Raw genomic sequence first — 500,763 nt, 5'->3', positions numbered from 1 at the left:
TCCAAATACCCAGGACTGAGGAATGGCATTAGAATAGAAGGGTTTTCTGATGTTTGGGGATTATTTTTTTTCTGTGTAATTTATAGCTGGATTTTGGGGGTCTCTACACAGATGAAAATCAACAAGTCAAGACAAGTTATTGACATCCCCTGGAATAACTGGTGTTTATTGAGCATCTTTTATGTTTCAGGTACTATGTTAGAGAATTTTTGCTAATTTAATAATTTAATTCTTACTATTACTCATTAATGTTACCACATTTCCAGAAGATGAACTCTGTTCATCTGTGTGGTAACAGAGACTCTAAATGAAAGAGTCCCCTGAACCATTCCAGGGCCAATTATTTTAATAATACTTGATACCAACACATAATCATTTGAGAATATCCCTTACTGACTTTCCTTTATGCTGTCATTTACTTCTTGATCAATCTTCTTTATTCATTATCACTTTAGTACCTGACTCACTGTTTCTCTCTCCATCACTTATTCCTATCATCTTTTTTAAAATTTTATTTTTGGAGTCTCAGTTGATAAAGAGTCTGCCTGCAATGAGGGAGAGCCAGGTTCAATCCCTGGGTTGGGAAGATCCACTGGAGAAGGAAATGGCAACCCACTCCAGTATTCTTGCCTGGAGAATTCCATGGACAGAGTAGCTTGGTGGGCTACAGTCCTTAGGGTCACAGATTCGCACATGACTGAGTGACCAAAACTTTCACAATTGCTTTATAATATTGTGTTGGTTTCTGCTGTACAATAAAGTAAGTCAGCTATATGGATACATATATCCCCTCTCTCTTAAGCCTCCCTCCCATCTCCCATCCCACTCTTCTAATCATCTTGGTGAACTTAACTTTAAATAGATAATTCATCAACGCCTAGGTCTTTCAGTTTCTTGACTTCTTGAATTGCAGGGATGGCTTGTTACACAGCTAATGAAAGAATATTTCTATCCTATTAACATTGGAAATGTAAGAATTTCTAATTTGCATGGAAATGCAAGAATATTCTCATAGTATTGTATCATTCATCGCATAATAAGTACTACATTAAGATATAGTTTAAATAGGTTATATAAGGTTGCCTGACTCTGTCATCTAATTATTCTATTTTTAACACTGCTTACTGAAATTATAAGCATTCCTTTAATAATGAAATATAATGAAATTAAATACTGAAATATAATAATCTAATATGTGAAAGACTCTTAATGACCATTTTTAAGCAGGACATTAAAAACCCATATGCAAAAATCTGACTTCTAGTATCACAATAAAACTACTTCAGAATGCAAACTCCCCCAGCTCACATGATCTCTATTATGCTGGATGCATAGTTTATATTATTATATAGTTATTGGCTGATTTATACAATCAACATGGCATGTTATTTGCACTTATTTACTAGATGCTGCTAATAGTATCTAAGCATAGTAATAAACTACTGATAAATAATATAAAACCATACCCATCCACAAGGAAATCATTATCTAATTGAAGAGAGAAAATTAGAAAAGATAAAGAGATAAAGGGAATAAATAATTGATTTTATACATATCATCCACTAACCTATTCTGAATTATCCGAATGGGGGATTACATTGTCGTGCAAGAGAAAACTATGGCTATAGACAAGCAGTGTAGAGCTGCTGCCGCAACAGCCCCATGATATTACCAACATCCCAGTCTACTTCCCTTTTCATGCTGTGCCATCTTTAGCATTTTTTTTTTATTACTTTGGTTATTTTGTAACCAGGAGATGACTGCTACACTTGCAACTTATAATTCAAGTTCTAGAGAGAAGATGAAAGAGAAAAAAATCACACCATTTATCAGTAGATACAGAAAAAGCATTTGACAAAATTCAACATTCTTTCATGATAAGAATTCTCAACATTTAGGTATAAGAGGAATGTAATAAAGGTCATTTATGACAAGCACAGCTAACACCATACCCAACAGTTGAAAGGCTGAAGGCTTTCTCCCTAAGATCAGAAACAAGACAAGGGTGCCCCCCCCATCATTGCTATTCAACATGGTACTGGAAGTTTCAGCCAGAGCAAGTAGGTAAGAAAAATAAATAGAAAACCTCCAAACCAGCGAGAAAGATAAGATGATAAGATCATATCACCTCTGTTTGCAGGTGATAGGGAAAATCCTGAAGACTTTATCCCTCTCCAAAAAAAAAAAAAAAACCTCTTGGAGAGAATAGAAAAATGGTCCCAGGGGCTTGGACATAAGGAAAATAGGGAAGGATTGGCAAAAGACTACAAACTTTCAATTATAAGAAGAATAAGGGTTTCCCCCTTATAAGGTTCAGACAGTAAAGAGTCCACCTGCAATGCAGGAGATTCAATTCCTGGGTCAGGAAGATCCCCTGGAATAGGGAATGGCTACCCATTCCAGTGTTCTTGCCTGGAGAATCCCATGAACAGAGGAGCCTGGCAGGCCACAGTCCATGGGGTAGCAAAGAGTAAGACACAAGTGAATGACTAAGTACACACACATGTATACTGTATACCATGACAACTCTAGTTGATAAAACTGTATTATATAATTGAAATTTGCTAAGAGAGTAGAATTTAAATGTTCTCGTTAATAATATGTGAGGTGATGATGTGTTTAACTAGATTGGAGGAATCTTTTCACAATATATACACGTATCGCATCACCACAAGGTACACTTTAAATATCTTATTATTTGTCAATTATATTTCAATAAAGCTGAAAAACTGTCAGAACTAATAAATAAATTCAGTAAAGCCGCTGGATAAAAAAATCAATCATGTTTCTATACACTGACATTGAACTATCTGAAAAAGAAATTTTTAAAAAACCCCCATTTACAATAGCATCAAAATCAATAAAATACTTAAGAATAAATTTAACCAAGGAGGTGAAAGATTTATGTACTGAAAACTATAAAACACTGATGAAAGAAGTTGAAAAAGACACAAAGATTTTTTGCTTATGGATTAAAAGCATTAATCCATAATGGACATTAATTGTTAAAATGTCCATGCTACCCCAAACCATCTGTAGATTCAATGTATCCTCTATCAAAATTCAATGTCATTTTCCTATAATTTGTGTGGAACTACAAAAGACACTCGATAGTCTAAACAATCTTGAGAAAACAGAGCAAAGCTGTGAGCATTGCACTTCCTGATTTCAAACTATACCGTGCTACAAAGCTATAGTAACCAAAACAGTATGGTATTGTCATAAAAACAAACATAGATCAATGAAACAGAATGAAGAGCCCCAAATAGACCTATGCATATACAGGGAACTAGTATTTGACAAAGGAGCCAAGAATATTTTCAAAGCAGAATAGCCTCTTCAATAAATGGTGCTAGGGAAACTGGATAGTCACCATACAAAATAATGAAAATGGACCCCTATCTAATACCAATCACAGAAATTAACTCAAAATAGATTAAAAGCCTAAATGGAAGATGTGAAGCCACAAAACTCCTAGAATAAAACGTAGGGAAAACCTCTTTGACATCAGTCTTGGTAATGATTCTTTTTATATGCCACCAAAAACACAAGCAACAAAGGCAAAAATAAACAAGTAGGACTATACTAAACTAAAAAATGTCTGCACAGCAAGAGAAACAATCAACAAAATGAAAAGGCAACATATAGAATGAGAGAAAATATTGCAAACCAAATAGCTAAGGGGTTAATATTTAAAACAGAAAGGGAAACACATACAATTCAAAAAAAAAAAAACATAATTTGATTAAAAAGTGGGCAAAGAACCTGAATAGACATTTTCCCAAGACATAAAAATGGCCATAGAAAGGTGCTCAACATCACTAATCATCAGGATAATGCAAATCATGATGATATTTGTGATAAATGATAAACCTCATACCTGTCAGAATGGTTAGTATCAAAAGACAAGAAATGACAAGTGTTGGCAAGGGTGTGGAAAAAAGGGAAGTCTGGTGCATTATTGAAAGAATCGTAAATTGGTATGGCCACTAGGGAAAACAATGAAAACTAGAACTACCATTTGATACAGCAATCCTATTCCTAAGTATAAAAGTAAGATTGGCTATAGGTATAAGTTAAAGGAGATGAAATCACCATCTGGAAGAGATACTGCACTCCCATGCACATTGCAGTCTTATTCACAATATCCAAGAGATAACAACAACCTTCATGTGAATGCATAAAGAAAATGTGATGTATATAAACAATGGAATATTATTCAGCCATGAGAAAGAAGGAAGTCTTGCCATTTGCAACAACATAGATAAAACTTGAGGGCATTATGCTAAGTCAGGTAAGTCAGAGAAGGACATATACCGGTATCACATGTACGGTATCTAAAGATGCTGAACTTAGAGTAACTGAGAGTTGATTGGTGGTTCCAGGGCCTGGAAGGTTGAGGAAAAGAGATGCTGGGCAAAGGAATAAATTTCCAAATATAAAATGAATTGGTTATAGAAATTATATTCAGCATGATGATTATAGTTGACTATGTTATATAATTGTATACTTGAAAATTGCTAAGAGAGTAGATCTTAATTGTTCTTACCACACAAAAAGACACACAAAAGGTAACTATATGAGGTAAAAGATATAAGTAACATTAAGGGCTTCCCTAGTGGCTCAGAGGTTAAAGTGTTTGCCTGGAATGTGGGAGACCTGGGTTCAATCCCTGGGTTGGGAAGATCCCCTGGAGAAGGAAATGGCAATCCACTCCAGTATTCTTGCCTGGAGAATCCCATGGAGGGAGGAGCCTGGTAGGCTTACAGTCTATGGGGTCACAAAGAGTCGGACACGACTGAGTGACTTCACTTTCACTTTCAATGGTAGAATCACTTATATGTATATGTATATCTTACTTACAAAATGTTATATGTCAATTTTTTCCCAATAAAGCTGGAAAAAACATGAAAGAAGCACTAGGAGGAAAAGGTGATACCATGTCTAAACTAGGAAAGCAATTCCTGGAAATTCATTTCTGTCTCACTAGGCAGAATATTATCACTCCTTGCCACAAAAGAGCTGTCCAGAACAAAACTGCTTGCATGCTGTCATTCAGTCATGTCTGACTGTGACGCTATAGACTGAAGCCCCCCCATGCTTATCTGGCCATGGGATTTTCCAGGCAAGAGTACTGGAGTGGGCTGCCACTCCCTTCTCCACAGAACAAAACTGGGATTCTATAAAAGAAAAGGAAAAGCAGGGTTGATGTAAGTAGATGACTATTTGTTTCTGCAATATTGAGAATTGAAAGAACAGAGGAAATTCTTGAAATGGCTTCATGGAGGAAGTGAAACAAGTCCTTGATCTTGAAAGATGTCAGGATCTGATTATCCCAAAGAAGACAGAAGTTTGCTCCAGTGGCAGAAACAACATGACCAGAAGTGGAGGGCAGATTTGCCTGATTAGCCTGACATATTCAGAGAAAAGATTGAGGAAAGACTATGCCTGGGAACAATGAGAGAACATTGATGTGGAGATTCAAGTTGTGGAGATCTTTGTGAAGGCTTTGGAATTGACATGGAACCTATTAAGGTTTGGGCATCCCCTGGTGACTCAGTGGTAAAGAATCTACCTGCAATGCAGGAGCCGCAGGAGACATGGGTTTGATCCCTGGTTTGGGAAGATCCCTTGGAGGGGGACACAGCAACCCACTCCAGTTTTCTTGTCTGGAGAATCCCATGGACAGAGGAGCCTTGTGGGCTATAGGCCATGGGGTCGCAAAGAGTTGGACATCACTGAAGTAACTTAGTGTGCACATGTATTAAGGATCTATGGAAAGTTTTGAAGCAAGAGAAAGAATGTGTTTAACTAATAGTTTGAGAAAACTTTTTGTGGTTACAGAATGTGGTACAGATAAAAGTGGAAAGAGATTGGACATATTTGCTTATGAAGTCACTGAATAACATTCAACGGCCTTCACTGCATCAATTAGAGTGGTTGCCCAACTGAAGGTCTTGGAGTTACCTTGACACAAGTGTTTCCTGACTAATAGTTCACAAACTGGCAATCATCCATTACATGTTCTCTGATCCTCCCAGAAAATGTGCTATTCGTACTGGAGTCTTCACTAAACAGTCACTATCAGAACAATATTGTCACTATATTTTTCAACATATGAGACATTCTCTACCTTGGAATTGTGGCAATGGGAAATTTTTGAGAAGGAAATGCAAGTGGTAATCTTTTAAAAGAAAGCCATTTTTATTTTGGTCAACATGTTTAGACGTGTTGACAGCATCCATGTGTGGAGAAGTGTGTGAAGGCTAATTTTTATGCCAGTGTCTTTTTCAAATGCTGTGCAGGAAACCCTGGTTTAATGGCCTGCCTGACTCACTCTCCATTCCTTTCCCATCCCTCATTCTCCATCCCTTGGGCAACTCATATTTCTACAGCAGGCTGAAACTTAGCCCACCCTCTATCTTCCTCTCTCCTTTTAGAGGGTAAATTCTGGAACCATAATCACCTAGTTCAATGACTCAGCAACCCAGCATGAAGTCAGCCTTGTTTCTGGTTAACCTTTGAATCCCTTTCTGGTGACTGGGTTCTAGTTTTGTTTTTCCTTATTGAACACCCTGTTGTGACTGCCTGACCCAATGCCCACCGCTCCAGAGCTAAGGTTCTGCCTGGCTCCCGTGGGTCCTCCTTAAGGCCAGTGTCCTAACCTTGAGTCTCAATGCCCTCCTCTCTCTTTGCTAAACCTTTCTGATGCTTCTTCTCTTCTTGTTGACATTTCTAACTCTTTCTCGTAACCAAATCCCCATCAGCTCACCTGCCAATACTTATTTTCTCCTGTTTCCTATGGCTGAGATTTGACTGGTCTCCTGAGTCAAGTTTGTTGAACAACTGACTAAGACCCTGATTCAGATTAGTCCTTTATTTTTATTCAGGTTCACATCTCTGAGCCGGTCTTTCAGCTTTTTAATGTGGAAGGATTTTTCCCTAAAATATTAATACATTTTTATTCTTTATGTTTTTCCCTTCCCCTTCCATTCCAAGCAAGTAACCAGGCTCTTAGTAATTCTGAGATGCAGAGAATTGTGCTAAGAAGGCAGAAGCCACTTAAAGAAGATGGCTTTTTTTTTTTTTTTTTTGTCTTTTGGAAAAAACTTGTTGTTGTTGAGTTGCTAGCTAGGTCATGTCTGCTTCGTGCAACCCCATGGACTGTAGCCCTCCAGGCTCCTCTCTCCATGGGATTTCCCAGGCAAGAATACTGAAGTGGGTTGCATTTCCTTCTCCAGGGGATCTTACCAGCCAGGGAGCGAACCTGCATCTCCTAAATTGGCAAGCGGATTCTTTACCACTGAGCCACCAGGGAAGCCCTTTGGGAAAAACTTACTGAAGAGCTTATATTAAATGGGTAGAACAAAGAAATGTGTATTCTACAGAAAAAAAAAGGATGAGGACACAGGACCATCTCAGGGGAGTACCCTGGGGCTGACAAGGCCTCAGAGATTTGTCTGTATGAGTAACCAAGGAACCCAGGCCCAGGAACCTCCATGCCTGTTTCCCACCCCCACGTACGGTACAGAAGGTACACAGCTACAAAAAATGGAAGGACCCTTCCAGCTTGGATGAAGCTGTCTCAATAGTAGCAGTGTGGACCTACAACGGGAGGGGAAGCAACAAGAATGATACTGATTATCCCTCCAGCCTACTGTGATAGGGGTTCAAAGAGGGATTCAGTTTGGTTTTCTAAGTAATCCTAGATAACATAGCTATAAATAAGGCACAAACACTGCCTTCAAGGAATTTCAAGATAACTATGGAAAATAAGACAAGGTCGTTATATGTCATGGTGTATATGTACTATACATATCTTAATATATAATGTAACATAGCCTAATAACATAATATCTGTGCCATCAAAGAAGTAAAAAATTTTACCTTTGATTGGAAGATTCGGAAACATCTTTCACAGACCTAAAGAGTTTGGTAAAATTGACATAAGCAAAACCTCTCAAGTTGGAAAGAACAAAGACGTTAAAGCAACATTCAGTGGGAAGTCCATTTGGCTGAAACTCACAATGCCTCAAGTGTCACTGGAGGAGATAAAGTTAGAGATGAAACAGGACATGGTGACACTCTGTTCTGCTGACAGAGAGAACAGAATATGCAAAGTGATCAGAGGAAATGTGTTTACAATGCGGGAGACTAATTCCAGACAGTAGAGTCATCCTGCAGTATGTCAAGAGTTAGTAGGAACATAAACACAAACTAGTGATCTCTTATCTCATTTATAACAAATGGTAGAACCAATCAACATAAAGTAAGATTGGCAACAGCCACATTGTGAGGACTTCAATTTGACCTGGGACAGTTAGACTTATTAAAAAACAGGAATCAAAAGGAAGTCCAAAAATTACAAATAGACTAAGTCATAACTGGTATACTCTATATGGGCAAAAAAACTAACCAAGGAATCAAATTTCACTGCAAAGTTCTCACAGGAAAAAAAAAGTCTCAGTAAAAATAATAAAATAAGTTAATTAAATAAGAATGAAAATGGAAATATTAGAAATGTTTAACTGTATGCTATAGGAATCAACAAGGAATGAAACTGACTTGGTACAAGTTACTCTGGAAAAATAGTTTCTCAATAAAAATATATATTTCCTGTGGAATGATTGTGATGACAACCGACACTGTTGTGTGAGAACAGAAGCACCTTTGGGGTAGGAACTTTGTCTTATCCACTGCTGAATCATCAGCACTTAACCCAATAAAGTCTCAGATTTCCATTTCCATTTTATTTCATTCAGCCAACTCGGTAATTATTTCAGTTCAGTTCAGTTCGGTCACTCAGTCGTGTCTAACTCTTTGCGACCCCATGAATCGCAGCACGCCAGGTCTCCCTGTCCATCACCAACTCCCAGAGTCCACCCAAACCCATGTCCATCAAGTCGGTGATGCCATCCAACCATCTCAAATTACATTGTCCCCCTCTGCTCCTGCCCTTAATCTTTCCCAGCATCAGGGTCTTTTCAAATGAGTCAGCTCTTTGCATCAGGTGGCCAAAGTATTTCAGTTTCAGCTTCAGCATCAGTCCTTCCAATGAACACTCAGGACTGATCTCCTTCAGAATGGACTGGTTGGATCTCCTTGCAGTCCAAGGGACTCTCAAGAGTCTTCTCCAACACCACAGTTCAAAAGCATCAATTCTTCAGCGCTTAGCTTTCTTCACAGTCCAACTCTCGCATCCATACATGACTACTGGAAAAACCATAGCCTTGACTAGACAGACCTTTGTTGGCAAAGTAATGTCTCTGCTTTTGAATATGCTGTCTAGGTTGGTCATAACTGTCCTTCCAAGGAGTATGTGTCTTTTAATTTCATGGCTGCAACCACCATCTGCCGTGATTTTGGAGCCCAGAAAAATAAAATCAGCCACTGTTTCCACTGTTTCCCCATCTATTTGCAATGAGGTGATGGGACCGGATGCCATGATCTTAGTTCTCTGAATGTTGAGCTTTAAGCCAACTTTTTCACTCTCCTCTTTCACTTTCATCAAGAGTTCTTCTTCTCTTTAGTTCTTCTTCACTTTCTGCCATAAGGGTGATGTCATCTGCATATCTGAGGTTATTGACATTTCTCCTGGCAATCTTGATTCCAACTTGTGCTTCCTCCAGCCCAGCATTTCTCATGATGTACTCTGCATATAAGTTAAATAAGCTGGGTGACGATACTTTACAATACCTTGACGTACTCCTTTTCCTATTTGGAACCAGTCTGTTGTTCCGTGTCCAGTTCTAACCGTTGCTTCCTGACCTGCATACAGGTTTCTCAAGGAGCAGGTCAGGTGGTCTGGTATTCCCATCTCTTTCAGAATTTTCCACAGTTTATTGTGATCCACACAAAGGCTTTGGCATAGTCAATAAAGCAGAAAAAGATGTTTTTCTGGAACTCTCTTGCTTTTTCCACGATCCAGCAGATGTTGGCAATTTGATCTCTGGTTCCTCTGCCTTTTCTAAAACCAGCTTGAACATCTGAAGTTCACAGTTCATGTATTGCTGAAACCTGGCTTGGAGAACAAGTCTTTATTAGGGGTTCTGAATAGAGCTATGAACAGGAGAGACATTGCCCTTGACCACTGGAGCTCTTTTAGGGTCCCAGGGTCTCACCAGGAAATCTTCTAAGCATGCGTTGCTATCCAGTGAAGTCACTAGGATTCTGAATCCAATTTTTGCTCCTCTAGGCCTCAACCTATTTAAGTAGAACCCATCTTATTTAGCCTCAAGAGTCATTATAAGCAATGTGGAGCAAGGTCTCACCATTGATTTTATCTTTTTCAGACTCTTCTCTCTCTTTGTTTTTTTTTTATATTATCGTTGATATACAATATTATAGAAGTTACAAGTGTAGAATATAGTGATTCACAATTTTAAAAGGTCATACTCCTCTTATAGTTATTATAAAATACTGGTTACATTCCCTGTGCTGTATAATATATCCTTGTAGCTTATTTATTCATAGTAGTTTGTACCTCTTAATCCCCTGCCCTTATAGTCCCTCCCCACTGGCAACCACTAGATTGTTCTCTGCACCTGTGATCTGTTTCTTTTTGTTATATTCACTAGTTTGTTGTATTTTGCAGATTCCACATATAAGTGATGTCACACAGTGAATTGGCAGCATTTTAATCTCTTCCCTCCTCCCCCCATGGAACTATTTAGGTACTACTGTGTTTCAACTTATTCTCATCCCCAATTTAGTAAAAGGTTGCAAAATAACACTCTATCACAAGTAAATTAGAATTCAGGAGTTAAGTCCAACTCCACTTAAAATGTACATAATTACCTCACACATTCAGAAATTATGATCCCAACTGCTTATAACTTTGTATTTTGTCATTTAAAAGAAATTGGATTATTTTCAGACAATCAACAAGGACCTACGTATAGCACAGGGAACTGTACTCAGTACTCTGTAATAACCTATATGGGAAAAGAATCTGAAAAAGAATAGATACCTGTATGTGCAAGCATGCTTATTCGTGTCTGACTTTTTGCTACCCCATGCACTGTAGCCAGCCAAGCTCCTCTGTCTATCAGATTTCCCAGGCAAGAATACTGGACTCAGTTACCATTTCCTCCTCCAATGGATCTTTCTGACCCAGGGATCGAACCCATGTCTCCTGTGTCTCCTGCATTGGCAGGCAGATTCTTTTACCACTGAGCTACCTGGGAAGCCCAGATACCTGTGTATGTATAACTAAATCACTTTGCTATACACTTGAAACTCATACAATATTGTAAATCAACTACATTCCAATATAAATAAAATTTTTTTAATAAATCATTTTTAAAAGTAAAAACACATTAATTAATGTGGTATAGCCACACAACATAACATTATTCAGCCATAAAAAGGAATGAAGTACTGATACCAGCCACAACATGATTCAGATGAACCTTGAAAACCTTATGCAAAGTGGAAGAAGTCACATGAAAGACCACATATTAGATAATTCCACTTTTATGAAAAGTCCAAAGGTGACAAAACCAGAGAGACAAATCGATAGGATAGTGGTTGCCTAGGGCTGGGGGCTGAAAGGAATGAAGAGCGCTGCTGGGTACAGAGTTTCTATTTAGGGGAATGAAGATGTTAAGAATTTAGATTATGGTGATAGTAGCAACTCTGTAAGTAAACTAAAGTCCACTGAATTGTTTACATAGTGAAGTTTATGGACTGTAAATTATGTATCAATAAAGTGGTTTTAAAAATCACACACAAAGCAATTGGATTATTTTAATAATTAAAATCAAGGTAATCTTTGTTTCATCTTCCTGTGTATTTATCAAAAATATCCTTTCTTCCATGTCTACCAAAATATGGTTTCTGGACTTGAGAAATGATTTTTAAAAAGAAACAAGAAAACCCTTTCCCTTCAAACCCTTTGGGGTAATTACAAAAAAGAACCCATCCCGGGGCCCTTGGTGACTAGTGCTCAACTACATGATTGTTTCACAAAAGAGGAAATGTCACTGGATGTGAGTCGCTCTTCGAACCCAAGGTAAAAACAGATATAAGTTCTATTAAAAATACTCCCCAACTATTGTTTTCACAGAGAAAATTTCTCTTCTATGTGAACACATTGAGCATATTTGGATTTCTCATGCCAGGACTGTGAAGCATTCTGATGGTAGAGAAAGCATAGGAGGTTAGAACACCAGCTCTGTGTCCCCACTGTGGACCACCATTCTCTTCCTCACTCTCTGCAACCGTTGCCCCCATTTCCGCCATGACCCACTCTTTTCTAAATCCCAACTCACTCATTTTAACACACATTCACGGAGAACCTGTATCACTAAGGATGCTTTGAACTGAAGGCAAACCACACTCATTCCTCTTCCCATCCCCTTGTCAAAGGCATTTTGCCTTGATGTGTGGGAGGAAATGAGGAAATTAAGAGACTGTGCTACAGAGTTCCAAGGAGGACCTGTGAGACAGCCTCCAACCTGGGTCTGCCCATCGGGGCAGTATTTAAAGTTCTACAGGAACAGCAAAACAATTTAACAAACCATCCCTTCTCTGTTCTCCTTAGTAAGTTGCTACATCACAGCGCTTAAAAGACCAGAATATACCCTTTATTAATCTCATTACCAAGACTCAATCCCTTCGGAACAAGACCTAAATCCCACCCCAGTTCTGACAAAATAGGATTCTCAGAAGAGAAAACTTCACAGGGAAAGAGCAATAAATCAGGAGGCAGCTCCTCCCATACTCTTCACCAGCAAATGTATTTTCCAGGCAAATAGGAACAAGCGGCAAAAAAAAAAAAAAAAAAAAAAAAAAGAGCTCAGGTTTCCCTGTGATGCGATTACCACCTTGGAAGAGGGGGAGGAGGGTGGATGGAGAGAAAATCTGACCCTACCTTGGATTAAAAAAAAAAAAAAAAAAAGCTGGCATTTTGGCAGTCCGTCTACAAGTGCTTTCAGAATGCCAAGTGCACGGCAGAACGCAGCAGGACAGAGGCCTCCACTCCTCGTGATAAGCCACTGTTTCTCTCGCCCCACTTTTCAATAGTGTCAGGTGAACGGAGCCTTGCGCTGCAACCTTAGACCCGGGAGAACAGAGGCTGCGAGGCAACCAAACACCCGCTGCAACCACCGGCCCAAGTGCCAGGCTGGGGGAGGGGCCAGCCGGCCTTTCTTCTCTCTAAAGAAAGAGCTCGCTATCTTGCCCTTGTTCTTAGCCTTTCCTTTTCTGCTGTGTACTCCAGGCAGGTGTATCAGTCAGTGGACCAAGTTGGATCAGCTCACACCACACCTTTGCTTGGGCAATTGCACCCTCAGGGGTCTCCCAGGGTGAAGAGCTTGACTTCCACCTCATCTGTCCTTTTTATTTTGCAGTGTCAGGAGAACCAGCTTGAGTCCAACACACTGAACTTGACTTTGGCTGGATATTCTTGGGCACCATACGTCACCTCTCTGAACTTGTTTCCTCACCTGTAAAATGAAGATTATTATACTTGCCCTTCAGTGACAAGGGTTTGGGATTAATAAGATCATACATAGAATACTTACAGTCAAGTCTAACACACAACTTGAACAGAAGGGATTGAATACAGGTGTATGCACAAAACAGATGTGAAAAAACACCTAGATTTTATTTTACCTGGAAGGGGCCTTAAGTGTGCCTGTGTTGATTTGTTCCTCCTGCTCACCTGTCAGGATTTAACCTAAACCTCTCTGCCCCGAGAAAAGTCCTGCCCAACTTCAAAGAGTTCAGTGCTTTTTGCTCCTTATTTCCAAAGCAAATTGTTTGAGCATCTACACAACTGCAGTTCCTGCATGGTTCAATATAGTCATTTCCTTGTCTGTCAGCCCAGTCCTGCAGTACTCTGAACACTTGAGAGGCAAAGAGGAGATTTTTCAGTGTGAGGGTTACAAGCACAGTCTCTGGGGCCAAACTGCCTGAGACTAAACCTGTTTCTCTTTCTGCTAGTTAACTGTGTGCCTCTGTATTCTCTCTGAGTGACAATAATATTACCTGCCTCCCAAGGTTCTTAAAAGGGCGCACAGCATCACAGAAGTGCCATCTTGTATTACTGTTCTCCTCTGTGACTCCAGAGCCTGGGAGATAGCTGGTGCTTGATGCATGCGGGCTGGAGGAAAGTGATCCATGCATTTTATTCAGGGACAACACATCATATAGAGGCTCAAGAATGGCTAAATTGGTCCCCAAAAAAGTTGCAAAAAGATGCCAAAGAGATATTTGGTTACTCGTGCTCACTGCAGCACAGTCCACAAATCCAAATTTGGATCCACCATGCGAATATAGAAATAACCTAAATGTCCACTGCTGAATGAATGGATGAAGAAAATGTGGTGTATATATATTATATAGATATATATACAGTAAAAATATGTATATTATATGTACAGTGAAAATAAAGTATATTTGTAAGTGTATGTGAATTTGCTGAATGTTATTCAGCCTTAGAAAAGGAAATCCTGCCACATGCTACAACATGGGTGAAATTTGAGAACATTATGCTAAGTGAAATAAGTCACAAAAGGACAAATGTTGTATAATTCTACTTCTATGAAGTATCCAACATAAACTCATAGGAACAGAAAGTAGAATGGTGGTTAGTTGCCAAGGACTGTTGGGAGGGGGAAACAGGGAATTGCTGTTGATGGATATAGAGTTTTAGTGATGCAAGATGAAATAATTCTAGAGAGCTGCTGTAGATAATGTGCATATAGTTAATGATTTTTAAAATGCAGAATTAAAGCCAAAAAAAGAAGAGGAAATAAAGTGAATGTGTCAAGTTCAGCACCACAGGCCTATTTATGCCCAGTTCATTTCTGAGGTAAGTGCTGGTGTTCATGGGGCAGTGAAACCTGACCTTGATACATGGTTCCCTCTTTATGGCAAGTACACATATCTCTATGTCTGCACAAAGATGTATATTTTTTGCTGAGTGTCACTGACATCATTTGAGAGTCCTGAGGCTTTCAAGTGGGTAAACTGTACAGAATGAATGATATCTAAAGTGTTAAAGCTTTACTTTCTCTCTAGTCAAGTAGTTTGCTTTCCAAACACGTCTTCTGCTAGATAGCCTGATTTGTTTTTCATCATAGCACTTATCTCCAGCAGCATTAATAACATAGTCATTGGGTTATTGGTCTTTAATCTTCTAGTAAAGTATAATTCCATGAGAGCATTAACTTGGTTTTATTCTCTACTCCATCCCCAGTATCCAGAAGAGTTCCTATCACACAGCAGATGTTCAATAAATATTTGTTGAGTGACTGGATGGATGAATTGGTCCCCCGTGTTAGGGGAGGGACAAGAAAAAAGTAGATGGTCCTTAGCTCACCAAAGTTAAGGTGCCTAAGTTGGACAAGAAATTGTCTTTAAAAGGATAGAATACCTTATTTCATTGCACTGCATTGTTTTACCCCCTCTAGTGTGGGCATACAGATCTCAGCTCTGCTGTGCAACACAGCAAATAAGAATTCAGGTATGATTCTTTAACTAGATATGTCCAGGACACACTAAACTTTATAGATGATTGTCAACTAGATTACTCCAGAAATTGAACTTAGTGACAAGAATTCATTAGACATAGGAGATGGAAAAGAATAAATCCCTCAGGTCAGGCCAAGAAGACAGAAATAATTATATCCTGAGCCATTTCAATAAGTTCTCAGATAGCATTGCTTGAAAATGGATTCAGAAACAAAGAAAGGAAAGTGTCTCAAACACCCAGTATCACCCAGGTATTCGTTTCATAAGCCTTCAAATACTGAGTCCTCACACTGAGTGAAAACTCTTCCTCTGCTGCTTTTCAAAGCCGACCAAATTCTCTACCAAAGACATCAGTTAGATTTGTAAGGCTTAGAACCCTGGGACTGAAGGGTCACTCTGTAAGTATCTTGATGCCCTCTTTGCATGCCAATTAAGGGAATGAACCACCTTCCCCCCATTCCAACATGTGGGGACACCCCATGTCTACAAGCATCCAACAGGCCCTGTTCGTTCTGAAGCTCAGTTCCTTTGAGCCAACATTTCCATCTGTAGCATCTAATGCCATCCCCCCTGGGAGTCCACAGATTATTTTTACATGCTTCTTTAGGTTTTCTTGTGAAATACTGGATCAGAGTGCTTTTCAGAATGATAACTGGAGAGACTATCAAAGCTTCAGAGAGACAAGATACCAATGGCACTTTTTCTCTTTATTTTTCCTTGAAACAATCCCATGGAGGAGGCTTGGGGGAACCTTGGATTGGCTTATGATCTTCTTGCATCAACAAGTGGCGACCCAAACTGTCAGTAGCTGACTTTGCACAGCAGTTTGAAACCCAGAAACCAAAATAACTGCCAGCAAGAACCTACTGACAGCAAGATATTTCCCTTTTGTGTAACCCAGTCTCCGTTCCACCTTCCCTCCCAAAGATCATTCCACTGGGAGGGATCGTTTCCCTTCTCCTGCTCCTAGCAAGTGCCACATGAATGCATCTGCAGTTTGTAAGACTCCTCAGTCAGATTGGATGTGTCAGGGAAAGATTTCGGTGGGATCAGAGCAGGAGATGAGATCTGAGACTTGAGCCCTCTCCGACCTTAACTGGCTCAAGGAGAGCTCAGAGTCCTGGGACTATCTCAAAGAGTGAACTCGTACATGCAAGTAAAACCAGATTAAAGCAACATCAGTTGCAGTATTCAAAGAGGAAATGGAGTCAAGAAGGGAAACAGGAAGCTGTCAGCAGATGTGAGCAAAAAAAGGAAAAAGATTTTGTCTCAGGGGTGGCAGTGGACAGACTCATTGAAGAGCAGTTAATATGTGACTTTAATGTTAATTATAATAATGATAGCTAGCATTTCTTATGGGGGAGCCTGGTGGGCTGCCGTCTATGGAGTCGCACAGAGTCAGACACGACTGACGTGACTTAGCAGCAGCAGCAGCATTTCTTAAGCACCTGTGATGCCCACTGTGGCAATTCTTTCCATACTTTAGCTTGTTCAGTCACAATGTAATATGTGCAACTGCCTTTAATTCTCTCAGATGTGGGTCCCAAGGCTTAGAGAAATGAGTAACTTGAGCATGCTCATTCAGTTGCAGAGAAGAGCTATGATTTGAACTCAGGTCCGTGTGACTTCCATGTGGCTGTCCGAACCCCTGGGCCGGACTGCCATCCTGGGAGCTTTGGACTGAACTATAGTTGGAGTATTCCAGTTCTGACTCATGCCCTCCTTCTTCCAGCTCCCTGACAATCCAGCATGCACAGAGAAAAGGCGGGGGTGGGCAGAATGAACCAGGGAGGCAACTACTGCTTTCTCTCTCTCCTAGGGGCTGCTCTCTGCTCAGATTCTTAGAGATGGGGTGGATTAAGATGGAATGACAGGGAGCAACAAGAAGTCTACACGTGGGGCTCATTTTGCCATGCCACACCCCTCCACAATATATGTGACCCACGACTCCTGGCCCTGTGAGGTACCCACCTGGACTTGTTCTCCGTTGTCTCCATTTTCCTGTCTGAAAGCTCAGTTTGTTGATTATTCTTTTGTTTCTAATAATACTTTAGCTCAGCTCAGCTTTTGCTGACTCTTCACACTCCTTCCCATGAGCATTGTTTCCTTCAGCTGCCAATGTGGAGATCAGCAGAATGGGAACGCCAAAGGGAAGCCAGGGAGCCCCCGGGCAAGGCTTCCTTGGCAGCCGGGTTTTTGATTTGGCAAGAACAGGCAGGGATTCCAAAGAACACAAATATTCCCATTTTTCTTTTTGGCAGGATTAATGGATAAGTGCTTTAACAAAGATGGGAATAGGACAGAGGGAAGCTGGGAAGGAATGAGTAAAGAGAAGAGACCTTTGACAAGATAAGAGGCCAGCGTTGAGCTCATCTTCTAGGCTGCGAAGATGATGTCTACGTTACACTCACTCAGAAAGAGCCTTATCTCCTATATTCTCAGCAGCTTTTTCCACATTGTCAGAGCTCCACACATTTTGGTTTTCTATGATGGAAACAAAAACCATTTTCTTCCCCAAAGCTAACTACAGTAATGACAATGATAGCCATCCTGTCTATGAGACCCATCATTTTACTTGATCATGGTGGTTGGTGATAATGAAGACTCACAACTTCAGAGTGAATCACATACCAGGCAATGTTCTAACCAATTTATATACATATTAACTCATATACTAAGACATGAGTTCACATATTAATCCTTAGAACAGAAGTTTGAGATAGATACTATTATTATCCCATTTTACACATGAGGAAACTGAAGAACAAAGAATTTGACTTGCTCAAGATCATGACCCTGAAAGGTAGGTATTTATTTCCCAGGAAACCAAGGTTCAAAAGGGTTTAGTAACCTGCTCAAGTTCACATACAATGAGAAAATGGTGAAGTGAAATTTTAAACCAAATCTTCTGGACTCCAAAGCATATGCTGTTGGAACATATGCTTGATTAACTCTCTAATTCTTGATTAACTTGATTGATTAACTCTCTAATTCTCTCTATAGATATAGATATATCATGCTTAACTCTCTAATTCTCTCTATTGATATATATATATGTACAGACACACATATGTACATGATGCATATATATGTAGACACACATCCACATCCACACAGCCTAGCAAACCAGAGCTTTGATGGGGTCAAATAGCCATCTTGTGTTTCTCTCCAAGAATTTAGGACTGTTAGGTTCCAAGACAGCTTTTCTTAGTGCCTCTAAATATGTCACATGTGCACAAAAGGACTATATTTGAAAATGACTTGAGATACATAGAGAAGGCTGCTGAAGTCCCTTTTAAGGCCTTGTTCTGCCACCTGTGAGCTGAACGGATCAATATTTTGGAATCCTTAAATTTTGAGAAGTTTGAGAGGTTCTATTTGAGAAGTTGTTCCAGGCACGTAAGCAGGAAGTGAATTGAAAACTTACCCCATGTTCCCTCCTTCTCATCTCTACTGTTTCCGTTTCTCCACCTACTCTGAACTTCAGTGTCTTCAGGAATAAAAAGAAATGTGCTGGACTTCCCTGGTGGTACAGTGGTTAAGAATCCACCTGCCAGTATAGGGAACACAGGTTCGATCCCTGGTCCTCGAAGATTCCACATGCCTCAGAGCAACTAAGCCCATGCTCCACAACTACCGAGCCCTCCTGCCCTAGAGCCCTGCTCTGCAACGAGAGGCCACTGCAATGAGAAGCCCACGCGCCGCAGCTAGAGAAAGCCCACATACAGCAACGAACAGCCAAAAATATATATAGAGAGAGAGAAATGTGCTGAATAAAGTCAGGTTCACCACTAAAACCAAATAAATAGGCCCCACCACCTGAAAAATCCCAGTTACAACTTTCCTTTTCCTTTCTTCTTCCTCCAGGGAAACTGAACAATAGTAATTAAAACGGAAGCGTTAGGAAGCCCCGAGCTCACTGTGAATGCCATTTGCCTGGAAGACAACAAGCTGCAGATTCCACTGCCCCCCACCCCATGAACAACAACTACTGTCCTGCAATGTCCATCATCAAACCTGCCTGCCGGACGAGCAGCATGGGCCTGTGAGGGTGCTGGGTTCCTTCCTAGCCAAAACGGTGAGCCACACCAAGTCACTGGGCGCAGGAATGCCCTGGCAGAAAGGCATGCTGTGTGACTGGCAGCCAGTCCTCTCTGGCTTTCAGTGTCATGTTTCTCAAATTCTAATTGATTTGCAACCACACCAGGAGGAGTTCTGTCCATTTCTCTGTTACATAAAGCTGGATAGCCCTAGGGCACAAGGGCTGTGGAGTTCTCTGGTGCTCAGGCTTGGAGTGAGTGAGTCCATTTCCAAAGCTGACTCCGTGCAAGAGACAGAGAGAAAAGATGATAACTGCGAGCCTTCGCTTCTTTGCATTTTCCCCTTGGAAGCTGCACAGTGATAGATGCTGGGTAAACCTTGTTGCTTCCAATGCCAGATGCAAGGTACATGTGTTGTCAAACTAGGATTAGTTTGTTATTTCTCCTTTAAGTAGGTTAAGCTTTTTTAAGCGGGGGTAATTAAGATTATGACTAGACAACAAATGAAGAAATCATGGGGCTTAATGAGGGTATGGTAGGGTATGGTACGCAAATGAAAAAGATAACAAGTTTGCTTTTATGTGTAGGAGAAAAAAAATTTTTTAAAGGAAAGATGAACAGGGAAACCTGGCATGCTGCAATCCATGGGGTCACAAAGAGTCAGACACAACTGAACGACTGAACTGAACTGAACTGAAAGGAAAGATGGCAATAAAAGATACACAGATACACAGCTCCATCTGCAATCCTTTGGCAGAGTTGGGAGCATGCACTGCCCAGGAAGGTAACTGGACGGTCCCTTTGGGAATTCATTTTTAAGAACAGTTTCCTCCCACTGCTTGTTGGATCCTTAAATTATCTGTGGTTACTAATTTCAAAATGCTTTACCCCCAAAGATAGAGGTGGTGATGTTGGTACAAATACTTTCTGATCACGGGCTCCGGATATCTGCTGTAAAGAATTCAGTGGAAAACAGAAAGGAGTAAAGGAGAGGAAAAGTCAGATGGTCAGTTCAAACTCTCTCAATGACTGTATCCAGAAACTATTACTCCAATCTGTCCTCCACTCCCAGGACTCCTTGTCAGTGCTTTCCACAGCTCTCACTGCCTCACTCCTGAAGAAACGCAAGCCTCGCAACCTCCTTGCTTCCAGTTGCTCCTCCCGCCACTGTATCCACCACACAAGGGCCAGATGGACTGCTCTAAAAGCCCAACTTGTTCATGCCACTCCCCTGTTTACAGTTATTCCTGGGGCACAGAAATTTCACCTTGAGGAGCATCTCCTATAAGTAAAACGTGAATGTTTTCAAAGACAAGAATATTCAAATCAGCATTGTGTATTGACTAGCAACATATTTAATGTCTATCATTAGTGGACTGGTTAAATAAACCATGGTCCAACCACATAATTGGGAAACACGGAGCTGTGGAAAAGAATGAGAGAGAGCCAAATGTGCCAAATGTGCTGATACAGAACAATCTCAAGATACAAAGCAAGGTCTGTATAGTGTGTACTAGAGTGTGCAACAAAGGGCAAAGACAAGAGACGTTACACACACTGTGTCCACAAAGATACACACGTCGTCAGTGATCATGGTTGCTTCCCAGGAGGAAGGCAGTGGAACTGAAGATCAAGGGTGCCAAAGATTCTTTTTATTGTGTGCTCTTTGTACATTTTAAAATCATATGCAGACATCACCTTTGTAATTAGAAACACTAATTTAAAAAAGTAAAAACAAAATCCTCTGTGTAATGAAAGCATCTAACAGACACACTTCATCGCCTGGCCCCAACCTACCTTGAGTCCTCCTCTGTTGGCTCAGGTCACACCATGCCATTTGCCACCCAAAAATATTGCAAACCTGTGCACACAGATGGGTCTCCTTATTTACACATGGAAGATACTAACAGCACCCATTGCATAGTTTTTTGAGAATTAAATGAGATAAAACGCAAGTACTCAAAACAGTGTCTAGCAAATAATAAGTTCTCCATAAATATTAGTTGCTATTATTCTGTCCTAAAGCAGCCCTTCTCTTTGGAAAGGCTTTTGTTCCCTTCTCTTCCAACTGAAAGGCTACTTACACTCGATGGTCTAGCTCAGATATCATCTCTCCACTTCTTCATAGCCTCCAAACTCTGAGCACTTTGTTCATACCCTTTGTGTAGTGCTTTTCATAGTCTAACGCAATTAATAACGTCCAGGTCTGCTTCTATCCATATCTTATGGGGTAAATTGAGCAAGGAATGTGACTATATAACTTTATAGAGTCTAATATAAGTTTTCAATAACTATTTAGAGAAGTTAATATAATGAAAGCAGTACAAAAATACCCAGAAGATGCAGCACGTACGTCTCAAAGCAATCAAAATCCTCTCACAGTGTGTCTGCCAATGGTTTCCCCACTGTGTGACACTTAGAGGAATCTTCTGGGAAATATGGATTAGTATTAGCGCCAAGATTTCCCCACAAGGTGATCTAAGCACTTCACACCATTTTGGTTGTCAGGCCTCACTGTTCACAGTTCATCCTTCTTGCCAGAATTCTGGGCCAGCTTTTAGGACTTAGTAATATAGATTGTGAGCTAACACTTGGCCAATGTCTAATTTAAAAGATTGTGCATTAAAAGCCCTACAAGACCAAAAAAAAAAAAAAAGGCTTGAATAAATCATTATAAGAACAATCTCTTGGCTGATTATCATTTTGGATTTTAGTCTCTAATATTAATATACTTAACAATATTCACTTGTCCTTCATGTTCATAAGGAGAATAATAAATTATTCAGAGACATAAAATACAATTCCAGAGTTAAAATATCTGAGTGGGGAGAAAGGTTTTCCTACACGGATATATCTCTGCAGATAATGTGTTATCAGAATCACCTGGAACTGCTTGTTTAAGATGGGTTCTCAAGTTCACTCAAGGTCAATTAAATGAGAATCTCTAGCAGCAAGGACCTTGGAATCTGCTTTGTCATATAGGATGCCATGGTGGTTCTTGTGTTTGAAACCTTGCCAGTGATTCATGATAATATTCATGAAATTCAGCTTGAATGAGAAAGTGCAGTAAATGTAAAGATCATGACATAAAATGTCAAGCTTCTCAAATCACCAAACCCCTAAGGTGTGCTGCTTCCCTCTCGTGTGCTCTTCAGGCAGGAATTTTGGGTTTTGCCAGGTATCTTGCACAATGTCATGCTTGCAAAATTGCCAAGGATATAGCTTTGGACAACTATGGAGAACTGAAATATGGTCAGCTAGTGACTGAATGGAGAAGGAAATGGCAACCCACTCCAGTGTTCTTGCCTGGAGAATCCCAGGGACAGGGGAGCCTGGTGGGCTGCCATCTCTGGGGTCACACAGAGTTGGACACGACTGAAGCGACTTAGCAGCAGCAGCAGCAGTGACTGAAATTTTTCCCTTAGGCTATACATGGCTGGATGGCATCACAGATTCAATGGACGTGAGTTTGAGGGAACTCTGGGAGATGGTGATGGACAGGGAGGCCTGGTGTACTGAGATTCATGGGGTTGCAAAGAGTCGGACATGACTGAGCGACTGAACTGAACTGAACTGATACTTTAAGTGTCCCAGTTTTAAGTAGACCTACAAGACCTTTTAGAACTAACACCCCAAAAAGATGTCCTTTTCATTAGTGGGGACTGGAATGCAAAAGTAGGAACTCAAGAAACACCTGGAGTAACAGGCAAATTTGGCCTTTGAATACGGAATGAAGCAGGGCAAAGACTAATAGAGTTTTGCCAAGAAAATGCACTGGTCATAACAAACACCCTCTTCCAACAACACAAGAGAAGACTCTATACATGGACATCACCAGATGGTCAACACCGAAATCAGATTGATTATATTCTTTGCAGCCAAAGATGGAGAAGCTCTATACAGTCAGCAAAACCAAGACCAGGAGCTGACTGTGGCTCAGACCATGAACTCCTTATTGCCAAATTCAGACTGAAATTGAAGAGAGTAGGGAAAACCACTAGACCATTCAGGTATGCCCTAAATCAAATCCCTTATCATTATACAGTGGAAGTGAGAAATAGATTTAAGGGCCTAGATCTGATAGATAGAGTGCCTGATGAACTATGGAATGAGGTTTGTGACATTGTACAGGAGACAGGGATCAAGACCATCCCCATGGGAAAGAAATGCAAAAAAGCAAATGGCTGTCTGGGGAGGCCTTACAAATAGCTGTGAAAAGAAGTGAAGTGAAAAGCAAAGGAGAAAAGGAAAGATATAAACATCTGAATGCAGAGTTCCAAAGAATAGCAAGGAGAGATAGAAAGCCTTCTTCAGCGATCAATGCAAAGAAATAGAGGAAAACAACAGAATGGGAAAGACTAGAGATCTCTTCAAGAAAATCAGAGATACCAAAGGAACATTTCATGCAAAGATGAGCTCAATAAAGGACAGAAATGGTATGGACCTAAAAGAAGCAGAAGATATTAAGAAGAGGTGGCAGGAATACACAGAAGAACTGTACAAAAAAGATCTTCATGACCCAGGTAATCACGATGGTGTGATCACTCACCTAGAGCCAGACATCCTGGAATGTGAAATCAAGTGGGCCTTAGAAAGCATCACTACAAACAAAGCTAGTGGAGGTGATGGAATTTCAGTTGAGCTATACCAAATCCTGAAAGATGATGCTGTGAAAGGGCTGCACTCAATATGCCAGCAAATTTGGAAAACTCAGCAGTGGCCACAGGACTGGAAAAGATCAGTTTTCATTCCAATCCCAAAGAAAGGCAATGCCAAAGAAGGCTCAAACTACTGCTCAATTGCACTCATCTCACATGCTAGTAAAGTAATGCTCAAAATTCTCCAAGCCAGGCTTCAGCAAATGTGAAACGTGAACTTCCTGATGTTCAAGCTGGTTTTAGAAAAGGCAGAGGAACCAGAGATCAAATTGCCAACATCCATCCGCTGGGTCATGGAAAAAGCAAGAGAGTTCCAGAAAAGCATCTATTTCTGCTTTATTGACTATGCCAAAGCCTTTGACTGTGTGGATCACAATAAACTGTGGGAAATTCTGAAAGAGATGGGAATACCAGACCACCTGATCTGCCTCTTGAGAAATTTGTATGCAGGTTAGGAAGCAACAGTTAGAACTGGACATGGAACAAAAGACTGGTTCCAAATAGGAAAAGGAGTACATCAAGGCTGTATATTGTCACCCTGCTTATTTAACTTATATGCAGAGTACATCATGAGAAACGCTGTACTGGAAGAAACACAAGCTGGAATCAAGATTGCTGGGAGAAATATCAATAACCTCAGATATGCAGATAACACCACCCTTATGGCAGAAAGTGAAGAGGAACTAAAAAGCCTCTTGATGAAAGTGAAAGTGGAGAGTGAAAAAGTTGGCTTGAAGCTCAACATTCAGAAAACTAAGATCATGGCATCCGGTCCCTTCACTTCATGGGAAATAGATGGGGAAACAGTGTCAGACTTTATTTTTGGGGGCTCCAAAATCACTGCAGATGGTGACTGCAGCCATGAAATTAAAAGACGCTTACTCCTTGGAAGGAAAGTTATGACCAACCTAGATCGCATATTCAAAAGCAGAGACATTACTTTGCCAACAAAGGTCTGTCTAGTCAAGGCTATGGTTTTTCCTGTGGTCATGTATGGATGTGAGAGTTGGACTGTGAAGAAGGCTGAACGCCTAATAATTGATGCTTTTGACCTGTGGTGTTGGAGAAGACTCTTGAGAGTCCCTTGGACTGCAAGGATATCCAACCAGTCTATTTTGAAGGAGATCAGCCCTGGGATTTCTTTGGAAGGAATGATGCTAAAGCTGAAACTCCAGTACTTTGGCCACCTCATGCGAAGAGTTGACTCATTGGCAAAGACTCTGATGCTGGGAGGGATTGAGGGCAGGAGGAGAAGGGGACAACAGAGGATGAGATGGCTGGATGGCATCACTGACTCGATGGACGTGAGTCTGAGTGAACTCTGGGAGTTGGTGATGGACAGGGAGGCCTGGTGTGCTGCGATTCATGGGGTTGCAAAGAGTCGGACACGACTGAGCGACTGAACTGAACTGAACTGAATACTATCTTGTGTGTCTCAGGCCTGGTTAGGAATAATGGTCATGGGAGGGAAAAGGGGAAGCAACACAGTATGATTGGGTCAAGATTGTACTTTAGCCTTTGTGCCCATTTGTTTTATGTTTTTAAACGCCTTTCTTTTGAGTAGACTCAGTTGCCTTTCTAGTCTTTCTTCACACTACACCATAAGTACATGGCATAAAGTTGGTAATCAAGAGCAATACATCCTCCTCTTCCTCTTCACCCACATTAGACAAGGCAGCTCAGTAGGATTTGGGAGTCATTATGCCATATGAATGAAATTACATTAATAGAGATTTACTGCAAAGTTATAGCCTCTAGTGGAAGGATCATTTGTTTTCAAGTCAGTATCTATGTTTAAGACCCACTTCATCTTTTCTTAGATGTACAACCTTAATGAAGCATTTCATTTCTCCTTTCTGAACCATGGTTTTATTTGCAAGAGAATAAGAATTTTCTACTTTTAGTAATGAAGGATATAAAGGAGAAAAGAAATATATTTCTATAAATCTTTATAAGGATAAAAGAAATAGTATTCTAAAGCATTAGAATATTGTTTTGGGATTTAATAACATGTCATTAACTCAGTCAATAAATAATAAGGCATTTATGATTTCCTACTATGTGGTATTAATAACTGTGCTACTCTGGACAATACTAAGAGTAGTACCTTAAGCTACTATTGAAAAACAAACTATAATAATATTGTACAGACATTATTTAAGTAATAATACAATATATATCATAAGGCAGTATGAGATCAAATGCCAAAGTAAGAGTTTAATTTAAAAATAAATAAATAAGGGAAATGAAGAAATAATTTAGAGTTCAGAAAAGCAGTTTGCTAAGATCACCCTGAAAATTCCTGAGGCACTTGTAAAAGTATATCTTTATTCACTCAACAAATATTTCCTGAGTCCCTGAGTATAAGCAGGGACTCTACTAGGCTCTGGGATGCAGTGATAAACAAGACAGAAAAGGTTCCTGTTACCATGGAGCCTATATTCTCAGAGCAGGAGAAAGACAAAGAGAATAACTTTGTGTTCATGACTAATATAATTCCAGGTAGTGAGTGGTAAATTCTAGGGTAATGCATTAATGTAGGACTGTGTGCATTAGTCACTCAGTTGTGTCCAACTCTTTGCGACCCTATGGACTGTACCCACCAGGCTCCTCTGTCCATGGAACTCTTCAGGCAAGAATATTGAAGTGGGTTGCCTTTCCCTTCTCCAGAGAATCTTCCAGACCCAGGGATTGAACCTGAGTCTCCTGCATTGCAGGCAGATTCTTTACCATCTGAGCCACCAGGGAAACCCCAAAGTAGGACTGCTGCTGCTGCTGCTAAGTCACTTCAGTCGTGTCCGACTCTGTGCGACCCAATGGACGGCAGCCCACAAGGCTCCCCCGTCCCTGGGATTCTCCAGGCAAGAACACTGGAGTGGGTTGCCATTTCCTTCTCCTGGGCATGAAAGTGAAAAGTGAAAGTGAAGTCACTCAGTCGTGCCCGACTCTTAGCGACTGCATGGACTGCAGCCCACCAGGCTCATCCATCCACGGGATTTTCCAGGCAAGAGTACTGGAGTGGGGTGCCATCGCCTACTAGTTGGTAGTTATTTTAGAATTGTCAAGGAAGACCTCTCTGAAGTTTTCAAGGATATAAGTTTGATCAGAGACCTAAATGAAGTAAGAGAATGAGCCAAGAAAGGTCAGAGGAAGGCAAAGGAACACCAGGGACAAAAGCAGGAATGAACTTGGATGCAAGCTCCTGTAGATAAACCAGTGTGGCTGGAGTTATGGGAGCCTGGGGAGCAGTAGCAGGAGACACAATGAGAGAGAAAGGTGGAGGCCAGATTCCACAGAGCTGTCTTGGTCATCAGAAGCGAGGATTTTACTCTAAACTGTGATGTGAACCCATCTCAGGATTTTGAACAAAGCAGTAGCATAATTTAGTTATTTCTTTTAAGATAATCATGTATGAAGAAGAGATCCAGAGGAGAGAGAATAAATATGAGATCAGTTAGTAAATTAATACATTGGTCCAGGAAAGATAACAATGGCTAAAGCTGTAGGAGATGAGAAATGAAACTAAAAATATAGTCATTAAAAGAAGATATTAAGAGACTACCAAAAGGAGAAATGAGGGAAATATATACAGGCTGGTGGACAATATAATAAAAGTAAAGAGGATAAAGAAAAAATTAATTAGAGCCAGAGTGAGAAATAAGGAATTCAGAAAGAGTTATTGTTTGGGTAACAGAGTGTAAAGACCCGGAATCTGGAGCCCACGCACTTGAATTTGAATGACAAACCCATCACTTTTGGAAATGTTACTTAACATTTCTAAGCCTGTTTCCTCATTTGTAAAATAAGAATAATAACATCTATGTCATAGAGTTGTGAGAGTCAAATGAGAAAACATACCAATTTCCTGCCAATCTGTAGGCCCTCCAAAAAAATTTTTCCCCATATTGATTTTAACCTTCATTCATCCCCTTTTAATCACAAGAAATCTCTAAATACTGTTATTTAGAAAAAAAGAAGCGTTGTTGTAGTAAATCTACAATTATAGCTTATTTTAGTTACTCTATTCTCCAATGATCCAAAGAGAGTTCTAAAAACTGGCCTAGCCTCATGGCAATTCAGGAAGAGATTTCTAGGCAAACTATGTGGCATGGTCAGATCACTTTAAGGGGAATCTCTGTGCCAAGCCTTATTTACCAGATGGCTCAGTCTTGGGTCTACTGAAATTGGGAACATTAGCAGGCACATTGTGGGGCAATTTTGATTGTCTGGGACACTGTATGAGGGGAGGCGGGCTTTAAGGTAATCAAAGCATAAACTCTATAGGGCTTTATGGATTAAGGTCACTGCCCCTTGATGAATACATAATGCCCTAAAGATGATTCTCTCTTGCTCATCCAAAAGGGGAAATGGAACAACAGAAGGGAGGTGGCTTTTATTTCCATTGTGCTGAACTAAGTGACATCAGGACTCACTGTGGTTTCCTATCAGAGCCTCTTCCTTTTAGTACAGCTTCCTATGCCTGTAGCATGTAGGAAAATTAAACAATTTTCTAAAAATTAGGATTAACTCCAGTAAAGAGTTGAAGATGAAGTGTTGAGTCAGGGTGCCCCCATAAAATATATAGCTCAAGGCTTGGTCTTTCATACTATTAGAAGCACTTTATTAAATTCTGGACACGTGACCAAACTAAAAGAGGGACTACTGTTGGTACCATATGGGTGTGATATGCAAAAAAGAACTGGTCGGGCATGGTGGAGAAAGAGAGGTAAAATCACCTAAGAAGATTAAATCTCACAAGTTAGGAATGAAACACACAAGTACTTTAAAGCAATCAACGGTTTTTTCTCCCATCTTATCCAAAAGATACCAATTGAAAATAGTGGCCACAAATTAATCTAGATATATCATATAAAGCACATTATCTATCAGTCCCTTAATTGCTCCATGATGCTGGGTAAAGCTGTATCTTCTGATTCACAGGTCCCAACTAAAATATTGTGGTCCAATAAAAATTATTTGTGCCCCCCCCAAAAAGGAGAATTTTGATAACAGATGTATCGATCCCTTAGAATTAAGTCAGGTATTACCAATGACCATACTTTCTATAGTATAAGTGATAAATTTAATCATGGCAAAAAAAAAAAGGTTCCCCCTGGTTCATAGGTATTTTGATTTGAAAAAACAAATGGAGTTTTAAATCATCTTGTTGATTTCTATAAAGATTTTAATCAAACTACAGAAAATACAAAATATGGTTACTATCTTGTTCAAACAGAAGTAGATTTTGCTCATCTATCTCTGTATTCAACAGATGTACTATTCAAATTTAAATTTTGTAAAATTCTTATCTAGAAACTTCTTACTGAAGAAAATAAAAAGATCTTACCTGCTATGTTCTACACACCTGTACACAACAGTTTTTTGGGGGAAAAAGACTTAATTGCTTGCCCATAATATTGAGGTTTTTATAATAAAAATATTGGTCACTTTTCGGTTTCCGTAAAATGTACAGAAGCACTTGATAAGATTATTGGCTTTATAGAAATGGAAGGAGATTGTGTCCTTAGCTGTGTGACCACAGGATGGGTCTGGCCATTGTTACTGGCACAGAAAAGATGTTAAAACATTAGCTTACTGTAAAATCATATTTTTAAGTGTGAGACAAGAAGAATGTCCTTCTCTAATATGAAAATGCATCCAGAAGGAGAATGGAAAAAAGATTACAGTAAAACAGAAATGTATATGCTGTTTCTCTGAAACTTCAATGATCTTTAAAGAGGCCATAAGGAACCTGGAAAAGGGTGGATTGACTGTACGTGAATTGTTTGATGTTATGTGTAGATTTCAACAAAATTCATACAGTGAAAAAAAATGACTCTTTTTTTTATTTTGAGAAATAAGACTGATTTAAAACTCAGAAAATGGCAGCCAAGTTAAACAGGACTTTCTCATTCCTTTACTAAATTACCCTATTTGAAATCCAACTTTTCAATTTCACAAGTTCAGATTACCTCTGCCTTTGACGCTGAGAAAGAGTATTTAATATGGTGATGTCCTATGTGCTTAAGAATGTTTAAAAATGATGAATGATTTAGATATGGATAACCCACCTGACAGAGAAGGCAATGGCACCCCACTCCAGTACTCTTGCCTGGAAAATCCCATGGATGGAGGAGCCTGGTAGGCTGAAGTCCATGGGGTCGCTAAAAGTCGGACATGACTGAGAGACTTCACTTTCACTTTTCATTTTCATGCATTGGAGGAGGAAATGGCAACCCACTCCAGTGTTCTTGCCTGGAGAATCCCAGGGATGGGGGAGCCTGGTGGGCTGCCGTCTATGGGGTCGCACAGAGTAGGACATGACTGAAGCAACTTAGCAGCAGCAGCAACATACCTGATTAACTTCTACATGCACAGGTTCTGATTGATAACAGCTGGTGTGTGGGTAAAAAATGAATGGACTTTTGGGAAGACCTTGAAATTAATTCTTATACATCTAAAAACATGCTGTTATTACCAAGTAAAATCCCAAATATTCAATGCCCAAATTGTTGAGATGATATCTGGATCAATATCAGATTGGGTTGACATCAGAAATAAGTGGGATTATACCTATATACTATCTTTGGTAACTAGACTTATCATGGGGATCATTTTGAAATATATAGAAATATCAAATCACTGTGGTGCATAACAGGCTCTAACACAGTGTTGTAGATTAATTATACTTCAGAAACAGATAAACCAACAAATAAACTCATAGAAAAAGAGGTCAGATTTGTACTTATTGAGATTGTGAAAGGGGGGATTCAATGAAGGCAGTCAAAAGGTCAAACTTCCAGTTATAAGTAAGCACTTATAACTTACTTACAAAAGACATAATGTACAACATGATAAACATAATTACCACTTCTGTATAAGTGAAAGTTTTTAAGACAGTAAATCCTCATGAGTTCTCACCACAAGTAAAAAAGTTTCTATTTCCTTAATTTTGTATTTGCATGATAAAACGGATGCTCACTAAACGTGGTAATCATTTTACAACATATGTAAGCTGAACCACTGTGCTGTACACCTTAAACTTATACAGTGCTGTATATCAATTATATCTCAATAAAATTGGAAGAAAAAAGAGAAGACCTGCAAGTCAAAATGAATTTTACATTCAACTAACTATGTTTACTTCCACCACTACATAAAAGGAAAAAAAATATGTCCTAAGGCAAAGGCTTCAGGCATTCAGAGAAGTGTCACTGAAAAAGGAAACTGAGGGGCTTCCTTCATGGTCCAGTGATAAAGAATCTGCCTGCCAATGGAGTGGACACGGGTTCAATCCTTGGTCTGGGAAGACCCCACATGCCATGTGGCAACTAAGCCCCTGCACCACAGCTGCTGAGCCCATGTCCTGGAGCCCTTGCTCTACAAAAGAGGCCGCCACAATGAGAACCCCGCACACTGCAACCGAGTGGCCCCCACGTGCCGCAACTAGAGAAAGCCCACATGCAGGAACGAAGACTCGGCACAGCCAAAAATAAAGAAAGAAATAAATCTTCAACAAAAAGAAAAAGCAAACTGAAAGAGTACAAATATTCTACTGCTATCATAAGACAATAAGAAACATCTCATTGTTACTTTTTTGATTAAACAGATATGGGCATATCTGTTTAAATAATATGAATCTTAAAAATAAATACAAGTACAGCCTGCAATTATTTAGTACCCCATTAAGAAAAAGTTAAATCATTACATCAGAGAAAAGAAATATTATCAAAATATTATTAAATCTTCCTCACACATATAATTCATTAGTCCTACTATTAATTACTACTAATTGCTACTGTTAACTAGTTTCATTGCCTTGGTTGGAAAAAAAATAGCATTTACATAACAGAAAAGTAAATAATACAGAATTTAATATAATTTCAAATAAAACCCATTTTTTCATATCTTTATTTTAAAGTAATAACACACAAATTATATACTATAGATAGCTGTCTCCCAGGTAGGAGCTCTACTAAGTCATTCACCTCACCCACCTGATGCTCCTGAGCGTACTCTTCGGTAAATGTTCTTCACATAACTCCCCATCAGCCAATCTGATTCTGGGGAGCCCAATGACAATGACCAACAGAGAAATGTCTCCTTCCTTCATGAACTTACAGCCTAGCAGGAAAGAAAAACATCAAACATGTTAATTAAAAAAAAAAATAGGTCTGTGGAGGGAGAGACAGGATAGGGATCCGTAGAGAACTAGAGAAAGTCCAACTGGAAGAACCAATCTGGCCTTCCCTGAGGAAGGGACAGCTAGTTAATTCTCTGGAGGCTAAGAAGAAAACCATCTACAAGCCCAAGTTGGCAGCATTGGAATAAGTTCATAGTTGCAAACTACTTGCCTACAGGGCAAATTCAGACTGATGGCAGACTTTGTTTGGTCATTACAGTGTGTTTTGTAAAAACTCAGACACAATACAATCCTTTTTTGTTTTTTTAATCAGGAGATTTTTTTTTTTAACCTAATGTCTGGATTTCTGGCCTCTTGAAAAGTAAGAAAATTAGGCCTAAATCCCACATTACAACAATGGTGCATGAGGAGCCACTGCCCACTTTAGATGACTTACACCTTTTCCAGTTCACATGGTCCCCTCACCTCCCAGTCTTTCATTTGTTCAGAAAGACTTCCCCTAGATACACCAGTCTTTCAGGGAACGATCTTCCCACCTATGTGACCAGCTCTGATAAGATGCCTTTTCAAGTCTTCTCCTTCTTTTTGCTTTTTGGAGAAGGAAATGGCAACCCACTCCAGTATTCTTGCTTTTTGGAGAAGGAAATGGCAACCCACTCCAGTATTCTTGCCTAGAGAATCCTGTGGACAGAGGAGCCTGGTGGGCTGCTGTTTATGAGGTCAAAAAGAGTCAGACACGACGGAAGCGATTTAGCATGTATGCATGCATTGGAGAACGAAATGGCAACCCACTCCAGTACTCTTGCCTGGAGAACCCCAGGGACATAGGAGCCTGGTGGGCTGCCGCCTCTGGGGTCGCACAGAGTCGGACACAACTGAAGTGATTTAGCAGCAGCAGCAGCCTGCTTTTTGAGAAACTAGTGATTACCTGACTACTGCCTTTGAGTTGTTTTCAGACAGAACCAAGTTGGCATCCGAGCTGCACTATACGTTTCTGGTCAAATTAACCTCTCAGCATCTCTGTTTTCTTATTGAGAAAAAGAGCAATTTTGCAAGGTTGTTGAGGGATTATGTAAAGTGTCTACTACTTTACATACAATAACAACAATAAAATAAAGGTCATAAAAAGGCAAGCTTCTTCTGTATTCTAGTGTTCTTATTTACCCTTGGACATTTACCTTGTTCCCAGAATACTTTCTGAGAGAGAGGGATAGAGACAGAGCAATTTTAATTGAACCCAAATAACACAGATAATAATAACAAATAACCCAATAACAAATAATAACAAATAACCCAAATAATACTTTCAAATATCCAGCTATCTATCTCTTAGCTGGCTGGATATTAAAAAAAATAATAATAAGGAGCTCAGAATAAACCTTTTCATTGCTGGCTAAATTCTAGAAGCATTCAAATAGAATGTGAAACTTATTGAATTTAGTTCCCACCTGCTCAGCTTGCATCTTATTTCCTCGACAGCAGAATTAAAAGAAAAAGAGCAACGAGTAATGGAATGTCTGGGGCAGATTTCGGACACGAGAGATAAACTCCAAGTATCTAAACTTGCACTTGTATCAGCCTATATCTCTTTCTGATCTTCCTGGTAGAAGTACATTCCTTTGGTTTATCACTGCTTGATCTCTTCCATTTTCCCACTGAGGACTGACCAGATTCTGCTTTAACCATACCCTCGATAGCAGAATGAGTTTCATCGTCTCTTATGGTGGGGTGTCATTTATCAACTGGAATAAGGGCCTCAATTGTAATGAGGAAGCCCTGAATATTGACAGACAACTGCTGGCTATCAACGCCTAACTCTTGCCTTGCGTCTGATACCCTAGCCCAGCTAGCTAGGTGTCAGAGGTAACATTCCTCTCTGAGGTTTCAATACCCTCCATCATGACCCCTTGACTCTGCTTGATGACTTCCATTATTTGTTTTTATATATTGAGGAAGGTGAGGTTTTTAAGCTTACAGGGGGAGGAAAGCAACCAATTGGACTCCATTTAGCACTTTGAAAGAAATGGATTGAATATCACCTTATTTGTTTTAATTCCTGCATACAATATCCACAGTATACAATATCCTCTAGTTGAGCATGCTAACTTCCTGGACTCCACTCACTCTTACTTTTAATCTATTTTATTTTTTATTATGAAATACATCATCCATAAAAAAGAATATATAAAGCATACATGTATATTTTTTAAAAAAATTGTAAAGAAAATACCCACGTTCTCATACATACCTTCATTATGAAATGATAGAACATTAATTTTTCATGAGACATTTTCTTCCTTTCCCCAGATGTAATAACTATTTTAACTTTTGCAATAATCACTGTTATAAGTTTATCATTTACATTTGTTATCCTGTAACAATGTGATTTAGTTTTGCCTGTCTTAGAATTTTATATAAATAGATAATAATAGCTTTTATTTTGTGACTGCTTGTTTTACTCCATATTCTGTTTGTAATATTTGTCCACATTGGTATATAGTTATAATTAGTTAAATTTCCCTGCTGTATAGCAATTCATTGCATTACTTTACTATATTGCAGTTTCCTGTATCCATGCCAGTGGACATTTGCTTCTCCATCTATACTTTGCTCCACTTATGCCTTAATGCCTTTATCCCAGCCTAACAGACTCTCCCTTTTTCCTTCTCATGTATTCACTTCTCTCAGAATATGAATATTGTTTTTCCTCATTCTTCCTCACCAATTCACTGACTGTTCTCTGGGTTACTAATGCATACCTTCATTAATTAACCAAATACTAATTAGTTCTTAGTGCTAAGAACTTAGACTCAATACTTCACGGTTTAATACTCAGTATATCTCACAAATCTTTTACCAACACAGTTGGACTCATAACAGTGCTTAATTAGTACATGTTAATTCTGAAAGAGATGGGGATACCAGACCACCTGATCTGCCTCTTGAGAAATTTGTATGCAGGTCAGGAAGCAACAGTTAGAACTGGACATGGAACAACAGACTGGTTCCAAATAGGAAAAGGAATACGTCAAGGCTGTATATTGTCACCTTGTTTATTTAACTTCTATGCAGAGTACATCATGAGAAATGCTGGACTGGAAGAAACACAAGCTGGAATCAAGATTGCCGGGAGAAATATCAATAACCTCAGATATGCAGATGACACCACCCTTATGGCAGAAAGTGAAGAGGAACTAAAAAGCCTCTTGATGAAAGTGAAAGTGGACAGTGAAAAAGTTGGCTTAAAGCTCAACATTCAGAAAACGAAGATCATGGCATCCAGGCCCATCACTTCATGGGAAATAGATGGGGAAACAGTGGAAACAGTGTCAGACTTTATTTTTTGGCGCTCCAAAATCACTGCAGATGGTGACTGCAGCCATGAAATTAAAAGATGCTTACTCCTTGGAAGGAAAGTCATGACCAACCTAGATAGCATATTCAAAAGCAGAGACATTACTTTGCCAACAAAGGTCTGTCTAGTCAAGGCTATGGTTTTTCCTCTGGTCATGTATGGATGTGAGAGTTGGACTGTGAAGAAGGCTGAGCACCGAAGAATTGATGCTTTTGACCTGTGGTGTCGGAGAAAACTCTTGAGAGTCCCTTGGACTGCAAGGAGATCCAACCAGTCCATTCTGAAGGAGATCAGCCCTGGGATTTCTTTGGAAGGAATGATGTTAAAGCTGAAACTCCAGTACTTTGGCCACCTCATGCAAAGAGTTGACTCATTGGCAAAGACTCTGATGCTGGGAGGGATTGGGGGCAGGAGGAGAAGGGGACGACAGAGGATGAGATGGCTGGATGGCATCACTGACTCGATGGAAGTGAGTCTGAGTGAACTCTGGGAGTTGGTGATGGACAGGGAGGCCTGGCGTGCTGCGATTCATGGGGTCGCAAAGAGTCAGACACGACTGAGAGACTGATCTGATCTGACCTGAATCCTTGGTTGAGAATAATAACAAAAATAACAATAATAGTCATAGTAATAGTGTAGCTAACACTTATTGTGTAGTTACTATGTGCAAACCACTGTTCTAAGAGCATTAAAAGTATAACTTATTTGGTCCTCACAATGATACTATGAAATCAGTACTATTATTCTTAGACTCATTTTATAGATGAGAAATCTAAGATCAGAGAAATTATATCACTGTGCCCAAAGTGAGTGTTAGAATAGAAGGAATAATAGCAACTCACATACAGTCAATTTAGTTATTCCATGCTGATTTACAAAGGTATAATTATAACATTAACAGTAACAATTATTACTTAGGTCTCCTCATTGTACCAAACATTAAATTCAGCCTCCTTACAAGATCTTGTTAATTCTCACAATAATTTTTAATATTTTGTTAAATTTCTGCTTTAAAATCAGGGAAACTGAGGCTCATAGAGATTAAGTAACTTCCCTAAGTAAGCTATAAGTGACAGGCTGAGGTTTGAACCTAAATATGTCTGACCCCAACATCTATACTCTGCTACAACACTCTGTTACCTCCCTGTAGATTTCACCAGCCCTTTGGCTTTGATGCTTTTCCTTATTCTACTTTTTTTTCTCTCACTCTGCTCCCTGTCTTCCTACTCCTCCTTCTTCTTTTCACTGCCTTTCAACAGAATGTAATGAGAAATAAAATCTATCAACTTCAACCTTCCAATGTGCAATGATACCAAATTAAGAGAGGTCATCACTGGTTGGACTGACAGTATTGTATATGCTCCAAAGAAATGTCTTATCGTACTGCTCTCTATGTACATCACCATAAGTGATTGGGTGTTGCACAGGAAGAAAAAGTGAGTGTGACCATCAACCCTGCTCAGTAGGACTTTGGGGAATATCAAGACATTTTCTTTTCTCCCATCAGTCCCTCAGATTATTCACTTCCTTGTTTCCTCAGAGTAGAAGTTACCAGTTGGATCCCTCTCTGAATTCTCTGCTGCATCTATTGCTCTAACCAGTGAAAACACCACACAGTGCCTTTAGAACCATCATGGAAAAAGTACAGTTATGACAATAGATAAGTATTACTTTATAGTTAATCATGTCATTTAAATAATAGCTAAAACTTTATACTTTTCATATGAATAACCACATGGAGTTAAATCTTGGGCCCCAAAATGACATTTGCTTAACTTTTTGTTTATATAACTGCAAAGCAATTTTTAAACTGATAAGTGTAGAGATGCGCCTTGCAAAACTCCTGTTTTAATTAACTGAGGAGGAGGAATTTAAAAAACTAGTATGTACAGAAATGACTGAGAGATGATAAAGTGAAAAAAATAAGAGCTGTAGATGGGTTTTTATATCAGCTTACAAATGGTAAAACTTTTCGGTATACAGTTCTATGAGTTTTGACAAATGCACATAGTTGTACAACCATTACCACAAACAAAATATATAACAGTTCCATCAGCCTCCCCCATATCTCCTGGTCTGCACTTTGGGAATTAGTCTTTCCCCCTACCCTCAGTGCCTGGCTACCATTGATACATATTCTATCTCTATAGTTTTACCTTTCTGAGAGCATCATATAAATGAAATCACATTGGAAATAGTCTATTTTTTTCTTTTTTATACATAAGTCACCATCACAGATATTCAGCTGAATATAGTCCAACTCTGAAACTTAAGTCCTTTTTTATATGCAAATCGTGACTTCTTAAAATTTTCTGATTTTAAGATACTCAGTTTTATAATAGAAAAAGAAAACAGATGACTACTTGGACTTATGTCAAACAGCATCTTGTATTTTAGCACTCAGTAAATTAAGAGAATAATTTTTAACACCTAATTTAAAACTTCAAAAGTTTTTATTAATTGAAATATTATTGATATAAAATATTGCTAGTTTCAGGTGTACTACATAATGCATTGATATTTGCATAATTATGAAATGATCACCATGATAAGCCTAGTAATCATCTGTCCTCATCCAAAGTTATTACAATATTATTGATCATACTCCTTAAACTGGATATTATATCCTTCTGACTCACTATATAACTGCAGGTTTGTACCCCTTACTCCTCTTCACCTATTTTTGACCCCCAACCTCCCTCCCTTCTGGCAACCACAAGTTTTTTCTGTATATCTATGAGTCTGTTTTTGTTTTGTTTTCTACATTCCACATATAAGTGAGATCATGTGATATTTGTCTTTATCTGATTTATTTCACTTAATATCATACCCTCTAGATCCACCCATGTTGTTGCAAGTGGAAAAAATTTCATTTTTAAAAATGGCTGAGTAACATTCCCCTGTGAGTATGTACATATACATATGTAGTATATATACACGACATATTCTTTATCCATTTGTCTATCAATAGACATTTAGATGCTTTTGAACTGTGGTGTTGGAGAAGACTCTTGAGAGTCCCTTGGCTGCAAGGAGATCCAACCAGTCAATCCTAAAGAAAATCAGTCCTGAATATGCACTGGAAGGACTGACGCTGAAGCTGACACTCCAATACTTTGGCCACCTGATACAAAGAACTGACTCATTTGAAAAGACCCTAATGCTGGGAAACATTGAAGGCGGGAGGAGAAGGGGACGACAGAGGATGAGATGGCTGGGTGGCATCACTGACTCAATGGACATGAGTTTGAGTAAGCTCCAGGAGTTGGTGATGGACAGGGAAGCCTGGCATGCCGCAGCCCATGGGGTCGCAAGGAATCAGATACGACTGAGCGACTGAACTGAACCGAAACATTTAGATTGCATCCACATCTTGACTATTGTAAATAATGCTGCATGAACTTTGGACTCCATATATCTTATTGAATTGGTGCTATTGTTTTCTTTAAGTAGATACCCAGAAGTGAAACTGTTGGATCATATGGCAGTTCTAATTCTTTGAGGAACCTCCGTGTTGTTTTCCATAGTAGTTGCACCAGTTTACATTCCCATCAACAGTGTACAAGTTTCCCTTTTCCTCATATCCTGCTGCTAACTGCTGCAAAGTCGCTTCAGTCGTGTCCGACTCTGTGCAACCCATAGATGGCAGCCCACCAGGCTTCCCGTCCCTGGGATTCTCCAGGCAAGAACACTGGAGTGGGTTGCCATTTCCTTCTCCAATGCATGAAAGAGAAAAGTGAAAGTGAAGTCGCTCAGTCGTGTCTGACTCTAGCAACCCCATGGACGGCAGCCTACCAGGCTCCTCTGTCCATGGGATTTTCCAGGCAAGAGTACTGGAGTGGGCTGCCATTGCCTTCTCTGTCATATCCTGCTAACACCTGCTATCTCTTGTCCTTTCGGTGAGAGCCATTCTGTCATGTGTGAGATGGTATCTCTCTGCGGCTTTGACTTGCGTTTCCCTGATGGTTAGTGATGCTGAACATCTTTTCATGTGTCTGTTGGCCATCAGTATGTCTTTGGGAAAATGTCTATTCAGATCCTCTGCCCAATTTTTAATTCAGTTGTTTGGTGGATTTTAAGTTTTATGAATTTTTGTATATTCTGGATATTAACCCCTTATTGGATATGTTTGCAAATATCTTCTCTCACTAAGTGCATTTCATTTTGTTGACAATTACTTTCAATGTGCAAAACTTTGTAGTTTGACGAAGTCCAATTTGTTTATTTTTGCTTTTACTTCTATCAGGAGACATATCCAAAAAAACACTGCTAAAACTGATGTCAACTATTGTACTGACTACATTTTTTCTAGGAGTTTTATAGTTTCAAATCTTAACATTTAAGTCTTTAATCCATTCTGAGTTTATTTTTGTGTATGTTCTGACAGAGTAGTCCAGTTTTCCCCATTGTATATTCTTGTCTTATTTGTCATAGATTAATTGACCATGTAAGTATGGGTTTATTTCCGAGCAATCCACTCTGTTCCATTGATCTATGCATGTCTGTTTTTGTGCCAGTATCATACTATTTTAATTACATAGCTTTGTAGTATGGTTTGAAATCAAGGTGTGTGATATCTCCAGCCCTGTTCTCCTTTCTAAAGATTGTTTTGACTATTTGGGGTCAGTGTTTTGCTTTTCCATAAAAAAATTAGAAATATTTGTTCTGTAGCTGTGAAAAATATCATGGGTGTTTTGATAAGGATTGCATTGAATTTGTAGATTGCTTTGAGTAGTATAGTCATTTTAACAATATTAATTCTTGCAATCCATTAACACAGTACATCTCTTTACCTGCAATTTCTTTAATTAGTGGCTTACAGTGTTTTTAGTATAAGTCTTTTACCTCCCTGGTTAGGTTTATTCATAGGTATTTTATTCTTTTTGATGCAACTGTAAATATGATTGTATTCTTAATTTCTTTTACTGATAGCTCATTGTTAGTGTATAGAAATGCAACAGATTTCTGTGTATTAATTTGTATCTTACAACTTTACTAAATTTATATACTAGTCTGATGGGTTTTTGGTGTCATGTTTAAGATTTTTTATATAGAGCATCATTTCATCTGCAAACAGTGAGTTTTTCTTTATCTAACTTGGATTCCTCTTATTTCATTTTCTTGTTTGATTGCTATGGTTAGGACTTCCAATACTATATTGAATAAAAATGAGTGAGAGTGGGCATCCTTGTCTTGTCCCTGATCTTAGATGAAATGCTTTCAGTTTTTCACGACTCAATATTATATTGGTTGTCAGTCTCTCATATAAGGTCTTTAATATGTGAGGTATGTTTCCTCTCTTATTGAGAGATTTTATCATAAACGAATGTTGAATTTTGTCAAAAACTTTTTTGCATCTATTGAGATGATAATATGATTTTTATTCTTTAGTTTGCTAATGTATTTGAGATTTTTCTTATTTTCTGAGGTAAGCTTGTATCAGCATAAACTTCTCTCTTAGAACTGCTTTTGCTAAGTGCCATATGTTTTGAACCACAGTGTTTTCATTTTCATTTGTCTCCAGATAATTTTTTATTTTCTCTTTGTTTTCTTCAGTGACCCATTGATTGTTTAGCACATATTGTTTAGTCTCCATATATTTGTGTTTTGGCAGTTTTTTCCCTCATAGTTGATTTCCAGTCTTATAGCATTGTGGTCAAGAGATGTTTGATATAATTTCAACATTCTTTTTTTTGGGGGGGGGGGTGGTTCCTTTATATCTTCTCTTTGTTTAAACTTATCACTGTGTTCATGCATTCTTCTCCCAAGTTCATTAAGCATCTTTATGATATTATCTTGAACTCTTTATCAGTTGGATTGCCTATCTCCATTTCACTTAGTTTTTCTAGGGTTTTGTCTTGTTCCTTTGTTAGGAACATAGTCCTCTGTCTCCTCATTTTGCCTAATTCTGTGCTTATTTCCACTTAGTAAATGCCTATGAGTGGAAATGCAGAATTGCATTTTAATTGTATGCTTAAATTTATAAATAACTGTAAGATTGTTTTCCAAAATTCCACATTGTATTCTCACCAGCAAAGGATAAGAGTTCCGGTGGCTACACACCTTCCTGTGCATGCGGAATGGTCAGTCTTTGATTTCAACCATTTTGGTCTGTAAGTTGTGGTAGCACATTGCAGTTTTAATTTGCATATTCCTAAGGCCAATGATGTTGTGCATATTTGCCATTAGTATACCTTCTTTGGTGAACTGTCTCTTCAAATCTTTTGTCCATTTTAAAATTAGGTTGTTTTCTTATTTTTGAGTTTTCATTTTATATCTGGATCCAAGTCCTTTTCAAATATTTTCTCCAAGTCTATGATTTGCATTTTCACTTTATTAACAGTGTCATTTTGAGAATAAAAATGTTTTTATGAATTTCAGTTAGTCAATATTTTTCTTTTATAGATTATGGTTTTGATGTATCTAAGAACTCTTTCTCTAACTTAAGATCACAAAGATTTTCCCTTATGTTTTCTTCCAAAATTTTTATAGTTTTACCACTTATATTTATATCTATGGTACAGTTAAAGGTAAATTTGGTATAAGATATGGGGTATAGATCAAGGTGTTTTGTTTCTACATATAGATGTTCAGTAGTGATGCAAGCTGTAGTTTTTTGTTTTTTTTTTTATGCCTTATGTCAGATTAAGGAATTTCCTTTCATTCCTAGTTTATTATGAACTTTTATCATGAATGGTTGTTGAATTTTTTCAAGTACTTTTTCTAAATCTATTTAAAGTATCATGTGATTTTCTTTAACCTGTTAATATTGTGAAATATATTGATTGATTATTCTATGTTGAACTGGTCTTCCATTTCTGGGATAAACTTCACTTTTTGTAATTTATTACTCTTTTATATGTTGCTACATTTGATAATATAGTGTTGAGGATTTTTGTCATTGTGTTCATGAGGTTTTTCAGTCTGTTGTGTTCTTTTCTTGTAACGTCTTTGTCTAGTGTTGGTATCAGAATAATGAAAAGTGAAAGTGTTAAGTCGCTCAGTAGTGTTGGATTCTTTGAGACCCCTTGGATGGTAGCCTGCTAGGCTTCTCTGTCCATGGAATTCTCCAGGAAAGAATACTGGAGTGAATTGCCAGTCCCTGCTCCAGGGGATCTTCCTGACCCAGGGATAGAAACTGGGTCTCCAGCATCGCAGATTCTTTACCTTCTGAGCCATCAGGCTGACTTCTTAAAAAGAGTTGGGAAGTGTTTCTGCCTCTTCTATCTTCTAAAACAGTTTGTATAGAATTCATTTACTTCTTTCTTAAATGTTTTGTATAATTTGTCAGTGGAACCAGTTTTCTTTGTGGGAAGGCATTTAACATATAAATTAAATTTCTTTTAATAGTTATAGAACAATTCAGGTTATCTGAGTGAGTTTTGATAATTTGTGTCTTTTGAGGATTTTGTCAATTCAATCTGTTACAGGATTTATGAGCATAGAGAAGATAATAGTATTTTTATCCTTTTAATTTCTTCAGGGTCTGTAGAAATATCCCCTTTTCTCATTGCTGATACTGGTAAATTGGGTTTTCTCTCTTTCTCTTGGTCAGGCTTGCTGAAACTTGATCAACTAGAATGATGGTTTCAAACTGGATGCATTTTAAACAAGAATCTCCAAAGATTCTGATACTAATCACTCTAATGTGTCTTTAGGAGACTCCAATCTATGGCATACAAAGTACTCACTATTAATAAGAAGCAAATCCAAAATAAGATTTATGTTTAAATTAGAGTTCATATGATTTACTTAACTCTAACCTGTCTCATCACCTATGGCATCATTTTGCTATGTTAATTTAAAAGTCAGCTAATTGTTAGGACCAACTTTATCTAGGAAACTCACCAAACACTTCAAATGAGTAAATGGGATGGGTTTTCATCTTTCCAAAATACACATTACTTAATCTCTATTTATACTTTAAACAGCTATGGACATTTTTCAGAGTAAAATATTAAATATCTTAATTACTAATTTTTCTTAGTCAAAGAATTACTATAGTTCATGTTACCCTGAGTTAAAAAATAAAACTATGGGAATTGCAGGAGATGATATCAAATGTTTTTCAGATGTCATTTAAAATTGATTATTTCTTCATATACTCTTGCTGACTTGAAGAAAACAAAATAGGGATCAAGAAATGATCTAAGTATCTAAGCTATTAAAATTCAGATGCTTTTGACCCTACATGCTAAATGCCAAGATAAATGAGCTGGAAAATACCCAATGCTTATCTTCTTTTTGGAGGTTACAAAATTTATGACTAAGTTATTTTCTGTAAGTCTAGGACCAATTGCTTCTGTTCCCATAATGCTTAAAGCAATTATACCATTGTACTGGATTAAAAAAAGAGTAATCTATATTTTAAGCTATGGCTGATTTTAAAATCTGACTTGATAAAATAAAGATGTTGGAATAAAAGACATCCTAAGAAATATTTATCAAACTTCCACTTTTCATTTTGATGAAAATATTTTTCACAACAGAAATTTACCTTGAAATCCTCCAAAATCAGATTCATTTTCCTATCCTCTTAGCATATTTTAAAAATCTCCAAAGCACCTGTCTGCGGCCCATAAAACCCTTTCTCTAACACACTACATAAAGTTAGGGCAATCATATTGGTCAGTTTAGATGATAAATTATAATGTCACCCTACATAAAATGAGTTTGAGTCAAACTATCAGTATACAATCAGACATTCATTAGAGCAAATACTAACTGACCAACACTAACTGCATAGCAGTCAAGCAATAAAAGGACTTAATGTCTTCTGCTTTTAAAGAAATGATATTATCATAAGGTGGTGTATATAAGCACTACTTATCAATTAACAAGATAGAGTTTTTTAAAGTACCATTACTTAAATGCTTAAAAGAGTATAACTGAAAGAAGAACATTGAGTATAAAATAAAGTCTTGGCAGCATAAGAACAAAAAAAATATCCATTATGGTCCCTACTCTATCTTGACACCTAGCAAATGCTTAGAATAAAAAAACTCAACAATAAAACTTAATAAATACTTGTCTGCTGGATGTAAGTTTAGTTAAGTACATGGGCTTGGAAGTCAGAAATACTTGGGTCAAAATTCTGTTTTATTCAGGTATCTATATACTAAAACTTCCGTTGGAGGGTTTGTTCTTCCTTCTGAGTCATAAGATATGAATTTGAAAGATTTTCATTTCTAAAAATCAAATGTATTCTCAAAAATTAAGATTACCACATGAAAATCACTAAAAAGTTGTGTGTTAGGCTCTGAGAGCAACTCATAAAGGGGAGTTTTAGTATTTGCAGCGTGTTATCTGTACAGAATGTCCACTTTAAGGAGGATGATACCTTGGGATATATAAGCTCTAGCATATTTGTTTGGATTCCATCTCAGTCACTGATGAAAAGAATAAATTCATTTTTAAAATGGAACTATAAACAAAAGCCTTATTATAAAAGTTTTTCCACTTTGACTCATTAATTCCACTTCGGAGAAACTATTCTAAATTAAAATACAGAGAAGTTTATTGAAATATTACTTGAAACAATTAAAGAAACAAAAAAATCAACCTAATACCCAATAAAAGAAAGTGCATGGTAAAATTATAAAACACCAACATCATTCACTATAATTGTGAGAAGATTTTTGACAAGGAAAACTGCTTTGTCACACTGCAAAATTAAAAACGTATAATAAAAATTGTGTATTTACTATGCATTCAACTATATAAAAATATACATAGAACTAGCACTGGAACTGCTCAGTTTAAAGGTAGTAACAACAAAGTAGATAAAAATAAAGGCAAATGTTCAGAAAAGAGAAGCAAATATAAAAATAACAGACCAGTTTAAAATTAACAGATACCGTAAAACCTATTAGGTAAACACAATTAAAACAGATGTCAAAAGATTGAATTTCATAAAAAGGAGAGATAAAGGAAGAAAACATTATGTGAGGAAAAAGATACACACACAGTTATATATATGTGTATAATAATACATTATAAAAATTAATAACTGTATAAAAGTCTGTATATCAAATTATTCAGCACTAAAACGTAGAATCACTAAAATATATGTGAAATATTTAGAAATATACTTGAGAGAGAAAATTTTAACATTCCACTATAAATTCTGTCATATCAGATAGAAAAAAAATTGTCAGAGATTTGAAAAATTAATGATTCACTCTGAAAACACTTCACATAATTTTTAAAACATAGAAGTAAAATTAACATGCTAACCTTCACAAGACCAAAAAAGAAACATAAGTTCTGCAAAGTTAAAATATAGCAGGTTAGTTTATAGATTGCAAAGCAATAAAAAGATAAATTTATAATGGAAATTTAAACCAAAAAACCTAAACAACTTCAAAATGAAATGTTTCTTCTATTGGATCACGTGTTACGGAATATAGTCAAAGTTGTCAAAAGGCAAAAATGCGTAATCTTTATTATTGCTTTTAAAAAATAACAAATGGAAATTTTAAAACTAACATTCAAGAAGCTATAAAAATAATGTGCTTCCTTCTATATCTTTTATTTTTTTGGATAGGCAAGAAGTGGATTTATTAATATAGGATGCGTGTAAGGGATGCAGGTGAGCAGGCAAGGGGGAGTTGCCTTCTTTTGCCTTTTAAATGTTCGAGTTTCCCAGCCCTAGATTCTTTTCCCATTCTGTTATGAGGCAATTTAATCCATTCCCACTGTTTCATTTGCCATTTATGTGGCAAGTGATATAATTAAAGAAAGATTTTAAAATCTAAAACAGAATAGAAATAGAATAAAAATTTCAAACTGAAGTTCAACAGACAAAATCAGCACTTCCAGTTTCTGCTGTGACATGAAAAGAGCTTGGAAGTCATCTATCCAATCTTTATAAAAAGGCTGAACAAGTATGACTGCTGTGCCATGAGGTCTATTCCAGCAGTCCCAAACAGAGGAAATATGGCCTCTGCCACCTTGATAATGGGTACTCCAGGGTCCCCTAAGCCTTCAGATAACTACAGCCCCAGCCAACAAAGCACTGAAATCTCATGACCCCAAATAATGACCAATTCAGAGTATATACTGAATGTGACCAACACAGACTATGAGAGATAATAAATCATTTATTGTTGTTTTAGACTGATGTATTCATTAGGTTACTAATGCAGTATTTTGATAGGCACATGAAAGAGACATACATAGAAACACTTTGGGAAAAAATCACATGAAGTATAGAGAAAAACAGAGATATTGACTGAAAATTTTTCCAAGACTGATGAAAATCATCTTCTATCATCGTCAACTCACTCAAATAATTCATGAATTCTAATTAAAGTTAAAAAAAAAAAAGATAACACCTGGATATCATAATGAAACTACAGAACTTCAAAGGCAGGGAGATCTTCAGGGAAGCCTAAGAGAAAAAGATAAACAATCTTCAAAGGATGAAAAATTAAACTGATAACAGATTTTCAGTAGCAACAATGGAACCCAGAGGTCTATGAAATGAGGGGCTCAATTTTGTTAAAAGAAGGGAACAATCAGAATTCTATACCTAGAATGACTGTAACCAAAAAGTCATTACAACTAAAAGAAATAAAAAATGTCTTCAGAGATGGATAAACAGCGAGCTTGTTATCAATAAAATATTACTAAAGAAAATTCTAAAATATGTGTTTCAGATACATGGAATAGGATCTCTATCTGATGAAAAGTTTAAACTTCAAGAAGGAGAGGGTTTTATAGATAAGTTTAATAAAATATTGATGGTATAAAATATCAACACTAATATCTTTCTGGATTAAAATAAAAACAATATAAGTTAGAATTCAAATACATGACAACAATGGGATATAAATGGGGGACAGGTGACTGAAATAAGCTGTGCTAAGTTTTGTATACTGTCCAGGGGGAATAAATATTTTTTATGAAGTTGAGATCTTAATAATGTAAAATTAATTAACTAATGCATGTTAAAATCTCTAGGAAAATTCTTGAAATAATACCTCTTTTATTATTTATAAAAGAATTAAAAGTCTATCACTGATGGAATGGATAAATAAGTTATGGGATCACACAAAGAATCTCTACACAGTGATATGAGTAAGCTACAACTATGTGCATCCATGTGGACAAATTTCAAAAATACTGTGTTAAGCAAAAGAAAACCAGCCATAGAAAAATACATACAATATCATTCCACTTATATAAATTTCATACACACTCACAACCTCACAACATATTCTTTAGTTGTACATATGCTGGTGGTAAACACTTTAAAGAAAAGCAAGGGGTTGGTTGACACAAACATCAGAAAGGGAAGAGGTACAAATGGCAAGAACACGAAAAGACATTGGCAATTTCTTGATTTAAGTAATGAGTACATAGAAATCTAACTATTTTCAAGTTTCACATATACACTTTCATCTTGTTTAGGTACCTGCTATATTTCACAAACAGACACCAAGAAATCCTTCTTTTTTCTAAGAAACAAAATTCCTGCAAAAACTAATGTATCTAGTAGGGCTCTTAGTTGTAAGCAAAAGAATGCACTACAAAGAACTCAAGAAAAAAATCTATTTTGTAAAGGATATTATGCTGAATTTCTATTAGAATCAGCTAGTCCAACATGGAAACCATGATGGCAGAATGATGCCCAGGTTACTCTGCTTGATTGTCCCTGAGCAACTGCCTTTTCAGCAACCACAGGGTAGATATTATTTCTGCACACACTGGGCAATGGACAGTGTCACTAGATTTTCTGTCTCTGGAAGTTTCATGGCCCTGTTCTCTTCAGCATTGGAATTGATTTCTGAAATACTTCCTTCTTTGTGAACTAGTTTCAAAATAATGGAGAATAATGGGCCTAAGTCATATGATAGAGAAGTTGAACACAGCAGAACTGTAAAACATCATTCTCGTGGAGTTTATGTGAATACCATCTCCCTAAGCTGTGCAGTACAATCATAGGTGTTTGCAGAAGCCTTGGCACATGGCACATGCTTGAACAAAAGAGTTTCTGGATTCTAACTTCTAAACATACGGCCTACTGAAGTGAGAAACTCCCCAGATTCAGGGAAGGTGTTAGAAATGTTAGGTGGCTCTTATGGACTGAATTATGCTCCCTACAAAATTCGTATGTTGAAGCCTTTGTCCCTTTCAGTGCAGTTCAGTTCAGTCATTCAGTCGTGTCTGACTCTTTGTGACCCTATGAACCGTAGCACGCCAGGCCTCCCTGTCCATCACCAACTCCCGGAGTTCACTCAAACTCATGTCCATCGAGTCGGTAATGCCATCCAACCATCTCATCCTTTGTCGTCCCCTTCTCCTCCTGCCCCCAATCCCTCCCAGCATCAGACTCTTTTCCCATGAGTCAACTCTTCACATGAGGTGGCCAAAGTACTGGAGTTTCAGCTTTAGCATCATTCCTTCCAAAGAACACTCAGGACTGATCTCCTTTAGAATGGACTGGTTGGATCTCCTTGCAGTCCAAGGGACTCTCAAGAGTCTTCTCCAACACCACAGTTCAAAAGTATCAATTCTTTGGCGCTCAGCTTTCTTCACAGTCCAACTCTCACATCCATACATGACCACTGGAAAAACCATAGCCTTGACTAGACGAACCTATGTTGGCAAAGTAATGTCTCTGCTGTTTAATATGCTGCTTAGGTTGGTCATAACTTTTCTTCCAAAGAGTAAGCGTCTTTTAATTTCATGGCTGCAATCACCATCTGCCGTGATGACCATAATCCAATCTGACCTATGTCTTCAAAAGAGGAAATTTGGACATACAAAAAGTCGTCAGGGATGTGCATTCACAGAAGAAAGGCCATGTGAAGACACAGCAAGAAGGAGAACATCTGTAAGTCAAGGATAGAAGCCTCAACAGAAATCAAACATGCTAATACCTTGATTTTGGATGTCTGGCTTCCAGAATTGTGAGAAAATTAATTTCTGTTGTTTAAGCAACCTAGTTTGCAGTATTTTGTTACAGCAGCTTTTACAAACTAATACAGTGGTTAAAAGGGGGTAGGGCATGTGTTCACTGAAACTACTCACAAGAGAAAAAATATGGGACTAAAAATAATTTTCAAGCCAGAATAGTAATTAGCTTAGTAGAAATTTTGACTAGGATGTTGGAAATGATTTCTATCTGGATTTAGGTGGTGGTTACAGAGGAGTGTAAGTGTGTGTGTGTGTTTGTATTTAAAATTTTATTAGGCTTGTGCACATTACTATACATATATTTTACTTTTAAATAAAAAGTTAATTTTTAAAAACTACTACAAAAATGCCAGATACCAGCTTTACTGGCAAGGTCTTTTATATTTTCAAAAACTAGATATTTCTCAAGCTATGCAAACTGCCACAGAATCTGGAAATAAAGCTAATGAATTAATTTTATGAAATTAGCATAACTCTGAAACTGAGACCAGATAAATAACTGAACCAATGTCACTTAGAAATACTGATTTTAAAAAGTCAATTATTAACAACACATCTCAAAGGTGAATTAACAGATAAATCTTTCACCAGGATAATGCAGGATTAATTCCAGGAATGCAGATAGTCCACTGCTGAGTTTATTAATGTATTATACCACCTATGCCAGTAGATGTCAAATGGCATTCCACATAGATTCCTGATTTTGGAAATGAACAAACAAGCAAAACCATAAGTAGCTGTTCAAGGTTTTAAAATATCTCATAAAGCCAGGAAGCTGAGTGGACACCCACTATCATCACTATCGGGTAACATTGCACCAACTAGTAATTCCAGAACAACAAGATAAAACAAAAACAGCAAAACCAATACCATATTGTAAAGTTAAAAAATAAAAAAAAAGCAAAAAAATAAAAAACAGAAAAAAAAAAAAAACAACCCAGAAAGGATTAAAGGCTATTGTTTGTAGATTATATAACTATATGCTTAGAAAACTAGTGAAAATCAAAGCTCTAAAATTAATGGGTTTTCAGCAAAATAGCAGAATAGAAGATAAATATGCTAAAAAGTAATAGCATTCTTTTCAATAAGCTAAAAGAAATAATTAGAATGATACATGGTTTTCATACGTTTCAGAGGTCAGTTTGGTCAGACATATCAAAATCATTGGAGGAATTAATAATTTGTCTCCTAGAAATCTAACTTACGAGCACAATTAGCATTTAGATAATTAGTAATAAACCAAGATGTGCACTGCAATGTCACTAAGCTAACAAACTGTGGCATAACGTAATTTTTGTGATAGGAAATTGGTTTAATATATCACAGTACATTCATAAGATAGACACGTAGGTCTCCATTAACAATTACATACTTGAATTATTAAAATAATGAGGCAATGTCTATAATATAAAGCTATATGAAAAGAATGGCCTGCAAAACTTTGTACTGCTTCATTAAAACATATAAAAATAGTAAAATAAAGGACTAGAAGACAAATATGTCAAAATTAAGTGGTGATTATATAAAGGATTGTGATTATTTTTACTTCTTTTCTCTTTGTTTAATGTTTATTTTTATTTATTTATTGGCTGCGCTGGGTCTTAGTTGTGGCATACAGGATCTTTTAGTGTGGCTCATGAGATATTTTTAGTCGCAGAATGTGGGATCCAGCTTCCCAAAAAGGGTGGTCGAACCCAAGTCTCCTGCATTGGGAGCATGGAGTCTTAGCTGCTGGACCACTAAAGAAGTCCCCTCTTTTCCTTTCCTTATATTTGTTTTTTATGCTTTTCTGTATTTACATTTTCTATGATATTCATTTTATAATCACACAAATATAGATGCTATTAATAATATTTCAAATTATTGCCCCTAGATGGTGGGATCTGGGGCAGGTTTCTGGTTTGATGAAACTTTAACTTTTTAAATGTATTAAGTTTATAATACACACACCTAAAGCCAGACATCCTGGAATGTGAAGTCAAGTGGGCCTTAGGAAGCATCACTACAAACAAAGCTAGTGGAGGTGATGGAATTCCAGTGGAGCTATTTCAAATCCTAAAAGGTGATGCTGTGAAAGTGTTGCACTCAATATGCCAGCAAATTTAGAAAACTCAGCAGTGGCCACAGGACAGGACTGGAAAAATTAGCTATCATTTCAACCCCAAAGAAAGGCAATGCCAAAGAATGCTCAAACTACCGCACAATTGCACTCATTTCACACGCTAGTAAAGTGATGCTTAAAATTCTCCAAGCCAGGCTTCAGCAATATGTGAACTGTGAACTTCCAGATGTTCAAGCTGGTTTTAGAAAAGGCAGAGGAACCAGAGATCAAATTGCCAACATCCTCTGGATCATGGAAAAAGCAAGAGAGTTCCAGAAAAACATCTATTTCTGCTTTATTGGCTATGCCAAAGCCTTTGACTATGTGGATCACAATAAACTGTGGAAAATTCTGAAAGAGATGGGAATACCAGACCACCTGACCTGTCTCTTGAGAAACCTGTATGCAGGTCAGGAAGCAACAGTTAGAACTGGACATGGAACAACAGACTGGTTCCAAATAGGAAAAGGAGTACATCAAGGCTGTATATTGTCACCCTGCTTATTTAACTTATATGCAGAGTACATCATGAGAAACGCTGGACTGGAGGAAGCACAAGCTGGAATCAAGATTGCCGGGAGAAATATCAATAACCACAGATATGCAGATGACACCACCCTTATGGCAGAAAGTGAAGAAGAACTAAAGAGCCTCTTGATGAAAGTGAAAGAGGAGAGTGAAAAAGCTGGCTTAAAGCTCAACATTCAGAAAATGAAGATCATGGCATCCGGTCCATCACTTCATGCAAATAGATGGGGAAACAGTGGCTGACTTTATTTTTGGGGAGGCTTCAAAATCACTGCAGATGGTGAGTGCAGCCATGAAATTAAAAGACGCTTACTCCTTGGAAGGAAAGTTATGACCAACCTAGACAGCGTATTCAAAAGCAGAGACATTACTTTGCCAACAAAGGTCCTTTTAGTCCAGGCTATGGTTTTTCCAGTGGTCAAGTATGGATGTGAGAGTTGGACTATAAAGAAAGCTGAGCGCCAAAGAATTGATGCTTTTGAACTGTGCTGTTGAAGAAGACTGTTGAGAGTAACTTGGACTGCAAGGAGATCTAGCCAGTCCATCCTAAAGATCAGTCCTGGGTGTTCACTGGAAGGACTGATGTTGAAGCCGAAACTCCAATACTTTGGCCACCTGATGTGAAGAGCTGACCCACGTGAAAAGACCCTGATGCTGGGAAAGATTGAGGGCAGGAGGAGAAGAGGACAACAGAGGATGAGATGGTTGGATGGCATCACTGACCTGATGGACGTGGGTTTGGGTGAACTCCGGGAGTTGGTGATGGACAGGGAGGCTTGGCATTCTGCGGTTCATGTGGTTACAAAGAGTCATACATGACTGAGCGACTGAACTGAACTGAAGTTTATAATTTGACTTTTTATGAAAATCATCTTTTTTACATTATAGCCTCATCTCAGAGACCAACTGAGCACACTTTAAGGTGTCTGAGGGTTCTTGCCAAACATGAGCTGCCTTTCCTTTTCCTGAAAGTGTGAGCTAGAAAGTGAGGAGATATTAACTGTGACTGGAAAGGTTTTATCACTGTGTTTCAGAATGGGATTTTTCAGTGGTGCTATAGCTCTAATTGTTAGACAGCTCTCATCTAATTGCTTCCACCAAGTGGTTCTAATTCTGTTCTCTTGGGTCTCTCACCATATGTCTAATCCTTCCTTCACATGCAAGCCCTCAAATATTTGAAAACTTTTTATCCCCCCTGGGTTTTCTCAAGTCTGAAAGTCTCCAGATTAAACTGTTTCTCATAGGTCATGATTTTGTCTCTACAACACTGATGCCATCCTTCAGACATATTCCTTATTTAGACACAGCAAATGAGAAAACCTTATTGACAGCCATCAAAAAAATGAAAAGTCAATGGTAAGGTTTTAGTTATATTTTTCAGTGCTATTAGAAAAAAAAATGTTTTCCTTTTATAAGTTAATTTCCAGGAAGTTTTCTTAATTGTAACTCAAGTATTCATAAAATACTAGGTTAAGGATGCATTTTATTAAATTATAAAATTACTTCTGGAAGCAGAGGGGCAGTATAGGCTAGTGTTTAGGAGCATAGGATCTGGAATCAGACAGAGCATCTGGGTTCCAATACTTCTATACCATTTATAGCCATATGACCTTGAGCATGACTGTGTTTATTTCCTTCTCTGTAAAATGGATGGCAATAATACTAAACATCTCATGGGTTGCTGATGTACGTAAAGCACTTAAGTCACAGTGCCTGGCACATGGTAGTCTTTTCAAGTAAAACTTTATATAAAATATTCTCAAAGTCATTTAAAAATCGCCAGAATAAGTCTATATGAAGACAGCGATTATATGGAGCATCTACACAAAGATGGAAAGCATAAGTTATTAACAGTGGTTTTTGCAATATTTCATTGTCCTCAGTGCATGACTTTAAACACTGAATTTTAGAAATTTGAATCAGTGGATACAGAACTTTATTGTGAAAAATATTAATAAGGCATGTGGATCAATTAACAAAGTTCAGTGTTCCCGGAGAGAAATGATGAGGGTTTGATTCTTAAGAGAGAACAGTTTCACAACAATGAAAACTACCACTTTACTGAGTAGTTAACCCTGTGCCAACTACTCACTCCGAGTGGAGGAGGAGGAAGGGCAGGGAGAGAAGGGAGGAGGAGAGAGCAGGTAAGGGAGGAAGGGAGGGGGAGGGCAAAAAGGAAATTTGAGTGCTCGCTAACATGGACTGAGTGCAGGCACTGTGCACAAATCGCTTCATTTAACCTCACAACCCTATGAAACAGGTATTGGAAAAAGTCCTTAGAGAAGTTAAGAAACTTATCCAGGACTATGTTGTAACAATTTTTAATTGGTCAAAAAGAAATGAAACCTAGTTCTTAGTCTTAATAACAACTTAGATTAAGTTATTATTAGGGGGAAAAACTGGTTAGGTAAGGATGAAGGTCTGGAATCTAAATGACAGAGTAGAGGTAAGTGTGAATTTGAGTGGAGTGGGCGGGGAATAAAAATAATTCTTTGCTTTTTGCATTTCTGAAGGCATTATCCAAGACACTCTAAGTATATATATATGTATATATATACACAAAGACCTTTAGATTACACTAAATCAATTTTGCATTACAAAGGAATTGACTGGTAAAGGTCAAGAGCAACACTTAAAAGACTAGGTAACATTCTCAATCCTTTCTTTTACTTAATTCTAATTTCTGGGAATGTAAAATGAAACATGGAAGATAAAAACACTTTTTCTTTTCAGTCAAGGTGATTTTTAAATTTGGTAATTTTAGAAAGATCCATGTTTGCCTCAATTTGATGAAATAAAGCTTACCAATGGGAATTAACTTTAACCAGTGTTTTCTTAAATTCATACGCCAAAGGAAACCTTTCAGGACCCACCCAGCAGCCTGTTTTAGTCACGGCATGTTCCCTTTCAGGGAGATGCAGAATTTGGAGGGTGATACTGCCAAGCCAGTGCTTTCTTCTTCTCGATACACACCTGATTAAAGGCTATAGGATCAAAGAGCAAACCACTTACAGCAAAGTGCTGCAGACCCAAAAGCTCATCTGTGAATGGAATCACTTAAAACTATTTTAAAGGGTCATCACAAAGAGGGTGCTTATTTTTAGAAATGCATTTTCTTTTGATACAAAGAAAAATGTTGGCCATTTCCCTTATGTTTATAACAACATTCCAATTTAATCTTCAGTTTAAAAATTCTTTAATTATTGCACAACTGTGTTTTGTTGATTGCACAACACCCATGTCTCTGTTCTAGAAGTGTGTGTGTGTGTGTGTGTGTGTAGATTCCTTTACTTTATGGTAATAATATATGTTAAAGCTAAGATCTACAATTTTTATTCCACTGAGGAAAGCTTTAAACATGAAGGATGGAGGGGAAAGTCTGATAGAAAATATCCTGTTATAGAAACCATTATATTTTTACTAATTTATTATTTATTACTTACCCAAATATTTTTCTGATAACAGCAGTGAAGCTGGAAAAGAGCATGGTATTGTATGTATTTGTTCCGAAAGTTTATCCTTAATTCCACATCTGTGTTCTCCACTACTTAATGTCAGTGAGTTTCTGTCATGTACATACATTGAAGGACTTTCAAGTACAAGTAACCTATACATGTTGGAATTATTCTTAGGGTGATGGTTAGAATCTTGTACAGAAAAAGGCCTTCTGATCTAAATTTCCTTTCTTGGTTACCATGATTATCACTGAAGTATCTGGAAGAACACATACCAAAACACAACTGCATGTTTTTTTGTCCACTCATACATAAGAACCTAGCATAATTATTTGTGAATTAAAACCAAAAGCAAGTTCATAAGAGTTATGCTCTTTTAAATACTGAAGCTCCATCTAGCATTCAGAAATTCAGTGAGTTGTATTTATTTCATTTTTGTTTATAGTGAAATTAAAAGTTGAAAGACAAAAAAACAGTAAATAAGTTCTATGAGAGAAAACACTGCATAAAACTTTATACCTTTGGCATTTTTATTTTGAGCAAATATATTGTTCTAATGTAGTACAACTTTAAAGTTTTTTTCTTTCATTGTTTTATATAATTTGAGAGTGAACTTTTAAAAATAAGCAAACAAACAAAAAACAAAAGAAGTTTGTCTACTCCTAGAAGACAGAACCCAAAAAACATTGGGTAAATTAAAACACACACACACACACATTAGTTCTGCTTCTCTACAATTTAGTCATTATAGTAGAATATAAGTTTCAAACACACAAAACCTCGAGTCTCCTGGTACATCTTAGGTTACCATCTCTTATTCCACTGGCATTCCTATGTCAGAGCAGAGTGTTCTTAGGATAATTTAGCTTAAAAAAGAGGAAAAAAGCTACAGTTCTTCCTTGTTGTCTATTCAAACATCCAGAGATGCCAAAGGGAATTCTCTCATTTTTTTCTTTAAATGCTCCAAAAGGAAGAAAATCATTTCAGCATTTTTTAAACTTTGATGAATGATGAACTTAAATTTCATTCTGTTAACTTAGTAAAAGAATGTAGCATCTCACAAAAGAAATTCTATCAGTATGGGACTTACTTAAAAAGAAAACAAATAATAAACTATATAGTCAACTGTTCTTCCCAGAGTTCCTTAAGTCACTATGGTTAGGTAAGAAATGCCTGCCAGGCGATCAAATGGTAAACCTGGAAACTAATGGCCAAGTTACAATACAAGGCTGATGTGAGGCTCACTTGAAATGGTGTAAATCATTACAAGTGAATGTTAACTAAAAGTGGAAAATGAAGCAAATATGAGGCATTATTATTGGCTGTCAGTTAAACCTCATTTGAGTCCTACAGATCTTCAGAGAACAAAGCCCAAGTCCCAAGACAAGGGAGTTATGTCTAGACAACCAAGAATGATCTCTAATTATGTCATCTATTCGATGCATGAGACAGGGTGCTCCGGGCTGGTGCACTGGGATGACCCTGAGGGATGGGATGGGGAGGGAGGTGGGAGGGGGGTTCAGGATGGGGAACACATGTACACCCATGGCTGAGTCATGTCAATGCATGGCAAAAACCACTACAATATTGTAAAGTAATTAGCCTCCAATTAAAATAAATAAATTTTTAAAAAATAAAAAAATGATGGGCTTCCCATGTGGCACTAGTGGTAAAGAAGTCACCTGCCAATACAGGAGATGTAAGAGACGTAAGTTTGATCCCTGGGTTGGGAAGATCCCCAGGAGGAGGGTGTGGCAACCCACTCCAGTATTCTTGCCTACAGAATCCCATGGACAGAGGAGCCTGGTGGGCTAGTCCATAGGACTGCAAAAAGTCAGACTCGACTGAAGTGACTTAGCACAGCACATTAAAACATCTATTGAAACATACAGATCACTTAGAATTCTGGAGGGCTATTCACACATTCTGCCCAGTATTTTGTAGGCCTGATTATACTAACTCACCAGCAGAAAATTTAATTTTTAAGTAAGAATGATAACAAGTTTCAATATTTGTCACAGCTTTTAAAGTTCTGTCCCTATTAATGCAGTATTTACACTTACGGCAGCATATATGGTACCAATGTACTGACCTTTTGATATACAAAGATAAACTTCTGACTTGCCACTAGGAGATTCATGATTTGCTTTGTTTTTAAAAGTTGTGATAATTTCAAGCAGATCTATGTGAACCCTTTTCTGGTCTTCTCGCATCCAATGGCACACACTTAGGAAACACTGGCAAAGGTTCAAGTTGCAAGTCTCTGGCTAGGAGTAGAAAAACACTGATTGACTTCTGCACAGATGACCAACAGCTCCATTCTAATTGGCAAACTGAACAGACATAACTAATCAGTGCATTCTCTCTATGCAGACTATCTGTCTTTAAAATAAAGAGATACTCCCTAAGTTGAGGAAACCAGAGGGAATCACCTGAATAAACGAATAGGTAGTGGAGGAAATATCTACTAAGTATCTACTATTAAATCTACTGTTTAGGGAGTACAAAATGAACAAATTATGGTTACCAGGCTTAAAAGGGAATGTAGAGGTTAAGAAAAACAACATATCTACACATAAATGCAATAGAATACTGCTTTACTCCCTCAGAAGAGCACCACATTTCAAGCCCTGATCAAGTAAGACGGTCTTTCTGCAATCCATTTGTTTTTTTCCATGCTATTCTGCACATAAGTCATCCTCTGGTCCTCAAACAGCTGCTATCTGACACTGATGCACATGGAATCTTAGAAGTATACTTTTGTCATCAGACTTACGCATACACAGACATATACTTCGTTTATTTACCTGGAATTGTGCCTAAGCACCCATGCTGCTTCCCAGTTCAAAATGTCAACTTCTCCATTGTCCTCACAATACTTAAAAACAAAATGAATCAATCTGGCATTTTTCTCCCAGTCTCATTAGGCTAAATGGAAGTCAGCATGAGAGTCACAGTTTTAGAACCAAAATAGGAGATGCTTAATGTTATTTCTTGCAGATTCTAATAGTCAAACAGTTTATTAAATACAGGAGATGAAAAATTAACAAAACTTAACAGTGTTTGTGCTACCTCTCCAGTAAGTTAACACTTTTCCAGAGGATGGTTTGATCTCTGAGAGAATTAAAATGTGTGGAAGTAAATTATTTGCATGGAAAATACATAAAACAATTTAACAGCAGGCTCCTTCTAAGAGTCTAATTAAAGACTCATTGGAAGTTTTAAACATTTCACTCTAGCCCTGACCTTGTTTACTTCTCTTACTGATGGTCTGTACTGCTCAGTATTTTACCACTGACGTCTAAGGCTGAGGCAAATCTGATTTAGGGCTTCCACTGCTCCTGTATTAGCAGTGGTACTAAAATCAAGAGTTTACTTTCCAAGTGACCTCTTCAAGATGCATGAGGATCTTTGAGGATAACTGTATCTCTTCCTTTGTCCACACATCCAATTGGAAAACAAAATATTGGTTAGATATGGGGATCAACAGTAGGCTGACAAACAGAATTCCAAGTTCAGAATATTGTCTTTTTAGAAGTCAATAGTTTTATACGTTGTTTAGCTGTGAAGTACAAAGGAAGGAAAATATCTGAGATCATTAGAATATCTGCTTCTATTTTTGCTTCTACCAAGAAAGAGCCAAGACCAAGAGAAAGTTTTGCAACTTCTCATAAATTGCAGTACTGTGTAGCTTTTAACAAGTTTTCCAGTGACCTTAACGACTTGGGAAAAAAAAAAAGGCTACTGTAACACTTCATCAGTCCATTTTCAAATTTTCAAATACAACAGTACCTAACAAACTGTATTACATTTGTGTCTGTGTATCAGACATCAACTGTAAACTCATGAAAAGAAGTGCTGGGGAACTCTTTGTAAGCTTTTGAAAAGGTACGTTTATCAAACTCTCTCCCTCCAAGTCCACAATTTTTCCTCTGTACCATTCTGAACAACATTTATTCATTCATTCAATAGTTTGTATGTGTTAAGTTGCTTCAGTCATGTCTGACTCTTTGCGACCCTATGGACTGTAGCCCGCCAGGCTCCTCTGCCCATGGGCTTCTCAAGGCAAGAATACTGGAGTGGGCTGCCATGAGCTCCTCCATGGGCTCTTCCCAACTCAAGAGACTGAACCCACTTCTTTTACATCTCCTGCATTGGCAGCCATGTTCTTTACCACTAGCACCACCTGCAAAGTCTATTCAATAGTTAATTAAGGGCCTAATACAAGCCAAGCATTAGGAATTTGGCAAAGAATAAGACAAATGTTATCCATAAACAAATGAAACTGATAGTCTAGGGCAAATATTAACCAATTAATTATAAAATTATTAATGTAAGTGGGGTTCAGTTCAGTTCAGTCGCTCAGTCACGTCTGATTCTGTGACTCCGTGGACTATAGCACGCCAGGCTTCCCTGTCCATCACCAACTCCGGAGCTTGCTCAAACCCACGTTCATTGAGTTGGTGATGCCATCTAACCATCTTGTCCTCTGTCGTGCCCTTCTCCTCCTGCCTTCAATCTTTCCCAGCATCAGTTCTTTTCTAGTGAGTCAGTTCTTCTCATTGGGTGGCCAAAGTAGTAAAGCTTCCATTTCAGCATCAGTCCTTCCAATGAATATTCAGGATTGATTTCCTTTAGGATGGACTGGTTTGATCTTGCAGTTTAAGGGACTTAAGAATCTTCTCCAGCACCATAGTTCAAAAGCATCAATTCTTCGGCATTCAGCTTTATGATCAAACACTCACATCCATACATGACTACCGGAAAAACCATAGCTTTGACTAGACAGACCTTTGTGGGCAAAGTAATGCCTCTGCTTTTTAATATGCTGTCCATGTTGGTCATAACTTTTCTTCCAAGCAGTGTCTTTTAATTTCATGGCTGCAGTCACCATCTGCAATGATTTTGGAGCCCGAGCCCAAGAAAATAAAGTCTGTCACTGTTTCCATTGTTTCCCCATCTATTTGCCATGAAGTGATGGGACCAGATGTCATGATCTTAATTTTCTGAGAGTTTTAATACAGCTTTTTCACTCTCCTCTTTCCCTTTCATCAAGAGGCTCTTTAGTTCCCCTTTGCTTTCTGCCACAAGGGTGGTGTCAGCTGCATATCTGAGGTTATTCATATTTCTCTTTGCAATCTTCATTCCAGCTTGTGCTTCATCCAGCCCAGCATTTCACATGATGTCCTCTGCATATGTTAAATCTACAGGGTGACAATATACAGTCACAGCCTTGATGTACTCCTTTTCCAATTTGGAACCAGTCTGTCATTCCATGTCCGGTTCTAACTATTGTTTCTTGACCTGCACACAGATTTCTCAGGAGGCAAGTAAGGTGGTCTGGTATTCCCATGTCTAAGAATTTCCCACAGTTTGTTGTAATCCAGAGAGTCAAAGGCTTTTGCAAAGTAGATGTTTTTCTGGAATTTTCTTGCTTTTTCTATGATTCAATGGATGTTAGCAATTTGATATCTGGTTCCTCTGCCTTTTCTAAATCCAGCTTGAACATCTGAAAGTTCTCGGTTCATGTACGGTTGAAGCCCAACTTAGAGAATTTTGAGCGTAAGTAATACAAATGAGATAAAACTGTAACAGAAGAATCTAGCCTAGTTTAGGGGTAAAAGAAATTTTCCTTTAGTAAGGAAATGTCAAGTTTTCTTTGGTAACTGAGTTGAGTTCTGGAGAAAAAATAAGCTAAAAGTACATGTGTGCTTCTGGAAAGAGGGAGACAGGAGAAAAAATTTATTCCCAGGTAGAGGGAACAGCATTACAAATATTAAAGCACAGGGAGGACTCTTGCTCTTTAGAGAAGTATTTTTCAAATGTGAATTGATACCAATTAGATTATGAACACCAACAGAATAGAAAAAGAGATCACCACATATAGAAAGGGTGGGTATTGTTTCATAAACTTTTGCATCAAATATGTTTTTATAGTATTGGGTTATAATGTAATGTTTCTCTTATTCTTCAGTAGCCAAAATAGCTGGAAGTTACTGCTCTGAAGGGCAGAGAAGGTCAGTGTGGCTTGAGGCTGGTATACAAGGAGGATGCAGCAAGCAGATATTAGATAATGACAGTCAGGGATTCAGTCTTTAGGCTAACAGTTTGGAGCCACTGAACAATTTTAACCAGGGAAGAAAAACAATCAGATTTAAATTCTAAAAGACTACTCTTATATGGAAAACAGCTGGAAATGGTGGGAGGGGAAATGTCAAGAATACTTATAGGGAGAGTAATTCAGAAGCTACTGTACTCATCAAACAATGGATGCCAGCATGGGTAAGAGTAGTGGCAGGGAAGTAGATTCAAAACACAAAATACAAAATAAATGAAAATCATTGAAATAAAAAGCTGAATGGATGTTTAACGGCAAATCAGAAACAGCTGAAGAGATCATTAATGAATCAGAAGACAAATCTGAAGAAATTACCCAAAATCTTATGCAGCACAGACACAGAAGTAAAAAATTTGGAAGGTAGGGAGGTTTATCTGGTGTGAGAACTCAAAACCTGAGGAACTGAAAAAAGAGAAATATCCGAAGAGTTACTTTTCTAGGACTAATGCAAGACAAAGTCCATTTTCAGAATCAGGAGGCCCAATAAATACTGTCAGTATAAGTAAAATTCACTTAGCCACAGTGTTGTACACCAGTGGAAAAGAAATGCTAAAAGCAATTCGAGGAAAAAAAGTCTAATCGCAAAAAAGAATGAACAAGGAAATGGATATTATTGTACAAAATAATGTCTTAATTTATGAAGTTACAATGAAAAGGAGAGACTATGGACACAAATAACAAGTGGAGAGCAAGATGACTTCAGCAGCAGCTTTCTTCATGACACTAAGGTCAAAACTACATGTTAAGGACTTTGCAGTGGTCCAGTGGTGAAGAACGCACCTGCAAACGCAGGGGACATGGGTTCTGTCTCTGGTCTGAAAGAGTCCACGTGCCCTGAGGCAACAAAGCCTGTGCACCGCATCTACTGAGCCCACATTCTAGAGCCTGAGCGGCAACTACCAAAGCCTGCATGCCCTAGAGCCCATGCCCCACAGAGAAACTTCCACCCACCGCGACTACAAAAAGCCTGTATGCAGCACAAGCTAAGACCCCACACGGTCATTAAAATTTCTAGGGTGACTGCTGTAACAATAGAATGCTTAGTCGCCCAACTAATAGAAGATGAAAGAAAAATGGAACCATAAGAAGGCAAGAAATGGAGGTGAAAAAAGCCAAGGTGGAACATACAGAAAGTGTTATAGTAAGATGGCAGAAATAAACTCATATATTATAATAAGAGGAAATGGATTTAACATTTCAGTTAGACACATGACTGTCAGCCTAGTTTCATAAATTCCAGGTAACAAGCTGGAAACACCCCATGTTCAACAGTTGAATGAATTAGTTATCGTATAATCAGACCAGAGAATACTACAAAGCAGTGAAAAAGAACGGACTATAGATGAATTTATCAAATTAACATGGGTTAGTTTCAGTGTTGACAATGCAGCCATAGAATACAAAGCATTTCAATTAAATATACATCAAAAATATGAAGAAAAGAAACAGGTCTTTTTGTAGGGATATACAAAGAAATAACACAAAGTCATGGTAATGGTTACTTCTTAGGGACAAAGAGGAAAATACAATTAGTGAGGGGCTCACAAGCTCTTCAAAGTTAAGAGAACCACTTAATGTCTTAAGCCTAGTAGTAGGTAGGAGATATTAGTTAATGGGTATAGGTTTTATTTTTCTTTAAACTGGAGATGTTAAATACAGTCTTTTGTATATTTCATATTTTAAAAAGCATACACATTTATGAACATAAAAAAGTTTTTAAAAAGACACACACGCAACTATTTAAGTTTCTTTGACGTGTTCTAGTGCCTGTAAAAGCTGCTGACACAAAGAAGTGCCTATTATAGAATGCAAAAAAATAAAGAGCACAAAATAATTAATTAGTACATCATTTGTGGTCAACATCTTACTAGGACAGTTTACCTGTTATCAAAACCTAATGTTAAATCCAGAACCAAGTAATTTGTTTTTATACATGCTTCAAACATACATTTCATCAATGAATACATTTTGGTAATGTGCAAATATGACCATTAGTTATATAAATTTTTTTTCTGATTGATACTGGTAATCCATAGTGACATTATGTTTCAAATTCAAAGGGCAGTAGTATTTGAAAAGTAAAGTAGTAAAATATGAATATTAATTTTAGGCAAAGGCAAATTGGAAGTGGTCAAACAGGAGATGACAAGAGTAGATACCATTATATCTACTACTGTGGGCAGGAATCCCTTAGAAGAAATGGAGTAGCCAACACAGTCAACAAGAGTCCGAAATGCAGTATTTGGATGCAATCTCAGAAACAACAGGATGATCTCTGTTCATTTCCAAGGCAAACCATTGAAAATCACGGTAATCCCAAGTCTATGCCCTGACCACTAATGCTGAAGAAGCTCAAGTTGAACGGTTCTACGAAGACCTACAAGACCTTTTAGAACTAACACCCAAAAAAGATGTCCTTTTCCTTATAGGGGACTGGAATGCAAAAGTAGGAAGTCAAGAAACACCTGGAGTAACAGGCAAATTTGGCCTTGGAGTACAGAATGAAGCAGGGCAAAGGCTAATAGAGTTCTCCCAAGAGAACGCACTGGTCATAGCAAACACCCTCTTCCAACAACACAAGACGGTACACATGGACATTACCAGATGGTTGACACTGAAATCAGATTGATTATATTCTTTGCAGCCAAAGATGGAAAAGCTCTATACAGTCAGCAAAAACAAGACCAGGAGCTGACTGTGGCTCAGATCATGAACTCCTTATTGCCTTAAATTGAATAAAATAGGGAAAACCACTAGACCATTCAGGTGTGACCTAAATCAAATCCCTTATGACTATACAGTGGAAGTGAGAAATAGATTTAAGGGACTAGATCTGAAGAAAGAGTGCCTGATGAACTATGGACAGAGATTCATGACATTGTACAGGAGACAGGAATCAAGACCATCCCCATGGAAAAGAAATGCAAAAAAGCAAAATGGCTGTCTGAGGAGGCCCTACAAATAGCCATGAAAAGAAGGGAAGCGAAAAGCAAAGGAGAAAAGGAAAGATATACCCATTTGAATGCAGACTTCCAAAGAATAGCAAGGAGAGATAAGAAAACCTTCCTCAGCGATCAATGCAAAGAAGTGAGGAAAACAACAGAATGGGAAAGACTAGAGATACCAAGGAAACATTTCATGCAAAGATGAGCTCAATAAAGGACAGAAATGGTATGGACCTAACAGAAGCAGAAGATATTAAGAGGTGGTAAGAATACACAGAACTGTACAAAAAAGATCTTCATGACCCAGATAATCACAATGGTGTGATCACTCACCTAAAGCCAGACTTCCTGGAATGTGAAGTCAAGTAGGCCTTAGGAAGCATCACTATGAACAAAGCTAGTGGAGGTGATGGAATTCCAGTGGAGCTATTTCATATCCTAAAAGGTGATGCTGTGAAAGTGCTGCACTCAATATGCGAGCAAATTTGGAAAACTCAGCAGTGGCCACAGGACTGGAAAAGGTCGGTTTTCAATCCGATCCCAAAGAATAGCAATGCCAAAGAATGCTCAAACTACTGCACAATTGCACTCATCTCTCACGCTAGTAAAGTGATGCTTAAAATTCTCCAAGCCAGGCCTCAGCAATACATGAACTGTGAACGTCCAGATGTTCAAGCTGGATTTAGAAAGGGCAGAGGAATCAGAGATCAAATTGCCAACATCTGCTGGGTCATCAAAAAAGCAAGAGTTCCAGAAAACACATCTAATTCTGCTTTATTGACTATGCCAAAGCCTTTGACTGTGTGGATCACAATACCAGAGCACCTGACCTGCCTCTTGAGAACCCTACATGCAGGTCAGGAAGCAACAGTTAGAACTGGACACGGAACAGACTGGTTCCAAATAGGAAAAGGAGTAGGTCAAAGCTGTATATTATCACCCTGCTTATTTAACTTATATGAAGAGTACATCATGAGAAACGCTGGTCTGGAAGAAACAAGCTGGAATCAAGATTTCCGGGAGAAATATCAATAACCTCAGATATGCAGATGACACCACCCTTATGGCAGAAAGTGAAGAGGAACTAAAAAGCATCTTGATGAAAATGAGGAGTGAAAAAGTTGGCTTAAAGCTCAACATTCAGAAAACTAAGATCATGGCATCCGGTCCCATCACTTCATGGCAAACAGATGGGGAAACAGTGGCTGACTCTTATTTTTCTGTGCTCCAAAATCACTGCAGATGGTGATTGCAGCCATGAAATTAAAAGACACTTACTCCTTGGAAGGAAAGTTATGACCATCCTAGACAGCATATAAAAAAGCAGAGACATTAGTTTGTCCACAAAAGTCCTTCTAGTCAAGGCTATCATTTTTCCAGTGGTCATGTATGGATGTGAGATTTGGACTATAAAGAAAGTTGAGCACCAAAGAATTGATGCTTTTGCACTGCGGTGTTGGAGAAGACTCTTCAGAGTCCCTTGGAGTGCAAGGAGATCCAACCAGTCCATCCTAAAGGAGATCAGTCCTGGGTATTCATTGGAAGGACTGATGTTGAAGCTGAAACTCCAATATTCTGGCCACCTGATGCGAAGAGCTGACTCACTGGAAAAGACCCTGATGCTGGGAAAGATTGAGGGCAGGAGGAGAAGGGGACAACAGAGGATGATATGGTTGGATGGCATCACTGACTTGATGGACATGGGTTTGGGTGGACTCCAGGAGTTGGTGATGGACAGGGAGGCCTGGCATGCTGGAGTTCATAGGGTCGCAAAGACTCAGACAAGACTGAGCGACTAAATTGAATTGAATTGAACTTTATATAGTGTATAATCTTGAAAGAACATTTAAATATAAAAAAAACAGATACTCATTAAAGTTTTATTATGTTCCAATAGGTCCTTTTGGGAACCAAATAGTATCAAATGATTATATTGGTTAAAAAATACACCCTCTGCTCTCATTTGAAGATACTGAGATGGTTTTGTGAATCAAGATCCTCGTTTACAACGTACTAAACATATATCCTCTAACCCTATGTAAACTTAGTCTGGAAGGATTTATAAAGCAATAATGACGTAAGGAGAGATAGTGTAACTGAAAAAGTCTGTATTCAATTCCATGCTTTAACGTTTACTAGGTATGACCCTGAGTAAACCATCTGTGTATGTTTCCTCATCAACAATATATAAATATTAACACCAATTTTTCAGTGCTTCCAGGCATGAGTGAGGCGGTCAAATGTTTGAATCCTTTTTTTCCCCTTTGGGTTATTTAGATAAATAAGTGTTAAAAATGCCTGACAAATTCTCTTCCTCCCTACAGTTTTTATGGGTCCACTATGACAAATGAAGTAACTGTCAGACTTGCTTTTAAATGCTGGTGATATAATCACCTAGAAATCTTTGCTATTAACACCTTGGTTGAACAATTGACTTAAAAAGTGAGTGTTAATGATGTTTTCAGAACATTTTGCCCTCGGGTCACTGGTGCAGATGGAAACAAAGGCATCTTAACAGCCTTCCCATTTCAATGTAGCCTGACTAACACATGCAGTTTTATATAACTATTGCTCCATTTATTATAGATCAGTACTTCTGATCCAAGGAATCAGCTCCTACATGAGGTAATGAGGGTCTGCTTCTATCTAGTTACTGATATGCCACCTTTTGGTACTTTCTCTATGAACCTCGATCATTTTGTACTATAAGCGGTCCTCTAAACTTGGCATTCTCACAACACTGGTTATAGATGAGTCAAAAATTAGCATTTGGCTTACCCTCTTTGGGAATCCTCCCCTCTAGTTTCAGCACCTTTGCATTATAGTTTAGAAGAACCAATACCACAAACCAGAGACCTGAACACAACACAAGCACCAGATTTGACCTGTATTCTGCAAACTTAACTGTATGTTAATGGTGGCCTGATCAGGTGTCAAATAAAAGAAAAATATGCATATATCTTTTATCCTTATACTATTTGTTGAGAGCAGTTAACAGATATTTCTGTCATGTGACTGGGTTTTAGTTCAAAAAAGTGGAAAATCAAACCACTTCTAGGTAAAGGAGACTAACGGGGACTGTATATACTTCTTGAATATTTAACTCTGTTTAATATTCTGTGTGTTTAACTCTGTGTGTTTGTATGTGCACACACACACATCATATTCAATAAGGTATTTACAAAATTCAGCTTACACTCCTATTTAAGTCTCTGTAGAAGCCTAGTGAGTGACTAAAGAGCCACTTTAACTAAGGCATTAAGAAGTGGTAGCCTTATTAATAGCCCCAACTGGAGACAATCAAACTATTCTAAAAGAGGTACAGGTCAAACAATGTGGTACATTAATATCATGGAATACAACTTAGAAATAAAAAGAAACAAACCACAGACATACATAACTTGAACAGATCTCAAGGGGATTATGAGTAGAAAAAGCTAACCTCAAAAAAAGTCATATACTGTTGCTGTAACGTTCTCAATAATGACAAGATTATATCTCCACTGTGGCTCAGATTGTAAAGAATCTGCCTTTAATGTGGGAGACCCGGGTTCCAACCCTAGGTCAGGAAAATCTTTCCTGGAGAATTCCATGGACAGAGGAGCCTGGGAGGCTACAGTCCATGGGGTCACAAAGAGTCAGACACGACTGAGTGACTAACACTTTCATATAACAAAATTACAGATAAAGAGAACAGATTAGTGGCTGTCCGGTGTTACAGCTATTGGAGTAGGCATGACTCCAAAGGGGTAGCACGAGGAGACCTTCCTGATGATAATGAAAGCTCTAATTCTTGACTGTAGAGATGGTAACACCAAAAGTGATAAAATGGCATAGAGTTATTCATACCACTGTACCAATGTCAATACCCCAGTTTTGATATTGGGATTATAGTAACATACAAGGAAAAAATTGGGAAAAACTATATTTAGGTTGCATAAGGCCTCTCTCTGCTATTTTTGCAACTTATTGGAAAACTATTGATATAATTATTCCAAAATGAAAAGTTAAAAAAAAAAAAAAATCACACACTTACATACACAAAGAAATAAAATGAAACGGTCAATTTTATTCAAATTCTCCAAAATTTATACTAAATACATTGTTTCTAAAAGGTTTCACCTTCATATAATGGTTTTATTATTTCGCCTTTCTTTTAAAGGTTTTTCAATTTTTCTGTATAGTTCTTCAGTAGAAGCCAGAGTCCTGAGCTGCCCAGTTAGGAGCCTAAAATACACAGAGAGAAATCAACAGGGTGAAAAGAAATAATTTCAGAAAAGCCAACTTCAAAAAAAAGTGACACTAGCATTTTTTTAGCCACACTTCTGCCAATCTATTCTCTACAACTTTAACAACTTCTGCAATTACTAAATGTGAGGTGTTTCAGAACAACACAACAAAATACCATCTGATATAGTTTTTGACCAATTATAAAGTATAACAATGACAATATTATACCCAAAACAATACAACTTAACCCTTAAGCATACAGAAATAACTACACGATAGTTATTTTTCAGGCTCAGTTAATTCTACACTTGGATGGAACAGGCAAGGACAATAATGTTTAAAACTGAAGGACTATGCTAAGGACACAAATCTGTTACTAAAACTTCAATCAGATGAGATCCTTGAATGCAGCTCGACTGTTTTCTAAAAACTTTCTACCCTCCAGCTATAAGTAATCATAATGCCTGAAAAGTACTAGGGGTAGTTTGGAATCCCAAAATTTCAAGGCTATACAAATTCCTTTAATATCTAATAGGCAGGATTTCTACCCAAAGTGGAAATCTATTTTTCTGACACTTAAATATGAGTATCAGATAAAATCAAATTTTGTAAAATCAACACTAACATAATAAGATCAACATTTTTGCAGAAGTAGTTCTTTAAAGGAACACAAATTTCAAGCACTTGAGAGAGAGATAACACATGTAACTTATCACTGCCAGTATCAAAATGATGTGTTGAAAACACTAAGGAAATGACATAATGAAGGCACACAGGAAGGGTAAGAGAAAAAAACACCCAATTGTAATAAAACTAGGAACACATAATTTTATTTTTTTGTTTCCTAACTAACGCATAAAACATCTAAGAAAGATCTTTTCAGTTTAGTGATTCTTAAATAAAATTACCCCCAAATACAAAATCAGACACAACCAAAATTAATTTGTTCTCAAATGATGCCCATGTAACAATTATATTATTTACTGCCAAATTTGAGACAACAGAAGATGTGTGGTTCTTACCTCTGACCTACTATTCTGATTAAGTTTCTTCTCAATATTCATGGCCAACATCTGGCTTCTAAATGAAAGGCTTTTGGTCTTTTCAATCACTTGCTGATAGGGTGAGACTGCATTGTTACCCATAACCACATGACCCTAAAATGAGACAGAAAAATTGGTCCTATAATGTTAACAACCGAGTTTCTTAAGTCATAAGTATGACATCACAACCTCCATGTATGTTGCAAATATTTGTATGCACAGTACAGATGACAAATTCATCCAACAACAGAAAAACAAGAGAATGCTGCTGCCTTCAAAAAAACTATTATATATTAAAACAAAAATTCTAGAATAAATGTCCTAACAAAAACTCCCCCCCAAAGTATAAAATAATTGGCAACTGATATCTAGTACATAGCATAGACAACACTCACTAATTTAGAATCAATCTTGGCATCCAGCCTTGCATTTCTAATCAAATTTACAATCCACCTTTCAGCTTCTTCTGGAGTCATGTTCAGTTTATCTGCCAACATGCTAATGAAAAAGAAAAAAGAAATAAAATGACATTAACTGAGTTAAAAACTTAGCTTTATATACACAGTTTCTAACCTATACTCTATATGGAAACTTTTAAGTACTTATGGGTCATCTTCTCTTAAATATTGTGACTCTTAAAATTGCATTGTTCATGTTTGTGCTATTTTCTTGAGCTGTTCACAATCTAGCTCATTTCACCTAACAGATTTAAGGTTCTTGACGGGAGGGCCCCATATTCTGTATTTATACAAATCCTTCTAGCTTCCATAAAAGTATCTTACTTAGTAGTGCTCCACTACTAATGATCTAAGGGAGAAAAATGTTGTACGATGTGTAATGATTATAGACATTAAACCCATTACAAGGAGCATCAGTAATTAAGAATAATAAAATGCAGCCCATAACTAAAATTCAGGGCTGCTAAATTTCATTTTCTTCTGCACTAAGGACATTCCCTTGAACTGTACACTGTAGATACCTAAATGGCCACTGAGTTTAAGGAAAAAGAGACATACATACATACAGAGAAAACACAAACAGAGGAGAAAGGGAAGGAGAAAGATGACAGACACCAAGACCCTGATTTAAAGTCTTTGATGTCATCAACCAATTTGCACTTTCTAATTAATGATCAGAGGCCTCTTGAAAAAGAGGCCACTGCAGGCCTTAATTTATCAGGATTAACACAAACACAAGCCTTCGTAGCAGGTCAGTCAGTCAGTCAAACAATGAAAGAGTATCTATGTATGCATGTATAATATTTAAAAGGATGGTATACATATATGCATATACAGGTGAAGTGAAGTGAAGTTGCTCAGTCGTGCCTGACTCTTTGCGACCCCATGGACTGTAACCTACCAGGCTCCTCCCTCCATGGGATTCTCCAGGCAAGAGTACTGGAGTGGGTTACCATTTCCTTCTCCAGGGGATCTTCCCGATTCCAGGCAGACACTTTAACCTCTGAGCCACCAGGGAAGCCCCAAATATAGGTGTTTATACACAAATATTAACTCTCCTCTTTCACTTGTCTTCAATGAAGATATTATACACTTGCCAGGTCTTCTAATATTATCACTACTTTGATGAAAAAAACTAGAATATCAAAATTCCTAATCTAACAGCACTCCCAATTTTAAAGTATAAATTTGTAATACACTGGAAATCATATAGCTATGTAATTGCAGAAGTCTTAATCCAAAAGTAATCAATCAAGTTAACAAAAATACCTTAATGGAAATAATATAATCTGAGCTATCTCTATTCCATGTTTACTGACAAAGAGAAGAATTTCGTTCCAAATGTAAAAAGTTAGGCTATCATTAAAGTTACTGCTAAATCAATGAAGGCAATCATTTAAAATTTATCCCTAAAATAAGCTTGAAGTTAAAAAACATCATGACGATGAGTATGAGCCAACTCGACCATAAAACTCCTTGGATTTACATGTCAAATTCTGTTCTCTTTTTATGATCAATTTTGCCTTAAGTACGCATTCTCAGCAAACAAAGAACAATTACTCCATGACTACTACTTCAATTTCATGATCAGGTTTCATTTTATTCTCTTTATCATTGTTCTCTAAGCAAACCCTATTTATGTTACTAAAAATAGGGAAGTATGTCATTTTACTGAAACAACAAGGCATTTTTTTGACTAGGAAAAATTCCTGAAGCTGGTGTTTCCTATGGCTTCTCAATAAACTCCGTGTTTTTCCTACTGGTACTTGACTTATTTTAGAAATGTGTACATTTCATTTTCTTCTGCACTGCTAAAGTAAGCAATTGCCTAATACTTTTAGCTGAAGCTGCTACTCTAAAGGTAAAGAACATATTTTCCAAAACATTATTTTATCAACTCCTGTAACAATTTCTCTTTTGTATGTCTCCTCCATTCCCCCAAAATACAACTCTTTAAAGTGAAGCCAAGACCATTTTACTCTGAAAAGCACAAATGAAACAATCTGTACTAAATATATTAAAACTCCAATCTTCAAGATCTCCATATACTGTTTTTAAAAAACAGATATGTTATTCCTAGTAGCTACTAACTGGATATAGTCAGTTTTTAAAAGATTTTTAAAACTATAAATAAAAGCTCTTTATGGAGGCTGTTTACATAATTAAAATTATAATGAAACATTCAGGGTTACTTTATTGGATACTATAAAGTGACTAAGAACTCAAGCAGATAACCAAAGCCTTATAGTTGCATAATGTCTGCTGTGCTTAGTCACTCAGTTGTGTCTGATTCTTTTCGACTCCATGGACCGTAGCCCGGCAGGAGTGGGTAGCCATTCCCTTCTCAAGGAGATCTTCCTGATCCAGGGACCAAACCCAGGTCTCCTGCATTGCAGGCAGATTCTTTACCATCTGAGCCATTGAGAAGTCCTACCAATTATCTCTTTAACCACTGACTCTAATCGAAGTTCCCTACCAAACTACTTTCACCTTGAAAGACTCTCCTCTCCCACCAACCAGACTAAACCTCACTGTTCATTAACTATGACATGTTTTAAACCACCTCAGGGTCTTTGCAAATGCTGTGCCTTTTGTTTCAAAGGCTAATATCCCTTTTTCTTCACTTAGCGATGTGTTATATGGGTATCAGAGAAAACAGTACCCTCATTGGCCTTCCAAGACACTTCTCCCAACCATTATGTATCTGTTTGATGTTTTCACCATTCTCTGTTTTTTGCAGAGCATTCATTGTCTCTGGTAACTTAGATGGTGAGGAATCCATGTGCAATGCAGGAGACCTGGGTTTGATCCCTGGGTGGGGAAGATCCCTTGAAGAAGGGAATGGCTACATACTTCAGTATTCTTGCCTGGAGAATCCCATGGTCAGAGGAGGCCGGCAGGCTACAGTCCACGGGTTCGCAAAGAGTTGTACACAATTGAGCAACTAACACTTTCACTTTCATAGAGCTGCAGTTGTGTAACTGAGTATCTTGTTTAATGATAGACTGTCCATGTAACCCAAGAGCATGCACCACAGCTTCCCCGTTCATTTCTATATATCCAGCAATTAGCACAATGCCCAGTAGAGAGGAGGCAATTAATAAAAACTTACTGTCTGATTCCTACCCTAGTTACTACCCCAGTGCTGGCTTTGTGACTGTTTCATAATATTCTAACTAATCTGCCTCTTGAGTCTCACCTTATAGTTGCCAGCTTAGTCCTAAAGCCCAACTACCAGCTTATTCCTAAATTCCTTTCAAAAATATGAGCCCTTCTACCAAAACAATAAAATTCAAACTTCCAAGTTTCATGGTTCTCTACAATTTAGCTACAATTGAACTTTTCAGCCTTCTTCCTCATGAATACCACAGCCCATCCAAACCAAACCAATTCTTTTCCTTTCCTGTCACTTATTCAACAAAATATGAATTGTGTTAGATGCTTGTGACAACATACAGTCTGTCTTCCACTTTTATAAAAGTTTAAAGCTAGGGTTGGGGAGTAGGGGACAAGCACCTAATCCTCCAAATATATAAACTATTTTAAGTGTAAGAAGGAAAAGGAGGAAGAAGCTATGTGAGTGTAAAAGGGTTTAACCAGTTCTAGTTTGGAGGTTTGGGGATAATTTATGTATGGAAATGTTTAATGTCAAGTTATAAAACAAAAGAAAGACAATTTTATTCTGTATAACTCTACTTAGAATTTTCTATTCTTCTTCTTTCTTTACATACATATTTTAAATCTTGTACTCCATCATGGCTGGAGCAATCTGGTAACATGTTTAAGACCCACAAACGTGTGCCTGCTCTGACTCATGACACCATTTTGAGGATTTACTGTTTTGCAATGTGCTTGCTGAACCTCTACTTATTAAATCAAGTCAAAGAAAAATCTGAAATAAGGTCTGAAAAGTATTAGTAAATTATTGATACCTTCTCAGATTATCTAGGCTACCAAATACTTTAAGAATAAGAGAATGTGGCAATAATCCATTTTAAGTAACAGGAAAATATACACAGTAAAAGACATTAAATGACAGAGGGAAGTTCTCTAAGTCCACAATTCTCTTACATTTTGCTGATTTTATGAAAAAAAAAAAAAAAAAAAAGTAAAAGATTAAAAAAAAAAATCTTATTAAAGCTTGAAGAAACAAAAATTTGCCTTTAGCTATCCTACACCATGCTTATTTTGTGTTACTTAAAAGAATTCAGTTTATCAATTAAAAGACAAAATATATCAAAAGGCAGAATTTCTGGGGGAAAAAAATCCTAATTCAATCTAAGTTTCAAACTCAAAAATAACTTCCAGATTATTCAGATAACATTAAAATCGCAACCTTGTCTGCAGGCAGCTTAAAGAAGACATTTTAGGTTTAAAAACTTATATTTAAGACATGACACGATTTAAAACTCTGAGAACACAGGTGAAACATTTCCTAACATAAACCATACTGTTTTCTTAGGTCAGTCTCCCAAGGCAATAAATATTAAAGTAAACAAATGGAATGTAATCAAACACAAGCTTTTGCATAGTAAAAAAAACTAAACAGAAAGCCAATCTATTGACTATGAAAAATACTTGCATATGATGTGACTGACAAAGACTTAATTTCCAAAATATACAAACAGCTCATACAACTAAATAAGAACAACAAAAAACCTAATCCAAAAAATGGGCAGAAAACCTAAACAGACATTTCTCCGAACACATACAGATAGCAAATAATTGCTAATTATTAGAGAAATGCAAGTTAAAATTACAATGACCACCAGTCAGAATGGCCACCATTAAAAGTCTACAAACAAATAATGGAGATGGTGTGGAGAAAAGGAACCCTCCTATGCTGTTGATGGGAATGTAAACTGGTGTGACCACTGTAGAAAACAGTATAGAAGTTGCTCAAAAAACTAGAGTTGCCATATGACCCAGCAATCCCACTCCTGGAGATATAGCCAGACAAATAATTCAAAGAGATGCACGCACCCCTATGTTCACAGCAGCACTATTCACAACAGCCAAGACATGGAAACAACCTAAATGTCCAATGACAGATGAACAGATAAAGATGTGGTATATATACACAAGAGAATACTGCTCAGCCATAAAGAAGATTGTGAAATAAAGCCATCTGCTGCAACATGGATTGACCTAGAGATATACTAAGTGAATTAAGTCAGAAAGAGAAACATAAATACCGTATGATTTAACTTACATGTGGAATCTAAAATATGACACAAATGAACTTATCTATGAAACAGACTTAAAGTCACAGAGAACAGACTTGTGGCTGCCAAAAAGGAGGAGGGCTGGGGGAGGGATGGATTGGGAATACAGGATTAGCAGATGCTAACTATTAACTAGAGAATGGATAACCAACAAGGTCCTATGAAAAAAACAGCACAGGGAACTATATTCAATATCCCATAATAACCCATAAAGGAAAGGAATATGAAAAGGAATATATATATATATATTTGTTGAATTTGTTATAATTTTATATATATATAAATGAATCACTTTGCTGTATAGAAATTAACACATTATAAATCAACTATACTTCAATAAAATAATATTGGAGTGGGTTGCCATTCCCTTCTCCAGGGGATCTTACCCACCCAGGAATTGAACCCAGGTCTCCTGCATCGGAGATGGATTCTTTACCAACTGAGCTATCAGGGAAGTCCATATATAAATTAATCACTTTACTGTACAGCAGAAATTAACACATTATAAAACTTCAATAAAATAGATACATTAAATATTTTGTGTAAATCCCTTATTCACACCTTTTAGTTGAAAAGCTCTCCTGCTCAAGTGACACAAGATACTGAAATTTTTTTTAATGTGGATCATTTTTTAAAGTTTTGAATTTGTTACAATATTGCTTCCTTTTTTATGTTTTGGTTTTTTGGCCCCAAGGGATATGGGATTTTAGCTCCCCAACTAGGGATCAAACTTGCACTCCCTGCACTGAAAGGTGAAGTTTTAACCCCTGGACTGCCAGGGAAGTCCTTGAATATGTTAAGTAAGTAACACGTAAAACCCCAAGTGCATGCTTAGTCATTCAGTCATGTCTGACTCTTTGCAAACACATGGACTGCAGCCCACCAGGCTCCTCTGTCCATGGAATTTTCCAGGCAAGAATACTGGAGTGGGTTGCTATGCCCTCCTCCAGAAGACCTTCCCAACACAGGGATCGAACCCAGGTCTCCCACACTGCAGGCGGATTCTTTACCATCTAAGCCACCAGGGAAGCCCAAAACCCCAAACATCCTTTCCCAAATCTTGACAAAAAAGAACAAAGCTGGAGGCTTCACATTCCTTGATTTCAAACTATATGACAAAGCTATAGTAATCAAAACAGTATGCTACTGGCATAAAAATAGACACACAGATTAATGGAACAGAATAGAGAGCTCAAACTGAAGCATATATGGTAAATTAATTTATGACAAAGGAGGCAAGAATATACAATGGAAAAAGAACAGTCACTTTCCAACAAATGGTGCTGGGAAAACTGGACAATTACATGCAAACAAATGAAACTGGACCAGTCCTCACTCCAGATACAAAAATTAACTCAAAACGAATTAAAGACTTGAACTTTAAAACCTGGAAATATAAAACTTTAAAAAACAGACACACACACAAGCAGTAAATTCTTGACATACGTCGTTGTGAGGATTTTTTACATCTGATACCAAAATAAATTCAAACACAAAGGTAACAAAAGCAAAAATAAACATCAAACTAAAAAGCCCCTGCACAGTAAGGGAAACTATCAACAAGATGAAAAGTAACCTACCAAGTGGGAGAAAATATTGCAAACCACATATATAAGGGGTTAATATCCAAAATACAGAAAGAACACATATCAACTCAGTATTTAAAAAAAAAAAAAAAAAACCCACCAAACAATTTGATTTAAAAATGGGCAGAGGACCTGAATAAATGTTTTTCCAAGGAAGACATACATAGGGCTAAGAGGTACATGAAAACATGCTTGACATCACTAATCATCAGAGAAACATACACAAATCAAAACAATGATATCATCTCATACCTGTTAGAATGGTTATCATTAAAAAGGTAAGAAGTATTAGCAAGAATGTGGAGAAAGGGAAACTCTTGATGCATTGCTGGTAGTTAAGTAAATTGGTACAATCACTATGGAAGACACTAAGTGGATTCTTCAAACAATTAAAAATAGAACCCAGCTAAAAATAGAACCCAGTATGACCCAGCTATTCCACTTAAATTTATCTGAAGGAAATGAAAATTCTAACTTGAAAAAATATAGGTAAACCCATGTTTACTGCAGCATTACTTATAATACCAAGCAACCTAAATGGCCATCAGTGGATGAATGAATAAAGAAAATGTGATTACACACACACAGAGTTATTTAACCATTAAAAAAATGAAATTGTACTATCTGCATGTTGAGGGCAGTATGCCAAGTGAATTAAGCCAGACCAAAAACAAACAAACAAACAAACAAACAAATACCACATGATCTCACTTATATGTGGACTCTAAAACAAAACAAAAAATGCTCACGGATACAAAGAAGAGATGGGGTGGGTGGGACTGGATGAAGGGTCAAAAGGTACAAACTTCCAGTTATAGAATAAATAAAGCCATGGAGTATAATGTATAGCATGGGGACTACAATTAAGAGTAAATCTCATCACAAGAGAAAAAAACTGCAACTATGTGTGGCAATGAACGTCAAGTACACCTATTAAGGTGACCATTTCACAATATATACAAATATCAAATCATTATGTTGTACACCTAAAACTAATGTTCTGCTATATGTTAATTACATCTCAATTTGGCAACTCACTCCAGTGTTCTTGCCTGGAGAATCCCAGGGACGCGGGGAGCCTGGTGTGCTGCAGTCTATGGGGTCGCACAGAGTCAGACACGACTGAAGTGACTTAGCAGCAGTAGCAGAACAAAAAGTATCATTAATATCCTTAGTAAAATTAAAAACTGTGGAACTGCATTCATAAAATAAGAACAGAATGCTATACAAAATATTCAGAAAAAGAAGAGTGACAGAGGTCTTTCTTTCGGAAACTGAAAAATAACATCAGAGACTATTTTTAAACCACAGAAGATTTCTCTGGGAGAAAATCTCCCAGATTGTAGAAAACAAAGATAATATGATGGAAAATAGAGAAATGATAAGAAAATTGGAAGTCTGATCCAGGAGGTCTAATACCTGAATAACAGAAGTTCCAGAAAGAATAAACAGTGAACATAAAGAAGAAACTGTTAAAGAAATAATTGTAATTCAAGAAAAATTCCCAGACCTGGAGGCCATGAACTTCTAAATTTAAAGAGTCCAATATGAAGAACTGATCTCCTTAAAAGGAAATAAAACCAGTCAATCCTAGAGGAAGTCAACCTGAATATTCACTGGAAGGACTGATGCTGAAGCTCCAACACTTTGTCCACCTGATGCCAAGAGCCAACTCATTAGAAAAGACCCTGATGTTGGGAAAGATTGAAGGCAAAAAGGTGAAGAGGGTGGCAGAGGATAAGATGGTTAGAAAGCATCACTGACTCAATGGACATGAACTTGAGCAAACTCCAAGAGATAGTGGAAGAGAGGGAAGTCTGGCATGCTGCAGTCCATAGGGTTGCAAAGAGTCGGACACAACTTCGTGACTAACAGCAACAATAAACATGAAAAATTAAAACAGACCTATACAAGGGCATTGTCACTGTAAAATTTCAGACAACGGGCACCAAAAAACCTCCCTCCTCCCCATTGCTAGAGAGGAAAACAAAACACCTGTACAAAAGACGTTGTTGCTGCTAAGGCGCTTCAGTCGTGTCTGACCCTGTGCAACCCCATAGACGGCAGACCACCAGGCTCCTCCGTCCATGGGATTTTCCAGCCAAGAGTACTGGAGTGGGTTGCCATTGCCTTCTCTGGTATAAAAGATGAGGAATTAAAAAAAAAAAAAAAAAGTCTTCTGACTTCTACAACAAAATTCTGGAGTAGTTTTCAAATGAGAGTACCATGCCTAGCAATACCATCACTCAAGTATGAAAGTAAAATACAGAATTTCAGATGTGAAAAAAATTTACCTTCAAAGCACCCTACCTTATAAAGCCACTGAAGAATATGCTTTACCAAGTAAGATAATAAAGGAATGCATAATATTATGTCCAAGTCCAGATTTTTTGAGGAAGATAAAACTGATAGAAAAATCAATTTTGAAAAGAGGTTTATAAACTGGCAAAGAGTCTGAAGCGGAATTAATGAAAAAGTCATTAAGGAAAACAACAAAGCAAATGGCGGGAAAGTGGCCAGTATCAATTCCAGAGAAAACAAATATTGAATACTAAACATACTACAAATCTACCTTATTTGAAACAAGGTGCTAAATTAACTCAGCACTTACTTGATGTTAAGTTCAGACACTAACACACAATTTATAAAAGATTAAAGAGTTGAGAAAAAGTCCCAGAAACAAGTAATAATTTCAAATACAATATGGATGGCATTTCAAGTAAGTGGGAGAAAACAGTTTTTCAATAAATCATGTGGGCTATTTTGGGGACAGGGAGAGGAGCTACTTTCTATTTCCAAATAAATCCTCGATGGATTCAAACAGAAGAAATAAAGTCACAGAGGTCCTAGAAGAAATTAGGTAAATAGCATATAAACCTATTATGAGAAAGAACTTTTAAATAAAATACAGTCAGTACCATAAAGGAAAAGCTTAGTAATAACTGACTAAATATGTAAATCATTCCTTTGGCATGTGTGTGCATGCTCAGACATTGTGACCCCATGGACTAGCCCAGTAGGCTCCTCTGCCCAAGGAAGTTTTCAAGCAAGAATATTGGGAGTGTGTTGCTATTTCCTACTTAAGGGGATCTTCCTGACCCAGAGATCTTCCCGACCCTGTGTCTCCTGCATTGGCAAGCGGATTCTTTAATACTTTGCCACCTGGGAAGCCTTCATTCCTTTGGGGCAAAGGGGAAAAAAAGAGAATCCTAAGTGCTACTTTAAGGCATAAAAAAAATAATTATTTTATCCTCTATTCAATTTCATTAGTAAAACATACTCATAACTCTTAGCACAAAATGAGATACTTTTCTTCTTTCTGGAAAGGCATTAAGACCAGTCATCCCACCTAAGAACATAAGGTATATAAACCTAAATCTAGAGAACCAATTAGGCTTTCATCAACTCTAGGCTGACTGTCTATCAGGTTTTCAATGACTAATCTTTTCGACAGTTCTGAACCCTTTTCCATAGCCCTTACCCTGATGTATCTTAACAAATAAAGATTTGGGGTCCAGAATTTCAGAAGCTTATCAATTACCTGTTTAATAACCTGGGTTTCCAAATTTTAGTTGATAAGCACAACTTATTTAAAAAAATACTGACTTAAGCCATTATAGTCATGGAAATCTCTGGCCTGTTTTCCACTGAAGACTGTGGCTAACTATTTTATATATCCAAAGAGCTCCAGTCTTTTATAAGGATATCCTATGACAATTAATTAAAAAGTAAGTGTTAAGTGTAAACTGTATTTAACTGTAAGATTAGGAGTAAATAGGAGAAAGAAAACAGGAGAAAACTTAGACATGAAATGCTCTGTATGACAAATGAAAATTCTCACTGAATTTACTAACATCTCATTAGTCAAAAATGACACTATATTACTTGATAATTAACACAGAAATACAATGATAATGACTGTTAAAAACAATCTCCATCTGGAAACACACCTTTTATCTCTAATATCAAAGTATAATTAAGTATAAATTGCTATATGGTAATAAGGCCTTTAAGAAAAATATTAAGATCTAAAATGTTATTGAATAAAATAAGCAAAGTGGAATGACTTCATAACTTAAATGCAAGAGCAGTTGGCAAATACATACTTTTGTGAAAAGCCAAAACTAACCCCCATAGGGAAATTATATTAATGTATGCTCCAACATGTTTATCATACACATTCAAAATATTACTTCCATACTTTGTTTTTATCTACAACTGAAAACTGGTCCAAGGATTATTCTAGAACAGCTTTTAAATTTCAGACAGACTGTATCTGATAAACTATTCGGCTATACTAAATTAAATCCCACCACAGTAATCTTTTTTGACAGATGTTGCATACTTCATGGTAAACAGATTTGTAACTTATCCTATAAATCTATAGGGCTGTGTATAAACTGATAAAAACATTCTTAACATACATTTTTATAAAGATAAGACTATCACATGTGCCATTTAGTGAAGAATCCTATCAACAGAGAATGTTCCAAATCACAAATGGAAAGGGTTATTTAATAAACAACCATGGGCTTTAAAATGCGTAGCATTTGATATGTGTCCACTAGGGGAAAGAAAGCAAGACAGAGACAAATCCTTCCCCCTAGCCCTAAAAAAGATCAAATATCAAATAACTAAATTAATTAGAAGCAGAGATAGGCCAGCGTAAACTAGTAAATGGAGTGATTTGTCATAATTAGTATACGATGGAAGAGTCTACTTAAAGATATTTTAGAGAGCTATCAGGGTTCAGTGAAACTTCAATCCAAATTACTTCTCTAATTTTTCTGTATACAAATTATGTCCATGTTATTCTAATTACTCTGTATTTTTCTTCAAAATGCCTATTCTAGTTATAATCTTATCTTTATTTAATATCTGTTTCTTCCTCTGGATTTTAAGCTCTGAGGCTGTGTTCTCTACTTTCTATCTAGTGCCTGGCACTCACTCACATCTGTAATATTTTCTTCTTTCAAAAATTTTCATAGTTAAACTATTAACTAATTATATCATACTATATCAAACTCTTAACTAATTATATCATAATCTGTATCATATGCATGGACTACCCCGAACACTACTTTTTAAAAAGTTCTACACATCCTTTAAATGACAGAATTACAGAAATAGCAAACAGGTGAATGGTTGCCAAGGGTTCATAAGAGCGAGAAGGAAGTGGGTACAGGTATAAAAGAGCAATCTGAGGAATTTGTGTGGTGTCAGAAATGTTCTATATCTGAATGTATCAATATCAATAGGGTGGTTGTGTATTTTACTATGGTTCACCAAATGTTACCATTGAAGGAAATTGTAAAGGGCACAGAGGATTTCTTCATTAATTCTTACATCAGAAATATTGAGAGGAGCTCTGAAAATTACAGGTGCTGAGATCTGCCCCTTTCCATTCTGAGAATGCTTTAATTTTTTAGGGGTTGGACCTGGGAAGTTTTAAACCAGATTCTCAAGTCTTGATCCCAGAGATTCTGATTCAGAAGGTCTGTGGTAAAGCCAGAAAAATCCATTCTTAAGTTTAAGTTATACTGGTGGTTTTTTAAGTTCTCCAGATGATTCTGATGCATAGCTAGGTTTAAAAACCTCTGAACTAGAGAACAGTAATTTTTTCTATGTACTGTTTGAATGTAAACAATAGCTAGTTTGGTCATTATCATGGATTCCAAGTCCCTGGTGTCTGACTGAAGATATTTGCTATATTTATAAAAGCCCAACTCAGATGCTTAACATTATTCCAGTCATATTTCTAACCCATTAAAGCAGTTCTAAAAACATGAAGAAGCCTAGGCCCCTGGACTGAGTCCTATTGACCCCCATACTCTCTGGTACCACCCCCCAAACCTTACAATCTGAGATATCACTGTTGCACTAAGAAGAACTGTTTATTCACATGAAGCTATACGTTATGCTTGTCCTCTACCCTGTTAATTCACTGCATACTAAAAATATTCAGTCACTCATTTTTCAATCCATTACCCTAGCAGGCTATAACTATGTGCCTAAAAAAATTTTGTGACCTGATGCAATGGTTCTCAATCTTGCATGTGCTTTGGAATAATCACCCTAACTGCAACAGTAAAGTAGCCCTATTCAGTGTAACACAGAAGCCCTACACAGCATAACACAGAAAATTAGATTCAGAAAGTTTGTGGTGGCTTCAGGGAATCTATAGTTGTAAGATAAAAAACAAAACTCTACAGATTCTGCACAAAAAATGAAACACTGACTCATGGTTTTTTCCATCTTTATCCTCTGGCTCAAATGATACACTAATAACAAATTAGTCTAAATCGGCTATTTCTAAAAATATCAATTGCGCACAATGAAAAAAAGAATTTATAACCAGGGTCAAGACAATGAATGCCAGAGAGCTATTAGCTCAGAATCTTGCATTAAATAAGACCTAAGCTGCTTAATGTCTCTGAGCCTTCAGTTTCTCAGCTATAAACGGGGAGCTACAAAACAAAGGAGTTGTACTGAATCAGTGTTGCATAAAACTGGGTTTCCAGAGTCAGTCATATGGTTCCACGGAGTCAGGAGGAAAGCAGAACAGAAGTGCAGGCAAAACAAAGTGAAAGGGCTCTTCCTTTATCTGCTTGTGCATATACATAAATATGTATGCTTACATAGATAATACTGCATTTCAGGACTAATGACTGTTAGGAATTTCCATGCATTCCTTAAGGGAACTAGATTGGGAACCAGATTTTTAAAATTGTATCAGTATATCTGCTAGCTATAATAAAGTACTAAATAAGGTCAAAGCTTCAACTCCCAAAGGAAAAGACCCATGTTCACACTAGAATTCTAACTCTAAATAACCACTTCAATGACAACCCACTAAAATAAGGCAAGCAATAATGGATGACTTAGTGAAAATCAAAGGCTCTAAAGAAAAACTTCGGTGTACATACAATTCCTAAGAGGCAAACATTAACGTAGTAAGTTTTTAAACATTTAAGGAGCATTTACTGTTTGACTTCATCTGTGGTCAAGGGGCACTGCCATTTTTCAATTTCTAATACATAAAATCAGTTTCTAATAAGTTACGTAAGTTTCACAATTTTTTCCCCAACAATTTCTTCACACAACAGAGAAAATTTCAATTGAAATTCTCCATAACTTTTCCATGTTTCAACATTTTAGGATGTCACAGGAGTTTACTATGAGAATTCAAATATATAATTAAATAAAATTAATTCAATTAACTGAAATAATTACCAAATGTGGTCTTTTCAACAGCATTTCCAATTTACTAAGGACTAATTCCTTAAGTGAACTCCTGTTGAAAACCATTCTAAAACTGGTCATCGCTCTTTTTTCCCTATGTAATGGTATAAAAGTATTCTTTTAAAAGGTAACTCTCTGACAATCATAATACTGCCTTCAAGTAATTTTCAAAAATCATGCTTTCCCACACATATAGAAAATAAGAAGGATCTGAAGCATCCCAGAATTCAAACAAAAGTTAGGATTTTTAATAAATCACTATGACATTTCCTTTTTCTACTATAGCACAGAGAAATACAATAGAAATCCAATTAACTGGAATCCTGGTAACTGCAACTTTACAATAAATGAAAAGTTTATAGGAATTTAAAAGTAGAAAGTATAAATTAAATAAGTATTCTTACTTAATGCTGATACACTGATGGATGCGACAGAAAGTCTCAAATATGAAGAGACGGGCATTTTCAATGAAATCCTCAAGACAAGCCACCAAGAAGAAATCATTCACTAGTACCTATATGAATAAAATATAAGAGGAAAAAATTATAAGTGCTGATGAGCAATTTTAAAAATTTGTCTCAAATATGTTTTTTGTTCTTTACTCATTATTCCTTTCACTACAACTCTCTCATCTAATATCACAGGTTCTACTTCATAGCACTTTTCACAACACTATATTCAAGTCTCTAAAAATGCAAATAAGAAGAAAATGAATGCTAAAAACTACATTTCCTTGTTCCACTGATGACCTGATCAGCCTTATGACAAAGAAGCTTTGTCCTGTCATTAATCTATAGAAATGCTCTGTAGATAATGTATTTCCAGCTTTTTAAAGTAGATATGGACTAAAGATATGCATACTTCTGTGATAATAAGTAGAGCGGAAAGCCACAGGAGAAAAAAATTCAAAGGGTGACACCTATTTCACAGATGTATCATAATTAAAAGAGAATATTTTAACTTCAAGAACAGAAACCAAGTGCCCCACTGCCTGGCACGGCCTAGATACTTAGTATTACAATAAACACCAATATTTAATAATGTCACATTTGACTGCATGTACACAAGTTGTTATACTATATATACCCAAGTTGTTACAAATTTTGTTCAATGTTTGAAAATCATCTCTAAAGGTATACTTACTTACACATTTGGTAAATGCATTTAACAAGCAATCCTTAGTTTTTCAAAACTTGCAAACTAACTTACTAAGAAAAAAGACTGTAAGCCCAACTTTTTCAGATGCTCTGACAGTACCTTAGTTTCTGCCAGCTAACAGAAGACACTAGTTTAAAAATTCACTCTTAGCTTGACTGATTTATAGCAAATGTTAAAATACAATCGTAAGAAAAATTTCAAATTAGGCCTGCTTATGTAACAAGCTGGAATCACAAATGTGATGTAAAACTTGATATAATCTTGCTTATACATATAAAGCATTTCACATATTTTTATTCATTCAGGATAAGACATGAAATTATGTGTGAATTTATAAAGCCCTTAATGTTTTAATTAACTGTTAACAAAAGGGGTAGACACATATTAATAACATTAGAAATGTCTTCGACCCAACACATTTCTAAACAGTCTGCCATTTTAAGATTAATAAACATTTCTGACATAATTAATAAAACCCTGTTAATTCTTATAATACCCCCAAATTAAAGAATTATTAATTTGTAAGCAAAAATGTATACTTACTGATTCACATTCCCTTAGCTTTTTCTGAGCCCCATCAAAGTCAAAATTAACATATAGGCATTCAACAAATTCTGTAATTGGGTCTTTATATGTGTAAGACTCCTGTAAAATTAAGTCAAAGGTTAAGCTGGATTTGATTCAACACTGTTTAGTAGTACACAGCCCCCAATCTTCCTATTTTCTCCTCCCTTACCATTAGTTTCTAACAAATTACCAAGTACTATCTTCTCAAAGCAACTGCTCATATCCTAATTCATAGCCACATCTTAACCTTATAATGCCTTCTAAACCAAGTTCTCTAAATGGTCATCCTAGAACCATTCCAAAAGCTTTCAAATTCCTCTACAGCCAAGTCTCCCTTAGTCAATAAACAGTGATGAACTTCTCCAAGTAAAAGTGTATTCATATTCTGATGAATAAAACTGCCTTTTTCTATCTAAATTATTCTCAGATAAAATAAATATTTAAGTTCTTTTTGAACCCACAGTTAGTTATTGTTGAGTTATTGTTTAGTTATATTCACTAAAAACCAAGCAGTAGTGCTATAGCTTCTGCACAAGATAGGTACTATTAAAATTATGTAAAGATTAACTACTTTGGTATTATATAGGTAGTGTCCTTCAAAAAAAAAATCCAGGCTCCGGATCTCCTTTACTTTATGCAGTAAGAGCAACACTAATATATAATATATATTAAGTATCCAACTAGCAGAGAGCAGTATTCATTCATGCCACATCTACCATAAATATATCTTGAACTGAAAGGCAGCATATGCCCACTTGGGGCTCTTTTCATGTATATTTTCCTCCTATTTTTTAAAAGATTTTTAGCCTACCAACAGGGGCTTCCCTGATAGCTCAGTTGGTAAAGAATCTGCCTGCAATGCAGGAGACCCTGGTTTGATCCCTGGGTTGGAAAGATCCCCTGAAAGGCCACCCACTCCAGTATTCTGGCCTGGAGAATTCCATGGACTGTATAGGCCACGGGGTTGAGGAGAGTGGGACACGACTGATCGACTTTCACTTTCACTCTTTTCACCGTTAAGAACTAAGAGTCCTACTTCTTCAAGAAAAAGAGGTTAAAGTTTAGGCACATTTTAAAAATCAATAAAGATTTTACTTTTTACCTGCTGAATAACTTTGACCAGATCTTTTAGCACCTGCCGGCGTTTTCGAACATCTTTGTTTGTTATGACTGCTGTGGTCAAATAGCGGAGAATATGTGGACACATCGTTTGAATTGCATTAAGATACCTAAATAAAAACACGCAATTTACTTAGTAACTTACCAAGTTTTATAGATCTATAATCATCTGTGATTTAAAGAAAACACTTGAGCAGCCTGTCAGACTGCACTGTTTCAATAACCAAGGATTGTAAAAAAATTACAAATGAGTATTATTAGGGCCATCTTCACCAAGAAAAAGTTTAAATGGTAAGAATGCTAGCTGGTATTTCTCAATTTGGAGTGAGATGAGAGACTCACTTAAGAGGTAAATAATTCTATTACCACTGCTGAGTAAAAGGATTTTGAAAGGCTCTTATATAAGCCATCAGTCTGTTTCAAAAGATTTCATTTACCTGTAAGAACAAATGTTATGAAAAGCTATGTGCAAAACACTCCTTATAATTAAGAGAATCAGGCGCTTACACAAATTGAATTAAAAACAATTAATTTCAGGGGATGGAAGACTGGAAACTATTCTGATGATAAGCAGCTGACCACCCTGGTCATTCGGTATTTATCCTGTATTTCTTTTGCTCAATTTCCTTTTACAGCTCTCTAATTTTTATCCAGTAAGAACCTTTGAGCACCACGTTGGAAATATTTGTCAATAAAGTCCATTTCTCTTAGTTGAATCTTCAAGCTCCAAAGTACCCATCTAGCTCTATCTCCCAGCATACCACTGACTGCCTCCTGCTTTCCTCACTTCTCATTAAAGCTCACTCCACATGAACTGCTCTCCCAAACACATCCCTCTGAAAGTCTAAATGCTAGCCATTCTTCAAGGTCCAGAAGAGAAACCTTATCTCCCAAGGTCTCCCAGATTATAATGTTAATAAATCTCTATACTTTGTCATATTGTAGATACGCCATAAAATGTTGTTTGAACTCATCAGAGGACCCTACAATCTGATAATAACCTAACATTTAGATAAAATCTAGTTCCACTTACTCCTCTTTAAATTCCCTCTAAACAAGGCAAGGTATAAAAATAATCAACATTAACTCAAGAACAAAACAATTTCTAAGAAAAGATAACTAAATAAATCAGCTAAAAGCTTCATTATCTGAAAAATTAAGTATGAGTTTCAGGCAGAAAATTTTAAATGCAATTTTTGTTGTTCAGTACAAGTGACTGCCTCAATACTCTTACCAGAGACATGGTATATATAGGAGAGCATGATTGGTTTTCTTAATCAGATTTGAAGTAGGTAGTTTTAGTAGACATTTATGCAACTCATTCATAGATTTATTCATACAAGATTAAAGTTTATTTTATATGATGGTAACCCCCTCCTTTTTACTTATCCTTTCTCTGTATTATTGCATCATGTATAATTTCACTGTTTTTATTGGAAAATGATGTCCTTAAGAAATCATTTCTCTCTATTTGAGTATATAGCTGGGTTAGAAAATTATTGTGAAGGGCCAGATAATGAATATTTTAGGTTTTGTAGGTCAAGAGGCAAGACGCAGAATATTAATCAGGCACCTATATAAAAATATAACAAATTTCTAAAAAACTTTATAAAAACTCAAAAATATAATAGCTGACTACAAATATTTATAATTCAAGTCTACTAATAAAAACAGTAAAATTCCAACTTTGCTTAATTGGGTTCAAATTTAGAGATCCCTATTAAAATTTATTACAAATGTTTATCTGTTAATGCTAATCTGTAATGAGATTTTACATATTTAACCTGACAATGATTTTTTAATGTATGCAGGTACTACCAAACATTGATATCAATGATAAGACTTTAATTTAGCATATTTATCACTTGGGGAAGGCTTTTTTAGAATTCTGTTAAGATTTTTGATACTGCCTTTTAGCTATCATTACATTGCAAATAAATCATTTCTATTTCAACTGCACAGTTAGATGGATTTTCATACACAGAAATTTCCTTTGTACTTACAATGAGATCTAAAACTTTTTGGAAATGTAACTTGAGCTTAAAAAAATGTATCTGCTACAAATGTGTGTGGGAATGAAGGTCTCATTTCTTCTTTAGACTTTTGAAAGAACAGGAAAGGTTAAAGCAGCTAGACATTACTTAGGATTCATACTATGTTATTGATCATCAAATGCCTGCTGCAGTATAAGTCTGCATATAAGTACTGTTCAGATTTGTAATTTTAGGTTGAACTAAGAAACGTTAAGTCTATACCAAAATATAACTTCCAGAGCCATCCAGGGCTTGCTCATAGTGGTTGAGGGCAATTTTTTCTTTAGGAAAATTTCCATCTTACTCCAACCTAGAAAAAGTCACAATAAAACTTTGCCACTGCAAAGCCATTTTATCACTGTGGTACTAGGGAAAGTCAAGATATTCTATTGATCAAACAGAAACTCAGGGACCGCGAACAGTTAAGCCCACAAAAGAAAATGAAGCTCACTGTTGATGCTAATGGTTTAATAATACACCATGGATTCAGGTATCTTCCACAAAATACATGGAAATGTATAGTGCAATGGACAACTATAGGCTTTCAACACCTCACATTTTCACAAGCTTTGTAAATTTGTCCAATAATAAGCAATTTTCTCCCTCACATATATTTGCCACCAATATTTTTAACACAGTTTAGCAGATTCCACTTCAGGTTGTACTAAATTAGTGTTTTTTTAACTCTGAAAATATTTTCAACTGTAGTTGTTCCACAGACTATTCATAATAAAGGCATGTTCTTCAGACACTTCAAATTCCAACAGTGATTCCTCAAATCAACAACTAGCCATAATGATAAACATCTATCAACAGAATCTAAGAAATCACTAAAAAATCATATACTTTATTTTTTAATTGACTACTTATGTGCTCCCAATATCTTCAGTTCTGAGGAACAGTTCTCAGTAGAAGGCTATAAGTTTTAAAGCAATTCTTTTTTTCTGGACATATTTTTTTGGCTGCTGCAACTGAAAATAACTAGTAAATGGCTTTCCTTACTTGGTTAACAAAAGAGCTGTTCAGAAACTTTCTTTGGTTGAAGCCTCATTTTCCTTAATTTTGTGAGGAAATTCTGCTGCAATATTGTTTTAAATTTCCTAATTTTTCTGAGAGCTGCTTTGTAATCAGTTGGGAATACTGTAATGAGTGCTTACAGCCTGGTTATATGGATGAACACTGTACACTTTTAGCGTGTCTACACTGTCAATTCAATGCTTTGCTTTCTAATTTGACACAAAATATTTCCAGTGTATTGTGCCTTAAAATTTAAGCACATCTGAAATCCACTTTTCTCCTGCTGTTTTGACATGGTGAGTATGCACTGATAAAATGCTGCCATGTGGTGATACACATGACACTTGAAAAGGGCCAGGCACTAGGGCAGCATCACTGGGATTCAAAGAGCACTGAGCAGCAGTGAAGCAAGGCAAGTGCAACAACGTATGACCATTTCCGTCACAACAATTCTACTCTGCTGTTACTGTCCGAAAGCAGATATAGATCATCTCTGTATCTCTCTATATCCATCTATCTTTATACATGCACAGATCAGATAGATCAATATAGATCAATGACATTAAAACTGTAATTTCATAATTTTCACATCACAAAATATTACTCTTTTCACTGTTTTTCCTAACCATTTAAAATGCAAAAGTCATTCTCAGATTGCAGGCCATGAGAAAAAAGGAAATGGGCCACAGTTTTTAGCTCGCGGTCCATAGCTTTTGGTATACAGCATTACCACAGTAGACTTCCAAACACAGCAGGGAATTCCTACCTGCTAGGAAAGCAGTGATCCTGTCTATGTATGGGTGCAAATTATCTATATTGATCAGTACAAAAAGGAAGGGAGTGAGGATTACGGGTGATTCTGGGCAAGTCATCTTAGTGTAAACTAAGGATCAGTAATCATATGATTTAGTTCAAATATAAAAAACCATAGGTATTGCTATTTAACAGCGTGCCAGTAACCACTGTGCTTTTCTGTTCTACTTCTTTCATCTCCTTTCTTCTTTATCAATCAAAATTTAAAAGTCAAATCAATTTTCATCTTCTTCTAACTTCTCCAGGTCTCACTGGTAAGTGTCATAAATTTATACTGTTTAACATGCACAATACATCTGCTGCTGCTGCTGCTGCTTCTAAGTTGCTTCAGTCGTGTCCGACTCTGTGCGACCCCATAGACGGCAGCCCACCAGGCTCCCCTATCCCTGGGATTCTCCAGGCAAGAACACTGGAGTGGGTTGCCATTTCCTTCTCCAATGCATGAAGGTGAAAAGTGAAAGTGAAATCACTCAGTCCTGTCCGACTCTGAGCGACCCCATGGACTGCAGCCTACCAGGCTCCTCCATCCATGCGATGTTCCAGGCAAGAGTACTGGAGTGGGGTGTCATCGCCTTCTCCGGCACAATACATCTATATTTAGTTAAATATGTTCTTAAGCTACTTGTGTTATTTGTTTGGATTATAAACTATGTAAGAAAAGAGCCTATACCTTCTCTATTTTTGAAATCTAACTTAAAACTATGTTTCCTTTAAATAAGAGGTTCAGTATTTATTGTGTTCTGAAGTGCAATTTCAGGAAGGTCAAATAAGAAAGTTTACTCTTTCTCTAGCACAACCCTGCTCTGATTGTATCATTTTATGGAAGTGTTCTTACAATATTTTTTAATTATGTCAGAATGTTTAGTAATCAAAGGATAAGACAAAATAAACCACCAAATAAAATTCTCCTCTCAAACATGCTTATAATCTAGTTAGGGTGATAAGGCAATTTTAAGTTTTTTTTAGAAAGACATTAATTAAACTTCAAGTATAAGGTAGGCACAATATATAGCACCTTATGTAGGAAGTAAACCTGAGCTGGATCTTGAAAAACAGGCAGGCTTTGAATTGGTACAAAAAGAAGAAAAGGGTATTTCCAGAAAGGCTAAAAAAATTTAAAAAGGCTAGACTTACTATAACTGCAGAGGATGGATTTTTAGAGATCATCCTAAGCTAAAGCAAGTAAAATACTTGCATAAAAAAGTTTTCTTGTCAGGAACAGTTAGGAAGTTTTGGAAAAATAACAGCAGATAGTAAGTGAGGATAAATTCTGGACACGATATAGTTGACTGTTAACAGTAAAACTTGAAATTTCTTAGGAAATACACATTTTTTTATTTAGAAAACAAATCAAACATTCTTTTGCTAACTGAACTTTGAATCTTTTTTTACAAATGGAGAGTAACGAGAGCATTGTATTACATATGCATTCTTCTTACTAAATAGCATCTACGTTTGGTGGCAAAGCCTCATCTCTAATAGCCTACGAACACTGTTCCAGCTTACATTTGATACCTTATCTTACATATTATATTACATTTAAAAGTTCAACATTTTCAAACGTGTAAATCATCTCCATTTTAGATTCAGAATAAATTATGGCAGAAATGATAATGTATATCATGTAAGAGACTCAACTGGCTCTGGCATCTAAACTTTCACTTCAAGGACAAATGTATAAATAATCATCGCAGTACTTTTTGTACTTGAAAAAAGCCTGAAATCACAATCTATATAAACTATCAATTTAATATATACTCAATGAACCACATTAAATTGTATTCCTGTGCTATTAGAAATTAAAAACAGAAAAATATGATACTTTCTCCATTAATACCTACTATATACCAATGACAATTGAAAAAGACATACTGACTGTAGAGACACAAATGCAAATTACACAGTACTTACTAAAACCTACTCTACTTAAAGAATATGCAACCTAGGAAAATGAATGAAACAATAATCTGTCAAGCCAACTGGGTGTTTTCTCACATGAAAAAGTTATAATCAGGCAAAAATGAGAATATGTCATTAAGACATTACTAATGAGGAAGAAAATATGATGGCAACCTGACCCTATGGCAAGTGAAGATGATAAGCACCATATTTTGGAGAAATTTTAAAGCTGTAATACTGAGTTGGGAGGATGAAAATGTTTAACATTTACTAATACATTGCTAATTTTATTTTCACTGCCTTTGTTCTCTTTTTCTGTACTTTTAATCAAGATTTTAAAAGTTGAACAAGTATTCTAGGCTATGAACCAATTTCTGAGTGCTGCTTTGGCAGGTATTTCATAATTATAACACTTAATCTCTTTGATTCAGTTATTTATAAAACTTTTAATGCCCAGTTTTACTGTATTTTTGTCCAGGAAGCACATGCTATGAAATTTCTAGTTTTTAAAAACTTATTCAGAGATTTTTAATGGCATAAGTTATTCTTTTTTATACATGAACCCATGGAAATACAAATGAAAGCATTAAGCCTACTTACAGAGTACAGCTTCATAATTAACTGTCTTAATTCTAAGTTGTTATTTTAATTATATTTCTATAACCATGAACCTTTATGTTACTTTAAAATTTAAAAAACAAATATTTTTTGCATTGTTTTCCTTTATAAGTTTGATTTTTTATCTTCAACAAAACTTTCTGCTATCTCAACTACTACCTTTATATTTCTACTATTTATAATAAATGATTCTACTAAGTAATTAAATATAGTTTTAATTATATAAAAGCCATAAGGTTGTCAAGAACGAATCCATACTATTTCCCCTTGATCTGTATTATAGAATTTTTACAGTGGGTTTGAATATTTTTACTTTTCTTGTTTACTTTATTTAAAGATGTGTTTTTAAAATCAGCTCAATAATATTCCTCTCTGGATACACATGAAACTATAAAAACTATAGGAGAGTGAGTCTACCCATAAGTAGAAGCGTGGAAGGCCAATTCCTAGGGATCCCTATGACTTTGTACAAGAAAACCTGTCCTTATAACCCACGTGCTAGGTACCAAGATTAGAGCCAGCTATTACAGTATCTAATGTCTGAATCAAATTTGCTCATTTAGGGAAGGTTCATACTTTGCACTCATGAGTTTAGAGATATTAATAAATTCATAAGACAATCTTACAGGTTTATTATTCAGAAGGGAGGCAACATACTACATAACAATTTTATTTTTAATCTCTCCTCATTTGAATGCATGTCTGATTAACCTCCATAAATACTGAGAACTATATCCTTAATTTTTGAATTTGAAATTCTCACATCTTTTTTCATAAGATGCATGGATAGTTTATTTTATTTTTTTTTAATTTTATTTTATTTTTAAAACTTTACATAATTGTATTAGTTTTGCCAAATATCAAAATATCAAAATGAATCCACCACAGGCATGGATAGTTTAAAATTAAAGATAGGTAGTGCTCATCAATTTAGTAAGAGAAAACTATCATTATTAGGAAGACTTGAGAACTTGATAAAAATATTTAAATCAATACTGGGGACCGGGAAAGAAAGAAGATGGGAGCCAAGTGAGAGGTAGTGATCTGAAACAGAATCATAAAAAGAGAAGTATAGAAAAAAGCAAATCTTGGAAAAGCCCACTCAAATATTTAGGGTGACATACACACCAAAACATGCTCCTGACCTGGATCCTGGATAGACCTAGTGACAAAAATATTGTGGAAATGGATATGTTAATCTGATGGTGCTATTAAACATTCTAGTCACATAAATTAATATTCTATCCTGATTCCAAGTACTCATAAAGAAATCTTCTGTACTCCATAACTTCCTATATAAATATTCAACCTATAGGGTCAGAACAATCTGGTCAATGTTTCATGTTCTTAGTCCTCTTAGCACTTCTCATAGCAAATGATGGTATGTCAGTTTTTTTGAGGTTGGTTCAGCTTTTTTCTTTGCAAATAAACCCCTAAAATACTACCAAATAAAGTTGTGGGCTTCCTATACCAAAAGTCAGAAAAAAATATAACATCCTTGTAGGATCTTACTTTAGTACACAGTGACTTTCCTTTTTTAACCTTTTCTAAGAGCTTACTTAATGCAACAAATGTACTATAACTTAACTTTCCAGATTACAATCTATTATTACATCCAGCAAAGAGTATGCAACTATAAAATTTTGGGGGCTTCCCTGGTGCCTCAACTGGTAAAGAATCCGCCTGCAATGCAGAAGACCTGGGTTTGATCCCTGGGTTGGGAAGATCCCTTGGAGAAGGGAAAGGCTACTCACTCCAGTATTCTGGCCTGGAGAACTCCATGGACTGTATAGTTCCTAGGGTTCCTTTGCAACCCTAGGAACTATACAGTCCTAGGCAAGACAAGACTGAGCAACGTTCAATTTCCTACAAAGAGGGTTTCTTTAAGGAGGAACAGCAGCTCAGATAGAAACAAGCTTTTATGCCTTAGCGACTATGGTGAACCTAGATGGCATATCTGAATGCTATAATCTCTAATGAAATAAATAACTGTAAACCATGTTAAGTTATAAAAAATTTTATCTCTTGTAATTTACATTTAAAATTTAATGCTGGAGTCATACACTGTCTTCTACCTCACTTAATGCCATGTAGTTTTTGCTTTTTCAAGGAAAGATCAAAAAAATTTCCTGTTACAAAAACTTCCTTGCCTGTGTTCAGTTTTAACAAACTGGACTAGTGTATCATGATACAAGGGCTTCCCTTGTGGCTCAGCTGGTAAAGAACCCACCTACGGGAGACCTGGGTTTGATCCCTGGGTTTGGAAGATCCCCTGGAGAAGGTCAAGTCTACCCACTCCAGTATTATGGCCTGGAAAATTCCATGGACTATATAGTCTATGGGGTCACAAAGAGTCGGACACAACCGAGCAACTTTCACTATCATGCAAATACTGACTAAATACACTAATGCTGAACATAAGTTATAATATTAATACAGAAAATAAGCCAAGCCGATTTCTGATAAAAGTGCTTCTATCTGCCAGATTCAGGGGAATATTTAGCATTTAATGGAGAAAACACAATGTATACCATTTAAAAATGGCTCCTGTTTCTACATTTAAAAATTACTGACACTTCTTGGTTGGCAAATATTTTTCATCTTTATCACCACCAATAATTTCTCTTAAATTTAAAGTTCAGATGCTCATGTTACCAACTTAACTGAAGAAGTCAAATATTTCAGTCTTAAACCCTTAATAAACTGAGCATTTAAGGAACATGGTTACTAATGTGCTCAGTTTAGATGGTTACATTTCATCAACTTATGTAAAAATATTGCTAGAGTGCTACTGCTTTATTTTTAAAACTTCAGAAAAATCACACAAAAAATACAGGTTATTCAATGTTCACTGATTTTATATTAAAAGGGTATTACACCATCAATTCCTAAACTATACTTCTGTAAAGTAAATACACACTTTAGAAAAAAAATTAAAATCTTAATCTGACAGACAACAATAAGCAAAAATCAAGTGAAATGTATTAGGATCTCTATCTTAATTTAGGTTAAAAATAACAGAAATATGGCTTAAAGTACTTATGTGTGATTTAGCCAACAATGCAGTTAATAAATCACACCCAGAAACAAAAGTTAATGAAATCTTGGGTTAAATTAATAAAAGCATATGCACTGGTCACTGAAGCTAATATTGCCACTGCTTTCTATAAAGCTTAGATATTCTAGAATAAGCTTTCAATTTTAAACATACAGATTTTTAAAAAACTCTATGGATAAACCGGTGGTTATCTAAGAACAGTAGCCATAATACTAAAGAACGTAACAAACTACATTACTTGATAAAATCAGAGATATTTAGCTTGAAGGAAAGAAAAATAAGGAAAATTATCTTCAGGTATCTGAAATATTTTCATAAAGTAAGCCTTGTTTTCTGTTGCTCCAACCAAAATATTAAGAAATAACAGGTAGAAGATTCAGAGGCATTTATCTCAAATGGAAGAATAAATTTTAAAAATGACTTCTACCTAATAATAGAATAGTATAGTTCACAAAGCAGTGTATTTCTTGTTACCAAAAGCTGGATGATAGAGCAAAGATGATATAATAGGGATTCCTGGGATGTATTATCTTCCTTCCAAATAATACAGCCTAAAGTCTTCTAATTCTGAAGCTTTCATGCAAGTATGAATTACCTGGATTCTTGTTACACAGAAGATTCTATTCAGTTCTTCTAGGATAAGGCATAAGATTCTGCAAAATACTGATGCTGGTGGCCCAGGGACCACACTTAAAGAGCACTTTAGGGATCAGAATATACTTTTATCAAATAATTTACTTAAGAGTTATATGTAAGTTTTTTCCATGAACAAGCACATCTACCACATGAAGAAGGGAAAAAAATGTGAAAACAAATTTAAATGTTAGAAGTACATTTTAAATTTTAAAAATCCCATTTGATTTCATATAATTAAAGTGAAAATTATACAGTGGGGACTTCCCTGGTGGTCCAGTGGCTAAAACTGCAGCTCCGATGCAGGGGGCCCAGTTCAATCCCTGGTTGGGAAGCTAGATCCCACACGCCACAACTAAAAGCTCCCGCAGGCCACAACAAAGACACAGTGCAGCCAAATAAAGAAACAAATAAATATTAAAAAAAAACAAACAAACAGTGAAATAACTTACTGTGGCTGGTAAAGGAAGAGATCAATAATGTTATCGCGCCCTTTGGGATGATTGAAGAAAACAAACAGAGACCAATGAATAAGCCATGTCCGCTGCTGAAGAGACTGAAGTGGAGAACTCACAGACTAAAGGATTAAAAAATGTATACAAAGGAAATATTAATATATGAGAAAGACGAAAGGGAATAAATTATTGCTAATATTGGAATTTTAAAATGAGAACCTTCTAAAGCATGCACACTGTGATTCTTACAATCAAAGTCCAATCTCCTATACTACTCTGCTCTCTACATGACCCTTGACATTCAAAATTTCCCTGTTCTCAGAGACAAATTCAACAATGTCCACTAAGCCATTTTTACAGAGCCTCTAAGTTACACTCATTTCAGAAAACATTTTTAAAAGCAAGCACTAAATTAATACTCCATAAAAAGAGGTTTTATTAGATACTAATAGGAGATGAAAAATGTCTTCTGCATAGGACTTTCAATAAGTAGCACTAAGAGTTTAATGTCTCTTCCACTGAAACAGGTAAAAGAGGCATTACAGCTCTAACAAAAATGAAAGCGGAGTTATTTTCTCTAAGAGCCAAAAGAAGTTTGAGAACTTCCTTCAAGGAGATTCAGTAAAATTAATCAACCCACTAACCCACTGTGATTTTTAAGTCAGGTCAACATTTTAGTTTAGCTTCCTCCCTCCCATTCTTCCTTCCTTTTAAAAGTACACAGTGCTTTTCCTATTAAGAAGTATGAAGGATACATAGAAATTTCAGAGAATCACCTTAAAAAGGTGTAACTCACATTATTATCTATGGTCTCTTTTAGCCGTGTCAGGTCTTCCATGGCTGCATCCCAATTCTGCATTAAGATCTCAGAGGCCAGTTTTCCCCAGAGTGAACTCAAAGCATTTCTATCCGTTGCTGGAACCTGTTGAAGCCATCATAATTAATTATATTCTGAATACTCTGGAGGAATAGATAATGTTAAACCCTACATATCCACCCAGCCTACTAAAAAATCTAAAGCTCTCTTCCCAAAACTGCCCTTTATTTGGATCACACTGGTTAAGCTGACTCAAACAGCTTTCATTTAACTTAATTTACTAAAAATACTCAGGTCTTCGATATTTAGTCTAGATCAGAAAATAAAGAGTAACCTAAAACTAGGATACAGCACCAGTGTTTTAGCATAATCCATTTCAGATAATTTTAATCAGGGTTTCCCTGGTGGTTCAGATGGTAAAGAATCTGCCTGCAATGCAAGAGACCTGGGTTCGATTCCTGGGCTAGGAAGATCCCATGGAGAAGGGCATGGCAACCCACTCCAGTATTCTTGCCTAGAGAATCCCAATGGACAGAGGAGTCTGGTGGGCTATAGTCCATGGAGTTGCAAAGAGTTGGACACGACTGAGTGACTAAGTACACAGCACATACACAATTAATTGAATTTTAGAGCCCTAAATCTTTGCCAAGATTTAAGATTCAGAAGCAATTTGTTGCTAAAAATTTGGAGTAAAGATGTGGAAATGAAGACTTGTGGATCTCATTTACAATTTAAAAAAAATTTTCAGGACAAAAAACTTTCTGAATTACGATACAAATGGAAAAAGTCACAAAAAGAAAAGCAGGTGTATTGGCTAATAACATTAATAATTATCAAAGGAATATGCAATGAGCAACAGAAGTTCATTTTCTTACACAATCCTAATACCATGAAAGGTAAATAAAAATTTTTTATCTTCATTAAAAATGAGGGCAGAAATGATGCATGGAGAGCATAACTTGTTGAAAATTATACCTCTATTCATAAAAGCTATAAATTTCACACTGCAATTTTAACCTACAAAAAAAGAGAAATGAGGGCCATGCTATCTCCTCTTGCCATTGGAGGAAGAGTATCATAAACCCAAACACCTATACGGACTAGGCTACCAACAAAAACAAGTAAAGCCGGACTCTCAAAAAGCAAGGCAAAGAAAAGTGGATTATATAATGACTCTGAACTGTGCTAAAGCAGCAGAAGCAAGTGAGTGTACTGGAGGCAGAATACCTTTTTCACTGAAGCATTTACATGGTGGTATTAACTGTAAAGTACCATTAGTACATATCATAATTACAAGTTAAATAAAATTATATGGGCAGGACTGGAAATCCAAAAACTAAGAATTTTGGCTCTACCACTATGAACAGCTGAGCCATCTGTGCTTTAGCTTCCTCATCTATAGGATGAAGATACTATCAGAACCCACCTCAATTGTTGTATGAGTTAGATGACATAATACATGTAAAGATGATTACATCATCATCTGACACATAATACAAACTCAGAAAATATGAGTCATTACCAAAACAATGAGACTAGAAATGACGATACAGAGTACCACAGGCTGCCTTAACTATGAGGATTAAGACCACACCTAATTCAGACTCAGCCTATACTGAGCTTCTTCCTTTGACGGCAATAACTAATTCAAATATACTGAAAAATATATAACAAATTCTTAAAACAGACAAACTCTTAGAACAGGCAAATAGCAGAGACTGAATTTGCAAATTAAAATCGGAAACATAATGAAACCACTGGTTCTTATTATTGTTACAATTTATGTCCACAAAAAACTTGTATATGAATATTCATTATCTTTATTTGAAACAGACAAAACCCAGAACTAATCCAAATGTTTATTAATGAATGAACAGAAAAACTAGTATATTCCTAGAACGTAAAGAATCAAACTTCTGATACATACAACAACACAAACACATCTCAAAAACTTGCTAGCCAAAATATGCCAGGCACAAGCTTAAAAATATCATTCCTCTTAAAATGAAATTCTACAAGGCCACTTTAATAGGGATGGAAACCAATCAGTAGATGAACAAGAGATGAGGTATGACTGCAAATGGAAACAAGGGGTCTTTCTGGGGTAAAATATTCTTTATCTTGATTTGGTGGTAGCTGCACAGGTATGTGCATGTTAAAACTTACTGAAATTAAAAACCTGACACAAATATCATAAAACTATTGTTCAAATTACAAAGGAGAAGATGTTTGATCCTTACAAAGAAATCTAAGTACTAATATTTCACTGAAATTTAAGATGTCATCAATTTTAAGGTGTATTAATTACTTTAGGTCAATTTAGGACACATCCCAATTTTAGATGTTAAAATGGGATGAACGATGTATGAAATACACATCTTTTACAGTGACATTATCAAGCAGAGCACATCTGATCCAAATCTTCAGTCAAGATTCTAAAACTCAAAATAAATAAATACACTAAAAAAAAAAAAAGAAAAGATTTTAAAATCCAACAACTCAAGGAAATGGGAACCCACTCCAGTGTTCTTGCCTGGAGAATCCCAGGGATGGGGGAGCCTGGTGAGCTGCCGTCTATGGGGTCGCACAGAGTCGCACACAACCGAAGTGACTTAGCAGCAGCAGCAACTCATCATTACTCAAATTTTCTTGAGTCAAGGAAAAGTACCTTTAAATTGAATGACAAGTACTGAAGAGTAGGAAATTTTAAATTCTAAGTGAATCACATACACAAATATGATCACCAACAGTCCCAGCATCTTAAAATTACTTTTATTTCAAATAGCTGTTGGATGAGGGGAGCGGTTATATTTCGAAGCCAGACCAAAGACCACAGTGAGGGCAAATTCTAACAAAATAATTAAAATACAGTGATAATAACTTTCAAAACAAAAAAATTTCCAAAATTCTTACCAAATTTATTGCACCATTTCAATTTAAATTAATGAATTTCTTACAGTATTATTCAAAGAAGTTTCGCCGTCAATGAGGGTGCATTTAAGTACTAGTTGGTATTTTCTAAAAGCCACCAAATCTTTTAAAAATAAAAGTAGATTCTAGGGTCACACAGCTTTAATTTATACAACACTAACCTACAATAGGTCACTCAGAGAGTCAAATTCTAATCTCAGATCATAGTTACAATGGTTCTTTCATAGCTTATGTTTCCCTAACCATAGATTTAAAAGACTAATCAACTACTAGGAAAGAACTGAGAAATGAAAACAGGTCTTTTGCAAAAAAATAAAATTAAATAACCAATAAGCAAAAACACTGATATTATTTATCCCAAAACTAATATAGGATTTTTATCTTTGCTATTAAGAAGATCTCAAATACATAGATTTTATAATTGTGTCTATCTATATCAAAAGAAAAAATAAAATAAACCAGCTTAAAACTCAGCTTGGTTAGCCTTTATCAATATGCCAACATGAAATAACCAACTCCATGTAACTCAATTTTTCTGTGGCACAAGATGGGACAAAAAGTTTAAGGTGAATTGCACCTAATTTCTGAGTACTGTCCAATCACTGTATTTTGATTCTTAACATAAAACATTAATTTTGTATCTGGACCATGGTATTCAACCACTGGAATGTCATCTGAGTTCTATCATAAGATTTGCCAGGTGATGCAAAAGCTTAAGATCAATCCAGAATTTTTTAAAGATAGGAAACCAATTGAGATCTTCATATTTTGCAAAAGTAAATATAAAAACTCTGCAAACTTTTAAAGTATACACCATCTATCTGAGCCACCAGGGAGGCCCCATACATGAATCACATGCAGAAATTTTCAGACTAAACCATACTACATAAACATAATAATACTATTAAAACTAAAATATGTAATACATGTTAGGATAAAAAGCTTTTTGTAGCAGTGCAGCAAGTTTTTTAATTCCCAAAAGGTTCATGCATACTACTCTGGCTCAAGTCCATGTCATTACAGTTGGCTCTTCATACCAACCTGCTTTCAAGGGTGGATATGCTAGAAGAGTTTCAATATCTGGATTTCCAGCAGGTACCTTAAGTTTCCATGTCTTAGCAAAATGGCACATTCACTCACTGAGCAGCAACAATAAATTTACTGTGCTAGAACTCTAACATGACACTAAATCTTCATTCTCAAAATTCACTCCCAGCATTAACAAATGATATGAATAACCAACTCTTTTCATGTACCTGTAATCATAGCAGGCTTCTGATTTTACAATCCTCTTCTAAGCTGTTTACATTTCCAAAGTAATCAACTTTTGCTCTCTTAAATTCTTCATAATATTAAAAGTAAAACTGATGGAATTTTCTGATAAGCCACTACAAATTTAGCATCATCCATTACCTTTAATGCACTTGCAAGCTAACCACAGCTAAACTGCAAATTAAGAATTCATTTACAAATAGGAGTAAAAGAAAAAAAAATTTTTTTTCTCCAAATCAAACTCAGAAATAAAGTGAAATCTATTTCTTTGAAAGGATGGTACTTTTAAAAAACAAAGTTGTCTAAGTATTTTTTTAAAGTATAAGATTTATTTAATAACACCAAACTCTTCCTTCCCTTACAAAAAAAGGAAAATTTAATTTCCTAGAAAACAACCAAAGATAGCAGCCATTGAATGTTTTCTTTGTGACATGTGGGGCTAAAAGAAAAAGGTACCAGAAAAGAGAGACAGAAAGAAGGGACTGTTCCAAGGTTAGAAAACAAAAAGTCCCTGTCTTAAGAGGTAATTTCCCAACTTCTAGGATTAACTAGAGTTATCAGAGATGTAAGCAGTTTCTTACTAAACCAAAGTAACAAATTATAATTTCTCAAATGAGAGGCCAGTTAAAACAAGAATTTTGGAAATTTTAGAAGGCATTTATTAATATAATTACCTAAACAGAAGACAGAATGAGAAAGAAATCTGTCAGTGTGAAGCCTTATTTTTCCTTTAGCTTCACACAACTCTCTTTACCTGACAAAAGCAATGAAACTACAACTTGTCAGATAAGACAAAATTGCTATTATCTAGCAATACCATTTAAACTCATCTACTCCCTACAAAATGGGGAAAAAAAATTGAAATTTATGGTCTCATACCTGAGGGGGGGAAGTAAGTAGAAAAAGTTACTATTAAGGCATAAAATCTTTTTAAAATGTCATTGGAATTCCATAGCTGTTTAGAACAAGTTCAAGGAATACGTGCAGCATAAAACGTTGAACTAAAATTAGCAATAATAGATTTACTCACTAAAAATTAAGTAATATGACACCTACAATGTGCCACTCACTGTGCCGGGCAGTATTATTATAACAAATCTATTACATGATAGAACTCTTACTAATGCTAAAATCATACAGCTATACATAAAATGACACATTAGTGGTTCCTACTTTTGGATTTCAAGGACAAGCTAAATCTCCCTCCAAATTTTGAGGCCCTGACATAAGGTTTCCTGTTTCTCTTTGACTTTTGTTGAAAGTTTATTTTTTCTTTTGCCAATGATGGCTGAAAACTTAATGGACAGACCCAATCTATAGACCTGTTTTGAAGAACCAAGGCAACCTACAAAAGAGAGGGAAAAGAAAAGATTACTTACCAACACTCTAAAGAAGTAAAGATATTCTGCTGCTCCAGAGTAATTTCCACATTCATACTGGAATTTTGCATACCTGTATAGTGTATCTAAATATTCCTGCCTGAACTACAAGAAGAAAAAAGCTTAGGTTATGCTTCTTAATTTTGAGTTTTAAGATTCAAACCATTTACTCTTTAAAATGTCCCCAGATAGCAATTCTTTCAAAAATTGATCTCTCCCCCAGCCCAATATCAGAAAACCATATGACCCTTAAAATATATATTAGGAATTACTGAATTTCACATTCACAGCTCTGGCCTTGAGTTATGAATTGTAACACCTTCACTGTTGTGATACAAACTTGAACTACAGCTGAAGGTCTGATGTGTGAATCCCTTAGCTGGTAAAGGAGCTTAGACAACTATCTAGCACATGCATCCCTGTTAAGATTTTCTGATTCTGTTTAAATAATGTGCACAGTAAATTTCAGTTCTCTGCAAAAACTGGCCCCCAAATTACACCCATTTTTAGAGTTTATGATGCAAACCTAGTGAAAGAGAAGAAATCTAAGAGAAAGGCTCCAAACTAGAACATTAACAAATATATCAAAACATTTTACATAGAAACTAGAAAAAGTAATCATGCACAGTAGTCAACATGCCTCCTGTTACAATAATTATGTGTTAAATAAGAGATAACACTTGAATGCAAGCTAAATAATTAATTATATGCAAATGATTATACACACACTTTGAGTTAATGCAAGGGAAGGAGACTGGAAGATGACTATGTAAGCCTATAACAACATTCCTTTATCTGAGGATTTATAAAGGTCTTGATAACATCAAGGGCTACTACATTCCACAAGGTAGCCAAAGTGTTACTTATTGCTATTCTTCAAGGCATTTTAATTCATATTTAGTTCTGTTTTACCTACTTGTCAGAAATACAAAAAGCTAACATGTTATCTAAAGGTAATTACAAGCGTATTATTTTCCAATCAAGACTAATTTTTAAAGCTTCAAAAACATACCTGGTCTTATGTCTAACACATTAATTGGGAAATTACATCCTTTTCAAGCCATGAATCTAACTATTAAGCATTGTTCTTTATTATTTATTTATTCAGCATTGTACCTTTATTACAACACGACAACTAAACAGTTTTTTAAAAGACCACTTACACCATGCTTGTCTGCCAGGTAGTCAAACAGCATCCGACCATCCCTTAATAAAAAAAATTTAAAAATTACTGTCTTTCACAGACCACAGAAAACAAGCATATTCAACTTCTATCTTATTACTCACATAAAGCCATACAATTACTTTAATATTTAACACTAAAAATAAGACTTCCAGAAATAAACTGGAGAAGGAAATGGCAACCCACTCCAGTGGGTTCTTGCCTGGAGAATCCCAGGGACGGGAGAGCCTGGTGGGCTGCCGTCTGTGGGGTCGCACAGAGTCGGACACGACTGAAGCGACTTAGCAGCAGCAGAAATAAACAGAACATTACATGTTTTGAACATAAGGAATAGGAACTCAAGGAAAACTAAAGTTTAAAATTTCACTTTTGAGATTTCTTAAGCCCTAATTGAAAATCATATGTTCTGATTCACCACATGATCTCAGTTTTTCAGGTAATAAAACCAGAACATTCTGACTATTCTTATAGTGACATCAGTGAGATCTATTTAGGTGGTAACCTACTGAAAATGCTATTTGCTCTCTTGAGGACACATTTCTAATTGATAATATATTAGAATAGAGAAGGAAATAAACAGACAATACAAACAAGCACGAATTAATCCTATAGATTAATTTTGCCGCCCTCCACAATGTTAGTATTTTCTTTTTTTTTTTAATTTTATTTTTAAACTTTACATAATTATATTAGTTTTGCCAAATATCAAAATGAATCTGCCACAGGTATACATGTGTTCCCCATCCTGAACCCTCCTCCCTCCTCCCTCCCCAGTATTTTTCATAAGAACAGTGATTTGGCAAATTTATAAGACTAATAAATCATGCTTAACTTACAGGCTATCTGTGCTACACATTCTATCAATATACAGTTCATACCAAAGTATCAAAAAACCCAATTTAACTTTTCTAAAAGTAGCATAACTTGAGATGCTGGCAGCCTAGTAAAAAACAAATTAGTGACAAAGACACCAAGGGACAAATGACAGGTGGCAGAGTTGCCCGCCTTTTGCACATTTTCAAGAATGAAACCATTTCCTTATGTTTACTGCAAGAATGAATACTGTTGCATGTCTTTGGGAGCATAATTTTACTTGAAAGTTTAATGGGGAGGGGATATGAGCATATTATAATAACATTTACAAAATTTTAACATAAAAAGATTTTTAAAAAACACCTCACTTAATACATGCTGTAGATCACAGTGAAGAACTCTGTTACACACTTTATATTATAAAGTATATGGAGAAGGCAATGGCACCCCACTCCAGCACTCTTGCCTGGAAAATCCCATGGATGGAGGAGCCTGGTAGGCTGCAGTCCATGCGGTCACTAAGAGTTGGGCACCACTGAGCGAGCTTCACTTTCACTTTTTACTTTCATGCATTGGAGAAGGAAATGGCAACCCACTCCAGTGTTCTTGCCTGGAGAATCCCAGGGACAGAGGAGCCTAGTGGGCTGCCGTCTGTGGGGTCGCACAGAGTCGGACACGACTGAAGTGACTCAGCAGCAGCAGCAGCATAGTATGTACATGTATAGTATGTATGTATAGCAAGTACATTGTAGTACTTGCTGCTTTTCTAAAAAGAAATATCCGGTAACACTTTCTCAAATCACAAATAAAACTTAGAGCCAATCACTCTAAAAATTTGGTTCAATGATGTATCATAAGAACTCAAGGTGCAACATGGTAAAATCCTGAACAACTCCTCAAGTGAATATACTGATAGAAAAGATTTTCCATGATGGTAATATTCAATTTTACTAGAGGACTTTATTTTTAAACATTTTTAATGACACAAAGGTCTTCACTTAGTAAAGTCAGAGTAAGGTAACATGCTTTCTTTGGAAACCAAACAATAAGTCTACTTCTAGCTGAGAGGAAGTCACGAATAAAAAATAACCTATCAGCTCTCCACCACCCTCCTTGGGCTGGGCATGGAAGGATAGGAGAGAATGATGCAATGTGATAAGAGAACTCAGGATTTCCCGAACAGGTCCTCCATAGGCACAGAGTTTCTCACCCACAGCACTACTGACATTTTGGGTTGGGTGATTCTTTTAAGGGGAAGGGAGGATAGTATCTGATGCACTGTAGGATGTACAGCTGCATTCCTGGCCTCTCTTTAGATGCCAGCAGCATCTCTCCAGTTGTAACAACCGAAAATATCTCCAGACATTCCCAGAAGTCCCTGGAAAGAGGGGTGGAGGTGCTCAGCATAATGACATTTGGATTAACTGGTCAAGAAGTTCTAAAAACATTTAGTATTATCAGTTATAATTAAGGACTTCTTGGTCCCTACACAATAAAGATAAAGCAAAGTAAACAAAGTCATCATTTAGACCATGAACTTTTAGACTGAGTTACTAGAGAAAGCATGAATTAATGTTTGTATTAATCCAGAAAAGAGAATTTTAGAATTCAAATTAAGGAGAGGTTACCTGAAGGCAATAGAAATAAAAACAGAAATAAGCAAAGAGGACCTAGTCAAATTTATAAGCTTTTGTACAGCAAAAGAAACCATAAGCAAAATGAAAAGACAATCCAGTGATTGGAAAAAATATTTACAAATGATACGACCAACAAAGGCTTAATTTCCCAAAATACAAACAGCTCATAAAGGAATTCCCTGGTGGTCCAGTGTTCAGGACTTCTCACTTCTACTGCAGGAGGAACAGGTTTGAACTCTGGTTGGGGAATTAAGATCCTACATGCCACCCAATGTGGCAAAAACAAAAAAAAATACAACAGCTCATATAACTCAACAACAACAAAGCAGGCAACCCAATTGAAAAAGGACATGAAGGTCTAAATAAACACTTCTCCAAAGAAGTCATACAGATGGCCAACAGGCATATGAAAATGTGCCCAACACTGCTAATTATTAGAGAAATGCAAATCAAAACTGCAATGAGGTACCATCTCACACCAAGGAGAATGGCCATTATTAAAAGTCTAACAATAAATGCTGGTGAGGTTGTGGACAAATGGAAACCCTCCTACACTGTTGGTGGGAATGCAAATTGGTGCAGCCACTGTGGAAAACGGTATGGAGGCATCTCAAAAAACTAAAAACAGAGCTACCGTATGATCCAGCAATCCCACTCCTGAGCACATATATAAACAAAACTGTAGTTCAAAAAGATACATGAACCCCTATGTTCATAACAGCGCCATTCACAGTTACCGAGTTGTTATGAAAACATAAAATGTCCAGTAACAGGTGAATGGATAAAGATGTACATATACACAATGGAATACTACTCAGCCATAAAATGAATGAAATAACACCATTTGTAACAACATGATTGTACCTAAATCATACTAAGTCAAAAACAGAAAGACAAATATCATATGACATCACTTGGATGTGGAATCTAAACTATGACACAAATGAACTACAAAACGGAAATAAACTCACAGACACAGAGAACAGACTTGTAGTTGCGTGGGGGGGGTGGGGGGGGGTGGGCAGCGCACAGGGGGAGAGGGGAGGACTAGCAGATGGAAGCTTTAAATATATCTAATGGATAACCAACAAGGACCTACTGTGCAGTACAAGAACTATTTTCAATATCCCGTGAAAAAACCATGCTGGAGAACACAAAACCTATATATATGCAGAACTGAATTACTCTGTTGTACAGCAGAAATTAGTACAACATTATATATCAATGCAACTTCAATAAAATACTTTTTAAAAAAAGAAAGAAGCTACCTGGTTGACTGCATTTGCCTTGTAGTTTCTGGATCTTCAAACATCTTCACAATCGGTTCAGTTTCTGCTTGAAGCTGTTTCAGCTGTGCAACAACAGTTGTTCTTTTTTCTCTCAAAGCTATTAAAAATGCAAAGGAGTACTACAATGTTAAATTATACTGCTAACTATGAGGATGTCTTGGACATTTTTCAATCTATCTAAATTGTACACATATATATTTCTCCCCAACATATTCACATGCCAGAAGCCACCAAGTTAGTAACTCCCCTAGATCCAATTTGTTTCTTTCTAGCATCACAAAGTCAAAGGGAATCCTCTTCTTACTCTCAAAGCAAACTGAGGAATATACAGATACCCTCTGAAAGAAGCTGTTGAGGAACCAATTACCTAACTTTACATTTCAGAGACTTCATTCTCGGTGTTTTTATATTCGCTGTCACTGCATTCTCTCAGCAGACTATCCCAGTTTCTGAACATAGGCCCAAAAGGGTTTCCATACATTATTACTACAGGTTTTCAACTAGATTGAATGGAATTTAAATCCAATCAGTAACTTCTCTTTTCACTATAAATCTAGTTCGGCAATCTCTCACAAACAATTCTATAGTTTCTTTTTACTGCACTATGAAGTCAGAGAAAACTTGCACGTAACCTACCCTGTTAGCATGTTTTAAACTTTCAGAGAAATAGTAAGTCTACTTTTTCACCACAAATTAAAATTTAAAGAGCTATGGTTCTTGCAGGAAATTTTAGTAGAAGTCAAAACAGTGATTATATTTAAGATAATAATTTCTACATTATATATTAGAAAGTATATACTAGAAGAGTGTTTCTCACACACAGAGGGAATCTAGATCAAATGTTGAGAAATGTCTATTTAAATAGAGCAAATTGTTATTTCTCTACTGAAGAGTTCTTAAAATCTTTTAATATTACTTGCAGTGTTTTTTTTTGTTTTTAAAGAATATCTACTGGAGAAGGAAATGGCAACCCACTCCAGTACTCTTGCCTGGAAAATCCCATGGACAGAGGAGCCTGGTAGGCTACCGTCCATCGGGTCGCAAAGAGTTGCACACGACGGAGCGACTTTACTTACTTATTACTACAGAAAACAGGGATTTAGAAAATACTATACCACAGTAGTTCCCTAATTTGAGTGCTGGTCTTTGGCCAACTTTCTCTGGCTAAGTAAATCTGTGCACAAGAATTCGCATTTCTAACAAGCTCTCCCAGGTAAGCTGAAGATGGTGGTTCTGGGGACCAAGCTTTTGAGGACCAGGGCTATTCTCAGATGCTTCAAGACAAACAGGAAATCTCTAAGGCACACAAGATGCTAACTGAAAAAGTTAGCAAGCCAAAAAACCTGCAACATTACCAGATAATTCCAAGGAAACAATCTGATTAGTAAGTACAACTCTGATGATGCATACTATGAACTGAAAACATTGATGACCATGTTTTAAAGCAGATTCACACCTTTTATGAAAGAAAATACTTTTTGAAGACCTGTATCCTTTATATTTATTACCTTTCACTCAAACAACTTTTAAATCATTCAAATAATTATTAAAACTTTGGCTAAAGTTCTTTCATAAATCACAAAATGTTTAATACACACGCCCTCAGCTCACATGTCAAACTTCAGATGTAATGAAAAAACTTACCATGAGGAATATCATCAGAATAAAGGTTTTTGTACACATCCATAGCAAAGTCTACCATGTTGGTATCACTAAGAAGATCCAATTTCCCTTGTAACAACTCCTTTTCATTATATATCTGCAAAAAAAACAAACAAACAAACAAAAAAAACAAGTTTCTAATGAATAAACTGAAGTTCCCTCAAAAAAAGTAGTTAATAGTAAAGATTAGTGTACCTGGAAACATATCCTAAACTACAATATTTTAGTAAAATATCATACACTATTAATTCATGCTCCTACAAGAAAGGCAAGCAATCAACTTACAGAGACAAAATATTTTGTTTACCTAACAACTTTAAAATAAAGCAAAACCATTCCCACCAACTTCTGATCTTTTATGTGTCCCTACAAGTCACCTTTTAGCCTAGAAAGAACAAGGCTATGGGTAACCAACCAACCATACCAACCCCACTGAGAAGCACATGGTATAGCTGACACCTTTCCACAATCAGGTAATTAGGAATCAACTCTCAAATGTTTTATCTTCTCAGTCACTCACATCCACAAGATGCCTACTCATTTCTCCTTGAGGTGGTCTCTCCTTTATATTCCACATACTTTTTCTCTAAATAGTTAAAATCCTTCATGCTTTCCATCCACACTCCTGAAACAAAACTAGCACCCATTCTGTCAATCTTGTCGTAACAGGTTTCGCTTTGGCAAGAAGTCCAATAAACATTAATTTAGCCCACAGTTCTGGGACCAAATAGATACATAAGCAAACTCACATAAACATGTACTGAGCAACATGTAAGGATTTTACACGACGGCGCTCAGGAAGAGAGATGGTAATGTTAATTCAAAAACAATTTTTAATCAAGTACTCAAGATGATACCATTTCAGCAAAAGATTTTTGTACTAAATCTAGTTTTGCCATGCAAAGAAAAATGCAGATAATTTCTACAACATTTTACTATTCATGAAAAGAAAAGATAAAGGTGGTCAAATGGTACAGCCATGAGATCAAACCTGAACCTTCCGAACTACAGAGAACTCCCACAAAATAGTAAGAAAAAGACAATCCAATTGAAAATGGCTGTAAGATTTTAATAGGCACTCCACAATAGTATACCCAAATGGCCAATAAACACCAAGAAAGGCCCTCAACCTCATTGATTCCTCATTAAAAGGAAATATAAATTAAAACCACACTAAAATCTAAAAAACTGACAATATCAGTGTTGGTATAGATGTAGAGAAACTGAACAATTTACTCTGCTGCCAGAACTACAACCTCTTTGGAAAACCGTTTTTATCTTCCAAAACTAAAATATTCTTTAACCTAGCAATTCTACTCCTAGGTACCCAAAATAAATGGGTGTATACATTCAAAGGACATTACCAAGACTGTTCCCAGAAACGTTATTTGTAACAGCCAAGTCTATCAACATTAGAATGAATCAACAGCAGTATATTCATACAATGGATTAACATCCCAAATTGAAAATGAATGAACTACTACCACCCTAACTTAGATAAATCTCACAATGTTGAAAGAAGTCATACAAAGCAGTAGGTGCTGGTGAATGCTTAATTCCATTTATATAAAAATTTTAACAGCCAAACTAATCAAACTAGTGCTTACCTTTGGGAAGAGTGAGTAATGACTAAGAATGGTCAGAAGAAAGATTTTTAGGATGTTTGCAACATTTTATTTTTTGATCTGGATGGTGGTCACACATAAGTGTGCTTCCTTGGGAGGAAAAAAAGCATTTTATTTGCTCACTTTTCTGTATGTATGTTATACTTGGTAAGAAGTTTACTTAAAAAACAAAACAACAACAAAGTTTCCTTTCAGTTTGCCCTATGAAAACTCTAACCTTAGGTGAATAGATCCTTTTCCTGGTATGTCACCTCTCCTCATCACTTCATCAACAGCCTTTAATTTGTAATGTTTCTCCCAACTGTAGATCCAAAGCATTGTTGCTCTGCGTCAGACCTCAATGGCCCCTTCTTAAATCTACACCCGCTTATATCATTCTCTCTAAATTTTATCTTTTAGGCACACTTTTTCTGTAAAGAAAAGATAGTAAACATTTTAAATTTTGTGAGCCAAAACGCGAAAATCAAGAATACTATATATAAGTACCATAAGAAAGAAAAGTTACAATTTTCTTTTTGAAATTAAAAAATATAACACAGAATAAAATTTTTTGCAACACAGTTCTAATGAGAAGAATGGAATTCTTTCTAGACAGGAAAAATTTCACTCAACTGGTGTACAGTTAGTGTTCTATAGTTAAGAACAATTGCAAATGCTCATCTGTTAAATTTTTTTTTTAAGCTCAGACCATACAAAACAGGCAGAGAGGGCTGTATCTGGTTCACATGCTACAGTCGGCCAGTTCAGTCTGTCTACCTCTTGAAAACAACTACTTATTAATAAACTAAAAATCTTTCAACACCTCTTCCTGCTATCATCCTCTACAAATCCAACATCTACACTGATGATTCTTCAAATACTCAAGCCCTTAAAGCTTCTTTATCTTGCAAATTATAACTTTCATCCAGTACCTCATCTCTAACATTTCTAACTTAAATTCATCACCTCTTCTACCACTGTTTCTGAAATACTTGATCACCCTCAACACACCCTCTGTTCTGATTTTTACAGTTTTTGATGGTCACTTTCCACGTTAGTTTGGATAGTTTTGCTATTTCCAAGCTCTCCTCTTTAACGTGTGCTCAGTCATGTCTGAGTCTTTGTGGCCCCATGGACTGACAGTAGCCCACCAGGTTTTGGCTATTTTAAAGCTCTTCTCTATAGTAGTTATCATTTATTCCATTCATTTTCTCCAACCAAACAGAATTCAATGTCAATCGCTAGCACTGGAAAAATTTATCTCTTTTCTATGTTCTGGCTAAAGTTAATTATAAAATATTTCAGAACTAGGCAATAATGTTATTCAATGAAATCTCTGCTTTTCTCAAATCAACAATTCTTTTTCATCAATCTTGAGATGGCATTTATCCACCACACTGTCTACGCTACTCAAATAACCTTCTACTGCTTCTCTCATTCCAAGAATGACCACTAATAAACGTAAGATTTCCAATCAAAGTTAGGCTCTTCACACTCACCAATCCTTGCACTTGTCTTTGGTCAGTTTCTTCAGTCACAATTTCCATGCTTGACCTCACTCCTTAAAACCCCAACTGAATGCCTCGCTCCCCTCTCATACAGGACGGCCTAGCCACGACTGAAGCGACTTAGCAGCAGCAGCAGCAGCCTCCTTTGGAGGCTTTGGAGTAGCTACTCTGTACCAGAAGACTAAATTCTTTATACGCACTAGTTCATGAATTTTTCTAACTTACCCCATGAGGGTGGTAGTAGTACGAACACTTGATGCATGAGAAAAGGTTTAGTCAAGATGGGAAAGACAGCTCCCAAGTGCACCAGAGTGCTGACAGAGACAGGATCCTACAGAAACAGGATCCTAGTCCAGGTCTCAATTCATTCCCCAGGCTCTTAAAAATTATCTGGCCTTCTACTTCACTTGAGAATAAAGAACATCAAGCTTCCAATAAGTATTCACACATTTATTAAATAATCATGAAAAGCCTTTATACCAGACTCTCTTTACTGAGAACCCAAGGGAGAAAACACAGTTCCTGCTCTCATGGAGCTTATATTCTCCAACATACTATAAATATACTTAATTAATACCCTCATCATCACTGAGTATCTATCCTAACCATCTGGCCTATAAAACTCAGACTCCCCTCCTCAAAATCCTTTTTACCCACAGAATAGTACCTCTTCAATTTTGATAACACTCCAATAGTACTTCTCTGACATTTATTACTCTTGGACTTATAATTACAGACCTTTCTCCACCAAAGGGTAAGGTTTTTAGTGATGAGATTTTATCTTGGATTTCTCATAATTCCATGGTAATCCTATACTTCAGTTCAGTTCAGTTGCTCAGTCGTGTCCGACTCTGCGACCCCATGAATCACAGCACGCCAGGCCTCCCTGTCCATCACCAACTCCTGGAGTCCACTCAAACTCACGTCCATTGAGTCAGTGATGTCATCCAGCCATCTCATCCTCTGTCGTCCCCTTCCCCTCCTGCCCCCAATCCCTCCCAGCATCAGAGTCTTTGCCAAGGAGTCAACTTTTCGCATGAGGTGGCCAAAGTACCAGAGTTTCAGCTTTAGCATCATTCCTTCCGAAGAACACCCAGGGCTGATCTCCTATAGAATGGACTGGTTGGATCTCCTTGCAGTCCAAGGGACTCTAGAGGCTTCTCCAACACTACAGTTCAAAAGCATCAATTCTTCGGCACTCACCTTTCTTCAGTCCAACTCTCACATCCATACATGACCACTGGAAAAACCATAGCCTTAACTAGACAGACCTTTGTTGGCAAAGTAATGTCTCTGCTTTTGAATATGCTATCTAGGTTGGTCATAACTTTCCTTCCAAGGAGTAAGTGTCTTTTAATTTCATGGCTGCTGATAAATATTCCAGCATCTTCTGCCTCTCGAAGTATTACAGCCAAACCACCAATATTCTCTCCAAGAAAACATAGTTAGAGCTGTTATTTCCCACTGATTCTCAGCTCTGTTCAGTTTTGGTCTTGCCCAATGAAAAACTAATTAACACTTATGTATTCCTCCCTGTCATCTGTCTGCCTTGAAAAACCAAAGTGTAAAGACCATTAAACAAGAAGTCTGGCAAGTTTAGAAGTAAAGAAGATATTTTTCTATTCCTTTATCTTTGATGAATCTTTCTCAATTCTCCAAAAACGACAACAGAAGGCCAACTAAACTGTTTTATTCAAGCTCTATAATATAGATTAAGTACATCCTATACAAGAAAAACCAAGACAGAACCAAGTTTTATATGGCAAGACATTTTTGAACAGTATTGAAAATAAACTTGGCTGTTCCCTAATTTCAACAACTATAGAGTTGTCTGTAGGTTTTTAGAAAAGGTTCATACGAACTGGAGGGTTATACTTGTCCAATGTACCATGGGAAAATTTGAAAACTTATCAGAACAATTTAATGTTTATTTGTAGGGCTTTTTAATCGTTTTGCTGTTCGGACACACAAAATCTACTCCCCAAATCTAAAGTGCCCTAAGTAGACTCGAGTTTTAATCTGCTTCTGGAAACAGAACGCGTCTATTTTTTCTGGTCAATATTCTAATTCTTTCCTCACAGCAATATCGCTTTATTGTAACTACTAAAACACACCAATTTCCCAATAAACTTAAGTGTAACTAAGCCTAAGATTTTCAAACTTTTAGGGCTGAGATATGTTTTTAAATTAGGTCCAGAACCAAATACTTTTTCAAGGTATCTTGAATAGCTAAATAAACATTAGCGACCAATTCCAATCACTCGAAGTCCGTACATCTATACGCTGAAAACCAACTTTCAAGATAAAAATTGCTGGTTTGTTATTTTTTGGGTCGCCCTGCCCATCGAACAAAACACGCGACGCTTCTAGAAGTGGCTATCTACAGAAACGCTAAACTCCTCGCAAAGAACTCATAACTTTACGGAAATTAAGGGACTAGATATTTAAGTGTAAGAAAATCATTCCAAACCATCCAGCAAAGAAAAGCACAGAGCCAAACCACCCTTCCTACAGTGCCCGGGAAAAAATTTAAATTTTTTGCTTTTAGAAGCCAGCTAGTCAAGCATTACTACAGCAGAGCCAGCCAATCGCCAACTTCCGAGAGGAATGACGCGGAAGTCCCTACGGCACCGGCACCTCAAGAAGTGAAGGAGAGATCACTCCCTTTCGCTCCTGAGTTCCCTTTCGCCCCTGAGTTTCGTATTGTCACTTTACCCCTGCTCACGGCAGAATTCCGCGTAGCTAATCAACAGGGCTGACGCTAAACTACTAGCAGGTCCTCACAGCCCGTCTCAAGACCAAACTCGCGGTCGCCTCCCACGAGTCAGGCCTAAGGCTTCTGCCACTGCTTTTTGTCCTTACCTCGGATCTCAAGCACTCCCACGCCTTCCGCGCGCTTAAAGAACCCCTTACCTCTTTTACGGAGAGAAACTCAAGCAACGGAAAGACTAAATGCCGATCTAAAAAGTGCGCGATGCGAGTAGTCAGGTCGTACTCCGCCATCTTGCCAAGGAAAAGGAAAGCGTGCGCTCGCTAAAACTTTATTGATAGCGCCGACAAAGGAACAAACAGTCCTGAACTGCGCAAGTGCTGTGGCTAAACCAGTTAAAGAAAGGGGCGGGGTTCAAACGCGAGCGCTCAGAGAACAATAGCGCATGCGTGAGATCCTCCCACCCTCCTCCCTCCATCCCTCCAGGCTACTGTGGGCGTGGGTGGAGCGGCAGGCGAAATTTCTTCATGACTAATAGATGTCTTGAAGTTGTTGTTTAGTCCCTCCTTCCTGTCCGACTCTGGCGACCCCATGGACTGCAGCCCACCAGGCTCCTCGGTCCATGGGATTTCCCCGGCAAGAATACTGGCGTGGGTTGCCATTTCCTACTGCAGGGTATCTTCCAAACCCAGGGATGGAACCCGCGTCTCCTACAAGTCTCGGCATTTGTGGCTGATCCTTTACGGCTGAGCCACCGTTGCGATCCGTTCCATTAACAAATACTGAAAACTCAAGAATTGATTGGCTGAGGCAATGTCATTTGTATTGGAGGTGCGGTGGAGGACAAGATACTGAGGCTCCCGCTCTCCAGAAAATCACATACGAGGAGGAACAGCTGAGTTTATATTTAGGATATAGTAATCATTTCATAAGCAATTGTTAAATTAAGGTAGGATGGTTTTCTAGACAAGAAGCAAGTGAAATAATTTGAGATTATAGTAAGAGCCATAACTTGGTGTGTGTGTGTGGGTCATGGAGTGAGGCGATACCAGATTGGGGCTTTTTAATTACGGAGTTTAGAGAAAATTCAGGGTTACAATTTAGCCGAAGTTGTGGTAACAGGGGCAGATGAACAAAATTAGAGCCTGGGTGAAAACATGCCTGGTGGAAGCACAGCAAAGACAATGAGACAGGAAAGGACCTGGTGTGTTTCAAAAACTGAGTAGCCTATGTGACTGGAGAGTGAGGTTAAAGATAAGGAGAAGGGCCAGGTGATGATTAAGGTAGGGAATGTGAGCTTTATTCTAAGTACTCTTGTCTCCATTGCTAGTTCCTTGTCATCTTTCAGGCCTCTTCATTTTGGAGTGCCTTGGTGTCTTTGACCTCTTCGTTCTTCCTAGAGAGTGCTCCAGGCCATTGCCCTAAGTGATGTCATCCAACCAAAAGGCAATCTACACATTGACAACTCCCTAATTAGAGCCCCAACAAGACTAGTAGTTAAAAGCCAACTCAATATAACATTAATGTGTCCAAAACCAAATTCCCTATGTAATTCTCTGGTCAAAACCTACTTCTTTTACACGCTTCCCCATCTCGGTGAATGCCTACTCCATTTGTCCAGTTAAGACACAAAATCTTCAAGTCATCCTTGACTTTTGTTCTACATTGACCCCACCAACAAATCCTCTGGCTCTACCTTTAAAACATGTCCTGATCAATCAGTTCACAACACCTACAAGGTTAATGCCTACTCCAAACCCCCATTATCGTGATTTTTAGAATAGCTTCTTCACTAATCACCTTGCTTTCCCTCTTTTTATCCTCTGGTTTATACTCCATACAGCAGCCAGAGTGACTTTTTAAAAATAAACTTTTTATTTTGTATTGGGGTATAGCCAATTAATAATGTGATAGTTTAAGATGAACAGTGAAGGAACTCATCAGTATATATACATGCATCCATTCTCTCCCAAACTGTCTCCCATCCAGGCTGCCACATAATGTTGAGCAGAGTTCCATGTGCTGTACAGTAGGTCCTTTTTGGTTATCCATTTTAAATTTGTGCAGGCAACCGTTAGTTTGTTCTCTAAGTCTGACAAAGTGACTTTTAAAAGTCAAATTATGCTCATTAGTGGTAAAGAACCCACTTGCCAATGCAGAAGACACATGACATGCAGGTTCATTCCCTGGGTTGGGAAGATTCCCTGGAGGAGGGCATGGCAACCCATTCCAGTATTCTTGCCTGGAGAATTCCATGGACAGAGGAGCCCAGGGGGCTATAGTCCACTGGGTTGCAAAGAATCCCACATGACTGAAGCGATTTAGCATGCATGCAGGAAAAGAGGACATTAAAGAGAGAAATTGTAGAAACTGAGGCTTCCACCAGAAGGGAGCTTCAACAGAGGAGGGAAGGAAGCAGGTAGAGTATGGAAACTTGTCAAAAAGGAACAGTGAGCATCTTTGAGAAGCAGAGAGAAATAAGATGCACTTCAATTTGATTCACTTTGAACTTTTACCATATTCAAGGTACTAAGCTAGGTGTTAAAGGAAATATATAATTTGTGAGAGCTAGTCTCTGGCCATAGGAGCTTTTACTCTAATAAGGGGCAATTATTCATTCATTCAATATAAATTGAATGCTTATAATATGCTGTGCACTGGTCTAGGTCCTGGGAATATGTCAGTAAAGAAAACAAACTGCCTTCTCTAAAGAAGCTTATATTCAAGTTGGGGGAAACAGATAAAAACATATTAACAAATGCATAATTTGGTGGTGATAAATGCTATAAAGAACAATACGCAAGGTAGAAGCTAGAAAATGATGGGAAAGGTTGTTGATTTATATGAAGTAGTCAGGAAGGCCTTTCTGATAAAGTAGAATTTGAAAAGAGATCTGAAGGAAGTGAGGGTGCCTGTTGCTGCCTAGAGGAGAAAAATTCCAGGTGAAGGAACATTAAGTATAAAGGTATGGAAGCAAAAGTGCAATTTGTATCCTTGAGGGATAACAAGGAGGCTTGAAATTCAATAGCTGATTGAGCAAGAGGAAGTGAGGAAGAAGATTAGTTCAGAGAGGGAGGGGTGGGACAGATGACATAATGCTTTGTAGGCCATATTAAAGACTGGATTGCATTCTGAAGGAGGTGGAAAGCTATCGGAGGGTTTTGAGTAGAGAAGGCATATAATCAGAGTTATGCTTTAAAAAGCATAACTATTCAGGACTGTCATATGAATGTAATAATATAATACACGGCCTTGAGGGTTTGAAAGAGGGTGGGGGAACAAACATATACACAGAGGGACCAGTTAGGGACTACTGAAATAACTCAAACGTGATGACGGTGGCTTAGATCAGAGTGGTAGCACTGAAAAAGCTGTGGACAGTAGTGAAATTCTGAATATTTTCTGAATGAAGAACTAGCAACATTTGCCAGTAGATTAGGTGACAAGGGTCCAAGATAACTCTAAGGTCTTTCTAGACCTAGAGACCATTTGCTGAGGTAAGGAAGGACGTGACAGTTGCATATTTAAAGGAGAGAAATCAAGAGTTGGGCATACTAGGTTTTGGATGTCTATTAGACATCTAAGTTGAAATACTGATTAGGCAGTGGTGCATATGAATCTGGAATTCAGGAGAAAGGTAAGAGCTGGAGATAGAAAACTAGATGTTATATAGAAAACTAGAAGTTATAGAAAACACAACACCAGGGCCAAATAGTAGAAAGCTTCTGTGAGGAATGTGAAATTTATCTGTGGTCATGAGGAGCCTTAAAGTATTTTTGAGTGTGAGAGTAATCTTATCTGTGTTTCAGGAAGTTAATTCTGACTGTTGGGTGGACAGTGGATTGGATAGGTGAAACACAGCCAGGCTGTGGAAAATCTTCAAAACAGACAGGGAAACTTGGATTTAACCAGATAGGCAATGGGAGTCACTCCTGAAGTTCTTCAATAGAAAAAGACATGAAGACAGTGGTATTTTTTCCTTTAAAATTATACTGGAAGTGATTTACAAGAAGCATTAAAGTGGTGACAAATTGGAAACTCTGCTGATTTGCCTGGATTTTCCTTTGGAATTTTCCTTGCTGGTTCGTGAAAATATCTTGCTTCTTTTTATAAGAGAGATTCAGCCCCAAATATGGAAAATCTGACTTTCTTGCTTTAGTCTCTTCTTAGTGTTTTAGTTAAAAAGAGATATTACAGAGGAATGACAGGCAAGGCCTCACCTCGTAGGATATCAGTGGTATCAGAAGACTTTCTCATACATTCATCAGATACCTTCACAATTTCCATTTGCCGATCACCATGTCAGCCTCTGGGGGAACAAAGAAAGAGAACCAATCCCACCCCAAAAGGAGTTTACAGTTTAGTGGGGGTGACAAGCTGTAAAATATAAAAGAATCAGAGCACCATGTGAGAGAGTCTATGCACAGAGTGTCCGGAGGAGGAAGTGATTCATTGCCAGAGGAAGTTGGAGTTTCATGGGGAAGATAACACTGGGCTACCTCTGCCTGAATAGATGTTTAGCTGACTAAGAAAAGGGAAAAGAATGTTTTCTGAAGAGGGAAGATCAAGCACACAGACTTGACCTGGAGAAAAAGTGATCGGAGGCTTTGAGAAGGTCTTTATGCCTAGAGGGTAGCATGCCTGATGCTGAGTGGCAGAACATTCAGCTGTATTGAGCGCTCAGGGCTGAATTGTCAAAGGCTCTATGGACTATACTGAGGAGTTTGAATTCTATCCTGCAAGCCCTTTTTTCCTGATAAATCTTTTAGCATCTCACTTCAATACACTGTCCTCTTTCTCTCTCAGGCTCTGATCATCACTCACACAGATTATTGTGATTGTCTTCCAAAGGGTCTTCCTGTCCCAAGTCCTGCACCAATCAAGCCTGTCATCCACCCTCCTATTTGAATGACCTAAATGTATATCTAACCTTGTTATGGGCAGAATTGCGCCCCCCTCTCCTGAAAATCCCCATTCATGGATCACAGCCTTGTTGTGGTGAAGGGGCTTGTGAAACTCAATGAAACTATGTGCGATCCAAGATGGATAGGTCATAGTGGAGAGTTCTCATAAAACATGGTCCACTGGAGGAGGGAATGGCAAACCACTGTGGTATTCATGCTGAGAGAACCCCATGAATTATGAAAAGGCAAAAATATATGACACCAGAAGATGAGCCCTTCCCCAGGTTAGAAGGTGTCCAATATGCTACTGGGGAAGAGCAGAGGGCAATTATTAATAGCTCCAGAAAGAAGGAAGCCGATGGGCCGAAGTGGAAACAATGCTCAGTTGTGGATGTATCTGCTGGTGATCAGATGATCATTATATCTACTATTGTGGGCAAAAACCCCTTAGAAAAAATGGAGTAGCCCTCATAGTCAACAAAAGAGTCTGAAATGCAGTACTTGGGTGCAACTTCAAAAATGATAGAACGATCTCAGTTCATTTCCAAGGCAAACCATTCAACATCTCAGTAATCCAAATCTATGCACCAACCACTAATGCTGAAGAAGCTGAAATTGACTGGTTCTAGGAAGACCTACAAGACTTTCTAGAACTAACACAAACACACACAAAAATGTGCATTTCATCTTAGGGGATTGGAATGCAAAAGTAGGAAGTCAAGAGATACCTGGAGTAACAGGCAAGTTTGGCCTTGGAGTAAAAAATGAAGCAGGTCGAAGGCTAACATTTCAGTATTGACCATATTCTTTGTAGCCAAAGATGGAGAAGCTTGATACAGTCAGTAAAAACAAGACTGGGAGCTGACTGTGGCTCAGATCATAGGCTCCTAATTGCAAAATTCAGGCTTAAATTGAATAAATTAGGGAAAACTACTAGGTCATTCAGGCATGACCTCAATAAAATCCGGTGTGATTATACAGTGCAGGTGACAAAAACATTCAAGGGATTAGATCTGGTAGACAGAGTGCCTGAAGAACTATGGACAGAGGTTCAGAACACTGTACAGGAGGCAGTGACCAAAAACATTCCAAAGAAAAAGAAATGCAAGAAGGCAAAGTGATTGGAGAGGCTTTACAAATGGCTGAGGAAAGAAGAGAAGCAAGGGAGAAAGGGAAAAATATACCCAACTGAATGCAGAGTTTCAGAGAATAGCAAGGAGAGATAAGAAGACCTTCTTAAATGAACAATGCAAAGAAGTAGAGGAAAACAATAGAACTGGAAAGACTAGAGATCTCTTCAAGAAAATTGGAGATATCAAGGGAACACTTCATGTAAGATGGGCATGATAAACGATAGAAATGAGAAGGATATAACAGAACCAAAAGAGATTAAGAAGAGGTGGCAAGAATACACAGAACTATACAAGAAAGGTCTTAATGACCTGGATAAACACGATGGTGTGATCACTCACCTAGAGTCAGACATTCTGGAGTCTGAAGTCAAATGGGTCTTAGGAAGCATTACTAAAACAAAGCTAGTGGAGGTGATGGAACTCCAGCTTAGCTGTTTCAAATCCTAAAAGATGATGCTGTTAAAGTGCTGCACTCAATGTGTCAGCAAATTTGGAAAACTCACCAGTGGCCTCAGGACCAGAAAAGATCAGTTTTTATTCTAATCCTAAAGAAAGGCAATGCCAAAGAATGTTTAAACTACCGAACAATTGTACTCATTCTGCATGCTAGTAAGTTCACTTACTCAGTCGTGTCCAACTCTTTGCGACCCCATGGACTGTAGCACGCCAGGCTTCCCTGTCCATCACCAACTCCTGGAGCTTCCTCAAACTCATGTCCATCATGTCGCTGATGTCATACAACCATCTTATCCTCTGTTGTCCCCTTCTCCTCCTGCCTTCAATCTTTCCCAGCATCAGGGTCTTTTCAAATGAGTCAGTTCTTCCCATCAGGTGGCCAAAGTATTGGCACTTCAGCTTCAGCAACAGTCCTTCCAATGAATATTCAGGACTGATTTCCTTTACTATTGACTGGTTTGATCTCCTTGAGCCTAAGGGACTCTCAAGAGTCTTCTCAAACACCACAGCTCAAAAGCATCAATTCTTTAGCACTCAGCTTTATTTATAGTCCAACTCTCACATCCATACATGACTACTGGAAAAACCATAGCTTTGACTAGATGGACTTTGTTGGCAAAGTAAAGTCTCTGCTTTTTAATATGCTGTCTAGGTTGGTCAGAGCTTTTCTTCCAAGGAGCAAGCGTCTTTTAATTTCATGGCTGCAATCACCATCTGCAGTGATTTTGAAGCCCCCCCAAAATACTGTTTCCATTGTTTTCCCATCTATTTGCCATGAAGTGATGGGACCTGATGCCATGATCTTAGTTTTTTAAATGTTGAGTTTTAAGCCAACTCTCCTCTTTCACTTTCATCAAGAGGTTCTTTAGTTCCTCTTCACTTTCTACCAAAAAGGTTGGTGTCATCGGCATATCTGATGTTATTGATATTTCTCCTGGAAATCTTGATTCCAGCTTGTGCTTCATCCAACCTGGCATTTCACATGATGTACTCTGCATGTAAATTAAATAAGCAGGGTAACAATATACAACTTTGACGTATTCCTTACCTGTTTTGGAACCAGTCTGTTGTTCCATATCTGTTTCTAAATCTTGCTTCTTGACCTGCATACAAATTTCTTAGGAGGCAGGTAAGGTGGTCTGGTCTTCCCAACTCTTTCAGAATTTTCCACAGTTTATTGTGATCCACATAGTCAAAGGCTTTGGTGTAATCAATAAAGGAGAAGTAGATGTTTTTCTGGAACTCTTTTGCTTTTTTGATGACATAACAGATGATGGCAATTTGATCTCTGGTTCCTCTGCCTTTTCCAAATGCAGTTTGAACATATGGAAGTTCACGGTTCACGTACTGTTGAAGCCTGGCTTGGAGAATTTTGAGCATTACTTTGCTAATGTGAGATGAGTGTAATTGTGCACTCAATTGAACTTTCTTTGGCATTTGCCTTTCTTTGGGATTGGAATAAAAACTGACTTTCTCCAGTCCTGTGGCAATTGCTGAGTTTTCCAGATTTGCTGGCATATTGAGTGCAGCACTTTCACAGCATCATCTTTTAGGATTTGAAATAGCTTAACTGGAATTCCATCACCTCCTCTAGCTTTGTTTGTAGTGATGCCTCCTAAGGCCCACTTGACTTTGCATTCCAGGATGTCTGGCTCTAGGTGAGTGATCACACCATCGTGGTTATCTAGGTCATGAAGATCTTTTTTTGTGTAGTTCTTCTGTATATATTCTTTTTTGTATAGTTCTTCTGAATTCTTCTGTATATATTCTTGTATAGTATTCTTGCCACCTCTTCTTAATATCTTCTGCTTCTGTTAGATCCATACCATTTCTGTTCTTCGCATGAAATGTTCCTTTGGTATCTCTAGTTTTCTTAAAGAGATCTCTAGTCTTTGCCATTCTATTGTTTGCTTCTATTTCTTTGCATTGATTACTGCAGAAGGCTTTCTTATCTCTCCTTGCTATTCCTTGGAACTCTGCATTCAAATGGGTATCTCTTTCCTTTTCTCCTTTGCCTTTTGCGTCTCTTCTTTTCTCAGCTATTTGTAAGGTCCCCTTAGGCAACCATTTTGCCTTTTTGCCTTTCTTTTTCTTGGGGATGTCTTGATCACTGCCTCCTGTACGATGTCACAAACCTCCATCCATAGTTCTTCAGGCACTCTTGTCTATAAGCTCTAATCCCTTGAATCTATTTGTCACTTCCACTGTATAATTGTAAGGGATTTGATGTAGGTCATACCCGAATGGTCTTGTGGCTTACCCTATTTTCTTCAATTTAAGTCTCAATTTGGCAATAAGGAGCTCATGATCTGAACCACAGTCAGCTCCTGGTCTTGTTTTTGCGGATTATATAGAGTTTCTCCATCTTTGGCTGCAAAGAATATAATCAGTCTGATTTAGGTATTGACCATTTGGTGATGTCCATGTGTAGAGTCTTCTCTTGTGTTGCTGGAAGAGGATGTTTGCTCTGGCCGGTGTGTTCTCTTGGCTAGTAAGGTTATGCTCAAAATTCTTCAAGCTAGGCTTCAGCAATATGTGAACCAAGAACTTCAAGATGTGTAAGTTGAGTTTAGAAAAGGCGGAGGAACTAGGGATCAAATTACCTACATTTGTTGGATCATAGAGAAAGCAAGGGAGTTACAGAAAAACATTTATGTCTGTTTTCCTTTTATTATGCTAAAGCCTTTGACTGTGTGGATTGCAACAAACTGGAAATTTCTTAAAGAAATGGGAATACCAGACCACCTTACCTATCTCCTGAGAAACCTGTATGCAAGTCAAAAGGCAACAATTAGAACCTTAAATGAAACAATTGACTGGCTCAAAATTGGGAAAGGAGTAACAAAGCTGTATATTGTCACCCTGTTTATTTAACTTATATGCAGAGTACATCATGTGAAATGCCAGGATGGGTGAAGCACAAGCTGGAATCAAGATTGCAGGGAGAAATATCAGTGACCTCAGATAAACAGATGATACAACTCTAACACCAGAAAGCAAAGAGGAACTAAAGAGCCTCTTGATGAGAGTGAAAGAAGAGAGTGAAAAAGCTGGTTTAAATTTCAACATTCAAAAAACTAAGATCATGGCATCAGGTCACATCACTTCATGTCAAATAGAAGGGGAAAAAGTGGAAGCAGTGACGGTTTTATTCTCTTGGGTTCCAAAATCATTGCTAATGATGACTGCTGCCATGAAATTAAAAGAGACTTGCTGCCTAGAAGGAAAGCTATGGCAAACCTAGACAGCATATTAAAAAGCAAAGACATCACTTTGCCAACAAAGGTCCATATAGCCAAAGCTATGGTTTTTCCAGAGTCATGTATGGACGTGAGAATTGGACCATAAAGAAGGCTGAGCGCTAAAGAATTAATGCTTTTGAATTGTCATGTTGGAGACTCTTGCAAGTCCCTTGGATAGCAAGGAGATCAAGCCAGTCAATCCTAAAGGAAATTAACCCTGAATATTCATTGGCAGGATGATGCTGAGGCTGAAGCTTCAGTATGAATGTGAAGAGCCAGCTCATTAGAAAAGACCCTGATGCTGGGAAAGATTGAAGGCAAAAGGAGGAGAGGGCAGCAAAGGATGAGATGGTTGGATAGCATCACTGACTCAATGGACATGAGTCTGAGCAAACTCTGGGAGATAGTGAAGGACAGAAAAGCCTGGCGTGCTGGAGTCTATAAAGGTGCAAAGAGTGGGACATGACTTAGAGACTGAATAACAACTCCTGAAATTCAGGCTTCCCTGGTGGTCCACGGTAAAGAATCCGCCTGCCAATGCAGGAAACTCCAGTTCGATCTCTGGGTCAGGAAGATCCCCTTGAGAAGGAAATGGCAACCCACTCCAGTATTCTTGCCTGGGAAATCCCATGGACAGAGGAGCCTGGAAGGCTACCATCCATGGGATCACAGAAGATTCAGACATGACTTAGTGACTAAACAACAACTGTTGACATTCATAAGCTGAAGGCCAAGCCTCCAACTATATTTGGACTTAGGATCTTTACAAAGGTAATTAAGTTAAAAAGACATCATTAGGGTGTGCTCTAATCCTAGATGACTGTGTCCTGATAAGCAGAAAAGATTAGGATACAAACATGTACAACGGAAAGACTATGTGAAGACACAGGGAAAAGATGGCCATCTGTAAACCAAGGAGAGAGGTTTTCTTCTTCAAAAGAAACAACCCTTCCAAGATATTGACCTTGAACTTCTAGTCTCCAGATTTGTGACACAAAAAATTTGTGTTGTTTAAGCCACACAATCTGTGGTACTTAATAGACTCTGCACTTCCTATTTCATGGAGTATATTAGAAAAATGTCTTCACACTCTGTAAAGTTCTTTAGAACTTTATCTCTCTGGAGCCATATACTCCTTCCATGCTAAGTTCTGCTCATGTAAGTCACCAAGTTTATTGTTTCTCTACATTAAGAACCAAGAAAGATTCCCCCAAAGCAACCTAACTCTACACCTTAAAGAACTACAGAAAAGAACTTAGTCCAAAATTAGCAGAAGAAAGGAAATAGTAAAGATTTAGAGCAGAAATAGATGTCTTTGTAGTCCCAATTTCTGTCTTAGTACCTCATATATATCAAGTACTCAACAAATGCTATAGAAATGAATAGATATGCATAGAACCTGGATATCCAGACAACATATGCTTGATATAAATTCATCCATATTTCGGAATAGTCTAATGAATACCTGTCACTACTATAGTGAACACATATTCAGAATTCTCATGTCTTCTGATTCAATAGCTCTCTTCAATATTTCTAAATAATGCTAAATAACATTATGTTCATCCAGCTACCCTTTTTACATACTGCATGCAGATACCTATTGCATTTTAATATGTCTGCCTTTTTTACTTATATTTCCCACTCATTCAATATGCCTGACACAGTACTAGATCCTGAGAATGAGAAAATAACTAAAATGCTATTTCTACGTGAAGGAGGGCTTCCATGGTGGTTCAGTGGTAAAGAATGCACCTGCCAATGCAGGAGACATGGGTTCGATCCCTGGGTTGGGAAGATCCCCTGGAGAAGGAAATGGTAACCCACTCCATGGAAATCCCATGGACAGAGGAGCCTGTCAGGCTACAGTCCTTGAGACTGCAAAGAGTTGGACATGGCTTAGTGAATAAACAACAACAACAACATGAAGGAACTCATGACTAGGCAGAAGAGACAGATGCCTAAACAATTTATATTTTAGTGTGGTAAGTGCAATCATGAAGGTGTACATGGAGCATTAATATAGTGGCTTAATTAAATCATAAGCACAGACACATCTTACATCTATGTGTTTTCTAAGTCTCCCCCTGCCCCCAAATAATTATTGCTTCTTGGAGTGTGTATCTTCAGAAGCTGACTTTTTCCTGACCTTATTCCTTTTCTCTGGGGGGCCTTACTGGAACTGTGTTCTGATTCCACCTAATGCCTGTGAGCATTTCCAGAAACCTCAGTTCTGCTGTCATCCTCATTAAAGAATCACACAGAGAGAAGGTGCCTTTGGAGGACTTAAATCCCCTTTTTTCTTCACTTACCACCTCATATAAAGCTAGGATTGACAGCTAAATCTACCTTATTTGGAGCCGTTGCAATATGTGAAGTGAAGGATATTGGGCAAAGAGAACCGTCACTACTCTTTTTATCTTTCCCCGATGCTAGGACCTGGAATGTGGCCGCCATTCTTGGGGGGAAAGTAGCAATTCCCAGTAGTCAAAAGTATCTCAGAGGAATCTGAAAGAGTTGTGATGAATCTAAGAGTTGACAAGCTAATATAAACCACTAGCCACTCCAGGACATAATTCAAATACCTATGTATCTGTTCAAATACTTTTAACTCTGTGTGTCTTTCCTAGAGTATTCTGTGCCTGTGTTATCTGTCTTTAAAAATTCCTGCAGTCCAAATAAACGTTCACTGCCTGCCTTCCAGACTAGCATGATTACTGACAGGAAATGGTAATACTGAAATGCAGTACAGGCTTCTAATCATGACAATTATCACTTGAACACATTCTCTTGTGCGATAACAGCCAGCTTCAATTATCTGGCCAGACATCTTATTTGAAAAATCTGACATGAAAAATATGGTCTCTTTAAGAAAGTAAGTTTAAAAAATATTTTCCCCAGTACTTTGTTATGTATATCTCAAGCCAACACTAGAATCTACCGCCAGTGAGGGAATTAAGCTAGCAGAGCATGCAAGTCAAGTTACTTTGATATAGCCAACAATGTAGAGGTAAATATTAAGATTATATAGGGGGACACAAGCAGAATTTTCAGCCTAAAACCCAAATAGGTAAACAGAGTTTTTAGGGACACCAGAAGGCTAAAGCAGAAGAGTTAATGAGGAATGGAAACCTTGTTCATGCTGGTGGTATCCTCTTAGCCATGTTGTATTTTCTTAACTGTTTACATGTCTGTTTCTTCTGCTAAACTATGAGTTCTTAAGATCAGGAATGGTCTTAAGATCATTTATGTCTATGTCTATTTATGTCTATACCCATGTACCTTTTGAAGAAAATGATGTAATGGAAAGGAGGCCCTTAGAGTAGAACAGCAACTGGGGTTCATGTGAAAGCACTTAAATATCTTAATATTAACCAACTGGGACTTCCCTGGTGGTCCAGTAGTTATGAATCTGCCTTTCAGTGCAGAAGATGTGGGTCCTTTCCCTGGTCAGGGAAATGAGGTCTCACATGCAGTGCAGCAACGAAGCCCACGTGCCACAACTAGAGATTCCTTGCGCTGGAATGAAAGATCCTGCATGATGCAATGAAAGATCACGCATGCTGCAACTAAGACCCATGCAGCCAAATAAATAGATATTTAAGAAAAATACTATCCAGCTTTCCAGATGATTTGAGACTATGCATGTGGTTAGAGAGGTCTTCCCTGATTTTCCTATTTAGAAGAATTCCCTCCAACCTTACCTCACCTTGTTAACTTCCCTCCCAATGTTTATCACAGCCTATGTTGTTGTTCAGTATTGGTTTCCATCCTGCTCATGCGTATGTGCTAAGTTGCTTCAGTCGTGTCCAACTCTGTGTGATCCTATGGACTGTAGCCCATCAGGGTCCTCTGTCCAAGGGAGTCTCCAGGCAAGAATACTGGAGTGGGTTGCCATGCCCTACTCCAGGGGATCTTCCCAACCAAGGGATCAAATCTGTGTCTCTTGCATCTCCTGCATTGGCAGGCAGTTTCTTTATCAGTAGTACCAGCTGGGAAGCCACATCCTTCTCAGCTCATGGTAATTCCATGAAAGCAGGAAACTAATCTTCAGTCCCATTCATTACTGCCCAATAACTATTTGCTGAATGAAGTTTTGAATGAATTAATATGTGTGATTTAGGCCAAATGAATATGTCTCTATCCTTAACATTTCTTACATGATAGAAAAGTCTGCTTACATACCAGGACACAGTGGATACAGGAGAAGCAGAACTACTGAAAAAGGAAAAAACACGAAAAAATGCCCTGAGTCCTGGTATTTTATCTCTGAAAGGGAGATCTCCCCTTTTTTATTCTCCTAGGTGACTTCAGAAAATTAACTCAATGCCATGGAGGAAGAGGTATTCTTACCTTTGAAGGCTCCTCTGAGTCCTGGAGATGGGGATTAAGGGAGTTGTCATAGGAGTTAAGCACCATTTATTTAACAAAGGTATTCTATTCTTGGTGCTTCCCAGGTGGCTCAGATGGTAATGAATCTGCCTGCCAAGCAGGAGACAAGGGTTTGATCCCTGGGTCCGGAATATCCCCTGGAGAAGGGCATGGCAACCCACTCCAGTGTTCTTGCCTGGAAAATCCCATGGACAGAGGAGCTTGGCAGGCTGTAGTCCATGGGGTTGCAAAAAGAGTCCAACACGACTGAGCAACTAAACAACAATAATTCTATACTTGCCATGTAACAAGACCTGAGTGGGGCCACAATGTACAAAGATGGAGCAACAGGTAAAAAGCAGGGCTCCCAGTCTGTAGCTGCCAGAACAGATCTAATCCATTTCTTCATTTTGTTTATATTTTTAAAATAATTTCTCTCTCTCTCTCCTTTTTTTTTTTTTTTTTTTTTTGGCTTAGCCATACTACTTTCGGAATCTTAGTTCCCTGATCATGGATTGAACCCGGGCCACAGCCGTGAAAGCCCTGGCTCCTAATCACTGGACTGCCAGAGAATTCTCTAATTTCTCTTTTAAAATGAAGAACTTCCCCTTTTCATTTTCTGTTACTTTTAAGGCATTCATTAACCTAATTCTTCTTAATTCATAAGTTAATTAATTCTTTTTTGAGTTCTGTCACCTCAATGGTGAGCCTTTCTAATTCTGATTTATGATGTTCTTTCACATCTTGAATCATTTGCTTAATGTCTCTTAGATTTGTTTTGAAATGGTAGGTTATAGTTTGGTCTCTTTTGTGGGCACATCTTCCTGGCCTGTTTTTCCCACCTGTAAAGATGCTAGTTTGCTCCTTATTTTTTCTTATAATAAATGTTGTATGACATTTTCCCTGGATACTTTCCTCATGCTCATTTCTATGGCAAATCAGGGAGGTTTGTGGGTTGTGTGTGTGTGTGTGTGTGTGTGTGTGTCTCCCCACCCCTACCCCTCCTCGTCTTTTTACAGTGAGACTGGTGGAGAAAAGCTTTTCCAATTCCAGCATGCTCCCTCTTCTGTTGCTTTTGTGCAGTGGTCCAAACCTTGGTGTCTTGCTCTCTGTAATTCCCGGCCCTATTTCCTACCTCCTGGAACTTCCTTTACTTTGTCCTACTTGTTCAGGTGCTGCTGAGATTTCCTCTACTCTCAGAGGCTTCTCCTTCCTTACTGTGTCTCATATCTGAGCACCAGCCAGTCTCAGGTTTTGGAGTCACTAAGTGGCTCAGTTGCTCCGACCCCTGCAGCTCTGCGCAGGCGCGCGCCGGCGGGGGCGGAGCCAAAAAGCACACACTCCCTTGCCCACTGCCCTGTTGCTGCGCCTGTTGCTGCTGTGCTGGGAGCCACGCACTCCTGATGGCCAGGCACACCTGCCTGCAACTGAATTCCACTGCTTTGCAGCCTTAGCTCGCCAGCTTCCTTCCTCTAGCACAGAACTCTGAGAATCTGTGACTGTTGTGGCCATACCCATTTGTATTTTGGGGCTTTCCAGGTGGTTCAGTGGTAAAGAATGTGCTCCCAATGCAGGAGCCGCAGGATTTGCTGGTTCGATCCCTGGGTCGGGAAGATCCCCTGGAGGAGGAAATAGCAAACCACTCTGGTATTCTTTTTGCTTTTTCATACTCTTCATGGGGTTCTCAAGGCAAGAATGCTGAATTGGTTTACCATTCCCTTCTCCAGTGGACCACACTTTGCAGAACTCTCCACCATGACCCGTTTGTCTTGGGTGGCCCTGCATGGCATGGCTCATAGTTTCATTGAGTTAGACAAGGCTGCCATCCATGTGGTTAATTTAGTTATCTTGGTTTTCATTCTGTCTGCCCTCTGATGGATGAGGATAAGAGGCTTGTGGAAGCTTCCTGATGGGATGGACTGGCTGTGGGGAGAACTGGGTCTTGCTCTGGTGGGCGAGATCATGCTCAGTTCAGTTCAGTCCAATCACTCAGTCCTGTCTGACTCTTTGCGACCCCATGGACTGCAGCATGCCCGGCTTCCCTGTCCATCACCAACTCCCAGAGTTTGCTCAAACTCATGTCCATCGAGTCGGTGATGCCATCCAACCATCTCATCCTCTGTCGTCACCCTCTCCTCCTGCCTTCAATCTTTCCCAGCATCAGGGTCTTTTCCAATAAGTCAGTTCTTTGCATCAGGTGGCCAAAGTATTGGAGTTTCAGCTTTAGCATCAGTCCTTCCAATGAATATTCAGGACTGATTTCCTTTAGGGGCCATGCTCAGTAAATCTTTAACCCAATTTTCTGCTGATGGGTGGGACTGTGTTCCCTCCCTGTAGTTTGGCCTGAGGCTAAACTATGGTAGGGGTAATGGCAGTAATGGAGCCCTCCTTCAAAAGTACTTATGCCAGCATACTGCACCTCCCAGGACTGCTGCTGCCAGAACCCCTGTGTCTGCGGCAGGCCACTGCTGACTCATACCTCCACAGGAGGCACTCAAATACTCAAAGGAAGATCTGGCTCAGTCTTTTGTGGAGGTCACTGCTCCTTTCCCTGGGCCTTGGTGTGCACAAGGTTTTGTTTGCACCCTTTGTTTGCATCTCTGGCAGGTTTGAGGTTTCATTTTAAATGCAATTGTGCCCCTTCTAGTGTCTTGTTGTGGCTTCTCCTTTGCCCTTAGACGTGGTGTATCTTTTTTTGGTGGGATCCAACATTATCTTGTGGATGGTTGTTCAGCAGCTAGTTGTGATTTTGGTGTTCTCCCAGGGGAAGATGAGCATGCATCCTTCTACTCCGCCATCTTGAAATCGTTTTATTCAAAATTGGGAAGGGAGTACGTCAAGGCTGTATATTGTCACCTTGTTTATTTAACTTACATGCAGAGTACATCATGTGAAATGCTGGGCTGGATGAAGCACAAGCTAGAAGCAAGATTGCCGGGAGAAATGTCAATAACCTAATATATGCAGATGACACCATCCTTGTGGCAGAAAGTGAAGCGGAACTAAAGATGAAAGTGAAAACTCTTGATGAAAGTGAAAGAGGAGAGTGAAAAAACTGTCTTAAAACTCAACATTCAAAAAACTAAGATCACGGCATCCGGTCCCATCAGTTCATGGCAAATAGATAGGGAAACATGGAAACAGTGACATACTTTATTTCCTTGGGCTCCAAAATCACTGCAGATGGTGACTGCAGCCATGAAATTAAAAGACGTTTGCTCCTTGGAAGAAAAGCTATGACCAACCTAGACAGTGTATTTTTTAATACACTTTTTAGCATAGACATTACTAGGCTGACAAATGTCTGTATAGTCAAAGCTATGATTTTTCCAGTAGTCATGTATGGATGTGAGAGTTGGACCATAAAAGACCACCAAAGAATTAATGGCTTTTGAACTTGGTGTTGGAAGAAACTCTTGAGAGTCCCTTGGACTGCAAGGAGCTCAACCCAGTCAATTGTAAAGGAAATCAACCCTGAATATTCATTGGAAGGACTGATGCTGAAACTCCCATACTCTGGCCACCTAATGCAAAGAGCCAACTCATTGGAAAAGACCCCGATGCTGGGAAAGACAAGGTGGGAGGAGAAGGGGACGACAGAGGATGGGATGGTTGGATGGCCTCACTGACTCAATGGACATGAGTTTGAGCAAGCTCTGGGAGATGGTGAAGGACAGGGAAACCTGGTGTGCTGCAGTCCATGGGGTCACAGAGTTGGACATGACTGAGAGACTGAATAGCCAGTATACTTGCCTGGAGAATCCCACAGACAAAGGAGCCTGGTGGGCTACAGTCCATGGGGTTGGAAAAGAGCGGAACGCTTAGTGACTGAAAAACAACAGCTTTGTGGTAAATGTTACCCAGGTGCTTTGGCAACAGCAACTCCATGTGGTTGCTGTGCTTATGTAGTGGTTACTTGTTACTGGTTGCTTGTTTTTGCTTTTCGTTTTGTAGAAATTCAAAATTTTAAAACCTGGGCTTCTGCCATCTCTCCCATATACCTGACAACTGCGTTTAAAGCTGGGAGAAACCTGGAACTAAGCAAGTACAACCTCACACAGGCTCCTTGAGTTAAAGAGTAACCTTAAATAGTTACCAAATATGTTGCTCACCTCTTTATCCCTATCACCATTTTCCATACATGTAGCAGCTTATTTGTTTCCTAACCAGCTTTGCTGTATTCAGCTTTGCCCTCACCCTTCATGCTTGGTCTAAGCAATCTCCCAAACACAGGAATATATACTCTCTTTCCTACCCAATAAACCCTAAACTTCTTAGGAGGACATGCAAACCATCCATCATTGAGCTTTTCTCTCTCTTTTGTCTGACCTCCTGTTGTATAAACTTCAAGCCCTCTGCATAAATGCTGCTCAATGCTTTTGTACATTCTATTGCTTCTTCTTGGAATGCCTTTTCCATCTTTCCCCTTATTGCTGATTCTCATTCAGCTTTCCAGACTTAACTGCCCTGCTCTGGGATCTCAGAGTTATCTTTTAGTTCTTATCATTTACCAGGGAAGATTTGTGTAATCTAAGTGTCTGTTTCCTCCACTTCATGGTAAACTAGGCACCATAGCTTAACTTTGTGATCCTGCAATCATGTGTAGTGTCCTGCACATAGATAATATTATCATTTTCACTGTTTTTTGTTTCCGTCTGTCCTTTCTGAGTCATTTTCTCTGCTCTTGGTACTTCAGGTATGCTCTATATCATTTACTACCATGGTACATTAAAAGAAAAAATATCAAATTTCTCTCTCTAGCTCAGTCTGAGCTCCAAATAATTTATTTACCTGCTTAGGTAACGTCTGCACTTGTGTGTCTACCAGGAATCCAAATCAGGACTGAACTCCCCATTAATGTCCCCTTTGTTGATCAATGACACCTTGCTGATCATGCCAGAAAATAGGTATCATGATGACTCATTCTGTTTTCTGAACTCCCTAATAATCAAGTCTTTTTCTTTTTCTTTTTTTTTACATCTTTATTGAATTTCTTACAATACTGCTTCTGTTTTATGTTTTGGTTTTTTGCAAGGCATGTGGGATCCCAGCTCCCTGATGAGGGATGGACCCTGCACCCCCTGCATTGAAAGGTGAAGTCTCAGCCACTGGACTGCCAGGGATGTGCCCCTAATCACCGAGTCTTCTTAATTCCACTCAGCAAGCCCACTTCAGATCCATCCTTTTTTTATTCACCCTTACTGCACCACTTGCAGCCCTATTATCTCTCACCTGAAGCCATTTACATAGATTCCTAATATTATCCCTGTATGCATTTTTTATTTTCTCTAATCTGTTTTATATATGACAGAAAAATAGCTCTTTGAAAATGAAAACCTGATCATTTTGCTTACAGCCAATCAGTGGCTTTTCATTTCTCTTAGCATGAAGTCTGAAAATCCTTACATTGGCCTCTGAGCTCTTGTTCTTCCTGTTACTCATGGACTTCCTTTAAATTCCTCAAATCCAGTCAACTTCATCTGTCACCCGTTATTCTTTTTCCTCTACCTGGATGCTACTCTCCATCCTCCTTCCCCCTTACTAGACCAAACTCATTCTTTGACTTTAATATAGTAAACATTTCTCTGCTTGTTATAGCTTGATTATTTATGTATGCATCCCTAAACAACATAGTTTACTTTTGATTGTTTTTGAACTTTACATAAATGAAATCAAATTACATGAACCACTTTATGACTTGTATTTTATATTCAACATTATGTTTGGAGGATTCATCTATACTGCTGTGAGTATAGTTTATTCATTTTCATTGTTCTATAATATTCCACATTTTCTTAAAATCTGTTCTAGATTCCGTGAACCTTAAGGTTGTTTTCAGTTTGGGGATATAAATGATCTATGAATGATGATGCTATGAACCTTATTATACATATACCCTGGCCTACCTGTATGCCTATTTCATCAGGGTATATACCTATGACCTTTGGCAATTAAGGCCAAATTGTTTTATAAAGTGAGCATCAAGATTGTCCCCATATCAGGAGTATATGAAAGTTATTATTGCTATACATCCTTGCTGACACTTTTTAATTTATACCAATCTGATGGAAGTATGTTTTACATATACTTTTTATAATAAATCTGTGCTTTATAAAGTAATAATATGACAATAAGTGGTCATTGTTTCCAAAGATGACCGCAGCAATACCTTCAACCCCACATGCCCTTCTGCAACATGATTTTGGAGGTTTTCCATTAAAGAGTAGAGTCTGTTTCTCTTCTCCTTAAATCTGGGCTGGTGCCATGACTTGCTTTGGCTTCTAGGTACAGATCTTGAGAAGCCTGGCAGTTTTCACTTTTACTCTTAGGGGATCCAGCTGTGATATAAATAAGTTCAAGCTGGACTACTTAATGATGAGAGACTATGCAGAAACAGGTCAAACCAGTCCCCAGGTATTCCAACTACCCCAGCTAAGGTCCCAGATACATAAGTGAAGCCATTTTAGACATTCTAGCCTCAGTCAAGCTTTCAGCTCAATGCAGCTGCATGAGTGAACTCAGCCAATATTATCTATCTAAATAATAAATGACTTTATTTTAAGCCACTAAGCTCTGGAGATTTTGTTATACAGCAGCAGATAACTGGGGAGAAGGCAATGGCACCCTACTCCAGTACTCTTGCCTGGAGAATCGGGAGCCTGGTGGGCTGCCATCTATGGGGTCGCACAGAGTCAGAAACGACTGAAGCGACTTAGCAGCAGCAGCAGCAGCAATAGATAACTGAATCACAATATATAGTAAAAGCCTTAAAAATGCTTGTGTGCATGTGTGCTGAGTCAGTTCAGTTGTGTCTGACTCGGGGCAACTCTATGGACTGCAGCCTGCCAGCCTCCTCTGTCCACAGGATTTTCCAGGCAAGAATACTGGAGTGGGTTGCCACATCCTCCTCCAGGGGATCTTCCCGACTCAGGGATGGAGACTGCATCTCCTGTGGCTCCTGCATTGGCAGGCAGGTTCTTTACCACTAGTGCCACCTGGGAAGCCCTAAAAATGCTTATACCCTCCATATCAATTTTTTTCTTTAACAATCTATCTTAAAGAAATATTTTTAAATGAAATTTTAAAATGTGTACAAAAATATTCATCACAGTGTTCTTTACATTTTTAAAAAGTGGAAACAATGTCTGTGTTTAAAATTTTAAATAGAGTAATAAATTATGATGCTTTCAAAAGTTAGAACATTCTTAGATAAAACTACATTGAAATACTTTTTAATAATGTTGCAAAGTGCTGAAGAAAAATCAGGTGGTAAAGCGAAAGTGAAGTCGCTCAGTCGTGTCTGACTCTTTGCGACCCCATGGATTGCAGCCTAAGAGGCTGCCCTGTCCATGGGATTTTCCAGGCTAGAATACTGGAGTGGCTTGCCATTTCCTTCTCCAGGAGATCTTCCTGACCCAGGGATCAAACCCAGGTCTCCTGTATTGGGTGGTAATGGCAGGTTCAATCTATATATATACATATATATGTATGTATATATATGTATATATATATATACACACACATATATATGTATATATATATATACACACACATATATATGTATATATATATATACACACACACATATTCTTGTTAAAAAAAACTGTACATAGAAAAGCCCTGAAAAAGATAAACAACTATATAAACAATTGTTTAGTGGTCTTGATTTAAGTTTTCCTATTTTTTGAAAATTTTCTACAGAAAGGATATATTACTAGGATATATTCACTAGGGACTAAAATTATTCATTTTGTCGTGGATTGATAGAAACTTCATTTGGGAGACTGCCTCAAAAAAAGAGAAAATAACACTAAAAATTACACAAGGATACCAAATGTCCTATCTATGTTCTTCCTCAGTAAAAAAAAAACAACTTCAATTTCCCAAAAAATTATCTTTGAAGTTGAGAGTAGTGGAACTTTTAGAGTCATAAGTCAAGTTAGGCTTCCTTCAAGGGCAAAGATTCTCCAAGTAGAGGAGTTTATTTAAGATGTAGTCTTAGGGACCCTATCCCAGATTATTATTATTGAATCTCTGGGAATGTGGCCTACGTATCTACATTTTAGTCTACATCTTCAGGGAGAGATTTATACACCCAAAATTGAAGGGAAACATAATCTTTTAAGTGTTCTCTATCTTGATCTGGCTGGTGGATCATGGATGTAAAAATTCATTGAGGCATACACTTCTTTACTTCACATTATCTCAGTAAAAAATAAGATGAACAAAAATACTAGGAATTATATATTGCTTTAGCAAAATAAGTAAATCTAATGTTTAGTAAATTGTAGTTAATACTAGTAGTCATAATTTATATATTTCCATTGTTCTGAGGCAGATTATTTTGCATTTTTGTTAGAAAACTAAGCACTGGTCATTTTAGAAACAATGTTTTATATATTTCTGATTGAAATAGGTTTATTTTTTAATGGAAAAATAATTCTAGCTTATAACCAAATCTATTTGTTTGAAAAACAAGCCATTGTTTTGTTTTCTTTGATATAGGTAAAAGTCATTATTTTAGATTTTAAAAATTTTGTATTTCTTTAGAAAGTTGATGTTTCAAGTAAATGGTACACTAAGAATTAAAAACTTTTATGTGAAAGAAGGGAGGAAGAAAAGAAGAGAGGGAGGGAGGAAAAGAAAGGAAACAGAGAAAAGAAAATGGAAGAAACCATTAAGGCAAATGGTTAAGACAAAACATTCCTGCATATCCTCTCAAAATAAATCACCTCAAGGGGCTTAAGATATTTCACACAGTTTGTTAGTGAACATCTCTATTTATTCTGATTCCCATCTAGAACAGCCTTCTTAACTGCATAGTAGGTGATTGGAACACTTTATAGTTGAATGTATTTTACAGTTGTTTCTATTGATGTGTATTTGCAAGCTTTAGTATCATTATTTAAAATATATGACTGTTTCTGTTTTGGAAAGAGAAGGGCAGGGACTCACTGTAAGGGGCAGAGCACATTTAAGAATTTGAGGCCTCTCATTTTGATTCCTGATTTATCACACACCTTCATAGTTTTACTGGTGTCAGAAGGAGGCCTGTTTTCTCTTGGAATGCTACATTCTTTGGGGGTGAAGTGTTCAGAGTGTTTAATACTATATTGGAGTGTCTCTTGAGTATTTAGCATCTGGATAGGGCCGTCATCACAGTAATGAGAGATAGAGCAGGCCAGGGCTGACTCTGTCCAGGGGAAAAGCAGGATCAACACCAAATCTACCATGGCTTTTCCCAGTGTTGCAAAAATAATGGGTCAGGAAGGCATCCTTATGGAATATCTCTGCAGTCTTGCATTTAATTTGTTATTGTCACCCAGCCTACAAACAGTGAGGAAATTACACTCATAGTTAATAACTAAAAAAGTTTAGGGGGTTATAGACCATAATTTTTATAACAACAGTTACAGGCTGTTATTGTAGACTTTGTTATTCTCACTCACATATAATAGTATCTTTCTCTTTTTTTCTTTCAATAATAGTGCTAAAAATACTAGAAAGATTTTTGAAATATCAGGTTTCCCTGGTGGCTCAGATAGTAAAGAATCTGCCTGCAATGCAGGACACCTGGCTTCGCTCCCTGGGTTGGGACGATCCCGTGGAGAAGGGAATGGCGACCCACTCCAGTATTCTTGGCTGGGGTATCCCATGGACAGAGGAGCCTGGCGGGCTATGTGGTCTCAAAGAGTCAGATGCGACTGAGCAACTCACACTTGTTTTTACTTTTTTGAAATATAATAAATAATCCATGTTGGCTCAGAAATTATTTCCTAAGTATTACCAAGAGAGACAAACTTCCAAACTAGATGGACCATCTGACTTATTTTGTATTCATAAAAACTCTTCTATTGCTTTTATTATGGAACTGATACACGTGTAATAAAAAGATTTTAAAATGCATATAAGCTGAGAAAAATAGATTAAAATCTCTAGTAGGCCATCCCCTTAGAAATAAACTCTGTTAATATTTCTATGTAGAAATACATCAGGAGTGAGACTGATAGGTCACCACATTTATTTAACACAGTGTTCTAGACCTTGTTTTATGAATATTAGTTCATCTAATTCAAAAAACAATTCTGTAAGGTGGTACTGGGTCTTCCCTGGTGACTCAGTGGTAAAGAATTTGCCTGCTAATGCAGGAGATGTGGGTTCAACCCCTGGGTCACGAAGATTCCCTGGAGAAGGAAATGGCAACCCACTCCAGTACTCTTGCCAGGATAATCCCATGGACTGAAAAGCCTGGCGGGCTTCAGTCCATGGGGTCATGAAAGAGTCGAACATGGTTAGCAACTAAGCAACAACAAAAATAGAGTGGTACTATTGTAATTAAACTCTATTTACAGAGAAATCTGAGGAGCAGAGTTATTAAATGACTTGCCCAAGATCATATCACTGCTGCTGCTGCTGCTAAGTCGCTTCAGTCGTGTCCGACTCTGTGCGACCCCATAGATGGCAGCCCACCAAGCCCCGCCGTCCCTGGGATTCTCCAGGCAAGAACACTGGAGTGGGTTGCCATTTCCTTCTCCAATGCATGAAAGGGAAAAGTGAAAGTGAAGTCGCTCAGTCGTGTCCGACTCTTAGCGACCCCATGGACTGCAGCCTACCAGGCTCCTCTGTCCATGGGATTTTCCAGGCAAGGGTACTGGAGTGGGGTGCCATTGCCTTCTCCCAGATCACATCACTAGTAGGTGGCAAAGTTGAGATTTGAGGCCAGGCAGTCTGACTTTGGAGTCTGCATTCTTAGTCACTCGATAAAATTGCTCACCAATAGCTTATTTATATGTACAATAAACTGAAAATATTTAAAATATATATTTTGATGTTTTGTTAAGCATCTTGACTATGTCTAAGTATACAATTCAGATGTGTTCAATATATTCACATCATTGTATGACAGATCTCCGAACTCTTTATCTGGCAAAACCAAAACTCTATAACCATTAGACAACATCTCCCACTTCCCCTTTCCCCAGCCTTTGGCACCCACCATCCTACTTTCTGTTTCTATGAATTTGACCACTGTAGGCAACTTACATGAATGGAACCATATATTTGTCTTTTTGTGACTAGTTAATTTCATTTACCATAATGTCCTCAAGTTTCATAGATGTTACAGTATATGGCAAATACTCCTTCCTTCCCTTCCTTTTTAAGCCTAAATACTATTACATTGTATGAATGTACCAAATTTTGGTTTTACACTTATCTGTCGTTGACATATTCCGTGCTTTCATCTCTTGGCTGTGGTGAATAATGCTATGAACATGGCTGTGCAAATATCTTTGAGATCCTGCTTTCAGTCCTTTTAGATATAAACCCAGAAGTGAGATTGCTGCATCATTCTATTTTTAATTTCTTGAGGAACTATCATATTGTTTTCCATGGCAGTTGAACCATTTTATATTCCCACCAACAGTACACAAAGATTCCAATTTCTTCAAGTCCTTGCTAACAATTACTATTTTCTGGTTTTTGATAGGAGATATTCTAATGGGCGGAGAAGGCAATGGCACCCCACTCCAGTACACTTGCCTGGAAAATCCCATGGATGGAGGAGCCTGGTAGGCTGCAGTCCATGGGGTTGCTAGGAGTTAGACACGACTGAGCAACTTCACTTTCTCTTTTCACTTTCATGCATTGGAGAAGGAAATGGCAACCCACTCCAGTGTTCTTGCCTGGAGAATCCCAGGGATGGGGGAGCCTGGTGTGCTGCCGTCTCTGGGGTCACACAGAGTCAGACACAACTGAAGTGACTTAGCATAGCATAGCATTCTAATGGGTGTGAGGTGATAACCCATTGTGATTTTGATTTGCATTTCTCTAAGGACGAGTGGTGTTGAGAATCTTTTGGTTTTTTTTTTTGGTCATTTGTATATCCTCTTTGGAGAAATGTCAAGTCCTTTGTCCCAGATGCCATGATCTTCGTTTTCTGAATGTTGAGTTTTAAGCCAACTTTTTCACTCTTCTCTTTTGCTTTCATCAAGAGGCTCTTTAGTTCTTTTGCTTTCTGCCATAAGGGTGGTATCACCTGCATATCTGAGGTTATTGATCTTTCTCCCGACAAAGTTGATTCCAGCTTGTGCTTCATCCAGCCCAGCATTTTGCAAGATACTCTGCATATAAGTTAAATAAGCAGGGTGACAATATACAGCCTTGACGTACTCCGTTCCTGATTTGGAAACAGTCTGCTGTTCCATGTCCAGTTTTAACTGTTGCCTTTTGACCTGCATACAGATTTCTCAGGAGGCAGGTCAGGTGGTCTGGTATTCCTATCTCTTTCAGAATTTTCCACAGTTTGTTGTGATCCACACAGTCAAAGGCTTTGGCATAGTCAATAAAGCAGAATTAGATGTTTTTCTGAAACTCTCTTGCTTTTTCGATGATCCAGCAGATGTTGGTAATTTGATCTCTGGTTCCTCTGCCTTTTTAAAATCCAGCTTGATTATCTGGAAGTTCATGATTCACGTACTGTTGAAGCCTGGCTTGGAGAATTTTGAGCATTACTTTGCTAGCGTGTGATGTGAGTGCAATTGTGCGGTAGTTTGAACATTCTTTGGTATTGCTTTTCTTTGGGATTGGAATGAAAACTGACCTTTTCCAGTCCTGTGGCCACTGCTGAGTTTTCCAGATTTGTTGTTATGTTGAATGCAGCACTTTCACAGCATCATCTTTTAGGATTTGAAAAGGCTCAACTGGAATTCCATCACCTCCCCTAGTTTTGTTCGTAGTGATGCTTCCTAAGGCCCACTTGACTTCACATTCCAGGATGTCTGGCTCTAGGTGAGTGATCACATCATTGTGGTTATCTGGGTCATGAAAATCTTTTTTGTACAGTTCTTCTGTGTATTCTTGCCACCTTTTCTTAATATCTTCTGCTTCTGTTAGGTGGCTACCATTTCTGTCCTTTATTGTACCCATCTTTGCATGAAATGTTCCCTTGGTATCTCTAATTTTCTTAAAGAGATCTCTAGTCTTTTCCATTCTATTGTTTCCTCTATTTCTTTGCATTGATCACTGAGGAAGTCTTTCTTATCTCTCCTTGCTATTTCTTGGAACTCTGCATTCAAATGGGTGTATCTTTCCTTTTCTCCTTTGCCCGTTGTGTCTCTTCTTTTCTCAGCTATTTGTAAGGCCTCCTCAGACAACCATTTTTCCTTTTTGCATTTCTTTTCTTGGGGATGCTTTTGATCACTGCCTCCTGTACAATGTCATGAACCTCCATCCATAGTTCTTCAGGCACTCTTGTCTATCAGATCTAATCCCTTGAATCTATTTGTCACGTCTACTGTATAATCATAAGGGATTTGATTTAGATCATACCTATATGGTCTACTGGTTTTCCCTACTTTCTTCATTTTAAGTGTGAATTTGGCAATAAAGAGTTCATGATCTGAGCCACAGTCAGCTCATGGTCTTGTTTTTGCTGACTGTATAGAGCTTCTCCATCTTTGGCTACAAAGAATAGAATCAGTCTGAATTTGATATTGACCGTCTTGTGATGTCCATGTGTAGAGTCTCCTCTTGTGTTGTTGGAAGAGGGTGTTTGCTATGACCAATGCATTCTCTTGGCAAAACTCTGTTAGCCTTTGCCCTGCTTCATTCTGTACTCCAAGGCCAAATTTGCCTGTTACTCCAGGTAGCTCTTGATTTCCTACTTTTGCATTCCAGTCCTCTATAATGAAGAGGATATCTTTTTTTGGGTCTTAGATTTAGAAGGTCTTGTAGGTCTTCATAGAACCATTCAACTTCAGCTTCTTCAGTATTACTGGTCGGGGCACAGACTTGGATTACTGTGATACTGAATGGTTTGCCTTGGAAATGAACAAAGATCATTCTGTCATTTTAGAGATTGCATCCAAGTACTGCATTTTGGACTCTTTTGTTGACTATGATGGCTACTCCATTTCTTCTAAGAGATTCTTGCCCTCTACTATAGACATGGTATATTATAAGATGCTGTTTTCACCTTGCTATTATATATTAAACTATGTTTATCATATTTATTGATTTTATGGTAGTTTCTGTATTAGTCGTCAGAGTTTGCTATAACAAATTACCACAAACTTGGTCAGTATAAACAACAGAAATTATTCTCTTATAGTTCTAGGGGTTAAAAATCAGATATCTGGCAGAGCCACACTGATCCCAGGCTTCTTTATTTTTTTCCAAGCCATGCCTGTGGCTTGTGGGATCCTAGTTTACCAACCGGGAGTCATACCCTGGCTCTGGGCAGTGAGAGCACAGGGTCCTAACCACTGGACCATCAGGGAATTCCCACATGCTAGGCTTTTAAGGGAGATAATGTTCGTTGCATTATTGTTGGCGCTGCTTGACTTGTGGCTGGATCCTTTCAATATCTGCCTCTGCGTTCACACTTCCTCTTCCTCATCTGTCTCTGTAATCTCCCTCTGCCTTAGTCTTACAAGTACACTTGTCATTGGATTTAGGGCCAACCCAGAATGATTTTATCATCACAAGATCGTTAACTAAATTGTAACTTCCAGCACTCTTTTTCCTCATATAGTAATATTAACAAATGCTGGGCTAGAACACGCACAGAACTTTGTGGGGACACCATTCAACCCACTAGAGTTTGATTGAGGTAAATTTCTAAAATTAGAATTATTAGTTCAGGTTATGTAAAAATTTGAATGTTTTTAGATAAATATTTCCAAATCATGCTTGAGCGTGACTATGAATTGTGTTTTTAATGTTCTTTTACATATGTGTATATGCTTTTATACACACCATGCAAAAATGTATGTGTAAAATATTGGAGCTTCAGCTTCCTCATCAGTTCCTTCCAATGAAGGACTGATGAGGAAGCTGAAGCTCCAATATTTTGGCCACCTGATGGGAAGAACTAACTCATTGGAAGAGACTCTGATGCTGGGAAAGACTGAGGGCAAGAGGAGAAGGGGGAAACCGAGCATGAGATGGTTGGATGGCATCACTGATTCAATGGACATGAGTTTGAGCAAACTCCAGGAGATGGTGTAGGACAGGGAAGTCTGGTGTGCTGTAGTCCATGGGGTTGCAAAGAGTAAGACACAACTTAGCAACTGAACAACAACGAACAACAATAGAGAAAGACAAACACTATGTGATCTCTCACTCTCTCACACACACATATGCACACACAGAGAACTTACACAATGTTATTTGTCAATTATATCTCAATAAAGCTGAGGGAAAAAGAAAAAAAAATGTATGTGTAATCCATAAAAATCAAAAAAGGAAAGAAAAGAGAAGAGAAAATTGGAGGTGGGGAGAAAATAAAAAATGTGGAGGCAGAAGGCCTTCAGCTCTACTCCTTTATTTGTCCATAGTTGTATCAGTAAAACATGTGCTATTGGACTAGGCCTAGAGATACGGTCAAATTTGTGTGATTTTATTTATTTGATTATCCCTGTTTTGTTTCTGTCTAGAAATATGTTTTATTTTCAAATCTTTGCCTTTTATGTAAAATCATCTTCAGTGATAACATGTTACATTTTCCTTTTGAAAGAAGCACTTTTTCTGTTTTATTCCATTGTCATAGAATCTTTACATGGTAGAATATAGGTCCTGGTACTTTTAAATCATTTGATGAATAAGCGAAGGGAAGTTTCATGTGTATATATGTATGTATGTATTCTACTGGGAGGTGGAAAACCATCAGGACTTGGCATTTCTTTTCTTAAACATAGTTGAAAAGTTCACCGAAAAGGAACTATGTCTCAGGATAAAAGAGCATTTGGGTAATAAATCATGTGGATTGTATTTTCAATACTTTATCATGAAGAGCCATGAATCACTAGCTTCTTGATAGAGAGTGACTTTTTGTAACCAACTGGCAGAACTTACACATCCCATTGAGTGTGAGCCCCTTAAAGTTGGAGGCCAAGCACTTATTCCACGGATGTAACTGTTGCTCAGTATCGGTTCTCCTAACTGCTTTAAACCTCTGGCTTAAGATGCTCAAAAATAAATCAGTTTCATATATTTGATAAACTCATATCACATTTTGTTTACAATTTCTATGTATTTTTCAGTTTTACCATCCATTGGACTTGGCTCTGAATAATTTTTGGTCTGGTTACAAAAATCAAATCCACTTTCATGGAAAAGTTATTTGCCACCAGAGAGGATACTCAATATGTTGCTATGTTCTCCAAAAATGATTTAAGCAACAGCACTATCATTAAAATAAGAATATGGCCTCCTGAGGAATGAACTTTGAGAGATAACATGTTATTTGTGAGAGAAGTACTATTTGTGATATGTTTTCATTAATATCCTGACACCTTGCTACAGAAGAAACATGATAGAGTTATAGGATTCTAGATTTTAAGAGGAAGAAGGCACTCAAGATTTTCCAGTCAAACCTCTTAATTTTAATAAATAAGGAAAGGTTAGACTCAGGCAACTGAAATTGCAGAAAGTTAGCTACATCCTTAGGTGGTTATGGAGTTTACGTAGATCCAGGTTTTAAAATTCAACTTTTTTTTTTAAAACCTTAATATGGTGCAGTTGAAGTTGTGAATAGGCAAGTGGCTAAGGGAATGGCTACCCACTCCAGTATTCTTGCCTGGAGAATTCCATGGACAGAGAAGCCTGGCAGGCTAGTTCATGGGATCACAAAGACCCAGACACAGCTGAGCAACTAACAAATTTCAACCTGCAGATGTGTCCTCATTAGCTAAACCTTCTTAAATAACTTTAGGTGAAGAAGTACTTCTTTTTTTTTTTTTAATTTTAATTAATTTATTTTTTTATTATTATTTTTTTAAATTTTATTTTATTTTTAAACTTTACATAATTGTATTAGTTTTGCCAAATATCAAAATGAATCCGCCACAGGTCTACTTGAAATGAGCACCAAGTTTTAGTCATGTGTGAAACCTATGGCCTTAGGGTAAGGTTGCCAAATTTAGCAAATTAAAATCAAAATTTCAGATTAGAAAATGGCTATTTTTTTATTACAAGAATGTCCCAAACATTGCATGGGGTATACCTACACTAAAAATATTAATTTATTTGGAATTCAGAGTTACCTGGGTGTCCTGTACTTTATCTAGCAAACCTAGCTTTGGAGCATATAAGGTATGTGTGTGTGTGTGTGTGTGTGTGTGTGTGTGCGCGCGCGCGTGCGCAAAGTTGCTTCAGTAGTATCTGACTCTTTGAGACCCTATGGACTGTAGCCCGCCAGGTTTCTCTGTCCATGGGGTTCTCCAGGCAAGAACACTGGAGTGGGCTGCCATGTCCTCCTCCAGGAGATCTTTCCGACCCAGGGATCGAACCCATGTCTCCTGAAGCTCCTGCATTGCAGGCAGATTCTTTACCACTGAGCTACCAGGGAAGCCCCCATATAAGGCAAACATATCACCATTTTGAATCTGGCCTACGAGCCAGGTATAGCAGAAACATTTATTATTCACTAAATAGCCTTATGTTCCCTCATCACATTTTACAGATTCCTTGAAGTCAGGTAAAACTGCGTGAGTAGTTCTGGCCAATGTGCTGTTGTTAGAAGGATGTATGTCAGTTGATTGATGTACTTAAAGGCTCACATGCAGCCACCATCCTCCCGCAGGTCAGTCTTTTCCTGCTGCAGTGAACTGCAAGCCATATATTCAAGATGGCATAGATGCAAGACACAGTCTTATAACCCTGAAGAACAGTCAGAATGAAGGTAGCCAGGAGAACCACTGGATTCACAGTATACATTGTATGTGTAAGAAGTAAACCTTTATCTGTTCATCTCTTGAAATTTTAAGGTTGATTTGTTACTGCAGCTTGGCATAGCCTATCCTCATGAACACACTGTGCATATTAGATAAACTAAATATAATCTGTGAGTCTAAGTTTGCTGTTATTTTTTTTTAATCTTAATGGATTAAGATTTTAAAAAAAGTTAATTGCCATTAACTCTGTAGATTTGTTTGGAAGACTGAATGAGAATTACAGGTGAAATGAATCTGTCATACAGACTGAAGTAAGTCAGAAAGAGAAAAACAGATATCGTATATTAACACCTATATGTGGAATTTAGGAAAATGGTATAGATCAACCTAGTTGCAGGGCAGGAAGAGATACACAGATGTAGAGAATGTATGTGTGGACAAGGGGTGGGGTTCGCAGGGGGGTGAAATGAATTGGGAGATTGGGATTGACATATGTGTACTGCCACGTGTGAAATAGATAGTGAGTGGGAAGCTACTGTGTAGTGTAGGGAGATCAGCTCGGTGCTCTGTGATAACCGAGAGGGTGGGGTTGGGCGGGAGGTCCAAGAGGAGGGGATATATGTATACATATAGCGGATCCATTTTGTTGTACACAACAACGTTGTACACAACACAACTAACACAACATTGTAAAGCAACTGTACCCCAATTTACAGAAAAAAAAAAGCCTTGGCACTCTGTCTGCAGTATGGTAGGCTGCAACAAATGAGAATGGTATTTGATAATATCATACCCATTATGATTATTGTTTTAATTCTTGTAACAGCCTTATAAAATTGGTGTTATTATAATTTTAATTTTATACCTAAGGGAAATGAGGCTTGGAGTGGTTAAGCAATTTGCCCAAGGTTATTTCAACAGAGCTCTAATTAAATATAGAGCTAGGTCTCCATTACAAGACGGGCTGGCTCCAAAATCTATATTTTCAAATCTATATTACATAAACATTTGCCTGTGACATAGAGAAAAGTCTCTATTCCATTCAGTCATTTAAAAAACATTTATTGAATGCCCATCATTATCAGATGCCCTGTATTAGCATTAGAATACAAAAATGAAAGACCAGACAAATGTTGAGTTTAAGGAAGTCTCAGTCTTGTACAGACAAGTAAATCTATAATTCCAGATTGATACAGTGAAATATGTGATCAATGGAGGCACAGGCTTCTGGAAGAGCACATGTTGGGAATGGCAGTGCGGTTAGAGGAGGCTTCAAGGAGGTGGTAAAACTGTCTTGAGCTTAGTCTTGGAGCATGAATGTGAGTGGGCTTGACTAAAATGGCCTGGGTACTTGAGGCAGGGAGAACATGTACAGATCCTTTTGGCATGTTGAGGAACTGTAATTAGTTATATGCCTGGTTACAGGCATGTAGTGAGTTCAGGTACTGGAGACAATATTCTATTGTCTCCGATTGGGTTTCCTCAGAAGCAGAGTTTGAGAAGGAGATTAGTGTGTGGGAAGCTTACTGAGGAGTGCATTCAGGATCAATACTCATGGAAGAGAAGAGAATGAAGTAGGATCGGGCAGAGGTAGAAGCTGAGCCGCAGTGCAGTCCCAGTGAAGCCTCAGCTGACCCCACATGTAGCTGTGCGGCTGGGACAGCCCTTCAGAACTGTCCTGAGTTGGAACATGGGGTCAGACCTTTATATTCCCACTCTGATGGATCACAGGATACCAGCTATCCTGGAAAGGAGTCATGACCTTGGGCAAGGCAGTTTTCTTCTGAGGAAATTCCTATAGAAGGCTGACAGCTGAGGATCATCTTCCAGCAGCATTCTCAGAAGCTGGGGAAATAAGTCAGGGTCACCATAATCCATCCCTTGCATCTCTTACTCTTTGCATAGCTTCCAAAGCAGCTCCTCATGATCTTTTCTTCCTGAGGGAAATTCGGAAAGGGAAGGTTTAGTGAGACAAGCAACAATTCTCACTGCTGCAGCTGGTCATGGGGCCACAGCTAACACTGGCTGTATCCCCCTTCTCCTGTACATTCCAGATCCCCTCGCCCTCAGCTAGCAACTCTGCTGGTCTCGATGGTTTACCCTACATGACTAGACCCTTTCTTTTCAGGTATCTGCGCATTGCTTACCATATCTTTCTCTGGTCAGAGTTACTACACCTGGGAAAAATTGAGGGCAAGAGGAGAAGGGGGTGACAGATGATGAGATGGTTGGATGGCATCACTGACTCAATGGACATGAGTTTCAGCAAACAGGGAGATAGTGAAGGACAGGGAAGCCTGGCCTGCTGCAATCCATGAGGTCACAGAGTCAGACACGACTTAATGACTCAACAACAATAACAAATTCAATTTACCATCAGAATTACTCAAGAGAGGGGACTCTTCTGGTTGTCCAGTGGTTAGGACTTTGCCTTTCAATGAAGGGGGTGCAGGTTCTATCCCTGGTTGGGGAGTTAAGATCCCACATGCTTTGCAGCCAAAAAAACTAAAACAGAAGCAATATTGTAACAAATTCAATACAGACTTTAAAAATGATCCACATCCAAAAAAAAAAAAAAAATCTTAGAAAAAAAATGATTGGTCAAAGGAGTACTGAGGGTCTGCCCAAGTGAATTACCTGAGCTCCTCACATATTCTAACCAGTCCTACCTCCTCCTGATGATCGGAGTCAATTTCCCTTGCAAGAGAATGATGACTCCTTATCTTGCTGACTGGTCCCTGGACATTAAGAGCTGGAAGTGCCCAAACAGCAGCCATAGTTGTTCAACTGGACTCTTGATATGTCCCCTGGTTTTCCCTCTGAGAATCAGGATCTCTATATCCATAGAGCCCTTAACTCTATGTAAACAATAACAAAGAAACCTTAAAATCTTAGTGAAGATCATCTTTAGGACTCTTAAAAATTTAGAGGCCAGGAAGAGTAAGAAAAACTAGGGAAAAAAAAAACACAATTTCATAGAAGGGAAAACATATGGATGATGTCTCTGAAGCCAAAAGAAGAAAATTTTCAAAAGGTAGGCTTGATCAATTACTGTCAAATGCTGCTCTAAGACAGGTACAATAATATGAAGACTGAAGATAAACCACTGGATTCAGCAAGAACAGTGACCTTAAAGAGTGTATATTTCAGTGGAGTGGAAGAATGAAAGCCTGACTGTGTGCATGCTAACTTTCTTCAGCCATGCCCCACTCTTTGCGACCCTGTGAACTGCAGCCTGCCAGGCTCCTCTGTCCATAGGATTCTCCAGGCAAGGACATTCCATCGTTACAATGGTGGAGTTGGTAGGTGTGCACAAGCCAAACAGTGGGGCTGGACGCAGGGTCGGCGGCCCAAAAAGAGTACTGAATTTTTACTGCACGTGTTCAAAAATTCAGAAAATAATGCTGAACTTAAGGGCTTAGGTGTAGATTCTCTGGTTATTGAGAACATTCAGGTGAACAAGGCACCCAAGATGCGGTGCAGCACTTACAGAGCTCATGATCGGATCAACCCTTACGTGAGCTCTCCTTGCCACACTGAGATGCTCATTACTGAAAAAGAACAGATTGTTCCTAAACCAGAAGAGGAGGCTGCACAGAAGAAAAAGATATCCCATAAGAAACTGAAGAAACAAAAAGTTATGGCTTGGGAATAAATGCTGCAAAAAATAAATGCAAATAAAAGTAAAAAAAGAAAGTAGCTTTCCCCCAATACCTTTAAAAAAGTAGCTATGGGGAATGCCTGAGTGGTCCAGTGGTCAAGACTCCGCACTTCGACTGCCAGAGCCAGGTTCAGTCCCTGGTTGAGGAATTAAGATTCCACAAAAATTTAAAAAAAGAAAGAAAGAAAAAAAAAAAAAAAACGACTAACTATGATGACTAGGTAACTAATTGGAGTGTCTGGTGTTAGATCAAATACTTTAGGGTCTCTAGGACAGACACAAAAGGAGGGTTTGATGCATAGTTTGCTATTTTGAACAAAATAAAAAAGGGAAGCCTCTTTACTTGTGAAATTGTTCAACTTGTGTGTGAGTAAAAGCCATGTCTATAACCAATCAGAGCCTTTGGCCAAGTAAAAGATTACAGAGAATTATTGTCAGATGCTGGGTTTCTCCTTCCAGAAGAAAAACAACCCTATACCTTGAAAATTTCAAGAGCAGTCTTCCAAACTCCCTATAAAATATTAAACTAATATACTTGCAATTTTAGTACAAATCAGGAAATGCAAAAATTACAGTACTCGTAGTTATATTAACTAAGTCCACAGGGCACACATGTAGGTCTTTTTATTCCAAAGCAGCCCAGTTTGATGAGTTAATATTTCTTTGGGGACTGAATATTTGTATTTTCTATCTTCTCTGAATTAAGATTAGAAAATGAAAATAAGTGTTTGCATATTTCATTTAAAGTACAATTTCTTAGCGTTACCAAGATGTTTGGCTGACCCCTGATTTTATATCAATATTTAAGGGGAGGTATTAAATGGGAAATCATTTTGAGGCAAAAATCAAAGACCATGTCATGTACTAGAGTTTTTATACTTTTTATATTTTACTGCAGTAATTTTACTTTGTTACTACTTTCTATAACATGTTTCCATTATTTAAAGAGAAAAAAATAATACATTTCTAAGGGCAAATCTTCAATTTTCATCTTTTTTTTTTTTTTTTGCCACTTCACTCCACTTGGGGTATCCCCTGACCAGGGATAGAACATGGGCTGTTGGCAGTGAAAGCAGAGTCCTAACCACTGGATCATTAGGGACTTCACAATTTTTTGCTTTTTTATGCCAAAACACTGAAAACAGAGAATCATGCAATTCTACATTTGATTTACTTAACGTTTCTCATTAAAATTTTTCTCATGCTGTGTTTATTTAATAGTCCAAATATTTTGATTGGTTTAAATATTCTGAAAAATATGCATATTGGTTTGGGAACTGATAAAATATTTCTTAAAATCATGATGGCATATCTACTTGCCAATGTATTATAACAATGGGCATAACTAAAATACTCCTGAATCTTACATTTTTCAACTGAGGGGAAAAAACATTCTTTTTAAGAAACATGGCAAATCAACCAGTGTGATCTTATCATGTGGGAATGGTCTGAGGAACTCAGCCATAACTGTCCACCCAAGGGGAGGAAGAGCGTATTACTTCTCTACCGATTCTTGTCCTGTGTTTTGTTAATCCCTTGCAGTTCCAGATTTGTACATGAGTCAAACTTTAACTGAACAGTTTCCTACAGGTGCTACAGCAAACATTTCCTGATGTAGAAAGCAACAAATTGCAGTGGTTGTAAGGTGCCGTCACGGTATGCTTGTGTATGTCTGGTTGTTATAATAACACTCAGGCTAGAAGTACATTAAGAGAAAGTGAGGTGGGCTGCAAGATGATGAACACCCTTTCATGATGAATTCTGGAAAAATAACATGGCATGACCATCAATAGATGCGGTTACTTTCAAATAGAAGGTAATATAGAAATACCCAAGATTTATCAAGGTGACTATAAATAAGAATCCAACCCAAGTGTTAGTCACTCAGGCATATCCGATTCTTTGCAACCCCATTGATTGTACCCCGCCAGACCCCTCTGTCCATGGGATTCTCCAGGTAAGAGTACTGGAGTGGGTAGACATTCCCTTCTCCAGGGGATCTTCCTGATCAAAAAATTAAACTCAGGTCTCCTGCACTGAAGGCAGATTTTTTTTTTTTTTTTACCATCTCAGTCACCAAGGAAGTCATAAGTAAGAATGCCTAAGCCCAAATGACTATATTGTGTTTAAGTAAAGAAAGATAGGCTAAAGAATATATCCCATGTTTTCAAGTCTGCATGGGACCTATTAAGAGGGAGGCAAAAAGTACTATAGAAGCTCTGCATACCTTCAGTAGAGTTATTGTCTATATTGTCTCCTGTGAACTGATTGAATATCTAGTCTTCTTAGCAGCATGGTATCTGGTGAAGAAGGGCATCAGGCAATCATTGCTTAGAGACATGGTATTAGAGACATTAACTAGAAATATCACCTAACTTTATCTACTCTGCTAAACAGCATCAGGTTCTCCCCAGACTTCCTTATAAATTCCTGGTCTACAGGGATAAGACAGACATTTTCATCATGAATAATTACATTCTCTTCGTCGTCGTAGCTGTCATTATACATTTCAAAACTGAGTTGTGGTTTAGAGAGTAGTCCTTTGTAAATTTGAATGGTGTGAGATGGAAAAGGCTGAGCATATCAAGCAAGAATATGACAAGGAAATCAAGATGATATGACAAGGAGAGAGTTGAGTACATTAAGTTCTAGTAAGAAAAGGCAGTTGAGAGAAAGTTTGCAGTGGTAATAAATGGCTTGGAAGGAGTAAAAGGTGCAAAGAGTGTGCTGATTCTTCTTCCTGGCTCTGTGGGCAAAATGAAGGAAGTTTGGGAGACAATAACTAATTGTTCCCAATTAATAGAGGATAAAGTATTTGAGAAAATGTTCAAGACTAGAGCTTGGCCCATTTTTGACAGTAGAAGGGGCTCTACAAAATACCATAGACCAGATTATCCTACATTTTCACTTGGTGTGTGGCGTGACGGTACCTTCCATCTCAGCAAAGTCTTATCTCCAAAGTGATGGTTTGATTTGATCCATTATCAACAGTCCTTGGAGATGGGAAATAAAGGTGACTGCAAAGCATTCGGTAAACATAAATTAATATAAAGGTCAACATTAGCAACTTTCCAGCAAATGTCTCTGAAAGAAGTGGTGTATTTTGTGTAAAATTTCACAGAGTGGTTTCTTGATACATTAAAATGTGTTTCTATTATTAGTGATGCTTTCATAGTTGGCTTGATTCACTTGATATCGATGATCTACACTATAATAAAATTTAAGCAGAGAAACTTAATACAGTCTGAACCAGGAACCACAGCTTCGTTGGGACTTAATGTATCATGTTGCAGCATAACATTCTAATATACATAATTTCCTAAATCATGCACTGACTTCAGGGAGTACTTAAATATTCAGCACAATTCTCTCTTAAGTCTCCAGAATACAGTTAACAATCTGATGTATTGCATGGAGAAGACAGAAAACCTTCTCTCCACACCAGATCCACCAGCACAGACACAAAATTAGACAGCTGTTACATGAAAAAGCACTCTGATAGAGGTATTTCCAGAACACTTCAATGGGACACAAAGGGAAGAATCAGAATTTCCTGAATGTCTACGTGTCAACCCTTTTACTAGTATTTTAACATATTTTGTCCTCAGAACAAGTTTACAAGTATACTTATTCATTTTTCCCATTTCACTTTTAAGGAAACTAAGGTCAGAAATACTGCTGAGGTTAACACAGCTGTGATGGAACTAAGACTGGAGTACAATTCTGTCTTCTTTCTATTCATACACACAACCAGGGATCTATGTCCAAATCTATGAATGCAGATGACTTCTGGTGGAGCAACCATGGTGAGTATTTCAGCATTCTTTCTTCATCAGACAATCCTTTCACTGGTGTCCAAGTTGGCATGCATTTAAGAAAGGGAAATCTCTACTGCTTCCTTGGAAGAAGGGGATATCAGACCAGACTTTGTTTTCTTAGTGACAACAGGTATGGTTTCAGGAACCAAGTTCTAAAGTATTCACCAGCTGTAAATTCCTGAATGACAGAGGCCATGACCTTGACTTCCAATTTCCAATTTATACCTGGTTTAAAGGAATCTTGCCACACGTCAAACCATGGCAACAGTATGTTATATCTGAGTTGCTGAATTCTTGCTTCCTCTAAACACTGAAGACTCAAGCCCTGAATTATTTCATTTATTTATGAAATGAACAAATGTTCACATTGATACAGTTTTTTATTTACCTGATATAAGTAAACAAAGAAAATGTTTGTCAAATGCTCGATTTACAGTGAATTGGGTTTGGCCTGCTGGCTGAGTGGTGAAGGATTTGGATATGAATATTTTCAGTTAGCAGCAAGAAGAAGAAAGAGTTCTCCATTTGCTTCTTGACATGGTGAGCTTAAGGAATGTTTTGTGCTGTTATCCTGACATACTTACAAAATTGTAACCTACAGCTTTCACTGGAAGACAATATTAGGGGGAAAGATACATGCATTTTCACTCTCGAAAAGTAGGAGGAAAAGGGAACTCTTATTTTGAGGCTACTATATAAAATACTGACTTCATATAGTTTCACAGGCAAACAGATTAAAATTCACTTTAATTTCACCATAAAATTATACATATATGAGAAAACTAAGGTAACTACTTCAAATGAAGAATGGAGGAGTCACTTTATAAAGCGGTGACTTTATAAAACTACCACATATGGTTCATACCTCTTGATATTCACATCTTTGTGTAATCCCTTCCCACTGAGTGTTGGCTAGACTGAGTGACTCACTTTTAATGAACAGAATAAGGTGGAACTAATGGCGTATGTCCTAAGAGGCAGTGCTTCCCTCCTTCCCTGCCTCTCTCTCTCTGTCTGTCTTTCTCTCTCATATCATTAACTTTATAGGAACCCAGCTGCAGTATTAATACCGTGAGCAACCCTATAGTGAGGCCCATGTGCAAGGACCTGAGGCCTCTTGCCAACAGCCATGTGAGTGAGCTGGGAAGTGCATCCTCCAGCCCCACGCCAGCCCCTGGATGACTGCAGCTCCAACTGACACTTTGCAGCCTCATGAGAGACTGAATCAGAACCACTGCGCTAAGCTTCTCCCAGATTCCTGATCCTGAGAAACTATGTATGATAATACATGTTCATTGCTTTAAGCCACTATGTGTTGGGGTAACTTGTTATGCAACAATAGGTAACTCATACAAGGGGGCAGGAATAATAACACATAGTCTAGCCTGGAAAGGACAAGCCAGTAACTCATCTCAGCAGGAGGACTAAACAGGAATATATGACGTTTCAGTAGGTCGGTTAAGAGAAGCAAATATATGCCACAGGCCTCAACCATCACCGTGTCAAGGCTAGAGGTTTGGAAGCCAGCAAAACTGGCACACTCTGGAAAAGCTGGCACCAAAGAGTTTTAACCCCAAAGGTTAGTAGAGGATATAGATGAGTGACCTAAAGGAGGAAGTTATAGAGAAGCTAGAATTACTTCATAGGTTAGGAGACTGTAAGACATTTGATGTGAAAGTTGTCCTGGCTATCAGAGTTTAGTCATTTAAATAGTACAGTTGCTACGAAGCATATAAAAGGTGTGTGTGCTAAGTCACTTCAGTCATGTCTGACTCTTTGTGACCCTATGGACTGTAGTCCCATCAGGCTCCTTTGTCCATGGTATTCTCCAGGCAGGAATACTGGAGTGCATTGCTGTGCCCTGCTCCAGGGAGATCTTCCTGAGTCAGGAATCAAACCCGATCTCCTGCATCAGAGGTGGATTCTTTACCATCTGAGCCACCAGGGACCCCTGCATATAAAAGGGTGTGGCACTAAATCTGAAACGCATGTTCTCCTTTCTCCTCCTCGTTCTCTCTGCCTCTGTCATAGCTAAGGCTCTCAGCACCTCATGCCTCGCACTTAATTGCTACCAGCTTGTGTCTTGTTCTTGAGTCTTGTCTTCTCAGCTAGACTGGAGGCTGCTTAACGAAAGGATCATGTCTCAGTCAGTAATCCTCCGCTAGCCACAAGTTCTTCTTATTTGAAATAGGAGGATATGTGGACTTATTTCTGTATACCTTCTCTGAAACCACAAGAATTTTGGATCATTATACATGAATGATTTCAAGTTGCCACCATTTTATCTCTAGTAAAATTCAACACCCTTGGGTTATACGTTTCTACCCCTCTTCTGCTTCTCTATACTATTGGTTACTTTCTCTCCAATTTTTGCATAAGACCTAAATCAAATCCCTTATGATTATATAGTGGAAGTGAGAAATAGATTTAAGGGCCTAGATCTGATAGATAGAGGGCCTGATGAACTATAGAATGAGGTTCATGACATTGTACAGGAGACAGGGATCAAGACCATTCCCATGGAAAAGAAATGCAAAAAAGCAAAATGGCTGTCTGGGGAGGCCTTACAAATAGCTGTGAAAAGAAGAGAAGGGAAAAGCAAAGAAGAAAAGGAAAGATATAAACATCTGAATGCAGAGTTCCAAAGAATAGCAAGAAGAGATAAGAAAGCCTTCTTCAGCGATCAATGCAAAGAAATAGAGGAAAACAACAGAATGGGAAAGACTAGGGATCTCTTCAAGAAAATCAGAGATATCAAAGGAACATTTCATGCAAAGATGAGCTCAATAAAGGACAGAAATGGTATGGACCTAACAGAAGCAGAAGATATTAAGAAGAGATGGCAAGAATACACAGAAGAACTGTACAAAAAAGATCTTCATGACCCAGATAATCATGATGGTGTGATCACTCACCTAGAGCCAGACATCCTGAAATGTGAAGTCAAAAGGGCCTTAGAAAGCATCACTACGAATAAAGCTAGTGGAGGTGATGGAATTCCAGTTGAGCTATTCCAAATCCTGAAAGATGATGCTGTGAAAGTGCTGCACTCAATATGCCAGCAAATTTGGAAAACTCAGCAGTGGCCACAGGACTGGAAAAGGTCAGTTTTCATTCCGATACCAAAGAAAGGCAATGCCAAAGAATGCTCAAACTACCACACAATTGCACTCATCTCACACGCTAGTAAAGTAATGCTCAAAATTCTCCAAGCCAGGTTTCAGCAATATGTGAACTGTGAACTTCCTGATGTTCAAGCTGGTTTTAGACAGGGCAGAGGAACCAGAGATCAAATTGCCAACACCCGCTGGATCATGGAAAAAGCAAGAGAGTTCCAGAAAAACATCTCTTTCTGCTTTATTGACTATGCCAAAGCCTTTGACTGTGTGGATCACAATAAACTGTGGAAAATTCTTCAAAAGATGGGAATACCAGACCACCTGATCTGCCTCTTGAGAAATTTGTATGCAGGTTAGGAAGCAACAGTTAGAACTAGACATGGAAAAACAGACTGGTTCCAAATAGGAAAAGGAGTTCGTCAAGGCTGTATATTGTCACCCTGTTTATTTAACTTATATGCAGAGTACATCATGAGAAACGCTGGACTGGAAGAAGCACAAGCTGGAATCAAGATTGCCAGGAGAAATATCAATCACCTCAGATATGCAGATGACACCACCCTTATGGCAGAAAGTGAAGAGGAACTCAAAAGCCTCTTGATGAAAGTGAAAGTGGAGAGTGAAAAAGTTGGCTTAAAGCTCAACATTCAGAAAACGAAGATCAAGGCATCTGATCCCATCACTTCATGGGAAATAGATGGGGAAACAGTGGCAACAGTGTCAGACTTTATTTGTTTTTGGGCTCCAAACTCACTGAAGATGGTGACTGCAGCCATGAAATTAAAAGACGCTTACTCCTTGGAAGAAAAGTTATGACCAACCTAGATAGCATATTCAAAAGCAGAGACATTACTTTGCCAACAAAGGTTCATCTAGTCAAGGCTATGGTTTTTCCTGTGGTCATGTATGGATGTGAGAGTTGGACTGTGAAGAAAGCTGAGCACCGAAGAATTGCTGCTTTTGAACTGTGGTGTTGGAGAAGACTCCTGAGAGTCCCTTGGACTGGAAGGAGATCCAACCAGTCCATTCTGAAGATCAGCCCTGGGATTTCTTTGGAAGGAATGATGCTGAAGCTGAAACTCCAGTACTTTGGCCACCTCATGAGAAGAGTTGACTCATTAGAAAAGACTCTGATGCTAGGAGGGATTGGGGGCAGGAGGAGAAGGGGATGACAGAGGATGAGATGGCTGGATGGCATCACTGACTTGATGGACGTGAGTCTGAGTGAACTCTGGGAGTTGGTGATGGACAGGGAGGCCTGGTGTGTTGCGATTCATGGGGTTGCAAAGAGTCGGACATGACTGAGCAACTGAACTAAACTGAACACATCAGTAAGCTAAATCACACACCAACAGGTTCCATGACAATTCCAAGGCTGACCATAAAGGTTCAAAAGTGGGTGGTAGCCCAATTCCTGGAAATCCCCACCACTTCCTAAAATAACTAGACTACCCCACCCACTGGTTGCATGCATGCATGCTAAGTGGCTTCAATCATGTCTGACTCTTAGTGATCCTGTGGACCATAACCTGCCAGGCTCCTGAATCCACAGGATTGTCCAGGCAAGAATACTGGAGTGGGTTGCTATGCCCTTCACCAGGGGATCTTCCTGATCCAGGGATCAAACCTGCATCTCTTATTTCTTCTGCACTGGCAGATGGATTCTTTACTGTTAGTGCCAGCTATCCACCCCTATGAAAACTGACAATTGCATACCCTGGGCTGCTCCCGCCTTCTCAGGTAGCTCAACTCTGTCTGTGGAGAGTATTTCTCTCCAAATAAATCTACTTCTTACCTATCACTTTGTCTCTTTCTGAATTCTTTCTGTGTTGAATCGTCAAGATCCTGAGTTTCATTAAGTCCTGAGACCAGGTATGCTAGGTCTCAGTTAAAGTGTGTTCAACTCCCAGTCCAGGTTTTGGCTGGGTTCAGATCCCGACCCAGTCCCAATCTGAGCTGCACAGTTTCAGAAATAGAAGGGGAAATCTTTTTGAGTTGATCAGATCATACTATGTCCAACTATTACCTAAAACTGGGTTCAACTCTAAATGGTGGGCATCTAGCCAAAAAACACAATCAAACCGAAGACTGGGAGAAGGCAGAATTTATTACTTGCAGTAAGTAAGAAGAACACAGGGGTCTTTTCCAAAATAGTGTCTTCCTAAACAGCAATGTTAAGGGTATATGCATATTCATGAAGGGGCTTGGGTAGTAGACAGAGTCCAGGCTTTAGCTGATTGAAATCATGAGGGTCAGAAAAGGTCAACATCATCATCCCTTAGGTTTGGTTGTTCTGGTGGTTGAGCCCTGCAGGCTAACCTTTCCACTGAAAAAGAACTGGGAGTCTTTACAATCGATATATTACCTTTACTATCGTTCCTTCTCTTGCCTGACAAACAGCTTTTTGTTCCTTTAAGATCATTAATTACTGACACCTATTCAAGGGCAATCATTGAACAGGGCCAGACTCAGATCACAAAAAGGCTTTGACCAAAAATTGCTTTTCTATTGTCAAGAAAGCCATGCCTGGTTCTCTTTCTCCTGGGACCCCTTACCCTATCAGCTTACACAACCACTAACAGAGTTTTTAAATAAAAGCAGACATAGTTGTGATAGCTCTTGCCTAGCCCTTTCTGAATTTTGCAAAAATATATTTCCAAACAGTTTGATTAAAACATATGTATTTTCATTAAAATCTAAGCAAAGGTGGCAATGTTCTATACAAATGTTCACCAATCCCTTAACTATTACCTGTATAATTTGTAAAATAAAGTGTCTCAACTGCATATAAGAATCAGAAAAACAAGATATCAGGCTTTATTAAGAAAATTTGAAATTTATAAGAAGTCATCTTATAAATGATTAAAATGCAAGACAAATACAACAGTGTGTTAGGGTACTTGTATGTCAATAAAGATTCCTATGAGGCACTAGATGTTGGAGTACAGAAACCTGAAGCATTATTTCTACATTGGATTCATACGGGATCTTCTCCTTGCTTATCATATTGTCTATCTGAACACTCTAAACTTGATTAAAATTTCTTTTTTCAGGACTTCCCTGGTGGTACAGAGGATAAGAATGTGCCTGCCAATGCAGAGGATGTGGGTTTGATCCCTGGTCTAGGGAAGATTCTACATGCCTTGGGGCAACTAAGTTGTTGCACCAAAAATAATGAGCCTATGCTTGAGAGCCTGCAAGTGGAAATTACTGAGTCCACGTGCTGCAGCTACTGAAGCCCAGTGCTCCAGAAGAGAGCCCCTGCAATGAGATGCCCCTGCAATGAGAAGCCTGTGCACTGCAAGGAAGAGGAGCCCCTGCTCGCTGCAATGAGAAGGCCCACACAGCGACGAAGACTCAGCATCAGATCAGATCAGATCAGTCGCTCAGTCATGTCTGACTCTTTGCGACCCCATGAATCGCAGCACGCCAGGCCTCCCTGTCCATCACCAACTCCCGGAGTTCACTCAGACTCATGTCTGAGTCAGTGATGCCATCCAGCCATCTCATCCTCTGTCATCCCCTTCTCCTCCTGCCCCCAATCCCTCCCAGCATCAGAGTCTTTTCCAATGAGTCAACTCTTCACATGAGGTGGCCAAAGTACTGGAGTTTCAGCTTTAGCATCATTCCTTCCAAAGAAATCCCAGGGCTGATCTTCAGAATGGACTGGTTGGATCTCCTTCCAGTCCAAGGGACTCTCAGGAGTCTTCTCCAACACCACAGTTCAAAAGCAGCAATTCTTCGGTGCTCAGCCTTCTTCACAGTCCAACTCTCACATCCATACATGACCACAGGAAAAACCACAGCCTTGACTAGACGAACCTTTGTTGGCAAAGTAATGTCTCTGCTTTTGAATATGCTATCTAGGTTGGTCATAACTTTCCTTCCAAGGAGTAAGTGTCTTTTAATTTCATGGCTGCAGTCACCATCTGCAGTGATTTCGGAGCCCAGAAAAATAAAGTCTGACACTGTTGCCACTGTTTCCCCATCTATTTCCCATGAAGTGATGGGACCAGATGCCATGATCTTCGTTTTCTGAATGTGGAGCTTTAAGCCAACTTTTGCACTCTCCACTTTCACTTTCATCAAGAGGCTTTTGAGTTCCTCTTCACTTTCTGCCATAAGGGTGGTGTCATCTGCATATCTGAGGTGATTGATATTTCTCCCAGCAATCTTGATTCCAGCTTGTGTTTCTTCCAGTCCAGTGTTTCTCATGATGTACTCTGCATATAAGTTAAATAAACAGGGTGACAATATACAGCTTTGATGAACTCCTTTTCCTATTTGGAACCAATCTGTTGTTCCATGTCCAGTTCTAACTGTTGCTTCCTGACCTGCATACAAATTTCTCAATAGGCAGATCAGGTGTTCTGGTATTCCCATCTCTTCAATTTAAATCTCAGCATAGCCAAAAATAAATAAGGAAATAAATGTGTGTGCCCTAAGTTGTGTTTGACTCTCTTGTGACCCTAGGGACTGTAGCCTGCCAGGCTCCTCTGTCCATGGGATTTCCCAGGCAAGAATACTGGAGTGTGTTGCCATTCCCTTCTTCAGGGGATCTTCCCAACCCAGGGATTGAACCTACATCTCCTGAAATTGACAGGTGGATTCTTTACCACTGAGTCACTTGGGAAGTCTAAATAAATAAATAAATAAACAACTAAATAAATGTTATTTAAAATTTTTTCTTTAGACAAATCTATGTTCTCCAGCCTCCTTCTCAGGATGGCCCTCTAGCTATAGGAAAAGAGCACTGGCTTGCATTTTAAGATATCCAAGTTTTAATTAAAGCTCTATCTTAATCATAAAAATGGAAGAAAGTTAAGTATTAATTGAGCATCTACCATGATCTAAGCAAGACATATGTAATCTTGCTTAAATCTTGCTTAAAAACCAATAAAGTGAATATCATTAGTCCCACTTTATATATAAAGAGAGGTTCAGAGGAGTTAAATAACCTATCTAAGGTCATTGACTAGAAACTAGAATGTAAATATTTAAACTAAATTTACAGGCCCCAATTATTTCAATTTTTTGTTTCTCCATTAGGGGAGTTTATCAGTTTTTTCCATTATATCAACTCCTATGACTATATTCTATTTATATTTCTTGATTATTACTTAATACTAAAGTTAGGGAAAAGGTACTACAAGTTAAGAACTTTTTCTGAGATATCAGGGGAAATTTTTGTAGAGATAATTTGAATAGTACCCAGCATGAGTTAGATGTGAAGTATAGAGATCTGGAAGTATGTTTTTAGTGAGTGTGTTTTAATAACATTAGAATAAATTAATTAGCTATGTTGTGACAATGTTTAATTTTATACTTAAAATATGATCAGTATCTATACCTTCTTTTCATGCATTAATCTGCATTAGTTTTCCTAGGAACTGTGTTTTCCAGTGCCGTTTAAAAATCTGAGATACTCTAGTATGTTTTTCCAGTCCAAGTCTTTGACAGTCTCCATCAAAACGCAATTGATGTTGAGGGCTGACTTTTTTTCCCCTAATTTTTTGTTGAAATAGTCTATTTCTCTGGAATATTTTAAGGCTGTTCTTACCATTTCCTGCTGGGTGGGACTTTTTTTTTTAAACCATGTTGTTTGCTTAAACTATGAAGCCATTTCAAGTAGACATGTTTTATCATCCCTTTTTCCCTTTAGGGGAACCTCCCTATAATTTAAGGTTGTTAATAACCTCACCAAAGTGACATTTCTAATATTTACTTATTTATTTTTCTCACTGGAAACACAGAGTGAAGGATAGTATTTTTTCTTTTTTTTTCCCAGCAGTGGTTCTAAACTTACTGAAAAACATAGTGAATTGTTGATAACATATCCTTAAAATAAAACTGTGTGTCATAAAAGGGAGTTATTTTAAACATAATAGAAGTAAACCTAATAATTTTAAAAATACATGAGAGAAATAGCTAATATTAAATAAAGTTAATAATGTCTTAAAATATAGTTCATTCATTAGGGGTTGAAACACATTTCCCGAAGTTGCTTTTGGAGAGCAATAGGCATTGGGTTTAAATCACTTAAATGAGTACTTATGGCATGTGTGTTATTATCTTCCCCACTATTATTGTTATCAAGGCACTTTATTCACAACAAGAATGTGGCATGTGTACCCATTTATGCTTGTCATAGAAGTAAAGGAAGTAACATGCTTGTTGGGAACTTAATAATAAAACAGAGCAAAAATGGTAGGAACTATTTTATTAAGCCAACAAATACATTGGATTATTGAAGGTGGAGAAAAGAATGATATGCTTTCTCTTTCACAGATAAAAAACTGGAGTACTGTTTTATAAAATTTTTCCAATTTTTTCTTTGTTAGGAGGGGGAGTTTACCCTTTTGAAACTCCCGGGCAACAGCATTTTGACTTATTTTTAATAAGTTACCATTAGCTGCACAGCAAAGGAAGCCGATATGAAAACACAATTGACCAAATGGGAGAAAGGTTCGCAAATGGTATATCTGTTCAGGGATTAATACCCAAAATACATAATAAGGGGTTAATATGCAAAATACATAAAACGACTCATACAACTCAATAGCAAAAACTCAATTCAATTCAAAAATTAGGCAGAAAATCTGAATAGACATTTTTCCATGTCTACATGGAAAAAAAACACACAATATTGTAAAGTAATTGGCCTCCAATTAAAATAAATAAATTAATTTAAAAATAAATAAATAAATTAAATATGGCATCTATTGTTTTAGCAGATGATACATAAGAATTTTTAATCATTTTTCATGTATAAATAAAAGTCAATGAACTTAAAAAAAATCTGAATAGATATTTTTCCAAAGAAGACATAGAGATGGCCAATAGGTACATGAAAAGGTGCTCAACATCACTAATCATCAGGTAAATGCAAATTAAAACTACAATGATGTATCACCTCTTGCCTGTTAGAATGGCTATTATCAAAAAGACAAGAAATAACAAGTATTAGCAAGGATGTGGAGAAAAGGGAACACTTGTACATTGTTGGTAGGAATGTAAGTTGGTATAGCCAATATGGAAAAAAGTATGGCAGTTCCTTAAAAAATTAAAAATAGAACTATGGTATGATTCAGAATTCTACTTCTGGGTATTTATTCAAAGAAAACAAAAATTAATCCCCAAATAAAGATGTATGCACACCCATATTCATCATAGCATTATTTATAATATCCAAGATATGGAAATAACCTAAATGCTTATTGATGGATGGATGGATAAAGAAACTGTGGTATATAAATACAGTGCAATATTATTCAGCCATGAAAAGAATGAAATCTTGCTATTTGCCACAACAAAGATGGACCTAAGGCCATTATGCTAAGTGAAATAAGTCAGAGAAAGACAGATGCTGTATAATCTGTTATGTGTGCATGTTCAGTTGCTTCAGTCATGTCTGACTCTCCTCTGTCCATGGGATTCTCCAGGCAGGAATACTGGAGTGGCTCACCATGCCCTCCTCCAGGGGATCTTCCTGACCCAGGGATCAAACCCACATCTCCCGAGTCTCCTTTACTGATGAGCTACCAGGAAAGCCCCAATCTCTGTTAATGTGTGGAATCAAAAGGGAAAGAAGGAATGAATGAAGGAAGGAAGAGAGAGCAAGAGAGAGAGAAAGGGACAGGAAGGAAGGAAGGAAACAGCAATCAATCAACCCAAGCTCATAGATGTAGAGAATGCATTGGTGGCTATTAGAGGTGCAGGGTAGTGGGAAGGGGGCAGTGGGGAGGTGGGAGGAATGGGTGAACTGCCTTTGTTTAAATAAATTGAATGGTTCTTTGAAAAAAATTCTTTGGAAATCTTCTTCAGTAAACATTCAATACCTCTTGCTGCTGCTGCTGCTGCTAAGTCGCTTCAGTTGTGTCCGACTCTGTGCGACCCCATAGACGGCAGCCTACCAGGCTCCGCCGGCTCTGGGATTCTCCAGGCAAGAACACTGGAGTGGATTGCCATATCCTTCTTAGAATGGCTAAATATGTATTCTAAAAGAACATACTAAGACAGTTAATACTTTGAAAGAAGAAAACAAATCAGGTGAAAAACCATTTTATTTTCTTTTACAGAAGCCCCAAATGTTTCTTTCATCTATTTTAAAAACAAAGGACAGAAAATATTGCCGTACAACCAATAAATATAATAACCATGAAGGAGAGTCAGAGATTAGAGGAAATGATAGGTGAACAAGGAGAAAAAGAATATGAGAAAAAGATAAAGATATTCACAGAGATAAGAACAAAGAGACAAAATTAGAAAGACTTTCACAGAAGTTAAGTGGAAAAGCAAAGAGACAGACACTCAACAGTGAAACATGAGTCATTCCAAGAGAAAGTGTTTTCATGGAGAAAGAGCTAAATCAATAGCATTTAATGAGACATATTTCATAAACATATTAGTATCAAGCAGGATGGGTATATGGGGAATGAAAACCTCTTGGTATTTACTTCTGGGCCAACTGAAGGGAAATTGAGGACTAAATCAGAGATATGCCAATATTATTTCAACTGATGAAAATTAAATTCTTCAATGCGTATTCCCTACACTATTGTAAAATGATAGGAAATAACTACATACTGATACCTCCTCTAGAAAAAGAAAAGGAAACTTGGAGGACAAAATAAAAAGTGATTTTTTAAATGTATTTTGTTTTCCATGGGTATAATAAATCACATACACTTTTATGGAAGTGATTTATTTATAAGCCTTTAATATAAAGTATAACAATTGTTAACATCAATCACTTTCCATATTAATAAATTAAAATAGAATATTTCGATATTAATGACTTAACTGTTCATTTTAAGTGTTATAGATAACAGTGTAATTGTTACATGTCAAAATCCTTATCAATTAAATATGTAGTAGATGTATATGGGGCTTCCCTGGTAGCTCAGCTGGTAAAGAATCCACCTGCAATGCAGGAGACCCCAGTTTGATTCCTGGGTCAGGAAGATCCCCTGGAGAAGGGCATAGCAACCCACTCCAGTATTCTTGCCTCAAGAATTCCATGGACAAAGAAGCCGGGTGGATGACAGTCCATGGGGTCACAAAGAGTTGGACATGACTGAGTGACTAAGCACAACACAGCACAGATATATATGAGTGAAAGAAATAGTTTAATATAATTTTTTAAAAGAAGAGTGTGAGAGTTTATAGATAAAACATGTCAAGTATTAACGATAGCAACCTGGGAGGTAGGTACATAAAAGTTCATTGTATTCTGCTGCTGCTACTTCTCCCAAGTTGCTTCAGTCATGTCCGACTCTGTGCGACCCCATAGATGGCAGCCCATCCCTGGGATTCTTCAGGCAAGAACACTGGAGTGGGGTGCCATTGCCTTTTCCGAAGTACTAGCCTAACGCCCTGTATTTCAACTGAGAAAAAGGACTCAGCCAGGTGGATTGTGTGGTGTGTTTTAAATTTTCTATAACAAAAAAGTGAAAATATTTTTTCTTTAATTGAGTCAATTATCTATAAGACATTCACTTGCTCAGAAGAAGTAGCTCAAATTAATGCACAATCTCAGTTTCAGAACATTGTGAAAGACTTTTAAGGAATTTCTGTTACAGAGATTTCTTTGGTTCCTAATTTTTTTTTTTGTAGTGACTTCTATTACTTTATTTTCATCATCATCAGAATTTTATTTCAGAACATCTGAACTGTGCTTTTATAAATTTCCACTTCAGAAACGCAGGAAATCTTAAGAAATGGATGAGAACCAGGTACTCAGTGAACAGTTTTCCATTGTGTCCCAAATTCTAAAAGCAGCAGTGGAAGTATCTTTATGCCTTGAGTAAAGACGTCTCAATTGTTCCATGTGAAACCTGGAGAACGGGTTGTGTTTGGAAGCGTTTTTTTGGCTATCGCCTAAGCCTGGTATCCTGGAAGTGTAGTGTACTCAGTCTCCTGGAGGAGAAGAATGCTTGCCTCTTACTCACACACTGCTTTATTTGCAAGTGAAAGTCTCAGAGGAGACTGCTTGTCTACCCAGCTGCAGAATGTGTATGCAATGATTGCATCTGTTGCCATAGAAACTGAAATATAACCGATAAACTACACACCCCAAACAGATTAAAATTGACTTAGAAAGACTATAGAGGGTTATTACAAAATGTGTATAAAACAATACTATGCTTCTGTTTTAAAAATGATAGCCTAATAAGTTTAATTTTCATAGAAATTATTCCTCCTAACAGAGTTTGCAGTGGTAGCAAGATTATTGCTGAATAATCGCTAGTGGTAAAGAACCCTCCTGCCAATGCAGGAGATGTAAGAGACATGGGTTCAGTCCCTGGGTTGAGAAGATTCCTTGGAGGAGGAAATGACAACCCATTCTAGTACTCTTGCCTGGAGAATCCCATGGACAGAGGAGCCTGGCAGGCTACAATCCATAGGCTAGCAGAGTCAGACATGACTGAAGCGACTTAGCACACACAATCTTTAAGGTAGTTTAAAAAAACAAATGACAGCAGGTGACTGAATGGTTTAATTATGTTTATGCTAAGCATGCATGCATGGGGTAATGATTTAGTTATGAAAAACCATTAGAGTCTTAGAAATTCAGGCCCAAATGTGTTTGAACATGATAAAAATACAATTGATTTCTATTTTAACATTAAAAAATGTGCATCCACTGTCATGTTGAACTTATAACAACTTAATAATAGTCACAGGGGCTTCCCTGATAGCTCAGCTGGTAAAGAATCTGCCTGCAATGTGGGAGACCTGGGTTCAATCCCTGGATTGGGAAGGTTCCCCTGGAAGAAGACCAGGCAACCCACTCCAGTATTCTTGCCTGGAGAATCCCATGGACAGAGGAGCCTGGTGGGCTATACAGGCCATAGGGTCTCAAAGAGTCGACATGACTGAATGACTAAGCACAAGCATAATAATAGCCACCACTTACTCAGCATTTATTAATAATGATAAAAATCATAGATGTGGAGAATAATCAGCATTCTTGTAGAGCATTGGTTGGTTGAAATATACCGGTTTTTTTTTTCCCTTAAATGTGAATATTATACCTGCTGCTGCTACTGCTAAGTCGCTTCAGTCATGTCCGACTCTGTGCGACCCCATAGACGGTAGCCCACCAGGCTCCCCCATCCCTGGGATTCTCCAGGCAAGAACACTGGAGTGGGTTGCCATTTCCTCCTCCAATGCATGAAAGTGAAAAGTGAAAGGGAAGTCGCTCAGTCGTGTCTGACTCTTAGCGACCCCATGGACTGCAGCCTACCAGGCTCCTCCATCCATGGGATTCTCCAGCAAGAGTACTGGAGTGGGATGCCATTGCCTTCTCTGGAATATCATACCTAGAAAGCTAAAATTAGTCATTTGGGGAAACAAAAATTTTGATAGCATAATTATTTAGGAGGCATACATTTAGCAAAACCTTATTTGGGGGGTGAAAGGTCAGAATTAAAGTAATTTGACAGCAACAATAATTTCAAAAAAATTCCTAGCAAAAATAATGGTAGTGTATAGTAAGGGAGAGGAACAAAGATTGGGATTGCACTTAAACACTTTTGGGTTTTCACTGTTTAATTAATTTATTTTACATTAGAGACTTTAAAAAACAACCTTCTCAGTTACACAAAGCAAGAGGACAACTTATGGAGGACACGTCCCACGGAAATTTTGGACAGTTTTTATTTTGCCATCTTTTACATCAAAGGAGGACTGAAAGGTCTGTTTTCCTATTTGCTGTTCTGATGATTTATAGGAAGGGGAAGGTTCTTTGGGAGATGGCTAAAACAAAGTTCCAGCAATCTAAATTCTGTCTTTGGAAATGACTCATAGCTTCTAAAGTAGGACCTTCTAATAGTCTGTGTGCAGATGTATGTAATGTTCAATGGCTTAAGAATGGTAATAGCTGGATCTTACTCTAGTCTCTGTTCTGCCATTACCTGGCTATGGATCTCAGACATTTCTGGCCCACGATTTTCTTGGCTGTCAGATCATGGTAGGGGGTGCCAAACAATCTGCAATAATCATTTCAAGTGTAATTAGAATAAAACCTTATGGTACAATGTTTCTGGCTGGCTTAACCCCAATGCCTAAGTCCTTTCTCCCTAACCATCTTTCAGTATTAGTCCAGGAGTAACCATGTGTCCAATTCTATCCAACAAAGAGTTGCTGGATGAAATTTCAGGAAAGCTTTTAAAAAGGATAGATTGGGGGCTTCGCCTGGTGATCCAGTGATTAAGAGTCGGCCTGCCATGCAGGGGAGACTGGGGCCTATGCAGGGGACACTGGTTCAGTCCCTGGTCTAGGAAGATTCCACAGGCTGTGGGGGCAACTAAGCCCCTGCACCACAATTACCGAGCCTGTGTGCCCTGGAGCCTGTGATCTGCAATGATAAACCACGGCCGTGAGAAACCCACACACCACAATTAGAGAGCAGCCCCGGCTCCCGCAACTAGAGAAAGCCTGAGTGCAGCGACAAAGACTTAGCACAGCCAGAAACAAATAAATAAAAAGGATAGATTGGGCTGGAATGTTCCTTTGGACCTTTTGAGCCTGTCCCTTCTTGCTTGTAAAAAAAAAAAAAAAAAAAAAAAGCAATGCCTACAGGTGTAGCAGCCGTCTTATGACCATGAGGTGATGTGCTAAAGAGTAAGGACAAGAGAAGCAGAGAGATGGAAATAATGTGTCCCTAACTGCTTTCTTGAGAATCTGTTTCAACCTTGGACTGCCTATATCTCAATTTCTTGCTACATGAGAAAAATAAACCCATGGTTTAAGCCATCGTAGTATGGTTTACCTTATTTGCAGTAGAATTTATGCCTAATTTATAAAGCCTAACACAACAAATAAAACTAACATGCTCTAGTAGAAGAAGGTTCTGTGGGAGGAATACAAAAATGAATGCTATGATCACTTCTCTCAAGGAGCTTCTTGTTAAGTAAAAGGCAAAAGACAAGCACTAAAGTAGCCACAATACCAGACAGAATGTATTAAGAAGTACAGGGACTTCCCTGCTGGTCAAGTGGTTAAGAATCTGCTTTGCAATGTAGGGGCCATGGGTTCAATCCCTGGTCTGGGGAACTAAGATCCCACATGCCTTGGGGCAACTAAGCCTTCATGTTGCTACTTCTTAGCCCGAAACTACCAAGCCTATGGGCACAACTAGAGAGTTGGAGCGCCTCAATGAAAGACCCTCACAATGCAACAAAGATCCTGCATGCCTCAACTAAGACCTGACACGGCCAAATAAATAAATGCTAAAAAGAGAAAGAAAGAAATACAGTACCCACATGTCTTAAGCAGAATGAAGTCATACTTGAGTTCAGGGAGCAGTGTGGAGAAACCAGGAATACAGCCTTTTAAAAGTACATTTTAGTATTCTTAGTTTATGCTGCCTCCTAATACTTACATTATTAATAACTAAATCATTAATACAGAACTAATAATTAGACATTAAGCTATAATCACTTGCTTAATTATGCTGATCTAGAGATTATGTTACATTGTTTTAGCTTGATTTTTAAACTAAAATTTCATCAGAACTGTTTTAAAGATATTCTCTAAGAAGAATTCCATATTTTTGGAATGAAAATGACTTACTGTTACCCATTTCCTTCTGGCTCGATCAGTTAATGGCTTATATAACTACTCCCAGTGCCCCAATAATTTGCTCTATTTTTAAAAAAATATGAACTAAACTCAATGCCTGTCCTTCATTTTTTTATACATTTTTCTTTACTGCTTCTGATGCTACCCTGGCCCTAACCTTGGGTATAAATCTTTTCCCAAACTGTACAATCTGTTAAGTAATTCAACACAGATGAGCTAACGAATAAAAATGGCTTAATGTGCTATCAGCTCTTCCTCAGTATTTGTATTTCTTTTCATAATATCTAATGCAGTGATAATTCCTGATTACATTTTAGAATCATCAGGAAAGGTCTAAATAAAAAAATAGTGCCGTCCCATCCAAGACAGTTTGAATTTAGTCTGGAGTGAGATGTGGGCACTGGTAGGTTTAAAAGCATCTCAGGTGTTTCTAATGTACAGCCAACATTAAGAACCAGAAGTGGTACCCACATTCAACATATATTTACCAGGTGACTGACAAGAATCCCATGGACAGAGAAGCCTGGCATGCTACAGTCCACATGGTCGCAGAATTGGGCATGACTGAAGCGACTAAGAGTCGGACACGACTGAGCGACTGAACTGAACTGAAGCAACTTAGCGTGTGGGCTTCCCAGGTGGCGCTACTGGTAAAGAACCTGCCTGCCTATGCAGGAGACATAAGAGATGTGGGTTCAATCCCTGGGTCAGGAAGATCCCCTGGAGGAGGGCATGGCAACCCACTCCAGTATTCTTGCATGGAGAATCCCATGAACAGAGGAGCCTCTTGGGCTACAATTCAAAGGGTTGCAATGAGTTGGACACCACTGAAGCAACTTAGCATGCATAGCGTGACACTGTAAGTTACTCTGAAAAGCTACTCTCAGCCTTGTTAGATCAGATGGCTAATGCAGAACTCATTTTACCCTTGAGTGAAAAAGGAATTTTTGAAAGAATACTGGATTTTCTCAGGCATAGGCAATGGTATCTCAATTGGAACTATACCCAGTGTCTGGAAACCTGATAGCAACCAGGCAGTGGCACTCTCATTTCTGGTTTATTTTCCTCTTTCTGAAACCCAACTCTTTCTGCCTCCCCAACTATGAAGAAAAATACTATGGCCCCCCAAGGTCATCACATATATTTGTGCCCTGCATCTGAAGCTGCATCTACCTAGAGGGATGCTCTTCTCTTATGTGAAAAATGGTCCCCATTGGAGGGACACAGACTTACAGGTGCACTGGTGATTCTTCACAGTTCTCTAGTTTCCAGCTCCTCCATTTACAAGACAGATCTAGGCTAAAAGGTTTATTGTTTTATTTATCTGATAAAAGTACATGATCTCCAAGAGGAGAACCTAGCTGGCCAAGCATGGTTAGGTCCCATCCCTAATCTACTCAGAAGCAGACTAATATGGCAGAAGCACAGATGTGGGGGACTCACCCTCACATAGGGAAGGGGGCACATTTTAAAAGGGAATTGTCTATGAGGTGGGCAGTTAACTGAAAAAGTTACTTGCCCCCTCTCAAAGAGCTAGCTTTTTTTTTTGGCCAAACCCTGCAGTATGTGGATCTTAATTCCCTAGTGAACTGAAGTGAAGTGAAATGAAGTAAAGCCGCTCAGTTGTGTCTGACTCTTTGTGACCCCATAGGCTGTAGCCTACCAGGCTCCTCGGTCCATGGGATTTTCCAAGCCTGACTCCTGGAATGGGTTGCCATTTCCTTCTCCAGGGGATCTTCCCGACCCAGGGATCAAACCCAAGTCTCCCACATTGTAGCAGATGCTTTACCATCTGAGCTACCAGGGAAGCCCCTTAATTCCCCAACCAGGGGTCAAACCCATACCATCTGCAGTGGACGCATGAAATCTTAAACACTGGACCACCAGGGAAGTTCCAGAGCTAACTTTTTAATACAGGTGTAAAGTCTAAAATGTGAATGTCTTTTATAAGCCTATCAGTGGATAAGCATTTAAGAAAAATAAGAGGTCATTTCTGACTGGTGTATTCTAGCATCATGGAGAGGATTAAATTTTCATAGACAATGCAGGGAAAGAAGCCAGCCCAGAGAGTCAGAGGAATTACAGTGAACAAAGGCATGGAAGTGAGAATGACAACTATTTCAGATTGATTGAACCATAGGATTTAAAGTGTAATGAGAAATAGTTGAGACCAGATTATGGAGGATTTTGAAAGTCAAGCTAGGGAGAGAGGATTCTTTTTTAAAAAATTTAAGGTTTTTGAGCAGGGAAAATATATAATCAGACTAGTATTTTAGGAAAATTGATCTTTTGCAAGGTGTCTAGTAATAATTAAGGAGGAGAAGATCTGAAAGTAGATAAGTAGATCAACTAAGAAGCAAGACAGGGTCTAGTCTGGGCTATTGGCAATAAGAATAAAAAAGAAAGGCAGGACATTCTTGAGAACCATGGGGATTTCAGGCATCATGCCAGGAGCAAGGAGAGCGATATTTGGATTAGGAAGCACATTTCCAGTGCTCTGGCCATGTACAATATGGTAAAGCCAGTCCTTTCTAAAAGGATATTTTTAAAAGCACCCTATTGTTAATTTATTTCACTTTGTTCATTCCACTGTTTACTCACTTGACAAACATTTATCGAACACCAGATGTGATCAGACACCGTAGGAGAAGGTGGTTCAGATAAGATGAACAAGACCAATCTCTTCTACTGAGGGTACGGACATGAAAACAATGAATGAGAAGACAGTGAGAAAAGTGCCACATGACCTCATAGGGCTGCTGGGAAGATTAAATGAGATCACGTCTGTAAAATGCTTAGTTAGGCACAGTGCCTGGTACCTAGTAAGCGCTCAATAAATAGTAACTATTCTTCCATGTAAAATCCCATGAGAGCAAAAAGGAGGAGTGATGAGCTGTCTCAAGATATTGAGGACAGCTTCAGGGAGAAAGTGAGATCATTAACCAGGCAAAGACTAAGATGGGCACTCTAGATTAAAAATTAAAGGACCCATACGAGAAAAAGCATGGTGTGTTCTGAGACAATGAAGTGGCCCATACGGACTGTGGGATGTGTACTTAGGAGTGGCAAGTATTGGGCCTAGATTTTGGGTAGCTTTGAATGGCCAGCAAAATTTAGACTCTATATTTTAGACAATCAGAAGCAATGACTGGATTTCAAATAGAGAGTTGGTGAGCAAGCTTATTAGAAAGGTCACTCTGGGGACAGTTTGGAAGATGGACTTACGGGTAGGAGTTGAGAAACAGGTCAGAGCAAAGAAATCACTACAGATCTTCCTTGACATTCCAATACAGCCACTATGAGTTAAAAATACTGTAAGTTGAAAATGCATTTAATACACCTAACCTATCGAACATCATAGTTTATCCTAACTTAACTTATACATGCTCAGAATACTTACATTAGCCTACAGTTGGGCAAAATCGTCTAACACAAAAACTGTTATGTAATAAAGTGTTGAACAGCTCATGTAATTTGCTGACTACTGTACTGAAAGTGAAAAACAGAATGGCGGTATGGTCCTGATGGTTTTAAATGTAGCTGTGGTTTATCCCGTGATTGTCTAGCTGACTGGGAGCGTGGCTCACTGCCACTGCCCAGCATCACCAGAGAGTATTCCATAGTCCTCGCCCAGGAAAAGATCAAAATTCTAAGTATGGCTTCTACTGATTGTGTATCCCTTTCACACCATTGTAAGGTAAAAAAAAAAAAATCGTTTAAAGTCTAACCATCATAAGTTGGGGACCATCTGTAGACTACTTAAATTGTTCAGGCCAGTCATGTAAGCATGAATCAGGTGATTCCAGCAGGATGAAGGGGCAGAAACAAACGATGATGTGTTGGGAAAATTCAGTTTTTTCCTTTCAGCATAGGGAAGAATCCAGTTCTTCTCTAAGGTGTGTTTCTTCCCCATGTATCTCTTCTCATACTCAAAGAGAACACTTCATTTCTTCTGGTCACCATGTGGAGGCTTTCCTCCACTCCAAGCAATTCTCTATGACAAAAATGTAAGTGTTGTAGTATCCTGATGAAGAACATCCTTTCCTTATTGCATTACCTAAGAAACAGTCAGATGACCGAGACATAGGTAATGCATGGAGGCACCAACAGCTATCAAGGTTGACAAATTGCTAAGTCTCACCTTTCTGGATCCTGGAAAGGGTTACTGGGTTATTTCCAGAACTATGTGAGGTCTTGTTACTGCAATTCTTGTGTACAGTCCAGGCCTATTCATTGACAATTCACTTAACTAGAAATTTCAAATAATGAGTTATTTCTTATATGTGATAACTCATCTTTATAACAAAAGCCACCAAGAACTGTGAAATACTATATTTAATTCAAAAGCAAACCAGAAAAATTTGATTTCATTTGCTACTATTTTAGTGTATAAAGTACAGTTTTATTTGAGATATCTGTAGATTCAGATGCATGTGTAAGAGTTAGCACAGAGAAGTCTCTTGTACTCTTTCCCAGTTGCTCTCAGTGGTGACGTCTTGCAAAACCACAGTTAAATTTAACAACCAGGACACTGACACTGATGGAGTGCAGGTCTATTTCTGTGTTCTCTCTTCTGTTCCATTGATTCATCCATCTTTTCCTCCATCAGTATCATATAGTTTTGACCATGGTAGTTATACAGTGGGCCCCAATATGGGGAAGAGTGATTCTTCACACTTTATTCTTCTATTTCAAGATTGTTTTAGGTATTCTAAGGCCTCTTTTTAATGTCTTTAATAATACTTTTCCTTTGAAAAATTAGAAATCTGGGCATACTATCTTTGGCATCCCTATTAACAAGAATATGAATTATTAATATCTCATTCATCAAAGTCCTGAATAAGAATTTACTTTTAATCCTTACTTTAAGGTAAATTACCATAAAGTAGATTACAAAAGCAAGATATGGACATTTCTCTGTAGGTATTTAAAACCATCTGTTCTTATCTATATGTCATAAACACTTCAGGTCTAATAATTCTGAAGATATTCACTATTTAAAATGATTTTAAAGGCCAGAAGCTTTACCATGTTAAACCAGTGAGGTGTTCTATAAAAACTGTTCTATTTTATCAACCTTTAGTCATATTTACTTACCTATATAACCTTTAAAAAAGCAATAAATAACTGTAAGCACAGAACATGAACAAATCCTAAAACCAGCTTGTTAAAATGCAACTTTGTCTTTTAAGAATCTGCTGTGCCATTTACCTTTGGAGAAAGGCAAAAAGGACAAACAAAAGCTTCCGCAAATTGATGCTTCGAGAGTAAATGTACTTAAGTGTGTGGGTATATTTTTAGCCTTGAGAATGTATATTCTCACCAGCAGTGCTCTCTGGTAATTGCCTGTTTTAACAGATGGGTCAGAATACATGAGATAAATCCATAGACTGCTGCATAAACTTGCCAATTATTGAATTTCAAAACATACAGCATTATAAATGTTTATGCAACCTTCTAATCTGTGGGACTCCTAATTTATTTTTGAGGGAGACGGAGTTTTTGTTTTCTCCCAGACAACTGATTAAAATATTTGTGCTGTCTTTAAGTGATAAAACAGGCTTTTAACAAGGTATTCTAAAACTGAAAAGTCTAGCCATATTAGAAATCACTGCAGCATATAATCAAAGTAAATACAAAATAAAAATGACACCACCATAGATAATGCTAACAAAGTCTTTAAATAAAAAAAGAGCTTTAAAATTTGTTTTCAACAACTTTGTTGAGACGTAGTTGACTTAAACTAAACTGCACATATTTGAATTGTACTAAAAATTATGTAAGTTTTGACACTTGCATACCCTGTGAAGCCATCACCACAAGCAAGATAATTAAAATACCTATCACCCTCAAAAGTATTTTTGTGCCTTTTTTATAACCCTTCCTACTTCTGTTCCAGCTGAGATGACCACTCGAGATATTAGGTTGCATTTTCTAGAATTTTACATAAATGGAATTACACAGCATATATATTGGCTTCTTTCTCAGCATAATTATTCCCAGATTCATCCATGTTTCTGCATGTATAATAGTTCATTATTTTTTATTCTGGTAGTATGGATACAGTGGGGTTCCTAGGTGGCACTTGTGGTAAAAAAAACCCGCCTGCCAATGCAGGTAGATGTAAGAGACACAGGTTCGATCCCTGGGTCAGGAAGATCCCCTGGAGGAGGGCAGGGCAACCCATTCTAGTACGCTTGTCTGGAGAATCTCATGGACAGGAGCCTAGTGGGCTACAGTCCATGGGGTTGCAAAGAGTTAGACATAGATGAAGCGAGTTAGCACACATGGACACGGTAACCCAATTTTTTTATCCATTTACTGATTGAAGGGCATTTGGATTGTTTCCAGATTTTGGCTAGTAAAACTGCTATAAATATTCATATGCAAATCTCTGTATGGACCTGTGTTTTCATTTCTCTTGGATAAACATGTAGAAGTGGAATGGCTGGATCACATAGTAGATGTGTGCTTAACTCTTTAAGAAGCTGTCCAACTTTTTTCCAGAATGGTTGAACCACTTAAATTTCTACTAGCAATGAATGAGAATTTCAGTTGTTTCACATCTTCACCAATACTCGGTATGGTCAGTTATTTTAACCATTGTATTAGGTGTGTAATGGTATCCCCTGGTGGCTTTAATTTGCATGTACCTAATGATGGAGAAGGCAATGGCACCCCACTCCAGTACTCTTGCCTGGAAAATCCCATGGACAGAGGAGACTGGTAGGCTGCAGTGCATGGGGTCTCTAAGAGTTGGAAACGACTGAGCGACTTCACTTTCACTTTTACTTTCATGCATTGGAGAAGGAAATGGCAACCCACTCTAGTGCTCTTGCCTTGAGAATCCCAGGGTCGGGGGAGCCTGGTGCTGCCGTCTATGGGGTCGCACAGAGTCAGACATGACTGAAGCGACTTAGCAGCAGCAGCAGCAGCAATGACTAATGATAATGAGAATCTTTTCATTTTCTTGTTTGTTATTCCTATAGCTCTTTGATGAAACACTTTGCTCCCTTTATAAAAAATGGTATTGTTTTCCTATTATTGAGTTTAAAGAGTTCACTGAATATTCTGGATATAAGCACTGTATTCTATATGTGATTTGCAAGTATTTTTTCCTAGTCCTTGGATTACCTTTCTATTCTTAACAGTATCTTTTGAAGAACAGAACTTTAAAATTTTGATTTTGTCCAATTTATTATTTTTTTATCTTATGGCTTATCCTTTTGGTGTTGTATTTAAGAAATATTTGTCTAAACCCAAGGTCTCAAAGATTTCCTCCTATGTTGTTTGTTAAGAAGTTCTATAGTTTTAGATCTTTACATTATATCTAAGATTCATTTTAAGTTAGTTTTTGTGAATTGTAAGGGGTATGGATAGAAGTTCTTGCTTTCGTGTATGTATTTTCAAATGCTTCAGGACCCTTTATTGAAAAGATTTTCTCCACTGAATTGCCTTATATGCCTTTGTCAAAAAGCAGTTTCTATTCATGTTTGGTTGTATTTCTGGTCTCTTTATTCTTTTCCATTGATCTATTTGCCTGTCCATGACAATGCGGCACTATCTTAATTATTATAGTTTTATGTTGAATTTTGAAGTCAGATAGTATTTGTCTTCTAACTTTGTTCCTCTTCTTCAGTTGTTACTCAGACAACCAATGTGTTACAACAGAGAGTAGTTGTGTTTAAAGAGGCTTTTTAGGGACTTCCCTGGTGGTTCAGGGGTTAAGACTCCGTGCTCCCAATACAGGGGGTGTGGATTCAATTCCTGATTGGGGAATTAAGATCTCACATGCCATGTGGTTTGGCAAAAAATAACAATTTTTAAAAAAGGTGCTTTCAACTAATTCTGGTCTGAGAAGATGGAGCAAAATCTCCAGTTGTAAATTGTTCCATGAAAGATATGTTCACAGTTAATACATTAGTGTTTTATCATTTCAGTTATATCTCAGCTTTGTTGAATACACACTTTTAATTATTGTGGCTGAAAGCTACATTTGTTTAGTTCTTTACAAATATTAACTATTGTTGTATAGGTAAGTGAAAATTAAGTGCTGAGTATAACTTCCAGAAGACATCTTTGTATTTTGAAATGCTGCAATCCCGCTGCTGGGCATACACACTGAGGAAACCAGAAGGGAAAGAGACACGTGTACCCCAATGTTCATCGCAGCACTGTTTATAATAGCCAGGACATGGAAGCAACCTAGATGTCCATCAGCAGATGAATGGATAAGAAAGCAGTGGTACATATACACAATGGAGTATTATTCAGCCATTAAAAAGAATACATTTGAATCAGTTCTAATGAGGTGGATGAAACTGGAGCCTATTATACAGAGTGAAGTAAGCCAGAAAGAAAAACACCAATACAGTATACTAACGCATATATATGGAATTTAGAAAGATGGTAACAATAACCCTGTGTACGAGACAGCAAAAGAGACACTGATGTATAGAACAGTCTTATGGACTCTGTGAGAGAGGGAGAGGGTGGGAAGATTTGGGAGAATGGCATTGAAACATGTAAAATATCATGTATGAAACGAGTTGCCAGTCCAGGTTTGATGCACGATACTGGATGCTTGGGGCTGGTGCACTGGGACGACCCAGAGGGATGGAATGGGGAGGGAGGAGGGAGGAGGGTTCAGGATGGGGAACACATGTATACCTGTGGCGGATTCATTTTGATATTTGGCAAAACTAATACAGTTATGTAAAGTTTAAAAATAAAATAAAATTAAAAAAAAATGAAATGCTGATGAATTCAGAAGGCACTTGGAGTGACTTTTCATGCAAATTTTTATTAAAAATTCTGCAGAACTAAAAACTACTATCTAACCTGGAAGGATGAGAAACACGTCTAATCTTACACTCCAGTTTCCTGCAACAAGTTTCAGTGGTCTTTACTTACCATCCTTTCAGCCTGACCATTTGCTTGAGACCATTGCAAGATATGATAAAACAGTGGTTTCTATGATTTATTTGGAATTTACTAACATAACTCTGAGAGGGATTTTTTTTTCTTCTTCCCACCTCTCCCCAAAACTGAGATTGTCAATATGCTGCACCTCACTTGTGTTGGGAAATTTATGAATAGGAAACTTGCTTGGGGCTAGGCTGTGTTATAACTGACAGCTTTGACGTTGAACTTAGGCAAGTGGGGTTTATATATTGATTTTGTTTTGTAGCAATCTGGTCTTATGTTATCAAACATTACTCCCAGGTGGCTCAGTGGTAAAAGAATCCAGTTGTCAATGCAGGAGATGAAGTTTCGATCCCTGCCTTGGGAAGATTGCCTGGATAAGGAAATGGCAACCCACCCCAGTATTCTTACCTGGAAAATTCCATGGACAGAGGAGCCTGGCAGGCTACAGTCCATGGGGTCATAAGAGTCAGATACGACTTAGCAACTAAACCACCACCACCATATACATCAACCAGCTCAATAAGCAAGCTCAACCCCTTCCTCTGGGGTCGCAAAGAATCAGACACAACTGAGCACGCACGCATGGAATGTTTAAAAAACGCTTATGCCATCTGCACCTTATGTAGGCATTGTTATGCTCTGAGTCAGTGGTTTCTAACTTGTCTGCATATTAGCATCACCTAGAGACTTTTAAAAAATTTCAAAGTTCAGGCCACACCCCTGACCAATTAAATCTCAATCTCTTGGGATAGGACATAGGGACCATCCAGACAGTAGGCTCTTCCTGATCCAGGGATTGAACTCGCATCTCATTTCTCTCCTGCATTGGCAGGCGTGTTCTTTACTACTAGCGTCCCCTGGGAAGCACAAGCAAGGTCCTTAGATAATCCTAAATGTAAGTGTTAGTCCTTCAGTAGTGTCTGACTCTTGGCGACCCCATGGACTTGTAGCCTGCCAGACTCCTCTGTCCATGAAATTCTCCAGGCAAGAATACTGGAGTGAGTTGCCATTTCCTCTTCCAGGGGATCTCTGACCCAGGGATTGAACCTGAGTCTCCTGCATTGCAGGTGGATTCTCTACCTTCTGAAAAAATTGTGCACACACAGCAGAAAATTTATTGCAATTATCTGACCCAAAGTTATGAACCAAGCAGTAGGGAAATTGGAACATTTTGTTGTCATTTGTGAAAAAGCCTACTATAACCTATGAAGTGAAGTGTTAGTCACTCAGTTGTGTCCAGCTCTTTGAGATCCCATGGACTGTAGCCGACCAGGCTCCTCCATCCATAGAATTCTTCAGGCAAGAATACTGGAGTGGGTTGCCATTCCCTTCTCCAGGGGATCTTTCTGACCAGGGATCAAACACAGGTCTCCTGCATTGTAGACAGATTCCTTACCATATGAACCAGCAGGGAAGCCTATTTAAATTATTAATATAACCTTAAAAAACCAATAAGGGATTCTTGATTAAGGTTTTACCATTACATATCATGGAATCAACTCTGGTAAATAATACACTGGATCTTGACATGTGCTTTATTTTTTTTTCAGTCTTTGCAGTAGTTAGATAAAGTCCAAGCCATTAGAAAGAGAGCTTCTACCCAATGCTTTGCTGAGAATAATTCCCAGATGTGCTTCATGTACAATGGCCAACATAACTTGATGACTAGTTTCTGGAACAATATCCTGTTTGCTATAAAACACATTCCTATGGCATGTAATTTTTTTTTTCCTCTACACACACTTAATTTAGGACATCGATAAACCAGCATCACAGCTCTAGTGGGAGCACTACAACAGGTTTTAGTATCTTAAGTGACTGATGGTTCTGGACATCACCATTTGCTATTGCTCTTCCAGGCCTGTACAAACTACAAAAACTGAGCAAAAATGACACTTCTGCATACATGATGACATAATTGTGGGCGTAGACTTAATCTTATGGAAGAATCCCCAAAGAGCTTATGTCAGTACAAATTGTAAAGACACTGCCATAGGGATATTTTTAGGATTTATTTGCTCCCACAGTAACTGCAAAGAACTCAGTGTCATTTGACAGTAATTCTATTATTTTGAGAACTTTCTGCTTGACTAGTAGGCAACTATTCTTCAGTCTACCTGGCACTTTGAGGCTAAGGACTCTCCAGACTGCATCAACTGAAACAATAATGGATTGTATTCAGGGTAATATCGTGATGCCAACCAAGAAGTTAATAACACTTTGACATTCTGAAAAGTGTTTTCCCACTAGATAGTTCCAACACAACCAGTAGTGTTGGAATAAAGTACCTTTATTTTCCAGTAGGCATTAAAGTACCTCAACAAGGTTGATTTCTTTTTTTTTTAGTTTGAGATTTTCTGTTTTTCTAAGGGCAAATGACTTTATTTTCTTTTTACAGTTATAAAAATATTGTTAGCCATACTGGTTGGTGTAGTGAAGAAAGAAGTCATCTGAAATCTCACTATGCAATGATAACCTCTAGGTATGTAGGTTTCCCTCCTTCCCTCCTTTTCTATCATCTTTTGACTTATTTCTGTCTCTAAAAATGCAATAAATACATTTGTATGGAAAAATCAAATATTAGAGAACGGACATAAAATGAAAAGCAGAATTCTCCATTTTTTCTCATCATTAAATCAGTTTTACAGAGGTTAAATGTTTCTGATTTACTGCAATTTTGATTTATCAACTTATTTGCTACTTGTCTTTTCTTCCTACCAGTTTTAATAATCATATTATTACTTTGATTTCTATTGTTTACTGACTTTTAAAAATTTTTTGTTTTTTTTCAGCTTTGAGGTGTAATTGACAAATACATAATTGTAATATATTTAAAGTGTACATCGTGATGATTTGACATACATATATATTGTGAAAAGATTTTCCCCATCTAGTTAATTATGACATTCATCACCTTAAAACTGTTGACAAAGTACTTTGTTCCTGTGTGTGAATGCTAAGTTGCTTCAGTTCAGTTCAGTTCAGTTCAGTCCAGTTCAGTCGCTCAGTCTTGTCCAACTCTTTGCGACCCCATGAATCACAGCACGCCAGGCCTCCCTGTCCATCACCAACTCCCGGAGTTCACTCAAACTCATGTCCATCGAGTCGGTGATGCCATCCAGCCATCTCATCCTCTGTCGTCCCCTTCTCCTTCTGCCCCCAATCCCTCCCAGCATCAGAGTCTTTGCCAATGAGTCAACTCTTCTCATGAGGTGGCCAAAGTACTAGAGTTTCAGCTTCAGCATCATTCCTTCCAAAGAAATCCCAGGGTTGATCGCCTTCAGAATGGACTGGTTGGATCTCCTTGCAGTCCAAGGGACTCTCAAGAGTCTTCTCCAACACCACAGTTCAAAAGCATCAATTCTTCGGCACTCAGCTTTCTTTACAGTTGCTTCAGTAGTGTCTAACTCTTTGCAATCCTAGGGACTACAGCCCACCAGGCTCCTCTGTCAATGGAATTCTCCACACAAGAATACTGGAGTGGGTTGCCATGTCCTCCTTCAGGGGATCTTCCCAACCCAGGGATTGAACCTGCATCTCCTCCACCTCCAATATTTCACGTGGATTCTTTACCCGCTGAGCAACCTAGGAAGCCACTTTGCTCCTAGTTGAATAAAAATGCGTAGACATCACATTCATGATAAATATCAACTATTTAAAATTGGTGAAAAAAGTCATAAACTACAAACGGTGTTCTTTTCTATGAAATGTATCTTAATAGAGCTACAATATTGTGGTACTATTGCAGGAGGATGAGGCTGTCAGCCTATTCTGCGGACAATACAAGCAAAAAGAACCATCATTCCCAAGGTGGAAAAAGTATGTGCTATCTTTTTTGTGGGGGCAGAATTTTATTGGCATATAGTTGATTTATAATGTTGTGTTAGTTTCAGGTATATATCAAAGTGAATCAGCTATATATATATATATATATGCACTCTTTTTTAGATGATTTTTCCATATAAGCCATTACAAAGTTTCTGTAGAGTTCCCTGTGCTATAGAGTAGGTTCTTATTATTTATATTATAGATGGTATTTTGCATACGTCAATCCCAGTCTCCCAAGTTATCCCTCCCCCTCTTATTAATGATTACCTACTGACCTTAAATGTTATACTGAAATTTCTATTGCCTATTCCATTGACTGCCACTCTCTTTCACTTTTTGTGTTAAAGACACTAACATTATTAAACATCTACCTCTCCTGCCCATTTTTAAAGTCTCAACTTCTGTATTTCTGCAATGTCAAGATTTATCATATTTATATTTTGTTCTGCAAGGATTCAAAATCAAGAGATCTGGGTTAAAATCACATTTTCAATGTATATAAGGTATATAATATAATTCTACTAGGCTTCAGCAGCAAGTTTGTGACTTTTTCATTTTGCTTAAATTAGGTGTCTTTTGATGAACATGTTTCTAATTTTGATAAATTCCAATATATCATATTTTCTTTAATGACTACTGCTTTTTATACACCAAAAAAATCTTTGCCTACTGCATGATTGCAAAGATATTCTTTATGCTTCTTTCTAGGGATTTTATAGTTTCAGCTTTAATTTTTAGGTTTTCAATGCAACTTAGGTTGATTTTTAAATACGTTGTGATGTACATGTCAGGATACATAGCTATCCAGTTATTCTAGCACCATTTGTTGAAAATATTTTCTTTTTCCCATTGAATTTCTGGCATTTCTGTCAATTAGCTGAGGATATGTGGTGTCTATTTCAGATTTTCTATTTTGTTCAATCTATTTGCCTTTTCTTATGCCAATAATGCACTGCCTTAATTACTGTAGCTTTATACTAAGGTATTTTAAGGACTTCCCTGGTGGCTCAGATGATAAAACATCTGCCTACAATGTGGGAGACCTGGGTTCAGTCCCTGGGTCAGGAATATCTCTTGGAGAAGGAAATGGCAACCCACTCCAGTATTCTTGCCTGAAAAATCCATGGACAGAGAAGCCTGGTAGGCTACAGCCCATGGGGTCGCAAAGAGTCGGACATGACTGAGTGACTTCACTTTCACTATACTAAGTCTTAAAATCAGTTAATCTAAGTCTTCTGAATCATTTTCTTTTTTGAGATTTTTTGACCATTCTAGTTCTTTGTATATTCATAAAACACTTCATGTGACACTATCAATTTCCAACAACAAAAAGAACAACAAAGCATTCTGAGTTGTGAACACACTGAATCTATAGATCAATTTGGGCTGAAATGGCATTTTGATAATATTGTCTTGCAATAATGTTTATGATGTATCTTACTCATTAAGCAACTCTAAATGAGCTGCTTAATTTCTTTCTGCAGTTTTGTGATTTTCAAAGTAGAGATATTTTATACCTTTCCTTAAATTCATTCTTAGGGATTTAATGTTTTTTTGACACTATTATAAAAATATTTATTTTTAATTGTTATTTTCCAATTTTCTGTTGAAACATTATAGAAATACTGACTTTATATCCTCCAACTTTGCTGAATTCACTTATTGGCCCTAATAGTTTTTTTGGACAATCATCTAGAATCACGTTGTTTGTGAATAAAGACAGTTTCATTTTTGCTTTTTCCATTATTTATTCCCAATTACTCATTTCTTTATATGTTATATCCATCTTTTCTTATAGATTTTTAAATATATGTATCAAAGTTATTTTAAAGTCTTTTTTTGCCAAATCTAACACCTATGTCCTCTGTTGGTCTCTTTCTATTGTATATAAGTCACATTTTCCCATTTCTAGTAATTTTTTATTGCTATGCTGTGGATAATACATTGCAAAATCTCTGGATCTTCCTCTGAAAAGTGCTGAGTTTTGTTCCAGCAAGTAGCTAAATTACAGACAGTTCACCTTCAGTCTGGAGAGGCTGGGTTTTTGTTAGGGCAGCTCTATGCTTTAGTTTTGGTGATGTAGCTTTTATTCCTAAACTTATGGAAAGTCCAAGGTGTTTGCCAAACCCTTCTATTGGGCTGGCAAAAAGTTTGAGTCTTTTCATAACACCTTACAGAAAAACCTGAATGAACTTTTTGGTCAACCCAATAACTTAGTTGGATTTCAACTGCAAAGTGTGTCTTACCTGTGGCAGGTAAAATCTTAGTTCTGGGAGTCTTCCTCAGATGTTACTTTCAGCTAGGCTCCTTAGATTCTCAATGGCACATTCACAGCTGAGGCATAACCCAACATTTTGAGGGGAGCTTACATACAGATTTTGTGTCTTCTTACTCAGAAGCTCCTTCCTTTTGGAGATTTACCCCTAGATTTTCAGTTGTTCGGGCAATCCCAAACTTGGGTCTCTAAATTCTTTGACCACTAGGATTGTGGCTTTCTTTTAGAGTTCTGTCCTTCCATGCAACACAGACTGAAGAGTGAGGAGGGCTATTTTTATAGCTCTATTTAGAACTCTAATTACTCTATTTAGAATCAAATATATACATAAGAAATCTGATCCAAACTTTACAAAGTTTTACTAAACTTTTCCCATTTCCTTGATGAAGATTTTCTCTCCTAACTCTGACTGAATAATTTGTAAGTCTTATTTTTCCTTTCCACTTTCATCATAACTTGATCATACTCCTTAAAATTTTTCAGTTATATTCATAATTGTCAAAACTGGATTTCCATTACCACTGGTGTCATAGAAGTAGAATGAGATTGAGGATCAGGACACCAGTGCTTTATCACTGCTCTTTTTCACCAATCAGTTGTGTCATATTAGAATTAGGGAACCACTAAACCATTCTGTTCTTCAATTTCCTATTTGGACAAAAGCTAAAAATGAACTAACTAATGTCAAAAGATAATTCTAATCAGAGTCTATACACACACACACACACACACACATATATATAGACAAATTATTTTGAAATTCTCTAAATTTCAAATAAACTCTATTTAAATTTTGATTAAAAATTTTAATATCTTATTAATAAATAAATCATGTCACCAAAATAACAGCTACGATAAAAAAAAATTGCCAAAATATAAGAATACTTTTTGTATTTTCCTCTTGGATCTTTTTAGGCTAGAGTATGCAGAATATCAGCTGGTGCAAAATAATCATGCTTTTTAAATGGTAAAGATGAATGGTGTTTGATAACTTCTTAAAATAATTATATATATAAAATCATATAGTAAAATGATTATATGCATAAATCATATATAGAGTTTCTAAAAATGAAATATTTTCTACTTTCTTATTGAGAATTGAGTATATCATATATATATTCTTCATTTTAAGATATATGTAATCATTAAAGTTTTGAAAGATATGCCATAAAAGCCAAGAACTGTCTTTAGTATGAAGCTCTTATAAATATCTATAAATCATTCTTTACAAATTACTTGATTTTAAAAGAAAATCATAATAATATCACAAAACTTCTAAACAAAGTTTTGCTTCTTAAATATTGTCTTTTATGTGTGACCAAACAAAATAATGGACTCACAAGTTTGTTTGACATTTCACTGGATTCAACACAATTTGATCTAAATATCAAAGAAATATGTGGCAGTGTACATTCGAAAACTAATATCGAACAATGTTTCTAGGAACCCTGCATATGACTAAAAGTTACCTCACTTTTTGTCTACCTTTTAAATCTATTTCATCAGGAACTATTTAGAGGGCTATTATATGCGTAGTTAGACAGTCTGTGTCCCTAGGGCTATTGCCCTCCTTCTCCACACACAGATGCAGACAATTTCAGTGCATCTATACTTCCATTCTTTACTTCATTTTAGAGTACCATCGACATCATTTATTCAAAATGATCTCCTATTTGTAAAAGCCAACTGCCTTCCTCTTGCTTTTCATCAGAGAAGAGGATAACATAAAAACTATTCCTATGAGGGATCTTAAGCTAGCTAGCTAGATGTTTTATTTTCCATTCTTAATTTCTTCATACTTAAAATTTTTATCCAAGATATGCACACAAAATAGTTAAGAGTTACGTAATATTTAAAGCAACATTTCCCTCTCCCTTACAGCTCCTCTGTTTTCTAATTCCCAGAAGCAACCATTTATTTTCATTATTTAAAATTTACCTATGCTGTGTGCTAGACCATGCATGCTAAATTGCTTCAGTCGTGTCTGACTCTTTGTGACCCTATGGATTGTAGCCCTCTAGGCTTCTCTGTCCATGTGATTCTCCAGGCAAGAATATTGGAGTGGGTTGCCATGCCCTCCTCCAGGGGATCTTTCCCAACCAGGGATTGAATCTGAGTCTTTTATGTCTCTTGAATTTGCAAGCGAGTTCTTTACCACTAGCACCAGCTGGGAAGCCCAAAATTTACCTGAATAGTTCTAAATACCATAGTTTTATTGCTATATCATGTAGATTTTATTTCATGTCATCCCCCTCCAGATGAACAGTTAGACTATGTTTTTGTTTAAAACCATTCACATACTGCCTGCATTTCTATTCCCCTACCAATATATTTGTTCCCTGTACTCTCTCTCCCAAGATAGTTACATGATGTTCAGTTAGATCAACATTCAAGATTTGCAGTCATAACTAGGTAAACAACATTTCCTGCTGAGCCACATAATATATAGTATTAATTTTACTTTCCTTCCACTAGATTTCATAGTCTTATTTTTTTTCCTTTGGTCAGTGATTTTATATATTTAATTTTTCAGTTAATATATTAATTTGGTGCAAAAGTAATTGAGGTTTTGCATTGTTGAATTTTGCTGTTTGATATTGGAATACATTTAAAAATAAATGTGATTATGTTATATATCATTTTAATGCACATTTCTTGCTTTTTTTTTTTGCTAATGAAATTACTTGCTGTTTATTTTATATTTATCTTAGACTAGGGAATTGATGTTAGACAAAAAGCAAATTCAAGGGATTTTCTTATTTGAGTTCAAAATGGGTCATAAAGCAGCAGAGACAACTCACAACACAACAACGCTTTTGGTCTAGGAATTGCTAATGAACATACAGTGTAGTGATGGTTCAAGAAGTTTTGTAAAGGAGATGAGAGCCTTGAAGTTGAGGAGTATAGTGGCCAGCCATCAGAAGTTGACAATGACCAACTGAGAGCCATCACTGAGCTGATCCTCTTCCAAGTACACAAGAAGTTGCCAAAGAACTCAATGTCGATCATTCTATAGTTACTTGGCATTTGAAGCAAGTTGGAAAGGTGAAAAAGCTCAATAAGAGGGTGCTTCATGAGCTGGCTGCAAAAAAAATTGTCACTTTGAAGTGTTGTCTTATTCTATGCAACGATGAACCATTTCTCGATCAGATTGTGATGTGCGATGAAAAGTGGATTTATATGACAACCAGAGACAACCAGCTCAGTGGCTGGACCCAGAAGCTCCAAAGCACTTCCCAAAGCCAAACTTGCACCAAAAAAAGGTCATGGTCACTGTTTGGTAGTCTGCTGCTCATCTGATCCACTACAGCTTTCTGAATCCTGGGGAAACTATTACATCCAAAAAGTATGCTTAGCAAATTAATGGGATGCACTGAAAACTGCAATGCCTCAAGCCAGCATTGGTCAACAGAAAGGACCCACTTCATCCAACCGCATGTCGCATGACCAGTGCTTCAAAAGTTGAACGAATTGGGCTACAGAGTTTTGCCTTATCTGCCATATTCATGACCTCTCACCAACCACTTTCATCAAGGATCTCGACAACTTTTTGCAGGGAAAATGCTTCCACAATCAGCAAGAGGCATAAAATGCTTTCCACGTGGTCATCAAATCCCAAGGCATGGATTTTTATGCTACAGGAATAAACAAACTTATTTCTTGTTAGCAAAAATGTGTTGATGGTAATGGTTCCTATTTTGATTAATAAAGATGTCCTTGAGCCTAGTTATAATGATTCAAAATTCACTGCCTGAAATCACAATTATGTTCACACCAACCTAATATACGCTCATATAACTCAATTTCAAAGGCTTAGTTTCCCTCAGAGTTGATTAGTAGTTTGTCAGGGTATAGAATTGTAGATTAGAAATTTCAGGATTTTAAAGTCATTTCTTCAGTGTGTTCTCCATTCCAGAGCTGTTGTTAAGAACTCCAAAGCCTTTCTGATACTTGACCCTTCTACGTACTTTCTCTTTGAAAATGAGTGGAACTTTTTCTTTGCTTCCAGTGTTCAGAAAATACATAATAATAGATATTAGTATGGATCTATTTTTTTTTTCTAGCATGTTAAGGCATTATACATTAAGCAGGTCCTCTGCAAATTATTTTGGATTATTGTTTGTTGATGTCTTTGATTGCATTTTCTTTGGAATTTTTAAATTTGGGTATTGGACTTATTTTGTGTGTGTGTGTGTTCCAATAAAACTTTATTTATAACAACAAGCAGGGGGCCATATTTGTCGGGTGAAACTGAGTAGGCCCCTGTAAAGTTCCTGGATACAAATCCTTTCTATGTCCCCATTCCTTGTTTGTAGGAAATAGGCTTTATTTATTTATTTATTTTTTAACTTTACAATATTGTATTGGTTTTGCTGTATACGAGACAGCAAAAGAAACACTGATGTATAGAACAGTCTATTGGACTTCTTAAATGGCTTATCTTTTCTTTTCTATTTTTGTCTTTTTACTCTGTTATCTGAAAAGTTTCTGTATTTTTATTTTCCAGCCTTTCTAATGAATTTTTAAAATTTCTGCTAGCGTCTTTTCTAAATTCTAAAATCTCTTTAAGAAAAATTATGAATGCTCCCCTTCCCTTTTTAAACAGCATACTGATCTTACCTCATGCTTATAATAGTCATTATCTTATGATGATTTTCCATACCATCTTGTCCTTCTGAAACCCACTTAAAGGTTGGTGTCTGTGATCTTCTCTGGCAGTGAATTTCCATGATCATCTTACATTTGTCAGACAATCCCTTCTACACAATCTGTCATAGTTTAGCTCTTAACACCTTGACCTTTGCTCTCAATCTTCTTTTCTACTTTTCACTGACTCTGACTTTAGCTATTAAGTTTATTCTTGATGAGTCTCATCTTGCATTTTCCAAGTGTATCATGATATAAAGTATGACAAAGGTTGACCATAGTTTGAAATGCTTTGCTTTAGCAAAATTATATAGACTTCCATACAGAAGGATCATTTTGAATGTTTATTATTATAATGTGCATTATGGATATCCAAGAAGGAGCAAGCATGTTCCAAATTTATTTGGTCTCAGATTCTTTGAATGGGGCATCTCATATCAGTACTGCTTGAGAGACACATTTTGGGAAATACTGCTTAATATTGTGATTGATAATGTCTCACCTTAATTTAGTTTTGTGCCAGAAATTGGGCATGGGATATTTTTACTTGGACATTCTACTAACTCAGTAGGTCTAGAACCACATCTTCATCATCTTTCAAGCCACTATCTCTTCTCAATTTTTTTTTATCAGCATCTACCAGAGTTTTCTCATTTATTCCAGCTCAAAATCTCAGCATCACATTTGAATTTTCCTTCTTCATTTCCCTTACCCATTCAGCTATCTCTTGTTTATTTATTAAATTGCTTCTTGAATTTGTATGTACTTGTTATCTATCTAGTTTAAATTCTCATAACCATATCTGGAAATCATCCTAACCTGCCTGGCTGTCAAGTTTTTTCTTAAACTAATCCCTTCTACAGCAACTACTTTTGTTAAAATACAAATTAAATAATGTTATTGTCCTGTTTAGGATCTTCAGCCAACTTTCTGTTGCCTCTTGAATAAAGTTTGCAGTGTTAACTGGTACGTTTAAGGTTAATGTCTCTATTAGCCTTCCGTCATTTAGTTCCTTGCTGCTTCTCTAATTTTGCTATTTATTTGAGCTAAGTAGACCTCATTGTTCTAAAAATGTAAAGATATTTCCAGCTCTGAACCACTTATTGACCATCTGCCTTGCATTACTTCAGGCAGTATTTTTTTAATTTCATGGATCGTGAAATCAATTATTTTGGTGTTTAAATTAAATTCATCTTTATTTTTAGTTGTTTGCTTAAAGATCATATCTATGTTATAGTTCTATATTTTCTTCTCATTAGGAAGTAATGATCTCTGCAAGATGTTCTTACATTTTTAAATCAGTTATTCAATGCTATGTAACATAGTACCTCAAGCTCAATTATTTTAAACAAAAAAAAGTAGTTTATTTGTTCATGATTCTATGGGTCAGGGGGCTTCCCTGATAGCTCAGTTGTAAAGAATCTGCCTGTAGTGCAGGAGACCTGGGTTTGATCCCTGGGTTTGGAAGATCCCCTGGAGAAGGGAAAGGCTACCCCCTCCAGTATTCTGGCCTGGACAATTCCATGGACTGTATAGCCCATGGGGTTGCAGAGTCGGACATGACTGAGGGACTTTCACTCCACTTCACTTCACTATGCTGTCAGTGACTGGCTAGTTTTTCTCCTTTGTCAGGGGTCATAGTGTCAGTGTGAGTGCTAAGACAGCTAGAGGTCTAAAATGGTCTCAGTCACATGGCTAGCAAGTTATTTCTGGTTCCTGATTGGGGATTCAGCTGGGGTTGTTATTAGGGACTTTGATTTTTCTCTACATAGGTCTTTCCATGCAGCTGCTTGGGCCTGCTCACAGCATAATGGTTGAATCCCCAGAAGGTGCATTATAAGAAGCAAAGATAGAAGATATATACCTTTTAAGGCCCAGGCTCAGAAATCAAAGCTTCACATCTCCCAGTGGTCATAACAGGTACCAAAGCTGGGCAAATTCAGTGGTAGGGGAAATAGACTCCATCTTGTGATAGGAGAGTAGCAAGGCCACATTGTTAAAGACTATGTGAAATGGGTGATGTTATTGCAGCTTTCTTTGGAAAAACAGCTTGTTGACACTGTCTAATGTTCTTTCTAGGTTTTTTTTTAAACTTCAAATTTTTAAAGAAAAATTTAAACATATTATATATATACATATATAACATATAATGTTGTTCAGTCCCTCAGTCATGTCCTACTGTTTGTGACCCCATGAACTGCAGCATGTCAGGCTCCCCCGTCCTTCACTATCTCCCAGAGTTTGCTCAAACTCATGTCCATTGAGTCAATGATGTCATCTAACCATCTCCTCCTCTGTCACCCCCTTTTCCTCCTGTCCTCAATCTTTCCCAGCATCAGGGTCTTTTCCAGTGAATTGGCTCTTTGAATCAGGTGGCCAAAGTATTGAAGCCTCAGCTTCAGTGTAAGTCCTTCCAATGAATATTCAGGGTTGATTTTCTTTAGGATTGACTAGTTTGATCTCCTTGCTGTCCAAGGGACTCTCAAGAGTATTCTCCAGCAGCACAGATTGAAAGCATCAATTCCTTGGCACTATAACAAAATACCAGAGACTGGGTGGCTTATAAATAAGAGAAATTTATTTTTCAGTTTTGGAGGCTAGAAGACCAAGATTGGGTGGCAGCATGGTTGTGTTCTGATGAAGACCCTCTTGCAGATTGCTAACTTCTCAATGTAATCTCACATGGTGGGAGGAGCAAGGGAGTTTTCTCAGGCCTCTTTTGTAAAGGCACTGATTCCATTCATGATGACTCTGCCCTTATAACCTAATCACTCCCCAAAGGCTCTACTGCCTAATATGATCAGCTTGGTGGGTAGGTTTCAACACATAAATGGAGGGAAGACACATTCAAACCATTGTATTTGCTGCAAGACATCTTGGTTGCTTCTAAGTTTTGCCAATCACGATAAAGTTGGTATAGACATTTGTGTGCAGGTTTTGGCATAGACATAAGTTTTCAACTTATTTGAGTAAATAGCAAGGAGTGTAACTGTTGGATCATACGGTAAGAGTATGTTTAGTTTTGTAAGAAACTACCAAACTATCTTCCAATGTGGCTATACCATTTTATATTCTCACCTGCAATGAATGAGAGTTCCTGCTATTTTATATCCTCTCCAACATTTGTTCTTGTTTCTTTTATTTTTAGTGTGTGAAAATGTTAGTCACTCAGTCATGTTTGACTCTGTGATCCCATGGATTGTAGCTCTGTCCATGGAATTCTCAGGCCAGAATCCTGGAGTGGATAGCCATTCCCTTCTCCAGGGGATCTTTCCCACCCAGGGATCAAACCCAGATCTCCTGTATTACAGGCAGATTCTTTACTGCCTGAGCCATCAGGAAAGCTCTTATTTTTAATATAAGGAAATGTTATTTCCTATTTTTATAGACAAATGACAGCATACCATAATTACTCCTTTTAAAATTGTAGAGTATATCATAGAGATCATGCCACAGTTATAAATATCACTTATTTCTTTTTTACAGGTGCAAAGTATGTCATTGTATTGATATAGCATGGTTTTATTTGACCCATCCCCTATTAAAGGACATTTGGGTTGTTTCCAGTCCTTTTTATTACAAATAGTACTTTAATGAATTCCTTGTCAAGCTCTTTTTTTCTTCTTTTCCCAATGTATCTTTATAGTTGATTCCTAGAAATGGATTGTTAGGTCAAAGGGTATGTACTTGCATAATTCTGATATGTGTTGAAAAATTCCTTTCTCTGTAGAAGTTAAATTTTTTTCTTTATTTTCTGCACTGAAATCCTTGTGGAATCTTAGTTCCCTAACCAGAGGTCCAACCTGTGCCCCATGCAATGGAACTGCAGAGTCCTAACCACTGGTCCACCAGGGAATTCCCACATCTTGTATTTCCATAACAATGTATTAGGGAATTCCCACATCTTTTATTTCCTTCCATAACAATGTATTAGGGTGCCTATACTTTAACAGCCTCATCAAGAGTATGCTGTCAAACTTTTGGACTTTTCCCAATCTGATAAAAAAGAAATGACAACTCAAAGAGGTTCTAAATTACACTTTCATTGTTATGAACATGGTTAAAAACTTTTTTAAAGTTCCATGTGCATTTCTTTTTCCTATGAACTTTACTCATATTTTTAGCTCATCTTATTATAGGGTTGTCTTTTTCCTTTCATTTTAGAAGCTTAAATATGTATTAGAAATATTAACCCCTTGAAACATATAATATTCCCAGTGAATCATTTAAGATTTTTAAATCTGTCTTTTTATAATCACGTCTTAAATTTTTATCTGATCAAATTCATCATTTTTAGTGTTTCTGGAGTCACAGTTTTCCTACTTTCAGGTTATGGAAGAATTCGATAGTGTTTCCTTTAACACATATATAACCATAAAGGCAGTCCAGTTTAGAGGGCTGTAACTAGCAGTTTTTAAAATGAGATAGAATTAAATAAAATAGAAAAAACATAGTACTCACTGCACAAAAAAAGATCTTCACGACCAAGATAATCACAATGGTGTGATCACTCACCTAGAGCCAGACATCCTGGAATGTGAAGTCAAGTGGGCCTTAGAAAGTATCACTACGAACAAAGCTAGTGGAGGTGATGGCATTCTAGTGGAGCTATTTCAAATCTTGAAAGATGATGCTGTGAAAGTGCTGCACTCAATATGCTAGCAAGTTTGGAAAACTCAGCAGTGGCCACAGGACTGGAAAAAGTCCATTTTCATTCCAATCCCAAAGAAAGGCAATGCCAAAGAATGCTCAAACTACTGCACAATTGCACTCATATCACACACTAGTAAAGTAATGATCAAAATTCTCCAAGCCAGGCTTCAGCAATATGTGAACCGTGAACTTCCAGATATTCAAGCTGGTTTTAGAAAACTAAAGGAACCAGAGGAACCAGAGATCAAATTGCCAACATCTGCTGGATCATTGAAAAAGCAAGAGAGTACCAAAAACCATCTATTTCTGCTTTATTGACTATGCCAAAGCCTTTGACTGTGTGGATCACAATAAACTGTGGAAAATTCTGAAAGAGATGGGAATACCAGACCACCTGACCTGCCTCTTGAGGAACCTATATGCAGGTCAGGAAGCAACAGTTAGAACTGGACATGGAACCACAGACTGGTTCCAAATAGGAAAAGGAGTATGCCGGGGTCCAGCCCCGGCTGATCTAGGGTATTCGAAGGAGAGATGGCATCGGCAACCTATTTATTTAAATATTCATCAAAGATATAAAGAGTAATAGAATGAGGATAGCTCAGTGAAGAAATTCAGTGGAGAAAAGAGGCTGAAATAAAGATAGCTCAGAGAGGAAATTCAGTGGAGAAAATAGGCTGAATAATTCAGCCAGAAGGTGAGAGAAAGAACGACATGGGGAGACCAAGTTTCGGTGAACAAGGCCCGCACTATATTTTTCAAAGTAGTTTTTATACCTTAAGTTATGCATAGAGGATAATGGGGGAAGGGGTAGAGTCATGCAGTAAGCCAGGCTTTCTTCCTGCAAACTTATCATATGCAAAAGTTTCGGTGATTTGCATCATCTTCTGGCCCGGAGGCCTGTTAACATTTTAAGACCCTTTCTTCAGAAAACTTATTTTTCTCTAAAGGTGATTAGGCAGGCGCCACCCTCCAAAAGCATTAAAGTTGCATTCCTATAGGGCAAAGGTGTGGTGGGCTACAACAAGAAAAAGAATTAACTCAAGGGTCCAAGGTTACAAACATTGAGGCTACTACTTACACCAATTATATTAATCAATACACTGCCAGGGACACAGCAGGTAAAGGATATGGAGACTTAGCAGCAAACATTGGCCCAACAAGTGAAAAACCCTTCACCAATACAATTTCTAATCAATCTTTTAACTGCTCTAAGGAATCTGTATTTAGGCAGTTTAGAACATCTCATGCCTCTCACAGTTGGGAGGCTCTGAGCAATCACATGTGGCTGGAAAAACCTATTCTGGGAGGCTAGAGGACTTCCAAAGGAGTTTGTAGGTTGAAACACTATCACACCCAGGAACTTTATTAACTGGAGCTGTAAGTTAACTCTTTTTTTCAGAGAGAGGTAGTGGGGGACAGCCCCCCATAAAGTCAGAGGTGTAGGTGAGAGCACAAAGCAAAAAGTAGGCAGACTCTGGTTTTGGGGGTAGATGCTCGAGAATTTCCAGGGGGACTCCTGAGGCTCGATCCCGCCTTTGCGTATGCCGAGCCTCCTTCCTCATGACCTTTGTCATGGGCGGAGTTCCTCATGCTGGCTCCTGGCAGTGATAGACTTCCAGTTGAGCTATTCCAGATCCTGAAAGATTATGCTGTGAAAGTGCTGCACTCAATATGCAATATGCTGGGAGATGGCTCCCGGCAGAAGTACGTCAAGGCTGTATATTGTCACCCTGTTTATTTAACTTCTATGCAGAGTACATCATGAGAAATGCTGGGCTGGAAGAAGCACAAGCTGGAATCAAGATTGCCGGGAGAAATATCAATCACCTCAGATATGCAGATGACACCACCCTTATGGCAGAAAATGAAGAGGAACTCAAAAGCCTCTTGATGAAAGTGAAAGAGAAGAGTGAAAAAGTTGGCTTAAAGCTCAGCATTTAGAAAACAAAGATCATGGCATCTGGTCCCATCACTTCATGGCAAATAGATGGGGAAACCGTGGAAACAGGGTCAGACTTTATTTTGGGGGGCTCCAAAATCACTGCAGATGGTGATTGAAGCCATGAAATTAAAAGACACTTACTCCTTGGAAGAAAAGTTATGACCAATCTAGATAGAATATTCAAAAGCAGAGACATTACTTTGCCAACAAAGGTCCATCTAGTCAAGGCTATGGTTTTTCCAGTGGTCATGTATGGATGTGAGAGTTGGACTGTGAAGAAGGCTGAGTGCTGAAGAATTGATGCTTTTGAACTGTGGTGTTGGAGAAGACTCTTGAGAGTCCCTTCGACTGCAAGGAGATCCAGCTAGTCCATTCTAAAGGAGATCAATCCTGGGTGTTCTTTGGAAGGACTGATGCTAAAGCTGAAACTCCAGTACTTTGGCCACCTCATGTGAAGAGCTGACTCATCGGAAAAGACTCTGATGCTGGGGAGGGATTGGGGGCAGGAGGAGAAGGGGACGACAGAGGATGAGATGGGTGGATGGCATCACTGACTCAATGGATGGTGAGTTTGAGTGAACTCCAGGAGTTGGTGATGGACAGGGAGGCCTGGCATGCTGCAATTCATGGGGTCGCAAAGAGTCGGACACAACTGAGCGACTGAACTGAACTGAACTGAATTGAATAAAATTTTGATAGTTTGAAAGGTATCATTCTCATATTCACAGCAAGAAAAAAGCTGGACAAATTGAAAGTCATCAATTCTTAGATTTGTCAAAGGACTGAGGCCTAAGGATAAATTGTTACTCCCAAAACTTGAGAGACAGGAAGATACAGAGAATCACGTTTTACCAGCAGCAGAAGCCCAGCAGCAGGAGCCAGTACTGCAGGAATACTTTCAACTGTAATTTATGAACTGTTCAGTGGCTCGATGTTTGAAAATTAAAACTCCCCAAACTTGAGAGTTAAAAACTCCATGGGGCCCAATTTTAAGGGGTTTCTCTGGCTCTTCTGAGCTTTACCTCAAGGAGCCCTATCAGGTTCTCACTGTGTAGATGGGAGTGCTTCCAGCAGGAGAAAGGGGAAAGTAACCATTTTGAAATATGCCTACAGCTTTCTGTTCTTAACAAGGATTTACCCTTAAGGGAAACTACTTTACCAGAGCCTGAATGACTGGGATTTTTACATAAGTCTAACTACCTGCAGGAAGGGAAATACCCAACTCAGGCTCACTAAAAGACTTAAGACCTCATCATGGGGCCACAGGATACTTTCTCTCCCCCTAAACTTTACCCCAAAATCACAGGGTTCCTGTGTCATATCGGGAGATTACTGCTAAAGAACTACAAACCTCAGATCCTATTTCAGAAGTCTCTGTGAAAACCCAAAAACTAAAGGGGAGACAAAAGCATGACACTAAAGGAACTTTATAGCTTCTGACAGCACAACTACAGTAAGCAGTAAACACTGTCTACTCTTACCCACATGAACATGAAGTATATAATGTCTTCATCAATATAGACATAGTTATAAACATGTATATTCAATCGTTATTTAAAATGAGTTTCTTACTGGGGACCACAGTGAAAAAAGCTGAAACCGTTTGGCATAAAGAGTCTCCTGATTGTTCTCTACAGAACAAAATGGTACTAGTATCTATGCATTTATTCCCCATTCAAGTATAACAGTTTCTCACACTTCATGCAACAATAGCTCAGTGAAGACATGGACAAACTGGCACTTCTTAACTAGAACTAACTTTAGCTCTTCAAGTCAGGAAAAGTCCTATGTCCTAGCAATGCTTCTCTCTTAGCTACCTGTAATACCCACTATGCTGCAAAAGATGCCCAAAAAAGCCCTGCTATCCTCATCTTACTTGTGTTAGCCACAGTTCCCACTTGCAACATTGCTGTCTGTGAAAACAGCAGAGGTTTTCAAGTAAAATTAATGGCACACAGCATCTTTCCTTCAGTACTAAGCTGCTCAATAATTTAGTCTTTTTAAGATACTACTGTGCTGTCTTTACTTCTTCCTGTATTTACACCTTTATTCTTGCTCTTGAGATCAGATCAGTTCAGTCACTCAGTCGTGTCCGACTCTTTGTGACCCCATGAATTCTTGCTCTTAGAACTCACCTAAACAAATCTCAACTGAAAGATCAAATTTCTCTTTGATCTGTAAGTTTCATTTGCCTATGAAGCTGCCTTGGCCCTCCTTTTATTTATCCTTGTCTCCAAGGGTCCAAAGAATTTATTTCCTGAACCATTATTTTTAACACAAAAATCACTTATCACCGTCGGTTTATTACTTAACTATTTCATACATATGAATCTTGATATACTTGTTAAATTATAAATTTCTGGAGTAGACAGTCATTTCTTTTATATGCCATCTCAGTTGATCAAAGATGGATTTGCTTTGTATCAGACATACAGATGGCTAACAAACACATGAAAAGATGCTCAACATCACTCATTATCAGAGAAATGCAAATCAAAACCACTATGAGGTACCATTTCACACCAGTCAGAATGGCTGCGATCCAAAAGTCTACAAGTAATAAATGCTGGAGAGGGTGTGGAGAAAAGGGAACCCTCTTGCACTGTTGGTGGGAATGCAAACTAGTACAGCCACTATGGAGAACAGTGTGGCGATTCCTTAAAAAACTGGAAATAGAACTGCCTTATGATCCAGCAATCCCACTGCTGGGCACACTGAGGAAACCAGAAGGGAAAGAGACACGTGTACCCCAATGTTCATCACAGCACTGTTTATAATAGCCAGGACATGGATGCAACCTAGATGTCCATCAGCAGATGAATGGATAAGAAAGCAGTGGTACATATACACAATGGAGTATTACTCAGCCATTAAAAAGAATACATTTGAATCAGTTCTAATGAGGTGGATGAAACTGGAGCCTATTATACAGAGTGAAGTAAGCCAGAAAGAAAAACACCAATACAGTATACTAACGCATATATATGGAATTTAGAAAGATGGTAACAATAACCCTGTGTATGAGACAGCAAAAGAGACACTGATGTTTAGAACAGTCTTATGGACTCTGTGAGAGAGGGAGAGGGTGGGAAGATTTGGGAGAATGGCATTGAAACTTGTAAAATATCATGTATGAAACGAGTTGCCAGTCCAGGTTCAATGTACGATACTGGATGCTTGGGGCTGGTGCACTGGGACGACCCAGAGGGATGGAATGGGGAGGGAGGAGGGAGGAGGGTTCAGGATGGGGAACACATGTATACCTGTGGCGGATTCATTTTGATATTTGGCAAAACTAATACAATTATGTAAAGTTTAAAAATAAAATAAAAAAAAAACACACAAAAAAACAAAGATGGATTTGCTCCATCTCATGCTGATGAGAATGCCCATCATTTAAAAGTTTTCAAATAGGACTTCCCTGGTGGTGCAGTGGATGGGAATCTGCCTGCCAATGCAGGGGACACAGGTTGGATCCCTAGTCCAGGAAGATTTCACGTGCTGCAGAGAAGCTAAGGTCATGTACCACAACTACTAGGCCTGCGCCCTGGGGCCTGTGTGCCACAACCACTGCAGTCCACGTGCCCTAGAGCCCACACACCACAACCACTCCTTCTGCATGCTGCAACTGCTGAAGCACGCTTGCCTAGAGCCTAGGTCCTGTGTGCCACAAGAGAAGCCACCCCAGTGAGAAGCCTGAGCACTGCAACCTGAGAGCAGCCCCCACTTGCGGCAACTAGAGAAAGCCCATGCAAAAGCAACGAAAACCCAGCACAGCCATAAATAAATAAATAAAATAAAAAAATTAAAAGTCTTCAAATAACAAATGCTGGATGGTGTGGAGAAAAGAGAATCCACTTACATTATTGTTGGGAATGTAAATTGTTGCAGTCAGTATGGAAAACAATATGGAGCTTCCTTTAAAAACTAAAAAGAGAGATGCCATATGATCCAGCAATCTCATTCCTGGGCATATATCTGGAGAAAGCCATAATTCAAAAGGATACATGTACCCCAATGTTTGTTGCAGCAATATGTACAACAGCCAAGACATAGAAGCAACCTAAATGTCCACTTGCTGGAGCGGTGAGCTGCGGAGAGGAGATACCCCACGTCTAAGGTCAGGAGCTGCGGCTGCGCTTCGCCGGACCTGCCGTAAGAAGATACCCCACATCCAAGGTTAGAGAAACCCCAGTAAGATGGTAAGCCCTGGAGCAGCTGTGAGGAGATACCCCTGTCCAAGGGCAAAGGAGAAACCCCAGAAAGATGGTAGGAGGGGCGAATTTGCATTTAGAATCAAACCCCGTTCCCTCCAGAGATGCTCAGAGGGCTCAAACAAATCTTGTGTGCACCAGAACCCAGGGACCCCACAGAGACAGAGACAGAAGTGTGTTTGAGCATTTCCTGTGGGGGTATGGGTCAGCAGTGGCCTGCCACAGGGACAGGGGCTCTGGGTGCAGCAGACTTGAGTATGGCATAAGCCCTCTTAGAGGAGGTCGCCATTAACCCCACCACAGAGCTGCCAGAACTTACACAGGAATGGGAAATAGATGCTTGGAGGGCACAAACAGAACCTTGTGCACCAGGAGAAAGGAGCAGTGACCCCACAAGAGACTGACCCAGACTTGCCTGTGAGTGTCCAGGAGTCTCCAGCAGAGGCGCAGGTCGGTGGTGGCCTGCTGCAGAGTTGGGGGCACTGAGTGTAGCAGTACATGCATAGGATCTTTTGAAGGAGGTCACCATTATGTTCATTACCTCCACCATAGTTTGGCCCCAGGTAAATTGCAGGGAGGGAACACAGCTCCACCCATCAACAGAAAATTGGCTTAAAGATTTACTGAGCATGGCCCAATCAAAACAAGACCCAGCTTCCCCCTCAGTCAATCTCTCCCATCAGGAAGCTTCTATAAGCCTCTTATCCTTCTCCTTCAGAGAGCAGACAGACTGAAAACTACAATCACAGAAAACTAACCAATCTAGTCACATGGACCACAGCCGTGTCTAACTCAATGAAACTATGAGCCATGCCATGTAGGGCCACCCGAGACGGATGGGTCATGGTGGAGAGTTATGACTAAACGTGGTCCACTGGAGAAGGGAATGGCAAACCACTTCAGTATTCTTTCCTTGAGAACCCCATGAACAGTATGAAAAGGCAAAAAGATAGGACACTGAAAGATGAACTTCCCAGGTTGGTAGGTGCCCAATATGCTACTGGAGATCAGTGGAGAAATAACTCCAGAAAGAATGAGGAGATGGAGCCAGAGCAAAAACACCCCCCAGCTGTGGATGTGACTGGTGATGGAAGGAAGGTCTGATGCTGTAAAGAGCAATATTGTATAGGAACCTGGAATGTTAGGTCCATGAATCAAGGCAAATTGGAAGTGGTCAAACAGGAGATGGCAAAAATGAACATCCACATTTTAGGAATCAGCGAACTAAAATGGACTGGAATGTGTGAATTTAACTCAGATGACCATTATATCTACTATTGTAGGCAAGATCCCTTTGAAGAAATAGAGCAGCCATCATAGTCATCAAAAGAGTCCAAAATGCAGTACTTGGATGCAATTTCAAAAACAACACAATGATCTCTGTTCATTTCCAAGGCAAACCATTGCATTTCATGGTAATCCAAGTCTATGCCCCGACCAGTAATGCTGAATAAGCTGAAGTTGAACGGTTCTGTAAAGACCTACAAGACCTTTTAGAACTAACACCCCCAAAAGATATCTTTTTCATTATAGGGGACTGGAATGCAAAAGTAGGAAGTCAAGAAGCACCTGGAGTAACAGGCAAATTTGGCCTTGGAGTACGGAATGAAGCAGGGCAAAAGCTAACCGAGTTTTGCTAAGAGAATGCACTGCTCATAGCAAACCCCCTCTTCCAACAACACAAGAGGAGACTCTCCACATGGACATCACCAGATGATCAACACTGAAATCAGATTGATTATATTGTTTGCAGCCAAAGATGGAGAAGCTCTATATAGTCAGGAAAAACAAGACCAGAATCTGGCTGTGACTCAGATCATGAACTCTTTATTGTCAAATTCAGACTTAAATTGAAGAAAGTAGGGAAAACCAATCAACCATTCGGGTATGAATTAAATCAAATCCCTTACTATTATACAGTGGAAGTGAGATATAGATTTAAAGGATTAGTTATGATGGAAAGAGTACCTGATGAACTATGGATGGAGGTTAGTGACATTGCACAGGAAACAGGGATCAAGACCATCCCCATGGAAAAGAAATGCAAAAAAGCAAAATGGCTGTCTGAGGAGGCCTTATAAATAGCTGTGAAATGAAGAGAACTGAAAAGCAAAGGACAAAAGGAAAGATATACCCATTTGAATGCAGAGTTTCAAAGAATAGCAAGGAGAGATAAGAAAGCCTTCCTCGGTGATCAGTGCAAAGAAATAGAAGAAAACAACAGAATGGGAAAGACTAGAGATCTCCTCAAGAAAATTAGAGATACCAAAGGAACATTTCATGCAAAGATGGGCTCAATAAAGGACAGAAATTGTACGGACCTAACAGAAGCAGAAGATATTAAGAAGAGGTGGCAAGAATACACAGAAGTACTATACAAAAAAGATCTTCATGACCGCGATAATCATGATGGTATGATCACTCACCTAAAGCCAACATCCTGGAATGCGAAGTCAAGTGTGCCTTAGGAAGCATCATTACGAACAAAATTAGTGGAGGTGATGGAATTCCAGTTGAGCTTTTTCAAATCCTAACAGATGATGCTGTGAAAGTGCTGCACTCAATATGCCAGCAAATGTGGAAAACTCAGCAGTGGACACAGGACTGGAAAAGGTCAGTTTTCATTCCAATCCCAAAGAAAGGCAATGCCAAAGAATGCTCAAACTACCATACAATTGCACTCACCTCACACGCTAGTCAAGTAATGCTCAAACTTCTTCAAGCCAGGCTTCAACAATATGTGAACCCTGAACTACCAGAAGTTCAAGCTGGGTTTAGAAAAAGCAGAGGAACAAGAGATCAAATTTGCAACATCTGCTGGAACATTAAAAATGCAAGAGAGTTCCAGAAAAATATCCATTTCTGCTTTATTGACTATGCCAAAGCCTTTGACTGTGTGGATCACAATACACTGTGGAAATTTCTGAAGGAGATGGGAATACCAGACCACCTGACCTGCCTCTTGAGAAATCTGTATGCAGGTCAGGAAGTAACAGTTAGAACTGGACATGGAACAACAGACTGGTTCCAAATAGGAAAAGGAGTACGTCAAGGCTGTACATTGTCACCCTGCTTATTTAACTTATATGCAGAGTACATCATGAGAAATGCTGGGCTGGAAGAAGCACAAGCTGGAATCAAGATTGCTGGGAGAAATATCAATAACCTCAGATATGCAGATGACACCACTCTTACGGCAGAAAGTGAATAAGAACTAAAGAACCTCTTGATGAAAGTGAAAGGGGAGAGTGAAAAAGTTGGCTTAAAGCTCAACATTCAGAAAACTAAGATCTCAGCATCTGGTCCCATCACTTCATGGGAAATAGATGGGGAAACAGTGGAAACAGTGGCAGGCTTATTTTTTTATGGCCTCCAAAATCACTGCAGATGGTGACTGTAGCCATGAAAATAAAAGACGGTTACTCCTTTGAAAGAAAGTTATGGCCAACCTAGACAGCATATTAAAAAGGTGAGACATTACTTTACCAACAAAGGTCTGTCTAGTCAAGGCTATGGTTTTTCCAGTAGTCATGTATGGATGTGAGTGTTGGACTATAAAGAAACCTGAGCGCCAAAGAATTGATACTTTTGAACTGTGGCATTTGAGAAGACTCTTGAGAGTCCTTTGGACTGCAAGGAGATCCAAGCAGTCAATCCTAAAGGAAATCAGTCCTGAATATTAATTGAAAGGACTGATGTTGAAGCTGAAACTCCAGTACTTTGTCCACCTGATGCGAAGAGCTGACTCATTTGAAAAGACCCCAATGCTGGGAAAGATTGAAGGTGAGAGGAGAAGGGGACAACAGAGGATGAGATTGTTGGATGGCATCACTGACTCAATGGACATGAGTTTGATTAAACTGCAGGAGCCGATGATGGATAGGGAGGCCTGGTGTGCTGCAGTTCATGGGGTTGCAAATGTTGGACATGACACGACTGAGCGACTGAACTGAACTAAAATGTCCACTGAGAGATGAATCGATAAAAAACATGTGGTACAGATACACAATGAAATACTACTCAGCCATAAAAAAGAATGAAATTATTTCAATTGCAGCAACTTGGACGGGCCTAGAGATTATCAGACCAAGTGATATAAGTCAGATACTGTATGATATAATTTATATATTGAGTCTAAAATATGCCACAAATGGACCTATTTAGAAAACAGAAACAGACATAGAAAACAAATTTATGGTTACCAAAGGGGAAAGAGGGTGGGGGAGAGATACATTAGGAGTATGAGATTAACAGATACAAACTACTATAGATAAAATAGATAAAAAGCAAGATCCTGCTATATAGCATAGGGAACTATATTCAATATCCTATAATAAACCATAATGGAAAAAGAATATTAAATATATATATATATATATAACTGAATCACTTTGCTGTACACCAGAAACTAACTCTACTTCAACTAAAAAAACAGAGAGATTGGCATGCAGCAGGTACTCAAATATTTTTTCAGTGAATGGATTCATGAGTGACTCAGTACACCAATTCTCCTTTAAGAAAGATAGTTGTGGGTATATATAGATATATATCTTCATTTATGTGATTTTTATGAATACAATGTTATTAAAAATTTTTTTTAAATTTATTTTAATTGGAGGCTAATTATTTTACAATATTGTATTGGTTTTGCCATACATCAATATGAAACCGCCATGGGTGTACACGTGTTCCCAATCCTGAACCCCCCCTCCCACCTCCCTCCCCGTACCATCCCTCTGGGTCATCCCAGTGCACCAGCCCCAAGCATCCTGTATCCTGCATCGAACCTGGACTGGCGATTCATTTCTTATATGATATTATACATGTTTCAATGCCATTCTCCCAAATCATCCCCCCCTCTTCCTCTCCCACAGAGTCCAAAAGACTGTTCTATACATCTGTGTCTCTTTTGCTGTCTCACATACAGGGTTATTGTTACCATCTTCCTAAATTCCATATATATGCGTTAGTTATTTTAAAGTTCAGAAAACTAGAAATCCATGATATGAGACCTGTTCTTGTAAAAATGTCTTTCTAGAGTTTAAAAATTATACTGATGATGCTAACCCTCACAATTGCAAGGACATTTAAAAAGATGAATAAGGGGGTTAATCAGCCCTCTAGTCAGATGACAGACCTTTTTAAGTAAGCCTATTTAGATACTTCCTTCTGCATGTGGAGCTTCTAATTAAGTTATGAACTCATAATTCCCTGGGGTTTTGCTACACCATTCATCAATTCAGTTTTCTCAGTGACACATAAATGCCATTCAAAACATACTTCTAAGTAAAACTCCCTTGTCATTTTTGTTTTTCCATCTAAAAAGTATTCTCTACTATAGGATGATGAAAATTCAAAGAATAAAAAATATATAATTGAGTTGTATTCCAGGTATAAAGAGCTGGGGAGATCCCCTGGAGAAGGAAATGGCAACCCATTTCAGTATTCTTACCTGGGAAATCCCATGGATAGAGGAACCTGGCAAGCTACAGTCCATGGGGCCACAAGAGTCAGACATATCTTAGCAACTAAACCATTCTGTACCACCAGGTACAGAATCTCATTCCTCAAGTTGACATGTGTATATAACATTAGACAATCAATGTTTCAAACATTCAACATAGGTATTTCCTTATTTAAATCTGCAAGTTCTTCCTTAAGTATCAACATCTTTGGAAACACTGATCTATCTTCTAATCTATACTGGAATTTCTTTTGGATTTTTTGGGTCTATAAATACTTATTGATTAATTTTTTAAAAGGAAAATATCTGAAAAACCTATTAAAACTCCCCTCTTGGTCTCTCAATCTAGGGTCACTACTTTTGACTTAAAAAGTACTGTCCAAGTAGCAAATAACAAAGCAACTTAACTGGTATCTCTTAGTTCCACCTACAAATAATTCCGATTGAGTTCATGTATCTATGTACATTCAGACTCGTACATGGTTTTCCTATATAAACCAAGCACTTTTATAGACAATATAATTCTTCCTTATTGTCAGCAACAAAATTTGTTAGCCAGTTTTTGCTATAACAAACAATCCCAGTAACTCTGTGGGTTATAACAACAAATATGTATTGATTGTCTAAGTTCATGAGGGTGGAGGCTCTGCCGAGTTTGGTTGAGCTAAACCTTGGCTCCATGACAAGTATCTTTTCAAAGGAGTAAGCTAGTATCTTGGACATGCTATTCTTATTTTGGAGGGAAACATCAGAACTGGGTACCAAACCATGCACAAGGTATGGCACATTTGCAAGCACATTTAAAACTTCTACTGAGGCAATTTATTTGCCAAAGAAAAGTAATATCACACAGGCCAAAGTCAGTGGAAAGGAAAATAGACTGTCTCACAGAGAAGCATGGCAAGGGTATGGAGGGAATAAATATTTGTGAAATAATGTAACCTATCACAGCCTGCTCTCACATTCACTTCCTTCCCGCAAACAATATGTAATCACCAGATCCTAAAGATACTCCAAGGTCTGATCTAAACTCTAGCTTGAAATTCAGGATCTTGAGTTTATATCATGCCCAAATGTAGCTCTATTGAGCCAAGTCCTATGAAATAAAATACTTGTTATTTGTACCTACCTGTGATAAATGCACACCTTCACACCCATAATAAACTAGTGTAACCACAACAAACGCTTTTATTTAGAAAGAGGGGAAAAGGGGGGAACCCAGAAATCACTGGTTCACAGAAGTTCTGAAATCCCATGAAGGAATGGTTACAAGGTCTACTAATCTCTGTGTAAGGAACTTGGCTTAATCAATCTTTGGTTTTGTTTCCTAGGAGTAGCTTCACAGTCTATTGTACTTCTTGACTCTTGACTTCACCTTCTGAGGAGTTCTTCCTTTTCCAATATCCTCTTTAGGAGTAATGTCCATCTTTGGATGCCAAACAGCTTCTTCATCCTGTCAAAAAAGTTGAGAGCTCAAGGGTAGTTTTATTGCTCAAACAATCACAAACTCTTTTAATTCAGGCTGGTAGTAGTAATTTTGGCATACTACAATTTTTAAAAAAAATTAGTTTTTTTTGATATCTTTGTTTCCTATTAGTGCTTCCTGCCAACAGCCAGATTCATCATTAGAAGACATTCTTTTAGGCTTAATTACAGATAATTTATACTTTTTAGGCTTCCATTAAGCCAATCTATGGTTTCTTTACCAGGAGCCATTCTGTACAAGTGAAATGACTTACTGGGGATTACTTTAAAGGAATCAGAGGTCTTAACAAATAATGTGGTGACAACAGTCTTGATTTGGTCTTTGCTCCCCAGCCTGAATCACCACAGTCATCATCATCATATTATTAACTGGGCTTACTTTTACTTAATAGGATGAAAATATTAACTTTTCATATTCATGAAGGATGACAAAAACTCTTTATAGGCACTTTATCATATTGCTTTTTGAAGACTGTTCTTGTCTTCTATCTTTATAATAGGCTTCTCCAGGATAATAGATAATATAAGTTGCTCCTTTTCCTATTTATCCACTTAAAAATCTCTTTGATGGTATACTGAATATCACCTACTATCTTGAAAATACATGTTACATATGAAAATATGGTAATTTCATATTCAGCATTTGCTCAACTTGCTAAATTGCTGATGTGCTTTAATTTACCACAAATAATTAAAATTATTCCATGTAATAGAATGTACACAGAATTAGAAAATGACTATCCATGCCCTTGACTTGGTCTTTGCATTGGGTCTTTGTTTTAATCTGCAAATGATTTATTGGCTGGAGATAAGAAATAGTAATATCTTTCAGCTCTGCCTCTGGATTTCTGCATCCTTCTTTTTCCTTCCATTCTCATTTGAAAAAATTCCAATTATTTTCTGAGTTTATTCTTCCTTACAAAGCCTAATAAGCAATTCTGGCTACTAACATTCTGTCTTGAAAATTCTTTTAAAGTTTAAAGGTATATTTTCTGACTTTCAAGTTATCTCAGGTAGCAGTATTACCAAAACTTTCATTGTTGCATAGACTAGGTCATTTTTCCAGCCTCCTTTAACATCAGGGGCTTCCATAACAGGCACAGTACAAATAACCTCATATTTGAGTTTATTCAGTTTAGTTCAGTTCAGTCACTCAGTTGTGTCTGACTCTGCGACCCCATGAACTGTACCACGCCAGGCCTCCCTGTCTATCACCAACTCCCAGAGTCCACCCAAACCCATATCCATTGAGTCGGTGATGCCATCCAACTATCTCATCTTCTGTTGTCCGCTTCTCCTCCTGCCCGCAATCTTTCCCAGCATAAGGGTCTTTTCAAATGACTCAACTCTTTGCATCAGGTGGCCAAAGTATTGGAGTTTCAGCTTCAACATCAGTCCTACCAATGAACAACCAGGACTGATCTTTAGGATGGACTGGTTGGATCTCCTTGCAGTCCAAGGGACTCTCAAGAGTCTTCTCCAACACCACAGTTCAAAAGCATCAATTCTTTGGTGCTCAGCTTTCTTTATAGTCCAACTCTTGCATCCATACATGACCACTGGAAAAACCATAGTCTTGACTAGACGGACCTTTGTTGACAAAGTAATATCTCTGCTTTTCAGTATGCTGTCTAGGTTGGACATAACTTTCCTTCCAAGAAGTAAGCATCTTTTAATTTCATGGCTTCAATCACCATCTGCAGTGATTTTGGAGCCCAGAAAAATAAAGTCAGCCACTGTTTCCACTGTTTCCCCATCTATTTCCCATGAAGTGATGGGACCAGATGCCATGATCTTCATTTTCTGAATGTTGAGCTTTAAGCCAACTTTTTCACTCTCCACTTTCACTTTCATCAAGAGGCTTTTGAGTTCCTCTTCACTTTCTGCCATAAGGGTGGTTTCTTCTGCATATCTGAGGTTATTGATATTTCTCCCGGCAATCCTGATTCCAGCTTGTGCTTCTTCCAGCCCAGCGTTTCTCACGATGTACTCTGCATATAAGTTTAACCAGGGTGACAATATAGAGCCTTGACGTATTCCTTTTCTTATTTGGAACCAGTCTGGTGTTCCATGTCCAGTTCTGACTGTTGCTTCTTGACCTGCATACAGGTTTCTCAAGAGGCAGGTCAGGTGGTCTGGTATTCCCATCTCTTTCAGAATTTTCCACAGTGTATTGTGATCCACACAGTCAAAGGCTTTGGCATAGTCAATAAAGCAGAAATAGATGTTTTTCTGGAACTCTCTTCCTTTTCCCATGATCCAGCGGATGCTGGCAATTTGATCTCTGGTTCCTCTGCTTTTTCTAAAACCAGCTTGAATATCTGGAAGTTCACGGTTCATGTATTGCTGAAGCCTGGCTTGGAGAATTTTGAGCATTACTTTACTAGCATGTGAGATGAATGCAATTGTGTGGTAGTTTGAGCATTCTTTGGCATTGCCTTTCTTTGGGATTGGGATGAAAACTGACCTTTTCCAGTCCTGTGGCCACTGCTGAGTTTTCCACATTTGCTGGCATATTGAGTGCAGCACTTTCACAGCATCATCTTTCAGGATTTGAAATAGCTCAACTGGAATTCCATCACCTCCACTAGCTTTGAGTTTATTGTTGTTACAGTAATGTTATGCTTCTAGGTATAAACTTATTAATCAATTTTTGTTGATTATTTGTGGTGGCAAATAACCCCAATTCTGGCAACTTGCAACAACAGTGATTTATCATTCATATTACTGGGTTCTGCTGGGCTCTTTTGGGTCAGCTTTCATTGCTGAGTTCTCTCTTTGAATCAAGTCTGAGGAGGAGACACCACCTGAAAGACATCTTCCTGACAATGGAAGGCAGGAATAAGAGGAGTGTCAACCACACAAGTGCACTTAAAGTTTCTATCCAGATGTGTTATATCTGCTCACATGCCATTGATTAAAGCAAACCACACAGCCCAAAGTTAACAAAGGTTAATGGGTGAGGGGAACAAATGCTGACCATAGGACAGGAAGGAAAAGAATGAAGAAAAAATAAAATCTACTTCGGGAAATATTTACTACACAATGAACTGTGTTCCTTGCAAGTGCTAAAGATATTATATAAATAAAGTAGTGTCTCTGATCTCAGATAACTCAGTCTAGTGGAGAATTCTGCAAGTAAAGAGGCAATCAAAATGTAATGTGAGAAGTGTATAGGGACTCATGTCACTTAGCCTAGAATTAACGCATTAGGGAAGAAATGGTAACTGAACCAACACCTGGATGGTGAACAGGAGTTAGATGGTGAAAGGAGTTGAGGAGCAGTGGACAGGGAGAGAGTTCTCAGCAGCTCAGAATGAGCAAAGCCTGAGGCCACAAGGAAACATAGAGAACCAAAAATATGTGAGTATGGTTTGAGGACAGAGATCAGTCCTCTCAAATACACAGAACAATGGCTGAATACTTCATATTAAAAACATAAATGCTGGCTTTAAAGCTGTGGAGTCACAAGTCCCATAAACATTTTCACATTAGTATACTGTTATTCACTGAAAAAAAAAAAAAAATACCCTGTGCCTTTCAGAGGTGGAACAACCCAGACAGCATGGACATTTATACTTAAACCAAGCCAGGGTGAAATGCAGAAATAATAGGATTAAACTGTTTTGTGGCCTGGCACTTTTCTCCAGCGTGCTTTGTGGGAGAAATCCTCAGTGCTGAAATAGAGTGAATGCTGTTAATGTGGTAATTATTTTATTATCAAGGGCAACTACTGGCAAGAAAAGAATTGCCTTGAGGTTTATAGTTTATGCCGCTGATCAGAAAATACAGTTGCTTCTGTCAATTAACTACTTTAACCAGGTTTTAGAAAAACAGAAATGAAAATGCAGTTTTAATCCATCACATTTCAAGGGCGTGGCTTTGAGTTTGGTCAAAGCAGTGTGAAGGAATCTGAAGAGGATCCCCTCACAGCGACTGCTCTGAGGAAGAGTCCAGCAAGCTCACAACATGGAGAGGCTCTCCTGTCCTTTTAAAATGGGCAGCTGGAGAATGTTATCATGCTGATGACAAGCATATAAAAAAAATAACACTTCTGGTTCAGTTTGTACTCAATGTGCACGTATTTTAAAAGGAGGAATCTTGTAAGTGTCAGCCATAAACTGCTTTCAAAACAAGTTCTGGTAAGGGATGCCTTTGCAAAGCAGTCCAGGAAACGGACACCTTAAATATTCACCTTTAAGAGACTCTCTGCACTTCCCTTAAGCACCTGTGTACTTCTGCTGCCCTAAATCTGTAAGGACCAGTCATGAGAAGAAAAGTCAGAGTGAAAACAAAAATCCAGAATCATCAAATTTGAGATCAAATGATGATACAGTATCATAAAAAGATACATGATCTTTTTATCACCAAAATCCTGAACACATGATAATGTATTTGTATCAACTCCAACCATTGATTGTCACGTTGCTGTTGAGTTTACACCTGTGATCTTGTCACAGGCAAAAGTACTGAGAAGGCAAAGTATGCCTATGTTGTCTTCCATTCCCCCAGGATCTCACTTTTGCTACAAAATGATCTCCTTTTCTCCACTCTAGTGTCTGTAACTGCCCTTACTGGCAGCTTAACCAAGCTCTGGACACTGTGCTAATCAAGTATGTACGTAATATAACAATAGTGGTAACCTTGTTTCTTTCATCTTAGAGATAAGAAAACTGAGATACCCCAAACATTAATAATTTTCTCACGCTCATAAAGATAGTAAAATGGTAGAGGTAAGATTCAAACCAGATCTCTTTGACTATAAGCACATTCATAATTCCAACCACAACACTGCCATCTGCGTTTGGACTGGTTTCTTCCACACTGGAAGCCGTGGCTGAGGGAAGGAAGCAAACTAATCCTAACATGTGAATAACTACAGCCCATCTTCCTTACCCACACTCCCATATCATTTATCTTTTTTTCACTTTGAAAAGTGAACTTTATCATTCAAGTTGACTGAATCTTGAAATGGATTGATTTAATGCAAGGTAACAAAAGGAAAATGAAATATTTTAGACAAACTGAGGAAGTATTTGGAAATAGGAAAGAGGAGCAGGAGCCATTCAGGTGTGATTTGAGTCATTCCGTTTAGTTGGCAGTGGAATCTCTTGGCTGATGCTTTCTTTTGAAGCAGGTCTAATATTACAGACTCATAATCAAGTCAGCTTTGCTCACCTCTTTGGATAAAATATTTACCATAATTTACTGCTTCAACTAAAAAGAAAAGATTGAAGAAAATCAGTGAGGTCTATTGATGATAGACAGCTGAATGCAGATTTTTATTTCCCTGTTTGAGCGCTCAGGTACTGGTAATTGAGGCCAGTAGACTGATCCAGTTTACAAGAATTTTAAGTCTCTGATACAAATGCAAACTTTCCATTTGTCCTCATTTACAATTTATTTATTTACCAGGCAACTTCTTTTTCTCCTTTGGCTTTTCACTGCTTTCCGCGTAGCACTAGTGGTAAAGAACTTGCCTGATAATGCAGAAGACATAAGAGACATGGGTTCGATCCCTAGGTTGGGAAGATGTCTTGGAGTAGGAAATGCCAATCCACTCCAGTATTCCTGCCTGGAAAATCCCATTTTCCAGGTCATGGAGTCTGGCGGGCTACAGTCCATGGGGTTATAAAGAGTTGGACACGACTGAGCATCTGAGCACACACACACATCTGTGAACTCTTTTTCCATATCTTTCCCATCTTCATTTACTTACAGGTTTAATCTCCCCTTTGTTTGTGTTCCCTAAGCACTTATTATCTTTCTCTATGTGACAGCTCCTACACAACAGATTGTAATTTTTTTTACACGTTAAGCTTTTTTCACTTTAAGAATTTCTGAGGGGCTGCCCTGATGGCCCAGACAGTAAAGAATCTGCCTGTACTGAGGGAGACCCAAGTTTGATTCCTGGGATCGGGAAGATCTTCTGGAGAAGAAAATGGCAACCCGCTCTAGTATTCTTTCCTGGAGAATCCCAGGGACCGAAGTTTCAGTTCATGGCATTGCAAAGGGTTGGAACGACTGACTGACTAACACACACACACCCTGATTTATATTTGTTGTTGTTGTTTTTTCTGGACGCACTGCGCAGCATGTAGGATCTTAGTTCCCTGATCTGGGATCCATCCCTTGCCCCCCTGCGGTGGGAGTGCAAAGTTTTAACCACTGTACAAACAAGGAAGCCCTTAGATTTTTAGTGAGAGCATCTAAATAAACACATATTTTCTGTATCTGTATTTCATATTTGAAAAATGCCAATCACAGAATCAATGTAACCTAAAAAGTGTTTCTGCAGAAGTTTAAACTTTATCTATATAGAACTGGTTCTTCTAATTCATTCCTCTTCCTCTTTTTATTTGCTCGCTAACTCTTCCTTTCTCTTGCACTCATTCTCTCTTTTGCCTTCCGTTTTCCGCCTTTTTTGCCCTCTTTATTTCTCTAGCTCTATACCTGCTTTTCATCACTATTTGTCTCTGATTAGCTTCATCCCACAACAGACTCCTCATTGTATCAGGGAAGACGGGCCACTGGTGCCAGGTTCAAAATTTCCAAGCTTAGCAACCTTACCAGAAAGTGAACATGTTTCTTCTGGCATTTAAAATATTATCATCCTGCTTTGGTTTATTTTATCTTACCTTCTGATGGTAATATTCTCATATGAGGGTAAGTCAGAAGGGTATACCTCAGATATCTAGAACTTGACCTACTACCCTCTTTGGTGTATAGCTAGGTTTTTACTGTGATAATGCTGTGTAACAAACAACCCCCCAAATCTCAGCTTCAGTCTTAGGAAGATTCTCCTCAGTAGTTCCAAAATTTTCTTCAGCATTTATCAGGCTGTATGGTTCTTCATTAACATAATGCATTTGTCATATTCCCTCAACCTTTGATTTAAAGTCTTAGGCTTCATTCTAGTTGCACTAAATTATTAATTAGATCATGTTACTACTCTGAACCCATTATGGACCCAGATAATGCTAATTAGTTTAGGCCTGAGCTGTTCATGGAGATACTCCTCTGAAGCACATGAGCTGCTTAGAGGTGATGGTGATTATCTAAAATACATTCAGGGTGCTAGAACCAAAATAAAGTGATAAAAATCTGCCACAATCAGCAGATGTTCAAAACAGAATATCTGTCTAAATTTTAGATTTCTTATTTAAGTTCAAATTTGTGGTTTAGTCTACTTTGATCTTTGAAAGAAGGATTAGGCAATAGCCATGATCTGAACTATTAGCAGATACCACCTTAAAGACTAAACTGAGAAAATTCCCAGAATAAAGAAGGAAAGATGAAGAAGAGACACTTTGTAAAAGGTGACAGTTTTCTTCCACTACCTGATCTGCTGACAAACATCAGCTACTTAAGTTTAAACTTTTTCCTCCCTTGTAAAGAATATGAGACATTTTGAATTGGAAACATCTGCTGGTACATCAGTCATTGTTCTAGTTCTACGGGAGAAAAATAGTAAAATGTTAGTCATGATAGTGGAGGAAGAGCTACCCAGAAAATATTTTCTTGATTAAAAATATTGAAAAATATATGTAAGAACTGAAGAAGGATAAATGTTAAATAATATATGAATTCTGAAAAAAATTCCTTACATCTGAAATTTCTGATGCATGATACATACTTTAGGATGATTAAGAAACAATTTTTGTAATGCTGAGGACAAGATTATTGCTACTTTTCGGTCATACCTATAGACTGTCTTTGACTTAATGTTTGTTCATACGACTGCTATGGTATATCATTGAAGGATATCCCATATAGAATTCACTGTACTTATAAATGTCCTATCTTAACCTTGTAAAATAATTGTCTGTAAGATGGCTTTGAACTTCTCTGAAGATTTAGAGGGTTCTTCATAACTCCACCTGAAGCCATTCCCCTGGGGACGACCCACAATTGTAGGCTTATTTATGTTCTCGAGATGAAGTGAAGTAATGTATGAGATGTGATTGAAATAGTCCTGGATACGTGAAAAGTGCTCAATAAACTGCACGACAAATTACCTTTCTTATTACTGCTGTTATTATTTGAATTATTATTGCTTATATTATTTGAATCATTTTTCTGTAAGAGCACATTCTGTGTGCAAGTTGCTGCTCTAAGGATTTGATGATAGGAAAGTCTACCCCCACTTGTGCTGATCTCAAAGGATGAGTGAAGGCGGCAGCTGGTTTCTAACATCTCTGCTTTGACAGCTCTCAGAGCCACCAGAGCCTCACATGCAATTGGGCCTATTGGTAGCTGCTGGAGTAAGAGTGCTTGAACATCTTCAGAATGCCAATATTTTTTCAGGGAATAGTAACCATGTGTCTCAAAGTGAAAATTAAATCCAAACTTCCTTCATCATCAAACACTTGCTATTCCTCTTTGAAAACTTGGTGAATCTGGTGTTCATGAAAACATGGGTGAGTGAAGACCAGTGTGAAAGGCCAAGCAACACGTCTTCTTCCTCATCTTTGGCTCTTCATTTTCATGGCCCTAATAATTTCTTTCTTTTTTTTTTCTTCTTTTTTTGCTTTTTATATTTTTAATTTTTTTTAATTTTTTAACTTTACAATATTGTATTGGTTTTGCCATATATCAAAATGAATCCACTACAGGTATACATGTGTTCCTCATCCTGAACCCTCCTCCCTCCTCCCTCCCCATACCATTCCTCTGGGTCGTCCCAGTGCACCAGCCCCAAGCATCCAGTATCATGCATCAAACCTGGACTGGCGACTCGTTTCATATATGATATTATACATGTTTCAATGCCATTCCCTCTCCCTCTCCCACAGAGTCCAAAAGACTGTTCTATACATCTGTGTCTCTTTTGCTGTCTTGTATACAGGGTTATTGTTACCATCTTTCTAAATTCCATATATATGCGTTAGTATACTGTATTGGTGTTTTTCTTTCTGGCTTACTTCACTCTGTATAATAGGCTCCAGTTTCATCCACCTCATTAGAACTGATTCAAATGTATTCTTTTTAATGGCTGAGTAACACTTCATTGTGTATATGTACCATAGCTTTCTTATCCATTCATCTGCTGATGGGCATCTAGGTTGCTTCCATGTCCTGGCTATTATAAACAGTGCTGTGATGAACATTGGGGTACACGTGTCTCTTTCAATTCTGGTTTCCTCAGTGTGTATGCTCAGCAGTGGGATTGCTGGATCATGCTGCTGCTGCTGCTGCTAAGTCGCTTCAGTTGTGTCCGACTCTGTGTGACCCCATAGACCGCAGCCCACCAGGCTCTACCATCCTTGGGATTCTCCAGGCAAGAACACTGGAGTGGGTTGCCATTTCCTTCTCCAATGCAGGAAAGTGAAAAGTGAAAGGGAAGTCGCTCAGTCGTGTCCGACTCTTCGCGACCCCATGGACTGCAGCCCACCAGGCTCCTCCGTCCATGGGATTTTCCAGGCAAGAGTGCTGGAGTGGGGTGCCATTGCCTTCTCCATGCTGGATCATAAGGCAGTTCTATTTCCAGTTTTTTTAAGGAATCTCCACACTGTTCTCCAGAGTGGCTGTACAAGTTTGCATTAATAATTTCTCAACAGAAGAAAAGCAAGCATGAAGCAAACAAGATCATAGAAAAGATACTAAGTAATGAGTCATCCCATAGATAACAACTGAAAAAAGGCTAGTTTGATGCAATAAAGCTTGTACTGACAATTAAATAATGGTCATTAAAAGGTAATTTGAAAGTTTGCAATTACTACATTTTTACACCTCAACTTATTTGAAGAAAAGTTTTATGATATGTTTTAACTGCATTATTTATAAAGAGCAAAGGCTATGCCACAAAATAATTAGTATTCTTGAATTCTTTGAGGTTTTTATTTTAAAATATGGTAGATAATTTTTTGAAGATTATTTTCAAAATATAAAATGGAAAAAGAAACATGTATTTTAATACTTATGTATATTTAGTAGTAGTAGTGGAAATTGCTCTGTTGTGTCCCATTCTGTGACCCCATGGACTGTAGCCCACCAGGCTTCTTGGTCCATGGGATTCTCTAGGCAAGAATACTGGAGTGGATAGCCATTGTCTTCTCCAGGGAATCTTCCAGACCTAGGCATCAAATCTGGGTCTCCTTCATTGCAGGCAGATTCTTCACCATCTGAGTCACCAGGGAAGCCCTTATGTATATTTACAGAAATACAAATCAAGATAGGATTTATTTTTTTTTATACTTCAGATTAGATCAGGGTTGAATAGCAGAATATGTGGAGATAAGTAGTCAAGTATTTTGAAGGGAAAACCATCAGGATTTGTAGATGGATTGGATGTGGCAAGAAAAGGAAAAAAAGAAGTCAAGGTTAACTCTTGATGTTTTTAGTTTAAGTATCTAGAAGGATGAATTTACCATGGATTCAAGTGGGAAAAACTATGGAAGGAACCAGTATGGAGTGGAAAAAGAGGTGTTTGCTTGGGTATACGAGCTGTTTGAAGTTTGATTCTACTATCGTAAGCAGTTTGATTATCTTCTCACAAACTTATTTTGATTAAGTCTCTCAGTTTCCAGGGTATAATATTCCTCAACTCAAACACAAAGAAGAGATTTTGCTCTTAATTAATAATTTGGCTTTTATAAGTTCCAGTTGGCTTCCCAGGTGGCTCAGTGGTAAAGAATCCTGCCAATGCAGGAGATGTGAGTTCAATTCCTAGGTCAGGAAGATCCCCTGGAGAAGGAAATGGGAATCCACTCCAGTATTCTTGCCTTGGAAATCCCATGGACAGAGGAGCCTGGTGGAATGGTCCATGGGGGTCACAAAAGAATCAGACACAACTTAGCAATTAAGCAATAACTTTCAACAGTACATGGAATACTTTGAGATTATCTACTATTTTGAAAAATGAAAATGTAAGTATCAACATACTGTTTAGTAGTTACTTATTGTTGTTATCATTATATGTTGAACTCTGTGCTAACTGCTTTACAAATGTTATCCAGTCCCCACAAACACTATTATTTCCTCCTATTTTCCAGATAAAAACAACTGAGAATTTAAAAGGGCCTGGGGACACAGTCTGTACTCATAACAGTTAGTGGGATTGTGTGTGTGTTCTCAGTCACTTCAATCATCTCCAAATCTTTGAAACCCAATTGTGTCCATGGGATTCTCCAGGAAAGAATTCTGGAGTGGTTTGCCTCCCCTCCTCCAGGGGATCTTCCTGACTCTGGGATAGAACCCGTGTCTCTTAGGTCTCCTGCATTGGTAGGCAGGTTCTTTACCACTAGCGCCACCTGGGAAGCCCAGCTTGTGAGACTGGTTTGATGCTATGCTAAAGGAATTGTATTTTATGTATTTGTTTCTTTTAGAAAAAAAGGTAATGTTGATTTTTATGTATATATTCATAAACATTTCTAGTTTTTCTTCATCTTTTACCTTTTATTAGCATATTTTAATTCAGGTTCATACTAAATAGAAGTAAATATTTAATTAAGCATACCTAATGCAAGAGGGCATCAGAGGGCAGACACACTGAAACCATAATCACAGAAAACTAGTCAATCTAGTCATGCTAGGACTGCAGCCTTCTCTAATTCAATGAAACTAAGCCATGCCTGTGGGGCCACCCAAGACGGGTGGGTCATGGTGGAGAGAACGGACAGAATGTGGTCCACTGGAGAAGGGAATGGCAAACCACTTCAGTATTCTTGCCTTGAGAACCCCATGAACAGTATGAAAAGGCAAAATGATAAGACACTGAAAGAGGAACTCCTCAGGTCAGTAGGTGCCCAATATGCTATTGGAGATCAGTGGAGAAATAACTCTAGAAAGAATGAAGGGATGGAGCCAAAGCAAAAACAATACCCAGCTGTGATGTGACTGGTGATAGAAGCAAGGTCCAGTGCTGTAAAGAGCAATATTGCATAGGAACCTGGAATGTTAGGTCCATGAATCAAGGCAAATTGGAAGTGGTCAAACAGGAAATGGCAAGAGTGAACATCAACATTCTAGGAATCAGCAAACGGAAATGCACTGGAATGGGTGAATTTAACTCAGATGACCATTATATCTACTACTGCGGGCAGGAATCCCTTAGAAGAAATGGAGTAGCCATCATGGTCAACAAAAGAGTCTGAAATGCAGTACTTGGATGCAATCTCAAAAATGACAGAATGATCTCTGTTCATTTCCAAGGCAAACAAACCATTCAGTATCACAGTAATCTAAGTCTATGCCCCGACCAGTAATGTGGAAGAAGCTGAAGTTGAATGGTTCTATGAAGACCTACAAGACCTTTCAGAACTAACACCCCAAAAAGATGTCCTTTTCATGATAGGGGACTGGAATGCAAAAGTAGGAAGTCAAGAAACTCCTGGAGTAACAGGCAAATTTGGCCTTGGAGTATGGAATGAAGTAGGGCAGAGGCTAATAGAATTTTGTCAAGAGAACGCACTGGTCATAGCAAACACCCTCTTTCAACAACACAAGAGAAGACTCTACACATGGACATCACCAGATGGTCAACACCGAAATCAGATTGATTATATTCTTTGCAGCCAAAGATGGAGAAGCTCTATACAGTCAGCATAAACAAGACCGGGAGCTGACTGTGGCTCAGATCATGAGCTCCTTATTGCCAAATTCAGACTGAAATTGAAGAGAGTAGGGAAAACCATTAGACCATTCAGGTATGACCTATATCAAATCCCTTATGATTATACAGTGGAAGTGAGAAATAGATTTAAGGGCCTAGATCTGATAGATAGAGTGCCTGATGAACTATGGACGGAGGTTTGTGACATTGTACAGGAGATAGGGATCAAGACCATCCCCATGGAAAAGAAATGCAAAAAAGTAAAATGGCTGTGTGGGAGGCCTTACAAATAGCTGTGAAAAGAAGAGAAGTGAAAAGCAAAGGAGAAAAGGAAAGATATAAGCATCTGAATGCAGAGTTTCAAAGAATAGCAAGAAGAGATAAGAAAGCCTTCCTCAGCGATCAATGGAAAAAAATAGAGGAAAACAACAGAATGGGAAAGACTAGAGATCGCTTCAAGAAAATTCGAGATACCAAGGGGACATTTCATGCAAAGATGGGCTCGATAAAGGACAGAAATGGTATGGACCTAACAGAAGCAGAAGATATCAAGAAGAGGTGGCAAGAATACACAGAAGAACTGTACAAAAAAGATCTTCATGACCCAGATAATCATGATGGTGTGATCACTGACCTAGAGCCAGACATCCTGGAATGTGAACTCAAGTGGGCTTTGGAAAGCAAAACAAAGTGGGCTGAACAAAGCTAGTGGAGGTGATGGAATTCCAGTTGAGCTATTTCAAATCCTGAAAGATGATGCTGTGAAAGTGCTGCACTCAATATGTCAGCAAATTTGGAAAACTCAGCAGTGGCCACAGGACTGGAAAAGGTCAGTTTTCATTCCGATCCCAAAGAAAGGCAATGCCAAAGAATGCTCAAACTACCACACAATTGCACTCATCTCACATGCTAGTAAAGTAATGCTCAACATTCTCCAAGCCAGGCTTCAGCAATACGTGCACCATGAACTTCCTGATGTTCAAGCTGGTTTTAGAAAAGGCAGAGGAAGCAGAGATCAAATTGCCAACATCTGCTGGATCATGGAAAAAGCAAGAGAGTTCCAGAAAAACATCTATTTCTGCTTTATTGCCTATGCCAAGCCTTTGACTGTGTGGATCACAATGAACTGTAGGAAATTCTGAAAGAGATGGGAATACCAGACCACCTGACCTGCCTCTTGAGAAACCTGTATGCAGGTCAAGAAGCAACAGTTAGAACTGGACATGGAACAACAGACTGGTTCCAAATAGGAAAAGGAGTACGTCAAGGCTGTATATTATCACCCTGCTTATTTAACTTATACGCAGAGTACATCATGAGAAACGCTGGGCTGGAAGAAGCACAAGCTGGAATCAAGATTGCCGGGAGAAATATCAATAACCTCAGATATGCAGAAGAAACCACCCTTATGGCAGAAAGTGAAGAGGAACTCAAAAGCCTCTTGATGAAAGTGAAAGTGGAGAGTGAAAAAGTTGGCTTAAAGCTCAAAATTCAAAAAACGAAGATCATGGCATCTGGTCCCATCACTTCATGGGAAATAGATGGGGAAACAGTGGAAACAGTGTCAGACTTTATTTTTGGGGGCTCCAAAATCACTACAGATGGGTGATTGCAGCCATGAAATTAAAAGATGCTTACTCCTTGGAAGAAAACTTATGACCAACCTAGATAGCATATTCAAAAGCAGAGACATTACTTTGTCAACAAAGGTCCATCTAGTCAAGACTATGGTTTTTCCAGTGGTCATGTATGGATGTGAGAGTTGGACTATAAAGAAAGCTGAGTGCTGAAGAATTGATGCTTTTGAACTGTGGTGTTGGAGAAGACTCTTGAGAGTCCCTTGGACTGCAAGGAGGTCCAACCAGTCCATTCTGAAGGAGATCAGCCCTGGGTGTTCTTTGGAAGGAATGATGCTAAAGCTGAAACTCTAGTACTTTGGCCACCTCATGCGAAGAGTTGACTCATTGGAAAAGACTCTGATGCTGGGAGGGATTGGGGGCAGGAGGAGAAGGGGACGACAGAGGATGAGATGGCTGGATGGCATCACTGTCTCTATGGACATGAGTTTGAGTGAACTCTGGGAGATGGTAATGGACAGGGAGGCCTGGTGTGCTGCGATTCATGGGGTCGCAAAGAGTTGGACACGACTGAGTGACTGAATTGAACTGAATATTTAATATGATTTATTATGATTGGCTTCAATTTAGGAATTCATATAGTATCAGGGCAACCATATTGAGTCATTATCAGATGAATAGTCATAAAAATAATTGCTTAAAATATTAAGTAAGCTGAACTACCCTGGTGGTCCAGTGATTAAGAATCTGTCTGCCAGTGCAGGGGTGTGGGTTCAATCCCTGGTCCAAGAAGATTCCAAATGTGGTGGGGCAACTAAGTGCACTGAAATTACTGAAACCCATGAGCCCTAGAGCGAGATTATGCTCTATGACAAGAGAAGCTACCACAACTAGAGAAAGCCCCCATGCAGAAGCAAAGACCCAGTGCAGCCTAAAATAAACAAATCTAAAATGGTGTCTCCTTATCTTGCTCCAACTTTTAAAAAAATATCAAGTTGAAAAAAATGTCAATCATATTATCCTATTTAACTCCATTTTTGAAAACCAGATATTAGATCAGTAACATCTTTCAAAAAGTTGAAAGTGTGGATCACTCAGTCACTCCACAAGATGGGTTTAATCAATCACAGACTTGTCAGTTTTGTTTAGGATTCATAAATGATAATTTACTGTGTTAAGATTATAAAATATAATTTTCAAGATGGTAAACCTAGTGAACAGGTACTGATTCTAAATATTAAAAGTAGGCACATCAATTCAGCAGGAAACTTCTTAGTGATGAAGAACAAATGCCTGAATGAAGGAAAGGAAATTAATCAATTACCAATTAGGCTTGAGGAAAATGTGATCACTAGATTTTCCACAGAAAATATCAGGCTTCTCTGGGTTGTGCTACATACAAAACAAGACCAGAGAGGAATCTTGTGGTGCCAAGAGCAAATCTGGATTAATCATTAGTGGCTAGTCCCTTGACAAGTGTGGCTTCCTGCCTGGGACGTCGTACCCCTGTGTTGAGTTTTGACTACTGCCAGTCGGGCAGAGACCATCATCGCCACATCCTCAGGTCCTATGGAAGATGCCATGATGCCCCACTTTCTTCTTAATTTTTTTGGCCATTCCACACAGCTTGTGGGATCTTAGTTCTGCAACCAGGGACTGAATCTGAGCCCTGGCCTTCAAAGTGCAGAGTCCTAACCACTGGACCTCCAGGGAATTCCTGAGTATTTCCTTAATGATGAATTTAGTTCAGAAACTTAGAATATATTGAGATTCTGGCAATAGAAGACTTTTAAAAAAATGATAGGTCTTATTTAAAACCAGGCTTAAGGTGAAACAGTGAGAAAAATGAAGATCAGATCATCTCCCTTTGGAAAAAAAATGCTTTAGAAGTTCTTGATAATCTTAGTAAGTTAATAAGGTCCCTTTTGTAAATTAACATTCTTTACTTTTGGTGTCTCATTGAATGCTAATGTGATATATCTTCATTTTATTCATTAAAAAAACCCTGCTAATTTAATGCACAGAATGATGATTTCCCTTTGGATGTCTTATACTCTGGTTTATTTCCTTGTTTCCAGTCTTTATAGTTTTCTACATAGATGAATGACTATATTTTTCTATTCTCCATTTAAAAATAGGTCATGAGAAAAAAGCTATGCCAAAACAGCTAGCTAGTGCCAGGAAAGCAACATTCATAATATTGTCCTCATTGCCTTTCCTTTTGGAATTGTGGTGCCAGGTGAAATGATTTACTGCCAGCCTGGACTGAGACTTGAGCTTTGTAGAAAAGATTTATTGGCATCAACTTTGCATAAAGCCATAATCATCCCTGAAAAGACATTTGTCACTATAAACCCTTATTTTCAGGTGCCTGACACTTTCCATAAAAAGCTTTTCAAGTGGAAAAGTCATTTGAGTTTTCAGGTCCTTTATTCCAGTATTTGTTAATCATTTAAAAGTCTCTCGTTCCTTGAGTTTTCTGGACACATTAGGACAGTGTTTCTGGGATCTATCCCTAGGTTTCCACGAGGCAGGGTGGAGTGGGAACCATAAATGTGCATTTAAACAAGTGCCTGAGTAGATTCTGCTGCAAATAGACTTTGAGAAACACTTTTCAGAAAAGGGTATAGAGTCCTATGTATAAATTCTGGCTCCACAATTTTTATTTGTATAACTTTAACATATGTGGCCACTGTCTCATTTGTTTCCTTATGTATATTTCTTAAGTATACTTCAACTGGGTGAGTACACTTTCTGTTCATAAATTGTGAAGTTTAAAGAAAATAAAGTAAGGAAGCACCTTATAGGAAGTACATATAGGAAGCAGATAATGCATTTTATTCTTTTCTCTACTATTTGTGACAACAAGCACACAAAATCATATATGCATATACACACATTTGACAGTAAGTCTAAGGTGGAACAGCTCTAGGGTAAGCAAATTGATCTCTTGATCAGAATGGGAAACAACATTCACTTATAGGTAGCAGCAATTAAGACAAGGCCACAGCCTTGCAGTCAAGGTTAGGGGACATAAACAAGAGGCAGAGTTTTTTTTTTTATCAAGATTGACAACCAAAGAGGCCCTGACTAGGGATGCCAGATTAAGGAAGATGAGGAAGTTGAAAACATTCCTCAAGTACCAGTGACAGGCCTTCATATCCATTTACAGTAGCCTGAAATTGTCAGCTACTTACTTTACTGTATTCATTAACTTGCCAAGAAGCTGCACAAATTAATCAGTCCATCATTTACTCTTATCTGTGTCACAAATCAGAGGAGTTCAAAAGTCAGCCTAAAGGTACTTGTGCATTTCAATTGATTCCAAATGTTGGGTCATTATAGTATTTGCTTCCTTATGAAATAATTTATAGTGTGCATCCTTTATAAGTGGGTCTGTAAACTCTGAGGTCAATTAGTCAAAATGTTTAAGTTCTGAATTTTTTGATCGTCATATTATGCTTCTTTTTTTATTAATTATGTGTTGATACACCTAGATCATTTGTGTTCTTTTTTAAATATATATATTATTTATTTAATTTTATTTAGTTATTGTTTTGGTCCCACATCATAGCATGCAGGATCTTTGTTTCCTGACCAGGAATTGAACCTGTGCCCCCTGCAGTGGAAAGGCAGAGTCTTAACCACTGGACCACCAGAAAAGTCGCTCTGTTTCCTCTTTAAAACTCAGAGAAAAATCTCCATTTGTTCAGTTTTGGAGAAAATATAGTAAATCATGAAATTATTCAGAAAAGAGAAACCACCAAGCAGTAGTACATTTTATCCTGCTGTGGTTATTTCCAGAATTATCCATTTTGGTGTTGGTCCAAAATATACTTGTTAAATTGTTTTTAAATAAGATATATATTCAGAGAAGGGTTTTGTCTTCATTACTGTTTTATAAATACCCAAAGAATATTTTATGAGGTATTACAAGTAAAAATAAAAATCTGGTAAATTTGTGCTCTTAATAGCCAAATCTTACTTAATCTAATGGATTTATTACTGAGACAGATACAAATACATTTATTAATTAAAAATAGAAATTTTACAGTGACATAAACATCTAGGTCCTTACAAACAGATTTGTTTAAATGTTTTAGTACTGGGCTAACATTTATTCTGGTTGTTTAAAATGGATCGTAGATTATTAGAAAACTTTTTAAAATACTGGAGATGAAAAGCTCATGGAAAATTTAAAATGCTTACTGATTACAGAAATGTAAAACATGAGCTTGTAACTTTAAACAATCAATAATCATTTATATTTATATTTTTTAATCTATATTTATTGATTGACTACCTTGGAAACACTGGGAAAATACAAAAGAACTCTTGCATAGAGTTCCAGGGCTGCCACATTGCTCAGTTCCAGGGGGATGTTGAGATCTGCTTTGTGAGGATGGGACCCTGGAATTAAGAGGGCACATTCAGCCTTCAGGGTTGGATGTAGCAGCAGTTCATGGTTCCTGTCCTCAACTAGTTTACAATCTATCTGAGTAAGGGTAACAATATGATGAGAAAGAAGGGAGACAAAAATTAAGATGGCATATGTGAAAGACATGGGATGCAGTTTGTTTCTTTTCCCCTCATAAGGTAATAATCAACAGATTCTAAAATAACTTGGGTAACTGAGCATACAGTCAAAAGAAATGCTCTGTATAACAGAGTGGGCCTATGGGGATAGAGAAGCCTGGAGATTAGTGACTCTACTAATTAAGGCCCTCGTGAAAATTTAAAAATGAGCAAAGAAAAAAATATGATCTTCAGTCATTTGATGAGATTGGGTTTCAGCCATCAGGAAAATTTCAGTTTCAATGTGAAATTACTGACTTCAAATTACACTTGATTCCTGTTTTAAAATCACATAGCTAATTCATAATTTCATGATGAAAGGATCTGTCTTATGTTTAAATTTCTCCAAGAATGCTGGGTGTGGATGGGAGGTGTGGGCTCTGTTTTGCAGAAAGAACTATGTGTGTAGCATTATAAATAAAGAATGGGTTCACTAGGACCAATTCCATGAGAAACATTCCTTGGAAACTTATGAAGGAAGGCAGTTACATATAAAGTTGAGCATGCAGTTGATGAGTGGGACAGACAATTGAGTCCTGTAGGTGTTTTTACTGATGCTTCAGATCTCAGTTTAGGAATCAATTCCTCCAGAAAACTTAGATCTCTAAGATTAGGCTACATACCCCTCCTGTGGTTTCAGAGAATCTTGGGATCAACTCTATCAGTGCACTCATTGCTCTCAATTGCAATTGCTTATTTACTATTATTCTATCTCTGGTAAAAAAAACAACAAGCATCATTAAACATTTTGCTGAATCATAAGAATTCAAATCCAGACAGACTGACTACAAAAGCAGGCAGTGTCTTTTATACCTGATGCTGGCACAATGTTGGGCACTTAGCATCTAAACAGTCATTGAAAAAATAACCCAATGATGTCAGAGAAGAGGGAGACAGATGAAGACTAGAGCTATAGTTGAAAACTTGCTAGGGGGAGGGTGAGAATTAAGCTGGGCTTTGAAGAGTGACAAGATTTGGGTAAGTTTATAGGAAAGCAAAAAGCATTAGGCCTAGAGGACTTGAACCAAGCCACAAGAATGGGTATGTGATATGTTTGGGTACAGTGAGGGAACTATCTTAATTATAAAGGAAGAAGCAAATTAGTGGACATGGAGATAGGGTATGCAGGTTGAAGTCACATATAGACATATATTTGTCTTATAAAATATAGACTTAATATACACTTATAGAATACCTTAGAATCCATGCAAATAATTGGGTAGAGAGAGAGCAGAAAGCCACTGAAAGATTGTATGAGAGTGACATAATAAGAACAGTTTTAAAATGAAAGCATTATGCAAAAAAAATACAACTATATAGGTACTTTATAAAGAATGCCTATTTTACTAACAAGCTAATTTTTAGGAAGGTAGCCTTCATTTTATTATTTTTACTCAGTCAACCAATGTCTATTGAGTACCTCTTCTTGTTATTTATACAATGCTAAAGATGAGATAATTTGCAATGATGATTTAATGCAATTTTTTTAGATGCATTAAAATTCAACTTTGAAGTTTTGTTTTCTTTCAAAATGCTAGACTTTCATCTCACACAACAATAACATATCTTAATTCCTTCAACTGGCTCTAATATGTCCTTTATTAACCACTTAGCTAGCATTAAAAATGTATACCTGTGGCAGATTCATTTTGATATTTGGCAAAACTAATACAATTTTGTAAAGTTTAAAAATAAAATAAAATTAAAAAAAATAAAAATAATGACCATATTTAAGATGATTAGGTCAGTATAAAAATTAGTTGTTTAGCTTATCAATTTCTTGATAAACTGTAGCTTTTGCTTGTTATTGCTAATGAACTTTAGGATTCTGCCTGTAACTCTCTTTTTCTTATTTGATGTATGTCTTTATAACTTAGAAAAGGCAAAATCGTCAGATTTATAGATGACACAAAGCTGAAAAGAAAACAATCTATCTGATGTCATAATCAGGAAAGTTTGGGGGCAAGTGTCATATCTAACAAGATGGAACCAATGGGGATGAATCATGTTTCTAGGTCCTAAGAAAATAACCACACCAGCAGAAGACTAAGATGATGTTTAGCAGCAATATCTGGGTTAAAAATCTCCGGATGTCCACCCTAGCAAGTTTACAGTTCGTGGCGACTAAATTGAAACTTATGATGTCTAACTTGTTTTCCTCTATTTCTTTGCATTGATGGCTGAGGAAGGCTTTCTTATCTCTCCTTGCTATTCTTTGGAACTCTGCATTCATATGGGTATATCTTTCCATTTCTCCTTTGCTTTTTGCTTCTCTTCTTTTCATAGCTATTTTAAGGCCTCCCCAGACAGCCAATTTGCTTTTTTGCATTTCTTTTTCTTGGGGATGGTCTTGATTCCTGTCTCCTGTACAATGTCATGAACCTCCATCCATACTTCATTAGGCACTCTGTCTCTCAGATCTAGTCCCTTAAATCTATTTCTCACTGCAAAGATAGGCTCAATAAGGACAGAAATGGTAGGGACCTAAAGAAGCAGAAGATATTAAGAGGAGGTGGCAAGAATACACAGAAGAACTGTACAAAAAAGATCTTCACAAACCAGATAATCACGTTGGTGTGATCACTCACCTAGAGCCAGACATCCTGGAATGTGAAGTCAAGTGGGCCTTAGGAAGCATCACTATGAACAAAGCTAGTGCAGGTGATGGAATTCCAGTTGAGTTATTTCAAAGATAATGCTGAAAGATGATGCTGTGAAAGTGCTGCACTCAATATGTCAGCAAATTTGGAAAACTCAGCAGTGGCCACAGGACTGGAAAAGGTCAGTTTTCACTCTAATCCCAAAGAAAGGAAATGTCAAAGAATGTTGAAAATACCGCACAATTGCGCTCATCTCACACGCTAGTCAAGTCATGCTCAAAATTCTGCAAGCCAGGCTTCAACAATATGTGAACTGTGAACTTCCAGATGTTCAAGCTGGTTTTAGAAAAGGCAGAGGAACCAGAGATCAAATTGTCAACATCCACTGGATCATCAAAAAAGTGAGAGAGTTCCAGAAAAACATCTATTTCTGCTTTATTAACTATGCCAAAGCCTTTGACTGAGTAGATCACAATAAACTGTGGAAAATTCTGAAAGAGATGGGAATACCAGACCACCTGACCTGCCTCTTGAGAAACCTGTATGCAGGTCAGGAAGCAACAGTTAGAACTGGACATGGAACAACAGACTGGTTCCATATAGGAAAAGAAGTATGTTAAGGCTGTATATTGTCACCCTGTTTATTTAACTTATATGCAGAGTACATCGTGAGAAACGCTGGGCTGGAAGAAGCACAAGCTGGAATCAAGATTGCTGGGAGAAATATCAATAACCTCAGATATACAGATGACACCACCCTATGGCAGAAAGTGATGAAGAACTAAAGAGCCTCTTGATGAAAGTGAAAGAGGACAGTGAAAAATTGGCTTAAAGCTCAATAGTCAGAAAACTACGATCATGGTATCTGGTCCCATCACTTCATGGCAAATAGATGGAGAAACAGTGGAAACAGTGGCTGACTTTATTTTTTGGGGCTCCAAATTCACTGCAGATGGTGATTGCAGCCATGAAATTAAAAGACACTTACTCCTTGGAAGGAAAGTTATGACCAACCTACACAGCATATTAAAAAATAGAGACATTACTTTGTCAACAAAGATCCATCTAGTCAAGGCTATGGTTTTTCCAGTAGTCATGTATGGATGTGAAAGTTGGACTATAAAGAAAACTGAGCACCAAAGAATTGATGCTTTTGAACTGTGGTGTTGGAGAAGACTCTTGAGAGTCCCTTGGACTGCAAGGAGATCCAACCAATCCATCCTAAAGGAGATCAGTCCTGGGTGTTCATTGGTAGGACTGATGTTAAAGCTGAAACTCCAATACTTTGGCCACCTGATGTGAAGAGCTGACTCATTTGAAAAGGCCCTGATGCTGGGCAAGATTGAGGGCAGAAGGAGAAGGGGATGACAGAGGGTGAGATGGCTGGATGGTATCACCGACTCACTGGACATGGGTTTGGGTAAATTCTGGGAGTTGGTGATAAACAGGGAGGCCTGGCATGCTGCAGTCCATGGGGTTGCAGAGAGTCGGACACGACTGGGTGACTGAACTAAACTGAACCGAATGTCTAACTTGTGCTGCCCTGCAAGGTTATAAAGACATTGTACAATGATAATGTAGATAATGGGTTTTAAGGAAACACATACATCATATATTTTTAAAAAATCTACTGCTCCCTCAACTTGGAAAGCACTATTAGTTAGAAACAAAAGAGCCCAACTGATTTCTCAGCTTTTCAAAATATCAAGTCCATCAATTAAAAAAAATTTGTATATTTACTTATTTATCTATTTATTTTTTATTTTTGGCTGCCCTGGGTCTTCATTTCTTTGTGAGGGCTTTCTCTAGTGGCAGTGAGTGGGGGCTACTCTTTATTGTTATGAGCAGGCCATCTTGTGAAGAGATTGCCATGGCTTCTCTTATTGTGAAGTACAGGCTCTAGGCGTGTGGGCTTCATTAACTGCCGCACTGAAGCTCAGTAGTGGCAGTGTACAGGCTGTAGGGTGAGCAGGCTTCTGTGATTGTAGCACACAGGCTCAGGAGTTGTGGCTTGGGGACCCTAGAGTAAGCAAGCTTCAGTAGTTGCGGCTCCCTGGCTCTAACACACATGCTCAATAGTTGTAGCACACAAGCTTAGTTGCTCTGTACAATGTGGAATCTTCCCAGACCAGGGATTGAACCCATGCCCTCTGCATTGACAGGCAAATTCCTATCCACTGCACCACCAGGGAAGTCCTCAAATCCATCACTTTTATTTTTCAAAGACATACTATTACAACAGTGTTGCTGCTTTATAATAGTCTGCAATAGTGTTGCTGCTTTACAATAGTCTGTCTTTGAAAAATAAAAGTGATGGATTTGAGGACTTCCCTGGTGGTGCTGCTGCTGCTGCTGCTAAGTTGCTTCAGTCGTGTCCAACTCTGTGCGACCCCATAGACGGCAGCCCGTCCGTCCCTGGGATTCTCCAGGCAAGAACACTGGAGTGGGTTGCCATTTCCTTCTTCAACGCATGAAAGTGAAAAGTAAAAGTGAAGTCGTGCAGTCGTGTCCGACTCTTAGCGACCCCATGGACTGCAGCTTACCAGGCTCCTCCATCCATGGGATTCAGTGGATAGGAATTTGCCTGTCAATGCAGAGGGCATGGGTTCAATCCCTGGTCTGGGAAGATTCCACATGCTACAGAGCAACTAAGCTTGTGTGCTGCAACTATTGAGCATGTGCGTTAGAGCCCGGGAGCTGCAACTACTGAAGCTTGCTTACTCTAGGGTCCTCAAGCCACAACTCCTGAGCCTGTGTGCAGTGCCGTGTACTACTAGATACCTTTGGCAAATGGGTCTATGAACTCTGATAGAGCAGCCCTATACACAAAGTCTTCTATCAAGGCATGACTTCACCAGAATTTAAGTCTTATTTCCAAAAATATTCAATTAGTTAGCAAAGTGAAATAATTTATTTTTAATCCACATTCTCTGTTTACTCTCTGGAGGCTTTTAAATTGTTTACCCCAATTTCCTTCTTAGTTGTTATATGATTGCTAGGCCAAATTTTAGTTCCAATTCCCCAAAAGAGTCCTGAAAAGATGCTGTTAATTGTTTCAAATTCAAATTACCTCAAAAACTCAAGTGTGCAAACCTTCCAATATTAAACAAGACCATACGCATAAATATGCACATTCACTCATGCAGGTATAGAGATTTTTTGTGTGTTTATCTGGATCTCTAGACATTAATTTAAAACTCACCTACACAAATGTTTCCAGTTCAACAAAACAATGTATCAAGAAACAAATCCTCCTGTGGTTCACTGGCTAAGATTCCACCCTCCCAGTGTAGGGGTCCTGGGTTCCAGCACTAGTCAGAAAACTACATCCCTAAGAGTTTGTGTGCTGCAAGAACAAAGACTGAAGATCCCACATGATACTATTAAGACCTGGCACAGCTAAATAAATAAATAAACATTTTAAAAGAAAAAGAAACATCTAAAAAATAAACCCACTAAATTTAACCATCATTTCATTCTTTAATTCACCTATCCATCCATCCAACAAAAGTTTACTTGAGTCTAAACTGCAGCCATGAAATTAGAAGATGTTTGCTTCTTGGAAGGAAAGCTATGACAAAGCTAGACATCATATTAAAGCAAAGACATCACTTTGCTGACAAAGGTCTATATAGTAAAAAGCTATGGTCTTTGCAGTAGTCGTGTACAGATGTGAAACCTGGAGCTTAAAGACTGAGTGACAAAAAATTGATGCTTTGAATTGTGGTGCAGGAGAAGACTCTTGAGACTCCCTTGGACAGCAAGGAGACCTAACCAGTCGATGATAAAGGAGATCAACCCTATATATTCATTGGAAGGACTGATGCTGAAGCTGAAGCTCCAATACTTTGGCCACCTTATTCAAAGAACTGACTCACTGGAAAAGACCCTGATGCTGGGAAAGATTGAAGGCTGGAGGAGAAGGGGGTGACAGAGGATGAGATGGTTGGGTGGCATCATTGACTCAGTAGACATGAGTTTGAGCAAACTCCAGGAGATAGTGAAGAACAGGGAAACCTGGCATGCTGCAGTCCATGGGGTCACAAAGAGTTGGACATGACCAAGCAACTCAACAACAATGGAATGGTTAAGAACCCCAAACTGTAGAGTCAGACTCCCTTAGTATGAGTCCTAGGTATTTCAGTTACAGGTTATGGGACTTTGAGCATGTCATAATTTCCTCATTGCTAAATGGGGGATAGTAATAGTACTTGCCTTACAGGACTGTTGTAAAGATTGAAGTAATTAATACCTATAAAATGCTGAGGGCAGCACCTGACACAAGTAAACACTTTATTAGTGTTTTTGTTATTATAGTCTCTATGCTCGATCAATTTAAGTCTTCTTCTAAGGACAGACATTACTTTTTTTTTTTTTTTTAACAAATATATTCACCTTAAAGTTCTCCTAAATTGAGTTTCAGTTCTAAAATGACAGAGAATACACCTGACTGTAGTCCTTGTTCCTAAGAAGAACCTTGGTGAAATAGGAGGTGAATATGATTAAAATATCGACTTAGAGAATCATTTCCACACAAATCACATTCTGCAGCTTAGTGGCATGACACAGATAAAATTTATGTCAGAGGCTGAGCTAAAACATTTGTGGAGAGCCTCTAAGGCAATTTGGTAATGTGAGCGGGAGGAAAGGAGGGGCAAGAGGAGCTTAAGAAGTCATTGTCCTTTAGTCACTAAGTCTTGTCCAGCTCTTTTGCGACCCATGGACTGTAACCTGCCAGGCTTCTCTGTATAAGTAAGCTACAGGGATATATTGTACAGCACAAGGGATATAGCCAGTATTTTATAACTTTAAATGGAATATGATCTATACAATTTTTGAATTATGTTGTATACCTGAAACTAATATAATTTTGTAAATCAACTATAACTCAATACAAAAATTAAATAAGGGAATCAAATTGGTTTTAAGAGAATAAGGTAGTGGTGCAAATAAGATGGAGCAACAACTAAGGTTAGCACTCAGAATGCATTTTAGAAGCAGTGCACATTTCCTGTAGGAGAGATGCATTTAAAAAAAAAATTATTTTTTTTGTGGGATCTTTGTCAGGTTTTGGTATTAGGGTGATGGTGGCCTCATAGAATGAGTTTGGAAGTTTACCTTCCTCTGCAATTTTCTGGAAGAGTTTGAGCAGGATAGGTGTTAGCTCTTTTCTAAATTTTTGGTAGAATTCAGCTGTGAAGCCATCTGGACCTGGGCTTTTGTTTGCTGGAAGATTTTTGATTACAGTTTCAATTTCCATGCTTGTGATGGGTCTGTTAAGATTTTCTATTTCTTCCTGGTCCAGTTTTGGAAAGTTGTACTTTTCTAAGAATTTGTCCATTTCTTCTATGTTTTCCATTTTATTGGCATATAATTGCTGATAGTAGTCTCTTATGATCCTTTGTATTTCTGTGTTGTCCGTTGTGATCTCTACATTTTCATTTCTGATTTTATTGATTTGATTTTTCTCCCTTTGTTTCTTGATGAGTCTGGCTAATGGTTTGTCAATTTTATTTATCCTTTCAAAGAACCAGCTTTTGGTTTTGTTGATTTTTGCTATGGTCTCTTTTGTTTCTTTTGCATTTATTTCTGCTCTAATTTTTAAGATTTCTTTCCTTCTACTAACCCTGGGGTTCTTCATTTCTTCCTTTTCTAGTTGCTTTAGGTGTAGAGTTAGGTTATTTATTTGACTTTTTTCTTGTTTCTTGAGGTATGCCTGTATTGCTATGAACTTTCCCCTTAGGACTGCTTTTACAGTGTCCCACAGGTTTTGGGTTGTTATGTTTTCATTTTCATTTGTTTCTATGCAAATTTTGATTTCTTCTGTGATTTGTTGGTTATTCAGCAGCGTGTTGTCCAGCCTCCATATGTTGGAATTTTTAATAGTTTTTCTCCTGTAATTGAGATCTAATCTTACTGAATTGTGGTCAGAAAAGATGCCTTTGACAAAATTCAACATCCATTTATGATAAAAACTCTCCAGAAAGCAGGAATAGAAGGAACATACCTCAACATAATAAAAGCTATATATGACAAACCCACAGCAAACATTATCCTCAATGGTGAAAAATTGAAAGCATTTCCTCTAAAGTCAGGAACAAGACAAGGGTGCCCACTTTCACCATTACTATTCAACATAGTTTTGGAAGTTTTGGCCACAGCAATCAGAGCAGAAAAAGAAATAAAAGGAATCCAAATTGGAAAAGAAGAAGTAAAACTCTCACTATTTGCAGATGACATGATCCTCTACATAGAAAACCCTAAAGACTCCACCAGAAAATTACTAGAACTAATCAATGACTATAGTAAAGTTGCAGGATATAAAATCAACACACAGAAATCCCTTGCATTCCTATACACTAATAATGAGAAAACAGAAAGAGAAATTAAGGAAACAATTCCATTCACCATTGCAACGGAAAGAATAAAATACTTAGGAATATATCTACCTAAAGAAACTAAAGACCTATATATAGAAAACTATAAAACACTGGTGAAAGAAATCAAAGAGGACACTAACAGATGGAGAAATATACCATGTTCATGGATTGGAAGAATCAATATAGTGAAAATGAGTATACTACCCAAAGCAATCTATAGATTCAATGCAATCCCTATCAAGCTACCAACAGTATTCTTCACAGAGGTAGAACAAATAATTTCACAATTTGTATGGAAATACAAAAAACCTCAAATAGCCAAAGCGATCTTGAGAAAGAAGAATGGAACTGGAGGAATCAACCTACCTGACTTCAGGCTCTACTACAAAGCCACAGTTATCAAGACAGTATGGTACTGGCACAAAGACAGAAATATAGATCAATGGAACAAAATAGAAAGCCCAGAGATAAATCCACGCACATATGAACACCTTATCTTTGACAAAGGAGGCAAGAATATACAATGGATTAAAGACAATCTCTTTAACAAGTGGTGCTGGGAACTCTGGTCAACCACTTGTAAAAGAATGAAACTAGAACACTTTCTAACACCATACACAAAAATAAACTCAAAATGGATTAAAGATCTCAACGTAAGACCAGAAACTATAAAACTCCTGGAGGAGAACATAGGCAAAACACTCTCTGACATACATCACAGCAGGATCCTCTATGACCCACCTCCCAGAATATTGGAAATAAAAGCAAAAATAAACAAATGGGACCTAATTAACCTTAAAAGCTTCTGCACATCAAAGGAAACTATTAGCAAGGTGAAAAGACAGCCTTCAGAATGGGAGAAAATAATAGCAAATGAAGCAACTGACAAACAACTGATCTCAAAAATATACAAGCAACTCCTACAGCTCAACTCCAGAAAAATAAATGACCCAATCAAAAATGGGCCAAAAAACTAAATAGACATTTCTCCAAAGAAGACATACAGATGGCTAACAAACACATGAAAAGATGCTCAACATCACTCATTATCAGAGAAATACAAATCAAAACCACTATGAGATACCATTTCACACCACTCAGAATGGCTGCGATCCAAAAGTCTACAAGTAATAAATGCTGGAGAGGGTGTGGAGAAAAGGGAACCCTCTTACACTGTTGGTGGGAATGCAAACTAGTACAGCCACTATGGAGAACAGTGTGGCGATTCCTTAAAAAACTGGAAATAGAACTGCCTTATGATCCAGCAATCCCACTGCTGGGCATACACATTGAGGAAACCAGAAGGGAAAGAGACACGTGTACCCCAATGTTCATCACAGCACTGTTTATAATAGCCAGGACATGGAAGCAACCTAGATGTCCATCAGCAGATGAATGGATAAGAAAGCGGTGGTACATATACACAATGGAGTATTACTCAGCCATTAAAAAGAATACATTTGAATCAGTTCTAATGAGGTGGATGAAACTGGAGCCTATTATACAGAGTAAAGTAAGCCAGAAAGAAAAACACCAATACAGTATACTCACGCATATATATGGAATTTAGAAAGATGGTAACAATAACCCTGTGTATGAGACAGCAAAAGAGACACTGATGTATAGAACAGTCTTATGGACTCTGTGGGAGAGGGAGAGGGTGGGAAGATTTGGGAGAATGGCATTGAAACATGTAAAATATCATGTATGAAATGAGTTGCCAGTCCAGGTTCGATGCACGATACTGGATGCTTGGGGCTAGTGCACTGGGACGACCCAGAGGGATGGTATGGGGAGGGAGGAGGGAGGAGGGTTCAGGATGGGGAACACATGTATACCTGTGGTGGATTTATTTTGATATTTGGCAAAACTAATACAATTTTGTAAAGTTTAAAAATAAAAAAAAATAAAATAAAAATTATTACTAGGCTTTTCTTTTCGACATCAGATACACAGACTTGGATCACTGAGTCATACATCTAGTGGAGCTAACAGCACACATTGATAACCATGTGTGAAGGCAATGTTCTTATAGGTTATGGCAAACTTTTTTTTTAATTTGGGGTTATTTGTTAGAGTAGTACAGATAGTTTGGGAACGAAAAATTTCTTCTGTCACTTGAACTTCCCTAGCTTTACTGGATCTCCAAATAGAATATCATCTAGGGGTGTTTAAAAAGAAAAAAAGCTTGCCTAATGCCTGAAGTATCCTATTAACACAATCACACAAAACAAAATAAAAACTCTACAACTGAGAGAAGTAGGTCAGACAGGGAAAGACAAGAATCATGTGATATCTGTTATATGTGGAATCTAAAAAAAATGGTAGAAATGCATATATTTACAAAAACAGAAAAAGAGACACAGGTATAGAAGACAAACTTAAGGTTACCAACGTTAGCACTCCGGATGCATTTTAGAAGTTGTGTACATTTCTGCAGAAGAAACGCATCTTTTATTTATTTATTTATTTTAATTTTATTTTATTTTTAAACTTTACAATATTGTATTGGTTCTGCCATATATCGAAATGAATCCGCCACAGGCATACATGTGTTCCCCATCCTGAACCCTCCTCCCTCCTCCCTCCCCATACCATTCCTCTGGGTCGTCCCAGTGCACTAGCCCCAAGCATCCAGTATCGTGCATCAAACCTGGACTGGCGACTCATTTCATACATGATATTATACATATTTCAATGCCCTTCTCCCAAATCATCCCACCCTCTGCCTCTCCCAGAGTTCAAAAGACTGTTCTATACATCAGTGTCTCTTTTGCTGTCTCGTATACAGGGTTATTGTTACCATCTTTCTAAATTCCATATATATGCGTGAGTATACTGTATTGGTGTTTTTCTTTCTGGCTTACTTCACTCTGTATAATAGGCTCCAGTTTCATCCACCTCATTAGAACTGATTCAAATGTATTCTTTTTAATGGCTGAGTAATACTCCATTGTGTATATGTACCACCGCTTTCTTATCCATTCATCTGCTGATGGACATCTAGGTTGCTTCCATGTCCTGGCTATTATAAACAGTGCTGTGATGAACATTGGGGTACACGTGTCTCTTTCCCTTCTGGTTTCCTCAATGTGTATGCCCAGCAGTGGGATTGCTGGATCATCTTTTAAACATTAACTTTGTTTTCTCTTTTAGATATCAGGTATGCAGAATTGAATCACTGAGCATGCATGATCCACTTTTTGAGTATCTGGTTATTTATGCAGTTATATTTAATTATAGAAGGAGAAGACATGAGTCCACCACTCACAAGCACTTGATAAAAACAAGGCATACAAGTCTGGATGGGAGGGGAGTTTGGAGAGGAATGGATACCTGCATATGTATGGATGAGTCCCTTTGCTGTCACCTGAACTATCACAACACTGTTAATTAGATATACTCCAATATAAAATTAAAAGTTAAAAAAATAAAAAATAGAGAAAACAATGCATATGTTTGACTCTAAGTGTCCTAATTGCCAAGGAAAAGAAAGGAACAAAATCAGTAACATGATTTGCAATATTCATAAAATAACGATAAAAGCACTATTCCTCAGTCTAGGACTAAGAAGAATTTTCTCCTAGTAGTCTCATAATGGGAGGATCATGAAATGTGAAAACAACAACAAAAAAAACCCGATTCAACGATGTTCCTAATAGCAAATTTCATACTTTTATCTACTTTGGCTGTGTTTGTTGCATTGAATGGGGTTAGATTATGTTAGCCTATGCAGCTCAGGAAGCAACAGTTAGAACTGGACATGGAACAACAGACTGGTTCCAAATAGGAAAAGGAGTACGTCAAGGCTGTATATTGTCACCCTGCTTATTTAACTTATATGCAGAGTACATCATAAGAAACGCTGGGCTGGAAGAAGCACAAGCTGGAATCAAGATTGCCAGGAGAAATATCAATAACCTCAGATATGCAGATGACACCACCCTTATGGCAGAAAGTGAAGAGGAACTAAAAAGCCTCTTGATGAAGGGGAAAGAGCAGAGTGAAAAAGTTGGCTTGAAGCTCAACATTCAGAAAACGAAGATCATGGCATCCGGTCCCTTCACTTCATGGGAAATAGATGGGGAAACAGTGTCAGACTTTATTTTTGGGGGCTCCAAAATCACTGCAGATGGTGACTGCAGCCATGAAAGTAAAAGATGCTTGCTCCTTGGAAGGAAAGTTATGATCAACCTAGATAGCATATTCAAAAGCAGAGACATTACTTTGCCAGCAAAGGTCCGTCTAGTAAAGGCTATGGTTTTTCCAGTGGTCATGTATAGATGTGAAATTTGGACTGTGAAGAAGGCTGAGCGCCGAAGAATTGATGCTTTTGAACTGTGGTGTTGGAGAAGACTCTTGAGAGTCCCTTGGACTGCAAGGAGATCCAACCAGTCCATTCTGAAGGAGATCATCCCTGGGATTTCTTTGGAGGGAATGATGCTAAAGCTGAAACTCCAATACTTTGGCCACCTGATTCGAAGAACTGACTAATTGGAAAAGACCCTGATTCTGGGAAAGATTGAAGGTGGGAGGAGAAGGGGATGACAGAGGATGAGATGGCTGGATGGCATCACTGACTTGATGGATGTGAGTCTGAGTGAACTCCGGGAGTTGGTGATGGACAGGGAGGCCTGGCGTGCTGTGACTCATGGGGTCGCAAAGAGTCGGACACGACTGAGCGACTGAACTGAACTGAACTGATGCCTAAATATAAACTACATGACATGCAGACATTATAGGATAAAACTGTCCTGAACTGATAACTTTCAAATTTTTTGAGTGAAAGATAATATGTAAGTTTCAGTGGAATTTAAATAGTACAACATTTGTCAGGCCCCAAATTGTCCCAGTTAATAACACAACAAAACACAGGTTTACCCATATATCCCAACAAAGCCAACAAGTTTAGAAAAAGACTGTAATTTGGATGACTTTTCTTATATTCTTCTTGGTTTACCACTAAAATGCTGCCACTTAATATATTTAACTGATTTTAGAGTACCTATTATGTCCTAGGTACTATTCTAAGTGTTGAGGATATAGTAGTGAGCAAAACAGACATAATTTCTTGCCTTGATGGTGTGAGTGAGGGAGAAATCAGCTGTAGGTGAGTTTAGAGAGGCAATTTGGGTACAGATAGTGTACAGCCTTGTAGGAAGCATGAGGAACCTTGACCCTGAGCAAGACATATACCTATTGGAAAGTTCCGAGTACAGTGACATGATCATGTTTAAGATCAGTTTAGTGAAATATTCAAAGACATATTAAAAATCAGAAAGAATAATTTCAAGTCTGTTTCTCCCAGATCACTATTCCATCCTTTACCCTCTCTACTAAAACGTCTATCACCTTTCCCACTTCTACACTCTCAGCTGATGCTTATTTCCTATTTCACTGAGAACCATCAATTCTATGCACTCTCACCACCACTTCTATCCCTCAATCCACATCCATGCCTATTTATTTTGTCTTCCCCTTGGCCACAACTGATGAAATAACTATCCATACTCCTTTTACTTGTCCACTAGTTCTATCTCCTTCCACCTACTCAAGGATATCGCTCCAGAATGTCTCTTCTGGCTATTGCATTATCATTTTTTACTTCTTTTTGGGATCATTCCCACAAACACATAAATATGCTAATTAATGTCCCAATATTAAAAAAGCCCCTTTTTTGGCCCCACTCCATCATTTAGGTAAAGCCCTATTTCCCTAATTCCCTTTATAGCAAAAATAATACAAAAATAATACTCCTTTGTCCTCTCATAACATATTCTAGTTGAGCTGTCATCCACACCCCTCCACTGAAACTTCTGTTGAGAAGTCAGCAATGACTTTCACTTTGCTAAATTCATGACCAGATATCAGTTCTCAACCTACTTGATCTATCCACAATAGGGGACGCATTTTACTAGATTTCTGGCACAGACCTTCTTTTGGCTTTCCTCCTCTGTTTCCTGCCTTTTTTGCTGATTTCTCCTTATCGCCCATTAAATATGGGGCTCAGTCCATGGAGCTTTTTTCCTTTCTGATTAATTACTCTTTTGGTGACCTCTTCGAGCCTCAGGACTTTAAATACTATTTGTATGATAAAGGCTTCAAAATTTATACTCTAGTTTTGAACTACTGTATTAATGCTAGACTTTCCTATCTTCAACTGGACATCTAATAGTCTTCTCAAATATACAAAGCCCAAAGCTGATTTCTGATCTTTCCTCTAAACCTGTTCTTCCAGCATTTCTCCCCATCTTAGTAAACAGCAACTAGATCCTTTCAGTCTAAAACCTTAGATTTTCTCATAGACTAACAGTAAATTCATTGTCTTTACTTTCAAAACCAAAAACCTTAGAGTCTCTCATAGACTAACAGTAAATCCATTGTCTTTACTTTCAAAATGTTGCCACTTTCTAAACACATCTAGACTTTAGATATGCTTTCTGTTCTCACTGTTCCACTGCCAGTACCTTAGTTTAATCCTCCATCATATTTTGAATAGATTATTGCAACAGCAACTTAACCAGTCTGCTGATAGGTTCCATCCCTTTACCTCCTTATAATCACTTCCCAACCCAGTGGCCAGAATGATCCAACTTAGTCAGATCATTTCATCCTTCCACTCAAAATCCTCCAGTGGCTTCCCATCTCATTTACAGCAAAAGTCAAAGAATCCTCAATGGCTTAAATGGCCTGACACAATCTGGCAACAATGTGAAAGTCTGACAATACTGAATATTGGTGAAGTTGTGAAACACCAAGAGGTTTTTTTTTTTTTTTAATGTTAAAATTTGCTGGTGAGAATGCAATGGGTATAATCACTTTGGAGAACAAAGTGTTAATACCCAATGAAGTTGAAAAGGCACACTGACAGGAATTATGCTCCTGAGTTCATACTTAGAAAACCTCACACATGTATGCTGCTGCTGCTGCTAAGTCGCTTCAGTTGTGTCTGATTCTGTGCGACCCCATAGATGGCAGCCCACCAGGCTCCCCCGTCCTTGGGATTCTCCAGGCAAGAACACTGGAGTGGGTTGCCATTTCCTTTTCCAACGCATGAAAGTGAAGAGTGAGAGTGAAGTTGCTCAGTCGTGTCCGACTCTTTGCGACCCCATGGACAGCAGCCTATCAGGCTCCTCCGCCCCTGGGATTTTCCAGGCAAGAGTACTGGAGTGGGGTGCCATTGCCTTCTCCGTCACACATGTATAGAAGGTGATAAAACAATAATTTTTATAGCAGCATTGCATGTAACAGCAAAAACTGGAAACATTCTTGAGGTCTATTTACAAGAGATGAATGAATAAATCTTGGTAGATTTATACAGTAAAGCACCACTAAGCAATAAAAATCAAAGAACTAAAGCTACATATGTCAACATGGAGAGTCACCCAGAAGTCTTCACCAGCTTTAATGCTTTATTTCCTAAATAGGGTAGTGGTTTCACAGGTGTTTGTTACAGTAGTCCTTATAGCCTCTGTATGCCTGTAATATATCATAATTTTTAAAGGATTTAAATGGTAAATTTGTAGAATATGGGAACAGTGCAGAGGAAAGCTTGAGGGAGGGGCATTGATGGACACAGGGATGAACATACAAAATTCATGTCTTGGGGTTGAGGAATTTAATCTCCATCCCCTTCTTCTTCGTCCCCATGTGGTTTTCTTGGTTCAGGCTTTCATGTTTTCAATAGCCTCCTGTTTGTTTTCCTTGTTAGAGTCTTGTTCCCCAGAATTTATTGTTTACACTTCTGAGTGGATTGTACAAATCCAAATCTGGTCTTGTCAGTCCCTCTTAAAAGACTTAAATCCTAAAAGACTTCATTATTTACAGTGAATATAAGTAAATTTATTAACATAATATTAAGAACATTCTGTAATATGAACCCAAGCCTCCTTATCAATATCTGTTCCCACATATTTCAGTTCCCAGTTCTGAATTCTTGCTAACATCCCTCATTGTGAGCATCATTTTCTCACACTTGAAAACATCAACATGAAACACAGTCATGACTTCTTTCTAACTTCTTTAGAGATACCAAGTGCTTCCTTCCCTGTATTTACATACAATTTTGTACATAGCTCTATTATAGCATCATATTGTATACGGTTTATACTAGGCGGTTTTATTTTTGTTTCTACAATATGAACTACTAAAAGTCAAGGATAGTGGGTTTTGTTCTTGTCGTTGTTGTTATTATTTCATTTTCTGTATCTACTTGGTTTTAAATCTTTGAACACTCAGCTCCTACCAAGATGTTTAACACATAGCAGGTATAAATAACCATTTGCTCAATCAACAATAGAATGAATAGAGGTTTTAACTTAGCAGTGTTGTAGGTAACAAGATTAGACCATTAGATGACATATAAACCCAGTTTTCAAGTTCTCAATTATCTGGTTGTTTCTGCTCACTAATTAAAATGCTATTTCAACTTACACATATCTTCAACACTTACTAATTTCAAGAAAGATAAACAAGAGGCATGCACTGTTATGCTTATGTTAACTAAGAGGAGTCTGCCGGGAGCCGGCATATTACATATTGAGTGCATATTGCGTATTGGGTGCAGCACTTTCCACAGCATCATCTTTCAGGATCTGGAATAGCTCAACTAGAATTCTATCACTGCCGGGAGCCAGTGTGAGGCACTCCGCCCATGGCAAAGGTCATGAGGAAGGAGGCTCGGCATACACAAAGGCGGGATGGAGCCTCAGGAGTCCCCCTGGAAATTCTTGAGCATCTACCCCCAAAACCAGAGTCTGCCTACTTTCTGCTTTGTGCTCTCACCTACACCTCTGACTTTACGGGGGGCTGTCCCCCACTACCTCTCTCTGAAAAAAGAGTTAGCTTAGAGCTCCAGTTAATAATTCCTGGGTGTGACAGTGTTTCAACCTACAAACTTCTTTGGAAATCCTCTAGCCTGCCTGAATAGGTTTTTCCGGCCACGTGTGATTGTTCAGAGCCTCCCAACTGTGAGAGGCAGGAGATGTTCTAAACTGTCTAAACACAGATTCCTTTGAGTAGTTAAAAGATTGATTAGAAATTGTATTGGTGAAGGGTTTTTCACTTATTGGGCCAATGTTTGCTGCCAAGTCTCCATACTCCTTACCTACTGTGTCCTTGGCAGTGTATTGATTGATATAATGCGTGTATAGAAATGTAAGTAGTAGCCTCAATGTTTGTAACCTTGGACCCTTGAGTTAATTCTTTTCTTGACTGAGCCCTTTGGAATGCAGCTTTGCCCTATAGGAATGCAGCTTTGTCCAATGCCTTTTTGGAGGCTGGTGCCTGACTTTGGAATAATCACCTTTAGAGAAAAATAAGTTTCTTAAAATGTTAACGGGCCAGAAGATGATGTAAATCACCTGAACTTTTGCATATGATAAGTTTGAAAGCCTGGCTTCGATTAGGACCAGGAACTGCTGTCCTTGCATGACTCCACCCCTTCCCCCATTATCCTCTATGCATAACTTAAGGTATAAAAACTACTTTGGAAAATAAAGTGCGGGCCTTGTTCACCGAAACTTGGTCCCCCCATGTCGCTCTCTCTCTCAAATTATGGATGAGTCTCCATCTGGAGCGCAGAGCCCGCCATGCTTACTAATTATGCCGGGCTTCTAAGATCCGACTGGGGAGGCCTCAGTGTCCTCCTCTCCTTCGGGAGAATGGAAGGATGCCTGCGGCCTACGTAAGTGGTGCAAACTTCATGTCTTGAAGTTTTATTGGTCTCCCACGTAAACCAAGCTACTCAGCCTCTTTTCTCCACTGAATTTTCCTACTGAGCTATCCTCATTCTATTACTCTTTATATCTTTGATAAATATTTAAATAAATAGGTCGCCTACACCGTCTCTCCTTCGAATACCCTGGATCAGCCGGGGCTGGACCCCGGCAGGAGTCACAGATTGAGCTGGTGTTATTGCTAGGGTAATTAAAATTTGTTATACTGATGGAATACGAGGATATTTGAATTCATTTTTGAAAATCTGGATTAACAGAATACTAGCTTTATTTCTGAAAAGATACACAAGATGCTGTGGCTCCCTCCTTCATTCTCAAGATGTGTGCTGGTAAAACCTAGCGGCATATGTTGTTACTGTAAGGCCACACTACAGGGAATGGGGACTGTGTCAGGACTAAAACATCTGCACAGGAAAATCTGCTCTCTTTAGTTTTTAATTTTCTAACGATTTTGAATTATTTTATAATTTAGAGGGAAAAACCCTACTGCTTTTCCATTGGTTCCCAGGACAATTGCATATGGTAATTTACATTTTTGAAAACATGTCAGTTTGGATATTTACTCAAAACTGGACAAATTCCACATTTTAGAAATAACCAGTTATTATTCAAGTTCTAACTTCCAAATAGCTTGAATATTAAGAACTGGTTTTAAAAGTAAACCCACAAAGTGCTCTAGGAATTATAAATCATTCTTCAATTGTCAACTACCAAGGCACTTCAGTTTAGAAAAGAACCAAGACTCTTTCCAGTTATTCAAGTCTAAATGTCTTAACCCAGTTTCAGACTGAGGATAAAACCCTCTAAAGACACAAAAAATGCAACAGCACTCATTTTTTCTTTTTCTTTTTTGGCAGAATCTTTCTTATGCATTCTCTAAGAAACAGGTATAAAACTGAGTTACTAGTCATTACTGATAGAAGTGAGAGGGAAACTGATGATGTGAACAGAGCTGAAGGAAACTTGTCTAGGTAATCAAAATACCAGACTTCCATTTAGACCCCTGAATAGTTCCCAATTTTTTTGAGGTGGTTAAGCCCATCTTCTGCATTATTTCTCAAACACATTAGGATATTGCTACCATGTGTGTTTTAGTTTTTGTTACTGTTTTTATAATTTACCCTAATTGAATGAAAAATGAGGGCATGAAGTAAAGCATGGGGGTTCTTGATTCTTTTTCTCCTTTAGCCCGACAAGGTAAGCACAGATTTACCCCATGCTGATTCTTGTAACACTTTGTAGGAGGCCCTGATCTAGCCATTATTCTTTGTAACTTCCAGACAACTGCTAGCCATGTTCTTGGATGGGAGAAACAGAGGGTTTTTGGAAGTTGTAAACCAAGAGTTTCAGCTGTCTGATCTTTTAGTTCCCCCTGACAAAGGCCTAGCTTAAAACAAAAATTCACCAAATCAGTAATCGTCAGGTCTCTAACATTATTTGCTTTATTTTGAAACTTTCTATTTTATCTATGTTGTTTCTTCAACATATCACTTGAGTGAGGTGAGAATTATATGATCTTGCTATAAATATCAGCTTTACAAATAACTAATAATTCACTGTGAGTAGTACAGGATGCTAAATTCAATTTGTGGTAAATTTCAATATTCCTATTTGAAAGACTGGCTTATAACATTAGGACTTTTATTAAATAACTTCAAACAGTAAGAGTTGCTTCTAGACATGCAAAACTGAGGTCTTGAGAAGGATGAAAGAAAAACTAATTCTTCACTATAAACACATTTGTACTGCTTGAGTTTCTTGCCATATAGATGCAACATCTACTAAAATTTTTTGTTTTATTGAAAGTATTTCAAACTGTATTACAGACACTAAGTGCAGAGTACTTGCTCTCTTAACAAAGCTAGTAAGAATTAAAAGGCTTATCTAAAGGTTTCAGACATGTCAGATTTGGGAAGAGACTCAAAAGCCAATATTCCATTGTTTCCCTATCCATTTGCTTCTCTTCCACACCACATTCAGAATTAGTTACAAACAGATTTCTATTTCCAACATCCATCTCAGAGCTTTCTTTGTATTTTTATTCCTAGATAGCTACCCAATATTTATGTTATTTGAAGCATATTTTAGCTGTTCTTGATTATGTTTTTTTCCCAAAATGATTTTCCCTGGTGACAACTGAAACTCAAGTGATGATTACAACAAAAGAGATTTTAAGAGTTTTTCCAGAACCAGGGTCATTGGCGACATTTCCATAAATCACACACAATCTCAACACAGGCCATCTTACAGAGAAGCGTCACTCTAATAAGCTTAATATACAGAGGTTAAAATAGCCCCGTTGTATTTATCTTTCACTGTGCAGCTTACCAAAACCAAATTTCTGTCATCAACAATTATTAATCATCCATATGCCCTGGAGAGAATTTTAATAAAGCATATTATGAACCTAGGGATGGGGGGATTCAGGAGAGACACAAATATGATCCAAATTTATAAAAGGAGATGGGGGTCCCTATTACTCCACCACATCTGTTTGCCACATGTTCATAAATCACATCAGTGTTTTGAACATTTCTCCTAGCACATTCCTGTCACTCTGGTTTTATAGTTCATAATTTTAGCCCTCCTCTCTACATACACACAAAAATTCTCATTATTGTATTTCAGGTTTGAGAGTGACATTTGACGAAGAATTAAGTCAAGCAACTGCAGCAAATGACTGTGGCTAGTGCCCAAGGGCCCTCCAGTTTCATGAGATTTGGTCACAGTAAGCAAAAGTGGGAGCAAAACGTTGTGTTTATTCTTAAGAAGCAGAGAAATAATATGAAGACACTAATGACCACTGCCAAACCAAAAAGAAAGCTGCACTTTGAGTCTGAATCTATGAGATAGAGTTGCCAAAAAGAAAGTTGCCAACTTGGATAATTTCCCTGCAAATGGAATCCTTGGAACTACTGTGGATACTAAATTTATTTTCATCTTCCAGTGATGCTAATGCATGTCGGCATGGAGTGCAGCACTTGTCCTCTAGGAGTTTGCCATCTCTGACACCCATGACACGTGAAGACAGAGCAACAGGATATAAGGCTACATATTCAAGACAGACTATGTGACCTGTTGGTTTATTTAATAGGGGGAAAAAGTAAGCAAACTGAAGATACAGAAAAAGTCAAATTAGATGAAACCGGAGTCTCTGGCTCAGTCATTACGGCTGATTAACTTCTCCCTCCCCTTTGCTTCAAATCTAGCACTGTTGAATGGAACATAACAACCATGAAAACATATATATCCATATTTATGCTTGAAAACAAAAAAGAAAAACCACATGAAACGAACAGTCAATCTGAAGCCAGAGCAATGAATGGGAGCTAAAGCCAAATGGGCCATGCAGCTATGGGACCTGGATATTCTAAGTCACTGAGGTTTTCACCCAAGAGGAGAGAGTTTGGGGAAAAGCAGGGGCTTCCAGGCCTGTGGGTGTGGGGAGCTATAGGTGCATGCTCAGCATTAAAGCAGGAGCCTTGAAGGGATTAGAGAAAGTTCTTCCACTGGACTGGGAATTTGGTAAGAAAAATGGATTGCTTGTCCTAGTTCATGGTTGAAAATTAATCATCAGGGAGAAAGCAAAACTGATACTATATGGGAGTAGGGGTTGAATTCACATATTATGTTTGGCAAAAGAATTTGAAGTCAAGAAATCACTGTTAAAACTGGTTGGCAGTTTAAACTGCCAATCCCATGGATTGGCAGAGGTAGATGTAAAACCACCCACAATAATGACTTCACAATCCTGAACCATGACACATCCTTTGAAAACAATCTGAAGTTAGATTCAGTCAAGATTTGAAGCACTTTGAGAGAAGACTTTCTGAGAGCCAGGAATGTCAATAAACAGGAGAACCCACATGTTAAAACTAATAGAACCATGTAAAAACAAGTTTGTTTTAAATGTTCAAAGAAATAAATAAGGAAAAAATAAAAATTATAAGGACAGCATCTCCTAAAAAGGAAGATGCAGTTTTGAAAAAGACTAAAGTAGAAATCCCTGAAATGAAAAATACTGCAATTGAAAGGAAAAGCTCAACATGTGAACAATCCAGTATATGAAACATAAAGAGGTAATTAGGAAATTTGAAAATGATCTAGAAAGAAATTTAAGAAATTCACTTAAAATACAGTAAGACATACATACATACATACATATATATACACACACACACACACATATAAGGAATATAATACATATGTGTATTATATATGTATGTATATAATGAATACATATATAAATATATATAAGGAAAGGAAGGAAACAATGTATATATATATATATGTTATATGGTACTGTATTTCTCAATTAGTTAACTACAAATTCATTGGTAAATAAATACATTTATTACAAAAATAAAAGATGAATGGATGATAGAATGAGAATTTCTGATATATGTATAATAAACCTAATAAATCCCATCAGAATGAGAGATTGGGAGTGATGCAATACTCTGAAAATGAACGAAACCATGAATGTTCATACTTAAAAAGTAGACATTTCTGAGTGACGTACCAAAAATCGACACTTAAATAACCATGGTGAAAATTTAGAATATCAATAATTAAATTTTAAAAATTAAAAAAGTTTTAAGTTGTACAAAGATTGATACAAGTGATATTTACAGATCCTTACTAAAATGGTACCAAAAAATATACTTTGGCAAGAAGGAAACTGAATATAAAAGGAAAGGGTGTAGACAAACAAAAATAGACAAACAACAAAAAAAAGTCAAATGCTTTTTGATAATTCTAGGTTGCAATGTTTAAAACTAATAGAACCATGTGAAAACTAGTTTGTTTAAAATAGACTAAAAAATAACATATTAATATAAAAGAATAAGGTTCTTGCCTTATTTTAAGAGAAGGATAGAATTATTGATTCATCTCAAAACTTACTAGATTATGTATATGCTACTACTTAAGAGTAATGCTCGTTTTATATGCTAGTAAGGTTATGCTCAAAATCCTTCAAGCTAGGCTTCAGCAGTACATGAATTGAGAACTTCCAGATGTACAAACTGGGTTTAGAAAAGGCAGAGGAACCAGAAATCAGATTGCCAACATTTATTGGGTCATTGAGAAAGCAAGGGAGTTCCAGAAAAAAAAATCTACTTCTACTTCATCAACAATGTTAAAGTCTTTGATTGTGTGGATCACAACAAACTGGAAAATTCTTAAAGAGATGGGAGTACAAGACACCTTTATCTGTCTCCTGAGAAACCTGTATGCAGGTCAAGTAGCAATCGTTAGAATTGGACATGGAACAATGGGTTGGTTCCAAAAATTTAATTTATATTCAGAGAACATCACATGAAATGCTGGGCTGGATGAATCACAAGCTGGAGTCAAGACTGCTGGGAGAAAAATCAACAACCTGAGATATGCAGATGATACCACCATAATGGCAGAAAGCGAAGAGGAACTAAAGAGTCTCTTGATGAAGGTGAAAGAAGAGAGTGAAAAAGCAGGCTTAAAACTCAACAGAATTTGCTGTATGGCTCAGGAAACTCAAACAGGGGCTCTGTATAAACCTAGAGGGGTGGGATGGGGAGAGATGGGTGGGTGGTTCAAAAGGGAGGGGATATATGTATACCTATGGCTGATTCATGTTGAGGTTTGACAGAAAACAACAAAATCCTGCAAAGCAATTATCCTTCAATTTAAAAATAAATAAATTAAAAACAAACAAAAAAACTAAGATTATGGCATCCAGTCCCATCCCTTCATGGCAAATAGAAGGGGAAAAAGCGGAAGCAGTGACAGATTTTATTTTCTTGGGCCCCAAAATCACTGCAGAGGGTGACTGCAGCCATAAAATTAAAAGATTCTTTCTCCTTGGAACGAGAAACCTAGGCAGTGTATTTGCTGATAAAGGTCCACATAGTTAAAGCTATGGTTTTTCCAGTACTCATGTACAGAGCTAGACCATAAAGATCATAACATTGGACTATAGAGAAGACTGAGCATGGAGAATTGATGCTTTTGAATTGTGGTGCTGGAGAAGACCCTTAATAGCCTCTTGGACAGCAAGGAGATCAAATCATCAATCCTAAAGGAAATCAACTCTAAATATTCATTCAGCAAAGGACTGATGCTGAAGCTGAAGCTCCAATACTTTGGCCACCTGATGCAAAGAGCTGACTCCTGGAAAAGACCCTGATCTTGGCAAAGACTAAAGGCAAAAGAAGAGGGCGGCAGAGGATGAGATGGTTATATAGCATCACTAACTCAATGGACATGAATCTGAGCAAACTCCAGGAGACAGTAAAGGACAGGGAAGCCTGATGTGCTGCAGTGCACAGGGTCACAAGGAGTTGGACATGACTTAATGACTGAACAACAACCCTAGACGAATAGAAACAGAATGTATAGCTCACAAACTTAGTCGAGAGATATCTTTCAAAGAACGAGGTGAGGATGGGAATAAACTCAATCATTGCAATAGAGGAAACAACCACTCTCAGGTCTGGGTCTTTTCATTGCTTGTTGTAGTTTAAGTCAATAAAAACAAGGTATTATGTGCATTTTCAGGAATTATAGTAACGATGAAGCGTACATGCATGTGTGCTCAGTGGCTTAGTTGTGTCTGACTCTTTGCGGGCCTGTAGCTCACCAGGCTCCTCTGTCCATGGGATTTTTCCAGTCAAGAATATTGGAATGAGTTGCCATTTCCTCTTCCAGAGGATTTCTGACCCAGGGATCAAACCTGCATCTCCTGTGTCTCTTGCATTGGAGGTGGAATCTTTACCACTGAGCCACCTGGGACGTACAAGAAAAATTATACATAGGATTTTTTTTAATATTAAATAAATTAATACACTTACAGCAATATAAACACAGAAGAAGGAGCAAAGTGAAAGAGCTTAATAAATGATAAACATCATTATTATTATGTTTAAACATTAAAAATTTAAATTTCAGTAATATACAGCATAGGAAATATAGTTAATAATATTGAAATAACTTTGTATGGTGACATATGGAAACTATTGTGATCATTTAAATGATCATATTGTGATCATTTCATAATGTAGGGCTTCCCTGGCGGCTCAGACGATAAAGCGTCTGTCTGCAATGCAGGAGACCTGGGTTCGATCCCTGGGTTGGGAAGGTCCGCTGGGGAAGGAAATGGCAGCCCACTCCAGTATTCTTGCCTGGAAAATCCCATGGATGGTGGAGCCTGGTAGGCTACCGTCCATGGGGTCGCAAAGAGTCGGACTGAGCGACTTCACTTTAACTTTCTTTCATAATGTATAAAAATATTGAATCACTATGCTATACATCTGAAGCTAATATAGTATTGTAAGTTATATTGTTTAATAAAAGTAAACTATGGATAAAATATGATTGATAGTTATTAATATGGCATTAAAAAAAAGAAGTTTAAACTTCCCAAAATAAGTTCTCTTCCAAAGGAGAAGAAACAGCAACAACCTGAGATATGCAGATGAAGAGAGAGATCTTGCAACTTCTCTGATATGAATGTCCAATGTGATTACAAATTAACATTCTAAATTTACAGGTAATTTGGCTATTTTTAGGAGGAGCCAAAACATCAAAACACTGAAACACTGCTGACATTTATCATATAGAAATAATAATTGTAAACAATGCAGTGAGGGAAAAGGATAAACAAAACTCTTGCAATTTAATTTGAAAGGATCACAGGTTCATTTGAAAGCTGGTACCACTTTCTAAAAGGTGGGAGAAAATTCAGCTTTGATATCATGCAAGAAAAGCATTAAACATCTTCAACATCCAAAGTGCTCTCTTTATTCTTAGAAATTTTACAGAACTGTAGATCATTTTCATGATTTTTTAAAAAAAATTCTACTTTGCTTAATAATTTTTTAAGGACTTGCATTTTTTCTTCTGGATCATAGAATTTGAAGGCCTGAATAATGTCATTTGTCGCTGTTTTCCCCACATAACTACTATGTACCTTGAAACATTAAAATTGGTTTGTGGATGAAAAGTCAAAAATAATTTTTCTGAAAATAACTGACATTCATGACAGAGCTGTTTAAATTCAGTAGCACTTTCTCCCCTTGTCACAAAAAAAGATAACCATTCTCTTTACCTGTTTTCTTACACTGGTTTCTTACACCTGGTTTCTCCGACCAAACAGAAACCAGACAGGAGCTAAGAGTAAGATTTATCAAGGAATGTATGCTTTCAATTTTTTAACCCAAAAGGCTTTAGATGCTTTAGGAGTAGATCCTTCTGACAGGAACATCAAATATCCCTAGTTTTTGAATGTATCAGACACATATAGTCACACTGCCCCATTATTCATCCAGAAACCTTACTACTTTGTTCTTCATTCAAAAAGTATGTTAGTTTATGATAGATATCAGTATCAAGAATTTTAATGGACAGAATTTCTCTCCAACTGCCTACTGTACATAAAAAGCAAAAGGCAACATATACAGAATATTCAGTGATGCATACTCTTACTGAAGCCTTAGGTGTTTACTTTCATCTTCTCTCTCCCATCCCCAGACCACTTCAATGCATCTCTTGTTACCACGCAGCAGAGGACTGCATGACAAATCACTGTCTAAATATTACTATTCATTAAGCAAAGACAGCTTTATTTTGAAGAGTGGCTTAAAAATTGCACCTTACTATGTGTATAAAACTCCTTAAGTGCCAGATGGTTTCATTTCAGCATTTAAGTTGCTGATCTTCCCATGACACTTGCCAGAAGAAAGTTTGGGACACCTCTTCACATGTTTCTTGAAGTAGCCTCTTGATACTAAGGAAGCTTCTCCAGATGTAACTCAGTAAACATAATACCTTGAAAACCATAAATAAAATAGCCTCAGCTAAGCTCACACCAGGAGACTGTCAGCCTGTAGGAAAGCTTTTTTCCCTCCAGCAAAACTCAACAAATGAGATAGCAGAGAACTGAAGGTACAGGGTGTTGTCCTTACTCTGTCTATACATTGGAATCATCCCAGATGACCTGAGTATGAATTTCTCAGGAAGCAGGTCAAGACATTGGTATTTTTCTTAAAAGCTCCTTTTGTGATTCTAATGTTCAGCCAGGTTGAGAACCAGTGGGCTATGGGGCCCACTGACAGAAGGATCATATTTTCTTCTCAAAGCAAAAAAGCTGCACATGTGTACTGTTTTTACAAAGACAGTTATAGATAAGCAAAATGAGGAGGAAAAAAATCGATGTGCAATTTTGATTTCTAGAGATGGCAGTTATTACAACCCTAGTGTATTTTTTTCCATAATCTTTACTTTGCATGCCTGTATGAAAATATGTGTGAATACATAAACACCGTTTTGTTTCTTGCATTTTTATATTTTTTCATATATCATAAAAATATTTAGATCATGATTTCAGAGGCAAAATGGCTGATAATGTAGGGAAGAAAATGTTAGTGCAGTTTAGACTTTATTTTCATAATACCTAACTCCAAAGGTCTAGTCCATCATTAGAATGACCTTATCAGCAGGAAAGCATTAGCTGACTTATTTCCTCTGTCTCTCCTTCCCTCTCACTCCCTTCCTCCTTTCTTCCCACCCTTCTTTTTTTTTTAAGGGTTGTTGTTTTTTCCTTTTTTTTAAACTGTTGGCCATATCGTGGGGCATGTGGGATCTTTGTTCCTGAACCAGGATTGAATCTGGGCTCTGTGCATTAGAAGCACAGTCTTAACCACTGGACCTCCAAGGAAGTCCCCCCTCCTTCCTTCTTTCCTTCCTTCCTTTTCTCCTTCCCTCCCCTTCTCTCTTCCTTCCTTCCTCATGTCTTTTTGTTTTTGAGAAAGTTGTATCACTTCATGAGAAATAGATGGGGAAACAGTGGAAACAGTGTCAGACTATTTTTTCGGGCTCCAAAATCACTGCAGATGGTGATTGCAGCCATGAAATTAAAAGACGCTTACTCCTTGGAAGGAAAGTTATGACTAAACTAAATGGCATATTCAAAAGCAGAGACATTACTTTGCCAACAAAGGTCCATCTAGTCAAGGCTATGGTTTTTCCAGTGGTCATGTATGGATGTGAGAGTTGGACTGTGAAGAAAGCTGAGCACCGAAGAATTGATGCTTTTGAACTGTGGTGTTGGAGAAGACTCTTGAGAGTCCCTTGGACTGCAAGGAGATCCAACCAGTCCATCCTAAAGGAGATCAGTCTTGAGTATTCTTTGGAAGGAATGATGCTGAAGCTGAAACTCCAATACTTTGGCCATCTGATGCGAAGAGTTGACTCATTGGAAAAGACTTTGAAGCTGGGAGGGATTGGGGGCAGGAGGAGAAGGGGACGACAGAGGATGAAATGGCTGGATGGCATCACTGACTCGATGGACGTGAGTTTGAGTGAACTCCGGGAGTTGGTGATGGACAGGGAGGCCTGGCGTACTGCGACTCATGGGGTCGCAAAGAGTCGGACACGACTGAGTGACTGAACTGAACTGAATGTATAAAAAAGATTGAATGTGGAGACAGTGGAGCCTTCCTACTTTGCTGGTGGAAATGTAAAATGGTACTGCCTCTTTGGGAAAAAATTTGGCATTTCCTAAAATAAACAAAGAATTACCATATGATGCAGTGATTCTACTAAGTATTTACCCCCCCAAATTAACAAACACTCTGACAAAAACTTGTATACAAATATTCAAAGCAGCATTTCTTTTAATAGCCAAAAAGTTTATAACCTAAATGTCCCTCAACTGATGAAATGATAAATAAAATTTGATATTTCATAACATGCAATTTCTTATAAAATGAAATTAACTACTGAACATGCTACAATATGCTAAGTGATGAAAAGCAATCACAAAAGCCCATATATTGCATGATTACATTCATATAAAATGTTCAGAATAGGCAAATTTATAGAGACAGAAAGTTGACTGGTGGTTCAGTTCAGTTTATGTGAACTGAATGTGGAGGTGGGTGGTATAGAGGAGAATGCTAGTGAGTACAGGGTTTCTTTTAGTGATGATGAAAATATTCTAAAACTAGATTGTGGTTATGGGTGAACAATGCTGTGAATATGCTAAAAAAAATTGCCACTGTAATTTGGACTGTAGCCTGCCAGCCTCCTCTGTCCATGGGATTCTCCAGGCAAGAATACTGGAGTGGGTTGCCATGTCCTCCTCTAGGGGATCTTCCTGATCAGGGATTGAACTCACGTCTCTGGTGGCTCAGGGTAAAGAATCTGCCTGCCAATGTTGTTCCGATAAAAGTCCTCATTGAAAAATTTCATTCCTGTGATTTATCTTCCTGAAAAATATAGGATCACAATATTTTGGTTGGCAACGGGTTGGGAGGTGTGAAAGAGGAAGTTGGGGCTGGTGAGAGTTGTGGGGAATTATAAAATAGAATAGCATTTTGTACTGATAAGAAGGGACATAACAGCAAATGCCTACTTCTTTCCTGAGTGCATGTTGTGGTCAACTTGATTGAAGACAGGTTTAGAGTCAGCTTGAGCTGCAGGGTTTCAATAAGTTGGTCAAACTCAGTTGTTGAAATTTCATTAGAACACTTGGAAATAGCAATTTCAGGAGTTTGAGGGATTTTCCTCTGCCCCTTTGCATTCAAGTGGTAAAAAATAATGCAAAAATTTCAGGCCAATCATAGGCTGCTTGAGTATGTATAATAAGGAGCCTGCTGCTGCTGCTGCTGCTGCTAAGTCCCTTCAGTCGTGTCCGACTCTGTGCGACTCCATAGACGGCAGCCCACCAGGCTCCCCAATCCCTGGGATTCTCCAGGCAAGAGTACTGGAGTCGGGTGCCATTTCTTTCTCTGAATAAGGAGTCTACCACCAGCTAATCTCCCAGGGCATACATCCCAGAATTGGTGGGTGCATTCCCTTAAAGTACCGTCACAAACCTCATAAACGGAGGGCAAAGGGTGCGTTAATTTTGACAAAAAACCTGAAAGCATTTCCCATTATATATTTGAAGTGATTTAAGAGAAACTGTGAGAAGAAAAGGCAATTTTAAAGAAGTTGTATAGTTAGTACTAACATAAAGGGGGCCTCAAAGTTATATTCATGGTCCATTCAAGAAGAGTCTTCTGTTTAGAAAATGAGTGATATGGAAAATAAATAGTTTATTATAAATGACATCTATAACATAAACTATTATTGTCTCTCAGAGATGTATGCCCCTAACTCAAGCTATGTTCACTATTTTTTTAAAACAAATGGCCAAGAAATGGCTAGTCCTTATTAAAATGCAATCCCCCAAAATTAGTGGTCTTCAAACTAGAATTGATTCTACTTTTTAGAGCAGTTTTGGTTTACAGAAAACTTGAGCAAAAAGTCAGAATTTGCATCTACCTTCTCTCCCTGCCTCCTACTCTGTATACAGTTTTCCCTATTATTAACAGCTTTCACAACAGCAATACATTTGTTATAAATTCATGAACCAATACATTATTACTAATGAAAAGTCATGATTTACACTAGGCTTCATTCTTTGTGTTGTTTCTGTGGATTTTTAAAAATGCATAATATTAATATTCACCATTGCAGTATTACATAATAGCTGCATTGCACTAATAATCTAATCTATGTATTGTACATCAATCCTGAAAGATGATGCTGTGAAAGTGCTGCACTCAATATGTCAGCAAATTTGGAAAACACAGCAGTGGACACAGGACTGGAAAAGGTCAGTTTTCATTCCAATCCCAAGGAAAGGCAATGCCAAAGACTACTCAAATTACTGCATAATTGCACTCAGCTCACATGCTAGTAAAGTAATGTTCAAAAATCTCCAAGCCAGGCTTCAGAAATACATGAATTGGGAACTTCCAGATGTTCAAGCTGGTTTTAGAAAAGGCAGAGGAACCAGAGATCAAATTGCCAACATCTGCTGGATCATGGAAAAAGCAAGAAAGTTCCAGAAAAACATCTACTTCTGCTTTATTGACTGTGCTAAAGCCTTTGACTGTGTGGATCACAATAAACTGTGGAAAATTCTGAAAGAGATGGGAATACCAGACCACCTGACCTGCCTCTTGAGAAACCTATATGCAGGTCAGGAAGCAACAGTTAGAACTGGACATGGAACAACAGACTGGTTCCAAATAGGAAAAGGAGTATGTAAAGGCTGTATATTTTCACTCTACTTATTTATATGCAGTACTTATATGCAGTACATCATGAGAAACACTGGACTGGATGAAGCACAAGCTGGAATCAAGATTGCCAGGAGAAATATCAATAATCTCAGATATGCAGATGACACCACCCTTATGGTGAAAGTGAAGAGGAACTAAAAAGCCTCTTGATAAAAGTGAAAGAGGAGAGTGAAAAAGTTGGCTTAGAGCTCAACATTCAGAAAATGAAGATCATGGCATCTGGTCCCATCACTTCATAGGAATACATGGGGAAAGAGTGGAAACAGTGTCAGACTTTATTTTTTGGGGCTTCAAAATCACTGCAGATGGTGATTGCAGCCACGAAATTAAAAGATGCTTACTCCTTGGAAAGAAAGTTATGACCAACCTAGATAGCATATTAAAAAGCAGAGACATTAATTTGTCAACAAAGGTCCATCTAGTAAAGGCTATGGTTTTTCCAGTGGTCATGTATAGATGTGAAATTTGGACTGTGAAGAAGGCTGAGCACCGAAGAATTGATGCTTTTGAACTGTGGAGTTGGAGGAGACTCTTGAGAGTCCCTTGGACTGCAAGGAGATCCAAATAGTCCATTCTAAGGTGATCAGCCCTGGGATTTCTTTGGAAGGAATGATGCTGAAGCAAAACTCCAGTACTTTGGCCACCTCATGCAAAGAACTGACTCATTGGAAAAGACTCTGATGCTGGGAGGGATTGGGGGCAGGAGGAGAAGGGGACGACAGAGGATGAGATGGCTGGATGGCATCACGAACTCGATGGACATGAGTTTGAGTGAACTCTGGGAGCTGGTTATGGACAGGGAGGCCTGGCGTGCTGCAATTCATGGGGTTGCAAAGAGTTGAACACGACTGAGCGACTGAACTGAACTGAACTGAACTCACATCCATACATGACTACTGGAAAAACCATAGCCTTGGCTAGGCGGACCTTTGTTGGCAAAGTAATGTCTCTGCTTTTGAATATGCTATCTAGGTTGGTTATAACTTTCTTTCCAAGGAGTAAGCATCTTTTAATTTCTTGGCTGCAATCTCCATCTGCAGTAATTTTGGAGCCCCAAAAAATAAAGTCTGACACTGTTTCCACTGTTTCCCCATCTATTTCCCATGAGGTGATGGGACAGGAGGCCATGATCTTCGTTTTCTGAATGTTGAGCTCTAAGCCAACTTTTTCACTCTCCTCTTTCATTTTCATCAAGAGGCTTTTGAGTTCCTCTTCACTTTCTGCCATAAGGGTAGTGTCATCTGCATATCTGAGGTTATTGATACTTCTCCTGGCAATCTTGATTTCAGCTTGTGCTTCATCCAGTCCAGAGTTTCTCATGATGTACTCTGCATATAAGTTAAATAAGCTGAGTGATAATATACAGCCTTGATGGACTCGTTTACCAGTTTGAACCCAGTCTGTTGTTCCATGTCCAGTTCTAACTGTTGCTTCCTGACCTGCATATAGGTTTCTCAAGAGGCAGGTCAGGTGGTCTGGTATTCCCATTTCTTTCAGAATTTTCCACAGTTTATTGTGATCCACACAGTCAAAGACTTTGGCATAGTTAATAAAGCAGAAATAGATATTTTTCTGGAACTCTCTTGCTTTTTCCATGATCCAGCAGATGTTGGCAATTTGATCTCTGGTTCCTCTGCCTTTTCTAAAACCAGTTTTAACATCTAGAAGTTTCCAGTTCACGTGTTGCTGAAGCCTTGCTTGGAGAATTTTGAGCATTATTTTACTAGGGTATGAGATGAGTGCAATTGTGCAGTATTTTGAGTATTTTTTGGCATTGCCTTTCTTTGGGATTGAAATGAAAACTCACCTTTCTAGTCTTGTGTCCACTGCTGAGTTTTCAAATTTGCTGACATATTGAGTGCAGCACTTTCACAGCATCATCTTTCAGGATTTGAAATAGCTCAACTGGAATTCCATCACCTCCACTAGCTTTATTTGTAGTGATGCTTCCTAACACCCATTCAACTTAACATTCCAGGATGTCTGGCTCTACGTGAGTGATCACACCATCGTGGTTATCAGGGTCGTGAAGATCTTTTTTGTATCAGATCAGATCAGTCGTTCAGTCATGTCCGACTCCTTGTGACCCCATGAATCGCAGCATGCCAGGCCTCCCTGTCCATCACCAACTCCTGGAGTTCACTCAGACTCACGTCCATCGAGTCAGTGATGCCATCCAGCCATCTCATCCTCTGTCGTCCCCTTCTCCTCCTGCCCCCAATCCCTCCCAGCATCGGAGTCTTTTCCAATGAGTCAACTCTTCGCATGAGATGGCCAAAGTACTGGAGTTTCAGCTTTAGCATCATTCCTTCCAAAGAAATCCCAGGGCTGATCTCCTTCAGAATGGACTGGTTGGATCTCCTTGCAGTCCAAGGGACTCTCAAGAGTCTCCTCCAACTCCACAGTTCAAAAGCATCAATTCTTTGGCACTCAGCCCTCTTCACAGTCCAACTCTCACATCCATACATGACCACAGGAAAAACCATAGCCTTGATTAGACGAACGTATTCTTGCCACTTCTTAATATCTTCTGCTTCTGTTTGGTCCATACCATTTCTGTCCTTTATCGAGCCCATCTTTGCATGAAATGTTTCTTTGGTATCTCTAATTTTCTGGACGAGATCTCTAGTCTTTCCCATTCTGTTGTTTTCCTCTATTTCTTTACACTAATCACTGAGGAAGACTTTTTTTAAAAATCTCTCTTGCTATTTTTGGAACGCTGCATTCAAATGGGTATATCTTTCCTTTTCTCCTTTGCTTTTCACTTCTATTCTTTTCACAGCTATTTGTAAGGCCTCCTCAGACAGCCATTTTGCCTTTTTGCATTTCTTTTTCTTGGGGATGGTCTTGATCCCTGTCCTCTGTACAATGTCACAAACCACCGTCCATAGTTCATCAGGCACTATCATCTCTAATCCCTTAAATCTGTTTCCCACTTCCACTGTATAATGATAAGGGATTTGATTTAGGTCATACCTGAATGGTCGTGTGGTTTTCCCTACTTTCTTCAATTTAAGTCTGAATTTGACAACAAGGAGGTCATGATCTGAGCCACGGTTAGCTCCTAGTCTTGTTTTTGCTGACTGTATAGAGCTTCTCCATCTTTGGCTGCAAAGAATACAATCAATCCGATTTCAGTGTTGACCATATGGTGATGTCCATTATAGAGTCTTCTCTTGTGTTGTAGGAAGGGGGTGTTTGCTGTGTCCAGTGTGTTCTCTTGGCAAAACTCTATTAGCCTTTGCCTGGCTTCATTCTGTACTCCATGGCCAAATTTGCCTGTTACTCAGGAGTTTCTTGACTTCCTACTTTTGCATTCCACTCCCCTATAATGAAAAGGACATTTTTTTTGGGTCTTTGTTCTAGCAGGTCTTGTAGATCTTCATAGAATTGTTCAACTGCAGCTTCTTCAGCGTTACTGGTCGGGGCATAGACTTGGATTACTGTGATATTGAATGGTTTGCCTTGGAAATGAACAGAGATCATTCTGTCGTTTTTGAGATTGCATCCAGGTACTGCATTTCAGATTCTTTTGTTGACTATGATGGCTACTCCATTTCTTCTAAGAGATTCCTGCCCACAATAGTAGATATAATGGTTATCTGAGTTAAATTCACCCGTTCCAGTCCATTTTAGTTAGCTGCTTCCTAAAATGTCGATGTTCACTCTTGCCATCTCCTGTTTGATCCCTTCCAATTTGCCTTGATTCATAGACCTAAGATTCCAGGTTCCTATGCAGTATTGCTCTTTACAGCATCGGACCTTGCTTCCATCACCAGTCATATCCACAGCTGGGTGTTGTTTTTGCTCTGGCTCCATCTCTTCATTCTTTCTGGAGTTATTTCTCCACTGATCTCCAGTAGCATATTGGGCACCTACTGACCTGGGAAGTTCATCTTTCTGTGTCCTATCTTTTTGTCTTTTCATACTGTTCATGAGGTTCTCAAGGAAAGAATACCGAAGTGGTTTGCCATTCCCTTCTCCAGTGGACCACATTTAGTCAGAACTCTCCATCATGACCCATCCGTCTTGGGTGGCCTTACATGGCATGGCTCATAGTTTCATTGAGTTAGACAAGGCTATGGTCCATGTGATCAGATTGGTTAGTTTTCTGTGATTGTGGTTTTCAGTCTGTCTGTCCTCTTTTGCAGAAGGATAAGAGGCTTATTGAAGCTTCTTTATGGGAGAGACTGACTGAGGGGGAAACTGGGTCTTATTCTGAAGGGCCATTCTCAGTAAATCTTTAATCCAATTTTCTGTTGATGGGTGGTGCTGTGTTCCCTCCCTGCAATTTACCTGGGGCCAATCTATGGAGGCTCAGGCGGTAAAGCGTCTGTCTACAATGAGGGAGACTGGGGATCGATCCCTCGGTCGGGAAGATTCCCCTGGAGAAGGAAATGGCAATCCACTCCAGTACTATTGCCTGGAAAATCCCATGGACAGAGGAGCCTGGTAGGCTACAGTCCATGGGGTCGCAAAGAGTTGGACACGACTGAGTGACTTCACAAACGATGTTGGCCAAACTATTGGGCTTCCCTGGTGGCGCAGATGGTAAAGCATCTGCCTGCAATGGAAAATCCCACGGATGGAGGAGCCTGATAGGCTACAGTCCATGGGGTCGCAAAGAGTTGGAAAGGACTGAGAGACTTCACTTTCACTTTCAAACTATGGTGGAGGTAATGAAGATCATGGTGACCTCCTTCAAAAGATCCCATGCATGTACTGCTATACTCAGTGCCCCAAACCCTGCAGGAGGCCAGCACTGACCCACACCTCCACTGGAGACTCCTGGACACTCACAGGCAAGTCTGGTCAGTTTCTTGTGGAGTCACTGCTCCTTTCTCCTGGGCCCTAGGCACAAGGTTCTGTTTGTGCCCTCCAAGAGTCTATTTCCCAGTCCTGTGTAAGTTCTGGCAGCTCTATAGTGGGGTTAGTGATGACCTCTTACAAGAGGGCTTATGCCAAATCCAAGTCTGCTGCACCCAGAGCTCCTGTCCCTGTGGCAGACCACTACTGATCCGTACCTCCACAGGAGACCCAGCGCAGGCAAAAATAATTTAAAAAGTTTCTCCAAATTAATCTTGGAACTTTTAATAAAATATGTCATTCTCATTATAGAGATTATAATGAGTATATCACAGCATATTAAAGTCTTCAATACTATGTAGCAGAAAAAGAAAAAAAAAATGAGATTTTAACCAGTTTGGCTATGGAACCCTTCCCCAATTTATTGGTTTCTTCTGATGGCTGTTACCATCCCATAAAACATCCTTTGGCATAGGATATATTAAAGAACTTTCTCCCCTAAGAAACCAAATTTGAATTTTTTTTTTCCTGAAAATCAGGGCAAATAGAGCAGAACTAATAAACTCTTTACACTTGCTTTATTTGCATGTGTATGTGTGTTGCATGACATATTCTGGGGGAGGTTGGCAAGATTGAGACATCTATAATGGGTAATATAGAAGTCCAAATTCTCCTTTTTCTAGTGTAAAGTATATGTTGTGTCTATACAGAATCAAATATAAAAAGATTAAGTGAATGTTGTGAAACTATGGTGGTAAAAGATGAGTGGATACCACCTGCTAGGTTTGGATTTGCATACTGATTTATATTTGCCTTGAACATCATATTTTACATATTACATATCTTTTGTTTATATTTTACTTTTTCTGGCCTAAGAATTATAGAGGAAAGGGATTTCATTTCATATTTATTTTGCATAGTACATAAGAGCCTAATGTATATAATTTGGTGATAAGAACAGCCTCCAGTAAAATGTAACTGGCATGTTATTTAAGCATTTGTGTTGCAAATAAAATTCAACCTCTGTGCTTTGACATCTATAAAAGTATCGCATTACATCTTGCTATAATAAAACTTCTTTATGTATAAATGTAATAGTCACTGAACCAGTTGCTTTTTGGAATGAGGCCTTTAGAGAAGTTATCATAGATTTAACAAAAACAACCCAAAGAAATGGAAGACACATTTAGCACACCTTATAAAAGACAAGCCACATTTGCAACACTTTAGGAGACAGACACTGATATCAAGATGTTAATCATCCTGGAGCACATTAAAATAAGAAAGCTGTCTTGTGTGAGAAGAAATTAGAACATGTGTTGAAGAGAATCAAACTGGAATAGATGCATTAAATGTGTATTGACTGTGATTTTGAAATATGTAAGAAATTTGAAATTGGTTTATTTATCTTGATGTACACAGTCCTATATATTTTAATGTGACAACAATCCTTAAGTAACTAATAAAATTATTTTATCTATAATAATTTGGATTTATCCTTCACCTTCCACAAGAATAAAAAATGGTATTTTAGCAGTCACACTGTGAATCAGTATAATTCTTCAGAAAAACAATTAGAAAAAAAAGAAAAGTCTAACTGAACTCCCACTTTCCATAAACCTTAAAGTATTAACTGTTATTGTTGCTCAGTCACGTCTGAGTCATGGGGACTCTTTGGGACCCCATGGACTGCAGCACGCCAGGCTTCCCAGTCCTTCATCCATCTCCCAGAGCTTGCCCAAACTCATGTCCATTGAGCTGGTGATGCCATCCAACTATCTCATCCTCTGTCGTCCCCTTCTCCTCCTGCCCTCAATCTTTCTCAGCATCAGGGTCTTTTCCAATGAGTCCACTCTTCGCATCAGGTGGCCAAAGTATTGGAGTTACAGCTTCAGCATCAGTCCTTCCAATGAACATCTAGGACTCATCACCTTTAGGATGGACTGGTTGGATCTCCTTGCAGTCCAAGGGACTCTCAAGAGTCTTCTCCAACACCACAGTTCAAAAGCATCAATTCTTTGGCACTCAGCTTTCTTCACAGCCCAACTCTCACAAACCATATATGACCACTGGAAAAACCATAGCCTTGACTAGATGGACATTTGTTGGCAAAGTAATATCTCTGCTTTTTAATACGCTGTCTAGGTTGGTCATAACTTTCCTTCCAAGGAGTAAGCATCTTTTAATTTCATGGCTGCAATCACCATCTGCAGTGATTTTGGAGCCCCCCAAAATAAAGTCTGACACTGTTTCCACTGTTTCCCCATCTATTTCCCATGAAGTGATGGGACCGGATGCCATGATCTCAGTTTTCTGAATGTTGAGCTTTAAGCCAACTTTTTCACTCTCCTCTTTCACTTTCATCAAGAGGCTCTTTAGTTCCTCTTCACTTTCTGCCATAAGGGTGGTGTCATCTGCATATCTGAGGTTATTGATATTTCTCCCGGCAATCTTGATTCCAGCTTGTGTTTCTTCCAGTCCAGCGTTTCTCATGATGTACTCTGCATAGAAGTTAAATAAGCAGGGTGACAATATACAGCCTTGATGAACTCCTTTTCCTATTTGGAACCAGTCTGTTGTTCCATGTCCAGTTCTAACTGTTGCTTCCTGACCTGCATATAGGTTTCTCAAGAGGCAGGTCAGGTGGTCTGGTATTCCCATCTCTTTCAGAATTTTCCACAGTTTATTGTGATCCACACAGTCAAAGGTTTTGGCATAGTCGATAAAGCAGAAATAGATGTTTTTCTGGAACTCTCTTGCTTTTTCCATGATCCAGCGGATGTTGGCAATTTGATCTCTGGTTCCTCTGCCTTTTCTAAAACCAGCTTAAACATCTGGAAATTCATGGTTCACATATTGCTGAAGCCTGGCTTGGAGAATTTTGAGCATTACTTTACTAGCATGTGAGATGAGTGCAATTGTGCAGGAGTTTGAGTATTCCTTGGCATTGCCTTTCTTTGGGATTGGAATGAAAACTGACCTTTTCCAGTCCTGTGGCCACTGCTGAGTCTTCCAAATTTGCTGAAATATTGAGTGCAACACTTTCACAGCATCATCTTTCAGGATTTGAAATAGCTCAACTGGAATTCCATCATCTCCACCACCTTTGTTTGTAGTGATGCTTCCTAAGGCCTACTTGACTTCACATTCCAGGATATCTGACTCTATGTGAGTGATCACACCATGGTGATTATCTGGGTCATGAAGATCTTTTTTTGTATAGTTCTTCTGTGTATTCTTGCCACCTCTTCTTAATATCTTCTGTTTCTGTTAGGTCCCTACCATTTCTGTCCTTATCGAGCCCATTTTGCATGGAATGTTCCCTTGGTATCTCTAATTTTCTTGAAGAGATCCCTACTCTTTCCCATTCTGTTGTTTTCCTCTATTTCTTTGCATTGATCACATATGAAGGCTTTTTTAAAAATCTCTCCTTGCTATTCTTTGGAACTCTGCAAATTAACGGTTAGAGTGTAATGTAAAGCACATAAAATACATACGCTCTTGGATTAGATTGTGTTTGAATATACTTCTGGCATATTCTAGTTTTTCTATGATTGAGAAATTTATTTAATTTCCTTGAGTCTCAGTTTGTTTATGGATAGGATGTGTCTCAAAACACCTCTCTTGAAAAGCTATAGAATGACTATGCAGTGCCTAGAAAGATCCAAAAGCTACCACTGAAAAAAACATCAAACAAAACAGGTCTCATCTAAGAATCAGGAATCAGAATGGTGTCAGACTTCCCAGTAGCCATACTGAAAGCTAATATAATGTAATAGGCATAAAGAATATAATAGGCATGCAAAATAAAGAGTAAAATTATTTTCAATCAAGAATTTTGTACCTGACCAATATTTCAATCAAGTATGATCACATAATAAAGACATGTTTAAATATTCAAGGTAAAATTTTTCAGTACACTCTTTTCAGGAAATTACTCTTAAATAATTTCCAGAAAACAAGAGAGCTAATTAAGAAGAAAAAGATAAGGCTCAGCAAACCTCCTGCTAACCAGACTACAAGAGAATGATGTACAACCCAGAAATCCATTTCATAATTTTTAATGATAAGTGTAATGTCCATAGGGTCACAAAGTGCAGACATGACTGAAGCAACTTAGTGCACAGCACATAATGATCAAGTGCTCTGGAATACTATTTATCATCTGACCATTGTATTTTTTCCCTAATGGAAAAATCTACATAAGAAACATAATCATAATAATAAAATTGTTGTTTTGAAATTATGAGTCAAAGTGAAGGAAAATATTCTATGATGGCCAACAAACCCATATCCACTGTCAGGATATAATATTGGCTTGGCTGAAAAGTTCATTCACAATATGAAATGCCCAAATGAACTTCTTGGTCAGTCCAGTATATTAAAGAGAGCCTTTGGGGAATTCCCACCCCACCTACGATAGTGGGGAAGATATGTTAGCATTATTATTCAATATATTATCTTCATTCAATTGTCACTCTCTTAAGTCATCCTTTCTATAACTGGAGTATGTCTGTGGGTTTACCTTTTTTGAAAGGTTTGAAAAATGTCCTCAGTCACATATTTACCCTACTTTGCATCTAATTGTTTCTCTTTAGTGTGGCCTACATCTATACTTCAATGGTTATGTATTATTATTCTTTCCTTCAAAGAAAACTTTATGTTCAATTTTTGGGGACATCTCACCATAGCCCTTTATGTACCGACTACATACATATCCTGACAAAGTGAATAAAATCAGCAAGAATCCCAAACAGAATCATCACAAAACAAACCTGTATTTAGGAATTTTTATGGAAACAATTACATTTTCCAGATATATTTTGTAGCAAGGAACAAAAACTAGCTCAAGTAAAGTGCTCATATTATAATGATAGATGTTATAGTATATAAGAAAAAGCTACACAACCAAGTCTCTGAATGAGTGGGGAACTCAGCAGCAAGAGATATTGAATTGTTACTATAGAACTCTACAGTTGTGGGAACCCAGTAATACTACATTCTTGTATTTCACTATTAACATGACTCAGCTACACTTCATGTGACCATCACTTCTCTGTTTCTCAATTCTTTGATTTTAGAACATGTATTTTCTGAAATCTAAATACAAAATGCAAAATGTATACATCTTAAGCAGTCACATCCACCTTTGTAATCACATCCAATACATGCACACACACTCATGCAAACGTGCTAACCATTTAAACTCATCTGGCAAGGAAAAGTAGAACTAAATCTGGTATAATTTCAGAAAAAAGTAATTTTTGATAGCAATATCTTTAAAGTATCAGATTAGAAAGCATTATGTCAAAATACAGGGTCACTCCAATGTCTCTATATAGGATTGTTAAATTTGATCTGTTCTTTAACCACTGATGCTATAACCACTAACCCCAGTCACCTTGACCCTTTGTATCATTAGTCACAGTGAGGACTCTGTTGTAGTGTGAATGGATCAATGCAAATCCACCTCTATTACTGAAATACTATTTCAAGTGGCATGACCTATAGTGGGTAAGGGTTAACACCTTGATTTATAAGGAGTTAATTAAAACCAACATTGAAACCAAGATCAAGAGCTGGAATTGAAACAAGCTAAAAGACAATCTAAAAATGTCGAAAGACTAGAGAACAGAGCAATTGAAAGGGAAAAGCTAGTGTGAAGCAAAAGAGGAAGAAAAAAAGTCAGTTTCCACATAGAGCATGAAGGGAATAGGAAAACAGAGAGAAATGAAATATTGTAGATGTGCTGTGTTTTGAAAAGTTGAGGTAACTTCATATAAAGTTCATATTAAGGGTTCTATTTAAAAAGACAGTGATCTTAATGAGTATTTAGATATTTTCAAGCAAATTACAATGAACACCCTACTCACAGAGGTAGTGTTGAAAATATTTAATACTCTTTATGTCATGGACATTGACCAACAAAAATGGATCTGAACATCAATGTGGATGGAGACTGTAGTGGTCCCCTGCTAGACTAGGCATTGATCCTTTGTTGCTGGATCACAAAGAACTCCACTGAAGCTGGCTAACGTATTGGGTGAGGAACTCTAGGATCTTAGTGTGGCAATCATTTACAGAAGAGTTTTTGTGTTGTAACAACTAGCATAGCTATAACATTGTCCACTGGTTGAATGTAAATTCTGCTTACACATAAATTTTAACATGCACATAAGTCTATCTGTTGTCTAAATTGCTAAAATGCAATTGCTAGATCAATGGAAATTTATGTTCAGATAAATAATGCCAACTGCCTTTCAAAAAAAGTACTGTAACATTCTCTGTCTAAAAAAACTTCATCAACAATATCATTTTTCCATCTTCGTCTGTGTGCACATGGAAGTTTTAATACTTAGTATTATCAAACTGTAATCATTGCTTATTACCTATTTATAGATATTTGTACCACTCTCCTTTATTTTGCAGTTTTAAAAATTATGGGTGAGGTTCAGTGTCTTCTCATAGGTTTATATGATTAGTGTTTTATTTTCTGAGGCCAGCCACTTTGAGTCTTTTTCTATTTAGTTTTTATTTGTTTTTTTATGAACCTTCAAATTATGAATTTAAAATATATATATTAAATAAATTAGTCCTTTTTCAACTATATTTGTCATGCTCATTTTTTCCAGTTTGTATCTTTTGGCTTTATGGATGTATTTAAATACAAAGAAAACTCTCATTTCTATGTAGTCAAAATTATCAGTCTTTTCCTTCTGAATTCTGGGTCTCGTGTCACTTTTTAAAAGCCTTTCCTATTTCAATTTTATTAAAAACAGTCATCTGAGTTTTTTACTTTTATGGTTTTAGTTTAAATATTTTTGATTCATCTGGAATTTATTTTAGTGTAATGAGTGTGGTAGGAATCTAGCTTAATTATTTTCCAAATGGCTAGCCAGTCATCTCGACACCATTTATTGACTATTTAGTCTTTCTTCTACAAATTATGCTAAATTCTCAAATGTACTTGCATCTATCTTTAGTGTCTGATCTGTTCCACTGATCTTTTCATTCCTATTCTAGTATCATACTATTTTAATTACTTTAAGTTTATGTTTTAATATTTAACAGGGATGTCTCACTTCGTTACTCTTTTCTCTCAAATTTTTCTCAATAATTTGATGCATCCAATCAATCATCTGCCATGAAAATTTTTGAATTACTTCTTTACATTTCACAAAATCATCCTATAATTAGAATCAAAGTGGATTTATAAATTAACTTAGATATTTGATATAACTACAATAATGAACCTTTCTGTGAAAGAAAATGTTATGTCTTCTTATATATTGACATCTTCAATAGAACTTTAATTTTTCTTTGTCTTTTTAATAAAACTTGTTGTTAGATTTTTTATTATTAATTTCTATTGTAAATTGTATCTTTTCTTTCTCTATAATCTCCAGCTAATTTTTGGTGTGCTAGGAAAGTTAATGATTTCTTTGTTTTATTAACTAGTACATTTAGGGAATTTTAATTGTTTCTCATTATTTTAACTTGCTTTTACTGGGTTTTCTAGATAAACAGTACCTACTTGCAAATACTGCCTCCTCTCTTACAATATTTTTACATATATATTTACTATATATTTAATATTCTCATCTAATTTCATTTTTTTAAATAGAAAAAACATTCAAGTAATAAGAAAGAGATGGGAATTTCTCCAGGGACAAAGACTATATCAAGATCCTTGGATAAAATGAAATACTAAGAATAACAAAGCTACTTTTGTATATAGTCTTTACTATGGGAATCATTCTTAGTCATATTTTCGAGCTCAATACACACCACCTGTCCTATAATTGCTCTAATAATTTTAAAATAAAAACACTGATAGCTGTGGACAGCTATAAATAACCAAAATGGAAGTCATTCACACCATACTTTCAAAATGCACTTGTTTAGCTTTACTTTGCCAATAATTTAAACCATATGGAAAGAGCAAATTCTCCTGCACAAACACATTCTACAAGTGGCATGCTCAATCAATGATAGCATTTGACAAGTTCTTACTAGTTTATTTCTTTTCAGAGACAGAAAAGCCAGTTGTTACAATCAGTGTAAAGTGAAAAAACGTGTACCTTAATAATCTAGGAGGGTTTTTTTTTTTTGCCTGTGTTAAATCATGTTTATACAACAGTAGCTTTGCTGGACAGGCTGCCATATATCCACTCCTATTTCCTTTGCTCCTGTTCCAGAAGCTGAAGGGTCAATGGTAGAGTGGTGCCTAGTGAACACCACTTGCTTATGAGGTTGACAACTTTTTGAAGCATGAAGTTGAAGACTTTGATGGACTTCCAGATGTTCCAATTCCTTGAAGATCAACTTGAGAAACCAAAAACTGAGCTTCATTCCATCTATAAGATACTAAATCAGGTTTCTCAGCTGAGATGCTGTAGGGCAGCTATAGGAACAAGACATGAATAGGAGTAATACACAGAAACTAATTACTTAATCCGTTTCCACCCCCCCCCCCCCACCTTCTGCAATAGTGAGGGGAGAGGAAGTGAAAGTACATTCAGATTCAAATAGAACATTCTCTTCTCTTTTGCATGAGATAAAAAGTAACCCCTCTGGTGTGCTTACGTATATCATGGCCCTTTCCCTCCATATCGAATACTGGGGCCTCTAGCATAAGCAGAGAGATAGGTTAAGAGGATAAAAGTGATGCATATTGGAGGTTAAATAAAACCAAATAATGACTGCTTGAAGATTCAGTTCAGTTCAGTCGCTCAGTTGTGTCCGACTGTTTGTGACCCCATGAATAGCAGCACGCCAGGCCTCCCTGTCCATCACCATCTCCTGGAGTTCACTCAGACTCATGTACATCGAGTTGGTGATGCCATCCAGCCATCTCATCTTCTGTCGTCCCCTTCTCCTCCTGCCCCCAATCCCTCCCAGCATCAGAGTCTTTTCCAATGAGTCAACTCTTTGCATGAGGTGGCCAAAGTACTTGAGTTTCAGCTTTAGCATCATTCCTTCCAAAGAAATCCCAGGGCTGATCTCCTTCAGAATGGACTGGTTGGATCTCCTTGCAGTCCAAGGGACTCTCAGGAGTCTTCTCCAACACCACAGTTCAAAAGCATCAATTCTTCGGCGCTCAGCCTTCTTCACAGTCCAACTCTCACATCCATACATGACCACTGGAAAAACCATAGCCTTGACTAGACGAACCTTTGTTGACAAAGTAATGTCTCTGCTTTTGAATATGCGATCTAGGTTGGTCATAACTTTCCTTCCAAGGAGTAAGTGTCTTTTAATTTCATGGCTGCAGTCACCATCTGCAGTGATTTTGGAGCCCCCCAAAATAAAGTCTGACACTGTTTCCACTGTTTCCCCATCTATTTCCCATGAAGTGATGGGACCGGATGCCATGATCTCAGTTTTCTGAATGTTGAGCTTTAAGCCAACTTTTTCACTCTCCTCTTTCACTTTCATCAAGAGGCTTTTGAGTTCCTCTTCACTTTCTGCCATAAGGGTGGTGTCATCTGCATATATGAGGTGATTGATATTTCTCCCGGCAATCTTGATTCCAGCTTGTGTTTCTTCCAGTCCAGCGTTTCTCATGATGTACTCTGCATATAAGTTAAATAAGCAGGGTGACAATATACAGCCTTGATGAACTCCTTTTCCTATTTGGAACCAGTCTGTTGTTCCATGTCCAGTTCTAACTGTTGCTTCCTGACCTGCATATAGGTTTCTCAAGAGGCAGGTCAGGTGGTCTGGTATTCCCATCTCTTTCAGAATTTTCCACAGTTTATTGTGATCCACACAGTCAAAGGTTTTGGCATAGTCAATAAAGCAGAAATAGATGCTTTTCTGGAACTCTCTTGCTTTTTCCATGATCCAGCGGATGTTGGCAATTTGATCTCTGGTTCCTCTGCCTTTTCTAAAACCAGCTTAAACATCTGGAAATTCATGGTTCACATATTGCTGAAGCCTGGCTTGGAGAATTTTGAGCATTACTTTACTAGCGTGTGAAATGAGTGCAATTGTGCGGTAGTTTGAGCATTCTTTGGCATTGCCTTTCCTTGGGATTGGAATGAAAACTGACCTTTTCCAGTCCTGTGGCCACTGCTGAGTTTTCCAAATTTGCTGGCATATTGAGTGCAGCACTTTCACAGCATCATCTTTTAGGATTTGAAATAGCTCAACTGGAGTTCCATCACCTCCACTAGCTTTGTTTGTAGTGATGCTTCCTAAGGCCCACTTGACTTCACATTCCAGGATGTCTGGCTCTAGGTGAGTGATCACACCATTGTAATTATCTGGGTCGTGAAGATCTTTTTTGTACAGTTCTTTTGTGTATTCTTGTCACCTTTTCTTAATATCTTCTGCTTCTGTTAGGTCCATACCATTTCTGTCCTTTATTGAGCCCATCTTTGCATTAAATGTTCCCTTGGTATATCTAATTTTCCTGAAGAGATCTCTAGTCTTTCCCATTCTGTTGTTTTCCTCTATTTCTTTGCATTGATCGCTGAAGAAGGCTTTCTTATCTCTCCTTGCTATTCTATGGAACTCTGCATCAGATGCTTACATCTTTCCTTTTCTCCTTTGCTTTTTGCTTCTCTTCTTTTCACAGCTATTTGTAAGGCCTCCCCAGACAGCAATTTTGCTTTTTTGCATTTCTTTTCCATGGGGATGGTCTTGATCCCTGTCTCCTGTACAATGTCACAAACCTCCCTAATCTTCAAAAGGTGAACGCAAGTAGTTCTTACACTTATTGTGAAACTGTATTTTCCTACTTTAAGGGAAGTATTAAATTGATGATTTGGTCATATTTTAATTTGATTTCTAATGAAGATTTAGTACTCTTAGAGGGTTCTAAACTAAATAGCTTACAAAAAATTTTAATGACTAATTTTGATGAAACTGTAAATGATCACTATCCAGCTTTAAGGGATCTTGAAATTGGTTATAAATAGAAAGCTTTTCATAAGAACCAGGAGCATAAGAAGAGAAAGGGGACAAAGGTGAGAAAGGACAAAGTAATAAGTTATATTTTGAGTGTTGAAAAGGTAAAGATAAGGTAAGACAAGCAATGATGTAGTTTGAGATGTTGCTGGATAGGTAGTTATGTGTGTTGCAGCTATTAAGCTACAATTGAGTGCTAAGTTCTAAAAAATTGAAAATAGAGTTTTTAAGACAGTGATTTTCAATTTGTTCAGCTACTCAAGTAGCCATAACCCTTGGGACTCTGTCCTTTTACTCATTTATGGCATTATATAACTAGGAACAATTTTATTATTAGAAATGGGGACTGCATTTTAGGTATAAGACTTTCTGAATCTTAAAAGTAATAGTACATAAAATGTATTTTAAAATTATGTATTTAGAAGGATAGATATTATCTATCATAGTCACCCAATATAATATGAAGGATAAGCTTTACTGGAGTAATAATTATGAATTTAATTATTTTGTATCAAATTATGTTGATATCTGCCAAACAGTAAGGAGAAGCAGGCACCAAACTTTAAGAAAAGTGTTCTAGAAAAATTTAATCTTGAGAAACTCCATTCACTAAATTAAATTCACTGGGAGTTGAATAAGGGAAAAAAGTTAAGAAAGAAAATATCTTTATTCATGTGTATTTTTCTACTTAGACATGCCCTGAACGTTATGATTGTATTTAGGGTTTATTTTCTTTTCTAGAAGTAGAAATAAAATTCCTCTATAATTCCTTATGCAATTAAAAAAATTCTATGCTAGTTATGTTGATGAAAATCGTTTCTATGTTCCTAATACTGGTAAATTTGTCGATTCTTTAATGAAATAAGTCAGGGCTTTTTCAGTAGTAAGACATGGAATCATAAACAAATGATTTTAAGGAAACAAATAATAATTTATTGATACATGTTACTAGAAAGGATATAAAGATAAATCAAGAACTCAAGGAAGAACTGAACTGGAGATGGAACTCACTATCATAAGGATTCTGTTCATCTCTCGACTTGTCCATGCTTAATTGGGCTCTTTTTTTTTTTTTCCATTTCCCACAACCAGAATCTCCATTCTCTTATTTGTTTTGTTGCAAAACAAAAGGTTAGTAAGAAGTAGAGAAGATGGGACAATGATTAAGTTGCACCTTCTTTCCTCCCATTCACTGAATGTATAAACTTTTGCAGTATAAAATGCTTAAGTATCAAGAAATAATTTTCTAAGTCTGAAGAGTCACAGGAATTTTTCAATTTGATGACTTCTGTAGACAGCAGTACCACGGTTGGGAGGGGGACAAACCTCTATCAAATTTCTTAATTAAAAAAAAAATCCTTAATTTTCATGAGATTTTTCTGAGGAATTGAGAAATAATCTCTCTCTTGAGTGGGTCTAGATAGATTGGTACCCAGTGAAATCTCTGCTTTGCAACTTCTAGGTAAAAATGGATAATTTAACACATATCCAATTTTACTCCCGCCCCAAGCCTCAACAAGAAAAAATCAGAAAATGGATTTTTAAAAATTTTATTTTTAGTGTCTCAATTTTTTTCATTTAATTTTTATTCCATTTGAAAAGTTACTTTCTATTTACATCTATTACAAAATATTACCAATATTAACCATGTTGTAAAGTACATCCTTGAGCCTATCTTACACCTAATAGCTTGTACCTCCCTATATCACCCACCCCTTGTACCCCTTGTACCCACCCCTATATCACCCCTGAAACTGGCAACCAGTAGGCTGTTCTCTATATCTGTGAGTCTGCTTCTTTTCTGTTATATTGATTAGTTTGTCATATTTTTTAGATTTCACGTATAAGTGATACGATTCAGCATCTGTCTTTCTCTGTCTGACTTATTTCAGTTATTTTACTTGCAGGGCCTAAGGTCCTCCAAGTCCATCCATGTTGCTGTAAATGGCAAATTTTCATTATTTTTATGGCTGAGTAGTATTCCATTATAGAGCTTCCAAGGTGGCTCAGTGGCAAAGAATCTTCCTGCCAATGAAGAAGTTGCAAGAGATGCAGATTTGATCCCTGAGTTGTGAAGATCCCCTAAAGAAGGAAATGGCAACCCACTCCAGTATTCTTGCCTGGGAAATCCCATGGACAGAGAAGCCTAGAAGGCTACAGTCCATAGAGTCGCAGAGAGTTGGACACAACTTAGCAATTAAACAAGTATTTCATTATATATATCCCATCTTTTTCATCCTTTCGTCTGTTGATGGACATAGATAGCCTCCATATATCTTGGCAATTGTAAATAATGCTGTATGAATATTGAGATTCATGTACCCTTTTGAATTTAGTGTAGAAAATGGATTTTTAAAGGAAATAACTGATACTGAAGCTGAAACTCCAATACTTTGGCCACCTCATGTGAAGAGTTGACTCATTGGAAAAGACTCTGATGCTGGGAGGGATTGGGGGCAGGAGGAGAAGGGGACGACAGAGGATGAGATGGCTGGATGGCATCACTGACTCGATGGACGTGAGTTTGAGTGAACTCTGGGAGTTGGTGATGGACAGGGAGGCCTGGCGAGCTGCGATTCATGGGGTCGCAAAGAGTCGGACACAACTGAGCGACTGAACTGAACTGACTGAAAGGAAATAAACCCAAAAGGGTATGGGGAAACAGAAGAGGGAAAATACACAGAAGTTTGAGAGTTGGAAAGCATATGGAAAATTGATAATGATTTAGGATACTTGAGTAAGTTATATTCTAAGCCTGCAGTGGGAGCAGTAAAGAAAGAATTTAGTTTACTTCACAGAATCCTCTCGGAGAAGGCAATGGCACCCCACTCCAGTACTCCTGCCTGGAAAATCCCATGGATGGAGGAGCCTGGTAGGCTGCAGTCCATGGGGTCGCTAAGAGTTGGACACTACTTCACTTTCACTTTTCACTTTCATGCATTGGAGAAGGAAATGGCAACCCACTCCAGTGTTCTTGCCTGGAGAATCCCAGGGATGGGGAAGCCTGGTGGGCTGCCGTCTATGGGGTTGCGCAGAGTCGGATAGGACTGATGCAACTTAGCAGCAGCAGTGCATTTTCTCTATGTAGCTGCCAACTTGCCCTTCTTAATTCCAACACAAAACTGGGGGTTTACTGCTTGGAAGGGATAATACAACAGGACTGGCAGATGCTGGACCGTTGATTAAGGGGTACTTTACTGAAAGTAGGATTCTGAGATGTCTAGTCCTTTCTGCTCATTTGACTCGTGGAATGCCTTTATCTTCCAGAGAGGATACTGTAGGAGTCTCTTCAGGGGAAACGGTTGTTCCAAAATGCATATACATATATAAAGATTCTGAAATTTGGAGAGAATCAATTAATGTCCTAGCCAAATTATCTTTTTGTGGAGTCCATGTTTGATCATTATCTTCAAATAAGTGTCTCAGTCCTCTATCCTTACCTATAAACAGTTAATCATGAATATTGGACATTTAAGGAAAGGCTTTAACATAGAACATGAAATATAAAGATAAAAGAGGGGGAAAACAACATTTTGGAGGAAACAGAGGTTATACAATATGAAGAAAACTTGACAAAAAATCATTAATATCCTGAGGGGGTAAAATATGCAAAAGTTCCTGAAAATTAAAAATATGATGGTAGGTTAAAAAAAAAAATAGGTGGAAGATACAGTTGAGAAAATCTCCTATGAAGTGTAGCAAAATGACAAAGAATTGGCAGGTGAAGAGAAAAAGAATGAAACTACAGTCCAACAGATCAAAAACAAGTTATCTTAGTTGGAAGATTGAGCCCCCAAATAGTCACACTGCTAACAAGTAGAAAGTCTAGGGTTCAATCCCGGGCAGTCTAACTTTAGATCCTAGTGATTTTACCACTTAGTCTTTCCAAAGTTCTAGAAAGAAAGAACAGGAACACAGAGGAAGAAAAAATCATTCTGAAAAAAAAAAAAGCTTAAAAATCATCCAGCACAACAAATGGAAAGACATCACACAAAGACAAATCTCAGTGAAATTCAGAAGCCTAGAGATAAGGGAAAGATCCAACAACCTCCAAAGCCAGAAGAACAGGTCACAAACAAAAGAGCGGAAATCAGAAAGGCATTGGAATTCTCAACATAAACACTGGGATATAGATAATGGAACAATGTCTGCAATCCTCTGAAGCAAAATGACTTCAACTGGAGAATTATTATACAAACTGTTACTACAGTGAGAATGAAATAAAGACATTTAAAGACATGCCAATTCTCAAAAAATTTCCTTTCATGTACCTTGTGTGCATGCTCAGTCATGTCTGACTCTTTGGGACCTCATGGACTGCAGTCTGCCAGGCTCCCCTGTCCATGGAATTTTCCAGGTAGGAATATTGAAATGGGTTGTCACTTCCTTTTCCCTTAGTCAGGAAACTACTGGAGAAAAGCTTTATGAGAGTGAAGGAAAAAGAGGGGATTTGGAAAGAGGTGAGGTGAAGGAAATCACCTTCATGGATGTAAACAGCCCAGTTAAGAGTAGCCCAGGGGCTCCAGGAGTGATTTTTTTTTTCAAGAAGACAAGATTAATAGAATAACTGATGTATCTACATTCTTTTTTTAAAATATTTTTTATTATTTATTTATCGACTGCAGTTTAGGTCTTCGTTGCGGCACATGGGTTCTTTGTTGTGGTGCATAGGTTTCTCTGTTGCAGTTCATGGGCTCCAGAGGGCAATGGCTCAGTAGTTGTGTTGAGTGGGCTTAGTTACCTCTCATCTGTGATATCTTAGTCCTCTAACTAGGGATTGAACCTACATCCCCTGTACTGGAAGGCAGATTCTTAACCTTCCAGACCACCAGTGAAGGCCATACCTGAATTCTTAAGTAGAGATTCAGACAATTGGCAAGCAGCTCAAGGTTTGAATTTAAATTTATGATAAATATGTTAAAAACTAAAATTTAAAAAAAATGAGGCAATATTAACCTCCAGGAAAAATGTAAAGATTAGTTAAAGTTGAAGTGATCCTAGTCTTTTCAATGGCACAGATTTGTATAGCACTTAGAAAGTTATACTAATGTGAACACTGAATCTAACGAACATTGTGCTTCAACTGTAGTGGAAGGATAGGGGATGGGAAGCAAGTGTGTGTATGATGGGATGGGTAGAGAAAAGAGAGCTGCAACCTCAGGCCCAGCATATCAATCATATATTTTCAAAGATATGGAAGTAAATAACAAATATAGTCTCTAAAAGTACTGTTTTTCATAATAAATTTTCCATTGTGACTGCAGAACAATTTAGCTCTTTTATTATGTGTATGAATAACTGATGCCAGGAAAGATTGAGGGCAGGAGGAGAAGGAAGCGATAGAGGATGAGACGGTTGGATGGCATCACTGACTTAATGGACATGAGTTTGAGCAAACTCCGGGAGATTGTGAAGGACAAAGAAACCTGGCGTGCTGCAGTTCATGAGGTTGCAAGGAGCCGGACATGACTGAGCAACTAAACAACAACAACAAAATAACTGATGAAAGGAAAAAGATTCCTTCATTTTTTGATGATTAGAGTTTTCTTGTGACTAAGATTACTTGGAGAGTCCTCTTACATTGTTTAATCAAGAGCATTCACATGCAGCAATTCATAAGCAGAACACATACTACTGCTATATATATCTTTTAATTTTGTATAGTAAAATGTTTGTTAAATCATCTTTAAAATCCCTTTAAAATCATCTCTTATTTAATGTATTCTGTATCCTTATGGAGCTAGGCAGCTTCCCCAATTGAAAATGAAGTCTCAGACTAAGAAAAATTTTTCAAATTGTCTAAGGTCCCGTAGGAATTTGAGGAGAGTAATAAGATCGGAACACAACATTCCCAGTTCTTTGTCATCATGCCACAAAATCATGTTGAATTTTCCCAAATATTTTAAAAACAATAAACAAAAACCCAAATAATTTGAGAATGCCAAAAAGCAAGAAAGAAGTAACAATGCTGGTACCATTATAAACTAATTATGCATATTTGACAAAGATTCATGAATTCCTTGTCAGATACAAAAACAGAGAAGTAAATTTCCTCCAAAGCTGTGGCAATCCACAGTTGAATAGAGACTATAATGAATAAAAATAATAAGCAGAATGAGGGATAAGATCAAATATATAAGGGGGATAAATATTATCCAAGGCTACAGTATATCTGTGAAATCATTGAAGGGTAGAGAAAGCTAAACACATACAAAAAAATCCAAACATGTACACACACCAAAATTTTATTCCAATTATTTCCCATTAATGGGACTGATTCTTTCTGTTTTTTATTAGCTGGGACCTCAGCTCAAGCTTTTAGATCAAAAAGCCCTCCCCTTGGCTCAGCAGTAAAGAATCTGCCTGCAAATTCAGGAGACACAGGAGACCTGGGTTTGATCCCTGAGTTGGAAAGATTCCTTGGAGGAGGGTATGGTAATCTACTCCAGGATTCTTGCTGGGAAAATCCTGTGGACAGAGGAACCTGGTGGACTACAGTCCATGGGGTCGCAAAGAAACAACAAGTGAAGCAACCGAGTGCCCACAATCATTTAAACTTAAATTAAAAAAAATTAAATGTCCTGTATATGAAAATTCTCTTCCTTGGAAAAATATTAAGAGAATAGAAACAAGTGAGCAAATATAAATTTGACCTCAGGTTCCTCTTCTGTAAAATTAGGATAATAGTACCCATCTCACAGGCTGTTGTGAAGGTTAAATGTAATAAGCCATGGAAGCAATCTGCATAGTGCTTTATGCCATTTTGAAGGTAAACTCTAATTTCAATGCTTCTGCTTAGTTCTCTATACTGTTCTTCTATTTAGGAAAATACCTTAATATTTTAAAGTGAAGGCAGGGTCCTTAGGCATAGTTTGGAAGGAGAAAAAGGGGGATAAAAAGAAGAAAAATTGCTCTGCATAATGTATTAACAGAAACTTTCAACTGTTGGGCACAGGAGTACAGACCAGAGGTTTTGGGGGTTCTGGACCGGGAGTAGAAGAGTACAGTAGAAGAGAAGAAAGAGTGAGAAATAGTCTAAGATGAGAGACAGCACAGTTGAAAACAGTTGTCTAATGATTAATTTTATTTTTCCTTTTCTATGTTGGACATATTTCTCCTCCCCAAAATGTTCTGTTTAATTAAGCAAACTGCTATTTACCCAAGTCCTTTGTTAGTTGAGCTTTGGGAAATGAACAGGGGCCTGAAGATACACAGGCCAAAAAAGAAGGTCACAGAGGCAAGGCAGTGAGTAAAGATTGGGCCCGGGAGTGAGAGATGATCAGATCCTACAAGCCTCTCCCATGCCTACACCATCTTAGAAATACCTGGACATTGTGGAGGGGCCTCAATTTCGTGTCTACACAGGAGGGAGCTGAGAATATTAACGATTACCCTAGAAGGCTGGCAAAAATTTGGGCTTTTCAGGTTTAAATCAGCTGCTCTTCTTTCCTTTTGCTAGAATAACTTAATACACAAATAACTATGACAGATAACTAGTCACAGTGACTCCCTTAACAAGGACACAAGATAACTAAGCTTTAATGACATAGGGGAATTGGATTAAAAAAAAAAGTTTAGAACGTTGCTTCACGACATTATCTCAAACAATTATCACAAAAACTCTGAGACTATAGGACCCCTTTTTATTTTCAATGAGAAAAGTAGACTCAGATATGTTAAGAACCTTGTCCAAAAGACCATAGGCTTTCCATTTTACTACAACAAATCCAAACCTTAGAGGGAAAGAGAGAAGACAAATCTGACCTATTTCAAATATTGCCAATATCCCTTCTGAATAGATAAATTCACTTAAAAACTGGATCATATACTTAGAATTATTACAGCTTTCATTTTAAGATATTAATGAGTATGGCTTTGGTACTCCAAGATGTTTTTAAAATTTTTCAAAAAATTCATATACATTCCAAAAGAAGTTAATGTAAAACAGAATGCCACTCACCAACCTGTTCTATAAGGATTAGGTCACTGGCCAACCCACTCCAGTGTTCTTGCCTGGAGAATCCTAGGGATGGCGGAGCCTGGTGTGCTGCCGTCTATAGAGTCACACAGAGTCGGACACAACTGAAGCGACTTAGCAGCAGCAGCAGCAGCAGTACTGGCTACTGTACTCACTGAATTCAGGACAAAGAACAGGATAAAGCCCCTCTGAGCTTTGGCAAAACAGACAAACAGGCCCCTAGATAATTATATGTATTTCAGGAAACTTTTTATGAACTCAGATTCTTGCATCTTTCCATACTCAGAAAAGCAGTAAAATTAGTAACTGAGATATCTGTTCCTCATGGCCAGCACTAACTTTCTACAAAGATGTATGTTGGATTATATGCACTCCTTAGTCAAAATCACATAAATATCCTGGCTTCTTCTGCACCTTTTTGGACAAGTTCTTCAGAACAATCTGAGAAGCTATCTCCTGTGATATGGTCCTGAGTAAGACACTGAATAAAACTCAACTCACAGCTTTTACATTGTGTGTTTTTTTTTCCAGTCAACGTTAAGCTAGAGCTTGACTGTTTTATCAATATTTTTATAAAAGGACACATCCCCTTCAAACTTTTTCCTCTCTCTCTTTTTCCCCATGATATTTTAATAAAAGAAAAATTATTTTTAATAAACTCAGTTCTATAAAGAGGAAATATTTAAGCCAAAATGAAATAAAACCCAGTCTGGAAATACACCATCTTATTATCAAAGTACTGATGAGGTCTAAACACAAGAATGGGGCAGGAATTTTATGAATTTTAAAAGCAAATACTCTAGGGAAAGCCAAAATAAATTGAACTTAGTACATGAACCATTAAAGAAAAAAGAAAACTACAGTTTATAAATTTTATGTTCCTGATAGAAATATATTTGCTGATGCATTCAAAAGACTATGCATGAATGATTGCCCAATATGTGGTTTTGCATCATGTCTTTAAATTTTGGGTTTCTTATAAGACCCATTGGAAGCACACAGAGAATCAGTTTGGGTACTAAATTCTATTCCCCAAGTATGCAATTTCCACCCTCCACTCCCCATTGGTGGTGGCCCCCATTGGTGGTGGCTGCTATTCATATGCTTGGTATTGAAAAAACCAACATTTCCTTGCTTCCTGCTTGCTAGCTACAAGCAAAAGAAAAATCCATTGATCGGACACCAGTGTTAGTTAACTTAGTGTTTTGTCAGTCCTCCCCTTAACTTGTATTTGAGATAATCTGGTATCATTTTTTGTTAAAATAATAGCTCTTTTTCCTTACACATTGAATGTGTGAAAGATTTCCATGTATCTGTGCTTTACTAAGATTTAGTGTTGTTGCAGGAAAAGGGACCCCTTCCAGGGTCTGAAACTGGGCTCTTGTCTAACACTCAGAAATGAATTGTCCGAGGAGACACATGTGCTGACAAAGCAAGAGATTTTATTGGGAAAGGACACCCGGGCGGAGAGCAGTAGGGTAAGGAGACCCAGGAGAACTGCTCTGCCACGTGTCTTACAGTCTTGGGTTTTATGGTGATGGGGTTAGTTTCCAGGTTGTCTTTAGCCAATCATTATGACAGAGTCCTTCCTGGTGGTACACACCTTGTTCAGCCAATATGGATGTCAGTGAGAAGGATTCTGGGAGGTGGTTAGACATGTGGTATCTCCTTTTACCTTTCTTGAACTCTTCTGGTTGGTGGTGGCTTATTAGTTCTGTGTTCCTTACCAGGACCTCCTGTCGTAAAACAACTCATACAAATGGTTACTATGGTGCCTGGCCAGGGTGGGTGGTTTCAGTCATTGTGCTTCCCCTAACAGTGCTCCTGAATACAAGGCTGCTGCTGCTGCTAAGTCACTTCAGTCGTGTCTGACTCTGTGCGACCCCATAGACGGCAGCCCATCAGGCTCCCCAGGTCCCTGGGATTCTCCAGGCAAGAACACTGGAGTGGGTTGCCATTTCCTTCTCCAATGCATGAAAATGAAAAGTGAGAGTGAAGTCGCTCAGTCGTGTCCGACCCTCAGCGACCCCATGGACTGCAGCCTACCAGGCTTCTCCGTCCATGGGATTTTCCAGGCAAGAGTACTGGAGTGGGGTGCCATTGCCTTAAAATATTATACCAAAAATTAACAATGAAGTCCCAAACCTGTACAATCACAGCATTGTTTCAGCAATAATACAAAACAAACACAGACTGGAATGAGCAACAACTACCAAACACATTGTGATGCTTCCATTAGATTTCATTACCTGAGATCATTCTTTTTTGACAAATTTCATCTACAATCATTTTCTTTACCTGAGTTCAAATACAGGTAATTTTTAAAAAGCTGATCTATAAAAATCTGAAAATGGCAATCCCATAAAACAAAACTGCTGGAGTATAAGCACCTAATTCTACCACTTACCAGTCATATCTTGAATTTTTTCATATCTCACCATCCCTATTGATAAATGAAGATAATGACAGTAAACCTCATAGGATTATTGTGAGGCATAAATGAAAATATGAATGGAAAAAATAGGGCTCAGTACATAATGACTCAATCAACATTTGTTATTTATTGTTTCTGGGTTTTTTTTTTAGCATAATTATTCATGCTGAACGCATTAGTTAAAATGCTTTTAGCTGTAAGTTTTATGCCAAGTTAGAGTGGTCTAACACACAGAAGTTTGTTTTCTCACTTAATAAGAAATCTGGAGATTAGGCAGTTCCCTCAGATGCTCAACGATATCAGGATGCTAGTCAATGTTTCTGGAATTCTTTTGGTTGCTGTGCCCTCAACTCTGTCCACAATCACATGGCTATAGCATTACATGAGAGTATTCAAAGCAGCAAGGAAGAAGACAGGCAGAAAATAGACTCATTTTTGCCCAAGGAGATTCTCTTTATGTCTCATTTTCCTGAACTGGTTGCAATGCTCACTTGTAGGCCAATAAAGAATAAGATTCCTTGTAGAGACTAATAAGAAATTATCCCCTGGGCCTGGTGCTAGGGGACTGCTACTCAAAATTGTAGTTCTGTTTGCAAGGAAGAAGAGTGAAAGGCATTAACAAGGCAAAAGAGGGTGGCTGAGTTTCCTTTTAAGGCTCCTTTGTGATAAGGCCTGACTAACAACATAGCTTTTGAACTGTGGTGTTGGAGAAGACTCCTGAGAGTCCCTTGGACTGCAAGGAGATCCAACCAGTCCATTCTAAAGGAGATCAGCCCAGGGTGTTCTTTGGAAGGAATGATGCTAAAGCTGAAACTCCAGTATTTTGGCCACCTCATGGGAAGAGTTGACTCATTGGAAAAGACTCTGATGCTGGGAGGGATTGGGGGCAGAAGGAGAAGGGGACGACAGAGGATGAGATGGCTGGATGGCATCACCGACCCGATGGACGTGAGTTTGAGTGAACTCCGGGAGATGGTGATGGACAGGGAGGCCTGGCGTGCTGCGATTCATGGGGTCGCAAAGAGTCGGACACGACTGAGCAACTGAACTGAACTGAACTGAACTGAACAACACAGAGCTGAATTATTACCGGTCTGATAAATCTTCATCATTTCAAAAAATAGCAAAAGGAGGTGAGGACTTATTGTTTTTTTCTTCTAAACAACAGAACAAAGAACAGGTCTATAAAACTGTATAAAGGGAATTTAATATGTGTTGATAGGTCCTTTTCCTCAGTGGTGCTTTGTTTATTTTCCCTGAATGATCTAGGTTAGTGTTTCCACTCCTAACTATATTCCATGTTTTTTCCACAGTCTCTCAACATATGTACAGATATTTTTTGTTTGTTATGTTTGTGTTTTTAAAAAATAGATTGGCCAAGAATCCCTGTCTAGTATGAATTACATTGAGAAATGGAGTATTTCCTGTCATATCAGTAAACAAGGATGTCACAGTCAGCAGCAATTCCAGCCCCTCAAATGTGAATTTCTGAGCCCTGACGGTGCCCAGGAAGAACAGTACCTGCTATCTGGCAGCCATGAGGCTGAAGCCACTCCCTGTGGTGAGCACTGAGGAGCTAGGGGGAGGTGGGGGAGGATGTGAAAAACACATGATACTGGCCCCAGACAGCTGAGATGCATATAAAAGGAATGATTTCAGTGAGCGTGGACTCTTGCATCTTCCCATACTGATGTTCAGACTACCTGCCTTTTGTTGTAAATTTCTATGTAACCTCACTCCTTTCCCCATCTCTTCAGAAAAGTTCACTCAGGGCTTCTTGAGATGCTGTCTCTTAGCCTGGTGTCCTAAAAATTCCCACCAAATAAAACATAACTTTCAGCTCTTAGGTTGTGATGATTTTTTAAGTTAACAACATATATATGTGAGAGAAAAAATTTTTCTTATCCTGTAAGATATCTTCCAACTCTGTCATTTTTAAAGTTCTACATCCAGCTGATCTCCAAGAGACTTACTCAGCAAAAAATGTTTAAATTGATAAAAATGTAGGTAAAAATTGTATATAAAACAAAGGAATGAAAAACCATACTGATTTGGAAATAATGCAAGTAGTCAATTTGAGAACTTAGTTCTTTAAAAAATTCAAAGAATTTGATTACCTTTCATTGTGTATAATAGCCAAAAATAAAAACTTTTATTCACAGACTAAACATTGTTAGGTTCATCCTTAGTTTTGTAATTACTTTCCATTTGGCAGGATTCTACATCAGTATTCTTCATTTTCTTTTACCCACTCCTGCTTTTAGTATAACACACTCCCAATTTGTCGTGGATGTCCCTTTACACCAATTGTCTCTAAGGTATCATAGTATCTGTCAGTGATATAAATGTGCATGAGAACATCATATAATCATTAGTTCATTTTATCCCCACTTGGCTGTTGCAACTCCATATAGCTAATAATACATTACAAAATGTTACTATATGAATCTAAAGACAAGAATACTGTGATAGAGTTTAAAAATATTAGAGACTTGTTAATACAGAAACAGAATCAAGTTCCTTTAAGAGGGAATGATTATCTGGTGAATTAAGTTGCATGATTTATCCCCATAAATGGCTTCACAAATGTTTTTTCTATAACAAAGTTTTTTCAGCACTTTTGAGGAGGTTTCAATAACTGCAGCCTCTGTCCAAAGAATACACTGATCCAACTCTTCAATGGACTGGGTAATCTATAAGAAGAAGGTACATAACTCACTCACATGAGAACATGTTGATAAGAAAATGTACGGACTAGACATCTAGGCAATAGTTTCTTTTAAAATGATATCCAGTTCAAAACACTCTGTTAAAAATTAAACCAAAATCTACGGATATGATGAGGAGAGATTAGGGAAAAAAAAAAAAATCAGCAACATGGCCATCAGCCCTGAGAGGTGTGGTAACTATTCAGAGATTGTGATCTTTGGTCTCCTAGCTTTAATTGGCCTCCTGGGGTATGTAAAATACTATTTGTTTGTCATACTCCTAGAGATCTTGGCACAAACTATTTACAGCTGTTTGGAGACTCAACATACAATAGAAAGGGCCTGCTGGGTCTGGCATTTGCTGACACAGTCTTGAAATCAATGGAAAACTCTTGCTTCTCTTTTGAGGTCCTCATAGTGAAGGATTTGCAGACTATAAAGTGTACAAGAAGCTAAGAATCACCCTTAGCACAGCCAAAGTTCCTCTCTGCAGGGATCCAGGGAGTCTGGTTAGTACACATTTTCTGCAGAGCCCTGGAACATTTTCATCTTCTTCATATGAATAACATATTTCACAATAAAAGATTTTACAATATTTTGCCTACGTTTGCCACACAAATAGATTACAGTATAAGAGCCCACAGCAGAGGTGGTGGCAGACTAGTAACCTGTGGGGTTGAATCCAATACACAGCCAATTTTTTCCCCTTTGGTTTGGACCCTCCTAGTGCTTCATTTTACTTTGTTTAGTTAATTTGAATTTAGTTGCCAACTTTTAAAAATCAAGACATTTCACATTAAAAAATTCAGATTATTGATGTCTCTGGAAAAATTAGATATGGCAACACAAAGTCTGAGTTCCCACTTGGCAACAGATAACTGGGGCTGGATAGCAGCCACCCACTTTGAAGGGGTCATGAGTCTCAAGTGCCAGAGCCCCTCTGAAAGGCCTCTAGCATTCATACCTCCTGACTGCCACTAGAATTATCAACCACTTCTATAAAGAACATGCCTTTAAAACATAGATTACAAGCATAAAGAACAATTAGGAATATGTCAACAAATTGAGAATTATGTTTCATTTGACAGACTTTCTGAGGACTTCAAGCCCAGGAAGCAGCGTCTTAGATATAAGAAGGACTGCTGGGGACATCTCCAAAGAGGTAAAGGAGGAGTTAGGCTATACAGAGATTTTTGCAACAAAGATCAGGTAGTTGGAACATAAAAAAAAAAAAAAAAAAATGCCATTAAAGAAAACCAGGTATCTCAAGTTAATGTGGAGAAGGCAATGGCAACCCACTCCAGTACTCTTGCCTGGAAAATCCCATGGACGGAGGAGCTTGGTGGGCTGCAGTCCATGGGGTCATGAAGAATCAGACATGACTGAGAGACTTCACTTTCACTTTTCACTTTCATGCATTGGAAAAGGAAATGGCAACCCACTCCAGTGTTCTTGCCTGGAGAATCCCAGGGATGGAGGAGCTTGGTGGGCTGCCGTCTATGGGGTTGCACGGAGTCGGACACGACTGAAGCGACTTAGCAGCAGTAGCAGCAGCAAGTTAATGAATTTAGCACTTTTCCATGTACAGGAAGATACAACAGTCTGGGCTCATTGAAATTATTCCTTTGATATGAACTTTAGGTATCTAGGGGCTTCCCTTGTGGCTCAGCTGGTAAAGAATCCATCTGCAATGCAGGAGATTTGGGTTTCATCCCTGGCTTGGGAAGATGCCCTGGAGAAGCTAAAGGCTACCCACTCCAGTATTCTGGCCTAGAAAATTCCATGGACTGTATTGTACATGGGGTCACAAAGAATCGGACACGATTGAGCAACTTTCACACTTTCACTTTAGGTATCTAGAGTCAGTATACTGAGGCCCATCAGGGTGTACCACTGTGAGTGGCTGAGTGGCTGCGAGCTTGGTAGTGGGCAGCCTGTTGGTTTCCAACATGAGTTCCCTCAGGGCTCACTGTTGGGGGTGGCAATAATGAGCTTGATGACTGCAACATCATTTGTTTACTGATAAGGCAGGCAACATTTTTCATTCACAAATATTATACAACCACCCCTTAGCTTGCTTAAGCAATATTTTCCTATTTTGCTTAAGATTTTTTTTAAAGAAGTAAAACATTATAAGTTCAAGCTCTCTGTTTATCCTCCCAAATTTCAATCCTCTTTATCCAACTATGTATATAGCCACTATTTGAATATATTCAAGTGCTTTATATAAAATGTCATAATATTTGCATATAACCTGAGACTACATGCTCCCATGTACTTTTATGGGAGTCTAGATTGCTTGTCATACCTAACATGACAAGTCTAGATTGCTTGTCATAGCTCATACGATGTAAATACATTGTAAATACAATGTAAATACATGTAAATAGCTGTAAATACAATGTAAATGGTTGCTTACTATTGTTCAGTTGCAAAATCATGTCCAACACTTTTGTGACCTCATAGACTGTAACCTGCCAGGCTCCTCTGTCCATTGGATTTCCCAGGCAAGAATACAAGAGTGGGTTGCCATTTATTTCTCTAAGGGATCTTTCTGACCCAGGGATCAAACCCATGTCTCCTGCATTGGCAGGTGGATTTTTTTTTACCACTGAGCCAACTGGGAAACCCGAGCACACCAGAAATTCAAGTTTTGTTTTTTTGAAGCTTTCTAAAAAAAATTTCTCAAATATATTCAATCTTCTGTGGACACAAAAGGCTGCCTGTATAGTTCAGTTTATCCATTTTTCTATTGCTCAAATTTATGTAATTTGCAATTTTCCTCTGTTTCAGACAATCTTGCTGTGAACATTCCTGTGCAACACTCTTGTGTACATATTCGAGAGTTTCTTTATGATATACCTAACAAGGAACTGCTGAGCCTTGAGGTGTACTTCTCAGTCAGTCAGTTCAGTCACTCAGTCATGTCCAACTCTTTGTGACTCCATGGACTGCAGCACACCAGGCTTCCCTGTCCATCACCAACTCCCGGAGGTTCCTCAAACTCATGTCCATCACGTCGCTGATGTCATACAACCAGCTTATCCTCTGTTGTCCCCATCTCCTGCCTTCAATCTTTCCCAGCATCAGGGTCTTTTCAAATGAGTCAGTTCTTCGCATCAGGTGGCCAAAGTATTGGAGTTTCAGCTTTAGCATCAGTCCTTCCAATGAATATTCAGGACTGATTTCCTTTAGGATTGACTGGTCTGATCTCCTTGCAGTCCAAGGGACTCTCAAGAGTCTTCTCCAACACCACAGTTCAAAAGCATCAATTCTTCAGCCCTCAGCTTTCTTTATAGTCCAACTCTCACATCCATACATGACTACTGGAAAAATCATAGCTTTGACTAGATGGACCTTTGTTGGTAAATTAATGTCTCTGCATATCTGAGATAATTTATATTTCTCCCAGCAGTCTTGATTCCAGCTTGTGCTTCATCCAGCCCTGCATTTCACATAATGTACTCTGCATATAAGTTTCATAAGCAGGGTGACAATATACAGCCTTGACGTACTCCTTTCCCAATCTGGAAGCAGTCTGTTGTTCCATGTCCGGTTCTAACTGTTGTTTCTTGATCTGCATATGGATTTCTCAGGAAGCAGGTAAGGTGGTCTGATCTTCCCATCTCTTTCAGAATTTTCCACAGTTTGTTGTGACACACACAGTCAAAGGCTTTGGCATAGTCAAAAAAGCAGAAGTAGATGTTTTTCTGGAACTCTCTTGCTTTTTTGATGATCCAGTGGATGTTTGCAATTTGATCTCTGCTTCCTCTGCCTTTTCTAAATCCAGCTTGAACATCTGGAAGTTCACAGTTCATGTTTGAAAATGTGTATTCCCCAAATTTAGGAAGCTAAGCAAATGCATTTCTACTGGATGGGAAGCCTTTCCAGGTGAGCTGGTCCTCAGGTTCTAGTCTAATCTAGGCTCTCTGGGGATAACATGGCTTCCTGGCAGTAGAACTATGCCCCTCACAGTGGTTCTACCACTGTCCCATAAGTCTAGGTCTTTTCTTGACTTGAAAAGCAGGGATATGGGTCCCTGCTTTATGACTCTTGGGACTCTTTCTTTCATGTTTTGTTGACTCCTTCCTCTCAGTGTCTTCCTTCAAGAAATTCCTCTACAATCTACAGGCTTTCTCTCACAAATATTCAAGTTTATTTCATTTCTAAAAGATAATGGTTGTCAAAAAGATAGTAGGTTTAGAATCCCAGCCCTTTACAATCTAAAACTTGTACACTCTACTTTCAGAACTCAGAAAGTCTAGACTTTAAAAATATTGTGACATTCTCTCCCTGGAGACTTCACATCCTACTCCAAATCCATACTTATCTCCACAGGGTAAGAGTTGGAGTAAATTATGCTATGACTTCAACTATGTAAACTAGCATGGGAGAAGAAGCTAGGATTGGGATGGAGGCTGAAACCAGAGAATCCAAGCCAACAGAGAGGTGCAAACAACATATTAAGTTCATTGTGATCTAGGAAGCCATTCTGTCCTGTGTTACAACTCTAGAAATGGGGAGAGGGCAGTATCAGAAGACAATCAATATTTGAAGTCAGGCAAAAATTTCCATTATGTCTATTTATGTTTTTGTTGTTGTTCAGTAACTAAATGGTGTTTAACTCTTTGCAACCCCAAGGATTATATCACACCAGGCTCCCCTGTACTTCACTATCTCCTGGAGTTTGCTCAGATTCATGTCCACTTAGTCAGTGATGCTATCTAACCATCTCATCATCTGCCACCCCCTTCTCCATTTGCCTTCAATCTTTCCCAGCATCAGGGTCTTTTCCAATGAGTTGGCTCTTCACATCAGGTGGCCAAAGTATTGGAGCTTTAGCTTCAACAACAGTCCTTCCAATGAATATTCAGCATTGATTTCCTTTAAGACTGACTGGTTTGAGCTCCTTGCAGTCCAAGGGACTCTCAAGAGTTTTCTCCAGCATCACAATTCAAAATCATCAATTCTTCAGCACTTAGCCTTCTTTATGGACCAACTCTTACATCCCTACTGGAAAAACCATACCTTTGATTTTAAGGACCTTTGTTGGCAAAGTGCTATTCATGTAGAATTCATTAATTAATGTCATCAAGAGAACAGGTAATAAAACAGTTGAGAAGTTATCATATATCATGCACATCAGTCTCCCTCATAGCTCAGTCAGTAAAAAATCCACCTGCAATGCAGGGGACCTGGGTTCAATTCCTGGGTCGGGAAGATCCCCTGGATAAGGAAATGGCAACGCACTCCAGTATTTTTGCCTGAAGAACCCCATGGACAGAAGAGCCTGGCAGGCTACAGTCCATGGGGTCACAAGAGTCAGACATGACTTAGTGACTAAACCACCACCACCATATACATCAACCAGTTCAATAAGTAAGCCTCAACCCCTTTCTTTGCCATATGTCCTTCATTTAGGCAGTAAACTCAGCCTTATTATTTCAGTTTTTAAGATGTCCAGAGGCAGGTTGTTCCAAAGTTATAAATTTAGCAGCTCAAAGCAATTGTCACGGACCTGGGATTTTTTCCTTCTTTCCCCTCTGCCATCTTTTATATGTTGATATTCAACCAGATCAGAAGTCAACAATGTCACCTATCAGCACAGGAGATGCTCTTCTGTGATGTCCCCAATAAAAAGTCACTTATTCCTTTGCGAGACCACTGTACTGTATAACCCCTAATACTGTACGCTTTAAAGTGTGTTATTTCCTTCTTTATCATATGTTCCTGTACTAGTTATTGCTGCTGCTGCTGCTGCTAAGTCACTTCAGTCGTGTCCGACTCTGTGTGACCCCATAGACGGAAGCCCACCAGGCTCCCCTGTCCCTGGGATTCTCCAGGCAAGAACCCTGGAGTGGGTTGCCACTTCCTTCTCCAATGCATGAAAGTGAAAAGTGAAAGTGAAGTTGCTCAGTCGTATCCGACTCTTTCCAACCCCATGGACTGCAGCCTACCAGGCTCCTCCATCCACGGGATTCTCCAGGCAAGAGTACTGGAGTGGGGTGCCATTGCCTTCTCCATACATTGTTATTGTTGAGCATAGGTGCCTGGCACATAATAGGTATGATTACATGTTGAATACATGAACAGAGCCCACTATGCAGCTTCTTACCTAGGGATTCCTCTCAAAACCCCACAACGCCTTGTGTGTCCCAATTATGCCTCTCCCTTCTCCCTTTTGTTTTCATCACTTCCATTACTCTATTCTTCAGCTGCTGCCTCAGAGGTTTAATCTCTGGATTTCTCTAGGCTAGCAAGGTATTCATCTGGGACAAATATGCTCTCTATAAGTGAATGTCCCTCAAGACATTTATTTTCTTTACCTATGTTTCAGCATTCCCAGTCTCCAAAACAGATATTTTAACTTAAACATTGCCTCACAGCTGGCAGAGTCTGTCCAGACCCACTGAACTCCAGTTCATTATGAAAACCAATAATTCACTGGTCTAAAACATGGGCAGCAGGGCAGGGGGCTGCCCTTCTGCAGTTGCAAGGGAATTTTATTTGAGAAACTCTAATTCTTAGTGACATATTTAGTATAGTCCCATTTTTTCCCTTAACTTTATTGCCTCATCAGTGAAACTGAAACTTTCTTCAAGAACTGAGAGTAGCTAGGAAATGAAATCACATGGATATTATAGTGGTTGCTATGTATTTGTCTTCCCCTTCCTCTTTAGAAATTCAAGTTCTATGAAAAAAAAAAACAAAACAGCTACATTGTCAATAAAATATATGACAATTTCTGATGGAGAGTAATAGTTAAAAGAAGGAAAAAAATAGAAAACTTGACACTTTGAGCAAAATTTGAGAAAGAATGAGATTTTTCAGGCCAATTTGAAATTAGAGCAATGCCAACCTAACTACTGGCATCATTGATTTAGTATCAGTGTATTGACAGCTGTCTTGGTGAAGTTCATTTCTCAAACTGATATCCAGCTGGCATGTAGTTGACTGCAGTAAACAAGAGCAATGGGAGAGGGGAGAGAGGGTGAGGCTGCATCAAGAGTCAGACAGAATAAACTCTGAGATGTGTGTCGCTCAAATACTATGCTTACGTCCTGTAAATTCTGGACACAGTGCAAGAAGAAACATATTGCAATCAAGATTTCAATCCCATTAACAGAGGCAGATTTGATGGAACTAAATTAAGCTTAAACATGGCAACTTGGGCTTGGGTATGATTCAGTGGTATTCAGTGAGCCTAATATTGAAGGTGAGGTATGGTGGCTGGTGTCATGGATGTGCTGATATAATCAGTAGTCAGTATTGTGAGAGTCAGATATGTAGTTCTAAGTGGGTGGCAATGAAGGGAAGAAGACCAGAAAGAAGACTGGCAAGCTGGGTCATTCATTAAAATCCATGATGGAGGTTAAAGAATATACTCAGTACAAGTATCCAAGATTGCATTTTGGGTATTCTGACTTCAAGTAGGTAAAATGTTAATTAAATACCCCAGCCATTGGGAAAAGAGGACACATAACACATTTATTGCAAGCCTTGGTTCCAGTGGTCTCAGGGTCTGGGCAAATCTGAAATTACTTAATGCAGGGAGGTGGTATGGTCTACTGCAAAAGAGTCCAGGGACCTGGAATCACAGCTTGGTTTCTCTCTGCCACTTACTAGCTGAATGACAAGTTATAAATCAATCTGAACCTCACTTTCTTTTTCTAAAATATATGGATACAAATATACCTAAATAGCATGGTTGCTAGGACAATGTTTGTAAAAGTACTTGATACAGAAAATGATTTGTTAAATGGCAGCTTAAAAAAGAAATTAATGATATGAAAAAGTAATGATGTCATTAGCAAAAATAGTCTGGAACCTATATCAGGTGTTACCCTGAAGGAGTTTAATACAACCCTAAATACCTATTCATTTCCCAAGTGCTCTGAGATAAAGAGATCATAGGGATAAATATGAGTATTGTGCCTCTGCTTACTGGGCTACAAATTGGGATATACTGATGGTAAATAATGAGGAACATCAGACATAATGGTTCAGAACTGTGGAGTAATTCCTTGGTGAGCCTGATATTTATATTTACCTCTGGAACACTGCTATCTCATGGCATTTTGGAAAAGGCTGCTCAGAGTCAAAAGAAAAACTCAGCAAAGTATTAGCTCCTTATGAAGACATTTGAAAAATAATAGCATTGTGTCACTTGGCAGTTGGTGCAGAGCAAAGTGTTCCACATTAATGAATCTGTACATGGAAAAACTCAGTATGCTTACAGAAGAGACTTTAAAAGACTGACATGCTAAGTTGGGGTCTAATGAAAGCAAACTTATGTATAAAAGCAAAGTTATTATAGAAAAGAAATGGTGGGTATTTAGCAAATGATGTAGTAGAGCTATCGAAATTTCCTTAAAAAATTAAGCAGAATTATTCAGATGGAATATGATCCCACAGGAGAGAAGAGATTGTTAAAGAGAAAATTCCCTCCATATATTCGCCTAGAACCTATACTTCCACTATCATAGCATTTACCAACCTAGAATGTAATTGACCATCTGTCTGTTTCCCTCATGAATTAACAAGATTCAAGAGGAGATCAATCTAACCTGTCGACAGTTCTCTTTACAATCCCCAAGGTCTAGTGCAGTGTTTGGCAGAGTAGAGGCTCAATAAATACTTGATATTAAATAAATAATCAATCTAGCACCATAGAAAACACTGTATCTCCTTACAGAAGATACGGTATTTACAAGAAATTTGGTAGGTGGAAAAAAAAAAAAAAAGAGGCAGTGCAACACAGAGGGAGATACATTTTTTTTTAGTCTCAATGTTTCATGTCTAAAAAACGGAAAACCAACTTCTTCATCTGATCCTGATGAAAAAGAGAAGAGATAAAGAAATTTTAAGTTGTAGATGAGTATAGTTATAAACTGTGACCACAGCAGCTAGAAATCTGATTCAAGTTTAACTTATGGCAAAATATAGTGGTCATTTTATTTAGTCTATGACTTAAAAAGGTAAATATTATGGGTTGTTTTAGATTTAGGATCCAGTCTTGAAAAACTTTACACAAAAAGGAGAAAGAATCTTCCAGTATAAAATGAAAATGTAATCAGGAACAGTAAAAACAATACAGTTGTTAATTCAGCCCTGAAGAAGACAAGATTCCAGGTTCACAAGGCTCACAGACTAACTCTGACAGATGTGACCCAAGGGAGATGTAGGATGACCTGGAGGTGTTGGAATTGGATGTATACATCTATTGCTCTAGGTTACAGCTAGATGATTTAAGAGACCCCAAAGCTAATGAATATCACAAGGAACCAGAAACTCCCTTGACAGCCATGTATATATGTGTAAAATAACAAAGAATCTGAATGCAAGTGTTTGTACTTCATCACTCAGTCTGAAATTCTATCTAATTCATTCAAGCCCAGAGAAATGTGCAGCTTTAGCAAAAATCGCTCCCTTCCCTGAAACAAAATATTAATGTTACCACTGATGCACCCACTTTTCAAGGCATTCTTCATTTCAGATGTTCTTAATAGAACTCTGACACTGAATCCAATCAATCCATATTAAAGGGACAGCAATAGGATTTGACATGTCTTCTGGAAAATTACATGTCCTAATACAAAATCTGGGCATTTGCCACAGAGTAATTTTGTATTAAGTGAAAACTGCTGCTTCAGAAAACAAAAAATGTTGCCTGAAGAAAATTTGGAACTTTTTATTCAGCTTAATTTGATAATGAAATTCAAAAAATGAGGCAGGATATTGCTTTTTCTATGCTGATATTAACGCGTCAAATGAAAATACTTTTTCTATTTGTGTGCTTGTGTTTTCTGTGATACAGTTTATCCCACATTAAGACTAACTTTAAAACAATAAACTTTTTCAAAGTAATAAAATATAGCTTGAAGGAAAAAGTTAAAGTTTGGGTGGACTGGGTTAATTGGACAACCAGGCTTACTACACAGTCTCTTTTTAGAAAGACCGTGGTTATATTGTGGATAGTCTATATCTTCTAAGATACAAAATATTATTACTTGACACCAAGAATAACTGAATTCATTAACTTCTGCCTGATATAATGTATGCCTTTAATGTTAGAATCATTATGTTCAAGATTTGGACACTGAAAAAGGCACTGAATATTTACTGTAGCCCTACATCCTTAATACTTGCATTCCTTAATATATACTGATTTGTACTGGCCAAAATCTGCTTGCTAATACCATTAATTCAATTCAATCCACGTTTGTTCAGTTTTTCATAAGAAAAAACACAAACTCAAAAATCTCATATTGGCAAAGTCACATTTAATAATAACAGACGAGAAGAGCATGAAAGTTCAAAAGTTGTAGGCATCTACACTCCATGCTCTATGACAATTAAGTCTTGGCTGGCCAGGAAGAGTCTAAGTTTTGCTTGATCTCCCTAGCTTCTGCTTTTCTACCCAAGCTCTTTTGAGTTCAGATAGCTCCAGAAATTGGTCCAGGATTGTCTTCTTTTCAGTCTAGGCTCTACCCCTAGATAATCCTACCTCCGTATGTCACATACCACTCACCCACTCTCCAACCACCTTTTACATCTCCACTTAGATGTTACATGCCCATTTTTAGAACCTATTCTCCACCAGATTACATTTTAAAAATGTGAATGAGATCATACTTATTTTCTGGCTAAATTTCTTCAGTGGCTTTCATTTCTCTTAAGATTAAAATTCAAATTCTTTACCATGGTCTAAAAGGCCTGATGATTTCTTTCTAATTCTTCATGTCCTCTCTCATCACTCATAGTTATTCTGGTTTTCTTTTTCTTCCTTGCAGGAACTAAATCTTTAGCTCTTTATAGGCCTTTACACTAGCTCCTGGACTGCTCTGCTTTTCCCATAGGTGTTCACCTGTGCTGCTTACCTTCAACCTTGGGTCTAGGAGCAAAGACCACCCTCTTAGAGGCTGTCTTTGACCACCTTCCTAACATTCTCTTTTCCCATTTGCTTTTGTCCTTGCCTACCTTTTTTTCATCTTAGTGCTAATGACCATCTGAAACTATCTTCATTTTTAAATATTTTGAAATCTATAAACGTGCTTCTGTTCTCCCACCATTCCTAGTTGTGTCCTATTCCCTTTTTAGCCAGAGTCCTCCATTCTCTAAGGAAGGATTAGGGTTGCTACTGTGTGAATGTAAGAAAAAGATAGAGTCAGGGTTCTGCTGACTTCAGCAACAGCAGCTAGGAAACATGAAGCCATTTGGTATTTATTTATTTGGCTGTGAGGGGTCTTAGTTGAATCACTAGGGATATTCACTGGGGCATGTGGGCTTAGTTTCCCCAAGGTATGTGGGATCCTAGTTCCTTGACTAGGGATCAGACCTGCATGTCCTGCATTGGAAGGCAGATTCTCAACCACTGGACTACCAGGGAAGTCCTAAAGCCTTTTGATTTTAAAAGAAAGGGGTTTTTAAAAAAGACAGCTTATTGATTGGGAGAAAATATTTGCAAATGGTATAGAAGACAGGTACACTTTTGGCCGCCCCTGGTGGCTCAGATGGTAAAGAATCTGTCTGCAATGCAGGAGATCCAGGTTCAATCTCTGGGTCGGGAAGATTCCCTGGAGAAGGGAATGGATACCCACTGGAGTGGGAAAGATCTGCAGTAGGAAAGATTGAAGGCAGGAGGAGAAGGGTATGGCAGAAGATGAAATGGTTGGATGGCATCACCAACTCAATGGACATGAGTATGGGTAAACTCCGGGAGTTGGTGATGGACAGGGAGGTCTGGCATGCTGCAGTCCATGGGTTTGCAAAGAGTTGGACACGACTGAGCGACTGAACTTCACTTCACTTCACTATTCTTCAGTATTCTTGCCTGAAGAATTCCATAGACAGAGGAGCCTGGTGGGCTACAGTCCAAAGGATTGCAAAAAGTTGGACATGCCTGAATGACTAACACTTTCACTATGTGACTGATAAGTGACTAATATTCAACATACATAAATAGCTCATACAACTCAGCAAAAAAATAACAAACAATCTGATTAAAAAATGAGAAGAAGAACTGAGTAGACATTTTCCCAAAGAGGAAATGCAGATGGCCAACAGGTATATGAAAAGATGCTCAACATCGCTAAGCATGAGAAAAATGCAAATAAAAGTCACAATAAGATAAAACCTCATATCTATCAAAATGGCTATCAAAAAGAACACAAATAACAAATGTTGGCCAGGATGTGGAGAAAAGGTAACCCTCCCTCCTATACTGTTGGTAGGAACGTAAACTGGTACAGCCACTGTAGAAAGCAGTATGACAGTTTCTCAAAAAACTAAAAATGGAACTACTATATGATCTGGCAATTCCATTTCTGGGTATATAACTGAAAAAAAAAGCAGAACAAAACAAACATTCAGACAGATAACATTCATCTCAATATTAACAGCAGTATTATTTACAATAGCCAAGATATGGAAGCAACCTAAGTGTCCATCAAAAGATGAATGGATAGAAGCTTCCCTGGTGACTCAGTGATAAAGAATTAACCTGCCAAAGCAGGAGACATGCATTCAATCCCTGATCTGGGACAATCCAACATGCCACTGAGCAACAAAGTCTGTGCGCCGCAACTATTGAGCCTGTGCTCTACAGAGTCTGGGACCACAACTACTAAGCGCACATGCTGCGGCTACTGAGGCCCATGTGCCCCAGGGCCCATACTCTGCAACAAGGAAGGCCACTGCGCTGAGAAGCCAGCGCACTGCAGCTAGAGATCAGCCCCCACTTGCCACAACAGAGGAAAGCCGTCATCGCAACAAAGACCCAGTGAAGCCAAAAATACATAAATAATATAAAAAATAGATGAACAGATAGAGATATGTGTACACACACACACACACACACACACACACACACAGGAATACACTGAGTCATAAAAAAGAATGAAATTTTGGCATTTGCAGCAACATGGATGGAGTTGGAGGGCATTATGCTAAGTGAAATAAGTCAGACAGAGAAAAACAAATACTGTATGATATCACATTTGGAATTGAAAAAAGGTACGACAAACAGGAATATAACAAAAGGAAAGCAGACTTGCAGATACAGAAAATAAATTAGTAGTTCCTCAGATGATAAAGAATCTGCCTGGAATGCAAGAGACCTGGGTGTGATCCCTGGGTCAGGAAGATCCCTTGGAGAGGTGAATGGCTACCCACTCCAGTATTCTTTCTTGGGAAACCCCATGGAAAGAGGAACCTGGCGGGCTACAGTCTATGGGGTTGCAAAGGGTCAGACATGACTAACACGTTCACTTTTAAATTTTAAAAATTCAAAATAAAAATAAGAAAAAATGGGTTTTTGAGGAGAAAAATTTATTTTCCTAAAGTTTTGAAGGAGTTTTAATTTACCCATATATGACAGTTTTAAAATAAAATATTATAGATTGAAAAATATTTGTTGTTGTACAAAAAGAAGAATTGTTGAAAGTATAAATCAGAATTAAGTGGGGGCCAACCCCCCATCACCACCTCTAATAGAGACTCAGAGACTTTCTGGGATTGACTTTTATCTTCCCTGTCTACCAGTTGAGAGCCTTTGAGCCACATGCCCTAGCTTCTCTGCTGTAAAATAAAGATGATATTTCCTATTTCACAGTCTCTTGAGGATTAAAGCAGTTAAAACATATACAGCACTTAAAACAGTGTCTAACACATAATAAACTCAGTATTCACTTGTTTTCATTAATATCTAGGTAACAACCTCCATTCTTTGTTTAAAATTATTTAGGCCTCTTCCCCTCTCTGAAGATTTTAAGGCTATCCCATTTCTAACCCCTTCTCCTATAATACATACAAAAGTACTGGTACTTTTGTTCTTTAAAACTACTTAAATTACTCAGTCTCATGAGGAAATCAACTGCCAATTCAAAACTGGTTAAGGAGATAAAGATGGGTTAAATTTTTCTCAATTACTTTCAATTCCTTCTAAAGAAACAAAGGTTTCTGTAGGGGTAATTTTTTATAAACATATTGAGATAAAATTATGGATTTGTAGAATTTTAAATTACAGGTAAAATTTATTTTCCCAAAAGAACTTTATCAGGCACACTGTTACCTTAAATGTTTAAAAAAGAGCTCAAGAGGAGAATTCATATGCTGTTCTCAAGCATTAAACTTTATAAATTAAAATTTCTCTAAGTGATTTATTACTGAGAAGGGTAATATACCCTTATTACATTCTGAATCTAATGTTAATGTCCTCATCATATACTTAATGGTGTTATTATTATAAGAACACAAAATCATATTCCAATTATTCTCAATTGCATGTTGTTATGACTCCTTCCCTCTGAGAGATTGCATGACTTAAAAGTACATCACATTCACTGTGGGAACTTCTACAAATCACACTAATTAAGTACACATGGAAAAATTAGTTAGCCTTCCAGGGTTGCTTTATGTGTTATACTTAGATAACAGGTTAGCACAAATGGAACGAGAACAATAATATACACCATAAGTCGAAGAAATGATAAATTTTAAACCTGTGTCCTAAAGCGTAATGTATACCTTCTACCTTACAAGACAGCTACTAATCATTTATTGTACAGAGGCTTTTAAAAATACATGTTGAATCAATAACTACCATTTCTGGAATCCTTTATAATTTGTCTAACATTGCTATTGATATCAGAAACCAACTCTGGAGATTAAGTTACTAATCACCAAGGAGAGTGATTCAGCTTAAATCTCTGAACAACAAATCTATTTTGGTAAAATGCTGAATTTCACCTTTGGTCCTAGAAAGTAACATATCAGCAAACTAAGTAATTTTATCAATTAGGATCTTTTTCCTTTCTTTATAAAACACTTTCTCTTTCTCACCTTGGTGTTTCTTTTCTGCATCAAAGCTCCCCTAAATCTTACCTTCTCCCCAAAACTTCCCAAACTAAATGTCAACAAAACTATAATGCTTTTCAACTGAATCTTCACAAAGTGGGCCAGTTTAATGTAGAAATGTTTATTTGTCTTTTGATACCCACCCCCCTCCTTCTCCATCCCAATAACCTCCACTCCTGCTATAGAGGTCTGTCCTTTAATGGCCCTTCGTCTCTATTTTCTCATCAACCTTTACCTGTCTTGCATTCCATTCCCTCAGGGCTTTAGAGTGACGATTAGATCATCTGAGAAACTAATTTGAGCTAATGTAATGTACTGAAGTCGTACTGCTTATGGTCATATGATAGGATGGATATAAAACACAGAATCTGAGAATGTATGAGCTCAGAGGGCAGAGATCATCAGTTGCCAGGCATGGGAACTGGAACCAGCTGGTCAGATTCTACCACAATTAGGAAAAAAAAACTTTGTTTCTGGTTTGTTTTATAGCTTATGGTATTTTTTTTTAAGTTTTGGTACTTTAAAAGAAAATAAATTTAATGACTAGTAAAATCCCCCATAAGTAGGTGTTATTGGAGCTAAAATTTAATTAATTACAGTGAAGTGACTATTGTAATACATGCTTTCTCATTAAATATTACTTTCCTTGAGCATATTCTGACGCACCAACCTAAAGGCCAAGTGACTTCATTCTTCCCAGAATGGCAATTTCCCAGCATAACACACCCTGGAATGTATTATTGTGGTTTTAAAATTGTTTGTGTAGTGGCAAATTTGTCATAATTAAGATGTTTTGCAGAAAATAATAACATGCCTATTAAAAAGTATTAAGTGAAAGTTTTGCTAATTACAAATGTTAACATGTGTGGGGATTTATATATATATATATATAATTTAATTTACTTTATTAATTCACATGATTATTTATATATATATATATATATATATATATATATATATATATTTTAAAACTCATTTCAACTTTTTCCAGATTAGTTCATACTCTTTTCTCCATGCAACTTATTTAGGTGGTGTCCTCCTTCTTAAATATAAAACTTATGAGGAGACTGATGGGTCAAAAAGAGGTAAATGAAGTCTTCATGAACTTAAAAAACAAACTAGAAGCTATGTTAGTAAGGCTAGGGAGTAACAGGTGACTTCTCACACTACTAGGGAATACTTATATAGCTACATTTTTTTTCCCTGGAGGTCACTTTGGTCTTCATAGCAAATGCCTTAAAATTTTACATTTTTTTTCTATCTAAAAATTTCCCCTTCTAGATATTTATCCTAAAGAAATAATTATATAAAAGTGTAAAGTTGCATAAAGTTAGGCTCAAACTCCTTCAAGCTAGGCTTTAGCAGTACATGAACCGAGAACTTCCAGATGTGCAAGCTGGGTTTAGAAAAGGCAGAGGAACCAGAGATCAAATTGCCAACATTTCTTGGATCATGGAGAAGCAAGGGAACTCTAGAAAAACATCTACTTCTGCTTCATTGACTATGCTAAAGCCTTTGACCGTGTGGATCACAACAAACTGTGGAAAATTCTTAAACAGATGGGAATACAGACCACCTGACCTGTTTCCTGAGAAATCTATATGTGGGTCAAGAAGCAACAGTAGAACTTTACATGGAACAACTGACTGGTTCAAAATTGGGAAAGGAGTATGACAAGGCTGTATATTGTCACCCTGTTTATTTAACGTATATGCAGAGTACATCATGTGAAATGCTGGACTGGAAGAATCACAAGCTGGAATCAAGATTGCTGGGAGAAATATCAACAACCTAAGATATACAGATGATATCACTCTAATGGCAGAAAGTGAAGAGGAACTAAAGAGCCTCTTGATGAGAGTGAAAGAGGAGAGTGAAAAAGCTGGCTTAAAACTCAACGTTCAAAAAACTAAGATCATGGCATCTGGTCTTATCACTTCATGGCAAATAGAGGGGAAAAAGTGGAAGAAGTGACAGACTTAATTTACTTGGGTTCCAAAATCACTGCTGATGGTGACTGCAGTCATGAAATTGAAAAACGCTTGTTCCTTGGAAGGGAAGTTATGACAAACCTAGACAGCGTATTAAAAAGCAGAGACATTACTTTGCTGACAAAGGTCTGTATAGTCAAGGCTATGGTTCTTCCAGTAGTCATGTATGGATGTTAGACTTGGACCATAAAGAAGGCTGAATGCTGAAGAATTGATGCTTTTGAACTGTGGTGCTGGAGAAAACTCTTGAGAATCCCTTGGACAGCAAGCAGATCAAACCAGTCAATCCTAAAGAAAATCAACTCTGAATATTCATTGGAAGGACTAATGCTGAAGCTGAAGCTCCAATACTTTGGTCACCTGATGTAAAGAGCCAGCTCATTAGAAAAGACCTTGATTCTGGGAAAGATTCAAGGCAGGAGGAGAAGGGGGCAGTAGAGGATGAGATGGTTAGATAGCATCATCGATTCAATGGACATGAATCTGAGCAAACTCCAGGAGATAGTGAAGAACTGGGAAGTCTGGCCAGCTGTAGTCCATGGGGTTGTAACGAGTCAGACATGACTTAGCAACTGAACGACAACAATAAATCTGCATATACAAGAATGTTCATTGTAGACTGTATATCATATTAAAACATGCTATCATCTAAAAGTACAAAATAGAAGAACTTGATTAAATAAATTATGGCATATAGCTACAGTAAACAATTCATACTTCAAAATTATTATGCATATTACATGTATTAACATGGGAAATATTTATATGTGTTAGATGAAAAAAGTCAGATTGTAAACATTATATATAGTATGATCCATTTGCATTTTAAAAACAGGAGTTTATATGTGAACATATACCTCTGTGTACATGTGGGTACATGTACTTTGTCAAGCATGAGAAAAGTCTACATTTACAGCCCTGTGTATGAATGGTCCACGGTGAAGAAAATGTTTTGAATCTCTGCTGACCAATACAATAGTCTCTGGCTGCTTGTGACTGATGAGAACTTGAAGTGTAACTAGTCCAATTGAGAAACTGAATTTTTAACTTTATTTAATTTTAAATACCACAAATGGATAGTTGGTACCATGCTGGGCAGCTCAGATCAGGAAGAGTATATACCATGATATATACTTCCAGATGGTAAAGAATCTGCTTTACCTGGGTTCAATCCCTGGACTGGGAAGATCCCCTGGAGAAGGGAATGGCTACCCATGCCAGTATTCTTGCCTGGGAAATCCCATGGACAAAGGAGTCTGGCAGTCTATAGTCCATGGAGTTGCTAAGAGTTGGACATGACTAACACTTTCACACTTTTTTATACCATGATATTAACAATCCTTATGATTTACTGTTATTTCTTTTCTTTTCTTGCCTTTTTAATTTCTGAGATTTACAAATGAACATTATTACATAAGTGATGAAAAAAGAATAAAGGTTCTTTTTCGAGAGGTTAAGGGGACACTTCAAGCCTAGGTCTAGGAGTCTAATGACCTGGCTTTGGGTACCAATTCTGCTATTTATTAGCTATATTAGTTATTACTTAAAATTTCTAAGCCTGTATAATACCTATAACATGTCTTATACTGATGATGTATGGTGATTTTGATTAAGTGAAGTTGCTCAGTCATGTCCAACTTTTGTGACCCCACAGACTGTAGCCTACCAGGCATCTCCGTCCATGGGATTTTCCAGGCAAGAGTACTGGAGTGGGGTGCCATTGCCTTCTCCAGGGGATCTTCCTGACCAAGGCATCGAACCCAGGTCTCCATCATTGCAGGCAGATGCTTTTAACTGTTTGACCCACCAGGGAAGTGATTTTGATTAAATTGCTTAATATTTGTGACCAATGTCTCTTTCTGAGTGGACAAAGTTAAAAGTAAACCTACTTTCTTTACCTTGGAATTTCTATTTGGAGAATGAAAGAATGGAGGAAAAATGTAAGAACCCTGAAATTGACTATGATCTTAATGTTGATGAAATAGGAAAAAGAACTTAAAGCTTATATAGAGTGAAAGAAGAGTGGCCACATTTACCAAAAGGAAATGAAATTATGTGAGATATCTATTAATGTTGATGAATGTTGGCATATGTCTTATAGTAACCATTAACCATTTTAATAAGGCATAATAAAAGCAAAAACATTTGTCTAAGACTATCTCACTGATTAGATGAATTATCAAAAACATTAATATACATCAGTACTCTCATTTAATTAAATTTTATTAATTAAATTTTAAAATCCACATGACTATGCGATAAAAATATGAAATTTTGTATGCCAGTATATAATGATATACTATATATAACTGTATACTATATATAACTATATTCTATATATAACTATATAGTTATATATAACTATAACATGATAGTCAAAAAGTAGTTCTCTATTTTAAGAGATTGGCAATGTATCTGCTTAAGATAATATTTACAAATACAGGAGAACCCTACTTAAACAGTTCTTGATTTAGTAAAAAGGATCAATGCTCATGAAGTCAATGGAAATGTTCTGATGACCATACCTTTAAAAACATAGCAATACTATAAAAGAATTTACCTAGAAATCAGATGAATACAGAATTATGAATTTTATATTCATAAATGAAATCAGGCATAGAGTAGTATATTGGCACTTGGAAACTAACATTTAAAAACAAGTCAAAAAGCTCTATCTCTAAGACGTCCATAGGGAATAATGTTTTGAAAGGCTGCTGAATGTATATTAGGATATTCTTAGGATTCAAATAAGATGCCAAAAGAAATACACTATAATTACACAGAAAAATAAAAGACTTAAAAAGATGTTTATTGAATATATTGTGTGAGAAATAAAAAAGAGTATCACAACTATAGCAGTGATTAGGTTGAAGTGTTAATAATTACTTTTAATATTTGTTTTAGATAAACTCATTTGTGACCTGCATTTAGGTGGCTACAAATGAATGAAAGACCAAAGATGACATTGAAATATATGAAAAAATAGATATTTTTCTAAATGAGAGGTTTCTAATTTACCAATTCCAATTCTTTCTTCTTGTGTTTTTTAAAGAATTAACTGAAATCATGATCACAAGCCATTAAATAAATATTTCAAGAATTGGGGAGACTCACATATGAGCTCGGAGAAGGCAATGGCACCCCACTCCAGTACTCTTGCCTGGAAAATCCCATGGACAGAGGAGCTTGCTGGGCTGCAGTCCATGGAGTCGCTAAGAGTTGGACACGACTGAGCGACTTTCCTTTCACTTTGCACTTTCATGCATTGGAGAAGGAAATGGCAACCCACTCCAGTATTCTTGCCTAGAGAATCCCAGGGACAGGGGAGACTGATGGGCTGCTGTCTATGGGGTTGCACAGAGTCAGACAGGACTGAAGCAACTTAGCAGCAGCAGCACATATGAGCTAGGTTATAAGTGTTAATAACCACAAGGATAAAAATAACAATGTTAGAAGTTATAGATTCATAACATCAACTATGTAACTCAGAAAATATTGACACATATTTCAAAGAAATAGGGTTATAGTCAGTTACAGATCATGGATTAAAAAAAACTAAAAAAAAAAAAACCAATTTGCCCCTTTTCCTTTTTTTGAATATTAAGAATTACCATAGCAATTATTTCAAAGTTCTTGCATTTGAGCAAGAGGTAGCAATATTATAGTGAGTTATAGTTTATAAAATATTTTGCAGGTCACTGTTATTGTTTTACCATAAAACTATGAGTTGAAATTGATGAAGATGAGAATTTTACAAATGATAAAGCTCAGAGAAATTAGTAAAATTTCTAAAATAAGTGGCATTAGTAGGACTTGAACCTAGGTTTCATAATTTTAAGGCTAGTCTCCAGGCCTTTATGATCACTCCGAGGCAGAATTCTACCAACTACATGGCTGTTTAGTGATCAAGATAAACTTTTCCTTATGCATTCCCAGACTAGGGGGTGAAAGCCTGATGAATATTCCTCCTCAACACTACCCTCCCTCCCTTCCAAATAGCAAAGGCTGTATGACTCCTTCCTGGTACCCAATTACTCCTGCTCAGAGATAGAAACACATGCCCTTCTGTTTGGGATACAGAACATTACTGCTGCTGCTGCTGCTGCGTCGCTTCAGTCGTGTCCGACTCTGTGCGACGCCATAGACGGCAGCCCACCAGGCTCCCCTGTCCCTGGGATTCTCCAGGCAAGAATAATGCAGTGGGTTGCTATTTCCTTCTCCAAAGCATGAAAGTGAAAAGTGAAAGGGAAGTCGCTCAGTTGTGTCCGACTCAGCGACACCATGGACTGCAGCCTACCAGGCTCCTCCATCCATGGGATTTTCCAGGCAAGAGTACTGGAGTGGGGTGCCATTGCCTTTTCCGCAGAACATCACTACCACTCACTTAAAAAATAAACTCCAGTCTAGACCTGCAGACTCTTTTAAAAACACGCAATATCAAACTAACATATAAGCATCATTATAAACTGCTGTTCTGAAATGTGAGGAAACTATTAGCCCAGGGATAGCAAATCATCTAATCCTTATAATTATTCAAGTTATAAAGCAACACTTGTAACAGGAAAGACAATTTGACAGTTGTGACTTGCGATTGTCTGGTTCCCCTTTCCTGAGAATTTTTATACTAAAAGGAACAGGCCCTATCACACTAGGCAAATTAAAACTCAGTCTGTGATTGATCAATAAATTATATAACATTAGCACAGACAATACATTTGGGACTCTCCAAGTCAAAAATAAAATATACGCATTGACTTTTGTGTGTATATGTGTTTTCAACAATTATAACCTGCTTTCCATGAGTCCAAAGAAATGTTTGCATTCTCTTTGGAACAAGTCACCCTTAAAATCCATATTGTTCTCTGAGACTTCCCATATAGTTGAAACCTTCTTAAGTGAATGATAGACACATGGGAGGAATTTCATAAAAGCTATTTTCAACCTGTGTTGGTGTTCAGGAATACCTTTAAATTCAGTCAGGCTTCTCTGCAGGGTAAGGTTAAAATCTGGTGAATCTAAGCTGTGAAAACAACTGTTCTTTATAATTTTGACAGAATATATACCATTTTCCTTATTGGGTAAGAGAAACTCAAAGTAACTTAGTCATGTTTTAAATAAGTCATCCTAATTTTTATGTTAATATTTGTAATATCAGTAACAGTGACTCTGAAAAAGTAAGCATATAATAAATGTAGAATTCATGTTCAATTTAATATTTGAATTAGTTTTTAATGTTTGAATATCTCTAGAGCACTTATGTGCTCAGCATTAAGCTAAGTGTATTCTCTACATTATCTTGGTTACCTATTATTAATAATCCTGTGGGTCTAAAAAGGATTATGTTCATGCTATACATATAGTTTCTATATGAGCATTTCCCAGTATGTTCTATAGATCATTAGTTCTTAAAAGTATTCAATGAAAAAGAAGGCTCTGTGGTCAAAATCTGTATTGTTGTTCCTCTTGTAGATTTAACATACCTTATAAAGGATATGAGAATTAACAACATTAATGGGCTGAAAAATAAACCAATATGATCTTTTCAATAGCTATGGAAAAATAATTTGGCAAAATTCAACATCCAGTCATGATAAGATCTCTCAGCAAACTAAGAACGGAAGGAGACTGCTTCAAACTGATAAGGGGAATTTACAAAAAACCTAGAGTTATCTATTATATTTAATGGTGAAAGAGTGAATGTTCTCTAAGATTATGATCTATCAAGGTAACGATGTTCCCTTCACTATTTCCGTTCAACACTGTCCTCAAGATTCCAGCCAATGAAACAAAACAAAACAAAAAATAAATATAATTAATACAGATCAGGAAGAAGTAAAACTCTTTATTCATAGATGACATGATTGTCAACTTAGAAAAATCCTACAAAGTCTACAAAAACATCACTAGAATTAATAAGTAAGTATAGTAGATCTGCAGATACCATACTATATTTCTAAATACTAACCACAAGCAATTGCAACTTTAAATTCAAAGAAACCATTTACAATAGCATAAAAACATAAAACACTTTGGGATATATCTTTTAAAAACATAAACCACAAGACATTAATTTAAAAAGCTAAAGAACACCCAGATAATACCAAATTCATGGATTGGAAGCTCAATATTGTTAAGATGTCTGTTTTCCCAAAGTTTATTTCTAGATGAAACAAAATTCCAACCAAATCTCAACAGACTTTTCTTTAGAATTAACAGGCTGATGTAAAAATTGTTATGAAAAATGCAAAGGATCCAGAATATCCAAAATCATTCTGGAAAAGAATAAAACCTGGGACTCAAATGAGTTGATTTCAAGATTATAGAGCTATAAAACAATAGTAATCAGTGTGGCACTGGCCTAAGATAAACATATAAACAAATTTCAGAATAGTCAAATTTTGACAAATGTGCCAAGGAAATCCAGTGGGGAAATTGAATTTTCAATTGTTTTCAATTGCTTGAAAAGGCTATATAGTCTTTCAAACAGTTAACATATCACAGAGCAATGTCTCTCAAAGACTATTCACAAATATTCAGAGCAGTGTTATTCCTAATGCTATAAAAATTGTAAACAAGCCACACTCACTGAAAGGATAAATAAGCTGTGGCACATTTATGCAATTTAAATTAACTCAACAGTAAAAAAGAATTAAATACATGAATGATACATGCAACATCAAGATGAATCTCAAAAAGTTAAGTTAGGTAAAAGAAATCAGATACAAAAAATTAGAAACTGTCTGGTTATAAGAAGTTCTTTTCTGAAAAGGGGAAAATTATGGACAGAAATCAGAGCAGTGTTTACCAAGGGCTGGGGCTGGGGGGAAAGGTAATGACTGCAAAAACAGATGGAAGAACTTTTTGGAGTTATAAAAATGTCCTAAATCTTTAAAAAATTTTAAATTGAAGTATAGTTAATTTATAATACTAAATTAGCTTCAGGTATACACCATAGTGATACAAAATTTTTATAGATTATACTTCATTTAAAACTGTTATAAAATATCAGCTATATTCCTTGTGCTATACAATGTATCCTTGTAGCTTATTTAGTTTATACATGGTAGTTTGTGCCTCTTAATCCCCTTTCCATCTTTCCACTGGTAGCTACTAGTTTGTTCTCCGTATGTGTAAGCTCATTTGTTTTGTTACATCTATTTGTTTATTTTTTATATTCCATATTTAAGCAATATCATAGATAGAGTGCCTGATGAACTATGGAATGAGGTTCGTGACATTGTACAGGAGACAGGGATCAAGACCATCCCCATGGAAAAAAAATGCAAAAAATCAAAATAGCTGTCTGGGGAGGCCTTACAAATAGCTGTGAAAAGAAGAGAAGCGAAAAGCAAAGGAGAAAAGGAAAGATATAAACATCTGAAAGCAGAGTTCCAAAGAATAGCAAGGAGAGATAAGAAAGCCTTCTTCAGCGATCAATGCAAAGAAATAGAGGAAAACAACAGAATGGGAAAGACTAGAGATCTCTTCAAGAAAATCAGAGGTACCAAAGGAACATTTCATGCAAAGATGAGCTCGATAAAGGACAGAAATGGTATGGACCTAACAGAAGCAGAAGATATTAAGAAGAGATGGCAAGAATACACAGAAGAACTGTACAAAAAAGATCTTCATGACCCAGATAATCACGATGGTGCGATCACTGACCTAGAGCCAGACATCCTGGAATGTGAAGTCAAGTGGGCCTTAGAAAGCATCACTACAAACAAAGCTAGTGGAGGTGATGGAATTCCAGTTGAGCTATTCCAAATCCTGAAAGATGATGCTGTGAAAGTGCTGCACTCAATATGCCAGCAAATTTGGAAAACTCAGCAGTGGCCACAGGACTGGAAAAGGTCAGTTTTCATTCCAACCCCAAAGAAAGGCAATGCCAAAGAATGCTCAAACTACCGCACAATTGCACTCATCTCACACGCTAGTAAAGTAATGCTCAAAATTCTCCAAGCCAGGCTTCAGCAATATGTGAACCGTGAACTTCCTGATGTTCAAGCTGGTTTTAGAAAAGGCAGAGGAACCAGAGATCAAATTGCCAACATCCGCTGGATCATGGAAAAAGCAAGAGAGTTCCAGAAAAACATCTATTTCTGCTTTATTGACTATGCCAAAGCCTTTGACTGTGTGGATCACAATAAACTGTGGAAAATTCTGAAAGAGATGGGAATACCAGACCACCTGATCTGCCTCTTGAGAAATCTGTATGCAGGTCAGCAAGCAACAGTTAGAACTGGACATGGAACAACAGACTGGTTCCAAATAAGAAAAGGAGTTCGTCAAGGCTGTATATTGTCACCCTGTTTATTTAACTTATATGCAGAGTACATCATGAAAAACACTGGACTGGAAGGAACACAAGCTGGAATCAAGATTGCTGGGAGAAATATCAATAACCTCAGATATGCAGATGACACCACCCTTATGGCAGAAAGTGAAGAGGAACTCAAAAGCCTCTTGATGAAAGTGAAAGTGGAGAGTGAAAAAGTTGGCTTAAAGCTCAACATTCAGAAAATGAAGATCATGGCATCTGGTCCCATCACTTCATGGGAAATAGATGGGGAAACATTGGAAACAGTGTCAGACTTTATTCTTCTGGGCTCCAAAATCACTACAGATGGTGACTGCAGCCATGAAATTCAAAGACGCTTACTCCTTGGAAGGAAAGTTATGACCAACCTAGACAGCATATTCAAAAGCAGAGACATTACTTTGCCAACAAAGGTTCATCTAGTCAAGGCTATGGTTTTTCCTGTGGTCATGTATGGATGTGAGAGTTGGACTGTGAAGAAGGCTGAGCGCTGAAGAATTGATGCTTTTGAACTGTGGTGTTGGAGAAGACTCTTGAGAGTCCCTTGGACTGCAAGGAGATCCAACCAGTCCATTCTGAAGGAGATCAGCCCTGGGATTTCTTTGGAAGGAATGATGCTAAAGCTGAAACTCCAGTACTTTGGCCACCTCATGCGAAGAGTTGACTCATTGGAAAAGACTCTGATGCTGGGAGGGATTGGGGGCAGGAGGAGAAGGGGACGACAGAGGATGAGATGGCTGGATGGCATCACTGAGTCGATGGATGTGAGTCTGGGTGAACTCCTGGAGTTGGTGATGGACAGGGAGGCCTGGAGTGCTGCGATTCATGGGGTCGCAAAGAGTCACACGACTGAGCGACTGATCTGATCTGATACAGCATTTGTCTTTCCCTGACTTATTTCACTAAGCATAATACTCCCCAGGTCCATCAATGTTGCAAATGGTAAACTTCATTCCTTATTATGGTTGAGTAATATTCCCATGTGTGTATATGTATGTGTGTATATGTATGACATATCTTCTTTACCCATTCATTTGTTAATGGAGACTTAGGTTTTTCTATATCTTGGGTATTATAAATAATGCTGCTATGGATATTGGGGTGCATGTATTGGGTTGGCCAAAAAGTTTGTTTGGGTTTTTCCAACATGAAAAAAACCTTTCTGGCCAACCTGAACAAACTTTTTGGCCAACCCAAATTTTTTGGCCAACGTACTTTTTAGGTTACTGTTCTCATTTTCTTCGAATATATACTTAAGAATGGAATTGCTGAATCACATGGTAGCTCTAGCTTTAGTTTTTGAGGAATCTCTATACTATTTTCCATAATGGCTATACCGATTTACATTCCCACAAACAGTATACTAGGGTTCCCTCTTCTCAGCAACATTTGTTATTTGTGGTCTCTTTGATGATAGGTATCCTGGAAAATTTCCTATATCTTGCCACAGAGTGGTTAGAAACTGCATACATTTGTCAAAACTTGTAAAATTATACATTGCTGCTGCTGCTGCTAAGTCGCTTCAGTCATGTCCAATTCTGTGCGACCCCATAGACGGCAGCCCACCAGGCTCCCCTGTCCCTGGGATTCTCCAGGCAAGAACACTGGAGTGGGTTGCCATTTCCTTCTCCAATGCATGAAAGTGAAAAGGGAAAGTGAAGTCCCTCAGTCGTGTCCGACTCTTAGTGACCCCATGGACTGCAGCCTACCAGGCTCCTCCATCCATGGGATTTTCCAGGCAAGAGTACTGGAGTGGGGTGCCATCGCCTTCTCCAGAATTATACATTAAAAAAGGGTAAATTTTACTGCAAGTACATTAAAACTTAATGAATTTAACTCAAGCAAAAACTCTCTCAGACCTACTTTTGTAAGAAATTGGTTTACATATTTTTTAACTTTTAAGTTTTCTAAGATTATTTTTTACTGAAAATATTTTGCAACATTTCTTTTTTCATCCTATAGAAGTTGTTATTATGCTCTACAATGTATATATGAGATATATATTTATATATTCTAATTGTACTTATGTTTTATACATAAGTATATTTAGAATATATAAATATATAATTTATAATAGCCAGGACATGAAAGCAACCTAGATGTCCATCAGCAGATGAATGGATAAGAAAGCTGTGGTACATATACACAATGGAGTATTACTCAGCCATTAAAAAGAATACATTTGAATCAGTTCTAATGAGGTGGATGAAACTGGAGCCTATTATACAGAGTGAAGTAAGCCAGAAAGAAAAACACCAATACAGTATACTAACGCATATATGTGGAATTTAGAAAGATGGTAACAATAACCCTGTGTATGAGACAGCAAAAGAGACACTGATGTATAGAACGGTCTTATGGACTCTGTGGGAGAGGGAGAGGGTGGGAAGATTTGGGAGAATGGCATTGAAACATGTAAAATATCATGTATGAAACGAGTTGCCAGTCCAGGTTCGATGGACGATACTGGATGCTTGGGGCTAGTGCACTGGGACGACCCAGTGGGATGGTATGGGGAGGGAGGAGGGAGGAGGGTTCAGGATGGGGAACACATGTATACCTGTGGCGGATTCATTTTGATATTTGGCAAAACTAATACAATTTTGTAAAGTTTAAAAATAAAATAAAATAAAAAAAAAAGGCATGTGTAAATAAAATAAAATAAAAACAACAAAAAAATAAATAAATATACTTATGTTTTATAAATAGTTATATATTTTTATAGTTATAGAAATGAAGGAAACTTTCTTAAAAGAAATTTTGAGGACTACAGCCATAATAGAGACAAAACATCACAGCTTAGTTGGTAAAGAATCCTTCTGCAATGCAGGAGACCCTGGTTCGATTCCTAGGTTGGGAAGATCCCCTGGAGAAGATTCTTGGAGTGGCTTCCTTTGTGGCTTAGCTGGTAAAATATCTGACTGCAATGTGGGAGACCTGGGTTCAATCCCTGGGTTGGGAAGATGCCCTGGAGAAGGGAAAGGCTACCCACTCCAGTATTCTGGGCTGGAGAATTCCATGGACTGTACACTCCATCCATGGGCTATACTATAGTCCATGAGGTTGCAAAGAGTCGGACATAACTGAGCGACTTTCACTTTCACTTTACTTTCATTCTATTAAAGAGACTGCCACCGCTGCTGCTGCTAAGTCGCTTCAGTTGTGTCCGACTCTGTGCGACCCCATAGACGGCAGCCCATCAGGCTCCCCTGTCCCTGGGATTCTCCAGGCAAGAACACTGGAGGGGGGTGCCATTGCCTTCTCCATTAAAGAGACTAATAGGATTCAAATCCTAATAGAGACTCAAATCTTCCTGTGTTTTAGTACTACCCTCAGAGACACGAAATAGAATAGTTCCCAGAAGAAAAGTGTTTTGGATTTAAATGATGTTTGCTATTAGATACTGCAAGAGCTGTTGAGAATACAGAGTTCAAAGACATATTCTTGCCCATAGGTTGCTCAGAAATAAATGTGGGAGATAGGCAAGTCATCTGTGCAGGTGATTGGAAAGTTAAGACTAAAACAGAGAAACCAGTTAGGAGGCCCTTTTGGTGTCTTAGGTGGGAAAAAGCTGGGAAGTGAACTTGCTAATGGTAATGCACATGGAAAAAAGACAAGATAGAAGTATCCAGAAGGTAGATTTGATATTATTTGAAGACAGCGGATGTTGAGAGTGAAGTTGAAGGAGTGATTCTTCCGGGGTTTTGTTAACAAAACATTTTAGTCTCAAATAAAGATCCTTTTCAAATTACTAGCATGATCCACAAAACAATATTTACACATTATTACTTACTACAATTTCCTGCAGTATGCAAAAGACAAGAGTCTCAAAAACTGCTTAGCAAATGAAATGATTAGAATACTAGAGAATTAAATGTTCATAATTTCAGATTTGGGGAATAGGCAGATGAGAGAATTCTTTTAATAGAATTTCAAGAAACTATAATCATTTCCAAAGACCAGAAAGTAAAATACCTTCTAAAGTTGTAATGGTCAAAACATATGAAAGATTCTGTAAGATTAAAATCTCAGTATCTGTATTTTTGGATACCTAACTATGTCAAAAATTTTAAGATATTTAATAATAAAAAAAGGAAACTCTTTAGTATTATCAACGTTACTTAGATGTACAATTTCATTAAATCTTTAAAAATATTTTACTTGTATTTTTTCTTATAAAGAACTACTATAATTTTCTATTGCTATTTTAATAGATTTTACCTTGAAAAGGATTTGTATACATTTAACGAAGGAACTCAGTAAATTATCCACCTTACTGTTCAACTCATTATTTTAAATATTTTCCATTGTTTCCAAATGCACATTCCTATTCTTGCCCTTCTTATTTTCAGTTGAAGACCTCACCTCCTAGTTTTCCAGCAAAACAAAGGCATCCAGCCTGAACTCCCTGTCTCCTCTGTCCCTTCCAAACTACTGAAGGAATTTTTCTTTTGTGGAAAATGATTCCTAGTGAAAGTGACTGATTTTCAGGTATATTGCACAAAAAACTAAATATGAACCTTCCAAGTGCTGTGATATACAAATTGAATATTGATTTTTTAAAAAAGCTGGATTTACAATCTGACTTTGACTAATTCAATTATAGATAAAGAAACTAAGGTCCAAAGAGCTTCAATAACCATCCACAGTGACCAAATGATTTTGTTCTCCTTAAGAAAATCTATTATCTTAAGATTAAAAAGAAAATCTATGACTAGATTATGGGTAATAGAAAGAAAAATACAAATAAATAATTTTATCAAAATAAAAGTAGACTTCAGTTCAGTTCAGTTCAGTCGCTCAGTCATGTCAACTCTTTGCAACCCCATGAATTGCAGCATGCCAGGCCTCCCTGTCCATCACTCCCGAAGTTCACTCAAACTCATGTCCATTGAGTCGGTGATGCCATCCAGCCATCTCATCCTCTGTCGTCCCCTTCTCCTCCTGCCCCCAATCCCTCCCAGCATCAGAGTCTTTCCCAATGAGTCAAGTCTTTGCATGAGGTGGCCAAAGTACTGGAGTTTCAGCTTTAGCATCACTCCTTCCAAAGAACACCCAGGACTGATCTCCTTCAGAATGAACTGGTTGGATCTCCTTGCAGTCAAAGGGACTCTCAAGAGTCTTCTCCAACACCACAGTTCAAAAGCATCAATTCTTCAGTGCTCAGCTTTCTTTATAGTCCAACTCTCACATCCATACATGACCACTGGAAAAACCATAGCCTTGACTAGACGGACCTTTGTTGGCAAAGTAATGTCTCTGCTTTTGGATATGCTATCTAGGTTGGTCATAACTTTCCTTCCAAGGAGTAAGTGTCTTTTAATTTCATGGCTGCAATCACCATCTGCAGTGATTTTGGAGCCCAAAAAAATAAAGTCTGACACTGTTTCCACTGTTTTCCCATCTATTATGGTTATTTAAAATCTAGCCATGAACAGGAAAAAATAAAGAGTATATTGATTTATTTTAAAACTTATTAAGGGTCTACCAGGAACTCTTCAAGATGTGAGGACACAAGCATGAACAAAACAGACAATAATCCCTCCTTTCTGGGCTTATATTCTAGTGAAGGGTGTCGGAGAATACAGAACTAAATAAGAAAAACTATTCATCACAGTGGATGATTAGAAATGCTATGGAATAACAGAGCAGAAGTATACTAATTATCTAGAGCCGGGTGGAGGGAGAGGTACAGTATTCTGTATAACAGGGTCATGGGGAAGGTCTCACTAGGAAGGTGACATTGAAGCAACGACCTAAAACAGAAGGGACAAGCCACACAGTGGTTGGGAAAAGCAGGGGTGAGGGGGATATAGACATGGTGGGAAGGTGGGGGGATGCAGGGAGAAGATCTTTTTAGGCAGAATGAAAAGCAAGTTCAAAAGCTTGAGAGGGTATCATTTTCTAGCAGGTTTCATGAACAAGAGACCAGACTAAGAAGGCCTTTGGGGCTAGAGCAGAGGGATGGAGGATTACTAAGCAATTAGAATAGAAAGGTTTTAGAAGAACAGCTTGCTGTAAGGTCTTCTCTTTATAATCATACAGAAGCTGTTGGAGGATGCTTGAGCAAAGAAATGATGTGATCAATTTATCTTTTAAAAGGCCCATTTGAACTTTTATATTGACTACAAGAGAGCAAGGGGTTAAGCAGGAACCAGTGAGGAGCAAGTTGCAATAACCCAGGTAAGAGATAGATGTAGTGAGAAATGGTTAAAGTCTAGATATATTTCAAAGGCAAAGCCAACAAGATTTGTTGACAGGTTGGATGTGGGGTACTAAAGAAAGACTATAAGAATTTTTGGTTTGAACACCTGAAAGGATGGAGTTGCTATTAGAGAAAGGACAGATAATGGGAGATGTTATCTTGGATGGAGATTGAAGAAAGTAATAACAGGAGTTCAATTTTAATTACATCAAGTATGAGATGATTTTTAGACATGCTATTAAAGATGTCAAGTAGGTAGTTAGATATATGACTCTGAAGTCAGAGAGGAGATACAGGAGGGGAGATACAAACAGAAGCCACCAACAGATACACGGCGTCTAAAGCTATGTATGTGTATGAGATAACAGAGAAAATGTTCAATAACTCAGCTTTGGTGCATTCAAACATTGCTAGGTCAACAGATATGAAGGATCAAATAAAGGAATTTGAGAAGAAGAAGCCAGTAGGGAAGGAGAAAAACCAAGAGTGAGTTTCGGAAGCCATGGTTTAAAATGCTGCTCAAATAAAATGTGGACTGAAAATGAACCACTGACCTTAGAAAGGTGAAGGTCACTTGCATCCTTGATTAACAGATATTAGAGGGAAAGTCTGATGAGAAATTACAACATGTTTTGTACTTACAGCCGTAAAAAAAAAGAGAGGTAATGATGAAGAAGAAAGAATTGCTGGAATGATAGGCTGAGTTGAAGAAAGGGCATGGAATCTACTGACCAAATGCAGGCATTGCCCTTAGGAATACAAACAACTCATAGGAACAACAAATAGGAACAAGAGAGAAGTAAAAATATATACTGTTCACAGAAAAAAGCTTTTGCCCATTTATTACTATTACTTTTCTTGGGTTCATATTTTATATTTGACTTATGAGTTCATTATTTTAAAAGCAAGTTAACTCCTTTTTGTTTTTTGTACATATTTTATTTTTATACATATTAAACAATACTTTCTAGATTTTAGAATATCTCCTTTCAGTCCAAAAATCTTGCCTGCAGTTCAAGCAGTTCCAGTGTGCTGCAGTACCATCCAAATGACAGAAATAACTCAGATGCATATTCCAAGCCTCTTTACTGTTTTTATTAATCAAGTAAAAAAACTAGGATAATATCCTTTTTACTCCTTTTATGTTTTTTACATAAGATATAATCTCCCTGAGTATACTTTACTCTAGGATCCTGACTCTGGTAACACCCTGAGGTAAAGAATATGAAAGGAAATTTATATTTCAGTATTAAAGGAGACAATATTTGGCATTTGTTTTATTTAGGCTAAATAAAATATACGTGTGTACTCTTTCTTATGATTCATAAACTGGAGCAAATAAGATGATATTAGTAAATTATTTAGATGTTACAAATACTTTTGTTGACTTATCAATAAATAACCTAAATGTTATAAATAATGAATATATCAGGACTACCATCTTGTTTAAAAAATTCATGTCTTAAATAGAAACAAGAAACTACCTTATTTTTCAAAAACAGTGACTTCTAAGCTCTTATCTCCTGCCTAGTCCTTTGTAGATGTTTCAGCTCTCTTGATAAGAACTCAAAAGGCTTCTTTCCATCCGAGCCCAGTTCCTCCAAATAAAACACTCAGTAAGCTGGAGTGATTGACAGGGATCCCGAATGACATGGTGAAGTGTGAAAGGTGCAAAGAGAAATGTATGTCTCTTGTCTCATTCTTGAATATTTTTTTTCACACGTGCACATCAGAATTCTAAATTAGGGGAGTTAAAGGAAACCTTCTTAGTCCTATTTTCACTCTTAGAGACATTTCCACAATTGACCAGTATTTTAGGCTAATATGATTATCTTACAATCTCAGTTGTTACTTGAGGATTTTCATTATGACTGTGGTACGAGAATAAACTCTGTGTCACAGGAAAAGTTTTCCAAAAGTTACTGTCCAGTCTATTGTTGCTTTGTTTATTATCAAAGGATTAAAAATTACATTTTGTTTTTAACTAGGGGAAACTAATTCTTATATGCCCATCTATTTTATTCCTATGTAGGTAAGTTAAAAGGAACAGAGTTAAGATGATGAGTGATGGGCAAGAAGGAATACATTGGGTTTTAAAACATAAGCAATTTGAATTAGCATTATATGCTGCTACTGCTGCTGCTAAGTCACTTCAGTCGTGTCCGACTCTGTGCGACCCCATAGACGGACCAGGCCCCGCCGTCCCTGGGATTCTTCAGGCAAGAACACTGGAGTGGGTTGCGATTTCCTCCTCCAAAGCATGAAAGTGAAAAGTGAAAGTGAAGTCGCTCAGTCGTTTAGCGACCCCATGGACTGCAGCCTACCAGGCTCCTCCATCCATGGGATTTTCCAGGCAAGAGTACTGCAGTGGGGTGCCATTGCCTTCTCCCAGCATTATATGAGCCCCCATAAAAATATCTCATATGTTCATTTCTTGATCATTGCTTTCATTTCCTTTTAAGGCTGGAGAAAATAAAACAAAATTAAAATTATGTTAAATGGTACTGTCTTAGCTTTTTTTCCCTAAGGACATCAAGGAGAAATTCCAAAGAGAAGAGAGACAGAAAAAATTCTGTATGTTAGTAGGGTTTATCAGCAGTGTTTTTATGGATTAAAGAGGTGCAGTTTTAGGCTATGGTGGGAAGAGATGTGAGACCAATGTCATTATAATCTCATTGCCTTCCACATCTTCCTAGATAAGGTGATTTCAAGTAGGTGGTTGCTTATTTTATAAATTTAAGAAACCATTTGGGCTTCTTGGTTATCTCAGTAAAAATTCAAGACAACTGTCTAATGATTTTACAAATTTAAACTGGATGGATTAGTAAAGTGTAGATAAAAATGTAACAAATACAAATTACCTTGGCTTCTTCCAAGATACTATTTTCAAGTCTACATCAGGCTTCTATTTAACTGTTACTAAGGAAATATTACACAGCTTGCTACATCATCCTGTACTAGAGCTGAATGATGAATGGAAAAAACAGAAATAGTCCATGAAATGATGACTTCATTACAGTGATTATTTTCAAGCACTTAAAATTTATTTTGCTCATGTGTCAGGTATTGTGTTATGCTTTCACAGCAATTTTCACACTTAATTTTTTAATCTCTAAGGTATTATTATTTTCTATCAAATGAGATATCAAGACTTACACAAAGTCATATTATTAATAATTGGTAAAGACAGAAATCAAGTCAAAGTTATAGGATTCCAAGGAATATTAGTGTTTTAGTAGATTGACTACAAAAAAAAAAAAAACAATAACTATTTAGTAAAGTTCTTTTTGGAGAGGAAGTACTTGTGAGACATGGCATGTCCTTATATTTGTGTCATATATATATATTCAGATCTTTATTTGTATGGTTACAATTTCACTTGGCTGTCTATTCTTTAGTGACAATTTCTTCAAAAACCTATGTGTCCTCAAGAAGAATAAAAATAATTTCATGTAGTTCTTAGATTATTCCATTTTTAGCCAGCCTAATTGAGATATTCATTTGTAATACAATAAACTGAATGCAGGTAAAATGCAACATTTGAATAGTTTTGACATTCACACTTGTGAAATCACTGCAATAAAAATAATAAACATGTCCATTACTCATAAAAAGCAAACAAACAAAAAACCTATGTGTCCTTGTAGCTTTGGCCACTGGTACTCAGATATGTTTCAGAAGCTATAGCACCTAAATATTCCAGAAAAGAGTTTTATATTTTATTGAGTAATACACAATTTTCTTCCTTAAATTAAAACATTCTTAATCTTTTGACATGAGAAAAAATTGCTTATCTAACTTAACTTCATATAACTGCTCTTACATGACTGTAATTTGAAGCTTTGGAAAAGAACTCTTAAAATCACACCAGTGTACTCTGGTTGAACTTTTGTTTTTCAGTTAATTGCGCTTAGCATGCAGCTCAGGATGATAATCTTGTCTGTGTTGACACTGAAGTATCTACTCATTGATATTATGCTGCCAGTTATAACTAGCTTTATAAGTGATAAGCCAAACTTAGCTCCTGATATTTCAAAAATATTTAACTGTTATCATTAACACTCCTCAAAATATATCAACATCATTTTGTTTTTCATTTTCTAGCATTTTTTGAATGGGAAACTTGTTCAAAATTAATTGTTTAAGGTTTTACTGGCTATCTATGAACGAAATGAACACCTGCAAGAGTATTTTCCATTGTTTTAAATGTATAGTGCAAATCCATCTTATGTCCTATACTCATATTGAATCAGGCTAGATTAAGGGTAAAAATCATAAATTCCATTTCTAGCTATAAAAGGAATTTATTCTTTAAATTATTGTAGTGGTATTACAACTGGGGCAACCAATACATTAAAATAGATTAGCTTTCACAAGTTTAATTTAATATGTTATACATTTCAAACCAGAGTTAAATGTACTAGAGTCTTTTATTTTCAAAGAATTCCAATGAGGCAGAAAACACAAACAAAAATCATAATTCCTCTTGAGAGTTTACTGAGTTCAGAGATCTGTAATTCATGAGTTTACTAATTTTAATTACTGCATATGGATATTGTTTGATCTACTATTTTATTGAGAGGCTGGAGTTTAGCTGTGAAATTTATCTGTAAAATTGTTTTATAATAGAAAATAACATGCTTTTGCTTTCAGTTTAGATTATAAGAAAAAAATGGACTAAAGCTAGATTATCAAGACCCCCTTTCTTTTTCTTCTAAGGACAACAAGGAAGTTATGATACCAAGTAAAATAAAAATAAAGAGAAAGCACAGATTTGTGAACACAGAATTCAGACTCAGGAATTTCTCTTGGCTTGAAGCATTACAACAGACAGCATGTAGGAAAGATCTTTAAGGGAGTCTTCCTGTGTCATCAAGGGTCTAGATTACATCATCATTGATTTAATCTTTTCCATCTCCTAATTTTAATGGCTCTGCTTTCCCAAAGCCTGCTGTAGTTTATCCCATGGGTTCTCAAAATAAGTGAAACTTAAAATAGGAACACTGCTTCTGTGTTGTCTTTATTGTCTTTGCCTTCTGTTGCTATCATATCTATTTACACAGCTAATAGTACCTTCTGCTCCTGTTCCAATGAAAATGCTCTTTATATATTCACTATTTTGTCAATTAGATGAAGAAATTTTGTGATTTGTGAAATAAGACACTAGTAATACATTTGCTCTGCTTTACTGTAAAATTTAACTAAAATGAATTTTGCTGAATTGATGAGGCAAGAGCTATAACCAAAATAACTTTGCCAGAAAGGTTTTGTGTCATGTGATACTTCAACTATAATATTATTTTTCTTCTTAGATCAGACTGGAGCAACCCTTCCTCAAGCATATTTTTTTTTAAATAAACAAAATTACAGTAGTCAGTCGTGTCTGACTCTTGGTGACCCCATGAATCGCAGCACGCCAGGCCTCCCTGTCCATCACCAACTCCTGGAGTTCACTCAGACTCACATCCATCGAGTCAGTGATGCCATCCAGCCATCTCATCCTCTGTCGTCCCCTTCTCCTCCTGCCCCCAATCCCTCCCAGCATCAGTCTTTTTCAATGAGTCAACTCTTCGCATGAGGTGGCCAAAGTACTGAAGTTTCATCTTTAGCATCATTCCTTCCAAAGAACATCCGGACTGATCTCCTTTAGAATGGACTGGTTGGATCTCCTTGCAGTCCAAGGGACTCTAAAGAGTCTTCTCCAACACCACTTCAGTGAATCCTTAATATTCCCTAAGTAATAAAATGGCAATTTTAAGATGAAATGATGTGAAGCTAAATTATGGTTGTTACTTTTAATGTACTCAGTAAAATAAAAAGTTGTCAAACATATTTTGGTCCCCTTATATTTTCTCTTGAAATTTTTCTGGTTTATAAAGCCCCATATTGGTGAGCACTTTTTAAATAGAGTTTATTTTCCATAAATATTTATTGAGTTTCTGGGGACAGATCATGAACATGACACACAGGTGTCAAACAGAGCTTAGACACAAACAATGATTGTAGGGGAGTGCGATAAGTGCTTTCAGGGAGACAGAAGTGCCAGGAATACCGGAGCCTAAGAGCAGGGCACCTACTCCCGATCTGGAGAAGTCAGGCAAGGATTTCTCTAGGAAAGAGATATAAAATATGAATAGTGCATACTGACTTTGTGAGCAAAGTATGTCCTTCAAGGTATCTAGGTACCTGGAAAAGCAAACCAAGGAGCTGTTTTATCACCAGGGAATTAAAGCAAATGGCTATAATTAGAATCTGTTGAACTTTGCTGAAATAATCATGTCCAAGTCAGTACCACAGTTCCTCAGCAGCCAGATATTAACTTCTCTGGAGGTAAGGTAGTGGGACATTTTTGAGGTAAGAAGTGCTATTCTTTTCTCAGTTTCTGTCGCTGAGAGTTTGTGAGTTTGTGTCTCTGAGAGTGAAACTTTTCTCACTCTCCTATAGATCCTGAACCTGTCTCAGAAGGAGAAAGTGTCTGGGGAGAAAACTGGGACAGCAGGAACCTCAGATTCTGGCTTTGGTTTTCAAAACCCATCGAAGAGGATATATATAGGTGCTTCTGGATAAACCACAAGTAAGACAGTCCCTAGGGAACAGAGCACTGGGGGTGTGGGGGGAACTTCCCCTGAGACTAAAATATTGCTCTTGCAGGGCTGGGGCAGGAGTGGTAGATAGGAAGAAAATACTTGAGGGGAGCTGATTAAAGCAGAGTTTGGTGGTTCCAGGGGAGGAAGCCATATATCCAGCCATGGGATCCACAAGTAGCCAGGAGAACCACAGGCATTTGTGGAGAGAAACAAGGGCTGTATTGCTAACTGGAAAACGAGGCAGACTTCCCTATGCCTTGAGACTACATAAGCGTGACTCATATATAACTTGTATGGCTGTAATGGCTGATAAATTATCAAAGTACCTTGTTTTTGTTCATAGTCATTCACCCAGAATCACTTATCCTCCCTAAGGACTCGCCTGGGATGGCCGAGGAACCTCCAGGATGCTTCATAAGCACTAAACCTGGCATCTGCATCCTTTCTAACTGGTTGATGTATTAGTTATCTCACGTCATAGCACACTGTACTCCAAAAATTGGCAGCTTACAGCAATAATAATGATTTTTTATCTTAGAGTTTCTGTGAATCAGGAATTAGGAAGCAGCTTAGCTGAGCTGCGCTAGCTCACGGTATATCATGAGTTTGTAGTTATTATGTCAGCTGGGTCTACAGTCTTGACTGGGGCAGGAGGACCAGTCCTAAGGTATGTCACTCATATGGTTGGCAAGTTGCAGGGGGCCTCAGTTCCTTACCATGTGGACCTCTCTGTGAAACTGCTCGAATGTCTGCAGCGACACAGCATCCACCTTACCCATAATGAGTGACCTAAGAGAGAGCAAGGCAGAAGCTACAAGGTCTTTTATGACTTCGCCTGCAAAGTCACACTCTATCATCTCTGAAATAACCAACTGATGACACAGGTCATCCCTATCACTGTGGAAGAGACTACACAGGGTATACTGACCAGGAGTAAAAATAATTGGGGGCCATCTTGAAGGCTCCTACCACAGTTGGAAAGTTATGACCAACCTAGACAGCATATTAAAAAGCAGAGACATTACTTTGTCAGCAAAGGTCCATCTAGTCAAGGCTATGGTTTTTTTAGTAGTCATGTATGGATGTGAGAGTTGGATTATAAAGAAAGCTGAGGGCTGAAGAATTGATCCTTATGAACTGTGGTGTTGGAGAAGACTCTTGAGAGTCCCTTGGACTGCAAGGAGATCAACCAGTCCATCCTAAAGGAAATCAGTCCTGAATATTCATTGGAAGGACTGCTGCTGAAGCTGAAATTCCAATAATTTGGCCACCTGATGCGAAGAACTGGCTCATTTGAAAAGACCCTGATGCTAGGAAAGATTGAAGTTGGGAGGAGAAGGGGACGACAGAGGATGAGATGGTTGGATGGCATCACCGACACGATGGACATGAGTTTGAGTGAACGCTGGGAGTTGGTGATGGACAGGGAGGCCTGGTGTGCTGTAGTCCATGGGGTCACAAAGAGTCGGACACGACTGAGCGACTGAACTGAACTGAACTGAACCACAGTTGGTGACCTTGCCCTGTGGGTTGTTAAATATTTTGCAAATCACTTTCATATGAGTCAGAGTAGCCTTGAAAAAGGAGGAGGCAAAAGTGCAGGGCTTCTCCAATGGCTCAGCAGGTAAAGAATCTGCCTGCAATGCAAGAGACATAGGAAATGAAGGTTCAATCCCGGGGTAGGGAAGATCCCTTGCAGAAGGAAATGGCAATTCATTCCAGTATCCTCTCCTGAAAAATACCATGGACAGAGGAACCTGGTGGGCTACAGTCCAAAGGGTGGCGAAGAGTCAGACCTAACTGAGTGACAAAGAGTCGGAGTCAGAGAAGTGCAGGACAAACTCCAACCTGAGATTAAATTTCGCTCTTCTTCCAAGAATAAAAACTGAGTTTTATAAGAATGCGTATTTTGTCCTTGCACACGTGAATTTGTGTACTGAGATTTATGGCTACTGTGTCCCATGTAACTGTTCCCTGAAAATAACTAACAAAGTCTCCTTTGTTCACCACTCCTTTATTGCTTTAATTATTTCTTTAAAATGTAAAATCCTTCAATAATTTTGCTATTCAGAATGTGAATCTGGGAAGCAATCTGCCTCTTCCCATTAGGTAGTGATTTCACTTTATCAGTCCTTCTGGCAGCCTGGAATGTGAAACACACGTAATGTTGTACCTAGAAGGGCACCTGTGCAGCCAGGCAGATACTAACTAGGGCTGCCTCAGCATTCAGAAGGAAGAGTGGCATGACAGTGAGGGTTGTTGGATTCATGCCCTATTCGTATTTCAGACCTGTAATCGATTATCTGTTTGGAGGACAAGTACTGAGAAATTATAGTTTTGCTTAAGTTTATTAACAAACAATCATCAATGATATAGTATGGCAGTTACTCAGTGAATTATCAAAAAGGATTTCAGTCAATGTCTTTGGAATTTTCTAGTATTTCATGGAGATCTTGAATTATAGAATTTTAGAAATGCTGCCAGTTTTGAGAGTTATACTATTATTCTTGGGAAGATGTTTAAAAATTCTGAGTTACTTGGATATATTTGGAATCTGAGTAAAAATAAATATGAAGTTCTAGATAATTTCTCAAAGGTAGCAGCATTAATAATTCCCAACCCAATAAAACAGTGAGTAATTCCTGATTTGCATCTCATAAAAAAACAAGTAAAATTTCAAGCCTCTGTGGGTTGGATATATTTCACCATGTCTTTTCTTCAACATAAGGTAACCATTGCTGAGCCATTAATAAATTACTAGTAAAAGACATTTTGTGGACTTGAAATAAAATTTTCATATGTCAAATAGCTTTTTAACAGCTTCTGAGCTATGTATGTCAAGTAGCTTCTGAGTCTAGCTATTACTACAAGTGAACACACACCCCTACCTCTCACCAAAAATGGAAGCTCACATCCAGAATGGAAGAAGAAGGATAATAATGGTTACTGTGGCAGTTATGGAGGTGCAGTTAGAATTTTCAAGAAAGAACTTGCTATTCAGCTGCAAGAAGGGTAGGGAGCTGGCAGCCTCTAGCTATCAAAGGCTTCAGGATTTATCTCAGCTTCTGAGTTGAGGCGATGCCCTTCCAGGCAGCCTCCAGCCAATGACTGAACATTTAGGGGTCCTAAGGCCTGGCTATTTTGCCCACTGTAAATTAATGTGTGCTAAGTTGCTTTAGTCATGTCCAGCTCTTTACAACCCTATGGACTGTAGTCTGCCAGGCTCCTCTGTCCATGGGATTCTCCAGGCAAGAATACTAGACTGGGTTACCATGCCCTCCTCCAGAGGATTTTCCTGACCCAGGGACTGAGCCTGCATCTCTCTTTTTTTTTTTTTTTTCAAAGGTATCTCATCAGTTTATTTTTTTTTAATTATTGTTTTTATTATTTATTTTTTTACTTTACAATATTGTATTGGTTTTGCCATATATTGACATGAATCCGCCATGGGTGTACATGTGTTCCCATCCTGAACCCCCCTCCCACCTCCCTCCCCATCCCATCCCACCTCCCTCCCCATCCCATTCCACTTCCCACCCCATCCCATCCCTCAGGGTCATCTCAGTGCACCAGTCCTGAGCACCCTGTCTCATGCATTGAACCTGGACTGGCGATTTGTTCCACATATGATAATATACATGTTTCAATGCCATTCTCCCAAACCATCCCACCCTTGCCCTCTCCCACAGAGTCCAAAAGACTGTTCTACACATCTGTGTTTCTTTTGCTGTCTCGCATACAGGGTGTCTCTTGCATTGGTAGGCAGATTCTTTAGCACTAGCGCCACTGGGAAGCCCCATAAGACTATTGTAATGGGTAATCTTTGCTCAGGAGCTTTTCTCATTGAGTTGGCTGATACTTAGTCAGACATAAATCATGAGACTCTTTGAGACTTTCTGTCCAATTCTGCTTCCTACTCTCCTTTGGCAGGTATCAGATATGCATCATGATCTGAAAGCATTCCATACCCAATCTTGTTTTCTTCCCCTTTTATCTTTTACACAGAGTTTCCCCTAGTAAATCTCTTGCATTCTCATGCCATCATCTGCTTCTCAGAGGCCCCAAATGACAGAGCTACTAATAACTAAGAACCTATTGTGTGAATGACAAGTGTTTGGGGAAGTTATTCAACCTACCCTAACTGTTCTTTCATCTGTAACGTGGGATTGTTGTAAGAATTAAATGTAATAATCTACAAAGAGCAACCTACAAATGTATAGTGCCTCATATATAAGTACTCAATGACTTGTATATAACACTAAGAGTATTATGATGCCATATGCTAGAGTTGCATGAGAATTTTTTATTACTTGTGTGTGTGTTAGTCACTCAGTAGTGTCTGACTCTGTGACCCCATGGACTGCAGCCTTCCACACTCCTCTGTCATGGGATTCTCCAGGCAAGAATATTGGAGTAGGTAGCCATTCCCTTTTCCTCCCAACCCAGGGATTGAAGCCAGGTCTCCTGCACTGCAGGCGGTTTCTTTATCACTGAGCCATCAGGGAAAATCCTCATTCATTATCAAATATTATTATGCTCATTTAACATATGAGGAAACTAGTGTTCAATGAAGTTAAAATAACTTGTTCAAATTACTTAATTTATATACCTCCACCTGGGATAAAAACTCAGCAAGTTCTGTAGAAAAGAGCGATGTACATGTATGTTAGCAAAGAATCTGCTGCTATTACCTAGAATGTAAAGGAGCTCCACATCCTATATGGCATGGTATATACAATTTATAAGTAAAAATAAAACTACTTTGGGGATTCTTACATAAACCTAAATCTATACCCTTAATTCCACTAAGTATATGACATTAGAATCTAACAGTGAGTGCTTAAAATCAATAATTTGTCTAAAAGTTCAGAAGAGCTATATGTAATGCCACTGCCAATCCCTGATGAGCACTATCTGTGATTTTTTATAGAACGGCTCTCAGTTTGGGTTTGATTGATGTTTTCTCATGATTAGATTGAGGTTATATTTAATATTCCATAATCTTGCTATTGCTAGAAAAATTGCATCAGATGAAATCATTCCTGCTTTGCCTGTCCCTGCTCCCACCCCACCCACATGACAAATGTTCAAGCCGATTATTAAAAGATGCAAAAGAAATAATGATAGAAACATGATGAACAGAGGAAGCTAAATATTATAATGCTGAGAGAATTTCTAGTCAGGTGGGAACAATCTGAACTAAATGGCAGCTTTGGGAGCATACTTATATTGTTCCTTACTTCACAGTTTTAATATAAAAAATTGTAAGTACAATTTAGAAAATTATGTTACATAAAGTTTTAAAAAGTTGACATTATGCTGTTTCCTCAGGAATGAGGTGGTGCTGGACAGGTTGGCGGAATGGATTTAGAGTGGTCATTTTTCTTAGAGATGTTCTGCCAGGAAACCAGTCTCTTTCTTACATAAATCCATGAATTTGACTAAATAAACCCTCCTATATGAAAAAAAAAAGCACATGATTTATGATCTGAAATAGGGCCACATTATGTCCAATGTGGTTAAAAGCCAACTTAAGCCAAGACTGGTCAGCATGATCTTAAAAAGCAAAAGATGGCCAGTAAAGATGACCTTGTGGCTTAGTGGCAAGGGTAAGAGACAGGTTTGAGCAAATAACTTAGCCACTTGTGGCTAAAGTGATGCTACCAAACCACCAAACAGAGGGATGGGTGAAAAATGAAAATTACATCTGCAACAAGATATGTTACTATAAAAATGTATAAGTTAATATTCAGTATATTTTTGTGTGACTTTTGTTTAGTGAAAAATACTCTCAAGAATATTTTTCAAGTAAAGAATTCAGTTATAGTTCTATTGTAGAAAGTGGAGTCTAGATGGGCTCCAGAGACACCCAGGTCACAGTGATAGTACATAGAGACTCCCAGATGTTTGATACCCAAAGGAATATTTACAAAAACACATTTTTGCAAAAGAACTGTTACATATGCACAGATGTATGTGTATAGCAGAACTGAAAATGCACTTTGGGGAAATTAAATAAATATTGTATGAAAAAGTGGACTTTTAAGTATAGTTATAAATCTCAAAAAGAAATAGCTCTAATTTATTGCCCATGTGGGAGAAATTCTGTGTGTACTCTTTCTGGATGTGCTTTGCTCTTCATTCTTACAACCATGGCACAAAGGGGTAATTATCAGTCTGTGAATTCTACTGTGAAAGGACCAAAGTGATTTCACTGGAAATGTTTCCCAGAGATTCTCCTTTGTTTGTTTGTTTGTTTTAATAATGTAATTATATGTGAAATGAATGGCTGGAAAATTTTAAAGCATATATATTGTAAATGATGGCAAACTTGGAAAAACCAGGGGTGTCTAAATGCTGTGGTTGTGCCAATAAAGAAGGCATAGGCTCTTGGGTTTTGTGGGAATGTATTAAATTACATAACTTTCAAAAAATGTAATAAAAAACAAGGCTCAGAAGGTTCCTAAAACAACTCTATAGTAATCTGGATTTGGTAAATAAAACTCTATGGAAAACTTTCTTCCAACTGTGAACATGTTACAGTAAGAATCTACTGTCAAGATGAAACAAGTAGTATTTTCCCTTAAATACAAAGGGATTGTGGTTATTATTCACTAATTAGAACAGAATTTAAAAGCTACAATAAATTTTATATGAGAGTTGCATTAAGACTAATTTACTTTGATAGATAATTGTCAGAGTAGTAAATCGAGGTTATAAACTATGCTTCAATATGATGTCGAATATTTGAACTCACTTTAAGACAGAACAAAGCAGATAATAGATTCTAAATAAAAGATCTGATGACTATGTTGAATACTGCAAAAATGAATTACAATGGTATTATGCTTTGTCCTGTTAATGTACATTTTATAAATGTCACAAAACTTATTAAATTTAAGAAGTTGCTTTAGTCTTTCATAATGTCTGAAAACATTAACTAAGCAAACCATGACCATAAAAAAGAAGCCCTCTAAAGCACTCTGTGGGGCAATTTGGCTTGATAAATAATCAAAGCTTATCCTATCTCAAAGAAAATGTGAGCTTATTCAAAGTTATTCCTTTCTAACCCTAACTCATTCTATTGTGTTGATATTCTAACTATTCAAACATGATTTTGTAGGAAAAAAATGAAAATCATATATAGGTTCATATCTTAAAAAGCATGTAATAGATCACATCCATGTCCCTTTTTCTTCTGCTCTTGAAATCATTAAATGAAACAGTACTTCCCATGGTGTTGGACATGGCATAATCTAATATTTGTCTGCTTGGATAGTTTCCTGATATTTGTTACCAATACAGGGCAGCTGTTCAATCAGATAAACTGGATTAAAATGTTTAATATGCATGAATGAAAACTTTTTCAAAGGAATGGGAAGATGAAAGGTACAACTTGGAAAACATTTGTAAAGGTAGATTTATAGAAAGTATGCTTAATGTTCATGTTTCCAAGATTATGGTTTTATCTATAGAAGATATTTCTTTTTATTTATTTTATAATTACATTATAAAATGTTAAAAAAGAATATGGAAGTTTTGTTACTGACATGCAGTGTTCTCCCAAGTATGTCTGAGGAAAGCAAGTTTTATTGGACATCTGAGATGTCCTAAAGTATAAAAAGTCACTTTCCTCACTTTAGAGAGTACTACTGGTGACAAACATTTTTTCCTGTAAATATTTCACCTTTCATCTATGAGCCAAACGACTCATCTCCTCCCTATGAATTTCTCATCTTTGTTATTTACTAGGGAGAAGGCAATGGAACCCCACTCCAGTACTCTTTCCTGGAGAATCCTGTGGATGGAGGAGCCTGGTGGGCTGCAGTCCATGGGGTCGCACAGAGTCGGACACAACTGAGCGACTTCACTTTCACTTTTCACTTTCATGCTTCGGAGAAGGAAATGGCAACCCACTCCAGCATTCTTGCCTGGAGAATCCCAGGGATGGTGGAGCCTGGTGGGCTGCCGTCTATGGGGTCGCACAGAGTTGGACACGACTGAAGTGACTTAGCAGCAGCAGCAATAGCAAGAACTTGAGCAAATAATTTAATTTCAGGACCTCAGATTAAGAAACATGAACAATGTCCATTAGTGATTTTCAAAATATGGGTCCTTACCATATTACTGGGTCATAACAAATATTTTTATAAAATAAAATGGAATTTATTCAATTTGAATAGAAAATATAGAGGACTTGCATTCCTGCTAAGTTACTTCAGTTCAGTTCAGTTCAGTCGCTCAGTCGTGTCTGACTCTTTGCGACCCCATGAATCGCAGCATGCCAGGCCTCCCTGTCCATCACCAACTCCAGGAGTTCACCCAGACTCACATCCATCGAGTCAGTGATGCCATCCAGCCATCTCATCCTCTGTCGTCCCCTTCTCCTCCTGCCCCCAATCCCTCCCAGCATCAGAGTCTTTTCCAATAAGTCAACTCTTCGCATGAGGTGGCCAAAGTACTGGAGTTTCAGCTTTAGTATCATTCCTTCCAAAGAAATCCCAGGGCTGATCTCCTTCAGAATGGACTGGTTGGATCTCCTTGCAGTCCAAGCGGCTCTCAAGAGTCTTCTCCAACACCACAGTTCAAAAGCATCAATTCTTTGGTGCTCAGCCTTCTTCACAGTTCAACTCTCACATCCATACATGACCACAGGGAAAACCATAGCCTTGACTAGACGAAGTTACTTCAGCCGTGTCCAACTCATTGTGACCCTATGGACTGTGGCCTGCCAAGCTCCTCTGTCCATGGGATTCTCCAGGCAGGAATACTGGAGTGGATTGTCATGCCCTCCTTCAGGGGATCTTCCCGATCTAGGTATCAAACCAGCGTCTCTTTTGTCTCCTGCATTGGCAGGCGGGTTCTTAACCACTGAGCCACCTGGGAAGCCCCAATATATGACAAGACACATTAAAAAGCTAGTGTGCAAATGCTGTTTCAGTTTTAAATATCTATATGCATACTGTGTGATGTAAAATGTATTCCTTAATGTAAGATCCAGGCAAAAATGTTTGACATATGGTTTCCAAAAGAATCACAAGTTCCTTATAAATCTAAAATGAAATTATTCTAGTTTACAGCTCAAGAACTCTACTGATTTCTTTTAACCTCATGTCACATAGTTTATTGACTGACAGACAACAGTAGCTGGCTACAAGGGCATTTAGTTAAAGGGAGTGGAAAATATTTATCCCTCAATTAGATGTTCTTATCAGTTCAGTTGCTCAGTCATGTTCGACTTTTTGTGACTTGCATGGACTGCAACACGCCAGGCTTCCCTGTCCATCACCAACTCCCGGAGCTTGCTCAAACTCATGTCCATCAAGTCGGTGATGCCATCCAACCATTTCATCTTCAGTCATCCCCTTCTCCTCCTGCCTTCAATCTTTCCCAGCATCAGGGTTTTGTTATACCCACTGTACGTCATTCAAAGACAACTCTTTGGGCTTTCATGCCCTCTGGGTAAATGCCAGACCCAAAGCAGATAGGAATTTGACATGTTTGAGAAATAGAAATAGATGAAAATGGTTGGGATCTACTGAAAAGAGAATAGTAAGATATGAAGGAAGAGATGTAGGAGGGAGCTGCATTGAGTAAAACCCTGTAAACCATGGTAAAGTGTTTATAGAGTATATTTTTGTTGCTGGCAGGGAGCCATTTGAAAACGGTAAGCAAAGGACTTTTTGTGTTTTTGTTTGTTTGTTTGTTTGTTTTTCTTTTAAAAGACCAGGAGGACTACTGCATAGAAAATAGATTTATACAGCAAGAATGAAGCTAAGGAGGTTAGGAGACTATGACACTCATTCAGGTGAGAGATGATCTTAGCATCAATTAAGGTAGTAACGGTGGAGACAAAAAACAAAAAATAGATGGATTTGGAAAAACACAATACAGGATCTGCTAACAGATTTGATATAAAGGGTTGCTAGAATTTTAGTTTGTGACACCGGGTGGATGTTTCACCAATTCTGATGGGGGCCATGATGGCAGGAACACAGACTTCTGTTTGGGAGATGTTAAATTTGAGATACATACTAGTTATCTAAGTGGATATGTCAAGAAAGTAGAATTGGGTTTTGGGGCAGAAGTAAGGACTGCTGGATTTGTACATTTGGGCATCAGTATATAGATACTATTTATAGCCACAGGACTGTTACTTCCCTGAGTGTCATGCAGTATCTCTTAATTTTGATAACAAGTAGATATTTTCTTTTTATATTGATGAGTAGCCTCTCTTTATATCTGAGCAACTCTCATATTCAAAAATACATACATTGAAAGTCAAGCAGCTACTAAATGATGGAGCCTGGAATTTCTTAATTTTTCAAATGAAGCCTTTTTTAAAAGGTCTGGTCTGCAGAGAGTGAATCTCATTCAGAATTTAAACGAAGTTTATAAATTTAGTAGTCTTTTCTATCCTTTTGCAATTTCCCTTGAGCTGGTGCCAGTGACAGGTGTTTTTTTTTTTTTTTTTTTTTAACTCTATTCCTTTGGCATATGGGATAGGACTCTGTTTTCCTTTTTTCTCATATCTTGACTGTTTCTTCTTCACTGGCCTTCAATTATATCTTTCATGCAGAGATTTCTAGCCTTCTTTCTTCTCTACATATTTCTCCTTTACATTTTTATGTTTTCATTGGTTCAAATACTAAACATACGCTTATCTCATAAGTGCTAGTCACTTAGTCGTGTCTGACTCTTCGCGACCCCACGGACTGTTGCCTGCCAGTCTCCTCTGTCCATGGGCTTCTCCAGGCGAGAATACTGTAGTGGGTTGCTATTCCCTTCTCCAGGGGATCTTCCTGACCCAGGGATGCAACCCGGGTCTCTTGCATTGCACGCAAACGCTTTAACGGTCTGAGTCACCAGGGAAGCCCAAATATACGCTTATGACCCTCAATTATTTTGCTTCCAATGCAGACATTCCCCCCCCCCCCCCCCAGCTCCAGGTTCCAAGGTTTCCTGAAATCAATTAGCCTGGAGGTTCCCCCATGCGATTAAAGAGAAGGAGCGAAGTGCAGGGGCTGTGAAGGTCTCATTTGATTTGTATATTCATTCATATTTCCTTATAATCATTATATCGACTGCTTCTATGGAGTTTCAAAACTAGAGTGGCAAGCAGACAGTGACGCACGGGGAGCGTTAACTAAGGGTTTAGCGCGGCACGATGCCCTTCGTGTGAACATTAAGTCCTCGGCCATAGGGGCATAATGTACAAACACAGAACCCTGCTTAGTTCCTCAAACAGATTTAAAGAACATTTTTTGAAGTGTATCAGTTTTGCCGAACATTAAAAAAGAAATCGAAGGCAAATCCCTTCACTGAAGGAGTAAAGTTGGGCACAGATGAGAGATTCGAGCAGAATGCTGCACTGCAGCAGGTCATGAAGAGAATAAGTTACTGATTAGGGAGTGAGCAGAGAATGAAGCACCCATGTAGAAAAAAATGAAAAACCGGAGATGGCATACATAAAAAACAAAAACCAAGAAAACAACCCAGCTTTTGTTAAGTCATGGTAAAACACACACCTCAAGCCAAGCCGGCTCCAGCGGCTCCGCCGAGGTGTCCTCACAGTCCCAGCGCGCCGCGCGCCGCCCAGCTCGCTCCGCCCAGTTCCCCGACTGCCCTTAGTTAGAGCCGCGTGCACGTGCGCAACGGATCCCGCCCCCTTCGCTCCCTCGGCCAATGAGAACTGGTGTCGTAATTCGCCACTGCTTGGTATCGTGTCGCGTGACCACGTCTCCCCGCCCCCTCACCCAGCCACCTCCAGGTTCTGAGAAGATGGCGAAGGTGTCAGAGCTGTACGATGTCACTTGGGAAGGTAACTGCGGGCGGGGTGGCCGCGGAGAGACCGAAAGCCGCAGGAAGCGGTTCGGGAGTACCTGCTGCCCTCGGAGACCTGGATTCTCCGATCTCTCTTCGGCTCTAGTCCGGCCGAGCTGAGGTGATAGCTGAGGTAGTTGGCTGAGGTGGAGGTGGAGGCTGACCCCTTCCTTGGTTCGGCCTCTGACTGGAGTCTGCGGTGGTCCTCACCGCTTGGGTCGGTAGACTGACTGACCAACCGGCCTACCACTGCGCCCACCCAGCGGCCAAGGGCAGCTTCCTCTACAAGGCAACCGGGATCTGCGGCTGTCACACTTTTCCTGTGGCTGCTGGGCGGCGCGGAGGAGGCGGGATAGCTGCCCGCTGAAGCGTCTTTACAGCCGAGAAATCCAGGGCCTGTAAAGGTCCTTCAAATACTCTGTAAGGGGTAACAACTCTGTGTAGTAAAGTGTTTGGAAAACCCGTAAACATATCTGATTCTTTCCCCTGCCAGTTTACATTCCCTTCTCTCTTCAAAACTGGGTTTCTGATTTCCCCCCTTTTAAAGTGATCCCCTGTCCCACTCCCCTCAAGACGAATTTACACACACGACCCAACTTACTTCTTATTCCCTGCCAGTAATTCCTTTTCTGAAGGTGAAATAAGTTCTCGTTTAATGAGGTGGAGTTTGTGTTTAAATTTGGAAGCAAACTTTGAACCAATTCTGAAAGAGATTTTCCCTTAAAATCTTGAGTGGGAGGCGTGCATGCTTAAGAAAAGAACCTTGAGTTTCTCTAAGGCATGGAATTTGTGTAATTGAAGTTTATATATCCAGCGTTTTACAGTAGACTTCAGTAGCTTGTTTGTTGGGATATTTAAATGATGTTATTTATTTAAAATATTTTATTAACACCTAATGACACGTGGCCTGAGAGTTGTATTGGTTGTTCAGTGTCTAGTAAATCTCTCCAATATTGAAAGTTGTGAATAATAATGTTAAATGGCAAAATTCCTTTATTCTGGAACTAATTCAGTGATTTATTATTGGTTTTGTGGCCTCTAGCATACTGTGAACCACCGTGTTCCTACCTGTACTGGGCAATCTATTAAAGTATTATGTTCTTAATGCTAGATCTTGACGATACCAAATTAAGTAACACACAGTCCCTACCTTTAGGGACCTCATAATCTGATGGAGAAAGATAGACTTGTAAAAACGTAGTTTAAAAAGGCTGTGTCAGGATATATTCTTTTCAGTAGCTATGTGGCTATTATTTTTAATGCTTTTAAAAAATGTTTCAAATAGTTCATGGTTTTTTTGAAAGTGCTATTTTGAAGGTATGTTCAACATAAATTTCTTAGATGATAATATCATGTGTAGACGCATAGGAAACGAGTAGATGCAATCGAGATGATTTAACTGAGTAGCTTAGACCTTACACTCTGGATATTGTAAAGATGAGTGACATAATTACTTAGATGAGTAAATAATTACTTCACAGGTTTGTTGAGGAACAAAAGGGAAAAAATATGTTGAAGTGCTTTTAAACTATTAAATAACATATAAAAAAAATGATCTGGCTCCTGCCTGTGTCTCCAGCTTTATCTTAAGCTACTCTCCCAGTTCCCTGGTAGCTTGGACGGTAAAGTGTCTGCCTACAATGCAGGAGACCCGGGTTTGATCCCTGGGTCAGGAAGATCCCCTGCAGACGAAATGGCACCCCACTCCAGTATTCATGCCTGGAAAATCCCATGGACCGAGGAGCCTGGTGGGCTACAGTCCATGGGGTCGCAAAGAGCCGGACAAGACTGAGCGACTTCATTTCACTTCACTTCACTTCACTCTCCCCTGTTACTCTTTGATCTGGCCATGCTGGTTTTTGTTGAATTCCCTATGTGCCATGCTCCTCTTGTCTTAAGACTGGACATAAGCTATTCCTTCTGATGAAAGTGTTCTTACCTCCTTCTTCTAGTCTTATACTCTACCTATTATACTCTATCTGATTTCTTAGAATTCTGCTCAAAAGTCACATTCATACTTCAGACAGCCTTCCCGCCCCCACTCCCCATCCCCTCCCATTCCTATCCCCACACCAAAGTTTAAAAGAAAAAGACAACAAAAAAGCAACAAAATTTACCCTTGGTCTTTTAACTATGTATCCTCATACTATTGAAATACTTACCCAATTGTGTTACATTTAAAAATTTTGTCTCTCCTAGAATGAAGAGAAGGCCCAGGCCTTTCTTGTTCTAGAGGGTGACATACTGGAGGAACTCAGTAATCTGTTGACTAAATGAATTATTAGTAGGATTAAAAATGAACATTAGGGACTTCCCTGGTGGTCCAGTGGCTAAGACTCTGTGATCCCAATGCCATGGATCCAGATTTGATCTCTGATCAGGGAACTGTTGATGAGCTTCATCTAAGGGTGAGCATGCTGCGTCTAAAGATTCCACAAGCCACGACCAAAAGAAAAAAAAAGCCCCAAAGATCCTGCATACCCAACTTAAAAAAAAAGAAGATTCTGCATGATGCAACTAACCTGGTGTGGCTAAATTATATATATACACATACATATATATAAGAATGTTAACAAATCATCACAAAGAAAGACTATAAGTCATTTTTTTAGTGTTGGAATGATTTTTTTAGTATCTTAGACAACTCACTTAACAGTATTCCGTTTGCTCATTTATAATTAATGAGTAGAATTAAAATTGTATTTTAGGGCACTTATAGGAAAAGAATATTATAGATTTTTCTTTCAGAGACTTAGGGTAACAAGAGGGTGATGGGAGGACCCTCAGGGATAGTTTTTTGTTTCAATTTTTTGCAGGAGGGAGTGTCAGTTGACCTGTGTCTTTTAAGAATTCCATTGAATACCATCATTAATTTAAGTAATGGAAATTGTTAGTTCAAAGACTAGTGTGATTCTTGTAATAGGAAAATTTATCACATATTTATAAAAGACATACTAAAACTCTTAGTCTTTATTGGGCTCTGTAAAAAAAGTAGGTATATGGTTTATTTATTCAGCCAGTTGAAAGTTACTGATGTTTATTATTAAATATATAGAGGAATTTGCAGGTGGGAAAGAGAGTTGAAGGCGGGTGTAGTCAAGTCAGGTCTCTTGAGAATAGGGGGTTTGGGCAGAGTATGGGTAGGATGCCTAGCACAAAGCCTGGCCTATAATTGGCATTGAATGAGTATTTGAAAAAATAATTTATTGAAAATGAGTGGATTTTAGTTGTATATTCTCACTGTCTCTACTTCTCTTTATTCAGTCAAACAACCACAAATTGGTTTCAGTACTCTATTAGTTCAGTAAAATTTCTAGAGAGATCTAATGCCCAGTCTAATGTATCTGTTTTGTACATCTATTACATTTGTCATTGCAGATCATTCCCTCTGAAAAATTCTTTTGTTGGTTTCTTAATAGCATTAGGCTCTCTTATTATTTTTCAGAACTTTGCTGCATTCTCTACATTCGTTTGCTCCTTAATTTTTGATGTCCTCAGTGGTCCTTTCCTTAGCCCTCTTATTAATCTGTTATTGGTGATGATGAATCCTGAGTTCAATAGACTCCTGACTGATGCAGACATAGATGTTATGTGGTCTGTGAATGTCCTGAAATTATATGCAAAATTGAATGTGTGTGTGTGTGTGTTTTCTCTTTATTTATTTTTTTTAAATGTATTTGTTTTTAATTGAAGGATTGGTTTCTACCAGATATCAACGTGAAACAGCCATAGGTTTACCCATGGCCCCTCCCACTTGAACATCCCTAAGTGTGTTTTTAAACATGTACATATTTCTGGAAAAAGTTGGTTCAGAGGTTTCATCAGCTTCAAAGAGCTTGAAAAAGATTTAATGTCTTCTGTGGGTAATCATCTACACCTAGCTCTAATTACTGTATTAGTCTATATGCTAAATGACATATTAAACATATATTTCAGTACTTTGCACCAGGCACTGTTCCCATTATGCAGCATTCTTAACTTGTAAAAAAAGCAATAGAATACAAAGGTTAAACTAAACAGAACAGATCAAATATGGAGTCAGGTTTGTTCTTCCCTATTTTACCCTGCTCTCTTAATTTTTCCTCTTCCGGTGACTGAAGCTTCAGATTTTTTTTTTTTTTTTAGGGTCTCTAGGAGAAGTCTTTGACAGAGAAACATGTTCCCCACCCCTGTAATGGGTTACATAAATGAAGAATTAACCTGAGCTCCATTTTGCAATGTCCTGTAGAAACTGCTTTCCTTTCCTTTGCCCTCTCCCCTAATCTAGGTGTGTTGGGCAATTTCCCAGTCCCTTAGCACATTCAGTCATTCAGTTCAGTCGCTCAGTTGTGTCCGACTCTTTGCGACCCCATGAATCGCAGCACACCAGGCCTTCCTGTCCATCACAAACTCCCGGAGTTCACTCAAACTCATGTCCATCATGTCGGTGATGCCGTCCAACCATCTCATCTTCTGTCGTCCCCATTTCCTCCTGCCTTCAATCTTTTGAAGCATCAGGGTCTTTTCAAATGAATGGGTTCTTTGCGTCAGGTGGCCAAAGTATTGGAGTTTTAGCTTCAGCATCAGTCCTTCCAATGAATGTACAGGACTGATTTCCTTTAGAATGGATTGGTTGGATCTCCTTGCAGTGCAAGGGACTCTCAAGAGTCTTCTCCAAAATCACAGTTCAAAAGCATCAATTCTTTGGCCCTCAGCTTTCTTTATAGTCCAACTCTCACATCCATACATGACTACTGGAAAAACCATAGCCTTGACTAGAGGGACCTTTGTTGGCAAAGTAATGTCTCCGCTTGTTAATAAGACCATTTTTTTGTAAATTCAGGTAGGGTCTATTATTATCTTATGATTATTTTTGTTTTCTTTTGTAGACTTTGAACTGTACATATAAAAGTAGTGAAAATCCCACGTGCTTCTCTTTTATTTATTCTCTAGAAGAATAGCATATTGTTATTGATAATTTAACTCATGTATTCAGTAACATTCAATAACAACTCAAATCAGCTATTTAAAACTATACAACGTGTGTCAGTAGAAGGAAGAAGGTAACTTTATATGAATATGTAAGATTTTTCAGAGGTAAGAGTAGAAAGCATGTATGTACCTGGTGAATTGGACAGTTCATTCTACCTTGACTATATAAAAAAGGGATCTTTTTTTCTGATTAGGTACTCTCCCACCCCCAGTTATAATTTCTGCTTTTATCAAAATGCTGTTCTTTGAAATTCCAGAGTTCCCTATCGTAATATAACATGCAAAGTTGTTCTCTCAACTTTCGTTGTTTGCTAGTGCCTTTGACCTTACTTTACATTATTCGTTTTATTCTTTATATATAAGCAAAAATTTCCTTTGTCTTAATTTTTCTGTGTTGATTTCCTTATGTAATTGTGTATTTTGTATGTTATATGGACTGTTGTAGTAATGTTTTAAGGGAGTTTTGTGATAAATGTTCCTTCAGTGCTGATAGCCTAATATGATACCCTTATTATGAAAATTTTATATTCTTGAGTCAGTGGAGCACTTTGAATTTTTTGAGAGTTCGGTGTGTAATATTCAGTTTTCTGAAAAAATAATCCTTAGCTTTTGTCAAATTCCGAACATTGTAACCTCAAAAAATCATGATCCATAGTTGCCTGAACGGATAGAGGATCTTTGTAGCAGATCAATGCCATATAGTAAAGATAGCTGTAATATCAGTTGCATTTTCAATCTTCTAAAGGATCTGTTGCTCTTGTTAAATTGATTTTCCACTTTATGAAATTTGAGACACCACAGATTTTACATTAGTGTGAGTGTATTTTCTTTACACAAGGTGAAAGTTGATTTCATCTTGTCAATTGGTTTGACATTAATCAAATATTTGTATATATAATTGCAAGCTTATTTTTTTCAGAAATGAGAGATAAAATGAGAAAATGGAGAGAAGAAAACTCACGAAATAGTGAGCAAATTGTGGAAGTTGGAGAGGAATTAATTAGTGAATATGCTTCTAAGCTTGGAGATGATAGTAAGTTTTTAAATCTATTATGTTCATGCTCAGCACATGTTTCATTTACAGTTTAGTTTTTTTTTAATCCTGTCATTATGATTTTTCTGCTCTTAATATCAATCCATGATTTATTAATGTTTAAAATACTTCTCAGGAAGTCTGAATGATAACTTTTATTTTTAGAGGGACTTATAATTATTGGTAGTAGTGAAGCTATTAAATAGGCATTTTTGTTTTAAAGCTCACAAGGCTGTAGTCCTGGGCAGATCAAAAATGTATTTCATAATGAATCTTTTAAAACAGGAAAGTTATTAAATAATTGACATTTTTTTTTAACCTGGTAAGATATTAAAATATTATGCATTGCTAAAAATTTCAGGATGCTTTTTCCTTAATTCCAGATGTAATATAATAAATCACTTTTCAGTTGTAAATAATGTTCTTTAAAATATCAGAAGCAAGAAAAATTCATTATATAATTTCTGTTGTGAGATTTTTATATTAAATTCAGTTTTTTCCTGTTTGTGTATTTAGTTTGGATCATATACGAACAGGTGATGATTGCAGCCCTCGACTATGGTCGGGATGACTTGGCATTGGTGAGTATATTTTATTTTATATTTAATTTCCTTCACAAAGTATGTATAAGCAGTACGTGGCTTGTAGTGAATGCTTTCTGTAGCTGTTTTTTAGTGCTAGTCTTGAGTTGGTAGGACGGATTAGGTACTTTGGGACACATTATGTTTTTGTATCTTTTTAGCAATCCTGAAAAGTAGACATTTAGTATCCCAGTTTCACTGAAGAGGTTAAATTAGTTGGTGAAGGTAGTTTACTTAATAGGTGGTTTATACTATATTATAGAGTTAAACATATGGTTTAAAACAAATTTGTCTTTTGGGTTGTTAAATGGCTTATGTTGTACATAACATTAAATGTTGTTTTGATATTTTAAATGTATATCTTAAAATTATTAGAAAATCCTAACATGTACAGACGGAGAAGGCAATGGCACCCCACTCCAGTACTCTTCCCTGGAAAATCCCATGGACGGAGGAGCCTGGTAGGCTGCAGTCCATGGGGTCGCTAGAGTCGGACACAACTGAGCGACTTCACTTTCACTTTTCCCTTTTATGCATTGGAGAAGGATATGACAACCTACTCCAATGTTCTTGCCTGGAGAATCCCAGGAACAGGAAGTCTGGTGGGCTGCCATCTATGGGTCGCACAGAGTCAGACACGACTGAAGCGACTTAGTAGCAGCAGCAGCAACATGTACATAACATGACAGAAAATACTCATCAGATCAGATCAGATCAGTTGCTCAGTCGTGTCTGACTCTTTGCGACCCCATGAATCGCAGCACGCCAGGCCTCCCTGTCCATCACCAACTCCCGGAGTTCACTCAGACTCACGTCCATCGAGTCAGTGATGCCATCCAGCCATCTCATCCTCTGTCGTCCCCTTCTCCTCCTGCCCCCAATCCCTCCCAGCATCAGAGTCTTTTCCAATGAGTCAACTCCTCGCATGAGGTGGCCAAAGTACTGGAGTTTCAGCTTTGCATTCATTCCTTCCAAAGAAATCCCAGGGCTGATCTTCAGAATGGACTGGTTTGATCTCCTTGCAGTCCAAGGGATTCTCAAGAGTCTTCTCCAACACCACAGTTCAAAAGCATCAATTCTTTGGTGCTCAGCCTTCTTCACAGTCCAACTCTCACATCCATACATGACCACAGGAAAAACCATAGCCTTGACTAGATGAACCTTTGTTGGCAAAGTAATATCTCTGCTTTTGAATATGCTATCTAGGTTGGTCATAACTTTCCTTCCAAGGAGTAAGCGTCTTTTAATTTCATGGCTGCAGTCACCATCTGCAGTGATTTTGGAGCCCCCAAAAATAAAGTCTGACACTGTTTCCACTGTTTCCCCATCTATTTCCCATGAAGTGATGGGACCAGATGCCATGATCTTCATTTTTTGAATGGTGAGCTTTAAGCCAACTTTTTCACTCTCCACTTTCACTTTCATCAAGAGGTTTTTTAGTTCCTCTTCCCTTTCTGCCATAAGGGTGGTGTCATCTGCCTATCTGAGGTGATTGATATTTCTCCCGGCAATCTTGATTCCAGCTTGTGCTTCTTCCAGTCCAGCATTTCTCATGATGTACTCTGCATATAAGTTAAATAAGTAGAGTGACAATATACAGCCTTGACGTACTCCTTTTCCTATTTGGAACCAGTCTGTTCCATGTCCAGTTCTAACTGTTGCTTCCTGACCTGCATACAGATTTCTCAAGAGGCAGATCAGGTGGTCTGGTATTCCCATCTCTTTCAGAATTTTCCACAGTTTATTGTGATGCACACAGTCAAAGGCTTTGGCATAGGCAATAAAGCAGAAATAGATGCTTTTCTGGAACTCTTTGGCTTTTTCCGTGATCCAGCGGATGTTGGCAGTTTGATCTCTGGTTCCTCTGCCTTTTCTAAAACCAGCTTGAACATCAGGAGGTTCACGGTTCACATATTGCTGAAGCCTGGCTTGGAGAATTTTGAGCATTACTTTACTAGCGTGTGAGATGAGTGCAATTGTGCGGTAGTTTGAGTGTTCTTTGGCATTACCTTTCTTTGGGATTGGAATGAAAACTGACCTTTTCCAGTCCTGTGGCCACTGCTGAGTTTTCCAAATTTGCTGGCATATTGTGTGTAGCACTTTCACATCATCATCTGTCAGGATTTGGAATAACTCAACTGGAATTCCACGACCTCCACTAGCTTTGTTCGTAGTGATGCTTTCTAAGGCCCACTTGACATCACATTCCAGGATGTCTGGCTCTAGGTGAGTGATCACACCATCGTGATTATCTGGGTCGTGAAGATCTTTTTTGTACAATTCTTCTGTGTATTCTTGCCGTCTCTTCTTAATATCTTTTGCTTCTGTTAGGTCCATACCATTTCTGTCCTTTATCGAGCCCATCTTTGCATGAAATGTTCCTTTGGTATCTCTGATTTTCTTGAAGAGATCTCTAGTCTTTCCCATTCTGTTGTTTTCCTCTATTTCTTTGCATTGATCACTGAAGAAGGCTTTCTTGTCTCTTGCTATTCTTTGGAACTCTGCATTCAGATGTTTATATCTTTCCTTTTCTCCTTTGCTTTTTGCTTCTCTTCTTTTCACAGCTATTTGTAAGGCCTCCCCAGACAGCCATTTTGCTTTTTTGCATTTCTTTTCCATGGGGTATTTAAGTGAGGCCTAATGCATTATGAAAGTAAGTTGTAATTTAATTTTAATTAATTTTAAAGAAAAATAATAGCTATATTTTTAAATACTCATATGCTAGGCACTATTCTAGATGCTTTACATCATTTTTATTTTTATTTTGCATGCTTTATTTGATCTATATAATTATTTCTTAATTTGACTTGTTTCATAGTATCACTGTATTTATTGTATAAATCAGGAAGCAGTGGTTTCTGTTTTGTAATCCTGACCTCTTTAGTGCTCCTTCATGCTGCTTCCTCATAAGCCAAGAAGAAGTACAAAAAAACAATACCAGAGAGTAGAAATACCTGGATAACATATACAAGTCTAATTGGCATTGTCCTTTTCATTGTAATTTATGTTAGCAGTACATTTATTCTGGTGGAGTTGCCCATGATAAAAAATATTCCACAAAAGCTTTGTATTACCTTTAAAACCTATGAGACATAGTCTTTTGAATACCAAAGAGGTGGCAGCTTATTTTTTGCAGGAGATTTTGAAATTATTTTTTCTATAGCAAAATGCCATTTGATAAAGTAGGAGATTAAGTGAGTAGATAACTTTTTTTGTAACAGTATTTTTTTTAATGGTTCAGAATTTCAGCACAGTTAGCTTGACTGAACTAGTACTATGAGTTTTGCATGATATCAGAGAACTAACTAAACATCATTTTCAGTTTTAATTAACTTGAATATTTTTATTATAGAATTTACAGACACAGACTTTGAAGCTATACTGCCAAATAATATTAAAACTTATTTTCTTATGATTAATAATATGTTCATTAGTTAAATGCATTTTTAATCACATGTTTTGGGGCACTAGAAAGGATCATTTTTATCATCCTTAACATTTCTAAGACTCTTATAATACCTCATGCTCAATAAATATTTGATTATTTGTTTAGTTGAGTTGATGGGTGAATTATGAATATCTGCCGAAAGAAGATTGGTACTCCATTGATACTGTGTCTGTATTTTATGGCCTTAAATCAGGACATGTATTCTGACAAGGTGATTGATTAATATATGATTTGAACAAGGCAAAATTAAAGTGTTAATAATTATTGATCGAGACTTCAGTGTACTACCAAAGAGCTTAATTTTTATCTAGAGACTGCTTATGCAGTAGTTAGGAAGAAAAGGCCAGTAAACTGTTGTAGTTAGTTAAGATGGGCTTGATTCATTATGGAAGCAGTTTTTAAGGAGGAGTGATATGATAGTATTCAAAGAGTTATTAGTGGATCCCATAATCTCATTTAGTTAAGAGTTTGACTAGTTTCTGAGAACTCACTGTTGTCCTCACTGTAAATTCACAGTTGTTCTTTCACTCCATTTTTCATTACTGATTAATTTCATTTATGTCATTAGATCTCAGTAATGAAATTATTTAAGAAGACACACTGAAGACTATGAAAGGCATTCCGTGTAGATCATTTAGTATATGTAGTGTAATTACTGTCCGTCAAGTCTTTTTATAATTTTTTTCTTTTTTAGTTTTGTCTTCAGGAGTTGAGAAGACAGTTCCCTGGAAGTCACAGAGTCAAGAGACTAACGGGCATGAGATTTGAAGCCATGGAGAGGTAACTGAATCTTACAAATAGTGTGATCCTGTTTTCAAATGGCAAACATGGGGTCTTAAATTTAGGTCCTCCTGCAGCAGTGGCAGCATCATTAATTATGCAAGATCTTTTGCTACTCAGCTTCAGAACAGTGTCAGAGTACTTCTCAGCATCAATCCTCCAAGTTATTACTCTTAGATAGAATTTGACATATGACTTGAATCCATTTATCATCTTTGGCCTCGTGGAATGGCATCGTGCTTTGGAGTAAGAACTGGCTTCATATCCTATTTCTAAGGATTTATTATCTATTGACCTGGAAAATTATTTAACTTCTTCAAGTTTTTTCAGTCTTATTCCTCTATAAAACAAGAATATTACCAGCTTGTCAGGGTTGTTTTGAGAATTAGTAATGATATATGTATAGTACCCTCACAGGCACTCAAAATATAGAAGTTATTATATATATATATATATTTTTTTTTAATTGAGATATAATTTATATAGGGACTAAGACTAAGGGGAAAATATGCTCAGTCATGTTTGAATCTGGAGTGGGTTGCCATGCCCTTCTCCAGGGGATCTTCCCAACCCAGGGATGGAACACAGGTCTCCTGCATTGCAGGCAGATTCTTTACCTGCTGAGTCACCAGGGAAGCCCATAATTGATATATAACATTATATTAGTTTCAGGTGTATAGCATAATTATTTGATAAATGTGTATGTATATTGTGAAATGATTACCATAATGAGTTGAACATCCATCATCATAGTTATAAATTTTTATTTTCTTATAAGAATGTTTAAGATTTACTCTGTTAGCAACTTTTAATTATACAACACAGTATTGTTAGCTATAATAAACCATGTTGTATTATGTCCCAGACTTAATTTATTTTATAACTGGAAGTTTGTACCTTTTGACCACCTTCACCCGTTTCTCCCACTCCCCATCCCCTCCTCTGACAACCACTAATCTGTTCTATGTATCTATGAGTTCATGTTCTCTTTGATTCTATATGTAGGTGAGATCACACAGTATCTTTCTTGGTTTGACTTACTACACTTAGCATAACGCCCTTAAGGTTCATCCAGGTTGTCTTAAATGGCAGAATTTCTTTCCTTTTTATGGCTAATATTATATTGTATTAATATATACAGTTAATCTTTGAACAGCATGGGTTTGAATCATGTGGATCCACTTAACACATAATTTTTTATTGATAGTAAATATTACAGTGCTGCACAGTCTGTAGTTGTTGAATCTGTATGTAGAATCTTGAATAAGGAAGGACCAAGTATATGGAGGGCCTATTCTAAGTTATATATATATATATATACGGAATTTCAACTTGATGTAGATTTGGTTTTTAAACCTACGTTTAAGTTATTATGTATTATTTATGGAATTTCAACTGTGATGTAGGCTTTCCTGATCTGTGTATTGTTCAAGGGTCAAACTTCTTTATCTATTTATCTGTTGATAAACACTTCTGTTATTTCCAAGCCTTGGCTAGTGTAAATAATGCTGCAGTGAACATGGGGCTTCAGATATCTTTTCAAGTTAGTGATTTTATTTCCTTTGAGTGAATACCCTAAATTGGAATTGACTTTAAAAAAATGGTAGTTCTATGTTAATTTTTTGAGGAACCTTTATACTGTTTTCCATAGTGACTGTGTCAATTTACATTCCATCTACAGTCCAGTTCCCTTTTTTCCACATCCTTGCCAAGACTTGGTGTGTTTTGTGTTTTTGATAATAGTCATTCTAACAGGTATGAGATGATATAACATTGTGGTTTTAATTTTCACTTCCCTGATTACTGATGTTGAGTACCTTTTCATGTATTTGTGTGTCTTCTTTAGGAAAATGTATATTCAATTCCTCTGCTCCTTTTTACTTAGATTGCTTTTTTATTTTTGCTGTTGAATTATATAAGTTCTTATAATATTTTGGCTATTAACATCTTATTAGATATGATTTGCAAATGTTTTCTCCCATTCCATAGGTTGCCTTTTCATTGTGTCAATGTTTTCCTTTGCTGTGCAGAAGCTTTTTAGTTTGATGTAGTCCCACTTGTTTATTTTTGCTTTTGTTGACTTTGCTTTTAGTGTAAAATTCAAAAAATCACCAATACTGATGTCAGGGAGCTTACTATTTATGTTTTCTTCTGGGGGTTTATGGTTTTGAATCTTCTGTTCAGCTCTTTAATCCAGTTTGAGTTTTTCTATGTGGTATAAAGACAGAGATCCAGTTTCACTCAGCTGTCTAGTTTTCCAACATCATTTATTGAAGAGAGTGTTTTTTTCCTATTGTATATTCTTAGCTCCTTTGTTGTAAACTAATTGACCATATATGTGTGGGCTCTCTGTTCTGTCCCATTGATCTATGTGTCTGTTTATGTCAGTACCATATTGTTTTGATTACTATAGTTTTGTAATATAGTCTGAAATCAGAGAGCTTGATCCCTTTATCTTTGTTTTTCTTGCTCATGATTGCTTTGGCTATTTGAGATCTTTTGTGATTCTATACAAATTTTAGGATTGTTTTGTTCTATTTCTTTGTGAAATGCCATTGGAATCTTAAGAATTGCACAGAATCTATAGATTTCTTTGGGTACTGTGGATATTTTACCAATATTTTTCCAGTTCTTGAGCATGAGATATCATCTCATTTATTTGTGTCTCATTTATTTGTGTCAGTTTCTTTCATAAGTATCTTAAATTTGCAATATATAGGGCTTTCAATTCTGATTAAATTATTTCTAGGTATTTTATTAATTTTTATGCAGTTATAAATGGGATTGTTTTCTTAATTTCTCTTTCCGATAAGATTATTAGTGTATTGAAACACAACAGATTTTTGTATATTGATTTTGTATCCTGCAACTTCACTGAATTTGTTAGTTGTAACAGCTTTTGATGGCATAAGTGTTAATTGTCTTCACCTGTCTGGCAGTTTTGGATGCAGTGGCTTTCCCTGTAAGTTTAATTGTCTGATGAATCTAAGAGTAGTTGGTTCATTATGTTTAGCTTTTTCTTGTGAGTATAGGAGTGATGATTTCCAGTCTTTATGTGCCAGACCAGGAACCAGAAATCTGAGCATCTTTTCATGCTGTTGTTGGACATTTATATATGTTCTTTGGAGAAACGTCTGTTCACATTTTCTGTTTTTAAATTGGATTAATTTATGTCTTTTTATTATTTAGTTGTAAGAGTTCTTTATATATAGTCTAGATACAGGTCTTTTATCACATATATTTGATTTGCAAAAATTTTCTTGCATTACATGGCTTGTCTGTCACTTGTTCAGTGATGTCCTTTGATTACAAAATGTTTTGATTTTTTAAAAGTTAAATTCATTTTTTCTTTTGTTGCTTATCATTTGGGTGTTATTTCTAGAAACCATTGCCTAATTCAAGGTCACAAAAATTACACCTATTTTCTTCTAAGTGTTTTATAGTTTGGGTTTTTACATTGTGATCATTGACCCATTTTGAGTTAATATTTTTTATGATATGAAGCAGATGTCCAACTTTATTCTTTCTTTTGTAGATATCTGGTTGTCCTAGCACCAGAAAAAACTACATTCCCCATTGAATTGTCTTGGGCAATTACATCAGTTGAGTATTAATTATGTGATTGTTTATTTCTGGGCTTTGAGTTGTGTTCCATCAATATATATGTTTATTATATACCACACTGTATTGAATCCAATAAGGATATTGTAGCTTTGTAGTAGTTCTAAAATTGGAAAATGTGTCCTTCAACTTTGTCCTTTTTTTTTAAAGATTATTTTGTCTGTTCTGAGTCTCTTAAGTTTTTATATTCATTTTATAGTCAGATTGTTGTTTCTTACCTTTATAGCTTGGTGCTTTAGGTGAGACAGGGTTTACTTGTACTTCACTTGTATTTTTTTTCTTGCAAGATTTATTGATACAGTTTTTCTTAACCCTTTTATTCCTTGGCTTTTGGCTTATCTGTTTTATCTATGTGTATTCTACTATCTTTGGATCTTCTAAGCAAAGGGCATGGATAAATCAAATAAAATAGTATTGCAGGTTCAGTAGTCATGTCCATGAGTAGTCATGTCCAACTCTTTGCAACCCCATGAATCGCAGCACGCCAGGCCTCCCTGTCCATCACCAACTCCCGGAGTTCACTCAGACTCATGTCCATCGAGTCAGTGATGCCATCCAGCCATCTCATCCTCTGTCATCCCGTTTTCCTCCTGCCCGAAATCCCTCCCAGCATCAGAGTCTTTTCCAATGAGTCAACTCTTCACATGAGGTGGCCAAAGTACTGGAGTTTCAGCTTTAGTGTCATTCCTTCCATAGAAATCCCAGGGCTGATCTCCTTCAGAATGGACTGGTTTGATCTCCCTGCAGTCCAAGGAACTCTCAAGAGTCTTCTCCAACACCACAGTTCAAAAGCATCAATTCTTCGGCGCTCAGCTTTCTTCACAGTCCAACTCTCATCCATACATGACCACTGGAAAAACCATATCCTTGACTAGATGGACCTTTTTTGGCAAAGTAATGTCTCTGCTTTTGAATATGCTATCTAGGTTGGTCATAACTTTCCTTCCAAGGAGTAAGTGTCTTTTAATTTCATGGCTGCAGTCACCATCTGCAGTGATTTTGGAGCCCCCAAAAATAAAGTCTGACACTGTTTCCACTGTTTCCCCATCTATTTCCCATGAAGTGATGGGACCAGATGCCATGATCTTCGTTTTCTGAATGTTGAGCTTTAAGCCAACTTTTTCACTCTCCACTTTCACTTTCATCAAGAGGCTTTTGAGTTCCTCTTCCCTTTCTGCCATAAGGATGGTGTCATCTGCATATCTGAGGTTATTGATATTTCTCCCGGCAACCTTGATTCCAGCTTGTGCTTCTTCCAGCCCAGCGTTTCTCATGACGCACTCTGCATGTAAGTTAAATAAGCAGGGTGACAATATACAGCCTTGACGTACTCCTTTTCCTGTTTGGAACCAGTCTGTTGTTCCATGTCCAGTTCTAACTGTTGCTTGCTGACCTGCATACAGGTTTCTCAAGGTGCAGGTCAGGTGGTCTGGTATTCCCATCTCTTTCAGAATTTTTCACAGTTTATTGTGATCCACACAGTCAAAGGCTTTGGCATAGTCAATAAAGCAGAAATAGATGTTTTTCTGGAACTCTCTTGCTTTTTCGATGATCCAGCAGTTGTTGGCAATTTGATCTCTGGTTCCTCTGCCTTTTCTAAAACCAGCTTGAACATCTTAATGCCTTATGTATATAGTTTTCAAACTGTAAAGACAATGTAAGTTTTCTAATAAAATACCAAAAAGACTAGAAAATCCTAAGAATTCACATTATTAGTATCATTGTATTAATGAAATGAATGGTTTCCTATTTTCCTCTGTCATTTCCAGTATGTTTCCCAGAGGTTATATACCTGGGAAAAGATCCCCAGGTGATTCTCATGTACTTTGTCTTGTGAGAACCAGTGCTTTTTAGCATTAATTTTTGCCCTTGTTTATATACTTTATTGTTTTGTTTTATTATTATTTAATGATTTTATTTTCTGTTTCTGTAGTTGCAGATTCTTGTGAGGCTAGCATACCTATAATCAAATATTATCATGTATTTGATTTCCAAAGTGATTTTCTTTTTCTGAGCTATTGCTAACTCTGATTAATTTAGGATGTAGTGATGCTGTTTGGCCTTTGCATGGTATAATCATATTTACAAATTAAGTCTGCTTTTAATTTTCTCAGTAGTCTGCTACCATTAGTTAAAATATTCTTATCTGTTGGCATGACCGTAATGACAAATACAGGCTTGATCATTAAAATTGTGGGGCAGTGTTCGATTAAAGGACATGTCATGTGATGATATAGAATATTCTATGTCTTGAGTATCATTAAGAGAAAAACTTAAAAAATTATCATAGAGAACTTAAGAATAGATCACAAGAGTATATCTTCTGTCCCTAGTTTTATAAACACTGCTATAAAATTTTTAAACATAGATTTTTGCTTTCTCTAAAGATCTCTATCTGGAAGTGAAGCAATTGATTGGAAGGGAGTTGGAGGTTATGGATATGATTAGGAAGGAATTTCAGAATCACTTAGCTATATCCTTGTAGTCCAAATAAGATTACCATATATAGGAGTGTATTGTTAGATAAAGTGCTTTATGTGATATCTGATGTATCACTCCTTTTCATTCACTATCATACAATGTTAATCTTGGCTTCTTAGTTTTATCCTGTCATATTTGATTATTTTTTCATTTGATAAATTTGTTGTTACCCATGTGAGATTGTGAACTATGGTGTTGGAAAAGACTCTTGAGTCCCTAGACTGCAAGGAGATCAAACCAGTCAATCTTAAAAGATATCAGTCCTAAATATTCATTGGAAAGACTGATGCTGAAGCTGAAGCTCCAGTACTTTGGCCACCTAATGTGAAGAACTGACTCATTGGAAAAGACCCTGATCCTGGGAAAGATTGAAGGCAGGAGAAGGGGACGACAGAGGATGAGATGGTTGGATGGCATCACCGACTCGATGGACATGAGTTTGATCAATCTCCAGGAGTTGGTGATGGACAGGGAACTCTGGCATGCTGCAGCCCATGGGGTCACAAAGAGTTGGAAACGACTGAATGACTGAACTGAACTGAACTGATTCGAGGTTGTAACCCAGCAGAGTATATTATGTGTACATACTTGGTTTAGTCACTAAATCATGTCCAACTCTTGTGATCCCATGGGCTATAGCCCACTGGGCTCCTCTGTCCATGTGCGTGGGATTTTCCAGGCAAGACCAGAGTGGGTTGCCATTTCCTTCTCCAGGGGATCTTCCCCACCCAGGGATCCAACCCAGGTCTCCTGCACGGCAGGCAGATTCTTTACCGACTGAGCCACCAGGGAATTCCTTAATAGGTGCTTAATGAATTGAACTTTACCAGCTCAACTAAGAAAAACTCTCATAAATATTTATTAGAGGAGAATTAACACTTAGATTGGGGCTTCTCAGGTGGCTCAGTAGTAAAGAATACCCCTGTGAAGCATTAATGTGATCCTTGAGTTGGGAAGATCCCCTGCAGAAGGAAATGGCAACCCACTCCAATATTCTTGACTGGGAAATCCCATGGACAGAGGAGCCTGGCAGTCTACAGTCCATGGGGTCACGAAAAAATCAGGCATGACTTAGAAAATACTTAGATCATTTCCTTGTGAAAATATTTGTTAAAATTAAACTTAAAAAAATACTTTATTTGCTGTAATTCTAGGTGTAACTAGGACCACATAGGTATCTCTTTGAGCTGTAGTTTTTACCTTTGTATTTAGACCAAGTCGAATCAGTATGTTTTTGAAGTAAGTTTTTCTATAAATATTTTATTTATGATTTTTTTTTTTTTTGCTTAGAAAATGACATTGTATCAAACTTACTGTTATGTGAAGATCAGAAGATGCTTAGTAGTAATTGTAAATACATATAAAGTCTTCCCAGGTTAATCTTTTCTGTATTTACTATTTGTCATTAAATTTTAAGGTAATGATTCTTGATATTTCTTTTTCTTTTTAAATAGATACGATGATGCTATTCAGCTATATGATCGAATTTTACAAGAAGACCCAACTAACACTGTAAGTTAGCTGGTTGTCCTAAAGATCAGTTAATTCTGTGTTAAGAAGTGAAATTATTTTAGAAATAATGGAAAAAATACACATGGAAACATTTTATTTTGTTATTTGAAATATCTCATGATGGGTCACTTTAAAAAAAGTAGGTTTTAACTCTTCAGTTAAATTTGACTTACAAGATCTCTTATTAGAAAGCAGCTAGTTGAAATTTAGATAGAATAAATTTTATGTGCTTATAAGAACAAACACCTGTCAGAACTTATAGTTTCTGTAATATTTTCAAGTTTATTAAATACTAACTTGTCTTGTTTGGGTAGTTATATTTTAGTTCTCTTATTGAAGAATGAAAGATGTCATCTCAGTAATTAATGTATGGAATTAATTAATGAAAGGCTTTTTGGTAGTAAGACGTATTCTAAAAATATCCTGGTGAAAAAAAATTTTTTTTAATATTGAGAACATTTTAGTTTATTGGTATAATGGCTTAGATTATTTCTTTTAATATAATCCCACCGTAGGGAAATTTTCTCTGGTAACTTCCTAGGTGTTATGTAGATATTTAAATGGTAAGGATTCTCAGAATATAGAAATTCAGAGAAAAGTTTTGACAGCTGCAAGCCTATGTGTTATTAAAAAGCAGTTAATTTAGATATTCCAAATATCTAAAAAGTTGAAATTGAAAAAATTTAATAATCTTTTAATTTTATTTATCCTAATACGTTGCTCTCTGTTTTAATAAAATAATCCCTTATAAAAAGCACCATTTTTCGTTTCCTGAAGATTTTCTCATGTACTTATTTCAGCTGTAAGATTTCACCACAGTTTTAAAGGTATTCATTTTTTTTTTTGCAGCCATATATTGAAAATATGATACCAGATTTCTGAAAAACTTGTTTCATGTAATTTTCTCATGCTAGTTTAAAAATTGGTAGTTTGTAATGTATTTTTTAGAATTAGAAGTCAAATATTTCTGTGTCAGTTTAAGTTGGGCATATTTTAAAGAAATTACTTCACTACAGGGTCTAAGATAATATGTAACTAAATATTATCCTGTCTTTGTAGTACTTACCATGTTTTATGACTTGGCTCCCCTCATAGATTATCTGAGGGGGTAGTAACTAAATCATTTGGTTGTTAGGTAAACATTTTAGAACAAAGTGACTGAATTCAGCTTTGTTAGATGTATTATTCTTTCATCAAATGTTATTTTTATCTAATCTTCTCTCAGTCCCTTCTGTCCTTCTAGAAATATTTATTTGAATATCTGTCAGGAGCCACCAAAGGGTTGGTGTTACTAAAAATAAAGACAGTATTTCTGTTACCATATCCATAGAAAGCACTGTGGTAGACATTAAGGGAGAAAAACAAAGCCATATAAGACCTAGAACTAATGAAGTCTGGTAGGGGAAGACTTTACTTACATTAAACAGTACAAACAGAGTGCCTGAAGAACTATGGACGGAGGTTCATGACATTGTACAGGAGGCAGGGATCAAGACCATCCCCAAGGAAAAGAAATGCAAAAAGGCAAAATGGTTGTCTGAGGAGGCCTTACAAATATCTGTGAATAGAAGAGAAGCAAAAGGCAAAGGAAAAAAGGAAAGATATACCCATTTGAATGCAGAGTTCCAAGGAATAGCAAGGAGAGATAAGAAAGCCTTCCTGAGTGATCAATGCAAAGAAATAGAGGAAAACAACAGAATGGGAAAGACTAGAGATCTCTTCAAGAAAATTAGAGATACCAAGGGAACTTTTTTATGCAAAGATTGGCACAATAAAGGACAGAAATGGTATGGACCTAACAGAAGCAGAAGATATTAAGAAGAGGTGGCAAGAATACACAGAAGAATTATACAAAAAAGATCTTCACAACCCAGATAATCACGATGGTGTGATCACTCACCTAGAGCCAGACATCCTGCAGTGTGAAATCAAATGGGCCTTAGGAAGCATCACTATAAACAAAGCTAGTGGAGGTGATGGAATTCCAGTGGAGCTATTTCAGATCCTAAAAGATGAAGCTCTGAAAGTGCAGCACTCAATATACCAGCAAATTTGGAAAACTCAGCATTGACCATAGGAATGGAAAAGGTCCGTTTTCATTCTAATCCCAAAGAAAGGCAATGCCAAAGAATGCTCAAACTACAGCACAGTTGCACTCATCTCATACTCTAGTAAAGTAATGCTCAAAATTCTCCAAAATTCTCTTCAAAATTCTCTGAAGCCAGGCTTAAGCAGTATGTGAACCATGAACTTCCAGATGTTGAAGCTGGATTTAGAAAAGGCAGAGGAACCAGAGATCAAATTGCCAACATCCGTTGGATCATCAAAAAAGCAAAAGAGTTCCAGAAAAATGTCAACTTCTGCTTTATTGACTATGCCAAAGCCTTTGACTGTGTGAATCACAACAAACTCTGGAAAATTTGTAAGGAGAGGGGACTACCAGACCACCTGACCTGCCTCTTGAGAAACCTGTATGCTGGTCAGGAAGCAACAGTTAGAACTGGACATGGAACAACAGACTGGTTCAGGATAAGGAAAGGAAAACTTCAAGGCTGTATATTGTCACCCTGCTTATTTAACTTATACGCAAAGTACATCATGAGAAAAGCTGGGCTGGATGAAGCACAAGCTGGAATCAACACTGGGAGAAATATCAGTAACCTCAGATATGCAGATGACACCACCCTTATGGCAGAAAGTGAAGAGGAAATAAAGATCCTCTTGATGAAAGTGAAAGAGGAGAGTGAAAAAGTTGGCTTAAAGCTCAGCATTTAGAAAACTAAGATCATGGTATCCGGTTCCATCACTTTATGGCAAATAGATGGGGAAACAGTGGAAACAGTGACAGACGTCATGTTCTTGGGCTCCAAAATCACTGCAGATGGTGATTGCAGCCATGAAATTAAAAGACTCTTGCTCCTTGGAAAAAAGGTTATGAACAACCTAAAAAGCATATTAAAACACAGGTACATTACTTTGCTGACAAAGGTCCGTCTAGTCAAAGCTCTGGTTTTTCCAGTAGTCAGGTATGGATGTGAGAATTGGACTATAAAGAAAGCTGAGCGCCGAAGAATCAATGCTTTTGAACTGTGGTGTTGGAGAAGACTCTTGAGAGTCCCTTGGACTGCAAGGAGATCCAACTAGTCCATCCGAGGAAAATCAGGATGATTTTCCTGATTTTTCCTGAAAATCAGGACTGATTTCCTTTATTCCAGTATTCCAATATTCATTGGAAGGATTGATGCTGAAGCTGAAACTCTAATACTTTGGCCCCCTGATACAAAGAACTGACTCATTTGAAAAGATCCTGATGTTGGGAAAGGGGACGACAGAGGATGAGATGGCTGAATGACATCACCGACTCAATGGACATGAGTCTGAGTAAAATCCGGGAGTTGACTATGGACAGGGAGGCCTAACATGCTGCAGTCCATGGGGTCACAAAGAGTCAGATCCGACTGAGTGACTGAACTGAACTGAAACAGTAATGTTACTGTGTAGAAGTTTCATGGTTATATCCATAGTTAAAATTCAAGCTTTTATACTGCAGGGTTTTGGATTGTTTAACACTGACTTTATGACTCTTTCATCGATCCTGTGCTCCTGTATCCTGGATATCCAGTATTAAAATGAGGTTATTTATTAAAGTTTTAAGGAGCTCTCTTTCCCTCTCATATGCATTCATTATTATTTCAAAAAATATTTGTTGAGTGCTTGCTATGTGCTTGGTATAGAGACTAGAAGGATGATTTAGACATTATCCTTGACTTTGGTTTAGAAAGATAGCATGATATACTTAACAGATTATAGACCTTGAAATAGACTTACTAAATCCTGATTCTTTGGTGATTTGCTGCAGTATTTCTGAGCCTTGTAGGCCTTGATGGTTGAGCATGGCATAATTAAGACAGATGACGGGCTGGGGAAAGACATCATATTCCATCATGTAACAAGTAAGCCTTAGGGTTATTAAAGTACAAGACTTACCTTGGGAGAAAAGAAAAAAGTGATTGAAGTGGAAGTTTCAGATTTAGGGAGGTTGCTAAAATGGGTCATCTCATCTGTTTTTTAAAAATTGTGAAATGCCCTTTTGAAAAAAGTAATATGTACGCATATTAAAAATTACAAACAATACTAACATATATGTTGAAAAATAAGTCCTCCGATCCCAGATCTCATGCCCTCCTTCACTTAGGCAAATGTTTCTTAAGAATTTTTCCAGAAATTTTTTCTCATGCACACACAAATAGGTCTGTATGCATGTGTGTGTATGTGTGTGTGCCCCTTTTAATAGGGAGAATGGTTGGAAATGCAGATGGTGACATACTCTACCTTTTATGTAAAAGTGTTCAGTTGTGTCCAGCTCCTCTGTCCATAGCATTTTTCAGGCAAGAATATTAGAGTGGGTTGCCCTTTGTTTTTCCAGGGGATCTTCCCAACCTGGGATTGAACCTGTGTCTCTTCTTTGTTTTTTTTTTTTTGTTTTTTTTTTTATCTCTCCCTTCCCTCCCTCCCACCCCTGCTAAACTGTGTCTCTTGCATCTCCTGCATTGGTAGGTGGATTCCTTATCCTTGAGCTCCCTGGGAAGCCCCAAACTCTACCTAAGTCATCTATGTTAGCACATCCTTTATCTCATCCTTTAAGTTGCTGCATAGCATTGTAGTATAAGGATGTATAATCCTTATTTTGATGAAAAACTTTCTTGAACTAATTAAGTCCCTTTGGTATCTGATGCATTCCTCCCAGAAGCAGTGTTGAAGTGCGTGTCATTTGTAGAATAGATTCCTAGAAGTGAAATCTGAGTCAGGAGGTCCATGTATCTTAAAAGTTAACAGATACTGCCTAATTTCCCTCCACAAAAGCTTTTTAGTTATCTATACTCACTTACATGGTATATGAGAGTGCCTCTTTCCCAGTATCCTCCCACATGGTGTATTATCAGCTTTTTTTCATTTTTAATTTTTGCCAATGGTGGCTCAGACGGTAAAGTGTCTGCCTGCAGTGCGGGAGACCCGGGTTCGATCCCTGAGTTGGGAATATCCCCTGGAGAAGGAAATGGCAACCCATTCCAGTACTCTTGCCTGGAAAATTCCATGGACTGGGGAGCCTGGTAGGCTACAGTCCGTGGGGTCGCAAAGAGTCCGACAAGACTGAGCGACTTCACTTTCACTTTCAGTGTAATTAGTTAAATATATAATTTGCATTATGAGAGAGTCTGAGTATCTTTTAATATGCTTAAAAGGCCATTTTTATTTCTCTTTTTGAACTGCCTTCTTTAATGCAGTTATTTCATGAAATTTCATTTCTAGTCTTATTGAAGACAGCATGGTTCTAGCACTCTGCATAAGTTTAACCTACCCCTTCTTCACCACTGAGGAAGACTAGGGCTTTAAGGGGCAATATTTTATACCTTTTAGTTGGCTCATTGTCCTGAGTGATTGGCAGTACAAGAAGTTCAACATTTGTGAACAACCTGGTGTTACACTTCAGAATATTTTTTCTGCATTATCAATAAAGTTTTTATGTCTCTTTTTGATTTCTTCTTGTTTTAATTGTGGTTGATTTGCAATGTTCTTTTTGTTTCAGGTATCAGAATAGTAAGTTGAGCTTTTTTGTAGATTATTCCTTTATAGGTTATTACCTGATATTGAGTATAACAGAATTTTAATTCTTAGAAGATGGGGAGTGAAGTCAAATTTGATTGGCAAAGTACCACCAGATTTTTTGTTTTAAAGATAACTGCCAGTAATGTGGGAGATGGTTTGAAAGGGGTTAAAAGAGATGAATTATGTAATTTGGAGACGGTTCTGTCTTAGGCTAGAAATTATGGGGATCTAAGGTGGCTTACTGGTAAAGTACAAACTAGAATTCCCTCTACCCCAGATGTTGAGACCCAGAAAGACCACTGCCTCTAAGGCTTATGCCATGCCCCTTATTTTGGAATTAGATATAATTGCCTCTGTGCCAAGCGTGAAGATGCTTTTAGAAGGCCATATTTCCCAGGGTCATGGCATAAGCCTTGGAAGCAAAAGAACCTGGAATTCTCCTTTCCCTCTGTTGGCCAGTGGTCTTTCTGGGTCTCAACATCTGGGGAAGGGGTTGCTCTGCATTGTACTTACTGGTAGACCTTAGTCCTTTAATCCTTTTCTAGGTTCTCGTCCTGTGTGGCCTATTTTTTTTTTTTTTGAAGGTGTAACATGTCTTTCAGGAAAAAATTGATAGCTAACTATAGTAGATAATCAGAGAAGGCAATGGTACCCCAGTCCAGTACTCTTGCCTGGAAAATCCCATGGATGGAGGAGCCTGGTAGGCTTCAGTACATGGGGTCGCGAAGAGTTGGACACGACTGAGCGACTTCACTTTCCCTTTTCATTTTCATGTATTGGAGAAGGAAATGGCAACCCACTCCAGTGTTCTTTCCTGGAGAGTCCCAGGGATGGGGGAGCCTGGTGGGCTGCCGTCTATGGGGTCGCACAGAGTCGGACATGACTGAAGCAACTTAGCAGCAGCAGCATAGTAGATAATGGTACAGAGGTATGTAACAAATTTATGATCATAAGAACTTTTTGGCGTTTCATATTTATAATAGAAATCCTGGCTCCATTATTAAAATCGCTTGTAAAATGTGGAGCACTTTTCATTTTTGACTTAAAGATTGATCTAAAGAAGAAATTCAGAAGAATTCAAAACATTGGCATATTTCATAAGATGTGAGAAAGAAATATAAATGGAAATTGATAAACACTTAAGACTCAATGTTTAGTCTAATGCTATTATTTAAACTTTGGGCATATAATTTATGTAGAATAGACTGCACATATTTAAAGTGTATAATTTAATAAATTTTGACAATTATATACACCTGTGAAACCATCACCACAATTAAGATAGTGAACAGAATCATCGTCTAAAGTTTTCTTTGCCCCTTCTGATTTTTATATTCATATATATATGAATATATGTAAATATTCTTTCTTGTAGTACATAATTAAATTACAAGCAGTTTTATCCTTTTGGGTCTTTGTGAGACAGGCCCAGAACATCGTTTATCCTGGGACTAATTATTCCTCAATAGGTCTATCTTAGTACTCTATCCACTGTCCTAGGAATCATGGCGGAGAAGGCAATGGCACCCCACTCCAGTACTCTTGCCTGGAAAATCCCATGGATGGAGGAGCCTGGTAGGCTGCAGTCCATGGGGTCGCTAAGAGTCGGACATGACTGAGTGACTTCACTTTCCCTTTTTCACTTTCATGCATTGAAGAAGGAAATGGCAACCTACTCCAGTGTTCTTGCCTGGAGAATCCCAGGGGCAGGAGAGTCTGATGGGCTGACGTCTATGGGGTCGCACAGAGTTGGACACGACTGAAGTGACTTAGCAGCAGCAGCAGCAGGAATCATGGCATTTTCCAGTCTGGCTGGTAGAAAGACACTGTTCCCAGCCTTGTGTGAGCTCTGGGGCACTTTTCCCACTAAATGTTTCTCTTAGATATTTTCTTGGCATTTGAAGTTTCCTCGTACACATGCACTGATCAGTACTGATCAGTACTAATCACTACTCGAGGGGATCAGTATTCTCATAAACATGCACCCATCAGTACATAAGTACTGAGTACTTAAGGGGAACCCTTGAGATTCAAGGGAAATCTCTTTAGAGTCTTATATATTTTTCTTTCTTTTCTTGTACTCTGCCCCATGAACTCTAGCGTGTTGATCTTCTTGGACTCGAGTGCTTTCTGAACTCATTGATTCATCTGGGCTCAACCTGGTTTTCTTTTGTTGCACGGCACCCTTGAAACTCTCAAAGCAGTTGAACCAGGGCAATAAAAATAGGGCTCACCTTGTTCGTTTCTGCCTGTCAGGAATCTCTCTCTCTTTTTTTTTGCCTTTTGTCCTCTGCCTTAAAAATAGTTGTTACATATATACTTATATATAGTTACAGTTGGCATTTTCAGGCAAGAGGATAAAACTGCTCCCTGTTACTCCATCTTGGCTGGAAGTGAAATCCCTGCTTAGTAGTCTTTTTAAATGATCTTGATAAGTGAAGTTTTTTGTTTTCCAAAATGTTATATTATTTTTCTGTAGAAGGACTATTGTGTGTGAATTAATGATATATTGTTGCCTGTATGATGCTGATTTGCCATGTAGGTTTTTCTTTAAAGTGTCATGTGTAGTTTCATTAAGAAGACTGATTTTACATAGTTGAATAGTTACTACTTAAAAGTTTGCTTTTAACCTTAGAATACTAGGAGATAGGATACTGTATCTTAGGTTTAGAGTGGTTTAGCAATATATTGCTTATATAGTAGAGATTTGGGAGCATGTTTCCCAAATTGATTAATAAAACCTTATATTTTAAATCTTTGCTTGTATTTCACTGAGGTGTTTGTAAGGTGGAAAATTCTTTAGTTTTTAAAATAGAAGATTAAAAAGTTAATACCATTTTTTTGTGTTTTACATTATTTTAAAATTGGATTCCACCTACTACCAATATCTGTTGTTCAAAATAATAGTAATAAATTAATTTGCAATATCTCAGTTTTTATCAGGAACTCTGATCAATGAATCTAGAATGGTAATGAGAAATTTGAGATCCCTACTTCTCATATTTCCTCTCTTGATGCATTTAGGTTGTTTAAACCTGTTTTCCGTTTATGAAAGGGTTTTTTATTTTGTTTTAAAGGCATTTTAAAATATTAATTATCTATGAAACACTAGTAATTCTTTGTAAACAGTATTCGACAAAATGCTGTGTCCTAAAACTTTGGTGTGTGTTCAACAGGAGAGACATGATTCTGTTGTCAAATCACTGAGAAAAAGTTAGTATTAGATGTATTTTTTAAAAAATGAAACTCATTTGTGAATAATGGTATCCATTACAGAGTTCATACCACATCTCTTACTGTGACTATAGAAGTACTGGTTCCTATTCATGTTTGTAGCTTGACTTTTTGTCTCTTATTTATGGAATTTGAATGCAGTATTTTCAACAGGTTTCACTGCATCTGTTCAAAATCATTTTAACTGGCAAAGATGCAAGGACTGGGGCAAGTTACTTTTAGAGCTTCACTTTTACTTTCCTTCTGAATTCTTTATGAATTTGAGTGTATTTATTATGGTCCTTTCATTGTTGTAAATAGTAAAATTATTTAAAAAAATATTGCTTACTGTGTGGCAGGCATTGTGGTAGGCCTTCAATATGAGCCATGTAATCAAGGATATATATTTTTAACAGATGTGTTTTTTTTCATTACCAAAATATTATTATCACTATTATTATAAATATGGCTCTTGGTTTTATTTATTGGAAGTCTCTTATTAATTTTATCTGATGTTTTTTTACTTTCAGTTTTTCAGAAAGTCCACCTTTCCACCCCAGGACAGATAGCTCTTTTGATCTAAGGAGGCTTCATTCATTTTACTTTCCTTGTCTATATCTTGTGGAGTGTGTGTTTTTTAAAAGAATGACAGTCATGTTCATAATTAATAAGCCTAATTTAGCCCTAATTATAGTGTGTTTTATTCTTTAGCCTTCTTCATTAAACAGAGATAAAGGGGATGTAAATTTAATAATTCACACAGCACCCTCCAGTCTCTGATTGTTCACTGTGGCCCCAAACATAAAGTCTTGATTATACACAATGCTGCCTTTGCTCCTGAGTTCTTCCTAATATTCAATGTCCTCCCTCCATATAGTTTTCTCTTCTGCTTTCTTTATGTCTGCTTGCATTTTGTATTTCAGTTCAGGTATCACATCTGGAACCTTTTTGCTGTCTTTCCACCTCTTCCCCTCAGGCTATGTTAGGATCTCTTCTATGTTGTCACAACATCCTAGGTACCTCTATCATTGTCTTTTTATTTGACGTATCTTTCTGTTATTAGACTTAACTCCCAAAAGGAATTATCTGTTCCTTTTTTTATTCTTATTTTCACTGTCTAGCGCAGTACCTGGCAAACAACAGATGTTCATTATGTGTTTGATTAATGTGTAAATAAGTGGCATTTATTTTTCTATTTATATTTGAAAAGCTTTAAGATGCAAGTTTTAAATGTTTTGTATATTATAAAAATATTTCTTTCAGAACCCATTTTATTTTTTGAAAGACTTTTAGCTAGATTTTTCTCTTAAAATTGTGAAAAAAGTTATTAGAGGCCATATTTGTATAATGACATTCAAGTGGCCACAGTAAGATTATTTTCTAATCTCCACTATCCCTCTATCTCTTAAGATACAGATCTTATGAATGAGACAGAGTAAAGGACTTTAGGCTGGATAAAGATTAAGATTCCCTGCTGGCTTGTAATTATCAGAATCTGGATGGTTATTTATTTGAATGAAATGATGCATATATTGTATACATCAAAAGTAAAGCACATGTGATTGTTAGAGGAATGTTTGAACTCCCCAGTGGGATGTCATGGGGTATGTTTATAAACTCCCACTAAGCAGTAGTTCTACAATGGAATTTCATTGGCATTGAGATAATAATTTGCACAGTCAAATTACCTTCTTTACAAAAACCCAGGGAATCATGAAGGCCTAATCCTTTATTAATGTCAACCCACAGGCTGCAAGAAAGCGTAAGATTGCCATTCGAAAAGCCCAGGGGAAAAATGTGGAGGCCATTCGGGAACTGAATGAGTATCTGGAACAGTGAGTGTCTTACAAGAGGATTGTGTTTTGTTATTCTGATAAATCTTTTTTAATTAAAATGGAATTTGCATTTGATTTCCTTTTTGCTTCCATGCTGTTCATTTACAGAATATCTACACATTTATTTTTTTTTTTCTCTTTACTCTCACCAGATTTGTTGGAGACCAAGAAGCCTGGCATGAACTTGCAGAACTTTATATCAATGAACATGAGTAAGTCATTAAACACATAAAATTTTGCTAGGAAATGCAATTTTCATCACTGTGTAAGTTCAGGAGTTATAGTAGTTTCTGAAGGATTGGTGAGAAGATGTGAATTGTGTCAAATTAACAAAATAAATAAAAAAACAAATTGACAGTTTGTTGGTTATAATATGTGAATTGTTTTAAGTAGGTCAGTTGTGTTTTGCTAAATTATTTTTATTTGGGAAGTAAGTTTTCTTTTAAATCCAGATGGCATTCTTTGAAATTAGAAAGGCATGTATTTGCTGAGCTAAGGTTATTTATAGTGAATGAAAATTGTGAATTTTTAGAATTTAAATTGTTCTTATATACAAAGAGTATTATATTCCCTGCTGTTTAAAAATTCTGTCAATTGTATGCATTTATTAGCCTTAGCATGAAGAGAATCAACTCTTCCAAAGTAGAAGCATTCTGTTGCCTGGGTTAAAAACCAAGAATAATCAAGAATGTTGCATGTTGTAGGAACTTGCTTATTGGATATTTAATGTTTTTGTTAGCTTTTTTTTTATTGCTGCAGTGACAGGAGGAAATCCCAGTGTGAGAGGATTAGCCCAGTCTTAGTGCAAGTTTTCTAATATCACAGCATTAATGCTAACCTCTATCTGGAGGCAGGTTTTTTTTTTTCCCCCTTAGTTCTGAGTCTGAAGTATATCAGATTGTTTCTTTCATCCCTTTTGAGAGAATAGAATCAGATTCTCATGCGCGTATTCTTATTGTGCATGAATACTAGGATACTTAACCTCATTCTCGTAGTACAAAATAGCTGACACAGGAAATAAAATCAAATGAAGACACTTGTCTGTTGCCTTTGTTCAGGGCTATATGTGTATGTAAAATGAAGAGTTAAGGTAGTTATATGTATAATTCTAATAAAAGTGGGAGCCAAAATAAAAGTAATAGCTGTCATTTAATGAATGTGTACTGTGTTCTGGGAACCATTTTTCAGTTCTGTTATATATGCTAGCTATCAGATGTTCTTTGTTTTTTAATAGGAAGTTATTTCCTGAATCATGTTAAGTATACATATGGGGATGTTTATATGATCATTTGTGTAAATGTACTTAGATTTCTCTTATATATATAAGAGTGGTAGTGTATTTGGTTAAATGGTCATGTTTCTACTTTTCATTGTTTTAAAGTCAACATTTATAAAGTATTGTTGTTGATAAGTTCAGTTGGTAAGTCACGTCTGACTCTTGAGACCCCATGGACTGCATCACGCCAGGCTCCTCTGTCCTCCACTATTTCCCAGAGTTTGCTCAAATTCATGTCCATTGAGTCAGTGGTGATATCTAACCATTTAAATAACATGAACTGAATTTTTGGAGTGCAGTAAAAAAAAATTAACAGTGGTTTTAATCTGTTCCTAAAGCAGATGGTAGTTATTTATATTTTTGTGCCTTTTGAAGATTTTGTGATTAAACCCATTTATAGAAATTTCAAAGCCTCAAGGAAATTTTTTCTTTAAAGAAGTACCTAATACAGAAAATTTGGAAAACCCAATAAAGAATAAAGACAAAGACAAAAATCATGTGTAATTGCATCATCCTAAATTAACTACAGTTTATATTTGATTTTTTCCCTTCAATATCCCTTGAAATAAAAAGAAACAATTAATCTTTTGTAGCTTGCAATTTTGACTTAGTTATATACTATCAAAAATTCCTTATCACAGAAAATATTCTACAATGTGATTTTAATATTATTCCATCTTATTAATTAACCCTGGTATTCCTAACTAATTTCCTAGTAAAATATAGTAATGCTGTACTATCTTCATTTTATTCTATTTGTTTTTAAGAAGTAAAATGTTATTTATAGATTACATGATTGCCAATTTAGAAAATTCTACAGATTCTACAAAAAAGTCACTAGAACTAATCAGTATAGTAAACCTGCAGATAAGATATCACTTATATAAAAATCATATTTGTAAATACTGGCAACAAACAGTTGTAGTTTTAAATTAAAAGAAAGCATTCATAATAGCATAAAACACTTTGGAACATATATATTTTTTTAATGTAAATTGTGTGCTGAAGACTACAAAACATTAATTAAAAAAATTAAAGAGCACATAAATAATACCAAATTCATGAATTGGAAACTCAGCATTGTTTTGTTTTTAACTGAAGTATAGTTGATTTACAGTGTTAGTTTCAGCTATATAGCATAGTGATTCAGTTATACATACATGTAATGGTTGTCTTTATTTTTAGTTGTTTCCTTGGGCTAAATTCCTCAAAGTAGAATTACTTGATTAAATGATATATGCGTTTTTTAGTGATTTTGATAAATTGTTCCTAGGTGTTCACTAGAAAGGTAGTATTAATTTACTCTCACAGCAGAGTTATTCGAGTGTCCCCGTAACAACAGTGGGTGCTATTGTTCTTTTTAATCTTTGCAGATTTTAATAGCTGAAAATTGGTTACACTTTTTTTAGGAGCTCTTTATATAAATGATATGAGCTAATACTGATTTTTTTTAACTTATGGAAACTTTATATTTTTAGATGGCTAGATATATCAATTTATATTGCTTTCAGGTTTTCTATCCTCTAAGAACCATATAAATATATTCTCTTTTTTGTTCTACTTCTTTATCAGTTTTACTTTTTTGGATGTATTTGAAATATTTTGATAGTTCTTAAATAGGTTATACTGTATTTTTAACCTATCACTAAATTTATTATTTGCTTCATCTTATAATAGCCACATTCAGTTTTGCTTTGTTTTGGGTCTCAAAAGAGTTTATTGAGATATTGTTGGATAGAATCTTGGAAGAATCACCAGAAGTCAAGAGATACAAAGACAGAACAACATCTGAAAAGTAATTTCTTTTTATGGGAAATGATACTTATGTTCTGCATATCCTTTTGTCTTGTGTTACAAAGCTCCTTTTGATCTTGAAGCTAGTTACTTACAAAATGATTGTTTATTTTTTCCAATTGAACATTTAGAAGGAAAATTTTAGATTTAGGGTGAGTGAAAATAAATATGTTAATATGTTTTGAAGCTATTTGAAAATTAGAATGTTCACTTAATTCATTTAATTTGTTTCAGCAAGTCATTGTGGTAAGTAGGATGTTTTTGGTAGAAGTGGTAAGTTATTGTCAGATATCAGTTTACCACAGTTTTGTGCACACAGTGGCAAAAATGTAGCAAATTAGGAATTGCTTGATACATTTAACATTTTGACATTCTTTTCTGCATATTAATAGTTATAGTAAATCACAGGCAGATTGCTAATCTAGATCTAGACTTTTTTACTCAAAAAAGATTTCCACAGTAGGATGTTAATCTCAGTCTGTTCAGTGTTTTTATAGAGAAAAGGGGATATAAATTTCTGCCACATACATTTTTAATATCTTTAAGTTGCTTTTATTTAAATTTGCTTCTGATTTATAAATTCTCAATACAGTTATTCCACTGGTATAGATCACACTGGTTGATCATATTGAGACACTTTTCTAAATATAAAAAATTAGTTATAATTTTTGCCTTAATCCCAACAGTACATTATAAACATAATTGTGTATTTTGAACAAAGATACTGAATTTTTTTTTTTTAATGTAATTTGTTGTTAAAACTGGCTATCAGCAAGGAGCAGTTTTTAAAGTTAATTATGAATGTCATTATTGTAGCTCCAGCTTTACTGTAAGATTCTTTAACAAAGGGAATTATCAAGATCTTGTAAGGAAAAAATCATAATACTGATAAAGCAGTCTAGGAGCAAATACTGTAGCCTATACATATGCTTTTGTGTGGAACAGAAGAACTTCACAAACACTTTAGTTACTGACTCTAATGTAGTAATAACAGTGGTTATTCTATTTTAAATGGATTCTCATTATTTTACTTCTCTAAATCTTAATTTCATTGAGTTGTTGTATATAATAAATTAATATAAGTATTTGGGATGGTCAATGCCATCTGGATGATATATACCATCCTTGGGAGAATTTTGAAAATAGTCATCACTAAAATCACTTTCTTCTGGCTCAGTACTCTTGGGCACTGCTGCCTGAGAAAAACTGGATTAGGCCATTTCTTGCTCCTTCCAGCTCTGAGTTTATTTCATTCTATACTTTATCTGCAAAATTTATTTGATTTTACATTTTGTAAAACTGGGGGAGGGTATCCCCTCCTTGTATGTGATGTTAATACTAAATAATTTTTAACAAAAATATCTTGGCAATACTTTTTCATTAAAAACTCCTGTATACTCATTTTATGTTACTTAATGCTATGTAAGAATCAAGAGTCACAATTTTGCTCAACCGTTTAAGTCTCTGAGAACATTTATTCTTAGCGTTAATATGAATTTTTGGTGTACCCTAGTTAAAGGAACACATTTAGAAGGGAATTATCTTTTTGATGAACTTGAGTGTTTAAGGTAGACTTCCTCTTCTATACAGTGATCAATAAATATCAGATTGATAGTCACGATACTTTTGTTCTAGACGTTTATTCAGTTGTTTGTTCAGTGATTGTATAGTTATCATACATTAAGAACTAATACTAGATTTGGGGCATAAAAATGAAACGGGTTAAATAGCAATGTGATCTTTCATGAGAATTATCTTTGAATAAGATCTTTAATCTAAAATGCTATGATTTGGGGAGATCATTTGGGGAGGGTGTTTTTGGTTCCTTTGGCCCTTTGGGTTTGATTGCTGTATCCCTTTTTATGTTACCATTGACATATTCTTAACTACCATCACCACCACAATTTTTCATTGTAGTGTGTAGTGCATATAGGCAGTATGCTTAGTAGTTAAGAGTATAGGTTTTCTGCTTATTTCCTAAGGTATTGGTGGAATTAAATGAGTTAATATTTGTAACAGCCAGAGAAATACATGATACATAATAAACACATAAAAACAGTTAGCTATTATTAGTTTTGCACATGTGAAAAAACAGCCTACATATTTTGAAAAGTGAATATATCAGACATTAGTGTAAAATAGGTACCTTTTTATATTGACAAATGTCAAAATTAATTTTAGTATCCTTTTATCTGTTACAATGTCATCACTTCCTCACTGGGACTAAATCTTATAATACCTGTGTTCTTTAGGATTTCCTTTAAATAATAAGGATATTTACATGACCTAAACATATAAAATACATTAAGGGATAAATTATAGTCATGTAAGATAAAGCAACCCACTCCAGTGTTCTTGCCTGCAGAATCCCAGGGACGGGGGAGCCTGGTGGGCTGCCATCTATGGGGTCGCACAGAGTCAGACACGACTGAAGCGACTTAGCAGCAGCAGCAGCACCAGGATAAAGCTATTTTTCCAGAGCTCTTTGTGGCAATTTTTTCTTTAGGTGTTTTAGTAAAGATTTTGTTTCTCTGCCACATGATTAAGTAGTAGTAGAGTGCATATCAACACCACTAACTTGAATAGGTTGGTAATGTCTGTGAAAGATTTTTAATGAATAGATAATATCTAATAAAATGTTTATTTCTTCATCATACTTTAGCTATTTGAATATTAAATTATCAGTGAATTTCTGGAACTTATTTTATGTATAAACTGATCCAGGATCTTGAAGACTATGTTGTTAATAATGTTTGAATGTCATTGTAGTGACCCAGTTTTTAAAATGTAATGTCTTTTGATCATAGACTGCTTCAGGATTTAAGCTTCTGTTTATCCATTTCATTAAAAAAAAAGTGATATTAAAAAAAATTTAAAAAGTGATATTATTTGTATTTACAAATTCAAGATAAGTACTTTATTAATAAAACTTTAAATTATTTTTGGAATAAAATGGATAATATCACTAAAATTGTTTTAAAATCATTTTAAGGTGTAACTGACATACTATTTATGACTTTTAAAATTGGTGTTTTTCAGCTATGCTAAAGCAGCCTTTTGTTTAGAGGAGCTTATGATGACTAATCCTTACAACCACTTATACTGTCAGCAGTATGCCGAAGTAAGTGTTTCCAAAAACTAGTTGTATGTGATTTTATTTTTGTTGGTGTTGTATATTATATGGAACTAAGAATATGTCCTTAATGTCAAGCAAGTATATAAATATTTAAGACATATTATGAAAATTGATTAGTGAAAGTAAAAGTTTTAAATTGTTAATATTGTAATGGAAATACTGATTTTTCAATTAAATGCCCTTATTTAAAAGTGAAATTCTTTTTTAATTGTATTTTTTGATTGTGTAGTATATTCTTTTCAAATTATGAATTATGTCACAGTTATCACCATTTAATGGCTTTTAAGGCATTTACAATGATTATGACTTTTACATCCATATTTTAGGAAACTTATATTAAGGTCATTATTTTGGGAACTTAACTGTTAAGAATAGCAATACAGTTGACTCCTATAAGGTTAAAAGGACTTCATTGTTAAGGAATGTCAGTGGAACTAGGAAAGGACAAGTTAGTATGAATTCTATGTTTATAATGCTAGTATAGTAATAGAAAATATAAAGCTGTAAAGCATTTGCAAGGCTGGCTTTTTTATATTGGCAACAGTTTTTAATTTTAAAAACTACTCAGTGATCTTGATGTTCGTAGGAGGTAGGTTTTACTTAAAATTTAGATTAGCTCTACAACTTTAAGATGAATTCTTTTAACAGCTTGCATTTGTTTACAGAAATATCTGTTTCAGTTACTAATGCCTATGGTATGATGAAGCATGCTACATTTCAAAGTAGTAAAATAAACAGATTTCAGCACTCTGTAATTTTTAACAGGTTAAATATACCCAAGGTGGACTTGAAAATCTCGAACTTTCAAGAAAGTATTTTGCACAAGCATTGAAACTGAACAACAGAAATATGAGAGCTTTGTTTGGACTTTACATGGTGAGTTGAGGTACATGTTTAATGTTATTTTATGAAAAGTCATTTAAAGTCCATTACCTGTCCAAGTTTATCACTTCTCCATTTTTTTTGTATTTCATTGATAAGCATATGATGTTTTTCCTCTTGTTAATTATGAGCAACAGGTTATAAGGCAGTTATATTTTTGAATGTTAATAGAGCCTAGCTATTTGACATTTCACTGTAAATTGTCTTTTATCAGAATTTAAATCTGCCTTTGTAAAATTAAATAGTAGCAGATACAAAGCTGTGTTACGTATTTCTTGTTTTGTTATTTTTGGGCTTATGCCCAACATTGTATTAATTTTCTTAAATTATAATTGATATATTTTTAAATAAAAGATATATTAGAAGTAAAATTTCTAGTGCCAAATTTAAACTTTTTTTTATGGTATAGACAGACAGTTTGGAAATTATTTATGGCAGGCATGTAATTAAACATTTCTTATGTTTATGTATGCCAAATGATGAGCTTAGAAAAAGTCAATTAACAATAGCTATGGGAAGTAGAGGAAGAATTTACTGAACTTCAAAATTAAATAAAATGAGCTCCTTTCTACAGTCAGAATGACTATAAAAATAAACTTCATTAATAGGCCAGTTCTTTGAAATTTTAATTTATTTTAGTTTTTTCATGGACTTTTGGATGAATGTTTTGTTGGAGCCTAGTGAAAAAGAATTGATTGTAGAAATGGAGGCAGGAAGAAACATAAATGAAATAATTTTCAGCAAAGAAATGGCAAGATAGAATTATAAAACAGTTAAAAGGAGTTTCAAAAAAATTACTTCTGGATGCTACCAGTGCCAGTTATAGTAGCTTGTAGATACAATATGGTAGCAATGTCTATTTTTACCAAATACATTAAATGCTAATTTTAAAAAATAGGTAATGAATTATTAAATAGTAAAAGTACATAGTACTTTATGTGTCAGGCTCTGTTATGAGCTCTGTTTCTTATTGTAAATTATTAAATTCTCACATCAACTATTTGAGAAGGTACATTATTATTAATATTACCATTTCATGGAAAGTGAAATTAAGACACAGAGTGTTCTGATTAATTTGCCCAAGGTTGAACACAAGCTACTAAAAGATTGAGCTGGGATTCCAGTTCAGGCAGTTGACTCCAGAGACATTTTCTTAACTACTGCATTTGCTTACATTCATACCTAAAAGGTAACATTAAAGACATAAAAGTTTAAAAATCAGATTTTGGCATATAAATTCCTTAGTGACACAGAAGAAGACAGGAGGAAAAAGCTTATAGCATAGGCTAGGTCTAAAAGAAACCACAATGAACAGATCCTCTTAAGACATAAGATATATTTAAGCATAAGATAAAAGTTAAATCTTTCTCTTACCAGAAATACATACAATTAAAAATTAGAATATGATTATGAGGTTTTACAGATTCTTTCATGGATCCCAAAGTACCAGTCCTTTGTTTAAATACAGTTTTTAAAAAGGAAAGGGTGAGTTTAATTGGTTATGGAACACAGTTTGGAAACTGTTGGTATAGTGAAAACAGAAATAGATTGGAAGTGATCTCTTTGTTTCTAAGACTTTTGTTAACTTACTTTAAGTCAGTTTACTCCTTTTGGACTTCATTGTTTTTCACATGTTAATGTAGAAAGTTGGATTAAATTGTTTTTGAGGTTCCTTATGTTAATAGTAATTCTATAATTCTGAAATAGAAAAACTGAAGTAATTCAGTAATAAGAAATTACAACAATAAAATCCTGTATTATTTAAGTGATAATGAAATTTTACCTTCCAGAGTGGTGGTAGATAACTAATAAAATAATTTTAAATGTTATTTAAGCTATCAGTTCTTTGGATTATTCTGTTTGAAAATATGTTTTCATTTGTAAACACTAATTTATTCAACTTTGCATTAAAAACTGCACAATTTAAAAAACTCTTAATTATTAGCCCATTGCAACCTTTTGATTGTCTTGGCTACATAAAAGGAATAAAATTGTTTTTAATGTTTTTTTGTTTGCTTTTAGTCTGCAAGTCATATTGCTTCTAATCCAAAAGCAAGTGCAAAAACAAAAAAAGACAACATGAAATATGCTAGTTGGGCAGCCAGTCAAATAAACAGAGCTTATCAGGTTAGTACTGATAATTTTATATTGTCCCATAGGTCAGTTAATGTATTTCTTAGTTGTTTATTTTTCCACAAGCTATAATGCCAGGTATCTATCATTGAACTTTTATACTTTTGGGTCTTTAGCAAATGTGTTTTAACTATGTAAATTAACTGGTAGGATCACATATTTTTTTCCTCAAAAGGAATTTGTTACTTTTATGATCCCATAAAGAGCCTTATCATCTCAGCAATTCTGCATTTGGCAGATAAAAAGTAATTCAAAAAATCCAGAAAGGGTAAATAAATTGCATGATGCATTTCAGAGGCAGATTGGGTATGTGAATTTATCATCAGAGATAACTCAAATAATAAAAACGGAGGAAGGAAAGCCTAAAAGTAAACTAACAAGACTACGTAACAAAATTTATGTACTCTGCTTCCAGTCAGATCTTACCTGAAATGTCTCTACACGTTTCTTAGTTTTCTGAAGCTCATCCCTAGGAGATTCTTCAGGAAGGATTCATGGAAAAACACTTCTACTTATATCTTGCATATTTGTAATTTATCCATCTATAGTCTATATTTGAAGGCCAGTTTGACTTCTTTACATCCTTTGGCTATTAAATACATTTACCTAAGTATTAAACATGTTGTTCTGTTTTTATTTATTTATTTAGGGTAAAATATTGCTGTCAAAGCAAGTTTGATACCATCCTGATTTTCTTTCTGTAATAAGTGACTTGAACTTATCGTCTGGTTTTTGAAAGGAATTTTTTATCTTTAAAATCCAGTAATTTTACTATAATAACGTTTGGTTGGTTATTCTTGGGTCAGTTTCCCCAAATATACTGTAAACCTTTTTAATATTTGGATTCATTCCTCTTAATTTGAGAAAAGTTGCTTTTTTAGAATAATTATTTTGAATTATTTTGCTTGATTGCTTAAGTTTTCTTTTTCAGGTTTCCAATTATAAGTTTACTGGATCTCCTTTCCCACTTCCTATATTATTCCTCTTTTTTTTTTTTTATTAATATTTCTGTCATTTCCCGTGTTTTATTCTCTTCTTTTTTTCATAGTTATTTTTTATAGAGTTAGTGCATATTCTTTTTGTTTTCTACATTTAAATAAGATAGTTTTTCTGGGCTATTAAGAGATTATTTTTATGGTGTAAGGGGAGTTGGAGATAGGACAGGATAATTTTCCCAGCTTGGTCTTTATATACTTTCTCTTTGAAACAGAGAACTCACATATGACCTTTGTATACATCCAGTCTTTCTTAGAACTAGGTCTGGTTCATAATGATATTTCTGGCTTCAGCCTTTCTCTACCACTGTTGGTCTTCAGGTCTTGAATTTTGAGGTGTTGTTCTCAGTTTTAAATGTTACATTTTGTTGTTGTTTCTCCTGGGATTTGCTCCCCCTGAGCTTTACTACCTCCCAGCTTCCCCTTCTCCCCTTATCTGGATCATCTCTCCCTCTTAACTTCAGTGTTTCTGACCTGTTCAATTTGGTTTCAGTTTCAGAAGTTTTCCTTCAGTTTCAGAAGTTTTCCTTCAGTATGAAGTTTTTTACCTTCCGGAAGAGGGTGTTTGCTGGATATTTCAGGGACTTTGAGGTCTTAAGCCATTATTGATAGATTTGTTTAGTGTCATATTTGCATGCAGTTTTTTTATACTTTGATTTGGAGGCTTTGAGACTGTCCTGATTTTACAAACCATTTGCTGATTCATCGGTTCATATTCTGGAGAAGGCAATGGCAACCCACTCCAGTACTCTTGCCTGGAAAATCCCATGAACCAAGGAGCCTGGTGGACTGCAGTCCATGGGGTCACTAAGAGTCGGACACGACTGAGCAACTTCACTTTCACTTTTCACTTTCATGCATTGGAGAAGGAAATGGCAGCCCATTCCAGTGTTCTTGCCTGGAGAATCCCAGGGATAGGGGAGCCTGGGGGGCTGCCGTCTATGGGGTCGCACAGAATTGGACACAACTGAAGTGACTTAGCAGCAGCAGCAGTTCATATTCTTTTCATTTCTGTGGCTTATAGAATACTAAGGTGTCCTCTTTTGCATCCTCTTGTGCCTCCCACATAGCTGTTGAGCTTTTGTAGGTCCCACTACTATCAGTAATATTAATATATTAATAACAACCTTTTAGGGTTTTGAAGGATTGCTATATGTATACACACACACACGTATATATATATATTTTTTTTTTAAAGATGTCTTTTTTGGAATTGTTTCTTGTTATTTTGGTTTAGTTTTGGTGTTCTTTGTTTTTGTACTCTTGATTGGGGAGATTAAAACAATTTCAGTTCAGTCGCTCAGTCGTGTCTGACTCTTCGCGACCCCGTGAATCGCAGCGTGCCAGGCCTCCCTGTCCATCACCAACTCCCAGAGTTCACTCAGACTCACTTCCATCGAGTCAGTGATGCCATCCAGCCATCTCATCCTCTGTCGTCCCCTTCTCCTCCTGCCCCCAATCCCTCCCAGCATCAGAGTCTTTTCCAATGAGTCAACTCTTCGCATGAGGTGGCCAAAGTACTGGAGTTTCAGCTTTAGCATCATTCCCTCCAAAGAAATCCCAGGGCTGATCTCCTTCAGAATGGACTGGTTGGATCTCCTTGCAGTCCAAGGGACTCTCAAGAGTCTTCTCCAACACCACAGTTCAAAAGCATCGATTCTTCGGTGCTCAGCCTTCTTCACAGTCCAACTCTTACATTCATACATAACCACAGGAAAAACAAATTTAACTTTAAAACAATTTATTGCCCTTCAATAACACTATTTAGTCACCTTTGTATAGTTTTTTTATATATAGTAAAACTGTTGGCATATTGCAAGTCAGAATATTTATAAGTATTAGCTAGGCTGTGCTTCTTCAAATGGAGGTTGAGATAGCTCAGATCTGTAATGGGGTTCCACACAGAGTAGGCTTAGGCAGGGGAGTATGATGCAGGGAGGGAGAGGTAGTTTGTGATTTAAAAATAAGACTTGGATAATATGAAAATAATAGTATGCAAACTACATCATTGTTTTTAAGATATTTTTGGGAAACAACTAGCTGCTCAGTGCTTTTTTTTTTTACCTGGTATGACTATATTTCTAAAATAAATTTTTATTAAATTATAACATACGTAGGAAAAAAAACCCCAAGTCACAAAGGTACATTCCAATGAATTACACAAGTCAATGTATCCAGACAATAAATAGAAACATTATATCACCCCAAACCTTTATGATAACTTTTTTCAAATTCTGCTTCTGTCCCTCTCAAAGGTATGAATTTATAATCCCATAGTCTTGGCTTTTTTTGAACTTTGTGGAATCAGACACTGTGTACGTATTTTGTCTGGCCTATTTCACTATTTATGAGATTTATTTTAAGTGTGTAGTTCATTCATTTTCATTGTAGTTTATTGTATGACCATACTGTATTTAGTCAGCTGTTGATAGGCATTTGGATTATTTCTTGTTTGGGGCTATTATGAATGACACTGCACTGATACTGCTGTGCAAATCTCTTGGAGTATATGTACAAGTTTATTTCTTATCTCCCTTATGACCAGTGAGGTTGAATACTTTTTCATATTTTTATGGTTGTTTGGATATCTTTTATGAAGTCTATGTTTTCCATTGGTTTATGATTTTTTATCTTGTTTTTTTTTTGGCGTTTTGATTTATGGGCCTTTTGTTCCTTATATGTGTCAAACAGTTCAATTCAGTCACTCAGTTGTGTCCGACTCTTTGCAACCCCATGAATCACAGTTTGCCGGGCCTCCCTGTCCATCACCAACTCCCGGAGTTCACCCAAACTCATGTGCATTGAATCAGTGATGCCATCCAGCCATCTCATCCTCTGTCGTCCCCTTCTCCTCCTGCCCCCAATCCCTCCCAGCATCAGAGTCTTTTCCAATGAGTCAACTCTTCATATGAGGTGGCCAAAGTACTGGAGTTTCAGCTTTAGCATCATTCCTTCCAAAGAACACCCAGGGCTGATCTCCTTCAGAATGAACTGGTTGGATCTCCTTGCAGTCCAAGGGACTCTCAAGAGTCTTCTCCAACACCACAGTTCAAAAGCATCAATTCTTCGGTGCTCAGCTTTCTTCACAGTCCCAACTCTCACATCCATACATGACCACTGGAAAATGTAGCATATCTTTTTAACTCTTTTGTTGCAGTCAGTCTCAAATGATTTTGATGAAAAAAGTTCTGAAGATTATCTTCTACATAATCATTTCCTTTATGGTTTGTGCTTTTTGTATCCTGTTTAAGAAATTATTTGCTAATGATCATAAAGATAATCTTGTGTGTTTTTGGAGTTTTTTTTCTTCTACTTTTCACATTAAGATCCACAGTCATTTTGGAATTGATTTTTACGTATGATGTAAAAATAGGGGTCAGTTTCCTCCTGTGCAGCTTTCCAGGATTTTTATCTCTGTTTTCTGTCATTGAGTCCCATTCTGTTGAAGCTAGTACCTTATAATAGTTGAGAGAGAACACAGATGCTAGATCTGTATCTTCTGGCTTCAGAGTTTTTCTCTGACATTTATTAGTTATGTGGCCTTGGACAAATTACATGCCATCTCTGGGCCTAGCTTTTCATCTGCAAGATGGGCATAATAAAAGTTTTCTAAGTATTAAAGGATTTGATACATATGTTTCACCATATCACAGTTACACACACTGTATTGTGCTTACTAATTGCATGCTCTAAGTTCACTTTATCTCAGTTACATTAGCAGTAACAACCATAATAGTCATAATAGTAAACAGAAAGTTTATTGTAAAATAGGTACTTTTCCTATTTTACAAATGAGGAAATTAAGGCAAACTGAGACAGTCTGACTCCAAATTTGATGTTCATAATGGCCACGATGTACTGCCTTTATAGAGAAGTATCAGGTGTAAATGTTTCTGAAGCTGCAGTTATTGTTTCCATTCCCTTCTTGTTTATTTTCTCATGTGAGCAAGATGACATCCTGCCTTCACTTGGTTTTCTGTTTCAAGCCCAAAGCTCTCCATAGTAACTGAATTTAGAGTTTCATTTTGTTTGGGTTTTATTTTTCCCCCGTCTTTCTCCATGTCTTTGACTTTTGCACTAAACTCCATGATACCCAGTGGTGTTTTACACATCTTTCCTTTCCAAATTGCCTTTTCTTGTCTCAGGAAAGGGTAGTATAAAGACTGTTTATCAGTTTCTGTCATCTCGGATACTACTCCAGGAAGATAACATCTCTCATTTGATAATGTCAGATTTCTGTGTAGCAGCCTAAAATACCCCTCAACAATGGCAAGCCACTCCAGTACTCTTGCCTAGAAAATCCCATGGATGGAGGAGCCTGGTGGGCTACAGTCCATGGGGTGGCCATGAGTTGGTTGCGACTGAGCGACTTCACTTTCACTTTTCACTTTCACACAATGGAGAAGGAAATGGCAACCCACTCCAGTGTTCTTGCCTGGAGAATCCCAGGGACGGCAGAGCCTGGTGCGCTGCTGTCTGTGGTGTCGCACAGAGTCGGACTCGACTGAAGCGACTTAGCAGCAGCAGCAGGAACCACCTACTGTGTAAAATTTATTTTGCCTCTAGATACTAGTAGTGAGTTTTGAGTAAAATATTTCAGTGCGTTTTAAGCTTTCATCTCTGTGCTTTTTCTACAGTAGGTTTTGGTTTTCTTTCTGTGAATCAGATTTCATAACTATTTGTATCCATTGCCCTCTGCTATCATATTGTTTTAAAATAATGACTTATTTGCTTATATCTGTAGGTGTCATGTAGGCTTGGGCTCAGTTGAGTAATTCTGCTAGTCTCCAGTGGGTTTTATTTTTTTTCCTGCCCCATGCCAGTGGTTGGTTGATGGCCTCAGTTAAATATCTGGTGGCTGGTCTCTGTCAGCTGGGAATGCTGGGCCTTGTATTAAATATTTCTCACTTTGCAAGCTAACTTGGACTTACTCACATGAATAAGTTTCAGGGTTCCTGGAGCAGTGAACAGGTGAACTCCATTGCACAAGGGCATTTTGAAATCTGCCTGTGTCACATATTGCTAATATTCCTTTGAGCAAAAGAAGTCACGTGGTCAACCCAGATTCAGGGGATATAATATTTCACCTCTCAATGAGAAGAAAAATATGTGGTCATTTGGAAATTTATTACACTTTTGTATGACTCATAGTTCCATCTTTCTGTTTTATTTAGCCTTTTTCTTTTTATCTACTTTATTGAGGTATAATTTATATACAATAAGATGAAAATATTTTAAATGTACAGTTGAGTTTTGACAAATTATACTTCTCTCTCACCCCTGCCCCATTCAAGGTGTACAGTTTCCATCATCCAAGAAAGTACCCCTCTGCCACCTTGCAGTCAGCCCCATTCCATACTGCAGAATAGCACTGATTTAACAGAACTTTATATATAAATGAGATCATTGGTTATGTATTTCATTCCTGGCTTTTTTCACTCACCATGTTTTGGAGATTCATCTATCCACTGCTCCATTTTATTTATCTTACTACTTTGTTCACCCATATTATTTTCCACAAATTATGTGAATTTGTGAATGTTAGCCCAGCTTATCCTAGTTATTACAATGGAGAAATCATTTACCTTTGAATTTGATAAGTTTTATTATTTTAGTGATCTTTCTGGTGAGTTTTCTTTAAGACCCATCAGGAAACGATGAAAAAAGAGTTTACTTAAAAATCTATGAAAAAAATGCAAAATTTGTGATTAATGTAGAAAACTACAATATGACTTTCAGAGATTGATGTTTTAGTAATATAAATCTCTGGGATCTAATTGAGAACTTTATGATGTGTCTAGGCATATAAACAAGTATAAAGTATATAATAAGTATTCCTTATTGTAATGTTTTTCTAGGCATTTAAAAATTAGAGAAAATGAGATCTTAAGAACTCCTTTCTGTCTTTGTTTTTACTTAATGAAACAGAATATGGCTGCTACTTGTTCTTTAATTAGGTAATTGGTTTAGCATGTTCAGTAGAGGCAGGCAAGTTTGATTAATGCTCATGAAAAACTTTAATGTTAACCTACTCAAAATAATTTTCCAGATAAATGCTTCTTTGGTACTCTGTTAAATTTGTCTGTGCGTATATAATTTATGATTACTGAGGTGATCCTGTTACTATCCTTTTGGGAAATAGAAAATTAAATCATGATTTGAGGGAAAAATAGGATTCCAGCTTAATCAGTTAAATTGCCATATAATTCTAGAATAGACAAAATAATTGCATGTCAGGTAAAATTTGGAGTGATAGATTTATATTTCCAACTTTCTTTTTATTTGTTCTGACACAGATAAGTCAGTTTGGCTTATTCTGAATTGCAGAAGTCAGTAGCATTGATAGACAGTCTTTGTAGGTGGTTTTCTAAAATAAGCTAATTTTAAAAATCACAAATTTGTGTTTATTATTATTTTTATTACATTTAAGTACAAACCAAAAAAAATGCTATATGTTAAAGTACTTGGTATGACTTCAGCACTACATAATTTTTTCATTTTTATTTTCCATTTAAAAAATTAGTGTCCTATTTTGTACCTCCCCCAGAATGCTTTTTCTTAAAATTAGACCTTTATATATCTGATTAGGACCATTCTTGTTTACTTTGGGTAGGCAGTGGTAAAAGAAAAGGCTTTCTGTTCTTGTGAAAGTGACTCTATCAACTGGGTAATAGGAATAATAAGCACACTCCACATCCTTTACTCACCAGGGGAAATTATGAAAGGGCAAACTTTTAAATGTGGTATTGCCATAGTTTCTAATTATGACCTGTATATTCAGCATTTGAATTCCTTAAATTAGTAATGTCTTATAAAAGGCAAAGTGATCTTGATTCTTATGAGAAGTTTTTTTCTTTCCCTGGCATTTCCTCTATAAATCTCTTTTATTAATAGTTACTCTGTCAAATCAGTATTCAACTACAGACACTAGTGGTTTAGGAACTAGGAGAATGATCATGTTAAACTGCAGTCGAGGAGGTCAGAGGTAGGTTAGCAATTCCTGAAGCCTATTTCCTCTATGATGTTACCTGTGCTTGATCACTTAATCTTTCTCAACAGGTCACATGAAGTTTGCCAAATTAAGTTAATTACAAAAGAGAAGGAACACATCATAAATCAAGTACTAAGTACTTAAGACAGCATTGATATCTGAAGGAAAGATCAGTCACTTGAAAGTATACTGAGTGCTTGGATGTTAACTTGAAAATATTATACGTTGCTAGTAGAAAATGTTGATCAATACTTTAACCAGAGGAAAAATAGGTAATATAGATATAATAAATCTTCCCCTACCTGTCCAAGGAAACATGCTTATCTAGTAAATCTATAGTGTTAAGTCAAATGATAAATGATGGGAATTGTCAGTGTAGTTAGAAAACACATTTTGAAATCAGCATGGGGTATTCAACAGTATTTTCCCCACTGATTACGTATTTATTGAATTTTAGTAAGTCATGAATTTTCTTGAATATTCAAAGATAGTATTTAATACCCTATGTTTTGTTCTCATTGTAAAATCCATTCCCAATTTGGTATTATGAAATAAATTATGACTTAATAAACTAGAAATGCATTCTTTAAAACATGTTTATATTACTTCAACATATAGCATAGAGTTTTATTTGATAGCTTTTCACTATAGAAATGTGACGTTATCTAGTCAACTAATAAAACTGGAAAATTTTTTAAAAATTGAAACCTACTGTAAAAAATTTTAGAGAAATCTTACAACTTTAAAATGTTAAATAACAGTACTTTACATTTATATTTTATCTTTATTTGAAATTAAAAATTTGATTAGAGGTCACACAAGTAGAAATGGTCCACACTCCTGCACAAATACAATTTTGTTTCTAAATTATGCTTTTTCTTTCATAAAGGTTTTTTGGTCTGAAAAGGTAGGATAGTTTGAAAATCAAATATATGTTTTTATAGATTATCATACTACTTAAACATTTAAACTGGTCAATTTTACAGGGAAATTTTTATAGTTCAATTGAAGATGACTCCTTAATGAAAATGTTCTTAAAACCCAGGGTTTATTTTTTACTGAAGAAAAAGAACATACTTGATTTTGTGCTAGTGATAAAAATAATGTTAACTCTCATTAACAATTTGAAAGTAAGATTGTGATTTTGTACCTGCCACTGTAATTAAGCCTAATTGCATTTTTTAAAAATTAGTTTGCAGGTCGAAGTAAGAAGGAAACCAAATACTCTCTCAAGGCAGTTGAAGACATGTTGGAAACACTGCAGATCACCCAGTCTTAAGGTTTCAAAAACTCTTTAACATTACATTTCACAACTGCAAAATTGAGCTCACTGGTTTGTGACTTATTTGCTAGATGCCCGGTGTTATTTGTATATTGACTTTCTGTTAAGAAGGCAGTTGTAAAGAATGCAATTATATAAACCTAGAAATGGCATTTAGTGCTAAGCAGGCAGAAGGGGACAGCCCATGGAAAAGAGATTTAATAAGATTCTTAGAGATCAAACATCATTCTTTTCATATCACACATATATAACTGCTCTTAAACCACAATCTGATATATAAATAACCTTGTTAAATAAACTGATGATTTATTAAACTTGCATATGAAAATTCTAGATTCTTTTTGTTATATTCAAATAGTGAATATATTGTTTTAAAGCTTAATTTCTAGTTAACTCCTTTTTTTGTGTGTGGTAGGAAATACATAGCATATGTAGTTGACAGAAGCAAAATTCTGGTAAATTATTTCATTCTCTTATAGTGTCAGGTTGAATTTTGCTCTACATTCCGGTGTGCTATTATTTTATATGCTATAATGTTATTCTGATAGATCTTGGTTAAAGTATATCATTCTCCAAAGTTCAGCATTATCATTTTATGAAATTTTGTTTTGCTATGGGACATAATTGAGATTTTTTACCTATAAAATGGTTTAAGGTTCATGTATGCTATGATAGTCAAATTTAACCCTTATGAAAGTTATATTTATCCAACTTTCAACACTGAAGTATTTAAAGGGCTATTTAGAAAGCATAGATAATAGGGATGAAAGGAGTTTCAGTGACTTAATTATTTTCCATTAGGGAAAAATAAGAAAATCTAAACTATTTGTAGAAGCAAATATTTTACAATTCTTGTATCTCATTACCTCCTTAGTAATAATTACAATTTCTTTCTTTTTTCTCTTTTGAACAATCATTACACTACTGTTAGTAGTATTTGGTGTGTTTTGCAATAAAATAGAACTTGAAAGTTAAAGCACTTTATTCCAACTTTTAAGTTCAAACACTTAATATAAATCAGTTTTTAAAATAGGCAAAATATTACATATATAAATACACTTAATTTTTAATTACTTGCCAATGTAATACAGAAACACTGGTATGCTTGCTATTGTGCTTAGTAGGGCAAATAGAGATCATAGAAGAATTGATAAAGTAGAAGTCTGAAGGAAGAGAACTATTGTCAGTATAAGCATTTTAATTTTTTGAGCTATTCTGTTAGCAAATTGTTCTCCACATCTAGTCTAATTCTTTCATTTTGCATTTTTTTTTCATTTTGTTCTGCCATAGGTAATGGGCAGATGTGAAATAACTCTTCCCTTATGAAGATACTTCCTATTAACTAATATTTGTTATCACAGGATAAACTGTTTTTGCCCATGAATTTATTCACCATTTTCAACATAATCAGCCATTTCAGATAAAGAAAATAGTGCTCACATATTATTCCACTACCTTTTTCCTTTTAATGTCCTTCTGTGAGACACTAGAGTACTGTATACTTCAGCAGTATTTGTGTAATAAATAATTTAGTGCCCCTTATAACTGTCAGCCTTTAGTTTCACTTTTTTCTAATTTTAACACCTTCTTTCCAGAAATCTTTAATTTGCTAAGTATATTGTTAATATGTAATAATTTATAGACTTCAAATCTTACGAGCATGAAATCGCAAGTATGAGAATTAATTAAATATGAAATATTAAAGCTAAAAATGGTTCCACAGAAAGATTATGGGGACCCTGGGTCCCTGATGGCATTGATGAACACCTGAACCAACAAGAGTAATTGCCAGCTTCTGCACTAAGTACATGAGAAAAATAAACTTGATTATTAAGCCATTGTTTGTATTTTTTGTTACTTCAGTCATATATGTTTCTGACTAATGATCCACCATTAAGCTCTTTTTAAAATGCAGAACTGTTAATTTTAGACATGTGAGGGATGCTATTTCAGAATTTAATGATTGAAAGTTAAGTAGATAATTACATATAACAAAAGAAGTATTATCTTGTTCCAACTCAACACCCAGTATTTAAGCCAACAGAGGTGAGAAAAAGGCATATTTAGAACATCTTTAATCATGAGAATAACGTTGACTTGGGAACAGAAGAAGATATAGAAAAAATTGAAATGGAGAATTAATGTTTCAATATGCCAGAAGCATACAATTTTTTAATCACATATTTCGAAGATTTTTTTTCATTTAATTATAGAATCTCTTGATTCTCAAAGCAACGTCACTTACATTCAAAGAACTATAGTAGAGTTTAGAAGGGACATTAGAGAGATTTAGTTGTATTTGATTTTAGGATGAAGAAGTAAGGTTCTGAGAAATTAAGCTCTTCTGTGAAAGAAGAGGAAATAGGATTAGGATGTCAGGGGTTCCCAAATCAATCCTCTTTCTAGTATATTCCAAGGCATATGTCTAGCCTGTGATAGGTTGTTCTTTGATAAAGATGAGAGCCAGATGTACCCAAGGGGCATTGCTTGGTGGCTGAGAAAGGACTAGAATTCAGATTTTCTGACTTGTGAAACAATTTTTTAATGGAATAATTAAGCCAGACTTTCATTTTTGATTAAATTGAATGTAAAGGAAATTACCCAATAAAGATAATTCATTTATAGTCAATGTGAGAAGTATTTCAAACTGTTTTAGAATTATTTCAAACCTCCTCACTTTGAACTTCTAATTTCTCCTATCTCCCTTCTCATTCTTGGCAAGTAACCTCTTGTTATAGGCTGAATTGTGTCTCTCCCCACCCCACCCCAATTTAATATTTGAAGTTCTAATCCCTGGGGCCTCTGAATGTGACTTTATTTGGAGATTGAGTCTTTAAAGTGGTCATGAAGTAAAATTGAGTCATATTGCTGAGCCCTAATCCAATATGATTGATATCTTTATAAGGAGAGATTAGGACACAAACATACAGAGGAGGCACCATGGAAAGACGAAGAGAAGATGTCCATCTACAAGCCAAAGAGTGTTTCCTCAGAAGAAACCAGCTCTGCTGACACCCTGATCTTGGATTTCTGGCCTTTAGAACTGTGATGAAATAAATTTCTGTTTTTTTGACACTCAGTCCTCTGTGTACTTTATTAAGGTATCCCTAGTTAGCTATCATAGCTCTCTTACTATTTCACAGAGAAAAAGAGAAGATCATAAACTGTATCAGATATTCTTGTGTGCAACTTCACCTCTTTTCCTCCTAGAGTAGAAGAAAGTAGCCCTACTCATTTTTGAGCTGTTTCCCACCAGTGTCTTCCTCATTTTTTATACTTCAGCCATACTTTAGTTTCATGAATTTGCCTCCCTTTCTTTTGCTGCAAGAGCAGCCTGACTTCTCCAAAACTTCATTTCTTTTCTTCACATTTGTCCTTAAACTATTTTCTTTTCTTCACTATACCTTTTTTCTTTTTATTTCAGCTAGTTTCTTTCCTATTAACACTAAAATATGCTCAATTTTCTACCACTTTTTAAAACATCTTCCTTCATTTCCACAATTCCCTTGCAGCTACTACTCCTTTCTCTCTGTTTTGTTTTTTTTTTTTTTTTACTGCCAGATTTCCTCACTTGTTGAACTCATGTCTATTTTCCCATACTTAAATTGCTCCAGTCTGGCATCCCCAACTCCCCCTTTCACCCCACATCATTCCTTTGAAATAGTTTAGTTCCATGTCACCAATCTAATGGACATTTTCAGCCTTTTAAATCATAGCCATGTTCCATTCCTCTTATGCTCTATGATTCATCTCAAGTGTATACATTCTGCTCCATTTCTATTGCCACGAGCACCCTAGACCAAGCTACCATTATCTGACTCCTGGACTGCAACAGTAGTTAGATAGCATCATCACTTTCCCCAGTCAGTTCATCACTACAATTAGAATGTGACAAAACATCACTAATAATAACTTTTTACCCTTCCTCTCTTTAAAACTCGTCAGTTATTTCCCATTTGATGCCTTAAATGTGACCTTTGACGTTCTATATGAAATCAGAACCAAGAAGGAAGATTCAGATTTTCTTAATTGTAAACTACTTTCCTCTTCCCCTTTATTTCTGGATTTAGTTATACTTAAATTCCATGGCCTTGTTACACGTCTTTCTTCCATAAACTTGGTACTTGTTCCCTCTGTATGAAATAAAGCCTTCCCTGAACTCATCTTTCAGAGGTCATGTCCCTCTTTTTTTTTTTCTTACTGTATATTTTTAAATAATGTCTTTTAAAATACTTTAAAACTCACAAGAAGTTGCAAAAACAATACAGAGTTCCTGTGTACCGGTAAGCTTCTTCCTATTATCTTATGTAACCTTAGTAGATTGTCAAACCCAGAAATGGACATTGCAGCACTGCTGTTAACTCAGGTACAGATTTTATTCAGATCTCATAATTTTTACATGCTTGCCTTTTTTTTTTCCTCTTTATGTAGTTTCATGTGTAGATTCATGTTACCATCACCACAATCAGGATATAGAATATATATCTCAAAGGAACTCCTTGCTACTTGTTAATAGTTACATGCTACACCCTCATCTATCACTAATAGTTACCATCCACTGATTTTTTTTCTCTGTTGCTATAATTTTCTCACTGTAAAAATGTTTTGTCAGTGGAGTCATACAATTTGTAACATATTGAGACTGGCTTCTTTCACTGGGTATGTTTCCCTTAGCTCTATCAGTGCTGTATGTCTCAGTAGTTTTTATTTTTAAGTAATATTTCATTGTATAGATGCATCACAGTCTGGTAATCCATTCACCATGAAAAGACATTTGAGTTTTTAACACAACCAAGTGGGGTTTATCCCAGATATGCAAGGCTCTTGCTTTACTATTTGAAAATTTGTTAACATAATTTATCATACTAAGAAGAAAATAAAAGCCGTGTGATTATATTGATACAAAAAAACCATTTGACAGAATTAAACACCCGTTTATGATGAAAAAGGTATAAAATTTGTATGTAGCATGGTATGTAATGAAATCTAAACATTAATTTGGAAATAAGAAGGATATGTATTTACCATGTCTGTTTGATACAGTACTTGATGACTTAGCTGGTGCAGTAAGAGAAGGGCATAAAAAGTATACAGCCTGGAAAGGAAGAAGTAAAGCTCAGATTTACAGATAACCTAATGGTCTACATGTAAAATCCCTGGAACTCTCCAAGAACATCCTGGAACTAATAAATGAGTTTAGCAAGATCACCAAATAATACAAGGCCAATGAAACTTTTATTTTTATATGCTATAAATAACATCATTTACAGTTGCTAAAAACATATAATATTAAGTATAAATTTAAGAAAATGAGATATGTTTGCTGAAAACTATAAATGCTAATGAAAGAAGAGCTAAATAAATGGAGAGATGTACCATATTCCAACATAGTGAAGATGTCAGCTGTCCGTCAAATGATCTGTGGGAAAAGACTGATGCTGGGAGGAATTGGGGGCAAGAGGAGAAGGGGACGACAGAGGATGAGATGGCTGGATGGCATCACTGAGTCGATGGACGTGAGTCTGAGTGAACTCCGGGAGTTGGTGATGGACGGGGAGGCCTGGCGTGCTGCGATTCATGGGGACGCAGAGAGTTGGACACGACTGAGCGACTGATCTGATCAAAATCCCAGAATTCTTTGTAGATAGATAGACTTTCTAAAATTTATTTGAAAAGGCAGAGAAACAAGAACAGCCTATACAATTTTTTAAGATGAAGGAATCAGACTGCAAAATATCAAGGTTTATTACATAGCTACCACACCATCAGGAGAGTATAGTATTGGTACTGATTGTGTGCAAATCCAGAGGGATAGACACATACAGCAGTGAAACAAAATGTGGAGTCCAGAATAAACTCACACCAGTATGGCAAATTAAGGAGGAATTATGCTGGGAAAATTGAAATAGTGTTGGAACAATTGGAAGTTTATAGCAAAAAAAATAAATCCCTCAACTTAGATCTCCCAAGGTTAGGCCAGAATTCTTCAAGTGGCTAGATATAATCCTTTTTGAAAAATATGAATAAATTGATCTTGTAAAAAGTAAAAATGTTTTGTTCTGAGAAGAACCCTGTTAAGTGGAAAGACAAGCCACAGACAGAAAACGTTTGTAGATATATTCAGTAAATGACTTGTGTCCAGAGTATCTAAAGAACTTTCAAAATTCAATCAGTTCAGTTCAGTTGCTCAGTTATGTCCGACTCCTTGCAACACCATGGACTGCAGCACGCCAGGCCTCCCTGTCCATAGCCAACTCACAGAGTTTACTCAAACTTGTCCATTGAGTTGGTGATGTCATTCAACCATCTTATCCTCTGTTGTCCCCTTCTCCTGCCTTCAATCTTTCCTAGCATCAGGGGCTTTTCAGATGAGTCAGTTCTTCACATCAGGTGGCCAGAGTATTGGAGTTTCAGCTTCAGCATCAGTCCTTCCAATGAATATTCAGGACTGATCTCCTTTAGGATGGACTGGTTGGATCTCCTTGCAGTCCAAGGGACTCTCAAGAGTCTTCTCCAGCACCACAGTTCAAAAGCATCAATTCTTCAGCCCTCAGCTTTCTTTATGTCCAAGTCTCACACCCATACATGACTACTGGAAAAACCGTAGCATTGGCTAGATGGACCTTTGTCGGCAAAGTAATGTCTCTGCTTTTTAATAAGCTGTCTAGGTTGGTTATTACTTTTCTTCCAAGGAGCAAGTGTCTTTTAATTTCATGGCTGCAGTCACCATCTTCGGTGATTTTTGGAGCCCAAGAAAATAGAGTCTGTCACAGTTTGCACTGTTTCCCCATCTATTTCCCATGAAGTGATGGGACCAGATGCCATGATCTCAGTTTTCTGAATGTTGAGTTTTGAGCCAATGTTGAGTTTTTCACTCTCCTCTTTCACTTTCATCAGGAGGATCTTTAGTTCTTTTTCGCTTTCTGCCATAAGGGTGGTGTCATCTGCATATCTGAGGTTATTGATATTTCTCCCGGCAATCTTGATTCCAGCTTGTGCTTCTTCCAGCCCAGCGTTTCTCATGAGGTACTCTGCATATAAATTAAATAAGCAGGGTGACAATATACAGCCTTGACGTACTCCTTTTCCTATTTGGAACCAGTCTGTTGTTCCATGTCCAGTTCTAACTGTTGCTTCCTGACCTGCATACAGATTTCTCAAGAGGCAGGTCAGGTGGTCTGGTGTTACCGTCTATAAGAATTTTCCAGAGTTTGTTGTGGTCCACACAATCAATTTGGCATAGACAATAAAGCAGAAGTTCATAGTAAGAAAAGAATCCCAATTAGAAAATGGGTAGAAGAACAGACACCTCAACGAAGAGGCTACTGTAATGGTGGTAGGTGAAAAGATGTTCATGTTCAATGTAATTAGCTATTAATAAGGAAGTGCAAATTGCAGCTGTAAAGAATACCTATTAGATTGGCTAAAATAGGACTGATAACTCTATGTGCTGATGATTATGCTGAACAACTTTAAAATGTCAAATGTTTAGCCTTTCTAGAAAATGGTTTGTCATACTTTTATATTATCACATACCTTATATTTGGAGCATTTGTCACTTTAATTATATTTTCAGGTGATTTTCTCCCCCCGTAGTTCTTTAATTCTATGAGATCTGAGACTCTATCTGTTTTGGCCCACTATTGGCATTACAGTTTTTAGCATGAAATCTACACATAGACACAGATGTTCATGTATACATCTCTCTCCATTTATATATTTGTATTTCCTTTTGCACACAATTGTAATAATCACAATGAGATGTAGAAGGTATGGGCTTTGCATTGCAGTAGACACAGTAGAAAGCAAGAATAAATCAAGTCTTCTATACTCATTGTTTCTTAATGTAAAAATACAGTTAATTAGAAAGATCTTGATGCCCCAAGTTAAATTAGAAGCATAATGTAACAAACCATTTAAGCCACATGATGGAATTCCAATAAGGTAATTTGCATCTCTACTATTTAATATAAAAATACAAACAATAAGAATGTACAAACCATTTTCAAGTCTAAGCCCTGGAAAAATTCTACTACCTCAACAAAATGCTGCCACCAAAGCAAACTTGGACTAATTTGATGAATAAGTCTTTAATAAGAAAATACATACTTGCAGATGTCCAAATAGTAATGAACATTTCCAAATAGAAAAGAGATAATAACTGAGGAAATCTGAGTTTATTACTAGCAAAGGAGAGATAAACTACTAAGAATCTCCTTTAATTGCAATTTTAATTCCTTTTTAGGCAACGTAAGTATTGCATGACATGGATAAGAATTGTGTAAAAATACGATTTGTCAGATGAATGACTAAAAGAGTTGAGGTTTCTCAAAAAGCATGTGCTTTAAAAACTCTAGGTAATAACAATGTGTACCAAAATATCACATCAATTTAAAAATCGATTTGAAGCTCTCCAGAGTGGTAACTATAGAGTGATTTCAAGAGTTGGCCTCAAATGACACCTGATTTTGGATCCAGTTTCACTAAACTGGCCTACGTGTCATACTCAGTATGACAGAGAGAACTGGAGACAACACAGCTCCATTGGTTGATAATTCCCCAGTGTCCCTCCCCTAGTCTGACTTTATTAAAAATACTGGAATTATGACTACAGTTCTCGTGAGGGAAATCAAAGTTGTGTGGTTCCAGATAAAAATGAAAATGATCTTGCTAACAAGAGCTTTAAGTAACAGGATAGATACACTGATTTATAAAAACGAATGGCAGTTGGGAAATAGATATGGTCTAAATGTTTACATCACAAGTGGCTGCATCACAAATGGCACCCAAGAGTCAGAACTCTGCTGCTTGCACAAATGCAATCATAATGAATATTAGAATGAGAGAAAGTTTTAAAAAACAAGTTTTAAATACATAAAAATAGTTTGATACAATATTGTTTGTTTTTTCATGTAGGTGTTTACTGCTAAATATTTCATTTTTCTGCATATGATTTCTCTAAAGTTTTCACACAGGGAAATATTTACCAGTTTAAAGAGAATCATAATACAAAATTTTCTGTCATGAATTATATCCCAATTTAGCTAAGCAGCTTTAAACTTAATTTTCTACTAACAAATCTCAAATATCACTAGACTAGTTTTTGAATTTAACAGTCACTGATTAGAAATAACAAAAAATGATTTTCAATTGTAGTCTTTTCTTGCTGCAAGCTTATAGAAGTACGCCACCTAGAGTAAATTTTATAATTTTTAAAGTGTAAAAACATCTAGACTGGTTTTATTATTTTAAACTATAAAACGTAGGCACATTTTTATCAAAATCAAGCTAAATATTATAATTGTGGAATTTTTCATATACTCTGTTTTGATATGTAACTGTCTTAATATTGCTTTCTGTAAAATTGACTATTTTTCAATAGTTCCATATTAAGAAGTTTGCATAATGTGCCCTGTTGAGATGGTTAACAAATCAAGTTTAGGAGTTACAGTTTTTAAAACCTGATCCAATGACATTAGGTAATCTTAACATGCTACTACCAACAGAAATAATTATGGAAATATTTGAGAAATAATATAAATAATGAGTTTGGAATATATACATAAGTATAAGCATTAATCTTGTGTTCAATGAATTTTTAAGTATAATTGTGGAAGACATTGAGTAAGGACTGATGCTAGAGATTTAAACATACAAGTAGGTAAAATTTTCCAAATGCTGATAAAATGTGAAATAAAAGAGAATTTTATTTGGCCTCTTGTGTTTTTTTCAGGTAGACATGAAACATGCTTTTTTTCTTGGTGAAAAAAATATGAAAGCATTTTTTAGATTTATCCATAGATCTAAATATCTTTATTGAGGAAACACTGTGTAAGATATAGAGGCCTATAGGTTCTTTTAACTAGGCAGTGTTAAAAAGCATTGACATTTCTTTTTTTTGCTTCCTGCCCCCCCAACTTTGTTAAAATATAACTGACATATAACATTGTGTAAATTTAAGATATACAATGTAATAATTAGATACATGTATATATTACAAACTATTTAACACAATAAGGTTAAATAACACATCCTTAACCTCTTAAAATTAGTATTTTTTTGTTGTGGTGAGAACATTTAAGATTTACTCTCACAGCATTATACAAGTATGCAGTAGAGAAAAGGAAAGATACACCTGATGCAGAGTTCCAAAGAATAGCAAGGAGAGATAAAAAGGCCTTCCTCTATGATCAATACAAAGAAATAAAGGAAAACAATAGAATGGGAAAGAAAAGAGCTCTCTTCAAGAAAATTAGAGATACAAAGAGAACATTTCAGGCAAAGATGGGCACAATAAAGGCCAGAAAAGGTATGGACCTAACAGAAGCAGAAGACGTTGAGATGGCAAGAATATACAAAAGAACTATGCAAAAAAGATCTTCATGGCCCAGAAAACCACAACGTTGTGATCACTCACCTAGAGCCAGACATCTTGGAATGCAAAGTCAAGTGGGCCTTAGGAAGCATAACTACAAACAAAGCTAGTGGAGGTATTGGAATTCCAGTTGACCTATTTCGAATCCTAAAAGATGAAACTGAAAGTGCTGCACTCAATGTGCCGGCAAATTTGGAAAACTCAGCAGTGGCCACAGGACTGGAAAAGGTCAGTTTTCATTCCAATCCCAAAGAAAGGCAATGCCAAAGAATGCTCAAATTATCACACAATTACACTCATCTCACACACTAGCGAAGTAATGCTTAAAATTCTTCAAGCCAAGCTTCAACAGTACATGAACTGTGAACTTCCAGATGTTGAAGCTGGATTTAGAAAAGGCAGAGGAACCAGAGATCAAATTGCCAATATCGGTTGGATCATCAAAAAAGCTAAAGAGTTCCAGAAAAACATCTGCTTTATTGACTATGCCAAAGCCTTTGACTGTGTGGATCACTACAAATGCTGGAAAATTCTTAAAGATGGGAGTACCAGTCTCCTGAGAAACCTGTATGCAGGTTGAGAAGCAACAGTTAGAACGGACATGGGACAACAGACAGATTCCAAATCGGGAAAGGAGTATGTCAAGTCTGTATATTGTCACCCTGCTTATTTAACTTATATGCAGAGTACATCATGCAAAATTCCAGGCTGGATGAAGCACAAGTTGGAATCAAGATTGCTGGGAGAAATAGCAATAACTTCAGATGTGCAGATGACACCACCTTTATGGCAGAAAGTGAAGAAGAACTAAAGAGCCTCTTGATGAAAGTGAAAGAGGAAAGTGAAAAAGTTGGCTTAAAATCCAGCATTCAAAAAACAAAGAATATGGCAACCAGTCCCATCATTTCATGGCAAATAGATGGAGAAGCAATGGAAATAGTGAGAGACTTTATTTTTGGGGGCTCCAAAATCAGTGTAGATGGTGATTGCAGCCATGAAATTAACAGACACTTGCTCCTTAGAAGAAAAGCTATGACCAACCTAGACAGCATATTAAAAAGCAGAGACATTATTTTGCCGACAAAGGTCCATCTAGACAAAGCTGTGGGTTTTCCAGTGGTCATATATGGATGTGAGAGTTGGACTATAAAGAAAGCTGAGTGCCGAAGAATTGATGCTTTTGAACTGTGGTGTTGGAGAAGACTCTTGAGAGTCACTTGGACTGTGAGAAGATCCAACCAGTCAATCCTAAAGGAAATAAGTCCTGAATATTCATTGGAAGGACTGATGCTGAGGCTGAAACTCTAATACTTTGGTCACCTGATGCAAAGAGCTGACTCATCTGAAAAGACCCTGATCCTAGGAAAGACTTCAGGCAGGAGAAGGGGATGACAGAGGACGAGATGGTTGGATGGCATCACTGACTCAATAATGGACAAGCTCTGGGAGATGGTGAAGTACATGGAAGCCTGGCATGCTGCATCCCATGGGGTCCCAAAGAGTTGGACATGACTGAGCAGTTGAACAGCAGCAATACTTTGATCCCTTTCTCTTTATGTTGTGTGTATCCCTCATTGTTTTTTGTTTTGCGTTTATCCTGAGGCTTACATAAAACCTTGTAATGGATATAGCAGTCTATTTTAAGTAGATAACAACTTAATTTGGACTGTATACAAAACTCTACCCTTTTTCTGCTTGCCCCACATTTTTATTTTTTGATGTCACAATTTATATCTTTTTATATTGTGTATCTGTTAACAAATTGGAATAGCTATAGCTATGTTTACTATTTTTTCCTTTAACTTTCATTGTAGAGTTAAATGGTTGGCACAACACCATATCATAGTATTAGAGTATTCTGAATCTATACTATATACATCACCAATATGTTATATATTTTCATGTTTTTGTATTACTAATTAGGATCTTTTCATTTCAGGTTGAAGAACTCCTTTCAACATTTCTTGTAAGGCATGTCTAGTGATGATCAACTCCCTCAGCTTTTGTTTTTTGGAAAAGTGTTTATCTCACCTTTATTATGTTGCCTACATTGCTCCATTTCTGGACAGTTTTGCCAGGTAAAGTATTTGTGGTTGGCAGTTTTTTTTCTTTCAGCACTTTGCATTTGTCATCTTACTCTCTCCCATCCTCCAAGGTTTCTTTTGAGAAGTCCACTGATAACCTTATCAGGGTTCCCTTTTATGGGAGTAATTTTTTTTCTTCTGGTTGCTTTAAAAATTCTCTCTTTGATTTTAGACAGTTTTATTATAGTGTGCTTTGGAGAAGGTTGTTTTGGATTGAAATTTTGGGGTGACCTGTTAACTTAATGAATTTGGATGTCTAAATCTCTCTTCAGGTTTAGAAAATTCTCAGACATTATTTCTTTAAATAAACTTTCTACCCCTTTCTCCCTCTTTTCTCTTTCTGGGGCTTCAATTATACATATATTGTTTCTCTTAATTGTGTGTCATTAGTCCCATAGGATTGCTTCATTCCTTTTCATTCTTTTTTCTTTTTTCACTAGATCATTTCAAATGATGTGTCTTTGGACTCACTGTTTCTTTCTTCTTATTTTGTGCAGTCTGTTTGTGAAGCTTTTATTGGCTTTTTCAATGTGGTCACTGTACTCTCCAGTTCCAAAATTTTTGCTTTTTTTGTTCATGTTTTCTATCTCTTTGTTGAACTTTTTGTTTTGTACCTATATTATTTCCCTGACTTCAATAATTATTAATCTGTGTTCTCTAATAGCTGCCTGAAAATTCTTTATAATAATTATTTTGAATTCTTTATCGGGTCATTCTTGAATCTCTATTTCTTTGGCATCATTTAATGAAACTCCAAGAGTTGGTGATGGACAGGGAGACCTGGCGTGCTGTGATTCATGGGGTCTCAAAGAGTTGGACACGGCTGAATGACTGAACTGAACTGAACTGAATGAAAATTATTGTGTTCTTTGGTGGTATCATGTTTAGCTGATTCTTAATGAAGCCACTAGCCTTGCAAAGGTGTCTGTACATTTGAGGAAGAAGTCACCTCTTCCAGACTATGGACTGACTTCAGCAAGAAAAGACCTTCACTTGTGTGATGGGGCATGTTGGCACAGGATGTGACCCTAGGTCTAGTGGTTAGGACACCAAATATGCATGCATGTGGTGACTGTGGGTTCTGGGGAAGGGAATACTGTCTCAGTGACTTGAACAGCTGGATTATAATATCAGTCATTATGTGGTCTTTGGTGAGCAATGTGGGGAATGTTCTACAGCTGGAAAGGTTATTGGTTCTTCAGCCATGCTTCCAAGTCAAATGACTAGGGACCAAGGCATACAGTGATGGTGGCTGAAGTCAAGGATATGTGAGTCTGGGGGCCAGCTGCAGGTTCCTGTGTAATGACAGGGGCTGCTTGCAGACACACATGTAGTGGTGGGGGCCAGGGCAAGCAGCAAGTGCCAGGGCCAACTGGGCAAACTGGCAGTTGTGGAACCCTGGCTGTCAGCATGTGCTCCTGTGACTGTGGGGTCTTGCCATGGGTGCATGCATGGCAGTAAAGGTTGGTGATGAGAATCAGGCTAGAAGGTGCAAGTGCACAGAAGCTAACCCCAAGCATGCACGTGACAATGGGGGTTAGCCATAGAGGTCTAGGCTGGTGTTTGTACTCATGCAGCCACAAGACAAGGCTATCAGTGCAGATCCCAGGCTCTGATAGGAAGGAAAGAAGGGCAGAGGAGAGATACTCAGGCATTTGGCATCTGTAAACATGAAAACCTGTAGGGCTAACCCAAGTGAAATCTGAAGAGGTTTTGTTATGCTTGTGCTTGTTTCCTCAGTGGCCAAATCTGCTAGGGTCTTCTAGAGGAGATCACTGGGAATCATGGTCACTTGCACTGTGTGGCTGCTGCTGGTCGCCTTGCCCCTCTTCCTTATTCCTAGCCATATCTGTATTCTCAGCTTTGTCGGTCTCTGGGTAGGCTGAAACCAAAGTGGATTCTTCATGCAGTGCCTTGAAAGGCTGGGGAAACTGATGACTCATTGTGTTCTGTCTTTCCCAGTGAGGGGAATTCTTTCTAGCTGGGGAATTCCTTCCTGGCAAGGAGTAGTGCTAGCCCAGAGGAATGAGGGAGGCAAAATGGAGCTATTCTTCCTTTCCTTTTTGTGTGGCTGTACTCAGGGTTTTGTTCCACTGTGTTGCTAAAATTTCTTAAGTGCACTTCTGAATTCTCCCAGAGTTAACTTTATTCTGTGACCCTAGGACTAGTGGTTCAGGGCACCAAGTATGCATGCATGTGGTGGCTCTGGGTCCTGGGGAAGGGAATACTGTCTCAGTGACTTGGACAACTGGAGTATAATATCAGTCATTATATGGTCTTTGGTGAGCAATGTGGGGGATGTTCTACAGCTGCAAAGGTTATTGGTTCTTCAGCCATGATTCAGATAGCTGTTTGATTGCTGATCTTTGTGAGGAGATGGATTCTGAGGTCTTATTTGTTATCTTGATGATGTCACTCCTCAGCATTGACATTTCATAGTGAATGTGATGGGGGAAGATTTCATGAAATTGAGTACAAAATATTTTGGATTTAAAACCAAAGCTATTTTGAGAGGTCTTGAGACTCCATCTTATTTCTACTTTAAAAGATCATTTTCTCTTCTAACTTTTGTGTCTGTTGGTAGATAGTGCTTGGAATTTTTGCTTTAGGAAGTTTAGAATTTGAAGCAGTTGTAGGCAAATGATGTTTCTTGTAACTTCTCACAAGGGATCTGATTTTCTAGTGAAATATTGCTTTGATTTATTAGCATCCTTGTACAGGTGATTTCTACCCTTATCCAGAGGAAAAATTCCTGCAGAATAGAGGTCTTACTTTCAATATCATTTCCCTATGTATTTCTGACACATATTATTGCCACAGAGGATTCTTATAAACAGTTTTTATTATCACATTTTGTCTCCAAGCTAACTGAAATCAGTGAGGAGAGTTATTCAGTTGCTAAACTTTAGCAGTCTGATTAGGTTATCAGACTAAGAATTTGATTAGCAAAGTTTGAAATCTCTTCATGGTTTTTTTTTTTTAATTGAGTATAGCAAATTTTATTTAAGGCATCACAGGGTCTCCTTGATAGCAGTTATGGTTACAGAAGTTCAGAATGAAAGATTTATATTAATAAAATTTCTTAACCCACTAAAAAATGAGCCAGACAGAAAAATTACTCATTGAGTTATAGTAAATGTCAGTTTTTTTTTTAAACTAACATTTTTTAGTTACAAGAGACGCATGTATCTTATTTATAATATAGCTTCAACACTTTAAATATGCTGCCCAGAATATCTTCCAGTTGCTATGGGGAGTTCTGTTATTCGTCAATGTAGGGTTTCCTACTTGGCAGCATTATGTATTTATGATGGCATCTATGTTTGCTGGTTGTTGCATTTGCAGTGGAACTTGTATTTCAGCCAGTTGAAGAGGGAGGGAAAAAGAAAGCAAATTAAACTTGACTTCTTGGCAATGAAGTAGTAGCTTCTTGTTACTTGGACCCATATATTCCAAGAACACCAAATTTAACAGCAGTTATGTGCCATAGTTACTCTACCTATAATTGACTGTATTTGCATTGTAATAAACTTGAATAATAATGGTAAAACAAAAAAGTTAAAAACTAAAATATTATGTCTTATCAGTTGACATGTACTTTTCAATTAGAATTTTAATATGGGAAATTAGCTATAAGAATGATGCTTATTTTCTTCTGGTCAAAGAAAATTATCATCAGTATCATTTTGTAAGTTTTCTTTTTCTTGACACAAGTGAAAACCTAAATCAGTGAATTAAAAAACATTTTCCCTCAACTTTTATGAGAGAAACAGTAGAAAATAAAAGTAAACATTAATATCTAAGGTTTCTTTTAAAAAAAAAAAAACTACTGCATTTTAAAGTCAGTATATATTTATCCGAAGCCAAATATCTACCACATGAGCCTGTAATATTTGAAGTTCATAAAGATTATCTTCAGATGTCCCAAGAAGTTCCTTTTTAATATTAAGAACATAGAAACACCTTCTTAATATTGATTCTTAATATAAAGAACCAAGAATTAACTCCTTAATATCGACATATGTAATTGTATTCATTATAATTTATAGATTTGTAGATTATGTTCATTTTAAGTAATTCTTTTTTTTTTTTTTTTTTTTTTGAACACTAGCAGTCCCTGAGGCATAGTTTAGTTAAATGTCTACTAAGTTAACTTTTAACTTTATGTTTACCCCAGCTATGTTACACAATTATATTCCCTGGTTTCTGGAAGCTTATGAAATGGATACATTTGTGCTACCAGTATATATAGAACAAAAGGGAAAATGGAGACAATAATCTAATATTTAGATCTTGCCTTCAAGGAATTTATAACTCAATTTGAAAGCCAATGAATAAGAATGAAAATGCTCTCATGTAAACAGCAAATAACTGTCCAATAGAACAATGTGAGAGTAATTCTTATTGCCTAGTGACTTAGTATGTTAATGCCCTACAGCTTCAGATGAAGATGTTACTGCAGATTGGAAAATTCTGTAAAAACTTCCGGCCAAGGGAAAGACTTGGTCTTGATACTGAAAAATGGATAGTTTTAGATGGAGCATTGGGTAATGCTGCTGCTGCTGCTAAGTTGCTTCAGTCGTGTCCGATTCTGTGCGACCCCATAGAGGGCAGCCCACCAGGCTCCCCCGTCCCTGGGATTCTCCAGGCAAGAACACTGGAGTGGGTTGCCATTTCCTTCTCCAATGCATGAAAGTGAAAAGGGAAAGTGAAGTCGCTCAGTCGTATCCGACTCTTAGCGACCCCATGGACTGCAGCCTACCAGGCTCCTCCGTCCATAGGATTTTCCAGGCAGGAGTACTGGAGTGGGGTGCCATTGCTTTCTCCGATTGGGTAATAGGGGTAATAATTTATATATCAGTGTTAGAGAGGAGAAACCACCTTCTAGAGACACATTGAGTAGGTCTTTTTTGCTGCGATGAGGTTTTAGAGAAGTGAGTATACAGAAAGAACGGTGGGAAGTATTAATATATTAGAACCAATATTTCTCTAGCTGTTTGCAATTTATAAGGAATTGCTATGTAATCCTCAGTTAATCTTTGAATACCTATGATGCAATATCTTCATTACTTCTACTTAAAAATAAATATAGAGCTAAGGCAACTTATTGTTACAAAATAAAAACAAACAAAATATAAACATAAGCTTTGATGGTCTAAAGAGAAAAATCAACAAAAATTAGTGTAGGGTGGAGACTAGGTGCAAGGAAAAATGTGATAATGTATTTAATTTTTCATTGTAAAGAGACAGTATAAAGGCAAAACACATAGTTTTGAAAGTGACATCAAAGATTTTTATATTTTTTTTCTTACCTTTAGAGAGATCTTTTATTTAGTAACCATATCTTCTGTGAAGGTGAAACTTTTATGAATTTCAGTATTGCCTTCCATTTAAAAAAATGTTAAATTTAATTTTAAATCATGATTATCCCATTTTTTCCTGAAATTATTTATATTTGCTCATCTGAAGTATTCTTTTGCAAATTGTACATATCTGTGAAGTGAAGTGAAATGAAGTCACTCAGTTGTGTCCGACTTTTTGCGACCCCATGGACTGTAGCCTACGAGGCTTCTCCATCCATGGGATTTTCCAGGCAAGGGTACTGGAGTGGGTTGCCTATATGAATATTCAATCAAAGTTGGCAATGATTATTTTTGGGTGCTGGAATATAGGTAGATGTTGTAGTTTCTTCTTGTCATTTTCAGTGTTCTTCCTGAACCAAATGTGCATCATTTTTTTTTTTCTAAAACATTAAAGGCATTATTCTTAAAATTTAAAAATTCTATGCAAGTTCTTTGAGGAATACACTTTGGGGCCACTGATACTGATATAGATAATTATTTCCTAACCTTTTCAGACGAATGATCTCTTTCACAATAGTATATGATTTTGCAAACTCAAGAATTGAAAAACTTGAAAAACTTGTTTGCTGATTTTCCTATGGCATGTAACAAAGTGATTTTGTGAAAAGGTTTCATAATTATTTTATTCTTGAGATTACTTGAGAAAAGGTTGACCTGTTAGTATATCTCCACAAATGTAGCATATATCAGTTGTTTTTATTCCCAGTTAAATTAAAGCCAAATTGGATATAATCATCGCCATAATTAATTTTACTAGCAGTGCTTTTTCATGTATAAGAAATGAATGTACTTTTTAAAAAATTATTTGTTTTTTGGCTGTGCTGGGTCTTCATTACTGTGCATGGGCTTTCTCTAGTTGTGAGGAGCAGGGGCTATTCTCATTGCCATGTGGGGGCTTCTCATTGCAGTGGCTTCTTTTGTTGCAAGGATGAGCTCTAGGTGCACAGGCTTTAGTAGTTGCAGCAGGCAGGCCTTGGAGTGCACGAGCTTCAGTTGTTGCAGCATGTAGGCTCCAGCATGTAGGCTCTGTAGTTGCAGCTCACGGGCTCTAGAGCATGGGCTCAGTAGTTGTGGTACATGGGCCTGGTTGCTCCATGGCATGAGGAATCCTCCTGGACCAGGGATGGAGTCCATGTCCCCTGCATTGGCAGGCAGATTCCCAACCGCTGGACCACCAGGGAAGTCCCACGAATACACTTTTAAAGAATTTTGATCAGATGGATTGAACTAATGGATCTGAAGATCATTTTGAGGCAAATTTACACATGTATTATATTTGATCTCATTAATGTGTATTTTAGTATTTCTTATGTTATCTTTCTTCAACCGGTGACTGATTATGGGTATAAATTAGGTAATAAGGGAGCAAAAATTGATGATTTAAAACTAAGTAATGATTAATGCCTTCATGATGACCACAGTGCTCTACTGAGTTGTAAACTGACAGTGTCTATATATAGAGGCCCTTTCTCTGATTTCTGATAATCCCTGTGCATTTTTACAGCACTTGCACTCCCAGGCTCTCCAGATTTCATTTTTGATGGGTATTTTTAAAAAGTTATTAGCATATTAAAAAGTAGATACTGAAACAGATAACATTGTTAACTTTAATATCATGATTTCTTAAAAGTCATTTATGAACCCATGAAGATTACCATTTGGGAATGACCAAACAGAAATTGATATAGGCATAGGCTTCTATATAATTCTTAAGGAAAAGAGAGAATTTAGAAAGAACAGAAGGTTAGGGACTGAAGTTTAAAGCTTACTAAAATTTGGGGTATGGAGAAGAAAAACTAGTAAAGGATGGAGAACTAAGGAAATACAACAATTACAGAGGAATAACCATTGAAAGAATGATATTACATACTATCTCATTTCATACTTACAGTAATCCCAACCTAATTTAAATGAGAAAGTTACAACTCAGAAAGATAAATAATTTGCCCACAGTTAACCAGTAAATGGTAGAGCAATGATGATTCAAAGCAAGATTGGTAATAAAGCTCATGCTTTTTCCTCTTCTGCATTCCATCTCTCTAGTTCAGAGATGTCAGAAGAGAATCAGAAGAGAATGGTATAATAAAAATTGAAAGAAGGATTTTAATAAGAAATTGCTCTGCATTAGATGTAGCAGAGAGGTCAGCCAAAAAGAGATCTCAGAAAAGTGACTGGACTTGGCAGAGGCCTTGCAGGCCTGGGTCTAGCATCCAGAAGAGGCACATTCTGTGGAATTGAGGGAACTTGTTTTCTGTGTCAACACAAGACTTATTTATGCTATTAGTGTGATATCTTTCTGACTTTTTCCTGGTATCCCTTAGGCTTGGGCTTACCAGATGGTGCAAGTGGTAAAGAACCTGCCTGCCAATGCAGGAGATGTAAGAGACGTGGATTCAATCCTTGGGTTGGGAAGATCCCCTGGAGGAGGGCTTGGCAACCACTCCAGTGTTCTAACCTGGAGAATCCCTTGGACAAAGGAACCTGGCAGGCTACAGTCCATGGGGTCACAGAGTCGGACATGACAGAAGCAACTTAGCACGGCATACAGCACATCCCTTAGGCTTAGCGTAGAATTTTGCCTACAGTAGGCACCAGGCTAAGATCTTGCAATGCATGACTGATGTGGATTATAGGTCAAAAACAGTCTGGTGGGTATTGAAGATCCAAAGGGTGATGGCACTCCAAGGGGTGATCCACAAAAAGACTGATGATTTAAAGATGGTGGTAAATAAACATAATATGAATGTTGAAAAGCAAAAATAGGTGATAAGGTATACGAATCAATGGAGCCCACTTCTGGAATATGAGAAGACTGTATCTCTCCTTTAGTCTATCTCTTCCTATGGTAGCCATTGTGAGTCAGTATTACCAGCAAAACCCACAAGTTTAGATAAAGTTGGGGGATCACAGAAATTCTAGCATATTTTAAATTCATGATGACTTAAATTTTAAAGAATTTATTATATAAAAATGTACTAATGCTGATAAGTGTTTTTCAATAGGTGAAGAAAAAATATTTATTAATACACATTTATGAATTTAAAAAATCAGTGAAAATTGGGCAAAGTACATAACAGGTAATTTAAAGGAGATACTTGGAAAAATAAAATTCAATAGATACTTACTGAATAAAAAGTAGGCTGTGGTAGAATTAGCTTTCCCCCATAAGAAGGAGAAACAGCAAGTACCTTGATTAACGAGAGCTTTGTATGTCATACTTTGGAGCATGGAGGTAAATGTAGAAGGTGGTGGTGGTGTTCAGTCACTAAGTCATATCCGACACTGTGACCTCATGAACTGCAGCACAGCAGTCTTCCCTGTCCTTCACTATCTCCAGGAGTTTGCTCAAACTCATGTCCATTGAGTCAGTGATGACATCCAACCATCTCATCCTCTGTCATGCCCATCTCCTCCTGCCTTCAGTCTTTCCCAGCATCAGGATCTTTTCCAAAGAGTAGGCTCTTAGCATCAGGTGGCCAAAATATTGGAGCTTTAGCTTCAGCATCAGTCCTTCTAGTGAATATTCAGGGTTGATTTCCTTTAGGATTGACTGGTTTGATCTCCTTGCTGTCCAAGGGACTCTCAAGAGTCTTCTCCAGCACCACAGTTCGAAGGCATCAATTCTTCAGCACTCGGCCTTGCTTTATTGTCCAGCTCTCATATCCATACATGACTGCTGGAAAACCATAGCTTTGACTATACAGACCTTTTTTGACAAAGTAATTTCTCTGCTTTTTAATACGCTGTCTAGGTTTGTCATAGCTTCCTTCCAAGGAAGAAGCATCTTTTAATTTCATGGCTGCGGTCATCATCCACTGTGATTTTGGAGCTGAAGAAAATAGTCTGTCACTGTGTCCGTTGTTTCTCCATTGGAAAATTGTTTTTCCATTCCATTGTTTCCCCACTGGAAAATTGTTCCACCATTCCATTGTAAATGGTGGGAGTCTACTAGAGTACTGTCCACGTTGAAGTAACATTATTTATTGGCACTGTAGTTGTACTTGAAACAGCCTTGAGCTGGTGGAAAAAGGAGGTAGCCAGATTAGCTGAAGTAAGAAAAAATGAAACTATGGTAAGGATTAAAGGGATGAGATGGTTTGCCTTGGAAATGAACAGAGATCATTCTGTCATTTTTTAAAATGCATCCAAGTACTGCATTTCAGACTCTTTTGTTGACCATGATGGCTACTCAATTTCTTCTAAGGGATTCCTGCCCAGAGTAGTAGATATAATGGTCATCTGAGTTAAATTCACCCATTCCAGTCCATTTTAGTTCACTGATTCCTAAAATGTCGATGTTCACTCTTGCCATCTCCTGTTGGACCACTTCCAATTTGCCTTGATTCATGGACCTAACATTCCAGGTTCCTGTGCAATATTGCTCTTTACAGCATCATACCATGCTTCTATCACCAGTCACATCCACAACTGGGTATTGTTTTTGCTTTGGCTCCATCCCTTCCTTCTTTTGGAGTTATTTCTCCACTGATCTCCAGTAGCATATTGGGCACTTACCGATCTGGGGAGTTCCTCTTTCAGTATCCTATCATTTTGCCTTTTTATACTGTTCCTGGGGTTCTCAAGGAAAGAATACTGAAGTAGTTTGCCCTTCCCTTCTCCAGTGGACCACATTCTGTCAGACTTATCCAACATGACCCGTCTGTCTTGGGTGGCCCCACATGGCATGGCTTAGTTTCATTGAGTTAGACAAGGCTGTGGTCCATGTGATCAGATTGGCTAGTTTTCTGTGATTATGGTTTCAGTGTGTCTGCCCTCTTGCAACCCCTACCATCTTACTTGGGTTTCTCTTACCTTGGATGTGGGGTATCTTTTCATGGGCTGCTCCAGCAAAGCGCAGCCACTGCTCATTACCTTGGACGAGGGATATCTCCTCAGGTAATCCAAGCCTATGCCCCAACCAGTAATACTGAAGAAGCTGAAGTTGAATGGTTCTATGAAGACCTACAAGGCCTTTTAGAACTAACACCCCAAAAAGATGTCCTTTTCATTATAGGGGACTGTAATGCAAAAGTAGGAAGTCAAGAAACACCTGGAGTAATAGGCAAATTTGGCCTTGGAGTACAGAATGAAGCAGGGCAAAGGCTAATAGAGTTTTGCCAAGAGAACACACAGGTCATAGCAAACACCCTTTTCCAACAGCACAAGAGAAGACTCTACACATGGACATCACAAGATGGTCAACACCAAAATCAGATTGATTATATTCTTTGCAGCCAAAGATGGAGAAGCTCTATACAGTCAGCAAAAACAAGACCAGGAGCTGACTGTGGCTCAGATCATGAACCTTATTGCCAAATTCAGACTTAAATTGAAGAAAGTAGGGAAAACCACTCGATCATTCAGGTATGACCTAAATCAAATCCCTTATGATTATACAGTGGAAGTGAGAAACTGATTTAAGGGGCTAGATCTGATAGAGTGCCTGATGAACTATGGAATGAGGTTCGTGACATTGTACAGGAGACAGGGATCAAGACCATCCCCAAGAAAAAGAAATGCAAAAAAGCAAAATGGCTGTCTGAGGAGGCCTTACAAATAGCTGTGAAAAGAGAAGTGAAAAGCAAAGGAGAAATGGAAATATATAAGCATCTGAATGCAGAGTTCCATAGAATAGCAAGGAGAGATAAGAAAGCTTCCTCAGCGATCAGTGCAAAGAAATAGAGGAAAACAACAGAATGGGAAAGACTAGAGATCTCTTCAAGAAAATTAGAGATACCAAGGGAACATTTCATGCAAAGATGGGCTCGATAAAGGACAGAAATGGTATGGACCTAACACAAGCAGAAGATATTAAGAAGAGGTGGCAAGAATACACAGAAGAACTGTACAAAAAAGATCTTCATGACCCAGATAATCACGATGGTGTGATGACTCACCTAGAGCCAGACGTCCTGGAATGCGAAATCAAGTGGGCCTTAGAAAGCATCACTATGAACAAAGCTAGTGGAGGTCGTGGAATTCCAGTTGAGGTATTTCAAATCCTGAAAGATGATGCTGTGAAAGTGCTGCATTCAACATAACAACAAATCTGGAAAACTCAGCAGTGGCCACAGGACGGGAAAAGGTCAGTTTTCATTCCAATCCCAAAGAAAGGCAATGCCAAAGAATGCTCAAACTACCGCACAATTGCACTCATCTCACCCCCTAGTAAAGTAATGCTCAAAATTCTCCAAGCCAGGCTTCAGCAATACATGAACCGTGAACTTCCAGTTGTTCAAGCTGGTTTTAGAAAAGGCAGAGGAACCAGAGACCAAATTGCCAACATCCGCTGGATCATGGAAAAAGAAGAGAGTTCCAGAAAAACATCTATTTCTGCTTTATTGACTATGCCAAAGCCTTTGACTGTGTGGATCACAATAAACTGTGGAAAGTTCTGAAAGAGATGGGAATACCAGACAACCTGACCTGCCTCTTGAGAAACCTATATGCAGGTCAGGAAGCAACAGTTAGAACTGGACATGGAACAACAGACTGATTCCAAATAGGAAAAGGAGTACATCAAGGCTGTATATTGTCACCCTGCTTATTTAATTTATATGCAGACTACATCATGAGAAACACTGGACTGGATGAAGCACAAACTGGAATCAAGATTGCCGGGAGAAATATCAATAACCTCAGATATGCAGATGACACCACCCTTATGGCAGAAAGTGAAGAGGAACTAAAGAGCCTCTTGATGAACGTGAAAGAGGAGAGTGAAAAAGTTGGCTTAAAGCTCAACATTCAGAAAATGAAGATCATGGCATCCGGTCCCATCACTTCATGGGAAATAGATGGGGAAACAGTGGAAACAGTGTCAGACTTTATTTTTTGGGGCTCCAAAATCACTGCAGATGGTGACTGCAGCCATGAAATTAAAAGACGCTTACTCCTTGGAAGGAAAGTTATGACCAACCTAGATAGCATATTCAAAAGCAGAGACATTACTTTGCCAATAAAGGTCCATCTAGTCAAGACTGTGGTTTTTCCAGTGGTCATGTATGGATGTGAGAGTTGGACTGTGAAGAAAGTGGAGCACTGAAGAATTGCTGCTTTTGAACTGTGGTGTTGGGGAAGACTCTTGCAAGCCCCTTGGACTGCAAGGAGATCCAACCAATCCATCCTAAAGGTCAGTCCTGGGTGTTCATTGGAAGGACTGATACTAAAGCTGAAACTCCAATACTTTGGCCACCTCATGTGAAGAGTTGACTCATTGGAAAAGACTCTGATGCTGAGAGGGATTGGGGGCAGGAGGAGAAGGGGACGACAGAGGATGAAATGGCTGGATGGCATCACCGACTCGATGGAGGTGAGTTTGAGTGAACTCCGGGAGTTGGTGATGGACAGGGAGGCCTGGCGTGCTGGGATTCATGGGGTCGCAAAGAGTTGGAACTGAACTGAAGTGAACTGAAAGGGTTGAGAAAAAGTGAACAGATTTAAGAAATATTAAAACTTGTTTTCAAAATATACTTTTTTCTCCCAGTTTTATTGAGGTATAATTGACATACAGCATTGTGTAAGTTTAAAGTGTACTGTAATGATTTGTCTTATATGCATCATGAGATGGTTACCACAATAAGTTTAGTGAATATCTATCATCTCATATAGATGCAAAATTGAATAAATAGAAAAATGGTTTTCCTTGTGATGAGAGCTCTCAGGATTTACTCTCTTAATAACTTTCACATATAACATAGAAGGGTTAATTATATTTATTGAATTGTAATTATATCCCTAATATTTATCTTATGACTAGACATTTGTATCTTTGAACACTTTCATATAATTCCTCCTCCTATTACTCTGGTAACCACAAATTTGACCTCTTTTTCTATTAGTTTATTTTAAAGGTAGTAGGACTTGATGAAATGAATTTGGTAGAAGGTAGGGGATAACAAGGAATCTAGGAAAATACTCTTTTCTTAGTAACTTGTGTGCTGACTACCTGGATGATACAGCATTTGATAGGAAATAAACATGGTATCAGCCCTGGGATTTCTTTGGAAGGAATGATGCTAAAGCTGAAACTCCAGTACTTTGGCCACCTCATGCGAAGAGTTGACTCATTGGAAAAGACTCTGATGCTGGGAGGGATTGGGGACAGGAGGAGAAGGGGACGACAGAGGATGAGATGGCTGGATGGCATCACTGACTCAATGGACGTGAGTTTGAGTGAACTCCGGGAGTTGGTGATGGACAGGGAGGCCTGGCGTGCTGCGATTCATAGGGTCACAAAGAGTCGGACATGACTGAGCGACTGAACCGAACTGACTGAAACATGGTATATAGCACATGCATTTATTACAAAGTTTTGAAATTGAGCTTGAAAAGCTGCTTTTAAATATATGTTTTAAATGCATTTTTTATTAAAGACTTAAAACAATTTTCTTAGAGCAGTTTTAGGTTTACAGCAAAGTTGAGAGAAGGTGAAGAGTCTTCTCATATGCCACTTGGCCTCCCTCATCCTTCCCTCATTCCTCACCAGAATTGTATATGTATATATATGTATATATGTATGTGTGTGTGTGTGTGTGTGTGTGTGTGTGTATATATTTTTTTTTTTTTACCAGTAACAAATCTACATTGACATAATCACCCAGAGTCCATAATTTATCTTAAGGTTGATTCTTGGTGTTGTACATTCTGTGAGTTTGGATAAAAGTATTATAACATATATCATCATTATAATATCATATAAAAAGTTTTCTCAGCTGTAAAAATCCTTTGTGTTCTGCCTATTTATCATCCCCTTCCTCTAGCCCCTGGCACCCAATGATCTTTTGTCTCCATGGTTTTTCCCTTTCCAGAATGTTTTTTATAAATTAGAGCTACTTGAAATTTTGAAGTTTTTGTGTTAGTTAGTTGTGTATGTAATACCATCCATTCTCCAAATTAGAATCACAAATAAGATAAAACTTGGGTAAAATTTTAAAGGTGCTTCTAAGACTGTGTGTTTATTAATATAATCATATCAGAGACAGATATGGAAAGATATTTCCCTCAAGTGTGATTGAAAATAGTTACTGTTAAGGTTCTAGCCATTAGATTTAGTTCTGGTTGATGTTTAAAATTAAAAAAATATATATTTTTATTAATGTCACATAAAGGACTTATAGGGGTCAGGTGTCATTGAATATTTCCCTTTTGTATTAGAAAATGCATTGTATCTTTACTCTGTGTAGAATTTCATGTTAATCTTACAGAATAAAGAAGCTCATTTCAGATATATAAATTTTTATATAAAAAATCTAAAATTCATATTTTATGGCATATGGAAACACACTTTCAGTATGTAAAACATTTTGAAAAACTGATTTAACTTGAAAATATATAGAGGCATGTGTAGAGATTTCCCATATGTTCCTTCGCCTCCCTCATTCCTCACCAGAATGACATTATGAACAGTGTCTTCTACTTAGGTGTTGCCACTTACCCAGATCTGATAGAAAGGTAGTTTATAAAAATTCTATTTGTGTATATTCAAATTTGACTTACTTTAGAATATTATGAAATAGAGGAAAGTGAATAAAAGAAGAAAAAGAACACCAGTCTGTGGCAGAAATAGAAATGATGACATTATATTACAAGATTAATAAATAGTTTCGTTTAATTTTAGATTTTGATACAACACTTAAAACATTACTGTGGCTCAAAGGAAGCTATTAAATCTGGATATCAGTGAAATGAATAAAATTATTAGCATGTAACAAAGCCATGAAACGAAATGTCATTTGGAGAACAGCAAGCTGATTATATGCCAAGGAAGGAAGAATTAGAAGCACAAATGTTTCAGCAGAATCTTCGTTTTTGAAACTGAATAGAAAGTAAATATATTACCATTTAAGTGTTACCCTTATTAGACCTTAATTTCTAAAGAACAAATGACAAAAATAGAATCTAGATTTTTATAGAGTGGAAATAAGAACTATTGCTCCCTTTCCATTTTAAGTTTGGAATGTCTTCTCTCAACAATCTTGGATTGTTTCATTTTGCATTCAAATTTCAAGTAGACTAGTCTAGACCAACAAATAGAAAGGAAGGTAACTTTGGAACAGACATATGTCATGTAGGAACTGAGTTATCATCTTATATTTCAAAAATACTAATCTTCCACTTTTACATACACCAAAAACTTCATATTTTTGTTTCAAAATAGCTGGGCAGAAAGTTTTGTAGGTTAAGACTACAAAGTAAAGCAAAAAGCTCAATCAGGGATAACTTTACTTCCAAACATGGTAAAAATAAAGTATTGTTTTGTAACAAATTATATTTCTTACAGAAAAAATTCTGTACCACAAAGTTCTATCTTTTTAAATAGTTTAAGTTCCCAATAAATAAATATATTAGAAGGAAAGGCACTTAACAGTTCTAAAGCCCTTGAAACATGAGATAAGAGGTAGACCCTGGTTGTGCCTGTGGTGAGGATGGCCTCCTTAGCTTATCAAGAGTGTTAAGTGCCACAGTATTTTCCTCTTCATAAAAATCTCTAAACACATCTCTCATTTGCTGTGGTGTTAGCTGAATGTTTAGGATTATTTAGTTTCACTGCTATGAACACAGTTTCTTCTTTGATGAATCAGTAATTACTTACACATCTTTAAACCTAAGAATTCTATTCTCTTGTCATTTGCTTGTCTGGCAGTTTTAGGCACAGTATAACTTAGTTAAAAGGATATTTAGCATTGTGACTGATTTGATTTTCATGAAATAAGATGGTCAGCTGGTGGAAGCCAATTCAGGCCACACATACTATATTTAAAACTCAAATGGTCAACCTGTATAGCTTTTCAGGAAGTTACCAAACAAGTCACACAGCCAACGTGCAACACATCGGATGTGTAAAATGGCCTAAACTTTCCAGATTTCCTGGCTTTCCCCCTCTTTTTAGAGTACACCAAAGCAATTTCCTTCAGCATTGAACCATCTGACTAGCTCTCATAATTTGTTTCTTCTTATGATTAAGGGAAAAATATCAGTTCAGAGAAAAAAAAAGCTGTGGCTCAACCCAAAGCCTGTGCTATGGATAGAGCTTGCTGCTGCTGCTAAGTCGCTTCAGTCGTGTCCAACTCTGTGCGACCCCATAGACGGCAGCCCACCAGGCTCCCCCGTCCCTGGGATTCTCCAGGCAAGAACACTGGAGTGGGTTGCCATTTCCTTCTCCAATGCATGAAAGTGAAAAGTGAAAGTGAAGTCGCTCAGTCATGCCCGACTCTTAGCAACCCCATGGACTGCAGCCCATTAGGCTCCTCCATCCATGGGATTTTCCAGGCAAGAGTACTGGAGTGGGGTGCCATTGCCTTCTCCGATGGATAGAGCTTACTGGTACTAAATTACCCAAATCTTTGTTTGTGTGGATCTTTGGTGAGCAAAATAACAGGATATAATTATGTTCAGAAAATTGAAAAATTGAAATATAATAAATTATCAATCTCTCTAATCTTTGAGTAATGCCTAAGTTCTTCCTTCTGCTTCATTTCTGTAACACCATAAATTTTGTTTATGTAATTCTAACTTTAAATAAATATATAAGTAATAATAAGTTTTCTTTGTAGAGTAATAGAAGTATATTCTAAACTTGAATCCCCAGTACTTTGGCCACCTCATGCAAAGAGTTGACTCATTGGAAAAGACTCTGATGCTGGGAGGGATTGGGGGCAGGAGGAGAAGGGGACGACAGAGGATGAGATGGCTGGATGGCATCACCGACTCGATGGACGTGAGTCTGAGTGAACTCCGGGAGTTGGTGATGGACAGGGAGGCCTGGAGTGCTGCGATTCATGGGGTCACAAAGAGTCGGACACGACTGAGCGACTGAACTGAACTGAACAGAACAGAATAATATATGTTATTGTGAATGATTAAGAAGACTGCACAGAACAGCTCTTTTTATAATTTTATAACTTAGGTTATAAAATTCCAAATTATCTTAAACATGCCTCTGAATTATCCTAAACACCCCCTCTACATATCTGTATCAAATATCTCCAAGTCCTTGTGCTTCTATATTTAAACTCTCTTTAAATTGTCTCCTTTCCTTCTGGTTTCATTGACAATAGCTTGATTCAAGACTTAACTACATTCCCTTTAACCTAGGGGAATAGATTTCCAACTGATTTCCCTCTTTCCCTTTAATCATTTCTTTTACAATGCCAGAAAAATGTTTTCTTAATACATTTAGGAAAAGTTTTGTTATGCTTTCACGTAAACATTCACCATGCTGTGTAAGTCATGGCTGTTCGTTTTCTTTTTTATCAAATTATACATGTATATACCTTAAAGAGTCAAATAGTTCTTTTAGGTCATTTCATCCTTTTAACTTCTTCCCATTTAACTTTTGTCATTATATTGATGTCATTTTTTAAGTTTATATTATTTCTTCTTGATATTTAAATTTTGAGCATTGACTTTCAGTAACAGAATATGAGGATTTATATCTCATCCTCCATCTCTGCCACATATCAAAACTGAGAGAAGACCTAAGTTGTCCCTGAGGCAGGATATTTAGAGAAGAGGAAAGGCATCCCAAACTCCTCAAATAGTAGGCCTTCCCACATGCCCATCTTTCTGACATAGTGAGCATGTTAATTTTTATCATAATAATATTTAGTATTTCATATAATTTTGACTATGTAAATACTATTATAGCTGGTCCAAATACTAAATTAGATTGATTTTGCTTTTCTGGAAAAACTTTTGTGTTCTTCATCTTGCTCTTTTCTCTTCTTGAAATTATTATTAATTTAAATCCAAACTCTTCCAGTTGCCCATTTAACTCAACACATTTAGATACATCATGCATTTTATTAGTTCTATCATCCTGAAGAAATCTTCCTTAGAATGTAAATTCCTGGCAAAGTACTTTTCATATGGTGGGTTATCAATAAATATTTATTGATCAATTAACTGAAATGCTACCAACTGAGCTACATAAAGAAATTTCTACAGTTTGTTTCTATTAGCCTTTGCCCTGCTACATTCTGTACTCCAAGGCCGAATTTACCTGTTACTCCAAGTGTTTCTTGACTTCCTACTTTTGCATTCCAGTCCCCTATCATGAAAAGGACATCTTTTTTTGGGTGTTAGTTCTAGAAGGTCTTGTAGGTCTTCATAGAACTTTTCAACTTCAGCTTCTTCAGTGTTACTGTTCAGGGTATAGACTTGGATTACCATGTGATATCGAATGGTTTGCCTTGGAAATGAACAGAGATCATTCTATTATTTTTGAAAGTGCATCCAAGCACTGCATTTTGGACTCTTTTGTTGACTATGATGGCTACTCCATTTCTTCTAAGGGATTTCTGCCAACAGTAGTAGATATAATGGTCATCTGAGTTAAATTCACCCATTCCAGTCCATCTTAGTTCACTGATTTCCTAGAATGTCAATGTTCACTCTTGTCACCTCCTGTTTGACCACTTCCAATTTGCCTTGATTCTTGGACCTAACATTCCAGGTTCCTATGCAATATTGCTCTTTACAGCATTGAACCTTGCTTCTATCACCAGTCTCATTCACAACTGGGTGTTGTTTTTGCTTGGGCTCCATCCCTTCATTCTTTCTAGAGTTATTTCTCCACTGATCTCCAGTAGTATATTGGGCACCTACTGACCTGGTGAGTTCATCTTTCAGTGTCCTATCATTTTGCCTTTTCATACTGTTCATGGGGTTCTCAAGGCAAGAATACTGAAGTGGTTTGCCATTCCCTTCTCCAGTGGACCACATTCTGTCAGACCTCTCTATTATGACCCGTCCGTCTTGGATGGCCCCATATGGCATGGCTTACTTTCATTGACTTAGACAAGGCCGTGGTCCATGTGACCATATTGTCTGTGATTGTAGTTTCAGTCTGTCTGCCCTCTGATCCCCTCTCTCAGTTCCTACCATTTTACTTGGGTTTCACTTAGCTTGGATGAGGGGTCTCTTCATGGCTGCTCCAGCAAAGCGAAGTTGTTCAATTAAAGATGTCTCTATTACATTAGACTTTTTGGAGATTTCAAGTAAAAAAAGACCATCATTGCACAAAGAGCTAAACTAAATCTCTCCCTTTCCTAGTTGAGTTATTTTCTTTGTTTGTTTGTTTAAACTTCAAATATAGCTAAGGAAAATATGAGGAAATTATTTTTAAATTATTAAACATTGGTATGTATTTTAAAATTTGTAATAATTGCTTTAAGTGTGAATTCTTTTCAGTTCAGTTCAGTTGCTCAGTTGTGTCTAACTCTTTGCAACTCATGGACTGCAGCACGCCAGGCCTCCCTGTCCATCACCAACTCCTGGAGCTTGCTCAAACTCATGTCCATCAAGTTGGTCATGCCATCCAACCATATCATCCTCTGGCATCCCCTTCTCCTCCTGTCTTCAGTCTTTCCCAGCACTCATTTGAAAAATGAGTCAGTTCTCATCAGGTAGCCAAAGTATTGGAGCTTCAGCTTCAGCATCAGTCCTTCCAATGAATATTCAGGATTGATTTCCTTTAGGGTTGACTGGTTTGATCTCCTTGCTGTCCAGTGGACTCTCAATTGTCTTTTCTAACACCAAAGTTCAAAAGCATCAGTTCTTCAGTCAGCCTTCTTTATGGTCCAACTCTCACATCTATACATGACTACTGGAAAAACATATCTTTGACTAGACGGACCTTTGTTGGTAAAGTAGTACTCTGCTTTTTAATATTCTTTTTAGGTTTGTCATAGCTTTTCCTACAAGGAGCAAGTATCTTTTAATTTCATGTCTGCAATCACTATCTTCAGTGATTTTGGAGCCCAAGAAAATAAAGTCTGTAACTGTTTCTATTGTTTCCTTATCTATTTGCCATGAAGTATTGGGACTGGATGCCATGATCTTTGTTTTTTGAATGTTGAGTTTTAAGCCAGCTCTTTCACTCTCCTCTTTCACTTTCTTTATTTTTTTAAAAAAATTTATTTATTTTAATTGGAGGCTAATTACTTTACAATATTGTGTTGGTTCTGCCACACGTCAGCATGAATCCGCGACGGGCGTACATGTGTTCCCCGTCCTGAACCCCCCTCCCACCTCTCTCCCCATACCATCCCTCCGGGTCATCCCAGTGCACCAGCCCCAAGGATCCTGTATTGAACCTGACTGGTGATTCATTTCTTATATGATATTATACATGTTTCCATGCCATTCCCCCAAATCATCGCACCCTCTCCCTCTCCCACAGAGTCAAAAAGACTGTTCTATACATCTGTGTCTCTTTTGCTGTCTCGCATACAGGGTTATCGTTACCATGCAACGCCTCCAGCTCAATTCCGGAAAAATAAACGTCCCAATCAAAAAATGGGCCAAAGAACTAAAGAGACATTTCTCCAAAGAAGACATACAGATGGCTAACAAACACATGAAAAGATGCTCAACATCACTCATTATCAGAGAAATGCAAATCAAAAGCACAGTGAGGTACCATTTCACGCCAGTCAGAATGGCTGCTATCCAAAAGTCTACAAGCAATAAATGCTGGAGAGGGTGTGGAGAAAAGGGAACCCTCTTACACTGTTGGTGGGAATGCAAACTAGTACAGCCACTATGGAGAACAGTGTGGAGATTCCTTAAAAAACTGGAAATAGAAATGCCTTATGACCCAGCAATCCCACTGCTGGGGATACACACCGAGGAAACCAGAATTGAAAGAGACACATGTACCCCAATGTTCATCGCAGCACTGTTTATAATAGCCAGGACATGGAAGCAACCTAGATGTCCATCAGCAGATGAATGGATAAGAAAGCTGTGGTACATATACACAATGGAGTATTACTCCGCCATTAAAAAGAATACATTTGAATCAGTTCTAATAAAGTGGATGAAACTGGAGCCTATTATACAGAGTGAAGTAAGCCAGAAAGAAAAACACCAATATGGTATACTAACACATATATATGGAATTTAGAAAGATGGTAACGATAACCCTGTATGCGAGACAGCGAAAGAGATACAGATGTATAGAACAGTCTCCTCTTTCACTTTCATCAAGAGGCTCTTTAGTTCCTCTTTTCTTTCTGCTGTAAGGGTGATATCATCTGCATATCTGAGGTTATTGATATTTCTCCCTACAATCTTGATTCCAGCTTATGCTTCATCCAGCCCAGCATTTCGCACGATGCACTCTGCATATAAGTTAAATGAGCAGGGTCACAATATACAGCCTTGACCTACTCCTTTCCCAATTTGGAACCAGTCCATTGTTCCATGTCTGGTTCTAACTTGCTTCTTGATCTGCATACAGATTTCCTAGGAGGCGGGTAAGGTGGTCTGGTATTCTTTTAGAAGAAAATAGCACATCAATGGTGAATTTCTATTATTTCAAAACAATTTATTTTTAAACTATTAATTGTACCAATTAAGAACGTGAAAAGAAATTCTGCTAAAATGTAGAATTTCAACAGATGAGTAAAAACATCAGAAGAAACTCTAGAAGACATTTCTGTGTGCTTATAAATACCTATAGAATATGCTCTTTGGGATGTACTGCTGACATCCCAGCTTAAGCTCAAGTTGCCCCAATAATATTCATTATTCTTTTTTCTTATGCCTTTCTTATTCACTTTTTTTGGTTAATTTATTTATTATCTTTTTAGTCACTAGAATATAAACTTTGAACTCCTTCCTCCTCTTCATGGTCACTAAGTTCTGTGGTTCGACTTCTGAAATCCCTCTTGACTCTCCTCCATTCACTTTTCATTTCCTTGATTCATCTTTAGAAAGTCACTACATTATGCTTCCAACTGGTCTTCCAGTCTCTCTAGCATCCCTTGATACCTTAGGAATTTTTTATTATTTTGCATTTGTAGTTTTCTGTGGAATTCAGTCTAACTTTCTTGATAGGACCATTCAGGTCCTTTCTTGCCTCAGTATTGTTATTGTTGGTGAATAAAGGTAGAACTTTGAGACTCACACAGACTTGAGTGGAGATTCCATCTTTACCACTTCACATGTGATTTCCTCAGGCAAGTTTCCTGACTTTACTAAGAATAGTTTCCATGTCAATATATTGATAATGATAAGAATAATGGTTTTAAACTCTTAGAATTTTTGTGAGGGTTTAATTAGCTATAACTTATTTGAAATGCTCAGTGTATGGTAAGCATTCAATATATTATTTTTCATTTTTATTTACCTTCGTTTCAGCCACCATGCCTATTACTTACTATGTTGTGACTTTTCAGATTCCATCTATCTGCTTGTTTTCCTTTTCTTACCTAATAAACTCCTGCTGCTGCTGCTGCTGCTGCTGCAAAGTCACTTCAGTCGTGTCCGATCTGCGATCCCATAGACGGCAGCCCACCAGGCTCCCCCGTCCCTGGGATTCTCCAGGCAAGAACACTGGAGTGGGTTGCCATTTCCTTCTCCAATAATGAACTCCTACTTGTTCTTTATTATTTTCAGTTTTTTTAGATGAGCAGTCACCGTTCAAAGCCCTGTTAAAATGCCACTTCTTTTGTGAACTGCATTAATCACTTTTCTGAGAATCACATCACATATTCATACTAATAATTGGATTCATAATAGTATATCATAACTATATTTTTGACAGGATTTTCTTTATATATTTGAAAATCTTCAAAGGTAGAGATCATATCCAGTTCATCTCTGTATCCATAGTGCCTAGCATAGTGTTGAATGCAAGAAAACACGAACATTTCAACTTCTATCCTGTTTTTATTGGCTAGGCTGGGAAAGATTGAAGGCAGGAGGAGAAACGGATGACAGATGAGATGGTTGGATGGTATCACCGACTCGATGGACATGAGTTTGAGCAAGCTCCAGGAGTTGGTGGTGGACAGGGATGGCTGGTGTGCTGCAGTCCGTGGGGTCACAAAGAGTGGGACATGACGGAGTAACTGAACTGAACTGAAGCTGGGTTGCAGTGCAAGGACTCTGTTATGGAATGAGGGCTTCTCTTGAGTAGGGTGTGGCCTTAGTTGCCCCAAGCCATGTGAGATCTTAGTTCCCTGACCATGGTTAGAAGCTGTATCTGCTCATTGGAAGGCAGATTCTTAACCACTGGATCACAAGGGAAGTACTTATATCCTGATTTTTAAGCTCATTTTTCTTGAACTAGTTACCTCAAAATATAGCTGAAGATCATTCCCAAAGGTAATTTAAAAAATAGTAAATTAAAAACACTTATTACTAATTTAACAGTGCTGCAGAAAGTCTGGAAGATAAAGTAAAAAGCCACACATGATCATGTTGTTGTCATGTGGTTTCTGTTATTCTTTTGGTGCTTTTACTTCTGATTTTTTAAGATAAACTTTATTTGCATAGTTTTAATTGTATACATTCAGTATTTTTGTTCTGCTTTTTTTTAATATTATGTTCTAGGTACTTCATATGCTAATAGAACATATATAACCATTAAAAAACTACTTAATTCTTCAAGTGAATATTTATTTATTATATATTTCTGTCTACCCTTTCTCTCCCTTCTGACTTTTATAAATTATGCTCTAATAGACAATTGCATGACAATAGCCTTTTATATATATTGGATTAATTTCTTGATATACATTCCCAAAAGGAAATTAATGCTTTAATTATAATTCATTTTAGTAATATACTGTACATATATAACTACAGGCCCATAGTAAAACTTGAAAATGCTAGGTGGAAGATTAAGGAAGGGAGAAGAGGTAAGTATGTTTTCAATAAAATTATATATTCTTTAAGGAGAGTTACCTAGTTTTAGAGTTTTTGCTACTTCTTTGTATGAGGAAACAGTATTCATTTATTAAATATTTATTGAGCACTTATTTATTGAGTACCCTTAGCAGAGGATATACAAAAACATAATCAGTTCAGTTCAGTTCAGTCGCTCAGTCGTATCCAACTCTTTGTGACCCCATGAATTGCAGCACGCCAGGCCTCCCTGTCCATCACCAACTCCCGGAGTTCACTCAGACTCATGTCCATCAAGTCGGTGATGCCATCCAGCCATCTCATCCTTTGTCGTCCCCTTCTCTTCCTGCCCCCAATCCCTCCCAGCATCAGAGTCTTTTCCAATGAGACATGGAATAACAGACTGGTTCTAAATAGGAAAAGGAGTACGTCATATAATTATATATACTGACTCATTGGAAAAGACCCTGATCCTGGGAAAGACTGAAGGCAGGAGAAAGGGACAACAGAGGATGAGATAGTTGGATGGCATCACCAACTCGATGAACTTGAGTTTGAGCAAGCTCTGGGAGTTGGTGATGGACAAAGAAACCTGGCGTACCGCAGTCCATGGGGTCACAAAGAGTCGGACACGACTGAGAGACTGGACTGAACTGAATGGCAATATTACTCCAAACTGAATAAACAAAATAACGTAAGATTCTTTTTGATGCTGTACCATTAATCTTTCACAGTCATCTCTACCAGTTGCATTGCAGTGGTTTTATACAGTCTCAATCTCCTAGATGGTCAAAGGCATGACAAAGGTCATAATATGGTACTTAGTCTTTAAGGAAGTGTGTTAGAGCCAGCTAATTACTCCAAATACATCTCTTCATTCTTTTGGTAAGAGAACCTCAGGACTTTTAGGAGGTCACGAAACTGCCTAGTTAGAGACTACATTTCCATCTTCCCTCACAACTAAGTGTGTCCGTGTGACTACATTTTGACCACTGATATATGAGAACAATTTATGCAAGTCTGGGCTACTCCCTTAAAAAAGGAAGATGATGGCCTTCATTCTATATTTTTTATATTATATTTTCTAGCTAGCTGAATCATTATCCCCAAGATGCTATTCTGCACTGCACCAGGGGAAAGGACAGCTAAGATGAGTGATTTTTTGGCTTGTGCTAATCATATTCACTTGGTGATATTTACAGTCTTACTGCTCACTCCTCCTTTGAGTGGCGTTTCAAAAGTTTGAGGTATCTACAAATATCCCTTGCCTATAACAGATGCTCTCAACATGTCTTCTTTGCCTTTTATGGATTTTAAGCAGAGATATTCAATGGATAAGCTGAGGATCTGGTAAATTCCACTTTATTTTGAGTAGAAACATTCATCAAAGCCCAAATAGATTCCTCTTTAGCCTGCCTTAAAAAAAATTGATAGATTCACAGATAAAGCAAGTACAGATATTAAGAAGGTTTTTTTCTTCTTTTTTTCAAACATCTATATTTAAGGCAACATTAGCTAAATCACCTGACTATCCTATCATTAGGTCTAAAATGCTAGCCAATGGAAACTGATTTTTATAATGATAATCCTGAAATGTTTAAAAAAAAAAAAAACAAACGCTTTCCAAATCATTAAGGAAACATCCATCAGCAAATATTTATTGATGATCTACTATGTCCCAACAATTAAGTGTGCTTAGTACTGTTAGCTCTGTTTTAGAGATGAGGAAACTCAAGCACAGTTTCAAGAACCTGCTTAAGGTCACATGGAGAAAGTGTTGAAAGAAGTAACACCAAAGCTCACAGTAGTTTACCTTTCCTAAGAGTTGATCTGCAGTGATTTTGGATGGTTTGTTTTTTAAAATTTTTAATCAGAAGATAATTGCCTTGCAATGTTGTGTTGGTTTCTGCCATACAACAACACAAATCAGTGTTGGATGGGCAGGTAAGACTAACACATGAAAAAAATAGGGAATAATTAAACAGAATCATATGGTCAAAAGTGAGTATAATATTCAGAGGATCGAGTTTAGTGAAGATTATAACAATTAGGCTTCAAGCAGAATGTTAGACTTGAACTATGTCTTGTGGATGAAAAGAACTTGCATAGGAAGAGTGGAAAAAGCAAGAGAGTTCCAGAAAAACATCTATTTCTGCTTTATGACTATGCCAAAGCCTTTGATTGTGTGGATCACAGTAAACTGGAAAATTCTGAAAGAAATGGGAATACCAGCCCACCTGAATGGCCTCTTGAGAAACCTATATGCAGGCCAGGAAGCAACAGTTAGAACTGGACACGGAACAACAGACTGGTTCCAAATAGGAAAAGGAGTACATCAAGCTGTATATTGTCACCCTGCTTATTTAACTTCTGTGCAGAGTACATCATGAGAAACACTTGGCTGGAAGAAGCACAAGCTGGAATCAAGATTGCTGGGAGAAGTATCAATAACCTCAGATATGCAGATGACACCACCCTTATGGCAGAAAGTGAAGAACTAAAAAGCCTCTTGATGAAAGTGAAAGAGGAGAGTGAAAAAGTTGGCTTAAAGCTCAACATTCAGAAAATGAAGATCATGGCATCTGGTCCCATCACTTCATGGGAAATAGATGGGGAAACAGTGGAAACAGTGTCAGGCTTTATTTTTTGGGGCTCCAAAATCACTTCAGATGGTGATTGCAGCCATGAAATTAAAAGATGCTTACTCCTTGGAAGGAAAGTTATGACCAACCTAGATAGCATATTCAAAAGCAGAGACATTACTTTGCCAAGAAAGGTCCATCTAGTCAAGGCTATAGTTTTTCCTGTGGTCATGTATGGATGTGAGAGTTGGACTGTGAAGAAAGCTGAGTGCTGAAGAATTGATGCTTTTGAACTGTGGTGTTGGAGAAGACTCTTGAGAGTCCCTTGGACTGCAAGGAGATCCAACCAGTCCATTCTGAAGGAGATCAGTCCTGGGTGTTCATTGGAAGCACTGATGCTAAAGCTGAAACTCCAGTACTTTGGCCACCTCATGCAAAGAGTTGACTCATTGGAAAAGACTCTGATGCTGGGAGGGATTGGGGGCAGGAGGAGAAGGGGACGGCAGAGAATGAGATGGCTGGATGGCATCACCGACTCGATGGAGGTGAGTTTGAGTGAACTCCGGGAGTTGGTGATGGACAGGGAGGCCTGGCGTGCTGCAATTCATGGGGTCGCAAAGAGTTGGACATGACTGAGCGACTGAACTGAACTGAGGCAGAGTGGAAGGAAAATGCAATTCAGTCATGGAGAAAAAGTCAGGGTAGACTAATGCAGGGGGAGAAACAGTGTAAATTCAGAGTATTTTGAATGTTGCACATACATAACTTTATTCTTCTTCTTCAAGTTTAGTTACCATTCAGTAAGCATACACCATTCCTAACTAAATAGATTTTTACTATAAAAATTGATTTTAGACTTTTAGAGCTGAAAGAAAATTTAAAAACTTGTCCTGAGAATTTGGGCACAATGAGAGTTTGTAATTCATAGAAAGTTATTGAAACACATTATTGTTTATCTGGAATTCAGTGTGCTTTTTCCACCACTGCACTGCTCTGGGCAGGTGGGGTATGGGTAATAGGAGTGGGAGAAGATAAAGCCTGCAGTACTGGGTATTCTCAAACTGTCTTCTTTTCAAGTACTAAGCAGACCCAATTCTGCTTAGCTTCCCAGATTGCAGAGCTGTCAGATGGAAAGGAAAAACAAAGTACGTGAAGTTTCTTTTAAGATGCACATGTGGACCGGTGTTTCCTTTCTTGGTTGTTAGAAGTCGCCTTCATCACAGTACAAAGGAATTGTGATGATACTGTGGGGATTTATTGGCACAAGTTATGATGTACCACAGTGGTACTTTCTCTATATATAGAGTTATGTTTGATAAAACATATGCACAATAGGGTTGTGGGTGACAAAGCAAATGCCCAATAGCTTCAGAGGTATGATGTACAGAACCCCAAAAGTAAGGAGTTTGAAGATTGAAAAGAAAGGAGAAAAAAAGAAACAGGAAGATAAATTTACTATTTTACCTCAACCAATGGTGTGATTTCTTATTATGGAAATCGTACTGTTGAAAAAAGCAAACAAACAAAACATTCCATAGTTCTTAGACATTAGCTTTGGCTAATGTCTAGCTAATGTCTAAGATGAGAGCTATTCTTTTAGCAGACAGGCCAGAAAGTATAGAAAGATAGTGAAGTTTAAAGAACTGCCTGATTCTAGGAGAATTCTTTGAAAGTCATTCAATGGATGTTAAAATCTACTTGAGGGGTGGAGGTCTCTAAAACTAGGAGCAGCACATTCATATCTTTTTTTGCTACTTTTTCATATCATTCTGCCTACAAATGGTTGACACTGTTGGATTAGATGACTTCACCTGCCTTGCAAATCTTTGATTACATTTAAGTCTTTTAACCAAAGAAACTGGCCATTAGATATTGATAAATATTTAACTGGGACATTTTAGAGGGTCTATCTTATCAAAATGAAATGACACAATTATTAATATAGTTTAAAAATAGGGCAGAGAGTTCAGAAAATTTCTAAAGCCTTTGTTAATTGAGAAAGGTGCATGTGTGGTGCTAAGTCACTTCAGATGTGTCTGACTCTTTGCAACCTCATGGACTGTAACCCACTAAGCTCCTCTGTTCATGGGATTCTCCAGGCAAAGATACTGGAGTGGGTTGCCATGCCCTCCTCCAGGGGATCTTCCTGACCAAGGGATCAAACACGTGTTTCTTGCATCTCCTGCATTGGCAGGCAGGTTCTTTACCACTAGCACTACCTGGGAAGCCCTAATTGAGAAAGTCATACTTAAATACCTAAATAAATCTTGTTTCCTTGCAGTAGAGGGAGTGCCTTGAGATATTTTATACTTGTGCAACCATATAAAGAAAAAAGTCTGTCAAGGAGGGCTGTGTCACTTACTGTGTCTCTGCCTTGCTTTTGTACTTTGGGGTATGCATTCCTATATAAATGGCAATGAGCCTTTGGAGACTGGGGTTTCCTGCCAGTATAGATGTTACACTCGAAAGGACCATTGCATGCTATTGCATTGTTTATGGGGACTTTGTATTCTGATTATCTTTTGTAAAATCTCCTCACTGAAGAGTAGAAATTTGAAGCCAATAGGAGGTTATTATTCAAAGACTTGTTCTTCCCATATTGGTCTCTTGGTCTCCATTCATTAAATAGACTCCTATGTGCCAGATGTAATTTAAAATATTGGGAATATAATGGGAATAGCTTGATGTAGTTCTTGTCATTAAACATTCACCGTCAGAACTCTCAAACTGTTCAGAGAATTATCATACCCAGTCATAATTTTATATAAATAGAAGAAAGTTTCCTTTTTTTATAAAGCTAGATTTTTGCCAGAATTATTGAAATATGTACAACAGAACATTTTAGAATTGGAAAAGGCTTGTAAAATATTTCCTTTGAGTCAAGAATACATTTTAGAAATCACTGGTAGTTCTAGATTAATCAGATTTTCCAATTTATTCATAATGTGGTAGAATCAAGTATATTTTCATAGATCTGCAGCAGCAGGATTGGTAAGAGAGGCATGCAACAAGAAACCAATTTCAATTTTGTTTCTTATTTCTGAAATGGTTTTCTGTCATAACTCTGGAAAACCAATACCATGACTTTTTCAAATTATCATTAGGCAACTCTGGCATAATTTATGTTAAGAGGTTTGGGCCTGCTTATGTACCCTGGAATTTGCCAAAATTAGTAATGTGATATTCCATATTTAGCAAACCTATAGAGCAATAAATAAGGACATATGACTATTGGGGAGTGCTGTTTGTTTAAATTCTTTTTTTGTGGCATTCATGAAATACAAGGGACTTCCAACTCAAATTCTGCAATATTAGGCATCAAGTTGTACTCTGAACCAAACCAGATGGTGATCAGCTCTATTCCTATTATCAGTTCAATGCAGCGATGGTTACCAGACCTTACTTAAAACTTTAACATTTGGAACAGATTAACAGCAGTTAGGCTGAAATGAGAAACCTCCATTTTACTAAAAGGTTCAGAACATATCATGCTGTAAAATCAGAAAGACTAGTAAGAAAAATTATGAGGGAAAGAGCTCACTGTCTACCTTGGTTTCTCCTTGTAGGACGTGCTATTTCCCTTTTATGAGTGCTGTTTTCAAAGGAATTTTAATGTTTAGTATTGTGAGGATTAAGGTCTATTAGCCTATCAGCCTCCTGAGGTGCCCCATTACACAACCTGCTGTTGAATTTATCTTAATGTAGCCATGAACAATCTAGACCTCAGACACACATGGAGTATTATTTGCAGTTTGGAGGGGTTTCCTTTGGAAGAAAGTCACACACACACACATACTGTATAAGTTCAGAGGTTCATGAGCTGCTGAAATTCATGAAACATTTGGCCTGCCCAGGTTTAACCTATGGGTTTGAATATATTTAGCTAAAAGTTTTGCCTTTCAATGCCACATGGTATCTCCATCAATTTTTTCTTTATGGCATCTATTGGTCAAATTTATTCCCAAGTCTTTACAGGACTAGAAAAAGCAATGTTTGTTCCTAATGTCTAATTTTGTATCAGTTTTGCCAAGGCCAGCAAATCTTACAGCTATTTTAGGACAAAATTGTAACAAATAGATGTGTGACTGAGTTTAGCTCCCATTCTGTGGTATAGGAGACTGAGGTACTGAGAAGTTAAAGGATTTTCCTAAAGACATGCAGTTGGCGTGAGTGGTAGATGTGATTAGGAAGGATAGAAGTGTTGCTAACATGTCAACATTCTTCTATGACCATGATTCAGATGCAGAGACAAAAAGTAGATCCTCCACTTTCTATACCCAAATGATGGCAGCCGTGCTCTTGTTCTGGTAAACTGAACAGTTTGCCAGAGAAACCCTTCAGAGAGAGTCCAGCTGCCTTTGTTCAATTTGTTTATTCTCTAGCCAAGACCTTGCTTCAGGGCTGATTGAAAACCCTTTTGCCTGTTTTTCAGTATGATAGGAAATATGAATTCCTTCTTAGAAATGGGTATTTGAAGCTTCTTGTACTATAAAATTATGGAGGATGAAAATAATGCTTAGTTCCAGGAGGATAAGAATATCTCATATGTGTGTGCTTGAACTGAATTTTAAGGTACAGTTCTTTTTTAGTCACTAAGTTGTATCTGACTCTTTTGTGACCCCATGGGCTGTAGCCTGCCAGGCTCCTCTGTCCATGGGATTTCCCAGGCAAGAACACTGGAGTGGTTTACCATTTCCTTTTCCAGGGGATCTTCCCAACCCAGGGATCGAATCCGGGTCCCCTGCATTGCAGGCAGGTTTTTACAACTGAGCTACCAGGGAAGCCCATTCATATCTGTATGTACCCATAAGCTATATCCATATAAATATATATATTATATAATATAATAATTTATAGGTGTATATATATTTAGAAAATTGGTTATACCATATACAGTGTTAAAACTCTGATTTTTTTTAACTTCACAATTTATTGTGAACTTTTTTACCATTCACTTAAATTTTAATGGCCGCATAATATTCCCTCACAGGGTAATATTTTAGTAATTTACTGAATCATCCCCTGTTTAGTTTTTCAATTTTTCAATAGACATGACTGTTGTAGCTATCTATGTAAATATATCTTTGCTCGCATCCATGACTATTTCATTAGGATAGCTTCCTAGAAACTCTTTGGTACATAGAGTATTCAAAAGCCTTAAATTTTGCAGGGCATTGCTAAATTGCACATGGCCATAACTCACATTACTTTGGCAGTATAGCTGATACCCAGGGAGCTGCAAGTGAGTTGTATGCGAGATCTCCACACTGTGGTGCTCCTCTCCCCGAATTTGTTAGTTGTGATTCTTCCTTATGGTGTAAAGTACCTTGTAAATAATCAATATAACAGTAACCTCTCTTACTCCAGACACTAGATTTAAAATTTAGAATTGGAAAGAACTTGTGAACTATGAGTTAAGAATTCATTTAAAAAATCACTGGTACATCTAAATTTATTGATTTTCCAATTTATTCATAATGTGATAGAACAGATAAAAGTATATATTAGCCATGAAGATCATAGTTCCTGGCCCTTAAGCATTTAAAAAAAAATTTAACAGACTTTGTTTTGGGGGTAGTTTTAGGTTTGCAGAAAATTTTAAGCATTTTATATTAAAAAGGAAAGAAGACAAGAAAAAGGAAAATCGGGACATAAGTAGATGTATCTTTTTGAAGTGAAAGAATTATTATTTTTCCTTTTAATCTTTTAGAAGGCAACATTATAATTGGTTAACATTTGAAACTGCTTACAAGGATTGTTCATTTCACAGCAGCCTCAAACATAAGCATATTCTCATTTGCTTTTGAAACTTAAAGTCATGGTAAAGCTAAACAAAACTAGGTGACAGAGAAGAAAAATAAGATGTATTTATTCTATTATTTCTTTCTTTCCTTCCATTCTGTCTCCCCGCTCCTTCTCTTATTTCATTAGAATTAAATATTCATGATAACTTTTTGATAATTTGCTTAGTGGAGATTGTAAACGTACTGGCTACCAGAGAATTTTTTATTCCCTCAGTGGCATTTGTATTTCTAATGAAATGAACATGATAGTCAACTTGGAACTCTCATTTGTGTTCAATACAATTCCTTGTTGCATATTTGCATTACCTTTTAATTAAATAATACCCAACTGCAATTCATTTTTTTTCTTACTTCAAACACTATCTTGATAAATGCTAGGTATAGATACTTAGTAGATGCTTGATTAATTCATTAACCGGGAAAGTAGCTATTACTAGGTTGAAGATTCTCATTATGGGATCTTCCTTTCTGTGAAAATTAGTAGCAAAATATTCTTTGTTGGTACCAGAAAAATCACATTTAATGTAATCAAAGAAAGTGCATAGCTTAAAATCTTAACTGATATTCTGGGTCTCAACAGCAACTATTAACCCCTTAGTAATTTTTCAGCAGTCACTATGTACTTTAAGAAATCTACTTGTAGTACTAGTTACATTTTCTCAACTGTTCTGTGTTCTCAAATAGTTTTTAAAAAGAAATCTGGCAGAGCATGCCAGCAAAAAGAATAGCCTCGCCAGATTCTAACCAAATCATCAAATAGGAGCTGTGTTTCTTTAGGACCTCACAGGTCCCCTTTTAATAGGCCCTTTCCTCTGTTATTCTACTTCCAGAATACTAAGACCACTAGTATTAGCCAAGAACATTTTTCTCTGTTAAATCCTTGTCAACTAACACTTCAGAGGAAGAGTTTAAGGCATTACAGTTTTCAGGAGTAATTGCATTTTATTAGGGGAATCTTTAAAAAGGAAAAAACCTTTATAACTCAAAGTAGCAATGTATAATGGAGGGGATTTTTGGTGATGACCTATGAGTGCCATTTGGAAAGTTCTTTTTAAGGTGTATATTTGAAAAAGTACTTTCTTTTCACAGCTTATCACACTAGATAAGCTGATGCCAAGTTAATTGAACCAATCTCTCCCTTCTCTGAATTAAGGCTTCTTGCTATAATCTGCCTTCTGCCTTTATTATTTTCTTGAAATCTGTGATGATCCAAAAGCCAAATCCAATCAGTACTATTTTAGCAACCATCCAAGTTGACAGCTCCTTACTAACGACTTTCCCATTTGAAACTATCTTTCCTTGGTTTCAGCATACTATTCTCTTGGCTCCCTTTCCACCTCTCCCAATATATTTTTTTTTTCCATTTTCATGAGCTTTTCTCCTCTTCTCATACAGGAATACTGATCCTTCTCATATATATAAGCAGGCTTCCCAGATGGTGCTAGTGGTAAAGTCAGTGCAGGAGCAGTAGGAGACACAGGTTCTATCCCTGGGTTGGGAAGATCCCCTGGAGGAAGGCATGGCAACCCACTCCAGTATTCTTGCCTGGAGAATCCCATGGACAGAAGAGTCTATCCTGTAGGAACCTACTACAGTCCATGGGGTCACAAAGAGCTGGACTCAACTGAAGCAACTTAGCATGAATGCATATATAAGCAAGCTTCCATTATATTAATCATAGAATTTCTTCTTTTTATTTCCTTCACTGTAGTTATTATCTCAATGCCTGCCACTCCATGCCAGTTCATCATCTCTCTAGAGTGTCCTTCTGGACACTGCAATTGGATCTTCTTATGATGTAAATGAAACAAGCCCAACATGAAGCTCATTATCTCCTACTTGAGTCTTGTATTTTCTATCTCACTTAGTGATGTCACCATTTATTCAACAACCTTCTTCCAGATAACTCATGTTTATCCTTGGAACTGTCACTTCCACATCCAGTTGACCAGATGTTATTGGGGTTCTCCTAAAATTAATTCAACCACTTCTCTCAATCCTCAATTCTAATCTTTTAATTTAAATGTTCACCTCCTATAACCTATCTTACTGTAAACACATATTAAACATAGGCAAAGTGCCTCAATTATTCTCTTTCAACAACGATGCTTTTGTCACTTTGCTGCCAGATATGATTATTTTCTTCTTCATTTAAAATTATGATGGCTTCCTATGCTTATGAGATAAAGCAGGTTTTTCATTCATTTATTCATTCGATTAACATAGTGAACTTATGCCATGAGGCTGACATTGAATAAATATTGGTGAACAAAGTATAATATCCTCTATATTTTTTTCTACTCAGTAATCCAATTCCAGTGGATTAGATTCTATGTTTATTGGATTCTATAGTTCATTCTATGAACTATTTTTTTTTTCTTCCTAATACACTCTCCTTCCCAGCCTACACCTCCCACTGGCTCATTCTCTGAAAGATATTCTATACTCCAGCTATTCAGATATATTCTAATCCTGCTAAAGTATCATGTTATAACATGATGTCTTCTGCTTCTTTGGGGACAATTCTCCACAAGTCACTTACATTCCTGCATTTCTTGGGAGGAGAGGTACTCACTGCCTTTGTTCTGGATTATCTTCTCCAGATTGTTTGTATGGTATGCAGTCTTGGGATACTGGGTAGTGTCTTGCTCAGGAGCAAAGGGCCAGCATGTTTATTGCTTTACAAAAAAAAAAAAAAAGATTGTCTTCCTAAGCTCAGAGTTTCTGCCCTGTAATGCAGCCCACTGCATGTGCAAGTGTTACCTGGCCTTTGTTGTGTCCCCTGTAGTAACTAGGATCTGGGAACTGGGATAAGAAAGTGCTAACAGCCTGGCTGTGATGAAAACTGTGAGTAATAAAGATCTTTCTGTTTGATTAAAGATTTTCATGCTTTTGTCAGCCTCTGTGAATCTTTTGCAAGATAATTTGTTGGTTTGATAATAGGGTAAAATCTCAACACTTCACAGTTCTTGACAAAATTCATCTTTCAAGTTCCGGCTTAAACATTTCCTCTTTAATGAAAATTTTACTGATTCTTCCAGGAAAGCATTTTTGCAGATCTGTGATTTTCCAGAGCATTGCCCTTTATAGTAATTGACATCCAGAACAAAGGCAGTGAGTACCTCTGCTCCCAAGAAATGTTACTTGGTAGCATTTATGGAATACACATCAAGATATGCAATAAATACTGATGAATCAATGAATATAATTTTCTTTTCTTGATTTCATCCTAGTCAGCCTCATTTTCTTTTCATATCTGAGGTATTGAGGAACTTATTTAAATTTTCCTTTCAAAGCAACATCCTGCTCCTGTCATTTTATAACCACTGGAAAAGATGATTTCTTCTATACCCTCTAGCCCAGTTAGAAATTTCTCCACCATAGAAATGTAGGCTTGTTTGAACTGCTTCTCTGGTTGTAGTGTAAGGTCAAATTCCTAAGAGTACAGAAAATACCTGTTACTGGACATTCTTGGTTCCAATATTTTGTATAAAAGTGGTTTTATCTTACTGTATATTTCCTTGTTCCTAAATGAAACTGTATTGTTAAAATGTTTGCATTTTTCTTTTTAACCTTAAGATGTTATAAACCACAACTTAACTGAGTGTCTTGACTTTTATTTGTGATCTGGGGCATCACATCATGATCAGGATGTTTAGCTGATACTGTTAATAACTGTTTTTGCTGAATTTTCTGCCATCCAGTCTTCTATTATTCAGGTCACATTTTCTATCATACTGGTTATTACCTAATTATCTTTTAGAACTGGCCATAAAAAGAGTCAAAACCATATGTAGGAGGATGGTGGGGAGGGCAATAGACAAAAACAAGCTTGAGTATTAGTCAAGATAGTACAAACCTATGCTTCATAGCACACAAACTACCAAAACCACCAAATTTCACTGGCTTGACTGAATAGGTCCAGATGACTTTCCAGGAAAACTTATTTTCCTTACAGGAACTTGACAGTTGAACCTTAAATGTTGATGCTCTTTTTTTCTCCTCATTTCTATAGAATTCCTCAATAAGGGAAGAAAGAATGGAGAGTTCATAACTTCTTCAAATCCCATTGACCAGAGGTAATCACATGGCCCCAGAAACTACAAAGGCAGAGAATAGTGGTAGTCATTACTAATGAGAACACAAGTAAGTTTATCTAAATTTAGAAAGAAAGGACTTAATTATGTGAAAGTACACCAGGTTTGAGAGGAAATGAATACTTACTAGGTACCTACATCAGAAGTTTCCCAATTTTTTTTTTTTTGGTTTATGACATTTTCAGATTTCCTATAAGTAACTCTACTGTTGTTTGAGTAGTTAGGTACAGGCAGCTTAAAATGTATTTATATACTAACAACTTAGTAATACTAACAACTTTTTTGAGAAAAAATAATACACATAGTTGAAAGAAAAAAATTATTTTAGTCAATGACATTTACTTGTTAACAAGATGTGAGGGCTGGAGTTGGGCACTCTGCATATATCAGACATTGGAATCAGAATGGATACCATTAGTTTCATTTCCTGCTCTACATTGATTTTAATGATTATTTACTTTTTGTCCAACAACTAACAAAACTCAGCTTCACAAAGATAAATGTCACTGAAAAGAATGTAGTATGATCTAATATTGAAACTACCTTGAGCTAGTAGTTCATGCAGTGGCTGAGAGATTTCAAATATTGTTGCAGTTCCCTTGAAAATTTAAAATAGCCCATGCTGCCTCTAAAAAATGTGCTGCAGTCCCCTGGAGTGACTCAGTGCACAGTTTGGGAACCATGGGTCTGCTGTCCTAGGTATTATATATAGATCATTTACTTCTCACTATAGTTTGGAAGGTAGATGCTATTGTTCCCAAGTTGGATGGGAAAACTAAGGTCTGAAAAGAACATGAATTTAACCCAAACCTCTTACTTAGTAATTAGCATAGCAGGGGCTTGAACCCAAGCCTTCTGGCTCTAAATCCCATTGCATCATGCCATGTGTCATGAAATTTACAGGATTAAGGTTTTCACAGCTTCCTCTCCCCATGACCTTTCCTGGGTTTCAAGCAACATTGAAATGACTATGTTTTAAACATGTGGAAGTTCTTGAAGCTCATGGAAGTGATTTTAAGTCTTCAGTTTTAGTTTTAAGGCACACCTGCTAGAAAATAAATTTTTTTGAGCAGAGATTAAAGAACTTTAAAGTGGCCTTAAAATAGCCCAAGGAAGAGTGTTTAAGCTTTGAAATCAAAACAGTATATTTCTAATAAGCTTGTAATTATTTACTGCTAATTTTTAATATGACATTTAGTATAGAGCACATATCACTTTTTTTTTTAACCAACTGTCAGGACAGTCCTTAAGCTAAACTTTCTGCACCAGCTGTTGCCTAATTCAGTATGGTCCATTTTGGAATTATTCCAACTCTGCTTGCATGTAATTTCCAAGTCTCAGCAGACCTGTGCAAAAATGGATCACAGCTATAATCTTTCATGTTACTCATAGTTCTATTTAATTATCTGAAATACTACCTGATAAATAGTGCAATCAGAAGAATTCCAGTTTAACAGTAACTACTTCCACATCACTTTTCTGCTGTCATCTAATTTGAAACAGGTTTTGGATTATAACCTCTAAATTATGTAAACTTCTAATCAATGATTAATTTATGAATCTTCAGACCGCTGCATTTTTTCTTTTTTTAGGTGGTTCCTATATGTGCTAAGTCACTTCAGTCATGTCTGATTCTTTGAGACCCTGTGGACTGTAGCCCACGAGGCTTCTTCCTCTGTCCATGGGATTCTTCAGACAAGAATACTAGAGTGGGATGCCATGTCTTCCTCCAGGGGATCTTCCCAGCCTAGGGATCGAAATCCTCATCTCTTAGATCTCCTGCACTGGCAGGTGGGTTAAGTGTAAATAAATTCAGGCCTGGTCAAATGAAGCTTCTTTCTTTCCTAGACATTTTAGACCTTTATTTTTTACTTGAGTTTGTTGAGGAGACAAAAGAAAAGCTTTTAGAACCAAAGAAGAGTAAATTCGTACAATAGAAAACTGTCTTCAAAGAAAATGTCTATTAGCATGAATTAAAAGTACATTTGTATTGAATGCCTCTGACACAGATTACAGTTCAGAGAATTATCTAAAGTTAGGTGTAAAAACTGTTCTTCATTTGAAACCAAATTTATCAATGAATGGAAAGAGAATGACATTTATCTAGCACTCTGTAAATGTAAATAATAATCATTTATTATTTTGTTTGAACCTGAGCACAACAATGGGAGGTCATTGTTATTACCTTCATTTTGCAGATGAGGAAATTGGAAGCTGAGAGTGTGAGGAAATCTCTTAAGTTTACAAGTGAATAACACGTATAGCCATCATAGTCAAAAAAAGAGTCTGAAATGCAGTACTTGGATGCAGTCTCAAAAACGACAGACTTATCTCTGTTTGTTTCCAAGACAAACCATTCAGTATCACAGTAATCCAAGTCTATGCTCCGACCAATAATGCTGAAGAATCTGAAGTTGAACAGTTCTATGAAGACCTACGAGACCTTCTAGAACTAACAGCCCCAAAAGATGTCCCTTTCATTATGGGGGACTGGAATGCAAAAGTAGGAAGTCAAGAAACATCTGGAGTAACAGGCAAATTTAGCCTTGGAGTACAGAATGAAGCTAACAGGGCAACAGTTTTGACAAGAGAACAACTTTTAACCAGGCTAACAGTTTTGTCAAGAGAACGACTGGTCATAGCAAACACCCTCTTCCAACAACACAAGAGAAGACTATACACATGGACATCACCAGATGATCAATACCAAAATCAGATTGATTATATTCTTTGCAGCCAAAGATGGAGAAGCTCTATACAGTCAGCAAAAACAAAACTGGGAGCTGACTGTGACTCAGATCATGAACTCCTTATTGCCAAATTGAGACTTAAATTAAAAAAGTAGGGAAAACCACTAGACCATTCAGGCATAACCTAAATCAAATCCCTTGCGATTATACAGTGAGAGTGAGAAATGGATTCAAGGGATTAAATATGATAGACAGAGTGCCTGAAGAACTATGGATGGAGATTTGTGACCTTGTACAGGAGGCAGTGATCAAGACCATATCCAAGAAAAAGAAATGCTAAAAGGCAAAATGGTTGTCTGAGGAGGTCTTACAAACAGCTGTGAAAAGAAGAGATGTAAAAGGCAAAGGAGAAAAGGAAAGATATACCCCTTTGAATGCAGAGTTCCAAAGAATAGGAAGGAGAGATAAGAAAGCCTTCCTCAGTGATCAATGTAAAGAAATAGAGGAAAAAAACAGAATGGGAAAGACTAGAGATCTCTTAAAGAAAGTTAGAGATACCAAGGGAACTTTTTCATGCAAAGATGGGCACAATAAAGGACAGAAACAGTATGAACCTAACAGAAGCAGAAGATGTTAAGAAGAGGTGGCAAGAATACACAGAAAAACTATACAAAAACAATCTTCATGACCCAGATAATCACAATGGTGTGATCACTGACCTAGAGCCAGACATCCTGGAATGCAAAGTCAAGTGGGCCTTAGGAAGCATAACTACGAACAAAGCTAGTGGAGGTGATGGAATTCCAGTTGAGTTATTTCAAATCCTAAAATATGATGCTGTGAAAGTGCTACAGTCAATATGCCAGCAAATTTGGAAAACTCAGCAGTGGCCACAGGACTGGAAAAGGTCAGTTTTCATTCCAATCCCTAAGAAAGGCAATGCCAAAGAAAGTTCAAACTACTGCACAATGGCAATCATCTCACACTCTAGCAAAGTAATGCTCAACATTCTCCAAGCCAGGCTTCAACAGTACATAAACTGTGAACTTCCAGATGTTCAAGCTGGATTTAGAAAAGGCAGAGGAACCAGAGATCAAATTGCCAATATCCATTGGATCATCAAAAAAGCAAGAGAGTTCCAGAAAAACATCTTCTGCTTTATTGACTATGCCAAAGCCTTTGACTGTGTGGATCACAACAATCTGTGGAAAATTCTGAAAGAGATGGAAAGACCAGACCACCTGACCTGTCGCCTGAGAAATATATATCCAGGTCAAGAAGCAATAGTTAGAACTGAACACGGAACAACAGACTGGTTCCAAATAGGGAAAGGAGTATGTCAAGGCTGTATAGTATATTGTCACCCTTCTTATTTAACTTATACGCAAGGTACATCATGAGAAATGCTGGGCTGGATGAAGCACAAGCTAGAATCAAGATTGTTGAGAGAAATATCAATAACCTCAGATATGCAGATGACACCACCCTTATGGCAGAAAGCGAAGAACTAAAGAGCCATTGAGGAAAGTGAAAGAGGAGAGTGAAAAAGTTGGCTTAAAACCCAGCATTCAGAAAACTAAGTTCATGGCATCTGGTCCCATCACTTCATGGCAAATAGATGGGGAAACAGTGGAAACAGTGATATACTTTATTTTTTTTGGCTCCAAAATCACTGCAGACGGTGACTGCAGCCATGGAATTTAAAAATGCTTGCTCCTTGGAAGAAAAGCTTTGACCAACCTAGACAGCATATTAAAAGGCAGAGACATTACTTTGCCAACAAATGTCCATCTAGTCAAAGCTATGGTTTTTCCGGTAGTCATGTATGGATGTGAGAGTTGGACTATAAAGAAAGCTGAGTGCCAAAGAATTGAAGCTTTTGAACTGTGGTGTTGGAGAAGGCTCTTGAGAGTCCCTTGGGCTGCAAGGAGATCCAACCAGTCCATCCTAAAGGATATCAGCCTTGAATATTCATTGGTAGGACTAATGTTGAAGCTGAAACTCCAGTAGTTTGGCCACCTGATGCGAAAAACTGACTCATTTGAAAAGACCCTGATGCTGGGAAAGATTGAAGGCAGGAGGAGAAGGGGATGACAGAAGATGAGATGGTTGGATAACATCACAGACTCAGTGCACATGAGTTAGAGTAAACTCCGGGAGTTGGTGATAGACAGGGAGGCCTGGCAGTTTGCAGTCCATGGGGTCGCAAAGAATCAGACATGACTGAGCGACTGAAATGAACTTAATACTTAGAGCTCACATTCAAATTCAAATGGGTCTGACATGACATTACAGTTATGGCTTTTGACCACAAATGTATGCTGCCTCTAGATCATGCTACATGGGGATGGGCTTGTGTCTTTTATGTTTCAGAATGGAGATTGCTATGAAACCATATATTTTTTTTTATCATATATTTATTGAGTGCTTCAATGTGACTGGGACTTTTCTAGGAGTTAATTGTGGTAATTATGAATATTGACATTAAGTTGTGTAATTTATTTGCATCTTCTAAAAGTCTGATTTATTGTTGTTAGCTCTTCTGTTGTTTGACAATAGGAGATTATTATCTACAAATCTGAAAAAATTTTAGACTCAATCCCAAGAGAACTGTGCATCCATGTGTGTCTTTTCTACATGATACCTTGGTGTATCATGAGTCAATTTCTGTATCCTGACTCTTGTTTCTTCATTTGTATAATGATCTCTGAGGTTCTTCTGAGGACTAAAATTCTAAGTACCTCCTGTTTTATAGGTCAGTCCCAATGATCCATGAGATCAGGACTGAAATAAATGGTTTTATATTTAACTTTGGGAAGTATAAATGAGGTAAAGTAAATGAAACCTTTAAAGCACTATACCAATTTTATTAGTCCTCTATTGCTGTGTAATAAATTACAACAGATTTTGTGGCTTAGAATAATCCATATTTGTTATCTCACAGTTTCCATGGGTTAGGAGTCTCAGCATGGCTTAGCTTGATCTTCTGCTTAGGATCTCGCAAGGGTACAGTTAAGGCGTCAATGGGTTAATTCATGTCTGGGCCTTTGTCTTTTTCCAAGCTCTGGTTGTTGGCAAAATTCCTTTTCTTGTGGTTGTAGGATGGAGGTCCCCATTTTCTCTTGGCTATCAGCCAGGTGTAAGTAGTTCTCAGCCCCTAGAGGTTGCTGGCAATTCCTTGCTGTGACTCCTTCATGTTGTTGTTCAGTTGCTCACTCGTGTCCAACTCTTTGTGACCCCATGGACTGCAGCACACCAGGCTTCTGCTCCTTCACCATCTCCCGGAGTCGGCTCAAACTCATGTCCATTGAGTCAGTGATGCTATCTAACCATCTCATCCTTCATAAACCCTTTCAAAACTTAGAAGCTTACTTCTTCAAGCTGATAAGAAATAGTCTCTCCTCCTGTATGCTAAGATAAAGTATCATATAACTATACTGGGTTGAATAGTATCCCCTCAAATTCGTGTCTACCTGAAACCTTACAATATGACCATATTTAGAAATAGGTCTTTATAGATATAGTTAGTCAAGTTAATGTGAGGTCATACTGGAGTAGAATAGGCCATAATCTAGTGACTGTTGTCCTTGTAAGAAAACAGAGGCATACAGATACACAGAGGGAAAATAGCCATATGACAGCAGAGAGAAAGATTGGGTTAAACTTCAGTAAGCCAAGGAACACTAAGGATTTCTGGGAAACACCAGATGCTAGAAGGAAAGATTACTCCCCTAGAGCCTTCAGAGAGGTCATGACCTATAAATACCTCGATTGCAGACTTTTAGCATCCAAAACTGTAAGAGAACACATTTCTGTTATTTTTGAACCCCAAATTTGTGGGACTTTATTATGGCAGCCCTAGAAAACTAATACAATAACATAATGTAATCATGGGAATAACAATATCCTATTACCTTTGCTATGTAATGTAACCAAATCAAGGGAGTGAATGACATTCTCTCACCTTTGCTATTTCTGTTGGTTAGAAGCAAGTCACAAATTCCTCCCACACTGAAGGAAAAATAATTATGTGAGGTGACTCATTGGGATCACCTTAGGATGTATCTGCCACATCAATGCAAGATTATCTTATTTTGTTAGAATAGGCCTTCTATTATGTAGGAAATGAATTAAGCAACCCCATCTAACTCTCTGTATCATTTCTAACTATTTTAAAATTATCTGCACAGATTTTTTTTTTTTTTGCTTTTTGATTGAATACATTTGAATTTTATTCTAATAATACACACACACAGGAAATTACAATGTTGTATAGAAAGGCCTTTCTTTGAAAACACATAAACTATTTTGAGTTCCAAATTATCTATTTGTTTTTATAAAATCATTATCCAGGGTTTGATCCCTGGGTTTGGAAGATTCCCTCGAGGAGGGTGTGGCAACTCACTCCAGTATTCTTGCCTGGAAAATCCCATGGACAGAGGAGCCTGGCAGGCTACAGTCCATGAGGTCACAAAGAGTTGGACATGACTGAGTGACTAAGTACACAGCATATGATTTATAAGATAAATGGAGAGAGCTGTGATTAATCCAGTGTGTCAGGTAAGTGAAGATCATTTAAGAGGTCTATTTTGGAAGTATTTGCAAGTGCAAGTTCTTGTTCAATTTATCAAGCTCATATTTCCCCCCTTTTCATTAATTTCTTTTCTCATTTTATTAATTCTTTGCTTATATTTTATCTTGGTCAAGTGTTGGGGGAGTACTTTTTCTAGGTTCCTGAATTGAAGGCTTATGTCTTAGGTTGGGTTGCCCAGAAGCAGACCCTGAGATGTGATTCTGGTGAAAGGGGTTTGTTATGGAGGTGCTCATGTGAACCTGTAAGGAGTGAGGTAGCAGAGAGGGAATGGGGCAGTCTAAGCTCAACCTGGTCCTGTGGGGAGCTCTGTTGCAGACTGAACTATAGCCTGTCCTGACTCAAGGCAAGGATATGGGACGTCTGCATCCCAGCTTTAAGTCAGCCATTGGCTCCAGCCACTAGAGGAGTGGGAACCAGGACATAACTCAGGGCATTTTCCAGTCGGCAATCATTCAAGTGCAATTGCTGCAGAAGTGAGCAGGGGCAGGTCCCCACCAGGAGCACTCTCCACAGGTAAGAACTTATCCCTGGGGATCTGGGCTGGGAACCCACAGATTCTACAGATATTTTAATAAAAAGTTTCATTGTGACTATTTTTAATGATAGCTCTTTAAACTCTACCACTCAACGTTTTCTGTGCTCATTTTTAAAAAATGGATTTGTTGATACTTTAGCTACAAGTTGTTCTGAAGATGAAAGTTAGTCGATCATTTGAAAGTATAAAAAAGAGAAATAGAGAAGTTTATTAGCTAAACACTGCCCTCTCAATAACATCATTAGTGCTCCAAGAGATATTGGTCAGTTGATCAATATTCCGTTGAGCACCTATCATATGCGAAGTATTGTACAAGATTATTAACTTTACCTTAGTACACCTTCAGTATTCAAATGATAAATGGCATGGCTGAAGGCAAGCTGAGACTTGTCAGCCAGCAAAAGTCTTTGCCCTTAGATTACTTTATATAGGATATACTTATATAAAACATTAGTATATGCCATCATATTTATTAGATTTTTGTAGAACTGCAGTTCAGGGTTAACAGGAGACAACAAAGTAAAGTAATGATGCTATTTCACTATAGGTACTCTGTGATTTTCATGTTGATTTTTGAATCCATACTTCCACAAATTCTATGAAGTGCTGTCAGATTTGTGAACTAATGTTCCAGACATATCTCTCATATTTTTTCCTTTGGATTTCTTTGTGGACTGTTGGATGGACATGTGTTTTTCTTTGGGTAGTGCCATAAATTCCCTTATGAGATAGATTTCAACCCTTAGTCAGCCTTGGAGAAAAATAAATGTTTCCTTATATATGAACTTAATACATATCATGTTGCATAACTATTCTGGATACACAGCCCTGTACATTTGAAATATCCTCTGGCATTTAACTTTCGGAGATAGTTTGTTTGAAAACTTATCAGTTTTGTTGAAGATAGAGGCTCATATACTATCATATGCACTGCTGTCAAAATCAGGCTCCTGAACTGTTCTTGATTCTATAAAGATCACAATCAAAATTCTCTCTTCTTGCCAAATTCATATCTTTAATGCTTCGTGGATAATCCTTTAGGGTATTGGTATTGAGTACAGCCAGACAGAGGTATTAAATGTGATTACTCCAGGAAGATTGTTTGTGTACTGTCAAACATGGAAAAGTACATTTTAGGTCTCTAATCTTAGAATTTCCATGTGATGAAGTGAAATTTCTTCATGTAAAGAAAGCCATAGAGTTGAGTTTCTGGCTCTGGATTTTAGCAAAATGAAATGTTCTATAAGTCCCTGATAAAACTTAGATAAAGGTATTGTTCTCCTCTGAGTTTTCTGGATTGGATCTCTGAGTGAGAGATGTTAGAACCCTATAGATTAAAATCACAAGTTCTGAAGTCAGTTGGCCTAAGTTCAAATTTGAGCTCTGGCACTTTTTAGCTGTAAAATTGGATAGGATGATACATCATAGGGAATTTGTGGTGATTAAATAATGACTGTAAATTGCATAACATGAAACTTAGCATGTAGGAAATGCTTAATATGTTAGCTAAAATGAATTAACAAAAATAAACTTTCAGCTCAACACTCACTTCCACGTGTCTGTGAAGCAAACTTAGCCTATGGAGAAATTTGCAAATGATTTGGGGATTTTCTTTGCTCTAGAATATTTTGGTACCACCCATCCTGGTAGGAAGGAACACACGTTCACTGGCCACCTACTGCCATCAGATGATATGTCAGATGGGTTCATCAAATTCTCAAACCCCCCAAGAACCCTCCAAAAAACCTATAAGAAATTCTCATTTTTAAATAAGGAACTAAGCTCAAATAATAATAATAAGTTGCAGATCTATGATTTAAATCCACACCTGTTCAACTTTCTGATCCAAGTTCTTACTGCTCCACCATGCTGCCTCTCAAAAGGCAAAGCCCCCTGAAATTCAGCCATGTTATATGGCTTCTGTATGCCATGAAGAGAGAAAAATAAAAATGGAAATTGATAAAGATGTTTATCATACAGGAAACAACATTTCCTGTGAAAAGGCGTAAATGATTTCAAATGATGGACAAACCTAGAAGCTTTTGGGGAGGTTTGAAATGTGATTAAGTATACACAATCAGACATGGTCTCAGAGTTACTTGTATAGATCTTTTTATTTCCACTCACAGATACATGAAGTCATACTTGCCTGATTTAGTTTTTGTCTGTTGATAATCTTGGACTCAGATGCAATGAGGGTGGCTGGGAATGGTAGGTGGGAAATATTTGCATTTTGAAAATATCACACGGGTTACAGCATGGAGAACAGATAAGAAAAAGGTCAGATGATTGTAGGGAGATTAGTTAGGATCACCTGCAGTAGTACAGGTGAAAGATGGTGGTTATTAGAGTAGGATTAGTAATAATCAACAGGGTGAAAAGTCAATGTCTTTGAGTTAAGAATTAAATTAATGGGACTTTGTGACATACTAGACATGAGTGTTGAAGTGAGAAATTTTCAAGGAGAGCTCTTATTTCTGTAAGGTTCACTAAAACAGGGAAATAGAAGTAGAATCAAATTCTAAGGGAAATATCAATATGGCATTTTTTGTATATGCTAGATTTGAATATCCTGAGTTTGAGACTTTTGAATGGAAATATAGGATAGGAAATTGAAAGCAAAGATATTAAGCTTAGATATAAAGTCCAGGATGAGAGATGTAAATATAGGGAAAGAAGTAATCATAGTAAACATGATGATTAAAGCTGTGAGTGTGAGTTTTCTCAGAAAAATACAGGAAGTGAAAGAAAAAAGTTGTCTACTACCCAGAATTTCCCCTTCATGGGTCACAGCCTTGTGATGGCAAAGGAGCTTGTGTAACTCAATGAAGCTATGAGCCATGCAGTGCAGAGCCATAAGAGACAGATGAGTCATAGTGAAGAGTTCTGACATGGTCCACTGGAGGAGGATATGGCAACCCACTCCAGTTTTCTTGCTGCAAGACCCCGTGAGCAGTATGAAAAGGCAAAAAGATATGACACTGGAAGATGAACCCACCATGTCAGAAAGTGTATAATATGCTACTGGGGAAGAGCAGAGGGCAATTACTAATAGCTCCAGAAAAAAGAAGAGGTTGGGCCAAAGTAGAAATGATCCTCAGTTGTGGATGTGTGTAGTGGAAAAAGTAAAGTCTGTTGCTGTAAAGAACAACATTACACAGGAACCTGGAATGTTAGGTCCATGAATAAAGGTAATTTGGATGTGGCCAAGCAGGAGATGGCAAGAGTGAGCATCGACATCTTATGAATCAGTGAACTAAAATAGACAGGAATGAATGAATTTAATTCAGATGACTATCAAATCTACTACTGTAGGCAAGAATCCTTTAGAAGAAATGGAGTAGCCCTCATAGTCAACAAAGAATCCAAAATACAGTACTTGGATTCAAATTCAAAAACGACAGAGTGCCTGAAGAACTATGGACAGAAATTGGTAACATCATATAGGAGACAGTAACCAGAACCATCCCAGAGAAATAGAAATGCAAGAAGGCAAAGTGGTTTTCTGATGAGGCTTTACAAATAGCTGAGGAAAGAAGAGAAGCAAAAGGCAAAGGAGAAAGGGAAAGATTTACCCAAATGAATGCAGAGTTCAAGAGAATAGCAAGGAGAGATAAGAAGGCCTTCTTAAATGAACAGAGCAAAGAAATAGAGGAAAACAATAGAATGGGAAAGACTAGAGATCTCTTCAAGAAAATTAGAGATACCAAGGGAGCATTTCATGCAATGATGGGCTTAAAGGACAGAAATGGTAAGAACCTAACGGAAGTAGAAGAGATTAAGAAGAAGTGGCAAGAAGACACAGAAGAACTATACAAAATGTCATGACCTGGATAACCACTATGGTGTGGTCACTCATCTAGAGCTAGACATCCTGGAGTGTGAAGTCAAGTGGGTCTTAGGAAGCGTTACTACAAACAAGGCTAGTGAAGGTGATGGAATTCCAGCGGAGTTATTTAAAATCCTAAAGGATGGTGCTGTGAAAGTGCTGCACTCAATTTGCCAGCAAATTTGGAAAACTCAGCAGTGCCCACAGGACTGGAAAATGTCAGTTTTCATTCCAATCCCAAAGAAGGGCAATACCAAAGGAAGTTCAAACTACATTTCAACATTGTACAGTTGCACTCATTTTACATGCTAGTGAGGTTATGCTCAAAATCCTTCAAGCTAGACTTCAAAAGTACATGAACCAAGAACTTCCAGATATATGAGCTGGATTTAGAAAAGGCAGAGGAACCAGAGATTAAATTGCCAAGATTTGTTGCATCATGGAAAAAGCAAGAGAATTCCAGAAAGTCATCTAATTCTTCATTGACTATGCTAAACTTTTGACTGTGTGGATCACAACAAACTGTGGAGAATTCTTAAAGAGATGGGAATACCAGACCACCTTACCTGTCTCTTGAGAAACCTGTATGTGGATTGAGAAGCAACAGTTAGAATTGGGCATGGAACAATTGACTGGTTGAAAATTGGGAATGGAGTATGACAAGGCTGTATATTATCACCCTGCTTAATTTCTTTGCAGAGTACATCATGTGAAATGCCAGGCTGGGTGACTCACAAGTTGGAATCAAGGTTGCAGGCAGAAATATCGCCAACCTCAGATCTGCAGATGACCACTCTATAGGCAGAAAGTGAAAAGGAACTAGAGTCTCTTGATGAGGGTGAAAGAGAAGAGTGGAAAAGCTGGTTTGAAGCTCAGCATTCAAAAAAGTGAGAACATGGCACCCAGTCTCATCACATCAAGGCAAATAGAAGGGGAAAAAGTAGGAGCAGTGACCATTTTTCTTTTCTTGGGCTCAAAATCACTGCAGCTGTGAAATTAAAAGATGCTTGCTTCTTGGAATGAAAGCTATGACAAACCTAGACAGCATATTAAAAAGCAAAGACATCACGTTGCTGACAAATCTCCATACGGCCAGCCAAAGCTATGGCTTTTCTAATAGTCATGTTTAGATGTGAAAATTGGACCGTAAAGAAGGTCGAGCACAGAAGAACTGATGCTTTCAAATTGTGGTATTGAAGAAGACTCTTAAAAGTCCCTTGGACTGCAAGGAGGGCAAACTAGTGAATCCTAAGGAAAATCAACTCTGAATATTCATTGGAAGGACTGATGCTGAAGCTGAAGCTCCGATACTATGGCCACCTGATGTGAAGAGCCAACTCATTGGAGAAGACCCTGGTGCTAGGAAAGATTGAAGGCAGAAGGAGAAGGGAATGGCAGAGGATGAGATGTTTAGATAGCATCATCAACTCAATGAACATGTATTTAAGCAAATTCCCAGAGACATTGGATGCCGGACGAGCCTGATGTATTACAATCCATGGGGTTGCAAAGAGTTGAACATGACTTAGCAACTGAACAAGAGCACACAGAATTTTGGAAGTCCAGCATTTGTTGGGTGGGTGAATGTAGATAAGCAAAAGAAATACCTGGGTGACCAGAGATAGAGGAGTAAAACTCAAGTAGTTGTGGTAAGGAAGGATTTCAAAAGGAGAGATTAATACATATGATTAATACATAGATGAGGACTGACACATATCCATAGTTTTTGTAACATGGAATGATTTAGTGACCTTAACAAGATTTCTTCTGGTGAAGTGATGAGGGTAGAAACTATAAATTACAGGGGCTGAGGAGTGAGCAGCAGGTATGAAATTGTTATAATGTATAGGATATAGAAAAAATAAAACCTCTTGACAAATTGGATTAGGTTTTTAGGAACTGAAAATCGGGCTTTCTCTTTTCTTTTTTCTGACTAATAAAAGCAAAGTGTTGCCATTTATAAGGTAAATTTTTTTATACCCCAACCAAAAAGAGAAAAAAAACAAAAAGAAGATAAAAAAGAGAACCAAACTAAGTCAAAGGGAAATAGTAGAAAGATAAAGTAAAAAAGAAAAAAAAATCTCATTTAAATTGCCTCATAAAGAATAAAATGCCTAGGGATAAACTTAACCAAGGAGGTAAAATACCTGTACTGTGAAAATGATAAAACATTGATGAGTTGTTTTTCCTCCGTACTCATTTTGATGGGAGGTTTTTTTGTTTGTTTGTTTGTTCTTTAATTGTGAATGGATATTGAATTTTGTCAAATGCTTTTCTGTTTCTATTGAGATGATTATGTGGTTTTTATCTTTCATCTTTCCTTTTGTTAATGTGGTGTATCACATTGATTGATTTGCTTATGATGAACCATCTTTGTAACCCTGAAATGAATCCAGTGTGATCATGGTATATGTATCCTTTTTATGTATTGTTGGATTTGGTATGGTAATATTTGGGGGTGGGGGAGATTTTTTGCATCTATAGTCATTAAATATATTGGCCTGTAACTTTCTTGTTTTGTAGTCTGGTTTTTGTATCAGGGTAATGATGGCCTCATGGAATTAATTTGTGAGTTTCCCTTCTCCTCAGTTTTTTTTTGGAATAACTTGAGAAGCATAGGTCTAAATTCTTTATAGTTTTGGTAAAGTTCCCCAGTGAAGCCATTTGGTCCTGGACTTCATAGGGTTTTTTTTTTTTTTAATTGAAAATTCTTCTAGTGATTAGTCTTTTCAAATTGTCCATTTCTTTTTAATTCAATTTTGACAGGCTGTGTGTTTATAGAAATTTTTCCATTTCTTCTAGGTTGTCCAATTTATTGGCATATGACTGTTTATAGTATTCTTCCATGATTTTTTTCCTTGAATTTCTGTGGTGTTGGTTGTTATTTTCCCTCTTTCATTTCTTCCCTCAGTTATGTCTGACTCTTGCCATCCCATGGTGTATAGGCCACTAGGCTCCTCTGTCCATGGGATTTCCCAGACAAGAATACTGGACTGAGTTGTCATTACCTTCTCCAGGGGATCTTCCTGAGCCAGGGATTGAATTTGGGTCTCCTGCATTGTAGGCAGATTCTTTACTATCTGAGCCACCATTTTGTTTGATTCCTTCTTTTCTTGGTGAGACTGGCTAGAGGTTTGTCAATTTTGCTTGTCTTTTAAGATAACCAGCTTTTTCACTTATTAATTTTTTGTTTCTTTTGATCTCTATTTCCTCTCTAATCTTTATTTTTTCTTTTCTTTTCCTGACTTTGGGTTTTGTTTGTTCTTCTTTTTCTAATTCTTTGAGGTGGTAGATTAAGTTATTTATCTGAGATTTCTTGTTTCTGGAGGAAAGCCTATATCGCTCCCTTTTAGAACTGTTTTTGCTGCATCTTATACATTTTGTAAACCTGAATTTTTCATTTCTCTTTTTCTTGAGGTATTTTTTTTTTATTTCTTCATTGATTTCATCAATTACCTTTTTTTTGGGGTAGGGGGGAACATGTTGTTGTTCCCCATGTGATCCTTGTTTGTTTGATTTTCTTTCTTTAGTTGATTTCTAGTTTCATAACATTGTGGTTAGAAAAGATGCTTAATATAATTTCTATACTCTTGTTATTTGTTGAAGCTTGTTTTATGGCCTAGTCTGTGGTCTATTCTAGAGAATGTTGTATGAACAGTTGAAAACAATGTGTATTCTACTTTCTTTGGATATAGTGTCCTGTAGATGTCAATTAAGTCCAATTAGTCTATTGTGTCATTTCAGACCTCTGTTGCCTTATTGATTTTCTGTCTGGAAGATATGTCCATTGATGTTGTGCATGCTAAGTTGCTTCAATCATGTCTAACTCTTTGCGTCCCTATGGACTGTAGCCTGCCAGGCTCCTGTGTCCATGGGATTCTCCAGGAAAGAATATTGGAGTTGGTTGCCATGCCCTTCTCCAGAGGATCTTCCTGACCCAGAGATTAAACCTGTCTCTTACATCTCCTGCATTGCAGGCAGGTTCTTTACTGCTAGAGCCACCAGTGGGATGTTAAAGTCTCTGACTATTATTGTATGATTATCAGTTTCTCCCTTTATGTCTGTTAGTATATATATATTTAAGTGCTCCTGCATTGGTGCATGTATGTTAATGAGTATAATATCCTTTTCTTATATTTCCCTTCTTTTTTCTTTATGGCCTTTTCTTAAAGTCTTTTTTTTTTTTTTCCTTCTGGTATTTTTACCCCTGCTTTCTTGTCATTTCCATTTGTATGAAATATATATTTTCCATCCCCTCACTTTCAGTCTTTCTGTGTTTTACCCTGAAGTGAGTCTCTTGTAGGCAGCAAACTGCAGGTTCTTTTTTCTTTTTTAATCCAATCAGTCACACTGTATTTTTGCATTGTAACATTTTGTCTACTGACATTCAAAGTAATTATTGATAGATATTCTTAAAAGGATTTTGAGACTATACATTTTTTTGATTAAAATATTTTTAAAACTAGCATATAGTAATTACTGATTTTAATTTCTATATAGTTATATGAATTTTAACACATGTGTAGATTCAGTAACTACCATTGCTGTCAGAATACAGAACCACCCCAAAAATCTCTATGCTACTCATACAATTTTCCTTCCTAACCCATAGAAACCACTTATCTGTTCTCTGTACCTATAGTTTTATTTTTTTGAAGCTTCCATGTAAATGGAGTGTGTAACTTCTTGAGGTTGGTGTATTTTACCTGAGAAATAGTGCCTTTGAAATTCATCCATATTGTTCCAAATGTCAGTAATTCATGCCTTTTTTTTTTTCTGAGTAAGATTCCATTATATAAATACACCACAATGTGTTTGTCTATTTACCTGTTCAATGGAAGAATTGTTTCTAATTGTTGGCAATTACAACTAATGCTGCTATAAATATTTGTGTATAGGTTTTTGTGTGAACCTAATTTTACTTTCCCTGAAGTAGTTAGCCAGGAGTAGGATTACTGGGCCATATTATAATATGTATTTCACTTTATGAGTCACTGCCAAATTGCTTTCTAGCTGTTCCATTTTGTATCTTGGTTTTAAAACCAAAATTAGATACACATGTATTAGAATGAGTAAAATTTAAAATTCTGGCAATTTTAAGTGCTGACAAAGATGTAGAGAAACTAAAACTCTCCTACACTGCTAGTGGGAATGCAAAATGGTATAGCTAAATGAAAAAAAGATGGAGGAGCTCACATTCTTTGATAATCTAATCATGGAAGTGACATTTCATCACTTTGCCATATTCTGTTAGAATCAAGTGACTAAGTCTATCTCACACTCACAAGGGGAGAGAATTCTACAGGGATATGAGTATTAGGGAGGAGGGATCACATTTGGAGTCATTGGGAGGCTGCCTAAAATAGTAAAGAAAAGAGCAACATATTTACAGAGAAGAATATTATATTTACACAGATATTCACCATTTATATTGCTCTTCCTATATTATTGATGCTCAAATTTCCTCTGCTATCATTTTCCTTCTGTGAAAAAAATTTCATATCTTTTATTTGAGAGCAGGTCCCTTAGTTTTTCTTATTCTAAGTCTTCATTTCACTTTTTTCTTCTTAAGGGTTTATTTGCTGTGTGTAGTATTCTGGGTTGACAGTTTTTTTTCTTTCAACTCTAAAAATGCTGTTCAGTTTGCTTCTGGCTTTCATGTTGTCTGATGAATCTGAATTGTTGTTTTTCTATAAATAATTTGTCATTTACTCTCAGTTCAGTTCAGTTCAGTTCATTCGCTCAGTCGTGTCCGACTATTTGCGACCCCATGAATCGCAGCACGCCAGGCCTCCCTGTCCATCGCCAACTCCAGGAGTTCACCCAGACTCACATCCATCTAGTCAGTGATGCCATCCAGCTATCTCATCCTCTGTCGTCCCCTTCTCCTCCTGCCCCCAACCCCTCCCAGCATCAGGGTCTTTTCCAATGAGTCAAATCTTCGCATGAGGTGGCCAAAGTACTGGAGTTTCAGCTTTAGCATCACTCCTTCCAAAGAAATTCCAAGGATCTCCCTCAGAATGGACTGGTTGGATCTCCTTGCAGTCCAAGGGACTCTCAAGAGTCTTCTCCAACACCACAGTTCAAAAGCATCAATTCTTCAGCACTCAGCTTTCATATATTTGTTTCAATTTTCAGCATTTTGATAATGATGGATTTCTTTGAATTTCTCCTGTTTGGAGTTCACTGGATACTTGAATCTGTAGGTGTATGTTTTTTACAAAAGTCTGCAAGTTTTCAGCCATTATATCTTCAAAGATTTTGAGTACTGGACTCTTTCTCTTTTTCTGGACTCCAATAACAAAAATATTAAATCTTTTGATACATTACCATAAATCCTTGAGAGTTTGTTACTTTTCTCCAATTTGATTTTCGGTTAGAAAAGTATCTATGAATCTGTCTTCAAGTACACTTAGTCTTTTCTTTGTTATCTCCAATTTACTATTGAGCCTTTACAGTTAGTTTTTAATTTTGGTTATTGGTTTTGGCAGTTCTAAAATTTCTCTTTAGTTCTTCTTTATACTTTATTTTTTTGCTGAAATTTTGAATATCTTTTCTTTATTTTAAATCTCTTCATTTCTAGTATGGTATCCCTTTCTTGCTGGAACATTTTTATAATAGCTGATATTAAGTTTTCGTCATTTAATTCCAACATCTGTGTCATTTCATTGTTCATGACTATTGATTGTCTTTTTCTTTGCAAGTTGAGATTTACTAGTTCTTAATGTTCCAAATTATTTTAGATTATGTCCTGAATATTTTAAATAAGATTCTTAGTCTTGTTTAAATCCTATGGAAATGTTGATATTTTTGTGTTAGCAGGCAACTGACCCAATCAATATATCTTACAAGTTCTCTCCAGTCTTCTGTGGGTTGTAGTTTCAATGTCAGTTCCATTTTCAGAACTTTTGTGTATTATTCTGATATGTTCTGTGTACACACTATTCAGTGTCCAGTCTGAGATTTATATCTTAGTTAAGATCTAGTCTTTGTTATGCTGTTTAAGATACAATTCATTCATGTGCAACTTAGGATGTGAGCCCAGGAATTAAAAAAAAAAATTTTTTTTTTATTGTGTTACTTTCCCAAATTCCTTCCTGATCCCAGAACTTTGTTTCCTGATGTTTCCATTGTTGGTTTTCTGGCTAGAAAGTTAGGATGTTATTTAACTTGCTTTGCTGCCCTTCTCACTTCTCATGACTATACTTGCATCTGGGACCCATTGATTATAGAAGCTATAGAGAACAGAGCATTGGGTCTCTCCAAGTCTAACTTTCCTTACTCCTTGACTCTAAAATACATTTTATCTCTAGCATTACAAAGCTTTAATTTTTTTTGAATGTGTTTTAAAGAAGTCATTTTGCTAAGAGCTTACACTTTTCTCTTTTGAATCAAAACCTGTACTCTATATGGTAACAAACAAAGGAAGCAAATTGTGGGTACAATAGTCTTAGGTAAGTACCTTGTACTGAGGAATTTCTTATAGGATAAGAAATCTGAAGTTAACTGTAAGATGAGGTTTAGACAACAGGAAGTTCAAAGAGAAGTGTACAAGAGAGAAGTAGATAGTACATCTAACAGATACTGGCTCTGCCATACTGGTCTAATGTTGAGGTTGAAACTATACCACCAGTCCTGAAAAAAAAATAGGTTCATGTGTTTTTGAGTTCTGTTAGTTCTTTTGAGGTTATAAATTACAAATTCTGCATTGGCTTCCCTTTTATAGACCTTGGTACTGCTGCTGCTGCTAAGTCGCTTCAGTCGTGTCCAACTCTGTACGACCCCATAGATGGCAGCTCACCAGGCTCCCCCATCCCTGGGATTCTCCAGGCAAGAACACTGGAGTGGGTTGCCATTTCCTTCTCCAGTGTATGAAAGTGAAAAGTGAAAGTGAAGTCGCTCAGTCGTGTCTGGCTCTTAGCGACCCCATGGACCAGGCTCCTCCATCCATGGGATTTTCCAGGCTAGAGTATCGGAGTGGGGTGCCATTGCCTTCTGTCTACTCAAAACCACATTTCTTCCCATAGTGGGTTAATAATTCAAAGATCACATTTTGATTTTCCTGGGAGGTCTGAGGAACTCAAAATCAATGAAACCCAGGATTTTCAGCTATACTCTTATTTACCTTTCCAAGGTAAGGACACAAAGGAATCCTATTCAGGGATATATATATATATCCTTTAAAGATCTAGTTTTTTGAGAGTAAAATGTTTAATAAATATTGTCCATTTTTTACTCTGAACTGGTTACTTAAAACCATGTGACTGGTTATCAGACTAAAAATAAAATGATTTTCAAAAGTAAACAAAGCTTTACAAGTAGTACATAAAAATGATGTCATTGAAATCTGAAAATTCTCTGTAACAGTTTATGTTTATATTAATACAATGATGTCCTACTGATGTATGATTTAAGAAAAAACAAAAAAAAAACCTCTTAGAGAAAATTAGCTACTTGAACGTGGGCTGCCAAATGCATTTAGTAAGTCTCAAAATTTTGGCAGAATATCACATCATTCAAATGGAGGAGATAAACTTGAAGTGTAAGGGATACGAAATGCAGCTTGCATTCCTGACTCTCCAGACAGTAGATTTTGGAAGGTGATAAGATAGGTTAAAGCTTTGGAGGCAAAAGGTAAATGAATTCTGAAGCTGCCAGTGATATATCCTAGCTGGACTAAAATCAAGGCATTGTCATTACACTAAGCAATCTAGGAGCCATGGAGTTCTTTTATCTTATCTTTTAAAATATAACTTTCACATCATTATTACATCAAAATTTTTTTCTTATTGGGAACTTGTAATTTGGTATACACTCAAAATAGCTCATCTTTTCAGCAGTGAGGAAAAAAACAGCCTGAACATAAATAACATGAAAATAATGTTTAGGTAAAAAATGAAGAATTGTAAGCAAGGTACATCTTAATTCCTATTCTTTCTTCATAACCAGTGTGCATGATAAGTAGTGTATGTGAGAGGCAAAGTGATCTGAACATCTTTGAGGATGAAAAAGTAGTTTGTTATGTGAAAAATAATAAAACTACTTGTAGCCAGTCTAGCTACAGATAGACAGTTGGTACAGTAGGGGCTGGGGCAAAACATTGTTCTATTACTACTAACTGTAATAATACATAGTATTTATTTAGCTTGTGCAAAGTTTGCTAAATTTTGCCATAGAGATATCTTGATGGGAAATATTGTATTACCTACCAAGAGCTCGGACTCTGCTGTCAGACTCCATAGGTGCCAATCCTGGCTTCACTGTTTACTAGCATTGTAATTTTAGGCCCTTTGTTTGCTATCTCCTAAACTTTAGTTATTCCATCACAAAATGGGATTAATTGTGCCTATTTCATAGGGTTTTTGTGAACATTAAACGATCTCATATAAAATGCTTTATTAGCATAAGCATTTAGTAAACATTCCTTAAATGTTAGCTATTACAGTGACATTGAGATTCTATAGAGCACATCAAGTAACTCAGTGAAAAAATGTATACCTGTGGCGGATTCATTTTGATATTTGGCAAAACTAATACAGTTATGTAAAGTTTAAAAATAAAATAAAATTAAAAAAAAAAGTGTTCTGTGAAATAGATCTATGATATATAATTTAGTCCAGCAAGTTTAGGATTGGTAGTCTTTCATGTTTCATAATCTGGTACAAATATAAGTGGATTTTTACTATAATTTTAAAAGTTATTTACACTATATTTATAAAATTAAATTCTATTCAGACATTTACAGAAACTAGGAAATATGACATGGACTCTCAGGTTTCTTAAGAACTCAGTTTGAAAACACTGAATTATGTTGAATCTTTGTCCTTTTAGTAAAGATTCATATACAAATTTTAGTATCAATCCATTTAACTGCCTACTCTGGAATCAGAATATTTCTTTTTTTTTTAAATTTTATTTTATTTTTAAACTTTACATAACTGTATTAGTTTTGCCAAATATCAAAATGAATCCGCCACAGGTATACATGTGTTCCCCATCCTGAACCCTCCTCCCTCCTCCCTCGCCATTCCCTCCCTCTGGGTCGTCCCAGTGCACCAGCCCCAAGCATCCAGTATCGTGCATCGAACCTGGACTGGCAACTCGTTTCATACATGATATTTTACATGTTTCAATGCTATTCTCCCAAATCTTCCCACCCTCTCCCTCTCCCACAGAGTCCATAAGACTGTTCTATACATCAGTGTCTCTTTTGCTGTCTCATACACAGGGTTATTGTTACCATCTTTCTAAATTCCATTTACTTCATTGAGACTATTGGTCCTTCAGATGGATGACTTGAAATACAATATCTTTGAATTAAGTTTGAATCTTTTGATCTTTTGAATTAACTTCTATTTGTGTTGTTAAATCTTCCAACAAGCATTTCAGCTATATTTTTTTTATGTACACCAAGATAGTGGGGCAGAAAGAGAAGTCAAAACAAGAGTTCCATGTTAAAGTATGAAAGTCACCAAGAAAGGATTGAGCATTGGCTTTTTCTGACAAATACCTAGGACAAAGGAAAGACAGGTTGATTCTTTCAGTTCCCACAATTCTTGGTAACAATTGTGCTCAAAATATACTTTCTGAACAGCTGGATTCAATTTGGTTTTGCCTGTACATGCCTTTTTTCCTCTCACCAAAAACAAAGACCCTTCTCTGTGTTCCTCAAGGTTCAGTTAAGTTCCTATCTCCTTTCTTGAAAATTTTGTCACAGTGATGAAAATCTTCTTTAGAGTATTTATGGCTTCTTCAACACAACAGTGAAGATATTATTATCTCTTGTAGTGGTTTCATAGAAATCCTTGTCACTTCAACTAGATGAAAGTAATTCTCTTTTATCCTGTCCCCACAGTGCTGAATATGTTATAGGATCTCAGTATTTATTTGTTTATTCATTATACTTCACTGATTAAAATATGTGAAGCCTGTGATTCTGCAGATGCTTTGTTAATTGTTTTTGTGAATCAAAGCTGGTATTTCTCTGAATTTATAGATGAGATACTTTGAATATAAAAATGTGATTTTTTTTTTCATCAAGTTTAGCCATGTTTCCATAAGCATGGCTCAAGGCTCCACTGATATCTGGGATTTGTGCATCTTCAATTGTTACTGGGGTATTATTTTCATCTTGGAATGAGTAGCAGAAATGCTACTTTACTTTATTTACTCTGAGACATAGAGGGCTTAGTTTGTGTTTATTAGAAAGATTTTCCGTGTCGAGTGGAGGACCGTGAGAGATGCACTGAGTTCTGTTTCTGCAATTACTTGTTTGTCTCCTTCTGTGTTCTCTTATGAGAATCACAAACTATTGTTTAACTTGTTGGAACTCAGTATAAGTTGGAAGAGTTTTCATTTCATAGAAATCTACAATTCAGTGAGTGTAATAATTGGATGATGAGAATTGCCTCCTTAAGATGGGATAAAAAGAGGCATGAATGAGGCCAAGAAGACCACCCTGGTGAAAAAAAGAAAAGTTTATCCAAAAGGAGATTTTTAGCAATGAAGATAGAGTGTCCTGAGGTTTTATTCTTGTGTATGAAACCCAGATTTCCTGGAAGAGTCCCTCCTAAGGGTTTGGCCCTGCACAAAGTATAATGCCCCTACACAAATGTATCATTAAAGGAAGCACGGGCTGGAAGATTCCGTTTGGATCTCATCCCATGGGTTGTTCCTATTACCATCCCACAGATTATCTGCTCCTTACTAGTTTCCTCACTTTCAGATCCTGCAAACACACGCTGTGTGATGATTGAAAATTTAAGCAGAAGAAGAAAGCAGAATAGGAACAATGATAAAGCTTTTATATTTCCACAAACACATGAAACATCAGATTCCAAAGAGGACCTAGAGTAGGAATATTTCCAAAATTCCTGTTACATACATGTGAACAGCTGTTTTGGACCTTATCTTCTCTAAAAATTCCTGCTGTTGTTTGGTCTATGCAAGTATAAGGTAGACTGTTGAGCTTGTTCTGATTATGAAAGAAAAATTATAGTCAGATTTGCCTTGAAAAGAGTCAAGACCTGAATTTTGAAGGATTTTCTTCCTAAATGTTGGAAGCATACTTCCTGTCCCTCTAAAATAATCTCATTTATTTAATTCTGAGATGACTCTGTAAGGTATAATATCTATCAGTATCATCTACATTCAAGGCACTTGTTTGATCTCTGTCTAGGGAATAAGCACTACAAAAAATCTTGTACTGAGACAAAATTTTGCATTTTTCCTTTGTGCCACCAAACTCACTAGGGTTAAAAATCCTCAGGCTATTTGGAGTCTCATACTTATAGACATAGCATAACACACTGCTGGGAGTGATCCAGCTGTGATGCATTCAGAGCAGCACTCCCCACAAACTGATTATATCATCTCTCTGTAACCACACACATTTATTAGAAACTTAGAGGAGAATGCTAATGAACACACCCTGCATAGTCTTTCCAAAAACATTCTAATAGGTTTCCATTGCCTATTACTTCTTGGTAACCAAAGGGAGGGCAAAAGGAAAGAATTAAGCTGTTACTCACTTACTAAGACTCTGAAAGGACTTGCAAAGATTTCAGTAGGGTGGGGAAACACTCACCTCTTTCCCCCATTTTCCTCTGTTAGAACAGAAATATTGCCTGAGGGTATATCAAAAACATTTTGATCTCCATTCCCCTCGCCTCCACTCCTCTCTATTGCAATTAACAGCTATAAAAACTCAAATCTAAATCCACAATCATAAATAAGATCCTCTCCTGTAATATTCTTCCTGTAAGACACAAAGCCAAAACCTTTCCACCTAAACTAGATACGGAGCTATAAAGGTGAATGTCTAGTCATCAATAATTCATTCCTACATTAACCAATTTCAGATATGCTAAAGTTTTATTCCAGTTTCTTTTACTTTATCCTTAGGTAGGGAGAATAGGAGCACAATGCTTTGGAACAATTACTTTGCAACTTGAGTGGAGATTCCCTCTCTGGTCAACTGGCCAGGAACAGGTGAGTAATCATGTCCTGGTTTGTAGTATGTGACTCTGCAAAGGGGTAACTCCTGAGAAGCAGGGAATGGGTTTTCTGGCCTTTGTGGAAAGTCTCAAAACCTGGATGGTTCAATAGGTAGAGTTGGCATGGAGGTAAAAACTACCTTCTGTCTTTTGTATCTCTCCAGCTATACTCTATTTTGCTACCTATTGGCATCATTTCCACTAAGATAATACCTCTTGTTGCTCTCCAGATACATAAAACTCTAGTTATTATGACTTCTGCCTTCTACTAGTCCTAAATACTATCACTTAACCTGCTAATCATGCCTCCCCTACTCTCCTCACTGAGAAATTTCAAGTGGATTTTGAGGGAACAGCATGCTGGTTGAACTAATTCACACTTGAGTATGAATAATTGATTAACTTCTTATTATTCGTAGAATGCTTGCATTTTGAGAAGAGTCTAATTACCCCCAAAAATCAATAATTGGAGGCATTTCAGAAACTATGAAGTAAATTAAAACAGGAAATTTGGGAAAGATTTTCTGGAGAATAAAGGCAGTGGGTAGCTGCTTCATTTGGTCCTGAAACAAGGCAAAGTCTGTGTTGTATAAAGACAAGCTGTAAACCCTATTATGCAGCAGTCAGAATGCATGAGAAATCTTGACTGAGAATGGGAGGGAAGGGTGTCCTTTAGGAAGGAAACACCACAAATTGGCTTAGATCTAGAAAATTTTTAAACATTTTCTGCAAAACCTTCTCATTTTGTGAACAAAATACCAATTCAGGATCACTACTGCCCAAGGAACACTTGTGTCATTTGGTGGCCCATCAGAAAAGGAAGAGCCAGAGATTGTTAGCATGGAATCTGTAATTTCAATTTACTTCTTTTAGAGAAGGGCTTTTATTTTTGTGTCTATTGGCCCATTGAATTTTTTAGCATTTTTTTAGCAGAGGAAAGAGCACAGCATATGAAGCCAGAAAGAGGGTAAAAGTGCTGGCGCTGGCTACCTGCTCTCTGATTGAGAGCATGGCTTTTCCTCTCTGAGCTTTGGTTCTTCATATGCTATGATGGGGTAATAATGATAACACATACTATACAGGATTGCTGTGGTTGTAAGGATTCAGTGAAATAATGCAGAGCTTGGGAAATGGCAAAGTTGGGCAGTTCATTTAAAAATTTTAGGCTCTTTATTTCTCAGTCCTGATCAGTTCCTTTTAAAGCCATAGGACACCTGACACTTGAGATCCAGGGCACACATTGGACCTGGATGGGCCTTGTATAACCTTAATTTTTTTTATTCAAGTGTTTGTGTACATGCATATGTGCATGTGGAGTCAAGGACCTTGAAGTAAATGTTGGTGATGGAAAGGTTTCCTTTGCATTGTGTCATATCAAAAGAGACAATACAGGTTCTTCATCTTGACTGTATGGCTATGACATGGGTCAGGACAGGCAATAAACTATTATGCCTTTAATTGGATCTTGCTTATTTAGAGATTATCACTGCAGGTCTCACAAAGGCCAAATTAAATCATATTAATGTTCCTTATTTGGGAGATTGCCACTCTTACTGGCTTGAAAACTTTTAATTTCTCCAGACTGCATCAAGCCATTATCAGTCTCTGCATTTAGTCTCTTCATGACTCCTAACAAAACCAGCTCAACGTCTTCCTATCCCTCTAGCCAAGGGTACTTTCACCCACTCCTCTTTCTGTGCACAATGTGTGTTTTCCAAAGGCTTAGTCACAGTTGCATAAATATTTTACCTATTGTAGGAAAATAAGATAATTTAGTTAACCAGATAGATTCTCTTTTCAAGGGTAGAAAGGGTTCAGAGGAACTTCCATAGGGTTGTGTAACATCCTCCTGGGAAAGTTCACTCACAGTAGAGTATATTCCACTAAGCAGTGCTACTGATGATGCAATTAGAAAATCACTGTGATTCAGTAGACTTGAATTATTGTCTGAAGTACAGCACTATGTGTATTGTTTATCCATTTAAAAAGCCAGTTGAAAGAGTCTTAAAAGGTTTTCTCAGGCAGAAGATAGCTCCATGTTTTCAGAGTTTGCTTCTTAGCTGTAGTTTGGGGTGAGGAATGTATGTGCCTGTTTCCAACAGTTTTTTAGATCTTCTGTGGACAGTTCTGTTAGATCCTTTAAGTTTAATTAATAGAACCCACTCTCAGGTTGAAAGCTAAAGCTCATCTTTTCTTTTCTTGCTTTCATTTTTTTTCAGTCTTCTTGGAATTGATCAGAGCCTTCAATATAGTTATTCATTTCTTCTCTCATTTCTTCTTTTCTCATTTTCCCCCCTCTCAGGAGTTTTCATTTTACACACATAGAATCAGTTTGCCATGATTCTCAGCGTATAGTCAAGTGTCATCATGGATCCATGCTCAACTTGCCTCTTTAATTATTTTTTCATCTAATTTTATTATTCTCTGTATTGCCCAATTCCAAATCCATTTTCCCGACTATAGACATCAATTCTTATGTATTTACTGAGTCCTTCTAAGCCATCATATATGTGTGTGTGTATATATATATATATATATATATTTGTATGCATATATATTCAGTTTAGTTTGGTTCAGGCACTCAGTCGTATCCAACTCTTTTTGACTCCATGGACTGCAGCATGCCAGGCCTCCCTGTCCATCACCAACTCCCGGAGTTTACTCAAACTCATGTGCATTGAGTTGGTGATGCCACCCAACCAACTCATCCTCTGTTGTCCCCTTCTCCTCCCACCTTGAATCTTTCCCAGCATCAGGGTCTTTTCAAATGAGTCAGTTATTTGCATCAGGTGGCCAAAGTATTGGAGTTTCAGCTTCAGCATCAGTCCTTCCAATGAACACTCAGGACTGATCTCCTTTAGGATGTGCTGGTTGGATTTCCTGCAGTCCAAGGGACTCTCAAGAGTCTTATCCAACACCACAGTTCAAAAGCATCAAGCTTTTGAAGCTTTGGCACTGAGCTTTCTTTGTAGTCCAACTCTCACATCCATACATGAAACTGGAAAAGCCACTGCTGTGACTAGACAGACTTTTGCTGGCAAAGTCATGTCTCTGCTTCTTAATAAGGTGTCTAGGTTGGTCATTGCTTTTCTTCCAAGAAGCAAGCGTCTTTTAATTTCATGGCTGCAGTCACCATCTGCAGTGATTTTGGAGCCAAAACAAATGAAGTCTGTCACTGTTTGCATTGTTTCCCCATCTATTTGCCATGAAGTGATAGGATCAGATGCCATGATCTTAGTTTTCTGAATGTTGAATTTTAAGCCAACTTTTTCACTCTACTCTTTCACTTTGATCAAGAGGCTCTTTAGTTCTTTCCTTTCTACCATAAGGGAATAAGGGAGTGTCATCTGCATATCTGAGGTTATTGATATTTCTCCTGACAATGTTGATTCCAGCTTGTGCTTCATCCAGCCCAGCATTTCTCATGATGTATTCTGCATATAAGTTAAATAAGTAGGATGACAATATACAGCCTTGACGTACTCCTTTCCTGATTTGGAACCAGTCTGTTGTTTCATGTCCAGTTCTAACTGTTGCTTCTTGAACTGCATACAGATTTCTCAGGAGACAGGTCAGGTGATCTGGTATTCCCATCTCTTTCAGAATTTTCCAGAGTTTCTTGTGATCCACACAGTCAAAGGCTTTGGCATAGTCAATAAGGCAGCAGTAGATTTTTTTTTGAAACTCTCTTGCTTTTTTGATGATCCAACGGATGTTGGCAATTTGATCTTTGCTTCCTCAGTTCAGTTCAGTTCAGTCACTCAGTCGTGTCCGACTCTTTGCAACCCCATAAATTGCAGCACACCAGGCCTCCCTGTCCATCACTAACTCCCGGAGTTCACTCAAACTCATGTCCATCAAGTCGGTGATGCCATCCAGCCATCTCATCCTCTGTCATCCCCTTCTCCTCCTGCCCCCAATCCCTCCCAGCATCAGAGTCTTTTCCAATGAGTCAACTCTTCGCATAAGCTGGCCAAAGTACTGGAGTTTCAGCTTTAGCATCACTCCTTCCAAAGAATACCCAGGACTGATCTCCTTTAGAATGGACTGGTTGGATCTCCTTTCAGTCCAAGGGACTCTCAAGAATCTTCTCCAACACCACAGTTCAAAAGCATCGATTCTTCGGTGAAACAAATTTGCTTTACCAAGAACTGTTAACTATTACATTCTAGGAAGAATGTAGAGAAAGAAGTGATGGACTATACCTGATCCACCTCAGAGTAGAGTTTGCCATCTGAAAGTACTGTATACTATTAGAAGCAGATAATAAAGACTGCTTAAAAGGAAATTTTGACACAGAATATTGAGTTATCCATCCATGGAAAATCTTGGGGCATGTTACCTAAATGTCAAGATGCTTCCTGAATGTGAATTATGAGAGAAAGGAAAAAAAAAAACTCTCTAATGACATAAAGTCTAAGTGAAGGTTCCTAGAAATCCATAAATTCATCTCTACCTCGCAATCAGTTGGAATGAATTAGATGCTCATGAAGATTCAAGATTCCAATAAAAAGATAGATGAAGTTTCAGTGACTAAATACATCTAAGTTTAATTTTATTTGCATTATATTAAATTATATATTTTAAATGTCTATCTGATATAACTAAACTCTCTGGAGTTTTGGCATTTCCTCATCTCTTTCACAGTTACCTCCATTGACTTTCAGTCAGTATCTTATGTATAACCTTTCCCTTTGCTCCAAGAGTAAGGTTTGAGTTTCAGTGAACAGAGTATAGACAGGAAATTCAATCTTTCCTTGCATCTCTCACAAAAATTTATAGGAGTCCAAGGAGATAAACACAGTTATTTTAAACTGTTGTATTCTCTCTCATATCTTTTGTCCTCAAAATCCTGAGAGCCTTGCCTTTATCGGTAGCAGACAGCTGTATTCCATGCCAGTCTGTCCTCGACAATGGGGAGTTATGCACTATCTTGCTCCTAACAGATTATGTCTTCTCTGTCATGACCAGTAGCCCTGAGGAATGAAGCATTTCTTCCATGACCTATGCTTTTCTCAACAATCTACTCACATCACACTCTTTCCTTGGATGATATTGGAAGAGTACAGAAAGAAGGAAATAAGTAGACAAAGCAGGTATTCAGGGAGTAGGAGCTCTGGATCTGTATATGTTGGTTATGTGGGCACATGTATGTTTATGAATTCTTCTCTCCTCAGTCTACCAAAGAATTAGCACTTCTGCCACCCACTTCCTTGATAAAAATGAAAAAGAAGGGAGGCAAAGAAGAGGGAGTAAAAGTAGGACATGGAAACACCTAAAATTTCTTAGAAGAAACCTGAATATTTTTGACTTGCCATTTAGGAAACAGGGTTCTTTCATTTTCTAAAAGTTGTCTTTCTGTAAAACACTAGAAATATTTGGTCCTGCATCATATTTTGAGATCTAAGGTGTACTTTCTGATCTCTATGTCCTGCTTGAAAGTAATACTGAGAAATAAGAGTCTGGAAACTCAACTACATGGAAGGAAATATCTGTTCCCAAGTTCCACTGCTTCATGTTTTTATTTCTGAAATATTTCTGTATTACTTAGCTGTAATTAGTTTCAATACAACTGTATAAAAAAATGGAAAAAACTTTGAATTTAATATAATCGAGATCAAATTTTACAATTGGTGTTCTTGATTATAAAAAGTTTTAAGTGTTCTTAATCCAACTTCAAACCTCCTGTCAGTATCTTTGGACTAGAGAGGCAAAGATTGTGAATTTCAGTCTGACATTTCAAATATCTGTTTAAAGTTAGTATGACATCTTTGAAGAACAAAATTCAAATTCTACCACAATGATGTTAATACCTAAAAATGATATGAATAACCAGTAATCAAGATACTCAAAATCATAGGGTAACCAAGAGAGTAAGTAGCCACTGATTTTAAGGAGTCTTAAGAAATATTGATGTGATAATCTTAATAGATAACCCAAATGAGATTATGATTTTGAACATATTTTTATAATTTAGAGGGACCCTGGACTGTTATCTTGTTATTACATATATAGTCAAGTGCTCTGTAAACCCACAAAATCCCATCTACCAACTTCCTCAACAAAACCAAGCATTTTTTTTGCCTGTCATCACTGCAAATCCTAGGGAACTGTAAGAATGTCACTAGGGGTTATTTCACTAATGTTTTCTATCAACCAGATTTGCAATATCAAAGTACTAAAAGCATTTTAAAAGTTTTTTGTTTTTTTTTTTTTATTGAGAACACTGTTTTGAACCATTGTGAGGATATAGATTCTAGAAGCACCATTCATAAAACTTTATATTTTCCTACATGGTTTTCTGATTTCTTACTATTGTAGGTATTTCACAGGGAGGACTTGCTATCTATTGGTATATGTCTACTCTTTCACTTCTATACAGTTGGCAAAAAAAAAAAACCAACAAACAAACAAACAAACAAACAAAAACTTTCCTGATGCTCCCCAGACTATGAAGTGAGTCCAGGACAGATTACCTTCCAGGATGTGTCAAAGGGATAGTGAATTGTTTGAGGGTAGAGGAACCCTGGTTCAGCACAATTTTGTCCTCCTGCACTAACTGTGCAGAAGGGAGCCTGGGATGTATGAAGTTGGCCTTAGTGAATTGTGTTCAATGCCCAGGAGCTGGCCAAAATCCCTGCCCTTTTTGTAGCAGTCTGATGTTCTAGTGCACAGCCACTGGGAGTACAATGTCATACAACTTGAAACTGATCTCAGTGGCCAGATCCAAAATCTTGGGAGAGGTGGATGCCCCCATCATTTACTCTCAGTGGTATGAAAACAATATCATTTTGTTTTTGTTGTCTCTGTTTTTATGTCTGTGTTTCTCTTTGCCTGCCTTCTGTGGATTACTTGAGGGTTGAGTGTTTCTTAGGGTTCCATTTGGGTGCATCTCTTATGGATTTTAATATGTCTTTTTATAACACTTTTTATCAGGTTTGTAGGTATTGCATTTACCTAACTTAACACAGTCTACTGATGTTATCATTTGACCAATGAGAATGAAGTATACAAACCTTCCCTCCCATTGTATTCCTTTATTCTCCTCCATTTATAATATAATTATCTTAAGTGTTTCCTCTACCTACATTTAGAACTATGCTTCAAGTCTCAAAGATAATTTAGAAAGAGGAGAATGAAGGCCTATTGTATTAACCCATATTTTTGCTTCCCATATGCTTTCTTCCTTCTTGATTTTTTTTTTAAATCTTTTTCTTTCTATTTAGAGTACTTCTTCTAGCTCTTCTTTTAAAGTAGGCTTCCGATAACAAATTCTCTTAGATTTCTTTCACCTGAGAATGTCTGATTTCCCTTCATTCCTGAAGGATATTTTCACTGGGTATAGAGCTCTGGATTGACATTCTTTCAACACTTAAAAATATTATTCAACTTCCTTCTGGCCTCCATGGTTTCTGATGAGTATTCTGCTATTAGTTGACTTTTGCCCTATTCACATGGTATTATTTCTCTTTCCCTCTCTCTGCTTTCAAATTTGACTTTCATAGTTTGATTCTGATGTATCTTGGTATGAATTTCTTTGTTTGGGGTTCACTTAGATGCTTGAATCTGTCAGGTTTTGTCTTCTGCAAAATTTGAAAAGTTTTCAACTGTTATTTCTTTTGAGTGCTTTTCCATTCTTATCCCCTCTTTCCTTCCCTTCTGGAACTTCAGTGACATGAATGTTAGATCATTTTTTATAGTTGCACAGGTCCCTGAAGTTTTTTCTTTTTTTAGTTTATTTCTTTCTTTTATTGTTCATGGATAATTTTTATTGTTTGATCATCTAGTTGGCTGTTTCTTCCTCTGTCATTTCCATGCTTCTGTTAAGCCTGTCAATTGAGTTTTTTTAATTGCAGTTCTTGTATTTTTCAGTTCTAAAATTTATATTTGATAGTACTTTATACCTCTATTCCTTTGCTAAGATTCTAGTTTTTAAATTTTTTTCAAATATATTTGTAATTGCTTGTTGAAGCATTTTTGTGGTGGTTACTTTATAATCTTTGTTAGATAATTCTCTTAGACATCTCTTTCATCTCAGTGTTGGCACTTACTGCTTTTATTCATCCAGTTTAAAATCTTCCTGGTTCTTGGTATGCATTTTTGATTGAAATCTAGACATTTTGAGTATTATGTTATCAGAACCTGGATCTTATTTAAACCGTATTTATTTATTTACTTTACATATACATGTATCTATTCTTTAAAAAAAAAATTTCCCCTTCAAGTTAAACCTTCTCTTTTAGCTGGCTTGCTATGACAGAGAAAGGAGGAGTGCCACTTTATCATTGTCAGGTGGGAGTAGAACTACAGATGCTTTATTTGGCATCTATTGTCACGTGAGGGGTGGTCTTTTTATGACTGCTGGTTAGGGTTTTAGCTTGCCACCAGCCCTCTACTGATACCATGACATGGGGTTTACCTCTTTATTACTTAGCAGAAGTTAAAATTTTGACTCTCTACCAGACCTCCTCTGATGTTACTCCAATGGAGATATAGAGGGGTACTTCCTTACTGATGGGTGGAAGTGGAAATCCAGCCATCCATATGGTCTCAACTAAAACTGAGACAAATTGGGATCCTAATTATCACCTGTGGTGATGAAAATCCCAGCCCTCTACTTAGCCTTTTCTGACACCACTTTGGTGGTAGAGTTGAGGTATTTCATCAAATCTGTCAAGGGTGGAAGTCTAGATTCACCACTGGGCTTTTGTTTTTGTGAGTGGGGGTGGGGGTGGGGTCACAGTACTCTTTCTGTTGTGTTTACTTGAATAGAACAGTTATCTTCTAAGAGTTTTCTGTCTTGTTAAACTTATTTCTCCTTGTCCTTTGACTAAAGATAGCAGGTTTTAGTTTTTAGTTTGTCTGTGCCCATTGTTATGTCTGAATCATCAGCTCAAAGATTTTTTGCTCAAAGTCTGAAATATATGGGACAAAAAGAAAGCTCAGAGTATTCACCATCATATTGATTCTTGGGTCTCTTTTTGGTCTGCTATCTTCTCTCCTTCTTTCAGAGTATTCTAAAGTTTTTTACATGTATTGTCCAGGCTTTTTATTTGTACTTAGATGAAAAAATGGGGAATATTATGTCAGCTCCATCTTCCTGGAAATGGAAGTCCCACCAAAGGCTTTTTAGTCACTATTATAACAAAACATGGACCATTTCTCATCAAAAGTTCCACATCCCATAGTAATGAAATAATACCTCTATCATGAACTTCAGTGCTTCCTGTAATGTAGAAGAAACTATTTTGCCTCGAAATAATGTTGAGAAAAATATGTTAGAAGATCTCTTCACTAATGTTGAGAGCATCAAATCAACCATGTCCTTTTTTACCCATCATATCCCTGTTTGAATTCTCTTATAAATACCGCCCTGTTCTTCCCTGAGGCATTTTAGGTTAGAGCTTTGAGCGCCCTTGGCTTCACAGTCATGTTTATTATTCTCAAACTACTAGATGCAAGGTGTTCTAGTTTTCACTGTAACTAGGGTTACCAGTGTATTGAGTTGGATGTAAACATGAAAATCTTTTATTTTTCTAATAAATCCCTACTGGGGATTTCAATAATTCCCTTATAACAGTATACTTTTTTAGGAATATATCAAGTTTTTTTGGTAGATGTTTTTGAGAAATCTAGCACTCTATATGGTAAGGGAAAAGTTGGATTTGTACTTTATGTATTCTATATAAAGATAATCCATAGGCTTGATTCTGGACCATTTATTCTGCCCCATTAGTTTTTCTTGTTGTCTGTTTTAGACCAGTTCTGCTGCTCTTATTGCTATGGCTTTCTAGTATGTCCCAATACCTGGTAGAATGCGTCATGGCTATTTGGAAATTTTATTGTTCCAGGTAAATATTAAAGTGTGAAGTTGCCTTAAAGAATTCTGCAGATTTTGTTGCTGTTATTGTTTTGTTATATTGAATTTAAACATGGCCTATTTATTCAGGTTTTCTTTTATGTTAGTTAAAAGTGCTTGAACATTTCCTTCATAAATGCCTTGTCTATTTTTAATGAATAGACAAGGCATCTGGTCCCATCACTTCATGGCAAATAGATGGGGAAACAATGGAAACAGTGAGAAACTTTATTCTGGGGGCTCCAAAATCACTGCAGATGGTGACTGCAGCCATGGAATTAAAAGACGCTTGCTCCTTGGAAGAAAAGCTATGACCAACATAGTCAGCATGTTAAAAAGCAGAGACATTACTTTGCCAACAAAGGTCCATCTAGTCAAAGCTATGGATTTTCCAGTAGTCACATATGGATGTGAGAATTGGACTATAAAGAAAGCTCAGTGCCAAAGAATTGATGCTTTTGAACTGTGGTGCTGGAAAAGACTCTTGAGAGTCCCTTGGATTGCAAGGAAATCTAACCAGTCCATCCTAAAGGAAACCAGTCCTGAATATTCATTGGAAGCACTGATGCTGAAGCTGACACTTCAATATTTTGGCCACCTGATGCAAAGAACTGATTCATTTGAAAAGACCCTGTTGCTGGGAAAGATTGAAGGTGGAAGAGGTAGGGGACAATAGAGGATGAGATGGTTGGATGGCATCACCGACTCAATGGACATGAGTTAAAGTAAACTCCGGGAGTTAGTGATGGACAGGGACGTCTGGTGTGCTGCAATCCTTGGGGTCACAAAGAGTTGGACACAACTGAGTGACTGAACTGAATTGATTCTTCATTAAATTACCCTCACTTTATAGTTTTTGATATCTGTAACATGATAATATATTCACAAACTTGATGAATTATTTTATTAGTTCTATTAGTTTGTTTTCTTTTGTTTTAATGCTCATGCCATTAAGAAATAATGTCTTATACCTTCCCTTGCTATTGTCATAAGCTTTTCTTATCATTCTTACCACATTAGTTAAGATGTTCAGTATTACTATGCTGAATAGTAACAGAGAAAATGCAAGTTTTTATTTTGTTCCATTTCTTAAATGGAATGTACTTAACTGTGGGTTTTCAGTAGATAATCTTTATTACATCAAGGAAATTCTTTTACTCCTAGTTTTCTGGGAGTTTCATCATAAATATGTATTGATTTTTTTATCAAATATAGTTTTTCTTCACTTACTGAAAGACTATGTGATTTTTTGCTTTTAGTTTGTTAAGGTTGTAAATTTCATTAGTATGTTTTCTGATATTGAACTATCTCAAATTGTTTTAATATACCACATTTAATCATGACATATTAATTTAAAATAAATTGATATTTTCAGTTGTCTGATTATTTATATATTTTTGCATATTTAAAATGGTCATAAATTAAACACATCTATACTTTTTCCCTCTCCTTGTTGAACCCAACATTACACTAGCTTCATAAAATGAATTGGACAGCTTTCTCCTTTCTTCTATTTTTCTGAAACAATTTGTATCAGAAAGGGATTATCTATTCTTCAATGCTTGGTAGCACTCAACTTCAAAAACCAGGTAGGACCAAAGTTTGGTCATTTTTGGAGGGGAGAGTTCTTGATTGCCATATCTAGTTCTTCAATGGTGATTCATCTGTTCAAGTGTTGCAATTCTTCTTGGGTTTATCTTGGTATCTTACATTTTTCCTGAAATGTATCCATTTAAGCTAGGTTTTCAAATGTCTTGGCATATAGTTGTTAACGTTCTGTTATTTAACAGAAAGATCTATGTTATATCTATAGCTAGTTACTAGGGTTTTGTTTTTGTTTTTTACATTTTTAAAAGCAGAATTTCCAGGATCTTTTCTGTTTTAGTAATCTATTCAAGGAATTATAATTTATCTTTGTTAACCATCTTTATAATTTATAAATAAATTATATGTAATTGATTTCTGGCCTTATCTTTCTTTTTCTCCTTCATATCCCTCTGGCTTATTATATTGCCATTTTTCTTCAGATTAAATTATTTTGAATTTTTGAATTTAATTATTAATTTGCCATTAATTGCCACATTATTGTTAGATGCTTACTTCAGTTATTTTATATCTGTCTTATTTTTATTTATTTTTAATTTTATTTTAATTGGAGGCTAATTACTTTACAATATTGTAGTGGTTTTTGCCATACATTGACATGAATCAGCCATGGGTGTACATGTGTTCCCCATCCTGAACCCCCCTCCCTCTTTCTTATTTTTAAATAGATTTACTTAAAGCTCTTCTAAGTGCAACTTAACCTTTGTCTCAAATTTTGACCTTTAGTGCTTTCTTTGTCATTCAGTTTGAAATATATTACAATATTATGGGTGAACAGCCTTTTATAGACATAACTGGTATCACTAGTATGGTCATTTCTGAGTCCCATGGACAGAGGAACCTGGTCGGCTGCTGTCCATAGGGTTGCCCAGAGTCGGAGACGAATGAAGCGACTTAGCATGCATGCATACATTGCAGAAGGAAATGGCAACCCACTCCAGTATTCTTGCCTGGAGAATCCCAGGGACAGAGGAGCCTGGTGAGCTGCCATCTATGGGGTCGCACAAAGTCGGACATGACTGAAGTGACTTAGCAGCAGCAGCAGCAGCAGCAGCAGCATGTCACTTAGTCTAGCTAAAACCTTTGACAAAGTTGGATAGTCCCTCCTTGGAATGCTGTCTTCATTTCCAAAACATAATTTTCTTCCCATTTTATCTTACATTCTTAGATGCTCTTTCTAAGTCTCCTTTTTTGCTTCCTCTTCATCTTCCTTAACCCAGAGCTCGGTTCTTCTAATTCTTCTCTATTGTCTCTATTTCCAATACAATATCACTAAGTCCCTGTGACATGTGTATGGTAATTACTCCTGAATATTTAAAATTGGTGAACCATTTAAAATTTCTTAAACTTGACCACTTTTTGATATGTAAACATGATCATTTTAAATGTTTCAATGATTCAACCTAAAAGCTATATATAATTATATATATATATATTTTAAAACTGTATATAGTTATAGATATTTTACCTCATGAAGATCTAATGAACTCCTCTCTTATCTCATATCAATTTATCAGCAAATTCTGTCAACTCTACTTGCAAAATATATTCTAAATGGCCTGTCTACTCCACTAGACTTTCCCCTTCCACCTTAGCCTTAAGCTGTTATGATAGTCTCATGACTGCTTTCCCTGCTACTCAACACAGCAGTCAGAGAGATCCTTCTAAAACATGAGCCAGGTACTTCCCTGGTGGTGCAGGGGATGAGAATGCTCCTGCTAATGCAGGAGACATGGGTTCAGTCCCTGGTCTGGGAAGACTCCACATGCTGTGGAGCAACTAAACACTAGAGCCCACGTACTGCAACTACGGAAGCCCGCATGCTCTAGGACCTGAGAGCTGCAACTACTGAATTCCATGAGCCCTAGAGCCTGCGCTCCACAGCTACTGAGCCCCAGTCCTGCAGCCACAGAAGCCTGTGTGCTTAGAGCCTGTGCTCTGCAACAAGAGAAGCCACCTCAATGAGAAGCCCATATACCACAACAAGGAGTAGCCCCCACTCTCTTCATCTAGAGAAAGCCTGGGCAAAGCAATGAAGACCCAGTGCAGCCAAAAATAAACAAGTAAATAATTTTTAAAAAGTGAATGCTGAGGAGAGAAAAATAAAATATGACTAGAGCTTATCAATCTTTTGGTTAAACCCCATAACTCTTTCAGAGAAAATTCCAAAATCTTTTCCACAGCCTATCAGTCATCCCATGTTCTGAACCTCTCTACTCTTTTGAGTTCATTTCTCTCTCTCCTTCTATTCTGCAGTCACAGGCTGTGTTCCTCAAACTTGCCCAACATCCTCCCACCTTGGGGATTTACCTTCCAGATTCCTTTGCATGGGACATGCTCCTTCCAAATACTTATGGCCCAACCCTTTACCCTTTAAGTTATCACAATGCCACCTCTCGAGAGAAGCGTTTCCCGACACCTCAGTATAAAAGAGCATCACTTATTGTCACTTGTTTTCTTGTCCTGCTCTCCTTATGGTACTTATCATAACCTGATAATATTATCTATTCATGTGTTTGTTTTCTGTCTTCTATGACTATAAATAAGCTCTACCCACCTCAGATTTTTGTCTGGTTGTGTTTTATCTTCAGTGTAAAAGAGTGCCTTGGATACAGTATATACTCAACATTTGTTGAATGAATGAATCCATGAATGAATAAATGATCTGGTTACAGTTATGGGAACTTCTGTTTTTTAATATTCAAGTTGTCACTACTTGTTCACTTGTGGTTCTCTCTGCAGGTTGAATTTTTTAATCATTTTGTACATTACTATCAGGTATCTTTGAATACGTCTTGTATTTTGACAACAAAATATCCCAGGTTTATTATGATTTTTCTCTGCTTAAACAAGAAATAATATTTTAGGTGTCTTTTCTAAAAATGACCTTTTTTTAAATAATTAAAGGCTAGTTTAAAAGACAAAAACATATATGATTTTGAGATTTTTGCCAAAATTTCTTTTATCTCTTTTTTTATGGGTACCAGTGTCTTTATTTACCTACAGTGTATGAAACTTAGTATTAAGCATTCATTTTCTAAATAGAATACTTTTAAATTTTAAAAGTCACATAAATATGTCAGATAATTTAATGAGAGTAAAAAGAAGAAATGCCAGAGACTTTAAAAACTTCATCCAAAATATTTAAGAGGAAAATTTTGTGTAGGTTTGTGTGTTCACAACAGCATCTGGGATCCACAGGAATAAGTTGAAAAAGAAAAAAGGAAATCAGGGCTTCCCTTATGGTCCAGTGGTTAAGAATCTGCCTACCAATGTAGAGGACACAGGTTCAATCCCTGGTCCATGAAGATCCCACACGATACAGAGCAACAAAGCCCAACAAAGCAACAACTACTGAGGCCCTCACGCCTAGAGTCCATGCTCAACAACAAGAGAAGCCACCTCAGAGAAGCCCATGCTCTGCAACTAGAGAGTAACCCCACTTGCTGCAACTGTAGAAAGCCCCATTGAAGCAATGAAGACCCCCATGCAGCCAAAGTAAATAGATAGATAGATATTAATACATAAATAAAGTAAATGTACATTTGGATGATAGCACATTTTAGTTATAATTTTTTATATAAGAATATACTTATAAATAAATACCTTATATACTATATAATCTTATATTTATAAATATTACATTTAGGTATTTCACAAATCATATATAAGTACCTTATCAGTTTTGTCTTTTCTTCAGGTTTTTTTATACTTACATAAAACAAAAATAAAGTTTAATGTGAAACAATTATAGAAAAACTTAAAACATATATTCAGATTATTGTCATGAATCACCACCATTTTGTGTTGTGAATAATTACTATACAGATGAAACACAGCCACTTCTATTCTGGGTAACTTGATAGAGAGTAACCAATTAAATTACCAAATGTGGCACTTGCTTTTGCCAAAATTCAAACAGATGGTCAGATTCTGGGACATCTTAGTTAGATTGAATGGACCCAGAGCCAGCAATTCATTCTTAATAAACTGTTCAAGGGATTTCCAGGAATTTAACTGCTTCAGATTAAAAATTTTCTAGGGAACCAGTAATACTAAAGGTTACAAGTTTTCATGGCTCATTAGTGATTGCATGTAAGCAGGAGAAACCCAACCTGAGGCCAGTTAGCTCTCAGGTTCATGAAGGACTACTGGCATTCTGGGACATTTTGGGTTCACTTCAAATCTGCCTTGGAGAGGGCATTCAGAGACTGTCTCACTGAAGTTGACTCCTCCTCTCTCTTCTCTGGGCCTCCATTTTGTTCAGAAGCACAACTCTTTCACCAGGTTTTATCTGACTTTCTCTCTCATTCATCTTAGGGCTCCTGCAGTTGACACTAGGGAATTCAGCGAACACACCCCTCTGTGTGGCCACATAGCTATTTCTGCCCCCTTCTGGGTTCCTTAGGCCAGAATTTGCTAATTAACTTTCATACTTTTGCCTTAATTCAGTGGATTTCCCCCAGTGCTACCAATGTTTGCTTAATGTCTTTCCCTCTCAATCACCTTTCATTAAAAAAAAAAAAGAACTACAGCATCAAACATAAAGCCCCTTTTTAGCATTTTCCCACCTTTCTATGAAAGGAAGATGACGGTGATGGTAGAGCATTTCAACAACTCTACATATCCGCATTTTTAGCTCAGAAACTGTGATATCAAGTAGATGAGTGTGTGTGTGTGTGTGTGTGCATGCATGTGAATCCTTATGGTTCCAACAAGCCTTGGATAATATCAGAGTGTGTGCCAGCCTCCTTCTCAGTCTTCAGTTTTCCTCATACTGAGCAGTCATCTTCCTCTAGACATATGTTATTCAGAACCTAATCCTAGTAAAGTCTGGTAATATCAACATCATGTAGGAACTTATTAGAAATGGAAGATATCATGCCTCACCCCAGACCTACTAAATGCCCTTATTAACTCCTGAGTCTGTAATCATGATTTTCTGGACATAATGCTATTATTCTTTATAACCACAGCTACTCTGGAGATTGCCCAGAGATGTTCCTGATATTGATAGAGCTGTAATTACTCAAATGCTTCTCTCCTTTCAAACTTCTCTGCAAAACTTCAGGATTCCTTGAAAATGCTTTAGTATGCAGCTCAGAGATATCAGGTATCTAACAGGTGGGGCCCTACTCCTTCTTGAGACAACTTTTTATTCAGAGCATCTGTTGTAGGTTTAATTATGGGTCCCTCACACCTAGAAAAAAAAATGATATGTTGAGTTCCTAACCCCTGGTACCTGTGAGTGTGACTTTATTTCGAGATAGGATCTGTGCAGATGTGATCGAGCTAAAATGAAGTCAAAATTCACCAGTGAATTCACTTAGACCTGGAATTCACTGTGAATTCACTGGTGAATTTTACCAAGCATATAATAAAGATATTACTGAAATCTTTTTTAAAAAAAATAAAATGAAGTCAAGCTGATTTAGAGTGGGCCTAATCTAATGACTGATCCTTATGAGAAGAGGGCAGTTTGGACATAGACATGGAGGAGACACACAGGGAGAATGCCATGTGAAAATGGAGGCAGAGATTGAAATGATGTGTCTACAAGCCAAGGATGCCAAAGTCTAATGGCAACCACCAGAAGCTAGGAGAAAAGCATGTAACAGATTCACACTCACAGCTCCAAAAGGAGTGTCCTGCCAACCTGGATTTTGGAATTCTAGTCCCAGAACTTTGAAAGGACAAATTTCTGTCGTTAGCTGCTCAGTTTGTGGTATTTTGTTGTGGCGGCACTAGGAAACTAATACCATAAGTTTCCTTTGATCTGTTTTATATCTGCATAACATGCCACTTGAAGGAAGAATTGGCTCAGTTGTGAAATGCTTAGAAACCATGACTGTCCTCTACTGGTGGTGATGGTAGGTGAAGGGAAGCAGTGGGGCAAAAACTGCTCTTTTCTCGAAATAAAATTCTTTATTGGAGTAACAGTGTGTTCTAAGTCTATAGTCCATGACACTTCTAGTAACATGCTTTTTTCATTTGATAAATCTTAATTACAGTTCCCTCTTCTCCCTCCTGTGGCCCATTCTTTGTATAGCTTGAACAAACTACAATTTCAGTGATACTGTATTATACTATACTCAAAACTATTCATCTTCATAAAACCCTAGGTAATGGACCAAGAAAGCATCTTTACTCTCCTTCCTTTCAAATGAGCTCTTTCGAATGTAGTACTCTGCCTAGGAATCTAAGAAGAAGCTATTCTCAGACTACTCTGGGGCCACTCCTCAGTCCTAGGAGACCCAGTCATGTTTCTTACCATAAGGTCCATGATTTCTCTTAGAAATAAAAACAGTAGGTCTGCTCCAGTTCCCTAAAGCATGCCTGGAATACTCTCAAATATTACTAGAAATGGTGAAAAAAAAATGAGATGATATGCAAAATTTTGTTTTAGACAGTAAATAAAGAGAAGTTGTTTCATTTGAAAGGAAGAAATAGACAGCATTATTGTATAAGATCATTCAATGGTTGTGTATCATTTAAAATCCCAGAAGTCATAGTTTCCAGCTGCTACTGACTAAAAAGCAGTAGTCAAATGGATTGTTAAAGTTAATTAGGTCACTTAAAATTATTGCTTTTACTCTTTTCAATTAAATGTATGTTTATCTTCTTAGTAATATTTCAACACAGCAATTACGTTTTAAATAAATAAGTGAAAGTCTGCAGACACTTATTCAAAAGAGATGCTCGTAGCATTGTGTTGTATTTTTAAAATTTATAGCTGTGTTCAGTGGATTCCAGTGGCATTTAGTGAGTTTATTTCCTTTTTGGTTTTAATTAGGAAACCTACTGGAATTGTGGATAGCTATGCAAGCTAGGGGAATGGATATGCTTTATTTGATTATACTGGATGCTGGTGATTTTTTTCTGTAATAAAATTTCAGGGGTGTTATGGTGTTAGTTGCGGTTTTTTTCTTTTTCTTTTTTTTTAAGAATGGTAAAAATGAAACTCAATATTTATTTAAAGACATTTTGAATGTTGCACAAATATGTGTTTATTTAGAAAGTTGAATTTCTCTAGGAAATAACGCTCCAATTTCTATGTTTTGACTCCATATCAGTTTGAGATTAGGGGTTTGTGAAACTCTAACTAAACAATGTAAATATTTAGAAAAACATTATTTGTGGTGATGAGCTGAGGCAAAACAGACAGCAAAGGCCTGAAATAAATGAACCATTTTCTAAGATTTGCCAGAAGAGCCCACTTAGAATTCTCTTTGGATTTTTCAGTTAAGTATGAGAATATATCTGGGTCACTCTGTCAGCTTATCTTTCACCTCCATGATTGGGAACCAAAGAAACCCCCAGCAGCATGGACACAGCCATGAAACTGAGGGTCCTCAGTGGTTGGTGGCCATACTGATTCCAACAGAAACTGTGTTCCTGCACAGTTCTTTCTAATTGCATATATAATATATTAAATATATGTATGTATAAGCTCTGCAACTTCTCAGTAGATGACAGATTACATCCCATGCATCCCATGTGTTGTCTCCTTCAACCTGAAACACACAATAATTGCATTAAATGCAGTACCACATGGACTGTCTCTTCTTGAACTCATATTTCTGTCCTGCTTAGACCTCCTCTTACCAGTGTTGACTGCTAACTTTCTCTGCTTACCCCCACTCTGTCCTCACTATTAGCCCTTACTCATCCCACTTTTTAGGTCACAATTCCACTGTAAAAAACTTAGATATTGACCTTTCCCTTCTCTTCTTTCATTTCATTGACTTAACCTAAATCTAGAGCCATTAAATTCTGGAGCAATAAAGAATCTAACCTCACCCTCTTCTTTTATAAGTGAAGATAGAAGAAGAATATATAATGATATGTTCAAGGTTACATAGCTATATAGGAACATCACCAGAAGCATTTGTATTACATATGCCTCTCACATTTGTTAATACCACCATTATTATTTATGACACTTTATATTCTCAATTATTTTTTATTGAGGCATCATATAATAACAGCAGAAGTAAATCTGATAGTGATATGATGACATTAATTGATTTATTGAACCTATTAAGCCTAAGTTATGTGTTAATTGTTATGAATACTGGGAATTAAGGTGTAAATAGAATAGAAAAAGTCCCAGCCTTCATGAACTTTACATTCCTGTGGTGGAAGATAGATTCTAAACTTATGTATAAGTGAAATATATAGTAGCTTGTGATGGTGCTGAAAATTCACTCAGGAAAGGAGGACAGAAAATGTAGGGAGTTGTAGGTTCTGTGTGTGTTGGGGTGGGGGAGCAGGCAGAGATCAGGACTGGAGTGGTGAAACCAAGGATTTGGTGATGAGGAAACTAAATATACTGGAACTGAATCAATGAAGCTTATACCCTTTAAAAAACTTTTTAAGTATAATTTATTACAATAGAGCTCACAGGAAGTAATGAATTAGAACTTATGAATTTAGAGCAGAATGCACATTTGGCAATCAGTACAAAATATATGCCCTTTTGATTTAATTTTTGCTAATGAAGATGGATTACCAAATATAATCTTTCCAAATTTATTTTCTTCCTCCTAACATAACAGTGTAAAATTGTGGCAAAGAGTAATATAAGGAAGGATAGTTGACCCTGACTGCCATCCTCATTAGCTTTATTTTTCTTTCAGAATTTCATTTATCATAAATGTGTGGTTCACACACTGGCATGGCAATCATTAGTTAAGTAATTTAAATCTAGAGTTTGCATTTCATTTTTAAGAACTGAGTTTCTTACTAGGAGGCAAAAAAGTGTTTTATCAAGGCTGTGTGTAAGAGAAAAAGCAATATGCAGAAGGGATCTATAGCTGCCAGGGCATCAGCTCACATATCCATGTACTGGACATTCATAGAAGAAGGCAACAGCTTGGAAAAACTCCTTTACTGTGGAAAACTGGAGAGGGAATTGGTGCTCGTGACTCAGAAGACAGAGAAATAAGTAGTGACCAGTTTTATCTCCTTTTCCTAATCCATTGAGTGGTACACTGTTTCAAAACTGGGGTAAAAATCTTTCAGTTAGGTGGGGATGATAAAATAAAGGATATAATGACAATTATTTTTTCTTAACTTGTGTTTGTTTATATATACCATAGTTGGGGAGGAAAAGATATGTAAAATTTCCCTAGTGTTCTATTTACTTCTCTTACAATTTCACTTTCCTTTCCCAATTTCCTTCCTTTCCCTGCTCTTGATGTTGGAGTTGCTTAGGGTTCTTTTGTTCACTGCTCTGCTCCCTCTAGTTCCTTTCCTTGGATTAGCTTGCACATTAACAGGGCTTTAGTTGTCACCTAAATGGTGATTACATCCCAACCTCTCTCTCCACACTTCATTTCATTTCTCTTATCACTCAGTTCAGTTCAGTCGCTCAGTCGTGTCTGACTCTTTGCGACCCCATGAATCTCAGCACACCAGGCCTCCCTGTCCATCACCAACTCCCGGAGTTCACTAGACTAGTAATATTTCACTTTTACATGATATGGGCACCCCAAATACTTTACTTACAGAAATAAACCACTGTTTGCTTTACAAATTTGCTCATCCTTTTTAGTCTCCATTTCATTATTTGTCCTATCTCCCAAGCCATATACTCAGGTTATCTTTGACTAATCACTTTTTATCATTAATCAAGCCCCTTAATGGATCACAGCCTTTCATGACAAAGGGACTTGTGTACATCAGTGAAGCTATGAACCATGCCAGGCAGGGCCACCCAGATGGATGGGTCATAGTGGAGAGTTCTGACAAAATGTGGTCTGCTGGAGGAGGGAATGGCCAACCACTCCAGTATTCTTCCTGCGAGAACGCCATGAGACTATAAAAAGCAAAAAGGTTTGACACAGGAAGATGAGCCCCACAGATCAGAAGGCATCCTCTGCTCTTCTTCTGGGGAAGAGCAGAGGGCAGTTATTAATAGCTCCAGAAAGAATTAAATGGCTGGGCCAAAGTGGAAAGGATGCTAGTTTTGGATGTGTCTGGTGGTGAAAGTAAAATCTGATGCTGTAAAGAACAATATTGCATAAGACCTGGACTGTTAGGCCATGAATCAAGGTATTTGGACATGGTCAAGCAGGAGATGGCAAGAGTGAATATCAACATGTTAGGAATCAATGAACTAAAAATGGACAGGAATGGGTGAATTTAATTCAGATGACCGTTATATCTACTACTGTGGGCAAGAATATCTTAGAAGAAATGGAGTAGTCTTTATAGTCAACAAAGAGTCCAAAATGAGGTGTATATTAGTCACTCAGCTGTGTCTGAATTTTTGTGACTCCATAGGCTGTAGGCTGCCAGACTCATCTGTCCATGGAATTCTCCAGGCAAGAACACTAGAGTGGGTAGCCATTCCTTTCTCCAGGGGATCTTTCTGACCCAGGGATCAAACCTGAGTCTCCTGCATTGCAGGTAGATTCTTTTCTATCTGAGCTACCAGAAATACCTCCTGAAATGCAGTACTTGGGTGCAATCTCCAAAATAACAGAAGAATCTCAGTTCATTTCCATGGCAAACTGTTCAATATCACAGTAATCCAAGTTTATGCCCAACACATAATGCCAAAGAAATTGAAGTTGACTGTTTCTATAAAGACCTACAACACCTTGTAGAACTAACACCAAAAATGATGTCTTTTTCATCAGAGGGGATTGGAATGTAAAAGTAGGAAGTCAAGAGCTACCTGGAATAACAGGTAAGTTTGGCCTTGGAGTAAAAAAATGAAGCAGGGCGAAGAGTAACAGAGTTTTGTCAAGAGAACACACTGCTATGTCAAGTGATAAATACTCTCCTCCAACAACACAAGAGATGACTTTACACATGGATATCACCAGATGGTCAGTACCAAAATCAAATTGGTCATATTCTTTGCAGCCGAAGATGGAGAAGCTTTATACAATCAGCAAAAATATGACCTGGAGCTGACTGTGTTTCAGATCAAGAACTCCTGATTGCAAAATTCAGGCTTAAATTGAAGAAAGTAGGGAAAATCAGTAGGCCGTTCAGGTATGACCTAAATAAATGTTCATATGATTTTACATTGGAGGTGACAAATAGATTCAAGGGATAGGATCTGGTAGACAGAGTGCCTCACAAATTATGAATGGAGGTTTGTAACATTGTACAGGAGGCAGCAAACAAAACCGTCCCAAAGAAAAGGAAATGGAAGAAGGCAAAGTGATTGTCTGAGGAGGCTTTACAAATAGCTGAGAAAAAAAGAGGAGCAAAAGGCAAGGGAGAAAAGGAAAGATATACCCAACTGAATGCAGAGTTCCAGAGAATAGCAAGGAGAGGTAAGAAAGCCTTCTTATGTGAACAGAGCAAAGAAATAAAGGAAAACAACAGAATGGGAAAGACTAGAAGTATCTTCAAGAAAATTAGAGATATCAAATTAGAGATGTGCATGGATGGGCACAATAAAGGACAGATTCGATAAGAACCTAACAAAAGCAGAAGAAATTAAGATGACATGGCAAGAATACACAGAAGAACTATACAAAAAAGTCGTAATGACCCAGGTAACCATGAAGGTGTGGTCACTCTTCAGGATGTCACCCAGAGCCAGACATCCTGAAGTGTGAAGTTGGGGCCTTAGGAAGCATTAGTACGAACAAAACTAGTGGAGGAGATGGAATTCCAGGTGAGCTATTTAAAAATCCTGAAAGATAATGCTCTTAAAGTGTTCCACTTGATATATCAATACATTTGGAAAACTCAGCAGTGGCCACCGGACTGGAAAAAGTCAGTTTTCATTCCAATCCCAAAGATGGGCAATGCCAAAAATTGTTCAAACTACCGTATAGTTGTGCTCATTTCACATGCTAGCAAGGTTATGTTCCAAATTCTTCAAGCTATTCTTCAACAGTATGTGCACCAAGAACTTCCAAATGTACAAGCTGGATGTAGAAAAGGTAGAGGAACTAGAGATCAAATTGCCAACCTTCGTTGGATCATAGAGAAAGCAGAGAAATCCCAGAAAAACATCTACTTCTGCTTCGTTGACTATGCTACAACTTTTGACTGTGTGGGTCACAAAAAACTGTGGAAAATTCTTCGAGATGGGAATACCATACCACTGTACCTGTATCCTGAAAAACCTGTATGTAGTTCAAGAAGCAACATTTAGAACTGGACCATGGAACAATAAGCTGCTTCCAAATTCGGAAAGGAGTACGACAAAGCTGTATAATGTCGCCTTGCTTATTTAACTTATATGCAGAGTACATGTGAAATGCCAGCCTAGATGAATCAGAAGCTGGAATCAAGGTTGCCAGGAAAAACATCAATGACTTCAGATATGCAGATGGTACCACTGTAAATTGAAGAGGAACTAAAGAGCCTCTTGATGAGGGTGAAAGAGGAGATTTAAAAAGCTGGTTCCTTCAAAAAACTGAGATCATGGCTCCAGGTCCATCATTTCATGTCAAACAGAAGGGGGAAAAGTAGAAGGAGTGACAATTTTTCTTTTCTTGGGCTTCAAAATCACCGTGGATGATGACTGTAGCCATTTAATTAAAAGATGCCTGCTCCTTGGAAGAAAAGCTATGACAAACATAGAAGTGAAGTGAAAGTGAATGTCACTCAGTCATGTCCGACTCTTTGTGATGCCATGGGGTGTCTGTGGCTGCCAGGCTCCTCTGTCTGTGGAATTCTCCAGGCAAAAATACTGGTATAAGTAGCTGTTTCCTTCCTCAGAGGATCTTCCCAACCCAGGGATCAAACCCAGGTCTCCCTCATTGCAGGTGGATGGATTCTTTACCATCTGAGCCATCTGGGAAGCCCACCTAGACAGCATATGATCCCTGTATTCAAAGCTGTGGTTTTTCCAGTAGTCATGTATCGATATGAGAGTTGGACCATAAAGAAGGCTGAGCCGGGAAGAATTGATGTTTTTTTTTGTGGTGCTGGAGAAGACTCTTGAGAGTCCCTTGGACAGTAAGGAGATCAAACGTAAAGGAAATAAATCCTGGATATTCATTGGAAGGATTGATGCTGAAACTGAAGCTCCAATTGGCCACCTGATGCAAATAGGTGACTCATTGAAAAGACCCTGATGCTAGGAAAGATTGAGGGCGAAAGGAGAAGGGGTTGGCAGAGGATAAGATCATTAGATAGCATCACCCACTCAAAGGACATGAATTTGAGCAAACTCAGAGAGATAGTGAGGCACAAGGAAGTCTGGTATGCTGCAGTCTATGGAGTCGCAAAGAGTCGGACATGGCTTAGCAACTGAATAACAACAAAGCTCTGAGCTTGCCAGTTTTATGTCCAAATAATATTTAGGGTTTCTTTGCCACTATTACTATAGCTCTAGCCTCACTTAATACTTTTCTCATCTCCATTTCTCCCCCAGCTCCCTCCATCTTCCACATTTGTTCTAGAGAGAACTTTGAAAATGTAAATCTGACCACATTAATATTCTGCTTTGATCACTTCCCATAATTGACTTCTTTAGAATTGGAGTTTTTTTTACCTAGTCTAGTTTTATATTGCTTTATATTAATATTAATAGTAGAATGCTATTTTTGGAAGGAAATTCAACAAAGGTATTAAATGATAAAGCTATAGAATCTCAGAATTGAAAGGACCCCTTCAGAGGTCACCAGTGAAACATCTTTTTCCTATCTAGAGGTATCCAAGCAGAAGCCATGTGTCAATAAGAGGGACTAAAAATGAAGAGAATTTAAGTCTTGGATATGAATGACCTGAATTAAATGAACTGTCAACTTTCATCCAAACAAACTCTGGATTGTTTGACTTAGAGATCAGATCAGATCAGTCACTCAGTCGTGTCTGACTCTTTGCGACCCCATGAATCGCAGCACGCCAGGCCTCACTGTCCATCACCAACTCCCAGAGTTCACTCAGACTCACGTACATCGAGTCAGTGATGCCATCCAGCCATCTCATCCTCTGTCGTCCCCTTCTCCTCTTGCCCCCAATCCCTCCCAGCATCAGAGTCTTTTCCAATGAGTCAACTCTTCTCATGAGGTGGCCAAAGTACTGGAGTTTCAGCTTTAGCATCATTCCTTCCAAAGAAATCCCAGGGCTGATCTCCTTCAGAATGGACTGGTTGGATCTCCTTGCAGTCCAAGGGACTCTCAAGAGTCTTCTCCAACACCACAATTCAAAAGCATCAATTCTTTGGCGTTCAGCCTTCTTCACAGTCCAACTCTCACATCCATACATGACTACAGGAAAAACCATAGCCTTGACTAGACGAACCTTTGTTGGCAAAGTAATGTCTCTGCTTTTGAATTATGCTATCTAGGTTGGTCATAACTTTCCTTCCAAGGAGTAAGCGTCTTTTAATTTCATGGCTGCAGTCACCATCTGTAGTAATTTTGGAACCTAAAAAAATAAAGTCTGACACTGTTTCCTCATCTATTTCCCATGAAGTGATGGGACCAGATGCCATGATCTTTGTTTTCTGAATGTTGAGCTTTAAGCCAACTTTTTCACTCTCCACTTTCACTTTCATCAAGAGGCTTTTGAGTTCCTCTTCACTTTCTGCCATAAGGGTGGTGTCATCTGCATATCTGAGGTTATTGATAATTCTCCCGGCAATCTTGTTTCCAGCTTGTGTTTCTTCCAGTCCAGCGTTTCTCATGATGTACTCTGCATATAAGTTAAATAAACAGGGTGACAATATACAGCCTTGATGAACTCCTTTTCCTATTTGGAATCAGTCTGTTGTTCCATGTCCAGTTCTAACTGTTGCTTCCTGACCTGCATACAAATTTCTCAAGAGGCAGGTCAGGTGGTCTGGTATTCCCATCTCTTTCAGAATTTTCCACAGTTTATTGTGATCCACACAGTCAAAGGCTTTGGCATAGTCAATAAAGCAGAAATAGATGCTTTTCTGGAACTCTCTTTTTCCATGATCCAGCGGATGTTGGCAATTTGATCTCTGGTTCCTCTGCCTTTTCTAAAACCAGCTTGAACATCAGGAAGTCCACGGTTCACATATTGCTGAAGCCTGGCTTGGAGAATTTTGAGCATTACTTTACTAGCGTGTGAGATGAGTGCAATTGTGTGGTAGTTTGAGCATTCTTTGGCATTGCCTTTCTTTGGGATTGGAATGAAAACTGACCTTTTCCAGTCCTGTGGCCACTGCTGAGTTTTCCAAATTTGCTGGCATATTGAGTGCAGCACTTTAACAGCATCATCTTTCAGGATTTGGAATAGCTCAACTGGAATTCCACGACCTCCACTAGCTTTGTTCATAGTGATGCTTTCTAAGGCCCACTTGACTTCACATTCCAGGATGTCTGGCTCTAGGTCAGTGATCACACCATCATGATTATCTGGGTCGTGAAGATCTTTTTTGTACAGTTCTTCTGTGTATTCTTGCCACTTCTTCTTAATATTTTCTGCTTCTGTTAGGTCCATACCATTTCTGTCCTTTATCGAGCCCATCTTTGCATGAAATGTTCCTTTGGTATCTCTGATTTTCTTAAAGAGATCCCTAGTCGCCCATTCTGTTGTTTTCCTCTATTTCTTTGCTTTGATCGCTGAAGAAGGCTTTCTTGTCTCTTCTTGCTATTCTTTGGAACTCTGCATTCAGATGTTTATACCTTTCCTTTTCTCCTTTGCTTTTCGCTTCTCTTCTTTTCACAGCTATTTGTAAGCCTCCTCAGACAGCCATTTTGCTTTTTTGCATTTCTTTTCCATGGGGATGGTCTTGATCCCTGTCTCCTGTACAATGTCACGAACCTCATTCCATAGTTCATCAGGCCCTCCATCTATCAGATCTAGGCCCTTAAATCTATTTCTCACTTCTACTGTATAATCATAAGGGATTTGATTTAGGTCATACCTGAATGGTCTAGTGGTTTTCCCTACTTTCTTCAATTTAAGTCTGTATTTGGCAATAAGGAGTTCATGGTCTGAGCCACAGTCAGCTCCTGGTCTTGTTTTTGCTGACTGTATAGAGCTTCTCCATCTTTGGCTGCAAAGAATATAATCAATCTGATTTCGGTGTTGACCATCTGGTGATGTCCATGTCTAGGCTCAGGTTAATGACATTTTCTTCATGAAGTCTTCCATCTTTTAATAGAAGTGTTTGTTTTAACTTGTTTTGGGTTTAAGGACAGAACATGTCTTTTTACTTTTGACACATGTACTAAGTAATGCTGAATAGGTATGTGAATACAAAGCAGCATTGAATTTTCGGTATTTAGTTTATATTGTTATTATTGCTATCATGTCAAGAATTCAGACTTTACCTTTAAGGAGACTTTAGTTCAAATTCTGGTTCTAGTTCTTAGTAGTTTTGTGATATTGAAAGAAATGATTGATTGATTGTAAAGCTTGGTTTCCTCTATGAATTGAAAACACTAACTTTTGCTCTTAGGATTTTAGTAAGGATTTTCAAAAAAAAGTAAACTTGAGAAATTCTCATTACCTTTTTATAAATGCAATTTTCACTTAAGGAATTTTTATTAGGTGCCAGCTTTCTGCTTGAATTCATCTAATCTTTATAAATAACACTATACTGGTTCTATTTCAGGTCCATTTTATAGAAAGGATGAAAGGCAGACAGGTACTAAGTAATATTCCAGTGTCTCACAAATAATAAAATAGTAGATCCAGGATTTGAATCCACCTAGTCTGCAGATGTCAGGCTGTCAACCTCTGTGTTTCTCAAACTCAGCAAATACTCCTATTGATTAGTCACCTGCCTAAAGATGCTGGCAGCCAATCGCACAGAAATCCAGCAGTTTTTTTTTCCAAAGTTACTGTGAACCTTTGGTGGGCCAATTTAGTTCTCTTGTGTTTCCCTGATAAATCTGCAAATGAGCAGAAGGCTCCTTGGAGGAATGGAGGAGCAACGTTTTGCAGACATAAAACAAGCTTTTAATTAATCCATCATAATCAGATTTTTAGAAGACTTAACTGGATTAGAAAGACTCTTTAACAGTATATTTCTTACTGAAACAGAATGAAGTAAACTCTATTTGTCAGGCATAACCCAATAGGTAGAAATAAAGCCCAGAGAATAGCAAACATTGTGGACTCAGTTAAATGCACATATTTACCTGTCCCTTGCTACCATGATTAAGTAAGTGCTTCCAAACGGTTGACAGTTTGGTCATAACCAAATCCCACTAATCATAGGGTACTAGAGAACTCATTTATTCGCCAGGGGAAAAAAAGAGAATGGCATGATCTAATGAGGTTTTCCTATCAGTAATATCTGTGAAACATATTATTTAGTAATACTTCAGAGAGATGCATATGTAATTTGAAGTAAATTAATATAACCAAGCAGAGTCTATTTTGGGACTCAAATCCAATTGCAGTTGTTATGGCATGCTTGTCCTTGTGTGCCTGCCTGGTTACCAGGAAAAAGTCTGTTCTGAGCTCAGTGTTATGCAGAAGAGAATGTACTTTGGGCCTTTTGGAGGCTTATGTTACTGACTGACTGAGGGATCCCTAATCAGCTTGCATTACTGACTGACTACAGCACCTCTCAGACTCTCCAGCTCATATCTTTATTGTCCACGTACTTGTTTGTGCATAATAAATGTCAAATAACTACTGAATTAATGAAAAAGAGTCAGCCACTCAACCCCACTCTCAGGAGTTTGGGGAAGAGCAGCAATTTCTGGGATGAAGAACTAGAACCCCTTCTGAGAGTATTTTTGAAAATGACTTGGTCAAACTCAGCACTCAAGCTGGTTAGAGGAAAGGAATGTGTCCTGTATGAGGCAAAAGTCACTTATATCTGGATTTAACCAGGTATCTGGAGGCAGAATTCTAGATATATGTGATATAGCCTCACTAGTTTGACACTTGTCAATCACTTGTTTGGCAACATGCTATATAAGTGGGGCTTTTACATGAAGAGACAAGTTTTCAGAGAAAATAATCATTTAGGTTCCCAAGTCTTTATAAAAACTAGGCAATGTTTAATAGTGATAGGGAAATATTGGAGATTTCACTAACCCAAGAGTTAATTGGAGTTTATTGCCCATAACACAGCTGCCCATTAAATGGTTCAACTGTGTAGGTCTTAGCAGATTGGTAAGGGCCAGGCCTCTGCACTAGTTCATGAGAGGGAATAGAAGCTTTCTTACGATAAGGCACCACTGTGCCTTTAACTCTGTAGAAGTATTGCCAAGGGACCATGAGCTTTTCAGGTGCCCATAAAAATGTCTGAGGGCTGAAAAAGTATTGCCTACAAATATGAAAAGACAATACAAAAATTAAATTAACAAATGTTTAATTCAATTCAAAGTATAACATCATTTATTCTATTACTTGTTAAATTTATTAATAATTAAATGTTCATTTTATTTGGAAACAACTTGGAGATTGAATTTTTTTACCTTGCCCAAATTCTCAAGATGAGTGATGATTATGGAGAATTTGTGGACCATATTCTTTCTAAAACAAAATTATAAAGCTCTTTAAAAATTTTATAGCAAAATATCATGTTAATTATATCTAACAAGGGCTTAGAAGCATTTTAACATATTTGACACAATAGTATGGTTACCCAAGGCTAAAGTAACTTGAATTAGAGTTTAATTATTAGCAACAGGAAAAATATCCACATAAACAGCATCAGGGAAGTTCAAGAGAAAGCCTCTGGGAAGTCTCACTGATAGGCAGAGTCTAGGGATGGAGACAAGGCAATCTGAGCCACCTCACTGTCAATAAGTAGTGTTTCCTCCCACACCATGAGAGAACTGGCAAAAGCAAGTCATGGCCATAGCTCTAGAGAACCCAAACTGGGATTTAGGGTCAGGGTTTTTATTGTGGATAAGTCAGATGCTGAATTACTCCTGTGGTCATGTATGGATGTGAGAGTTGGACTGTGAAGAAGGCTGAGCGTTGAAGAATTGATGCTTTTGAACTGTGGTGTTGGAGAAGACTCTTGAGAGTCCCTTGGACTGCAAGGAGATCCAACCAGTCCATTCTGAAGGAGATCAGCCCTGGGATTTCTTTGGAAGGAATGATGCTAAAGCTGAAACTCCAGTACTTTGGCCACCTCATGCGAAGAGTTGACTCATTGGAAAAGACTCTGATGCTGGGAGGGATTGGGGGCAAGAGGAGAAGGGGACGACAGAGGATGAGATGGCTGGATGGCATCACTGACTCGATGGACGTGAGTCTGGGTGAACTCCGGGAGTTGGTGATGGACAGGGAGGCCTTGTGTGCTGTGATTCATGGGGTCGCAAAGAGTCGGACACGACTGAGCGACTGAACTGAACTGAGCACCAGATAAAAGCTGGTCTTGGTAGCAGATTTGACTTGTTTATGAGACCCATGAGTTTTAAGCCAGAATCCAGTTTCCCCTCTGATCAAAAACAGGTGTCAGAGCCTATGAGGATCAAGATAGTCAAGGTGCATTTACTAGGCGCCTACTATGTGCCAGGGACTGTGCTAAATACTGGGTATACAGTAGCAAACAATCAGATGCGAATTCATAGACTACAATGTTTACTGTCTAATGAGAAGCAGAGAGAAACAGACATTAAGCCTATAATGAGTGTCATAAGTGTTACTAAGAAGTACAAGGTGCTAAGAAACTAGCATGAAGACTGGGAGCAAGAGACCAAGACAGAGCATTACAGAAAAAGCAAACATGAGCAAGCATGCCCAGAACTAGGGGTTTTATTAACAAGAGAATTTTCTGTCAGCAGAGGACTTCACAAACACAAGTTGCTAGAGGGCTGGATGGGAGTGGGGCTTGAGGACACAGCTGTAGATTTTGTGGGGCTGCTACACCAGTCAGGTCTGAAGAGCTCTTGGTGAGCCCTTCCTGGATAGGATCTTTCCCAGGGGCAATATGTGACACTGAGCAATGCCTTCCTGGAATATGTTTGAGGAGCTCTATATTATGTGCTTTCTCTCATGAATGAGCTATCGTTAAAAACGTTTTCTTATACTAGCACTTCCTTTCAGATACTGTGGCTACTACCATCCTTGCAAATAATCAGTGTCAGTCTATTGGACTGTCCAGTTGAGAAATCTGTCCCTTTAAATCTTTTATATGTAACTGAGGCCCTTGCAGCCTCAGGCATCCCTAACACATGTATAATTCTTTAGAATTATAAAGAAGTTATTTTCAAGACCAATTAACATCATCATCAAAAATATTGTGCATGGCACACATCTCATGCAAGCAGCAAGCACCGACTGTACAAAGTACTTTCAACTGGAACCCACCCAGTTCAAATGACTTCATGAAGAGAAAATAAATGCCAGTGAGCAGGCAGCTTGATTTGAATAGAGTAGGCTTTTTTGTTTGTTTTCTTTTTCTACCTCCAGCAGCCCTTCACAGAGTGCCTTACTCATGAAATATTTCTTAAAATGAAAAGTATATAGAAATTAGTGTATCTTTCCAATGCCATATCTGATTTTGAAAGTCAACTAGTCCAAGCTGAATCACCTACCTTTTTTTTTTTTTTTAATTTAGAGGTAGTCCCCCTGTCCTGTCCCTTTGCCTTCCTCTGGAGAGGAGAGATGAAATGTGATAACGCAGTCATTTGTATTAAGCATGTTCTAGCTGAAAGGCCTTTGTGTAGGTGCTTTGACTCTCAGAGAAAGGTAGTCATTGTTTGTCTCTAGTATTTGAAGATGACCTCACCGATAGGGTTGTATCTCCAAGTGACTGAAATGGTTATGGTCTCAGAGGCGTGTGGGAAGGTTTTTCTTTGGTTTGTGGTGAGAGTCTGTTTGCAGGGCCTGGTATTTGTAGCACAACCTTCCTTTAGGCTGCTTGTCAAGATGAGTTGGCTCATGTCTGTTAGCTGCACACCAGGTTCCTCTGTTAGTGGGTGTTCTATTCCAGAATTCCATAGTTATCGAGAAATGGACTATGTCAACACAAGGTTTTATTGTGTTTTGAAGCACTTTGGGGCCTCTGACAGCTGCTCTCATTTTTCAGAGCAAACTGCTGCTGAAGGTTTGGCAAAGGTTAATTTTTAAATGGATTCTATGCTGCTATATGTGGCATCTCCCTTGGTATTTGAATCATTCAGCACATAACCCTACTGTTAAGTCATTTTTTTTTTTTTGAAATTTTTGTTGGTCACCTTTAAAGCTGCATCAATCTTGGTAATGGAAAAAAAGTCGATGTAATGATCTGCTTTGAAAATAAACAGTATAACTTCACTTTGGCGTCGAGAGCCTATTATCATGTGGTAACATCATTCTATTCCAATGACATTATCTGCTAAGGATATTATGATGGTGGAAAATATTTCAATTTTGTTATCGGAACAATGAAGCTGTGATATTTAATTATAGAGAAGTGTGCTTAATTTGGGGAATCTGGTATGTTGACTGTCAACGGTTTACTCATAAGAAGCTTGGGCAGTGGTAATCAAACTTGAATAGAATATTATTTAGTGACCCACCCTTGTTATGCATTCAACACTTTTCCTCACTTGCTGAAGTCTTATCCTTTGAAATTTGAGTTCTTTCATTGTTTACTGATTATCAAATTAATTAATGAGCTCATTTACAAACTGTAATGGTGGGTAGTGATGAATAGCTAAGGAGTAGAGAGTAACATGTCACCAGTTTTTATTCTGTAAGGATGAAACCTGTATGAATGACACAGCAAGAAATGTATTTGCAAACTGAAATGTTAAAAAATTAGGGAAAGTGCATTCTCTCTCTCCATATGGGCACACACACACACACACACACACTCACAGAATGGTGAGGAAATTAAAACAGAGCCCTACAACTACATTGATTAAACTGTTATGTGATGAATAAAAGTTGTCTTTACAATGCTGGTAAAGGTGGCGTTGGGATAAAATTTGAAAGGCAGGTCAGGGTACCTCCTATTCTGTAGTAACTTTACTGCTGACAAGTGCCATTCTATACCTTATTGAAATATTAGTTGACTTACAATTTTAGTTTCAGGTATACAACATAGTGGGCTTCCCTGGTGGCTCGTACAGTAAAGAATCTGCCTGCAATGCAGGAGACCCATGTTCGATCCCTGGGTCAGGAACACCCCCTGGGGAAGGGCATGGCAACTCACTCCAGTATTCTTTCCTGGAGAATTCCATGGAGAGAGAAGCCTGGCAGGCTATAGTCTATGGGGTTAGTTGCACACAACTGAGCAACTAACACACACATACAACATAGTGATTTGATATTTTTGTATACTACACACCATAGTGAAAAAGTGACAGTATCGGTTGCTCGGTCATATCCTACTCTTTGAGGCCCAATGGACTGTAGCCTTCCAGGCTCCTCAGTCCATGAGATTCTTCAGGCTAGAATACTGGAGTGGGTTGCTATTCCCTTCTCCAGGGGATCTTCCTGACCCAAAGATCAAATCTGGGTCTCCTGCATTGCAGGCAGATTCTTTACTGTCTGAGCCACCAGGGAAGTCCCATATAAAGTTATTAAACTAATATTGACTATTTTTTTCTGCCATACATTATCACCATGACTTATTTTTTTACTGGAGTATGCTTTATTATGCTGTGTTTGTTTCTGCTGTACAATGAAGTCTATCATCTATGTGTATACATATACACCCTCCCTTATTTTGTAACTGATAGTTTGTATTATACCTCTTAATTACCTTCACTATTTCACTCATCCTCCCATCCCTCTCCCCTTTGGCAACTATTACTTTGTTCTCTGTATCTTTGAGTCTGTTTCTGTTTTATTTGTTCACTTGCTTCAGTTTTCATATTTCACATATGAATAAAAATGTGTAGTATTTGTCTTTCTCTGTCTGACATTTCACTAAACATAATATCCTCTAGGTCCATCCAAGTTGTCAAAAATGCAAATTGTGATATTCTATTTCTACATGCACAAGAGCATGTGCGTGCACGTGCACACACACACACACACACACACACAATCTTCTTTACTTTCTTTATCCATTCATCTGTTGATGGACACTTAGGTTGCTTCCATATCCTGGCTATTGTAAATAATGTTGCAATGAATATTGGGATGCACATATCTTTTCATTTTTTTCTTTTTTTGCTGTGCCATGCAGCTTGTGGGATATTAGTTCCTCGACCAGGGATTGGACCCGGGCCCTCAGCAGTGAAAATATGGAGTCCTAACCACTGGACAGCCAGGGAATTCCTGGAAAGTCATCTTTTCAAATTAGTGTTTTTATATTCTTTGCATAAATACCCAGATGTGGAATTACTGGATTGTATGGATGTTGTTCAGACTCCATGTGTTTTTGTTTTTTCTTAAATTTTTTCTTTGTAGAATTGATTTCTAGTTTGATATATTGTGGTTTGGTAAAGATGCTTACTATGAGTTCAGTCTTCTTAAAGTTACTGAGACTTGTTTTATGGTTTAGCATGTGATCTATCCTGGAGAATGTTTCATATGCACTTGAAAAAAATGATGTGTATTCTGCTGTTTTTGGTTGGAATGTTCTGTAGATATCTATTAGCTTCAATATGACATTTAAGGCCACTGTTTCCTTATTGATTTTCTGTCTGGAATGATATAAGTAGGGGTACTATCATTGTATTATTGTCAATTTCTCCCTTTCTGTCTATTTGTATTTGCTTTATATATTTAGGTGCTCCTATGTTGGGCACATATGTATTTACAAATATTCTATTGTCTCTTGGATTGACCACTTTATTGTTATGTGATGCCCTTTTTTTATATTTTGTTAATAGCCTTGTCTTAAGTATATTTTTTCTAATATGAGTTTTGCTTAAGCTTTCTGTTTGTTTGTTTCCATTTGCATGAAATATCTTTTCACTTTCAGTCTTTGTGTATCTTTAGCTCTGAAGTGAGTCTCTTGTAGGCAGTATGTATGTGTGTGTATATATATATATGTCTTGTTTGTTGTTTTATTATCCAGCCATTCTTTGTCTTTTGATTGGAGCGATTTGTCCATTTATATTTAAAATGATTGTTGATAGGTATGTACATTTTGTTGATTGTTTTCTGGTTTCTTTTTTGTTTTTGCAGTTCTTGTGTGTTTCTTCTCTTAGTCTATTTCTTTTTGTTTGATGAATTTCTTTAGTGTTGTGTTTGGGTTCCTTTGTCTTTATTTTTTGTGTGTCTATTGTAGGTCTTTGGTTTGTGGTTTTCATGAAGTTCATATATGTTGACCTATGTATATAGCTATTTGCTTTAAGTTGTTGGTTACTTAAGTTCAAAAACATTGTAAAACCTCTCCATTTTAAAAATTCTCCCCTTCAATTTTTAAAAAAAATTTATTGGCATATATTTGATTTATAATATTGTGTGAGTTTCAGGTGTACAGCAAAGTGAGCCAGTTATACATATGCATATATTCACTCTTTTTTAGATTCTTTCCCCATATAGGTCATTATAGAGTATTGAGTAGAGTTCTCTGTGCTATACAGTAGGTCCTTATCAGTTATCTATTTTATACATGGTAGTGTGTATATGGCAATCCCAATTTCCCAGTTCATCCTTCCTCCCTTTTTCCCCTGGTAAACATTTTAGGTTTTTGACAGCATATTTTACATTTTTTTTATTTTGTGTATCCCTTAACCATTTATTGTAGTTATAGTTGGTTTATGTCTTTTGTCCTTTAACCTTCATATTGGTATTTTAAGTGGTTGATCCACTTCCTTTGTATACATTTGACTTTACCACTGAGGTGTTTGGTTTTTTCCCATATAGTTCTTATTTCTGGTTATGGCATTTTCTTTTTTTTTTTTTTAATGAAGACCCTTTAGCATTTCTTATAAGTCTGGTTTAGTGGTGATGAACTCTTTTGTTTTTGCTTGTCTGGGAAACGCTATCTCTCCTTTAGTTCTGAATGATCAACTTGCCTGGTAGAATATCCTTGGTTTTAGGTTTTTTTCTTTCAATGCTTTAAATATATCATGCCACTCCCTTCTGGCTGGCAAAGTTTCTGGTAAAAAAATGAGTTGATAGCCTTTTGGTAATTTCCTTGTGTGTGACTTGTTTTTCTCTTGCTGCCTTGAAAATCCTGTTTTTAACTTTTGGGCCTGGTTATCCTGGACCTGGATATCTCTTTCCTTTCCTAGGTTAGGGAGGTTTTCAGCCATTAATTATCAGATGCATTTTCTGACCCTTTCTCTCTCTCTTCTGCTTCTGAGACCCCTATCATGCAAATATTAGTATACTTGGTGTTGTTCCAGATGTCCCTTAAACTATCCTCATTTTTTAAAATTAATTTTTAATGGTCTTCTGATTGGGTCATTTCCATCATTCTGTCTTCCAGGTCACTTATACATTTTTCAGTATCATTTAATCTGCTGTTGACTCTAATGTATTTCTCATTTCAGTTGTTCTGTTCTACTCTGGTTTTTAAAACATTTTCTAAATCTATTGAAGTTTGCACTGCATTTCTCATTTGCTGAGTTTAGTGTACATCATTAGGACCATAACTTTGAACCCTTTATTAGATAAATTACTTATCGCCATTTCATTAGGATTTTTCTTAGGTTTTATCTTACTCTTTCATTTGAAACTAATTTCTTATTTTGTTTAATCTTTCTGTTTCTATGAGTTGGGTAAAGCAGTTACCTCTATTTGTCTTGAAGTTGTGACCTTGTGTAGGCCATTCGTATGCAGAAAGCATGTGCTTTAATGGGAGGGCTGAAGTGAGCACAGGCCATGGCTTTTGTGGGAGATACCAGGTGCTGCCATCTTGGTGGGAGGGCTGGAGCTGAATCTTATTAAGGGTTGGGGATTTTCTAGGGTGGGACAGGGGCTGCTGACTTGGTGGGTTTGTTGGAGGCAGAACCAGGTATGGCCCAGGGGGCTGCTAATATAGTCTTGACAGGATAGCTAGAGTGCCAGGTGCTATTCAATCTGCTGCTTCTGTACTAGAACTTAGAGGAAATGAGTCAGTGTTCAACCCCTTTAAGAGCAAAATATTGGTTTCCTACAGCTCTTATGGACTTAAACTCTGCTTATTTTCAGCCAGTTATGGGAGCTCACCTTCCTGGTGTCAGACCCTAGGGATAGGGTGTCCACTATGAGGCAAACCTTTACTTTAGAGAGAAGACCTCTGAGTTTGTGATATCCCTTCTTTTTTGTGAGTCCCTGTACTGGGGGTGTAGGTCCTGTCTAGATTACTTCTCTGCCCCTGCTATTCATTTCAATATGGTTTTAAAAACATACTCAATTGTAGAGTGGTTGTTCTGCCAGTCCAGATCATTCTTAGAGAGAGTTGTTCTGTATGTAGTTGTAGTTTTGATGTTTCCCTGGGAGGAGATGGGCTCAGGATCTTTCTATTCCACCATCTTGATTCTGTGGGGCCATCCTGCCTTCTTAAATGGTCTTCAGTTATAGCCATTGGTTGGCAAGAAATAGTTGAACCTCTTTTTCTTAGTATCTAGTATGTGTCAGGCATCATGCCCGATCTAAAAGGAATGTAGAAATGGATAAGGCATGCATTATCCTCAAGGAACTTTATATTTCATGGGATACAGACACAACAAATAGCTGTGCTTGGTGTTCACATATGATCAGGGATGGGGAAAGAGTCATTAGAAATGGGAAATAGTGAAGAAGGCCACACCACATTTACTCCTATCTCACTGGTACATTAGCAAGTACTGGTTAATCGTAAAATCAGAAAATTCTCTAATTCCTGAGCTAGAGGAAACTCAGAAAACATCAAGTTCATCTTATTTCAACAAATGAAGCTGCTGAACACCTGGGGGTTACAGTGCTTTCCCCAAGGTCACAGGGCAAGGTGATGGCAGAACTAGCCAAAGAGCCTGGTCTCCTGACCACTGTTCTGCCTATTATATAAAATTCCTGCCAAAGTTCTATTTCTAGCTTAAGGTCAAGAAGATTAGAATTCTGATGTTGAAGGAGTTGTAGGGGGAGACTTGATCTACTTCACAATTTTCCTTGGTCACAAGTCCTGATGTGAAATTGTGTTTCCTTCTAGTTTGCTGCTGCTGCTACTGCTAAGTCACCTCAGTCGTGTCCAACTCTGTGCGACCCCATAGATGGCCTCCCACCAGGCTCCCCCGTCCCTGGGATTCTCCAGGCTAGAACAGTGGAGTGGGTTGCCATTTCCTTCTCCAATGCATGAAAGTGAAAAGTGAAAGTGAAGTAGCTCAGTCGTGTCCGACTTTTTGCGACCCCATGGACTGCAGCCTACCAGGCTCCTCCGTCCATGGGATTTTCCAGGCAAGAGTACTGGAGTGGGGTTCCATCACCTTCTCTGTCCTTCTAGTTTACCTGGGGGCAAAAGATAGATTCCAGAGGTAACCTGGCTAATGGCAGGCTTTTTCTGCATCTGGACCCGAGATGTTCAGCGCCCTGATTTTGGCTTTTGAAACATTCTGAGTCAGTATTTGGCGTGTCCCCAGATTCACAAAAGTGCCAGAGGGACCACAAAACAGAACCTTTGTGTATATGGAGGGCTGGGAGGAATAGAGAGAGTTGTATTGAGGGCTACCACCAAATTCACATGGGAGTTGTATTCTCAAACAGAATATAAGAAGAAAAAAATGTCTTTTGTTTCTGGCAGGGGTCCACAATCAGACTCAAGTCTGGTGACAGTAAACTGTGAAGAAAAGTAGCTCAGGCTACATTTGAGCTAGCACTGAGCAATTTGAACAGTTGACAGAAATATGACCTTTCTTGCTTGTACTTCTCTACTTCAGCTCCATGTCTTTTGTAGGCTCTTTTAGTACATACAGCAAACTGAAAGCTCTTTTTTCATGGACTTTTATGGTATTAAGAGAATGTGTATCTGAAAGAAACCATTCAAGAACTGATTTTACATAACCCACAAGTTTGATTATAGGTGGGTGGTGAGTAAATATTGGTGTTGTTAAATTTTAAAGGGAATCTTTACCTTGGTCATTCTTTATAACTTCATTTTTAAAACACCAATTCACAGAATTGTCTCTAATAATGAAAGAGTCCTCACTCAGAACCAAAACAACCAAAGCTAATCACAAAAGCATGTGCATCACTGGTAATTCTTTATAGGAAACAAAATGAGAAATAAATATAGGTCTGGTTACCACAAGCTCATTTCATGTCAACACATGGCTTTGTGACACAGAAATCAGCATATAGGTCAAAAATGCTTTGGAAAAATACAGACTCTTTAAATATAGAATACATAACACTTAAACCAGTCAGCAACATTTTTATATTGATGTGTGAATGTATTATGTTTGCATTTATTTAGGAGGCAGCATGTTGAAAGTAAGGCATGTGAGTCAGATCTGTGAAAGTTAGGATCCTTATTCAAGCCCTGGTAAGATTACTTAATCTTTTTGAATTTCAGTTTTCTCATTGGCAAAAGGAGAAATGTGCTCATGTAAGAGTCTTGGCATAGTAAGTTTTGCATTATGGGCACTTTGTAAAGTTTAGTCCAATTTTCCTTCTTTATTACTGTCAAAATAAACCACTGTGGACATGATTTTGGAAGCTGTCATTAACTATTCTCTTTTTTTCATATCCAATAAATTGCTCTCTTACAGTTGGGTATCTTGGTGGGCATATCTCAAATGTATCATAAACGTCTAACAAAGAGAAGTTATCAGAGCACCAACTTGGAAGGGAAGCCCCAAGAAAGGCTGTAGTCACATGTGACAAGAAAAGGAAAATCAGTTGAGGGCAACATTGTAGAGAGAGAAAAAGAAACCAAGACACATTTCTATCTTTTGTGATATCAATCAGTGTTCCAAAGGCAGCGCCATCCTATCTTTTATTAATAAAACTGGGATGCTTTTGACTATGAAAAAGGACAGGGGAAAAATCCCATATCAAATGGAATAGGCATCCATGTGGACTGTCCAGAGTAAACCAGTATGTATGGTCTCCTTGTCTATAGGAGTCCTGTGGACCTCAAGCCATCACACAGACCTCGGCCAGAATCCCTGCTGGGTTGTTAGACATACCATGATCAGTTATGCAACCTCC

General features: G+C 37.4%; 2 protein-coding genes and 2 long non-coding RNA genes across 5 annotated transcripts; 1 reads left to right on the top strand and 3 right to left on the bottom strand.

Moving 5' to 3' along the window:
• Window positions 1–68,795: 68,795 nt before the first annotated feature.
• EIF3E (eukaryotic translation initiation factor 3 subunit E) lies at window positions 68,796–117,088 on the bottom strand. Its single transcript, XM_055546425.1, has 13 exons — window positions 116,909–117,088; window positions 110,866–110,980; window positions 109,201–109,318; window positions 105,463–105,505; window positions 104,300–104,404; window positions 98,697–98,822; window positions 97,898–98,022; window positions 87,358–87,484; window positions 86,232–86,333; window positions 84,935–85,044; window positions 70,415–70,517; window positions 69,999–70,133; window positions 68,796–68,973 (listed from the first exon to the last, which is right to left on the bottom strand). The coding sequence occupies exons 1-13, from the start codon at window positions 116,996–116,998 to the stop codon at window positions 68,935–68,937; spliced, it is 1,338 nt and encodes a 445-aa protein (XP_055402400.1). The 5' UTR covers window positions 116,999–117,088; the 3' UTR covers window positions 68,796–68,934.
• Window positions 117,089–149,555: 32,467 nt separating this feature from the next.
• On the bottom strand, window positions 149,556–204,208 carry LOC129626956 (uncharacterized). The gene is made up of 4 exons (XR_008702333.1): window positions 203,567–204,208; window positions 202,810–203,097; window positions 154,375–154,447; window positions 149,556–150,423 (listed from the first exon to the last, which is right to left on the bottom strand). It is a non-coding gene; the product is annotated as an uncharacterized LOC129626956 (long non-coding RNA).
• Window positions 204,209–209,785: 5,577 nt separating this feature from the next.
• LOC129626955 (uncharacterized) lies at window positions 209,786–339,079 on the bottom strand. 2 transcript variants are annotated; one of them, XR_008702332.1, is made up of 2 exons: window positions 338,975–339,079; window positions 209,786–210,078 (listed from the first exon to the last, which is right to left on the bottom strand). It is a non-coding gene; the product is annotated as an uncharacterized LOC129626955 (long non-coding RNA). The 2 variants fall into 2 exon arrangements; XR_008702331.1 differs by lacking the exon at window positions 209,786–210,078 and adding an exon at window positions 273,335–273,857.
• Window positions 339,080–339,117: 38 nt separating this feature from the next.
• EMC2 (ER membrane protein complex subunit 2) lies at window positions 339,118–389,919 on the top strand. The gene is made up of 12 exons (XM_055546424.1): window positions 339,118–339,267; window positions 345,160–345,273; window positions 345,790–345,854; window positions 349,997–350,082; window positions 357,639–357,696; window positions 368,266–368,351; window positions 368,504–368,563; window positions 374,461–374,542; window positions 375,323–375,433; window positions 377,462–377,566; window positions 386,751–386,838; window positions 389,746–389,919. Exons 1-11 carry the CDS (start codon window positions 339,132–339,134, stop codon window positions 386,835–386,837), a joined length of 990 nt encoding a protein of 329 aa, XP_055402399.1. The 5' UTR covers window positions 339,118–339,131; the 3' UTR covers window position 386,838; window positions 389,746–389,919.
• The last annotated feature ends 110,844 nt before the right edge of the window (window positions 389,920–500,763 follow it).

Source organism: Bubalus kerabau, chromosome 14, assembly GCF_029407905.1.
Source record: "Bubalus kerabau isolate K-KA32 ecotype Philippines breed swamp buffalo chromosome 14, PCC_UOA_SB_1v2, whole genome shotgun sequence".
NCBI classification, from domain to species: Eukaryota; Metazoa; Chordata; class Mammalia; order Artiodactyla; family Bovidae; genus Bubalus; species Bubalus kerabau.
The sequence above is the reverse complement of the archived record's forward strand: the minus strand, read 5'-3'. Positions and strand labels throughout refer to the sequence as shown.

Bases quoted from the DNA above. Each gene is read 5' to 3' on its own strand.
- EIF3E (XM_055546425.1), bottom strand. From the start codon at position 116,998: ATGGCGGAGTACGACCTGACTACTCGCATCGCGCACTTTTTAGATCGG. The intron at 104,405-105,462 runs GTAAGTGGTCTT...TTCTTCTTGTAG, and splicing joins ACCTGGCAGACAAGCATGGT to TTCAGGCAGGAATATTTAGA. The intron at 70,518-84,934 runs GTAAGAATACTT...CTTTTTCATTAG, and splicing joins CATCAGTGTATCAGCATTAA to CATGTTGGCAGATAAACTGA.
- EMC2 (XM_055546424.1), top strand. From the start codon at position 339,132: ATGAGAACTGGTGTCGTAATTCGCCACTGCTTGGTATCGTGTCGCGTG. The intron at 345,274-345,789 runs GTAAGTTTTTAA...TTGTGTATTTAG, and splicing joins TTCTAAGCTTGGAGATGATA to TTTGGATCATATACGAACAG. The intron at 374,543-375,322 runs GTAAGTGTTTCC...AATTTTTAACAG, and splicing joins ACTGTCAGCAGTATGCCGAA to GTTAAATATACCCAAGGTGG.